Below are 496,267 nucleotides of genomic sequence, written 5' to 3' on the forward strand. Positions count from 1 at the left end.
TAGCATGAGGCAGGTGCCTAACTCTGTGAGAGGGGAGGGGGTTTAGAACATACCTCTCTAGACAGTAGCTCCAAGTGGCTAGCTTAGCTTCCTGCCTAGCATGCCAGCTTTTGTGGCCTTTGAATTCCCTTTTTATCTTCATAGATTCTAAGGTCAGAAGGGACCACTGTGATCATCTACCCTTACCTCCTGTATAACACAAGCCATAGAACTACCCCAAAATAATTCCTTGATCACAAGATGGTTCCCTCACTCAGCACTGCAACACCTAGTTTTAGGCAACTAGAAAATCACTGGAACAACACTGGGATTCACAAAGCCTGGATTAGGAGTCTAGACTCCTTATATAGTGCTTGGCTAAACTTAGCATTCTTTTATCATGTTTTTTTGAATGCAATAGAATAACAAGCCTATGCAGTATGACTTCAGAAATCTTTAGTCCAATCTACTCCCACTGAAATCAATAAGAATTTTGCCATTGAATTCAGTGAAAACAAGATCAGATCCAAAGACTCTTCTTTCCATGTAGAGGGTCATTTTGGAGATATAATATAATAATAATAGTAATAAATAATAATAATAAACCCTATAATTTTAGAGCAGGGATGGGCAAACGTTTTGGCCTGACGGCTGCATTGGGTTTCGTAAATTGTATGGAGGGCTGGTTAGGGGAGGGGGTCGTGGCCCGCCCCCCACCTCCTATCTGCCCGCCCGGGACTCCTGCCCCATCCAAACCCCCTGTTCCCTGATGGCCCCTCTGGGATTCCTGCCCCATTTAACCACGCCTTCTCCCTGTCCCCTGACTGCCCCCAGAACCTCTACCCCTGACTGCCCCTGCCATCCCATCCAAACTCTCATCCTTCCTGACTGCCCCCTCCGGGACCCCTACCCCCATTCAACCCCCTGTTCCTCCCCCGAGCACCCCACTCCCTAGCCACACCCCTGCCCCCTGACCACCTCCCCGAACTCCTCTGCTCTCTATCCAAACCCTCTGCCCCCTGCCCCCTTACCGCACTGCCTGGAGCACTGGTGGCTGGCGGTGGTGGCGGCATGCCCGGCTGTAGCGCCGCGAGGCCGGGCTCCGCAGCTGTGCTGCCCCAGGAGCTCACAGCCCTGCCGCCCAGAGCATTGTGCCAGGGTCCCTAACTTTGACTGGCCACTTAGGTCGAAAAGGGGCAACAATTTAAACAGCCATGAATTTGCCCACTGCTCTCTATTTTCCGACTGAAATTTGGACCAGAAACTAGTGAGATTCCTATTCACTGCTGGCAATGAAAGAACATTTCTTCCTGAATGCTTGTAAAAATGCTTACCTTGCAGTTTTACACTCTTTAAAAAGATTTTTCTTTTCTCATAGTTTCTGCATACCTCTTGATTGTTGTCAGATAGTGCCACTTGCTGGTTTTATCTCTTACTAGTTTACAGATTTTTATTTGCTGCATTAATAAAAATGTATTTGTTTAGGACTCATATAACATATTTTCATTCTGTATTTCCATAAGATTTCAAATATATAGGGTATAGCTCAATTTTGGCTCTTGTCACTAGGCTACCAGTCCATCTTTGGATGTCCATGCTTTGTATTCTTTTGTATCGGGGAAGATACAGATTCTTGGCTTTTAAGACCTGGTACCTAGGAAATTAAGATATTTCTCTCCAGGTGCCTGATCCTGCCCCCAATGAAGTCTATGGTAACTTTACCATGGACTTCAATAGACACAGAATCAAGCCCCAGATTACTATTTATAACCAGACTGGATCAACAAAAACAATACTTATTAGGTACATCTAAAAAATACTGGTGGAAAGATGCATTAGAAAATAGATATTTACTATAATAACTATAAATGGTTACATTGTGATCTTCCTAATACAAAATTCTAAATGCTGAAACCCATATAGAGTCTGAACTTTTATCTACTAAAGTCAAAAGCAAAGCTCCCCTTGATTTCAACAGCACAAAATTGGGCCTTAATCTCTACCACACATGCAAAGAGAGCAGTCCTGGTATATCTATATGGCATGTTAACAAGTCTGCTGAACTCACAGAACCACCCAGGCCCTGCTGGTTAGTTATTAAAATTCATGGCTGCCAGAATGGCTTTTGACTTTATGAAATAGTGCACACTTCTGCAAGTTCAAGTTAGTCAGTCCCTCTGACCATATACATTCAATATCCTTTGACATCTGCTAGCTCAGGAGGGTTGACTCAGGGCATTGTCTCTGTGGACCCTTGAATTTATATATCCTTCTGTGATGAATTGAGAATATGTCTGTACAATTCATTAATGCTGTGTGAGATTCTGAAACCTATATGTCCATATCAGCTGCAAACTCCATTTTGAACATGCAGCCTTTTGCCTTCTGTATGATAGATTTGCTTCCATGTTGGGTTGAAAATGCCAATGACTGGTGGCAAAAGAATAAAAGAGGGTAACTGACTGTTAAGTATCCAATCACTGGAAATCTATTTACTCTAGACAAAAGACTGATCTCTGTCCAGAAGAATTGGTTTGGCCTGGTCAGAGCTTGCGTTGGCAACAGACACCTGACAGGTGCCTGTGCTCCTGCAAGGAAGCTGGCAAGGGTTTGTCACCTGACACAGGGGGATGAAAGTTTTAAAAGGACACAAGCTGGTTGTGACGCAAGAACCTCTCAGTGCCAACTGCCAAGGGGGTTACAGAAATGGCCTGATTCTGGTATGTACATTCTGGTTCACTAAAGAATGTTATGTGAGGTCTTAAATGAAATCTGAGGTCATTAATTTGTTGTGAAATGTCTGTACAGATATTGTGTAAGGAGCAGGGCCGGCTCCAGGCACCAGCAGAGGAAGCATGTGCCTGGTACAGCACATGCTAAGGGGCAGCATTCTGTCCATTCTTAGGGCGGCAGAGTCTGGGCAGCTTTTTTTTTTTTTTCACTTCGGCAATTCGGGCAGCAGTCCAAGGGGCTTATTTTTTATTGTTATTTTTTATTGGGGCGGTAAAAATGGTAGAGCCGGCCCTGGTAAGGAGTTATGCATATATGTTGAAAATATTTTGTTAAAGTCTATATCAACGTGTTAGTTACCAGCAGAGATGAAAAAACAGGTTTTCTGTCAGATGAGCGATGTTTAGTCACCTACCTGTCAAGATGTAAATTAGGTTTGTATGCTAGCACAATGGCTACTCATTTACATGCAAAGTCAATGAAGAAGTCTGAAGTCAACAGGGAAGCAGCCACATTGGAAAAAAAAGTTACAGGTGGTTATTCCGTCTCTGAGTACAGACAATGAACTTTGGGGATATAAGTAAAAGGCAAAGAAGACACCGCCTCATCCTACATCTAGGTTATAAATGGGCAGTGCATTTACCTTAATGAAGATGAGATCACAGCTAACCTTGGTTGAATAGCTGCAAAAGACTTTGGGTGAGATTCTCTAGACAAGAAGTTAACCTGATAGTTAAGTTCAGTCTCTACATAGTGTTATGATTTGTTTTATATGTAACTATTTGTTTCCAATATTCTTACTCACTGTCACTTGAATCTTTGATAATAACCATATTATTGTTTTCACTATAAATATATCACACCACTATGGTATCTGTTAAGCAAAGTGATAACCCTGAGATGAATCATACAAGCTGGTGTGTGCTGTTCCTTAAGGAACAGCGGATTTCGTAAATCTGTGAATAGCCAGTGTCAAGGTCTGGATACACAGTGGAATGCTTCAGAGGGACTCGGGTGCACATATTCTAAACCTGCAAGGCAAAATAAGGATTGGCATAGCTCAAAAGAGAGTGCTTAAATAGCACTTTAAGCTGGTGGTGTTGAAAAGCTGACACCCAGCTAAGCACAAGCAAGACTCCCTCACTGTGGAGGCAGAGGTAATGAAGGTAACGGACAGTCCTGGGTACCCCAAGAACCAGCAGGGGGCCATATTGTCCAATCCATGAGGAAAAGGGCATTCACCATGTAACAGCCTGAATGAGGCAGAGGACACTGTGTGTATCTCCCTGCCAGCCTTCTTGGAGCCAGATGGTTCCCCCCAAGGATCCACAAGGGAAGGGTGGTTAGAAAGTAATAAGGTAATAGGTAATAATTGGAGATATACCAATCTCCTAGAACTGGAAGGAACCTCAAAAGGTCATCGAGTCCAGCCCCCTGCCTTCACTAGCAGGACCAATTTTTGCCCCAGATCCCTAAGTGGCCTCCTCAAGGATTGAACTCACAACCCTGAGTTTATGAGTGAGGGACATGTGCAGGTTTCAGATGCTTATTATTTTTTATGATCTCTACTCTCCTATGCTTAATACAAAATAATAGAATTGTAGATATCTAGGGCTGGAAAGGACTTCAGGAAAGCATGTAGTTCATGTCCCTATGCTGAGGTAAGACCGAGTAAACATAGACCATCCCTGAAAGGAGTTTGTCTAACCTGTTCTTGTTCTTTGTCTAACCTCCAGTGACAGGGATTCCATAACCTCCCTTGGAAGCCTATTCCAGTGTTTAACAATCCTTATAGTTAGAAAGTTAATATTTAACCTGAATCTCCCTTGTTTTAGATTATTTTCTTGACCTAGCTTCAGTGGACATGGAGAATAATTGATCACCATCCTCTTTACAACAGCTCATAACATATTTGAAGACTTATCAGGTCCCCATGCCTCAGTCTTCTTTTCTCAAGACTAACTGTGACCAGTTTTTTTTAGCCTTTACTCATAAGTAAGGTTTTCTAAACCTTTTATCATTTTTGTTGCTCTTCTCTGGATTCTCTCCAATTTATTCACATCTTTCCTAAAGTGTGGCACCCGGAATTGGACACAGTACTCCAGATGAGGCCTGACCAGTCACGAGTAGTGTGGGACAATTACATCCCATATCTTACATATAACACTCCTGTTAATACACTCCAGAATATTAGCCTTTTGTCACAACTGTATCATACTCTTGGCTCATATTCAATCTGTGATCCACTATAATCACCAAATCCTTTTCACCTAGCCAGTTATTCCCCATTTTGCAGTTGTGCATTTAATTTTTCCTTCTTAAGTGAAGTACTTTGCACTTGTCATTATTGATTTTCATCTTGTTGACTTCAGACCAAGTCTCCAATTTCTTGAATTGGAGCATGTTGAATTATAATCCAACATGCTAGCAACCCCTCACAGTTTTGTGTCGTCTTCAGATTTTATGAGCATTCTCTCCACTCTAGTATCCAAATCATTAATGAAAATATTGAATAGAACCAGACCCAGGACTGATCCCTGCAGGACCCCTCTAGATATGTCCTCCCACTTTGACAGTGGACCATTGATAACTATTCTTCTCATAGAGGTTTTCAACCAGCTATGCATCCGCCTTACAGTAATATCATCTAGACCACATTTCCCTAGTTTGCTTATGAGAATGTCATGTGCGACAGTGTCAAAAGCTTTACTAAAATCAAGATAAATCATGCCCATTTCTTCCAGCAAATAAACCAATAACCCTGTCAAAGAAGGAAATTAGGTTGGTCTGGCAGGATTTGTTCTTGACAAGCCCATGTTGGCTTTTACCTATCATCTTATTATCCCCTAGGCACTTACAAATTGATTGTTTAATAATTTGTTTCAGCATCTTTACAAGTATTGAAATTAGGCTGACTGGTCTATAATTCCTTTGGTCTTCTTTATTTTCCTTTTTAAAAATAGGTGCTATGTTTCCTCTTTTCCAGTACTCTGGGACTTTTGAGTTTTCAAAAATAATTGCTAGTGGTTCTGAGATTGCTTCACCTAGTTCCTCAAGAATCCAGGGTGAATTTCACCAGGCCCTGCCAACTTGAATACATTTAACTTATCTAAAAAATCTTTAACCTATTCTTCCCTTATTTTGGCTTGTGTTCCTTCCCCTATATTGTTAATATTATTAAGTCACCATTAACCTTTTTAGTGAAGACTGAAGAAAAATAGACATTAAATACCTCAGCCTTTTTTTATGTCAGCTATAGTTGCCATCACCTATAGCTCTCCTTCCCCATCTTTTCCTACACTTTTCTTTGTCTTTCTCTTGCTCTTAATGTATTTAAAGAACCTCTTTTTATTGCGTTTTATGTGCCTTGCTAGGTGTTACTCGTTTTGTGGCTTAGCCTACATTCTTGTGCTATTGTTTTGTACTCCTCCTTAGCAATTCATCCATGTTTCATATTTTTTGTGGGATACCTTTTTGATTTTCAGGTAATTAAAAAGTTTCTGATGGAGCCATATTGACCTCTTACTGTTCTTTCTATCTTTCCTTTGCATTGGGATAGTTTGCAGTTGTGCCTTTAATATTGTCTCCTTGAGAAACTGCCAGCTCTCCTGAACTCTTTTTTAACTTAGATTTTCTTCCCAGGGGATCTTACCTATAGGTTCTCTGAGTTTCTTAAAGTCCACTTTTTAGAAATCTATTGTCCTTATTCTGCTGCTCTCACTCTTTCCTTTCCTTAGAATCATGAAATCTATCATTTCATTATCACTTTTTATAGTAGACCTTACCATGACATCATCCCAATTTTTTTTATCCCTTTTATCTTTACGCAGAGACTTTCAACTGGTCTGCATCTCGCCTTCTTCTGTATCTCAGAACAAGTGTATATGTTCTTTTGGATAATGCAGTATCTCCCTTTTTGTCCTGTCTAGCCTACCTGAACAAGCTGTACCATTTTATAGCAATATTCCAGTCATGAGACTTATCCCACCAAGCTACCGTGATGCCAATTAAGTCATGATTAAGTAGAAAGAGCATAAATGTTTTAGCCTATAAACAGTGTGTGTGTGTGTGTGTGTGTGTGTGTGTGTGTGTGTGTGTGTGTGTGTGTGTGTGTGTGTGTGTGTGTGTGTGTGTGTTGTTGACTACTTCACAATTACTTCATGCCCCTGGGAGAGTTAAACTGTAAACCAGAATCTTCACACCTTTTGGGTGGAGTTCTGGGAGTATTTGGGTGTATTTAAGTATCAGGGAGTCTGAAGAATGAGTGCTGCACCCACAGCAGCTAGGAAGCTGCACAGCAGGTTCCAACACTCATAGGGGGATAGAGATAGAAGATCTGTGTCCTGAGAGTGTGCCTAGGGACCCTGATATTAGGGAAGTGGCTTGACTCTGTTCAGACTCCAGGAGCTCGAGACTCTCTGGGATCCAGGAGCACAGAGGCTTGGATTCCCCTCACAGAAGTCCTAGTGGGTGGCCAGAAAGGGTTGTCATTAGGATCTGAGATACCGTCTTCCTCTCTGTTAAGGAAGGTCACTTTGTCAATATGTCAAATAGCTATCATTATCCTTTTCCAAGTTTAATATGGGTCTCCAGAAATAATTGCTCCCCTCTGGCAGATTTCTGAAAGTGTTTCCGTCCAAGAATGAACAGGAGTATGTTGTTCCTCAAAAATGTGGTAGGACACCTTTTTAATTGCCACAAGTACCCTAAATCACCACAGCCATATGTTGTTAGATTTTTATTAAAAAACTCCTTTGCTAGATTCTGTACAAATATGCAAAAACACAGCCCCTGCTCCAAAGAACAAGTCAAGCTTATCACCTCAGCAAGATGCCAGGCTGTCTGGTTTGGGGGCTTGCTGCCATACCTAAAGGAAACTAATGCAACCTAGTACATTTGAAAGGTATTGTTGCTTTTAGGATAATGGGTTTTAATGTGGAAATTAATGTGTGTATCCCACACCAAGTACTATTTAAAGACCGAGCTGGTTGCAGCTGCAATAGCTAAGCTCATATCAGATATTTTACTGAAATAAAATATCTGTTTCAAACCATGTGTGCCATTTTATAAAGTCTATCCGGTTTTTTTTATTGATGCTATATTATTAGTATGGCTAAATCACTGCAGATAGAATCCACAGTAATTTGTATTGGCTTGTGTAGCTAAATTATAGAGGTAGATGTTGCTAGAGAAAAAATTGCTCTTGCTGGGCATTTAAAGTGTTATACTAGCAAAAGAACATTCAACAAATAGAATGAAAATGAAAATATTTGGCCCTGATCCAACAGAAAGTATCAGCAGCTTGGCAAGTTGTTCAAGCCTTGACAAACCACAAATCCTTGCTCTGCAGCCAGCCAACATACTTAGGGGAAAAGCTGGCCTGCCATGGGAAGTGAAAACAAAAAAATCTCTGTGAAAGGGAGTTTCCCAGAGGAAGGAGTGTTCAAATAAGGGAGATCCTGATTTCCTACATACCACTTTTCCTTAGCCTCAGCATAAATACAAAATTGTGAATTAGTGGCTGAGTCTCCTCCCTACGTAGAACAAGGATGTTTACCCTGAAACCAATCCAAGATATTATTATTTATATTACAGGAACAGCTAGAGGCTTCAACAAGATTGGAACCACATTGTGCCATCCGGTGTACAGACAGAGTAAGAAATAATCTCTGTCCTGGAGAGCTGATAATTAAAATAGACAAGTCAGCCAAAGGACACATTATTATTCCCATTTACCAGATGGGAAACTGAAGCAATAGAGTTTCAGTGACTTACTCAATGTCAAACAAAAAGTCTGTGACAGCACTGGGAATTAAATCTGGTCTCCTGAATCCCTGTCCAATGTCTTAACCACAAGACTTCCAATTTGTAAAACACCAGTTCACCCGGAATAACACTAATAATTAATTGTTATTTAGATTATAGTAAAACAGAGTAGTGCAAAAAAGATAGGAAGTGAAGGGTAGGAATTAATGGTCAGTTTTCAGAGAGGTAAATAGTGGTGCCCTCTAAGGTACTGGGAACATTACTGTTCAGCATATTCATAAATGACCTAAAAAAAAAGGGGGGGTAAACAGTGAGGTGGAAAAATTTGCAGATGATACAGAACTACTCAAGACAGTTAAGTCCAAAGCAGACTGTGAAGAGTTACAAAGGGATCTCACAGGACTGGATGACTGGGAAACAAAATGGCAGATGAAATTCAATGTTGATAAATGCAAAGTAATGCACATTGGAAAACATAATTCCAATTATACATATCAAATGATGGGGTCTAAATTCGCTGTTACCAGTCAAGAAAGAGATCTTGGAGTCACTGTGGATAGTTCTCTGGAAATATCCCAATGTGCAGCAGCAGTAAAAAAAGCTAACAGAATGTTAGGAATCATTAGGAAAGGTATAGCTAGTAAGACAGAAAATATCATATTGCCTCTGTATAAATCCATGGTATGCCCAAATATTGAATACTGTGTGCATATGTAGCAGCCCCATCTCAAAAAAGATATATTGGAATTGGAAAAGGTTCAGAAAAGGACAACAAAAATGAGTAGGGGTATGGAACAGCTTCCATATGAGGAGAGATTAATAAGACTGGGACTTTTCAGCTTGGAAAGAGACGACTAAGGGGGGATATGACAGAGGTCTATAAAATCATGACTGGTGTGGAGAAAGGAAATAACACAAGAACTAGGCGGTCACCAAATGACATTAATAGGCAGCAGGTTTAAAACAAACAGAAGGAAGTACTTCTTCACACAACACATAGTCAACCTGTGGAACTCTTTGCCAGATAATGTTGTGAAGGCCAAGACTATAACAGGGTTGAAAAAAGAACTAGATAAATTCATAGGGCATAGGCCCATCAATGGCTATTAGCCAGGATGGACAGGGATGCAAACAAAACCATTAAAACTACTCTTTGCAATATTCCCAGTATTTAGGTGAACCCCTTTTCAATACAGGTTTCTATCATGGGTGAAAATCACTACAAACCTGGGCCCCACAATTTTTCAAACCTTGAAATCGGATAGAGTACAGACTATATAACAGATTCTTGGGGGTGTCATGTGGGGTTATTCAGGGGCTGTCCTCCAGGCAGGCCTTTCTTGGCTTCCCTGCAGACTCAGTTACCTTACAGATCTAGTCGAATAGGGCCCTTCCTCTCTGAGGTGGGCTGGGTCAGTACAGTTCCTCCCCTCAGAGTAGTTTTGTTGTCTTCCAGTCTAGTTCCTCCTAAAATGCCCTGAACTTATGTTTAAACTTTTTTAGTCCATCTGGATGCAACTTCTGTTTTATGTTATAGCATCTCTGGTCAGGATCAGATTCTTTTCAGCAACATCTGCCTTTCTAGTATCTTATGCAAATATAGTTAGCATTAGTAAATCTTATAATAAACAAGGAAGGCTAGAGCCTTTCCATTTTCAGCCCTTCAAATGTTAGGGTGACCGGTCCAGGAGCAACACGTCCTCCCCAAATACAAGGCCTAATTCAGACTAAACAAAACAACCTTCCTGCAGATGCTTTTTAATGAAAAAAACAAAACAAAACAAAACAGTATTGCTACCTAAAAATTGTGGCCAATCAAGCAACTTGTGTATGCAAATTATCATAATGTTAAATTCTTTCTTTTCAGCTACAGCTGTTACAATGTTTAAATTCTCAGTAAGAAGTGCTTTAGAGTCCTTGGGACTATGCCATTTGTGGGAACTGTAGCTCCCTTTTGTGTTGTGAGAATGAATCCAGACCTGGTATATGGCTGGAATTTTAAAAATGAAAACATGGCATTCTGCCCTTTCTTCACATTTCCTCTCAAACCAGAGCTACTTGAAAATTTTTAAATGAAACTTGTTTTAAATAAAACATGACTTTTTGACCAAACCAAACATTTTTACAGAATATTTTTATTTATATTTGTTTGTTATGTGTATTTCAAAAGGAAGAGAAAGTAAATAAAATAGAGAGAAAGGTGAGGAATCCTCCAAATTTTAAATTTTTGAAAACTGGAAAAATCAGTGTTTGTTTTGTTAAAAAATCTGCAAAAACTTTCAAATGAAATGAAAAAGTTTAGTTTTGTTTGAAATTTATTGCAGAAAATATATAGCACTGTTTGACCAGCTGTGTCTGAAACCTTCCCATTTGCAGCAAGTGGATTGAAATATTCAGTAAAAATATGCATGTATCCGATGAAGTGGGTATTCACCCACGAAAGCTCATGCTCCAATACGTCTGTTAGTCTATAAGGTGCCACAGGACTCTTTGCTGCTTTTAGTAAAAATATTGTTCAACCTGCAATTATTTTGAATGTGTTTTCCCTGCCAAATAGGTTTTTAACTATTGGCTATATTTTATTTGCACTGTAATTAGCATCATATTTTGTTTCAGTTACATTTTTGTTTCTAAAGCATCTAGACCTTATTGTATGTGTTGGAAGGGGAAAAAAAATCATTGAAGAAAGGAACCTGTTTCTCTAAACCTCAGGGCAGAGGGCTACCACAGTGGGTGTTACTAGGGCTTTATGAGACACTGTTCTTCACAATTGGGACTGTGTATATGTACGCAATTCTTCACAATAAAGACACTAATTACTTGTACACGTTTCTGCACAATTAGGACTGCATATGTGTACACAATTCTTTGTGAATAAGAGAAAATAAAATATAAAGTTTGAGGCACCCTGCCAATAAATCTGACAATAGTCAAATTTTTCTAGGAATGATGGCTCAGGCAAGGGCGACACGGCTCAGAAAGTGAACGTTTAACATTTTATAAAATTAATTAAACCTGCTTATCTTCTGCTACCACCCCCTAAAGGGCTCCCAGCTTCTTCTGGAGAGTGTCAAATGCCTTCCCTCCATTTATAAGAGTTAGGGTACGTCTACACTACGGGACTATTCCGAATTTGCATAAACCGGTTTTGTAAAACAGATTGTATAAAATCGAGTGCGCGCGGCCACACTAAACACATTAAATCGGTGGTGTGCGTCCACGGTCCAAGGCTAGCATCGACTTCTGGAGCGTTGCACTGTGGGTAGCTATTCCATAGCTATCCCATAGTTCCCGCAGCCTCCCCCGCCCCTTGGAATTTCCGGGTTGAGATCCCAGTGCCTGATGGGGCAAAAATCATTGTCGCGGGTAGTTCTGGGTAAATGTTGTCAGTCACTCCTTCCTCTGGGAAAGCAACGGCAGACAAGCATTTCGCGCCTTTTTTCCCTGGATTGCCCTGGCAGATGCCATAGCATGGCAATCATGGAGCCTGTTTTGCCTTTTGTGACTGTCACCGTATGTGTACTAGATGCCGCTGACAGAGGCGATTCAGCAGTGCTACACAGCAGCATCCTTTTGCTTTTGCATGACAGCAGAGATGGTTATCAGCCATACTGTTCTATCTACCAATCCATAAATTGGTAAAAAGATGAGCATGGTTACCAGTCGTTTTGCACCATTTGCTGCTGTCATAAGTGCCCCTGGCTGCTCTTAGCCAGGGGCACAAAAGCCAAAATTGGGAATGACTCCCAGAGTCAATCCCTCCTTTTTGGTATCTAAAAATAGAATCAGTCCTGGCTAGAATATGTGCAAGTGTACTAGAGAACCACTGTATCAGAGAGTGCAGCTGCTGTGTGTCAGATCCTGCAGAAATTATGAGCTGTATGCTATTCACAGGGGGTGCTCCTGCAACAACCCCACCTATTGATTCCGTTCTTCCCCCAACCTTCCTGGGCTACTGTAGCATTGTCCCCCCACTTGTGTGATGAAGTAATAAAGAATGCAGGAATAAGACACACTGACTTGTTAGTGAGAAATGAGTGGAAGGCAGCCTCCAGCTGCTATGATAGTCCAGACAGGACAGTAAGGACTGTGGAGCAGAGGAGCCCAGCATCCCTCTGCTAGTCCAGGGGCAATTGAATCTTTTTTTTACACATGAAGGGTGGGGGCTGACAGAGCTCAGCCCCCTGTTGCTATGATGACAATGGTTATCAGCCATACTATACCATCTACCAGGAAAAATTAGGGCCAGGCACCCTTGATAGACCTCACTGATGCTAGTCAGCATGGTTACCAGTCCTTTTGCACTGCCCCATATGCCAATAGGCTGATGACGAGGACAGATACCAGTCATTTTGTACCATCAGCCACCCATGGCGGGGGGGAGCAAGGATGTTGGTGTTGAGTGCTGCAGCATCGGGTCTATCTGCAGCATTCAGTAAAGATAGGGTGACATGCTAAAGAGTCAAGAGAGGATTGTTTTCCCTTTCACTTCTGGGGGTGCGTGGGGGGTGCGTAAATTGCCGAGCTATGCCCTGACCCACCGCGGACACTGTGTTTGACCCTAGAAGCATTTGGAGCTCAGCCAAGAATGCAAATACTTTTCGGAGACTGCAGGAACTGTGGGATAGCTTGAGTCCTCCAGTCCATGAGCGTCCATTTGATTCTTTGGCTTTCCGTTACGTTTGTCACGCAGCAGTGCGCTGAGCCCCTGCTATGGCGTCTGCCTGGAGATTTTTTAAAAATGATTTTGAATTTCATCTTCTGTAACGGAGCGCTGATAGAACAGATTTGCCTGCCCTTACAGCGATCACATCCGCATGGTCCATGCAGGAGCTCTTTCTTTATTTTGATTTTTAACTGCATTGCCACACGTGCTGATCTGAGCTCCACGCTAGGCAAACAGGAAATATTCAAAAGTTCGCGGGGCTTTTCCTGTCTACCTGGCCACTGCATCCGAGTTCAGATTGCTGTCCAGAGCGGTCAGTGGTGCACTGTGGGATACCATCGATCTGCGGCCACACTAACCCCAATCCGATATGGTAATTCCGATACTAGCGCTACTCCTCTCGTTAGGGAGGAGTACAGAAACTGGTTTAAAGAGCCCTTTATACCGATATAAAGGGCCTCTCAGTGTGGACGGGTGTGGCGTTAAATCGGTTTTATGCTCCTAAAACCGGTTTAAACGCCTAGTGTAGACCAGGCTTTAGAGTCATTCTAGAAGGGAACAGAAACAATGTCATAGATTCATACATTCCAAGGCCAGAAGGAACCATTGTAATCATCTAGGCTGCCTGCCTGTATAATACTTCCCCCAAATAATTCATAGAGCACATCTTTTAGACAAACATCCAATCTTGATTCAATTTTCAAATGAAAAACCAGGACTGGTCTTTGGAAAGTTTAGTCCAAAGAATCTGTCATGTATATACATTCAAATCCTATTAATGCTCATGTCAGAAAAATTAATCTTGAGGGAATATGTTTTGAGATGAAATGCTGTCATTTTTGTGAACCCCTAAAGGCTTATGCTACAAAAGGTGTTTAGCAATGAGTTAGCTATTAACTAAAGGGAAGGGAAAGCAAATAGCTCTACAACAAACACTGCTGTTTACTTATATTTAACATTGGTAAATAATTTTTAATAAAATAAGGTGGAGATCCCTCCAGCAGCAATAGCTCACTACAAACCTGGCAAGCCCGTAGAGCTCAGCCCAGATTCCAGGGATTTGAGAGAGGCCAGGGTAATCTGTGAAGGCTCTGTGCCTCAGCTCTGTGCTTACTGATAGATCAATTGTATTGGAGTTGCGTTAGGTCTATGGGAAATCCTGAGGCAGTAATGGATTTTCGGTTGAGTTTTATATAATTTTTTCAGACCAAATATCCCATTGATATGTTTAGTGAGGCAAAAAAGAGTGGCTTCTACCTCTCACACTGCAGTAATATCCATTATGCACAAGCCAGGGAAAGATCTTGATCACTACACAAGTTACAGACACATTTCAGTGAGGAATACTTGTGGCCACAATTACTCCTTGTTGTTTTTGCTGATACAGACTAACACGGCTACAACTCTGAAACCCGACACATTTCAGTTACAACTTGTGATGAAAAGATTCTTGCCAAAGTCCTTTCCTGTACATTGGAAAGAGTTATTACTCAAATTATACATGTATGTTACGTCAGATTTATTCAGTGTAGACATGGGAACAGACAACTAATCAATACAATTGCAAAATCACCAGGCTGAAAAGAACTTTTTGTAGCAATATCACTAGCTGAGGGAAATAAATTGATGAGGTTGCCTTGGATTATCTCTTGATGGTCCTTGAGAGACTGGAATCTGGTGATCACTTTATCAAATGGACTAAACAGCTCTATTTTAACCTGCTTTCCAGGAGATCACCTATGACTATATTTCAGCATCATTCTCATTACTGAGAGAAACAAGGCAAGGCTGCCTGCTATCCCCACTGTTCTTTGACATAGCTCTGGAACCACTAAAATGTGCAATCTGGGGCTGTGCAGCTATATATATTCATAGATTACAAAACCAGAAGGGACCACTGTGATAATCTAGTCTGATCTCCTGTATAACATAGGCCAGACAACATCCTTGAATTAATTCCTGTTTATATAACAGTTCCTGTTTATATAATGAGTGTCACAATTGGTCAGATAGAACAAAAACTATGTTATATGTGATAAAGCACTGATTCTAATTGCTAACCCACAAGGTTTGATACCCAAATTATAAGAACTTGTCAAAATGTTTGGGTGCTTCTCTGGATATAAGATTAATTGGAACAAGTCCGAGGAGATAAGATTAACTAAATACACATACCAGGCCTTGTTTAGTCAGTGGGATTTCCAATGGCAGCCGATGCCATTAAAATATCTAGGAATATTAATCCCCAGAGATTTAAAGCAAATAGTTAAATTCAATTTACATTTGATTATCACACAAATTACCAATGATCTGTATAAACAGGAAGCTAGCCCATACTGCCTTTGGGGAAAAATTAACAAATGATACAAAACACACTACTCAGATTAATAGATATGCTCACAGGTCTCTCACTGCACAGATCCCAACTCCTATAAAAGGCTGCAGACACCAGGTGAACTAGAGTGGTGTGTGTGTGTGTGTGTGTGTGTGTGTGTGTGTGTGTGTGTGTGTGTGTGTGTGTGTGTGTGTGTGTGTGTGTGTGTGTGTGTGTGTGTGTGTGTGTGTGTGTGTTAGATTCCCAAATCTGGGCAATAGCATCACACCTTAATAATAAACCTGGCAATGCAATGGGCATATGTTATCACAAATAAAGTGCCTACATGGATGAGTATCAAGAAGTAGCCTGTGGCCATATTGAGCTCTGGATAGTATAGATACCAAGAAAAAAAGATCGAATTCCCACCATCCATACAGCCCATCAGATATGGACTAACTTAGTACATGAACACAAGTTCACCCTTCATCTCATGTAGTGACCCCAATTTGGGAGAATCCCATGCTAAAAAGTTGGAAGGAAGCCAATAATGAGGAAAAACTAAATGGGATGAAGCATAGTCTATAAATATCCCAATGAATAACTGACAACCAGATCACACGGTTTAGTTCTGTCCAACTACTGTACAACTTACTAGCTACTGTACTGTAGCAACATATTGAAAAACAGTCACCTCTTCACCTTGGAACTTGAGCTAGAAGCATATGCACTGTCTGAGGCATCGGAACATCTTAAATTTTAGAAGCTGAGTGGTGGCTATACTGTGTGAGTTCCTAATGAGTTAATAGAGATTGAAGCAAAACAATGGAACAGAGGAATAAAACAAAGGGAGAGATTAAAGAAGTGACCTTAGACCTCTGATTACACATCATTCAGCAAAAAAATAATCTTTAGGATACATTGGTTGCTTCAAAATCTTTACAAAATTAAAGAGCTGATTGGGGGTCAAATTTCATGTCAGTGTGAGCGATGGAAGCTATGTGGAGTGAAACAACTTAAAACTGCCCCCTATTGCCCACAGGTCAATGGTTTGGTGGAAATGTTCAGTGGAGCCCTGAAGACTATGCTGGGAATGTACACTAAGAAAAGGGGCCAGAATTGGGGCGAGTTATTACCTTTACTGTTGTATACTTACAGGGAGGTACTGCAGAAGTCCACAGGGTTTTCCCCATTCGATCTTTTATACTAGAGAAAAGTAAAGGGAGCCCTTGATCTCATTAAAGATTCATGGGAGGGGACTACTGAGGTAATGGAAGAATCAGTAACTGAATATGTTCAAGAAAGAGTTAAAAGACATGATGGAAATTGTCCAAACCAATCTCCAGGACAGTCAGGCCAAAGAAAAGGTGTGGTATGACAGAAATAGTTGTAAATGCACAATTGAAATAGGAGATTTGGTAAGCCCAGTAAAAGAATACAAGATGCAAAACTCTTGGGAGAGGCCCTTCGAGTTAGTAGAAATGGCAAATGAGAACATAGATCAAGTTAAAAAGCCCCGTGATGCTGCTGTCCCACAGCTTGTACATGTGAACTGGCTTAAAGCCTATCGCAGCAGGGGCGTTGTAGTGAACATGATCTGTTGTGGGGAAGGGGAAGCTGAGACACATCCACTCATTGATTTGATGGCTGAATGCCAAGGTGGTTGACCTCTGGAAAGCACTGGGATCTGCAAAGAGTTACCACCAGTCAAAAGAGAGAAGGTGTTATCAGCGTTGCAGGGATGCAGGGGGTGTTTTCCAGCAAGCCAGGAAGAACACACTCACTAACCCATAAAATCCTCACAAAAGGGACACAACCTCCTTACAGGCAAGGTGCAAGAGTAAATTCATATAGAGATACACAATAGGTTGGACCTGGGAGTGATTAAGGAATCTGACAGCTCTTTGCGCATCCCCTGTGGTATTGGTCCCCAAAAAGGACAATACCGTTAGATTTTGTGTGGACTATAGAAAACTTAATGCTGTTACAGTAACAGATGCGTACCCTATGCTGAAAATCGATTATATGCTGGATATATTGAGCCAATCCAAATATCTCAGTACTTTTGATTCAACTCAAGGTAACTGACAGATCCCTGGAGAAGGATGCACAGAAAAAATCCACTCTTATCGCTGACATAGGGCTCTATGAATTCAGGGTGTTACCTTTTGGTTTGGTCAATGCTGGTGCGACCTTCCAGAGACTGGTCAACAAAGTGTTAAATGGTTTACAGAGCTTTGCAAGGGCATACACAGATGAAATGTACACATGGGATGACCATACAAAGCATCTGAGGGTTGTGCTGTCAAAGCTCAAAGAAGCCGGTCTAACCATAAAACCCTCCAAGTGCAGAATAGAAGCAGCCAAAGTTCTTTATCTAGGGCATCGGGTTGGTGTGGGGCAAATATTCCCTGACCCTCTTAATGTGGAAGCCATTGTAAACTGGACTGTGCCTCAAATTAAAAGGCAGGTCCAATATTTCATTGGCCTAGAAAACCACTACGGAAGGTTTGTGTGTGCATTCATTGACATTCACAGACTTGTGTAAAAAGCGCCAACCCAATAAGGTGGTTTGGTAAGAAGCATGCCAGAAAGGTTTTGATAAGATAAAGGCACTCTTCTCTGGAAAGCCTGTGCTAGCAGATCCTGCCTTTGCAAAAACATTTGAACTGTGTACTGATGCATCTGACATTGGCTTGGGTGCTGTACTGATGCAAACGGGGAGGGAAAAAAAACATCCAATTGCCTTCCTGAATAAGAAGCTGTCATCCACTGAACCAAGTTACTCTGTCATAAAATAGTGCTATGGCATGGTGTGGACAGTTAAGCAACTGAAGCCTTGCCTCTTTAATAGGAAGTTCAAGATTCTAACAGCCCACACACCCTTAATACGGTTAAATGGAACTTAAGGGCACAAATTCCAAACTATTACGCTGGAGCCTGATCCTGCAAGAGTGTGAGAGGGAGATTGTACACATAAAAGGGAAAGAGAAGATGGTAGTGGATGCCCTGTCCAGGAAAGAGGACCTTGGGCCCACTGCCTCGGCATTAATCAGTGACTAAGGACATGTCTTCACTAGCAACGTTAAAGCGCTGGCCGCGAGTTCTCCCAGCGCTGTAAAAAAACTCCATGAGGGGAATAGCTCCCAGTGCTGGTGTACTGTCTACACTGGCACTTAAACTTGCAGTGCTCAGGGGGGTGTTTTTTCACACCCCGGAGCGAGAAAGTTGCAGCGCTGTAAAGTGCCAGTGTAGACAAGCCCTAACACTCCTACAGTAAACTAAAGGGTGGGGGAAGGTGTGACACTCTGTACCCTAAAGCAACACCCTGGCACCCCCATATTTACCATGGTGATAGGATTATGATATGTTTTGTGCAAAGTATGCCTGTTGGCTTGTATGGGAAGTTATGAAGTTTTGCTATGTGTGTGTTACTGAAATATGGTGTGAAGTTGGAAACACCCACAACCAGCCTTTCAGGTACAACAATGGAGAAGCCAGAAACTGATGATGGCCCATTAAGGGCAATCCACACTACAAAGGCCTACCCCAGGAACTGTATACAATGGAAACCTCTCAGAGATGGCATGTAGATGATGGAGACTGCTTGACTCACGGCACAGCAAAGGATCTTTCCAGCAAGGTGGAGAAGGTATAAAAAGGGGAAGCCCCACTTGTCCTCACTTCCCCCATAACTCCACACCTGGAAACACTTCTGGAGAACAAAGACTGAACTGGAGAGGTGGTCCCAGGCTGAAGGGGATTTCCAGCCTGTGTATGGAAGATCTGTGACCTACTTGTATTGTCTCTCAGGGTGAGAGACTGCTTGATTCAAATCCCATGTAGTGTATAGAACACAGATTGCAATTTTACTTTTTATTTCTTAGGTAACCAACTTTGATCTGTATGGTTACTACGTATAATCACTAAAAATCTAGCTTTCTGTAGTTTATAAATCTGTTTTATATGTTACCTAAAACTGTGGTGCTTGAGGAATATGCTCAGTGTACAAAAGCTGGTGCACGTCCACTTTCCTTTGTAGAAGTGGCGGACTGAATAACAAACTTACACTGGTCCGGCTTCTGACCAAGGCAAAACAGTAGAGCTCTAGGGTCTCAGGCTGGGGAGCTGGTGGAATTGGCTGGAGCCTCTCTATTGTTAGTTCATTAGTAGCTAGGAGAAGCATTCATGTAACTCAGCTGGGTGTGTCCCTGCCTGTGGATGGCTGTGTAAGTGCAGGATCTGGAGAGGATTGCAGCTTGGAGAGGATTGCAGCTTGTCACCGCATCACAGTGTGAAAGGGAGGCCAGGTTGGTATGCCAGAGGGCTCAGGGATACCCCACTTTCAGGTTGCATCCTGGGGAACCCATCACACGCACTCATTTAGAATTAATTTTATAGCAGTTTTTAACGTTTTAAAAGTTTCTCTTTTCGTCACCTGGACGCTCTATTGGTGTTTCTCATCCTTTTTCTTTAATCTTTGAGATTCTGGTTTGTTTCTTTCATTTTTCACATTTAGAAACAGGATCAAGTCCTGTTGTAGAAGTCCCTCTGAGATGCTATCTATAATATTATAGAATAGTCACAGGCCATTCATTATGCGCCCAGCAAAAAAACAAGAATGGGTTCTGGGGACATCAGAGATACTTGATAGGAATAAACTTTTGCATGTGACCCTAAAAATTAAGATCAACTTCATTTACATTTTCCCTGTCTCTCTCTAGCCCATATACAAAATGAATTTTCTTTTTCTTTTTGTTGCTATGTTACTCTTGACTGATTATAGGGTTTGCTTTACCCGAGTTCTCATTTTTACTTATACATTCTCACTTTTACTTTCCAATGTGTAGAGTGTCCTGAGCCGTCTATGGCTTCTTTTTTTCTCAGCAGTCAACCAGCAAAGGGAAAAGGGAGAATCTAGAGTATGTGCTATGGTCCTGTCTTGGTCAGTTAGGATGATCTCTAAAAAATGTAATTAAGAACAATGGCATAGAGGGATACTATAATACAGAGTTAATTGATGATGATACTAAGTATTGTAGGATATAAATCAAACCCAGTGCAGGAACCCACACGTATGTTGAAATAAGCAATTTGCCTATAAATCAATATTGCTAATTCCCTGTGAAATTAGTTATGTTTATTTCTAGTAAAATATGTTTTAATGAGGTGGTTCAACAGTGCTAATCAGATGTAAACTGATTGTTAACTCCTTTGAAGGAATGACCTTGCTTATGTTGGTGACTGGTGCAGGATGGTGTTTGATATTGCACACAACAGCAACTACCAGAACTCATTGTTTCTTTTGCAGACTATGACTAGAAGTTTAGGTTCCGTGTTAGGCTGACTGATTCTAAAAACAATTTGGGGCCCTCCTGCAGATCAAATGAGATTAAAAATTATTACATCTTAGGTTGATACATAGTTTTCAGTTAAATATCACTTCTGAGTTTGTCAACCCCAATTAGCAACGCATTTAATTTTAAATGTACTGAGGACAATATCACAGTTGAGTTACCCATACTGAGAAATAGCACTAATTTCCTCCCGTGCTATAACTAGCAGGAAATTTTGAAATGATTGTGAAGCTCACTAATGGAACAGTGACCTTTGGTTGTCTTTACATGTCTGTTAAGGATGAAACTGAATAGCTGCATGATTAATTAAAAGGAGCAGCTGAAAATCCTGCATGGAGAATTTAAGGAATAAAGGGCCAAAGTTCATCACTAAAAATAGTAGCTGATTATTTATTCACCATGGCTTCTAGTACATTTGGTAAAGTGAAAATGTTATCATTGATCATAGAACCACTGTGCTACAAGTGTGGCAACACATTTTTTTTATTTATTTAGAGTAAGATGTGTTAACATCCAGCATGACAAAATTTGTACAAAGTTCACAATTTAAAAATGAAGTATCACAGCAACTTGTGATTCCACACATTTATAGCAAAATTAAAATGTCAACAAATCCATGCCGTGTAGTACAAAAATAAATCAAACTTCAGTTCCACAGAGAGCACAATAAATAGTTTATACAAAATTCTGTCTTAATAAATGATTACTTAAATTAACTTAGAAATGAATATGAACAATAAGTTATAATAAATAAACTCTGACTCACAATAATTTCATATGAAAGGTCAGCATTCTAATATGTGACACTTTTGTGATCCCTATATAATAGTCACAGATAACTTCTGATTTGATATTATGTACCAACATTAGATGAGCAGCAGATTTGTGCTTAAAATCCCTTTCCATTGTACATAGGTGATAACAATAAGAATCCAAAACTGATACTATCTATTACTCTACTGAAAGCATTACTATATTGGCAAAGAAGCTGCAGACACAATGCAGTGGAAAAATGCATATGCCATTATGAACAATGAAAGCCCTAAAAGGAGGCTAGGGCAAAAGTACAATATATATGGCAGAAGGTGAACAACAAGCACCTTGCTTCAGCTCTCAAAAAGGCAATTCTGAGCATGGCAGCTACAACTAATAGCACAACAGAAAAAGGGCACTGTACAGATAAGACTGCAGAGCCCCCAAAGTAATTACATAATCTTTTCCCAGCTAGTTATTAAAGTCCTCATGGAAAACTGTAAGCTTTTGTACAGTGAATAGTATAAAGTGCCGCTGGGATATACATATATTTATACATATATATATATACCGAGGTTGAATATTGTATCAGAATATTTGTTGTGAGATCCCTGTAGTCTCCCTTAGCAATATTACTGGATTGGCCATAATGGCTTCCACTATAATTTGTTCAGGTTTAGTGTCACAAGGCTAATGACACAAGAAATTGCACACCTCCGTATGGATATATAGGGCAAGGTAAGTGCAAATAGTCAACTGGCACATTGTGGGGACAATGACCCTGTAAGTCCTGTTCTGCTAAAAATATTTTATTTTTTACAAAACCCATCTTTTTCATAACAAAATTTTAAAGTACTTTTGTACTTTCTGCATAACATCAAGACATGGAAGGAAAAGATATGCTATCAATTTTAAATAAATTCAACATCTGTAAAACACAACACATCAAAATTACTACTTAAAAAGGAAAAAAATGTCGTAATAAAAAGTGGTCTTATGCATACATATAGTGCAGTCATTTTGAAGAAAACAATCAAATCTTGAAGGTACAAATAAGTTTTATCTTAAAATGATCCAGTTTAAAGCAAAAAAAGTGCTGAAGTATATTTAGTTACATTAAAATTTGATTGCATTCATTTTTGCAATAGATAATAGTAGAACAAATATAAAGCATACATGAATGCTGCAGTAATGATTGTTCTCCAACAAAATGCAGAACATAACTATTAAAATATGAAAAATGGGATCAAATGCTTGGCAAAGCAAAAAGAAAAAAATCTTTACTGAGCTGCATTCCTCCTAAAGCTAGCAGTGAATCCAGTTCAGTAACTACAATAGACACAAATAATTTGTCTTTATCCCAAAATTAAAGAGGTAAAAAGGCAATATTAGTTTTAAAATATTGTCTTTCATCTTAAATTGAAAATACAGAGTTTCTGAAAGATGGACTACATTGTTATAAGACATAGTTCAGAGGGGCACTAAGCAGTCCAGGAGAGATACGAGAATGTTGGTGCCAAAGTTTATTTGAAAATAAAAGCTGAAATCTTCAGGTTGTCCACCTCTGATATAGTTCCTTTCATAATGGAAGTTCCCATATTCATACCATGTAATGCTTAGAAGTTAATTAAAAAGTGCTGTTTAAGCTGCTTTGAATCTTCTGTCAAGTTTCCATGGCTTGATGTTGTCTTACAATAAATTACCCATTTTGTATCTTACATCTAATCCATGCCATTTTCTTGGATTTCAAAAAACCTCATTTTATTGCCCCCACCACACACCATCCTCTGAAAACAAAAGTCACATAATATTTTCAAGCATTGTTCAAAAATAAAGCATTTTTGCAACCAATTCTTGCTATGAAACAATATGCACACAAAATGTATTTCTTAAATCCCATAAAATCCTCCAACATGAGGCAAAATGATAAAGTGTTTAAAAAGTGGCTGCAGACCGCAACATTGTCATTCAAAGCTGTTTTTTTTGTCCATTTCAGTTCAAAATACTAAAACATTTAATCACTAAAGCATTAAAAAGAATTTACACTCTATTTATTTCGATCAGCTTACCTCTTCAGAAATATATATACCCCAAAAATGTGCATACATTAGCAGCTATAAACATTACATGGCATATCACACTATGTCAGCTTATATGAAAACGTACAAAATGTGAATGTATTCAAAAAACTATTCTGCAGTTACTATCTTTAAAGCAAGACATAAAATCATTATGAAGTCTTGTAAGCATAACACTGTTTCAAACAGAAATAAATATATAACACTTTCTGGTAAATTACAGCAGCAAAAAACAAGAGGCATCCTTTTTTTAAGCAAGACTTTCACCACTATAGCAGCTGTTCAGACCTGAATTCCTCTCACAGCCTGCTTTATATTTTCCAGTAGGGCTTTATTTTCTGGACTCTGATAACGATCTTGATTTGTATACATGTCCGTCAAAGTGGTCACGTAAGCATCAAAATTTTGTTCATTGATTGGTTCCTACGAGATATTAAATAGTAGTTCATATACAACTTTTATTTTCTTGATTGTATATTCATTTAAGCATAACATAATATCATATCATATTGCCACCATTTTTTATAACATTTAAAATGCCTATTTAGATCTTAATTTTACAGGATACATTGGAACAGGCCCACTGTGCCTTTGTTAGCAGTTAAATTTATCTTTATGGTTTCAGTGTTGTTACCACAAATATCCAACTGGTTGAGGAACCATAAACATAAAAACGACATCTACTGTATGAGGTGAACTGAAGATCGCCAAATTCCTTAACTTGTGCTCTCAATCACTTACCATATGTGGCAGCTGGATATTAGCTAGACTATGAATTAAAGACTGGCTTAAATTGGCCAGTTCATGAAGAAGAGACTCATTTTGCTGTTCAATTACTTTGTTCTCCTCTTCTATCGTCTTCAAGTTGCTCTCCATTGTGGTAATCTAAAATGGACAAATTTGTGTACAATGTAATATAAGGCAAGCCGTTATAAAGCATGCGTTCTTGAAGTGAGTGATAACAGTAATATCAGAACAAAAAAGGGCCTTTTTGTTTAAATAAAAAGGTTTCACTTGTTTATAATTTTTTTATAATTTTAAGAGGTTTTTCTGCTACGTACAACTGCAAATTATATGACTTTATTTTAACGGCTTGTCTTTTTTTATGGTGGAAGTACTGATTTACCTTACATTTGATTGTACGGGCTTTGTATCAATTTAATATTTTTTTTAAAATAAATATCCTTTTGTATTTAAAGGCACTTATAAGGGCCTCAAACTTGCAAGTTGATTCATGTGGTCAGACTCTTATATGTGCCTGGACTCCAGCTAAAATCAATGGAGGCACCATATGGGTATAAGAATCCACCTGTATCCATGAGGTTGCAGGATCAGGGCTAGTGTGACTAGATGATACATTTATCATATTTTTGTAGTATATGCCATATTAATTAAGTGTGCACAATTCTTTGCTGTTACCATTTGGCTCTTTGGAATTATATTTGCATTCAACCTATACTGCCCAATGAATATTCTCACAGAACTGCCAGTGAAAGCTAAAGAGTTACACATTGTTGCACAATAGGTACAGCAAAATAATCAGATAAGTGTGTCTTAGTACTATTCTTTTCTATATTTTTATGTTTTGCCTTATGTTACTAACAGCTTTCAATGTTTGTGTTTAATGACAAACAAAATGAAGTTTGCTGTATTTTATTAGCAATATATTTGTTGTTGTGTGGCCTTTATAAATATTCTCTAAGATGTAAAGGACTTAACGACAGAACTTATGACATTTGATTACTGTCTCAAATGGGTTGAAATTTAGGAAAAGAAACTGTGTGTTGCATAAACATGAAGTGGTCTATATAAGTAACTTACTGGATGTGAGAGTGATATAAATACAGTGGTCACACTTAAAAGATGTATTCCATTTGGAGAGATATTAGCATTTCCAACAGTGTTCCCCATTTTAAGTATACTGTTTAAACCTGTAGAATCTTTCTAAAATGAAGAAACTTTTAAAGCGTGACCAGTGTACATGGCTATTTAAATTCCATGACATAGGACAACTCATCTCTTACCAAGTGTAAAGTGTGTGTGTGTGTAGGGTAAGATGTACATTGGTAAGAGGGTAGAAAGTGAAGCCCAAGAAGCAGAAAAGAGCACGTAGAGCCAAATTCTCAAAGAAACAGTCACTTTGTTCTAATTTGACATCCACAATTAACTGCAGGTATAATATATTATAGGAAAAAATGATAGTTCACATCAAAATACTATCTCATTTGTCAGCACAAACAGTATGGAGGTCTGAAGGAGAGAAGATTTTTACGTGACCATCAGATGAGCCTAGGTCAGTATGTTTTAACAGGCTTGCTGGCACAATCAGATAGCTAGATGCCTCAAGTCTATCATTGTGGATTTTTGATAATTTGATCTGTAATATTAATTGATAAAAGCAAATCTTTTCTTAAGAGCTTGGTGCACACATAAGACTAGCTGTCAAGTAGGTTTGACTTTGACTACTGATATTTATGCAGCAGATAATTCAAGCTGAGACACACATTGTCAATATTACAGGGGAACATTTCTTCGGGATGAACAGTTCTCGACCTATTTCTCCAGCATGCTGCAATAGGCACAAATAGGTTTTACTTTAACACAGAGAATGGAAAGACATTCCTGCTCTGTTGCTATGTTTTCAGTGTGCATGTCAGAGACCAGGCCAAGCACATGCCCTAAATTCATGCTCTTTTTGGAATCCAGTGCTAAAGAGCCAGCCCTACTACATATGTGTAACTTTGTTTTTTTTTAAATTCTTCTTAGCTAAGGTCAGTCATATTCCAAGTCATTATGTTTAATATTCATCCTTACTTTTTTTTTCTCATCTACCAGTGCCATGATTTAGCTGTCTGAGAATTTAACAGATACAAAGGTTGTATAAAATCTTATAAGAAGGAAATGCAAAGGTGGCTATTTAGCCATGACTTTCAGTTTTTAAAACTGGTGGCCGCTGTGGTGGGAAATAACTACTTAACAGTACCACAGATACTGTTTTCTAAGCTTACAAATGTAAATTAAGAACATATGAAATGTGAGCAAAAATGTGAAAGAAAACAATTTTTCCAAAGACAGTTTTTCTCCTATATTTCTTTTGATCATTCATGTGTAAAAAGTAGCTAAATTTAAGGCTTCATAAAACTGTTACCTGAGTTCTGAGTTTAATCATATCAGCTTCCATCTGGGAATTGGATTCATTTAGTTCCTTGATTTCTTCATCTAGCTGCTTAATTTCTTCATCATTTTCTATACCTACGCAATATAAAAATAAAGGAGATATTAAAATAATTAAGCTATAAATCTGTGTTCTGCAACTGAGTCATTTCATATTTAAAATTAAACTTATTAAAGTAAAAAGTTCAGAAACACTAAGTCTCATCAAACTTCCCATTTGAAGTTAAACCCATGTATTTCCCATCATGTCTCTTTTAAGAACTATGGTAATTTTCCAATGAGAATGGTAGAAACAGCTTAGGGAGAGATAAAAACATAACACCACCCTTTAAATATACTAATTAGGTCTTTGCATTATTAAAAATGTACCTTTACTAATGAATTATGCTGCATTGCCACACTTGACCTTTTAAAAAAATACTGGCAATGTCTCTTGTCCTTTTAAGGAAAGAAAAAATATCCTAACAAGGCAATAGTTTCAAGTCACAATTATCTCAAAATCACTTGCTCGTATAATCAGGGGAAATGTTTCACAACACAGAAAAATTGTAAAATACCACTGTCAAGCTGGACCACCTGCAGCCTCTGCTACCTCCATAGGTCTTTACCTAATGGTCATTACCGAATGACATAGGGTAACACGTTCAGAAGTGTTCAGGTGACTCAGGAGTCTAAGTCTCACTTTCAAAAGTTAAGCATTTAGGAGCCAGATTTTTAAAGATATTTAAAAGACACAGATAGGTGCCTGCTGGGATTTTCAAAAGCACCTAGATGCCTAATTCACAATAATTTCAGTTGGGAGTTAGGCACTTTAGAAAACCCAGTTGGTGCCTATACGTCTCCTTATGAACCAGAGTGCCTAACTGCCTAAGTCCAACATTTAGGCGCCATTGGCATTCCAAAACCTCTTCTCAGCTGCTGCCTAACATTGGAGGTACCTAAATTCCCTCGGTGGCTATGTTTCCACCATAAAAGTTGCCAAGGCACCTACATTTCAGCAACTTGACATGCACTCTGTTGCCTAAATCCTGACATACCTAACACACCTACCCAGTGGGATTAACACTGCCTATCTTCCCTTTAGGGCTCGATCCAGTAGGCATATTCAGTAAGGAAGTAAAGTCCATTTTTTCATGTCTAAATGCTGGTGACATCATAGCAGAATTTTTGGAAGTCTTCTTGATCCATTGCTAACTTAGGTAAGGTAAAAGGTAATAATTGGAGATATACCAATCTCCTAGAACTGGAAGGGACCTTGAAAGGTCATTGAGTCCAGCCCCCTGCCTTCACTAGCAGGACCAATTTTTGCCCCAGATCCCTAAGTGGCCTCCTTAAGGATTGAGCTCACAACCCTGGGTTTAGCAGGCCAATGCTCAAACCACTGAGCTATCCCTCCCCTGTCCTTCATACACTCATCAACTGATCTCTCAGTGATCTGTCACACGCCATCTATCCATTGATCATCCCCTTGTATGATGACCCACCACCATTCTTTCCATGATAACTTTCTCGAGAATATTCCCATCTCTGTGCCTGGTGTGACCAAAGTACATACGTTCGCTTTTATTGATTTCTGAGAGCAGAGTCTGCTTCTCTCCAACAATATTTCTAACATAAGTGTTCATCTTTTCTGTCCAGGGATGGGGCCCCACTGGCAAGATAGGTGTTTCCTCGCTTAGTTAGAGGACCCACTTTTGGGCCTCTGGGGATTTGGGTTGAACTAGGGCTCTGAGCAGCTTATTAGTTGTGAGGCAAGGTTAGGGTTTAGGCAGCTTTGCAAAGGCTGAATGGTGGAAACTTTGCGCCGGGGGACTTAGATGTGAACAGAGTTAGGCAGCAACTGAGTGGTGGCTTTGAAAATGTCGCTGGTGCCTACATGGAGTACTGAGGTGCCTAAAGAGGCAGATAGATGCTAAAGTACATTTAAGGAACTGGGCCTTTTGAAAATGGGACTTGGACTCTTAAGTAATTAGGTGCTTTTGAAAATGTTACCTCTACAGCCCATTCCTTACCTATTGAAATTAATAGCAAAACTCACTGATTTCACCAGAAGTAGGACTGGGCACCTCACTGATGGATATTGGTCTAGCTTCCTTCCTGTTCACAACACTGAAATGCTTTATTAAAGTTTGTAATGAACTACATCCATCGGTAGATGTAAGTTATAGGTCTTTATCATTCATGCTGTTTCTGTCTGTGACAGTAGATACTAGAAGGCCCAAGACTGAATTATTGCGCTGGTTTATATTTTTAAGTTTTTGGTATTAATTACTATTGGTCTTGTATCTTCTTTGGTGATTCAAATTGCCCTAAGGAGATCCCTTTTGAGTCCTATTTAATTCTGTATTTATGTGCTTGCTATGTGATCACCAGATCCTCAGCTGATGTAAAGTCATGTAGCTCCATTGGCTTCAGTGGCACTATGCTAATGTACACCGAGGATCTGGTCCTAAGTGTCACAACTAGATGGATGTCAATCCCTGTTGACCAGGGAATTTCTGTATTGCATGATCATCAGAGGAATTATAGTTTGCATAGTCAGTAGCTTTCTTGAAGAGAAGTGCAATTAGACTAAATGGCTACAGGTACATGTAACATTGATCATCACATTTCTGTTTGTTTTTCCAGTTGCTGGGATGGAGATCTTTTTAATTCAGGAATCTTCCTTTTACATGTAAGCAGAGTCAGGATGAGCTCTACCCTGACATCTGGCGGTGAATTGTGGCAAATTGTGCAAAAGAACTTCAGGGGCTGGTCTTGTTTGCATAGGCACACCCACCCCGCCTAGCATGAGCCCACAGCCACCCAAATGGTCACTTTGGCTGCTGTGGGATCCCCAGTTTCTCTGTTATTGGGGCAGGAAGAATAAAGTGTTGTTACCCTGATTATGTGAATCAAAGCCAGTGGAACTATTTTATGACAGAGGGTCTCACCATCAACCAAGTAGCACTCGCTAGACAAGGGACATGGGTTCCAAAACCCAGTGAATTGAGAGAGGTTGGGTATAGGCATTTGTAATTGTGGTGTGGGTTCCTTTTGAGAGCCTGAAACACCAATTGCACCTCTTCCTCTCTCCACTGTTGAATAGCGGAGCTAATTTTGATTCCACTAGGAATCTAGTTACAGGCTGCTATGCTGAATTCACTTTGGGCCAATGGTGCACCAGCACTGGGGCTCCCCTACTACAAGCTGAAATCACTAAAAAACTAAAATTACTAAGAGCTGAGATCACTGAGTGCTGTGTTAACTAGTGGGGGTTCCTGAAGATATTTTGCTAAGTGGCTGGCAGAGTGGAGCAGTTTGTGGGACAGTTGGAGTGGCCCATGGGATGGCGAGTGAAGGGAAGCAGAGTGGAGTGGAGCTGAGCTAAGCAGTTTGCGGGATGGCTGGAGCGGCTCATGGGACGGCTGGTGGAGCAGAGTGGCTGGCAGAGCAGAGCAGTTCGTGGGATGGCTGGAGTGGCTCACGGGATGGCTGGTGGAGTGGGGCGGCTCGTGGTGAAGGCTGCAGCAGAACCCCATGGAGAGGCAGGGCAGTTGGCCTCGGACCACTTAAGACGCCCCTTAACACTCCAAGCACCCCCTCCCCCGCCATTTCCACCCAGGCTGGGGGTGGTAAAACTCTGCAGATAAACTTTTGAACTCTGGGGCTGCACTGACCAGGGACAGAGACTTTTGGGTTGTTGGACTTTTGGGAGTTTGGGTGATTCTTGGGTGCTGGACTCAAGAGACCAAAGGGAAAGTACACAGCCCAATTTGCTGGGATGGGACATTTGCTCATGGTTTGTGTTATGAATCCTGTTTGTAGTGTTTCCCCAACATAATACCGCATTGTTTCCCTCCTTTATTAAAAGGATTCTGCTACACTCAGACTCTGTGCTTGCAAGAGGGGAAGTATTGCCTCTTAGAGGCACTTAGGGGGTGGTATGTAATTGTCCTAGGTCACTGGGTGGGGGCTCGAGCCGGATTTGCATTGTGTTATTGAAACGGAACCCCTGCATACTGAACCCGGCCCTTGTTGCTGCCAACTCACATGGGCAGAAGGGTTACATACGTATGTCTTTACTGGACACACTGTAAAGTTATATTTCTCTAACCTCTCTAAGCTGTATCTCCACACAGGGGCAAAAAGGGCCAGATCTTTAAATATTGTTGTTACTGTATATACATTGTTCGGTACAATGTTCTCTAACTGTCCTTTAACCAAACCACCCATGCCTGACATACTAGTTTACTCATCAACCTTCCTTTCTGCACATCCCCTTCACAAAACTCCCCCATCACAACACTACTGGTTGTGGATGCTAGGTGTAGTAGTTTGGTGTATGGGAAGGGGTCGTTTGGTAAAGATGGTGCAGGAGAACTGTGTCTGTGGTAGTTGTAATAGTGATAAGGTGCATGCCTGTGAATGGACAAGTAGAGAGTATGCATTAGTATATCGCTTAATTTTTTATTTCCTTGTTTTGTGAGTTTTTGTCAGGTATGTGATATATACAGGCAACACAGGCTTTTGTGTGCTGATTTCTTAGGGGTTTGTATGTTAAAGATGTCGCACTCACACATAAATTCCTACTATTCCCATTTCTCTTTTTACTCAAGAGGTCCCCTAGGCTAATGACCTTCCTGTGGCTTGTCACCTAGGAGATCCCACCTGTGGTGAAGCATGGGAAGTCTGTCAGGCCCAGGGACTAGCTCAGTAACAGTGCTCCAGTTATCTAGGGAGGCTGCCCACCAGCATCCCCATGCTCCTACCCCCTGTAGTTTTTACGGGTAGGGATATGTATGAGATAGGGAAAATTAAGAAACTGGCAGGCAAACTCCATTGACAAGCTCCATTACTGAGCCAGTCCTTGGATCTGACAAAGCTCACTCAGTTTGCTACAGGGTGAACTACTCTGTGACAAATCATGGGAAGTTTTATGGCTTGACCACTCTGAGGCAAGGAAGTTTAAGTCGCCCTCAGCAAAGATGGCCACTGCTGTCCATAGTCAATGAGAGTGACTCTTATGAAAGATGTCCTTGCCGTCAAGAGGCAGCGAGGGGCACTATGAAGAGAACCTGGACATAGGGGTATAGAGAAGGCAAGAGTGGGACACTGGCCTCTCTATGTGATGAGGAATGTAGAGTACAGCTGAAGAATATGGGGTATATGTGCAGGAGGGAGTCTTGTTGGGCAGTGGAGTAGGAGAGGTAGGTGTGAACCTGAATGGGCAGGGAAAAAAGAAGTAGGAGGGAAAATGTGATGGATAGGAGACCGCGAGGGGAAAAGCAGGACACACATGAAAGACAGAAGACAATGGAGGAGCTTGGAGGGAGAATGTAAGTGGGGGCAGGGAGGATAGATAGGAGGCAGGATAGTGATTGTGGTAAGGGACGAGGAGGACAGATTGGCAGCGCCTCCACCTAAAGAGTTTGGAGAGGGTACGTGGGGTCTTCCTCCAGGCAGCCAGCGGGGAGCCGCACATTTTTGCTTGTGTGTTAAAGGTTGATTTTTTAACCTGATCATACACGAATTGCAGGTAGACAGCTCTCCCTAGAGGCTCAAAAAACCAGAAGACACTAAAAAGAAAATAAGTGATTTTTTTAATCTCATGATTTTTAAACCAATCTCATGCCCTGGCACACACTTATTTACAATCTTTCTGATGGATGGGGTTTCTCTTGATATGTTTGATTAATGACATTTTGCCACTAATAGATTACACATATCTTTAATGTGTCTTGCAGACACCAATACAGTTGACTATTAATGTGATAACTCTATATTCATTACATTTGTAACAACAAATTAATTCTGGATTTTTTTTAAGACTACTCTCCACTTCTCCCAAGTTCTAGAAGAACTCTGATGAATCTCCCATTTTTTCCTGACTATAGCCCTCCCCTTCATACCTTTGAAGTGTCATAGCCTTTATTCTTCCAGCTAATGAGGAGTGCAGGGGATTCCTTTTGGAGCCAATCAAAACTGCTTCTTAATTTCATAGTTCCAATTTGGGATATTTTAACTGCTTTGTAAATGAAGAGGTCCCGTGTAGCGATTATTATTTATTATAGGCTCCTTTATACTGTGGCAGTGCTTTTCAGGCCAACCAAGTCAGGGCCCCATTGCGCTAGAGCCTAGATCCTTAAAGATATTTAAGTATCTAACTCTCACTGAAATCAACAGGACTTCGGTGCCTAAATACCATTGAGGATCTGGGACTGGGAGCTGTATAAACATATAGCAAATGACAGTCCCCGACCTAATGAGATCACAGTCTAAATGGCAAGACAGATGTATGAGACAAACAATTGGACTGGGATTAAGGGAGACAGGGTAACAAAATCATAGGCTGTGTGCAATTCTTACCCAGTCAGGAGCAAGAAACACAAATTGTCACCTGGCTAGCTGTTAAAAGATGGCAATATTCCATAAGCATTAAGGAAGTGGTAAATTTTGAGAAGGGATTTGAAGGTGGAAAAGGTGGCAGCTTTATGGATTTTGGATGGCAGTTTATCGCATGTGTAAGGGATGAGATTAACGGTCCAGGAAAAATAAGCACCTCTCATTAAATACAATTCTAAACTTAAAGAAGTGTTGCAACTGTGTTGGTCCCAGGATATTAGAGAGACGAGGTGGGATATAAGAGAGACTTCTGTTGGTGAGAGATACAAGCTTTCAAACTCTCTCACCAACAAAAGTTGGTCCAATAAAAGATATTATCCACCTTGTCTCTCTAAAGTTTAAAAAGTACTTTCCCTTGGATTGTATATGAACTGCTGAAAGTGCTTTTCATACAACTCCAACATGGCTGGGATGTTGGATGTAATGCAGCTTTATGATATTGCTTTGCCAGTATTTGTCCTGGAGCACAACTGCAAGAAGATAGAAAGTAGTTTTGTATAGTTTTCCATTGGTCAGCCAGGAATGTGGGCCTCCAGATTGGCCAGAGGATTTCCTGAAGATGATTAGCACAAGGCCCTCTGGATCTGACTTTCAGAAGTGCTGAGCACCTACAATTCCAGTTGAAACCAGTGAGGGCTGGGTGTGCTCAGCACCTCTGAAAATCAGGTCCCCTTCTCTTCTGAGCAGTTGAGCAATGGGAGACCCACTGGCCCACCTTGGAGCATCAGACTTAAGTCAGAAAAAACAGAGCATTTTATTATATTTGGAAATATTTACACAGCAACCCCTGTGTAAATCCAGAATCTCCTCAATAAAGTAAATAAAGTTTTTCAGATTTTCTCTGGTGTAAGTCAGGTCAGAATCTGATCTACTGTATTTCTGGCTCAGGCTTCAATAGCATGGACGTCATTTGCATTGCTTTCTAAAATGATCTCGTTCATGATATACACTAAGACTTATAAAAAGGCCCACATAGCAATGTGTCTTATCTTGCAAAGAGGTAATATTTAAAAGAGAATGATTAAAATTTTACCATTACTGGCCCGTTGCTTTATTGTTAGCATCTGTTCTCCAGACAGCTTTGCTTTCTTCATGGCGGAAGTCGCTCTGGGGCATCCTGATAGACTGTGAACGATAAGAAAATAAAGAGCCTATTCAATTGACATGCATCCGATGAAGTGAGTATTCACCCACGAAAGCTCATGCTCCAAAACGTCTGTTAGTCTATAAGGTGCCACAGGACTCTTTGCTGCTTTTATTCAATTGGAATAGATCAAGACAATAAATTTGTTAACTAAAACTGTCATGACAATAACATCTGAGAAAAAGTTTATCTCCACTCTGCACCAAAATGATAGGGTACCTGGTTCTGAAAGAGAGGGAGGAGCTTCATAAATGATTTTTTGGTTTTATTTTTCTGCCCCCCACCTATTTTTGAATGTGCAGATTATATATAAATCCAAGGAAATGCATTTTATGTACAAAATCTAACTAGGAAAAGAACAATACAGCCTTTTAGTGGTGTGGTACCCATAAATAACCTACCTTCTAAAAAGGGTTACTGCTTAAATGCTCCATTTAAACAAAACACTATCTGCCCTACTCCTTTCAACTCAAAAACCCAAACACAGGAACTCTGAATTTTAAGGACTGAGGGAACTGGCTAGCTCTAATTGTGTCTTTAATAACGAGCTCTTTTGAATGACTAGCCCTTTTAAAGTATGCTCGTCTTTATAGATATAACCTATTCCTATATTTGAATTGTTCTTTTTCTAAATTGCTTTTTAAAACATGTGAATTACTTTGGATCAGATTTTTGTTTGGACTTTGGAAAAGTGCATTCCCAGCCCACGATGAGACCTGCATGTAAAATGAGATGTAACACTGTATTTCAGGGTTCACTCCTCCACTATCTCATTCTATGTACAGAGTCCTAGATACTATTTTGGGAACAGGTGTCCTATATACTAATACATGAAATACATACAAATAATTATTTTCTTGAAATATGGAGAATTTTGATAAAGACAATTAAGTACAGCAATCCATTTAAAACTGAGAGAATTAGAAGTATGGGGGCAATTTTTCTATATACAACTACAATCCCAACAGAATTTCAATTCAGCATCTCTGAAATGTAGGACAAACCATTTATCCAGTTAAGCTTATACAGTCTTTGATTAATACCCATAGTGATGCAGAAATACTGTATTATATTGGGCACCTCAGAAATCCATTCAACCAAGATACAATATCCTTTACTGATCAATTTTCAGTCAATCAGCAGTTCCCACCATTTGCAGATGTGATCAAAGAAATATGGAAACTCAGATTTAATTGTTGGCCAAAAAAACCCAACAATTCACTAGTATTTAGACATCTGACTGTCTCAGACTTTAAAAAATTGTAGGTGAAATCCTGGCCCAACTCAAGTCAATAGCAGTTTTGCCACTGAATTTCACCATGTATTTTTTAAAAAGTGTCCCTAAGTGTGGTACATTTAAAAGTGTGGCTACATTCCCCAAATGTTGAACTGTCTCTCATATTATGCTCATCCTCTAATCACACCACGCAAAAGAATACATCATCACAATACATTCTAATTGTTCTATTCTGGCAAAGGATGTTGGGCCAGATTGTGCTCACACTTAGCAATTAACTGTGGCACAAAACTGTTCTCATTTTTAAAAATCCTGTCCTTAATATGGCACTGTGTAGTAGAATCGGCAGGAGGAAAAATATGTCTAATGTCATTATAAGTTGGAGTATTATGTTCCCATTTCTATCAGTCTTTAAAAGCAGAGGACATTCTGAAATGTTTCCAAAAATCAATTCTACATTATTTCAGCACAAACATATTCAGATTTAATAACACATTTGAACTCTAGATTCCACATGCTACATATATGCTTCTGCATACTGTGAAATTTGCACTTTGTTCCTGAGGCTAGAGTGGACTGTTTCTACTGTTTTTTAATTGTTCACGTCAAGCTTAAATGCAGAGTCAGAATCAGTACAGCAGTTAATTTTTCTCCTAAATAACCTAGGTATGTGCAATATGGAACCAATTTCCAAGGGATATCGTAGCTTCTCCATCACTTGGAGTTTTTAAATAAAGACTCGATTTCTTACTACAAGATATGCTCCAGTTCAACCACAAGTTATCAAGCTTGATCCAAGAATCATTAGGTGAAGTTGTATGGCATGTGTCCTGCAGGAGGTCAAACTAGAGGATTGTATTTGTTCCTATTGATCTTAAAACCTATGACTTTCCAACACTGATGTTCACTCATTAAAATATACTACTCTGAATGGTCTGAATTGTCACGTCTACAAGGTTTTGAATTATTATTATTAAGCAGAACTGATAAAAAGAGGGACGAATTTTTCACAAAAAATTACAATTTTAACCGCATTTTCCATCAATATATTCAAAATTGATTTTTGCCATTTCTATGAAGGAAATAATATAAAATAATAAACTATGGCTATTATTATCAGTGTGATCTAGTGGATAGGGCTGGGAGGCAGGAAACCTAGGTTCTGTTCCCAACTCTGCCACTCAACTGCTGCGTGACCTTAGACAAATCACTTTACTTCCCTTGCTCTCTCCTTGATTTGTTTTGTTTATTTAGAAGTAAACTTTTGAGGACAGGGACTCTCTTTTGTTATGTGTGTCACAGTTCCAGGTTAACAGTACCCCTGTCTCCTTTGTGGTCTCCTCCAGGGCACCCCTTTAGATCTCAGGACTCCAGCAATCACTGCTCTCCTTCACCCTCTAAATAGGGGATTTAGGCTTGCAGTCTCTACTACAATTCACGGTCATCACAACAGGTCTGACTTTAGTCCAGAACCTGCAGTCTGTTTGTTCCCAGGGACAACGACAGAGTGACCAGTCAGCCTTCATGGAGCCCAGTACATTTGTTTTAGGATAAAAGAATTATAAAGGACACAAATAATAAAACAAGATGCAATCTACAGCCATGCTAGGTGTCACCCATATTCCACATGGGAAACCTGGTAGGTTCCAGTCCTTCAAACCCTTCCAGCAGGATTTTGCCCTCTTGGTTACAATCAAAATGAAGGCCCATGAATCAGTTTATGCTGACTCTTTATGGCAAAGCCCTTTCTTTGTCTCCTGGGCCCCTTGAACCCAGTCTGAACGAGTTTATGCAGTTCCTCCCAGGGCTTGGTACTTCTCCGGAGTTGTTTACCTGTCTCAGGATTTCAGTAATCAGTTTCTGAAGTGAATTTGGTAACCTTCCCCCATGCACATGGGCACCAGGTTTGTATAGCTTTTGGTGGTGCCCAGAATGGATCCAAGCAGAGCCATCCCATCCAAAGGACAGACCGGGGCAACTGCTCTGGGCCCTGTGCTTTGGAGGGCCCCGCACTTCAGGGGGACACGGGTCCAGGGCGGCCTGGGGGAGTTAGCAGGGTCCTGGCACAGGCAGCAGTAAGTGACCTGGCCCCAGCCCGCTCTGCTCAGCCCCGCCCGCCCTACTGGCTCCCGGCGTTGCTCGGGGGAAGGGGGTAGAACCCGGAAAGAGGCGGGGCAGGGGCTTTGAGGGAAGGGGTGGAATGGGGCGGGAAGGGAGTGAAGCAGGGGTGGGAAGAGGCGGGGGCAGACCAGGGGTGGGAGGAGGCAGGGCAGGGTGGAGCGGAGCAAATCAGGGTGGGCTGGGGCCGGGTTGCTCACTGCTGCCAGTGCTAGGTCCCCAACTACCCCCACAGGCTGCCTTGGCCTCCGCATCCCCCTGAAGCACAGGGGCCCACAAATCATGGGGCCCAGGCGGTTGCCCCAGTCCATCCCATGGACAGGACAGCTCTGAAAATATAAGCCCAAACATTGGTGGAGCTTGGCCCATGTTCCTGAATGTTGGTGGAGCACCATATAACTCGCTGCCTATGCCCATGCTGCTAGAATACAATCCCTGGCCCATAAATAACATATATAAAATTGATAGAATAATCTGAAAGATATTGCTTGTGTCTGTTATATCTGGCACAATGTGTTTGTACAGCATCTAGCACAGTGGGGCCTGACCTTGTGGAAGAACTGAGTTTTGGGGAAGAACTGAAATAACAACAGTTTAATGCCTCTGTGGATCAAAACCATGACACGATTAAAGAGTGGCATAGAGAAATGTGCACAAAGAAGTTTGTGAGAGATACATCACTGGCACAACCGAGGGAATGGAGGATGACAGGATAAAACTTTAGAGTTCTGTACCATTTTAATTATCTTGAACCACTCTCTCTCTTTTAGCCCTCAGTTTAAGCTTTTACCCCACGTCTATGGCAGGCTGAAGAGTCCAATTTTCAGCGAGGGTGAGGAATCTGATCCCTAGCAATCATACCATGATGGTGTTTATTTTGTGAAGCCAGTAGAGAAGAGCCCACAGTAATCCAAATGTGGAAGTGGCCAGCCTGTTCCTTCTGCATTCAGGGATAGTCTCCTACCTAGAGCACAGGCTCTTCCGGGCTGTCACTGCAGTGATGTTTGTGTTACCATGCAAAAATCATCCTCTTGTGACAGAAATATTATCACACAGTGTTGTGGTGTGCCATCAAGATGTTACCAACAGCGAACTAATTAAAAATTCTGGGTAACAGAGCATATTGCTCCTTTAAGACAGAGACCTGGTCTAGCACTATCTTGACCCTGGTTTTAGCCAGGGTTGGGAAATTCTGGGAGTTGTAGTCTGAGAATTGCGGACTACCACAGCAAGGCATGCTGGGAAAGGGAGCTAATGTATATAAGCAGCTCTGATTCCTCATCACATGGAAAGACTAGGAAGAAGTAGGAGCTCCTATAAAGAACATGGCTGGACTTAAGATAGAGGGCAGGGAAGTTTGCAGGATATTGACACAGACCTGCTGTGGAGAAACTGCGACCTCAGAAATTAGCCCGGGGGAAGAATTTTGTTGGGCTTTTGTTGTGTATTTGACTGGTGAGCCTGTGCCCTGAGAAGTAGTTTAGCTTGCCAAGGGAGCAAGTCATGGACAGATCCCAAGAGAACAGAATGTAAGGGACTTTTTAGTTGGTCACACATTATCCCAGGAAGTGGTGAAGGAAGTGGCTTTGGAGAAACAAATGCAGATAGTCTGAGGCTCAGCGGTAACAACTGATTCCAGTCCTGGAGCCTGAGGCCACAGCTCCCTGGTGGGAGGGAACCTGTGTCATGATGACTTGTACACTGGCTCATAGAGTTGTAGTCTCTAAGGTCAAAAGGGATTATCATGATCATCTAGTCTGACCTACTGTACATTGCAGGCCATAATACCTCACCCATCCATTCCTGGAATAGACCTCTAACTTCTGGCTGAGTTACTGCAGTCCTCAAATCAGGGTTTAAAGATTTCATGATACAGAGAATCCACCATTTACACTAGTTTAAACATACAAGTGACCTGTGCCTCATGCTGCAGAGGAAGGTGAAACCCCCACAACCTAAATATGGTGATCAGTTACACCCTGAGTATTTGAGCAAGACCCACCGGCCAGACACCTGGGAAAGAATCCTCTGTAATAACTCAGAGCTCTCCCCATCTAGTGTCCCATAACCAGATGTTGGAGATATTTGCTGCTGGAAGTCACAGATTGGCTACATGGCATTATAGGCAGTCTCATCATACCACCCGCTCCATAAACTTATCAAGCTCAGTCTAGAAGCCAGTCAGGTTTTCTGCCCCCATTGCTCCACTAGGAAGGCTGTTCCAGAACTTCACTTCTCTGGTGGTTGAAAACCTTCGCCTAATTTCAAGCCTAAACTTGTTGATGGCCAATTTATATCCATTTGTTCTTGGGTCCACCATGGCGCTCAACTTAAATAACTCCTCTCCCTCCCTGGTATATCCCTCTGATGTATTTATATCGAGCAATTCTATCTCCCCTCAGACTTCTTTTATTCGGCTCAACAATCCAAGCTCTTTGCATCTCCTCTCATAAGGTAAATTTCCATTCCTCAGATCATCCTTGCAGCCCTTCTCTGCACCTGTTCCAGTCTGAATCCATATTTCTTAAACATGGGAGACAAGAATTGCACATAGTATTGCAGATGAGGTTTCACCAGTGCCTTTTATAATGATACCAACACTTCCCAGTCTCTACTGGAAATACCTAGCCTGATGCATCCTAGGATTGCATTAGCCTTTTTCATGGCTGTATCACATTGGCAGCTCATAGTCATCCTGTGATCAACCAATATACTCAGGTCTATCTCCTCCTCTGACACTTCCAACGGATATGTCCCCAGTTTATAGGAAAATTCTGTTGTTAGTCCCTGGGATTGCTAGGGTTCAGAGTTCATGTGGCATTATAATGAATGGGGTAGTTCAAACTTTTCTTTGCCCTACTATTTCCCTTTCTCTCTCTGAGGAGCCAGACAAATGAGACAACAGCGTATTCACTCAAAATCAGATTACCTCTGTCTCCATAAGGTCTAGACATTTTATTTAATTAAAAAAAAAACCCTAAATTCTGCAGGAAATAATGGGGCCAACAGAAAAGTCCCGATCCCTGGCCCAGCTCTAATTTTAACTGCCCTATGTGTGTATCTTGTTGAAAAGTTTACAATCATATAATGAACTGTGTTGGTAATCTTGGAAGCAGGCAGACCCCACTCTCTGCTGGTAAACACTCCACTTACTTCTGCCTGCACTACAGTTGTGATTCACCTCCCCAAATGGGGATTACTAGCTGCTGCTCTAAGTTGGAAACAATCAAGGGAAGGCAGGTCACTCTGGAAGGCTAGCCCAGGTACAGGGAAGAATTAGCATAATGCCAGTAGTGTGCTAAAGTGCAGAGGGTGAGCCAAGGGCAGAAATAAGATTATCAGGAAGAATGAAGCTGAGAAACTACTATGGAAATGGAAGGAGTTATTGGTCGCCAGAAGAAGAAAGAAAGGGAGAAAGTGAGGAGTCAGGTGTGAGGCAGGACTTCTGCCAGATTAAGGAGAGAGTATAGGAATTTACTTGCCTCCAGTCCTTCAGAAGAGAGAAAAAAACATGAATAAAATTTGCTTCAGTGCTCAAACAATTAAAGCAGAATTTACCCTCAATGCCTCAAAAATCACCGACTTTTCTAAAAACTACCCCAAATAATAGAAATATTTTACCAGATTATTTAGTGGTTTCAACAGAATAATACATATCAACTCACATCAGATATATGGCCTTTATAATTCACTTCTCAGTCATAGGTCTTCCGCTACAAGTGGGATTAGTGTGTAATCCTGTTTTAGCTCATTTTAATGCTCTAGTGGCTTATAAACCTTATGTTGGCTTTTATACAGACATACATAACTCAGGTTTGTTCATTGTAGTAAAGAACATCAGCGTTTCTGTACAGTGCAAAGTAATCAAGGTTACCTTGGTTGAGGTTGCCATTATTCTCACATAAATGAGAACCATCATGGGCAGGCGGTGCATTTGAGCATGTGGTGCAAGCAACTGACAGCCCTCAGGGACAGTGGATGCAAGAGTGGCTGCACTGGAGGAACAAAGGGAAACAGAGAGGTACATAAATGTTTAGGACACAGTAGAGATATCCTATCTCCTGTCCGACTGCCCCTGGGCTGTTAAGGAAGTTGAAAGTCTCAAGACAGGAAAGCATCAAGCTGGAGTGGAGGGAAATAATCCCATAGTTGGGATCCACCTTCCAGATGATGGCATGGTATGCACTTGCACTGAGGATACCCTTCCGGGGGCAATTATTAAGAAGAGACAGGTAATAACAGTAGAGGATTTGATTATTAGAAATATAGATAGTTGGGTTTGTGATGACTGGGAGAGCTTCATAGTGAATTGCCTGCCAGGTAGGAAAGCAACGGATCTCTTGAGACATGTAGATAGCTTTCTATGTAGTGCTGAGGAGGAGCCAGTAGTGATGGAACATGCAGGTACCAGTGACAAAGGGAAAGGGAGGAGAGAGGTCCTGGAGGCCAAATTTAGGTTGCTACATAAGAGATTGAAGTTCAGGACCTCTATGGTAGCATTCCTACACCTACTATAAAGTGGGTACATAATTGGCTGAAAAAACATTCCCAGAGAGTAATCAGTGGTTCACAATCAAGCTGGAAGGGCATATCAAATGGTCCTTCAGGGATCAGTTCTGTTCAATATCTTCATCAATGATTTAGATAATGGCATAAAGAGTACACTTATAAAGTTTGTGGATGAAACCAAGATGAGAGGAATTGCAAGTGCTTTGGAGGATAGGATTAAAATTCAAAATGATCTGGACAAACTGGAGAAATGATCTAAAATAAATAGGATGAAATTCAATAAGGACAAATGCAAAGTACTCCACTTAGGAACAAACAGTCAGTTGCACACATACAAAATGGGAAATGACTGCCTAGGAAGGAGCAACTGAATATTGACAAAATATACAAGTGCTTCTGTACAAATGCTAGAAGTCTAAATGCTAAAATAGGTGAACTAGAGGGCCTGGTATTAAATGAGGATACTGATATAATAGGCATCACAGAAACATGGTGGAATGAGAATAATCAATGGGATATGGTAATACCAGGGTATACAATATACAGGAATGATAGAGTAGGTTGCGATGGTGGGGAAGTGGCACTATATGTGAAAGACTCAAATAACGTAAAAATCTTACATGAAACAAATTGTACCATAGAATCTCTATGAATAGAAATTCCATGCTTGAATAAAAAGAGTATAGCAGTAAGAATATATTCCTGACCACCTGACCAGGGTGGGTGACAGTGTCTGTTAAATTCCAAAGATATTAAGAGAGGTTACAAAAGCAGAAAGCATAATAATACTGGGTGATTTCAGCAATCCCCTTATTAATTGGGTACATGTCACCTCAGGACATGATGCAGAGATAAAATATTCAGACACTGAAAATGACTGCTTCATGGAGCAGCTAGTCCTGGAACTCACAGACGCAATTCTTGATTTAGTCCTAAGTGAAGCACAGGATCTGGTCCACGATGTAACGATAGCTGAACTGCTTGGTAATAGTGACCATAATGTAATTCAATTTCACATCCTTGTAGGAGGTCAAACACCAGAAAAACCCTCCACAGTAACATTTAACTTTAAAAAAGGGCCCTATACAAGATTGAGGACGCTTGTTAGAGGGAAATTAAAAGGAGCTGTCACAAGGGTTAGATGCCTGTAAGCAGCATGGGAACTATTTAAAAATATCGTAATAGAGGCTCAGACTAAATGCATACCCCAAATCAGAAGACAATAAGATGACCAAAAGAATAACCATGGCTAAACAGCGTGCAATAGAGCCTGTTAGAAGCAAAAAGGCATACTTTAAAATTTGGAAGTCAAAACCTAGTGAGGATAATAGGAAGGTGCATAAACTCTGGCAGGATAAGGGTAAAAGTATAATAAGGCAGGCCAAGAAAGAATTTGAGAAGCAACTTGCTACAGATGCAAAAACTAACAGTAAGATATTTTGAAAGTAAATTAAAAGTTGGAATCCTGTCAAATAGGAAGTGGGGCCAGTAGGTGACCAAGGTGTTAAAGGAGCACCTATTGAAGATAAAACAACTGCAGAGAAGCTAAATGAATTCTTTGCATCAGACTTCACTGCAGAGGATGTGGGGGAGATATCCTAATCAGAGCTGTCCTTTTAAGTACGGTCCCACATTGATGTATCAATGGAAGATGTTTCAGAACAAACTGATAAATTAAACAGTAATAAGTCACCAGGACCAGATGATATTCACCCAGGAGTACTAAAGGAACTGCAATAAGAAATTGCAGAACTATTAATGGTAATATGCAGGGGCGGCTCCAGGCACCAGCATGCCAAACGCATGCTTGGGGCGGCAAGCCAGTGGGGGCGCTCTGCCGGTCGCCGCGAGGGCGGCAAGCAGGCTGCCTTCGGTGGCTTGCCTGCGGAGGGTACGCTGGTCCCGCGGCTTCAGCAGACCCTCCACATGCAAGCCGCCGAAGACAGACTGCCTGCCCTGCTTGGGGCGGCAAAATGCCTAGAGACGCCCCTGGTAATATGTATCCTATCGCTCAAACAAGCCTCTATATCAGATGATACAGTGGTCAGACAGCTTTCTCAAACCAAAGTAATGTTTAATCTGAATAGCAGGAACAAAGCATAACACAAGAGACAAAGGACCTTAGCAATTTATATGCATATCTGTTTCACCCAAAGCTTACCATCTCCTAGAAGCTTTGGAAGACTCAGTTGCTTCAGACCCATGCCACAGGACCTGTCTATTTGTTTGTGTCAGTCTGCTCATGAACTGCCCTGAACAACTGCCTTGCCCTCCTTTAGAGAGTCACCTTTTAACCATTTCAGTTCTTTTGATCTGTCTGTTCTCAGCCTTAGCAAAACAGCTGTGTAACTTTGCCAGCAAATAGCATCTTCACAGCTAATAACTCAGATATTTGTTCCTTAACCTCCTGACTTATTTACCAAGGTATCTTATTTGGATTCATTGTTGTTAACTTCTTGCTAGTTTTCTGACAGCTCTGCTATTAATTAACCCTACCTGTATTTATGGTCCATATTCTAAATTAGTCAGACAATAAATGTTTTCCAGGACCCTGTCACATTCAGGTTTCATAAATTAATACAGATCAGTCCATTGTCCTTCACAGAGAGAAAACAATGGATGATGACCACTGCTCCTTCCCAGTGAATAAGACGGAGAATATCTTATTGCCCTTATATAAATTGATGGTACGCCCACATCTCGAATACTGCATACAGATGTGGTCTCCTCATCTCAAAAAAGATATACTGGCATTAGAAAAGGTTCAGAGAAGGGCAACTAAAATGATTAGGGGGTTGGAACGGGTCCCATATGAGGAGAGATTAAAGAGGCTAGAACTTTTCAGCTTAGAAAAGAGGAGACTAAGAGGGGATATGATAGATGTATATAAAATCATGAGTGGTATGGAGAAAGTGAATAAGGAAAAGTTATTTACTTGTTCCCATAATATAAGAACTAGGGGCCACCAAATGAAATTAATGGGTAGCAGGTTTAAAACAAATAAAAGGAAGTTCTTCTTCACACATTGCATCCGAAGAAGTGGGTATTCACCCACGAAAGCTCATGCTGCAAAACGTCTGTTAGTCTATAAGGTGCCACAGGATTCTTTGCTGCTTCTACAGAACCAGACTAACACGGCTACCCCTCTGATACTTCTTCACTCAGTGCACAGTCAACCTGTGGAACTCCTTGCCTGAGGAGGTTGTGAAGGCTAGGACTATAACAGGGTTTAAAAGAGAACTAGATAAATTCATGGAGGTTAAGTCCATTAATTACTATTATCCAGGATGGGTAAGGAATGGTGTCCCTAGCCTCTGTTTGTCAGAGGGTGGAGATGGATGGCAGGAGAGAGATCACTTGATCATTACCTGTTAGGTTCACTCCCTCTGGGACACCTGGCATTGGCCACTGTCGGTAGAAAGGATACTGGGCTGGATGGACCTTTGGTCTCACCCAGTATGGCCATTCTTATGTTCGTATGTTGAAGCCACACAGTTCACAGATCAACTAGTCATTCCCCAGCTGTTCCGTCAGTTTGCCCAGTACTACTGTGATGAATCCCCCATTGCACTTCTACATCATGTGGAGCCTTCTGTGACAGGACAGGAAGATGCCGGATTTCATTCCATGAGCCAAGCTCTGCCTGATTTATGCCCCGTGGAACGCCACTGTTCTCAATGATCTTACAGGGTGTATTATTCAGGGCTAATTATTTTCCCTCTGTGTTTAGCAATATTTTATAATGGGCATGAGCATTATCTCACAAGACTAATGTCAGGTAAGCACATATTTTTCAAATATCTTGCTTTCCAAAGAGGAAAATACATATAATTTGCTCAACTTAGATAGATTGTAAACATCTTATATAACCTCCTCCTTCTTAAAAGGGTTTTTACACATACATGTTTCAAATGGGTGAATTCTGATTTAATGTATTTAGAACAAGACAGTCACAATGAAATTGAGGTGCTGAACACACAAAAGGGAAAGGACCCAAGGGCCCTTTGCATGCATCTCTCTTATAATGTACTAGAGTAGCTAAGCTGCTCCTGAGTCCAGGTCTCTCTCAAGCTAGTCCACACCAATCCACAGTGCTGACATTGTCGGAGTGGAATGCCATTTAAAATTAAGTTCTGTAGTAAAATCCTTTCACACTGGATTTGTGGGCTCTAGGGTCTCTGCCAACTTGTTCAAGAATCAAATTGTAAAAACACACCACAGTGACCTATTTACATTTTGCTAAACAAAAGTTTACTTTATATGCCCTCACTGGTCTGGGATTACACCCCAGAATGTGACAACAGCACCTCCATGAGGCAGGTAAACATACCATTTCACAGAAGGGTAAATGGAAACACAGAGAGGGTAAGGCAAACCTTTTGTTAGGCATCTCAGTCCATACACAGACACCTATATAAGTACCCTGATATTACAGAGGTGCTGAGCATTTGTCTCTTCCTGAAGTCAGTGGGAGCTGCAGGTGCTCAACCCCTCTGCAAATCAGGCTGCTTATACAGATGAATTTAGGTGCCTAACTTTGGGCACCCAAGTTTGCAAAGGTAGGCCTAAGTAACTAAATAACAAGTCACACAGCAAGGCAGTGGCAGATTTGGAGTTTTTATAATTTAACATTTATTTTTGGAAGTTCCTTCAATACACAAAAGGAATCATGCTCTCCTCCTGAAAGACCTTATAGCTAAAAACAGAACTCAGGAATCTCAAATCCCTGTTTAAATCACTAGAAAGGTGGCTTCCCACAGGCTAAAAAAAGACAAAATGAAATTAAAAGAGAAACACGCCATGGCAAGAGGTTGTACTGCAAATCAGGGCTATCTAACTTAAGGAGTACTTTTGAGGGGAAAATATAAACTGTAGTTACTCACCTACGATGAGTAAGAAAACTACCACTGACATGTCCCGAGCCATCACATCCTGGAGTTGGACATGACATACCTTCCGTCTTCACTGACTTCCAAGAGAACTGCGAGCCATTTAAGTACCCATCCTTTTGCCTTTTGGCAGCTAGAGGGCACCCTGATGCACTGCGATGGGATGCATACTTTCCAGTTATATGACCCTGACCATCACAACCAGGAACTGGACATCTGGATAGCAGATAGATGAGATAAACTTTATTGTCTTGCCATCATATACCTGGTAGCCTCTACAACAAAGTCAAAATAAACCTGACATGAAAAGAAAAGAACAATCATGCTCTATGGATTTTAAAAAAATCACCAAAGATACCCCAATGGAATAGTCAAACATGTGAAGCTAGAAGAACTTTGTTAATCAGAAAAAGATTTGCAGTTCTCAGGCTGATAAAAAATAACCATGCTAATCAATGGCAAAGTCCCAGGCTTTCCACTTACACTGCATATTGGAGAGAAAATAGCAGAGTACATGTTTGAAATGAAGGTGTCTATTATGGTAAATAGCACATTGGGATCAACGTGATAGTTACTGAGCTTCAGTGACTGAATAATGAAATTTCAAAACTCTAAATTTTTACAATCCCACTTAGCATAATTCTATGTGCATTTTAAGAATGTGCATGAAATTTAAAGGTGACTTACTTTAAAATTATGGTAATGTTATAAACACTTAGATATCAGTCAAACCTTTGCCATAGTTAATACTTCAAAGCGACATTGTCAGATTAAAAATCATGGGCCAAAGCTTCAGAGATTATAAGCACCCACAGATCCTATGGGGCCAGATCGTGAAATGTGGTAAAGGCTGTCACCACTCACTGGCTACTAGCGGCTATTAAATCTCACAGGATTGGGCCCAGAGATATCAATGGAAAGAAGTTTTGGGTGCTCATCAGGTGCTCACTGTTGCTCAAGATCTCCCCCCATATATATTTGGCCCCATTTATTTTTAAGAAACAAATGTTGTTACCTGTGCTAGTAGGTTTAGTTTAGAGTATTAAACACTGAATATACTTTTCAGCATGTTGCTGCTTGATTAAATTTTACAATTTGTGTAGCTTGGATAGTCAGAGTAGTCAGTTTCATTGTCTGGTTATCCTACACTAAAACAATGCTGCAATGTTTGGGGTCTGATCCTGAAAGGTGCTGAGCAGCCTCCACACTGAATGATGTCAACGGGAGTGGAGGTCATTCCACATCTCACAAGGAGAAACACAGGCCAAAATTTTCAAACTTGGGTGCCTAAAATTAGGCACTTGCTTCCATTTGTAGGCACCCAAATCACTGGCCTGATTTTCAGAGATGATCGTTCACAACTCCTGTTGACTTCTGAATCCCTTTAAATACTTTGTGTGTCAGATGTAGTTAGTCCATAGTGTTTATTCACTGTGTTAACAGAACAAGGCTGTGAAGGACTTGAAGTTTTTTTATTTTTTATTTTCACTTCAAAAAATACAGTTTTTCAAACTTTCCTAATACAAGGGATCAGGTCCTCAGCTGGGTAAATAAGCACGGCTCTTGACCTGAAGTCAAGTCACTAAAGTCAATGGATTTATATCTGTGGAGGATTCAGTCTTTACTAGTCAGATAACAATTAAATTTGTTTTAAGCAAACCACATACGACTGTTCCATTGATTTAAAAACAACTAACTGTGCTCTGTAGTTCAGCATATCTTTGTTCTTGAATTACTATGACAAATATGATAAAGTTCATATTTTAAAAAATCATGCTGTAGATATACCTGATCTTATAATACACACAAAGGTTATTTGACTAGATTTGTACTTACCTAATTGGCTCTTGGTCTTCTTTGTCTTCCTTGCTTTGTGCTATCCTGATTCCACTTTTCTTTGCTCTTGGACAACCTGAGAGACTGCGTGAAAGAACAAGTTTTTAAAAGCAATTCCTCATTCCTGACTATAAGGGCTCTACAAAGGGACATTCTTTGCACATGAAATACTACAGGCTAGATAATACTGTCTTGTTTTCAACAGTTATAGCTCTGATGATTTAAAGAATAAAGACAGTTGGCAATAAAAAACCACAAGGGGGAGCCAAGTATCTAAGATTCTGACTGAAGGCTGGGACTGGGAGTACTTTGCACATCACACACACAGCCCCTAAGGAGAGAGAAAGCAGCTTTTCAAATCTCTAATGATCCCTCCAGCTGACTCAGCAGAAGCAGTGATAGGCTTTAGAAGGAGTGGGATCCAGTGTTCTATGGACAGAAAGATAGCATGTCCTGTGCGTGCTTGAGATGGAAATAAGAATAAGGAGTAAAAGCAGAAAAGATCTCTATCTTTTAACGGTGGAGTGGGGGAGCTAGAAGATCTTTTAGGGGATACATTAAGACAGTTACATTTTCTAAAATTTTCCTGCAGAACATGCATTCAGGAATTTGTTAAAGAATCACGGATAATAATATTTCACAGACTACAAAGTTGTGCAATGACTTCCTGGAAAAAAATAAGTAATGTAAGCAAGGGAAAATCTAATAAAGCTAACTAGTACGCTAGGGAAAAGTACTTTGTATTAGGCACTGAAAATGTAATCAGCACTATACAAGATGCAAAGAAATATATCTTGTATATAAAGACCTTCCAGTTTGAGTTCTTCTTTACTATATAACGTAAAGTTTATATAAACTCTTTCACAAGCTTTTCAGCAATTAAGTTTGTAAAAATTGGGCCCATTGGGCTAACCAGTCAGAGTTGAAGGAAAGTTACTTTTACCAGTTGCTATGTGTGTCAGTGACACAAATGTGTACATCTGAAAAAAACAATGCTTAATTTTTAACTCAAACATTATTTTCACCTTCACATATGGATATGGAAGCTAGAAATCCATCAAAGGTATAGATAGATGTCTAATTGCCTTCAAAAGCAAGTGCCCCAGGAAAACACTAGGTATTAAATGATATGAACTTATAACAAATGCCAGGATTTGTCAGAAAGTTCAACAACTCTTTATCTCCAGAAAAGAATTTGGAAATATCTGGGACATATGTTAAGAATGAAGCCAGAGTGTCTGCCATGGCAGGCATGCCATTGTGCAGGTGGAGGAACATGTAAAAAGGGCTGAGCTAAAGAATCCCTCCATCAAACAGTATTTAGGGAGGCAAAATTTATGGGAATAAACAACATATAAGATATACAAAGACTGGCCCAGGATAGACAGGGACAACAGAACCTTGTTTGTACCCTAAGTGACATCTGATGGCAAGGAAGGATTCAGATGGGTTTTTTTACTGCTGGCCTCACATGTTCTGCATCCACTTTTACCAACTATCCAAAATTTCTTGGATACCCAGTTTTCCAGGGGATCTTCAAAGATTGGTAGTGGGCACTCGTCAGGCATCCATTTCTTGCAGACAACTGACATAATTACTACAAGCATCACAACACGCATACACCCAGACACCTGACTTTAGATATCTTGCCCCCATGGTGAAAACACAACATTATCTCATTATCTGTCTGTTGGTGGGTAGTGTGTCGCTTAAAATTAGAGCTGGTTGGGAATTTTCCATCAAGATCTTTTGAGAGAAAATGTGGTTTCCCATAGAAACTTGTTGATTTTGTTGAATTTTTTGAGGAAATTCCTCTTGGGAATATCAAATTAAAAAAATAATAATTGGGGATCGGGCCAACCCAAATTGAAAATTTTGGAGCTGTCGAACAAAATCAAAATGGTTCAGTTCTACATTAATATGGGTCTGTCTGAGCAACAGGAAGACAGACAAGGATTGGTCACAAGGAGTTAAAGGGGTAGTTAAGGAAGATATGGATATTACTATAAAGATAGTGCCATCCACAAGTCGAAGCACAAAGGGGGCATACGAATTTTTAGAATATCTGGCATGTAATTACCTTGCAATACCAGCTACAAGAGTGCCATGCAAACGCCTATTCTCATTGTAAATAAGACGTGGGCAGCATTATGTTCCACACATGTAAATAAACTTGTTTGTCTTAGCAATTATCTGAACAAGAAGTAGACTGTGTGGACTTGTAGGTTTTAAAGTTTTACATAGTTTTGTTTTTGAGTGCAGCTGTGTGAAAAAATAATAATCCTACATTTGTAAATTGCACTTTCACAATAAAGAGATTGCACTACAGTATTTGTATGAGGTGAACTGAAAAATAATATTCTGTTTTTTACGGTGCAAATATTTGTAATGAAAAATAATAATCTAAAGTGAGCTCTGTACACTTTGTATCCTGTGTTTTAAATGAAATCAATATATTTGAAAATATAGAAAAACATCCAAAAATATTTATAATACATTTAAATTGGTATTCTATTGTTGTTTAACAGTGCAATTAAAGCTGCGATTAATTGTGACTATTGTTTTTAATTAAGTTCATTTGTTTTGCATTAATCGCTTGAATTAACTGTGATTTACAACCCTAATTTTTTTGCATCAGTCTTCACTGCCGAGAATGTTGGAGAAATACAACCTGCGTGTAATGAATTGGGAGAATCTGAATTCTGTGTGAGATTATGAGCCCTCTGTATATATCTTTACCAAGTTGCAAACTCCATTTTGAACATGCATTACATTAGCTTGTCTATTGTCTGCTTGCTTCCACATTGGACTGGAATTCCAACAGTGGGTGGCAAAAGGTTAACAAAAGACTTAAGTGCCTGACAACTGAAATGTAATGACTCCACATAAAAAAAATAGACTCCAAAGGGGAATTTGTTTAGCAGGAGAGAGATCACCTAGCAACAAAGTCATCTGGTACAACTCTGTGGTCACCTGTTAAAGCTGAAGTGGGAATCACCTGGTAAAGGAGACCGGAAGGTTATAAAAATCAGAAGCTGCTATTTTTGCTCCATTTTCAGCCATTTTTCACCAGTTTGAGATGAGGGAGGCTGCTACAAGAGCCAGATGAGGCAGAAGAGGGAGGATCCTGCCTATCTGAACAAAAATGGTTCCTGAAGATTCCCAAGGGAAGGATGAGCTCCCTACCATCTCAAAAATGATACTGCGGAACTAAAGGACGTTTACAGAGGGTGACAAAAATGCTCACTGGCCTGGAAACACACTCCTCTGAAGAGGGATTTACTTTAGAAAGAAGACAAGTAAAAGGGGACATGAAAATAGTATACAAAATACTGAATGAGCTAAAGAAGGTAGATTGGGAATTTCTGTTCTCCCTGTCTCATAACACAAGAAGTAGAGGACATACAATTAAATTAAAAGGTGAGAAATTCAAAACCGATACAAGGAAATACTTTTTCACACGTGTGATTAAACTGTGGAACTCATTGCCACTGGTATTAGTTGAGGCCAAGAATTTAAGAAGATTAAAAAAAGAGACTGGATATTTATATTGAGATCATGAATATCCAGCACTTTCATCATTAATGATAACAAAAATACTGTATGTGATATTAAACTTCATGCTTCAGGGCTTAGCCAACCTCAACCATTAGAGGGCAGGATGAACTAACAGGAAGGCAGATTATCCAACATCTGCTACTGTGGGGTTCTTACACCTTTCTCTGCATCATCTGGTGCTGGCCACTGTCAGAAGCAGGACACAGGATTAAACAGACAATGGGTCTGATCCAGTCTGGAAATTCCTGAGTTTCCCGTGGAATGGAAATTCTATTTTCAATTAGATATCCTTAAAAGATTATGGGTAAAATCCTGGCTCCATTGAAGTCAATGGGAGTTTTGCTACTGTCTCCAATGGAGCCAGAATTTTCTAAAAAAATAAATAAACAAAAATTACTGACAAAAATCTGTTTTTTTGGTAAAAGTTTGTAGTTAGTTAAAAAGCTACTTTCCAGTCCCTTCTCTGCCCTCCCCTCCCCCCCCATATAGTTCAACAAGAATTTTTCTACTAGCTTTAACAGCAGGTATCAAGAATGTCATCATAATTCTCATCAATTCCAGATGCCAATGAAGGGCCAAATTCTGCTCTTTGGTGTAAAGCTAGAGTTACTCCACTGACCTGAGTGGAGTAATTCTGCCTTTAGTACAATTCTAGCTGAGAGCAGAATTTTGCCAGAAGTTCAGGTTTAGTTCAATTTGTTTTTTTTCAGAATTATCTAGGTTGCCGGTGAAATGGTGTTATTATTTACTATGTGTTCTGCGGTAGCACCCATGCCAAGGTGATCCCATTTTGCTGAGCACTATACAAACATATGTCAAGTTCTTCCTACTTCTTGGCTTCTGTTTGCTGAAGATAGATTACTATTTTCCTTTTCAAGAAAAGTTCTGAATGTTCCAACTTGTGTGGAAGAAGTAACCCATTAATGATACTGAGGCTGATCATGTGTGTGACAAATCCTGTCTCTTGTTGTATCTGAAAGCTAGACTGTTAGAAGAATTGCCTAGCAAAGCAAAATACTTTATACTAGATTTACAGCTGGGTGAGTTTGTGAAATTTTTGTGTAGTTTTCATCACAAAATCAGAATGAAGCATTTATGCCTTGATTCATGATTCAATGCCCTTTTTTGGCACTATGATATATGAGCAAATTTGAAGACCTTTCAGGTTCTTTAGTACCTTTTAAATACATAATTCTGGGTTTATGATTTATTTATTTTTCCTTTGAGAGGAGATTCATTAAGAAAACACGTGACAAATATAAGCCTTTGTTTTAATTTTTTATCCTATTACAACCAAAAGCTATTACAAAGTATACATATTTATTTCATTTTTTAATGTCAAACTAACTCCTCATAAAATAAAACAGGATGACAGGCCAAATTCAGCCCTGATGTATGCAGGTGTACTTCAACATCTTCAAGGGCACTGAATGGCTTCATTGACTAAAATGGAGTTGCACAGGGTTAAACCAGAGCTACATTTGTCTTCAGATTCAGGAATTTGTTATACAGCAGCTATCTGCAATACAAATGATACCCAGACCCGAAGAAGAGCTCTGTGTAACCTCAAAAGCTTGTCTCTCACCTATAGAAGTTGGTCCACCAAAAGATTCTACTTCACCTACCTTGTCACCCAGACATTCTGGCAGTCAGTTAAGACAGCAGTATGTCATTGAAATGTTCTTGTACAAAAAGGGTTTTAAATCATTGTATCAAGTATAGTCTAAAGAGAAGTGTTACTTAATGAGATTTAAACAGGAGGAAAGTAGTGCTAATTTTCAAGGAGAGAATTAGAAATACTGGTTATAGACATACTGAAAGTCCATGCTTTATAACAATTCTTACAGGTTATCAGTTCATTAATTCTTTCATCAATATATTTTCACTAGTCAGTAGTATGGGTCTTGGGCATTCATATGCTGTGATCTCAAAAATGAAGCAACGAAGGGCTAGCTTGGTATGTAGATGAGAAACCTCCAATGAAAAGCGAGGTTGTTGTGGGAAATGGAGACTCAAAGGGCACGTCTATACTACTCGCCGGATCAGCGAGTAGTGTTCGATGTATCGGGGATCGATTTATCGTGTCTCGTCTAGATGTGATAAATCAATTCCCAAATCGACGCCCGTACTCCACCTCAGCAGGAGGAGTAAGCGGAGTCGACTGGGGAGCTGCGGCTCGTCGTATGAGGTCGGCCAGGTAAGTAGAACTAAGATACTTCGACTTCAGCTACGCAAATAGTGTAGCTGAAGTTGCATATCTTAGTTCGAACCCCCGCACTAGTGTAGCCCAAAAGTGTCTCCCTCTGAGTTCAATGCCAGCCCTCCAGCACATTCCTCTGCATGCCAGGGAGGTCAGGGTGGGACTATGCCACCTAGACAGCTCTATTCCTAGATTTATTACTGATGGATGGTGTGTGGCCTTGTGCAACTCACCGTGTGTTTACCATGCTGCAAACAGAGTTGCCTAGACCGGCTAGGGCACAGGGACACTGCACTATTACAGGCCCACACCTGTACGCTTTTTTTTCACTTATGCAACCTCCTAAACAATGCCAATATTCTTCACTATTGGCGATGTTCAGTCAGGGCTTGAGGGCTGCTAACGGCCTACATTCAGTAGAATCACAGTGATTTAATGAGGAAGGGTGAGGGGTGGTAGAACAGGCACACAGGATGGCTGCTGTTGTAATAACTGGGCCTACACATTTACCATTATTGTGAATTCAGCTGTGAAAAGTGAGTGGAAGTTTATAAAGTGTCACTATAACCTATAGCAACAAATGTTGATGGGAAAAGGTACTAAAGGGAAACAGAAAGATTGAATTAGTTTAAAAAAAAAGTCTACTGATATAACTCAAGGACCAGGTTGAGATCATGCTTGATACACAAGAAAAGCGTGGAACTAGAAATCAGTGAACCAAAATCAGTGAACTGGAAAATAGGCCTAATTCAGGGGCAAAATAATGAGAGGATGGACTATTCCACCCATCACTTCCTTATGGGGTCCTAAAAAAAAAAAAAGACTTTGAGGAAAATGCCAACAGACTGCGATTCTGCCTGACTGAAACACGAGAGAAGGGTAATGAGTGAGCTTCACCATTATAGCTGCCACTTCCACCATCTTCTGAGACCCCAGACCTTCTTCATCCTAATCCTGAATTATATCTTGACCAGACTGGGCCAGAGAGAGTAAGCAGGGCCGGCTCCAGGGTTTTTGCCACCCCAAGCAGCAAAAAGAAAAAAAGAAAAAAGCTGCGATCGCGATCTGCAGCTCTACCGCCGCTTCAGTCTTCAGTGTCAGTTCGGTGGCTGGTCCTTCGCTCCAAGAGGGAGTGAGGGACCCACCGCCAAATTGCCGCTGAAGACCCAGATGTGCCGCCCCTCACTGTTGGCCGCCCCAAGCAGCTGCTTGCTGGGCTGGTGCCTGGAGCCGGCCCTGAGAGTAAGCCAGATGACATCACCATATTCACCGGCTTTGGCTACATCCCAAATACCACCTTGGATGTGAGACTTTGTACTCCCCCTCCCCCCATGTGTCCTTTTCCTTCCCTACCTTATTTCTTCTTTTTCCTATCTCTCTCCTTTTTCCTTCTGTCTAATAAATGTTTGACTTAGCTGGCCACAACTACATATATTGCTCTTGGCCTGTGACCAGATAGGACAACAAAATGCAGTGCCCCAAACAGCCCAATGCTGGTACAAGTTTACCAAGTCTTGGAGTGGCTGATAAGGCCATGTGCTGTGCCAGTGTTTTTCCAGCAGTGAGGTTGCAAGTGAGAATCAACACCAGAGACAGACACTGCATTTTCTATCTTTGCTGTTCTTTTCTTTCTCCTTTTGTGTGTTTGTCTTATTTTGTCTTAAAGGAAACAGGATCGGACTTTAACAACAATAACAACAGCTCTAGCCCATCAGAACTAACTTCTATTTTCTTCAAAAGGACAGTTCCTCCATCTCTGATACCTCCTAAAAGACTGTTAAACAAAGGAGGTTTTCCTTCTAAAAACTCTTTCCATCTAAAGAGAAAGGGAACAAGGAGGCTGTTAAAATGAAAGCCTTATTTGATACTTTACATTTCAGATGCTTTAGCTGTTTTTCATTCTCTTCTGTATCTTTAATTAAAGGTTAAAAAGATTTTTAATTATGTGTTTGTGTAACCCACACACCTTCTGGGTGTGGTGTTCTGTCCCATCTAGTGTCACTGAGACCACTTAGAGAGAGAGATAAAATGAGTCTGCTCTACAGCCTGAGCTAACAGGCAGTTGACTTTTAGCTCACGTGGTAGAGGCTCGTGCACTAAGCTCCAAAGGTCCCCAGTTTGATTCCGCCCGCCAACAAGCAGGGTCTTTCAGCATTACATTTGTACTAAGTAGGCTTAGGTCTCTATACCAGTGGCTCTCAGTCAGGGGTTCACGTACCCCTGGGGGTACTCAGAGGTCTTCTAGGGGGTATATCTACTTAGCTATATATTTGCCTATTTCTACAACAGAATACATAAAAAGCACTAGCAAAGTCAGTACAAACTAAAATTTCATACAGATAAAATGAGAAAGTAAGCAATTTTTGAGTAATAATATGCTGTGACATTTTTGTATTTTCATGTCTGATTTTGTAAGCAAGTGGTTTTTAAGTCTGGTGAAACTTGGGGTATGTAAGACAAATCAGACTCCTGAAAGGGGCACAGTAGTCTGGAAAGGTTGAGAACCACTGCTCTATACCAAACCGTGAATCTTGTTTGGCACTGTTTAATGCTGCACACTGAATGGGTTGTATTAACACCTTTAACTATTTATTCCCTCTAAATTAATACAACAATGCACACGCTCCGCACAGAATTGAGCTACACATCAGCTCACAATAGCCCATTGTGGAAAAGGGCATGGTGGTGGGGTCTGGCTACTGGATTCAAATTTATGCAAAGGCCACAAACACTCGAACAGATTTAACACAGGGATCTTAGTCCTTATTTCCAGGGCTGGATTAAGTCACAGAAGTGAGGCAGAGTTGCCTTGTGCCTTTTCTGTGGGTTGAGGTATATTCTCTTCCCCCACAACCTCTTCATAGTCCCGTGAATTTTATTTAATGTTATTAATTCCTTCCTTTCTTCTCCAACTGACTAGATGACTTCTGAGACTGGCCATAAGACAATTGCTCTCACTTGTACCATAATGCAAAAGAATCTTCAAATTGCATTAGCAGATTCAGGAAGTTTGCGGGCAACTGATTTGGCAGAGCACCTTAATGCCAGTCTTCACAGTAATCTGAATTTAAGAGCTCTTTGGTGTTTACTGTTGTGTGTACATTACTTTTCAAAAGTGACTCAGACACATAGGAGCCTAAGGGCTTGTGTACACTTAAAATGCTACAGTGGCACAGCGGCACTATTGCTGCTGTGCTGCTGTAGTGCTTCAGTGTAGTCACTACTACCCTGATGTTGGTAATCCACGGCCTTGAGAGGTGGTAGCTAGGTCGACAGAATAGTTCTGTCTACACCAGGGGTTAGGGAAGTTTAACTACGTCTCTCAGGGGGGTGGATTTTTCACACCCCTGAGAGATGTAGCTATACCAATGTAAATTCCTAGTGCAGATCAGACCTTTCTTATTGACTTTCAATGAGATTTAGACCCTAAATGCCTAAAAGCCAGATTTTTAAATGTACTTAGGCACCGAAAGATGCAGCTAGGTCCCTAGTGGAATTTTTAAAAAAAGCAACTAGACTTTTAAATCCTACAAGGCACTTATCTGCATTATTAGTGCCCACATACCTTTAAAATCTGGCCCTCAGTCACTTTTGAAAATGTAATATAGGTTCCTAACTCACTTAGGTGATTTTAAACTTTTTATACCTTGTGTTTTTTAAGCAACAAAGAGTCCTGTGGCACCTTATAGACTAACAGATGTATTGGAGCATGAGCTTTCGTGGGTGAATACCCACTTCATCAGATGCATCTTTTTTAAGGTAATCTTTATTTTTGAAATTAAATTATTTTTAAAGGGAATTTAATCATTGTTGTGATTTAGTTGTCATTTGTCCTGAACCCAATGGTGTGGCAGATTCCTTCATGTCTGTGTTTCGCTGATGTTTTGGTTTTAAACTACTTTTCTCAATTACACCAATTTTTACACTGCTGTATCTCTACTGACTTCAACAGAGTCCCTGCTGGTTTGCACCTATTTGAGCAGATAATCAGGCCCAATAGCATTAACTTTAATAGGAGCAGGAATTGGCTATACTGCTAACCCTGGGCCAGACATCATAGGGTATGTTCCTGTTACTAAATATAAAGCAGCTTTTCTCACTTTACTGTGTTTCATACACATAATGGAGGTGGCACTAACTACTCAGCATCTACCACTCCCTAGTTACTATACTACCATAGTATCTCCTCTTCCGGGAATGGGAAGATACTATTGTTACCTTGATCAATAAATGCAGCATTTCCCTCAGCACCTGATGCAAATGATAATAAGAGTTTAATAAGGCACAGGTGACAGATTCCCCTCCCCCACCCCCCGCACCACAGGTCCCCTTCCCATTTTGTAATCCAATTGAAACATACACGACTTAAAGACCAAAAACTCTCTTTACATACCTTCGATGTGAAGCATAATTCCCAGTAATGTGCCCCGAGCCATCACAACCAGGGGTCGGACACCTAAAATAAATGTAAACAAATATTAAATGGAGTAATTTACTTGGAAGAAATAAAACCCAGACATTAACTGCCCACCAAAAACTCCCTGCTTGGGATGTGGTTTCCACAGGTGCCAGCCAGGGAGACCCCTGCGGGCTTCTTTGGCTCTGCCTCCTCAGAGCTGAATCCCAAAGCAGGGGGTGGGAAAGCTCTCTTCACTCGCAAGCAGAAAGCTGTTTGCTTCCAAGCCACCTCCCCACTCAGACAGCATCTGGCCGACACTGGCATTAGAAGATGAGCAAGGGATTTCCGCAGCTAATTAGCAGCAGCCAGATGTCACCTCACCACAGCCACTGAATATGGAAACAGGTCAGGCCTATGCTGTATTGCCATTTACTAAAATAAGGATAACTTTACATGTTGGGCATCCTGCTACCAAGTATGGTTATTGCCGTAGCCCACCGTACGCAGACTCCTACAACCTGGTCTCTTTTTACCAGAGGAAAAGCCTCTGAGAAAGGCCAGGAATGCAGGCAGAGGGGAAAAGGAGTACTGCCCTCTTGTGGTCAAATTGCAACCTAACTAACAAACAAACTGGACAAAAGAGCCATTAATGTAATCATGTCCTGTAGAATTTCCAGTGATTATACAGTATTTTAATGAATATAGAAAAAGGTTCTACACAGAGGTGACAGGCATGCACATTACAGCATAAATTAAATTAGAAAGCTGAATTAAAATAAACAGCGTGTATTTGAACTTCTGAACTTAATCTCATAAAATGGATTAACTACAACAAGTGTAATGAATTAAAAGAGAAGCAAAACTACTTTATATAATACAATCAGACAAATATTATACATTTCCAAGACACACAAAGTTTGTGCATTTCTGGACTTCTAACTGTTCTTTAAGAATTCAATTCAGGAAAGCATCACTATTCAGGAAAGTGCTGAAGTATTGTATAAGTCCCAATGTGCACAAATCTGATCTCCCCAGTTAAGCACATGCTTAAGTACTTTCCTGAATGGAGGCCTACACTCATACAGATGAGCCCTTTCTCACAAAGGTTTCTGGGGAAATCTAAAACCTTCATAAACTCAAAAATTGAAATAATCAGGAACCTCAATGTTGTGGAACTCTTATGCCCCGTAAGACTGAAATTAAATTTCTGTGGAGCTCAAAATCACCTCCTACTGTTGTGGCGTTTCACAGGACTGAAGGTTCAAGGGCATTTGGCACAATCCACAGGGACACAAATTAAACTAGAGTTTCTGTTAACTGGATTTGGGATACACTCTGCACCTGGTAGTGAATTAACTTGCTGTGATAGTGATCAAGAAGAGGCAAGCAACAAGAGATGATACAACCAGAAATAAAACAAGTGGCCAGCAGAAGGATTTAATTTCTGATGCACTTTCAGGACATATTCACACAGGAACTGAAACAGAGCCTGGGGGCAGCTGGGCTCCAGGTGAGGAGCCATGAGGAGCTGAGAGCTCTGGCTCTCCGTCCCTCCCTTGCACTGCCCCTTTTCAGTTGGTGAAAGCGCTCCAGGGGAGGACGTGCACCAGCAACAGGAGGAGGGTAGTGTGAGGTAAGTCGACATAGGTCGACTTAAGTCTGTAGTGTAGACATGCCCTATGAAAATTCATTTGTGTAAAACTTCACCTCTTTCTATTAACTTCATAGGAAAGAGCTTATGAATAAAGATGTCATCAATCTATATGCACTGAGAACCTGTGGAATATCATAGGTTTATTACACTCAAGTAAGTTTCTTGGAACCAGAACAACTTTGGGTGAGCAGGAAGACAATATATCACTCAGACAGTGGTGGCTGGAGACACTGCCTGCAAAAGCCGTGAGAAAGTGTTATGGATTTTCAAAAGTGCTCAATGCTGGCCTAACTCTGCTTCTACTAAAGTCAACGGAAACTGCATTAGACCAGCACTGTACACATTTTCAAATCCCATCCTATATCTTTAGGGGGAGTAGGTTGACGTATAATGCTCACAAGCAATCTTCCTACACTTTCAGAAAAAGTGTTACCTGTGTATCTTATAATACAGGCTATCCAGCTCCGCCCAGGACTCATGCATATGTGGGAAGGGGAAGGAAGGCAGGCAGGCAGGAAATGCCATGTCCCATGCCCAGGCCATGCCTTACTTGGTGTGCTCAAGGCTGGAAATGCTAACTTGGACAAGTACTTGGACTTGGGCAAGTACTGGGTGTAGCATAATAACTGGCTCCTGCACAAGAATTCTGCATGGGAAGGGGGTATCTATTTTATAAACTATTATATCAAGCACTATTGGTTCCTATGCGCTTGTACAGCACCAGGCACACAGTGATCCTGATCTTGGTTGAGACCTATAAACAATGCTGTGGTACAAATAATAAACCAAATGATGATATCTAGGTATGATATGCAAACCTATCTCACTTTATTCTTGCTATTTTGTAAGCAATAGATGGCCAAATTCTGCTCGAGCTGTACTCCCACTAAAGTTACTGGGGATGCTCGGATGGACGTGAGAGTTTGGCTCTACGTTAGGCTGCAAGTTCCTTACTCAACAGTTACACAACTTGGGGGGTCTCCCCATGCCTCATACCAGACACAGATAACTAGCACACACATTCTGGATTGCATAATTGTTTTAGATAATAGACATTTTACATTTAAAACATTAAATGTTTAATGAACATGATTCAAAATAATCCCATTTAAATATTTTATTTCTAAATATTTAGTTTTTTAAATTCAGAAAACTGGGCTCAGAGATCTGGGTTCTATTCTTGGCTCAGTCACTGCCTGAGTTACCTTGGGAAAGTCAAGTCATCAATATGTGCCTCAGTTTCCCCAGGTATAAAATTCATGTATGGAGACATACTTCTTCTGTAAAGTGCTTTGAGACTGGCAAATGAAAAGCACTAAATAAGGGCTAAGCATTACTATTATTCTTTCAGGCGGGCCTCTTTTTTTTCATAAGTATCACAGCCACTATACTTTAGTCAGTTTCTCTTCCTGTCAGAGTCAATTACTTCAATGGAATCTAGATCAGGCTCCTAATGATACCATCCCATGGGAGTGGGCCCTTCATTATCCCATTAATTAAATGTTTGGGCTGAAAGTGTCTTTAAACTTAGGCTCTGAATGTACCCTCCACTTAGGTGAGATAGGAGAACATAGATCCATCCAGCTTCCCCGCTAGAGCTGTCTGTGGAACCTAGAGTTCCTTTCCTCATTTATCCAAGAGATCAGTAGGGTTGGGAGGCCAGAGCCTCCTCCATAGACCCTCTATCCTCTATCCCTGAGGGTGCAATATGATAGAAATTGCACACACTGAGTTTCCAGGGTATCGTCACAGGAAGATATGATTTGCCCCTAACTAACATGATTTGTAAGCAGCACTAATCTTTTTCTTGAAGTTAAACCCTTGCACATCCCCATTTGGACACTTATTTCGATGGAAGAGTGGCTTATTTGAGTTTAACTTAAACTGACTCCTAATCGACATGAGCTAAACCAAAATAAGCTTTAAAATGAACTGAACTAAGAGTGTTCACAGAGCAGTTTGTACCAACTTAACTAAATCAGTTTAAAATCACACCTTTAGTTAAACCAGTTCAGCTTTCTTACATAAACAAGGCTGTATGCTTTTAAAAAGGTCTTTCATATACTGATTTTAGCACTATAATGTTTGTGTAGATTATGCACAGAAATTTAATGAATCATAAAATCAGAAAAGCGGACTTTGACTCCCTCAGGGAACTGATGGTCAAGAGCCCCTGGGAGGCTAATATGAGGGGGAAAGGAGTCCAAGAGAGCTGGCTGTATTTTAAAGAAGCCTTTTTGAGGGCACAGGAACAAACCACCCCAATGTGCAGAATGAATAGTAAATAAGGCAGGCGACGAGCTTGGTTTAACAGAGAAATCTTTGGTGAGTTTATACACAAAAAGGAAGCTTACAAGAAGTGGAAACTTGGACAGATGACTAGGGAGGAGTATAAAGATATTGCTCGAGCATGCAGGGGTGTAATCGGGAAGGCCAAAGCACAATTGGAGCTGAAGCTAGCAAGGGATGTGAAGGGTAACAAGAAAGGTTTCTACAGGTTTCTATAGCAACAGGAAGGTGGTCAGGGAAAGTGTGAGACCCTTACTGAATGGAGGAGGCAACCTAGTGACAGATTTCCCCAGTCTTCACAGACAAGGTGAGCTCCCAGACTGCTGCACTGGGCAGCACAGTATGGGGAGGAGGTGAGCAGCCCTCAGTGGTGAAAGAACAGGGTAAGGACTATTTAGAAAAGCTGGACATGCACAAGTCCATGGGACCGGATGCGCTGCAGCCAAGGGTGCTGAGGGAGTTGGCTGATGTGATTGCAGAGCCATTGGCTATTATTTTTGAAAACTCATGACAATCGGGGTGGTCCCAGACAATTTGAAAAAGGCAAATATAGTGCCCATCTTTAAAAAAGGGAAGGAGGAGAATCTGGGGAACTACAGACCAGTCAGCCTCACCTCTGCCCCTGGAAAAATCATGGATCAGGTCCTCAAGGAATCCACTTTGAAGCACTTGAAGGAGAGGACGGTGATCAGGAACAGTGAACATAGATTCACCAAGGGCAAGTCATGCCTGCAAACCTGATTGCCTTCTACAATGAGATATCTGGCTCTGTGGATATGGGGAAAGTGGTGGATGTGATATACCTTGACTTTAGCAAAGCTTTTGATATGGTCTCCCACGGTATTCTTGCCAGCAAGTTAAAAAAGTATGGATTGGATGATTGGCCTATAAGGTGGATAGAAAGCTGGCTAGATTGTTGAACTCAATGGGTAGTGATCAATGGCTCGATGTCTAGTTGGCAGCCAGTATCAAGGACCTGGGGATTACAGTGAACGAAAAGCTGGATATGAGTCAACAGTGTGCCCTTGTTGCCAAGAAGGCTAATGGGATATTGGGCTGCATTAGTAGGAACATGGCCAGCAGATCAAGGGAAGTGATTATTCCCCTCTATTCAGCACTGGTGAGGCCACATCTGGAGTACTGCATCCAGTTTTGGGGCCCCCATTGTAGAAAGGATGTGGACAAATTGAAGAGAGTCCATCTGAGGGCAACGAAAATTATCAGGGGGCTAAGGCACATGACTTACGAGGAGAGGGTGAGGGAACTGGACTTGTTTAGTCTGCAGAAGAGAAGAGTTAGGGGGGATTGAAGCAGGAAGCTGGTGAAGCATTGGAATGGGTTACCTAGGGAGGTGATGGAATCTCCCTCCTTAGAGGTTTTCCAACCCTAATATTCTATGATTTGATAGCAGCCTTCAAATACCCGAAGGGGGGGGGGGTCCAAGGAGGATGGAGCTAGGCTGTTCTCAGTGATAGCAGATGACAGAACTAGGAGCAATGGTCTCAAGTTGCAGTGGGGGAGTTCTAGGTTGGATATTATAAAACACTATTCCACTAGGAGGGTGGTGAAGCACTGGAATGGGTTACTTAGGGAGGTGGTGGAATCTCCTTCCATAGTGGTTTTTAAGGTCAGGCTTGACAAAGCCCTGGCTGGGATGATTTAGTTGGGGTTGGTCCTGCTTTGAGCAGTGGGTTGGACTAGATGACCTCCTGAGGTCTCTTCCAACCCTAATCTTCTATGATTCTATGATAAACTTATGCTGGTCTAAATGTACTACATTTTAATTTGTATTTCAAGTAGATTATATAAGCAGATATCTACAAATCCGTCAGACCATTAAAATTATGGATCCTCATTTTCAGAAACCAGGACCATGCAAACACCTGCACATTAATTTTACAAGCACTAATACTAGAACATGTAGACATTTGACACTATCAACTGCATGTGCAAGTATTAATGCTTGAAAACTGTGAGCATAGGGCTTATATGTTCAAATACAAAAGGAGGATAGGGCAAGGCCCCTCTGAAAATCAAACTCACAACAAGTGGAAAAAGGATCAGGTAGCTTTCCTGCTGTACTTAAAAAAGAATGTAATCAGAAGGTGCAACAGAAGTTTATTTTAGTCTCCAAAATCACAGAATTACTTCATTACAGAAGATTTAAACTATTCTCAGCGGAAAAAAATTAAAGAAGTTTGAAACCTAATTACGACCACATAATGCCAGTACTGTTAGCCACTTCACTGCTGAAAAATAATATACCAGGTACATCCAGCAAATAAGTTTGTCCAGTGGACTGAGTGTACCTAGTACATCTTAATATCCCATTCATTAGATATGCTATAGGAAACTGCTGCCAGCAGCTGTGAAGGCAGCTAAATAAGCTGGGACAGCTGGAGCCAATACTGGTTTTGGGCTTAAAAGACCCATGCAAAAATAATAATTAAAAAAATACAAAAGATAACTACTGCCAGCTTAGCTGACTAAAAATAATAATGAAATAACTTGACCCTGAATGTACAAGCTTTTCATCTGAGCTTAATGGATGTTTTCCTTAAACTAATGTGCAGTTTAGCAAGTGTTTATCCAACTAGTATCTTACACAAGGGTGCAAAGAGTTTTTCCCTAAACAAAACAGAAAGAGACCTCAGTAGTTTTCTCCCTCATTCTTTTGTGCAGATTTGGATGAGTCCTTCTTTTAAAGCTGATTGTCCAAACTAGTAACACCACCTCTAGCCAACAGAACATATCCCTAAATCATGGATTATACTGCTAACCTGCAGTACAATATGCACATTTTACAATTTTTTTCTTTCAGAGATTTTATGACACATGGCAAGGGCTGGATTGACATAACTGAAAACTGAAATGTTTAATTTATCCAAAGAAGCAGCACAGCTCATGCAGGCTTCCTTGATGCCTCAAACTTGAAGGCTCGTTTGGAGTGAGATTCAGCTGAGTTTCAGTAATTCAGTGGGTTTCATCTCTGTGCCAGTCAAATCACTTGTTTTCCTGCTCTCAGTGCCAACAGTCTCTCCTAAAAGCAGAGATACCACTAGATGTCTGAAAAGCTGTGTCTCTTTAAAAATAAAAATCCAAATAAAAATCATGGAATTACTAAAGCAGGGTCAGATTCACTACATTACTTAAGCTCATGAGTACTCCCACAGAATTCACATGCCTACAGTTAACATGCTTAAGTTCTTTGCTGAGTAGGGGTGATAATGCTTAGCTTTATCATTAAGGCTTTGTGTTCACTAGGGAAAAATGAATTCTTAACTTATGTTACCTTGTACTTTTCATATAGGTTAGCAGGTCAAGGAAAACTCAAAGCTCCCCCATAGTCTTTAACCTGATCTGCTAACTCGTGTGAAAATTACAAACTGCTTTGTGATTTTACCTCACATTAATTGACTCAAGTTAGCTAACTTGAGTTATGAACACTCCTTTTTTTCTCATGAAGCTGCACCCAAAACACACTGCTTTTTTAACCTCATTGTGATGGGTTTGTACACTGTTTACTTTCTCTAATTAGACTGTAAGCCCTTTGGGGCATAGTAGCAATCCGAAACAAAGCCCTAATGACACTTCCTCTTTAGTTCATTGAATGAAATATACAAGAGAGAGAGAGAAAGGAAAAAGAGCTGTCAAGTGAAGAGGCGGAATTTACTTTAAGGTATGAATTTTTTGTGTGTGTCTGAACTGTAGTGCTTCTTGAAGGCAGTGGATTTACAGCCCTTTACACAGAAGTCTTCTAAGTTATGTTTCATGGCATACACACACAGCAGTAAATAGAAACAAAAATACTCCCACTGAAAGGCTGTATTCTAATACTTCTTTATTCAGAATGATAATACAAAGGGACCCCAAATCAGAGAGAGACAAAGCACACTGCTCCCTAAAACAGAGAGGCACAACTCACCCCACTTTACTGTAAGGCTATCTGTCTGCTGACTGACTGCTGCAAGATGAGGCCCAGATGGCATGCTTCCCTCTAGAGTCCCGGGCCTGCAAGCAGGACTGGGAAAATCCCATGAAATTTAAAGTGGCAGCTTAAAATTTTAACACAGTTTTCAATACATGACACTCTATTTATGTCCAGAACAAGTAAACCACAGATGACAGAAGAACAAGCTTCTCTCCACTCCTCCTCTAGAAGACTGTATCTGACCTGGAGGAGCTACTTCAGGGTTGAGAACACAATTTGCTTTTTGTACTATCTGTTCCTTATCCTTTTTGCTAAGAGTGTCACAAGTCTGTCAGTAACAACTGTGATGGTGGTTATCATTATGTGCATTCCTATCCAGCTGGAACTGGACTGAAACCACACATTCATTACAGTCCTGAACCATCACCTGAAGGTAACAATGTTCAGTCATTACTGAACTAGCTGTTTCTGAAACAACATAGAGGTGTAAAGCGCTAAATCCCATTATCAATCTTAAATGCATCTATAGGCTGTCAATCTCTAATTTAATCCTGTGATGTGGGGGGACAGTGCTAGGGTCTTCCCTAAAGAGATCTCTGAAGAAGAGCTGCTCTCTGTTGTAATGCCAATAGGTTCACAGAACTTTTCCTTTTCCTCTTCACTTTTGTCTTTTATTTTCATTTATTTTTAGTTGTCTCACCATTACTCTGTTAAACTTCCAGGCACTTCCTGATTCCTAAAGTGTCAATCTCATAGTCCTTAACCCAAGCAAAATTCACTCAATCAGTTTCCTAGAAACAGCACATCCAACTTATCCATGCACTCCCTATCCGTGGCCCCACAAAGTCGGACCTCCTCCAACCTCCTCTCTCCTCCCTCTGGCTAAAAAAATCATCCACCAGGGAGGAGGAGGTGGGGGCGGGAGACTCCTGCGACTGGGGGCTTGTTTCCCCCCTCTCGCGCCGCTCCCGTCTCCTGGCCTCTTCGGAGTTCGCGTGGCCGCGGCCCTTGGACGCTCCAGGCAGTGGGCGGGGTCGGGTTCTCTGCTCTTCTCCCCCAGTGTCCCCCCTCCCCTTTGACTCCTGACCTCCTCTGTTCTCTGCTGTTGTCCCCCTTGTCCCCGTGTTTAGTGGGTTTCCCTGGCCCTCCCTGGCCTCCCCCCCCTCCTGCTGGGGTGGGCTTTGGCCTGGGCCGGGCCTCTCTCCCCCCCCAATAGTAACCCCACTCATCTTATGGAAACTTCATCATAAAAAAGCTCAAAAGAAAAAAGCAAGCTCAGAAGATCTTTTTGGAGGATAGATCAGAAGATGATGATAGAGATGATCCTGGCATAGGCCTACCAGCCCTCCCATGGCCTTACTCCTCCCACTTGGACAGTACACAGGCAACTTGGGAAACCTGGACAGTAACAGGGAGCTTCAACAGCCGACTGAGCAATTGGCAGATTAAAAACATTGATGCACTGGGCACTGTCTTAATGTCACTCAATGAGGAAAAATATCAAATATCAGGTCAGTCATAGCAGCCAGCTGTGCACTCCAGAGAGGCTGTGAGGCAAAGGTGCAAAGGAGGTGGAGGGTGGAGGGTGGTGTGAAGAATTTTTGGGCAGGTGGCCTGCAGAGCAGTTTTGAGCAGCCAGCAATGGGCACAAATGAGGGGGGGGGGAGGGGGAGAGTTTTTTGAATCACATTTTGAATCATTTGGCTTTTTATATGGCACTCCAATGGCCATTGTTATGCTTTGTTAACTGCACTTGCCATATGATGATGATTGATTTGATGATTTTGATGATGATGAATGAATGATGAAATTGCCGAGCAAATGATTCCAGCAGCAACCAGCAGCAACCACAAAAAAGACCTGCATGAATTTGTTTCCTGTTCATCTCTACCTCTACCCTGTTCCTTTCCACTGCTCTTTTCTTTCTCCTTTCAGCTCAACTCTCCTTTCCCTCCAGTAATGTTTCTTACTTCTTGTCTCTCTTCTGGTCTCTTTTCTCTTCCTTCTCATATCTAGACTTTTGTTTTGTCCACATTGTCTGCCTTCTGTCCCTGCTCCTCTCTCATCTTTTCCTCTTCTACTTCCTGTCATCCTGGTGTCTCTCTTTAATCCTTCCCCATCCCTTATGCTGTGTTTTTGTCCTTTCTCTTGCTGTCTCTCTTCTTTTGATTCTTTCTTCTCTACCCTTCCTGCCTGATATATTTCTTCTATGTTCTTCCTTCCTCATTGTCTCTTAACTTCTTGCACTATACAACTCTTTCTCCTTCTCTCCTCCACTGCTGTGTCTCTCCATTATCCCTTCTTTCATTGCCTTTGTTGTCCTTCACTCCTTGCTCCCAGTCCATATTATCTCTTCTTCTGCATGCTCTGCCTGAAGAGTATTGCACTTCGTTGAAGTGACTTGGCCAACCATAGCACTACCTGCATTACAGGAGGAAACCCTATGTCACTCTGGAATCAGTGTGGTACTTACTATTCTTGACCATCAGGAGTCACAAAGTATGGTTTTCAAAAGTGCACAGTACTGGGCTATTCTCTTACTTATGTCAAAGGGAGTTTTCCCATCAACTTCAATGGGAGCAGAATTAGGCCACGGATAGGCATTTTTTGAAAATCCCATTCAGAGTCCACTTGAACTGGTTTCAAGATGTAACATCAGCTCTGTGGGCCTGGCATTCAGAAAAGGGATATTTCAGTGGATCCTGAGCTTTTAGTTATATGCTCTAGTGTTCAAAATATACCTGCAAAAGTACTTTTTAATCAGAGCCCTATTAAAATCATAGGATAATTAAAGTGCACTGCAAGATTAAAAGTGAGTTAATTTCACATTTACATGATGCATTTCTAGAAACTGGGAGGAGCATTCAGTACAGAAATTAGATTTAAAATGTTAAATATTGAGTTTTCTCCTAGGTGAAATCTACCTGGCACCTCTTCTTTGCTGAACACTATAGAGATCACAAGTTTCATTGCACCCAATGGTATAAGTGATATCATAAATGCATTAGGCATTTTGGGATAGCTGCATTTTTGTAACTTGAAGGTATCACTTTCAGGGGAAAACATGAGAGTGAGGACACATAAAAGAATGTGCTCTGGGGGACAATAAAGAGAGGCAGCCAAATTATCCTGTGGTGGAATGCGAATGAATGAATAATAGGGAAAATCTTGCCTTTATCTCTGCAATGCTGAGGACCCCCTGGCATTAGAACCAGTGCAGTTCCTCTGTGTTGGGGTGGGCCAGAGCAGAGCACTCTCCAATGTGGAATGGAGCCAAGCTCTGCAGGAGAAGATTGCAACAGAGAAAGGTGAAGGAGCAGAAGAAAGTGTGGAGTGGGAGGATTTGCCACCACCCAGTTACTCCAGTCTTCCACTCATAGTGGGGCCATGTCAGGGTTGTGGAGCTACTCCAGCAATTAAACTGAAGTAATCTTGGCAGAGAGGCTCCACTGAGTGGCTTTCTGGCTCTTCTATCTCTGCAGAGAGACTTTTCTCTCTCTCTCTCTCTCCCCCTGCCTTTGCTTCCAGAGATCTCCAGCAACTGAATGGTTCTAAGTTGAGGATGACTGACTGCATTTGCTCCTCTTTGAGTGAAATGTAACTTATTACATGATTTTTTTTGCACCTACGCTCTATGTCCTTTGTTCCTGGTGCTATCAGTATGACACTCTTGCTGCGCTCCCTATACTGCATGTGTGGGTGAACCAGAACATGATACATTTTTTAATTACATTGAAATCATTTTTCCTACAAGCAAAATAAAATGTGGCACACTGGCATTTATTATATCTCTGCACTTGAACACACAGATACACATGCTGCTTTTAAAATTAATTATATCTGTTTAGAAAATATTACTGTGCCTTCAGTCACCATTCCTGCATGCTGCTGATTGTCCAGCGGCCAAGACTTGATAGCATGCCAGCAGCTAGTGCCATGGTGCACTGCCCATTGTGCTAGCCTCTAGCACCAGGGTGTGCAGCCCAGCATGCCAGCAGCCAAAGGCATGGTATATGCCCAATGTGAAAAGCCTCTGTGCACTGCTCAGTGTGTCCCACTTATGGAGGCTGCCAAACAGAAGTTGTGAATCAGCCCATTTCCTGCCCATGCTTCCTGCCTAGCTAGCACTGCCCACCTTTGGGGCAGCAATGCCCAGCTGTAGAGCTCCCTGCAGAGTGGACTTCCTGCCATCAGGCAATGAATCAGTCCCAACACATGTAAAGCCAAAGGTTCATTGTTAAAAGTCTTCCTGTTTTGTGAAAGTTTAATATTTATAAAGTGAGGAAATTATATAAACTGGACAAAGCACTCAAGAATAGACCGTATTCCACAACCCTAGAGGACTACAAAGAACAGGAGCTAAGTTCTTTGATCGCTAATAGCGCTGCGTTGAGAACCTCAAAACTCAGGTTTTTGCCAATCACATGCAAAAAGTAGTCCCAAAGCAGGGATCAGCAACCTTTGGCACGCTGCCCGCCAGGCTGGGCTGGTTTGTTTACCTGCCGCTTCCGCAGGTTCGGCCGATCGCACCTCCCACTGGCCATAGTTCGCCGCTCCAGACCAATGGGGGCTGCTGGAAGCAGCAGCCAGCACATCCCTTGGTCTGCGCCGCTTCCCGCAGCCCCCATTGGCCTGGAGCAGTGAACCGCGGCCAGTGGGACCCGCAATCAGACGAACCTGCAGATGCAGCAGGTAAACAAACCAGCCCGACCCGCCAAGGCGCTTACTCTGGCGAGCCGCATGCCAAAGGTTGCTGATCCCTGCCCTAAAGTGTCGCTGAATGACAGTTTGCTTCTAAATTTTTGCCAGTTAATAAGAAATCACAGAGGTTGGCAGCACTATGCAGAAGCTGTTGCTTGCACGTGGGCCGCTTCTGGATTTATCCCCTGTCCCCACCTTCGCACTGGCTGCCTCCCTGCCTGACTGGATACATTCTGAAGCCACACTTTGCTGAGGCCAATGGGGCTCTGTTCCCACGCAGGGGAGCTGGAACAATTTTTATAGTGGGGCTGTTAAAGCCATTGAACCAAACCGTAAACCCTGTATATGATGGAAATCACTTCAAGACAGGGGGTGCAGCAGCATCCCCCAGCACCCTTAGTTCCAGCACCTATATTCCCATGTAGTTTCTGCAGGCTGAGGGAGGCAAATTTGGTCCAGCTGTGCATGTGCCTCGGTGGCTGCTCATTTTACAGACCACCAGGTGGTAGCGAGAGACAGGAACTGGGCAAGAGCAGGGCTTTAAGTAAAATCACCCAAATTTCATCCCAAGAAAGTAATTTTTAGATCCAAAAGTTGCCTATTGCCAATTCATAATTTTTTTGGTACTAAGGTCTCTTAAACGTAGCCAAACTAGCAAAAAATTGCTGAGGTTGGCAATAACTACTTGGACCCAAAGTAGCATGAACAAATTTTGCAAGTGTTGCAAGGGAAGGCATGATTGTCTTGGCACATGGAGGATTGGGCCCAGAACTTGAAAATCCCATATACCTCAAACATCCGTAGTATTCCAGTCTAAATCTCTGGTGGTTCTGTGATTCAAATTCTAACAAGGAAAGACTGCAGATTTTTTTACTGGCAACCTGAAAAGGATTTGAATCTAGTTCCCTAAAGGTGACTGGCACAGTACATATGTAGCGTGAAAACATAAACACAAAGAGCCATGCCTCAAGCAGTAACTAGAGAACTCTCTGACTGGGACGTTCCTCTATTTATTAAGGTCTCCCTGGTCCACTCTGGTAAATGTGAAAGACCAGAAACTCTATAACTCTATTCACTTTCTCTACAATAAAATATTAAAACTTAAATTATAAACCAATATCTGTACTCACAGCAATCCCCCTATTACATGTATTATTTGCTGTTGTCTTGGCATGTCTTTCCCTCCTATTTAGGGGGTTGCTCTCGCACTCCCCAGTTGTGCACTGTTCTTAATTTTGGTCTGACTCTGCCGTTCACAGTTACTGCGTCAATATTGTCTGACACAGCCCCCCTTATGCTGCCAGCATATAAGTCACGTTGCTGTTTGTTTCTTGCATTCTCACTTTTGCTATAGCTTTTGTTAGTATGGGATCTGGAGCTAATGGAAGCTGTGCTGATAAACTGGTGTTTCTTATACCACCAACTATCCTGTCTCTTATTAGTTCTTTAAATGTTTCATATTTGCAATATTCATCCAGACTATGAACTGCAATAACAAAATCCTCAGCTGTTTCTCCTTGTTCCTGGCACCTCTTATTAAATTTGGCCCAATATTATCTTTGCCTATGAAATGGGCATCAAAAGTCTCTTTCACATTGGTGTATTCTTTCTTTTCCTCTTCAGTGATGGATAGTGCACATAGGGTATTATCATCAGCATCACCCATAGCAAACATCAGGGCATTTAACCTAGTATTTCTGTGCTTTCGATATTAAACAGAAGCTATTCAGAAATGCTCAAATCTCCACTCCCAACTAGGCCAGGTGCCTGAGTTTCCAAAATCAAACTTCTCTAACAGGGCCATTTACACTAGGACTCCGTTGCTGTCCTGAGACAGGTCTCCGCCTCCTTCCTGCTGTAGTTTTCACAGGTCTCCCTGATTTCCCACTTTCCCCACTCACCACAGTGGCAGCCTGAGGTATATGTCTCTTTCCTTTCCTTTACTCTGTCCTTAGAGAAAGGGAGTCATTCACTTCTAACACCATTTAGGACAAAGCAGTAAATACAGAACTTCCTGTTTGGGAAGTTCCTATATATATTAAGCTCCCCATGCAATACATCCTTGTCCTCTCTGGTGATTGTGGAAGTGCATGACCCCTCTGAACACTCCAAACTTATTATCAAATGGTTGGTGTTGTTTCAGCAAGTATTTAAGACATTTCCAAAGCCAACACTAAGCATCTTAAAAAGGCATCACTAAGCCCTTCATTGACTTTTGCAGCCAATGAACCAATCCCATGTGAATGCTGGTCCAAACAGGTTTGCAGAAGAACTCCGGGGGAGTGACTTTGCTTCAGTATTCTCACCAAAAATAACATGACTGGATGACTAGCAAACTTACCACAGACAATAAAGGGGAAGAGATCGTCTGACAAATTTGAATGAATTCAAATCAGCGGGGCCGGTTGCTATTCACCCAAGGATACTGAAGAAGTGAGCTGAACAGGTCTTTGGAGCCACCTGCAATAATATTTATAAACTCGTGGATAACAGGAGTGGTCCTGGAAGACTGGAGAAGGACTAACATAGTGCCCATCTTGAAAAAGGGGGGAAAGGAGGAGCCAAGGAATTATAGATCAGTCAGCCTGACCTTGATACCTGGGAAGCTACTAGAGCTACTACAGTCAATTGGTGAATGTTTCATTTGGAGGATGAATGGGTAATTACTAGCAGCCAGCATGGATTTACCTAGAACAAATCATGCCACACCAGCTTGATTTCCTTCTTTGACAGGGTAATTGGTTTGATAGAAAGGGGGAATGCATGGACATAATATACCTGGACTTCAGCAAGGTTTTTAACACAGTCTCACATGGTATTCTGATAGGTAAGCTGTAGAAACGTGGGCTTGGCGGAACCACCATTAAATGGACACATTATTGATTGAACAACCGCAAACAAAGAGTAACTATTAATGAAATTATGTCAGATTGGAGGGAGGTCTCAAGTGGGGTTCCACAGGGATCTGTTCTGGGTCCGGTGTTGTTTAACTTCTTTATTAATGACTTGGATGTTGGAATAGAGAGCATACTGATCATATCTGCAGATGACACAAAGCTAGGGTGGACTGCCAACACTTTGGAGTATAGAGTTAAGATTCACAGGGATCTTGACAAATTAGAGAACTGGGCTATAGTCAACAAAATGAAATTCAACAAAGACAAATGTAAGGTGCTACACTTTGGGAAGAAAAACCAAATGCACAAATACAGAATGCAGGAAAACTGACTTGGCAGCAGCACTGCTGAGAAGGATCTGGGAGTTGTGGTGGATCACAACTTCAACATGAGTCAGCAAGATGATGCTGTTGCAAAAAAAGCAAATGCGATTTTAGGTTACATTAGTTGAGGCACGGCTTGCAAGTCATGGGAGGGGATAGTACTGCTTTACTCGATGCTGGTTAGGCCTTAGCTGGAGTACTGTGTCCAGTTTTGGTCACCAGTGTGTAGAAAGGATGTAGAGAAACTGGAAAGGATCCAGAGGTGTGTGACAAAAATGATCAAAGGGATGGGATGGAAGCCATACACACAAAGGCTGAAGGAACACGGGTATATTTAGTTTGGAAAAAGGGAGCTTAAGAGTGGACATGAAAACAGTCTTCACATACTTGAAAGTCTGCAATAAAAAAGATGGAGAAAAGTTGTTGTCTCTTGCCACTAAGGGCAGGCCAAGAGGCAATGGGTTCATATTATAGCATAGCAGATTTAGATTAAATCTCAGGAAAAACTTCCTAACTGTAAGAACAGTAGAACAATGGAACAGACTGCCTCGGGAGGTTGTGGAAGCGCCTTCTCAGGAAATTTTCAAAAGGAAGCTGTATAACCATCTGTCTTGGATGGTATAGGCACAACAAATCCTGCATTTTGGCAGAGGGTTAGACTAGATGACCCTTGCAGTCCCTTCTAACCCTATGGTTCTATGATTGTATATTAAAAGCGCCTCCATGACAGAAGTAGAGAGGCACAATAGGATGTGTTGGTGGTTTCATTATTGTATGCTACAGCGTTGGATTTTCAAAAGCATTTATTTTTACACTAACTGCTTCCACTGATGTCAGAGTTTCACCGTAGATTTAAAAGGGAGAAAAGTTCGGCAAATGCTGCATGCTTCTGAAAATCCTGCCCTAATGTAGGTTTGGGTATAGTTTCCTAATAATAGACTGACATAGTGGTTACAGACTGTAACTGTAGTCTGCTCTGGCCTTACACACCCTTGAAACTATCAACTAGCAGCAGCATACCTCTTGATGTGCTATTTCTAAGTGTGCTGTTGACACTGCTATTGTCAGTTTCCCAATTGTTTTGCTCCTTTGTTTTTTATGGCTGAAACAAATACAAAGGGCTCTGGAGCTCACAGAAGTAAGGGCCTTGCTAAGAGCTTTCTGGGTGGTGCTGTGTACCTTCCACTCTCACTGAATCCATGGGTCAGCACCTCCCAGGAAGTGCTCAGCAGCTTGTAGAATTGGGGCCCTGACATCTGCAACCCCAAGGCAGAAGTAACACATTTATTTAACAACTTATATTTCATCTTTGGTGTGATCAGTGCTGTCAATCCATTAACATTTTCTTCTTCTGGAGGAGAGAACTGGGAAACAGAAAGAGCGTATGGAGGCTTGGCATGCCTGAGCTATTCTGTGTTTCTCTTTTTCAAAAGAAAGAGTCATTCCACTAGCAGATCCAAGAACGCCTTTAAAATCATATGGAGCACTACGTGAATACAAGGACTGTGGCCACTGGGTCAGATGGGGGCAGGACATGAAGGGAAAAGACCTTAACAAAGTGGCCTAGCTGTCCCTTCAAGAGTACTTCATCTAATGTTAATTTGCAAGATTGGATCTGAGAGTCAGGCTGGGATATTTCTGACTCTTTTTAAATGAAGTGCAAACTATAAGTGCTCTGGCTCCAAGGAAAGACTTACCAATCTAGCAGCTAAGCCATAAAGGAATGGTATTGTGAATATCATTGAGTCACATTGGAAGTTTTCTCACTGACATCAGGAGAACCTAAAAGTCTGCCAAGAAAATGTGACCCACATGACAAAAATGTAGCTGGCCTGAATAGTCTTCCTTCCGTTAACAGGAACTTGTATCTTAGCCCCTATTTCAGCAGAGTTACTAAAAGTGTGGACTACTTTGACTTTCAGTCTACATTTAATAAGGTAAAGTTGGGTATTTAACACTGGTCTGGTATTAAAACTTAAAACTACTCCTTGGGGAAGTAAAATAAAATAATGACATGTTCTCTCTTACATACAGAATCACCATACTGCCTGATAGCAACCTTGAGGAGTGCCACTGTGCCCCAGAGTTATAATACTGAACAGATTCTAAATCTTCCACTGGATATATATATATATATCCCTTCATTGAAAGGATTTGTCATCTGGTGACAGGGGCAGGTTGGCATGTGGAGGATGTAGACTAAGAAGAGCCTTGAGAGTCTGGCTTCCCCAGACAGCAAAAGCAGAGGTGGTACTCTCTATTTCAGGGGTGAAGAGTCAGTAGTAGAAGGGTGAAAAATGGCGTGTTCTGACTTTATGAAAACAAATAGCTTTCCCCTAGACCTGCATGTATTGCTGGAGATCCAAATGAGGGAGGCTTTGTAAGCCTTGCCCTGTTGAAAAAAGGTGAATGAAAATGTCAAGTGTGAATTATACCACATTGCGAGGCAGTGTTCTAGTGAAAAGTAGGGCTGCGGGCAAAGGAGATCTCAGCTCTAAATCCCGCTGTTTCTGATTCATTGTGTGGCATTATACTAGTTCTTGGCCAAATTTTAAAAAACACTCAGTAAGTTTTGGTGTGGGTGATTTAAGACACCTAGGTTCTGATTTTCAGGGAGATTAAGCCCCATATCTCTTCTTTACTTCAAGAGGACCCACTTGGCTCAAGCTGGACATCCAAAAATGCACAGTAATGGATATTCTTGAAAATATTTAATCTAATTTGCAGAGGTACCGAGTGCCCACACAACTCCCAAGGAAGTAAAGAGTTGGATCCATTTACGCAAAGGCTGGATTAGGCCAAAGTGTCTCAGTAATAATAGCAGGCTCACAGGAGCATTGTGAGGTGTCATTGACTGTGAATAGCACTCTGACAATGTGTTGTATAATGCTCTCCAATGCCTCTTCTTCACTTTGGTCTCCTTGCTTTTTCAGTACCAACTGCTTTTTTCTTTGACGTAAATAGAGACAAACCCCCTCCTGGTAAAAGAGTCAGAACTTTTGCTTTTTTGCAAATATGATGAAAAGATAAAGACTTCCTTTGTGTGCAGAACATTTTGCATGGCTCAGGTAAGACTGCACCACTTTAATTCCATATTTTAATAGCAGCAGGAATTGGTTGCAGAAACAGCTATGTAGAGCAGTAGGAAGGCCAAAGGTTATAAACAGGGATAAATGGTTATGCAGAACAATGGGACTAGGAAACTGCATGTGCTATTGGACTAGCTCTTTGTGTTATAAACACTTTGCTCAGACTCTTCTGGGAAAGTAGACAGAACGAGAAAGATCCCACACTTTAATACACCTTAGGGGCCACAGCAAAATAGAAAACAACCATCAGAAAGAGAATCTGTAACAAGAACCACTGCAAGAAAAATATTTCAGATAAAAATTAAGAATCTGTTTTCAAAGATACCTGTCACCATGGTATCTAACCATTGAATTGGTTCCCTCCTGTCAATACCAATATGAGAAGAACTGGGCTAACAATACTTTATTTGATCAGTTCAGCCTTATTTATTGTTTGCAAAATACCAATGTGTTTTTTGATATCCCAAAGTTTCTTTTTCTAAATCGTTTCTTGATTTTCTGTCATTGTAACAAACTGCTTATGAACAAATATTCTATATTCTAAATTTAAGCTGAGTGGCTTAGTTTTGATCAGACACAAACATTGCACAGTATTTTTCTCATTCCAGATTGGATTGGAGTAACCTTAGTATCCTGTTTCTGGGGTGAATATTTGTAATTCAAAATTCATATTCTGAAAATATTCTTTCAAAAGTCACCATCTCAGCCAACATTCCTGCCAGTTAACTTAATCATTAGCATATGGGATAACGTAAAAGACATTAGCCCGGCTGAAAGAAATTGGTTTAAATACAAATGCATATGCACATATGCTGTTTCATCCTGCTGAAAGTATGAGAGCCTCACACAGGATGCACAGTGTGTAGTGAGGAAAGGAGTGTTTATTAGCTTTCTGATTCCCTAGTGCAGCCTGAAATGACGTCCAGGCAGAATTCCAGTCCTTGCCCTCATCCGTTAACCCCAAGGGGATCACAGCATCTCAAAGGGGTGTTTGAGAAGGTACAGTCTGGCTGTTCATGGAGTAGTAAACTGCATCGAGCAATAATGCCTCCTGTCGGTGTTATAGTTTCACACCTCCCATTACTGTGAGTTATGCTGCCATGGCACATTCGAACCCATAAGAAGTGGTAAATCTTAGAAAGTGGTGACACAGAAAGTGACTGTAAGGGTCAATTTATGAATACAAGTTGCTGCCAGAAAGACAGAACTTCAGGCTTAATAAGTAATTCACAATATCCACTTTACTCCACTATTAAAAATATAGTCATTGATGTACATAAATGAAAAAAAACGGTTCTTAAAAACGGTAATGGCATCAATGTCACTGTCATAAAACAAAAGCTTTCAAGCTTGAAGTTAGTATAAGATGGCATTAAAGATCATTCTAAATTATACATTTAGAGATGGAGACTTAAGACTAATTTGCTACATTTGTGGTACATTAACATTCATGGGAATTTTAAGACATTTGAGATAATGGGCCTGATGCTCTTCTTGTGTAAATCAGGTGTAAATCAAACGTAATTCCACTGAAGTCAGTGGAGTTACACTGTTGTAAAATTGGTGCAAATGGGATCAGACTCAGGCCCAGGAAAGTTAAATTAGCAATTAATCTTATATAGATATGATCTAGATTTACTATTGTTTTATATGTATTAACTGTTATTCAGATCTCAGACTCAAAGGTCCACAGCATTAAATGGAAGTCAGACAAAAGTTATTTCTCTAACTACATGTATTTCACCAGCTAGTAACTTATAAAAATTATACACTATTTCTAAAAAAGCTAATTGTTCAGCCGCCTCTGATCTATGACAGCATTCTTTCATGAACAAAAGACACCATCTGAAACTGCTTTTGGAAAGAATATGGTCTGCAAATTCTGCTTTTGGACTTGTACACTCAACTAGCATGAGCTGAGAGAACAGACCTTGGCCCTATGATATTGTTTTCTTTCCATTAAAATATTGTTGCTCAGGGAGAGCTAGGCTCTCACAGAAATAGAACCTGAACCTCCAAACCCTTACTCATATGGGGCCAGATCCAGTCTATTGATGTCAATGGGAGCTTTTTCATTGATTTGTAATGGGCTTTGCATCAGGTCTCTGATTAGGTCTTAGCATCATTGAAGGCCTTCTTTTGTGAATGAGAGTTAGCAGGACTGGACCTGTAGAGATTTAAAAAAATAAATAAATAAACCAAAATAAAACTGATCCGTATTGCTATCCCCTGAAACCTTCCACACAGAAACATATACGAAATTATTCAAGACCAAGGCTAGTGACAATATGCAGGTAAATGCTCATATGGGATATACCCACACTTTCCTGACATCTGATCCTTGATTAATACATCAGAAGAAAGTGAATCAGTACCAGCCAAGGTCCCTGCAGTTTACCTTTAGGAGAAACCCATGATTTATATTCGGATTAATTCTTTTTGCCAAAAACAACAACAAAAAATGGGTTCACTGTCTACCAAACTCAGAATTTGCAATTTAAGATTAAAAGCTGGTGAAACCAAATTTAACTGGAACTGGCATTTCATTCACAGAATGTTTAGTAATTAAGATGGCATGCTTTGGGAGGGATTTAATTCCTCTTAATGAATGTCCCAGGTATTTAAGACTGAATTTCAAAATGTTTGTAAAAAATTAATTAGGTCTAAGACCCTCAGAATAGGTGTGCAGATTTATATTAAAAATTTAGGTTTACAGCATAATGTCTTGAAAATCTGTTATTTCTTATTTACTTAACAAGTCCTGAATTCTGCATTCAGACTGCTCTTGACACTTCACTGTTTTATATTTTTTAGATGTCATCATCTTATACAGGAGAAAAACAGATCCCTAAACTCATGGCTTGGCAAGTAAATTGAATGAGTTGTGATTTTCAAACATTTATTCTCTTTTTTTTTAAAAAGATTGCTGTATGAAAAAGTGTTCAAGAAAAGTATCAGATTGACTGGCCTTGGGAATCAAGTTCACTATTTATCTATAAGGCAGGTATGACCAAGGAAGCCAGAGAATGTGATGCAGAATCCACCCCTTTCCCTAGAAAAGTGCTTCAGAATCTATTATTTTATTTAAAAAAATTATAGCCCCAGTAGTGGTAAAGATAACCTTGAAATCATGTACTAATTGTAAATGGATACAGTGCTGTGTTCCTGAGTCTTCAGACAGCTTGAAATAATAGCTCTATGGAGTATGAACTCCTCTCAGTCATCAAAATGTGGTATTAACTCTGAAACCCAAAGATGACATTTAAATGTCCATAATATTGACTATTTCACTGCTAATAATTTTAACAAAAACATGTAGCTAATGTACATATATATAATATACTTAAATATAAATTACTTAGATTATAAGCTCTTTGGGGGAGGGACTGTCTTTTTGCTCTGTGTTTGTACAGCACCTAGCACAATGGGGTCCTGGCCCATAATTGGGGCTTCAAGGTACTTCTGCAATACAAAGAACAAATAAATAATAATAATAGTAATAATAACACTAATAATATGCCCCAAATCCCACATTGCCTCTGTTTCCTCTCCAGGTTCACAAATCTCCAAATCTCTGCTACACAGCAGCCAAACCACAGCTTCCACTGATATTTTCTATGATGCAATTACATGTCGTCAGTTGAAAACTCTATAGCACTTGAGAAGTGATAATGAGAGACACCATAAAATAAACTGAATAGCAAAATAACAAAATGGCTACTGTCCTGACATTTATTTTCCTAGTGGCTTAACTAAAAATAAACCTTCGGTATTTAAATTTAAATGATTTCATTGCAGAACTTCAAGTGCACTGCACTGGAGTGCCACAGAATCCACACACCTTGTTGAATTTATATCTAGCTTACTGCAGAATTCATGGGACCTTGGTTATGGCATAGTCAGTTGTAACCATTTTGCAAAAGTCTGTTGCTCACAGCACAAGTTACAAAGAAATAATAAAACAAAATGCATTCATGAACAAACAGCTGGATGAAAAAGCTACAATGATGATGATGATGAACCAACACTCTTTATTGAATCTCAATAATTTACAAAGCATGTTTATGCAACACATTGGTTTGACACATTGAAAATAAATGAATAAAAATTAATCTGAAAATCTGTACTGGAACAAAGTGCAAAGAAACAGAGTCAGTGTAGACAAAAAGATTAATGATGGACAATGTTCAAATAAAACAACAAACCTTGTCTCAGAGAGTGGGCAAAAAATGAGCTCATGTGGCAAAGCCACACTGGCATGTGTGTAGAAGAAGTAAAATAATTCAGCAGATTTTGAAAAAGTGTAAAAACTTCCATGTGTTTTAGGACTAGAGAGTAGTGTGCAAATGTGTGTGTAAGTTCCACTGAACAGGATACTAAAAATACTTTTAAATAATATGATAAGATGTTTAAAGGACTGGAATATATATTAAGGATATAAAACAACACATTGATAAAGATATCATTGTACCACAAAAATATATGCACCATATCAAGTCTCATTAGAAATGAGATATGAAATAAAAAAGGTGAACTTGACCAGATGGAAAAATTAGATGTTATTGTGCAAAAACAGAAACCAACTGAATTAATAGTATGGTCTCCATAATAAAATCAAACAGGTTAAGGATTTGTGTAGTTCAAAATGGTTAAGGCAACCACACATTAATGCTAACCCACAAGAACAGCTGGGGGCAAATGGCTAAATCCTCAGCAGGTGTGTACCAGTGACAGTCCATTGAAGTCAATGGAGCTATGCTAACTTACACCACCTGTGGGTCTGAATGAGCGTGTCTAGACTTCAAAATACAAGAGTAGTTTTACGGGTGCAACCTAAGGGTTTTGGCAGGTCTGACACAACACAGAAAGTGCAAAACTCTGCAACTCCTTTTTTGGGGAATACATGCTTAAGCAACTTCCCTTTGGGATTCCCTCAGCACTTGGGATATACCACAGCATCACGTCCCAGATCTTTGAGGATCTGAATGGGATGGAAGTAATTGTTTATGATCTGCTGATCTGTTGATCAAAAATGATCAACCAAACAATGAGAGACTGCACTGTGCCAAAGAAAAGACCCTTGAATTGAAGATGAACAAATTATGTAGGGCACATACTCAGCGACAAACCCAAGGAAGGTGGAGGCAATTGTACAAATGGAAAGACTCCAAGACAAGGAGGCCTTAGAGAGATTCATGGGCATGCTAACATCTCTAAGCAAATTCATCACTAATTTGTCACAATTAATTGCTCCCCTCAGAATGTTGCTTGGGGACAGTTCAGAATAGCACTGGGATGACTGACAGGAGAAAAGCTTTTGGAAACTGAAATAAATTATTACAGAGGCATCAGTGCTGAAATACTTTGAGATTAATAAAGAGCCTAAGAACTAAAGGGAAAATTTTCAGAAGTACCTAAATGGTTTAAGAGCCTAACGGCTTGTCTACACGGTCCCTGAGTCCACACCAGAGGGGTGTAAATTCTAGTGTGTATTGTGCACTAACTAGCCAGTGTGGCACCTGGTGGCACACACTGAAAGTTCCCTAGTGCACGTTAATGTAATTCCCTTTCACACATTAACACGCACTAGGGAACTTTTAGTGCACGCCAGCAGGGTCCACACAGACCAGTTAATGCACAATACACTAGTGTGTACTAGAATTTACACACCTCCGGTGCAGACTAATGAACTGTATAGACGAGCCCTAAGTCCCATTTTGAAAAGTGACGTATGCACTTAGGAGCCTAACTACCACTGAAGGTTCCGAAATGCCTATATTACTTTTGAAAATGGGACTTAGGGCAGCCAGGGACTTTTCAAAATATTGCCCTAAATCAGTGCAAGCTCACAGGGAATAAGGTTGTGCTTATGCCAGATGATGTCTAAGTGACATATGCTTCTAAAGCACTGATTAAAATACAACAGAACTATGTCCAGCAAGAAAAAGAAATGCTGGCAATAAGTTTTGGTTGTGAATGATTTCATGAATATTGTTATAGGCAAAAATTAGTCAATGTAGAAACAGACCATAAACTACAGGGGACCATCGTACAAAGCATGATCCAGACTTCAGAAAATTATAGAGAAATTGCAAAGGTACTTCATACAGGCAGACCCTGTGCCTATGAGCAGTACCTTGCGGCATTAGAAATGCAGTGAAATGCAGATGCCTGGTAAAGAGCTTCTCATAGAAGGCATGCTCTTAAAGCGGCTTTTAAACCGTGAAAACAAGGAAGAGGGGTTTTATGCAAATATGACTCATGTATTACCCATTTCTGATACAAAATTAGACAAACTCAAGCAAGAAACATGAAATGATCCAATCTTTCAAGAGCTTGAGCAAGTTATTCTAGATGATGGCTAACAGGAAAAGCCCAGGCACCTCCAAGTAAAAAAAAAATGTATTGTGACTATAGAGATGAAATTGCTGCATATGATGGGATTCTGTACAAAGGACATTGTCATAGCACCACACAACATGAGGTTGGAAATGCTAGGTATAACCTACAGTGCCCATTTGAGTATTGAGAAGTGCAGGAACAGAGCCCAAGATGTTCTGTTCTGGCCAGGCATGCATGCTGCCATCAAAGATAAGGTATCCAAGTGGAAATCTGCAATAAATACAGGAAACAGAATGCAAAAAACCCACTGAAACCACATGCGATTCCTGATTGCAGTTGGCCCAAGGTTGGCACAGATGTGTTTGAATGAAATGGAAATGATTACCTCTTATTGGTAGAATATTACTCAGGTTTTTTTTTAAATTAACCATTTATACGACATATTGAGCAGCAATGTAATAATGTAATTTTTTCACCATAGGATTCCAGATGAGTTAATAACAGATAATGGCCAACAATTTATAAATGCCTCATTTTGGTAATTTTCTTTGAACATCAGTTCAAGTAGACCACACCAAGTCCTTTATGAACAGATTTATGAACAGCAAAGTCAAGTTCAAACATCAAAGAACTTGATTAAAAAAAAGCTCTGGCAGATTCACGGGGTCCGTAGTTAGCATTGTTAGAGTATTGCAATACACCCCACATTTATTTACTAGGTTCACCAGTTCAGATACGCAGTAGGCAGAAGGACAAAAACTTTAGTGCCAACTTCTGGCAAGCTTATTGAGTCAAAAACAATTAAACCTGAAGAGATACACACTAGGGAAGTAGAGAAGAAGAAATGCTATAACAAGAATGCCAAACAGTTACCCCTGCAGGTGAGAGAAAATGTTAGAATCCTTATAGAAAAGTGGCTGGCAACCTGCCAGTGTAAACTTTATCTCATCTGCAGCAAGGTCATAAGCTCCCCTGAGGGTCAGTCCTACAGGAGGAACAGAAGAATGCTAAAAAAACAAAATAATGAAATCTTTAACCATCTATTTCTTGTGGGTATCCAAAATGCTAGCAATGGTGTTTCTGTGCTGACAGAGGTAACACATGATTCAGTCAGTGACAATGAAAAATACCAGGAATGGCAAATACAAGTTCTAGGTGGTAGATCCACTTCAGTCTCCAGACCTGCCACTGCAGAAGGAACTGTTCTGAGAACAAGAAGTGGCCACGTAATCAGAAAGCTCTCAAGGTTTAGAGATATAGAGAATGAGAGAGAGAATAATCCACTTATCTGGTGGAGGTTCAAAGTCATCAACCCCACGCCCTCCTAGAGTTCTCCACCGGCACGTTTTACTAACTGACGATACTAGTTTATAGCTCTTTTGAACACTGGCTTTCTCTAGGGCCACACTGAAAGAGAAGTCCCTGCACTCCCATAAAGAACTGGGACAGGCCCTTGCATGGGTTAACCAAGCTGGGGAGGCTCTTTGCCTGCTCCCCTCCAGTCCCAGCAAAACCCCATCACAATCTGGAGCTAAAAATATTGCTTAAAGAAACATATTTGTAATGTTTACATCTTTGGTTTATTGCTGAGTTGGGACCATGAACTGTTTTTGATGTCTTCAAACTTCACCATTAAGGGCCTAGGATCCAGTGCCTAGGATTCAGGTTTTAACTATTGTGGAATTACGTGTTCCGTGCCAAATCCTGCTGCCTTCACTCAGTCCTTATTCATTCAGCTCTCACTAAAGCAAGCTGGTCTGGGTAACTGAAGTCACTGGGAGTTTTGAGTGAGGATTTGGCCTGAGATTTCTAAATGTCCTCTGATTAGTATGAATAATTAAAAACAATAACAAGCACCATATTTACTGCTGGCTTGCCAGCTGCCCCATTTTCGCTGGGAGTGTCCTGGGTATTTGCAGTACTGGCCATTGCCCCTGGATATCTTTTTGCCTAAGCTGTTAAAAACATATACATAATTTTTGCCTGCTGCCAATAGGGGCCACTGTGGGAATCAACCAGAGGCCTGTGTCAATCAGATCCTTTTACATTCCCTTGCTCCCTTTCTCAGTAACTATGCTCTCTGCTGGAGATTAGAAAGCAGCACATGGGCTAAGAAAACAGCTGGGGAAGCTGAATATTCACCGGCCTGGGGCAGTTTCTAACCCCCCACGCTAAGGCTGCAGTAATTGGTAGGGGTGGGTGAGATACAGAGAGGTGCAGAATGGCCCATTTCTCCCTCCCTCTCAGGAGTTAGGGGGAGACACTCACAAGGGAGACACAGATGGGAAGGGGGAGAAAGAGATAAGGGGAATGGGATCCCCAGGGAGATGGAAAGACATAGCTGGAGGGGTGTAGACATTGGATATCCAACAATATGGACGTTAGGGCAAAAAGGGACATAAGAATGAGGGAAAGGAAATCGCAGGATCCTCCACCTTCAGAGTGGAGAAAACAGTAGTAGCCCTGAGGCTCAACACAGATAGGATGATGAGAACGCCTTCCTCCCCTAAAGATGCCAGAGGGGCAGGACACTTGATATCGCCCCCAGAAGACAATTCCACATAGTGAAAATCTACTTAGGGACACGGGTGTTTGGGAATTGGAGGACTATTGGAAGTTCAGATAAGCATCCAATTTTCTGGGGACTTATTTAAACCCCAAACATCTTAGAGATCAGGTGAATTTAACATAATCATATGAAACTAACATTTCCTCTAACACATGAGTCTTTGACAGAGAAATGACCTTAGAGAAACAATGTTAAATTTGGTAATATGTCTTATCATAGGTGACTTATTTAGCATGGCCAACCTACACAAAGCCATATAAAAGGTGTGGTTATTTTTTAAATGACAGAATCCACCTGAAAGTACTGTCTGAAACGGGTATGTTATTTCCTTGAACTCCCTGCTGCACAAATGCCCTGGCTGATTGGGCACAGAAAGAAAAAGGACTGGTTTAGTTTGGACTGGTTTAGTCATCATTCAAATGATTGCTTTTTTAAATCAACTAGTTAATTTTAAAGTAAAGTTTTTCTTTTAAGTCACTTCTAAAACTTTGGGGAATGTTGTTTCACTTTTTAAAAATGTTTATAATTCTACGAGACTGAAGTTCTTAAGTCACTGTAACTGCTAGGAAACAAACTAGGTCAGGGGTCTCAAACACGTGGGCCATATGTGGCCTGTGGAGTTATTTCCTGCGGCCCGCCATAGCTCTCCTCAACCCCTGACCCCTGCCTCTGCCGACCCCCCCCCCCCGAGCGCACCACATCCCCACTCCTCCGCCTACCTCCCAGCGCTTCCCACTGCCAAACAGCAGTTTGGCAGCACTTAGGACTTTCCAGGAGGGAGTGGGGAGGAGCGGGGATGCAGCCTACTCAGGGGAGGAGGCGGAGAAGAGGCGCGGCTGGGGCAGGGATTTGGGGAAGGGGTGGGAATGGGGCAGGGAGGGGGCAGAGTTGGGGCAGGGACTTTGGAGAAGAGGCTGGAATGGGGGTGGGGAAGGGGTGGTAAGAGGTGAGGCAGGAGCGGGGCCTCATGGAAGGGGTGGAGTGGGGGCGGAGCTGGGGGCAGGGCGGGGGCTTTTGTATCTTTGTATGAAAAGGTGTCAGTGATGCGGCCCTCAGGCCAATGTACTAATCCTCATGTGGCCCTTGTGGTGATTTGAGTTTGAGATCTCTGAACTAGGTTAAGGTTAAAAATTGTATTTAACGACTGAACGTTTTACCCTTCACTTTAAACTTTGTATCTGTAACTGTTATTTGGCTGCTGATTGCTCTCCCACCATACGGAGGTTTACTATTCAATTCAGCATCTCTTTGTCTTTTAAGAAAGAAGTTGTGTTTCACCAACACTATAGCCTGTAACCTAATACTGGAAAGTCTTGGATTCAGGCCAGATGTTAATTTCTTCAGAGACACTTAAAAATACTGAAGTCTTCTCTGCTGGTGCCAGTAACTGGGAACTAAGAGCTAAAGCAATTCCTTCAGTAGTGAAAAATTATTGATCAAACCCTGTAATTGCCTTCACCTATATCTGATCTATGCACATGTGGCTCATGTTTATGTACACAGTGTTGTTGTAGCCCTGTTGGTCCAGGATATTAGAGAGACAAGGTGGGTGAGGTAATATCTTTTATTGGACCAACTTCTATTGCTGAGAGAGACATGTTTATGCTTAGACTTTGTGTGGCTGGAGAGTCATATAAACTGCATGGCATCCACCAGCATGAAATTCTCCAGTATGCAACTGGAATGGGTGGATGTCAAGAAAGAGTTTGGCCAACTCTTCTATTCACCATGGAGTGAAAATATGGCTTCATGCCTCAGAAAGCTGCCACAACACAGTTGTTCCGGACCCTGTCTATCAAGATCTATGGTATTTATAGGACCACAATTACTATAGACGATAGCACTGAGATACAAAATGCATTAAGATAAACATAATAATTAATCAATATAGACTGTGCTCTGGCCACCAAAGGATTTGGATGCTTATACTATTCTGTCCATTTTAAGACCTTTAAATTCCTGTAAGTCTCCAATATCCACCTCTTTTGATGTTACTTATGTCTTAAAACAATAATCATATATATATATATATATGACTCAGAACTACTTTGAATATTTCAGTTATTTAAAAATCAGTGACCTGTCTATAAGCCAGTCGGGTGTGTATATATATAAGTAAATAGGATACTAAGAGAGGTGCTGAAGGAACAGGTGGACCAGCTCAGGGAGTCCGCTCCTAGGCAGACGAGAGACAAAAAAGTTGTGTTCGTTCTTCCTGGGTTGGTTATTCCCCATGCAGGAGAGGAAAAGAGGAGGAGCAAGACTAAGGGAGAGGAGTGAGTTCAATATGTACAAATATGTCAACCAATTCTGCAAAAGCTGCAATACGAGTTAAGTAACCAATGATTTGTCTCCCTTTTGAACATACATACTGGATCTATTCTACCCAACTCTCTTGTACCCCTCCAAACTTTTATTGAGAGCGAGTGCAGATCCCAGCACAAAAGTGTGCTGGGTTATAGAAATTCTTGTAGAATTTCACCTTTATGAATAGTTTGGTCTATTTAGGGGATGTGGGTAAAGAAAAACTGAAACACAGGTGGAAAACAGCAAATAAACATGCTTAACTGTTCATGACACACAGTTTGTGTGACAAAAAGTGTGAGTAGTGTCTAGGGTGGTGAATTTGGAAGTTTGCCTTCCAGAGCAGATATACAACCAATAATGCTCATTAAATATCTCATAGCCCTTTTTGCACAAATATGCTAGGCATGGAGTCCTGACAGAATTCCAGTTTGGAAATTACTTTACACATATTTGTGTGAGTGTTTTATAATTGTATATATACACAGAGAGACAGAGAATACATAGTTGTAGAATGCCATATAAAGGTTTTATCCGCATGAGTTTAAGATTTGTCACATTACCCATGAATGGCAAAGCCATGAGTGAGTTATGCCAGTCATCCCAAATGATGTAATCCAGCAATACAATCTTTATATCACACTACAGTATCATGTATTCTGTATCATGTGTTAGAGAAAAATAATTTACAAATGCTTTAGAGATTTAAAACATTTTATTGGACTTCATTTCTTCATTTTTCTGTATTCAGTAGACTTAGTAACTTTGTTAAGATCTGTTCATTTTTTCAGGCTTAGAGGGAGAGGAATTCTGAAAATTTGATAGCTAGACTAAATATGATATAAAACATTAGTTTTAATATTTCTCTCTTTATATCTTTCAAAAATACCTAAAACAGATCTTTTTATACATAAAAATGTCCTATAGTTAAATTCTGCTATTCGGGGCTTTTCCAGGGCAGGAAGCAAGTGCTAAAAGCAAGCTGGGAATCTCTCCTTTCCAATGCGATAGTACGCAAGCTATTAGCCCTACAGGGATGAGAGATACCAACCCTTTGACCTATCATTGGCACACAAATGAATATTATCTATTCTGGGGCTCAAGAAGGTGTAATTTTTTTGAGGGAAATTCTACAGTTTGGGGAAAGAAGGAAACATTTCTCTGGCAGTTTGGCTTTTTACAAAATGGCAGCTGTTTGATACTGTTCAGGTGTTAGGAATGTTAGAACTAGCCCAAAGAAGATGCATTAGTGGTAATAGGGTAGATCAAAAATGAATGATAAATTCATTGGTCAAATGAATATCACTTTCACATATATGAATTACAGGCAGGGCATGTGCAACCTTAAGGTTGCCCAACACATCACATTATCAGACTCTCATACCTTTGCCAAAATTTAACCCATCGGGCTGAAATTTTCTATGCTAGGTGTCTGCCTCAGGCTGAACTTTTCTGGAATGTTTCAGCCAAGGTAGTTTAGTTGTTTCCAGGTATGATGCTAAGGAAAAATACATTGTTTTAGTAATGCTAAAAAAAGTTCTGGTGCCTTTTTCTTTGAAAAGTTCTAGTGCACCCATGTTTTGGAGCAGAGACTTGATGTTTGGCAAGGTAGTGCCCTTTGTGTCAGGAATGTGCCTTGTGCATCCCTATGAAAATCTGTCCAAATGTGACTAGTTATAAGCCTTTCAAAATTGCAGTTCGCGCATGCTCAGTAGGGACTTAATAGATCTTAGCAACTAAATTCCCTGGTGGTTCCATCTATACTGGACATGCTGTAGCCCAGGGCTGAGTAGGATTTTCCCTTCAATTGCACCTCTGTGCTGCTGCAGACCATCCCAGGTTCAGGCATCTAAACTGTCCCTCCTCTATGCTCAATACCCTCTCCCTGCTAGGCCCAAGTAGCTGCCTGATTCAAATCTGGAGGGGACGGAAGCCAGACCAGGGAGTAGATTGGAAAAAGAAGATTATGAAGAGGGTGTGATTGGGAGTGGAGACTGGCAGGGGATGGGGTGAGAAGGAAACTGTGGCTGGCTGGACAAAAAAGACCGGGACTGGGAACCAGGGGTGGAGACTTGGGCTGGGAGCCAAGGAGAGAAAGATGCAAAGGGGAAGGAGGTGAGTGGGGAGACAGATCTGATGAGGAGCCAAGGTTGGGGGAACACAAACACCAGCTGAGCAAAGAACCTGGGACAAGGAATTGTGATGGGGAAACACAGAGATTTGACAAGGAGCTCAGGGAGGGAGACTGGGACAAGAATCATGAGTGGGGGATGACTGGAGGCCAGGACAGGAAGAGAGACAGATCAGACAAAAAGCCAGGGGTGGAGGGAAGTGGAGGACTGAAGGGGTGAGACTAAAACTTGCTGGGCAAGTAGACTGGGATTCTTGGGAGGGAAGAAGAGGCAGTAGGGTACATGAAGGAGCTTCCTCGTAGTGTTGTAATTAACGCGACACAAGCACAAGTGGGGTCTCTGTGTGTTGCACCTTTTCTAAAGCAGCAGCAAGAATCTATAGTAAACACACTGTCCCTGTTCCCCCAACAGTCATCCTGTCTGTGCTTGCCTTGTGCAGGCATGATGCCTCCAACCACTGTGGCTTCAGATAGCCTCCTGTACTCCCACCATGTGGTTCTGAGCCCAAAAATCACTCTGCCCTCACTTTACTCTATTTCTCACTCTCTGCTTTCATTTGACTTTTTCCTCTGCATGGCCCCTCCCTGCTCTTTAAGTGGAATGGGATCCAAACATTTGAGTTGAGTATTCAAACCTGTGAATTTGGAGTGGATTTGAAATTAGGCAAAGTGAGTTTCTTACTCCTTATGAGAACTCACTGTCTATGTTAGACAAATCTAGAGAGCAATCTGCCTTAGCAGCTGACTTTCTGAAACACCTCCTAGGCTTTAGGGTCTGTTCTCCCAACAATGCATGTATGAATCTCAAGAAAATGCTAGTCATGGGAGCAAAGGTAGCCCCCTGCCCAATTATGTTTGGAATACTCCTCAGCATGGCCAGGAATCATCACCAAGTATTTGTTCATGCTGTCCTTTCCCATCCTTGCCTCTTACTTTTAAATATCTGTCCCTCTGTACTATGTATTTGGAATATGTTGAAGAATGCCACATAATTATCCAATCCTGCAGCATTTCCATGTGCATAGTTTTAGGCAAAGCTCTGGCTGCAGGAGAAGAGTAAGTTTGGACCTGTAGTATTGCTTGACCAAAACAGAACATGCACATTTTTGAAGGAGGTTACAGAATTCTTGGTAGGACTTCTCACTACAACCATAAAAAGCATTTGTATAACCTAGATTTTTCATTTAAAAAAAAATCAGAATAGAGTAACGCATCATATATAAATATATTTATTGTTGCCAATAATAAAAGATTCTATTTCAGCATAGACAAAACTACAGGATTTTCTTTATATTTGAATTGAATAATTCAACATAATACTTTAATAAACTAATGTCCATTGCTTACAATTTTCACTCTGAAGTATTGAAAGGAAATCATTACTTTGTAGAAAGAAAAAATGCAGAGGAATAGCAAAGAAAACTCTAGAAAAAGGTAGTTAAATGAGGCAATGCATTAGGCTGATAACAGTGATACAAACCTGGGGAGAACAATACATGAATTAGGGATAGGCTAACTCATTCAGATTCTATAAAGAAACATCGATCTCCTCCTTTCACCTAAGCATGGACCTTTAATTCTTTTTTGGGAAATAAACCTTCCTTGAGGTTCTGAAATAGTCAGATAATTGCTTTGCCAATTTTGGAATCAGACTAGTTTCATCAATCTATTCTCTTGATATTTCCAGCTCAGACTGATAACTTCAAGAGACTTAGGTAGTTTAGATAAACTTTGAGTAGGGATTCCAAAATTTGGATGCTTGTCCAGACTGGGACCGCAAAATTTCTGAACTTGCCCATCCTTAACGTGTACTCTATGCACAAAAGAAAATAACAAAGAAATAGACTTATTTATAGGCCCAATCACTGCATGGATCTCCTATTGGTTTCAGTGGAAATTCCAAGCATGGGTAAGTTCCTGTACATTAGCTAGTACTTTTCCAAATAGCATATCTAGCATCTGTCATAATTACATGCGGTTGCTGAGCAAATAAATACGTAAACAGAATTATTTTGTTTATATCTTACTTGAGTTCTTGTGAGCTTGTGGCCAGCATACTTCGAATGCTTTTGTCAGCCAAGGGGCAGCCAGAAAGACTGTAAGACATGGCAGGATATCCAAGTAAGTCAACCTCCTTAAAAGCTAAACTCTCTCAAACAATCACAACATAAAAAATAAAAATTAAAAATTGTAATGCAGAAAAGCGATGGGGCAAGTGCTGTAATATTGAATTTTGTAATATAGTTAACCCTCTGAATATATTTAGATATAAATTTTACTTCCAGTACTACATAATGTAAATGAACTTTTTTTGTTTTTACAAAGTAGTAAAATGTAACAAAAAATATTTGTGATCCCTGGGTTAACTACTCAAAAAGCTTAAGAAAACTTTGGAAATTTTAGTAATCTATTTAAAAATAAAAGACGTTTATACAACACACAAATTAGCATGCTTTTAATATCAACATATATTACTCAAAGGGTTAACACATAGTTCAACGTTTTTACTTTGACAGCATTGTTGAGGTAAGCTGAAAACAATAAATTGAAAAGACAGAATCCACCATGAAAAAAATGAAGTCACACCTTCTATGTGAGGCGTAATTACCAGTCACATGACCACTCCCATCACACCCTGGTGTTGGACATCTGCCACCAAACAAAAACAAAAACAGCCAAAATAGTAAGTATGTTTAAAAAAATAAAAAAAAAACTTTTAAAAGTTTCATTGTTTCCAGTTTAGCCGCAATGACTGCAAGGGGATTTAAGCATCCTATCAAAAAGCTGAAAAATGAACAGCATTAAATGAAAATGGCATCTCAGTACAATATAGCATCATTAAGAACAAGCAAATACATGTTAGCTTATCACTTTACTTAACTGGCAGTTGGAAACATTTATATGCTGCAAATGTCGCATGCTCATACTGCAAGGCGTAATGTACTCGTTTGTTTAAAAAAGACAAAGAGAAAAGGTTAAAAGAAGAAAAAATAATTTCACCTCACATTATGCTTACGTTATTAAATCCTTTTTGCTCTCTTTGCACTGAGGGTATTTGGGTTTAGGACTTGGGATTGTAACTTCACCAGGATACCTTCGTTCTTCAAGTGCCTCTTGGAAAGGATCCAAGTCTTCTGGCTGCAGGCAAACATATGGGTATTAGTCCCACTTAGGTGAGGCTGCAATATACACAAAAAATAATGCTATGTACAGTTATAAGACATATCGCCTCCATTACTCCCACTCAATCAGAAAAATGTTGACATCATTTTACCTTTTTTTTCTCACCTGCTAGACCTTTATATAGTACCTTTACATTTCAATGCACACTTTAGAACATGTGAAAAAGAATTAGATTATTTAACTTGATGAGAAAGAGGCAAAAGTCAGATATTCTCTCTTGTATAGTGTCTATTCCCAACTGTATCAGCAGCTGCCTCTGACAGTCAACTACTATTCTCTTTCACAAGAATCAATACTTTTTCCAAAGTCACGAGTTTTTACAAACCACAGCCACAGAAAAACAAAGCGTAAATATAGTATCTTATCCATCAAAATGCCAACTTCAATAACATTTTAAAATAGTTAAGCATTCTCCCAAAAAATGAATCAGGAATGATGTTAGCAGCCAATTGCTAAACACACATGTAGTGTCACAATCTGGGGCAAACCTCAATGGATCTGCCTGGCAAAATATAATTTTGTATTTAAATTTACTGATGGATTTAGCCTTTTTATATTTGAAACTTAAGCATTAATTTCAGAAGTGAAGAAGACGTGGCAGAAAGCACTGATGCAGAAACCCTGCAGATGGTGCTGTGAGCAACAGAATTAAAGAATGATTCTCCTTAAGTCAATGCTATACAGTATTTAATATCTCCCATTTCTTAGATAATGAGAGAAATCCTGGCCCCAACCAAGTCAATGGCAAAACCTGCATTGATTTCAGCAGAGCTAGGATTGCACCCAATGTATATAAAGCAAATATCACTTTATTGCATGTCTCTATGTTTATTTTTTAAATCACGCCATCCTATATTTTAATTAAAATAAATTGGAGAGAGATCCAGCTACACATGGTTGATAAGAATTCTAATCTTATAATGTAGATTTAGCAAGAGAAAAAATATTGCTATACGAAGTCTGGGATTGTAAAATCATGTCTAGATTACAATGCTATAAATATGGCAAACAGGCCAGTGAGCTAGAGTTGAAACCTGACAAATACAAACAGTAGCCTCCCAGCAACTCCTTCCCCCACCCGCCCAAAAGCAGCTGTCTGACAACTGTCAGGACCACCCTTTCAGAGTGGTGACTGAAAACACTTGCTACATGTTACAAGCTTTGAAACTTAAAATAAATTCACTATGGAGCAAGTTTTCTTTATTTACCTCTTTCTGTTTACAGGTTTTTAGAGTGTATCACACCTCATATTCCTTCATAATACTCTTGAAATAAAATATTTAATTACAATGGTATAAAGGCCCTACTGTGTATCCCAAAGCACACCCAACGCTTTGTGCTCCTACTTTCCTGAATGCATAAGGAATGTAGGAGCAGGCCTTTGACAACAAAATCCTGGTTAGCTAAATTAATGGAAAACTTATACTGTACTCTGTGCTTCTTAAGTAGATCTGCGTGTATAAATACACTTTTAAATATTCAGTCCTTCACTTTTTAATCTTAATCTGAGAAGAGTATCTTGTTCGGAAAGCTGGTAAAAACTTGATACCAACATTGAAAAAAGTTATGTCAACTTGCTCAGATGGAATAAGGTAGATTTGGAAATTTAGAACATCTTCACAGAAGAAAATATTTGTTAACAAGACAGTGCTGTTAGAAAACATGATTCACATTCACGGTTCAAGTGTTGTTGGATGGAAGTTAGTCACTGATCAGATGTGTGCCAACATGATATATTTTGAAAGATTAACTACCAGAAAGTCCTCTTGTCAGGAAATTATCCATTTTTTGTTTATTACCTACACAGGGTGTTTCCTCTTTCCTTTCAGATTTTAGAAATCTAATGAATTAAAACCATCAGATTGCAATCAGAACCCTTAGATGAAAAAGACATACATTAATCTCTTTGGAATCATCTTCATCTATCCTTCTGGGCTTCATTTTAGTGTAGTCCACTGGCAAGTCCCAGCAGTCACTCTCATTCAGCTGGTAACACCGGTTATTCATCACAGCTTGTCGTTGTGGTGACATTGGCTCCAGTGGTGTCAAAATGGTACAGCAACCATCTCGCTGTCTCTGTTTGTTCATGCTTAGATCCAAGGTTCCATTTTCATCTACTTCCATATCAGGATTCTGTCAAAATAAGAAAAATATTGTTAATTCAGATTTTGACTATCAAAATATCACCTCTCTGTGTTTTTTAATCTGATTGCTTAGTAGAATGATAAAAGGTTTTATCATGCCTATATAGATTGTAAGCATTAAGCCCCCTCCCACACGTAGCATAATTCTGTTACACAACATTAATGCTGTTAAAGTAGATTCACTCATATCTTCATAAAAGGCTAATCTGATATTTGGAAGAAAAGGGGAGACTTCCCACTAACCACAACCATCCTCCCAAAACACAGGTGTAAAATTTGACAGTGAAATGAGAAATCCCCAAAGGTATGTTGTTGCTGTGTTTATGTCCCTGATTTACTCTTTGACAGGTTAGTCTAACAGAGTTAACCTCTATATGATTCTGCCTATTTCCAGTCCTTCCAACACCTGCTTATATGATTAGAGCAATAAAAACCAGATAACAAGTTGCATCAAAAAAAAGCAGAATACTTTGCTCTTCTAACTCGAACAGGTAAGGAATTAGAAAAAAAGAGCTTTGGTTACTAAAGCAAGTCGGTTTACACTGTGTTTGCTACCTTCATATTATGAGAAAATGCATCCAAATCTCGCAGTTCCTCCACTACAGATGTTAAGGTTTAATATATCTTAACTTTCCAAAGACTATCTATATAATCAGCTGGCTTGGGTAACACAGCTGATACTGACATTCCCTGCAGCGACAGAGGAACTGTGAAGTATAGGGTGAGTAGGTTTGGGATTTTTGTTTTTGGCTTGAAAATAGATCAAGAATTATTCACTTCAAATCATCTTCCTCTTCTTCTTTCTTTTCCCCAGGGAGTGGGAGGGCATTTAGATGGGAGGGAGGGAAGCAAAATACCCAACCAATCCTTAATTTTTCAAGAGTAAAACACTTCACCAGAAATTAGATTTCAAAACTGCTGTTAATGCTACCATCTACTCTGATGTCTAGCAGCTCTCTTTCCTCTTGAGGTAATAACAGAACAGCAGCAAGACACTTAATGAAAATCCCTTCTTTGGTTATTGCTTTGATAGATTATACAGTATTATTCTACACAAACACTTTTTGCCACAGTTTATTCCTGATTATTGCCCTGATATTAATTTAGGTTTGATAATGTATTTATCTTCCCAGATTTGTTATTACATTTTTTTGCCACATAATATTTTTAAGGTTATTGCTCAAACTTTTTCAATTCCTGTCGGTACTGAGCACAATCACATTTATTTGCATGCCACAAAGAGAATTCCCTCATCTATAGGATTAAATCAATTAATATAAAAGGAAGCATTTGAAAACAAAATTACTAACCTTACTGAATTCATAAAAATTAAGATCATTACTAATAACTACTGGTAAGATTGTTAGCTCATTATGTATGATCAAGAAGCTTTACACAACAGGAAAAAAACCCTTTGTTTATCTGGAGAAGAGCAGAACATGTCTGCCAGCTCAAAAGCTCTTCTATAAGCACAATAAAACTGTTCCCCCTGCACTGCATCTGTCTATTTAGCCATCTAGTGGCCTCCTATAGGTAGCACTTTACTGGTTGCTGGTGTATTTTAAATACCGGTAGTCATTTCTCCTCAGATGTCAGAGTCAAGATTTAATCTGATTATAACAAAATCAAAAGGTTCTTATAAAAGTTTTACAATGTGGATGAATTTTAATAATGCTATTGTTTATAAAGGTTAACATCAACATCTTTTTCCTTTATTTGTTTTAGTGTTGCCATTTAATAATACATTGAGAATTTACTAACACTTTATAGAGCATTGGTGATACTGCATTATTACTGTTATGCAATTTAAAAGTTATCTGCACTGGAGGAATTTTTGTTTGTTTCAAACATATTATGCATCTATTTGAGAACAATTATATTCTGGATAGGTAAGACAATATTGTGTACAATACCACAAATTTTCTTTGTACTAGATCATAAAACCTTAGGGCCCATGTGTGATTTATACATGAAGTTACAGTATTAAACCATCCTCTTTCTTACAATAATAAATCAGATAGTGTTAGTAAAAATTCTATAGTGCAATTAATACCACTTAAGCAACCTAAATAGCTTCCATAGTTACTATAGACCCATTCAGTAAGTGAAGGATTAAAACAGAGAACAACATATTTTATCAGCACCATTTTAACTCTAAGCACTGATCTGGATTTTAAGAGTTACTGATGAGTAATTTGCATCTTTATCTTTTATTTTGCTGCCTTAGCAGAGCTGCCACATTTTTGTTCATTCTGAGAAAAAGATTAAGCAAGAGGCATTAAAGCTACTCTTGAACCTATCAGGGCACAAATCTAGCGCAGTAAAGAGGTTTGTATCATCATCAACAAACATAATTGCTAATTTTTACCCGGGCACAGAGATCCTGAGGTTTAGTGGAGAGGTTCTGAGGCATCTCCCTGCAGCGAGTGGAGAGATTCAGAATAGCAGTGGCAGCCATGTGTGCTGCCTCCATGTCATGAGTATAGTCAAAGCTGCTCTTGCTGCAGGTACTGCTGGCACTGCTGCCTCCACCACAACTCATATTGCTGCTGCTGCTAGGGGCATAACTGCTTGTTGTGCTGCTGGTTGGACTTGAATTCTTACAATAACGTTTAGCTGTGGGAAGAAATATGACAAGGATGACTCAAAAGTACTAGCACATTACATAAATGACAAGAAAAACAATCTACTGTGGGTGAATTTTATAATGAGCAACGGTGACTGATTAAAAAAAGGCAACAGAAATGATGCAGGTATTCTATGATTTTGTGTGCGAGTCCTTTAAACAAGTAATTGGGTATGTATTAAACATTCCATTAAAAATAAATCCAGAGGATGTGACTATATACCGTAGTGACAAACAGGCGAGATTTAGCAAACAAACACTGTGCATGAAATTCCAGCAAAGGCACAAGGAAACATTGCTTTCATTCCATAGTAAGAGCTGATTACCTATCTGTATGAGGACTGGGAACTGTTTGGGTCATTCACTTTTGTTCAGGACACTTTAGTGGTATTGCACCAGCAAATTGGGCTAACTCCAGATTCACAACAGACTTTAGGAATCCCACTCCCTGGAGCTAGTGGGGATCAAGCTCATTGGGAAGATAATGTGCTTGATCTCTGGGCCAGAGTGCTAACCATATGTCCTCGGTAATCTCAAATTGACCAAAGTGTTCCTCCATTCTGCAATAAGGGCAAGTACTGGGCTGGTCATTAGAAGGGAAAGGATGAGGAGTAAGTGGAAAAAAGAAGGTGGCCGTAGACTGAAGGGGCAGGCATTGTCCAAATCTGGATGGGGGGCCCTCACAGGCTAAAGCAAATGTAATATAACAGGAAAAAAAATACGAGTTCAACAATGTGATTTTTAGAGGTGCTGTGCACCAGAAGCTTCTTGTTGAAAACAACAGGAATTGCATACACTCAGCACCCCTGATAATTAGGCTACAAGGGTATATTTAACTATATAATGACAGACACACACTGTAAGGCTCAATGGATGCTCAGGGAAGAACTACAGCACTACATCAGGCTTAAGCCTGTACAATTCATTCCTCTCTTCTTTAAACAGAATGTGACAATATTGTTGGCTTTTTAAAAAAATGAATATTAACATTTTATAGCCAAAGGAATTAAAAAAAACCCCAACCCACTCCTGGCCCAAAATAAATGGCTCTTTTTTTTTTAAAATAAATGACTGAGAAAAAAATGTCAGTTGGTCTATATTGAACCCAGAGTGTTGCTACGTTTTCATATAGCCCACACACTAGAAGTCAATGTCAGCAGTTACACGTATATGCATTCGTGGTATAGTGATTTCTCCCCTTTAAAATCGAGTTCTGTATTTTGCAAAGATCATACTGAACAATATAACAGAAGTGTTGCAATGCCATGTCATTGTACGTAATTGCTGGACAGAGGGTCCTATATAAAGGCCCTATATAAAGGGTCAACACACTAGTTAGAGCTCTTTCTCCACAGTTTCAATTTACGCCAACCTCTTCAGGCGTGTTGCGGTGGACATACATGCAGTAATCTGCTCCCTTGAGCACAGCCTCTTTATGGACTACATTCTGCCTGGAAAAGGAGAGTTTGATGCGGAATTTATCTTATACTCCGTACTTCATCCCTTTCATTTGTACATTTTTGGAAAAGTTAATGAAGTCATTGTTTACTGTAAGTGAAATAAAATGCTTAATTCTTAGCAGATGCAGGAGTTTTCTCAGGAAACCCATATAATACACAGGTGTGCATCACTGTTGTTTTCTGAACATTCACAGATAATAATCCCGTGAATTATTTCCCATGACATATTTTACACCAAATTTCTTTCTTAAAAAATACTAATCAATATTGGTCACTAAAAACCGAGCATTTATCCATGGTTGCTACATTTTGATAGCCAAGATACTCAACTAATTCTCTAAACTTACAATAGGAAATAAGTACAGTATCTCAGTTACCACGGTTGACATAGTAAGTGTTGACTTTTTAACAGCAACCACTTTGCACACGTCATTTGCAATATTAGGACTATATTTCAAACGAATGAATAACATGCCTTTTCTATCACTTGCAAAACAAAAATGCAGCCATATTAGACATTTGAGAGTTGATTAAAATTAAATTAAATATGAGATAATATAAGACATTTTATATATCTATATCAATACAGAGACTGAGAGAGAAATGAGTGAGGAAAGCAGGGAGGAATAATAAAGAGTTTTCAACATAGGATCAGCCACAAGAAACTCTTCCAGGCTCTGACACAGACTCCCCCTGTGGCCTTGATAAAATCACAAGATCTTTCTGCTACATTTTCCCGATTTATAGAAAGGCAATCACAATATTTAATCTTAGGCGTGTTGTGAAGATTAATAAATGATTGTTTGTGGAACACTTTGAAGGTGAAAAGCATTATATATGTATTAAGTATATGTGAATGGCTGTGGTCATTTTAGCTTGACCTTCACTGTACAGTTTTTAAACATTTCATGCAGTCTGGATTATCTACCTCACATTAATTTTGAAAAAGAAATTCAGGACTCTTGTTTATAGTGAATTAAGATAGAGTGAAATCCATCTGCAGAGAAGGGGAACGGTAGTGACATTGTCTGAATACAAAATAAAACACATTTTGCAGTTCTGCTTTTGGGCCAAACTGTGATTTAGTGCATTGCTGTGGTGTAGGGTGGCTGGGACTTCTGTAATCCAACTATGCTTTGTGGCCGAGTGGCAGAAAGCAGAAAGCAATCTCTTCCATCAATGACAGCCACATAGCTCTCAGGCAGCCGCTCCAACCAGCTCCATTTCCAAGCGAGGCATTTCCAAGATTCTGACTTTCCCCTGATGAACTACATAAGGGATGATGACAGTGGGGGGTAAGTGCTTCTCTAATATCCCAAAGGCTCCTCCATAGCTAAGTAAGCTAGGGAGTGGCAGCCGCCCCATCAAAATTAAGGTATGCAGTCTTTTCCAAACAAAGGGGTTGATGAGAGAATGAGACCTAGTTCCAGCATCCTCTATCCCCAGCACCGGCAGCCTTGGTACCAGTTTTATTGTTTAAGTTAACCACAGCTCCAAAACTTTTTCTGAACCCGATAGGACCTCTTCAGGGACTGTGCAGCCCCAGTACCAGGGAGTGAGATGGTGAGAATTCAGGGAGGACTGCTAGACAACTTGCGGGGAGAGGAACAAATTTGCACAAGCTTTCCACTATCCCTGAGCACGAGCAGCTCCCAACTGCAGAGCCCTGTGAACTCCTCTGGATACTAGGTCCAGCTGTTCTCATCATTACTGCCATATAAAATAAGCCCATAATGTAGCCCATTATGACGTTGTCCCTAAGGGGAAAATAAAGCCAAACAAACAAACCCTCTTCCTTAGAAGATGATCCCTCTGTAGCATCATCAGGGCATCATATCCTACAACATACAGACTCCTCCCTCTGTGTAATTCTTATTAAAGCTTACACACACAAAAAAGAACACAGTCCATACAACTCACAACCATTTATTTGTTGAATGTATCTGCCCCATGACATTTTCCTGATGGTCTGTGACACAATGCATGATGCTGCCTCAAAAGATTCAAACATCAAGTGATTCATTTTTCAGACCCTTAATACTATATGTATTTCTGTTTTCCTCTTAGAGTGTTTGACAGATTAATTACCAGTCTCCACTAAGTTTATGTATAATACCTCTTCAAAACAAAAATTTCTTCCCTAATATACACAGTTGGTTCATACTATAGACCTCCCAAACTAGCCTCAATGCTATTTGAATGGGGGGGGGAAAGGGTGTATTCCCCCTTCAAACATACAGGTAACTTCTATTTAGATTAATGGGAGATGAGTGTGTATATAGACTGCAGAATAGTTCGCTCTCATCTTTCATTTTAATGTTTCATTTTGGGTTTGGGGGTTTTTCACCCCCTTCCCCCTTTTGTTTTTTTTTAAAGGCTAAATTTCTAACATTTATAGATTCAAAGGCCAGAAGGAACCATTGTGATAATCTAATCTGACCTCTGGTATAACACAGGCCATAGAACTTTTCCAAAACAATTCCTAGAGCAGATCTTTTAGAAAAACATCCAGTCGTGATTTAAAAATTGCCAGTGATGGAGAATTCTTGGCAAATTGTTCCAGTTGTTAATTACCCTCACTGTTGAAAACATACGCCTTATTTCCAGTCTGAATTTGTCATGCTTCAGCTTCCAGCCATTGGATCGTGTCATACCTTGCTCTGCTGGACTGAAAAGCCCACTGCTGAATATTTATTCCAAAATGCCATTTTGAAATGAAAAGTCAAAACACAATGTTTGAAAATGATCAAAACAAAATGTTTTCAAAACAAAGACAAAACATTTCACTTCAAAATGGCCAAAATGAACAGCTTTGACATTTTTGATGTTCTTTTTTCCTAATTTTTTTCAGTAGAAACTATTTACCATTTTCAACCCAAATTTGTGCATAGTTGTTGTTTTCTGAAAAATGCATTTTTAGGTGAATGTACTACTCAGTGAAAAATAAATTGCCCCGCTCTGCAGACTGCAAAGTTCCTTAAGGAAAAAAATTTCTTAAGGAAGAGATCTTTTCCTGAGACTGGCAAGTTATCGCTTCTTCCCTTTCATGCCCGTAATAACTAAGGCCATAGAACCGTGGGGGAAATCCTGACCCCATTGAAGTCAATGACAAACCACCCACTGATTTCAGTGGGGCCAAAAATTCACCCCATATTTCACCCCATGTTTTTATACTTACAGCCACATGCACACACAATACCAGCTTTTCACCCAGCAAGTATGTAAGCCCATTAGGAATGACAACATCCTATTCCACTTCGGGGTGGGGGAGAAGAAATTTACTGAGCCACACGTTCCTAAAATGTTGTTATTACTCCATACTCATTCTTTGGCGGAGATGTGGACATCCAAAACAAGCTCGCCTCAATAATATTTCAAGGACAAAGGGGTTTTATCCCCAGGTATAGGTATCTCTCATTTACATCAATGGGAGATGAGTGTATATGCAAATGGTTCTCAACCTGCGGCCCATGGGCTGCTTGAGGCCCAATCAGCACACAGCTGCAGCCCATGTGACATCCTCAGGACAATATAAGTAATATATATAGTGTGGATGCTGCCTACATAACACAGAGAGAGCTGCATATGTTGCCCACAATGGTCAATAGGTTGAGAACCACTGGTATATGTAGATAGTAGAGTAATTCCCTATCATCCTTCATCGTTTAGGGCCTAATTCAGCAAAAGCATTAAGTATGTGCTTAGCTTTAAGCATGGTCTTAGGTCCTATTCACTTCAATAAGAGTTAGGCATGTGCTTGAATGCTTTGCTAAATGGGGCCTCAAACAGGATGAATTCTTGCAGCTTACTCCAACATCCGAGAACATGATCACTAAACTTACACATATTCATAGACTTTCTAGTGAGTAAACAGAGCATGTACATAATAGGTAAAATTATTGGTGCAAACCTGTTGACTTATCAGAATTTAGCCATCTATCTCTATTAAGTTGTTACTTTGAGGATGGGTATTGGAGAGTTTAAGGCACATTTACTCAGAAATGTCTGCCTTTTCCCACCCTCTCTACTAGTGAGAGACAACCTGCTTACTGATCTCATAGGAAAACTTACCTATCAAAAAGCATAGGAAAGATGGGGATAGCAACTGTTACAATTTCCTCCTTTTCCACTCATCTACTTTTCTAAGTCAGAGTCTGTTTTGAGGCAAGAGCAGAGACTGTTCCACTAACCCACACTTATTCCTAATTTACTAACAAAATCTGGGATTTCATAGGCTAGTCAGTGAGGAATCCCAAGCACTTTAACTTGTAAGATGAATTTATCTAGAAAATAAATTGTTCCATGTTACATAAGAAAAAGAGGAAGGGAATGTTGTGATGTTATTCTGTTAGGTCTGGAATATCCCCAAATGGGACAACTCCAGCCTTCATTCTTTGGCCCTAGTGGGTTTTGTTCCTTGGTCCAACTCCTCTCCTCTGCCAGCCAGCCACCACCATCACATTTGTTCCTGCCCAGGAGAAATAGCCTCAGAGACAGGGGTTAATGCCACTTTCAGCAAAATCCCAATCATCTTACTCACACGAGTTCTCACACTGAATTCAACAGGAATCCTCATGTGTATAAGGCGAGCAGGGGCCCTTAATTAATTGACGATCAGTAGGGGCTGAAGTGCAATGAGGTCCATGTTTTCTCCCTTCTCATCCCCAGAGAGCAAGCACATTACATTTATGAGTTTCCTAAACTACTGTACAAGAGCAAGATTCCTAATGCAACCCATGCGGCCAAGTCTCCCAGATGGCAGCTTAATACACTGCTACTGTGCCACAAGGCTGGCTCTACTCTTTAGGTTTTTTTGCAGGCTCAATACATCCCAAGAACTGAATAACTAAGGATGTTCTCTTATCAGTGCAACAATCCTGCAGCAAGCACCATATAAAATAATGCTTTTTAGAAAAAGTCTTTAAAAATAACTTAAACATAACAATGTCATGCTGTGAATAGCATTCCTCTTAATACTGTATGAACATGAAGGTATGTCTTATTTTTATGAAGTTTACATATACAACAACATTATTAACTGTAAACTTGTCTCTCATGTATAAGAGTGTGCACCTCCTACCATCATATCCTTTGGGGGATATATCCCTGGATTGCACCTTGGGAGCTATGGCTCTCTTGCCATAGGCATGGTTGTCATAACTGTTATATTCAAACGAAGTCTTAGAGTATTTCTCTAGTTCCTTGGCCAAGTTGGAGCGGGGTGTGGTGGTGGGGACATTGTTTCTGTAGCCATACTGAGGGATCTCCAATTGCTTAACAAAGCACATGGGCCTAGAAATTAAAGATATGTACAGTTTGTTAGATGCAGTTCAGTTTATTGTGTCTGTGCATAATTTATAGTTCAGATTAGAAAATCTGAGTTATTTATTGCACTCAAGAGACAGCAATATATTATTGTATTTGATTGGTTTGGTTGTTTCCAGCAGACAAACAATATATATTTTCTTGAGCAAAGCCTAGGATAAATCAATTATAATAGTGCTAAATGTATTCTGTGACTAAAAACAATATAATTGGTGAAAAGTTCTATTTTAAAAAATACTTAAGGGTATTCTCCTATAATAATGTACTCTCTTTGGGAAGGTGGATTAGAACGGGACAAAGACCGGTAGAAAACAGCACTAGAATCTCCACTCAATTCATGGAGCTTCCTTTGAATTCTGTCAATAGTATTTAATCTGCAGAAAAGAAGAGTGAGGGGGGATTTGATAGCAGCCTTCAACTACCTGAAAGAGGGTTCCAAAGAGGAGGGAGTTCGGCTGTTCTCAGTGGTGGCAGATGACAGAACAAGGAGCAATCGTCTCAAGTTGCAGTGGGAGAGGTTTAGGTTGGATATTAGGAAAAACTTTTTCACTAGGAGGGTGGTGAAGCACTGGAATGGGTTACCTAGGGAGGTGGTGGAGTCTCCATCCTTAGAGGTTTTTAAGGCCTAGCTTGACAAAGCCCTGGCTGGGATGATTTAGTTGCGGGTGGTCTTGCTTTGAGCAGGGGGTTGGACTAGATGACCTCCTGAGGTCTCTTCCAACCCTAATCTTCTGAGAGTCTATGATTCTATTTGCATGTGGTTTGCCCTGTTAGAAAAGAAGCTGGGGTCCGCCTCTTCAATATACAGTTCAGTGGGAGATCCGCAAGAGACACCCACACAATCCCTCTTGCCTCTGAACTGTCATCCAGTCTCTCTGCCTCCTGCTGCCTCCTGCATGCAAGGCTTTGGCAGGAACTGTGACTCCTGGGGCTGCTCCACACACCACACTCAATAAGCAGCTCCCACAGCACCATAAGGGATGGAGTGCAAGCTAATACAGACTTTGGATGTACCATCTAAAATTCTCATGTGAGAAAGTGTTGAATGACTGGGCCCTAGAGAGCAAATCCTATGAGCTGCTCAGCATCCTAAAAGGCACTGATTTTAACAGAGGTTTAGGGTGATTAACTGCTGACTTCGGGTGCTTAGTACCTCAGAGGATCAAGCCCTTTTTCTTTCCCCCACAATTATAACATGAGAAAATGGAAGGGGCATTCAGGGGAACACTAATTTAGTCACAAGCAGAAGAGCCATCATGCCTTGCTGGCTGATGAAGTGGAACACAATAAACAGACAGAAATACTAATATATTTTTAGTAGTTTGCGTTTCTGGATGAATTCATTTTCATAGAATTTAGACAAGAGATTGAGGTGTAAATTACCCAAGAAATTATATAATTCATACCATACCATTTGATTTTCTTTTGTATGTTGGGTTCCTTTGGAAAATTTCTCTTTGCTTTTCACAAAATACAAGGGGCCAGATCCTCAGTCAGTGTAGCCCAATATAGTTTAGGCTCATTTAGGAAAATAATACAATTCACATAGCGCACATTCAAAACAAACCCCAAATTTTTGGCAGAGCAAAAATCCTATGAATTTGACTTTTTTTATTAGTGAAGACATTTTGAATGCAGGTGGGATGGAGACAAGTGTAAGATCAGTTCACAGGATTTATACTTGGAACACATAAAGTCCCCAATCAATCATTGTGCATGGAATTTATAAGACAACCCTTAGGATGTTCATCTTAAATAGATCCGAGAGTTAAAGGTAAAAGGGACGTAGTGTCTGAGATGACAGTCTTACTCAGCCTGCCTAACAAGATCTGAAACACATGACAGACCCAGAGGCAAAAGCAAAACTGCCAAAACAACTATCCAAGGAGCCTGCCAGAGAACCAGATGCTGCTTTTGAAAAGTAGCCTCCTCTGCATGGCATCTGACTCCTGTGACTTCTCTCTAGAGAACAGTGAAAGCCACTGCATTTTTGGTCCGTGTAATCCTGCTAATGAAGATTTGGTGATTTTGTTCAATGGATATTTATTAATTATTATTATTATTATTATTAAAAGCACCATCTTTGAGTAAAGTATCAGGGACAGTGTCTGAAAAAAGTGAAACCAGAACTGGGTCCGGTCCAGATAAAGCCACTGAAAACACTTGGGAAAAGGAAAACAAAAATCCAAATTCACTACATAACAGTTAGCTTTCCTGATGTAGGACATTGTTCTGTTTTCTCAACCACAAGAACACAAGGGTTTGGAAAATGCCATCAAGATTTGATGAAGTACTGAGAGAATATTCAAAGAAAGATGTTGATATCAGTAAGAAACATTCATTATAAGTCACCCTATCAAATTTAGGTCAAAATGATAACCTGACAGAGAGAAATTTATGGGAGGCGTAGGAAATTCTGTGTGCTGGAAGTTGTGGAAAGTCCTTTAAATTCTCCCACGGAAAGAAGGGAAGGATGTGGCCATCCTAATCCACAGATATCATATTATCCATGGTGAAATTCTGCAGCTCTTGGGGCATCAATATAGGGCTGGTACATTCATGCAGAAGTCCAATGCCTTTGCACTGCTCCCTAAACTCTCAGATCCCCCAGAAGTCACAGTTTTCTCCGCCCACATCTGGCCCAGCACTAGGTGCATTTAATAGTGCAGAGCTGGATTCTGCATAGGATAAATGCTGAGTCCCAAATGCATGGAGAGAGGGGGTGATGATGCCAGATTAGTTCAATCTCCTCCCTCCATCAAATTTTAAACCAATGGAATGGTATTTCCATTCCTTTAATCCTTTCTGTGGGGGAGGGAGCAAAACAGAGACAATGAGCTAACCCTTAAGTGTTTTTGGAACCTAAACTAGATCAGGTATTTTTTCCATAAAAAGGTATGCTGCCAATTTAGTACTGCAAGTAGGGCTTCTGGTTTTCATTTAAACTGATATTTACTAGTAAAAGCCTGCTGAAGAAAACAAGACTTACCGGTAAATATTAGTTTATTCCCAAAAGATACCAACTTTTTTTCACACTGTTCTTAGACTTTGCACTCCAGCAGTCAGCTTTACACCAAACAATGCCTAAGACAAAAATGAGCTTTTCAGGCTTTACATGTATTTGCCAAAATAATTACCAGCCCACCCCCATGCAAATTTGTTGAGAAATAATGCTGAGAAAATTGGATCCAGAAGCCCTAATTCTAAACTCTTCTTTAAGGGAGATATATATGTATATACAACGTATATAAATATAAATGCTCAGATTAACTTAATGTGTGATGAATTTTTCATAGTATTAAGTATTATAGTGATTTCTAATACCTTAAAACCCGATCTGATGCCTGGTTTGATTTTGACACATCACAGCTCTGATGCTTCTCTTGAGCTTTAGCCAGTTTCTCTGCTGCAGCAATAGGACATCCAGAGAGGCTGCAATTACAGAAAGGAAATTTAATTGTCTTGTCCTGAGCAATTTCACATTATAGCACTGATCCAATTACTCCTTCTCCTCCTTAGTCAGCACGAGGAAGAATCTGGAGGAAAAAAGTTTCCAGAACCTTTTCTGTCATACATTTCCTCTAGAATAGACTTCCTGTCCTTGAGCAACATTCTGCTTTCAAAGTTGCATGGACGATCTCATATCCAATATTCTTCTCCTCCTACTGTATATAGACAGAACTCTCATGGATGTCAGTTAATAGGCATTCAGGTAGGAAGAGGAGAATATAAGCCAAAATTTACTGTGCGGCTTTGTTAGCAGAACTTGGCCCTTTTGTTCATACACATTTTGTCACTGAAATGGTTGATGAAGATTATTCAATGTCAACACAATACAGATGAAATTTTGTGCTGCTTCACACCTCATTCAGCCTCATTAACTTCAATTAGGTTGTGAGGGATATAAATCAGTGGAGAATTTGACTGAGTGTCTCTAAAACCTATATTAAAAATATATTTTCTTGCTGTTTATTCATGAAGTTAAACCACTAAAGGTCGTTCTAGTCTCAGATAATGTAACATGAAAAGAACCAAGACGTCTGGACTTGAACTCTAATTTACAAATGCTGAACCATTTTTGAAGTGATAGTAATAAGTCTGCTTCTGCTGGAAAAGATTTAGAACAGAGGAAAATAAATATCCTGGTACCAGCAGATGGTGCTCTTAGTGAATCTGTAAAATCCTGTGACCTGACAATGGAGGGATCTTTTTCTCGTTATTGTCTGTTGCATGCTTATGTGACCGCAGCTCCTTGTGTTCTCCACAGGAAAAGAAATTAAAGTGAAAGGCAAATCAGTGCACTCTGTGGCACAGGGGGTTTAAACTAGAGACAGAGGTGCCTCTCAAAAGGGCTCAGCTTGAAATCTTACTCAGGCTCAGATGCGTCCCTCTCAACAGAAGAAAAAAAGGAAGGAAGGAAAAAAAATAAAGAAAGCAGAGCAAAATGCCCCAAAAGCTGCAGAAAGAGGTGAGCAGAATGCTCCCTCCACTCCTCCCTGGGTGCCAATGGAAACCCCTCTGTCTCAGTTCCACGGGGGAAAGGTTGGGGGGCTCTACACAGTTTCAGATTAGTGCCCGCGGCAGCTGCTCTCCAATGACATGCTCCTCTTCAGACACCAGGGATATCCTAGCAGATATCCAAACAGAAGTTAGTGCTGTTGCAGCATTAGCTGCCATGGAGTCCCTTCCGAAGCTTTTGCTGCTTGTGCTGCATGACATTAGTGGGAGGCATCCAATGGCTACATTGTTCCAGAGAAGAAGGAGGTGCCACAGAGCATTCCAAAGAGATTGGTCCTCTGCAAGGGAATCCATGGAGCTGAGATAGAACTCTTGGTGAAGCCAGAGCTCTGTAAGTGTGGAGGACTATACCACCAGTACCATTTGTGGTCTCCTAAGCCATCTTGCTGCAGTGAATGTTAAAAAGAGTTCAGTAATGGGAACCTTGGGTAGTTTTCTGTGCTCTCTGCCTACTTCCCTGGGTTTTGCCATTGGAAGCTACAACGTAAACCTCAATTTCCTCATGGAAAAGTCATATAATATAATAGAAATGATAACTTTTCTATAGGTTTTAAAAAATAATCCCTAGTATGTAACAGAAAATAAGGTCCATTCTATAGGATTCTATGGGATGATTAAAAAACTCTATAGAAAAGTATCATTTTCTATGGAATTCTACACGTTTCTAGAATAATTTCAATGAATTCTATTGCTTTCCTTATCTTGAAAATCAAAAGTACATTTCCATATTGTTTTTTATTCAGGCAAAATTCTAATTAATTTTTGCCTAAATATGGACTTCAGGTTGAGCCCATGGATGATAGAAAACTTTAAATTGTGTAATATATATGTACTTGAAAAGCTCTTTCTTATTTATTCATACAGAATTGTTCTTATGATTAGAGTGGAATTTTTCACGCAGTATGGAGTCATCACTCATAAAGATGAACATTATATGAACCATAACTCTGTCCTGGTCTTGATGGTGTTTACAGTCTTTTTCTTTCTTCTATTACTTTCTATGTAAGGGTCATATGCTTCTTTTAATACAACTCTAGTGAAGTTAAAAAAATAAATAAAAACAAACAAGCGATGCTTAAAAAGTATCTTACATGAATCAAATTAATTCTGCACAGAAGTATCTTCACATTGTAAAATAAGTTTAAGGATTTTATGATGCAAAATGAATAAATAAAGCACACTAAGCACCATCTGCCATCTTTAAAACAAAAGAACAAAATCACATACACATATACACACACTCTCAGAACAGACTGCCAGAAGTGCTGCAGCTCTGAAGCAGTGTTCTCTCTAGACTATAGTCCAGTGATGGCTTCCTTACCTTCTGTGAGAATTCCTGTTGCTATTTACGTGGCCCCGACCTGTGCAGCCTGGTGTAGGACACTTAAGAACATTTTCATGCATGGCAAGAACTTGACAAGGAGAGTAAGAGAAAACAGCAGCGTATGAAAGCAAGAAAAAAAAATCAAGTCCCAGTATATATGAAACCATTTTAAAACCAACCAGGATTCATTAACGACCAGCATTCCTCAAAATACATGTAACCAATAAAGTCTGATGAGGGAAGGAGGTGTCGTGACCTTATGCTCATTAACACAGGTAACACGGTACGGTGAGAGTTATGGAAATTACAGAATCTAATAATGAATGTGTCTCTTGTGTGATGGTGAAGCAGGAAACTCCCAACATCCTCTCCATACATAAATGCTGAACACTGATCAGCTCAATAGTAACAGGTGGATTGGGAACAGCCCAGTAATAAAGTGTGGATTGTGATTGTGTAATACAGTTTTATGCACAAATAATAAACCATGAGAGCCAAAATCTGCTCTCAGTGATACCAATAAAAAAATGAGGTACTCCAGATTTACACCAGTAAAACTGAGAGCAGAATTTGACCCTAATTATGCAAGTCAATTCAATTTTACTGGGATCCAGTTCTGCCCACAGTCAAATGGCTGTAGTCAATGGAAGTTACTACACTTGTAAGCATGAGGGCAGAATTGGTCCCTTTCTCTTTATTTTAATTCTCTATAGATCTTAAATTATAAGGATGCAAATTGAAAAAAATATGGAAAAGAAACTCCTAAGCAGTAAGCACTTTGTAAAGTTGAGGGCTGGTGGAGTGATAAACCATGAGAGTAAGGAATAGGTAGCATTGGCTTAAGCAAGTTGGCTGCAAAATTTACCCCCAAATTCTTTCAAGGCAATTATCTTCTGAATTTCAACACTCTTGGTATAATGGGCCAAATTATCAAGAGGTTTTGTAAAATGGAGGTACATTAAACAGGGACTAGACTGGGATCTTTCCTTTTGTATGACAAGAGACATATCTGAATCCATGTCTCTAAAGCTGGATGGCTAGTGCATTAATGTACAGAACTAGGTCATTCAGCCCCTCCAAATAGCTCCCATTTTATTCACATGGGATGTACTCATGTAGTCATTGTTTAGTTCTCACGCAGACAAACTCTGCTGAAAACAGCGAGTGCTTTGGCTGAGTAAGAATTGAATAATAACCAAGCAGACACTTAAGGATTTAACCCATAGAGACTGATTCAAAGATCATCATCACCACCATTACCACCACTACCGGCAGTGTATTAAAACGTGTGCAGATGCAAAAGCTTTACTCTGAAATTCCTGCTATTCAAAGCTGTTCTTGAAACATGCTTTACAAGGCCAGCATAACAGGAAAATTAGTTCAATAAATAAATAAAAAGATGAGCTCACCTTTTTCATTTTAGTAACTACGGAACATGCAAACAGTTTAAAGCTATATTCTTCTTTGATTTACAACATCTTCTAAAGAGCTTTATTTTCACCATTAACAAAAAATGAGAGAGAACTTTGAGCACCTGAGAAAATATTTGTGCTTCAGAAAATTACAGGTCAAATTACAAAAATGGAAAAATTAATTCGTTAAATCTGCTGTATTCACAGATCAACCAAGATGCCGTGAGCTTCCCTAAAGTATGTCCTCATTATCTTAATTCTAGAAAGAACAACCCTGCTATGAAAGAGAAGACTTTGTGTTAGACTCTCTCTCTCTCTCTCTCTCCTCACTCTCTGTGCTACTACACTTCTGGCTTCCCTTTCGGAGACTACATCTTTCTTGGAGATTTGGGGCCTAATTCAGACCTGCCTTATTCCAGTTTTATGTCAGTAAATGCACTGTCATCAACAGAGTTATGCCACTGTAAAACTGGAATTTTGCAGTGGTGAATCAGGCTCAGGGTCTGCTAAGGTGTAAGTCTTAGGGGCCTGATTCTCCTTTCACTTGCACTGGTTTTATACCAGTGAAATTCCATTTGGTCTGATCCTTCTCTGCATGGAGGCTTCTGGATACCTGTGCAAAATAGGTGTAGGGTGACTAGATGTCCTGATTTTATAGGGACAGTCCGGATTTTTGGGTCTTTTTCTTATACAGGCTCCTATTACCCCCCACCCACTGTCCTGATTTTTCACACTTGCTGTCTGGTCACCCTAAATGGGTGTCAAATGTTGCCCTTCTGATTTGGATGGGTTTTGCACCCATGTTAATGTACACAGGTATAAATGACTCCTCAATTTGCAAGACAATGGAGAGACAGGCCCACAGAATTCAATAATGTAACTCCCGTTTTACAGCAGTGAAAGTAAGAAAGAGAATCAGACCCTAGCCAGATCCTCAGCTGGTATAAATCAGCACAGCTTAGTTAACTTGAGTGGAACTATACCAATTTATACCATCTGAGGATCTAGCTTAAACTTTCAAGACCAAATCGTCTTCTCTTCTCTTCTACACAAGTGTAACTTCCTTTGACTTCAGTCCTCACAGAATTCATTGACTTTAAGGGAAGATGCACCCACGTAAACGACAAGAGAATATGGCTCAAAATCCTGGATACTACTACTAAAGGGCCAAATTCTCTCTCTCTCCTTTTTATAATATACATTTCCTCATTATGTCTCCAAATAAACAAACACAGAAATAAAATGGGTGGTGAGTTTTTCAAACCTGAAAGCACAATTGTTCTTGCACTAAACAACAGGGAAGGTCATGCTGTGACATCAGCACTCAGAAGTAAAAGCAGTGCAGTATTTCTGGAAAATCTTTCTCTGCAGACTAAATGCATCTGTTAAAAATAACCTAACATTCTCAGAATCAAAGAATACAGCTTTAAAAGTTGTTCTTTTTAGTTTAAAAGTTATTAGAGATATGAAAATGATGGAATAAAGAAAAAAAACTATAGCACAGAACAGGATGCTTAACTGAGACATACCATACCATAAAATGGAAATAAAAAAAGGTTTAAAAAGCATGCTAGAAAAATCTTTGGAGTTTTATCCCCAGTTTCCATGAAACAATGTGGACTTACTTTCTGGAGGGACCCTATCTTTGTGTGGGCATCCTGACAAACTGCGGTGATGGGGGTAAAGCCCCGTTACATGGCCAGTTCCATCACACCCAGGGGTAGGACATTTGCTCTCTTTCTTTTCTGTTCTTGAGGGATCTATAATTTACAACAAATGTGTCAAGTGAATTATGCTTTCCAAATTTCTGTAAGAAGGTTCATTTAATGTTGTAAGTTATTCTTTGGTAAATGTTCTTCAAAATACTAGAAGAAAAAACTGCTGCTTCTTAAAACAATTTTGTCACTTTTATCCCCATTATCTTCTTTTCACACTGCAGGCTCCTATGATCACAGCAATACTTATCATAGTGATTGGGTAGTGACCTTCTTGCAGCAAAGCCATACCACTGTCAATCAATGTTCTGCTGGCAAGCATCAGCTTAAGAGTGTAAGGACACTCTGAAACTGTTAGCTGGTTCCCCCTTTCTTTTTGCCTGATCTATTGAAGCCTGCAAATGTACTGTCATAGAAGTTCAGTCTCTTGAGGTTAGCAGACCCAGCTCCTTAGCATACTGATTCAACGATTCAGCACAAATATATCCTTATTCAAACTCACTCTAAGCAGATGACACTGATTTCCCTAAATTCCTTATGAAGTAGTAGAATACAAAAGCATATAAAGCATTTTTTCCTCCAATAAGCCATGATGGGGTAAAAGATCTAATCAGATGTAACAATCCCTTATTTTGAATTTGGGCCATTATAATCATGCATCTATAAAGTTTGTATATTCACAAGCTTAAAAGGTTAATAAACTTCTATAATGCTGTTTGTTTCTTTGTGTACAAGTCAACGAAAGGGCCTAAGGAGACTTCTGTTCAATAAACTATTGTTTTCTGCCAAGAAAGTAATGGAACTACTGGTGAAATTATTCCTGAACTAGAACTTGATTACATATTTCATCAGTTTGTTTCCTGTAATAGAACATTTGTAAAGTAACATCCCAAGACTTCCAACTCAGCATGTAATACAAGCTACACCACAGCATCTTTAACACTGTTGCCTGATTTTGGAGAATAGAACTGATTTATACACCAGTATTTAAGAAAAAAGGTTCATGCTAGTCTGGGTACAAAGATTCTGTCTTATTCTAAGTTAATAGCTAAGAGCAAACATCATCACCCATTCTAGTTCTTCAGTCAATCCTAAATTCAGAACCCAAACTGATCTATCATCTTATATATATTTTATGCTGCTCCTGTTATTTCTTCACTGCAGGATTTATGCTTTTTTTCTTTGGAAATAAGGTTTTGCTATTAGGTTTCCATTAAGTCTTATGGTAAAATTCAGCCCTCGTTGAGCAGGTACAACCCCAGTGACATCAAGGGACCCTTTAAGTACTTCTAGAGATTTGGGTACAATCTCTTTTTAGTAGATAAAGTGTACATACTACCCACAATTCACATTCAGTTGCAGATTTTTATTTTTATGTTTATATTCTCATGTGGTTGTTCCATATTCTAAATTCCAAACCCTTGTTCAACCATCTTGGCTTATGAGAAACTCTTTATCACGTGGTGATTGCTCTCCTGGCCTAATTTCCAATATTAACTTTTAAGATCACACTTTAAACTTAGCTGTCACAAATGCATTTTTAATTGCTAATGTTTTATTTTAGTTTGCATGTATGTCAGGTGTAACATACAGTACTATGTTTTCTGCTGTTCAATGGTAAACATTTATTTACAAAATTTCATCTTCAAAGCTCTGTCCAGTCATATAAGCATCACAAAACCCCTGTGAAGTAGGTAAATACCATTATCCCCAGTTTACTCTTTGGGAAATTATTTTTTAGCAGTTAAAGGCAAGGGCACAGAAGGAGTCAGTATCAGAGCTAGGATTAGAACTCAGGAGTTTCTGCCACATATACCTGTGCTGAGACCACTAGACCACCAGTCCCATTTTCATTCTTACACACAACTCTGTACAACTCTTTGTATAAAGCACATTGAAATGTGGGGAAAGTGTTAGATAAGTGAATAATAAAAATAAATAAAATAAGTATAATGTAAATATACCAGTATTCAAGGACTATTAAAATGCAGATGAATAACACAATAGACCATAATGGCTTCTCTAGAGTCCATGGACTAGAACCTCAGCTGATGTAAACTATGTAGCTCTATATTAGTCAATGGAGGAATGCCAATTTAGACCAGCTGAGGAGCTGGTCATGCAAATTCTCCTGAGTTTTCAGATCCTTAGAATAATAGGGTTTATGAGCTCCAAAAGAGCCTTTATGGTCTAGCAAGTCAGAAAAGATGCTGCATACTAATCTTACATTTCCAAAACTTGCATGGAATTTTATTTGCACAATTTCCCATTGACTTAATAGAAGACATCCAGCTAAAATTCTATGCAACTATGCAGAAAACTTAGGGCTCAGGATTATATTCACCTCTCAATATAAATGCGTACATATTTTGACTAGCTGATCTGCTCTTATTGAATCCCTTCCTCCAATAGAGAATACTACTTTATTGTTTTTAATTTTTTTAAGAGCCTAATTCTGAAATCCTCACTCAATCCTTGCCACAGTAGAAGTTTTGCCTGAGCAAAGCTTGCCCAAGCTGGGTCACAAGGTTTTAAAAGTCATCAGTCTTGGAGGAAAGAGTTTCTGGAAAATTTTAAATGGCAGAAAAAACTGTGGCTTGCCATGCCTTTGTTGTTTCAGTGATCTCTGAGAGCAGAGCTCCTGAAGAGAGAAGACAGGAGTTACGATTCTTCCTCGACACCTTCACCCTGAGAATATTTCCCTTTAATTGTATCATTCATCTCCTTGGAGAACTTTTGCAAGCATGTTGGGGAGATTATATGTGATATGAGAATAAATGACATAATTCTAATTTACTCTAATTCACTGCAATATTCTGTTTTTCTCAATCTTCTCTAGAGTGAGGAAGGAATCATTCTCCTCCCCCTCTCTTCCAGCCTTTCCTCTATGAAAAACAGAGAAGGGTCACAGCTGTAAAGTTTCCTGATCCAAACTACCATAAATTTCAGGGCTTTCCTTTGTATTCAAGGGTTGTGTTTGGGCCTATCTCCAATTCATCAGGCAGTTCCTTAGAAGTAGGTTGGCATCAGGGAAGCTCTAGAAATCACTGAAATAAGAAGCCCATATTTCCACTACTACTATATTAATCCTTTGGCGACTGCAGAGATATATGTTTATGTATTTTCCCAAGCATTCATGGGTTGGCAGATCTGGAAAACACCGTTTTAAGAATTTTAAGATATCAGCACTGGTTTGCCATGTTCTGTTTGGTTTTTATTACATACACACATTAAGAAGGGAACATACACCTATTATGTGTCACATGCAAACAATAGAAAAATCCACATGGCTATGGAATAACTGTTTAACTAAACTTAAAAAATGTCTTCCTCAAACACCCAACATTACTAGTTCATACAGTGGATTACAATCTTTGTGTCTGAAAGTAAACAAAATTTCTAAGCTACATTGCAGATGAGTTTCTGAAACAAATAACTTTCATGTTCCTGTTTGTATAACTTATAAGAGACTGGCCATTGTCCCGCCTTAAAACTTGTTTACAAAATCAAAAATCTCCTGATCTGAGATGTGGTGTGCCATCTTTAATCTCACAGCCAGAGTTTATGACTATGTTATCACCCTTAGAAATCAGAGGTTTATAATGGAAAAAACAAAATAACCCACAACCCCAAACCCACAGTCTAAATTGTAGAGATGAAACCAGGTGTTTCTATAAGAAATACAATATATAACCAATCCAGCAACATGCTTAACACCTCCTTAGAAATGCAGAGCCCTCAACTTCCATTAAAGTCAATAGGAATTCAGGGTGTTCAACAATTTCGGGAGGTACTGAATGCTGTATAGGACAGAGCCCTTATGCATATATATGTGGACACATACAAAGGGGTGTGTTAATATTAACACACCATTACTAGGATAATTCTTTAAATTAAAACATATTTTAAAATTAACTTTATATGTATAATTATGGTTAAGGCAGCACCTTAACTGTTTCCACAATGGAATGAAACCAGTGAAGTGGAATGCATATAAGAAAGAAATTGCTATTGATCTCAGCCCAGGCCACACTATGCCTTGCATAGCAAATGGTTTCCATTACCTTAGTATCTTAAGATAATTAATGTGCAGTCACTGCCCCTATCTTATGTTATCGGTCATTCTGATACTGTTCAATTTCTATCAGGCAATGTTACGTTTTAGATGGGAGAGGCTTCATCAATAACTGTCATTTGATGATAATTTTATAAATCATGATGCCACCTACCCAATCCAATCTGTAAAATATGCACTTCATAGCTGATTGACTAACTGCTACATAAATCCCCACCATTCAATAGAGTATGCAATGCAATTCTCCTCATATTTTTAGTCATAATACCCTTTAGAATCATCTTTGCCTCTTTCAACATGATCTCTTATTTGTTTTGTTTCCCTAAAAAGTTATGTTTTTCTATTTAGCCAAATGATATCGCACTGAAATACTGTACAGGTTTCTAACACTGTAGAATGAGTTGTTCTATTTGGTAATCACAGCATGATGCTATTTTAGAATCACGCCATAGTCATACAAATTAAATAAACAATGACTTCACATTAGAGTTCTAATCATCACTTATTATCACGTTAGCTCACACTTTTTCATGACACAACATACGGTATATAGAAATATTACCTTTACCATAATATGGCTTTTTGACATGGCCGTCACTGGATTTAGGCTTCCTGTCATCCCCAGAAAGTTGTCGCGGAGGCTGCTCCTCAAATGATCTCATATTGTCCCTCCTTCCAGCTTCCATTGCCATTTTTTCCCTCATGGCTTTTGCTCTCTCAGTTTCCAAAGCAATAGCTTTCTCAAGTAGGGTTAAGTTACCTTTTGTCATATCAAAAACTTCTTCAGACCTGTCCGAAGTAATAGAGGTGGTATCATCATCTCTTTCATGACACCCATCCTCCTTTGCACAGCTAGAAAAAGTTCTAGATCTGGGACTCAACTGTTCTTCAAGCCTCATTAAGTTCATCATGTCAGAGTAATTCCGATCTGGCGTTCTTCCTTGGAAGTCATCTTCTTGCCTGACATGTTGACGAGCATTCATATTTTGCTGCTGATTTCTTTCCTGTGGGTTTGTCTCACTAAGTTTCCTAGCCAGATCAAAACACTGGTTCCTTAAGCATTCCAAACTGCTGAGACACACCTCTTCATCACTCTCCTCCACCATTTTTTCCATAAGTCCATTGTTCATAGGCTTCCCTAGCATTACAAAGTTCATATTCCTGTTATCTTGCTGTGAAATATTGTCTGCATAATTTCTGTCATTAATGTTTTCTGAAAGCACTACACCATGTCCTTGTGCTAATAATTTAAGGGAGTCCACTGTTTCCCTAACAACATCACTGTCTAAATCTAAACTCAGCTCACTTTTCCGACCAATATTTTCATTTTTGTCACTATCATCTTCCAGACTATTAGATGTATTGCTGTTCATTTCTGATTCTGTCCTGGCTCTGTATGCTGCATCCTCTGCAATTTTGCCAAGATTTAACAATGACTTGGCCACCAGTTCATCATAATTATCATACTCATCATTATTGTTATCATCTTTTTCTGTGTCTTGCATTATTCGAGTATTGTGACAATTCATTTGATGGTCTTCTGCATAAAAAAAGAAAGAAACAAAGAAAGAAACAAAGAAAGAAAGAAAAAGGAAAAGAAAAGAAAAAAGTGGCTAGAATTGGAACTGTTGTTGCAATAGCATGGACAGAAAACAAACTGCATGTCAAATACTGTTTATCATACAGTAGCTCTAGAACACTAAGACCCATGTTCAGGTAAGTAGAAACCGCTGGTATTAAGAAAATGAATATCTGTAAAGCCCATAAGGGCATTTTTATATATTTGCTATGCACCATTAATTTCTTTCATTTATCATATAATAAACTATTAATTATGCAGGAAAAAAGACATTTTTATTGTTTATTAATTGGCATTATTTCTAAAATATTAAGTCATAAATTCTTCTATTCCTCCTTTCACTTCTTTATTTATAGTTTTATTGGGGTTATTTTATAATTATATTATTCAAACTATAATATTTTCTTAGGTTGGTTTAACTTTCCTCACTCCAATCTTTTCAAAGGAGTGAGTGTTATAGGATCTGTTTTCTTAATTAATTAATGTACACCAAAAGAGAATTGGTTCTTATATAAGCACCGTATACACAATTAGTGCTATATGAAAAACAACTGTCAAGACAAGTACACAAAGAGGTACAAATACATTTCAATAAGTGCACCGGTAGCTAGAATTCAAAATCTATTGCTTAGCTATTGCAAACTATGAACAAGCGAAAAACTGTTAGATAATCATTACATAAAAGGAAAGTAGAAATAACAGTATGTACAATGTAAGTGTAAGTAGTTACACTATCCCCAATTTAGATTCGCTTACATACATGACATTGGCTTCAATCCAAAGTGTCTTGTCTATACAAAGGCCACATTAGATAACTCCTGTGTTGGCTTGTTATCCTGTACATCACAATATCACAAGATGACACATAGTAACTCTGTTTTACTGAGTTCTGCTCCAATAACTAGTGAGTAACAGAGGGGCAACTTTGTGAATAGAATGAGTCACTCTGAGACACGAGGAATACCCTTGAATATATCTCATCGTAATTCAAAAGTTAGTGTGCATCACCATCATACAAGTTCTTAAATAAACATAGGTCAATTGTTATTGACTAAAAACACAATATAAAATATATTTTAACACTCAGCTACTCAAACATTTTGAATATTTGCTGCAAGCACTTATATGTAACAGTAAGTCACATTTTTTAAAAAACAGGACTTCCCCAGTTTAGTAATTAGAATGACACACTGGGCCAGTTCAATCAATGGAGTTATGCTGATTTGCACCAGCTCAAGAGCTGGCTCATCAGCATAAGCTAACATCATAGGGACTCGGATGTATTTTGGTACAATTGTAGCTATAACAATTTCTAAGCTGTGACCTTTGTGCTTTGGGTTAAACAAAATGTAGTGGGAAATTTCAGGTAGCAGGAGAATTTAATATACTAATATTTGCTGACGGGTATGCTTTTGGAATAAAAGAATATTTTCTGCAGGTTGGCGGACAAAAGAATAAATCAGAATTTTAAATACAAAGCTCAACAGTGAGAAATATAATACTTCAGCCACATGCTAGTGTTCATTCTACACAGTGCTTGGGTATCCTGGGATGAGAGGAGGCTGTAGTTAAGCAGCAGAATTGATATACATAGTGGATTAGGTTGTGTCTACGAAAGGAAGAGCAGAGATCTGAGGGTAGTATATTGTGCAAACTACATTAGCTAATTAAGTATAGTATGGAGGATTATTAACAAGCAAAGATGTGTGTTATATTCAGCCGATAAGAAAACCCAAGTCATTGTCATAAAACCCATTTTTATTGTCAATCTTGGTATTATTTTAGTTTACAAGTCTATTATTTTTGTGATATCCAAAATTCTGATGGCCTCAGGTCACTAAAATTGAGGTGCATCAGAACTTGGTTTTCTCAGTGCAAGACTTGGGGATAGAGTTCAGCTATTTAAAAATTTTCCATTTTATGTGTTTGCATAGAAGTAGGTAGTTAAGTTAGACGATTAGTCTGTGGAATAAGAAAATCAAATGCGTTTAATACTCTAATGATCATATTCTAAAATGAAATTTATAAACAAATCTCACATTACTGAAATTATGGCCCAGGACCATCTGTATAAAGAATATTCAGTGGAAACTGCTGCTTTCACATAGTACTTCTTGCAGTTGTGTCTGATAGGCAGCCAGAGGTGAAAGAAATAACAGTGAGAGCAATTAATGAGGCACTAAGCTACACTTCTGAAAAACGTTGATGTGTTCAAGCTTAAGACTTTAACTTCCAAAAGCTGTTGTGAAGCCAGCATATGTTTAACAGCATATTGAAACATAGGACATGAAGATGTATATTCTCTCAGTTCATTCATATTAAGACTGTCCATGTGTGCACTGACTGTTCCACACAACACCTTTTGAACCTTTGAATTCTGAGTTGATGTTTTGACTTGAATGACGGGCATATGGATGATTACCAATGGATGAATGTGCAGTCCTTTGCCTATATTATAGTGCAAAGCCAAAATATGAATCACTTATTTCCCGAGTAAAGACATAAATTTATTTTGAGTGCTTGTAAAGCTGGGTAAAAGCTGTAACTTTAATACTGTATATTCTGTTAGATTGGTTTTATCCATTTAAGCTCTCCTGCCCATTCAACCCAAAAAAGGAGGAGGAGGGACAAGTGGAGGAGAAGAAGAAAGTGTAATGTTTGAATCTTTGATGAGGGAAATGGGAATAAATTCTCTTAATCCTTCAGTTACTATTTGTCTTCTACTTTATATTTCTTTAAAAACAATTATGTTTCTAGGGAAACATTTATTAATTAACTCCATGCAGTAGCTTTTTTTTTAAAAATAGGAAAACTACAGACGCATGTACCACTGTCATCTGGTCCAAGGCAGTTCTCCAGGGCTATCAGCACTCTGGCCAGATCCAGCAGCGCTCTTAGGCATGTGCTTAGTTTTGAAGCTACGTACTTAAGTGCTTTGCTAGGTCAGGCAAGAATGGTCATCACCCCAAAGGTTCAAGTCCCAAATTAGCATATGCTTTAGTTAACACGATTTTGGAAATATTTTAGTTTAACAATGAGGCAAAATTACTTTATACAAAACAATGTTACTTCACTTTGATTCAACTGTATAAAATCTTACCATGCTATTATTATTTTATGCTACCAAAGTTTAACTTTTAACTGGTTCCACACATTTTGTCTGTTTAATGATAATATTAATTTTATTATGACTGCACACATTATAGGTGAGATCTTGACTGGCTGTTATATGGCTGTGTGGGGAGGGAGTATGGCACCTTTCCCCCACGGTTTACACAACCTTGCTAAAATTGTAACAGTTACACCTGGGAAAGCAGATAGGCTGCTACCAATATGTTTCTCCAAGGTATAGGTGGCCAAGAGTGAGGTTGGGGGTGTGTGTGGATACAGCTATCATTCTGATCCTTCCTGTGTGCTGCTGGCTGGCTGCACAGACAGGGAATATGCATAAGGGGAATTTCAGATTGTGCTCCCCCCATCGTGGCCCAACCAGGAGGTCTCCTGGTTATCTCCTGGGAGGGTACCTCCCCTCTGACAATGCCTTGCTGTGCCTTTAAGGCATGATCTAGCCTTATGTAAGTGGTGTCTGTCTACAGATGGTTCGGCAGTAGAGCAGACTTAATTGTTGGCTGGAATCTCTGTGTCTGTTTCTCTAAGTGTCCTGAACATTTCTGCACGTGTGAGGTAAACTGGGTACCTTGTAGCTTGTAGGGAGTAGCTCTGTGATGAGCCAAAGTATAATTCCTCCATGGTTTCAACCATAGAAGTTGCTCTCTACATATCCTATAGGAAATGACAAACATTAAGATGTGCTGTTATACTAGGTAGCTTGACACTTTTCAGCAGTGTTTTAAAGCATCAGGTTCCTTCAGCCACCCAAACATATGTGTGTACCTGTATTACTGCCCTTACAAAAATGAAGCATATTGGCTTTTCCATAGCACCTTTCATCCAAGGATCTCAAAGCACTTTACAAAAATTAATTAATAAAGCCTCACAACACCCCTGTGAGGTAGGTATTTTTAGCTCCATTTTACAGATGGGAGAAATGAGACACAGAGAGATTGAGTGAGCCATTCCAGATCACACAGTGAATCACTGGAGAGCAAGGAATAAGACTTAGACCTCCTGACAGTGCTTCCTCCCTTTGCTCCTACCAAATACATTTTTATACATCTGTTTGGTAGAATAAACCTTGCCATATTTTTACTGTAAGAACTCATGCAAAGTAGCACCTTCTTTTTAAAAGGAAAATATACAGCATTTAGTTTCAGAGATTCTGCAGAGAGAGGCAATGATACTTCAGTAGTAGCTACATTCCTATCAAAAGCCACAGATTTCACAAACCAAAGGTTTCTCAAATCTGTGGCGTGCCTGTCATTTTATCTGCTTTTTCATGGGCCTGAGGGAAAATAACATGGCTACAATTCCCAACCTATGTGATTATACTAGCTTCCTGAACAGATGGAATTTTTCATCATCCAATCAGCATCCTCTGTTTTTTATGACACCTGACTCATCTCGCTACTGACTTAGTCATACACCAGTTCCTAACTGTACAGTATGCAATGTAATTGGGTTGCCCCTTTCCTCCTTCTGGTCCAACAAAGTGATAAATATAGATGTTCATACATAGGTCACACAAGCATGTCTGGAATATTTTAAAGTCGGTCTAAAAACGTTTAAAGGGACACCATCAGATCATATCAGGTACAAATTTCTAGATGTTTGAAAAACAAACTTCTTTGGTTTTCATTTTTACAAAAATCTCAGACAAACAGAAATTGCCTTCTTTTCTGGAAAAAAATCCTATAACGGAGGAAACTGAGGTGAGAAAACCCAGTGAGCTTCCTCCAAATTCTTCCACTGTGGGTGGGGTTTTTTCTCACCCCTCCACTGAGGAAACAGAGGGATCATACTCCACACTGTGGAAGAGTCTAATCCAAAGTTCACTGAAGTCAACTGAAAAACTCCCATTGACTTCGGTGGAATTGGATCACACCCCAAATCTTTCAAAATCCATGTGGACGCCAAGGATTAAGTAGGCACTCAGGGCTGACAATATGTAACTCTTTGCCTCTGCCCCAGTTCCTGTTATTCTCCTTTGCTGTGAGGGTGTTAAGTTAAAAACCAAAACAATTTATTTGTGTAATATTTGACATCTTTTTTTAACCTCTATTTGCAAATACATAAAATAAAATATCCAGAATTTAAAAAAAATTAATTATTTCTTAGATGCATTTTAATTACTATATAACATCTATGTAATTTTTTCCCCCTACTTCTTCCTAAAAAAACTCTTACTATAGAGGTAATGTTGGGTTCCACTGCTTAGAATCTCCACAATAATTACAGCATTCAAATAATAACCAATGCTCAAAGAGAAATGAATGAAGTGTGGAAGTCATTAAACACTGTAAGGAAAGTCTGAGCTGAAGAACACAGCACATCACAGTGGGGTTCAGTATTATAAAATAGGAGTGAGTGCTGCAGAGCAGGTCTGTACAGACCTTCAGATATAATACATAATTAACTATTCTTTCTTACTGTGTCTTTTCTTCCTTAAAAAAAATATTTTCTTTCAGTCAGTCTTTTCATTTTCTCCCTGTTCCACTTTTTATCTGGTCTTACTAACTGATGTATGGTGTAGGGTTGTTGTTTTTTCCCCTTCAAATAGTAAAATTTAAAAGGAATAATAGGCATCCTTGCAGAAACTATAGAACTGTCACTGGCAAATAAAGATGTTCTTTAATTGTTCATATTAAGATAAAATTGAAAATAACCAACATACATTTTAATTAATAATTTTGGAACCTTGAAATTGATAAATGTGCTCTAGTAAAAAAATAATGGATGTCTTCTCATATCAGTGGGCAGGGATTCATACACAGTTTCCCCCTATTCTGATCATCCTAATCTCTCTCTTCTTTCTCCCTTTGTATCCCGCTTGTGACCACTGTTTTTTGTTCCATCTGAGCCATGGCTATTTTCTAGCCCTCTGTGACTCAAACAGCTATTACCATCACCTCCTGTGCTCCCAGTATTCTTTTTCAGCTTCCTATCCATCCAATTATTTATTATTATGTATGCAGTACCATGGAGGTGTGCATGATGCTTTACAGTAAACATGTTTCTTCCCAAAACAGGGTATGATCTAAGGGTCCATTCCTCCAAACCCAATTCTACCACCCTTACTCATGTTGAACAATAACTTGCCTCACAAATATTCCCATTAGGTGATGGCAGAATATGAGAAGTTCTTACTCAGGAATATTCCCATTGACATTATAGAATCAGCCATGTAATTAGACAAAGAGAGCGCTCCAGACAAGCAAGGAGGTGTTTAAGGCCAGTTCAACAGTTACAAAGGGCCAATTTTTGCCATTCTTATGCACAATGTAGGGTTGCCAACCCTCCAGGATTGCCCTGGCGTCACCAGGAATTAAAGATTAATCTTTAATTAAAGAGTATGTCATGTGATGAAACCTCCAGAAATACTTCCAACCAAAATTGGCAACCCTAACAGTGAGTAGTATGTTACTCTACAAGTAATTTCATGTATTGAAATGGAACTCCTTGCAGAGTACTTCAACCTCTTTGTTGATGTTGTGTTTTTTGTTTTGTGTGGTATTCTTCTGAATATCTCCAGGGAACACAGGGATATCTGAAGGGGCAGTTTTAACAGCAACCATTCTCCAAGAGGTATGTCAGTTTTTTCCTCACTCTTAGGCTATGTTTACATTGCAAACAGGAATGTGATTTGCAGCTCACGTAGAGGTACCCACCTTAGCTTTAATCTAGCTAGATTGGTATAAATAGCAGTGAGGACATGGTGGTGCAGGCTTCAGTGCAGGACACAAATTTGAGTGTGTACCCAGGGAATTCAGGCAGGTTGGTATAACTCATGCTGAAGCCTGCTTTGAAGCATCTTCACTGCTATTGTTAGCAGGCTAGCTAGATGAAAGCAAGTGTGGGTATTTCTACACAAGCTGCAATTCTCACCCATGGTGTGGTCTCTCTTTCCAAAACTGCATTCACCTCTGACTTTACCTGAAGGGAAGTACTTACTTTCCATTTCCTTCTTCTGAAAAAAAATAGATATTCCACTTGCCTTTCTTTGATTACAGTGTCCTATTCAGTATCAACCTATGCACCAGGATGGCATTTCCACAGGGCTGGGACTTTTGTCTCACAAGCATTATATCTCACTATGGCAGTGGTATCCAATCTTGTCAGTCAGAGGGGAAAACATTATTGCAGAAAAGGTGAAGAGGCCGCAATCAATACTTTGAGACAGACCCTCTGGCCTGCTCTATTCGCTTTGCACACAGACTGTGCAGGGGACTGGGTAGATAATCAGGGAGCTGTGACTGAGGCTGCTTCTCATCTTCTACTGCTTTCACTTCTCCTAGGCTTCCTGGAGGGAGCAAGGGGCTGGGTAGAGTAGGGGAGCCATTCTGTGCCAGGCATTGCCCTGGGCTCAGACATAGCCAGGTCAGTGTGTACTGGTTTCCTTCTTTAACTCAGGTTCCCACTGTCCACCAGGGAAGCTGGTGATGAAGCAGCGAAATCTGCTCTCCAAGCCCTGCAATACAGCAATGGAGTTGCAGCACAGAATGAAGAGCAGCTACTCACAGATCCAGGGCCGGCGCTTCAATTTAGGAAACCTAGGCAGTCGCCTAGGGCACCAGGATTTGGGGGGGCGGCATTTTGCTGCTCTCTGCGGCAATTCGGCGGCGGGGGGTCCTTCCACGCTCCAGGTCTTTGGCGACAATTCTTCAGCGGGTCCTTCACTCGCTCCGGGACCCGCCGCCGAAGTGCCTCGAAGACCGGGAGCACGGAAGGACCCCCCGCCACAGAATTGCCGCCAACGACCAGGAGCGCGGAAGGACCCCCACCTACGGCGCCAAAAACCCTGGTGCCGCTCCTGCACAGATCTAGTTCACAACAGAGCTGCTCTGGGGCTGTGGTGTAGAAGACTACCCAGGAATCAGAGACCTCCCTACGGCAGCAGGCCCAATCTGAATACCAGTTTAAAAATCACAGGAAGCAGCTCAGAGAACATGTTTCCAATCCATAATCACATGCACATTTTCTTCTTAGCACAGTTGTCCTCTAGGGTCACAGATTGGATGCTACTGGGGCACTCAATCTCCTTTTACTTACAACATTCTGAGCAATCCTGACTTTTTCTCATAGCGTTGGGTTTCTCTTTGCTGCATAGCTTTGTTGAGGATCAGCAATATTCTGTTACACAGAAGGAATTGTCGGGGGGAGGTTAGGAGTCAGTTTAAGATATTTTTGGGTTGTGAACAGGGACAAAGTTATGTGGGAACAAGCTGATGATGGTTAAGTGGAATGGCTTGTTTATGCTGCGTTGGGTGATGTAGAGATTATTAGATCCGGTTAGATGAATCTGCTCTCCATTCTGAGGTTGAGGATGTTCTTGTTAGGTAAGATTCTATTATGGGAAGGGGTCTTTTCAGTGTTTTCTTAATAATGCTGTCTGATTAGCCCTCAGGCTGGGGTGAGAGATCTGCTAGGTTTCTTTTCCTCCGTTTCCATCCTCTTGCTGGGTTCAATGGTAGGGAAACTGGGGAGATAAATATTCTATGTGCAAGAGTAACAGACTTTGTCTGTTTTTGAAGCTTTTTCTTAGGATATGGACCTTGTTTCCCTTTCCCCCACCACATCATTTTTTCAGGAGCCAGCTTCAGCATCTACATCCCCTTTAGTTCCTTCAGTTTGGTGGTTAGGAAGGCTCAGCAATGTTACTGTGAGCTGAAGATAGGGAGAGACAATCTCTGGGTGATTGGATTCATTGATACTTGTGATAGAGAGTATGGGGAAACAAAGCAGGAGATTCTGTAGATTGAGATCTGTGGGTAGATTATTGTTATCTGTGGCATCATCATGGAAGAGCAGAGACCCTACACTTCAATTCATGTTGTTTAGTCCATGGCCAGTGACTCACTCTATCAATGTGCCTGCTACCACAGAACACTGAATCCTCTTCTGTTTTCAGCCATCGACAAAGAAGCCCCTAAGCACTCTCTGCTTATTTTCCATCCTCACAGTGGTATAGTTTTACCTTTCACACCCTGAGAAGGGTAGTGACAGACTTGCCCAGAGACCAGTCAGCTGCAGGGTGTATAAACATTTATGGTATGGTATTGGTAGCGGTGAAGAAAACTTTGTTCTTTCTACTACTGTACACACAAAGTTATTTCCAGCAGGATTGTTACAAGTGGCTGTCCTCCTGATATATCCTCAGTGGCTCCGCTTGGAAACTGACAGCTATTTCATATTGTGAGGAATTTCCCCCCTGCTGTGCAGCTCTGCATTAGACTGGCTGTCCTGGTGGGAAAGGATTTGTGTCTAGGGAGGACAATTGCAACGGCTTCCCTAGGAAAATTTTGGTCAGGTTCTTCATGTTGTAATCTTGTCAACTATTGACCTGCCTCTAATCTGCCATCTTTGGGAAGATTATCTTGAAGGTTGGAGCAAGGCAATTTTGGTGTCTCATAGATTCCTTCATCCAGGGCCGGTGCAAGGATCTTTCGTGCCCTAGGCGAAACTTCCACCTTGCACCATCCCACCCCCGCGCCCCCGCCCTGAGGCACCTCCCCCACCCCAGCTCACCCCTGCTCCGCGCACGAGCACGAGCACCCCGAGCACGCCGTGGCTGCTTCACTTCTCCCGCCTCCCAGGCTTGCAGCGCCAATCAGCTTAGGCACTGCAAGTCTGGGAGGTGGAAGAAGTGAAGCGGCGATGGCGTGCTCGGGTAGGAGGCGGGTCAGGGGTGAGCTGGGGCAGGGAGTTCCCCTGTGTGCCTCCCTCCCCCCCCCTTACTTGCTGCAGGCTGCCCTCACTGTGCCCCCCTTCCTCAGCTCCCGCCGCCTAAATGCCGGCGGTGACCGGGGTGGCCGAAGATCCGGCCGCCGCGGTTGCTGCTGAAGAAAATGGCACCCCCCAAATCCTAGCACCCTAGGCAACCACCTAGGTCGCCTAAATGGTTGCACCGGCCCTGCCTTAATCCCTGTTAGTCTGGTTTTAGTATGTCATGGAGACTGTGCTGGTCTCATTGGCTGAGGTTTTCCTCCTGTCAGTGAGGAATAGTCAGGAGTCTATGCTGATTCTTTTAGATATGAGAGTATTTTACACTGTTGAGTGTGAAGTTTGGCTACTTTACTTGCAGTCACTAACCAGGGAAGACAATAGAGTCTTTGTGACTTCTGGGGGTTGTTGAAATTTACATTACTCGGTATTGAAAACTTGAATCTGAAGCTTAGTTACCTGAAACCATGCCTGTCCTGCAATACACTGTGGCAGTGGTTTAGCTCAAGCATCACAGCTAATTTCATGGATCCCACATTTAAATCTGGTTGCTAGTAGCAGAACAATCTCAACAGAGGGTGTTTCTTTCTGGAACTCATTTTCCTAGCATATCCAACAGAACTAGAATCTATTGAACTTTACAAATACTTCTCTTTTCTGATGTATGTCTTTGAGGAGATGATTGAATAGTGAAAGGGTTTGTTTGTTTTAAGGTAATTTCCTTTTCTTTTTGCTCATTGGAAAAGGGTATTGCAATGGTATTTATTAAATTTTGAGTATGTGCCCTGAGACATCAGAAGGTAGATCATCAATCAAGTAAATCAAGTAAAATAAATAATTAAATAAGTGCAATAGCTAGATTTCCATTATATATATGCAGTCTTAGCTTATAATGCGCAAATTATATTTTCTGATTTATTCTCTGAGCCTGTTTCTGCTCTCAGAATGGTGCAAACCGGGGTAGCTATAATGAAGTTCAGAGGAGTTACACCAACATAAAACTAGTTATGAGATCAAAATCGCTTGCTCTAAATCCACCTGAGATCATGTTTGCTCTTTTCCTGCAAATATTCTGCAGATGACTCATACTAAAATCACTCTACGATTTTTTTCACTCTCAGTTATTTGTCCATTTTTGTATGATTATTTTTGGGCTCTAGTCTCATTACCTTAAATTTCTCTACATTGAAGTGTGTGGACCTCTTATCAGTCAATAGAACTAATCTACCCATTATTAATTTGTTTACTCTAACACTTTGTATTTGCTGCTGTACTATGCTTTATAACTTTCTAAATAAATTGGAAGAGTATCAAATGCTTCCCTAAAACTCAGATAAATCATGTAAATTGTTTCACCACAATCTATATATTGATGTACAGTACTTCAAGCAAGTGACTTCAAGCAAGGCACACATTTTCCAGGACAATTATCTTTTTTATAAATACAAGATGATAATTCCTAATTATGTATCTCTAAATGACAAGTACATTTGGCTCACCACTGTTTTTAATATTTTTCCCACAAATGAAGCCATGTTTACTGAGTCCATGGTTTACCAATCAGAAGTAGATAAACCTAACAAAGAGTCATGAAATCTTGCGTGGGTTTTTCAAAAGTACTCAGTTAGTCTAACTTTGCTTCCAGTTAAGTCAATGGGGATAAAACTTCCCTTAGCTTCAATGAGAGCAGAGTTACAGCAACACTAAGCGCTCTTGAAAATCGCACCCTTCATGCTTCCAAACCCATCCAGCCCAAACAACATTTTCAAGACATTTCAAGAACAAGTATGACCGTTCAATTGATATGATGTCATTATTTCAGCTCAAAATTAAGAAAACTAATAAAATAGAACCCAAATTATCTGGAGATCTCAAGAGAAAATAAATCTTCAGATAGATGGTTGAAAAAAACAGGGACTATGAGTGCAGCCTTCACACCCTGCTGGCTAACTTACCTAGTTATAGACAACTAGCCAGCTAACTCAAGACCAGCTGGCTGGGCAGTAGGAGGTGGCAGCAGCAATAGCTCAGTACTTGCACAAAGTCTTTATGCACTAGTCAGACTTTAATACATATGCCCTTAGTGAATTCTTTAGGCCTGATTCTCTACTGCTCTACACTTTATGTAGTCCGGTACATTGGTGAAAAGTGAGTGTGAAATGCTCCCAAATTAGAATGGTGCTGCGAAGTAGTGGAGAAAAAGGCATAAATAGTTCAGCAGGTGTTTATGCACTAAAGTCTAATCTTGGGGGACATTATCAGGTGAAAACTGATACTAGATTTAACTAGAGTTCCAATAATTTAGGTCTGGTTGTACTAAATCATGGATGAGTTAATCCCCCAAAATAATACCTACATCAAACAATGCCACCAGCACAGGAAAAGAGTGGTGACATGATAAACAGATATTAGTCATTTAATGCACTACTTGAAGGTGCACACATACTGTGACAATGAGGGTCATATAAAAACCTATAGATAGAATAGAATAGAATATCCACACACATGCATGTGGATATGGACATGTTGCCTACCCCTGCTTCTGACCAACTGTTCTCCTGCCACTAAACCCATCTTCCTTTCCTTCCACTATGACCATGTCACTTTCCTTTTATTCCTTCGCTGTGCTCCTGTTGCCTTTCACACTAAGTTCAAGCTTTTCATTCTTACTTTCACAGCCCTGCACAATGCTGCTCCTATCTACATCTCTGCTTTCTTATCTGCCTAATACTCTGCTGTAACTGGCACATGATTCCCTTACCCACTGTCTGCAATCCTCCCAGCCTGACCTCCTAATAATTCCTTTGGAATCAATATTTTTCTTCATACTCATTCCCATTCTCCCCTTTACACTTGGAAGTTGCTCACTCTCCCTGGATAACAGAAGTTCTCCCTCCCCTTTCTTCAAACAAATCCCCCCTTAAAATATTCACTTCTATGCAGACTTTCAACAATAGTCGCCTAAAGAGAGAACAGATGCTTAAAAATACTATCAACAATATTATGTCACTTCCAGATTGGATCTCATCTGGCATTTTGTGTTGGAACTGTAACTTCTGTAAATTCATAGAATCATAGAATATCAGGGTTGCAAGGGACCTCAGGAGGTCACCTAGTCCAACCCCCTGCTCAAAGCAGGACCAATCCCCAACTAAATCATCCCAGCCAAGGCTTTGTCAAGCCTGACCTTAAAAACCTGTAAGGAAGGAGATTCCACCACCTTCCTAGGTAACCCATTCCAGTGTTTCACCACCCTCCTAGTGAAAAAGTTTTTCCTAAGATCCAACCTAAACCTCCCCCACTGCAACTTGAGACCATTACTCCTTTTTCTGTCACCTGGTACCACTGAGAATAGTCTATATCTATCCTCTTTGGAACCCCCTTTCAGGTAGTTGAAAGCAGCTATCAAATTCCCCCTCATTCTTCTCTTCTGTAGACTAAATAATCCCAGTTCCCTCAGCCTTGGGGCATGGATCATATCTTTTCCTATGTTTGCAGAGTGGTATACAAACAGACTGTACTCATCAGACATTAAAAATCAGTAATGTTTTAAATCTATTGATTGCTTTATCTACCAAGTCCTGTGGTTCCACCGCTCTTCTGAATGTTCTAGTAATAATTATTGGTCATTTGGTATTCCACTTGTTCTTTGTTACATTCTTCTGGTGCTTAATTATCTGAGGGTAGGGCTTTATTCATTATACTGTAGAGGGAGGAGAAATGACAATCAACATTCAATATGAAGCCTGACTTTAAAACTGAATGACTGTTTTAATTATTGCAGACAACGCCAAGATAGGTAGGGGGCTTCTCTATAAAGATTTTAGTCCAGTGCTTTGCTGGATGTCCAATAAGCTGTTTAGCAAATGTTTCTCAGTTATACAGAACTTTTTTGTAACATTAGGGATATGGTAGAACTGCAAATTTGATACTTGGGACATAATATAGATCAGAAGGAATGATCAGTGCAGTGTGTACAATGCCTAAAAGGGTATGTAATAAACAAAGAGCTCCCATCTCAGCCACTATATGGAAAAATAATGAAAATCTTGATTTCTTTAATGCTTTTTTGTATATGGGGCAGGCCAGGCCAAATACAGCTCTTTGAAGTCGCTGACATCAGTGGAGTTACTTTAGCTTTACAACAGCATAACTGAAAACAGACATGATGTCCCATGCTTCAGTGCTTACCTAGCCATCTTCCAGCAGTTTGTGAGATTAGGATTGTCAAAGCTATGGATTCTAGTTTAATTTGATCAGCTCACATGATCAGTTCACGTCAAATAAGGCTTAATCCTGTCATAAATTAGCTAGTACAAGGTTTCTCACACATAGATGTTCCAAAACATCTTCTTTAAAAAATTTAAACAAACAAACATTAACCACCTTTGGCACCGGGTATTATTTATATATGTAATACAGGTGAGAAGATAAAAAAATAACAAAAATTAATATCCATATTATCTGTAGCAGCCTACATATACCCATTGATTCAGGGAATTTTAATAACCAAGGTGACCAAAACGAGCTTGATTTCCCTGATCCTTTGAATAGTCCTCTCTAATTAACACTTTTATATCCTTAACCCAACTTCTTGTTCCTTTGCTAGCATTAGAGTTCTCTGTCTTTTGCTGACTGCACTGGCAAGCTGGCTGGCTGGCTAATTCTAGCTCCTCAGACTCACAGACTGTCTGTAACCTAAATTAATTAATTCAAGTGAATGTACCTCTTAAGATATAAAAGTATTGTCTCATGTGCGGTATAGGTGACAGAAGAATACAACTTAATTGTTCTGGAACCCATTACGCAAAGGAGACAACACTCCTATAATAACAGTTACTCACGATTATATAAATATATTTATTATAGATTGTTGCTTTTGTTTCACATGGTAATTTTCTCAGTATGCTTTTCAGTTTAGTATTAACCCCTGGTGGAACCGTTTAGTGGAAAATTTCAGGAGCTCCTCACTAGCCAAACAGAAACTTCCACTTTTCTAGATGAAATCCTTCTGGCCTTATTCATTCAAAATTCCAGTAGAATACATGCTGTAACTCCAATGGGAGCATTTCCTGAGTAAAATGAGCAGCATTTGGCCCTCTTAGAGCTGCGTGAACCAAGAATCTTAGCAAAAGAGATCAAATTAGAATCTTTAATATTGACTTGGTGATGAGCAGAATTTCCACGCATGCTTTTGGAATCACCAAATGCAAATGTCAACAGACACTCATGTAGGCTATGTACCCTCTACCTATACTGCTACATATCCTTGACAGCTTAATTTTGTTTTCTCCATCTTGGAACTTCTGGCTCTGGAAAGCAATGGAATTCATAGGGATAATGGATATTAAAAGTCAATTCTTATACACTATGTGAAAACCTTCCCTTATGTGCCATCTTTCAGATGTGAGACTTTCAAGGACATCATCAGGTCATATCTGTTTGGAATACCCATGGAGAGGGCAGGTATTTAATTTTATTCACTAAGGTCTAGACTGAGCCTTTAGGCACATCCCTGTGTAAGCAATGGTGCATAGCTGTCTGACAAAGGGAGGATCACTGGTAAGGAACTGAGTTTCAAAGAGTCACAATAGATATAAGTGTACACTCCTAATACTACAATATTTTCCCCTTGAATTCCTCCCCAAATTCCACTTTGCTCCAGGAGGGAGTAATTTAATACACAGCTCTGCCACCCACCATGGGGAGGAGGTGGAGTCAAGGATACACACTGCATTTGTGCACAGGTAAAGGAAAGTAAGAGAAGTATTGGATGCACAACCCCTCAGATTGCCCCTTCTCCTAGAACCACAATCTGTGAGTGTCCTATATGACTGTGCCCCAACTCCCCTGGCACAGCTGCAAATTAACAGATTGCAGTGAAGTCCAAACGTAATTAGTCATTACTCAGTAAGGCCAATGCCTTGTTTTCAATTAAGATTCCGGGCAACAGTCAGCAAGTTACAAAATAAGTGCTAATACAACCAAAACTATAGTCACAAATAAAACAGATTCAACACAAAACAAAATTAAATCAACTGTCAAGTAGTTCTGGTGTGAACACTTACAGTAATACTCTCCTCTCAGGTCTCTTATCCAGACTTCAAATTTAATTATTAATATTGCATAATTTGTCCTAACTCCATTTACAGAACTGCTGCTGATGTCAATGGAAGTTCTCTGTGTATATATTTACAGCAGGGATCCAGTATTTGGATCATCAAGGTGATATTGTATATTGTACAAAGCTGTAACTAGACTGTTTACTTTTGAAGGACCAGAAGATCTTGTGCCTGCATCTGATGTTTTGATACACTAAGTATGTAAAGTCCAAACTAAGCAAGATACTTAGCCACATTAACTCACTTGCTTAAAATTGGGAAAGCCAACAGATCTGCTCACATGCTTAAAGTTGGGCACATGTTTAAGCACCTTGCTTAATCAGGGTCTGAAATAATTGCTACCCAACTGTGTTATGCATTTACAGACAGAACAGTGTCTATTTAACATTTTGTAAAGGAGGATGTGACAAACATAAAATTACTTTACACACATGTAATTCCACTGATTTAAATGGAGTTATTCCTGATTTATACTGATGTAAGTGAGCTCAGAATCAGGTCCAGTCTCACAGGAGCATTGGAAGAAAAATTACAACATTTGAAGAATATGGTTAACAAACGATACTGTCTAAGAGTACCAAATGGTAACCACTTTAACTATATAGTATTGGAGCAAGTGAAAGCCTATCTAGCGACAAATTTGTTTTTAAACAAAAAATAGCAGAGTAAGCATGATAAATATATCTGGCCCAATTCCACAAGAACTAGAGGTATCCAGAGGGAATCTACTAGCTAGCTTTTCTCTAAACCCTATTTTTAAGGCTTGTGCATTCCTGCACTAAGCTACTTGTTTTTTTAAAAAATCACATTATTATTTCCAGTTGAATTCGGCTGGGGAAAGTGTAATTCTGACCAGAGTAATACTAACTCAAATGATACAAACTACTAAAAATGAAAACACTGAACAATCTCTACATTTACACAGGTCTAGTTTGGTAGGAATGATACATCTGGTACAAAAACAAAGACATCAAGAATTGTTATACAGTAGCATGACCTGATCACTTGCATACCTTTGCATCTCTGAAAACTACAGATGAAAGGCAATATTAACAGTTTGTATCAACAAACATCAATCAAGGGACTGGAGTAAGGTCTTCTGGTCATTGCTGTTAGGTTTTTTTCCCCATTATACTGTTGGTGGCAACATACCCCCATCACAGTATTCTCCATCTTCTTTTATAAAGGAGATGAAAATATAGAGCAATACACATGAATAGAAAAGTCCACCAGCACATTCTGAAGGATTGCTTCCCCTTCTGTTTATTAAATCCTCTCTGATCCTGGAAAATGCATTCCTTTCCATTTATTGTTCTAAGCAGTGAACAGCTGTTTCCTGGCCTCTTCATTTAAGGCTGTCATTTCTTTGGTTAGATGTTTTGCATATATGGTACACCAAGACAGGTGCCTAGCTTTTTTGCTCCGATTAATGTGGAATGCTTTACTGTGTTCACCAAATGTGTGACTGCTTTCTTGCTAATAGTTTGAATAAATGAATGTGATTGATGCTAGGCAGATTGGACAGGCCAGCTCTCTGGTACAAACCTGTTTATTTCATTGTTTCAGAGACTTAGAGATTCTTAAGTTGCAAGGACAGTGGGGATCTGTGTTCTACCACAATATCCTCAGTACCGATTCATTCATCTTTAGATTGGTGTTTGTGTCTCCCTTTGCTTAGAAGGACATGCATAATCAGCCACAGAAGCAATCTGATGAAGGGATCAGAAGATAAAGAGGGCACTATCAAAGTTAAACTATAAACTAATAGGTGGATTTCAAGACATCAGGTATCTGTATACCAATAGCCTAGTGTGTGCTAGTGGGGAAAAGGCCAAATTTCACCAGAGTATTAAAAAACAGTAGTCCAATTTGTAGAAGTGAGAAAAAGGTGAAGCATTTCCTCTCTGTATTTCCAAGTAATAGTCTGTAATGCAAAGATTTATATTCAGTCTCCTTGAATATGCTGCAACTGTGCCTTGCAGTTATGCAAACATTATGTGGTACCTTGTACTGGTATACTGTATATGCTACTATGAATTTGAGGGAATTAATATGATATAAAAGGGAGTATTTATCAAATCTATACATCCTGACCATTCACCTTTTAGTAAACTACAATAAATCTTTTGTAGCATGATCATGTGAAATGGATTAGACTTGATCAATGTATTCAATTTACTTAGATCTAGAATCAGCCTGACTCCTCCTGACCCTGAGGGATTATGAAATACCTGGAGTACAAGCCATCTTGAATGTCTTCATGTGATATAGGCTAAATGGTGCCTTGGAACATCCGTTCCTGGAGCTCCTCCAACGGAGATTTCTTTCTATAATAGAAAAGCTTTGTGAAACAGTCTTTGGGAACCAGCTATCTGAAGTGATCTCTTCTCAGAAGGAGAAATACCTTAGTTTGCCTTGCAAAGCAAATGTGCCCTAAGTATTTGACTACAGGGATTTTCAGCAATAACCACCAAAGTGAAGGGGCACTCCCTAAAAGTGGGTTTTCTCTTACTATTTTACTGGTAGCCTTCCCATGTGGATTGGAATTTACAGGTTAGATTATGTTAACAAGGGTCACGTGTCTGCTTTCTCTTTTGGGGATGTGAAAGAAATTGGAAAGATCTGTCTTTCCTTTCATAGTGGTAGTACTGTACGTAAGGGCTTTTCAGGCCTGTGCTACATTTTGATTGGATATATCCCTGTTCTTCAAAGAGATTCATTACATTTAATGAAAGGTTAAAATGAATGTTGTGGCCATTGAAAGGGCATTTTAAGCATTAATTTTAGTACAAGTGATTATATACTGAGATATCAGCAAAGGATTTGGGATCTAGCTCCAAAAAGTCTTTGGTTCTCTTAAATTGGTATTTTGAGATTTGTAAGAGTGTTGCTTTAGGATGCTTCTGTGTCTTCCAAGTCCTTTATTATGTCAAAGGTTCGGCTCTAGGGATAGGATTTTCTAAAGGGCCTCAGAGATTTCAGAGCTCAAGCCTGATTGTCATTCAATAAGAATTATGTTCCTAAATCACTTAGGCCCCTTTGAAAATTCCAACCTAAATTCAGTTTCCTGTTACAAAGGGGTAACTCCAGAATCATTACAATTAGTTATTTGCGGTGTCTCTGGATTTGCCCCCATATAATAGGAAACTTAATTTGGACCTAGGAAATTATATAGTACATTGCTTTATGTTTCTCATACTTGTTGACTTAGAGATCACGTTCCCATCTGATAGGATTTTTCTAGCAAAACTGTCTGAGATTTTAATTGTCTTGTCCATTAAGACTAGGCTTGGTTATGAGACTTTGCAAAATTTCTATAATCTCATAAAACTACAGCACCACTGAAAAAAACATCTATAAGCACTGCAGAGACACCTTTATCTAGAAGTTCTACTCTTAGTTTCTAATTGTAATTATGTTGGCTGTGTGCATACTGTGATTTTCCCAGAACAAACTCTTAAATGATTCACCTTAAGGGAGTTCTAAAAATATAAGCAGAGAATTCCAGTAAATGATGAAAGATTCCTGTATTATGAGCAATGGAAGGAGAAGACATTTTAGGTTCTCGGTCAAAAACCATATAAAATAAATTATCCCCCAAAATCTGTTTGTTTAAATATCTTCTGGACCTCTCAAAAAAACAAACTATGGCTATCATCTCAAATCTAGGTCTTCCCACTCCTTGACCTAAAGAAAAAGAACTTCTTATTATCTTCATCATTAGGCACTAGTAACTCTATCTCATGAATCAACTGTGCTGTAACTAGTATCACCTGTATTATAATATGCTGATTCCAAAAAGGTAATAAAATTAATTTGCCCTAAATAATTCCACTGTTAAGCCCCCTATTTTATTAGACTTTCTTTTTTGCATTCCCAGTATTTTACCGAGAAATACTTTTTCTTTTATCTAGGCAACTACATATTATCCCTGAAGTAACATGAGATCCTTTGGGTAGCTGACCTGTTTGACTTTTCATCTACTCTAATATGATGTCTAGCTAATATAGGTACTTCGGCAAAATTCCTAACTTGCAGTTCTTAATTCGAGCCTACTCAGAGAAAGAAACAATAGCAGCCACTAAAGTTGTTGATTAGGATCACTAACTGTACGTGCAGCAGTGCTGGACATAAGTAAAGCACCATGTTCTGTAATATCTGTACCAGTAAAACTAATACAAAGCTTGGCAGAAGGAAGTTTCTTTAGCTCCTAAGTGTTTTTTCCCCCTTAAATCATTTTTGATAGTGTAGATTCGTTATTGTCCACCTGGGCCCAAAACCATTGCAACAGCTCCACTATGATCCAGTTGCCATTACCTCTTAAGAAAGAACTGCTAGAGTTCTTATGCAATCCAACAGGATAGCAATTGCAGTCACACACCTGCCTGAGCTCAGATAGACTATCCTTACAGGTTCTGAAACAACAGAGTCTCTTTGCATAAGGAAACAGCCTCCCCTGGCATCAAACTCCTTCTGAACTTTCAAGCTTGGCTACCTTGTTTTTAATAGTTTTGGTAGGCAAATTAAAAGTGAATGAGGAAATGCTGTGGGTTGAGGCATCTGCAAAAAAATGCTCATAGCCATCTGTAAGCCACACAGTTGTCTGAATGAAAAGTACTTCCTAAATCTTTTTCTAAACCTGACCTAAGAGAATGCTGATACAAAAGTCAGACAACTTTCGTACCTGGTTTCTAAGAGGAATCTGACTGAGGAGTGCTGAAAGTTTTTCTTATATTTTTATTGGTTAGAAAGGTGAATCTACCAAACCAAAAATGTGTTCCCTGGAAATGGGAACAAAATACTTTTTAGATAGCTCATAAATCTTTGCACGATTCTTCATTTTCACCCCAGTACATTATAATGTAATTAATGGAGGGATTCTGAGGTAAGCAGACAGTGATTGTATATTTTGAAAAATATGCTTACACAGAGTCCACAATCCCAGTAAACAGAGATGTCAATGGATTAATCACAGTGCTACTACATTAGCTGGGCTACTAATTAATATCTATATAGGTAAAAGGCATCAAATGTACGGTACTGTATTCAGAAAATATAATTTTAGAAGGACTTTCTTTGTGTAAACCTGTCACTCTCCATAGTTTTAATAAAATCAACTAAAGTACACAACATCCAAGTCTCAAAGAACCAAAGTATCTGATAACATTTCATTCTGATATTGTTTGTCCGAAAGAAAATTCAGGACCAAATTTTCAAAGGGAAGAGATCCACTTGTGCTCACCAAAAAAACACCTGCAAATACTTGACCGCATTTATCTGAGCAATCTCCGCTATTAGGTGGGCAGATGCAGTAAATGCACATGCAAATGATGAGAACAGTAATTTGCAGTTAACCATTTGCTTGTACCTTTACACAAATTTTGCATGCATACCTGGCAATTGCATGCATTAATCCAGTTACACATTTCTGCAGGCATTTTTTCGCGCACACACTTCTATATTTGAAAATTTGACACCACTAGGCATCAAAAATATTTAGAAGACAGTCATTAAAACAGATGTTAAAAGAATACTGTGGGGTACATTTTCAGCAAGGCACAGGGAGATTTAGCTGCATGACTTCCATTAGCTTTAATGAGAGCTGCACAGCTAAATACCTGGACACCACACTGAAAGATTAACACATAATACACACAATGTTTACTTTTTACTAATACTCTTATTATTACCACGTTCTTCCTCCTCCTCCTCTTCCTCCTCTTCTTCCTCCTCCTCCTCCTCCTCCACATCTTCTGCTTCCTCTTCATCCTCCTCTTCTTCCTCTTCAATCTCCTCTTCCTCTTCTCGATCTATTTCTTCATCCTCCTCCTCCTCATCACCTTCATTGTCATCAGAATACTCCTCCTCCTCTTCCTCTTCCTCTTCTTCCTCCTCCTTTTCATCCATCTCCTCTGTTCCATCAGTTTCATAACACTCATCTACTGAAGAGTTGTCTGCTTTAACCACAAAGGGTTTTCTTTTGGGAGCAGGTTCTTGGGGTTGCTTATCTTGTGTTTTTCTTTTTTTTGCCAAAGGACAGCCATAAACACTATTTGGAAAAATAAAAGACTCATGTTATTACACTGACTGGCAGTTCTCCTCTGCAGGTCAGATTGTACAAAACATTATGTCATTTAATCAGGTTTTATAATTATTTACTACATTAATTGCTTTCCTTAAAATGTACATTTTTGAAAAAAAAACAACAACAAAAAAACACTTTGCTTAGGCAATAATGACCAAAGGGGAAAGCCCTTCCAAACCCTTACGGCGTGTAGTCAGTCATTAACTGTCTGGAAATGCTATACCCAGGGGTCATCACTGCAATTATAAAGCTAATAAGAATCCCCCACCACCACTGTGTTGTCTCTGCTGCATGTTGAATTTTGTTCCATGGTGGACACATTTTATTTTATTTTATAGCAAATATTTTTTTCCTAGCAATTAAGGAGTGGGAAAGCAGTCCTTCATATATTTGAACTATTCAGTGAGATTTTGATCAGTTACAATTGGGATCTGCTCCTGCAACATTTGAAGCTAAGAGTAGGACTGGAACCTTACATATAGATAATAATATTAATAAATTGCTCTTCAATTATTCACTTTACCTCTCCATTATGTGCCATGAAGGCGCATAAAAAGCAAAACAAACATAAAAATTGGCAGAACTAATTTTAGAAGGTCTCAAACATTCAAGTTAAAATGTATTCATAAAAATCAAGATATTTTCCAAAAACACCAGTGCTGAAAGTCAGACTTATCTGAAGTTGGGTATCATCTGTTCTCTGATCATCTTAGCTACAGGCATAACAACATTATAGAACAGAAGAGGACCATGCTACTTTTCTGTAGAGTTGTCCACCTATCTGTCCAGCTTAATGTTTTCCCCATAATTTCTGGTCTAATATGATCTCCATTGCACAGCCACTATTTCTTCCTCTGAGAGAGCTCTGTTGCACACATTGAATTATCCTCTGTGTAAAGAAGTTTCACTTGAACAGCTCAAGCCACATTGTTTTTGAGCCTGTTTCCTGTCATGAATAGTTTTGTGACATTCAAACTCTTCTCTATAGCACTTTATACATATCAGAATATCTGCGCTTAATCTCTTTCACAATCAATTTTTCTACCTTTCCTCACAGTTACAAACCACTGAGACACTCTATCATTTTTGTAGCCACCTGACACCTTTTGGAGTTCTATCAATAGCCTTTTAAAACATGGGGTCCCTCCCGGTGCTCAATACTTCGGATACGGTCTGTATGGTGCCATAATGGTCGCCTCTGATTTGAACTATATTCCATTATCACAGTTTGTCATTTGCTTCCCTGATGATTTTAAGTTTCTGCCATACTCATCCTCCATATCATTCATACTGTTAGTACTATATCTTTCTTGAGTGCAAGTATCATTAATACCATATTCTTCAAGATTCTGATTCTTATTTTTAAAGATGTCAGTGGGCTACACCCTGACTATCTCCAGGACTGCCTCTCTCTCTCTCTCGCTTTCCCTCTCTCTTTTCACAACCCTCTTAGAATATTTTAACTAACAGGCAGGGCTCAGGTAAAATACTCAGGGGTGAGGGGCCAAAGCATGTCAGGGGGGAGGGATAGCTCAGTGGTTTGAGCATTGGCCTGCTAAACCCAGGGTTGTGAGTTCAATCCTTCAGGGGGCCACTTAGGAATCTAGGGCAAAAACTGGTCCTGCTAGTAAAGGCAGGGGGCTGGACTCAATGACCTTTCAAGGTCCCTTCCAGTTCTAGGAGATTGGTATATCTCCAATTATTACCTTTTTATTACCTATGTCCTCATTTGTGAAAATCTCAGCCACTGGAAATAAAGTGAGCTTGAGTTTTGTCACATTTATGCAATGCAGAGCTCACCTCTTTTTTCCACACTGTCCACAATAAAAAAGGCTGCTAAATACTTGCAAAGCCATCTCACCCAAACCCAGTTCTCCTAGAAGTCATTCTGGGAAGGGGCAGAGAATATGGTCCTAGTCAGACTACATCAACACTCCTTTTAATTTTTGGATTTTGCAACTAAAGGCCATTGTGATTGACATATTAGAAATCAATTACAGGTAAAGATAGGGCAACCTAATTGCCAGTCATAATCCTATTTACTATTTTCAACCTTGTCTAGATTTCTCTACACTACATTTCATAAGGCACCTAAGAACCCATGACATTTCTTCTAGGCCCAGTCCCACTAACCTGCAATTGAAATCTGTGGGAGTTAGGTGCCTTACTTGGTTAGGTTCCTATCTGCATGTATAGACATGCACAAAGCTTTGTAAATCTAGCTGCATGTCTGTTCTCTCTTTGTGTGTGCTCAGTGTGCTCAACCCTGAAAGGTGCTGGCTACTCTAGCCCCAATCCAGGTGAGCTCATAAGCAATCAATTGAACTTAATGGGACTTCTCACAGGATTCAAGTGTGTATGGATTGGGACCAGAGTACCCAGTACCCTCTAGGATTGACAATACAGTCAGTCTCCCAAGAAAATGAACCATGTGTGTTAACCATGACCACCTTTTGGTCAACTTCAACCAGTTTACACCAATCCAAACTATTTGCTCTTTGATCAACATCTAGAATCTGTTCTTGGCTGTGTTTGGATATTAAGCCCTACAGGACTGAAATTACCTTGATTATTCTTATGAACCCTTTAAAAATATGGTCTTTCATGGACTCCCCTATAGTTTTCAGGTATATCTTAGGTTCAGTGGACATTAAAAAAAACCATTTTTCTCTTTCAGAATCCTGGGAGACAGGCCATCAGACCTGGAACTTACTTTCTATTTAGCTGCCCTAATTTCTTATCTTTCTTTGCTTTACCTATTCTTGTATTACCCTTAGTTTCATTAATTGTTCATATTTTGCCTCCAGGACATTCCTATCTCTTTCTGGCATTTTCCCCTCATTCCCTCTGGTAAATACACTGAGGAAAAGAAAGCATTTTGCTTCACAGCAATCTCTGCCTCATGTCACTAAACTCCTCTCACAGTCAGATAAGGAGACTTCAGTCTCTTTTATTGACCTCCTGGTCCTGATATATCTGTAAAATCTGTTATTGTTGTCCCCATACCTTCTGCAATGATCTTTCCATTTTCAATTTTGGCTTCCGTGATCATTGTCTTAGCCGCTTATTTTCTAGACTTGTGTCTACCCTCTCATAGCCATGATCCTATTGATTTATGTCTTGTTTGCTTTTCTCTTTTATTGTTCCCTATATTCGCTTCTCCCCAACCACCCACCTACCCCCCACCACCCCACCTCACACCCCATACATGCACACTTCACCTGTATTTGTTTTCAATAGTACACCTACATGTTGGGCTTCCTGCAATTTCCCTCTGAATACTCCCCATTTCCTTTCAGAGTCCCTCCCACTCGTTTTAGTTTCTCAGGATCTTTCAGTAACAATGCCTATGGAAAAGTCCCGTAGAACTTGCTAGGGATGAAACCAGTAGGGGTATAGAAAAATGTATTAGGGTTCAAAAGAAACAATCTTATGTAACTACCTGATGGTTCAAAAACATACAGTATTATTGTTCTCTATTAAATGCTATAGGACATCTAATAGTGGAATACACATTTTGATCCCCAAATTCACATACTATTTCTAAGTCATCCCTCTACTTTTACCTTTTCAACCATGTCTTATGTGTCATTAAAGATATTACTGACTGATGTTCCCTACCCCCCACTTGTTGCATCAGATAGCATATGTCCACCAGCATGCTATCTGAATAGATTCTTTCTTTAGTGTCCTATTCTATGAGTTCCATGCTGCAGTTCTAACTCAAGCAAAGAACTCATTGGCTTCAGAAGAAAAGTCAAGATGCAATTTCAGGCTCTGCAGTTGAGTAATAGTCTACATTGCTTTTTCTTCTTCTTTGTATTAGCACTTTAAAAATATTGGATCTGAGTTTAAAAATCTTAAAAATTATCCCCAACAACACTGCCCTCCTCTTTTCACATGACATTTTAATTTGAGTTAAAATATAGTCTTTGGTGGATATTTAGGCACCTTAGCAAGTTAGGCACCTAACTCCTATCATTACAATGGGAATTATGCACCTAACTTGCTTTTGAAAATCCTACTAGGTGCCCATCTATATTTTTATATATGTGACCCAAAGTCACCACTTTCTCAACTCTGTAAACTTCAGTACTTGAATACTAAAATATAGTAAACTCATCCATCAAATTATTAATCTCTACAGCTCTGGCTACATCCCATGTATTTCACAATTCTTTACAATCTATATTTCTGGTGCAATGAATCAAATTCTTTTAAACAGGAAGCACAGTTCATGTGCACATTATCAAATAATGTCATCTTTACTTCATTTTGCTTTCTTTCCGTTGAAAATAAAGTATTAAGTAGAGAGCTGCTGACTTTCTGAAATACGTATATGTACATTACTATTTTGATTTGATGAAAACAATTCATTTGCTAAAAAGATGCAAGCTTCTCAAATATAAATGACCTTGCTGAACTTCCTAGAGTCTAAATGTCTTCCATGGGAGTTTAGTACTATTCATTGTGGAGTAGTAATAATAAAAGTCACACTGCCTAAAAGTGTGCTAGCTGCCTCATAGTACATGTAGTAAGATGAGATAGCTACCCCAAACAGCTTGCATACTAACTATACCTCAATTCTACGCTTTTGCATTTAGAACCTTTATGTATATGAATAGTCCCAAGGTGGTATTATATATATATATGAGAAATGCAACAATATTGTCATCATTGTCAGTGATGGACTACTACTACTACTACTACTAATAACTCCAAGGAGTTCAAGGTGTCTAGGCATATATATAAGGATATAAGTGTTTGCAGGATTGGGGTGTCATTTCAAATAGGATGCAATAAAACAGGGCCAGGGATAACAAAACAGTCGGGAAAATGGGATAATGAATAGGGGTGACAATAAGATTATATGGTTACTCAGCAAACATCTGTGTACGGCATGGTACAGTATAAAAATTGTAGTTTTTTTGTTTTTTTTAAATAAAACTAAACAAATTTTAGTCAGTTTTCACAATCAGACTAAAAATGTTGCTATGTATATGTTTTCTATATTTAAAACATATATAATAGGCCATATCATCAGCTGCTGTAAAACAGCTACTGAAGCCAATAAAGGTATCCTGATATACACCAGCTGAGCATTTGTGCCACTATCTTTTGACTTCAATAGGACTATTCACATGCCTAATTTTGAGCATGTGCTTAAGGGCTTTGCTGGATTGGGGCCCAATAGTTTTAAACCCAAGGCTAGAATGTCTCCTAAAGGTGAAACTAAGGGCATAACATGACCCTGTGAATGTAAATGGTCAGACTGAGTAGCAGACTTGTTCTCTTGCGGAGAACAGTTCTTAATAACTCCACTCTTGGAACATGACCTTTGAAAGGAATCTTTCAAGTTTACAATAATTAATTAGTTTTGAAAACAAATTGCCTTGTGTTACTAATAACAACCTAGATTATTAATACAAAAGGATTTGCAAACATCTGAATTATTTTTGCCCGGTTTACACTTTGTTTCATTTTTCTCCACTTTCACTTCAGCTTCTCTTGCAGAGGCACAATGTGTCGATGTTTGGGTCACAAGCAGAGGAATAGTTTATTGTTTGGGGGCTGTTTTTTTGTGGGGAGGGGGATTAAGCACATTTTCCATTGGATTTTTTTCTTTTATTTGGAAATTGGAATGGGAAGTGCAACAGGCCACTATGCTGGTGGAAATAGTCCAATGCCTCATTTAGTCATTCCCAGGAAGGAACTTCAGAAGCTGAATCTAGCATAGACTTCTATGGATCTCTGTACATATCTCACCTCCGCATAGGAAACCCATTTTTTCCACCAAATTATTTACCAACCTGTACCAAAGAATACTATTCACTAGAACCTCTACTAGCCTTTTTAATCAAGGCCCCATTCCGCTAGATGCTCTAGAAATGCACAGGAAGACATTCTCTCAGCCCCAGTCTAATTGAAGCCAAGATACAGTAGGTGAGTGTAAGACGTTAGAGGACAGACAGGAGAATAAGGGCAATGCAATAATATGGACTAGCAATTTGCACCTCTAGATCATCAAAAAATGTTTAAATAAATAAATATAAGCCATCCGTGACTGCCCCATCATCCAGACACAATTCATCTCTCTCCCCCTTTCTTTATATTTATGAGCCTATCCCCATAACAGCTAGCCACACAGCATACATTAAAAGTAAGCAACTCACTAAACAAATTTAAAGAGACAAACAACTCTCTCCCCATCACCTCCGTCTATGGGAGTGCCTGCTCATTTGGCCTGGCTGCGGGTGACCACTCCCCCCCTCTTGGCCAGCTGCACATGGTTGGCCAAGTCTTCCCCCAGTAGCATGGGGATGGAATAATTGTCATAGACAGCAAAAGTCCACTGTCCTGACCAGCCCTTGTACTGGACAGGCAATTCAGCTGTAGGTAAGGTTACAGATTTTGACATGAATGGAGAAATTGTGATTTTGACCTCTGGGTTGATGAATTTCGGGTCCACTAAGGACTGGTGGATAACTGACACGCTCGCTGCGGTGTCTCTCCACGCAGTAATCTTCTTCCCGCCCACTCTCAAGGTTTCCCTGCGGTTCGGGGGTATTTGAGAGATATCTGGGCCTAGGGATCCTTGGTGGGATGCTGGGGTAATGGACTGTACTCGATTTGGGTTCTTGGGGCATTTGGCCTTTATATGTCCCAGTTCATTACATTTAAAACATCGCCCAGCTGACGGGTCACTGGTCCGAGGTGGATTACTGGAGACTGGTAAGGTAGAAGAATAGGTAGTTTGCGGCTGTCCTTGGGTTGTGGGTGTGGGCTTGATTGGCCCTCGATGGTAGGGTTTAGTGTCGGTGTGTACCCTGTGGGATTCACTCCCCTTGACAGTAGCTGTCGTGGTTTCTGCCACTGCCATCCATTTGGCTCCAATCTCCCCTGCCTCAGTGAGAGTTTTTGGTTTTCCATCTTGTATGTAGCGTCTAATGTTCTCAGGAACACCATCCAAGAATTGCTCCATCAGTATCAGGAGGTTTAGTTCATCCATGGTGTTAACATTGGCTCCTGACAACCAGGAAAAATACTGCTTTTCAAGATAGTAGGCGTGTTTTGGAAATGACACCTCTGGTTTCCATTTCTGGGCTCTGAAACGCTGATGGGCGTGATCGGGGTTATGCCCATTCTGTATCTAGTCTTGGTTAGGAACAGTTTATAGTCGTTCATTTTGTCCTTAGGCATTTCAGCTGCCACCTGTGATAAGTCTCCGCAGAGCTGTGACCTCAGCTCTACCATGTACTGGTTTTCAGGGATGCTGTACCCAATGCAGGCCCTTTCAAAGTTTTCTAAGAAGGCCTCAACGTCATCACCTGTCCTGTAGGTGGGAAATTTCTTGGGATGGGGAACAGTGCCTGGAGAAGGGTTGTTGGGTTGGGCTGGAACAGGTGGAGTAGCCCTTGCTATTTCCAGGTCTTTGTCTTTTAACTCCATTTGTCTCCTGTGCTCAGCCTCTTTGGCTAGTTGGTCCGCCTGTTTGGCTTCCATCTGTCTCTTGTGGTTAGATTCCTCCCTCCGGTGGGTAGCTTCCTCCCTCTCCTTTTCTGCCTTAACTAGGTCTATTTGCAACCTAGCAAGTTCCAGTTTGTCAACTGTATCATTGCCACTCATGTTTGTGCCTTCTGGTGCTGGCCACACCCCTCTGCAGTCAGTGAATTTTCTGTGTGGCTTGCTGGTGTTGCTTTCTGGTGCTGGCCACACCCCTCTGCAGTCAGGGAATGTACTGTGTTGCTTGTTTCAGTTCCTAACCCTGCCTATCATCGACTAAACAAAGAGAAATCAAATGTATTGTTTTGCAAATTGTGTTCTGCGGGAGTGACTGTTCACAGCCACTGACTGTGCTTTTGACCGAGAAAGAAAAAAAAAATTTTCCCCCTCCACCCAAGAGCAAGACAAACTGGTTTAACCAGTGTCTCTCGCCCTTGCTAAGTAGCTCTCAGTATGGGGTCTCCTGTAACAAAGCCTTGCCAGAAAACCCTCATTCCCTCCAGCCAACGTAGCTGAAAATTCCTTCTAACCCTGAAAAACTGCTTTAAACCCCCTTTGGTAGAAAAGCCTTGCCTCTGTATGGCTCTCAGGTTCGTCACCACTGCCAACCATGTCATAGGTCTCACCCCCACTTAGAGCTGTTGGGTTCCAATATGGGGACCTGCATGGACTCCCCTAAACTAAAATCCTAGTTTAGATCTGGTAAAAGCTGCCACCACCCAATAATGTACGTGTATTGGGACACAGTCCTTCCCCAAAATCCTTGGGGATCCCAAGAGCCCCAAATCCATGGAGTTCTTACACCTAGGAGAAATAAACCATTCCCCCCTGCTTCCTCCCCCCTCCCTTTTCCTAGGAGAGATACCGGGATCCAACTACAGAGGGACGCCTTCCTCCTCCCTCCTCCCCTTTCCCTGAGAATTCACCCAAGGAAAGATCAACCAAGTCCTTAACAGAAAAGATTTATTAAAGAATAAAAAGAAAGTAACTGTCTCTGTAATACCAAGATGGAACAATACACAGGGTCTAAACTTATTAATCTCTGGAGAGAATCCCCCCTCCTTTCTTTCTCAGCAAAAGCAATAACAGTACAGAATTAAAGAAATTCTATAGCAAAACACAGAATTGCAAATACAGAAATAAAAGTATAAGAATACTAGTTCCTTGCTAATACTCACTAGCTTGAATAGAAGAATTTATTGTAGAAACCTGGGAGGACTTGATTAAGATGTCTGGACTCTCTTAACTCCCAAGAGAGACTCTCTAACACAAAGAACAGAAAAAAAAACTTCCCTCCACAGAGATTTGAAAATCTCTTGTCCCTGATTGGTCCTCTGGTCAGGTGTTCACAGGTACTGCTTGTTAACCCTTTACAGGTAGAAAAAAACCTTAACCCTTAACTAACTGTTTATGACAATCTCTCTCCCCCTTTCTTTATATTTATGAGCCTATCCCCATAACAGCTAGCCACACAGCATACATTAAAAGTAAGCAACTCACTAAACAAATTTAAAGAGACAAACAACTCTCTCCCCATCACCTCCGTCTAACAAAGGAACTCCCTCCTTGCTCCTGGTGATGTTTTGGGACCTGCTAATTTATTAGAAGCTGCCTAGATGATGATCCATTGTCACATACATGCCATGGAGTGTTCTAATCTTAGAATGGTGGATGACTGAATCTAGTGAGATCAGCAGCTGGGACCTGCTTCCATGGACTATGCCCTGCTTCCCATCCTCAGGAACACACTGCTAATCCAGGGATCATTGGCAAAAGCATCTCAGCAGATTTAAATGATCACAATGGTGAACAGGGTGAGAGGCAGCCTCTAAAGGATAGCCAGGACCCCAATCTATGTACAGCAGTATAGCTTTAAACCAAACCACACCTTGAATTGCACCTGGAAGCAGAGATTTAATGTACTCCTGCTAATCCACTACAGGTAGCACATGCAATTAAATTTACTAAGTGGCTATCTGGACACCTAAAAATTGAGGCATCCAAAATCAGTTACCACTTCTGAAAATGCTGACTTCAGGCTACCATACTCTGCACTAGCTGACGGTCCCAAGCACTTTTCAGACAGAGCTTACTGCAGGACTCCAAACTGGAAGTGCAACAGGCCACTATGCATTGGGCGTCTTTGGCAAGTTATGTATCTAAAAGGAAAGGTCATTGTCGCGTCTTTCTAATCACAGTTGAAAAAACAAAATAGGCTATCACTGCAACTTGCCGAAGCAGTGCAGGGCTCAGAATAGTCAGGTGTCCAATGCCATTTAGGCCATGTGTTTTCAAACTGGGTGGGCTCCTCAATCCTCCCTCTCTTTATGATTGAAGTGTGTGTGCTGGGGGGCATGAAACTTTCCTTTATTGTAGTATCGGATCACAAGGGGGGGAGGGGGGAGAACTACTGATCTAGAGATTTGAAAAAGGGGTAGATACACTACACCAGTAGGTCAAGCAGTCAAGGTAGCTATTTGCCCTGAGAAAAGACTGTGTTTATGTCCACAATACTGTGACACTGCCATAATCTTCCAGTCTCCGATATATTATACAGCATTTCTAGTAAAAGCTCTTCAAAAGTAACTGCTTTTAAGAAAGCCAGCACACTAATTTCACACACACACGCACATGCACACACACAGAACAAAACTGGTACAAAGCAAAGATTAGGGATGCTGTTACACTGCCAATCATTTAATAACATGTCTATCTGTATATGAGTACAATCAGCACCCTTGGACACAAACTTAGTAGATCATATTTAACATCAACACAGCAGGTCAAACTATCATTTTAGCATGTACTTAAGTTTTAAGCACTAGCATACTCTGTCAGTTTATTGCATTTCTAATGTAGGGTTACTATAATGTGGTTATCAATTACTGATTGCCATCAGAAATACTCTGTCATCTCCCCATAAATATACAGGAGTATTGGATCCCAATTTATTTTTAATTAAGAGTGATATATGATACACTACCAGGACATATGATATGCTAAATTTCATACAACCGTAGCAATAAGGATTTTGCTTTGTCCAAATGGCAAATGAGTGAAGCTCATAATCAATAGAAATAAATACTATAATGGACCATCCTTACTAATAAAAGGGTGTGAATTGCACCAGTAAACAGTTGAAATTATGGAAGAAACTGTCAAAAATAGAATGATAAATGCTGCAGTCTTTTCAGTGCTTATGTACCACATTCTCACCTCCAGCATAAGCTACAGGACATTGTTCTTTGTCTTACACGCTTGGTTAGGAGTCATTCAAGTGTGAAATATTCTAAATTCTGGTAGTTTGAGGATTGAGATGTTAAAACCTTCCTGTTTTGAACAAAAATAAGATTGTACCATTTTGTAACACAGAGAAAATATGATTACTCTCCAAAAGAATGGAAGTGATAGCATTCTACTACTCTATGGTATTATGAACGCCATTTAAAATTGGGTTCTTTGTAAAGATGTTAAGCTTTATTAGTATGCATTTAGCAAACATACTATTATGGAGGGACTGTAGGTTTACCCACCATAATATTTTGTTCATAAGTGCTTTCCTTCTCAATAGGCTCTGGGCCACAAAAGTTAACATAAAAACATGTTTAACATAAAGAGGATTTCTGAAATGCCTTTATCATTACACCTCCTTGAGCTTAATTTCCACGACAAAATTTAGGTACAAGCTGTTGTGCCCTTCAGTTTACTGCTGAAGCGTAACCTTATAACCAAACCCCATCTGCCTTTATGGCCTTTCTTCCAGTATTTTGTAAATCTCTTGGCTGGACAGAGAATTTTAATATTATGTATTTATTTTTCAAATAATCATTAGAGTTTTGTGCCATGTTTCCTCTAGGTCTGGATGAAAGCAATCCAGGTCCCTAGGCACACGGCTTCCCCCATGGATCTACACCATGGTCCTGACCCTGCCTTGCTGTAGAGGAGCCCCCCACATTCTCCCAGAGAGGCAGATACACTGGCATGAAGCCCCTTCCCCTTGGGAGCAGCAGTGGTGGCAGCAGGGATCCTCTTTCCCCACTAGAGAGGGTGCAGGAGGGGACCCCAATACTTACCCCCAACAAAGGGAGTGTTTAGGTTGGATATTAGGAAAAACTTTTTCACTAGGAGGGTGGTGAAGCACTGGAATGAGTGGAGGTGGTGGAATCTCCTTCCTTAGAGGTTTTAAAGGTCAGGCTTGACAAAGCCCTGGCTGGGATGATTTAGTTGGGAATTGGTCCTGCTTTGAGCAGGAGGCTGGACTAGATGACCTCCTGAGGTCCTTTCCAAACCTGATATTCTATGATTCTATGATCTGCTTGCATGGGTGGGCCAAGCCTGCTGCACTTTTCTCCTGCCACACACTGGGGTTGTGTTGGTAGGGTGCCCCAAAAGAGTGCATCTTAAAGTTAACACCTCCACTGAGATGCAGAAGGCAGTTCACCCTCTCAGAGCTATTGTTTCAGACTGTTTGCAGACTCAGGCTGACATCACTGATTCACTGATGCTCAATTCATGTTTTCAAGGTTTTCTTTATAACCAGGAGGGATAGCAATTAGTTTTCTGTTTAAAATGAAAGCTTGACTTTTGATATAATAACATGACTCCAGGAGCTGGAGCCCTCAGCACAGGCCTATAATGCCCATGTCTTCGTCAGGCCCTGCTTTCCATGTATCTTGTGAAAAGGAAGAACACCAGTGCAGCAAAAGAGCTGAATTAGAGTCCATCACTTTCTAGTCCAGAATCGTGAGGATGCCACCTGACTCATATCACAATTAAAAAAATATATACTACTGTATATAATGTTACTTATTATAGCTGACAGCAAGCTCTATTAGCCTGTAGAACAGTCTTCGACGGGAAAGGAAAATAGTCTCCCAAGGGAGTGGAAGCCCCACACAGCACGATTTAAATGTGGCAGCTGGGCTGTGGGAGGGAAGTGGCAGTTTCCCTTTGAAACTATGCTGCCAGCACACCTCCTGTGGCTAGACTTCAGAGGGAAATGCTGCAACTACCAGTTCTACTGCTCAGTTTTAAAGGAGACAAGAGAGAAGGGCTGGAAGGGGACAGAGGCAGGCATGGTCGAGGGCAGGAAGGGGGTAAGGGACCACAGGGTGAAGAAGGGAAAATGTCTGGAAAGGAGAAGGGCACAATAGGAAGGCTAGAAGGGAGTGAGGAAGAGGGCTAGGAGAAAGGGGACTAGAGGTAATATTTTCATAAGGGGCCAAGTGACTTAGGAGCCTAATTACCATTTTCAAAAGTAATTTAGGCACTTAGGAGGCTAAGGCTCTTTGAAAGTCGACGGGACTTAGTCTTCTAAATCACTTTTAAAATTGGGACCTAGGTTCCTATGTCACATGGGAAATCTTGAAAATATTACCTAGGGAGAATTTATGAGGGAAAATTATTTGTTTCTTTTTATCTCAATAATCCCAATTATTAACATCAACAAACTGCAAGTGAAATAAATGGGAGTTGTGCCTATATATCTAAGGCCAGTTTGAGGTCCATAGCATGTTGAGAGTTTTGAAGGGGGGATGTGGTCCCAGCCATGCATCACTGGGAACTGGTGCATCTTACTGTGATATCACAAAAAGCTATATTGCAATACAAGTAGGTCTTTTTCAGTTCTGGATTCTGTAATGGTTTATTTCTGCTTTCATATGCTACAGAACACCAGAGAGTTTGGTCAGATTCTTTAGAGGGCATTCAGAATATTTCTGTCATGTATGCTGGATTCCTCTTTCTGCAGCAGTTTTCTGCAGGCATGCCATAAGACAATGACCCAATTTACTCAGTGTGAGCAGGCACAAATCTAACTCCAGCTTACAGCAGGTTTCAGTCTGGCCCACAGTATTTCACAAAGACTGAAAAGATTCATGACTAGTTATTGTAAACTAACCATGACAATTTTAAATGATCTCCCCTGGATAGTGGTTTCTAAATCCAACAAATTGCTGTATTTTCCACTGAACAGTCAGAATTACAGTGGATAGATAATACGCAACGTTATGTCTGTTTTATGGTTTTACTTAAATGCTGGCATTTTAAATCAGTGGTTCCACTTTTAGTCAATGCCATATTAACAGTTCAGTCCTACTTCCTACTACTTCCTTTTAATATCATAATTGGAAACAGAATGCATGAATTCTGAGATATTAAGTTAACTCTGTAGTTGGAATTTATTTTGCATTCTTTCTAAAAATGATGCTTGTTTTAAAACTCTAATTCAGATTCTGATCCACCTTTATTGTGATCCCATTAAATCTCACCAATTAAGCAAGGCCAGGCCGTGTTGGTACCTGATACCTCAGTACCTTCAAGGAACACCAAGGTGATACAGAAAGCAGCTCTGTGATTCACGAAGTGGCATTAAGTTACTATTAAGCCAATTCTCTAGACAGGTATCATGGGAAGAACATTATAGCTGGTGATGCTTTATTTCAGGGGTGAGGTAAAATAGAAGTCCTGACTATTTCTAGTCATTGAAGATCCCATTTAAGAGTAGAAATGTTATTTCTAGGGCCTTGACCAAATTTAAACTTATGTAATTAAATTCTGCCTACTTCAGAATTACTCCTGCAGTTTCAATTAGGTAAATTAGGTCCCAACCCAGAATGATTGCATTACAATGTGGTGAATGATATGACCTTAATATACCCTTTTATCTACTGTACCTAACATTGCAAAACTGTTGTGAGGCTTAAATTACTTGTGAAGTGTTTGAGATCCACTGATGAAAAAGCTACAGAACTGTGAAACACTATTATTGTAACATGTTTTCTCAAAAGCAACCACCAAAAGGATTAACATATGGCTACTTGTACTCTGTATTTTTTATATATTGCACTGATGCAGCTGTGCCGATGTAAGCTCTCTAGTGTAGCCGCTCTAAACTGATGGGAGAGAGTACTCCCACTGACTTAATTAATCCATCCCCAACAAGTGGTGGCAGCTATGTTGGCGGAAAAAGCTCTGAGTACTGTCCACACCAGTGCTTAGGTCAGTGTAACTTATGTCGCTCAGGGGGTGGCTTAATCACACCTCTGAGCAACATAAGTTATACCAACTTAAGAGGCAGTGTAGACATAGCCTTAGAAAAAAGGATGGGACAGCAGGCCAGTGCACTGGCTAATAGGTTTCAAGTATACTTTTCAGCAAGGTGATTATGGATATGTAAATATCTAGGACTAGAATTAGGGGTATTTGTGGGTATATAGCATACCCTTTTTCTGAGCAAGCCACAATGTTTCCATGGCCCTTCTTCTGAAAAAAGCATTAGGGGCCTATCAGAGCCAGTAGGCCCAAGTCTGAAGGTGTAGTTGTCTGAGCTGGGGCCATACATTTCAGTTTCAAGCAGTTGCAGCACTCTCATCAGCAGAGAGACTCTAGCATGGCTACTCACTAGGACATGTCACTGCTCAGCCACAGCCACCGGTCACATGCAGTGAGGGAGCCACTGCTTCAAAGCCCCATGACAACATAAGTGGTTACCATATTGTCTGATGGCAGATCGGGAATAATGGGAGAAAGTGGTTATTTTGAAAGAGGGGGCCTAAAGGCAGCATGTTGCCTCATTTCCATTGAGAATAAAAGGAGGTGGCAGCCATTTTAAAAGAGGGCAATTCTTTGTGGAATTTTCTGAAGAAGAACATTCTTCTTCAGCCCTTGGTGAAGAAAAAACCCTTTCAGTTGTGAAGTCTTCCAATGTAGCCTATGCATTTCAGTAAGTTTTATCTCTACAGGAAGTTTAAATATTCTGTGTTATTAAGATCATTAGGGACAAAAAATGATCTGACACCTGGTGCTAAATTTCTTCAAGGATCCATTTTTAAATTAATTTTAACTAAAATTAATTAACAGATTTACTCATAAATGCCCACAAAAATATTGTGTGCCCAAGGAGTAAGTGCTTGCATTTTGAGGAAAATACATTGTATTTGTTATGCAAAACACAGTCATTGAATCTCTGCTTTAAGTGCAAAACTCATCTCAGACTTAACTATTAATGACAGGTCCTCCTAGAAGGAATCATAGCCAGTACTTCCATAATGAATGTTGGCCAGTGAGGACCAATTGCTATGTTAAAATACCATATAATCACAGCACATATACCATAACAAGTAGTCATCTGCTAGTTTATCTTTGCTAGAACACATTTTTAATACAGGAGTAGGAAGGATGGCCTAGTGCATAAGGCACTGAACTGGGATTCAGGAGACACAGGTTCAATTCTTTGCTCAGGTACAGATTTCCTATGTGGTGGTGGGCACGTCATACCTGTACCTCAGTTTCCCATATGTAAAATGAGGATAATATCCCCTACCTGACAGAAGTGTTGTGAAGATAAAATTAGTTATTGATTTTATGGGCATACCAGACCTGCACTGGTCCAGCTGGGGTTAACCCCACACTATGGGCAGAGGAGGCCAGATCTTCATGCCGATGCTGGATGTTGCTCCGGCTGGGACCCAGGTATAAAAGAGAGCAACTCAGCTCAGTCAGGGCTGACTGTTGAAGAGAGAGGATGCCAAATCTCCAGCCTAGGAGCCGCCAAATCTTGGAAGCCAAATGTGCTGAGACCCAGGCAAACACCAGGACAATGGAAGGCACCCAAGAGTGGTCAAGGCTGCCAGGAGCCGCCCAAGCTGAGGAACCCTGAGATGCTGGGGATGCCCAGACCGCCACACGAGCAGATGGGTTAGAAAGTGGCCCAGGGGGATGGCCTATAGGGCCAGACACTGTCAGCATGTTGCGGTGGGATCCCCGCTAACACAGTGGTGGAACTTTCCACCACAGTTAGGGCCCTGGGCTGGGACCCAGTGGAATAGGGTGGGCCTGGGTCCCCCTACATCAGTGGTGGGCAACCTGAGGCCCGTCAGGGTAATCCATTGGTGGGCTGTGAGACAGTTTGTTTACGTTGACTGTCCACAGGCATGGCCGCCCGCATGGCTGTCCACAGGCATGGCCGCGGTTCGCTGTTCCTGGCCAATGGGAATTGCCCACCAGTGCCCTATGTCCTGCTGCCAACCCCACATCAAGGTGGCAGCTCCCTGACCTTAGGATGTGTGCCAGAGCGAGAATGTCAGACTCTAGACTACTTGGTGCTCCATTGTGCCTAAGGCCCTAGACTGATTCGTGCTCTGTCCTACCTGAAAACCCAGGGCCTCCAGACTGGCTCTGGCCATTAGGATACACTCCCCCGAGACTAAAATGGTACGAGCAAACCTAGTCGTGGGATTATAACAGCCCTTGCCCTGCCCCCAAAGTGGGATGGGGCATTAGAGGATTGGGCCAAAAGAAATCTAGATTCATAGACTTTAAGGTCAGAAGAGACCATTATGATCATCTAGTCTGACCTCCTGCACAATGCAGGCCATACAATCTCACCCATCCACTTCAATAACAACCCCCTAACCTATCTCTGAGTTATTGAAGTCCTCAAATTGTGGTTTGAAGACCTCAAGCTGCAGAGAATCCTCCAGCAAGTGACCCGTGCCCCATGCTGCAGAGGAAGGCGAAAAACCTCCAGGGCCTCTGCCAATCTGCCCTGGAGAAAAATTCCTTCCCGACCCCAAATAATGATGAGGTTCAACAAGGACAAATGCAGAGTCCTGCACTTAGGACGGAAGAATCCCATTCACTGTTACAGACTAGGGATCGAATGGCTAGGAAGCAGTTCTGCAGAAAAGGACCTAGGGGTTACAGTGGACGAGAAGCTGGATATGTGTCGACGGTGTGCCCTTGTTGCCAAGAAGGCTAACGGCATTTTGGGCTGCAGATCAAGGGACGTGATCATTCCCCTCTATTTGGCATTGGTGAGGCCTCATCTGGAGTACTATGTCCAGTTTTGGGCCCCACACTACAAGAAGGATGTGGAGAAATTGGAAAGAGTCCAGCGGAGGGCAACAAAAATGATTAGGGGGCTGGAGTACATGATTTATGAGGAGAGGCTGAGGGAACTGGGATTGTTTAGTCTGCAGAAGAGAAGAATGAGGGGGGATTTGATAGCTGCTTTCAACTACCTGAAAGAGGGCTCCAAAGAGAATAGATCTAGACTGTTCTCAGTGGTACCAGGTGACAGAACAAGGAGTAATGGTCTCAAGTTGCAGTGGGGGAGGTTTAGGTTGGATATTAGGAAAAACTTTTTCACTAGGAGGGTGGTGAAGCACTGGAATGGGTTACCTAGGGTGGTGGTGGAATCTCCTTCCTTAGAGGTTTTTAAAGTCAGGCTTGACAAAGCCCTGGCTGGGATGATTTAGTTGAGAATTGGTCCTGCTTTGAGCAGGGGGTTGGACTAGATGACCTCCTAAGGTCCCTTCCAACCCTGATATTCTATGATTCTATACCAGCCTTGTGACACCTAGATAAATAGATAATTTTGGATTTCCTTCACATGATACTGCAATTGGCCAGATGGAGAAACTACATTAGTTTCCTGCTTGCTGAACTAATCCTGCACCCCAGCCAATGAGTATTTTAAGTACATTTACTAATAGTATTAAAAACTGTGTCAATACCTGAAGACCTGCAACTAGGAACAAACTAATGAGAATTATTATTTATTTATTATTTGTGTTACTGTAGCACCTAGGATCCTAGTCATAGACAAGGACCCTATGGTGCTAGATATTGTACAAACAGAACAAAAAGTCCCTGTCCAAAAGAGCTTAAAATCTAAACAATGACTGGTGTTAACATTTGAGGATAATCATATCCTGTACCAGCAAAATATGCTTTACAATATTATAAAATATATTGCCCAATACTGATTTAGGACTTGGTCCTTCAAACACACATGACTAACTTCAGTCACAATAGTACTGCCACTAACTACTGTAATGTATCATTTGCAATACTGCACAACACAGTTGGCCAGTACAGTCTGAGAGGGAAAAGGTCAGGTAGGCAACTAGGTCAGGTAGGCAGAATCAGGTAGGCAACTAGGAAACTAACTAACCAATGTGACTACTCATCTGGCTAAAGTTACTCAGTTGCTTACAGGATCGTGCCCTTAAGTTGGGCCAAATCACCACAAGCTGCATATCCACTTGGCATTTGGTTTTGTACTGTGGATTTTTTTTTATTATTGTCATTGAAGATGACTCTAAAGCAACCAACCTCCCACTGTCCTGAGCTGACACCACTAGAAGCAGCACTTCGTATCAACTACTAATAAGAAGTGATGTCTGTGGAAGGGCTGTCTCAATTTATTGAAGAACTTCAATAAAAGGTTTTTAAAGAAACATCATACTGGGTTTTTTAAAAAACAACAACCTATTCTTTATCCTATTATTCCTCACAACCTTGTTTTTGCTCCTCTAATTCTTTCCTTTTTCCCTTCTCCTCTCTTCTTTTCTCCCTGTACCCACCCATGGGCTTTTGTCTAGTAGTGTGGTCTAGTAGCTAGATCGGAGGGGACTGGAAGTCAGGTATCCTGGGCTCTGTTTTCAGCTCAGATATGACAGAGGTGTCAGATACCATAGAGATCAGCATGGGATAAAGATATAACAACAAAGTTCTTAATTTCCTATTTCCCCTGCTACTTTCATCACTCACACTTCTGCCAGTACGCCCTTCACTAAAACAGGAACTAGGATTACAACTGGCTGTGGGAATGAATTAAGGGAATGTAGAGCACAGTATCATCCAGGGAAAAAAACTTCTTTCAAGATATTCACCTTCTTTGTTGCCCAGAATGCTCTTTGGAAAGAGTCTATATGCAGCAATTTGGTTAAACATGCAGTTATATATAGTGCATATGGTTGTTTATTACTAACTTTACACAACACCAATATCCATAACAAAGTTGTTATTAAAATGCACAGCACTGAACAGCGAGGTGTCAAATATTCCTAGCTTATTAAACCTCAGTAATTATAATAAGGCTTTTAGCATAAAGAAGAGACGTAGGGCTTGTCTACATTTACTGGGAGATCAAAGAGCGGTGATCGATGCATTGGTGGTCAATTTAGGGGGTCTAGTGAAGACCCGCTAAATTGACTGCAGATTGCTGTCCTGTCGACTCCTGTTCACCAGATCGCAGATCGCTCTCCTGTCCACCGGATCTAGAAGAGTAGGGGGAGTCGATGGGAGAGAGTCTCCCATCGACATCACGTAGTGAGGACCCCTCCGTAAGTAGATCTAAGCTATGTCGATTTGAGTTATGCTATTCACGTAACTCAAATTGCATAGCTTAGATCAATTTTCCCTATAGTGTAGGCAAGGCCTGAGTAGTAGTTCTATGTATCCAAAGTAGGAAAAATACAGTTGGTTCTAAATATAAATTCAACCCTCCTTATAAATAATTTGAATTCTGCCTAATCTGCCAGATTGAGGGATTTATACACAGCCCAGTGGAGTTAATGAACAGACTTCCATTGACTTCAGTAGGCATTGGTTCAGGCCCTTAGTTATTTATGTACAAGTAGGGAAATACTAGAGACAAAGTTGCAAGTAAAGTATATAATAATAATTTCTTGTACAGTGTTTGTTATCCATACATCTCAGGACACTTTCTAAAGGAGAATAAATATAATTATTTCCCTAATATAATAGGGAAACCGAGGCACGGCGAGATGAAATGGCTTGCCCAACCTGTAAGAATCACCTCTGCAGCACTTCTTCTCTGCCAATTGAGAAGTAGAAACCATAAATTTACCCTCAAACCACCTATTTCTATATAAGAGCACATTATGCGTTCACCCAAGCTACCAGACCAGCCATTCTAATTTCCTGTAGGTAGAAGACGTGCAGTGGACTTTTGGGGAAATTATCACCCCAGTATTACCATATGTTCTTTCTTTTATTCCCTGTCCTTCTTTTATTCCTCTCAGTCCTGATTTATTTAGTGGCTGACAGCAACACCTCCACACAGACCTTTCCACAGCAGACACTGTGGCTGCAAGTGAAGTGCTGAATGAGAAATATGCCCAGCACCTGCCATTTGAAAGAAAATGAGCATATCATCTCGGCAACACACACTGTACCAGCCCAGGGACTTGCTGCAGATCCCACTCCCAAATCTGCTGTTTGTTGTCACTGCACAGATGGGTCAGCACCCTCTGATAGCTGCCTTTGAATTTTCTCTCCTTTATTAGGCTACTACTTCTGGCACATCAAGATTCTGAAACTTGCTGCCACTGAAATTGCTATTCCCAACCCAGATGGTGGTGGGAGGAATTGAACTGTGGTTCCTTTGTGCAGAAAGCCCTCGACAATAGCCACCAGCATGCAGAACCACACACCAATTTCTGGTGTATATTTTGTTGCTGTTTCAGACCCAAGTCCAGACCTTTTTAATCATTAATCAACAATTCAGAGAAAGTGTATATTGCTGAATCCAGACAGCAGCCAATACAGACCTCTAATACATTATGGATTCCCTGTCAGTACATTTATTTATTGTTTGCAGTGTTCCTTCTGAAATCCCTATGCTCTTTCGCTTACAACTGAAAATTAGCTGAAGAAAATATTAAACTGGATTTAACAAAGCAATGTGTATGTTTAAAAATACCTGAATAATGTATTACATGCTATATAAAATATCTTTAAAGTATAATTCTTGTCATTTACCACAATTTTAACAAAATATTTAGCAACTATATCACTAAATAAAATAGAAAGGCACTGTTTATGTAGTGTTAATGTACAGTTTTTCCTTAGGAAAACATCCGGTTGTTCATTTTATTATTATTGTGATAGTATAATAAAAGTTGGCTATTAGTTAGAGTGAAATGAAGATGCATGTGTCTTTACTTCCAGTATTCACTAGAATTTTTCACTGTGGCATAAAAATAAGAAAGACCTCACTCTTCTGTGCTTAGGCTTTTATACTTTACACAAATGCATCAATGGACCTCGATTTCTGCACACTGTGCAACCATGCTCTGCTATCAAATTAATGTTAAAATATGTATGCCCTGACTTCTGATTTATGATATCATTGACAAATAGTAAAAAGGACAGGCATGCCATAAAGTTTATGGATGGAGTGATGGCACACACAATGATGTCTCATAAAGAATAAAGGGGGGGGGGCATTATTTATTCTTGTGGATTCAAGAACTAAAATACAGATAGATGGCTGCGTGCACAGAATTTTTCATAAATATCCCACAGTGCACCCTGTTGTACAGCAGCCATACATTAATTAGAGCATTCAGCAGACACTGCAATGTGTTACACTCACCCAAGTGAATCTTCATTTTTCACATGCAGGGCCTTACTAATTAAAATCAGCTTTGCAATTAAACGTGGAAAATTGTGTTAAACTTTCATGCGTGGTTAGAAAAAAATGTATTTATTTTTAGGGTATTTTATTTTGATGCAAATGAATTTTCCATCAAAGTGAAACCAGTAAAAGGGAGGTATGAGGATTTCTCTTTTTTTGTATTATAGATGCGCCTCTCAGTTGCAAGTTGCAATGCTCCACTATCTCTCTGCCAGTACCTGGCCCTGTTCCAATGCTTTTAGTGAGTGCTATCTGTCAAGGCATGAATAATACAGCCCCTAGGCTGTCGGCAGAATCCAAATGAGGCATACATCAGGAAGCAAGCACTCGACTTTAGCTCCAGAACATGCTCCTGTGAAGACAGGCAATTATTCACCCACGGCTGCAGCCATGGCAATCAAACTGGTGGGTGAAAAGGTATATGAAATGAAAAAATTTGAATAAGAAATATGGCACAACAAGCCAGAGAAAATTCAATAATTTTCTAATAGAGAGATATTTGAGTCTTTTAATTTTCAAGTTTGGAGTTTGAATTATTTTTCTCAGTCTGTTCTAAAATGGGCAGGACTAAAACAGAATATATAATGCCAAAACAATAATAGTGTGATTTTTTTTTAATAAAGAGAGCATAGCTTATTGTAAAGTATGTGCACTTTTTAACAACAAATCTTCTGTTTTAAGGAACAGATCTCATCCTTCAAAAATTAAAATGATCACAACATGTCTATCTGTACAATTTCATAGATGTAAAGGACGAGAGACAGTACAGAGAGACAGTAAACAGAGGTTAATATCAAGTAACACTTTGGTGGGTAGTCACAAAGCAAAATACTTTTATAGAGTTGGTGATGAGTCATATATTATAGATCCAAACATTATTTGTGTGTCCTCTCCCCACTTCTATGATATTTGTTTGCTTCTGAAAAAGGCTGCCTTAATGTTACATGGAAAAAAATGGGGGGGAAGCCCTATACTTTTAACATGAACTTAACAAAGAACACATGGGATTCTTGTCTGGATGTAACGTTTGGGTTTGTTCTGTTTATTTCAGCCACATTCTACTTTCTCAGCGATCAAACTGCAACACGCTGTTAGGGATTCATCAATATTTCCATTTTAAATCTGAAGGATTTATGATTCAGCCTTAAAAATTCATTCTGCACTGAAACTTAATTTGCATGGTCTTAGACTAGGAATTTTTTTCCCTCTTACCAATTTCCCATAGAACAGTTTCAGCTGTTTTCAGTTATACATATAAAAAAATTACTGCTCCATCAGCTTAAAATTGTTTTCTGCTCATATTTGTTAAAAATGATTTTCATTTTGAAGCATGTGGTATTTGGCAAGTGATTAGTCCATAATAGAACCTAATTGCTTGTGTTATTCAAGGGGGAGGGAGTGGGGGAATTAAACAACCATGTTATGGAGGTTTTAAAAATAGGCCATGGTCGGACTCAGTATTTTTTTAATGGAATCTAGTTAGAATTTGATGATGTGTCTAAATACATATTTACATGATATACCATATCCATCTTTGGCATAAATAATGTGCATTTTAATACAAAATTCTAAATGCATAGCAACACAGTAGGCTTTAATACTTCCAAAGCTGCCATTTACATCTACTGGGGAAGTAAGAGTGGCCACAGTTTGCTCTCAGTTACACGGGTGATGCGCCTGCATAACGAAGAGAAGAATTTGAACTCATGCCTTTTAATTTATTGTTGTATATACAAGGGCCAGATCCTTCTGCCATTAAAATCAGTGCTAAAACTCCCATTTATCTTAATTGAAGCAGGATCAAACTCAGGGATGTCTTCAAGTATTTAGCTAACAAAAACACATGAGATACTTTACCAGTGTGAGTAGTCCCATTATATTCAGTTTGACTACTCACAAGCAAAAGCATTTGCAGAATCAGGACCCATAACCACTCCTTGAAGTGACTATTATATCAACAAATAATTCATAATTTTTCAAAGTATCTAATTACCATGCATGGTTAAACAACAGTCTATAGTGGATCTGAAGGGTGTCTAGTAAATACTTGCCAAGAAAGCAATCCAGGCAGCATGAACTAGTGGATAGTTTCTGGACTGGGACTCAGAAGACTTGGGTTTTATTCCTAGCTCTGCCAGTGACTTGCTGTGTGACCTTGGTCAAGTCACTTCGACTCTCTATGCCAGGGTGGCCAAACCTACTGACCTTCTGAGTCGCATATGACAATCTTCAGAAGTTCGAAAGTCGGAGCACAGCTGCCAGGGCGCAGGGCTTCTGCCCTGCAGGAGGCACCTGCTGGGACTTGGAGCTTCATCCCCATTGCTGCTGAAGCCCCAAGCCCCAGCAAGTATGGCTCCTGGGGCTGAAGCCCTGAGACTCGGCCTCCCTGCTGGGCAGGAGCCTCTACCTGGGGGTCGGAGGCGGCTTCACGAGCTGCACTTTAACAGTAAAAGAGCCGCATGCAGCTTGCGAGCCACAGTCGGCCACCCCTGCTCTATGTTTTTGTTTCCCCTCCCACTTATTGTCTGTCTTGTCATTCTGTAGTGCTTGATACTGCAAAGGTTTATTCACTTTATGCACTGTGAGTAATCTCAGTGGCTTCAATGATATGTAGAGTTGAACATATGCATAAGTCTTTGCAGTACCAGGGTCTCAGACTGTAAACTCTACAAGGTAGGAACTTCCTCTTATTATGTTGTATTCCTGTCACAACAGGGCCCAAGTCTTGGTTGGGGTTTCTAGCTGCTACTGTTACATAAATAATAACAATATGGGTAAATTTTGCTCTAAGTTACACACATACAACTTCTTCGCAGTCAGTCATGCTGTATGTGTGTAATTTCAGAGCAGACTTTGGCCCAGTGAATCAAAAACCAGACATATTTGCATGAATCAGCACAATCAACTGCTACCATTTGTTCGGTCAATGTCAAAATTGGCCCCAATCCTGCAATTTGATTCAGTCAGGGGAATCCCTATGACTGAACCAATCCCCATTCACTCACATAGATATAAGGATCCACCAGTGATGACACAATTGCAGGATAGGAGCCTATATTTATAGATATTGGGGTTACTTTTTATTATTATTAAAAGAAAATCAGGGAGATAAAACATCTTGAGGGATTTAAACCCAGAAAAGCTAAAGCTACAAACCCCGCTTTCCCTTCCACCCTGCTATGTTCCCACCAAAATAATGTAGTGTCAGCCCAAAGATTTGTATATATTTACTTTGTGGGTTTAAATTAAATATATCAAAGTGATAGGCACCATGTGAAGCTGGATAAAATTATGTCACAGTTTTTTTGTTAGGAAAAAAGGTCAGAAATCCCAAAGAATTCAAGAGATCCCAGGAAGGAAAAGAAATTTAAAAAATGCTGGAAAACTGTTAATTTCCTAGCAGAAACAAACACTTTTCATTCATAATAATGAGCTGGTCTGCTATTGTGAATGGAAAGGTCATAACCTTATTAAACTCTATTCTGTAAGGCTAAATGAAATTGAGTTATGTTTCAGTGGAAATATACAAACTTCTTGAACACATGGAATTTTTAGACTTTTTGATTTTCTTTTACATAAAATGTTTATATTCTCCCCCCCCCCCACAACTGATAACAACCAAGATTGGGGGAGGCGGAAGGGTTGAAACAAGAAAAATATTTTTTAAATTATTTAAAATTGTTTATTGATAAGATTTGATACAATAATTGAAAACTGATCTTTTCTGAACCAGAAGCCATGTTGTGAACCCCAACAAAAATGGTTCCTAATAAAACTAATAGTTGAATATAATAGTTGAATATAATCTGAGTAGTGGATTGACAGTCAGGGTGTTAAAAAAGAAAAAAAAAGAGAGAGAGAATTCTTTTGCAAATAGAAAAAAAGAGCTTTTGATACATTTCCAATTTTTCTGCTTTGTGAGTCCTCCCTACAAATTTCCTTTAATTAGCAACTCTGAGATTCAGTCTGTTCATGTCTTGACACACCAGAATCACGTCAAGGAAGCAAAATCCAGAATTAATATTTCAAAACTGCACCTAATCTTATCCAACTTTATAGCTATTCCCTGTGCTTTCCATCTGAAAAAGGATTATCTCACACACACACACACACACACACACACACACACAAAGGTACAGCAATTCAAAAGAGAATGCTGTGACTGTTCAAATGAAATTTCATTTGGAAATGATTTCCTTAGTTTTATTTCAGGAATCATGTTTTTTGAAAACTGCATCCAAATCGCATGAAATGCAAAGAAGTGCACTCGGTTAATTTTTGTATCATTCATTTCCTGTGGAGGACATTATAACTTTATTTAATTGTTGACTATTCATGGAATTTCTGAAGACAAAAAAAGGAGTTTGGTGCTATTCATTAATTACTATGAGACTTGAATTTATATGAAGAAAATGAACAAAAGAAATGATACGTTTTGAAACTAGAAGTCCTAAATAGTCTTAAGGAAAATGATTTTTAATATTTCTGCTAAATTATCCAAATCTCTGATATAACTACAAAAATGAAGCTGCCTTTACTTTTATGGAAGACAACATGATTAGAGTAAGAAATTTGAATATGCTAATAAAGAAAACCAAAATGGTTAACTTTTCCTTTAAAACAGCGTTCAAAAGAATTTTTTACGTTTATCACTTTTTATGGTCTTAATTAAAAAAAAAAAATTTGTGTAGACTTACAGGTCTTTGAAAAGATACTAAGATAGTAGAGTAGATTTATACATCTACCTTACACCTCTGGTTCAAAAATGGAATTAGTTGTTATTTTAGTTTAATCCCTAGTGGATATATGTATTTATTACAAAATATCCACTGAATTTGGCATGAAATGATTATTCTTTAAATCACAATAGTTTCTTTATAATCTGACAACAATACTATTTACAAAAATCAATAATGAAAAAATACAAAAGTTTAGAACAATTTCATACTAGATTAAATAACTTGTTCCAGTTCAATAGAGAGAGGGCCAAAATGTCAGCCATTTTGTCTTCTACACAGGGGCGGCTCTACGTTTTTGGCCGCCCCAAGCAGTCATGCGCGGGAGGCGCCCCGGAGCCGCGGGAGCAGCGGACCTCCCGCGGGCATGACTGCAGAGGGACCGCTGGTCCCGCGTGGCTCGGCTGGACCTCTCACGGCTGCGGACGGCTCGCGGGTCCAGCGGCTCCGCTTGAGCTGCCGCAGTCATCCCTGCGGGAGGTCCAGCCGAGCCGCGGGACAAGCGCCCCCTCCGCATTCATGCCAGCGGCAGGTCCGGTTGTCCCAGGGCTCCGGTGGACCTCCCGCAGGCATGACTGCGGCAGGTCCGCCGGCCCAGCCTGCCGCCCCCCCCGGCCGCAGGGGACGCCCCCTAGATTTTGCCGCCCTAGGCACCAGCTTGTTTTGCTGGTGCCTAGAGCCGCCCCTGCTTCTACATTGGTTGTCATATGAAACAAGTTAAATAAAATGTACTCCATATATAGGAAAAACTGATTTATTCACAAGCTTATGTACTAACGGGTAAATTTTCACAATGTTGTACAAGAAATGCTTGAACAAACTGCATAAGAAACTAAAGTTGTTTCTCTGCATGTTCCACATGCTATTTTGAACATTTACACTGCAAATATAGAAATGTAAAGATCATATTCTAGATGACTTTCAGACACAGGTATATATAATGTAATCCTGCCTTGATGTGTTGTTAGCAATTAACAGCTAAACACATTCTCCTTCTGGAGATCTCTCCACTCACAGTTTAGGAGCTGAAGTAACAGTATTTACGACTATAGTATAATCATCTGAATTTCAAAGTCTCATTATTACGGATCTGTCCTAGACTTTGCCCTTTGAATCTAACCTCATCACTGAACTCTGTACTCAAAAGCTTATGTTTTCGTTCCAGTTATGAACTACATTAAATGATAGAAGTCACGCTGGCACCAAAATGTCAATAAGGTCAAATTTTAATTTGCCACACATGAACTACAGAACTGCATACAAAAACTGAGAGAAGATGGGAAGCAGAAACAAGTGTTCTCAGCAAAACAATGTTATAGATTTTGCAAGACATTCAAGGTTACCACCTACATGATTAGGATGCATATAGAATTGTGGTAAGTTTGCTAAGAGAGTTTGGGACTTGTCCTCATTTGGATTGTTTTAGTTTTTAATTTACATTGTGCTTAAGTGTGATAGAATTGTTACATATTTTGAGCATCCTAACAAATGATATATATAAATGATAGAAATTAGTTGGAAAAAAGAAAGAGAAAAGAAAAAATGTATGAAATTGAATGGCTTCTAGAATATCCAATCCCTATTTTTTATCATTGGTTGGGTCATTAGCAAGGTCAAGTCAGATAACTTGTTTATCAAATCTCTTCACTATGGTAAAAAAAAATTACAGATATTACCTTCTGTGTCTTGCATATTTGCCACTAACATGACCACTGCCATCACAACCAGGAGTAGGACAGCTGCAAAAAGGAACGAATTAATTATATAGGTGCCGGTATGCTACAGGAAGATTATACTAAAAGCCGGCAGTAGATATTACAGAGATGGAGGGCAACAAAGACAGAAAGAGAGAAATCAAATAACTGAAGGGAAAAAAAGAGGGGATGCTTTTTATTAGCAAGTCTCAGGGGAATTAATTTCATCAGTGCAGCAGGGCATGAGCAAACCACCAATGAACTTGAAAGTGCATTATACCCATTAAAAGGCATGAATTTTCTAAATTGCTAATGGGGATACATTTTACACTCAGAGCACTAACCTGAACAGCTCTTGTATGGCTGGTTCCACGGGAACTGCAGAGAGATGGAAAATATATAAAAATTTATCATCTATTACAAGTACCCTTCTTCTACAGAAAATTACCAAAAAGGTTGTGTAAAAGCAAGGGTCAGAATGAATCGTGCAAAGAGATTCTGGAGGATGAAGGTCACCCTGAGCGGGGGCCTTGAGTGATTTACTGAAGCAAGAGACGTACCTCGAACACCTTTGGAGCGTGTGCGATGGCGCTTCTCATCTGCATCCACCTCCATCTGGGAATAGATTAGCAGGCAGTCAATGTTCTTATCCTGCATGCACAGACTATCAATGCACAGACTGATACAGTCTCTCACACAATTTATTGGCAATATTTTAATTCCATTTTATCCTGTAAGGGAAATTGTACTTTAGAAAGGATTTTTTAGAATCCCTATATTTATTTTAAAACAGAAATTGCATGGTGATTTTTGCTTTAATCAGTCTGCTTGCATGCCCTCTTTCATAATAGATTTTGTAAAACTGTAAGAGCAATAAATGTCCTCTATTTTTGAAAGGATTTTCTTGAGAGGAAACCCAGGTTACTTGGATATATTTTTTGCAACAAGGGCATAATAGATTTCTAAATAGTTTGAAACTAAGGTCAAGTAGCCCCATTTCATAGGTTGCCTTGTTACAGGTGGCTTTAGAGTGGATAAATAGTCAGGGAATGAGAGAAAGGAAAAGAGAATGAGATGAGGACAAAGAGACATGATTGGGACAATGTAAGTAAGGTAATACCTTTCATTGGACCAACTTATGTTGGTGGAAGATACAAGCTTTTGAACTACACAGAGTTCTTCAGGTTTGTGAAGCTCAAAAGATTATATCTTCCACCAACAGAGGCTGGTTCAATAAAAGATACTATGTCTCACCACCATGTCTCTCTTATAACCTGGGACCAACATGGCTACAACATCGCAAACAACTATTTAATATGGATTTTGGTCTTTTCTTGATGTATCCCATTGATTAGGTAAATCTTATCAAGTCTAAATAAACTGCTTAATTACTGCATATGACTATATCTGCCTCTTCATTTTATAAACAGGACTCCCATTGGGGTGACTAATTATGCAATAGTAAATATTCTGGCACTCTTATGTCTTCACTGGTCAGATATAGGGTTTCCCATCAGATCTGAGCTGGAAGCATAAACAGTGACCTATATCAGTTTCAATATGCTTGTGTGGCTTCTCCTAATCCTCCTATGCTCCAAATAGCATCTGATCCAATATATCTGCATTGGTCCCAATGGGTCTTCAAAAGGGCACTCATTCCAGTCTAAGAGTCGTTTTAATCCTCTTGGTCACAAATACAGATCTTACTGGAATTTGTTGAAACAAAGGCCATAACAGGGAAAAATATATTCCATCCCTGAGGTGCAAAGTCTGGTGCAGCAGCCTCCTGAGATGTAGAGACACTGGGTACATAGATCCAGGTAGGTCCACACATATAGGAGTGCTACTGTAAAGGTCACAAAGCAAAGCTTAGAAATCAGGGGCACCAAAGTGGATGCAGACAACCCCTAGGGGGGTTGTTTTCCAAAGACTGCACACAAAAATGGTTGTCAGTTTATGGTAATACTTTTGGATTGACAGCTGGGATTGCTGGTCTCAACTGTCTTATGCAAAAGCACAAGGATTTGTACCCACAAGGCTCAGATATGACCAAAGAATACCTTTAAATGTGAAAACCTCAGAAACATGGAATCATACGACTTGCAATTAATCCTTTACACCCAACTCCACTAATTGCTGTAGCAGATTATTATTATAATTATTATTTATTTGTATTCCCATACCGCCAAGGAGTCCACTGTACAAACACAGAACAAAAAGTCAGTCTCCACCCTGAAGAGCTTACAGACTAAATACAAAAGCTGAGTGAACAACGTGATGGTAGTTCCACAATTTTTTTTGCGGGGAACGGCTTAGTTAGGAAAGGATAATCTTAGTTAGGAAAGCAAGAGGGAACACTGAATGTAAAGGATAGGGGTGGCAGGAAAGGGGAAAAGAAGAGACTATGAGGGATTGGGAAGGGAGAAGGTTAGATCAAAAAGCCAACCAGCACAGGGCAAAGGAAGTCCTGTCAAAACTGCAGAAAGTTCTCCAAAAGACCCCTGCTTTGGCTGCTTCTGCCCCTACTGGATGGAGTCTCTGGCTGGCTCCTCTTTGCAGCTTTCTCCCAAGCCCAGTTGGACTCCATTTCCCTCCTCCTGCCTGCCAGTGCAGCAGTCCTGCTTTGGCTGCTTCTGTCCCTACAGGCTTGAGCGTCTGGCTGAGATGAAGGCAATCAGCACATGACAGTGGGCTAGGTCTCCCCCTCCTGTGGTAAAACCCACAGGAAGTAACTCAGGGCAGGAAAACTCAGTGAGGATCCTTTCATGGAGCTCCCCACAATCATTTTAGCTGCAGGGAGGGGACAGCTCCTGCACTGAGTAAGATCTGGAGCCCAACAAGAAACTGGGATCTGTGGAAGGGAAGTGCCATCTTCACAGAGGCTCTGTACCTCACCTGGTAGGATCCGCAGACCCCAGGCAGTGTGGTTCAATACCTCCTCCTAGGAAAGACTCTTTAAATTTAGGGACTTATTCTGCAGCAAAGCGTCAAAATTAGGAATTCAGCCCTAAGCTTTGGATTCTCTGTAGGACTGGAGAGAAGACAATGTGCATTCACCCCAGCCCTCCAGTCCCTGCTCAGCCTCTCTGAGGTCCTGGGAAAGGCAAGATAGTGCTACAAAGGCAGCTGAACTCCATTTCATACGGGAGACATCAGAACTGTGTGTCATTCATGTATTGATTTGGTGACACAATCCCTCCCCAGCATCTGGCCCTGCCTGATGAGTTAAAGGGGGACAGTGATCATCAGCTATGTTGCTAATACCTTTGGAGAAAACTCACTTAATTCTAAGTCCATCCTTGACAGGATGATTTCTGGCCACATTTTTGATAAATGTGGCATGCATATCACTGGAGTGAAAACAGCCGTGTTTGTGACTGTTCCATGTAACCTAGATACCACCTTTTCCATGCTATAGCATGGAATAGCCTGTTTGGCATATCACAAAAATCCATCACATGTGCCACATTCTTTTCTCTTCACTGACAAGAGAGCAACATACTGCAAAGGCCCAGAAGTGGAGTTACCTGACTAGCAGCCTATGTGTGGTAATGTTTGGAAAACATTATCTGGCATAATCAACCGTGGAATAATCTGCTGAATTAGCTGTTATGATCTTAGCCTGATAATACAGACATAAATGTGCTTCATATAGTGGTAATCCCAGTTATGATGATATTCTGTGTAAATTCAGGTGCAGGACAAGGAAGAGGTTGGTTTGCTCATGTTTGCCAACCAAATTAGCTACCTTGATTCAAGAAACTCATGTGTATCTCTAACCCCAGATACAGCTGCATCTATATCTAACCACACTGAAGAGGAGGACCACAAATTTGGAAAATTGTCCATAGGTGAGATCCACAATACTCAGATCCAAAGAGGACTTGAAATGAGATCCAATGTACTTGCTCATGAATCCACAGTTCTCCTGAAAGGAAGATTTTACTTAAAGGCCCAAATTGTGATCCCAACCCACTGCAAGGAACCTAATGTCTGATGACGTGGGAACTGGTGGAGGGGGAGGAGGCAGACTGAGTTATAGAGTGCCCACACAACCATGTTCAACTGTCCTATGTAGGGGTATGTAACAGCTGTAGATGCTGTTACAGCAAGTGAGCAGTCACAGAAGTAATGTACCTGCCTTCCTAGCCATATATGGATTTGGGGGCAGAATTCAGTTCTTCTTGGAGAATCCCTAAGCAATGCCCATTTCCTCAGGTTTTGTTAGAGATAGAAGGAACGGATTTTGGCCTTAATGAGCAGGAAGGAGTTCATCTCAGGAGCCCTACTTTCTACACAACATTTACATTCCATGACATGTACTTACATTTTCATGGAACATTGGGCCACCTTCTCTGGAGAAAGGAGGATTATGGCTTGGCTGACAGATCAGCTAGAACAGTTAGGTGTAAAGCTGGGTGGGAAATGGTTTTCCAATCCCATGAAAAGTTTTGAGATTTCAAAATGTTTCCCATTTTGAACTGGGATGAACCCCATAGTCTTTCAATGTTTCTATCAGCATAGCCAAATAGCCTAGTGATTAGGCCACTCACCTGGGGTGTGGGAGACCTTGATGGGGCGGTGCCCCTCATTGGCAGAAAAGGGGTTAAAGAAAGCCCTAGGAGGCTGCACCAGAGGCAGCCAATCAGAGAAGGGCTGAAGGGAGTAGCCAATCAGGGCGAAGCAGGCCTATACAAAAACGTAGTTGCAGGGCAGAGGAAGGCAGTTCTCTGCTGGGAGCCCAGGGAGGAAGGACTGTGTCTCTGGAGGACTAAGAGAACTGCTAGCACCCTGGACAGAACAGTGCTGCTAGCCAGAACCGGGGAGCGGGAGACAGCTCCTGGCTGGCTGCTGGGGTTTGCAGGCTGAGGCCATGCGGCAAGGACAAAGAGGATGGTGGAGCCACAAGATAAGTGGCCAGACAATTGGCTGCAGTAGCCACTAAGGGAAGTGGCTGAAGAGCAGACTGAAGTTCGCCCAAAAGTGGTGGGAGCACTGTGTGTGGCATGGCCGGAGGGCTGTGTTGCTGAAGAGGATGCCACAGTCCTTGGAGAGATGTGCGTCCTAGAGCAGGAGTGATGGTGGCGAGGCACCACCCAAGGAGGGTGCACTATCATGCAGAGCTAATTCCCAAGGTGACCTGCAGGAGGTGCCAGAGTGGTGAGTCACACTCCTTCACAGCCCCTGGTTTAAATCAGGCAGAATAGGGACTTGGACCTGGGACTCCTTCATCCCATGGCAGAGCCATACTCACTAGGCAATTGGGTATTCTGGGGTCTCTTTGTCACTATCAACTTTGAATTTTCTGACAAAAAAAGTTTCATCAAAAATTCCTGACCTGCTTTAATCAGGAGAACTTTAAACTAGCATCTAGAGGGGAAGATAATAAGGGGCCAAGTACAATACATATGCTCACACAGAATCTCGGTAGCTTGAATGTAAATAATCCAGGATGTAAAAAGAAATTCTTCTATTCCCTATTTACCAATGTTAGAAGCATGGGAAATTAGAAATGCTCATTAACAAAAAGAAATTGACTATTACTGGTATTACTGAAACCTGGTTAGCTGCATGGAATGTTAAAATTGCTGGATACACCATATTTAGGGAAGATAGAGTAGGCAGAAGTGGACAAAGGTAGCACACCATGTCAAAGACACCATTACCTGCTTTAGAGTTATTGATAATTCAGAAGACATGACCTAAAATGCTTATGGATCAATGTTCTTTCTGAGAAATCACAAGACAAGGTACTGGTGGGTATCTGTTATAGACAACCAAATCAACAAGAATACAGGATGAACAGCTCCTAAAACATCTATCTCTAATGTGCAGAAAGGAAAATTGCATTACCACAAGGGATTTCTATCAGTAAAATAATCTTGGAGTTTCTAAAAATTATAGATGATGACTTTCCAAAACAAAAGGTACTGGAACCAACTTAGATAAATTCTATATTAGATCTCATTCTCATGGATACAGATGATTTGATCACTGAACTGAAAATTGAAGGTTGCCTAGATGCAAGTGATTGTGACCTAATTTCATTTATGTGCAAACAGAATGTAGTCCCAGCCAACTATACATATACTTGGTGCTTTAAAAGGGCTAATTTCCTAAAGCTGAAAAAAATCATGAGCAAAATTGAGTGGGAGGAAACATTTAAATATAAAACTGTGAATGAAGATTGGGAGTTGTTTAAGAATAATTTATTAGATGGCCCCCTCAAAACAAACAAACAAACACCTATCCCGCCCACACATTCCACAATCATGTGAGAAGACGTCTTTGGTTTAAAAAAAAATCTTGGTTAAGAGGGGAGTGATATATATTAAATATATAACTAATAAAAAACATGGAAGTTGATAATGAGTACAAATCAGTGATTGGAAATTAAGACTATTGATAAGGGAACTTAAACATACCAATGGAAAATGTGCAGCTAAAAGGATTAAGGCTAATAAGATGGAACTCATAAACTATATCAGGAACAAATTAAATCCATCTGATATTTAAAAAAAGATAGTAAAATTATCAATCATGATGCAGAAAAGACATAAATATTCAATAACTATTTCTGTTCTGTATTTGTCAAGAAGCAGGATGATATATTCATATTTTAAAGTGATAAGAAAATACTTTCTATTCTATCAGTAACTAGGGAGATTATAAAACAGCAACTTTTAAAGTTAAGCATTTTTAAATCTGTAGTACCGAATAACTTGCACCAATAATGTTAGGAGATTTGGCCAAGGAGCTCTTTGAATGATTAATGTTGATTTTATAACAAATCCAAGAACACTGGGAGTTTCGAGAGCATTGGGGAAAAGCTAATTTTGTAACAATTTTTAAAAGGTAAATGAGTGACTTGCATAACTATAGGCCAGTTAGCCTGACATTGATCCTGGGCAAAATCGTGAATGGGTTGATATGATGCAATTAGTAAAACTTTAAAGGATGGTAGCATAATTAATGCCAATCACCAACATAATTTTTATGGAAAATAGGTTTTGTCAAACAACTTTAATATAGGTTTTGATGAGATTTCAAGTTTGGTTGATAAACGTGACTATGTGGACATTCTGTAAAGAATTTGTCTTGTACGTCATTCTGATAATAAAATTAGCACTATACACAACCAGTACATCCCAGGCTGGTCAATGAATAGTTCTTTAAAAATAATTTAATGTAAGTAATTGTAAATGGAAAATCATGATCCTATGGGGTTGTTTCTCGTGGGATCACCCAGGAATCTGTTCTTAGTCCAATGCTATTCACAGAAAAAATAAAATCATTGCTGGTGAAATCTGCAGATGACAAAAATTGGTGGAAAGATAAATAATGCTATGGATAGCTCAGTTATACAGACTGATCTGGATCATTTGGTAAAGTTGGCTTATTTGAACATGTCAGTTTCAAGGACCAACATCTAGGAGCAAAGAATGTAGGTCATACTTACAAGATGGTAACCTGGACTGCAGTCACAAGGAAAAGTGAAAAGGACTTAGATCACCAACTGAACATGAGCACCTAATGGATGAGGGCTGTGTATTACCTCTGTATATGGCATTAGTGAGACCCTTATTTGAATTCCATGTCCAGTTCTCATGTCCACACTTCAAAAAGGATGTTGCAAAATTGGAAGGGGTTCAGAATAGAGCTATGATTGATGATTAAGGGTCTGGAAAACATACCCCACAGTAAGAAACTGAAGAAACTTGTAAAAGCAATAAAGAATCCTGTGGCACCTTATAGACTAACAGACGTTCTGCAGCATAAGCTTTCGTGGGTGAATACCCACTTCTTCAGATGCAAGTGGTGGAAATTTCCAGGGGCAGGTTTATATATGCAAGCAAGAAGCAAGTTAGAGATAACGAGGTTAGTTCAATCAGGGAGGATGAGGCCCTGTTCTAGCAGTTGAGGTGAAAAACCAGGGGGAGAAAAACTGGTTCTGTAATTGGCAAGCCATTCACAGTCTTTGTTTAATCCTGAGCTGATGGTGTCAAATTTGCAGATGAACTGGAGCTCAGCAGTTTCTCTTTGAAGTCTGGTCCTGAAGTTTTTTTGCTGCAGGATGGCCACCTTAAGATCTGCTATTGTGTGGCCAGGGAGGTTGAAGTGTTCTCCTACAGGTGTTAGTCTATAAGGTGCCACAGGATTCTTTATTGCTTTTACAGATCCAGACTAACACGGCTACCCCTCTGATACTTGACACCATGAAGAAACTTGGTCTATTTAGTTTATCCAAAAGAAAGTAAAAAAGTGACCTGATCATGGTCTACAAGGACCTGCATGGGGAAGCGATTTCTGATAGTAGATGACTCCTAAATATAGTAGAGAAAGGCATAATGACAGCATGCCTGGATGCTGAAAACTAGACAAATTCAGACTAGAACCTAGATGCATATTTTTAACAATGAGGGTAATTAACCCATGGAACAATTTATCAAGGGATGTGGTGGATTTTCCATCACTTGAAGTCCTTAAATCAACACTGGATTTTAAAAAAATGCTATAGCTTAAGCAGAAATCACAGGTTTGATGCAGAAATTAGTGGGTGAACATCTATGACCTGTTATGCAGCAGGTCAGACTTAATGATCATTAATGGTCACTTCTGGCCTTGACATTTCTGAATCTATGACCACTACTGGTAAATGCAAGATTGCCATAAGATTTACTATTGCCAAGAGGAAATGTTACTAAAATATTGTGATATTTTGATTTTCTTTGTTTGAAAAAGAAAAGTACTGGTAACATTCATGAAAAGAATGGAGACACAATGTTCAAGAGCAGACAGATCAGATAGGCTGGGAATTAGATGATTATATAACATGGTTTGCAATTTAAAGTTTGTTTTCTTGTCACTCTTCAGCTACGAAGTAAAGGCTGGTTTACAACCAGTCAAACTGCAGGATTCCTAAACAGAGTTTTATTACAAAGACATCTTTGTACTATTGTTATAGCCTAGATTTTGTCAGCATTTCTTTTTATAAACTAGCCTCAAAAATTTGCTCCTAGCTGGAACTTATATAAGATCAGCCATACTGGGTCAGACCAAAAGTCCATCTTGCCCAGTATCCTGTCTTCCAACAGGAGCCAATACCAGGTGCCCCAGAGGGAATCAACAGAAAAGGTAATTATCAAGTGATCCACCCCATGTCGCTCATTCCCAGCTTCTGGCAAACAGAGGCTAGAGACACCATCCCTGCCTACTCTGGCTAATAGCCATTGATGGACCTATCCTCCATTCATTTATCTAGTTCTTTTTTTGAACCCTGTTATAGTTTTGGCCTTCACAACATCCTCTGGCAAGGAGTTCCACAGGTTGACTGTGCATTGTGTGAAGAAATACTTCCTTTTATTTGTTTTAAACCGGCTGCCTATTAATTTCATTTGTGTTATGAGGAGTAAATAACACTTCCTTATTTCCTTTCTCCGAATCAGTCATGATGTTATAGACCTCAGTGATAACCCCACTTAGTCATCTCTTTTCCAAGCTGAAAAGACCCAGTCTTATTAATTATAAGAGGGGTAGCCGTGTTAGTCTGGATCTGTAAAAGCAGCAAAGAATCCTGTGGCACCTTATAGACTAACAGACGTTTTGCAGCATGAGCTTTCGTGGGTGAATACCCACTTCGTCGGATTATTAATCTTATTAATCTCTCATCATATGGAAGCTGTTCCATACCCCTAATAATTTTTGTTGCCCTTTTCTGAACCTTTCCCAATTCCAATATATCTTTTTTGAGATGGAGTGACCACAGCTGCACACAGTATTCAAGATGTGGGCATACCATGGATTTATAGAGAGGCAATATGATATTTTCTGTCTTATTATCTATCCCTTTCTTAATTATGCCCAACATTCTGTTCACTTTTTTGACTGCCGCTGTACACTGAGTGGATGTTTTCTGAGAACTATCCACAATGACTCCAAGATCTCTTTCTTGAGTGGTAACAGCCAGTTTAGACCCCATCATTTTATATGTATAGCTGGGATTATGTTTTCTAACATGAATTATTTTGCATTTATCAACACTAAATTTCATCTGCCATTTTGTTGTGCTATCACTTAGTTTTGAGAGATCCTTTTGTAGCTCTTCACAGTCTGCCTGGGACTTAACTATCTTGAGTAGTTTTGTATCTTCTGCAAATTTTGCCACCTCACTCTTCACCCCTTTTTGCAGATCATTTACGAATATGTTGAATAGGACTGGTCTCAGTGCACACCCCTGAGGGACACCACTATTTACCTCTCTCCATTCCAAAAATTGACCATTTATTTTCTCCTACCCTTTGTTTCCTATGTTTTAACCAGTTACTAATCCATGAGCAGACCTTCTCTCTTATCCCATGACATTTTACTTTTCTTAAGAGCCTTTGAGAGACCTTGTCAAAGGCTTTCTGAAAATCAAAGTACAGTATATCCACTGGTTCCCCATTATCCTCATGCTTGTTGACCCGCTCAACCAATTCTAATAGATTGGTGAGGCATGACTTCCCTTTACAAAAACCATGTTGACTATTCCCCAACAAATTATGTTCATCTATGTGTCTGACAATTTTGTTCTTTACTATAGTTTCAACCAGTTTGCCCGGTACTGAAGTCAGGCTTACCAGCCTGTAATTGCTGGGGTCACCTCTGGAGCCCTTTTTAAAAATTGGTGTCATATTAGCTATCCTCCAGTCATTTGGTACAGAAGCTGATTTAAATGATTGGTTACAGACTGCAGTTAGTAGTTCTGCAATTTCATATTTGAGTTCCTTCAGAACTCTTGGGTGAATACCATCTGGTCCTGGTGACTTATTACTGTGTAAAAACAAGGAGGAGTCCGGTGGCACTTTAAAGACTAACCAATTTATTTGGGCATAAGCTTTTGTGAGTAAAAAACCCCATTTCTTCAGATGCATGGAGTGAAAATTACAGATTCAGGAATTATTATACTGACACATGAAGATCAGTGAGTTACCTCACAAGTGGAGAACCAGTGTTGACAGGGCCAATTCAATCAGGGGAGGGATAGTTCAGTGGTTTGAGCATTGGCCTGCTAAACTCAGGGCTGCGAGCTCAATCCTTGAGGGAGCCACTTAGGGATCTAGGGCAAAATCAGTACTTGACCCTGCTAGTGAAGACAGGGGGCTGGACTCAATGACCTTTCAGGGTTCCTTCCAGTTCTATGAGATAGGTATATCTCCATATATTTTATTTTTTTTATTTCACACTTCATTTGACAGAGTTTATGCTCCTTTCTATTTTCCTCACTAGGATTTAAGTTCCACTTTTTAAAGGATGGCCTTTTGCCTCTCATTGCTTCTTTTACTTCGTTGTTTGGCCACGGTGGCACTTTTTTTGTTCTCTTACTATGTTTTTTAATTGGGGTATACGTTTAAGTTGAGCCTCTATTATGGTGTCTTTAAAAAGTTTCCATGCAGCTTGAAGGGATTTCTCTTTTTACACTGTACCTTTAATTTCTGTTCCACTAACTTTCTCATTTTCGTGTAGTTCCCGTTTCTGAAATTAAATGCTGCGGTGTTTTCCCCACAACAGGGATGTTAAATTTAATTATATTATGATCACTGTTACCAAGTGATCCAGCTATAGTCACCTCTTGGACTAGATCCTGTGAAAACCTTATTTGTCAATTAATGAAATGCATTTTTTCAGATTAAATAAACTCCTGCATTCACACAAACAGAGAAACTAGGGCTAGAAAACACTTATTAAGTCATGTAAATATATGCCCCCACTTTATTTCTACATATATTATCTAGTGCTTTGTCCAGTCTAATCTTCAAAGCCTCAATGAATGGAACTTCCATTGCTTCTCTTATTCCAGGGCAGAAAGTAAGATGTAAAACCACATGCTAATACATCTCACTCAAAAATGTCTACATATTCCCAAAAGGCTTTTTTAAAAACATATTTGGCAAATGATTAGTTCATGAGCAGTTAGTGTCATGATATTTTGAATAAGTTTTTAAAAATTGGATACTTGGGGGGAATTCTTGGCCCTAATGTGTCAACTGGAGTTTTACTATTAACTTCAATGGGGCCAGGGCTTAACCTTCTTTATCTTTAATATCTCTTTTTGGCAAAGTCCAGTTTAATAAGGATTAGCATTTAGCATACTGACCTCTACTGTCAAGTAATAAACAAACTATTATTTCCAGAGAGCACTATGCAATTGTCAAAAGAGACCCACATCCTGAATTTGTGCTTGAAACTATGTGAAATACGCATTCTACCTACTGATCTCATACACATCTCAGGAACCACTGTGTGTCCATTAGGTACATAGAACCCCCAAGTCAGTAGGAATTATATTCTGTTTTGAAATCGCATGACATGGCCCATAAAGGGGAATCCTAATAAGAAGATGAAAGGCACCTTAATAAAAGAAGCAGATGGGGAAAAAAAACAGTGAGACTTAACTAAAATTAATCTCAGAATTTAGCACAAACAGGGCAAGAGTCTGATCTCAACTATATATTTATAGCACTATAAATCTGGACAAACTCTATGGAGTTATTCAGATGTACAGAAATGTAATACAGTATAGTTTGGCTGTAAAATTCCACAGTGCTCTAAGTTCTACAGCAGCCCAGTATTTTAAAGAGGGGGACTCTTAAATAATAGTTATGGCCAAATTCTGCAGGCAGATTTATACCTACATCTGAGGCCCTTCACAGAAATGATACCAGTGGGCAGAAGGGAAAAAATGGAGTGAGGTTCCTGAGAAGTAGAAAAAAAGGATTAAGTCGCACCTAATTCTGCCCTCAGATACACACGCACAACTCCCACCTGCTTCAGTGGGATTTACACCCGTATACCTGACTGCACAATCCAGCTACATGTGCCTGATCTAAAGCCCATTGAAGTCAATGTAAAGAGTCCCATTGATTTCACTGGCCTTGGAAACAGTCCCTAATTGCATAAATTTTATGCTAAAATTGCCAGCATAGTTTAAATTGCCCACAATCCTCAGTAGTGGGGGTTGAAGGCTGGGCTGACAGCAACGTATGACCCTTAATTTATGCCTTAATAATCATGGTTTTGCATCTTTCACTTGCATCCTTCCTAAGAACTTTAAAATGGCAAGAGGGAATGGAGCATAACTATATATCTGTTGTCAGCACATAAAATTAGCTTCTAATATCTCAACTCCCTTAATAAAATAACATAAGAAAGGTCAAGCCACAGCAGAATACAGTTCCGTCTTGGTCACTATCTTGTTTCTGACAGTGGTCAAAGTTTCAAAAATATATAATGAACACTTGGTAATCATGCTACACTGTACATTGGAGCAGATGTTTCTTCATCTTCCAAACTGGTTATCAAACTATGCCCTGAACCATGAGAATTGATAGACAAACACTGCTTCTCTTATTCCAGGGCAGAAAGTAAGATGTAAAACAACGTGCTAATACATCTCACTCAAAAATGTCTACATATTCCCAAAAGGCTTTTTTAAAAACATATTTGGCAAATGATTAGTTCATGAGCAGTTAGTGTCATGATATTTTGAATAAGTTTTTAAAAATTGGATACTTTTGGGGAATTCTTGGCCCTAATGTGTCAACTGGAGTTTTACTATTAACTTCAATGGGGCCAGGACTTAACCCTCTTTATCTTTAATACCTCTTTTTGGCAAAGTCCAGTTTAATAAGGATTAGCATTTAGCATACTGACCTCTACTGTCAAGTAATAAACAAACTATTATTTCCAGAGAGCACTATGCAATTGTCAAAAGAGACCCACATCCTGAATTTGTGCTTGAAACTATGTGAAATACGCATTCTACCTACTGAACTCATACACATCTCAGGAACCAGACTTCAAAGAGAAACTGCTGAGCTCCAGTTCATCTGCAAATTTGACACCATCAGCTCAGGATTAAACAAAGACTGTGAATGGCTTGCCAATTACAGAACCAGTTTCTCCTCCCTTGGTTTTCACACCTCAACTGCTAGAACAGGGCCTCATCCTCCCTGATTGAACTAACCTCGTTATCTCTAACTTGCTTCTTGCTTGCATATATAAACCTGCCCCTGGAAATTTCCACCACTTGCATCTGAAGAAGTGGGTATTCACCCACGAAAGCTTATGCTGCAGAACGTCTGTTAGTCTATAAGGTGCCACAGGATTCTTTATTGCTTTTACAAGTTTCTTCAGTTTCTTACTGTGGGGTATGTTTTCCAGACCCTTAATCATCAATCATAGCTCTATTCTGAACCCCTTCCAATTTTGCAACATCCTTTTTGAAGTGTGGACATGAGAACTGGACATGGAATTCAAATAAGGGTCTCACTAATGCCATATACAGAGGTAATACACAGCCCTCATCCATTAGGTGCTCATGTTCAGTTGGTGATCTAAGTCCTTTTCACTTTTCCTTGTGACTGCAGTCCAGGTTACCATCTTGTGCAGTCAGGTATACGGGTGTAAATCCCACTGAAGCAGGTGGGAGTTATGCATGTGTATCTGAGGGCAGAATTAGGTGCGACTTAATCCTTTTTTTCTATTTCTCAGGAACCTCACTCCATTTTTTCCTTTCTGCCCACTGGTATCATTTCTGTGAAGGGCCTCAGATGTAGGTATACATCTGTCTACAGAATTTGGCCATAACTATTATTTAAGAGTCCCCCTCTTTAAAATACTGGGCTGCTGTAGAACTTAGAGCACTGTGGAATTTTACAGCCAAACTATACTGTATTACATTTCTGTACATCTGAATAACTCCATAGAGTTTGTCCAGATTTATAATGCTATAGTTGAGATCAGACTCTTGCCCTGTTTGTGCTAAATTCTGAGATTAATTTTAGTTAAGTCTCATTGTTTTTTTTCCCCATCTGCTTCTTTTATTAAGGTGCCTTTCATCTTCTTATTAGGATTCCCCTTTATGGGCCATGTCATGCGATTTCAAAACAGAATATAATTCCTACTGACTTGGGGGTTCTATGTACTTATAAAATAATGAACAGGATCTTTTTTCCCCAGGAAAATTCCAGCGTATAATCAAGGCATCTTTATGACAGAGATCCAGAGGGAGTTTTGCAAGGATAAACAATTTGAACTCCAGTGCATATTTTACAAAGGGGTAGAACAAGCACAGGAGTAGAATGTCTGTAGAATGTAAATTACTCCCCTGCCCTATTCTCCCTGTGATGTGCACATAGAACTTTTATTAACATCAGGGAGAGCCCTGGCTGCTGAGGAGACTATACCCTTAGGACCTGCTCTCTAACTTTGGGCAAAATCCACTCCCTCCTCCATTATAAGGGGCATTTGAAGGTGAAGAGGGCAGGTTAAGGGAATGTAGACTTCAGCCAAATCTGACCAGTCCTAGAAGGACATGATGAGCACAGTTTAGGAGATAGCCTCCGCCTTCTGCTGATCTTACAGGTATCCCCTCCCTGTGGAAAAAGTGAGGTTCAGTGGCTTTTCAGAGGAGTGGCTCCATGAGGTATTGTCCACCATGGACTTTAGAGCAGAAATTGTTGTGAAACTTCATGCTGCTCATTTTAGCATTCACTATGTGTATCTTCTACATCTGCCAATGTGATGGAGGGAAATGCAGTGTGCAGGATCGGTGAAGGAGCCAATAGTAATATGTTTTTTCGGGGATCCATACCATGAGAGGTGGTAAATATAAATAACAGCATAAGACGGAGCACACCTTGCTACTTCAAAGGAGGTGTACACTGTCCAACTTAAAACATGTGTGGACCTCAGCAGCAATTACACAAAAGTCAATGGCACTCAGTATCAAAATATCAACTCCAAAAGATCAACATAGACCTGCGCCTGACCTTTGGCATAAGGATGAGGAAAAGCATGCAACTAAAACAGGAAGTGTCAAGCCCTTGTGGTAATTTGCTAACATGTCCCAAAACGAAATACATACAATCATGGATTTGTCTCAGATGATAAAAGTTTAATTTTCTAATTCTGAATTTGAACCCTAACAACATTTTAATCCTACCAGTGAACAGGAAAACAAATAATTCAATTCATTGTAAGCCTTGATGCATCCATGGAGATTATAGCAGAGAGTTAGTCTAAAAAGTACTTTCAAAATCACAAATAGGCAGCAGAAAATTTGAACTTCTGAGAACAAAGTCAATGGAGCTGACTGGTGTCCAAAGAGAAAAGCCATGAGGAAATCAGAATGGATTTTGGGCCTTTCTTATTGTTATAGTTTATTTTAAGCTGAAGTGCTAACCTGGTTTGTTTAACATTAACCAAATCTGAGTAGAAGGGGTATCATACTATGGGTGAACAGCAGGGCTGGCCTTACCATGAGGCAAACTGAGGCAGCCGCCTCAGGTGCCAGACTGGGGAGGGGAGGCGCACCACTAGGACCCAGAGTGTAGAAAATTGTGGCTGCTGCTGGTGCATATGTATTCTCTCCGCTCTAGATGCACAGAGATGGTGGAGTGCTGTGCTGGAGCAAGGAGGGCACAAGACACATAACAGGCAGGCAGGAGAAAAGGGGAAGATGGAATAACAGAAAGCCGCAGGAGCTGCAGGGAGAGAGAGAAGGAGGAGGAGCCTCTTATGTACCTCTCTAGCACTCCCAGGAGCCTGGACTGATTAACATCAGCTTCTCAGGGAGCTTCCTGTTTCTTGCTGCTTCCCTGAACCCACTTGAGGAGAACAGGCAGTCAACTGAAATAGTAGGAGCCAGTTAGGCCCTTAACATGCTGATATCTTCCCAGCCTGCTTATTTGTCCCCTTCAAGTGAGTGAGAGCCACTATAGCTGGCACAGAACAGCAGTCATGAGTGAAAGAAGAAAACGCCCCTCTGGAGCAGCATTCAGAAAAAGAAAGAAAGAAAGCGTTTTCTTTCTATCTAATCAGGAAGGTGCTCTCCTGAGATTCATATACACAAATGTTCACAGTGAGCCTTCCAGCCCCAGTGAGGATGTGAGTGATGAGGAGATGCCTGAACTTCCAGTTAGTCAGAGTGCAGGTGACTTGTCAGCTACTGCAGCGTTCATATCTCCATCTCAAATGGATGTAACCATGCACATTCCTGAAGAAAAGTGTAGATCAGAGAAGAGTGTGGTGGAGGCACAAGAAACAGCTGCTGCTGAGTTTAGTTCCTTAAGTCTAGATGATCCAGGACTGTGGACCCACTTAAGCAGTAGCCTGAGTGACTTCCTTGTACTGAATGGGCCACCGCAAGTGAAAAACTTCATGTTCCCCGAAGGCAATGAAAATAGAAGTTTCCATCCAACACATTACTGGCGTGAAATCCCCAATGGTGACAAAGTAGAGAGGCCATGGCTTACGTACTCAAAAACCCAGAATGTTGCATACTGTTTTTGTTGCAAACTCTTCCAGTCAAATGTTCCAGCCACACTGGTTTCTACAGGAACAAAGGACTGGAAAAATCTGGCTAGAAATCTGTCATGCCATGAGAAGGCAGCAAATCACCAGAGCTTGAGATGAGACTAATGTTAAAGGCCACCATAGATGATCAGCATCAAGAGAAGATTGCATCAGAGTCTCTTTACTGGCAAAATGTTCTGAAAAGGCTCATTGCCATTGTGAGAATGCTTGCTACCAAAATCTAGCACTGAGTGGCACTTCAGACCAGCTCTATGTGCCAAACAATGGAAACTTCCTTAAAATTGCGGAGCTGATGGCTGAGTTTGATGCTGTACTCCAGGAGCATCTAAAAGAAGTCACCACCCAAGAAATGTACACACACCACTACCTTGGAAAAACAATTCAAAATGAGATCATACAGTTACTGGCAACAAAAGTCAAGCAGAAGATTGTGGCAGATCTGAAGTCAGCAAGATATTAATCTGTTATTCTGGACTGCACACCTGACATCAGCCATACGGAACAAATGACTTTAATGGTGTGTTTTTATGTCCCATGCAGTTCTCATTCATTGAACTTTGTGGTCAGTGATGGAGCATCAGCTTCTATTGAGGCTGCTGAATTTTTTAATGTAATTCAAAACATCTATGTAGTTTTCTCTGCATCAACTCATCAACCGCAAATTTTGAAGCAACATCTTGGAACATCCTCTCTGACACTGAAACCACTGAGTGCCACACGATGGGAAAGTCGAGTGGAGGCGATAAAGCCTATCAAACACCAAATTGGGAAGATAGATGATGCCATAGTTGCCATTATGGAGGATAATGCTATGACAGGAACTGTTCATGGGAGAACAGTGGCAGAGGGAAATGGAATCACCAGAAACATACATAATTTCAAATTTCTGTGTGGCTTAGTGTTGTGGCATGACATACTGTTTGAAATAAATGCTGTAAGCAAGGTGTTGACCTTGATGTATCTGGAGCAATGGAATAACTGGACAAAACAAAGTCATACCTACAGTCTTACCGGTCAGATGAGGGATTTCAAAATGTTCTGAAGAGTGCACAGAAGTTGGCAGAGGAACTTCACACTGAAGCTATTTTCCCACCCATTCAAGAATACAAGAGTCACTGAAGAAGAAGACATTTTGATTACAAGGCATGGGATAATCCCATAAGTGACCCCAACTTCTTTAACCAGGTGCTAGATTGTGCAATACAGTCAATTGAAGAACATTTCATGCAGTTCAGGGAACACAGCAGTATATTTGGGATGTTGTATGATATTCCAAAACTCCTCACTATATCTGAAGAAGACCTACACCAGCAATGCAGGGCACTAGAGACAGTGTTGACACATGATGACATGCGCAATATTGATGTGAGTGATTTAGATGATGAACTGAAAGCCCATTTCAGCAAGATCAACTCCAAAGACTGTTCTGGAATATATGTGCACAAATAAGATGACCACCCTCTTTCCAAATGCTTTTGTTGCTCTGCACATACTTCTAACACTTCCTGTAACAGTTGTCAGTGGAGAACGCAGCTTCTCCAAGCTGAAGTTAATAACAACACATCTACGTGCCACAATGACACAGGAGAGGCTGGTCAGCCTTGCAACCATCTCAATAGAGCATGAGCTGGCCAAGACTGTGGACCTTCAGGAAGCAGTCCAAATCTTTGCAACCAAGAAAGCACAGAAAGCACCACTTTGATTATTCAAATGGATAAAAATGCCAGTGTTTACTATGCATACAAGAAAAGTTACATTTGCTGTTCAGGAGTTTGAGTTAAGTGTTACTTAAAATTTTTGAAGAAGGCATTTTAAGTTGTTAGTTCTCCTTTATTGGGGTAGGTAGCAGAGCAGTACCATGAGAGGAGTAGAACAGGAAGAAGGCAGAATTGAGACCTTTCAAAGTTTTGGCCCAAGCGAGGGGGAATAGAGGCGTCATTTGAGCTCCCCACCTCAGGTGCCAAAATGTTGTGGGCCAGCCCTGGTGAACAGGCTTGGAAGAACTAGGCTATTCCTCAAGCTAAATTAGGGCAACATTCAAAACATGCCAGTAATCATCTTGATCACTGACTTTAATGTTGTATTCCTCTCCTGCTCTTTCATCTGTTCTTGTTTCTACTAGACTGTAAAACAGCAAGTTGTTGGGCACCTCCTAAGGCCTTGTCTATAGTATAAAAGTGCACAACTTTAACTAAACTGATTTAAAAATAGATCTAATTAAACCAGTGCAAGCCCCAAATGTTGGCACACTGAAACTGATTTAACCTTTGCTTTTATCAACTTAGCTTGTGTCAGTAACTTACCAATATCAGTAAGAACAAAAGTATTTCTACTGGTCCAGCATTTTTTCTAGTCCTAGATGGTGACATATGGGAATTAAAAGTGTTATACAGTTTGAGCTCAATCATGGGAGGTGTTCTGAGCCTTCTTAGGAGCTGAAGGCTTTCCATAACTCCTATCAACTTGCTCAGAACAAACACGATCAGACCCATGTTGCACAAAACATTTAATTCCATATTTCACAATCTGCGAAGAGTTCAAAAAAATGATGAATCTGTACAAATACTTTCCATGTTAGTAAATTTTTCTAAGCACTGGTCATTGCATTGCCATACAGGTTTTACAGAGTTCCAGTAACTCCAATATAAGAGAAGCAATATAACTTGTCAATATACTATTTGTCAGTTTGCAGTGCGATCCCTTGGCCTAAGTTTGACATAGGAGGCTCATGCTTCTCCAAAAGCAGGAATACAATGTACTAAAGCTTTGCAGATGGTGGTTCATAGTTAAATTAAATACTGCTGCTACAATGGGAAATGCTAAAGCCAGTGGGTGGATCAGTGGGTGAACATTTTACAAATGTACAAATGGATACTGTATATCCACCCCTCACTATGCACATGCAACTCTAACTGACATCAAACTGGGTTATGTGCACATAGTAAGGGGAAATATGCCCCAAAGTACAGATTTACATCCAAGATATTATAAACAATCTTAAATGTAAAATACACATGTTCAAAACTAGTACACATACCTAAATATAAATTTATTTAATATAAAAATAATGTGTTCTAAGTAGACATTATGGTCTTTTGGGTACTGTACACTTAACTGAAATGTCTCTTTTTCTATTTACGTGTGTGTGTGTGTGTTTGTTTTTACATGCTGAAAAGTAACTATTTCTGAAGGACTGTCATACACTCTCCATACAACTCTCACACAGTACATTAACACAACACATTTTTATGTTAAAAAGTCCCAAGAGAACAACCAACCAACCAACTATGGAATGTTTAAATAACCATAGGTGTTGTGGAACATGCAGTACAGCCCCTAACTCCATACACAGAATTCAGACCATGAAATAAAAAGCCAAGGTAAAGCAATGGTAAATTCAGGTCAGAGTGGTCACAACTTAAAAGATTCAAGTTAAAGCTAAAACTCTTAAACTACTGAATCACAATCATGCTGCGTTTCAGCCTCTTTTTTTATTTGGAATTACCCATACTCAGTAAAGGCGTAGAGACCTCACCTACTAGCTATGACTGGGAGTGGACAAACAAAAAATATTGCCCAAAAGCCCAATTAAAACTAGACCAGCTCTGAACAAACATTGAATATGTATTTAGGGTCCTGATTATCACTCCAAAAAAATGAGCATATACATGAACAGGTCAGATAAATGCATATGTCAGGTATCAGTGCCTACAGCAGAGCCAGTCTTGGCAACCTAACAAACACATCTGGTCTGTAGAAAGCTGCCTGGTTGGCTATGCTCCCTTTTTATCCCCCCCCCGCAGGTGCAAATGTTTCTATGCTCCCCCTATCATCTCAGTCCCTGAGGTTATCACAGATTAGAAGGGGAAAAAAAACGCACTCGTGATAACTTGTTTTCCGAGCTCATGCAGTCCTCCCACACTGATAGGGCACAGCTGAATGCATGGAGGCATTCAGTGACAGAGGCCAGGAAAGCATTAAATGAGCATGATCAGAAGACGCAGGAGGCGATGCTGAGGCTAATGGGGGAGCAAACAGACATGCTCAGGCATCTGGTGGAGCTGAAGGAAAGGCAACAAGAGCACAGACCACCGCTGCATCCACTGTATAACCGCCTGCCCTCTTCCCCAAGTTCCATAACCTCCTCAGCCAGATGCCCAAGAACACGGAGGCGGGGAGGTTCCAGGTACCCAGCCACTCCACTCCAGAGGATGGCCCAAGCAACAGAAGGCTGTCATTCAAACAGTTTTGATTTGCAGTGTGGCTACAATAAGCAATGTGGCCTTGTCCTTCACTCCTCCCCTTCTCCCCCATCCCACCCGGGCTACCTTGTCATTTATCTCACTTTTTAAAAAATTTAATAAATAAAGACTGCATGGTTTCAAAACAATTGTGACTTTATTTCCTTTGCTAGCTGTGGTCAAAGGGGGAAGAGGGTTGGCTTATAGGGAATTAAAATCAACAAAGGGGGTGGGTTTGCATCAAGGAGAAACACACACAACTGACACACCATCATGAAACTGGTTTTCAAAGCCTCTCTGATGCGCAGTGCGCCTAGCTGTGCTCTTCTAATCGCCCTGGTGTCTGGCTGCTCAAAATCGGCTGCCAGATGATTTGCCTCAACCTCCCACCCCGCCATAAACGTCTCCCCCTTACTCTCACTGATATTATGGAGCATGCAGCAAGCAGTAATAACAATGGGAATATTGGTTGCGCTGAGGTCTAACCTAGTCAGCAAACAGCACCAGCGCGCTTTTAAACTTCCAAAGGCACATTCCACCACCATTCTGCACTTGCTCAGCCTATAGTTGAACTGCTCCTTACTACTGTCTAGGCTGGCTGTGTACAGCTTCATGAGCCATGGGAGCAAGGGGTAGGCTGGGTCCCCAAGGATAACTATTGGCATTTCAACATCCCCAACGGTAATTTTCTAGTCTGGGAAGTAAGTCCCTTCTTGAAGCTGCTTGAACGGCCCGGAGTTCCTAAAGATGTGAGCGTCATGCACCTTTCCCGGCCATCCCACATTGACGTTGGTGAAATATCCCTTGTGATCCACCAGTGCTTGCAGCGCGATTGAGAAGTACCCCTTGCGGTTTACGTAATGGTTGGCAAGGTGGTCTGGTGCCAAGATAAGGATATGTGTTCCGTCTATCGCCCTACCATAGTTAGGGAACCACATTGCAGCAAAGCCATCCACTCTGACCTGCACATTTCCCAGAGTCACTACCCTTGTTAGCAGAAGGTCAGTGATTGCATTGGCTTCCTGGCTCACAGCAGCTCCCACAGTAGATTTGCCCACTCCAAATTGATTCCCGACTGACTGGTAGCAGTCTGGTGTTGCAAGCTTCCATAGGGCTATCGCCACTCACTTCTCAACTGTCAGGGCAGCTCTCATCTTGGTATTCCTGTGCTTCAGGGTTGGGGAAAGCAACTCACAAAGTTCCAGAAAAGTAGCCTTATGCATGTGAAAGTTTTGCAGCCACTGGGTATCATCCCATACCTGCAACACTACGCAGTCCCACCAGTCTGTGCTTATTTGCTGGGCCCAGAATCAGAATTCCACTGTATCAACCAGCCCCACTGCCGCCATGATGTCCCAATTGCCACAGCCCATGCTTTCAGGAACATCTGTGTCCATGTTCTCCTCACAATCATCCTCGTGCTGGTGGCTCCTAGCTAGGCTCTGCGCATACTGCAGGATAATGTGCGAGGTGTTTACAAAGCTCACAACAGCAGCGGTGAGCTGAGCAGGCTCCATGCATGCCATGCTATGGCGTTTCCATGGCTAACCCAGGAAAAAAGTCGTGAAACAATTGTCTGCCGTTGCTTTCATGGAGGAAGGGAGAGAGGGGAGACTGACGACATGTACCCAAAACCACCCACAACAATGTTTTTGTCCCATCAGGCATTGGGAGCTTAACCCAGAATTCCAATGGGCAGCGGAGACTGCGGCGACTGTGGGATAGCTACCCACAGTGCACTGCTCCGTGAGTCGATGCTAGCCACGGTACTAAGGATGCACTCCGCCGACTTAATGCACTTAGTGGGAATATACACAATTAACTGTATAAAATCGCTTTTAAAGCTCAACTTCTATAAAATCGACCTAATTTCATAGTATAGACATATCCTCAGAAAACAAACATTACAAATACGGGAACGCTTTATTATCAACCTATTTTGTTTAATTTTGAAAAACATTCATGCCTCAGACTTTAAAAAAGAGGATGGAAAAACAGCCTGTTGGTTTATTTAAAACACATGATTACTGCTGTCATTAAGTAAACTGAATACTATCTCCTCTGCCTGGTTCACTATTTCACAATATTTGAAAATTGGGTTTGTTTCCAGTTCTTATCTAGTGCAGGAGATTGCATAGGTGGTTTTTCAGAACTTCATGATATCAGAAGTGTTTGTTGCTATTATTCTACTAAATATTACACTTGTCTTATCAAGAGGCTTATGTTATAAATAACTTATAGTGTTTAGAAGTACAACAATTAAATGATAAATTAATAAGAGAGACAAGCAAAATATGAATCATGGTACCACTAACATAATTAACATAAATTAAATAGCATCACAGATTTTCTGTTTAGTGCAGCTGTTGTATAAAACAAGAGCACCTACTTTATTCATTTGCTGGCTTGTATTTTGTTAACAATAAAACTATATTAGACAATGCCCAAAAGAGAATAAATGAAAACTCAAAAGTAATCATAAAATATTCATTGCAAAGTCTCTGCACAAGACCGGCACATAAACATTCCCAGTAAAAATCAGAAAAATAGATGCATATGAATTGGTAGCTTCATACATACATACAGCAAAAAGCCAAACATCTTCCAAGGGCACAGACGAGAGCAAGCATAGCATTATTACGATTGCTACATCAGAGACCTGGAGATCTGTGCAAGGCATTTACAAATGTGCTATATTAAACCAGCCACCACAGTCTGGCCACCACAGATGTTTCCATTGCAGCCCCTTACTTTCACAGATGTGAAATAAAATTCATTTTAATAAAAAGTCTGGAATGCAAGGTCAGTCTGGGTGTGATTTTATTTCTATATCTGAAAACATATCTATTTGTTTTGTTATATTTTATTTATTCTATTTTGTTAATGTACCACATCCATTGGTGTGATAACTGAGCATTTTCCATTTTAACATTATATATAACAGGGATGGCCAAACTGGGCTTGTGAGCCTCATGCGGCTCTTTTATATTTAAAGAGTGGCTCGTGGAGCCCCCCTACCAACCCCATTCTCCACCTACCAGACTGGGTAGTGGAGCTTGGGACATCTGTCTTGCAGCAGGGTGGTGGGGTAGGGGCTTCTGCCCTGCAGAGAGTGGAGTCTCAGGGCTGGGGCTTGGGGCTTCAGCAGGAGCGGGGCTGATACCCCAAGCCCCAGCAGGTGCTTCCTGTGGGGCTGAAGCCCTGAGCACCAGGAGGTGTGACCCGACCCTCGAACTTCTGAAGATTGTCGTATATAACTTGGAGGATCAGTAAGTTCCCCCCCACACCTTATATATAAACTACTACAAATTAATGCAAATGTGAAGTTATCCTAAGCTAACCATAAAAGATCCAGTCCTGTTTCTGAGGTAAATATTGTGTGAAACAAATTATTTTTACATGCTAGGAAGACATATTTTTCTTTTGAACAAGTTAAGACAATGAAACAAATAAAACGTACCATGTTCTGCTCTTGATTAAACCAGTACCACCTCATGTTTGCATTAGGCTTGCCAACCCTCCAGGATTGTCTTGGAGTCTCCAGGAATTAAAGATTATGTCATTGGTGAAACCTCCAGGAATATGGCCAACTAAAATTGGCAACCCTAGTTTGCACAGGTATAAATGAGAGAAAAATCGGATCCATTATAGAATCATAGAAATGTAGGGCTGGAAGGGACCTCAAGGAGTCATATAAGTCCAGCCCCCTATGCTGAGGCAGGACCAAAAACAGCTAGTCATCCCTGACAGGTGTTTGTCTAACCTGATCTTAAAACCTCCAATAACAGGTATTCCTCAACATCCCTTTGGGAGGGGGCGATAGCTCAGTGGTTTGAGCTTTGGCCTGCTAAACCCAGCGTTATAAGTTCAATCCTGGAGGGGGCCATTTAGAGATCAGGGGTAAAAATCTGTCTGGGAATTGACTCTGCTTTGAGCAGGGGGTTGGACTAGATGACCTCCTGAGGTCCCTTCCAAACCTGATATTCTATGATTCTTGGTAAACTATTCCAGTATTCAACTATCCTTACTGTTGGACAGTTTTTCCTAATACCTAACCTAAACCTCCTTTGATGCAGATTGAGCTGAATATTTTTTGTCCTACCATCAATGGACATGGAGAACAACTGATCACTGTCCTGTTTATAAGACTCCATAACATGTTATCAGGTTGCCCCCTCCCCACTCAGCCTTCTTTTCTCAAGATTAAACATGCCAAGTTTTTTAACCTTTCCACATAGGTCAGGCTTTCTAAACCTTTTCTCATTTTTGTTGCTCTCCTCTGAGCACTCTCCAATTTGTCCACAACTTACTTAAAACTTACCCAAAGCTGGCCCACCAGTGCTACACAGAGTGAGACAATGTGACCCAAATGCAGCCTAAAGGCTCTAAACCAGAAGGCAAATTAAAAAAAAAACCTGAAATGTATTGGTTTTTGACTGTTAAGTCAGTCTCATGATTTTCTGCGAGCCTAATTCATGACTTTTAAATCTTCAGGTTGGCAATATTGCACACCTGTTTCTTGTATTTGGTAAACGTGTGCCTGCTGTCATTATTCTAGGGACTGGTTCTGCCTGGGCTGGCCAATGATAAGCAGATTGAAAGGTAACAAAATTCTAGTGGAAACAAGTTCTATTAGCACTTAATAAGCAACGGAAAGAAAATAGATGACAATAGTGAAGTGGTTAGCATGTAGCAAGTAACTTCAGAAATGGTTAACACAGATCAAGAAGTCCATTTTATATGGGCTGAGGACAACTGCCAAGTCTATATAGGACATTCAGAAAAAAAGGAAAATTTTAATTTAAAAAAAGTTTCAATGGCAAAATTTCAATCAGCACTATCTGTTGCAATATCAAAGGTATTTCATTGTGTTGCATATCTCTAACAGCTGGTGCAAAATTTTTATGAAACACTTCAGATAGACAGACATATTCACAGAAAGCCAGAGGGCTCTTCCATCTTACAAAGAAGGAGCCCTGAGCCTCAGCCCTGCTCCTCCCAGATTTCACAACCACTTGTTGGTCAGGAGGCCACATTTCAGCTCTAACTCAGACAAAACGAAACAGTAAGTGCTATTTATCTTCCCTGCACCTCTCCACTTCCTTCCCAAAGCAGGTAAGAGCAACAGGAGTGTTGTGACACCAAGGACAGCTTATTTCAAGGAAATGGATGTCTGATGCCACAGACTCTTCCTCTTGTTGGCTCAGCCCTATCTATTATTACTGTCATTGTGACAAAGTCAGGCTGGAAAGCTGTAAGAGAGTGGTGGAAGGCAAGTATATTAGCTCTAGAATGATAAAGGCCCTTTTCTCGATAGGCTGAAAAGGGGTTACCTCAGGTCAACTAGAGACTCCTGAATCCAGTTAAGGAAGAGCTCTCCCATTGGCACAATTACTCGATCTCCACAAGAGGCAGAAACTATATCGGCAGGAGAGTGTGGACAGCGCTTAGGTCAGTGTAACTTGCGTTGCTCAGGGAGTGGCTTTTTCACACACTTGAGTGACGTAAGTTATATCGACATAAGCAGTAGTTTAGACCTGCCAAAAGCCAACATGCATTTTATGCTCATTTACAGACCACCAGAGACTAAAGAATTATAAAGGAGCTCATGGATACCTTGTCAGCAATGGTGGGGAAATTCTCGGGCTTATCATCCTGAGAGATTTCAACATGCATATCAATAAGACTGCACATGCAAAACCTCAAAACTCATCTCATCACTTGCCTCCCTAGGACTTTCACAGGTCATCTCTGGTCCAACCCACACAGCTGGTCACATCTGGGACCTGATTTTCGGTCTAGATGTCAAAACAGAGGAAACCACAACCCAGCCACTGTCACCTCATTAGGGCAGTCATCAGAGACAATCCACCATGCTGGCAATGAGAAAGACCAACGATCCTGCTTCAACCATGAAGACTCAAGGACTCCAACAAATTCCAGAGCCTGATAAAGGACAACAGCATCCCACCAACAGGATGAGGACTCATAGATTTGGTAAATCATTACCATTTTACCCTGGTGGCCACTGACACACTGTCTCCCAAGTAACCCCTTTCTCCCCATTGCCCACACAGATCTCCTTGATTTTCTGATACCCAGTGATGGGTGAAAAGAGAAGGACAGAAACTTGAGTGCCAGTGTATCACTCAAAAGAATAAATCTCTTCCTCCTTCAAACACACAATAGTCTGATCAACACCAAAGAAACCCATTCTGTATACATCAGCCTTAGCCAACTATCGCATAGTGTCAAATCTGTCATTCCTGAGAAACCTCATAGAGAAGCTAGCAAAAGACCAGCTACAAGCTCAGCTAACTGAAGCTAACATTCTAGATCCATTGGTCCAGCACAATCTGGATTCAGGCAGAACACAGAAATGAAACTGCTTTGATGGCACTAATGGATGATCTCCGATCAATGGACAGACATCCATTTGACACTGTTGATCATGGGATTATTCTCTCTCATCTGAGAGAAGTGGCAAGGGTCCAGGGTAATGAGCTAAAATGGTTTGAGTTCTTCCTGAAGGGATGCACCCAATGAGTATTGATGGAAAAACTGCACCTCCACCACTAGAGCCCTCAGTTGTGGAGTACCACAAAGATCAATTCTCTCTCTGGTCCTTTTTAACATTTACATGCAACTATTAGGTGAACTGGTCAGATGAAATGGACCAACAATATGCAGATGACACACAGCTCTCCTCATCCTTCACCACATGTAACCACACCACTAATATTAAGATGGCCCAGTGCTCTTGGATGAAGAGAAGCTGGTAGAAACTGAACCCGAGCAGGGTGGATTGATTTAAATCAAGGCAATTTAAATCACCAAGCGGAAAGCCTCCATTTAAATTATTGATTTTAACTTGTCCACTTGTAATTCAATTATTTTCTGCATTCTCATTGGTTGATAAAATCATTAAAACATGCTGATTTACAACTAAATAGAGCCTATACACTAGATTTGGTACATCTTTTTCCTACCTAGGAGGGTACACTATACCGATGTACATTTATGAATTTATATAGCTTAATATTTTTCAGATTCTTATTAATTGCACATTGTTAGTATGTTAGAAAACGGTGCATGATATATTGCTTATTTACTAGATAATTAACTTTTTGCTCATGACTTGTGTCAAGCTGCATTAGTATGGTAATGGTAATTAAACACACAAAACAGCATATAACATTTATTTTTATTAAACAAAACCAGCCCTTAATACTGTATGTGATCTATTGTGCCATATTGATAAATCTTGACCTCAAAATATAGACCCTCCCCCCCCCACCCAATTCTTCCTTTATACAGAAAAGAGCCTTTAATTCAAAGCTTTTGATAGAGGCTCATGGATTCTGCATATTGATTTTTTATTTAAATGTTCTAAGAGATTATAATTGTAGACCTCACATATTTTGTATTACATTCAGATTTCATTTTAAACATGTTTATTTTTAAAAAGAAAAACAATTTAAAAAGACTAAATAAAATATTCATTTTTAATTTTAAAAAATATTTTTTTAATTCACCCTGAACTCAAACCCTGGTGCAGGCTCCATTGATTGAAAATACCCAACCACAATTGGTCAATTTGCCATTATGAAAATGTAGGAAAATTTATGCCCTCAAAATATTTTTGGCAAAAAAAATTATTACTGAATAGATCTGAACATGGATTCAAAATCCATCACTTACTTGCTTATAGTTGTTTATATTAATATAAAAGCTATTTACTTGAGCTACCATCTTCTGAGGCCCATTGTGTGACTTTTCTATCGAGGCATATAGTACATAGGACTGGAAGGTACCTCCTGGGTGACCGAATCCAGTCCCCTGCTATCAGAGGCAAAAAAAGATCTAAATATCTCATAGACCACAATGCCCTCTTCAGAATAATTTGAAGCTCTTAAGGCCTGTTGTGTCAAGCTGCCTCCCATATGCACATCAACCCTTACATTTTGAAAGTGGTATAAGGGCCGGCTCCAGGGACCAGCGGCGGAAACACGTGCCTGGGGCGGCACACGCTAAGGGGCAGCATTCCGTCCATTCTTGGGGTGGCACAGTCTGAGCGCTTTTTTTTTTTTTTGCTTCAGCAGTTAGGCGGCTTTTTTTTTTTGGTTGGGGTGGCAAAAATTGTAGAGCCGGCCCTGAGTGATATGAAGACATATGAAGTTAAGAGACTCCCCAAAACCATTTAAAAAATTTAGAAAAAATTTTCCCCTAGAAATATTATGGATAAAAAAATGTTACTGAGAAATGCACTGTATCTATTAAGTAGAGAAAAATTAATAGATCTTAACATGCAGGGATAGCTTGGATTAATGATGGTGACAAAAGAGGGACATGATTCCTCCCTGAAGGCGTTTGAGGACTGAAACATCATGGATGAAGAGTAATTACTTAAGGCCTAATTCTGCAAATCTGTTGCTCACATAAGAAATCCCACTGACTACTCCAAGGAGTAAAGACTAGGACTAATTAAACATAGGAAAATTCAGGCTAAATATATAAAAAATAATTTCCTGACTGTAAGATCTGCAGAACAATCTCTCAAGGTAAGTGGTGGAAGCTCCATTGATTGAGTCGTTCAAAACTAGACTGGACAAAGCATTCAAGAATATATTGTAGGGGACAATCCCACACTGGCTAGAGGACAGATAAGATGACCTAATAGGTCTTTCACATCTCTAAGTTCCTATGATTTTATGGCTCTATGAAATGCAAAGCTTTTCCAAATCAACTAAAAATACACACAAAAACAAAATGATTGAGACCTTCCTACCTTTCTTCCTATCCCACATTCAAGGCTGGATTAACTCCCCTGTGGAGCAGGGACTATTAGATTTTGTGGAGCCCCTATATACATGTATTTTCCTAATTTAAAACAAAATGATCACAATTATGGCAGCGAGGCTATTAACGCTATACTAAACTTGCCTTTTAATTAACATAAAGCTGTTCGGTGGTTACGCGTCAGTCTTAAAATATGTAGAATATAGTTAAGTTAATTCAAAATAGCCTACTTCTTACCTTAGAACAGCTGCTATATTAGTTTCTTTCTGGGAGGGAGTTTGGGTGCAGGAGGGGGCTCCAGGGTAGGGCAGAGTATTGGGGTGCAGGAGAGGGTTGTGGGTGTGGGCTCTGGGAAGGAGTTTGATGCAGGAGGGGCTTCTGACCTGAGACAGGGGGTTGGGGTGCAGGAGGGGGAGCGAGGTGCAGGCTCTGGCCAGGAGGCACTTACCATAGGCAGCTCCCGGACAGCAGTGCAGCAGAGCTCAGGCAATTGGTTCCTGGCCAATGGGAGCTGCTGGGGACAGGGCAGCACATAGAGCTGCCTCTTCCCTCCGCCCTGGGGCCACAGATACATGCCAGCAGCCGGCCACTTCCGGGAGTAGCGTGGGGCCACGGCATGCAGGCAACTTGCCTGAGCCCTGCTGCGCCACTGGACTTTTATCAGAGGGGCAGCCGTGTTAGTCTGTATCCACAAAAACAATGAGGAGTCTGGTGGCACCTTATAGACACTTATGCCCAAATAAATCTGTTCGTCTTTAAGGTGCCACCGGACTCCTCATTGTTTCACTGGACTTTTAGCAGCTCGGCGACCGCAATCGACTGGCAGAGGCTCCAGGATCGACCAGTCAATCGCGATCGACCGGTTGGTGACCACTGAATTGTATATAATTATATATTTATTTTTGAAGAGTCCCCCTTAGCCCGAGGCCCTGGGCTGCAGCCCCTAAAGCTGCTGCGTTAATCCGGTCCTGCCCACGCTGAAGCAATTGAGCTCTGCAGAGGTACTTGTACTGAAGATCCCTGTGTAGAGCAAACTCTGTAAGGGCACCTAACCTTTCAAATGTGCTCCTTCCCACCCTTGGTTTGAAACAACCTGAATTCTTTGCCTTGTCCTTTGTCCGTGTGTAGTGAGGCGGCCTGGCTCTCAGCCGCCCCAGAGAGGGATGAGCCCCTCCGGATGCCAAACTGGGCGGAGCCACTGGAGCCTCCACCCGCCCCCCAGAGGTCAAGGCGCAGGACCGGAAGTATAAAAGCCCAACCCCAGGGCTCAGAAGCTGCCTGGCCGCCGGAGAGGCCGGACGCTGGTGCCCTAGCTCCCACTGGGGAGACTCCTGCCGCCTGTGACTGCCCTGAGGACTGGCCATACCCGTGGAGGCCGGACGCCGACCAGACGCCAGAGAAGCCAGAGAGAAGGGACCTAGAGGAGCTGCCCAGCTTACCGCTCGCGGAGTACCCCAAGGAGCCCATGGTGCTCGATGCCGTAGAGGACGCCGATCAGATGCAGGTACTGCTAGAGCGGGAGGTCGGAAGTAGCCCGGGGGCAGCCGACTCTAGTCTGGCTGTGGCATACCCAGAGCTGATGTCAGTGTATTGCAGCCAGGATCCCCACTGACACAGCAGCAGGTCGCCTGCTGCTGTCAGGGCCCCGGGCTGGGACGCAGTGGACTGGGCAGGCCTGAGTCCCCCTTGCAACCCAACTCATGGGTGGCAGTCTCTCCTCGCCCCGACGCTCAGGACCAGGAGCTTGGGCTTTGCTCTTGAACTGCTTGTTTGCTGCCCCGCCCTGACTGAGGGTCTGGGCTTACTAGTGAACTCTGTGCTCAGCCCCTGCCTGAGGGTCTGAGCCCTGAATTGTCTGTTTGTTGCCCCGCCCTGACCAGGGCCTGGGCTTACTATTGAACTCTGTGCTCAGCACCGACCTGAGGGCCTGAGCCCTTGACTGTTTCCTGCCTCACCAGGATAACTCCCCGACTCACCGGACGTGTGTAGCCACCCCAGAGAGGGGTGACCCCGACAACACACACCTACACCTGGTCTCTTTGAGATGGTGTTTGGGAGGGCTGAGGCAGCACAGGTGGGTGGCATGTGTGCATCAAATGAGAACGTGTGGGGTGGAAGATCTGATTTGAAATGGGTATACCGGTTAATGATTGTTATATAGTTAGAAGAAGCGAGCAGGACCGTGCTGCTGTTTTAGTTAGGTAATTATTTTTGTAGCATTTTTTTAGTTAATGGCAAGGCCACTGTCAGCTGCAGGTAGACACACTTTGTTTTGTTGTTTTTTAAATCCTAATTAAACCAATAAACCAAAAAATCTGAACTTATAAAATAAAAATAAATATCTTTTAAAATGAAATATATTTGACCATTTCCTTCTTAGTTTACTCCAGAGAACTGGACACATCCAAATTACCATAAATCTTGGAGCCAAGTATGGAAAGATACAGAAAAGATGAACTATTGGAAAACAATGATCGTTTTTAAACTCTATGAGTGGAAGAGGTAGGAGGTGTATGTCCATAACAAATCACTGAGCTGCACAGTGCCCCCTAACCCTTGCAAATTCTTATTAAAAACATACTGGAGGAAAAAAAGGTTTGAAAAGTTTTTCATGGTCACCAGATTTACCTATATAAGCTTGGGGCCCTGTCAATGAGAGTGGAGCACAACAGTCCCAAACTTGTTAAAAATATACTATGTGTAATACCTAAACAATATGTTTTCAAATATTTACTCTGCAAGTTTGATGTCTACAGCAGAAAATTGGAGCAGCAGGATGAGGGAGGCAGAGGCGCTCACTGGTGGGGACAGCCAAACCAACATTAGGTACAGGACAGCCAAAGCAACACTGCTTTATTTTTGCTTTTGCTTCCTTGTTCTCGCCCATTCTCCTGGCTGGTTTAGCTGAATATACCGAGAGCAGCTGTCAGGAGGTTTTATTTGGACATTTTTTTGAGAGAGAGCCTTGTGGGGAGGGGCTGGAATATTGGATAACTGCAACTGTTAGTTATGGAGAAGCATTTCTGTCAGAACCAGCCATAGTTTTTGCAAGGATCTCTGCAATGTAACATGCAGAGAAATCTATCCAGCTCCCTCCCCAAAAGGTAACTATCACACCACCTCTCTCCAGGGGCACTTGCAACCTTCTGCCTTTGAGGCTTCATGGTTTCCCCACTCCCTACCCCCCGCGCTCTGTCATAAACTAATCTGTCTTCCTTTTTCTCAATCTTTTCTTTCTTCTGCTGTAATGGGTCTGATTCTGCCAAGTGCTGACTGACTCTCAACTCCCCTGAAAATCAGTAGGAGATAATGGGTGCTCAATACCTTTCAGACGCTGCTCAGCAACTCACAGGATTGGGCTTTAAAAGTGATATTCTAGCTCCACTGATGTTAATGGAGACAGGATTTCACCATAAGTGTCTAGTCCTTTGTCAGCCTGCCTAAATGTTCTTCATGAGTTAGGCCCCCAAAACTCATGAGAGTGGCTTAAAAACCATAAGATTTTAAAACTAATGAATTTTGCATTTTTGTATGTCCCTTCTGGGGTAGGAGCCCTCCAGAGTCACTCTTTCCAGCTTCTATCTCCAACCAGGAGAGCTAGAAAATTAGTTTTAAAAAAATGAAAGCTGAGATTCTCATGTGGTTCCATGACTCCAGGAGTGAGGCTTTCAGAAAAATACCAAATATTGTGAGACTCATAACATTGCAAGAGTTGGAGACACTGAACTAAGCAGTTAATCAGCTATCCCTTTTGTGCAACCCGTCTCCTCTTCATCCTGTTGACTTTAGTGACCCGTTTAGCTGCCAAAACCATAGAGAGTACGGCCCTGGCGCTTCAGGGCATAAACCACCTCCATAGCCATTACAGTCTTTTGCTTGGCATGTTCAGTGTAAGTGACAGCATCGCGGATCACGTTCTCCAAGAACACCTTCAGCACTCCCCGGGTCTCTTCGTAGATCAAGCCCGAAATACGCTTTACCCCCCCGCATCGAGCCAAGCGATGAATCGCTGGCTTGGTAATACCTTGGATGTTATCCCGAAGCACTTTACGATGGCGCTTGGCACCCCGCTTCCCCAAGCCTTTACCACCCTTACCGAGACCAGACATGGCAAAATCAAATCACACACAACCGACCAACATGCTCGGGCTGTAGAGGAAGATTCTGCCTATAAAGTCACAACCATTCCCTCTTTCAAATCCCTCCTGAAGATGATTCACTGCTATTGGAATGCTTACAGGATATCACCAGTTGACACTGGTAGGCAGAAGGATCATTGAGGTTTGCAGATATTTATATAAAAATAAACTTCTATGTGATTTGAAAGCACCAAGATATGCACATAGCTAGTCTATGCAACCACATAGTCATACATCTGTTATCTTTGTCCTTCTTCCCCTCTTCCCTCCTTGTCACGCTCATTTGTTGTGCCTTATCTTGAATCAGATTGTTTCATGAATGCAATCAGCTTAAAGGGGGCGGAGGGGATGTGTCTCCCTCTGTGTATGAACAGTGCCTTGCATTAGGGAGTCCTGATCCTGACTGGGGCCTTTGGGTGCTATAACAATACAAAATAAACATCACACCAGGCATCTCCAATTTAAATTTTCACATGGACTCTGTGTTCTATTGTGCCCTGGCAAAAAAACCAACAACCATGGGTAGTGTTACATTACAGGCTAGTTTAAAATTTACCCAGTTATTCACAATAATGAGTAAGAAGGAGGAATATTTGCTGCTAGTGTATGTTGCAGAGACTCACAAAATCAATAGATTGCCACTTGATGGTGTGTGCATAAAGTAACAGCAGGGCTTGAAAGTGTAGGGCTTTTCAAATTGAACAGCTAGGGGCACTCCACATGGTTCCACCTGGGTGTCTCTGTGCTCAGCTACAATATCTGTGGTGTCACCAGCTGTTCTAGAGGAAAACTCAATGTCTACAACTCTGGTGGTAGGGTAAGTGAAGGAGAAATATTGTAGGATATTCCATTTGAAATTAAATTTATTCATGTACATATATATTTTAGTATTGGTTTGAAATCCTAGTAAAGAGTCGTGGTTTTCTGTTTGTTTGGTTTTAATTAAGAAAAATCTTTGGAGTTTACCATCAACACATTTAATGTGTGAGCAGTGAGTCAGTTGTACTCTTTACCAGACTAATTGTTTCCAGTTTTTTGGGGTTTTTTTCAATTTTGCTTTCTGGAAAGATAATATATTTTTTTACCTGCCTGCATGTGCTCCACTCCTATCAATGTTAATGAAGTTTGGTATATAAGAAGGAACATATACATTCCTTCACAATAAATTTAAACTAGGCCTGGAACCATGATTTACATTCAGAATATAAATCCCTTAGAATATGGGTTTTAAGATGGAAACACAGACAAATCTTTCATTATAGTGATGTTCACAGGCATCACGGTAATGTCTGCTTGTTTCAAACAGTACAGTATTAAAATACAGCAATAGCTTTGGTGCTTTGTTCCTCTGGGGTTTCAGGTTTCCATGGAGATGAGTGGGAATCCCAACGCAAGGGAAAAACTAACAGGCTATCCATCTCACACCATGGTGCTGGCTCTCTTAACAGCTGATACATGGTGCAGTTTTCAAGAGAATAAAAAATGCACATGTACAATACTATAAATAAATAAAGATAACACTGGAACCAAAAAGAACAAATAGCAATCCTGCCTTAACATACATGAACACATTATTACATATACAAAATCTTGCAAGAATCAGCCATTACACAATTCTGAAGCAATCAGACTTACTGTTACAGTTGCTGTCTGGAGTGTTCTGACACTAAATCAACCAGGTCATGTCTAATTAAAGCAGAACCTAATTTTCCTAGTATTTCACTACACAGATGGAGAATTTAAAAGCATCTACCTGCTTAAATTGCAATTTAAACAATGTGCAATATTAAAATCTTACTAGTAATTATGTCCAAAGGCCCATCAACAGCTGTGCAATCTTCTCTTTTAAAACGGTGTGTTACATTTACAGAGATGCATGCTGTGATGCTACAGTGACAGGATTTATGTGGGTTTTTTATTCTTTTCTTCATAAAAAGTTACAAAGTTAAGACGTTGTCTGTGCTATTCAGATATTCATATTGGAGTGTAATAATAATATATGTGTGGGCCTATGCATAAATTGGCTGTTAAAAATCAGAACTGATCCAATCCTAGCTCTTGCCCAGATTTGAAACCAATCCAGACTTTTTTAAAGTTTGGATCTGTTTTGATAAGTTCTCCACCCTCCACCTAACAACCTCCAAGCACTCTGACTTTTGTTGGTTCCCCTAGCATTGCTCTAGGCTCTTTGCTGGACCTACCCTACTGTTCTGTTCAAATTTTATGTACATGATGTATCTGAGATGCACTCAATGTATTTGGCCCATTTTTTAGCAGGAAGCCTTGGCATGTACGAACTATATGCTAAGCCCAACAGACAGACTGCCAGACCTTGCGATGATATCTTCTGCTACTCATTAGTTTTGTCAGCCACATTGCAGAAAAGAGAAATCAGGAGGATTACAGGATCTTTTGGGCTCTTAAAGAGAGAAACTAAGTTGGGGATAATGAGATCTGCATAGGGTGACCAGATAGCAAGGGTGAAAAATTGGGACGGGGTGGGGGGTAATTGGCACCTATATAAGACAAAGTCCCAAATATCGGGACTGTCCCTATAAAATCGGGACATCTGGTCACCCTATCTGCAGAAGGTTTTGGAAAACAAAAAGTGAAATGAGGGTACTTGGAGAGTCTATTAAATGTTATACTGCGGAAAGAAGGTAATGAAACTTTGGGGAAAGGAACTTGAGGGCTAGAGAAAGGAGGGATGTATTTGTGAATAAGAACATCAGAGAAGAGTGTGAAAGATGGAGACATCAATGGACAAGTTATAAGCTTTAGTTAATTATCCAGACTTTAGGCCCAAAACTTGGCTACATTGAAATCAATGGCAAAGCTCCCATTGACTTCAGTGGAAACAGGTTCAACACTGTCTAAACCACTAAATAGTTCACATATCACATGTGTAAACAACTGTAATAAGTGTGCTCTTGGATTGTCAGTCTTCATCCAAGTGAATGAAACAGGCTCATGTGAGTGACGATAGTGCAATAATTTGTGGTACAAGAACTTTACTAGCTAACCACTGAATATCTTATTAGGTTTTTGTATGGAGCAAAACTGACTAATGCGAAAAATGATATTACACACTTAAAATTCACAATCTGTTTTAAACTGTGTAAAATAAATTCTTATCTGACTTTCATCTATCATTCTTCTTTCCTGGAGATCTTATTAAGAACCTTCCATACAATACAGGGTTGGGTCTTGTTACTAGGAAAATTTTTGTTTGTGTGCGTGTGTAATTATTATTAGTTAGATCTTTTCAAATAACAACAAAATTCTAATTTGTAAATACCATTGTTATTAAGAATACCAAGATTGGTCTGCTATGATTCCTGTGGTCTTACTTTTTATTAGTAAGCGTTCAAGCAGCCATTCACTACTTGTGCAAATTTTTGCAAATCTAAGAAGTTTCTTGAATTGTATAAAGGAAGTCCATTATTTGTTATTTACTATTCATTATTTATTCCCTGTTTTAAATGCTTCCTTTATCCAATCAGGGAACAGAATCAATGGCATGTGAACACATTTGAAAAAAAAATCAGATTCGGTTTCTGAATAAATTACTAATGTAAACAGGGACTAAATTAATTTCAGGAAAGCATCCCTATTCAGGAACACACTTAAAGAAGTGATTAACTTTAAACATGTCATTAAAGTTAAGCCCATGCTTAACTGCTGTCTTAAATAGGGTGAATTTAAGCAAATATCTTCCTGTATTGGGGCCATTATTCATAACAAATAATTTGATCAGTCCAACTGACTGGACACCATGGGCCCTCTAAACAAGGGCTATAGTGCAAAACTCATTGATTAGTACTATATAATGCAAAAACCCTACACGGGCTAACCATTACTGAGACAAGACCATGTAAACTATCAGACATAGAAGAGAAACTTCTGCACGGGGCAGCTTTGATGCATAATTTTGGAGAAAAGGCCCTTTGACGGCAACCTTTATTCCAAACTTGGACATATGCTATGATGTCCTCCTGCGAATGATGAGTAAAGGGATGAAAGCGAGAAGCCTTAGCAGAGATTAGGAAACCTGTAGCTCAACCAGGGCATTACAGGGTAGAATGAAATTAGTGTTATTCCTCACTGTCAGTTACTTTTTCAACATACGGGACCAGTTTTCTTAAAAAACAAACAAACCAAACAACCCCGAGCCTGATTTTCTTACTGTGGCATAAGGTGAATGCCTTTGCACCAACAGGGGTAGCTGCACAGGAGGAGGACTCACCACTGGGGAGAGCAAGAGGTGTTTACAACAGGGGTTCTCCTGAAAAGAGTATCTGTAACTTGCAGCTGGAGCCCCAGGGGAGCCCTATTGGTTGTGGCAAGGAATGAGCTGAATCAATATCTCCCCACCACAGCCCACTCTGTTTATTGCCACCCACTTTCTGCACTGGCTAGCTGCAGAAGGCCTTCCCACTTCTAGCAGACTTTCCAACACCCACCCCTGCATAATCTGGATTGAGTATAAAGCAGGTCTGAATCTAGTACACAGCACAAAATTTCAACCATGTTTACAATAACAATACTGGAGTATTTATAGAACTATGGATTAACATAAATATGTTATTTACTTATGTAGGTATGATTTTTCTACACTATTTCACTATAGGGGCATAAACTTTCCACTCTGAAGCTAGAGAAATCAGAAAAAGTGTTAATTCTTTTCTTTTTTCTTTAAATAAAATAAATTAAAATAAGGAAATTAAACAAAGAACCTCATATTAGCCTGTAGAACAAGTTACCTGTCTTTAGAATTCTAAAATGAAAGATGAGTGCTTTTACCTTCTCTTCCTCTCCTTCCCTACCTATAGCTCTGCCTCTCTCTCTATTTTGGATTTTATCTTTGCATTCCAGGTTATCTGTTGACCTATAGAGCTTTTATCATGGTCATAAGAACAAATTTCTTGGTTCTTTACACAACACGCAATCAACCTGCAGAACTCATTGCCATGGGATGTTGTGAAGGCCAAAAGTATAACTGGGTTCCAAAAAGATGTAGATAAACTCATGGAGGATAGGTCCATTAGTGGCTATTAGCCAAGATGGTCAGGGACACAACTCCATGCTCTGGGCATCCCTAAACTTCAAACTGCCATAAACTGGGACAAGATGCAGGGGATTGATCACTCAACAATTGCTCTGTCCTGTTCATTCCCCCTGAAGCATCGGGCACTGGCCATTGTCAGAAGACAAGATACTGGGCTAGATGGACCACTGATCTGACCCAGTATGGTCATTTTTATCTTCTTATGAAATCCCTTAAAAGATATACATTAATCCTCACTTTATTACTTTTCCAAAATAGATCATTTTGGGACTTTTATAAAGTATTTTAAAATGTATTTAAGCAGAAAAGCTTATTTTTCCTCCAACAATTGCCTTAGTCTTAGTCAGGGCCAGCTCAGGCTTTTTTGCCACCCCAAGTGGCAAAGAAAAAAAAAAAGCCGCGACGGCGGCACTTTGGGGGCAGCTCAACTGCACCGGTTCATTTCTCAGCTGCAATTTGGTGGCAGGTCCTTCGCTCCGGGAGGGACCGAGGGACCCGCCGCTGAATTGACGCCGAAGACCCGGACATGCCGCCCCTTCCCATTGGCCACCCCAAGCACCTGCTTCGTTCGCTGGTGCCTGGAGCCGGCCCTGGTCTTAGTAGCACATGCATAAACACCAAATGAGAGTTAAAACAGCCAGCACATCAATAAGAAATGTACAAAATATAAACAGAGCCCCTAGAAATGAAAACATTTCACTGTCTGCCTCAACAAACAAACAGAATGAAATCTGTCCACTTCAGATCAGAGCTGGGTGAATCTGGGGACAGAGGGGGTGGAGGTATGATGCCTTTTTTCCTTTCCTCTAGTGGCAGCATGTGACATCACTGCTGTCACTTCTGTGGTCCTATATGTCTCTGCCATTTGTTCTTAGTTCACTAACACACATAATTTATTCATTGCAAGATGCACCTGTGCAGTTACAGGCCAATGGCGATGCGGAATATCCCTGGGAGAAAAAGCAGCGAACCATGCAGAAGGCATAGACATTTTATGTAGCATCTCAAGCTCTCTCTAAAATACATTTTCAGAAATTCCTTTCACTAGTCAAACAATCTTGAACTTTTAGCACAGTTTTAGTGTAAAAGTCTAGCCTTTTTTATTTGTTTAGTTTTGTTTTTGAAGTATAAACTATTTCACCCTTTAAATGAACTTCCTCCCCATTTGGGTTAGAAAACAATTAGCACTTGATAACCATTTGCCCATCCCAGAGTTAAACATTATGTAAAGGGGCAGATGGCAACAGAATTTATGAAGTTCCTAGAACTCGGGTGGAGGGGCAAAGAATGGCGGGACCATTCAGAGTACACAGCACCGTGGTCTGAAGATGGAGCAGGCTAAGCAAAGAACAGGAACGGTGTCTATGACTGCAAATCTATGGAGTGGGTTGCCTATACGAGGTGCTTCAATGGCAGGTGCAGAACATTACAACTCATGTGGATGTAATTTCACATTACAACGTTGTAATTTCACATCCCCATTCCTTAAGCCAGTTAATTCAATCAATCCAAGTCATTTTATAAATATACACATACATAGATAACAGGTAACTGAGATACCCTTCTTCAAGGTCCTTTACAGCTCTGCCCTTTGCTACTTATCTGCACTTACCTCTATTGCATCACCCTTCTCATTCAGTTCAGCTCCACCAGTGATGGCAGCCTAACCTGCCCTTTTGTCCTCTTCTCCCCCAAACTTCTTTATAATTTCTCCATACCACCTTTATCCTCAGAACATTCTTCCTGAACTGTCACGTGAAGCTATTACCTCCTTCATGTCCCTTCTCAAGACCCACTTCTGCTGCAACACCTACAGGTACTAACAATATACATGATAGCTAGACTGAGGGGAAACTAGAGAAAGTTAATGTTTACTTATACAATTTTGTAGTACAACCCCAAACAGTGCTTGTATAAAAAGTTTATATACCTTGTACATATATGATTGTGTGTCTTTCTCTCCTCTCCCACCTTGTTTTCTAATACTGTAATTTCTTTGGGGGGCATGGGGGTAGAGAGGAGTGGCTATATCTATGGCTGTATAGATATAGCCACTCCCTGGTGAAGACTGGAGGACCCTGGTGAAGACTGGAGGCTCTAGATGCTACCATAAAATAAGCATTGAATATAGTAATAATAATTAATAGTTAATAATAGCGTCAGATTATAGAGACATCAGGGATTTATGATATACCTTATTCAACAAGTTTTGCCTATTATTTTCCTAGTGGAATATCCATGAACAAATCATGACTTTTTCAAATGTATTTTTTATTCAAAATTTATTCAATGATTTTTTTCACAGTGTTTTCACTCAAAGACTTGCAATTTGAAAGTCAACATGTGGTTGGTCAAATAAGTCACATGATATTGCTTCTGTTCACTAATTGCACAAGTACTGCTTGTACAATCATTTTGCTAGTGTGAATTCACTTTTATGAATATGTGAACATGTAAGCATAAAATTCACTTACCGCAAGCATTCATGCTAATAAAACATCTGACCCAAATGGGGAGGAAGTTCATTTAAAGGGTGAAATAGTTTATACTGAGGGACAGGGGCTGGAATGGATGGACCAGGTGAAAAGAGAAGGGAATGAAATGGATACAGGGGAGGATGGGAGTGGATAGACTAGGAGCTGAGGTAATATGAAGAGGCTAGGGTAGGGAGAATGGAAGGACTGATATTTTTGTGGTGAGGGAATATGTAGATTTGAGAGGAATTTACATAGCATGGCACCCATTTTCTATTACATGCAGTTTATAAATTTTATGGAACAGGACTGGAAGAATTTACAGAGATGACAAGAAACAGGGATCCCTTAGAGGAAGATTCAGCCCCTGGGGAAGAGAGGGAGGTGCCTGTGAAGACACCAAGACATTGTCTACCCTCTAAGATGATCAAATGAAAACAACTTTTTCCCCCGATAGGACTTGATATGCAAATGTATGTACATTAACTGCAGATTTTTCAAATGTTATGCAGATACAACTCAGGTATAGCAGAGAAATAAATACTTGGGGGAAGATGTTACATCCTATAGGTGGAGATATAAAAAAGAATTTGTGTCTCCCAGTCTTGAGTAGCTACAGCTGCCTTCTGGGGAGCAAAGTAGGGCCAGTTTGGCTAGACCTGGCTGGGGCAGCTCCCTGCATATCAGGCATTCCATGTGACAAATAGTGATGAAAAAGCAAAAACAAACAACAAAACTAAATATAGAGCCTCTGCAAATGATGTACTGTGGAGTGCTGCCACGTTCATCATCCCTTGCTTGGTGAGTGCTGCATAACTCACTCCTAACACAGTCATCCTGAACTCATGTTAAAGTCCCATAAGTGAGAACCTTTTTCCAGCCCCTTTATGTGATGTATAGGAGCCAAAAAGCCAAAAAGAGGATTTCCCCAATGCAGGCACTGTGGAAGACCACTGTAAGACTGCCTCACAAGTCCTGGCATAGGAGATGAGATGGGGTGGGAATGAGGGCATAGCCACCCAAACTGCTGACAGTGGATATTCTGGGCAGCACTGAGGCCCATAGAGCAACCCAACAGAGCTGTCTAAGTTACATCAAGTGCCTCTCCAACCTCCAGAGAAGCCCAGGATCAGAAGGACACTAAGGTAGCTTGAAGTCACCATAGCCACCCTTCCCCCTGGGCTGCAAGGTCTGAGTTTAGAGGCACAGCACAGAGTCTCATTCCACATCATTATATAGTCTACTTTTTAATACAGTCTTTTAACATTAAAATAATATATTTTTATCATTTTCCTTGGTAGATCAATCAATACAGCTTTTTCAGAGAGTGATTTTTTTATCAGAGACAAGATTAATAAAATAATAATACCCAGCTTTTCATCAGCAGATCTTCATGTGATTTTGCTAGTTGCAAAGCCATGAATAGAGCTCAGATCTTCTGAGTCCTAGTCCAATGCTCAAGCCACTAGGCTACACTCAACTGAATCTAATACTTTAGCTCCTTCATACCATATATATATATTGCAGACACACAAATGTACTGAAGAGGTCAATGTATTGAATGAAATCACATTGTGAAATCATAACAAATTAAATTTGTATTAAAGCGGAGGGTGTATGTGCTTCTGTAAGAATTCCATTGTAATTCACTGTAAGCGGCTTTATTAATTCCAAATTACAATGGAACTCCTAAATTACGATGGAATTACATACTATTTCCACATCAGGAAGAAAATAGTTCATATTAATATTACAGAGAATACCAAAAGAATTCATAATAATTTCCCTCTGGTTTTAAATCAAATATTTTTACTTAAAATAACATTTTATGGAAAGAAGGAATCTGATTGGGTTGAGACACAAGATTGCCTCTCTTTGATTGGTTGACTGTGCCTGAGTTGAAAACATGCAAAAAGGAATTTAACATTGGCTGACAAGTTATTTCACAAGTAAATAAAAAAGTGAGAGATGAAACAATGATACACCAAAAGTAGGAGACCCAGACCTGGGAGGGAGGGGTTTGATCCACCCCATTATGTTGCCATACTGGAACAGATCAATGGTCCATTTAATACAGAATCCTTCCTCTCATTGTGGCTAATGCCAAATGCTTTAGAGTAAGGGAGCACCTATATACTTTTCCATAATTATGCAATATTATACATTAGGGAGATGTTTCTACTGACCTCATCTAGTGGTGATTAGATTATGTTCTAAAGCATGGGGAATGACAGCTCTTGTAATTTTAGCTTAGATGGTGCACCCACTGATATGCTTGTTCAAATTTGACTTTTACCAAACTATTTGACTCACTATTATACCTAGGAAAACTAATAGACTAATTTGGCCTTTCGCCATATCTACTTCTTTTCTTATCACTACAACTATTTTATCATCTTAAGTAACGGTATATACAGTTAAATCACATTAATAAACTTCAAGGGAGGAATAAGTATGTCTGACACTAATATACTATCAAACCGTAAACCTCCATCAGTTCCTGTATAGTATATTGAAGTGTAGCATATAGTTCTGTTGGTACATTATGTTCAATAGATTTTGGCTCTTTTCAAAAAGGCAGCAGAGACAGGGATCTAAAAGAACTTTTCTTTTATTGGCTTAGAAAAAATGGAAAGGTGCCGATCCAGACACAGACTTTCTTTCAAAGGACTGGTCAGCAGATGGTTGAAAAAGCAATTCAGATCACAACAAGGACCTGATGTTCTTGCTTTCTTTCTATTTTAGCATGCAAGTCCTGTTATCACTGAACAGAATGACACTTGCAGCAGGTACAACTGACACATGGAAATTTGTTGGATCAGCCTCAGTAATAGGATCTATGCATTTGCTAGAATACTGGAACAAATATGGACCATGTGTACAGGCAGATTCAGAACCCTACTCTCAGTCAATTTCTGTGTGAACATGTTCAAGGAAAAATACCAGAGGGGTTATGTGTGTAACACATTGACTTGTACATTCATATGGATAGGTATAGGTTGTATAGAAGGAGTCATGAGCATATAGACTAGGGAGATATATTACAATTGTACAGAACAAGACGACACAAGAGAGGAATCCTGAAAGACTGAAAGAAGAAAGGATGCATACATTTTAAAAAATAGACTTTGTATTTTATCTTCCTCCCCTTCTTCCCCCAAACTGGGTGGAGGATTTATGTGAAAAGTTCACATTAACACCATGAAAATTATGTGTTAAAATCCCCCATGCACTGATGGGAAAATTGGCCCCATCGATCACAGGTGCAGATATTACAATTTCTGGTGGGAGTTTCATAACTGATATATTGCTTCACTGGGATTCACTTTGCCTGGCCAGACAAAGCAAAAGTGCTAGAGCAGCAGCCACCGGCAGGCGGGTGGTGGTAGTCTCAGAACTAAGAAATGAGCAGCACCTACGCATGGATGTATTGAGGAGAAGAGGCGGGTGGGGGAAAAGCACCCACTGAAAAAAAGAAATGTAAAAAGTCATCATAAAACATGTATTTAAACTAACAGACAAATGAAATACCCCCTCCCACTCCAGTCATATGGTCTTTGAATCTATTAATGTTTCAATGGGAGACCTAAAATGAAAAATGATCAGAAATTATTTTAAATGTATTAATGGTGACATTTAAAAAATAACATTTTAATGTGATAGTTTAATGTGTATTTAAAACCACAATATTATAGAGTAATACAGGCATGTTTGTGATTAAAAATGTTTTTATCAAATTCCAATTAATTTTATATTTTGACGGTTGTTTCTTTTATCATTTAACTTAATTTCACCACATGCTTCTCTGCTGCCTCTGTCTCAGAATCTCATCTGGTCATCTCTTGAACTCATTGATGTGCCTGGTTTCAATCTGACTGTTTTAGTCATTTATTCCCCAACCTTTGCATAGAAGGTCTACTAATTTTTGAATCATACCCTATTAGTTTGATTTTCTTATTAAGAGGACAGTCTGTTAATATCAGGTTTTATACACCCCTATTATGACGTCAAAGACATCAAAGAGGTGTCTGTGAAATCTATTCTTTCCTAATGATGTTGAGTCAAAGTCATCCCTTGTGTAACTCTGTTAGAGTGAATAGGGCTACATCAGGAATATATTTGACTCACTAAGCCCAACTTTCTAAATCTATTTTCCCAATTCAGGGCCAAATTCTTCTTCATTTCAATAGCTAGATGCCACCACTTGGGGGTGAAAGTAACTTCAAAGACTTACTGGTACGCAGGGTGGCCGGACTTCTCGGAAAGGTGAGGGGGTGGCTCTTGGCCCTCGGAAAGGGTGGGGCCTTGGCTGGAAGGGGTGGGCCTGGGACCAGACTCCCCAGCTAGCTCCTCATCACTGCCCAGCCTGCGCCGCCCGGGGCTCTGGTGGCAATTTAAAGGGCCCAAGGCTCCGGCCACTGCTGCTGTAGCAGCGGTGGTGGCTGGGAGCCCCGGGCCCTTTTAAATTGCCGGACCCTGGGGCAGCTGCCCTTTTTCCTCCCCCTGTCAGCGGCCCTGCCATACGGTGCTTAAGGCACTGCCATGGCAGCACTTTAACGTCAGCTGTGTACTGGCCTGTACTGGTGGCCACTTTCTTACTGGTACGCCGTACCGGCTTATTTCACCTCTGCCACCACTTAAACCCACATAGTTCCAGGAGAATTTTACTACAGAGATATGGATAGAAACAGTGTTTAATTTTTAATGAAAGAGGTGCTGGGGCTCAAACAAGTTTTTACTTTCATAACCGATGCAGCAAGCCCAGAGGTGCCGGGGCTATGAACTGCCAAGCCTAGAGGTGCCAGGGCTCAGCCCCAGCAAGACCTGACACAAATTAAGCTCTGGATAGAAACTATGAATAATCAGCAATACATGTGTCTGATTTAGATTTTTTCACAAACAGACTTTAATTTTTGCAAATGTTATTTGAAATTATTTGATGAATATTTAATGTAAACAAATTTCACCATGTGGACTACCCACAAGCTAAGCTCACTATATTTATTATTTCTGTTATATAGTTGGTCACCATAATTCCCTGACTGGATGCGTGTAACCATAACAAAAAAGGGGAATGTATGGTAAATTCATGAGGCCTTCGGCACTCTCAGGGAGAAGGTGAGAGTAGTTGATGGAATGAGGAAGAGCTAGTCTGCTAGGATTAAGGAATTTTTAAAATATTGTCAACCACATTAAAATGAGAAGCGTTGCACCTACAATTTGCTATGGGTGCAAAACTGCAGGCCCGATTAATTGTAGAAGCAGAATTGCACCCACAAAAATGAGGCCCTAAAAAGAGATCTTGAAAAAAACTTAACTACTCTGGAATGATTCGAGACAGTTAGGGCATTAGGTACAAAATCTGTGCTGTAGCCAAGGAGTTAAATGTATTTTCAAAAATGTAAAAGCTCTTCTGACTTCATGGTTACAGGGGATGAAGAGATAGGTGGAGATAAGGAAGAAAGCAGGCTGAAAATAAAACCCAATTAAAGCTGCATTGTCTGTCATTTTGGCTGTATAACTACTTATTTCCCTTTGATTTCTGACCTTTTCCCTCTATTTGCTCCTCTTACATTGGTTCCTTTTTCATGACCTTTGGATCAGGCCCCAAACCCTAATTATGTTGCAATATCCACCATATGGATTATGAGGTAGAATTGAGATTGTAATTTACTGAAACCCTGTGATATACTGGTTATTGCAAAGAATACCCCTGAGATCCAATATTTACATATATAATTTCTGACACATTCATGTAAAGGGAAATAACTCCATCACAATAAGTTATATAAAAATATGTCACTAACCATTATAGTATCAGAGGGGTAGCCGTGTTAGTCTGGTTCTATAGAAGCAGCAAAGAATCCTGTGGCACCTTATAGACTAACAGATGTTTTGCAGCATGAGCTTTCGTGGGTGAATAGCCACTTCTTCGGATCATCCAACCACCTGGATATCCATCTGGTTTTATCCAACCAAAGGCTCCCACTGATTTCAGTGGGCTTTGTATCAGCTCCCAAATGGGAAACAGGATGATGAAATGTTGGATCACTCACTCAACTAAGTGATTGGGCAACAAAAAAAAAAATGAAATAATGTGGAAATATGTAAAAAAAATGCAAATTGGAAAAAAAAAAACTATACATACATACATACAATGGGGCTAATTTAGCTACTCTAGAGAGTCAGGAAAAGATCTTGGATCGTGATTATCGTCTCTCTCTGAAGATGTGAGCAGGCAGAGGCGGAAAAAAAAAAAAAAAAAAAGTTAGGAATCATTAAAAGAAGGGGAAGAATAATATATAGATATATTTATTATATTATAAAATGGTATTATACGCACATCTCATCTCGTGTGTACAGTGTGAGTCTCAAAAAAAAAAAAAAAATATTCTAAAAAAAAAAAAAAAAAAAAAAAAAAGAAAAAAAAAAAAAGGTAGGAGGGGAGAGTAGAAGGGAAAGAGAGGGAGGCTAGGAGAAAGTTTGGAAAGAGAAAGAGGAGACTAAGGGGGACTAAGAGGATATAAATGAGAGTGATGATGAAAGTGGTGTGGATGAAAAAAGTTACTTATAAAAGTTAATAATACAAGAACATAATACAAGAAATGAAAATAAAGGGCAAAAAAAATAAAAAAAATAAAAAAAATTCAAAAAAGCGCACTTTTCAGTCACTTCTTGGAACTCCTTACCTGAGGAGAGGGGAGGGGCTAGGACTATAACAATGTTTAACAATGACAGGATAAAAATATGGTATAAATGGCTATTAGCCAGGATGGGTAAGAATGGTGTCCCTAGCCTCTGTTCGTCAGAGATGGGAGATGGATGGCAGAGGAGAGATGATCATTGCCTGCTTGCCTTTTTCTCTCCTCAGGGGGCCACTGTCGGTAGACAGATACTGGGCTAGATGGACCTTTGGTCTGACCCGGTACGGCCTTTCTTATGTTCTTATGTTCTTATGGATAACCAGGGAAATGATCAAGAACAGAGACTCTTGTTTTTCATGAAAGCAGTGTAGTGTAATGAATCAAGCACTGGACTGGCATTCAGGAGATCTGGTTTCTATTCCTGGCTCTATCATTGGCCTGCTGGGTGACCAAGTCACGTCACCTATCTGTGCCTCAGTTTTTCTATCTGTAAAATGGGATAAGGATACTGGCCTCCTTTGTAAAGGGCTTAATTCTAGTGAGGAAAGAGTTACATATGTGAGAGTTGGGAATTATTATATCAAAGAAAAACAGGCACCATTAAAAAGTTTTTGGTCCCCACAGCAGAATGGATGACATAAGCAGCATGTAACCATCATTCTTTGTAGAGTATGGTGTCTAGGGTCCCCTACTGTTTTCTGACAGATTCTGCTCCTGTTCCTGTTGAAGTCAATGTGAGTTTTGCCATTTACTTTAATGGGTTCAAGATCAGCTTCTTGAAGCAGATCAATATGGGCCAAGACAACATTAAGAATTACTTTTAAGCAAAGAACAAAATGCTCCAAAAAATAAATAGAAGTCCCAATACACAACGTAACTACTTAGTAAAAAATACTCTGATGTCTTCCTTAGTGAGGAATATTACAGGTCATACTTTCACACTCAACCAAGCTATTCTGCAGGAAGCCTGTGTCTGGAACCATCGGACAAGCTTGGCGGGGGAGGTCTTTTAGATGACATCAAAGCGTGGAAAGCTAATACTTCACAATAATAAGGTACTGCATCCGTCCCACTTTTCTTTTAAACTTGATTCAGGAAGGCCCCAAACTAGCCTGCCACCAATTCAAAAACTACTTTATTTTGTAAAAAGATAATCCTGCTGGAAGCTTACCTTACACAGTATTAGGATATCCTTTTCATTCCAGATGAGAAGTACCATTTTTTTATAAATCTGAAACCTGACTCTTCAGATTCTTTTTCAGCAGATTCTAAAATGCTTCCCAGAGTTCAAATGACACAAAGTTTTCAGGTGTCTTACACTGTATCATGTATTTCTCTGCAATAGTAAACCATATTAAGGCACACTTTGTTTTTCTTGTAGCCAGGAGACTTTAATATAGTGCATGATCTTCCTCATAGGGCTCTATTCAGCAGGAATTCAGGTTGCCTACTGTTCCACCAGCAGGATCTCCTCTGATGTTCACATTTCAGCACCCATGGAATTTAATTATAATCCCTGAGACAAATCTCCCCTAACCCTAGCTGCTGAGCTTGGTATTTAGGCTCCTGCTGCCTGCCCTCCATGGAACCTCTACATTTCCCTCCCTAATGATACCATAGATAGAAGATTGTGACCTTTAATGACAGCAGCTACACTTGGCTGAGCATGCGCAAGATGAAAACCTCCTTCTGACAAAACAGTGTTAGGCAGTTAAAAAGAAAGAATGTTAAGAACTTAAGAACATAAGAAAATAAGAACGGTCGTACCGGGTCAGACCAAAGGTCCATCTAGCCCAGTATCTGTCTACCGACAGTGGCCAATGCCAGGTGCCCCTGAGGGAGTGAACCTAACAGGCAATGATCAATCTCTCTCTCTCCCATCCATCCATCTCCTCTGATGAACAGAGGCTAGGGACACCCACATCTAATAGCCATTTATGGACTTAGCCACCATGAATTTATCCAGTCCCTTTAAACATTGTTTATAGTCTAGCCTTCACAACCTCTCCTCAGGGTAGGAGTTCCAAGTTGACTGTGCGCGCATGAAAGAAGAACTTCCTTTTTTTGTTTTAAACCTGCTGCCTATTAATTTCATTTATGACCCCCTTCTCTTTGTATTATGGAATATAAGTATAACTTTTTTCCTTATCCACTTTCAACATCACACTCATTTTTATATATACCTCATGTCCCCCTTAGTCTTCTCTTTTCCAAACTGAAGAGTCCTAGCTAGCCTTTTTAATCTTTCCTCATGACCCTCTCTAAAACCATCATTTTATTTTTCTTTTTCTTTTCTGAACCTTTTCTAGAATATCTTTATATTTTTTTGAGAGAGAGAGACCACATCTGTACACAGTATTCGAGATGTGGGCATGGATAATATAAATATATAATATATCTATCAGTCTTATTCTTATTTCTTCCCTTTTTCCTAATTTCCTTTATGATCTTTTTTGCTTTTTGCACACACATCGCACACTATCCATCCATCACTCACGATGACTCCATTTCTCTTTGATCCTCTTTTCCTGACATCCCCCATCAATTTGTATGTATATCATTGTTGTTTTTTTTAATTTTTTTTTTTTTTACATTTATACTACATTTTTTTCATTTTTTTTTTTGTTGCATTTTTGTTTTTGTTTCTTTTGATTTTTTGTTTGTCTTCACTCTTCTCTTTCTCTTGAGTCCTCTTGAGTTCTCTATCTTGAGTTTTATGTTAAAATTTAAAGATGCAAATGCTAGTTAAGGTGATGGTGCTCTCAACTGGGTCAGGGAAATTCTTCTGGCAATTGAGAGTAATGCAAATATTTTCAGACATGGATGTCTACACTGATGCACCTAGATCTAATATTTCAGCTTAATAAGCAGCCTGATTTCAGAGGTGCTGAGTATCCACCAGCTTCCACTGAAGTTAACAGGATTTGTATCTCAGCACATATCACTTATTTAAGTGTATAATGATAATAAGCAATATAAAAATCAATGCAATTTTGGACAGTCAAATACAGACAATCAGTTGATAACCACTAGTTGTGCTGTAAAAATGAATTCAGATTTTAACATGATCAGTAAATCCACTGGCATCATTTCCGGAGAGGACTGTCCAGTACTGATTGACCCCAGACATCAAGAAATTAGACTCAATGAGCCTTGAAGTCATGTATAAAAAAGCCACATTTAAATAGGTTAGACAAGGAGATGGTATTTTCCATCTACAAGGTAGGAAGTGTCCAAAGACAGAACTGTTCACTTAAAAAATAAGGAAGAATGAGGTCCAGGGGAAAAAAATGACCTAAGCGCTTCTGTGAGCTGAGAATGGGCACCTGACAGAATTCTGGAGAGAGTTAAGTTGATTCTTTGCTGCTATACACTAACCTAAAAAAAAAAATCAATGATCAAAACCTGCTAATCTGAAAATTTCACAGCATTTGTTGCAAATTAAGAAAAAATGACCATAACGTTATATTAAAACAATTTGATTTAATGACTTTATTTCAGTATGTTATCCAGTATTTTGGTAATATTTCTTGCATATGAATCACAGGAATTTTAATACCAGATCAGACAATGGTCTACTATCTGCCCTATGAGTGAGTGCTTCCAGGTGGTTCAGAGGAAGGTGCAATATCACCATAATGGAAGCAACATGCTCAATGGTGAGCTAAAATGATGGAGGTAATACGGAAACTTGATAGATGTGAGGAAGATTTCCTTTAAGCTTCAGGCAGTTCGTTACTGGCTTATGTGCTGAAGCATGGGAGTTGCTTTCCCTCATATGTTATCATTTTAGTTAGGGTAGTTCATAATATTTTTATTATTTTAATTCATGTCTGGAATATTAGAGTGCTATTTGCTGAATTAATATCTGGTGTAGGTTAATTATGTATTTATAGAGCACACATTTCCTCTTATTGGTTTTGAATTTGGTGCTTTTAATTTAATAGGATATTCCCTTATTCTTGTAGTATGAGAAAACTCATTCTGCAACAGCCCTGCCTCAGTTTCCCCAATGTCAAGGACTGTCTCAATCAAGCTACCAAACAACTGTTCTCTGGTTCAGCAACACCTTTCCTTGGGGATGGATTTATTAAAGTAACAAAATCATTCCCAAAATAAAGTTCAGGAATCTTCTTCAAGTCGTCAGCCATTCCCTGCTGTGACTGGTTTCTACTGAAGTCTGTTTCTCCAGCTTCAATCTGGTTGTCTTTCTTTTCCTGAACATCCCCCTCTCTGCAGCTTCCTGCTGCTCTTTACAAGAGAACCCTCTCATCCTTACCCACCTGGTTCTACTAATTAAACCTCACACTCTGTCCCAGGTGTGGTAGGCAAGGCTAATTTGACTGGATTGGTCGGCTCCAGGCCCTCAGCCCTTAAAGGGGCAGGTCACCCCATTACATATGACATATGTACATATATGTCTGCACTAGTACAATGAGGTCCCAATCATGATTTTGGCTTTTGGATGCTACTGCAGTATAAATAACATGCCAGAAAAATCATCCACGTCATAAAATGAATTTCTGTTGTGAAATTAATCACATTTTCACAAAATAAAAAGCAGTTTCTCCTGAAACTTAAGACAACTAGACTATCTACAAAAACATTTCTGTGGAAATAAGTTTTTTTTCTCTCTTCCCACTCCTTTTTGACTCCCATTTTCCTAAACCTAGAAGTCTGAATATATCAGTTGCTTACTTTTTCTTTCACAGCTACTACCCTTTTCTTGGGACAGTTCTTCTACATATCTCATGCTCACTTTCTTAGTAATATGAGTTGCTTAGCACTGTCCTTCAGAACATGCACAATACAGTCCTAAGTGATCTCCATTAAGAACACTCATAAACACAGAACAAAAATATCTTCATATTTTATTAACTTCATAACAATTGATCTAATAATCTGAGTTTGCATACCAAAGTGTAAACCACTAATGGCACACCTTCTGGCAGAAATCTTGGCCCTGAATTTTAACTGGGCCTCAACCTGGCCTCCCAAACTGTGGGTGCAATTTGACCCCTGCAGTTATCTCTGGCTTCAAAATTACACATACAATTATTTACACCTTAAACTACACACACATGCCTAACTACCCATTTATAGTTCTACTCCTCCTACTTTCAGAAAAGTGCTTAAGCATGTGCTTAAGTCCCATTTAAGTATGTGGTTAACTTTAATGATATTCTTAAGTCCCACTTAAGCACATGCTTTCCTGATTCACAGCCTTAGCTGGGCTTCGAAATGACTTCCACTTGCAGGCACAAATAATTCAACCTGAAATAACAGAGGCTGGTTTTGAAATTTGGGTTTATTTGTATATATTTTCAGTATAACATGCATAAAGTTCTTATTAATGCAATAGTTAAACAAAGAGCTCCCTGGGCACTGTGCTAAGAAATTAACTAAGTGATGAAAATGACCACTAGGTTCAATAACCTAGCAATGACCACTAGGTTCAATAATAAAATATATTTACAGCTGTATGGCCCAAACCCCCATCCATTCTTATGCGGGTATATTTACTCCTGCTTATGGAGACCCTATAATGATTTTACTGATCCTGTGGGAAGTCAGCCCAGCACAGAAATAGTTGTGGGGAGATAGCTGAATTCCACAAAGCTGCTTAAGAGTCCCCCTCCCCGCAAAATAAAAGCTTTCCATGGATACTGCCCCTCTCTACAATTCCAAATTATTTTTTTCTTCCATGAGCTTTTCCTAAATTACTTTATTTATTCACTTTTCTTAAGTTAGCTTTTGTGAAAGCTGCCACACTGACAGCCCTGCAGAATAAAGCCCTCAGCTAATCAGAGATTAAATACAAGCACAAACAGTGTCATTTAATGGGCCTTAAGCAGAGGGGCAATCTGTAAAGGTGAGAAAGTAGCTCAGTTGCCATTCAGTTCTAAACCCCTGTACTGAAGGTTCCAGTTGAGGCCAGTTGTCCTCTCAACACTTGGGCTGAAATCATCACCTCATTTAAGACAAGCCACTGGACGGCTAGTAGGTGGTAACAATTTCCACTCCCAGAAAGCTGATTTGATTCAAACAAGCTTCCAGGAGATGAAAAGCTCTATCTCATAACCAATCACCTGAACCATCTCCAGTTCCTCTATTAAATTAAGGTATAAATCCTTAATTTAAAGTTGTTTTACTCTTCCAGAATAGCCTAAATAAAGTGTCTTGGACTAAGACAGAAAATAAATGTGGATCTACTGTTTCTCTAGCTATGTATTCACTAGCGCTATCACACTGTTATCTAGAAATCTATTTGGAAACACTTCATAAGATTTATTCCTGTCTGAAAAGATTAAAATACTTTCTGAAGAAAACATTTGATGAAGCAATAGCCTTTTGCAATCTAGAGTAACTAGTGCGAAAAGAGACTGCTTGCCAGTGTGAATTTTAGCCATTGTACAAACAATGCAGCTCCTTTCCAGTTATAATGTTAAAATAATCATAATAGACACTATAATACACCCTTTGATGGTAATTTCTTTTCCCAACTTTTGAGGTTTCAGAATTTGTTTTTGTTGCATACTGGAGTGAAACCAAGACCTGTCAAACATTTTTGCATAATGGAATTGTGCAAGTTTTTTCCACTCAGTTCTCTCTCTTTTCAGAAATGACCAGGCAGCCTTAAATCTCAAAAACCTTCCTGCCAAAAATTTCATCCAAATCAATACTTCTCTTCAAAATGTTTCACCTTTGACAAAATAGCATATTTAATTGAAAATACGTGTAATCAAAAATGTTCCAACTTGCTCTAGTTCAAGTGAACACGCTGCATGTAACTGAATTTAAAAAGTCTCAGAAAGCCTGCAGCTTTGTCTTTTGTTTTAGTTAGAGATTCTGTATTTGTCTATACCTATCAACATACATATATGTATATGGACTACATGATGGTGTTATATGGCATAAAGAGTTTATCAGCACAAGTCGGAGATGGCCTGAGCAAATATTTCCTAAATAATGTTATCCTTGTAGTTTTGGCCATCATGGCTGTATTGTTGGCTCCCCTGAACTGCACCCTGGATGGACATCAGACCATTTTGGGATGGATCAGGGTAAAAGTTGCATCAATTTCCTCCACTCCACTTAATCATGATGAAAAGGCCAGCATTAGTTCTTGCTGCCAAGTGCATCTATTTTGCCAAGGTGTGTAATTGCATCCTGTAGTTTCCGATCATGCACAAATGACAGGACCTGTTTCCATCATGTGCTGTGCACCTTCCTAGCACAGCTAGAAAATATTCAATCCAAAGCCCAGGTGAGGTTATGCTTTCTCTACCTTGTCCCACCAAGGAAGGGTTCTCATTAGTCTCATTATTGCCAGGACTAAAATAAAGATAACCTCACATAATTAGTATAAGCGATGACTACTAGGTATTCTGGATAAAGACAGCACAGAACAGGAGGGTGTCTCTGCTATGTGCTAGAGCTATTACCTGTCCAGCTTCACTACATCCCAACTGTTACTGAATTCCCTCAAACCAGGTGGGCATCTCAGAGCTATCCAAGCTTTCCATCGTCTTGCAAGCAATCACATCTTTGTAATGGTCCAAGTGGTAAAATGGACACTTCATGAGCAGACCATATAAAAGTAAGCCAACAGATCTGCCAATGAGCCAAGATTTAGCAACAGGTCTGAAAGATCCTTTGTGTATGCAATGCAAAACACTTCGGACAATCCTAGACTGAGGGTAAACAGTGACACAAGGGTGTGCCCCTCCCCCACAAAGCCATCTAGTACTTGCCACTTGCTGCCTCTAATCCAAATACCATCTAACTTTCAATTGCCCACTTCATTTTAGGTGGTCTCCCATAACATGTGTTTATCCCTTATGCTTAACAATCTGTCCTAACTTCTATTTAGCTCAGACACTCTGGTTTCCTTCTCCATACATGAAGAACTTCTCAGTGAAGCTGGAAAGCTTGTACCTTCCACCAACAGAAATTGGACCAAAAAAAGATATTATCTCACCAATCTTGTCACTCTCATAGACCTGCTCTAGGTTGACTTGACAATTTATGATGCATAATGGATCATGAAAGATTACATTTCAACCACTGTACCTACCCCCAAATATAATCATTCTCTTTATTGTCTCAGTGACAACTACACATACTCCCTGATAAAGTAATCTCACAGTGATAAGATAAATTTACTTACAGTCTTCCCCAAATCGCAAACTAACAGCTGTGTCTTCAGCTAGACACTCAGTTAGACACTCAAAATAGACTCAAACCTACTGTATTCCATTAAGCTTTTTATTGTATATGTTTGTATTTAAAAATACCACTGCCTCCTTTTCATGAAGGATATTCCATATGTTTAAGGAAGATAGCTTGAGAGGATATCCAAGACAGAATAATACGCAATATCGTGGATCGCTCCCACATGTAAGAAGTGGTGATTCCACTTTCATTGTATTTATTTAGGAATATTTTATTTGTACATATACACACATCTGTAGTTATATATCTCATTCACATATATTTACACAGCTTTTATTAATTCTTCCTAGATTATATATATTTCACATAATTTATGATTTCTGCACAAGTTTTAAATATATTCTACATAATTAATAAATTATGTATATATAGCTATAGCACATACATCTGTATATTTACAAAACAGCCTATTCATCAATTTTAGGAACATTTTATACACAACAGTAGCCGTAAAATAGGAACAAAGCAATTGCCATTCTGATCAGACTAAGTCCATTTAGTCTAGCATCTGCTATCCGGTAGTAACCATTATTAGGGCTCCATGTCTGTGAAACAGAAATCCTCTGTGATTTCAGCAGCAGGCAATGTGGCTGGCCGGGATTCCCCCTCCCTGCCTCAGCTGGAGTGGCGGCAGGCCTCCTCGAGCTCCTCCCCCGGTGGTGGACGGAGCGGCAGTGGAGCGTCCCCTTCGGCAGCAGAATCCCCCAAGATTCAGTCATGAGTATCTTTAGTAAAAGTCATGGACAGGTCATTGGGACATAATTTTTTGTTTTTTGCCTGTGTCCTGTTCATGTCACTAAAAATACTCATGATTAAATCGTAGCCTAAACCATTATCGCTCTGGGTAGTCTTATTATCCATATAAATGTCTGATATCTCTGAATTTTGGTAACTGATTTGTTTAAATGAAATCCAGTGACAACAAGTTTCACAAATTAAGAGTTGTGTGGAGAAGTATTTAGTTTTGTCAGTTTTAAATTTTCCACCTTTCAATTTCATTCATAGATCCCAAGACCAGAAGGGACAATTTGTGATCATCTACTTTGACGTCTTGCGGAGCACAGGTCATAAAATTTCCTCAAAATAATTCCTAGAGCACATCTTTCAGAAAAACAATCTAATCTTGATTTAAAAATTGTCAGTGATGGAGAATCCACCATCACCCTTGGTAAAGTATTCCAAAGCTTTTTATTCTCATTGTTAAAAATGTACGCCTTATTTCCTGTCTGCATTTGTCTAGCTTGAAATTCAGCCCCATTGGATCATGTCATAAGTCTCTCTGCTAGATTGAAGAGCCCATTATTAAATATTTGCTCCCCTTATAGACTGTAATCAAGCTCCTTGACTTTATAGTTGTAAGCCATGTTTTCTATTATTGTTTCCTCTAACTAACATTCATGCTACATCTAAAACTTTTACTTCCTTTATTTTCAATTTTAGGTCCTTTTTTACTAACCTTCTTACTTTACTGATATCAAGTTTAGTGTCATTATGTCAGTTTTTGATACTGTATCTGCTCATTGGATGTTGAACCTAATTATTCTGTTGTCACTATTACTGAGAGGCTCAGCTACTTTCAATTTCTGAATTAACTGCTGTATGTTTCTTAAGGACGAAGAGGAGAATAGCCTTTCCTCTTGTGTGTTCTAAAACTAGTGGTTCCAAAAAGCAATCACTTAAAGTGTTGAGAAATTGCTTCTTTAAACTTTGCCCAATATGTCATTATACCGTGTGGTGTGCCTTTGCCGCGGTTCGTCTCTCAGCAGGGCCGTGCGGTATCCCACCGCCTCGCTCTAGTCCACCAGCCGTCAGCTCTGCGGTAGTGTGGGACGGCCAGCACACGGTCAGGGGCTCAGACCTTTAAGCAGGGGGCTGAGCCAATAGTTCAGATAGCCGCCAAGGCCCTAGATCAGGGCGGGACAGCAAACACACAGTCAGAGACCCAGGCCCGTAGGCAGGGGCTGAGTCAGTAGTTCAAAAGCAGCCCCAGCCCTAGGTCAGGGCAGGACAGCAAGCAAATAGTCCGGGACTCAGGCCTTTCATTAGGGGCTGAGTCAGTAGGCAAAGCACAGCCCAGGCCCTCGGTCAGGGCGGGGCAGCAAACAAGCTGTCAGAGACTCAGGCCTTTCACTACTTCAATATCAGCCCCAGGCCCTGGGGCAGGGTGGGGCAGCAAACAAATAGTCAAAGACTCAGGCCTTTAGGCAGGGGATGAGTCAGTAGGGCTATATCCGGAGGTCCTAGGCTCTCTAGGCCAGGGAAAAGGGGGGAGTCTGCCACCCAAGGAGTGGGTGGCAGTGGGGACGCAGGCCTCCCACTCCACTGCGTCCCAGCCCGGGACCCTAGCAGCGGCAAAGACTCGCTGCTGTCAGTGGGGATCCTAGCTGCAACACACTGACATAGGTTCAGGCAGTGCTGCAGCCAGACTGGGGTCGGCTGCCCCCGGGCCACTTCCACACTCCCACTCGTAGGGTACGTGAGTCATCGTAGCGTCACCGGCGGTCTCAAACACCATCGGTTCCTCCGGGTAAGTAGCGGATGGTAGGCTCAGCTGCTCCTCGGGGTAGCTGGCAAGAGGCAGGCTCGGCTCCTCCTTGGGGTAGCGGGCCAGAGGCAGGCTCAGCTCCTCCCCGGGGTAGCTGGCAAGAGGCAGGCTCAGCTCCCCCTCGGGGTAGCTGGCAGGCGGCAGGCTCGGCCAGTCCTCGGGGTAGCTGGAGCGGGTTAGGCTCGGCCAGTCCTCCTCTGGGTAACAAGCGAGGGGTAGGCTCGGCCGGCCCGGTGCGACCTCAGGCCGGCCGTCGCCTTCTGCTGTCTCCCCCGAGGGAGCTCGGCCGCAGACGTCTGGTCTCTGCAGCGGCTGGGTCTCAACTGAGCTCTGCAGGTGAGCTTTTATACTTCCAAGTCTGTGCCGTGACCTCTGAGGGGCGGGCGCAGGACCCAGTGGCTCCGCCCATGTTGGTGTTAGGGGAGGCTCGTCTCTCAGCGAGGTCATGAGGTATCCCACCGCCTCGCTACACACCAGTATATATGTGGGTAGTTGAAGTCCCCCGTTGTTGCAATTTTGTTAGACTTTGCTGTCTCTTTGATCTCTTTCAATATTGTGCATTCAATTTCCTTTTCTTAATCCAGAAGCCTATAGTATAGCCCACTAATATATTTACATTCTTACAGCTTGAGATATGTATTCATACAGATTTGATTGTGTAGTCTTCACCACTGAGAGTTTTTATCTTGCTAGATTCTCTAGAATCCTTTAGATACAGTGCTGCTCCCCCACCTCTTCAGCCTAGTCTATCCTATATAGTTTATAGAAAGGTATTATAGTATGCCTTTGCATTATCTTTGATAGATGTCTATCTGACTGATGTGCTTCTCAGCTCCAGTCAGCTTTCCCACAATGCCCAGTTAAACACTCAACCAAAATTTTGTTAATTTGACATGCCAGCAATCTGGTTCCACTTTGATTAAGGACTCCATCCTTTTTGTAGGGACAGTCTCTTCTCCAAAATTTTTCCCCAGTGTCTAATAATTTTAAATCCCTCCTCTTTACACCTTTTTAATCTAAACCACGCATTGAGACCCTGAAGTTCTCCCTGCCAAGCTGGACCTGGGTATAGAAAGAAAGCATTGCAGAGATAACTACCATAGAGGCCCTGGAGTCTAAATTTAATTTCCAAGATACGTCTCTCACATCTCCCCATATCATGCTACAAATATGCACCAGAACCATAGGCTCCTCCTCAACTCCCGCTAGAAGTTTGTCTAAGTATTTCATGATATTCACCACCTCTGCTCTGAGCATGCAAGTCTACAAATCGTTCTCAAAATCCCCTACCCAAATATGTATACTCCCAATATAACCCCTTCCCCTGAAGTGATATCCTTGGTGTGTGAGGACTTATCAGCCTCCTCTATCTCAGACAGAAGATGGAGTATGTTCCACCATTCCAACTAGGTGCTCTTCCATCATAAGATTGGCTTCTTCAACTAGAAGATAACAAAAGTCATCATTTTCCAATGGCTACCATAGTTATCTCATAATTTAAATATAGGAAAATGCTGCAGTACCTATGATACCAATCTCCTAGAACTGGAAGGGACCTTGAAAGGTCATTGAGTCCAGCCCCCTGCCTTCACTAGCAGGACCAATTTTTGCCCCAGATCCCTAAGTGGCCCCCTCAGGGATTGAACTCACAACCTGGGTTTAGCAGGCCAATGCTCAAACCACTGAGCTATCCCTCCCCCCAAAACCAGTTAATGATATGTGTGGGTATGTGTGTGTGTGTGTATGCACAGTGTGCAGTTTTATACATGTTTCAAGTACATAGGCAGGCAGCTGTAATATACTGTTAAATGTAATGTGTATCCTGAGCTCCTGAAAGAAAGACTGGCACTTAACTAGTAAATGTTGGGGGAAGAGAGGTGTCTGAGTGAGAAAAAGAAAGAGACAGAACCAAGGAACAACAGGTGCTGAGGCCAATATCACATATGGAATGGAGATGGAAGATCACTGAGCCCCCAGAGTTAACCAGGCTTTGTAATCTTCCCAGTGTTGAGCTGAGTGCTGGGGTCATTGATAGATTCCAGAGACATTATCCACAGACTAAATGGCAAAAAAACAAAACAAACAAACAAACAAAATCCCCATGAGATCAAAACCTAAGACCAGCTGCCAAATCCAAAGCCACAGAATACTCATCAAGAGTACTGGCCAGGAATTTTCTGTTCAATTTTTCAATAAAAATTATTTAATAAAATTGTGGTTTCTTCAAAATTATTTTTTTCCATGGGAAAATTGGGTTTCTGGTTGCTGAATTTTTCCAATTTTTTTTATTATTATTATTATTGGGAAATATTTTGGTGGACCCAAATTAAAACTTTTTACTTTGTCAAATGAAATAAAAATATTTTATTTCAGGCCAGCTTGACATTGAATTCTGTCCATGTGAGCTGCTATAGTGCCTCATGAGAGGTGTAGCTGTAGTCCTCTGGCTGATCTTTCATGGTGTATCTTGGGAGTACTATGACTCCAATGCATCATGGAAGATGAAGTCTGATCAGGGACCCTGACCCATGCAGGAAATTGGATGTATGAGGCACCTCAATGACAACTTGCATGAGGCACCACAGTAGCTCAGTGTTGAACTGAGCCAGACCAAAACAGTTCAATATTGGAAGGTCAAAACGTTCTGTTTACATTAAAAATAAAGAAACAAAAATTTCTGACATTTTCAAATCAGAAATTGTTGGAACTTTCCATTCCACAAAACATTTTGGTGTTTAGACTTTTTGTCCCGATTTGGGGCAAAAAATAGTTGTTTAATATTGGAATTTCTAACAGGACAGAAAATATTACTTTTAATCACCTCTACTTGTCAGCAAGTGCCCACCAGGGCCAGAATCTATCTGACCATTACCATCACCAATGAAAAATGCACAGGGTGTTACATTAAGTTAATGAAGTTGGACAGGCCTGGCTTCCTCTCTTGTACAGTCTTTGGTTTAATCAGATATGCCTATATATAAATTCATAACTTTCCTAGGCACTAAAAATCATGGACTCAATAAAGACACTGGATTTATGGTTCATTACACAACCCTCCTTTCTTCTATCACTGCACAGATGTTACCTGCCCATTTCACCTTGACTGGTCTCTATCAACTCCTTATGCTTAACAATCTGTTCCATCTTGTATTTAACTTTGACACTCTGAGTACATTTTCCTGACGAAGAAATACGTGGAGACCAAAAGTTTGTCTCAGAAGTTTGTCCAATAAAAGATATTATCTTACCCACCTTCTCTCTCTAAGATATATCAGGAATTTGTGCCTCTACACTATCCAACCCCACTTTACCCAGACAAGACATCAGAAATGAGGAAGATGTCTCAGAATAATCGTGAGTACAGATCGAGGTTTCCCAATGCAACCCTCTAGAAAGCAGAAGCAGTGGGGTGGGCAAACCCCCATAGTATACTTCTGTAGTAGGAGGAGGACGAAGGAGACACAACCAAAGATGGAAGAAACTTGTGTGTAATTACCCTTCCCTGGTCCCAGGTTGTAGGAATTAGTCCATATGGGCATGAACAGGGCCCTGTAAATAACCCAACTTTGAGGATACAAATAGCTGTGTAATTACCTATTTTCAAGATGCCATAGAATCTCCTAAAATGAGTGGGAAAGGAGTTCTGCTTTCCCTAGCACCTTAGCTCTCCATGTCAGCAACCTACCCTCCCCCCGCCCCAACGCAGCTTATGAGCTGTGCAGCAGGGGAAAGTGGGTGCCATGCAGAGCTACTGATTTGCATAGTTTTAGAGCTCCCATCTAGCAGCAGTTCCCATACCAGCTACTTCCTCCTCCAAGCTTCCACTCTGGTTCCTCCAATTTCCCTACTGATTGTCTCTCTCTGTTTTTGTCCCAAGGCTCAGCTGCTATCAGTTAACAATGCCACATAAGTCCCAGTTTGTTTAATAATTTCATGCAGCTCTGCTACATAAATTTGGGGGCTGTGCTGCATAATTTATGTCTAATCTATTGCATTATGCACAGGGCTTGACAGAGACTTCGGTTCTCACAGAAATGTGAGTTAGAAATTATGAGTAGGGCATACGACTTTTGGAGCCCACAGTATTCAGTGTGGTCCAGCAGCAAACTAGAGTCAGCAGTGTCAAAAGAAAAAGGATTTTGCACTAATTGTCTGGTTTAGAAATACTGCAGCAAATGTATCTCTGGTATAACTCACTGTAGTTACATGAGAGATATATCTCTGGTATATCTCATTTTAGTTACACGAGGGATAAATCTGGCCCTTTTGTGTCATCAGCAGTTAGCATTCTCTGTTCATAGGTACACAGCGATGTCATGTATTACACCTCAAAGAGTTAGCAGAGCTAAGGTGAAGGCTGAAGTTCAGGAAGGTAGCCTGCAGAGTGCTCCTGGTCATTGTTCTCTCTAATTTTTTAACAAGCTCCACAACTGGCGATTCCAGATGAGCACCCTAATTTTGGTACTTAGCGTTGAAAGAAGTGCTCTAAAAATTTCACACCTCTGCAGTCTGCCCCAGATTTCCTCTCCTACCTTCTTGGCATCCCCTGCCAGCTCCTATTATTTCAATCGGTTGTTCCAGAAACCATGATTCCTGTCACTGCCTGAGAAGAGCTGCTGCTTCTGGCAGGGAAGGGTTTCTCAATCTCTCTCTCTTTTTCATTTTTTCTCTCTCTCTCTCTCCCCCCCATGTCTTTTCCTCTCATCTCTGCTTTCTGTCTCTCCTCCTGCTGTCCTCTTCCATTTTATGCTGCCTTTTTACTCTCGTCTTCCTGATATTGGTCTTCTACTTCTTCCTTTGCTCTTAAATTTTCCCTCCCTTTTCACCCATTAAGCTTACCTCTCAATCCCTTCATTCTTTCTTCCTACCCCTTGCTCTCACCCCCTCTTTCTTTTCCTTATTCTTTTATTTTTGTTATTCTTACCCTTCCTTCTCCTCTATCCATGCTACAGCTGGTCAGCCAGGTATTTATTTCTATTTAATAAGGGTGTTGCTGTAACCCACTGTTCAACATGTGTTGTGTCCCCCTTCTAGACTGAGTCAGGTATAATCGATGGCTAGAGACTTAGGGCTTGATCCAATTCCCATTGTACTCAATGGGAATCTTCTATTTTACCTGGGAGCTGGACCATGTCCTCAGTCCTTTAGTTCAAGTTGTCAAGGGTCATGTTATTTTTGGAGGTCTTGATAACCACCAAGATGATACTTGCTACATTGGCATCAAGCCTCTCTTTATAATGGTTGCCATTAAAAAGTCAACATTTGCTAACAGTTATTTCCTACTCTATGCTTTGTTATTTCAAATATCATGTGTGATAACTGAAAGAAAACACTAATCTTTTAATGGTGAACATTTTATCTTCACACAATATGAAACAATATAGGAACGTGTCAAGCAAAATATCAGACAGATTGAATTGGTATTATTTCCAGTAATCATTAGAATTTTTGACAATATTAATATATTTATTGCATAACTGTGGGGAAATGTTATGCCATTTTCTGTTCTTGTAACAATTTTTGTCACAAAAATGAATTATCACCACAATTTAATGGCTGGCATCTCTCTCTGTCTCTGATAACGTATTCTGGCTCCTATGACAAAAATTAGAACAAGAATGAGAAAATGGCATAAAGTTAATCCATTATTTGTAAGATTGATTGTAGCAAGAACAGGAAATTGCAAGTATTACATCACCTTGCAGAACATTATGGTGATTCCAAGTCTGTGATTGTTTAACACTTTGACAAGAGGAAATACATTCTAAGGCCTGATCCTGAAAACACTTTTGCACATGCTCAATTTTACTACTCTGAGTAGTACCATTAAAATCAAATAAAATGTCAGTAAAGTTAAGTATGCACATAAGTGTTTGCAGGATCAGAGCTTAAGTCACTTGAAAAAATAACTCCCTAAACAGACGAGATATGCAAAAATATTTATTCCACTTTTACATCCTTTTTTTATTATTTTGTCTTTTTAGGCAGTGATCCCAATTTACCAGACAATGGTAATGCCAGATGCACCAGTTTACAATAAATTGAGCCTTATTTAGCATCTATAAATTCCATTGACTTCAGTGGGAGTTACGTGAGTCGAGCCACTCCAGAATTGGGCCAGACCTTGTTTGTCTGTTACCTGCTATTCAAGTGCATGGGCTTTACCCCCACAAAGAAGCTTAATCTGCTCCCAAACCCCTGTCATCTGAAACTCCACTACAGATCAGAACCTGCATCATTTAATAGGAGATGTGCAGCACCAAGATTAATCATCATGAGCCTGATCCTGCACGAAGTTAACCACCCTCAACTGCCCATAGGACTGAGTCCTAAGGGAGTAAGAAGTAATCTAAACTAAAAGTCACAAGAACCTGAAAGACTAATATTGATCCATACACCAACAGTAGAGAGACATTACTTTAAACTTGAGTGGGGTATTTCGTACTTGTTTTTGGAATTGCTGTTTTCTTTGAAAAATCTTTACCATTCTCCATTTAGAGAAAGGTTGTTTATACTAAGTCTTTGGGAGTGAGAAGGAAGAAACCTGTAAATTATCTACCATTGTATTACAGCTGCCTGTATTGTTTTGGCCTAAATTAAGTGAGTGTTAACACAGCTTGTTTACATTAGCAAATACACTTATTTGGTCACAGCTGTTCAATGTTTCTTATAAATAAATAATCGTTTACAGCAAGCATATATTCAAGTAGAAAAGATAGTAAAATAACTTTGTATTATTCTTACTATGCAATGGCTAGCGCCCTAACCAACCTGTTCCTTTATTAATAAGTGAACACCTCTCATGACCAGTGTGCAGAGGCAAATATTTTTAAAGCTAAGCACACAACAGCTTTGCAAATGCTTTTTGAACAGAGAAACTCTCAGTATATTTCTCAGCAGAGGTAAAATTGACTAGAATAATTGCTTTTATCGATCTGGGTAATTAATCTTATATGCTTATCACCATGGTATCTAAACACATATGAAAAAAACATCCTATCTAATGAAGAGAATGTATATCATATAGATAGATATTACACATTTTAAATCATGTATGTGGGTTAGAATCTCAGTGTTTCGACTGGGAATTAAGCAGTTAACATCAACAGAGAAAGATCTAAAGAGGAGACACGGAACAGCAAAGGTGAAGCCTGCTAGGCTGCCTCTTTGAACCCCCTTAAGGACTCTGCAGTATTGCCATCACTCCAAAGTTTAATTTGGGCACATTCTGAAAGTCTAATAGTCTTCTTCAGGGAATCAACCCCTGACCATCATAGATTCTAACACTCTTGCTTTGCCTTGGCTATGTTTGATGTTTTTATTTTCTTTATGGGAGATGTGGGTGGTTTAATTGACTCAAGATAATGTCTTAGCAATCACACAATGTATTGTTAGTACCTGGTGAAACCTTGTTATAGATTGAAACCCTATTGAGGTTGATAGGTATGACCTCACCCTTCAGTTAACATAATTGTAAATATAAGAGCCACCTAAGACAAAAAGTAGGTGTGATGAACCCACCCAGGAGCTTTGGGGCTGAGTATTGCTTTGGGTAGGTATGTGAAAAAGTGTGAGAAAACACACAGATACTAAAGTCAGAAACAAGAAAGAGGAAAAGAGGCAAGAAAAGCCAAGCAGGAACTGTAAGCACAGTGTGACCCTAGAAAAAGAGAGAGAGAGTGCTTTAGGATTGGGTTTTCACTAGAGCAGGGTTTCTCAAAAAGGGGTCACCGCATCTGCATGGAAAGCCCTTGGTGGGCCGGCCCAGTGTGTTTACCTGCCCTGTCCGCAGGTCCGGCCGATCGCAGCTCCCACTGGCCATGGATCGCTGCTCTGGGCCAATGGGAGCTGCTGGAAGCGATGCGGGCCGAGGGACTTACTGACCGCCGCGTCCAGCAAATCCCATTGGCCCGGAGCAGTGATCCACGGCCAGTGGGAGCCGTGATCAGCCAGACCTGCGGACGGGGCAGGTAAACACACCGGCCCAGCCCTCCAGGGGCTTTCACTACAGAAGCGGCGACCCCTGTTTGAGAAACCCTGGACTAGATTCTTGGTGATGTAAGCTAAAAAACTGCTCCTTTTGTCTTCAGGGCTTTGTACATCTTTCTAAATAAACAAAACTGCATCAATGAAAACCTATCACCAATTTCTACTTCAACTGGAACATCCCCAGAGTCCCAAACTTTGACTAGCTGCACTTTTACTGCTGATACTGGCTGAAGGAGGTAAAGAAAGAAGAAGAAGACAATAAATTCCCATAAAGTGTCAGGACCAGGTTCAACACTAATTGTAGGGAAAGACTGTGAACTAATGTTTAGAGAAGGAACTGGGAATCAGGATGCCTAAGTGGTTTTCTTAGCAGTCCACTAGTTCACGATGTAATAGTGGGAAAGCCATTTACCTTTGTGGCTCTGTTTTCCCCATCTGTAAAATGGTGATACAGCTGACCTGTACCATGGAGATGGGAGTCTTAATTCCATAAACTTTTAAGTACTTGAAACCAGAAAAGAGATGACATAAAATAGAAGGGAGTCAAGGACAAAGCCTTTCGGTACCACTGAACAGACATTCAGAGTTAAGGCTGTTTCCTTGTCCTTAAACTCTGTCTTTGTAGCACAAGCAGCATTTATGTCAATTGTGGTATACATATTTCTATAGGTCTTCATAATACCTATATAAAAATGGAGCAGTGTGTAGGTACTGTTGAGGTCCTATAAAAGGTATGCACTGTTACAGGTGCAGCTGACTGTAACCAAAGGGGGGGTGAATTAAGAATAAATTGGCAGATAGCAATGGGTTAGGGGTATCTGACCCACCAAGATGCCTGCTGGTAATCCCCAAAACCTACTACCCAGCATCTCAGACAATTCCAGGAGGCTTGTAATGAAAACACAAAATTCACAAAAAAGGCACTCAGATACTGCACTCATGGGAATATAGATAGATAGATGTAATTAATATGGTCATAGCAGTTACCGATGGAAAAAACCATTGAGTCCCAGCCAGTCCATCACCTTGGTAATGTGGGATTGTTCCTAACATTGTCTACTACTTTGCCCACGGTAGTTTTAAAATTCCACAGCTTCCCTTTTTTACCAAGTTTTTCCTGATATTCTGCCTTTCTTATACCAGTCCAAGGCTTCTAGTTATAAATCTATGTACCACTTTTTATAATTCTTCCCCAACTTTGGTATTTACACACCTCATATTTGAAAACTATTATGTATCCTCTCACCCATTTAGTCATCTCATAGCCTAAGTATACCTATTTAATTTTTTTAATCATTCCCATAAACCAGTTCCCCTAGCCACTGGATCATGTTAGTTATTCTAATTTGACATATTTTCCTAGTACTGTCATGTACTGACCAGAACTGATGCAACATTCCAGGTGAGACTATGCAGGGTAAAATTTTCAAAGGTGCGCAAGAGTCTTATCTCAATGGTACTCACAGTCAATAGGAGTTAGGCACTTTTGAAAACTTAAATCACAATGGCCGTTTAGAGACAGGATTATTATCTCCCAGCTCCATGATGTGATGCCTCAGTGTATGCAGCCCCAACATGTCTTTGTTTTCATTTTTTTTTAAATGAGAGAGAAGTTTGAGACATTTAAACAACAGAAAAAAAGGAAAATCTCAAATTCTTGTAGCAACAGGTATCAACAGAAGCATTAACTTTATCACTCCTTCCTTATTTAAATAAGGAAAAAATTAAAGGGGCTCTTTTAAGATCTGTTACTCCAGATACAAAAGGGAACTGGATCTGCCAAAGGCAAGACTTGTCCAGCAGTAGAGGGCTACATTCTTTCCCCTTTACATTGAGCCCCATTGATTTCACTGGGACTACGTGTGCAGCTGGAAATGACCCAATATGGCTAATAGTGGCAAAATCTGGGCCAGAAACTATGTTTAGCAAAGGTATCAAATCATAAAACGCTACACATGGGGTCTATTTCACTGCTGTATATGTAATTCACTGCAGCTGAGGCGCCCACACACCACAAATCAACTGTGTGAAAGGACCAACACCCCATCCTAAAAACCCTCGCTGGCTAGCGAACTGGCAGGAAATCCCACCCCTGCACTCTGTCGCCAGCTCTCCTCTGATTGGAGGAGGGCACAGCACTTGAGGAAGGAGTGCACGGGCTGTCAGACAGGAAGGACACATGAAGTGGCTGCAGAGACGCAGCAAATTGAGAGCCTGAGCATGGGGCTGGAGGAAATATGAATGCAGTCCCCGACTACCACAAACTATACAGTCAAGTTTCCCACATTTGGGGAAATCACAAGAGTCAGCAATGAATAAGCCTCACCCCAGGGAAACCACCTTGGTGATGATGGTATTTCCCCTGAGCTACACATTAATATCTAACTTGCTGTATTAATACTATTACCACTCAATCTCTTTCAAATTCTCAGCTTTCTCCTTTTCGTTCAGGACTGGTTTACACTACAAAGTTAGGTCAGCTCAATGACATCATTCAAAGCTGTGAAAAATTTCATGCTCTGTGCAATGTTGTTAAAATGACCTAAGCCCCAAGTGTAGATACCATTAGGTCGACAGAAGAATTCTTCCATCGATCTAATGGTTATAGTACAGCCTCTTGGAGAGGTGGATTCACTACAGCGATGGAAGAACCCCTTCTGTCGCTGTTATGTCAACACTACAGTGCTACAGTGATGCAGCTGCAGTGCTGTAGCTGTCCTGCTACAGCATTTCTAGTATAGATAGTTTCTGAGTTGCATGTAGAGTAAGTCAGGACAGAATTTGTCCCAGTATTAGCAGTAATGTAGTCAGCTACAACAGCTGGTATATTATAAGCTGCAGTGTTTTAATATCACTTCTAGAAATATCAGGCAGTGTTTCTAGAGGGCTGCAATGGCTCACAGGTAGGATGGGTATCCAAACTACTTCACCTTTTTTAATATCTTCAAAACTTGATTGATAGTCACAGTTTGGAACTCAAGTTCTGTCCAACTTTATTGACAGCTTTAACTAAACATTGCTTCAGTTCCATTGGTTTACATAAGATTTTTGGGAGCCAGATCCTCAAATGGCATAAGCTCCACTGGAGACATGCTCTTCAATTCAGCTATGACAGTTCATGGCAGCTGAAGATATGGTCTTCAATATTATATTAATTTTGGGTATTGCCTATTTATTTTGACACTGAAAAAAATAAGTCTTTTCATACTGCATGAAAGTCAATGAGAGTTCTCAATGAACATTTACAGTAAGGAATGGCTCATATTTTGTAGCTGCTACTATGTATTTTGTAAATAGGTCATTGCATAGAAAGGACATTTACACAGTACTTCTATTAATATTTTTACAATAAGAGATACATCTGACTTTTAAATAGTAAGGAAATGGTAACAAAAGAAAAAAAAACACCCCAAGAAACAAGGAGAATTGCAAAGGATGTGAGAAGGACAAACAACAACAGATTTTACAAACAGATAAGGATCAGGAGGACTGTGAGACTGTAGTCTCCTTGTGTGATTGTGAGGGGAACTTGGAGACAGATGAGGCAGAGATTGCTGTGAAGCTAAATGATTTCTTTGTCTCAGTATGTTCACCAGGGAGAGTGAGGAAAATATGCCAGAATCAGAGAGAAGTTTCCTGGAGGCAAAAAATAAAAAATTAATGAAAGAAAGGGTGACACCAGAGTAGGTAAAAAGAAATTAGAGCAACTAAAAAGGGAACTAAAACTCTAGACTGGATGGCCTGCATCTCAGCATTCAGAAAGAGATTAAACTGGAAAATAAAACAAATCTCATCTAGTTGGGTTTTCAACACCTCACTGGAAACAAGAGAGGCAGATTAAAAGAGCAGCAAGTGCAGTGTGCCATATTTTACGAGTTCACTGGGGGACCAGATGATTCCCGGTCTATTAATCTGACCAGTATATTGGGTACGATTTTAGAAGCACTGATCGGAGAGGCAATTTGGAAAGCTGCAGATTGGTGCACTGAGAGCAGTCAGGACCAAAACACAAGATTTGGCCATTGGATCAGGTGCTTAGACTGAATAGGTCAACATTTTTGAACTTGAGTGCCTAAATTTACATATCTAGACACCTGAATAAAGTAGCCTGATTTTCAGAGGTGCTGTGCACCTCCAGCTTCCAATGACTTCAGAGAGAATGTGGGTGCTCAGCACCTTTGAAAACCAGGCCACTTATTCAGGTACCAAACTATGTGCTGAGGTGTCGACATTTAGGCATGTAAGTTTGGTTTAGGGAATCAGGGTCTGCAGCAGAACTAGTCTCCAGGCAACCTAATGAACACAGCTGGCCTGTAGTAGGCTGCCTGATTTGCTACACTGCCTGGCTGGTTAGAAAGGTCAGCAGACTGGCTCTTCAACCCCGCAGCAGCAGCAATAGTGGCTGCTCACAGCATTTGCCCATAGCTGCAATAGTTCCTATGCTTGCTTGTTCCCAGCTGGCCCCATTCCAGGTAACAGTTCTGACCCTCATCTCTGCGTCCTGAGCTCCCTCTTTGGCTCTGACCGTGACCCTGACTCAGGCTCTGATTCCTGGCTGCCAGCTCCTGCTCTGATCATGTCCTGGGCATTGATAGTTGGCCTTGGATTTTAAGAAGCCTTATGTGGGAGAGTATTACATATTAACCAATCTGATGCCTTATTTTGTTAATAGGGTATTGATGGCAAAATACTCAAATTAGATAAATAACTTGGCTCAGTAATAGACGATGGTGTTGTACGAATCTGTTATTAACAAATTTACATTGCAGTGACTATAGAGGACATGGTATGCATGAGGTATGGATATTTGAAGATTGTACTAAACTGTGAGGCTATATCAATATCAAAATGCAGAGAGAGTGCATTCAAGGAAACTGGAAAAAAATATTGTGGGCTATGATGTGGGTTAAGGAAAATAGCATAGAAAAAAGTCATGAAATGAGGACTGGGTTGAACATGGCAAATGGTATTGTGGCTGCACTGGTGGGGGAATAAAAATATTGGGAGATAATAAGGGACAGAAACTTAAAACCATCAGCTCAATCTCTGCGGGAGTTAGGAAAACAAAAAAGATCTATAAATAGAGGAGATCATTATGGCACTGCTCAAAAGGCTACTGAGCACAATATTTGGCACTATATTAAAGCAAGGATTGAAAGAATTAGGAAACGCACAGAAAAGGGCAACCAGAAAAATAACAGGACTCTAGAGACTACAGTAATGAAGAGAGATTAAGAAAATTAGGATACTATATTCATTAATAAATATGAACACAAGAAGGATAATAGCCAAGGTGTACAAAAGTCAGAGAAGGTGAATGGAACAAAACTACCAGGCTTAAAATCGAGAGCACATGAAGTGAAGCTAAAAGGAAGGGTTGGGTGCTAGTGAAAATAGAGACGCATCTTTTATGCACAGAAATATTAATTTGTGGATCTGACCACCAAGGGAAGGAGTAAAATTGGTAATCCTGAAAATAATCTAGAAGAGATGAGTACCCAAAGGGAACAAGCATCATGTGGTCCACTGCCAGACAGATATGTAGAGAGGCCGTTATGGACCCTGTAGCCCTATCAATCCTGAAATATTACACTAATGTAACTATTGTAACAATAGACTGTTCCTACCAAAAGAGTTTTGTCCAACAGCCAACCTTTGTTACCCTTAGATATGTGGAGTAATAGCTTACTTCTCAAATGGTCCCATTGATTTAAATGGATCTACTCCAGGAAGAAGTACTATTCCACATGAGCAGTGGTGGCAGAATCTGTTCCTTTAAATGAAGATAAGATGCAACAAGTGGAGAAAATATGGGGAGGAGGATGGGAATACATTATTTGCACCATTTGCTGTGTCACTCAAAAGGTTGTTTGAATATTTTCAGTAGCTGTAAAATTTCTATCAAACAAAGGAAACAAGATTGATATCAGTAATCTCTACCAGCCACAATTTGTAATGTTAAAAATAAATCATGGAAAACAGGATCCAAGGAAATCAGTAATATTTTGCATATTGTTTGCACTATGCATATAAAGCATACTGTAATACAATTCACAAACATTAACTAATTCTCACAGTATTCTTAGAGTGACTTTCCCCACAGGAGAGGAGAAAGTGAGTCAAAGAGGTTAAGTGACTTGCTAAGTGTAACTGAGGGAGTTAGTGTCAGAGATAAGATTAAAATATGTAGCTCTCAGCCCTATGTTTAAATCCACTAGGCAATCCTTCCTACTTAACAGAAACAGCATAGGAGAAAACTAGTACTAGCTGCTAAAAAATGCCAGCTGTTTGATTTTTTTTCTTTTATAGATTACTAAACTGCACTCACTCAAACAAAGGATTAGGAATGCTCACAATTTCATTTTGCTAGAAGTGTTGGAAATGGGTTTTTACTACATTATAAAAGAAAATATTTGAAATCTGAAAACAATATATTTTGAGCCATTTTCAATTTAAAAAGAGTCAAATCCATTAAATGAAAATGAATTATCGAAAGAGTGTTCCTTTTGTACAACTCCAAACAGATCCTGAACCACCACCGTGGTACCACTATGTGTTACAATAACTCCCCTGGTAAGGGAATACTCAATGAAAAACAGGTTTTTACTCTTTACTCTCAGTGTGGGTTGTGTGTGTGGGTTTTTTTGTTGTTTTTGTTGTTGTTTTTGTGTGTGTGTTATTGTCAACAGGTTTAAAGAAAATATACTGGGTTATGCAATAGCTAGCACTGCAGAGTGTGGACTTCATCACATAGTGGAGATTTATAACTCTGTGAAGTGAACGGATCATGCAACTCTGCTGCTGCTTTAGGCAGACAGTTAAGGTAATTGCCCATTTTAGGAATTCTCAGGTTGATTGCACACTAGAAAGAGGATGCAAGTTATTTCCTTGTTCCTTCATTTGCTGACATTAGCTTTATGCCACTAGCAGTGGATCTATTTTGGACTGCACCACTCTCTACAACTTTGTTTTACATGGCACAAAATATAATTAGTTTACTACCCAGACATTTGAACCAAGTTCTAAACGTTCTGTAGAAAAAATAACTATACCACACTTGCTCACAAGTTATTCATACAGGGAGGCAAATTAAGCAACTGTATATGCCATTTACAGCCTGCTTAAAAGATGGGTGTTCTTCACCAAGTTTTTGGTGCCCTAAGTGAGACAAATTTATAGGGCTACAGATACATTCAGAAATGGGAGATTTTAGCAGGGATGCTTGTTAACAAAAAGCTTTTGATTTCTCATTGAAGTAAAGATGCCAGCAAAACTTAAAATAGCCTTTGTTGTACTGGTAAGCAGAGGTGTTAGTGTCTTATGTACATACAAGTAACAGAGGACCCAAACTCTACCTCCCTCTGATTAAAAGCACAGGCATGAAGGCAGCAACAGTGTACAGAGAGGCCCTTAATTAGCTTACCTGTTCATGAAAAGTGCCAAGTGCTCTAGCTCAAAATCCTCTTTCCACAGAATAGATACAACAAAGCCCATGATAAAGGAGGCTTCCCCATCCAACCTTAACTTGAGGGGGCCACCTCTAGCAATGAAAGGGTAGGTCATTTTCCAACATTGCCCATTCAGTCCTTAGCCTCTGCACGGAGATTGCCAACAGTAATGTCAATTATGGTGGTTGATCTTTTTTTGCAATATGGCTCTTTAAAATTTAAGCAGACAAAATTTAGCGGTGGCTTTTTTAAGGAAGGGAGACAATTCACAGCATGTGTATCTATGAGTGACCCTTCTTCATAGGTGATTCATGCAGCTAGTTGTTTAAAGTGCCCTAAGGCCAGTCTAACAATTTAGTACACACTTTGTGTATTTCCTCTCTGGATGGAAGGTTGTGATAGCTAGCTCCTCTTGCAATGCTCAGACTTCACTTGGCCTTACAACAGGGAGGTACAGCACAGACTATGATTTTGAGATTAAATTCCTTGTCTACTACAGTCTTAAAACACAAGGCACTTAAAATTATATCTTGGCCTAATACAATCATTTGATATAGTTCAGACGAATTACACCATATTAAACACTCTTGAGGTAGGAGTCTTGCTATGTTTAAACCAAGCAGCTACAATTTAAATATACAATATGACGTATCAACATATTTATACACTGATGCTTCTGAAATGCATTTTAAAAGTCTCAAATTTGAGTTGATTCTGTTAGCCAACTGAGTATATAAACTATTTGTAATGCAAGAGTTCAGACTGACCTGATGGCTTGTTGTTATATTGAACTACCATGTCATAAATGTAGGTTTTTATCTCATATCCAGTGGAAGCTGAGTACATCACATATGTGATACCAACAGTTTCCTTGGAGATAAGTGGCTAGATCCACCATTGGACAATTGTACCAACAGCACATAAGTGAAGATGCTGACAAGGACTTTCTCCTAGCAGGTAGAGTGGAGGCTAAAATAGATTTCTGCCTTTCTAGGGAACAAATGCAAGCCCATCAGGGAGCTCTGGCACCATAAGGCAGAAGGTTAAAGTGTTAGGGATATGGGGGATGAAGAAAATACTCCCAAGTAAGTATAGCAGCACCTTGATTTTATTCCAAAGCTCTGAAACCTTTTTCTTTGATTCTTTTTACCAGCAACGTGATTCCTTTGGCTCAAATTATCACTCACCATGCTTTAAATTACTGTTATAGAGATGACACACAAATCTACTATGTTCATTTTGTTTCTAGTGCTTTGCACTCACGACTTTACAAAATGCTGTTCAGAGCCAGGCTTAGATGTCTGTGAATCATCTCTGCTTGCACCAAAATAAAACCTGACTTTTTGCAATCTGTACTCCAGAGGTTTTTTTTCTGGTCAGTTTTGGGACCGGGTTTTATTGGTGAAGTACCAGATTAATAGATCTGGAGAATGAAAGTCCATCTTTATCCACAGAATAAGAACTGCCAGGGCAGCATCCTGCAGACTTCCTAAAATGAAGAGAGCAATGTGCCTCAACTGTGTTCTGGAGGAATGACATATAATTGTGAGAAGGTAGTTCAGTCTCCATATCATTCAATCCTTGTTAAGACTAATGGTCTGGAGACTTAATGCAAATGACCCAATACTCTTATTTGCATATTTGAGCATGCACTGCTTTATTTACATAAGTCATCACAAATGTCCCGATTAACAACTCTTAAACCTGACAAAGCTGTAGTATGAAACGAGCTTTTGGAACATGGGAATTGCTATGTCCAGGTAACTCTAGCAGCTCCTTCAGGCTGTGGCCCTGGTGCTTCTTGTTCTGAAATTGGTGGAAGGCTGTGATTGGGTTGCTAGTCCTTTGTGTTGGCTGCTGCTTGCCCTGGGCTAGGAAGAAGATTTGGCTGCTTCCACCAGCTAATGGATGTTCTGACTGGGCTGCCGGCTCATGACCTAACTCAGGCTGCTCCTTGCTCCTTACTTCTTGGGTGGGAAGATTCCGGCTGCTGCTCCCTGGCTTAAGAGGCTTGGCCCCGGCTCTGGCTCCCATTCCATGGTTCCTGCTCACATAACTAGAGCTACCCTGTAGTTCCACAGCTACAGCCACAGGTGGGCTGCGGGACTGTACTTTAGGCCCAAATGGTAGGTGCATAAGGTTTCAGCACCACTCAGGTTTGGCCCGGCCACTCCTCTGTCACAACGGAAGGAAGGCGGGCCAAACCTGAACGGTGCTGCGACCCCATGCACCAGATTCCAAGTCCCCAAGTGGGGAGCTGGGTCCAGCTGCATGGGACAGGAGCTGTGGCTGCTGGGTGAATGTGGGCAGGCTTACTCTCCAAACCCCTCTCCTCAAGGCTTCCTCAGCAAACAAGGAGTTTGAGCTGGAGAGGGCAGCTGGGATGGGCGTGGGAGCAGAGCCTGACTTGTGTTGTAGCCTGTTTTCCACCCCCATTTAAAGGAGCAAAGGCCTCACCCTATGGGGGTGTTTCAAGATCCTACCACAGTTCTTTAGCCACCAGAGAGGGCAGGCCTGGGAGTGCAAGAGCAGGGGACTGGGAAGAGTGAAGTTGGGGGTTTGGGGGTGGGCTGGAGAGAGGAGAGGGGACTGGGGAAGAGTGCTAGCAGTGTGGAAAACACACAGTTTTGTTTGTGTTTTTCTTTCTTGTTTGAATTTTTTAAAAAAGTAGTGTCTCTCTATATCTATAATGGTGGGTCCCCAAAAGAGATAAGAAGCAATTGGTGGGCAGCTTTTGTAAAAAGTTTGGGAAGCCCTGCTCTAAGCTACGTCTCTCTGGTTAGATTGCTCTAATCAGAGCGATCCTGTTTAAAGCACCCTGAACCATAGTGATACAGCCTAGAGCGTCTGCTCAGCCCTCCAAATCAGGCTCTTTAAGCCCCTAGTCTGAAGAAGTTCAGACAGCAGCTGGAGCAGGAGCCTCCCAGCCAAATCAAGAGACTTACCAGATCTAATACCAGGCTAGACTACCAATAAGAAAGCAAGCTACGGTGTGGGTTGAGATATGAGCAGGATCAACTCACTTCACACAGGATGCTAAGCAAACTTTTAGTAACAGCCAACCTAGGCTGGCCTTGAATCAGCAACCTAGAAATCATAGGCTCCAGATTCAGTTATTACTTTTAATCATGTATATAGCTACTTTGTGAGGCAGAAGCAGTGGTACTCTTTTTAGCTGCACTCACAAATCAAGCTCCTACTTCAGAATCCAAAATAAGATGCCTGTGATGGATTTGGAGCCAAAATCTGATTATTGTCATAAAAGTCGTCCCAAAAAAGTTGGTGCTGCAGAATTCCAAATCAATTAAATTTGCTATTACCCCCTGTGTTGGGGTCTCCAACCACACAGGAATGGAAAGCGTTAATAGAGGCCAGATGGGCCAATTAATCTAAGGCCTGGTCTACACTACACGTTTAAACCGGTTTTAGTAGCATAAAACCAATTTAACGCTGCACCCGTCCACACCAAGAGGCCCTTTATATCGATATAAAGGGCTCTTTAAACTGGTTTCTGTACTCCTCCCTAACGAGAGGAGTAGCGCTAGTATCGGAATTGCCATATCGGATTAGGGTTAGTGTGGCCGCAAATCGACGGTATTGGCCTCCGGGAGCTATCCCACTGTGCACGACTGACCGCTCTGGACAGCAATCTGAACTTGGATGCAGTGGTCAGGTAGACAGGAAAAGCCCCGTGAACTTTTGAATATTTCCTGTTTGCCCAGCGTGGAGCTCCGATCAGCACGGGTGGCGATGCAGTCCGAAATCAAAATAAAAAAAGAGCTCCAGCATGGACCATGCGGATGTGATTGCAGTAAGGGCAGGCAAATCCGTTCTATCAGCGCTCTGTTATAGAAGACGAAATTCAGAATCATTTTTAAAAATTCTCCAGACAGATGCCATAGCAGGGACTCAGCGCACTGCAGCGTGACAAGCATAACGGAAAGCCAAAGAATCAAATGGACGCTCTTGGACTGGAGGACTCAAGCTATCCCACAGTTCCTGCAGTCTCTGAAAAGCATTTGCATTCTTGGCTGAGCTCCAAGTGCCTCTAGGGTCAAACAAACAGTGTCCATGGTGGTTCAGGGCATAGCTCGGCAATGTACACCCCCCCACCCACCCCAGAAGTAAAAGGGAAAAAATCCTCTCGTGACTATTTAACATGTCACCCTATCTTTACTGAATGCTGCAGATAGACGCAATGCTGCAGCAGTCAACACCAACATCCTTGCTCCCACCTCCCCCGCTATGGGTGGCTGATGGTGCAATATGACTGGTATCCGTCCTCATCATCATGAGCTTTTTGGCACGTGGTGCAGTGCAAAAGGACTGGTAACCATGCCGACTAGCATCTGTCAGGTCCCCCAATGTCATGTGCACCTAATTTTTCATGGTAGATGGTGCAGTATGGTTGATAACCGTCTTCATCATAGCAACAGGGGCTGAGCTTCATCAGCCCCACCCTTCATGTGTAAAGAAAAGATTCAATTGCCCTGGACTAGCAGCAGGATGCTGGGCTCCTCTCCTCCACACTCCTTAATGTCCTGTCTGGACTATCATAGCAGCTGGAGGCTGCCTTCCACTCATTTATCACTAACAAGTCACTGTATCTTATTCCTGCATTCTTTATTACTTCATCACACAAGTGTGGGGACACTGCTATGGTAGCCCAGGAAGGCTGTGGGAAGAACGGAATGAACAGGTGGGGTTGTTGCAGGAGCACCCCCTGTGAATAGCATACAGCTCATCATTCCTGCAGGATCTGACACAGAGCAGCTGTGCTCTCTGGTTCTATGATACAGTGGTTCTCTAGTACACTTGCCCATATTCTAGGCAGGACTGATTCTGTTTTTGATACCATAAAGGAGGGATTGACTCAGGAGTCATTCCCAATTTTAGCTTTTGCCCCTGGCTAAGAGCAGCCAGGGGCACTTATGACAGCAACAGTTGGCGCAGTGCAAAAGGACTGGTAACCATGATCATCTTTTTACCAATTTATGGATTGGTAGATGGTACAGTATGGTTGGTAACCATCTCTGCTGTCATGCAAAAGCAAAAGCATGCTGCTGTGTAGCGCTGCTGAATCGCCTCTGTCAGCGGCATCTAGCACACATACGGTGACAGTCACAAAAGGCAAAACAGGCTCCATGATTGCCATGCTATGGCATCTGCCAGGGCAATCCAGGGAAAAAAGCCGCGAAATGCTTGTCTGCCGTTGCTTTCCCAGAGGAAGGAGTGATTGACGACATTTACCCAGAACCACCCGCGACAATGATTTTTGCCCCATCAGGCACTGGGATCTCAACCCAGAAATAAGGCTGCGGGAACTGTGGGATAGCTAGGGAATAGCTATCGACAGTGCAACGCTCCAGAAATCGACGCTAGCCTCGGACCGCGGACGCACACCACCGAATTAATGTGCTTAGTGTGGCCGCGCGCACTCGATTTTATAAAATCTGTTTTACAAAACCGGTTTATGCAAATTCGGAATAGTCCCGTAGTGTAGACGTACCTTAATAGACAGAATGCTGACAGAGAAGAGCCCTAATTACAGAACAGGCTCACTATGCAAGCCCTGCTTGTTCTGGCACAGAAGCCAGGTAGCTGGCTGCAAATAGCGGGTTGTGGTGGCTGGGAAAAAACAGACAATCCCAGGGGAAGATGACTTGGTGGAGGCTGCAGTCACTCCCTGAGAAGAGGAAAGAGGCTTTGGGAACTGGTAGCCCTAGGAAGAAAAGGGGAACCAGTAGTAGGAAGCAGCCTAGGGAGAGAACCCGGAGAAGAGAGAGGGCCTGGGTTTCCCTACCAACCACTGGGTGAGTGGCACTGGGGCAGTGAGCAGGAAGACTGCCTAAGACTATTGAGAAGATACACCCATCCATGGAAGGAGCAACTTCAAGTGACCTAGCCGGAAAGCTGAATCACAGGGAGGACGCTGTGGTCCCTGAGGCGGAGAGAGTGGCCTCAGGCCCATCAGGGAATTGGAATGACCACATGGGAACTGTAAAAGAGGGTGTCACCTGAAAGAGCTAATCCCAAGAGCAACCAGCAGGAGATACCTCAAGCGGTGAGGGATGTACCCTCTGACACCCCCTAAGTAATCTTGCTCAGGCCAAACATGCAATGTAGCCTAGAGCCTCAGTGGGTATGACTACACTACAGCTGGGAATGTGCTGCCAAGCATTGATAGACAGATACATGCTAGATCTGATCAAGCTACCATGCTGAAAACTAGCAGGGGAGCACAGGTAGCAGTCCAGGTTAGCTACCTGAGTACATACCCAGGCAGCTTGGGCAGGTTTGTATTCAGGCAGCTAACCCGGGCTACCCTGGATAAATTGCTCTTTTTAGCCTGCTAGCTTGAGCCCCACTAGCGTGTCTGTCTACCCACACTGGGGAAGCACACTCCCATTGTGTCAGTAGCGCGATGAGTGGGATGAGACAGAAGGGAGGATTTCTGTGATTGATGCATAGCATGCCTATCAGTCAGAGAGAGAGAGTGTTAAAGACATACAGTGATAATGAATTCCTTAGTGCAATATTCATTAATTTAGATACATGAAATTTGGTGGCTTAGATCTTTCACTATATACTGAAGTAATTAAAAAGATAAGTGAAGAGTCTGACTCGGGCAATCGATCTCTACAACGTAGGCCCACGGGTGCGAATGGGAGTTGTGTGGGATTCAAAAGCAGAATATGCCATGTAAATCCAAAATGTGAGCTGGAGAGGAGGATGCTGCCCTTATTCTGGAAAAAGGAAACAAAGTCTTGCTAAGCAACCCTGCTAGCTATATACCTCAATCTCAGCTAAGTCTATATAAAGCAGAATTAAATGTTAAATTTCATAAACCGACTTAATGGCTGAGGGCCTTAATAATGAGCGTAAAATACATTGTGACTGCACACCAACTCTCACCTAAGGAGAGTGAGGTACGAATTTAGCCTCCCAACACCCTTCTGAAGTAGACATGGGAGATACAGTGACCACTAACCAAGAGACTGAAAATTTGTATTTATTTGTAAATGCAAAGCCTGCATATATCCAATATTCTGCCAGGGAGAAACCCACTCCTTATCACACAAAGCCAGAGTTGCAGAGAAATAGGTGAGAGTGAAAAGGTGGAATTCACACGTGCCCATCTTTGGACAGGGCACAATGCAGTCTTTCTTCAGCCACTAAATCTGTCCTATGGGCTGGCAAAGCAGCTGCATGGGGGTATGCATTCACTAGATCTCCATGAGCATGGATCTAGTAGCCTCTGTCCATAGCCAGGTTCTATGGAGTTCATGGAGAAATCATAATTGTAGTCCATGTCCCATGACCTTATCCTCCTGCCAGCCACCTGAGTAGTCTGGGGCATCAATCCATATCAATATCATTGACTGCAGCAAAACTATTCCAATATTTTGAGTTAAGTATGTGCTTAAGTGCCCTGCTGCATCAGGTCCTGGATGCACAGAGGAGAGCATGCTGTAACTTGCTACGATATGTGCAGTATGCACACTGCCCATGTGTGCCGTGAAGTTCCTGGAGTCACTATCCCATCTGGAGAACAATATCTGCTGATTTCGCTCCACCCCCTGTGGTGTGGGATCCCTACCACCGCCAATATTGGCCAGTGCCTTAAAGACTAATCTGGCTTTGTCGTAACTTTACTGTAAATTACAGGTAGGCTTGGCAGAATTCAATTTTTAAAAAGAATTTCAACAGTTAACTGATTATTTTAAATCATTTTTCCCAATTTTTATCAATTTAAATTTTCACAGTTTCACAAAATTATGGGTTTTATTTTTTAAGTATTCACAGTTGCGGGAAATTGTGGGGGCAATGATTATTTAATGACAAATACTGAGATTAAAAAAGTTAAATTTGTAACTTAAAACAAACATAAACATAGCAAATATCCTTAAATCAAACTGTATTCAGTTCTCAAGCAGCACCTTTTTCTTCCACTTTGCCTATCTGTACATTTCAATCATCATCAATGGAAACACTTTTCATCAGTTTGTGTGTAATGGTGAAATTGACATTTACTGATAAAAATCTAATCCTTCCAAGCCTAATTATAGCACTGGGGCTATTAGGATAGAATAATGCAGTGTTTTAGGTAAGATATATTCTGTTTTCACTTTTTTTTGTGTTTTATCATCAGTTAGTTGTTAGTCTCCACATTTTCAAATATTTCAATGTGCTGCTCAGTCCTTTGTCTGACTCCTTAGTCAGATTTATTACTTATTCAAAGAGCATATCTTTTTATTTAAAAAAATCACAGTTTTGTCCAGCATATTAGCATAATTAAAGATACAGCCTAAAAAAATGGAACATGTAAGAATTTGATATCACCCACAGCATCTTTCATTGTAGGATCTCTGTACTTTGCCTAAACAGTACAGAATCAGCAAATGGCAATGGTGAGAAGTCAGAAAGCATCTGGAAGAAAATTTATTTTCCACATCATGAGCTGCTGTTACTCCCATCATGGCATCTGAGGAGTGCCATAAATAATATCTTCAGACTGTCACCAGAACGGATACATTTTGTTCCTTTCCCCTTTGTTATCCGCAACTTTGTCAGTAGAATGGATAAACTTTTCACTACTATCTGTTTCCACTACAGATTTTATCAACGGATGAGTTATCACTGTATCTCAATGCTTGATATGTTCTCATTCTTAGAGTCAGATCTTCCCCTTGTGACACATTTTTAATAAAAGCAGAAAATACTAAAGAACTATAGTTGGTGGGGGGTGGGCATGTAAATCTCTGAGCACAGAGAGGATTATAAAACCCTCTTTTTCTCTGTGTATTTTCCAAGCCTACTGTGAAAGCAGCTAGTACAGTATGCTCATGAGTATTTTGTATTTTATAAGTCACTTTTCATGCCAGACTTCATGTTTGCAAAACGCACTGATACTGTGGGGTGATCGTTAAAGTACTCTGCTGGATCTAAATATACAATCCCATTAACAAATGACATGGAATGGAAATGGGATTTATAAGTCTGTCTCCCATGTTCTATTTTGAAAATGGAGCCCTATGCATTTTAATATAGGGGTTAAACTGAATAATAGTAATTTACATTTATATTGCACCTTTCATCCTGTTGGACTGTTGAACACTTCCAATTATATGCACATAATGCCACTCAAATGCAGCCATATCTGTGGTTGGAGGGTGGCAAGCAAATGACATAGTGAATACTGCACAACAGTGGAAGACACAGGACCCTTATGATCCAGGATACTAGCATAAACCTCTGCATTCAAAAAAAAATACCATGGGATTTTCATGTCTACACAGAACAGACAAAACTTTGTTTTTTAAAGTAACTTCCAAAAGTCCTATACACACAATGAACTCAGTCTCCCTTAGACGGATGAATGGCAAAGTCAGCTCTGCAGAGAGATGAAGTATTTCAACCCAAGTTTTAGGTCACTAAATTACCTCTTCTGGATGCCTTTAAACATAGTAACATTTATGACTCAGTAATATAACTTTTGAGGGGAGGGGAAAGTGGAATTTAATCCAATATCAAATAGGAACCTTTGCAAATTAAAAGCAATCAGTCTGATTTCCACTCAGTCTTGCAAGGCTAACCAGATCCAATATTACTAGTATGCCTGATATCATATGATTAGTCTCACTGAGAGAACCACAGTTTACATACTGAAAGCTTATGGTATGTAACTGTAAATAAGAATAAGTACACCTGCTTTTTTGGGAAACAATGCAAAGATGCTGCTTTAGGCATGGGGGAGTGGTAAAGTGAAGCCCTGGTTGGAAAAGGAGATGTCTTTTTTGGAGCAGTGTTGTTCCTGTGAAAAGAAACGGTAGAGTAGCACTCTTACTCTGTACTCTTTCTATTGATAATATGGATTAATTCAGCAGAAATTCACCTTTGTCTATGGAACTTCCAAGGTTTTCCTGTGCTCTGCTGCTGTCAGTCCTGACTCTTTATGGGAAATCCCCTACATTCAGAGATCATAGGCAATCCAGGCCCACCACTTCATTAGACAGCAATTTTAATATTTTTGGGCCCAGAATTCAAAAAAGCTCAGTTACAGTCTAGGCAACTAAATGAGATGAGGCAGAGTATTTTGGAAAATCCAGCCAGGAATAATGGGAGCTGCTGGGTCGTGAGCATTTTTGGAAAATCTGGCCAATGGCTCATAATCATTAGAAGGGACCCACTGTAAATGCCCTAACATGGTGGGGAGGAGGGAGAGAAGAGAGTTCTTTTCCAGCTGACTTGATGTCATGGTGAGTTGTGGGGGAATTTAAACAGGATCATGGACTACAGTTTTCTGTTGAGTCCTCCCTTAGTTGACACAGGTGTGTTCCTGCAATCAGCCAGGGAAAGTTTATATTGGAGCTGCTTGCCATTTCTTACCCAACTACTTTAAAGAAAAGTAGTGGCTGATAATCTGTCATAAAAATAGGTTGCTAAATAAAATTAGGAGTTAGCATGTCAAAGGAAGAACTAGAATTGGACCAAAGAGGCTGAAGAAGAGATCTAATGAAAGTGACCATTACGCAACATTTTCATCCTTCTCTCCTAAGCTATTTTTTTTAATTTTGCATCATTTTAAAATATAAATGGATATATTGTGCTCTAGCCATCCAAAATCTACTTCCCTCCCCCACCCCCACCGTCATGTGTGACAGACACCCCATTCTAGAGCTGAAATATCTCTTGCTTGCAGTACCACAGGCAGATGTATTTTTAAGAACAGAGACTGGTGTGAGCTGCATGAGAAAGGAGAGCTTCTATGCATGAATTCTTCACCACCTGATCAGCTCTACAATTTACATTCCTGGAGGTGTTTGTTTCTGGCTTTGTTGAGTTACAGACTTTGGTGACAGATTGACCTTTTGTCTGAATAGGATGGCTTGCTAGGGACCCAGGATCAATGACTTTCTGGAACTGGTATAGTCCAGAAAGTGACAGACATTTCTTTCCAGCTTAGATCCTTCAATACCCTTTATTCAGGGATGTTACAAATTACAGTACATTAGCCCTTGTGAGGTTTTCGAACTTGTTTTAACCGTTTGGAAGTACATTGTAAAACATTTAAGAAAGCAAATGTATGTACTTTATAGAATACATTTTGGGAGATTCTGCAATGTAACATTTTAATACCCTTTTCACATTTAATTGAGTGGATCACTGTCTGATGCTTTCCTGCGTACATACATACCGAAGTGAAATTTAGATTTTTTTTTCATTAATCATGGAGATACTGAAAAAGGTTCAGAGGAGCCACCAAAATTTCAGGTGCTTTATCCAGATGTATTTTAACTATTTTGGCCAAAGTAGGTTTTTTGGGAGATGAAGAAATCAGCCTGAAGTCAATATTTATTCTGGGAAATAAATAGCATTTTTAGGAAAGGAGAAATCTAAACTAATTCTAGTCATGAAAAAGGCAAACCTATGTCCACATCAGTTATACAGACAATAAACCAGAAAAATCTGTTCAAAAGTGATTTCATCAGAGACAGGTCCCTAACTTTTTGAAGGAGTCTTAAAACTCAGCAGATATTCAGACCAAGCCTAAATGTGAAGCATTCAACTATTTTCACTTACTTTATCAAATTTAAAAGAAAAAACCCACCAGGAGACACTACTTTGTTGGACAGTTCAATTAACACTATCAGAAATAAACGTATACCTATCAAAAGGACGACTGAACACCAGCAATCACTTCCAATAGTCTTCCATTATCAATTGAGAAGTTCATATCCATATTTTCCATTATTTCTAATCAGGGCTCCAAAGATATAAATGTGATTAGACACTAGCTCCCACTATCATGAGAGATGAAAGATTGCTGCAGAAAGACCCAGTTTTTGCATCATCTTTTTAAATTCTATGAAGTTCTTTCTATTCTATAAAGGGCAGGTCTATGAACTGGGTGGATGTCAACTTAAAAATCTTTTTATTCTAATCATGAGACAAATCTAGCACTTTTAAGAGCTTTGGTCTAAATGTCCTGCCACTTACCTACCACCACCACATTTCTAGTAGATATTGCTTTGTTTCTGAAGACATTGGGTGAATGTGCATCATACATCTAAGGGAAACATTGGCTGATAAGAAGAGCAGAGGGTACAGTTCTGAGGAACAGAATGGTCCAGAGGAAGTAGTGAAGTCATTTGACAGAAGGGGTTGAAGAAAAACTGGAATGACAGAAATATTATACTAAGGATTGCGAGCCCAGTTGGCAATGTGCTTCTAAGATCCAGTGAGGGGGCAGGGAGCAGGAAGGAGGGAAATTTGTTCAATATTTTCATTAGATACACTGTTTCAGAAGGGATGTTGTAGCTGAACAGATTAGCCTGAATTTGTGTCACGCTAGTAATGCCAACGTGATGTGCCAGTAGGAGCTTTTCTTGATTTTTATTACTTTCTTCATTCACATACTCGGCCCAATTTCCCTCTCCTGCCATTGAGAATCAGGAATACTTCTTTGAAGTCAGTGGAGTTACTCCAGGCTCATGCTAATATAAAAGCAAGGAGAGAATTTGGTCAATTTCTCCCAGTTTTAATGTCATTATTTTTTAGCATGGCATGGATCTTATAGTCTACTACAAAGAGGGTTAGTCCTCCTCCATATTTGTCTACCTCAACCCATTCAACAAAAACTGCAGACTTTTTTGAAGCCAAAATGGGGTATAGTTTTCAATGAGTTCAGATTTAACAAAAGGACTTAAATAGTCATTCTATTCATCGCTCAATTTTAATTAGAAAACATCTACAAACATCATCAATTCTTTTCCCTTCAACCTGCTGCTTTTGGGAGTGAGTTTTGTTTTGGTTTGATTCATATTTACTGGTTTTGGTCACTAGCAACATGGGGTGGGGTGGTGGGGAGCAAACCTTACTCATGAATGTGTAGTGAACTAGAAGAGCTATTACCCCCTTGGCTCCCTACTCAAACAAATATAGAATAGTCACAAAAACTATACCCACCTGTCATAAAAATACAGTCAAGGGTAGCATAAAATCCCTCTTTACCCTGTAAAGGGTTAAGAAGCTCAGATAACCTGGTTGGCACCTGACCAAATGGACCAATAAGGGGAGAAGATACTTTCAAATCTGTGGGGGGAGGTTTTTGTTTGGGTCTTTGTTTTGTTCTTTTCCAGTCAGCAAGGAACCAGGGCAAGAAAAATACATCTTCTTAAGAATATCTGGACTAAGCATCTAGTATTGCAGAAATAGTAAGTAATAGCAAAGAAATGCGTTAGATTATATATTTTAGCTTCTGAATTTTCCCTGTGCTAAGAGGGAGGTTTATCCCTGCTTTTGTAATTTTAAAATTTTGCCTAGAGGGGAAATCCTCTGTGTTTTTTAATCTTTTGTTATTCTGTAAAGTACTTACCATCCTGATTTTACAGAGGTGATTCTTTTACTTTTTCTTTCTTTATAATAAAGTCTGGGGTTTTTTTTAAGAATCTGATTGGGTTTTAGTGTCCTAAACCCAAGGGTCTAGTCGGTGCTCACCTTGTTACCTATCTGGTTGGTAGAGTATTCTCAAGCCTCCCCAGGAAAGGGGGTGAAGGGCTTGGGGGGATATTTGGGGGAAACAGGAACTCCAAGTGTGCCTTTTCCTGAATCTTTGTTTAATTCACTTAGTGGTGGCAGAATACTTTTCAAGGACAAGGTGGAATTTGTGCCTTGGGAAAGTTTTTAACCTAAGCTGGTAAAAATAAGTTTAGGGGGTCTTTCATGCGGGTTTCCACATCTGTACCCTAGAGGTTAGAGTGGGGAAGGAACCCTGACACCACCCGAGTGTTGGCTGGCTTGATAGTCAGTGAACTAGGGGCAGCCCTCCTTTGCCTGGCACAAATGGCACTCAGCCTACATATGAGTGAGCAGTACACATTTGTTTGGAACTCACACACATTCGATCAGAAAACAAAAAATACATCATTTTGGCGCACACAGCCTGCGGACTTGTAGTGAACTGGAAGTGCCAAATATCTTTTACTGTACCTCTTTCTCTGGAGAGACCCCCAACAAGCACTAACCTAATTCTTCACTTCATTACACCAGTTTTAAGCAGGGGCAACTCCACTGCTGTTAGTGGAATTACACCTACAAAAAACACTAGTGTAATGGAGTGGAGAATTGACTCCAGATTTTTGCTGTTGAAAGATGAAAAAACAAGGGTACTTTGCCTGCATCCACAAAGAAGAAAAATATCCCTCTGTGTGGGGAAGAGGGGAAGGAGGTTTATGTGCATTAGTGGTTGCAGGTTTGGGCTTCCCAGGAGTTTCCTTTCAGCACTATTGATATATAGCTGCATGCTCTCACTCCCTAGTTTTTAAATTTTTATGATTTCATTAATGTATTCAGTTTCCTTTCCCTGGCTCCTTTTCAGGCTAAGAAACCCTGCTGCTAACATGTATGGTGAGTTCACAATTCCCACCAATGGCAACTGATGCCCAAAACAAATGGGGTGGGGCTGGCAATTAGACACTACCTCCCCTCACATGTCTACCCCCAAACAATTACTTCTGATCACTACACCCCAAATCAGGTCAGACCACCTAATTATGATCAACCAACTAAACAATTTGGGACTTTTCTTCCTCTCTCAGTACAGGGGGTCCCCTGTATACATTGGGGTTGCATTCTTGAAAAGGGCAATGGATAACAAAACCGATACCCAGAGGAAATAATGGAATAAGGGAGGGGATGCATTCACAACTTCACCACACTTGCCTATGACAATGCTCTTTTCACCTAAACAGTGTACCTCAACTGCGTTTACAACAACACATTGAATAAAATAATGTAGAACCCTAACACCGTTCAAACACATAGAACATTTTACTACAGTAATTACGGTACAGTAATACAGTATAAAACCATGTCAATCATGCTAAACTTGGGTAGGCATGGCGGCTGGGTTTTCCGTGGCTGGCTTTTTGGCTACAAAAGTCTTAAAAAAGGATTTTATCGACATCTGCTCTCCTGCATGAATCTTTGTATGATAGATCTCCCCATACAAGCCACTGCATCATTGACAGCCCTGGAGACTTTGGCAGACCGTTCACAAAAAGGATCACCGCCCTTATGGTTTCCATCACCTCATCCAACAATCCAAAGAAATGGGAGAGATTCTTTGTCGTCAGACTCCTGACTTCTTGCCCTATGTTATCATCATCCTTGTTTTCTTTGGCTATCTGTTGTTGGTCCAGCTCAATCCATTCCTCATTTGTCAGTTGCTCAGCGTGAGACTCCAACAACTCCTGTACATCATCCTCCTCCATCTCCTCAAAGCCAACATCCTTCGCCAACTTGACAGTTTCTTGCTCAAGAGCAGGAACGGCATCAAATCCCATGAAGCTGTGGACAGCATCTGGCCATGCACGGTGCCAAACACTGTTCATACATTGTGAAGTGACCTCTTCCCATGACACATCAATATTTTCCACGTCATTCAAGATGTACACAAATATATTCTATAAACCCTTTCATGGTCTTAACTGCTTCTGTTCCTACTGGGTTGAGTCTCTTTCTGGTTCCTCCCTGCAGTTTTTCTCCAAGGCCAAATGGGGTTAGGGAGGGAAGCACCCCTGATTCGAGTGTCCCCATAGTGTGTGTAGGAGAAGGTTTACTCTGAATAGTTCTGGGTACAGAGGTAGCACTGTGAGGAGGTAGCCCAACTGGGCCCCATTTTGACCCCCTCCTCACAGGGCAGCAGTCCCTGCTCTGGCTGCTTCGGCAATTGCTCCCACTGCATGGAGTCTCTAACTGGTTCTTCCCAGCAGTTTTTCTCCAGTTACCTCTAGAACTCTCTGCCACAGGATAGTATGACATTGTGATCTTTAGGGTTAAAGTATTAGTTGTATGTGATAATTAAGAATGCAATCAACACTTACAAAAACTAGGATTATTAATAATTGTATTTTTCAAGCACCCAAAATGTGGTCTGCTAGAATAAAAGTTTGAGGGGTACTAATACTCAGGCCATAGGCCAATTCTGAACTTCCTGGAGTTGGGTATAAACTTTACCCATGTGTGTATTATTTCAAAATTGTCCATTATGGAAGTTTTATGCCTCTTACTAAAGAATCTTGGGATGGCCTAGGTATCTCCATACTTAAAAACTTAGTTTAGATGCCATTGTTTGAGACTGGTTGGTGGGCCATTGATCTGATTTATTATAACAAATCCTATGTTTTTGGTTTGGTTTTACAAAGCAAAAACTAAGATGACAAAGCTTTGCAAAACTACACACAATATACAGCCACCTAGGCCTATCTCTAGATATAAGAAACAAATTGTATCATCTCTTTTGTTCTATATTATATCCCTCTTCCAATACAACCTATTCCATTTTCTTGGCTGCTGTTTTGCACAGAAGGAACTTGAATATAGGAAGTCCACATTAGCAATGTCTCTTCACCACAATAAATGATACTTTGGTTCCTATCATGGTAGCTTCAGAAAGACCAATGATGGGAAGAATTATATAATGTGTATGGAGCCTAAACTACCAAGCAGCAGACCCCGAGTTGATTGGTAATCCTCTAGCTCTGCCTGGTCTAGTTGTATTCGAGAAAGCTGGAAGAGGGATAGAGAAAGCTGGATCTGTTGTGTGGAGTAGATCCTACTGATAGAGCAGCAAGGGGACACAAGAGGATATTCATATTGGGATTGAGTTTTATTTAGGATCTGAAAAATCCCCAGATTTGGAATCCTGAATGATCATCAACCTATTCACCCATCACTAACTACATGCCATCTTGTGAAGACCTGCTAGCCTCGACACTAAGTGGTGCAGATCCAGTGTAAAACACAGTTCAGAGTGATGAAGCATCCCAAGGATGCCCATTTACACGTTCCAGGCAAGATAATGCTTCATTTAAGCTGCTTATCTCAAATCCATGCTGTGGATCTGATGGAAAGATTTATCACTAAGGGTTGTCTGAGAATACAGAGGCAGCATTTGAAAGAAGGAACAGATTAGTCTCTAACACTTGTAACCACAGCTAAAGAAGGGCTGAGGGTCTGCAGTTCAGAATGTTTGGGAGGGAAATGTGAAATCAAATGATAAAAATAAGTAAGTCGATATTAAAGTATCACTCAGCACAATGGGAAAATCCCTTTCAGTATACAGGAATACATAAAAAAAACCACTATTGGCTACTGTTATACAAATAGTAATATTTCATGACTGACATCACCACCAAAATTTAAGGGACACCAGTGATTATTTTTAAAAAATCACTGCTCTCATGATTACTTGTCCATTGCTATGACACATTACATCTGAATTTACCGTAATTGAAAGGGATTACAAAGGTTATTTCTCTTTTCTTCCCCTGGTTTGTGTACTTTATGCATTGGCAACCAAGTCTGATACAATTTCTCATGTGTAGTCAGTTTCCCCTGTTTATGTGTCTCTTTCTGACATCTAAAGGGAGAGAAAATCATTTAAAGAAATAGAAAAATGTAATTGCAAAAGCTTAAAAAGTGACAGAGGGATTCGGTTGCAGTAAAAACTACTTTAACTCCATTTTGAAATGTACTTGATTTCAAGTTGCTATCCCTTTAATATTTTAAAATAGTGATATCACTTCTGTGTGAAAGTCTTGTTTTAAAAAAATCATAAAAAACATAGGACTGAAAGAACCTCGAGAGGTCATCTAATCCAGTCCCCAGCACTCATGGCAGCACTAAATTGTATCTAGACCCGGGATCCCAAATGCGCCCAGGTCCTGGCCGGCGGTGGAGCATCGACCGAAATGCTGCCGAATTTCTGCAGCGTTTCGGCAACAACGCCTCTCGATGACGTCACTTGTCGGCGGCAAGTGACGTCATCGAGAGGCATTGCCGCTGAAACGCCGCAGAAATTCGGTGGTGACACCTCTCGATGACGTCACTTGCCACCGACAAGCGACATTATCGAGAGGCGTCGTCGCCTAAATGCTGCTGAAATTCAGCGGCATTTCGGCAGGTGCTCCACCACCACCACGGTCCTTCATCTTGCGCCCGCCAGATGAAAAAAAGCTGGAGACCACTGATCTAGACCATCCCTGATAGGTGTTTGTCTAATCTGCTCTTAAAATTCTCCAATGATGGAAATTCTCAACTTCAAGGCAATATATTCCAGTTCTTAACCACTCTGACAGTTAGGAAGTTTTTCCTAATGTCCAACCTAAACCGCCTTTGCTGCAATTTAAGCCCATTGTTTCTTCTCCTATCCTCAGAGTCTAATTTTTCTCCCTCCTCCTTGTTAGCAATCTTTTATGTAGTGGAAAACTGTTATCATGCCCCCCAAAGTCTTCTCTGCTCCAGATTAAACAAACACATTATTTTTCAATCTTCCCTCAGAGGTCATGTTTTCTAGACCTTTAATCATTTTTGTTCTTCTTTGAACTTTCTCCAGTTTGTTCACATCACTCTTGAAATGTGGTGCCCAGAACTGGACACAATACTCCAGTTGAGGCCTAATCAGCACGGAGTAGAGCAGAAGAATTACTTCTCGTGTCTTGGTTACAATACTCCTGCTAATACATCTCAGAATGATGTTTAGCTTTTTTGCAGCCATGTTACACTGTTGACTCATAGTTATCTTGTGATTCACTATGACCACCAAATCCCTTTCTGCAGTACTCCTTCCTAGGCAGTCATTTCCCATTTTGTATGTGTGCAACTGATTGTTCCTTCCTAAGTACTTTGTCTTTGTCCTTATTGAATTTCATCCTATTTACTTCAGACCATTTCTCCAGTTTGTCCAGATCATTCTGAATTTTAATCCTACACTCCAAAGCACTTGCAACCCCTCCCAGCTTGGTATCATCTGCAAACTATATAAGTGTACTCTCTATGCCATTATTATCATCATTATGAAAGGAAAGGTCTGAAAAGCAAAGTTACCAATGTATCAGAATCCCGTATAAACACACAGTCTACTCATGACCAGAACAAACATCACTTTATAATAGCAGTAACACACTTCACCAGTTTTGTAGTTTTATGAATACGTACACTCCTCAGGCAGTTACAACCACGCTCATTTATGCTTCACCTGAACATATCGAGCATATATGAAGAGCTTGTACTGTGTTATCATTTATACACAGTAAGATGTAAATGCATGTTAAGTGAAAACTAAGAGCTTTTCTACAGTGGGAGTTATTCTGGAATAGCATTCCTGATTAACTCCATGTGTAGGTATCCCTATTCTAGAATAATTAGCTAATCAAGAACAGTTAATCCACTTTAAATTCACACCCTTCCTTTTTCCAAATTAACCTTCATGTGTAGACAAGTCCTAAATCCAAAAATGTTCCTCTATTTAGTGACTGAGGGATGGCAAAATAGCTGTGTGCTATCTTGAAAAACATCCATAACTACACTCAGACTGATTGCCAGGCTGGAATTCCCCAAATAGACTTCTTTGGCTGCTATATGCATCAGCTCCTGACATCATCCAGGGAGAGAGATTAATACCAGAGATTTGCCTCTCTCCCCTACTACTCAGGGATGTATGGTATCAGTCAACCAGGGAAGCCCTTTAAAGGGACAATGTCCAAAAGGTAAGCAAAAAAGGCTTTAGAAATCAAAAAGTCCTGACAGCGGAACCTTCACCCTGCTATAATACTTAAAGAAAAGCTGCAGTGGAATATACAATATATTCCAATCACTCAGAGCTAAGCTACTGATTTTTTTTTAAATGACCTAAAACTAAAACATTTAAACTTGAAATAAAGAAGCACGAACCAGCCATTCTTTCAGCCTGATCAGATTTAGCAAGACAGGGAGATCAAAGCTACAGCCAGAGAGGCAGGGAGCAGCAGATTTATACAGCTCTACTTCAAGTCCTGTATTTTTTTCCCTCGTTTGTTTGTTGTATACTAAATAAAATATAAACTTTAGATAAAATACAGAGCTGACCTAAAAATGGCTCTGGAAACCAGCTGCAGTTCCTAGCATCTACAGGTGGTGGCAACTTTCTCTGTGTGTGGTTGCTGCACTGATCTTCCTGCTTTGATACAGGTCAGTAGGCTGGTTCTCCAATTGGAACTATCATTGAAATGGCAGCCCCCTGGGATTACACTGCTGCCAAATTCAGATCAGTGGAGTGAAACACATTTTCAGGTATCTTAAAATGCTGTTTTAAAATGTCATTGTTTCGCGTCCTGCAATTTGATCTGTGCAGGACCTTTGTGCTGATGTAGATCAATTGCAGGATCAAGACCTAAATTATTTCTTGTTATCATCCAGAGCAGTAGTAAAGAAATTACTGAATATTCAGAGTAACACTTTGCACTGTTATAGCACATTCCATCTGAGAGGCTCAAAGGATCTCACAAATGTTGAGAGACAGGTCCTGCCTCCGCCTCCACAGCCACAGAGGGCCCAGACAGAACTTCGACTGCAAAGAGTGGGAGGGGGGCAAGATCCAGGAACCAAGACAGCCCTGTAGAGTGCAGCTCTGCTGGATCTCTCTGGATCTTTGGGGCGGCAATAATGGCTGTGGAGTGACTCTGCTACCGATCTGTGGCTTTAGGGAAAATAGGTTTCTCCCCCCACCCCCACCCCCACCCCCACGTTACCAAGCGTGGCTACTTGGGCTTGGCACAGGAGACAAGGTTTACTCCCAAATCCCAGTGCCTTGGGGAAATATTAAGCCCATTCTCTAGATCACAAAACTAAAGCACAGAGAAGCTAAATGTCTCGCCTGAGGTCACACAATGAGTCAGTGACAGAGCCAGGTAGAGTTCAGCGTTCCTGCTCCTATGACTTTTGCTACAAGATTGCTATCTAATACTAATAACAGCCATCATCTTAATATATAATAATCAGTACATTTCCGTCTCCCTTTCATTATAGCTACCTAGTGTAACACTGACAGACCCCGATCGTCATCATCCGGGACCACTGGAGCTTAATGCCTGAGCTAAAAGACACACGTCTTTTAGCCACGGATGTAACAGGCTCATCAATCTCTAGCTGGTCTGGCTAGTAGGGCGGACAGAGTGCCACACCAAGCAGGCATGGGTTACACCGGCTCCCTATACAGACAGATTGGTACCCTTTGAAGGGTGACTACTTAGCCCATTCTCCATATCAACTCTCATGCTAGGGTGCCAATGTGTGAATTTTAAGTGGTAGGATAGGGACAGGAGGTGGGTTTACAAGGTTCTATAGAACTGGTTAGTGTAGGCTGAGCAATCTCATTTGCATATGCTCCACCTCCTGGTTGGCTACTCAAATGCCTACAGCTTAGCACTGCATAAGAATTTTATTGTTAATTGGCTTCCACATTTCAGCTGATTCCTTGCTGCATGAGCTAACTGGTGTGGAGCCAATTTTCACAGCTTCCAAGTCTTACGTGACTTTCTATGCCACAAAGCTACAAAATGTTTTAAATTGAATTATGCCCTTAATTGAGCTCATAAATGTGGAAGAAATATATACATAATATATTCCACTCTTCCACATTTATGGAACCCCCCTAAGAAATAAGGAGGGATAACTGATTTGTAACAAAGTCTCTGTATTCTGTGTTATTAATGAGAACCCTGTTGAAATGCAGGCTGATGATCAATGTTTTCCTATAAGATACTGTTCTTCATTATGAATGTTTTCAACAGAAAATGTTATCTAGGCCTCACAAAGATACAAATAATTAACTGATTTCCCATCATGTATATGTAATTAGGTTTTAAGCAATTATATGCAGTCTTTGAAAGAAGGATTTCACTTGGTTTTAATGGCAGTAACTGTAGCTCAGTTGGAGTGTGGTCAGACCAGATGGCACGGTTCTCCCCCCAACCCCGCTTATGTCCTTTGTCAATTGATCTTTGGGGGGATTGTATTATGGCAATAAAATAATTAAGCCTCCAGTATGCAAATGGACATGAAGTTAGTATTTAAAAGTTATATCTATGCAGAGTTAACATTCCATCTGTATCAGGGAGATAATGAACCCCCACCCCAAAAAAGGCCATATGGATGGAAGAGGCATAGTGAAAATAATCTCATCATCCTGTCTATTGCTTCTGAACTTGCCACTTTTTTGGTGTCCTAATGGTCCAGAGAAGGAGAGGTAAGATTTCAATTAAAAAAATATTGAGAGAAGACCTTACAGGCAACTTAATTTTGGTCCAGAAAAATGTTATCACAAAGAAAAAAAGAGGTAATAAAAGTAGTAATGGGAAAACTTAAGGGCCACATTTATAAAAATTAAGTTTAGGTTGCACTTTAAATGAGTTCTGAGAGATAAAGACAAACTCCTTCACTGTACAAATTTTTTTGTACCCAGTAGGTACTTTACAAGGTCTATACAGTTACAAGCAATAGACAAAAAGTTCTGGTTGCTTTCATGCTAGAAACATATTTAAGGAGACAAGCAAGAGAAGACTGCATGACTGTGGGGGATTGGTAATGGTCCATAGGGTCTTTCACCTTTGGGTTGCCAGTTCAAATCCAACTCAGATAAAGTAATGACTGGAAGTTGCTGCTGTCTAATAGCTGTTCAGTGGCCTATGTGAAATGGATGTGATCATAGTTCCCTCTGGATTGGCTCCACATCACATCTCCCCCTTCTCACTGCATTTAGGATGCTTGTTCAAACTTTAGCAAAAAGGGGAAGAAAATAACGGGCATGGAAACTTAACAATCCTTTCAGTCCTAGAAGTGGCTCCTCCACAGTACAGTAGGACTGAAGTATCTTGGTGGAACAGTGTGGCTAAACTTGGACTGTCACTGCTTTATTAATCGTTTATACCCACATTGCTACGAAGGCTCCATTATCAGCACATACAGAGATGGTTCCTACTTCAGAAAGTTACAGTTTAAGACAGAGGACATACAGATGGTGAGGGGCAGAAGGGTACAATCAAATCTATACAGTGCGGTTAGTTTTATGCTACAACCCTTCTCTTCTGCCTTCGGCCCTCCTACTTGCATGTTGTCCGGCTTTCAGTATACCACTTTCCCCAAACACTAAATACAAAGGCAACTCTTTTTTAAAAAGGGAAACAAAGCCAATGTGTGTTTGTACCTATAATTTCACCCAGATTTGTCAGGCTAATTTACATTTCCAGAACACCACAGTAAATTGCACTACAGAGCCTGGAGTTCTGGAATGTATTTTACTCATAGGAAGCTGTGACTTCTGTCTCAGAAAAGAGTGTATGCGGCTAGCAGCCTCATAGCTTTGCAGTATCGTGCCAGATAATTCATGGATCAACACTGCCACATTTGACGCTAGGAGGAGATAAACCACTTATTCCAAATGAGTCGAGTCCCACATCAGAGGATTGCCTTAAAAATCCCTACAGATTTTTTTTAAAGCCACCAGTTTAAAAAAAAATGACTAAAGCTATAGGAGAAATATGGCTTAAATACAAACATTTATGATGAGCTTTAATTATAGTCAGTGGATTAAAAATAAAACTAAAAATGCCATTTTAAAGGCTCACAAAACTTAAAGAAAAAAAGGAATTCTGCTGTTTGAGGTTCTTGCTTTGCTTTGTGGTAGTTTTATCACTCAGCTCACACTGCCCCATCTCTCTGCTCTCAGTTTCTCGGACAGTTTTTGAAAAAAAATAAGTAAAGCACTTTAAAAAAAATGATGTTGGGGGAATTTGATTCATATGCCAGACGCTCAGATGCTTTTTAAAAAAGAAAGAGCGTTTCAAAATAAAAAAGCGGTTTGGAAACTGAAATCATTGTCCTCTTTACTCTGATCCTCTCTGTTTTTCTCATACAGCCAACAGTCTGGCCCAGGGATTGACACACGCATATGTTTAGAAAAAGATCATGATACAATGAAATTTGTTCTGAGTATTTGCTTATGTTTCAGCAGCTTCATTGGCTTCTGCACTTGGAAACATTTGAAATTTCCCACGATATCGCTGGCATAATCTAACTTTGCTAGGCTTGTTCTTCAGCCTGATCCTCTGAAGCATATTCAAGCTTGTGATGAAGAGTGAACATACCAGGTAAACAGCCGCAAGTATACAAGCTTCCAGGGCGGATGAACATTTACTGCATCTTTTAATATGACAGCACAAACGCTACATTACAGGACTGATTCATCTACACCAAAGCAAAGACATTTAATGTGAAGGGTCCATCCTGAACTAATCTAATTGTGCAACCACATACGATAACACTTATAGAGCCAAATTCAGAGATATCATAAATGCTGGTTAAGCTACACCATAGTTGTAAGTTCATATGAATGTGAGAATATACGTTTAATAGGCTGAGGGGAGCAGAAGGGCAAAGATAGAGCTGGAAAAGGAACCTCAGGATGGTGTAAGAAAATTTAAGATAATGGAAGCCTCTTGAGGTTAGTTTATTTGCCAAACCTGTTCTTTCCTTTAGGGCCCATAAATTATACCATCTTATGCTAATGATGATTTGTAATTTACACTACCATTTATGTTCTCTCTTAGTGTGAAACCTGGGCTCTTTGGTCCAGAATTTCAAAGGTATTTTGGGACCTAAGAATGCAGGGTAGGCACCTAGTGGGATTTTTCAAAAGTGCCTAAGCAGGTTAGGAATTAGATGCCTACCTGAGTATGCTCTTTTTTGAAAAATCCTACTAGGCATCTATCTGCTTCTTTAGGTGCGTAAATACTTTTAAAATTTTGGCACCTAGATACCAAAGCAAGAGGCTCCTCATAAAAAAATAGGAAAAGGTACACTTAGAACTCTGCCATACCAGGGTAAATTAATGATGATTTTTTAATATTTGGTTCACTCTTAATGTCGAGGTATGGTTTATGATGATTAATAGTTAAGAGATGCGTAAGCATGTTACAGACGAGGAGTCCATGTAATCTTAAATATGCTTCTAAAGAACAGTCGTCAGTGTAAAGATGGCTTGTGGATAACAATTAATGCCTCTATTCTTAAATGTATGATACAGATTTATCTTATTTTTACACTGGGGAGTTATTCTTCCAAAGTGCAGCATATCAGCAAAGGGAATCACATGCACGAGGGGGAAAATAACTACTACTGACATAGACTATTGCGTTCAGTTGCTAGATCCTAACAGTCAAGACATCCCAAATACTGTTGCTTATACAAAGCTGACCATCTAGGTATAAATTCAGATTTCAAATACAAGGTAAGAGGTCCCTCTTTAAAAAAAAAATAAATAAAAGGAACCTGGGCAAATTTTCAGGTGAGACGACTATTTTTATTCAGTGTTTGCCAACAAAGAGACAGTTCTTATTAGCACACAATACATAGAGATGTGAGCATGGATCAAAATCCCAAATTCTGCCAGCATCTTAGAATGTCATTAGAAAGGAAATATGGTACTGGTGCCATGACATCAATAACAGAATGTGAAATTTCCCAGTTAGCAGCAGAATACGTTTGTTTTCAAGAAGAAAATAGAAGGAAAGACTGGCACTCCTACTATAGCAGAAAGTCTAATTGTCCCTGATATATTAATTAATGGGTATCTTTGTTCTCATAGATGGATTTCATTGGCTTCTCCATTCAATCTGTATGGGCTCTTATAATGTCAATGCCATATAAAAACTCCTTTTTGCCCATTTTCAAAAAGAACAAATAAATAAAAATAGGACCCAGATTCTTAGCTGTATGCATCAGAGAGGTTGCAAGGGATTGATGGTAGCTCCCTGATTCTGGGGCCAGTTCTGCACCAACGTTGACACAGCTAAGAACAGTGTAGGAGTTGCTCATATCTATGCCAGCTGCCTGCAGCCACCAAAGAACTATAGTTATCAGGGGATTACTGGAGTGCAGTTCACACAAGCCTCATCCCCTCCACACTATAACCACTGGGATATGCAGGGGAAATGGTGTTTGGAGCTGGCTTTACACCTTGGGAGGAACCTCGGGCTGGGGATATCCAGCTGGTTTCTGTTCACTTTGTGCCACGACACTAGAGTGGGGCTCAGGACAAATTAGGTTGGTATAACTACATCACTCAGAGGTGTAAAAATCCACACCTGAGTGACTCAGTTAAATCAACCTAATGCTCGATGTAGACTGTGCTATGTTGATGGAAGGACTTCTCCTGTCAACTCAGCTACTGCCTCTCTGTGCTACTGCAACTTTTAAGTATAGATCCACCCCATAACATATAAATTGAGAAGTAAAGAAGAATATTTTTCTTTCAAGCAGTTAAAAACAAAACACATGTTAAATCTCAGACTCTGATCAGATTTGGTAACTACATTGTTTGGTAATCGCAGATAGAATATCAGCAAGTATTTTACTGACTCAATATTTAAAAGTAAATTTTGTTGTAAAGTAAAGTTGTAAAACAGAGTCGGAACAATTGTAGTACAGTGAAGATTTCTTTTCAATGATATCCCACTGGCTCATGATTACCTTAAATGAATGGCACACAGATTAGTTATTAAAATGCTACCTTACATATTCTCTAGCATAAAAAGAATCCCAACTGTTTATTTAGGTAAAAAAAAAGGCCAGTTTTCTGAAGTTAGCGGCCTCTGCCCTTCACAACACAGTAATCAATTCCTGACTCCTGATCATGCAATGGAATCATTCTCACCGCATCAGACTAAAAAAGATTAATTGCCTTGCAAAAGTTTAAATCCATACATATACATGAACAGCGAAAGGCATGCATGGTATGGAAAATGTCTCCAATAAAACACAACTGCTATACTCCCTTTGAATGAAGGTAAAACCAAATGCGGGTGGGTGTTTTATTTTATTGTCTCCAACTTAAGTTTAGTTTGTGTGCAACACAAGTACAAATGTTTGCATCACTCAAACAAAACAGATAAACAACATTTTTGATGGACTAACCCCAAAGCATCCTACAGCTACACTATGAACTGAAAATATATTTCTGTCTTCCAAGTCTTCAGGAAATACAAGGACAGCGTTTGCTGAATTTCAGAGGTTCCTTGGCACTGATGAATGGAACAGCCAATGAAGAATTACTCACATGAGTAACAGTTGCAGCATCAGGTCCATCTTTCTTAATCAGAGCAATCATCTTTCTAGACTCAGGTCAAATGGCCAAAAAATTAGGTGTGAGGCTTTTTAAACAAAAAAACCAAACACCCTCCCCCCAAAAAAGAATATATAAGTACTTTATAAAACAGGGGAGGGATAGTTCAGTGGTTTGAGCATTGGCCTGCTAAACCCAGGGTTGTGAGCTCAATCCTTGAGGGAGCCACTTAGGGATCTGGGGCAAAAATTGGTCCTGCTAGTGAAGGCAGGGGGCTGGACTCAATGACCTTTCAAGGTCCCTTCCAGTTCTAGGAGATTGGTATGTCTCCTATTATTACCTTTATTTTTATTATTATTATGGACTAGAAAGAGCTTGTTGGGGCTAGCCCAGAGTAAGGGAAGGTGTGGCAAAGGAATGGCAACTCTGCCAGACCTTGGGCCATACAAGTGATAGCAAGGAGGCTCCTTGTACCTTAAATGTAAGGGCCAAATTCTGATCTCAACTATATAAGTGAAGCTCTCATTGATCTCGGTAGGTGGGCTTCGACAATATTCCCAAACCCAAGTGTTCAAAATCGTGAGTCAGATCCTAAAAATCACGAGATAAAAAAAGAAAGAAAGAAAAAAGAAAATGTAATTTACCCTCTGAGTTTTTGAGCCTTAAGGGTTCATGTTTTCAATTTTTTCCCCACAACTAGAACAGGAATTGTGTGGCAGAGGCAGGGATGGAACCCAGTTGTCCACTGCTTTTCCCATGAGACTATCCTTTCTCTTCCTGCAATCCCCTGCCTCCTTCACTACACTATTTTCAGCTTCTGCAACAAATGAAGCAGAGGTCCCACAGACAAGTCTCCTTCACAATACAACCTTGATTCATCCCCAGAGCAGAACCATCCTGTGAACTGAATAAGGCCAGGTGTCCGGTAACAAAAATAGTATGTAAATCATGTCATTAAAGACTGTATCATAATGCACATGCACAAGGGGACAAAATGGGCAACATGGGCACCCTTAATTCTGGCGTTTCCTGACTTTAGAGTGCTTGGACTTTACAACCTTTTTTTTTTCAAATGTAAAACTTTTGTGTTTAATAGTCAGTAGTTTAAGATCCCTGTAAGATTTGATAGAATATTTAATTTCAAACACCCTGTATTTTATCTATCCAGAGTCAATTCAAAAGACAACTTGTTTATGTGTTAAATATAGTTTGTATCCAGATTTTCCTGTACTGTCATAAGCTTAGGAACAGATATACTGGTAAAGTAAAAAGAATATCCATATATATCGTGACATTGTGCTTCCTATTGCAAGTCATTGTTGTTTCATAAATTCAAACTAAGTAAGATTAGCAAGGAATTTATGGTCTGACTTTTCAGAAGTATGGGACACAACTTATTTCCGTTAACTTCAATAAATTGCTCACCACCTCTGAAAGTCAGGCCACTAAAATTGAATCAAAAATCAAGTGAAAAATGGACAACTTCAGCAACTACCTCATCAATGTGGGGAGAGAGAGAGAGAGAGAGAGAGAGCATTTTCCTTTGATGAGGGTTGGGGGGAGCCTGGGAAGCAATTTTACACACTGTCACATTTGTCCCTTAGTCCATTTTCTCCAAACCTAAAAGCCACTCCATGTGGTCCTCCTCATGAATATGACCAGTGCTTCTACAGTTTTGTTACTGGCCTGCTGATTTATATTTAATAAGATTCCAGGGATTGCCTGTGGCTTTGCTGCCCAAAATGAGCTTGGCAGGGCCTGGATTAGTGAAGCCAGGAAAAATTTTATCCTGCAGCCTAGCCAATATGTTTCCCATTACTGTTGTTTAGCCAGATAGACTGGGGGATACAGAAAAAAATACTGAGATCTTTTCTAGGTACTCCCACTATGTAAGCCTTATGACTAGCCAATGGAAGAGAGCTGAATCCAAATTTAAAAAATTAAATTTTTGAAGGGGAGTGAATGATTAATTTATTTGCAAAAGTCTTCAAGAAGTCTGTGGAATATCTCTCTCACCCTAGGGGTTATCCAGCTAAAAATTTACCATTTTCACCAGTAACTGTTAAAGAATCCAAAATCTCCTCGGCTTAAAAAATTCAGTTTTAAATATAAGACTAAGGGTTAGATGTACAAAGGCATTTAGGTGCTTAAAGATATAAATATGTGCAGAGTGGGGTTTATAAAATGCCTAAGCAAGTTAGGCACTGAACTCCCACTGATATTTCAATGGAAGTTAGCCAACTTAACTGATTGGCTGCTTTTGTAAATCCCACCCAGCGTCTATTTGCATCTTTAGCTGCTTAAATACCTTTGAAATCTGGCCCTTAGTTCAAACGTTTATCTCACTGAATGGATTACAGGAGGTGTAGTGATTGACCTTCTCACCAAGTAGAGTATTGCCAAGGCTCACAAAACTTTCCAAACATGGGAGGGGAAGGACTGGAAAGAATTACTTTGGTCTAACATTTTCTTCTCCATTCAGAGAAATTGCAGTTTTGCTAATAGTGACATTACAAGAGGGAAGTCTGCCAGTTTTGAATCGAATCAACCAGTCTTAGGCCTTTTTACTATGAGACTATTGAAGAATGGTGCTGAGACAGACCAATAATCAAGGAGACCTTGAGGGATGTTCAGACAAAACCAACAGGAATCAAACTATACACTAGATTAATCAATATCAAACATTTTCTTTGGTTGCATGTGTGCTTGCTTGTGAACAATTCAGGTTTGGCCCAATATAGGTTGCACCGTGTTAGATTTAATCTCAGCAAAATTCCACAGTATATTTTGTCCTGAAAGATTAACTAAAAAACAAGAATCTGACAGACAAACTACGATTGCTCTTTGCATTTGTTACACATTTAAAATAATGAATAAAGTAAGCTTTCTTCACATGATACTTATATGCTGTCATCTTGAATTCTGGAAGTAACTACAAATATGTTTTATAAGCCTACTGACACAGATCTTACCTCATCCTATGGTTCTGTGGATCCTGCCTCCGTTTTCTTTTGTGTCACAGTGGTTTACCTTCTTTCCATTGTCAGGTGTGGCTTTAACCCTCAACCTATACCAGGTAAATTCCATCCCTTTCGGGGTAAACAACAGTTCAAAAGAAGCTGATAAGATCAGCAACAGCAGTAGCTAAAGCAGGTATTGCTGCATTGTGGAGGGATGGGGAAAGAGGATAAAATGGGGCCCAGACAGGGCCTCCAAACCTCTGGACCCAGAACTGTGCAAGGAGAACCCTTATATAGCATCACCTCTTTCCCCAGCCATATGGCCTTGGGGACAGAAAATGCAGGGAGGTGCCAGACAGACACTCACTCAAGCGAGCAGAGCAACTGCAGAATCAGGTCATGCAGGGACCCAGGGACACTGATGATGTCACTGGAGTATTTTCTACATATTTGACTGGATTTTCTCTGGCCCTGTGCTGATTGTCTGCATGAGCTCCAATGCCATTGTGCCCCCTCCCACACAGTCTCTTCATCTCAGCCTCAGCTGTCCTGATTCTCCTGCCCTCTCCATTCCCTTATCCCCACCTAACTAAGGTGTGGTCTACACTAGCAAATTAGGTTGGTTTAACTACGTCTGTCAGGGGTGTGAAAAATCCACTCTCCTGAGCAGTATTGTTAAGACAATCTAAATCCCCTTGTAAACAGCACTAGGCTGATAGGAGAATTCTTCTGTCAGACTAGCTACCGCCTCTTGGGGAAGTGGATTACCTATGCCAACTGGAGAACCCCTTCCATCAGTGCAGGTAGTATCTCCACTGAAGGGAGTAGACAAGCCCAAAACCCACCCCAAAACCAATCAGATAAGTAAATCATGGAACTAACATGATCTTTGCAGCCATCAGATTGTTCACTCTGCTTGTGTGTTCTACTCCTTTCACCTTGTCTGTGTCTGTGCTATTGGATTGTTAACCCTTTGGGACAGGGACTGTGTTATTCCATGTTTGTACAGTGCCTAGCACTGAGGCCCCATTCTCATTTGGTCCCTAGTGGAGCCTCGCAACCTGACCCAAACTCAGTGAGATCCGAATACAAGTATTAGGGTCTGAAAACAACCCAACGCTCTCGGGTTTGCTCTCTGCTCCTGCCCGTGGGTTCGCTGCAACTGCGTGGCCCACTCCTTTCAGCCAAGACCACCTCGCTTCACGGTGTGCTGCAGAGTGAGTGCTGATGAGGCGCAGTGCCTGTCACTCCACAGCACACAGTGCAAAGGCAGCAGTGGCCAGCAGGAGCACGACATGCAGCCACACCCATGCTGACCCCATGGGCAGGAGGCGGCCAGAGCTGTATTGCAGGGTAGCACAGTAAGCCCCCCATAAGGCTGAGACTCAAGGACAAGGCAGCAGCGGCAGTGCTGACACAGGTTAAGGGGGAAATGTAGGGTTCAGGTCAGGTTGGGTCTGAAAATGACTTGACACTCTCGGTCTTGGGTAAGCTGTGGAGTTATAAGGTTCTGGTTGGGCTTTAAAATTAGACCTGAATGGACATCTATTCCCTAGGCACTACCATAATAAACATTGGACAGGTTCTGCAAGAGCCTCATATTTTCCATCTACCTTGTGTATCCCAAGTCTCTGTTCACAGTTCCTCCAGCCTACTTCCAAGCTGGCATACTGTGACCTTTCTTCCCATGTTCCTTGAATGTTCTGAAGGTGGATACAAAGTTCTTCCTATTCATCATCATCTGTTATAGCCACCTGGAAATCTAAGTCGTGCTTTTCCTCAGCTAGATTTTTTTTTTCTTACAGGCCTTGGTGCTTGGCTCTCTCAGAAGCAGCAAATCCTTATTGGCCAAGTCAATCAGGCCTTCCTGTTTATTAGAGCATTGGTTTCGTGGCTACCTACATGAGCATTGCCGTAACTGCAGATTCTGTTTTGTGTGCAGCCTCTGTTTATGCTGAAGGATACAGATAGTCACATTCACTGAACGAACTCCACAACCTACTGGCTGAACTTTTTTGACCTGCTTTCACAAATGACCTGCCTCCTTCTGGGCCAACTTCTGCTGCTGCTTGATCCCCTCTGCCTGAGTTTACAGCTCTATTTCTACCTCTGTCTTCAGCTGAGAGACATCACCACAGGCAGCTAACTTCTCACTGAGGATCCTTTCAGCTTTGGTCATCTGCTGGGCAGGCCCCCTTTTTCTCTGACTCTCTTATTCCTGCAACAGGGGGCACAGCTACATTCCCTCCTCATCAACCTCTGTGAACTAGCTGGCCTCAGGATCCATTTTCTGCTTCATCTCCTCTACTTGCTGTTCCAGGGCAAACTTGGACTTCTCCATCTCATAAATGCTTCCCCCAGTGTTGTCCTTGGGACTCACTAGGTCCACAACCTCTGTTGTGGTTTATTGAACTGCTGCATCTCCACCTTCTGCTCAAGAGCTTCCTCCACCAGAGTTCTGTTTAGGAAGGCAATCTTTGCCTCCTCTTGCATCTTCACTTCAGCACAGTTCTGCTTCTTTGTTCATCTGATCAAGAGGTTCTTCTTTTCTGCCAGCCACCTATGCAAACTCTTTCTGCTCATTCTCCAAACTGGAAATTATCTGCATCTGGAGGATCCAAGCCTACAGTCAAGTCATCCATCTCTTTCTGCAGATGGGTCTGTTTCCACCTCCCACTGTTTGGCTTTGGGTTCTTGGGCCTGGCCTGGTTCTACAGGTATGTTACAATAGTTATCCAAAATACTATACTCCAGTGCTGAGAACTGAATTCAGACAAAAAATATCATCGAGACCACATGACCCTCAGTTTACAAACTGCATCACAGTCGCACCCTCTGATGAGGCACTCCTATCTTTGGTGCTTGTGTTTTCTCCACCTAAAGCAAACTGTCAGAACTTCCCGCTTTCCTCTAAGTGGGCTCTCAACTAGTTGTATGGAGGGGTGCATGTGATGTTAAGTCTACTAGAGGCCAAAAATTCAGGCTGTCCTCTGGAGATCCAAAAAGCATACCACATGGTGAGCTGTGGTAAACAGCAGATTTTGTTTCTGGCCCTATTGGAACATCTGCTGCGTTGCTGGACAGCTAATCAGACCTCCTGCTGGCTCTGTAGTAACCAAAGCAGAACAAACTGGATCCTGTATTACTGCTTTCCTAAGATTGTTGCCTACTATAAGTAGACCGCAGCAAGCAGCTGCTGTTCCTGGATGGCAACTATCAGCCACTGCATTGCATTATGAGGCATGTTACCTCCTCCATGATCCCTTCCCTGGAGGAGAGCAGATCTGAGGAATCTTATCACTAGTACCTGTGTCACAGAGCTTTTCCCTGATGTTGTGGTGATGTGGTCACTGTTTCAGATCCGTTTCATGTCACAGTTGTATTTCTTCTGACACCAGGTGCATTTATTGCCAGTCTCCTTATCATCCTCCAGCTAAATTAAGAAAATTCCCCACTTTCTATGGTAAACAAAACTCCAATGTAAGTCCAAACTAGAGCTGAGCAAAAATCAAAATGAATTTCCATCTTATGGGAAATATTGGAATTTCAATATTGTTTTCATCGCAAATGATGATGAAAAGTTGAAATATCAAAACTTTTCATAGATTGGAAAGTTCTGAAAAAAAATTATTTGGAAATAGAGAAGTGTTTTATTTTGACATTTTCAGTCCAAATGAAATATATTCTTGTACTGAAACATTTCATTTTGCCCCCCCTCCAGGCTTCCAAACTGGGGGTGAGGGGGGCAAAAAGAGCAGCTGCCCTGGGGCCGGCAATTTAAAAGGGCCACTACTGCAGCAGAGGCCGGAGCCCCAGGCCCTTTTAAATCGCCAACGGAGCCCCGGCCGGCGTAGGCCAGGCAGCGCAAATGGGCTGGCTGGGGGAGGTTGACCTCCCCAGCTCCACCCCTTCCACCTGAGGCCACGCCCTTTCTGGGGGCCTGCTCCAGGTCCCTGTACCGGTAATAATTTTATATTACTTTCACCCCAGGAGATCTCTTTGTAACTCTTCAGTCTGCTTTGAGTAATTTACTACTACCTTGAGTAATTTTCTATCATCTGCAAATTTTGCCACCTTCCTGTTCACCCCTCTTTCCAGTTCATTTATGAATATGTTGAACAGCACAGGTCCCCTTCGGGGAACCTGCTATTTACCTCTCTCTATTCTGAAAACTGACCTTTTATTCCTAGCTTTTGTTTCCTGTCTTTTAACCAGTTACTGATTCCTGTGAAGATCTTCCCTCGTATCCCATGACTGCTTAGTTTGCTAAAGAATCTTTGATGAGGGACCTTATCAAAAGATTTCTGAAAGTCCAAGTACACTATGTCCACTGGACCACCCTTGTCCATATATTTGTTGACCCCCTCAAAGAATTCTAATCTATTGGTAAGGCCTGATTTCCCTTTACAAAAAACATGTTGACTCTTCCCCCAACAAATCATGTGCATCTATGTGTCTGATAATTCTGTTCTTTACTATAGTTTCAACCACTTTGCTTGGTACTGAAGTCAGGCTTACCAGCCTGTAATTGCTAGGATCACCTCTGGAGCTTTTTAAAATAAATGGTGTCACATTAGCTATCCTCCAGTCATCTGATACAGAAGCTGGTTTAAATAATAGGTTACATACCACACTTATTAGTTCTACAATTTGATATTTGAGTTCCTTCAGAATTCTTGGAGGAACAACATCTGGTCCTGGTGACTTATACGGTTTAATTTATCCGTTTGTTCGAAAACCTACTCTACAGACACCTCAATCAGGGACATTTCCTCAGATTTGTCACCTTAAAAGAATGGCTCAGGTATGGGAATCTCCCTCACATTCTCTGCAGTGAACACTGATTCAAATAATTCATATAGCTTCTCCACAATGGCCTTATCTTCCTTGAGTGCTCCTTTAGTACCTCGATTGTCCAGTGGCCTCACTGATGATTTGATAGGCTTCCTGCTTCGGCTGTACTTGAAAATTTTTTTTGCTGTTAGTTTTTTTAAGTCTGGCTATTTGCTCTTCAAATTCTTTTTTGGCCTGTCTAATTATACTTTTACACTTGACTTGCCAGAGTTTATGTTCCTTTCTATTTTCCTCAGTGGAATTTAACTTCCAGTTTTTAAATTGCCTTTAACTACTTTTTTAACTTTGTTGTTTAGTCATGTTTGAGGTAAATATAAATTGTAAAAGATTGTTTTTCAATTTGAGTTTAAATGGACAAATGTGCATAAGAGAGACAAGTGGGTGAGGTAGTATCTTTTATTGGACCAACGTCTGCTGATGAGAAAGACAAGCTTTCAAGCTTACACAGAGCTTTTCTTCAGGTCTGGAAAAATAACTCAAAGTGTCACTGCTCTGTGTACGCTCAAAACCTTGTCTCTCTCATCAATAGACGTTGGTCCCATACAATATATTACCTCACACACTTTGCCTCTCTAACAAGGCCAGCGCTTCCATTAGGCGACCCTAGGCAGTTGCCTAGGGCGCCAGGATTCAGGTGGCGGCATTTTGTGCGCTTCCCATGGGGCGCACGGGAGCTTCGGCGACGCGACGGGAGTGGAACTAGAAGAAGGACCTTCTGCTGACGTGCCGCGGAAAACAGCGGCAGGCAATCGAGCGGCAGCGGCCTGGAGCATTTCGGCGGAGGGTCCTTCTTCGGCGGCGCAATGGGAGCGGAACCGGAAGCTCCCGCGTGCCCCGTGGGGAGCGCACAAAATGCTCCCCCCCAAAATTCTGCCTAGGGCGCCAGAAACCCTGGCGCCGCTCCTGCTCTCTAATATTCTGGGACCTACATGACTACAACAACACTGCATACAAAAGTGTGCATAAGGGCAGCAAAAGTATGTATGTTGCTCATGGAGGGATGGGTAGAATGACCTAATATTACAAGGCTTTTCCATCTCTTATTCATATAAAGAACACTGACATTTTCCACAGAGCCAGCTGAGTGGTTGCTTGGGAGCACGTACTGTATACAGATGTCCACAGACTCCAGAAGGTTAAATTGTTGTCTTGTCTGTTTGCATCATGTACTGTATGTTGCCTTTTAAACTGGGGATACCTCGGCTTTGTTTTCATATGCACTTTTAAGCAAAAAATACTGGTTGCCATAGCAATATCTTTTCACCCTGATTTTTTCTTCACACTGGCTTTTCTTTGGATTTCTGCAGTCTGCAACAATCATCACTCCTCTGTCAGATTTGCAGCCCCTTACTTCTTAGCAACTTTTAACTATCTCAAACAATAACATACTCAATAGAAGACATGCAAACGTGCCACAATGTCAAAGGGATTTCAAATTTAAATAATATACTTAACTCGGAATAAAATTTCACACCTATTTTCTTATTCCCATTCCTGTGCCTTTACATCTCAGTTTCAGCCATATATTTTATTTCACTAATCTTATTTTACAGACTAAACACACAGTAGCAATCGTGCTTCAGTGATCCTGATAATTTTGCAGTGCATTTTGGAAGTTCTAGTTCACTTAGCACACATCCAGTATCACTATCTTTAAAGCTAAATACAACTACTTAACACAGACATCCGAATCACACTTTATCTATAGCAAATTGCTTTCAGACCAAAGAAACAAACATGCTCCAGCACTGTGAATTTGCCTTTACCCTTAACAGTAGGATAAAATTAGCTACTTTGCACTAATATAGCACTTTTCATACAACGATTTCAAAGCACTTTAAATAAAAGTGGATAAGTATTATACTTATTATTTGACTGATCAGGAAATTGAGGCACAGAGAAATTAAGACCAACATTTGCAAGCAACTAGGGTGTCTAATGTTAGGTACCTAAATCCTCATTTAAATAAGAGGAATCAATGGCAGTTGGGAGTGGTAGGTACTTATGGAAATCAGGCCATTTATTCAGATGCCTAAATATGGATCTTGGCCAAAGCAACTTGTCCACATCAACAACAATAATTTTGTGGCAGAGCAGAGATTAGAACCCAGGTGGCCTGGCTTTAAGTTTCCTGCTCTACTTGAGACAATGCAGCCTCCCATATTTACAAATTCTGGTTTTCTGCATTTCTTTATTAAAGTATGTTTGAGATTATTTTTGGCATCTTTCTAGTGGGTCATGAAACAGCATGTTTTGGCACTTTCTAGCCTCACTACCATCCTGCTTACTCCAGGCTGTGATTCCTGTGCTACCCAGAGTCCCAAGTAGGAAACTGACAAAGGCTGGTTGGTGTGTGGAGCTCTGGGGTTTTACAAACGTTTTTTTCCCCCTGTGTGTGTAAAAGTCCAATTCTATCTTCAAGTATTTTATACTGGCCTTCACTTGTTAATTTTAGATTTAATTTAGTAAATAAACAAACAATATTCTTCTTCCCCTGATCACCCATTGAATCGGCTGGTGGATGATAAGTGAAGCAAAGGACCACAGCAAAGAAGCTGAACAGATATCTGTTTTATGAGACCCATTTGCTCACACTTCGCACAGCAGTGTCCTTCAGGGGTCTGAGTGAAACTCTGATGCTAATAATAATGATGAAGGCAAACCAATTTTGTATTATTCTACTAGTGTAAATTAATTCTCTTTTTCTTTATTTCTGTAGTTACTAGCAGGGATTGGGGACTGAGAAATGAAATCACAAGGCTATGTTACTGAAATTGTTTAGGAGGCACATGCAGACCGTCGTGAGATATTGTATTTAAAAGCTAGTAATGTGATTAGTTAAAAGTCAGTGGATTCTGGGACTATGGTGTGGAGGGCAGAGGGAGAGGGTGTTGGGCCTCCCAGTATGATAGATCCAGGAGCTCCTCAGGAAAAGGTGTCTCTGATAAGTGAGAGTTGTCCCACATTCTACTAACATGAATTTTCTAGTGTGTCAACAATATATTATGGACCTGATCCTGCATTCCTTGAACATCTTGATAAAGCCCATTAAATCAATGGGAGTCTTTCCATTGACTTTGATATGTCTTGGAACAGGTCTGTTATATTTGCTGTGACTGTAATAAACGTATTGGGTGCAGTAGTAATGCAGCATGAGATGGTTCACCTGAAGTGCAATTAAAATGTGCATTTTTTTGTTCACTGAAAAATCAATATAATACAAATAATATGTTTATAAAAGTAGAAGAGTCCTTTGAGGATAGTGTAATGCATGCTGTCTGATCACGTTGCAAGAGCTGATTGGACAGAGATTATGAAACTGTATGGATCTGGCTAACCTAAATAATTTTCATCTCTTCTTTTTAAAATAAAAAAAATCACTGAAAAATATGCTAAGTGTGTGTTGTGTAAAATATCAGCACTATCATCATCAGCGTTCTTAAAAATATATTCTTGGGCTATGCTCTCAGCTGGATATGTGGGAATTTACACATATCTCCAGATGCAGTGAGGCAACATACCCTTTGATATTGGGTTTAATTTGATTTTATATCCCACACAATTTTCAGGATGATTTAAAGATTACATTTTCTAGCAGGCTGAGCTGTCTATCCTTGAAAACACTAGAAACATTTTCTTTTCTAATTCTTATTGGTATATATGACCCTTCCCTGACGTTTTTAGCTTCAACATAACTGCTCTCTTTAGCCTGCTAACAGCAGCAGCAGCCTGTGATCAATCACAGTTGACTAGCTCATGTGATCTAAACAGCTATGCCTGTCCATGGGAGCAGAGATGGTGTCTATGAACTATAATTTAAAGAGCCTGGTGTCTCATTTTTGCAACCAATGAAATTTAGAGAGAGAAAGAAATACAGTTTTTATATCATGATTTCCTCTACTAAAATTTACAGTGGTTATATATAAACACTAAATTTAGAAATGTGTGATGCTTTGATTACTAAACGCTCACTTTTTTTAGAAGGTGATATTAAGAAGACTTATCTCATCCTGCCAACAGCTAATGTGAACCTGTCATCGTGATAGTATATTTGCAAGAATCTGGCTAACCTAACTCAATGCAATATTTTGATTTCTACCGCCGTACTTTTCTATCACTATCCATATACATACATGGTGTGATTGAGGTGTACACACCCTTCATCCCTGCGGAGGAGGGAAGTGAAGAATGATGATGATTGGATTATTAATGAAATATCTGAAGTTACTGAAAACTGACTAAACTCCCATTGACTTCAAAGGGAGGAGAACGGAATCCACAAAGTGAGAATGTACACCAATATGTATAGATACTGCGATTGGTAGTTGACTATTATAATTACTTGACTGAAAGAGTCTATATGATATTGATGGTCTCTTGCCATTTTGTGGCAGTACAAAGGGGATGTAGCTGGAGTGGGAAGGGAGAGGGACTGTAGCTGGCCCACAGTTCCTACCATCATGACTTTAGTTTCTAAAGAACATAATTCCATAAGGAGCTGAGCACCTCCTGAGCATTATCATCAAAGGATATATAGATGTCAGCACTTTTCAGGAGGTACTTAGCTTAGCATCTTGCAAGATGGGCCCTAATATAAGCTTCAAAATAAGGTCCCCATTATTTAGTGAGCATTCCTCAAATGGGCTGCTACATTTGTAAGAAGTACTTGTGTGAGAATGGTTTGCAGGAGCCGATTCTTAAATTTTAAATTGATTTATTTTCCCATTCTAGCCTATTGTTCATTTGTGTATTTATGTATCCATTGTTTGTATTCAAGTGTCATAAATATTTTTAACTTAAAAACAATTTTTATGACAAAATGGGTGTCTGACGTAGCACTGCAGAGATCAGGTTTTACTGCAGTGCTATTTACTCAGGCAAAAATATAACAACTGATATTTCTGTGGGGTTGTTGCAGGGTTGGGCCCTTGTAAAATTATTACAGAGTCAATAAGAGACAAGCTGAACCTGCTCCATTTGTAAAATACAGAAAGCAAGTTTGAGACACTGGGGGAAAAAAAACATAAATATTTCAATACAACCTCATTTGAGCCAAAAGCAACTGCTTGTGAGTCATCTAGTCTGTCCCTTGGAGTTATAGAGATAAAGTGGGTGAGATGTCTTTTATTGTACCAAGTCCTGATGGTGAGAGAGAGAAGCTTGTAAGCCACACAGAGCTCTTCTTCAGGTCTTCTCAGTGTTGTGGCATGATTAATTCCTTCACTCCTTAAACCAGTGGTTTTCTAGAGCTTTTATTCTGCGGATCTTTGAAACAGAGAGATCCCCTCATGAACCCACCAAACTTTCCAATGCACAGTCTCTCATTGCTTGGTTCTCAGAATGTTTAATTCAGGAGACCACCACGATGGACGACACAGACCACTTGCAATCTAAAGAGCACTTCTGTCCTCACCCATCCTGACAAAGTGAGTGGTTAGTCATGCCTTGACTAGTTTAGTCACGCTTTCGCAGCCTGTTCCACTGCCTGACTCTTCTTATGGTTACATTCTAAAGGGTAAATTTTCCTCTCTGATATGCTGTGTATCCCCAGTATACCAGTGTAGATGGGAGGAAAATTCACAAGGTACATTTTTCCCAATATTTAATCTAAATTTTTCTTGCTCTAACTTAATCCCATTACCACTTGTTCTCTTCTCACTGACTAATAGAAATAATTGATCCATTTTTATTTAATTTGTCTTTTCTCTAGGCTGTAATAATCCAGTTCTCCTAACCTTTCCCTAAAGTTTTTATATTCCAAACTTTAGTTATTTATTGGTAGTTGGTTGCCTTCCTCTAAATTCCCTCCATTGCATCCATATATTTTTTTAAAATGTGGAGTACAAAACTGATCATACTTCAACTGAAGCCTAGCTAGAGCACAGTACAGAGGGGCAGCTACTTTGCTTATTTATTCAAATTACTCTAATAAACATTACTCTAATTAATAGGACCCTCCTGTAAACATAAACCCTATTTAAGTTTGTTCTAGTGGGTAAGATACCACAATGTAGGTTGGGACACATAGATTCTATCCCTAGTTCTGCCATTCACCTACTATATGACCTTGGGTAAGTCACTAAGAGTGGGATTCACAAGTGGGATGTAGGCACTTAACTGCCATTTTAAAGTCCACTCAGCTGCCACCTAACCCTGGAGATGCCTAAAGTCCCTAGCTTTCTAAATTTCAGCACCTGGCCACATGGGCCCAGACACATCAGTCCTAATTCTGCTTAATAGCTTAATACCTAGCGCATGCCTCAGCCCCAGTGGGATTCACGAAATAGGTGTTCCCGCCGCCTGTCTTCCCTTTGGGGTCCAATCCAGTAGGTGTGCTCATAGCAAGTCTAAACCCTCACAAAAAGACTGGAGGAGGAGGTGGTTACCCCCTCAAACTTTCAGCCCAATTGTTAGAGCACTGCTTCCCAAAAGAGAGCCCTAAACACTGGGCTGTGGCATACGCTGGGAAGGTCTCTCTCAGTCTCTCCCATTGAAGCTGTTCTACTGTATATAAATAATTCAATTGTTATTGAAGTAGGAGAACTGGAGCCCGGTGTCCTCCCTTTCTGGTGAGGGCCTTAACCACTGGCCTATTGAGTCATTCTCATTCTTGCTCTGGCCCAATGTATATTTAAGTACTTTATGAAAAATGGAAGAGCTTAAACAGGAAAGTGAGAAACCTCCACCGCACCATATCCTATTGCCCAGTGCTTAGAGTATTCACCTGGGATGTGGGAGACAAGTTAAAATCCCTTCTCCACATTAGGTGGCAGTGAGAATTGAATTCAGATCTCCTGTATCCTACTTGAGTGCCCTAAGCACTGGGCTAAAAGTTAAACAGGGGAAAGAATTGTAGTGCCTAAGTCCCCCTTGAGAATCCCACCTCTCATCTTTCTGTGCCTCAGTTTCCCATCTGTAAAATAGGGATAACAACACTTACACTTCTTGGTAGAGGGCCACAGGAGCAATGGATAAAAAGCACTATAGCAGTGGCAAGTATCATTCTTATATACATTCTTTACAAAGTTAAAATATGTAACACCTCTTCTGCTTAATTTGAAATTCACAAACTTCAATGATGTTTACAGTTCTCTTGGTTTTTTTCAAGAGTCCTGGAAGTATTTCCCTAAGTTCACCAGGGTTGCCCACTGGCATCAGACAAAACCAACTGAATTTATAAGCATAAACATTACTCTGTTTCCAAGTAAACTGTGAGGCCTCTAACACACACCAGGGGAGGAGGTCTTTTTACAGCTCTGGGAAAAGCACTATTAACAGAGTATTTTCCCCATATAAAGCACATGAGTATTGTGGTGTTCTCTTGGGAAAACATAACCAATACACAAGAAAATAATTAGAACAATTGTGACCTTCTTCATAAAACTTTGTACATAGGCAGCCCTCAAAAAGCTGAAGTGCATGGAACTTGACACTAACTTCTCAAATTTCCATATACACCAGGGATTTCACTAATAACAAAGACAATTGGGGTAGGTTGTAGACAAAATAATTAGGACTTTCTTTTCCCCAATGAACTCCAAAGGGATTGTCATATATTTCTCCATATTCCATATCAGGGGGATGATGATTTATTTGGCATTTTGCACAAGTCCAGAGGTACAGATTTTAAAAACTGACGCCTAAAGTGCCAATATTGCAATATACTGTAACATTACCAGGGTCTAACTTCAGTTCAGTTGCATCCATGTATATTCATAAACTAAGTTAGAAGAGTGGATTGACTTTTTGCTTCCATGGGAAAACTGCATGGATTGTCTGAAGGCTCGAAATGAAATGACATTAAAGAAGGTCACTTTTGATAAATATAAAAAGAACACAATTAGCAAACACTACTAACCATTCATTGCTGCAAGTTGAATCCTCAGTTCTATTTTTTTTTTTAAATCTGAGTCTGTTTTAGGATAACTAGCACCACTTTTTTTATTTGACAGATCAAAGAATTATATTGCAGTCAGGTCCACAAGGATTCAGGCACTCCTTCCTGCTCTATATAACTTCAGCAGCAAGAACAATATATGCATCACCTAATTTACTGCAAATGGCTCTTTTTAGCATGAGTTGTCTGTTTAAAGAGAATGCACAACAGAACTCTTAACTGCATCCCAGAAGTCATGAAGCACCAGGCAGATAAGATCACAGTGGTTACCAGGAGTAGCAAATGGGAAAAGCACTACAGGAAATGAACTCTTGTCACTAATCTTAAGAGAGTGGTATATTTAGGTCAATTGTACCTGAAATCGTTTGGTGGGGTAATTGCTCTTTGGTCCAGACTCTGCTTTCTGAGCCTGTCAGGGTGCTTGTAGGTCCACTGGATTGGATTCACCAATTTTCCTCCAGATTCATTTTCTAAAAGAAAAAAAACAACAACACTCCACTAAAAGGCAGCAAGCTTAAAAAAAAACAACAGATAATCTCGTGTGTTTTTTATCTTTTAAACTAAAGTTTATAATAAATACACATTAGAATACATTTTTAATATAGATAACTGATTTCTGCAGATAATTTACTGGAATAAAAATGGTCTAAACATTTATTCAATTATTCAAGCCTTTTATTGTGCCCCGTAATGACCACCTGGTAAAATTAAGGATGTAAGGTGACTTTTGTAATATTTTACTGCTTTAACTGATCAGTTAGTAACCAGTACAAAAATTAAAATATTGGATTTAAATCCTATAATGCATTTGAGGCTTTAAATCTTGGAGAGTCCTTTATCTGAAAAAGTGTTAATTGCTTATTGTACTGTTAATTATACATGTGTTGCACTTAGAACAGTGTGATAAATTCAGTTTTATAAAATCAAATCTAATAATGTCATAAGCCAGATTCTACCTTTTACACAAGTTACTTGGATTCACACTGGTACCAGAAATCAGACTCAAACGCTGTTGTTTTTAGAGTTTTCTTAGTATCACTATAATATTCTGTTTTGACAATATAACTCTAGTAATCTTTTTCACATTAAAGATTTATTGTTAATAGGACTAATTTTAAGATAAGAAAATACCTTCTCTAGCATATGTTCAGTATGTGTTCAGCTATAATGCAGATATAGTGTCATGTTTGAAGCGATTATTCATTGTTTGGCATTACTGTCTCCTGTAATTAAAGAAAAACTCATGATATAATGAAATATTGCTGAAGATTAAAAACTTACTCATTTTGCTTAAAAAAACCCTAAAGCTAGGAGAAGGAATTAGAAACTGTATTGAAAGCTATAGTAGGTGCATCAGTTGTTTCAGCTATTGTTTCTTGTGTAGGGCTCCAAATTCAAAGATACTCATTAAATTGAGTATATGGCAATAACAGACGAAGTGTTAATGGGGCAGCAGTGGAGTGTGTCAGGAAAATGAAGAGACCCTAAGGGGCTCACCATGCTGTTTATGATCAGCTAAATTCAGCAGTATTACCATAAATCCTCTAAAAGATACTGTACTAGACTTCTTATATATTCCTTCTCAGTCAAGGTAATATTCGAAGAGCTTAAAAGCTGGGACTTAAACTAAGATAAAATACTCTTTCATAAACAAAACAGGTTGCATATAAAATATAGTAAAAACAAGCTTTGGTATTTCCCTATTGGTGGGGGGAGTTGCAAAAATAACAACAAACAGAAGACTCATAGTGCTTTAAAAATGAGGAATATATATAAATGGAAAGGTTCTGTCGTTTCACTCAGGGGGAAAGTCCTATTCACAAAAGAGTCAGCATTTACTTCATAAGTGCAATTACATTTTAAAGGCCTGATCCCACAAATAATCAGTCAGATAAGTAGCTCAATTGAATATTCGGCATTACTCATGAGAGCAAGGACTATTTATGAGATCCCTAAAGTCTTGACTCACAGGATATTTTTAAAACGTCATTTTGGGGTAGAAAATTAACCTGAGCATTTAGCTATATTTTGTTAAAAAATAAAAATACTGTTAATTTCAACATTTTTGTTTACTGCATTAAGAAAGAGAGGTTTAAAATCTCTTGCATATAACAATGCCTTGATGACGACCTGACTCAGCCTTCACACATTCACCTTAGTGAGAGTCTTCTCTAAGTAAAGGCAGAGTAATGTACACAGGATTCAGCCTAATATGGCTTTTTGTTTTTAACTGATGTGGTGCTATGCTGAGAATGACAATACCATGCCATATGAGTCCAATTATATTCTCAACTCATGGTAAAAAATATATTTATACAATAAATGCAGTATTGAAACTCGATGAAATGGCTTGTATTGTCTACTTTTTTATTTTTGTTTATATAGGAAATGCATATTTATCATTTACAACTTCTGATCAGGCGTTACAGAGTTTATGCTGTGAATTAATTTCCCTTTTTGTCGTGCCTCCACTTCAGCACCAAAGCTAGCGACTGTAACCATAGCAGTGTAAAGGCAACCCCCCTATGACATCCATTATTCATTTCTACTGACAACTCAAGCAGAAAGCAGACAGCTAAACTTTGACTTCTGCAGCAAAATTTAACATATGAGTATTCACTTTCTCTCTTTCACTCTCAGTATCCCTCATAAGCAAAAACTGATCCCAAAAGGGTTTTCTTTCCATTACAAATATAAATAATCATTCACATGATCAATAAAACAGAATTCACTGCTTGCTTTTAAAAACAAAACCCCTTTTTTTCCTTTTTCTTAAAATATTGCCTCATTTTCAAAGGCACTAAGCTCTCATGACTGCTGCTTAAGTCACTAACATCTTTGAAAATCAAACCATAGTTTAAATTTAGTTTTCATGAAGCTAAGGGGCTCATAACACTGACTTTTGTGTACTTGGCCACACATTTTCAAGCCTTATCTCAAAGGGACTATCTATATTTGCATGTGCAGTTGCTTTAACTGTGTGTGCAGAGCAAGTATTTCCCTGCGGAAATAATTATTCGAGTACATGCCTAGATGCCAGCTTGGTGAACACTCATACAAGTGTAGGTGGGCAACTGTGCATGGCAATTTTGAAAACTTGGCACATACATTTTTAATGCTTTCTGATCCTGAACTGAACACTCATTCCAGTGACCTAAACGCAATTTAAATTAGTTCTGCAGAGGTAGAAACAGAGGTTTCTCGTGTAAAAGTAAGGGTAGAATGTGTCCTATAGTGCAGTGACCATCTGTACTGTCTACCTCTTAAGAAAGGCATGTTTAAGGCGAGACTAAGTGACTTGGCTTCTGAGATGTGATAACCTAAGTATGGTGAAAACACTGGGACTTGATATCTATTGTTACAAGCAAGAGATTTTTTTTTTTAAATAGTGGCACAAGCCCCAGGGCTCAATGGGCCTTGAAAACCTCCCTTGAAAGGGCCACATCCTGATTAATGCTGACGAGCTGCAATTCCCACTGAAGTCAATAGGAGCTGCAGGTTTCATTACTCATCAAGAGAAGGAAGGAAGGAAGGAAACAAAGCAACAAACAGAATATGTTCAGTAGCACACAGATCTCATGTGGATCCCTGCTATACCTGAGTGGGTTGTGTGCCTCCTTTCAGTGTAGACAAGTCACTCGGCTATAGTGGTTACTTGGATTGTTTATTGTAGTAATTTTCATTTGCTTAATATTTATTGTGAGGAAAGGTGAAATAATTGAAACCATTTCCAATAAGATAAAGTAATTAAAAAGAACCAATAGGTTTAATACTAATATGCACACGGTATTTGTGATTAAAAGTAGACTTTAGAAGAGGACAGTTTATATACATTTACAGATACCAAAATCCAAACTCTTTGATTACTCAGCCACTGCCTGAATCAAAACACAGTGGCCAATCCTACTCCTGCTGACATCAGTGACTGCCAGTTACTTCAGCAGACACAGGATCAAGCCCAGAGATTTCACTTCTGGAAACAAACATAAGGATACTTTACATAAGAAGTGACAAGGAGTCAGATGCCTTATTGTTCAGTCAGAATGTGATGGACTGAATCCATTTGCAAAACAGAGTATTTATTTAGAGTAGAAACAGTAACTTCCACTGAATTGCTGGGGTCCTACCCACCCACAGAAGCAATACACTTCTAGCTGTGGATGACTATAAATGCTGGTGAGCCTTTACATTGCAGCTTATCTACCTTTTACCATCAATAAATAGTGCTACTGCCAATCCTACTTTTGAGGCAAATCTAGGCCTCAGCCTCACACAGCACAACACAGAAAAAGGACAATTAAAATGGGCAATCTGAAATGGGAGGAATTAACACAAGGAATGCCCTTTTTCTGAGAAAGGTGACATCCAATGCTGACATTCAGTGCCCTCTGAAATTCTGAGACTGTCAACATTAAAGGCAGACAGTGCATCAGCATTCTTGCACTGAAGGGCGTGTTTTCTTGATGTCAAGCTTAGTTTAGGTATGATTAATGGTTCAAAGAATCAGTCGCTGCCAAACAAGGATTTAAAATTAATGAGGAAACAATGTAACTGGCACTGAAGGGAGTTTTGGGGAAGGTTGCATGTATTTCTCAATGTAGGGGCACAATCTTGCCTTTCTGAACGCGAGGCACGCTGGCAACATGGCTCAGGGGATTGCTCTGAAGCACTACTTGCTGCTGCTCCAAATGAGCAGCAAACTCTACCACTAGCACAAGCACCTAATGCCAAAGGTAGCATGCCTGAAGGACAATCAGGGGTATGGCATTATCCTGCAGTGGGCTGACCATAGTATCTGTGGAGTGTTGCCAGGTAGGCTCCCACCTGGCGTTCAAAGGAGCACAATGTCCATATTCTGCTCTGCTCTTGCATGAGTGCACTGGGAGCAGTGGAGAGACAGGTTCACTGCATTCTAACCCACCCACACAATGCGGGCCAAAATTTTACCCTATATCTTGAAATCTAACATCCTGCGACACTGCTCTTTATGCCAGGGAAATGCTTTTAAAGGTAAAAGCTCTTGGTTTTAGAAGCGTTTTAAAAGTTAAAAAAAAATCATTCCAAGGTTCAGATTCACATCTTCAGTGCAGCATTGCACAAAGAGCCAAAGCAGAAGAAAACAAGCTAGAGTACTCAAAGGGAGATACCAATGATTCTCCCTTCTGGGCAGACAGCTGTCTTCTGTGTCAGCCTAGATGGCACAATGAAGGGATCTTCAGAAAATGCTGGTAGACTGATAGAAATTCACACAAAAACACACCAATAAACTGTTTACCAGAGTGTTAGGACATATCATTTTATAGTTCTACATTAACAATTTTAGCTCAAGTATTTTATTGAGAGTGCATGTGGCCAGTGGGCATGCATTGCTGATGCCACTAAAAGGTGCCAGATTTTGGTTATAGCAATTTATACTCTGTGTGTACTGTTCAAGCTAAATTCTGTCGTTGGATAAAAATGCAGGGCTCCTTCTTACTTCCATGTGCCCTTGTATGTTTATCCAAGGCAGAGTGTTATCTTTATAATTACAGTTAGATTTTATAGATGAACTGCTGGAACTCCCATAATGAGTTATTTAACAGCCATGTACTCTTTTAAGCTAAATTAACAACTCAACTACGGTACCATGAAACGAATGGCATACCACCAAAAACAATAGACTTTCCTAAGCATCAGCGTTATCCTCAGTACAATACTAACATAACGGAAAACATGGTTTCTGCTCCAGGAAACTTACACTCTGCCACAGACAATAGACCAAATAAATAGACAAATATTTATTACTAGGGCCCTACCCAACTCGCAGTCCATTCTGGTCAATTTCACAGTCATAGGATTTTAAAAATCATAAATTTCATGGAGTCAGATATTTAAATCTGAAATTTCACAGTATTGTAACTGAGGGGGTCCTGACCCAAAACAGGGTAATGGGAGGCAATACCATGCCAGGCCACCCTTATTTCTGCACTGCTGCTGGCAGCAGCACTGCCTTCAGAGCTGGGCTCCCAACCAGCAGCCGTGGAGCTTCCTGCAGCCGGGGAAGGTTCTCAGAGAGGGTGTAACCTGGCCTCGGGAGCAGCCCGGGCAGGAGAAGGGGAAGTCCTGTCCCTCTCCAGCCCATTCAGGACTAGCAGTGGAACCTGGTGCACAGTAGGAGTCCCCAGCTGGGGCACCCTCATTTCTGCCCCTCCCCGGTGCCAGACCCAGTGCTTGGTAGTTAAAGAGGCACTGAGGCTGGCTGTGTGTGGAGGAGGTGACCATAGTAACTCCTGATTAGTCACCCACCTGCAAGGCCAGCCCACCCTCCCGCAAATTGATGACCCCCCATACAATGCCGCCCTCACTCCTGTGCTGCTGCTGGCAGCGACGCTGCCTTCAGAGCTGGGTTCCCAAACCCCCAACTCTCTGAAATCTGGTCTCCCTTACACAACAGCCACATTTCACAGGGGAGATCAGATTTCACAGTCCATGATGCCGTGAATTTGGTTGGGCCCGATATAGGACTTATTATTGTGCATATTTTTAAAGCACACACCACCATGCTATCTGCGCACTATTATGCCTCTGATATATTTGATTCACACTGTTAAGGTCTAAACATCAATGGTGCTTTTTTTATATTTATATGTGCATAGAGAAAGTTAACATCAACCATTCTGTAATGTGCAATCCAGTTTCATAGGACAATAGTGTTTTTGTTTTGTTTTGTTTTTTTAAATAGGCTACCCTATTGAAATGCGGTGTGTGTTTTACTGCTGCCAGAACATCACAGGGAAGAAAAGGGATATGTTAGTGGTGGTGATCCCTAGATACCTAGCTGTCACTCACCTTTTTCTGGTTACAAGTTACTGCAGTCCTTGACCAAGAGAAACTGCCATACCACACTTAATTCTGATGGGAATGCACTTTGAAAATGTAATATAGTACAAGACTATTTTACATGAATATACAGTATGTTAAGGTTCCCAGTGCTAACAGGCAAACACCATGCTACTAAATTAAATGCAGAAATAGTCAATATTAGGGTTTTCTGAAAATGTTCTGGATCTCATCTCCTTTAGTAGGGTTGTTCTACACATGGAAACCCTTGACTTGGTGAGATCTTCACCCCAACTCTGGCCCCTTTGCACTGCTTAAAGAGCTTTAAAAGCCCGAGCTCTAGCTAGGGGAGGATTCCTCTTGCTTAGGACTATGGTAGAGATCAGTAAGGATGCCCTGCAAAAACCCCCACTCAAGCCCTCGCACACAGGGCATGCTGGGGGAAGGTCTGCATTACTGTAAACTTCAGTGTAGTGCTACAGCTCACACAGCAGCCCAGTGAGACTGCCATGAGTTCCACTGGCCCTCAGGGCTTAGTTACACTGAGGTCCTCTCCACCCTTGGATCAGGAGGGCACAAAGATGACAAAGACATTTTGGCCCCACTTCCCTGGGCTACAAGCTCTTAGAGGCATAGCAAAGAAGCTCACCCTTTATCTCCAACTCTGGAGAGTTTTACATTGCATTGTCCCAGAAGAGCATAGCTGAATCAGAATTCTTAAAGAATAGGTTGCCTGTGCTGTAACCAGGCCCCAAAGCATTAAGAGTCTTGATGATGGCCAGAATCTTGAATCGAAGTGAAATGAGTCTTTATGATGAACAACTAATAGCAAAAAAACCAGGAGTACTTGGAAGTATGCATACCAACAGGCAGAGTCTAATTGATTTCAGAGTCTAATCAATTAGACTCTGCCTGTTGGTATGCATACTTCCACCTTTTCATGTTCTCTGTATGTATAAATATCTCCTGTCTGTGTGTTCCATTCTATGCATCCGAAGAAGTGAGCTGTAGCTCACGAAAGCTCATGCTAAAATAAATTTGTTAGTCTTTAAGGTGCCACAAGTACTCCTGTTTTTTTTGCGGATACAGACTAACACGGCTGCTACTCTGAAACTAATAGCAAGAGATACTGCTAATAGGCTCCATGCTGCTCCCATTGAAGTCAATGGCAATTGGCAAAATTCCCATTCGATTAGATTGGGAGCAGGACAGCACCCATAAACTCAGGTAAAATGCTTTTAAAAGTCTCCTCTTTTGCTGCTAGATTAGCTGCAGATTGTAAATTAGCACCATTGTCAGTAGTTTAGATTGATCTTCTTCCTGTTGCTGATTATTGGAAGTGATATACAGATCTAAGCCTGAAATGAAGCAAAGCCAGCCTCCTCCCCACCCCCCCCAGACAATTTTAACAATGTTAAATGGACCTCTGGTTTTGGCTGTGAATTTAAAATATTCAGCATTATTACTGAAGCAAAGAATATTTATTCCAGAAGCCCAAAGGATGCTGTTGCTTAAAATTTTCCAGTTGCTAATCAATAACCCCAACAGAAAAATGTAATCATGCAACAGTATAGGATAGCTCAATAATACAAAACACAAAGAAGGAAATGCTCCTTATTTTCCATGATTAAGAAGCTTCAGGGAATATTAGCAGCTAAATGCACAGACTTTTCACTTGCCAGACAGCTGTATAAAAATATGTCTGAGTCACAGCGGCTATGGATCTTCAAGTGCAAAGTGGGTGACAGAGTCTAAATAGACAGCGATTGAAAAAGATCAGCAGGATTGTGTAAATGTTGTATTTGCATCATTCACAACAGTTGGACCAGCAGAAACAACAGTCTACAGGTAGTTCTCCAAGGGCTATCGTGTCAAGTGAATGATGAGGAGAACCAGGGACTCAGGTACCAAGGTGAAGAATGTGAGATAGATAGACAGACTAGCAGATGGGAAGGAAAAGGCAGAAGGGGTGGGATGAAAGGATGGGGAAGATGATACATATCATAAATCCCTAACATACAATTCATATTTACCACAACTTTTGACACAGCTTTCAATGGAGAGCTAAGAGCTTGGTACTTCTTGATAAGATATTTAAGTATTTTCTGTTCTGCTTCCTTAAGGAGCTCTGTATTATAATCCCTAAAATATATTTCAATTCTACACTATATAAGTCTTAATGTGGGGTTTTTTAAAAAGTGTTTCTATTTAAAACAAAAAAAGTAATAACATGTGCTATACATTCTACAAAATGAAACACCGCAGAAAGGTTGAGAAAATAAATTAGTTAAAAAAAGCAAAGCCATCACTGCATCACTAGGTCTCATGAAAACAGCAGTAGATCTTTAAACAGTAACATCTGAAAAGACATTTGAGGAAATGAGAAGCAAATTTCCTCCTTTATTTTGCTGATATCCAGTCGAAACAGAAAAAAACGAGAAAAAAGTATGACAAAAATTTAGCCTTAATTAACTTAAATAACTCCTCTTAATCACAAAATTTTGTTCAGAAAAGATTGCTACCATAAGGTAAAACAGGTTGCAGGCTGCAGTCCTTTATGTAAAAGCAAATGTCAAAAGAAAAGCTCTGATATTTGGTTGTAGGCTCCCACTTTTCACATAGGCATTTCCTAAATCCATGTTTGATGAGCTTCCCCAGCTATAAATTCTGTAAATTCCCTCTGGAGCAGTACAGAGTGTGCTTCATGAAAATGTCATCTGCCAGTGCTGCAATTACTCACACTCCAGCAATCATGTGCACAATGCAGAATGGGTCGAATTCAGGTGAGAACGAGAACCAGCAATCAAGCCTCTGGAATTGAGAACAAAGCCATTTTCTTTCATTTGCCATCAACACAACCATCAAGGCCTTAATTACAAGGCAAGTGTCAAGCCTGGCTGCTGAAAGGCTTATTATTATACAGCTCAGCTTCAAATCAGTTTTGTATTGATGAACTGCAAAAATGAGGAAGCCAGTTTAGCCCCACGAGAAAAAAAACAGGGACTAAATGATTAGATGATTGGTAGGGAAAAACAGAGACATTTAAAATATATATATTCGATGTTGGGGGTTGGGGGGGGGGACACGACAAAACACCTGAAATCTATAAATACATTTCCCAATATAACAGAAAATCTGTGTAGTCCAAGATTTAAAGTACATTTGCTTTTATTGATATCATTGTAGAACTCACAAAATGCACTGCAGAAAGGCTCCCATTCTGTCTTAGGGTGATGGAATATTTTCCTATGATTATTCTCAGACTCAGTCTTATATTTAACTGTATGTGTTTATTAGACAGATGGACAGACACTCTCTCTCACACACACACAGAGGTAAGATTAGGTATATCCACATGCCCTTGCACAATTCTCCTACTAGCACTAGATTAGTCCCCATCTTTATGAGATAATGGAACACTAAAACAGAAGTTCCAAAAATACCCCTTACATTTTCTAAGCAAAAGGAATGGTCTGTGGTGACTGAACTGAAATATCAGCGATCAGCTACAGAGTAGTTTAAAAAAAATCAAAAGTCCTACTTTTCACTGCTTTCTATAACAATAATTTTCGCCATGATACATAACATACTCTTACAGCAAGGTCTGATTTTTGGAACAGCTGCGTATGCAGCATTAGACTAACCACTGGATCCCATTCTGATCTTTTGGGTATTTCCGCCCAAGCCTTGACTTATTCTGTGCATGTCCTATGTGACTGGGGGAATATGTGCTCAGCCTAGTGGTCTGCCCTTTTGATATCTAAGATGAATGGCCACATTAGCAGCAAGTAAGAAAGCGTTTAGGTCAGCGAACATTTTACTATCAATGTTATGTATCAACCGGTGGAAACACGTTTTACCTAATATGGTGACAGTCTAAAATCCTTATTCTGATCCCTGCATTGCGTTGATATCCATCAGATGAATCTGTTATATATTTTTATTTCTTGCAGCCATCTCCACCACTTTGTGCAAGTTGAAGATTAAGTGGCCCATGTTCCAGCAGGATATTAAAGTGTTTGAAATCAACAACATGGGAAGACATAGATCAAAACAAAAAGTTATGAGGTGATGATGTTGATAGTCAAATGATAATTTTGTTGCTTTATATATTGTAATGTGGTGGTCTGATCTGAATCATGTACTGTACATACGTATTACCTACAGCAAAACTTCATACAAAATCAAACGTTCAAAAGTTGGGAAATCAACGAATTATGTTACCCATTGACAATGGCCCAAGATATTTCAAGAAAAGACAAAAGAATAAGAATTCAATAGCATTATTATAAAATTACATTTTAAAAGTGAAGGGGGGGATTTTTTTCAAAAAACAAAAGGGCAGTTGGGCTCCTAGGACCGATTTTTAAAGGTTTTTAGGTGCCTACTAATGTAGATAGCTGCCTAGTGCAATGGTCCCCAAACTGTGGGGAGCAACCCCTAGGAGAGCACAGAGGGATGCTGGGAGGACCAGGGGAGGGGCACGGGCCAGCCACGCTCCACCCACTGCTCTGCTGCAGCCCCAGCTCCTGGATGAGGCTCCACTCCCGATCCCGACCTTGGCCCCCAACTGTGGCCCCCAATCCCAGCCCCACCCCCAGCCACGGCTCTGCTCCTGGCCTTGGTCCTAGCCCTAGTCCAGCCCTCAGCCTCGGCTCCACTCCTGACTGCAGACTTTCCACCAGCTGCAGCCCCACCTCACCCCCCTTACCGGTCTCTGTGCCACACCCTGGAGCCACAGCCCCACTTCTGGCCCTGACTCCTGTGGTGGTGCATGGACAGAGGTAAGGCGGGGCACAACGGTGAAAAGTTTGGGGACCACTCGTTTAGTGGGATTTTCAGATGCCCCTAAATGCCAAATGTCCATTAATTTCAATAAGAGTTAGTCACCTATGTGTTTTCAGAAATCCCACTAGGCACGTATCTGCATCTGTGGATACTTAAAATACTTAAAATTCTGGCCCCTACTGAAATTCAATGAGAGTTGGGTATCTACCTCCACTGTCTAGCGCCCATCAACCCTTAACCAGGGGGCGGGGCTACTCAGGGAGACCAGGGGTTTAAAAAAGCCCACTCCTAAGTGATCAGAGGAGCTAGTGAGCAGGAGCAGCTAACAAGGGAGTTTGCGAGAGAATTTAGAGAGGAAATGGGGGTGGGGGTGGGCTAGATACATCTGAAGAACGATAATTAAGTGTAAGGAAATTAACACCCCCTGATTAAAAAAAACAATAAAAGAAAGAGCAGCAGGAGTAAAAAGAGAACGCAGGCAGAATTCCAGCAACAGAGTGGGGGCTACCCACTTTACTGCACTGAATGCAGCAAGTACAATTACATGCCTTATGGGTGGGTGGCATGTGTGTGCATTCAGTGCAAGGAGTTCCTGGCCCTCAGAGTCCGTGTACTTTGAAGACCAGAGTGGCTGAATTGGAGGATCTAAGGGGACGAGAATTTCTGGGACACAGTAGAGTAGTCCTATCCCAAGTCTGACAGCCTCCTATGCTGATGATAAAGATGAAAGTCTCAGGGAAGGAGAACATCCAGCTGCAGCTGAGGGAAACAATTCCATAGTTGGGACCGTCCTTCCAGGTAATGTCATGGTATCCTCTCACACTGAGGATAGCTCTATGGAGTAGGGAACTCCAGTTATTAGGAAGAGACAGGTAATAGTTATGAGGTATTTGATCATTAGAAACATAGACAGCTGGGTTTGTGATGACCAAGACAACTGCATGGTGACTTGCCTGATGTGTGTGAAGGTTGCAGATCTTTCGAGACATCAAGACAGATTTATATGTAGTATTAGGGAGGAGCCGGTAGTCATGGTACATGTAGGTACCAATGACATAGGGAAGGATAGGAGAGAGAAGTCCAGGATCTCTAAGGTAGCATTTTCTGAAATGCTTCCAGTTCCACACACTGGGCCAGTTAGACAGGCAGAACTGCAGGGTCTTAATGCATGGATGAGACGATGGTGAAGGGAGGAGGGGTTTAGATTTATTAGGAACTGGGGAACCTTTTGGGAAAGGGGAAGCCTATACAGGAAGGATGGACTCCACCTAAACCAAAATGGAACCAGATTGCTGACACTGAACATTAAAAAGGTCGTAGAGCAGTTTAAAAAAAAAAAGGCTAGGGGAAAGTCGACAGGTGCAGAGGAACACGTGGTTCAGACAGAGACATCCCTTGGGGGGGGCTCTATTAACGAAGATGCTCTATGCCTAGTAAGGAGGAGAGGATGGAAGATGATAAAATATGGGTAGGATGTGATGAGAAACAGTTAAATGAAGAAGAGTCCCATTCAATTAAATCCCATACTGGAAGACAGCTAAAAAAGTGACAATTTTAAGTGCCTATACACAAATACTAGAAATCTAAATACTAAGATGGTTGAGCTTGGGTGTATTAAATGGGGATATTGATATAATAGGCATCACAGAAACTTAGTGGAATGAGATAATCAGTGGGACCTGGTAATACCAGGGTACAAAATACATCAGAAGGGCAGAATAGGTCATTCTGATGAGGAAGTGGCACTGTATATGAGAGAAAGCAGAGTCAAATGAACTAAAAATCTTAAGTGAACCAAACTGTACCATAGAATCTCTATGGATAGTAATTCCATGTTTGAATAATAAGAATATACCAGTAGAGATGTACTACCGACCACCGACCAGGATGATAGTGCCTGTGAAATGCCCAGGGAGATTCAAGAGACTATAATAATAAAAAACTCAATAATAATAATGGGGGATTTCAACTAACCCCATACTGACTGTGTACATTTCACCTCAGCACGGGATGCAGAGATAACATTTCTTGATACCTTAAATGCTGGTCCTGGAACCCACAACAGGAGAGGCAATTCTTGTTTTAGTCCTAAGTGGAGCACAGGATCTGGTCCAAGAGGGGAATATAGCTGAATCACTTGATAATAGTGACCATAATATAATTAAATTTAACATCCCTCTGGCAGGGAAAACACAACAGCAATCCAACATAAGAGCATTTAATTTCAGAAAGGGGAATTACACAAAAATGAGAAAATTAGTTCAACAGAAATTAAAAAGGTATAGTGCCAAAAGTGAAATCCCTGCAAGCTGCATGGAAACTTTTTAAAGACACAATCATAGAGGCTCAATTTAAATATATACCACAAATTAAAAAAAATAGAGGACCAAAAAAGTGCCACTGTGGCTAAACAACAAAGTAAAGAAAGCAGTCAGAGGCAAAAAGGAATCCTTTAAAAAGTGGAAGTTAAATCCTATTGAGGAAAATACAAAGGAGCATAAACTATGGCAAAGGAAGTATAAAATATAATTAGGAAGACCAAAAAAGAAATTTGAAGAATAGCTAGCCAAAGACTCAAAAAGTAATAGCAAAAAAAAATTTAAGTACATCAGAAGCAGGAAGCCTGCTAAACAACCAGTGGGGCCACTGGATGATCAAGATGTTAAAGGAGCACTCAAGGTCGATAAGGTCATTGCAGAGAAACTACATGAATTCTTTGCATCAGTCTTCATGGCTGAGTATGTAAGGGAGCTTCCCAAACCTGAGCCGTTCTTTTTAGGTGACAAATCTGAGGAACTGTCCCAGACTGAGGTGTCAGTAGAAGAGGTTTTGGAACAAACTGATAGAGCCTTGCGTGGATACAAATTTATACCTGTGGATGCAGATATTCGCAGAACCACAGGGCTCTTCCGGAAACCGCAGTGGTGAAAGGAGCAGAAAATGGAGCCGCCACTTCTGGAGCCAGCACCCCGTACCAGCAGCTCCTCTAGCATGGCTGTACTGCCCCAAGCCCCGCCCACTAGGGTGGGCACCAGCCTCACCGGGAGCTCTCTCTGGTTGTGAGCTTGTGTTCAAGCAGCACACATGCCCTCAGACGGGGGATGCAGACAGCTGCATGGACGGGTCAGGGGCAGCATAGATGAACATGATTTGTTGGGGAAGAGTCAATATGTTTTTTGTAAATGGCAATCATGTCTCACCAATCTACTAGAATTCTTTGAGGGTGGTCATCAAGCATGTGCACAAGTGTGATTCAGTGGATATAGTGTACTTAGATTTTCAGAAAGCCTTTGACAAGGTGCCTCAACAAAGGCTCTTAAGCAAAGTAAGCAATCATGGGATAAGAAGAATAAGAAGGAAGGTCCTCTCATGGATCAGTAGCTGGTTAAAATATGGGAGACAAAGGGTAGGAATAAATGGTTAGTTTTCAGAATGGAGAGAGGTAAATAGTGATGTCCCCCAGGGGTCTGTACCGAGACCAGTCCCATTCAACATATTCATAAATGATCTGGAAAAAGGGGTGAAGACTGGGCAAGTAAATGGCAGATTAAATTTAGTTCTGATAACTGCAAAGTAATGCACACTGGAAAACATAATCCCAACTATGCATACAAAATGATGGGATCTAAATTAGCTGCTACCATTCAAGAAAGAGATCTTGGACTCATTGTGGATAGTTCTCTGAAAACATCCATCCTATGTGCAGCCGTCTAAAAAGCTAACAGAATGTTGGGAATCATTAGGAAAAGGATAGATAATATGACAGAAAATATATTGCTTCCATATAAATCCATGGTATGCCCATATCTTGAATACTGCATGCAAATCTGGTCATTGCATCTCAAAAAAGATACATTAGAATTGGAAAAGGTACAGAGAATGGCAACAAAAATGATTAGGGATATGGAAAAACTTCCATATGAGGAGAGATTAAAAAGACTGGGACCTTTCAGCTTGGAAAAGAGATGACTAGGGGGAGATATAATAGAGATCTATAAAATCTTGACTGGTGTGGAGAAAGTAAATAGGGAATTGTTATTTACTCCTTCTCATAACAACAAGGACTAGTGGTCACCAAATGAAATTCATAGGCTTCAGGTTTAAAAACAAACAAAAGGAAGTATTTTTTCACACAATGCACAATCTCTGGGACTCTTTGCCAAGACCATAACAAGGTTCAAAAAAGAACTAGATAAGTTCATGGAAGTTAGGTACAATGGGTATTAGCCAGGATAGACAGGGATGCAAAACCATGCTATGAAGTGTCCCTAGCCTCTGTTTGTCATACGGTGTGAATGAGCAACAGGGATGGATCACTTGATGATTACCAAGTATCAGAGGGGTAGCCGTGTTAGTCTGGATCTGTAAAAGCAACAAAGAATCCTGTGGCACCTTATAGACTAACAGACGTTTTGCAGCATGAGCTTTCGTGGGTGAATACCCACTTCTTCGGATGCAAGTGGTGGAAATTTCCAGGGGCAGGTTTATATATGCAAGCAAGAAGCAAGCTAGAGATAACGAGGTTAGTTCAATCAGGGAGGATGAGGCCCTGTTCTAGCAGTTGGGGTGAGAAAACCAAGGGAGGAGAAACTGGTTCTGTAATTGGCAAGCCATTCACAGTCTTTGTTTAATCCTGAGCTGATGGTGTCAAATTTGCAGATGAACTGGAGCTCAGCAGTTTCTCTTTGAAGTCTGGTCCTGAAGTTTTTTTGCTGCAGGATGGCCACCTTAAGATCTGCTATTGTGTGGCCAGGGAGGTTGAAGTGGGAGAACTTCAATATATTGCCTCTATATAAATCCATGGTACACCCACGTCTTGAATACTGCGTGCGGATGCGGTCGTCCCATCTCAAAAAAGATATATTGGAATTGGAAAAGATTCAGAAAAGGGCAACAAAATGATTAGGGATATAGAACAGCTTTCGTATGAGGAGAGATTAATAAGACTGGGACTTTTCAGCTTGGAAAAGATACGACTAAGGAGGGATATGATTGAGGTCTATAAAATCATGACTGTTGTGGAGAAAGTAAATAAGGAATTGTTATTTACTCCTCATAACACAAGAACTAGGGGTCATCACATGAAATTAATAGGCAGCAGGTTTAAAACAAAGAAAGGAAGTATTTCTTCACGCAATGCAGTCAGCCTGTGGAACTCTTTGCCAGAGGATGTTGTGAAGGTCAAAGACTATAACAGGATTCAAAAAAGAACTAGATAAATTCATGGAGGATAGATTCATCAATGGCTATTAGCCAGGATGGGCAGGGATGGTGTCCATAGCCTCCGTTTGCCAGAAGCTGGGAATGAGTGACAGAAAATGGATCAGTTGGTGATTACCTTTTCTGTTCATTCCCACTGGGGCACCTAGCATTGGCCATTGTCAGAAGACAGGATACTGGGCTAGATGGACCTTTGGTCTGAGCCAGTATGGTCAAACTTACATAAGGATTTCAGAAGTCCACTGAGGTGATTTTGATCAGTTCCGATTCCTTTCGCTCAAAATGGAGATTCCCTCTTCCAATCTCTCCCCCCTCTAGCCTCTTTAGGAGATTAAATTGTGAGGTTCAGTAACATATACATTCATATATAAAGCTATGCATTCTTTTCATATTTGAAAATAAAAGGGATTTCAAAGCTACAATTCCTCAACATGAAAATTACAACAAAAGAAAATGCTTTAAAATGTAAATTTAGTTATAGGAACCTTAACATGGAGAACAGTCAAATATCAATAATTAAACAAACAGGAGGAGTGCAGGGAACTATTTTTAAAAAGTATATGGTAACTTGAGAGATTACTCCTAAATCTGATACCAATATATTATGATGTTATACACCTGCAAAGGTGCTCAATATCCACCTTGGTATGTTACGGCCCTTTAGAAGAATAAATGCCACCTTACTTCTGAAATTTAAATATGACAAATAAAATAAAAATGTCAGCACTACAGTAAACAAAGGTAAATGGAACTGGCATCAGTGTCTACTGTGATTTTTACTGACATTGTCACTGTAGAGCAACAATATAGTTAAGAAAAGTCCTTAGTTCTGTAAAGGCAGAAAGAGGGCATGAATACTTAAGCAGAAGACATCATATGACATTGTGCAGGGATATCATCACGCTTCCCAGGCACTGTATGCTCAGGAACCTTATGCCACTCAAGAAGCAACATATGTCCTCACACAGAACCCAGTTCTGCCAATCTTATGAATGCAAAGATTTTACTCCAGAGTGAGTTCTCCTTGCAGATTAACTACAGGTTCAGGTTAATTATTTTCTTAAAAGAATCCCCTGAAGGACACTGGGCAAAACTGTCAGTAGTGCCTAAGTGATTTAGGAGCTGTGACATTATATTCCATGCTCCTTATGAAAATATGCTTATGAATATGACACAACTGAGATATGCTTTATGCAAGACGGGTCTTGTAAAGTATCATTGGAAAGGTTATGATTGACTGAATGTGATTATCCAATTTGTATGCATGTATCATTTCTGTATCTAAAAGTTAGAAATATGGACTATGTAACAACTACAACTGGGTGTGTATCGGGAAGACACCCGCCACACAACAGGCCATCAGATTTATGAGCCATCAGGAAGGAATAATAAAACCATGAAGATACTAATCTTTCTCCCTTCCTGAGAGGTGTCCAGGGAGGCAACTGTGACACTACTAGGTCAGGTGGTCTTGTCACCTGATACTAAACATTACCTGGGACTTCTTGTAACTTTCCACTGAAGGGAAGGGGGGGTCAAGTTTGGGAAACAAAGGATTCCCACCTTATGTAAATCCTATTTAAGGGAGGGGATGAACGCAAAGGGGACTCCTCCTCGCCATGGCCTGTCTGCCCAAAAAGAAAGACTGCAAAAGGGAAGGCAAGGGGGGAGTCCAGGCTGAGACAGGGGTCTAATCTGACAAGGAATATAACTGGAACTCTGAACCATAGAAACTTTTAAACCTGCCTGCAACAATATCTAGGGTGATAAATACTATTTGTAACCATTGTTTGTTCAGATGTGACTTGCATCTGAAGAAGTGGGTATTCACCCACGAAAGCTCATGCTGCAAAACGTCTGTTAGTCTATAAGGTGCCACAGGATTCTTTGTTGCTTTTACAGATCCAGACTAACACGGCTACCCCTCTGATATTTGTAACCAATTTCTTTAGGGAAACTAGCTTAGTTTGCACATTTTATTTCATTTGCTTAGTAATCTGCTTTGTTCTGTTACCCCTTTTACCACTTAAAATCTGCCTTTTATAGTTAATACAATTTGTTTTATTATTAAACCCAGTTTCTATAATTTCTAACTTGGGAGGGGCGGGGGCAAGAAGTGTGCACACCTCTCTCCACATTGAGAGAAGGGGCGAATTTCATAAAACCTTTGGGTTTGTACCCCTTAAAAGGAGTGAGCACTAGAGTGTTGGCGCAAGTCCCTTAAACTGAGTCTTCCCAGAGCTGATCTGCAGCTGGGTGGCCCAGCCTGTGTGTGTGTTAGAGGAGGCTTTAATAGCCTGGCTCAGTAGGACAGGTTAAAGGGGGCCCATGCTGACAGAATAGGTAGACTCAGTGATACCTCAGCACATCAGGTGGCTTCCTAAGAGGCTCCTGTGACAGGTTATGCCCAACTCCCATTTTCAAAAGTGACCTCAGCACTTAGAAGCCTAAATCTCACCGGCTATGTCTTCTCAGTGCCCCCCCCCCCAAAAAAAAAGAAAAAAACCTAGCAGAGACAAGCTTAGGTAGTTTTTACTTCAATGTAGTTCACCAGGTCAACACCATACACCCCACCTAGTATTTCACATCTACACTGAGGTAGAAACTACCCAGGCCATGTCTCCACTAGAATTTTACAGTAAGATCGCTAATGTGCATTAGTTATGGCACTGTAAAAACACACACCTTTTTTGGCAATAAAGATACACCCATTGAAAGTCAAGGGGAGTTAGGCTCCTAAGTGCTTAAGTCACTTCCGAAAATGGGTCTTAGGCACTTCTGAAAACATTACCCACTCTGCATTTCTTACTCACTCAAAACTCCCACTTAAGCAGAATCACACCAAATAGTTCGCATTTTTTAAAAATCCATGTATTTTTAGGAGTAGATTTTTCTCTTAATGTTTGCTGGACATCTCTTCTGTTGAGATTCCTCTGTCAGCACTTATAGGGCTTTGGCTCTCAGCAGTCTTAAAGCCATTTCTGAACCATTAATGTTCTGCTTGTGTAAAACACAACTACATTCAGAGGTGTTTAATTTCCCCAATACAGTTGTTCCTATTTCAAGATGGAAATTAAATCTAGCTTGCCTATGATCAAAATGCCAAAGAAAGACATAGCCAAGCCAATAATTTCCCTTTTAAAATGGCTTATACACACACACACACTTTTCTTCTTTTCTCTTGTCTTTTCTTTACCTCTGCCCACATCAGTGAGGTCCTGCCTTTCAGTCATGCTTCACCCACATTTGTGTTCTTTCTACTTTGTATCAAACAATCTAAGATGAGGGAATTAAAACTTCCAATTTTAGGTTTTTTAAGACACGACAAGAACATGACAGTTCAAAGTGGTGCAGTGAGGGGTGAAGCCCTATTGAAAGAGAGTTGCTTTGACAGGGCAGTTATACAACAGGATGGGAGCTAAGGAAACAAAGGACCAAAATAAAAACTGAACATAATATACAATCTTACTGAAATACTTGCGTACTATTGTGTTACAAAATTTTCCCCTAGGGATTTCTCTCACCATTTATGAAGCTCTATTTTCCTTCTTTTAACTCTATTGTCTACGTACATGGGTGAAGGAGATATGGAATTAGATATTGCTCATTCTGCAGCCCATCAGCATTGTTTCATGTGTCTGCCTGAGAGGGTCACCACAGAGCAACATAAGCCTTGTGGAGATAGGTATGTTAACTCCATAGTTGATTTGGAAGTAGGAAGCGAAGGTGCTGATTCAGAAAGGTACTTAACTATACGTCTAACTTTAAGCACATTAATTCAGTGAGACTGTTTTTGTGCTTGAAATTAGGCACACACTTACCTACCTTGATGAAGTGGGGGCCAGGAGCAAGACCTCAATTTGTAACTTTCTGCATTGCACTGCCACAGCAAAGGATAAAAAATGGTTACCCACCTTTTTCATAATTGTTGGTTTTTGAGATATCCATTCCATTCTAGGTGTGCGCGATCCTACATGCGTGGTCAGAGATTTTTGCCTTAGCAGTATCTATAGGGTCAGCTGCGGCGCCCCCTTGAGTACCACACTCATGCACCAGTATATCAGGCACTGGCCCTATGCCCTCTCAGTTCCTTCTTGCCGACAACTACGACTGAGGGGCAGGAGGGTGTTAACGAAATGGACATGAGCAACACATCTCAAAGAACAACAGTTACGAAAAAGGTGGGCAATTGTTTTCTCTTCGAGTGCTTGCTCATGTTGATTCCATTCTAGGTGACTCACAAGCTGCATCCATGGAGGTGGACTCAGAGATCATGGTTGTGTGGCTTGCAGCAATGCTCTGCCAAAGCCAGCGTTGTTTCGACCTTGCTGGGTAAGTGCATAATGAGATGTGAACGTGTGGACAGATGACCAGATAGCTGCCCTGCAGATCTCTTGGATTGGCACCTCTGCCAGGAAGGCAGCCGATAATGCCTGTGCCCTAGTTGAGTGTGCCATTATGATCGCCGATGGATGCACCTTCACCACCTCATAGAAGTAGCGGATTCAGGCCGTAATCCATAACAAAATCCTCTGAGCAGACACTGGGTGACCTTTCATTCTGTCTGCCACTGCAACGAACAACTGCGTTGACTTGCAGAATGGTTTTATTCTAAGTAGAAGCCCAGGGCCTGACATCCAGGGTGTGTAGCCTGCACACCTTATCTGATGCATGAGACTTTTGAAAGAAGACATGCAAGTATATGTCCTGGCAAGTGTGAAACTGAGAAACAACCACAGGCAGAAATGCTGGGTGTGGATGCAGCTGGACCTTATCCTTGTAGAAGACCGCATAGGGCGTCTCCGAAGTAAGCACCCTGATCTCGGACACCCTGCGGGCTGACGTTATTGTGACCAGGAATTAAACCTTCCAGGAAAGAATCAGAAAGCCAGAGGCTCAAAGGGAGACCCTCTGAGCCTCAACAGCATGAGATTCAGGAGCCGGGGGGACTGGATCCCAGGCGTGTGGCTAGAGACACTTCAGAACTTTTAGAAGCTGTGCCGTCATGTTGTGGGTGAAGATCGGCCTGCTTTGGAACAGAGGATGGAAAGCTGAAATACCACCAGGTGGACCTTGATTGATGAGAGGAACAAACCCTGAAGTTTGAGATGCATTTGGAGGGAGCACCTAGCAGCCTCAGTGCCCTCCTCTACCAGGATGTCAAATTCGTGGGCCAAACCTTACGAAGGGAGTCCCACGAATTACAATTGTATCAGCCCAGGAGGGTCTGATGGTTCGCCACCCAGAACTGCAAGCTGACCGTTGACTAAATTTTTCTCCCAAACTGGTCCAATCTTCTGGCCTCTTTATTTTTTGGAGTCAAGCTGGTATCAGGGGCGGCTCCAGGCCCCAGCATGCCAAGCGTGTGCTTGGGGCGGCATGCCGCGGGGGGCGCTCTGCCGATCTCCGGCAGGGCGGCAGCCGGCTCAGGCGGACCTCCCGCAGGCGTCCCTGAGGAGGGTCCGCTGGTCCCTCGGGTTCGGTGGAGCAGCCGTGGGACCGGCGACCGGCAGAGCGCCCCCCACGGCGTGCCGCCGTGCTTGGGGCGGCAAAATGGCTAGAGCCGCCCCTGGCTGGTATGCCCCTGTTTGTCTTTCTCATTGGCCAGAAACCTCCAGCGAGCCTGGGGGAGGGTGGGTCTAAAAGGTATTCAAACCTTTTGGCTGGGACAAAGTATTTCTTTTCAGCCCTTTTTGAGGTGGGAAGGGTGGAGGAAGGAGTTTGGCAGAGGACCTTGGCAATCTTGAGGACACCATCATGCACTGGTAGTGTGACATGGGGTGGGGTACACACTGACAGGACGTTAAACAAGGTTTCCGCCTGCTCAGCCATTTCCTCTACCTCCAGGCCAAAGTTTTCAGCCACCCAACGAAACAGGGCCTATTGAGCCTTAAAATCGTCTGGCCCTCGACGGTCCCGCAACCACCTTGGCAGGGGATGAAAATGAGGACTGTATCACCGGGGGAATCCCTGGGTCATCTTCCACCATGGAGGAGGGAGGCTTAGACGTGGGTACAGTCTCCTCTGCCTCGGCCTCTGAGCATGCCTCTTGATGAGCAGTGTAAAGGGGGCATCACAATGACCAGCACTCCCCACGTGCTCCAAAAAGGTCACTGCACGGGCCACTGGCTGGGCTGCCACTGCACCGATGTCGAAGCGACCTCGGGTGCCCATTTGCACCGATGGGGTCTAGGCAAGGGGCTGAACTGTCCTTCCATGCTGGAGGAATCCCATTTCCGGTGACCATGGTTGGCCCGTAGATGCCCAAGTCTGTTTGCTGACCATCACTGTTGGAGACCAGTGCCAGGAGCGAGGGGACTGGTATCGGTATTGAGGGGACTGGTGCCAGTGCCGAGAGACCAGAGATAGGACAGAGAGTGCTCCCATGGGGTAGGTGACCAGGACCGGCATTGAGAGGATGACTGGCGGGAGGGCAAGTGGTGCCAGTAGTATGGAGACCGGCACCTCCCTCTAGGCAATCCACATCGAGATGACGGGGACCACAATCGCAGTGCCAGGGACTGAGGGCGAGCCCCAGAGGATTTGGGTAGCAACTCCAGCGACCTGAGGTGCAGAGGTGGAGAGTGTGCTTCGTCTCAGGGGATCGGTGCTGCTCCACTGCTTCCTGAGGAGTCTTAATGGCTGGCTTGCCCTCGTGGGGAGGCTTTGACAATTTATGGGGCACGTGCTGTGTCAGCGGTGCAGGTGGAGGCCTTTGCTCTCTTGGCGCCGGGCAAGTTTGTGAAGGTCCTGGTGCCGACAGGGGTTTAGATCCTATGCTGCTCCCAGGAGTCGGTGGAGGACCTTTAAAGGGGCTAATAGCCCTAACCGGAGAAGCATGAATACATGGCTCCAGGGTGGCCATGCAGCCTGAAACCAGTCCTTTGCCCGATGACCCCTAGCTCTTCTTGCCTAGTGCTGGGGAGCCATGCTTTCTTGCCTTCTTCTTGGGTGCTGGTGATTGGGAACAGTGCCGGGTGAAGCCTGTGTAGGGGGCACACTGCATGCCAATGCCGAGGCGCTCGGCGAATCCTGCTGGACTGCTCAGAAGCCAGACAAAGGGCTGACTCCATGAGGAGAGCCCATAATGGAATATCCCCCTCTTTCTGCGTGTGCAGCTGAAAGTTCTTACAAATACAGTACTTGTCTCTCACGTGTGACTCCCCCAAGCACTTGAGGCAGATGTAGGCCTGTTACAGTGCGTGCAGGGCTTAAACCCCGGAGACCAGGGAATGCTCTGCCTGGGATGAAGTCCTTGCTGGGACTCTAACTACCAACTACTAGCTACACTTAACAGCTACATAATGCTAACTACTGAAGACAAACTATGTATAAGGCCCTAAGGCGTAAAGACAAAAACTGCTAGCCCTTGCTATACAAGGAAATGCACTCTGACTAATGACCATGGGCGGTAAGAAGGAACTGAGAGGGCATAGGGCCAGCGGCGCCTGATATACGGCGCACAAGCGCGGCACTCAAGGGAGCGCCACAGCCAAGCCTATGGATACCTCTAAGGCAAAAAACTCCGACAACCACGCACATGGACACCTAGAATGGAATCGACATGAGCAAGCACTCGAAGAAGAACTGTGATAGCCAACACACAACATATTTTAATAATAATATTACCAGAGAGCATTTAAGTTATAGAATTGTATTGCTATTTGAAATGCTGTAAACAAAAGTAGTTCTCCAATTATAACACTGGAAACACATCAACGCAGATCTGAAATTATTTTTAAATAGTTCTTAAATGCCTTTTAAAAACCCACTATGTGTTTAAACTTAAAAAACAAAAATAGAAAGCACAAATTTCACCATATAATTTCTATAGACAGCACACACAAAAAACAGTGGCAATATTGTTTAGCCAACATTAAAATTGCTGCTATACTTGAAAAAAAAATGTAGTTACAGGGTGGCTGCTGTTCTAAAAATAATTTTCATGGAAACGTGGTTTACATTATAGAAGCCGTATATTCCTATAGTCGAGACTGTAGCAAAATCCACTGGAACTTGGGAGGCAGTGTGGTCTCATATTTGAACAGCAAGCCAAGACTGACAAATGAATTACAAGAACTTGGGCAAGTCACTTAACTTCCCTGTGATTCAATTTCCTCATCCGCAAAACATGTATAAAAAAATCTTCCTTTATAGGGATACGGTGAGGCTTAATTAATGGTTCTAGAATACTTTAAAATCCTCATATGAAAAGCCCTGTGTAAGTACAAAGTATTGAGTGACTGGTCCTGCATCCATTGCTACTCAAAATTCCTACCCAAGTCAATGAGTTTTTTCAGTACACAAGGAATCAGGTCATAAAGAGTGATAATACAAAGGGGCAAAAGGGTTTCTGAATGTCAAAGGCAGATTTAATTTTAAAAATCAACATTTCCAAAAGTGATTGAGGCATCGAGAATCACTAATTTTGGGTACCCAGTTCAAGATACTTTAAAAGGGAGTTTTAGAACATGCCAAGCTTCACCTCTGAAAATAAAATTCCTTGAAGTGTCTTAGGTTGGGCACCCAAGAACTGAAGCACCCCAAAATCACTAGCCACTTTAGAAAACCCTGGGTATGAAGGTGAGTTAGATTTTGGTCCATTATGTCACCTAGAGTAAAAGTTTGCCTAAAATGTTTTGGGGATATCAGAAACATCCAGTTAAATAAGAATTACTATGAATTTCTAGCATTGGCTAGATAGGATTGTGTTATAATTACTTTAGCAATTTTTTTAAAAATACACATTTTGTATAATGACAGAGATATTCATGTTTCAAAATTATCTATCAGAACTGTTCAGTCAAGTTTCTTTCATAAATTTGTATATGCTTGTTATGGCTCAATTACATCTTAACATGATAGGACTCATGTTAAGACAGATAGAAATGTCTCATGTTCTAAAGGTCAGAATTTCAGTATGTAATACCCTCTGGGCCAGAAAGGTGTCTATAAGATATAGAACTGAGGTGAAAAAAAGTTTTGTCATTGACTTCAATGGGATCATGATTTGGACCTCTCTTTACATGTTTTAAAAAGGAAATTAAATTAAGGAAAAGAGAGAGAGAGAATACTTCTGTTCAAAAGGACAAAAACCTGAAAATGCAAGGGTAAAGCTAACTGTCTCTCTCCCTTCCCCCTCACCCCACATCATGATGCAAGCTAAGGACATACCATCCATCACATCTTAGAATCAGATAGCATTTGGGGGGTCATGCTTCATCTTGTCTGTTGCAACACAGGGTGTATTTAATGTAATTACAACATACTCCATTATTTATATAAGGTTCATAACAATGGCAACAATGCAGAATAGGGTAGGAGAGAGGCAAAGCTGTTTCTGCTGAACAGATGGCAGTGGGTGAAGTTTGATGGGTTCAGTGGGACTGAGTAAAACTAATGTCCCAGAGGACAAAGAACAATGTGACTATAACTAACAAGGCTCTTTTCCCCCCCATAAGCTTCAGTCTCATCTCATGCCATCCTTGTTTTCATACTTCCACTAGCTAGGAAAATGAGAAACAGTTTGAAATCCTGGTGAATGCTGCAGAAGTCTTAAATGATCATCCTTTGGTCACTGTAGCAGTGGAGGATAAAGCATACTGAATTGTTTGCCCATACCTTCATCCATATATAAGCAGCATTTCCCCTAATGTTGTTTGAGGGCCATGCTAACTAATTTCTCAGCCTTTGAAATCTATTTTATTATTCTTTATTTGTATTATCATAGTGCCTAGGAGTCCCAGTCATGGACCAGGAGCCCATTGTGCTAGGCACTGTACAAACACAGAGAAAAAAGACAGTTCACGCACTCTAGTAGTGCAGCATATACTCTTCTTCCTAATCACATCCTTTTGTGACTCAGATACCAACACAGACAAAAATATATAAGAAAGCATATGGGTTTAAACAAATGTAAATCCACAAAGCGGATTTGTGTTCACCTTACCAGTTAAAGAAACTGGAAAGAGGAGGTTTGGAGTTCTTGTTTCTGAATCTCTTCCTCAGACTACCATTTAAGGTTTGTTTTGGATAAAGAGTGGAAAATGCATGTATTGTGCTAACCAAATGAATGAATTTTCATATTCATTCTTGCTATAAACGTATGTTTGGTGGGGGGAGGGTTCAGCTAAAAATAATTTTCCCTTTGCCCACAGTTCTGGTCACTGTGTGTGTGTGTGTGTGGTGTGCATGTGCGCATGACAAATACATGGATCTCTCTGGCCAGAGCCTCATCTCAGAAGAAATGGCAGTTTCCTAGCTAGCAGAAAGTGGAGAAATACATTTTCACTACTTATGCTACCTAATTAGCTAGGCTTAGTGAAGAGTTCAATATAAGAACGGCCATACTGGGTCAGACCAATGGTCCCTCCAGCCCAGTATCCTGTGTTCTGACAGTGGATAATGCCAGGTGCTTCAGAGGGAGTGAACAAACAGGTAATTACCCTGTAACCCATTCCCAGCTTCTGGCAAACAGGACACAAGGTTTCATGCCATTTAGATGGAAAGCAGAAAGTTGTCTTCTGTGGAAAAGGATAAGAATAATTCTGCCTGTGGAAATAGCATTAATCTGGTCTTGCCCAGGTAAATTTGATCCAGTTGTTCTTCGCCAGTTCCTGAAGTCTTGTAGGTAGATCTGACTGAAAATTAAAAAGTCTCCCATGATGCATTACATTGTGGTCATGGAACTCACACAATGAACTATATTAGCTCAAGCCAGAGAAGACACTACTGTGCATCATGAGATGTGTTCCAGCCTGGGAGCCCATCTTAGCAGAGAATGGGGGCACCAGAACTACAGTTCCCCTGAGGTACTGCAACATACTCAGGCAGATGCCAATTAACGTCAAATTGATCTGAAACAAAACAGTTCAATTTGACAAAACAAAATGTTTCAAATAGGGTTAATCCACTGGAAAAGAAATATTTTATTTAGATTCTCCCAATGGATTTTTTTTTTCAAAATTGACATTATCTCATCAAAAACTTTGATTTTCCAGAAACCGTATTTTCCATCAAAAAAGGAATTTGTCAGAAAAGACCCAAACAATTCTACTTGTAGGCAATATGTCATCTTAGTGAGGTTGGTGGCTGCATCTGTAGAAAATGAGATATGTGCCTGGGTGTCGCAGATATCTCCTTGGCAGTGAACTGTCTCCAAGTGGTCTTATGTAGACGCTGAAGAAGAGGAAAGAAAGGATAAATATATGTGCACTTTAAGAGGTGAGGGCCTTTGGAGAAGAGGAGCAGTTGCGGCCATCACCACTCTTCGGGTGGAAAGCAGTGATTGGAGTTATTACAATTCTGTGCTGTCTATTCCAGCTGTGACACATAGGAGGGTCTTCAGGACTTGGCAGTCAACTATGGCAAAAACTGCAGAGAAGTCAAGCAGTATGGAGCATTGAAAGGTAGCCTCCATCTTTTTGCCCAGCTAAAATGAACACTGGCTATTTTCCTTCTTAAATTAGTTACTCAATCTACTGCCTTGTCTCTTAAGCAAAGGGTCTTGAGCCTCAGGCCTTGAACCCTGGTCCATAAGGTTCCTGGGGGGAGGGCAGGAGTTCATTACATGCCAACCCTCCACTCAAATTGGCCTAGAACCAGGACTCCTTGAAGCCCAGTTTAGACAGACAGCTCCACCCTTGGGCCTCAACTAGTGGAACACAGAGCTCCTGATTGACTTGCTCCTCCTACTCAAGCCAGGAGGACCACCAGGAAGTTATCTGTACAATGGACTGCTCACCCAGTGCTACCTGCCATTGTCTCCTGAATTTGACCTCCAGGTTTCCTGGCTCAGCCTGGTTCCTAGTCTCTGACTCATGGTTCCTAATCTCTAGCTCATCTCTGGACGCTGACCTCCTGGTTTCCTGAAAGGCCTGATCCCTGTTATCTGACTGTAGGCTGCTGACCTTGGTCCAGGCCCCTTGGGTCTTAACCCCGCCCCCCCCCTTTGGTGCAGGGAGCCTCCCCCACTCACACACACTAACCACTAGGCCTCGCTGCCTACATCCCAGCCCTGACATGTAGCAGACTAAACCAAAAACTGCCTCTAAATCGAGACTCAGGAGCTCAGTTGATAGAAATATATGTAAACTATACCTACTCAGTGTGGCACTCTGCCCCCCTCTAGTGGAGGCTAGGCCAAGTAGAGATTGATGAGCCTGCTACATAAGGTCTTGGCTGTGAAAGCAAGCTCTTTTAGCTCAAGCACTAGAAGCTGATGCATTAAGATCTAAAGATCTGAGGTTCAGTCCTTACTGCTGCACCCAAGGGTACCTACATAACATATAATTATGTATATATCATAGAATCAGAAGGGACTGCAAGGTTCATATAGTCTAATTCCCTACCAAGATACACAATTTGTTGTGTCTAAACCATCCAAGACAGATGGTTATCCAGCCTCCTTTTGAAAACCTCAAGTGAAGGAGCTTCCACAACCTCCCGAGGCAGTCTGTTCCATTCTCCTACTGTTCTTACAGATAGGAAGTTTTTCCCTGAGATTTCATCTGATGTCTCTTGAGCATTTTATATATATACAAATGGTTATTCAGAGCCAAGGCATCTGTACTAGTAAATTTCTTTTTAAAAAAGAGGGAATTTGAGCTGTTTTAACCTTTGAAATCATGGTGAAGTGTGTAGTATTTCTCTTTTAAGTTAAAAAAGACTCACCAGTGCATTAAACAAGGTCTTCAATCACTACCAAGTGTGACCACAGACACAGGACAAATTCCAGGTGAAATGTTGCCATTTCCCCTTTACCCTCCAAATGTTAATAATCTGTTCAAGTGGCTGTTTCTTCTAGCTGCTACTGAGGTAATAACTAATGACCTGCTAACTAGAGCTGAGTGAATAACTGATTTTTCAGTTCAGTGGTCGAAACAAAGTTCTGGGGTTTTTTTCCATTTTCTGTTATTTTCTGGGGATGAAGGTTAATTTTTTTAATGTAGCTAAATTTAAAAATGAAATGTCATTTCAAAACTGAAAGACAAAAATGTTTCCTTTGGAAAATGTCAAAATAAAATTTGTTGATTTTTTTCCTGAAATATTTCTCTTGATATTGTTTGGTTTTTGGCTGAATCTATTTGCTGAATTCAACTTGAATTCATGAATAGTTTTGGTCAACCCGAAACTGCATTTTGGAGCAAGCAAACTGTCTAAAATAATTCACTCAGCCCTACTTACTGCTAACCCACTGTGATATGACATCATTCTCCAAACTACTAACCCTGGATGGGGTTACCTGCTGTGAATGATGTGTCAGAGACAGCTAGCCAGCATCTTTGATGTGGTAACATCAGTCCCTATAGCAGGGACTTTCAGAGATGAAACCTCTGGGAAAAAATCTCAAAAACACAGTGGTTCCCACGAGGGCAGGTAAAAGCTCGAGTATCAAATATTCTCTTTTTACCTGAGGTGGGTCCCCTTTTTAACCTTCAGGGGAATCGCTAATCTCAATGTTTTCTTTAATATTTTTTATTTCATTTTACACACACACGCACGCACACAGTGAGACAGTGATATTAACCATCCCCATGACCATGATTTTTCTCTCTCTATCTTAAAATACGCGCCTGTATTTTTCAATATCAAGAGAAGTGCCTAGAAAGATTTGGGATATCCTTCCATGAACATCAGAATTCCACAATGATTTATACGGATACAATGAAAGTGTAACACACACGACTGTCACAGGTAGATGTGGAGAGGATAACCATCTATGATTTCCCTGCAATGCCATTTGCTACCAGAAAAATCTGTAAGCACTGAAACTGCTGTCTCCAATTCTCTGTCAAGTTCCCTTCCAGAGCGAGGGATTCAGGTGGCTTCATTTACCCCATTTTGGGGAAAGATTTAAATTACTTCTTATGCTATTTAGTATCAGTATGGTACACAAAAGAGACTGAACTTCATTTCCTGGCTCCAATCATTTCATATGGGGCAGGGTTATGAAAGGTCCCCTGACAGGGGTTAATATTCACTGATTCCACTGGTACTGTTACAGAGAACCCTGTCTTGACCCATAATTTTATTTATTTGGTGATGGAATAATCTGCCCAGGGAAGTAAAGAAGGAAAAGTCTCTACGGGTCTGATCCAATTCCCATTAAAGTCAGTGGAAAGGTTGCCATGGGTGTTGAATCAGGACCTATAGGAGATCAAATACCTGTAGCACTAATCTACATGAAAAACTAGCTCCAGACAGGGAGCTGGACTAGACTCATTTCATTGGAGCCAGGATTCCACCCAGAAGGTCTGTTTCCAGTCCTGTTTTCTACTCTTGTTTGTAAAATTCATGTAATTATTTCATTACATTCCCCCCCCCAGCCCCCAAACAAATGTTTTAGTTCTCCTCCCTCTTTACCTCCCAATCCAACAACCCCTAAATATAAAAATCCACAGAACAGTGTGGGTAATCCAGAAATTATAGCAAACCTACCAAAAGAAACCAGGATCTGAAAAACCTTTCGGTATGAAGACAGCTCTCAATTTCTGATGAGTGTTCATAAATAAGGAGAAACATGAAAGACATCCTGCCAGTGCCACTTTAGCCACTGTTTGTTTTCTCCTCCTCTGTAGCTATTTTAGAGTAATGAGCTGATACTTTACATATTGAAGGTTGTCCATGTTTAAAGACTTCAATAGTTTTTTTCTAATTCAGTTTCTTTAAGTAGTGTATTAATTCCTTTTGAAATGTGATAAGTGCTTCTCCAATCACTCAGGAGTCAGCAAAAATAAGTAATCATATCTTGTATTCATAGAAAATAAATCAAATTTATGAAGCCAGTTTCTGGAAACAAATGGGATTAGATGGGCAAATTTTTCAAAGTAGCCTCTCTGTCCGAGGAAGCTATTCTGCACACACATGGTAACTTTTGATTATAAGTGACAAATTTTCTTGCTCAAATTACAGGTTTTCTTGTCCAAACAGCATTCACATGTGCAATTTCAAGACTTATGTGGGATTTAAGTGAGGCATCGGTCTTGTGTAGCCCTCTGCTCAGGAGTGAGTTTCCCCTGTTGTTGGTAAGCACATTCTCAACCTGAGTAGTCCCATTGATTTGAAGCGGACTACTCATGTGAATAAGTGCTCACAAGCCTGAGTAATGGCTGTTCACCATAGTGTTCGTTTGCACCTGCAAATGACTGTATGCACAAAGGTTAAACCCAGTCACCTTTACTCGGGCCCTGGATTACACTGACTTCAAAGGAAATTGGGTCAGAATATGGATTTCAGGATTTCTCCTCAAATTGGAGGCCATTTTTTTGTTGTTTTTTTAAAATAGCCCCATAAATTAGTGTCTTTCTGAGTTAAAATCAAACAACCAAGCAAACAGACTGTCACCACAGCAAGTCTAGCCATTATTTTTATTTTGCCTGAGATGATACTCAAAAACCAGATACATTTTTTTTTGTTTTCCCATTACAATGTAATATTAATTTCAGGCTAATTAGTCAATAGGACTTAGTAACTCATTCAGCATCTCATGTAAGTAATGATCGATCAGTAGTTTTCTGATTGTTGGAAAACCACTACGATATTCCCAGTGTACGGAAGATTGAGAAAAATTGTGAAATTAAAAACAGGAATTTATTTATGTTAGTATATTTTGTGATTTGAAAGAAACGGGGGGTAAAAAGAATTACATCACCTCAATTTCTAGTTATAATAGCATCACAGTATTTTAGTTTATCAACTACCTAAGCATGCAGGGGTACATTTTAAGTGTGATGCTCAGGGATTTAATGGCCAGGTGAAAGAGCATTTAGGTGTATTTTTTATTAGTACCATTAGCATCAATCATCAATGTAGAAGGCGAGTGAATAAACTTTGTGCCTAGACTGACGGCTATGCATGGATGCATACAAGGATATAATGCATGTAATTTCCTACATGTGTACTAACAACTCACACACAGTCTCACTTTGCTAAGAAAATCACTGACTGTGAGAATCCAGAAACAAACAATATTTAAATGTGTGTTCTTACTGAAGCAAAGCGGCTGATTTGTTTTTCTTACAATATTTTAGCTGTTTAATATTGGCAGGTAGAACTTGACTTTAAAAATAAATTGGCAAATGAATTTTGATCATTATTAATACAGGAAAATCCTAATTTCCTTTGTGTCCATCTTCAGCAGCAGAGTAAGAGCTCCTGCTCTGACACGTGACATGCAAGGCCATCACAGAACCCAGATGCCAAGCTGTGGAAAATACTCTTCCAGCAGCTGCATCTGGCTCCTTGGTGGGCTCCACAGGCAGTGAAGCTGACAGCTCTGAAGTTGCCTGTGGGTCTGTCATGTAGTTAGGCTGCTAGCTGAGCTGACTTATTCTACTCAATGCCATTTTTCTTTGACTTACCTTTGATCCTGAGATATTTGCATATTGTTATGTGCTTGAGAAAAAGTTCCTGTGTAAATCCCTCTTGAGCTCTCTGTGTTTATGCATTCTTACAGGAAGAAGAGGTGATATCCTGTGAACATACAGTCGTGATCTGCATTACTTGTGGTGTTATCATGCAGTAACCTCATCCACATACATAATGGAGCCTGCGTTAATGCAAGCTGATATGAGATGTCCTGAGAAATCACACAATATAACAGCAGCCCTACAAACGACAAGACACGACCGTAGGTACCTTTCAACCTACGCATTAATGTTATTCAAGTACTAGTTCCCCGTCTCAAAGAGGCTGAGTTTAGGCTCCTTTTTTAACCTATTATTCTCATACGCACTAACAGAGGCCTAGAATACATTCTAGCACTGTACCTGAAAGCAAACAGAGAGAGGCAGGCATAGGGAGGGCACTGGAGGAAACAAGAAGAAAGGACCAAATGAGAGTGAATCATTCATGGCCAAAGAGTATCACTGACAGATCCAGCCCTAGAGAATACATCTCGTATGCACGTGCCAACCATGCCCTTTTAGGGGGGCCAGTCTCCTATATATTTCTTTTTTTTTTTTTTTTTTTTTTTTTTAAGCAAAAGGTGTATCATTTTCCTCCATTGTGTCTTCCCTGAAAGTTATCGCAGTATTTCACTGTAGTTAAGGGTGTCCCATTTCCCACCTTCCACTGACAAAATGTTCCCGTTTAGAGCTTCCAAAAATTTTTAGACTTTTATGGTGAGTTGCAAGTATGAAATCCTTTTTTATTTTTTAAGCTCACTTGTTAAGTTAGAAAATCATATTTAATTCTTATTGAATTTGGAGTAATTTCTCCTAAAAGACAAGGAGATATTTTGTCTTTGTTTTAGAACTCTGTTTTGTCTCATAAAATATTTGGGCCTACATTTAAAATCCCAGGGTACTTTAACATGTAGAACCTTCTAAGGTTCCTCTGTTCAAGTCATGTGGTTTACTGTAAATGGCTTCAATAGGGCTGGCATTCCACTATCCCTACATGGAGTGGATCCAGCCAAACTAGGGTTGTCAATTAATCACAGTTAACTCAAGCGATTAATCATGGCTATTTTTTAATCTAGTTAATTTGTTTTGCATTAATCACAGTTTTATTCACACTATTCAGCAATAACAGAATACTAATTTAAATTTATTATAAATATTTTGGATGTTTTTCCTACATTTTGATGTAGGAAATATATTGTTTCAATTACAGCACAAAATACAAAGTGTATTGTGCTCATTTTATATTACAACAGTGCCATATGAATGCCTGTTCTCACTTTCAGGTGACATTGTAAATAAGAAGTGGGCAGCATCATCTCCCATAAATTTAAACAAACTTGTGTGTCTTAGCAATTGGCTGGAAAAGAAGTAGGACTGAGTGGACTTGTAGGCTCTAAAGTTTTACACAGTATTATTTTGAGTGCAGTTATGTAAAAAAATATAAATTCTACATTTGTAAGTTGCATTTTCATGATAAAGAGATTGCACTACGGTGCTTGTGTGAGGTGAATTGAAAAATACTCATCTTTCTACAGTGCAAATATTTGTAATAAAATAATAAAATTTGTAAAAATAATATAAAGTGAGCACTGACACTTTGTATTCCATGTTGTCATTTAAATTGGCATTCTATTGCTGTTTAACAGTGCAATTAAAACTGCGATTAAGTACGACTTTTTTTTTTTAATCTCGTATATTTTTAATTGTGTTTTTTTTAAATCGTTTAACAGCCCTAAATCAAACCCTTAGATACTGTAAACTGCCTAACTCTGCTTAAGGCTTACCATCAGCTAGTCTGAAGCTGACTGAGTGCCTCCACTCTCATTGCCTTAATGCTTGTGCTGGTGCTCAGTGTCCACACCTATATCAAACTGGGATTTATTGTGTAAGTAACGTATGGATACTCTTGGGAGACAGGATAGAAACTCGAGGACTAGATCTGGGCTGAGTTAGAGCAGGTTTGCATGCCTCCCTTGGTGCAAAGCTGCCAGAACCATGCTTCCCTGATCAGTGGCTGACTCCCACTATGCAGGAAGACCCTCAGATGCCGAAGCAGTTGCTATGCCACATCACTTATTTCAAGCTGTATGTGGAGTAAAGGAACAATAAACAATGCAAAAAGGCCAGCAACCTGAAGACCTAACTCCTTGTAGCCAGTGGGAGCTCTGCCTCAGTTAAGATGACAGTGATAGATTTGATCTAAACAGAACAACAAAAAATTCAGCCTGGATGCTATTTAAATTACACACAGCTTAAAACACATCAAATTATATGGTAAAATCTGTATATTTTGGAAAATATAATAAAAGTCTCTCTCCATACTTTTTACATAATAACTGAAAATACAAATTTACAGAAGCTGAAATTCTGTAAAACTGCAAAGGCTGTTTTCAAAAGTGACATCGAATTTTGAACTCCTGTTGTGTACAGTGAGATAACTGGGTGCGCTACAAATATACACTACCAGACTCAACATCTTGAGCAAACAATTGCAGGTGAAAGGTTAGAGCAGTGGTTCCCAAACTTGTTCTGCCGCTTGTGCGGGGAAAGCCCCTGGCGGGCCGGGCCGATTTGTTTACCTGCTGCATCTGCAGATTCAGCCAATCGCGGTTCCCACTGGCCGTGGTTCGCCGCTCCAGGCCAATGGGAGCTGCTGGAAGCGGCACAGGCTGAGGGACTTACTGGCCGCCGCTTCCAGCAGCTCCCATTGGGATGGAGCAGTGAACTGTGGCCACCGGGAGCCGCGTTCGGCTGAACCTGCTGGATTAGAGGCATTGCTGAGGCATTTTTGAAAATGTGGCTTAAGTTATCAGTGTAGTCAAGCATGTTAAGTGACCTAGGTACAAGTCTTCTGTCAATGCGTATGCAAAATTTTCACTACGTTAATGAATGCGTATCAGGAGCAGAATGTAGCCCGTAACACATGGCTATTCATACAATCATAGAAGATTAGGGTTGGAAGAGACTTCAGGAGGTCATCTAGTCCAACCCCCTGCTCAAAGCAGGACCAATTCCCAACTAAATCATCCCAGACAGGGCTTTGTCAAGCCAGGCTTTAAAATTATCTATAGCATTTCAATTGCTTGAAAAATAAGGGAGTTTCAATACTTTTGTAGCAAGTTAGCAAAGTCTGCTTTGAATTTAGCAACAGAAAAACCTAGAAACAGCACTGGTGTCACAAGATCTGGGTGTTCTGTTTTCCAGGTTACACACAGGAAAAGTTTTACACGTTGCTACCTTTAAACAGCACTCAGAAGTTAGCTAGGGTCCTCACAAAACAATTAAGAAGACAAGTGTGACATTCTGTACCTCAGGGGAACACCCAGCACCCCCATGTTCATCCTTATAATATGATTGTGTGGTATCTAATGCAAAGTTTACCATGTCGGGTCATGATGCACTAAGCATTGTTGTTATAGTGACGTTACAGTAATCGTTGTTATACTAATGTATATAGTTATGAGGCTGAAAATGTGTCCTCATGGTTTAAAGCAAGAGCAGAGAGACAGTTAACATCTCATCAGGGCATGTATGGGACAAACCCAGCCCAGCCTCACAGGAACAAAGGACAGTGGCCTAGGCAACAACAAAGTCACCTCCCTTCCTTTGGTCAGTTTAGGACTGCAATGAGGTAATGCTCACCTTGGGGGGCGGGAGGGAGGCAAAGCCAGGAGGGAAAAAAGAACTTGATAAAAGGGAGAGACTTTGCCATGCTCTTCCTCTCTCTTCCACCTACATCTACAGACACCACACCAAGTGATTGAAGTGCTGATCAAAGAGGAGAGCCTGGCTGAAGAGCAACCAGCCAGCCTGTGGTGAGAAGCATCTACGTTTGTAAGGGCATTGAAAGTATTAAGATCAACTTGTGACAGGTTCGGTCATAGAGATCCCTTTGGGACTGTCACCTGATGTGTTGAAATTACCTCTGAGCCTGTTTTCCCTGCCAGCTTGGGAATTCCAGAACCCTGCCTTGTTGAGTCAGACACGCTAGCCTGCTGCAACACAGACCCAGGGTCTGGTCCATACCCCCAAAGCTGCAGACTTAACTGAAAACAGCTCAGCAGGTTACCTGTCTCCAGCATGCAGACACCCAGTTCCCAATGGGATCCAAACCCCAATAAATCCATTTTACTCTGTACAAAGCTTATATAGGGTACATTCATAAATTATCCACCCTCTATAACACTGATAGAGAGATATGCACAGCTGTTTGTTCCCCCAGGTATTAATCACTTACTCTGAGTTTATTAATAAATAAAAGTGATTTTAATTGAGTATAAAAAGTAGGATTTAAGTGGTTTCAAGTAATAACGGACAGAACAAAGTAAGTCACCAAGCAGTCACACAACTTAGAATTTGTTTTGCTTTTATTTCATTTGACCAAATCCGACTTGTTATGCTTTGGCTTATAATCACTTAAAATCTATGTTTTGTAGTTAATAAATTTGTTTGTTTATTCTACCTGAAGCAGTGTGTTTGGTTTAAAGCATGTCAGAGACTCCCCTTGGGATAACAAGCCTGGTACATATCAATTTCTATGTTAAATTGATGAACTCATATAAGCTTGCAGCATCCAGCAGGCATAACTGGACACTGCAAGACAGAGGTTCCTAGGGTTGTGTCTGGGATTGGAGAGATTGGCTAGTGTCATTCGGTTGCACAATCCAAGGAGCAGTTTATATGCCAGACGCTGTGCATGAACAGCCCAGGAGTGGGGGTTCTCAGAGTAGAGCAGGGTAAGACTGGCTCCCAGAGTCAAGGATTGGAATGACCTAGCACAGGGGCTCTCAAACTGGGGGTCAGGACCCCTCAGGGGGTCGTGAGGTTGTTACATGGGAGGTTGCAAGCTGTCAGCCTCCACCCCAAACCTCGCTTTGCCTCCAGTATTAATAATTGTGTTAAATATACGAAAAAGTGTTTTTAAAGTATAAGGGGGGGGGTCACACTCAGAGACTTGCTGTGTGAAAGGGATCACCAGTACAAAAATCTGAGAACCCCTGACCTAGCAGATCACTGGTCCAGACAACACCGGAGGGGATCGTCACAACAAGATCCTGGCCTCTAAACTCTTACAATCAAAAGAGCACAGGCCTCAATAACCATTTCATTTAGGGGCTGAAATGAAAGGGCCATGGGCGCTAAACTCTTTGGAGCATCTGGTCCTATGTGGTAAAGGGGATAATACCACAACAAAAAGGGGGTGAGGGAAGGAGGACAGAGGTTACAGTAATAAGGTTGAGCTAGCATACAGCATGTTGAAAATATAAGCATTCACACAAATAAAAAAACCCCACAAGTTACAAAACATTATAGTAGATACAACCAGACTCCAGAGCTACAAGATCTTATTAAAGGTAATAATTGGAGACATACCAATCTCCTAGAACTGGAAGGGACCTTGAAAGGTCATTGAGTCCAGCCCCCTGCCTTCACTAACAGGACCAATTTTTGCCCCAGATCCCTAAGTGGCCCCCTCAAGGATTGAACTTACCAACCCTGGGTTTAGCAGGCCAATGCTCAAACCACTGAGCTATCCCTCCTCCCATTATTGAACTTAACCACATCAGGTACTAGGATAACAGAGTGTGGGAATCCGTGCTGACAAACATTCTATGGCCATTTTCCAAAAAATGGTCCTGAGGTTTTGCAAACATGCGAGAGCTCCTAAAATGCTGCTTAAGGAGAATTGTAGAATGTGGGAACTCCCCTCCCTGCAACATTAATAAATGAATTTAAATTGGTGGCATCGTCAAATAAAATGTCTCTGGCTCTATTTCATTCCTTTTGGTTCCTTCTGTCTTCTTGCTCAGTTACAAGCACACCTCCCCCTTCCTCTCTACTGCTGTCCTCCCCACCTGCTTTCTTTCTCCTTCATGCCCTTGCTCTCTGTGTCTCCCTTTTCAATGAACTGTCTCTCCTTCAGAGCCTCTGTGTATGTCTCTCTCTCTCCTCACCTTTCAGGAACAGTTGTCTGCTTCAGGCCCCCTCTTTTTTCTCTAAGGTGACTGACTTTGCTGCTGCAGGCCTCCCTTTCTCCTGCAAGATCCCCCACCTCCTGAACTTGCCACTTATCTTGTGTCACCTCTGGACCAAAGCTGCCATTGTAGCTCTGCTTCCCAGAGCCAGTGACCCACACCAGTGACTTGCTCCTTTGCCCTTCTTCTCTTCCTCTTCGCCTGGCTGATATAGTTTGATTAACTGGGGTGAGTGAAAATCCTGTCAGTCAAAATCACCCCACACACCCTACTGCTACAGTCACCTCTTAAAGGACAATGTTTCTAATGAGCTCCAACCTCAAATAACTTGGCACAAAATTTCCTTTTGGAAACCACAACCATTCTAGTCACTTCCACATTTTCCATAATGAGTGCTTCCTTTATGGCCGATTAAAATACATGATCTTCCAGTGCAGCATCCCAAAAGCTAAGCTGTGAATGCTTTTTGCTGCATGCAGACAGGAAGACAAATCAAGTTCTTCAGAGACAGAGTAATCGCTTTATTTGTATGAATATTGCAATTGAATTTGTGATGCAAATAGATACAGTATGTCATCACAGCTTCTGAAAATTCCTGAATGAATCAAGGAAGCTCTGGTTACAACACAACTAATATTAGTAACAAGCCAGCTGTCTCACCTTTAGTGCCCTAATTTTCCTAAACCAGAGACCAGTTCCCATATTCTAAACAGGATTTCTTTCTGGGAGAAGACATTTCCTCCCCTGCTTTTTTCCCAGTTCCATTTACAGCTTTTGAAAATTCACATTTTATTCACAGCTGTTAGGCTCCGCATTAGCAAAACACATGGTAAAACATTTCATAGCCTAATCTATGCTAGATGTATCCAAAATGCTCTCAGAAGATAAATCTCTATGTAAAACAAATTAAAAGGAACATAATTTCTTTTGTGTCTGCTACATATACCTAAGACCCTCTTTCCAACCATAGCTCAACACTTGGGAGACAACAGTATAGCAAGGACTCGAGTGCTTTAACGCTAATATTTCAAACATCATTATCTTCTGCAACACACAGCAATTCTTGCATATGCTTTAAATTACTACAACTAGTTTTTCATTTTAATGAGCATTTCCCCACTGCTTCCTGACAGTAAATCCCAATAGAAGTAGAGCAAAAACCTGGCTTTTATGAACAATTCCCTTCAGAAAACTTGAAACTCCTGTCTGCTTATCTGATTAGTGCAAAAGATTGTCCCAGTGTTATCTGGGGAGGAGATGTGGGAAGGGGATGGGGGGGAGACGGGGTGAAAACAGAGGACGCGGAAATACATGTGAGGATCTTGATATGAATACAGTTCCTAATTTTAAAATCTTGCAGGATCTTTTTCCCCTTTCTGAACTCAGAGGCTTAGCTGCTTACTTGCTTAAATATCTCTAGAGCTAACTGCAGGAAAAGAAAAAGGATAAACATGGCCTTGATTGATCAAAAGTGTAGAAGGGGACTGTAAAAATCTATTCACCTACCGTATTTCCTAGGAAAGTGGCATTGTGACATTTGGATGTTCTTATGAGAATCTGCTGATCTTTGGTTCTGGGTGGAGGAGTTTCTCCTAAAATCTGGGGGAGTCGCCAGAAAATTTGGCAATGCTCTTTAAATGTGAGGTCTGACTTATTAGACATCTTCACCTAATCAACTCTAAGAACACTGAAAGGAAAACAATACCTCACTAATAGATGCACAAGTGCACAAAGGGATAAAAGTCATGTAATTGTTTGAGCACTGGCCTGCTAAACCCAGGGTTGTGAGTTCAATCCTTGAGGGGGCCATTTGGGGATTGGGCCTGCTTTGAGCAGGGGGGGTGGACTTAGATGATCTCCTGAGGTCCTTTCCAACCCTGGTATTCTATATCATACCACCCTTAATTTTGCCTATGCCACCAGGGATATATTTTAAGACAAGCTGCAGCACAGCCTCTCTGTTTCAATCAAAAAATACTGCTGCACAAAATGGGCCTCTACCTGCAAAGGTCAGTAGTTACATGCATATTAGCTACCTGATTTTTACCTACCATCAGTTAGTTATTAAATATTACTCCTGCAATTTATTATAGGTGAAAAAAACCTCTAGCACATTTTCATGGGCATGCCAAAGTGAGACTGGGATTCTGAAGGGTCAGTGCTTAGTGCACATGTGATTTCTTACCTTTGCCTGCATGTTGCTAGTCTGAGGTCCCCAGCTACCTTGTAAGACCTGTGATGCCTCTTATTAAGCAGAACATCTTTTTATCAGTGTGACAAAAAAACATAGCTTGAGTGAAGTAAAGAAATACAAGACCGTGCCTAGCAACCATGGGCACAATTTTATATTGACACTACAGTTGCCACTTAATCATAACTGTACTTGCTGCAGGGGAATACAATTAATGGCCCTAATTCAAAAACTCAGGCCTGTCCAGGAGAATCTCTGCTGGGCTCAATAATAGTAGACCTGATCCTTTCCAACGCTTAAATGTATAAACTTTTGAGCAGGGCAGATAATATGTTGTAGAAATTGGCACACTGGCCCAATGGACAGCATACTATATATTCCTCCCTACCCCATCAAGGGCAGTGAAGAGCGTTGGGGTTCACAGGAGCTCAGATCAGTGAGGCACCAATGTGACATACAGACACTACAGCTGCCAGCTACACACACAAGGAACGAAAATCCCAAATTTTCTACTCTAAAAACAGCTCTCTCTTTAAGTATGGTTCACATCCTGTTTTCAGACAAGCCACTAGAGGGTGAGACAGTTACAAAATTGGTAACTTTTGAGCAGGTCTCATTCTATCTAGCAGAGGATATTGGTGGGTGTATTGCTGTGTACATAGAAGCCGGTGAAGTAGAAGTGTTAAGAAAAGAACTCTTGGCAGCTAGTATAACTTTGTAGATGCTTCATATTACACCCAGGACACTATCATTATATGCCATTATGTAAGTGGAAGTATGAGTTTGATGGCCATGCAACGATGAATTTTCTCAATGTATCACAATTGAAAATTTACTATAATTGCAGAGAACGTTCATCCCAGGGGATTGATAATAGGCCTGTCTCCTCCAGGTCACTGATTCAAACATAGACCAGGTCGCTAACGATCAAATGTTGTTAGCATCTGATGACTGTTCAATGGCCTACTGAAAGGAAAATGATTCGGTAGTCTCAGTCTGGTTCCCAGCAAAGTGCTGTGCACACATCACTAAAAACATCCATCACAAATGGCACTAATTTGCACTGGCTTCCACAGACAAGCCAACAACAGTGCTCCCATTTTATACTGAAACTCTAGCTTTTTAGCTGACAAAAATTTCAGACGCATCCAACCAAATTCTGACCCAACAGAAGGGGCCACAATTCCCATTGACTTCATGGGATGACTTTCCTGTTTACAATAGGCCTAAATTGTGTCCTCTACATCCAATGTATGTGTTGAAAATACTTAGATATTCCAGACAGGAAATTAATATTTCTAACCAATTTTAGATCAGTGCAACTCCTACTTAAGGTAATAAGTGTTCATATCCCAGTGTTTGCTGCCATAAAATCCATGTTACACATTAGACCACATTTTGTGCTTTGTACTATAGCCTGCACTGAAACCAGTAAGCAGCGGAGGAATGCCATGAGAGATTTTGCATCAGCAGGCAAAAATCCCTCTCAGGGTCCTCTAGCATGCAGGAGGAGTGCATGATCAGCACCATCCTTTTGAGAGCTTCCCCCACTGAGGGTGAGTGAAGGAAATGGCATGGCACTGCTTCTTTCCCAGCCCACCTCCCTTCTTTGGGGTGCCTTGTACCCTTGGTAGTGATGATAGAGAAGTCCCTGTGCTCTCCTGAGTGAGAGAACTGAGGTTGTTACCTTGGCACTTGCAAGAGAAATCGTTGCTCCTTTCCCTCCCCTGGTGAACACTCACAAGGTCTAGGGTTGATCTAGATCGGGGTGGGCAAAGTTTTTGGCCTGAGGGCCGCATCGGGTTTCCTAAATTGTATGGAGGGCCGGTTAGGGGAGAGGGTCGGGGCCCGGCCCCCACCTCCTATCTCCCCCACCCCGGGACTCCTGCCCCATCCAACTCCCCTGTCCCCTGACAGCCTCCTCAGGACCCCTGCCACCCCATCCAACCCCTCCTCTCATTCCTGATAGCCCCCACCCCCCGGAACCCCTGCCCCATCCAACCACCCCTTCTCCCTGTCCCCTGACTGTCCCCGGAACACCTGCCCAACTTACCCCTGCCACCCCATCCAACCCCCCTCCTTCCTGACTGCTCCCCCGGGATCCCTGCCCCCATTCAACCCCCTGTTTCCCCCCCTCAACCACCCCAACCCCAATCCACATCCCCGCCCCCTAACCACCACCCTGAACTCCCCTGCCCTCTATCCAATCCCCCTGCTCCCTGCACCCTTACCGTGCTGCCTGGAGCACCAGTGGCTGGTGGCGCTACAGCCGCACCGTCTGGTTAGAGCTGGGCCATGCCGCCGCCACCACGCAGCACCAGGTCAGGCCGGGCTTTGCAGCTGAGCTGCCCCAGGAGCTCACAGAGTATTGTGCCGGCGGCGGAACAGGCAAGCGAGCTGAGGCAGCAGGGGAAGGGCCAGGAGCTTGGGGGCTAGGCAGGATGGTCACATTGGCCGGATGTGGCCCATGGGCCATAGTTTGCCTACCTCTGATCTAGACCACTGTAAGATATCATATGGTGAGGGAAATATTTTACTAAATTATTTTGCCATTGTTACTGTCATTGAATTTACTGACTCATACTGAGTCACTTTTTAAAATTTTTATTTGCAAACAGTCAGTGCATTCACTAGCAACCTAGCCCTGTGGACAGACCTCCCAAGTCAGGGTGGATTTGTATCCAAAGGGCAGTGTGGAAAATCTTACCTAGCCTTTCTTCTTGCTGTATCCATTCTGTAGCTACACCGAGAATTTACATGTGTGGTGCTGCCCATCTAGGACCTTTCATAGGCACTAACATTTGGAAATGTTTTCAAGAAAATTGACAGGATTTATTAATTCTCAAGACATTTCCACTCTTCTCCCCTGATAGGATTCTCTGGTAACTGTATAACTATTTCTTACTTGGTGGTTTAAAGTTGTTTTCTATATTATAGATTAAATGATTTAGAGACACCACTTCAAGACTTCTTAAATCGCATTTTACACTGCTTGTGAGGGACATCTGTACTTCCTTATTTGTTAAGACAATTATTTTTATTTCATTTTTTGCTTCATATTTATTCATTTTTGGATTTACAAAAACATAATATTTAAAAAAGGGAACAAAACATGTTTTATAGATGCCACTGACAAGTTTTTGGGAACAAAAAAGTTCTGTAATCTGTAAAGAGTAGTAGACAGGCTAATTTAAAGGGGGCAAGCTTTGAACCTGAAATAATGGAACCAAGTGAAGTAACAACAGGCCAGGGGCAGAGTAGACAATTGCACAGGAAGAAGGGGAAAATGTGATTGGTAGGTGTGATGTTCCAACCTATATCTTCAATGTAGCTATTCCAAGATATACGTGCTCTCACTATTAGGGTTAGAGCAGTGGTCCCCAAACTGTGGGGTGTGCCCCGCTAAAGGGCCACAGAAGATTTGGGGGGGCGCATGGGTGAGGCCCAGCCCAGGAGACGAGGAGCAAGCATCACCCAGATCTGCTCTGCCCCAACCCAGCTCTGGCCCCAGCCCCAGCTCCATTCCACCCCCTGCTCCACCCGCAGCCCATCTCCGGCCCCAGCTCCACTCCACCGCCTAGCTCCAGCCCCAGCCAGATCTCCACTCCACCCCTTGCTCCCCAGCCCAGCTCTGCCCTCATTCCATCTCCACCCCCAGGCCAGCTCCTCCCTCACCCAGTTCAGCTTCCAGCATTGCCTTCAGCCTCAGCTCCTCTGCTGAGCCAACAGTGCAGTAATGGGGGTGGGAGGGCACAGACAGATTCCATCATTGGCACGGGCCAGCATGACAGGAAAAGTTTGGGCCCCACTGCTTTAGAGAGAATGATGCAGTCGAAAGATGAGGAGATGTGGTATATTTACTATCATGGAGTATCTCAAGGGATGTACCAGGAGTGACAGATTAGAATCTTTACAGAAATCAAAAAGTTTATTTTCCCATCTCTCTCCCAGTCTCTCTGTTGAAAAAAAAAATTCAGTGGTGAAATGGGAAGCTCACTTTGATGCACACAGAACAAATACACCCCACCACGGACACAAAAACCTTCTGTTTTAGTTAGTCTCTTCTAGTACCTCCCTTTATTTAGCAAACTCTTGTGCTGAATGGTTAATAAATGCCAAAAACTCAAAATAAAGTTACTGAGATTTGATTCTTGTTAGATATACATGTATGAACTCCAGAGGGAGCACAACCAGAAGATGGAGACTTGCCTTCCAGGGGAAAAAAACCTCAATGATCCATTAGATCATTTTCATGCCTAACTACTATGAATCTACTCTCCCATTAAGCGATAAATACTTGGGGATACATTTGAAACCTGGTCTCTACGTTGTACATTTGCAGAAAGGCATGTGCTTATATTTGCGTCTGTACTTAGCGTATGCAAACATGTGCTGAAGCTTCTACCACATTTGTTTGTCCTTAGTAACATAACTCTTGCTTGCACAAAAGCATTAGACCAAGAGTAATTGCCAGAGCTGAACACATAGCCCATGATGTCCATAAACAACTTGATGTTCTTCACAAAGCACATTTTTTCTTGCTTATGCATATTATATCTAAAAGGTCTAAATCCTATTTCTCAGTTAGGAGTTGCCTTTTAACTTGTGCTGCTGCATGTTACTGTAACTTCTCCTGTCCCCGCCTCTCCTTGAGTCAACCCCTCCTTAAATCCATCTGCCATGGGGAGTACAGACCCTCATGCTGGCCTAGCAACCAAGGAGTGAATGCAGGAACCACCAGCCAGTGCTTGACTGGCCACCTCATAGCAGCTGGGAGAGGTAAAAGAGCTGAGAAGCAGAGGCCAAGCAAGCTGGAGAAGGAAAGTCCTGCCCACAAGCCAGTAAGAGGCTGCACAAGGATAAAAAAACCCAAAGAAGGGATGACTGGATCTACAGACTGGAGCACCAAGAGAGGTAGGAAGGATGACTGGATCTACAGACTTCACAGCACCAAGAGAGGTAGGAAGGAGGCGTGGAGGCTTGATTCTGCCTGCCTGGTTTAACAGTCCTGAGCTGGAACCCAGTGGAGTGGGTGGCCCTTGGTTTCCATACTGCTCCCTCAGAGACTTAAGAACCAAAGGGGTTTCTAGACCCTGTGAGGACCAGGACCAGCTGACTCTTCCAAGTACAAGAGGAAACACGTACCCCCACAGGACTGAGACTAATACTCTTTATAGCCCGGAATGGGACTACCACAGGGACTACCAGAGGAACTGACTGACCGCCAGGCCAGACCAAGTGGACTCCATCTGACAAAGAGGGCACAGTCACATTAGCACACCAGCTCACAGCCTCCTTCAAATGTTCCCTTATAAAATAAAAAATGACACAAAGATAAACCATGTTGTATTTTTATCCATTCTGAAAATCTGTGTGCAAGGCCACTTTAACAATAAAACAAAAGCCTAGCTTCTCAGATTCTAGACCTGCTTAGTGAGCTTTGCCCTGGCGATCATAACCCCCTTTGCCGGCTACAGTTGCCTCTGTAGAGCTAGGGAGGGTATTAAATATCTGTAAATATCTGTCTGTTTCAACAGAGTCAGCATACCAGGTTCCTAGATAATGGTCGAAACCCAGAGTTACACAGTAGGGAATCCTGCTATAATAGCACTGCCCAGCATCGCCAACTGATACTGCTGCCAGCAACAGTTCTCGGCAGGGGGAAGGGGAGTGCAATTAACAAGGAGGCATTGGGAGAACAAATATATATGTATAAATAAATAAACGGCCGCCAGAATCTGAACGCCAGAATCTATCAAAGATACTGCATGCAGGGTAACATTAGCAAAGGGAGAAAATGATGCACAAGGGTATTATCGTAAGTCTGGATTACTAAGAGAAATTCAGAATACATCGATACTACATCTTTTGTGCATGTACATATATTATATAATATTTATCTAGCTCCTAATAGGTGTTGTGAGAATTAATTAGTTAATGTTTGCAAAGTCTTTTAAGATTAAATGCGCCAGATAAATGCTAAATGTGTGTCTTTTCTTGGGCCTGATCCTGCAATTTTACTCAGACAAAATGCTCAGTGGTTTCAATGTGATTTTGAATGAGGAAGGATGGCAGGTCTTTGGCCTTTGTTGTTTTTTTTTTTTTTATGTTTGCAGCCAGGGTTTTCTCCCGGATTCATGAAAGCAAAATACAAAAATTAAAGTGCTGATTTAGTTTCAGGCACCTACAGCAAAAGAGGGTTTTTTGGGGGGGCACAGTGGTGACCCCCGGTACAGGCACACATATAAAGGGCTCCCTTACTGCACTGTGCGGACTCCCATATCCTGGGTCACAGGCAGGGGGATGGGTTAACAGTAGAGCTATGTGAATAACAAATCTTTCAGGTTGTCGGCCATTCTGAAAACAAAAATGGGAAAAAAAAATCATTTCAGGTCAGCCCAACATGAACATTTTTCAAATTTCTTAGTGAGCCAAAAAGTAAAAAAGAAAGTTTGTTTTGGGTCAACCAAAATGGTTTATTCAACCCCCAAAGGAAATGTTTCCTTTTGTTTGAGAGGGTTTATTTATTTATTTACTGTTCTAAAAATAAAATTGGAGAAAAAGTTGTTTGAAATTTGCAAAATCATAATTTATTTTTAAATTTTGGTCTTTTTGTTGTGGTGGTGGTGATGTTTTTAAATTGAAACAATTCAGTGAATCTGACATGAATTCATGAAACAAACATTCTGGTTGTCCCAAATCTGCGTTTTTCAGGCAAAAAAAGAAAAAGAAAAAAGAGACATGTTGCATAGTACCTCATCCCAGTGAAGTCAGTGGAACTATTCACTGAGTAAGGTATTATCAAGGGCCAGATTTTGATACCTTATATGCAGTTAATAACACCTAGTATTAAGGAGCAACTCAGCCAGGTTAAGAGTATTGGAATCCAGCTCAAAATGAGTAAAGGAGGTAGAACTTTGCCCTAACTAAATATATATTAGTCAGTATAGATCACCATCTATAAACACTTCTTAATTCATTATGCCAACATGCACTAAAGAATCATAGATTATTAGGGTTGGAAGGGACCTCAGGAGATCATCTAGTCCAACCCTCTGCTCAAAGCAGGACCAATCCCCAAATTAGTCCCTTTGAGAATTGAACTCACAAACCTGGGTTTAGCAGACTTCTGCTCAAACCACTGAGCTATCCCTCCACCGAACTGTCTCAATGCTAACAAACATTTTTCTTTGATGTACTGAAAACCACGGGTCAGAAATCTAAAATTTTAATTATTTGAAGGACGGTTTTAACAGACAAACTGAAGTACACAACATCAGCCTACAAGTCTGCAGAGTGATGAAAATTGAAGGGATGGCATGAGTATGAAAAAAATTTAAGGGCTACTTTAAGTACTTAAAATTTCTCTTCCCTGCTTTCAACTTCAAGTATCTATGAAGTGTCATAAATATTTATTGTGTTTACAGTACACAGACATTCCTCAAATATATTTCAGTTTGGATGTGTATATTTGGTTTATTCGACAGGCTTGGGTCTCAGTCCTGCTCTTGAAAATATGGGCACGCATTGCTGTGTACCTTGCCAAATTGGCTACTATCCTTATATGTACTTACACAGTAACTGAGTTTACAATACATATAGCTGTGAATGCCGTATATACGTATATGAAAGCAACACCAAAAACCCTTAGACATAAGCAGAAATTAACAGGCATATATTAATATGCTAATTTAGGGCTTGTCTACACTTACAGCACAGTAATGGCACAGCTTCACCTCTGTAGTGCATAGCAAAGACACTACCTATGTCAACAGAAAAGCTTCTCCCATTGAGAGGCAGTAGATATGTTGAAGGGAGAAGCCCTCCTGTCGACATAGCACTGTCTACATGGCAGGGTTAGTCGGTATAACTCCATCACTTATGGGTGTGGATTTTCCATACCCCTGCGTGACAGAATTATACCAACATAAGTTTGTAGCACAGACCAGGGCTTATTAGATGTATGTGTTCTCTACTGTATGGAATATGTTAAATCTTCTTACGTGCTCCCCTTCTGATTAGGAATAGGCCCATTTTACTACCTGCTGCATAAATGGATCCACTTCTTTAGCTGACTGAGCAAAGGCCTATGTTTTCTGGCACAAATCTATTACCGTGTCCCAGGTACCATGGTTTTCAGCAAACTGCATATCTGTTTGCTTCAGGAACTGGGAATCTCTCTTAGCTCCAGGGGCGGCTCTAGACATTTCGCCGCCCCAAGCAGGGTGGCATGCCGCAGGAGACACTCTGCCAGTCACCAGTCCCGTGGCTCCAGTGGACCTCCCGCAGGCGTGCCTGAGGAGGGTCCGCTGGTCCCGCGGCTCGAACGAAGCCACACAGGACCAGCGGACCCTCCGCAGGCACGCCTGCGGGAGGTCCACTGGAGCCGCCTGCTGCCCTCCCGGCGACCGGCAGAGCGCCCCCCGCGGCATGCCGCCCCAAGCACATGCTTGGCATGCTGGGGTCTGGAGCCACCCCTGCTTAGCTCCTGACTGGGTACATTAACCAAAGTTACTCATAAGAAGACAAACTGCAAATAAAAACCCACAGCTGGCCTATGCCAGCTGACTTGGGCTCCCGGGGTTTTGGATGCGCGGCTGTTTAATTGCAATGTAGACGTCCAGGCTCAGCCGGGGGCCCAGGCTCTAGGACCCTGCGAGGTGGGAGGGACCCAGAGCTCAGGCTGCAGCACAACCCAAAATGTCTACACCACAATTAAACATCCCTGTAATCCATGCCCCGCAAGCCCAAGTCAACTGGCACGGGATAGCTGTGGGTGTCTAATTGTAGTGTAGACATATCCAGAGAGGTTTGCTTCTCAGCATTTCTCTCTCTCTGTCTCTCTCTCTCACACACACACACACACACACACTCCCTTCTAACAGGAGAATTGTCCCAAAGAGTTACAAGATCCATCTACCTCATTGTTTTAATCCAGTCCCATATTTTAATCACCTTCCTACTTGCACTGGTGAGCTAAACAAGTAGAGCATCATTCACTTAACCAGAGGCAATACATACAAAAATACTCATATCAAAACTAGTTAAGCTGAAGTGAAGGCTGAGAAACCATTTCCAACTTAAAAGGAAGAATGGGGGTTAGAACAAACAAACACCATAAAGTCAGGAAATTATGAGGTAACGTTAAAAGGAAAATAAATGTTTAAACATCTCAAAAGTCAGAGTTAATGTACCATATAGCTATGCCGACACTAGCCTCACCTCGCTCAAGCACCATTCAGATGGCAGGGTTAGATCATGGAGAGTAGAGCTGGGCAAGCAATGGCTTTCCTGTCTTGTGAGAATTGCTGAGGTTTCAAACACTTTCCCCATCTTGAACTGGGACAAAAAGTTGAAATCTTGAAAATTTTCACAAATCAATAATAATTTTAAAAAATGGATCGCTTAATCAAAATACTTTATTTCAATAATTTCAACCTTATTTTTTGCCTTTATTCTTCGTATGAGTTAACTAAAATTTCAGAACTAAAAGTAATTTTGAACTAAAAGCCAAAAATTTTCATTTCAAAAATGCTGAAAAAAGGAGGCAGTTTCAAATATTTTTCAAGTCAGGAGATTCATCAAACCTGACACTTTCTCGCAAATAGTTTCAGTTTCAACTAGTTGGCATTATCTGATGGAGAGTAAATGGGAGACAGGAGCAAGACTGCACTGAGAGGGTGACTAGCTATAGGGGAAGACTGACAGCAGAGAAACACAGAGATTCATTTCAGCAGAGCCCTCTGTGTTCTGTGGAGCACAAAGGGCATATTTGTAGATGTGTGGGGGTTGGAGGCGGGAGAGGGTATCTTCCAATATGAGCTCAGCTCATTTGGAGGAAGCTGGCAAGTCACAGGGCTTGATTCCTGACTGAAGTCCCTAGGTGCTACCACAATAATAGTAGAGCTCTCCATGACATGGGATGGTAAAGGGAGCAACAGAAGTGATAAGCCAAGGAAGAAGAGACCAATGTTTCTCAAAGATAAGCAAGTCTGACCTATTCCATCCAATAAAGGGAAATGTTGCATATACAAACAAGGCAGAATATTATACACTTACTCCCCAAAATTATAGAAAAGTTATGAAATGTGGATGCAGTTTGCAAAGCCAATGATATGTTAAAAACAGAACAAAAAAGAGCCCAGCTTCCTATGCAAAGTTTCAGATTTGTTTATGTCTGCTAACTAATCCAACTGCCTATAGAGAAATATCTATTCAGACATAATTATTGCAGTATCACCAAAGAACTGGGGCCCAATACTGGTCTCATTGAATCAATACTCCCTTTGACCTCAGCGGTGTAGGATTAACCCTTTGGTCTCTTTTCACTTCAGTTATAAGCAGCATAAGATAAATTCATAATTTTTTTTCATAGGTTACAAAGCCAGAAGGGACAACAGTGATCATCTAGTCTAACTTCCTGTACAACTGAGGCCATAGGATTTCCCTGAATTAATTCCTGTTTGAACTAGAGCATATCTGTTAGCAAAGCTTGATTTAAAATTTGTCAGTGACAGCAAATTCACTACAACCCTGGATATGTTATTCCAACGATTAATTACCTTCACTGTTAAAAATGTGGACCTTATTTCCAGTCTGAATTTGTCTAGTGTCAGCTTCCAGCCATTGGATCTTGTTAGGTATTTTTCTGCTAATCCAAAGAGACTAACATCAAATTTTTGTACCCTATGTAGGTACTTATAGATGCACCTTAATCTTCTCTTTTTTAAGATAAAAATATGAAGCTTCTTGACTCTGTCACTATAGGCACAATTTCAAATCCTTTAATCATTTTTGCAGATCTTCTCTGAACCTTCTCGAATAAATCAACATTTTTCTTGAATTCTAGACACCAGAACTGTCCACGGAATAGCAGTAGCAGTCACATCAGTGCCAAATAATGAGGTAACAAAATTTCCCTACTCCTATTCGATATTCCCGTTTAGGTATCCAAAGATCATATTAGCCCTTTTCACCATGGTGTCACACTAAAAACTAAAGTTCACTATGACCCCAAGTCTTTTTCAGAGTCAGATTCCCAAGATACAGTCCCCCATCATGTATGTATGGGGTACTATGAAGGGAAGAGACAGTCAGTACAAGTGATTTGTGTGTACTGAAAAGTCCTGATCTATAGATTGAGTGCCGTGTCTGTCCTGGTGGTGAAAAAGAAGACTAGCCTCGCATCCTGTTTTCTGTACAAATTAACTGACAATAAGCCACCTGGTTTACTGAATTCTTCTTCTGCTTCAGCTATTTGCACTTCATTCTGTACTTCTGGTACAAGAGTGCACACGATTAATTACATATGACTTTTTTTTTTTTGTTAAGGCAAACATATTTGGAGACCCACTTTGTCCCTGAAGCATATTCCTAGTACAATCTTGGTAAAAATTGGGAAGATCTGCGCTAAGGACCAAATCCATACACATTTCTAGAAACTGAAAGGCAGCACTAAGGGAATATTGTCACCATCATTGGCAAGAGGAGGCAATGGGAGAAATGGTTGTGAGGCTTCCAAACACGTAGGCCTATTTCCTGTAAACAACTCACGCCCATTCAAAGAAACCCATAATATAAAATTTATTTCTACAGGAAGACTGTGCAGATCAGAGGACAATATGAATTTACAAAAAGTCACCTTGTGTTGTATTTTCCTTCATTCTATCCACCAAGTCTATGAATAAATTATCTCCATGACTGCTGGATCTCTGAGGCTCTGCAGGCATTCTGGGCTTCATAGCCAAGGAAGTATCCCATCTCCAGCTGAATTAGTGCCCTTTACCTCCCACAACACTGATATCTTCCTCTTCCACCTCTGGTCAGATAGGAAAATAATTCCAGCCCAGGAATTTGATCAACTCCTAACTGCTGTGGTCATGGATAGGTTATGTTTTTAAAGAGGAGCTTGAGTGCACAATATCAATGTTATTAACTAGGTCATACAGAAAATTACCATACAACACTCCCTTGACTTTGGGTTTCATTACAAAGTTGGAACTCAGTCCATGTTCATTTACATGTCTGCTAATGTTCATGATGCTTCAGGCAAACCTGGGTCCAGGTTTGAGCTAACCTGGGCCAGCGAAAGGTTTTCCATTTAAATTGTTAAATTTGCAATTGTATGTTGTTTCTAAATAAAAGCAGGTGAAACACAGAACTCTCACTTTAAGCTTTTGGGTTCATTCAAATCCAAAATTCAAAGTGAAACTCAAGGGATGAAAATTTGGTAATACCTGAAAATCCTTGACAATCACAATTAATGTTGATGGGAATGGGGGGGCTGTTGGACATATACTCTGCCAATCATGTGTTGTGACATATGTTAACCCCAAAATACTGTGGATATAGATTTTTATGAAAGTCTTTTAAAATGTTTCTATACTTTTCACATCTCAGACTTTTCCACCAATACCATCATATAAACTAGAGATGAAAAAGATTTATTAGATGAACAGCTCCAGCCCACTGCCAGGGCAAAGCTGTACCCTATATTTCCCCATCATTTCACCAGCCCAATTTTAAACAACCTATCTGTTAGTAATTCTACCTTTTCCTTCAGAAAACTATTCCTCAATTTAATTCTAATAGGTCTGTTGAGAAATATTTCCTGCTCCTATTTTTTCCTTAACTTTATGCTATTACAAAGGCTATGTTTCCACTGCTTTGCAGTTTGGATCATGGAGGTGGGAATAGCAGCATGCACCAAAGTGCTGTGCTATAACTCCTCCGTGTGGACGCGACAGGCACAAACTAAAGGTTTCTAGTTCACATTAGTGTAATCCTGTTTAAAGAGGACTATGTTAACACAGACTAGGAACCTTTTAGTTCATGCCAACAGCATCCACACAGAGCAGTTACAGTGCAGAACTCGCACACTGCTATTCCCACCCTGTGGTCTGAATTGTGGGGCAGGGCACACAAGCCCTTAGTTATACTCCTTTGGATCACCCTAAACAACTTCTCTCCCTCCTTTGCATTTACAACATTAGTGTTTTACTTTAATTTCATTGTTATGTACTCAGCTGCTAGAGAAAGACCCCTTGTTCCTACCAAGTAGGTTAATTCCTCTGATGCTGTTTCACCACTTCCTGTTGTTGGAGACTTATAGATATTAAGGCTAGAAGGAACCATTATGATCATCTAGATCAGGGGTCCCCAATGCGGTGCCCGCGGGTGCCATGGCGCCCGTGGGGGCATCTAAATGTGCCCGTGTCCTGGCCGGCGGTGGAGTATCCGCCAAAATGCCGCCGAATTTCTGCAGCGTTTTGGCGGCGACGCCTCTCAATGACGCCACTTGCCGTCGAGAAGAGATGTCATCGAGAGGCATCACCGCCGAAACGCCGCAGAATTTCGACGGCATTTCGGCGGATGCTCCACCAGATGAAAAGGTTGGGGACCACTGATCTAGACTGACCTACTGCCTAACACAGGCCATAGAACCTAACCCAGTGGTTCCTGTGCCAAGCCCATAACTTCTGTTTAGGAACAGCATATCTTTACTGGATTTATGTAACAATTAACATTTTCCAAAGGACCCTGAAAGATCCATTTCTATCTTTCCACTAGGCCCTTGAGCCCTGCAGCTTTGGTCAGAGCTAAGCCCTTTCCTTTCACTCAAATGGATTGTTTTGGGAGTGGAATTAGTAGGAAACCAATTTCTACAAGCAGAAGGAAGTAGAACTGTGACATAGACCCTGCAGGGAGGCAGGGAAGCTTCTGGAATCCAGCCTGGAAAAGAAAAGCCTTGAGTTGGGAGACTTCTTACATAGTCCTACTTGGATGAAGGTGGAAGAGTAAGAAAGGGTTGAGAGGGGAAGCCTTCACCAAGGGACTTCAGCAGGTGTTGTTTTGGGAGTTCCACTCTTCAGGAGCAGGTGGGGTCATGGGGAAACTCAGCCCAGGGAGACTCATTAAGCTAAAGACCAAGAAGTGAGACATCTGCAGCACAGATAGCCCCTTAAGACTTTAGGATCCTGATATAGGAAGAATTCGCATAACCCAAGGGCACAGTGCCTCTAGAGGAGCAGCTGGGCCTGCAAGCTTTAATATAACAGGTGAGTTTTAATTGTTATTAAGCTTGCACCAATATTACACTGTAAAAATATATCAATCTTTTTCTAAAAATCATGGGGAAATATGTGCATGTATACACACAGTGGTCACCATTAAAGAGTTCTAATTTTACCTGTGGTTATACAGCATTACTGTCATATTTGAAATATTATTTACACTTTATCTAGGGAACACAGTTACAAAGACAACTTTGTTAGTTACAAAGACAACTGAAAAGATTTTTGAGGGTGACTACTGTGAAACACACACATACCCCATGTATGTACATTTGTGATATCTATGTGATAAATTTAAAAGTCACTTGAGAAACAAATTTTATCACATAGTTCTGCACTGTTGGTGCAATTACCCACAAATACATTATTTTGAGGAACTAAAGGCTACAGACGTGCTTCTTTAACAAACTAGGTCTTGTCGCTACTTACATTTTTGAACCTGAATTTCTCATTCTAGTCATGAGCTTTTCAATATTTTAGTCCATCCTAATTATTTCATTAATCTATGAAGGATTTCACTTCATTTGAAATGTGGTGTCTGCTCAGCCACTACAGTTATTCTAGCCCAGGAGGAATATTAACATATTGACTCTCTGGTGTCTCCATGTTGAGGGTTTATTCCTTTCTTATAGATAAGAAATCTTGATATTGACTAAACTATAAGAGATTGTCGGATTCATGGCAGCCATTCTAGAAAGACAAGTATCAGAGGGTTAGCCGTGTTAGTCTGGATCTGTAAAAGCAGTAAAGAATCCTGTGGCACCTTATAGACTAACAGACATTTTGGAGCATGAAATTTCGTGGATGAATGCCCACTTCGTCGGATGCAAGTCTTGCATCCGACGAAGTGGGCATTCACCCACGAAAGCTCATGCTCCAAAACGTCTGTTAGTCTATAAGGTGCCACAGGATTCTTTACTGCTCTTCTAGAAAGACACTTTTCCTTCCCCCTCCTAACTGTGTGTGTGCGCATGTATGTATATATGGATGCGTGCATGTGCACTCACTCATTCTCTCTCTCTGGGCTTGTGTGTCATTTGGCAGCCTAACGCTGTCAGGACAATTAAAAAAATAAATAATTATCACATCTCTCCTTTTCATCCCTTAGAAGGGTTTTTCAAAAGCAGCCACTTTCATTTCAGTCCTCAAAGGACTTTACATTTTTTCTTTTAACTGTTGTATGTGAGTGGGTGTGTTTGGTTCAGCTAAGAACAAAAATTATCTCTAGAGTAACAATTTACACGTTTGCAACTGGCCATCCACATATTCATTCTCAGCTTAGAAAGCGCTTTCACACACTTGACAGCAGCCCAGCCTTGCCTGAAACAGAGAGAGACTTTTCTGTTGAATGCTGTGCTCAGGGAGCCTAAATGAAGCTCATCCCAGTTTGCATTTGGTAGTGACTTAGGATCTAGTTCACTACTAAATGCTGTTGTAACTGTGACAAGTGTTATATATTGTAGCTGTATGGCTTCACCCTCAATACACCGCACACTCAATTGAGAAAAAAAGCCCTTTCTCCCAAAGAAGGGGAATACTTGTCAGAGCAAATACTTCTGAACAGTAAATAAGTACAAGAATATTATTTAGCACTTATACAGCGCTTCTCATCCAAAGTGCTTAACAAAAGCAGATAACCATAATTAACCCTGTCATTTAGTACTCATGTGAAGTATTATTAGCCCCATCTTACAATGAGGGATAGTGAACTACAGAACAGTTATGTCCCTTGTCTGCGGTCAGGCAGCCAGTAAGAGCTTTAAGACAGCACAAGCTGCCCGAGTCCCAATATGGTGCCATGCTGCCATTTTCTTTTTGATTCTTCCAAATTTAAGCATGAGGAAATGCATTAGCCCCACTGTGACATGATAACTGTATTATGTGGAAGTTGTATAAGATTTTACTCATTAGTCCAGAAATATTCTACAAATGCAATAGCTTAGAAATAAACCATATAGCTGGAGTAATGAGCAAGTACTGCCATAATGAAGCAGCTAAATCTCCATATTTCAGTAAAAAAGTAAAATTTCAAAACAGAAGGATGTACCTGCTTGACTGCTTCTAATACACCTCATACACCACAGGTACTATGTCATAATGATGATGGGATTTACACATGTAAATAATGTGTAAAAGAGACACCTAGATGATTTTACACTTGTTAGTCTGTTACTGTGTTCAAATGTGTATGCCTTGGCATGTGGGAGCTATATCGTATATCTCATTCCTTCTGGAATACCAGGATTTAGTGAAATGGCTGAAATAACTCTTTTAATGGGGGGAAAGTGAAACATATTTTGAAATAGATACACAGAGGGCACATTCCCAACTTGGTACCTGGGGGAGTCAGACCCACATCTGCTAATAATCTGATCAATGCTGCTTGGCTGGAGCATGGAAGTAAGAATTGATCCCAGATTATTTAAATTTTCAAACCTGCAAGCCCTCTACATATGGAATTGAAATAGAGACTAGGAAAGAAATCAGTGATTTTTTTTTTCGGGGCAGATTCTATATTCTATTTTCAGCATGAATGGTGTGTCTTGGTGAATCAGCATGAGTGGCACCAGAGAATCAGCATCAGTGTTTTAGTGAATCTGGTCTTTAATGTTGGATCTTTAATGTCACTGAAAGGTCAATAGTTGGAATTGAATTCAGCTAGCTATGAATGGTATAACAAGTCTGGATAAACCTGGCTTTCCTTCATAAGGAATAAAGGAATTATTGGACAACAAAGCCATCTAGACCAAACAAGCCTGCCTCCTTTAGGTTTATCTCTGCTCTGCCTCCTGATTTGTTCTACCCTTTACAATTCCCTCTGTTTCCATATTTTATATATATAAAATTTCCAAATGATAATCAAAGTTCTGCTCTCCACTACCCTATTTCAGTTCTCCCATTATGCTTTGGATCAAGAAAAAGGTTTGTCCAGGTTTATAAACCCACAGAAGAGACCAATTCACAGAAAACAGAAACAAGAACACTGATTTGGCTTCACTGCTTTCAGTGGGGTTGAATTTGTTCACTGATATTGCAAAAGCAGGGAGAGGGTATTTAAATAGTAATGTCATAGAATTGGAAAGGACCTCAGAAGATCATCTAGTTCAACCTGCTGCTCAAAGCAGGCTCAATCCCCAAATGGCCCCCTCAAGGATTGAACTCACAAACCTGGGGTTAGTAGGTCAATGCTCAAACCACTGAACTAAGAGAGACATTCTGCTTGCACTAACTTGCACTTTGGGCAACCTCATGCAAGTCAGTGGGGTTAAACAGAGTTTTAGTCAGAGTAGAATTTGGCCCAAAGAGCACTAGGAATCAGAAACTGTAATCAACATTTGTTTACAAATAGCTTCAAAATTCACTTATTCCATGAAGCTGATCAGTGTCAATTCAGTACTCAAATATATTTGTTTAAATTTAGAAGCAACGTTGAAGGGAGGAAGAGGAAAGCTGTACCACTTGGTGATAAATCCATCTTTGGTAGCTAGTGCTTTATTCGTCTGGAATGCATAATTATTTTCTTTTTACACTGTAAGTACTTTGGTTCTGTCTAGCCCATGTGCTTTCTGTCACTGCCCAACAAGCAACACTACTTGAGATCGGGGTGTCAAACATATGGCCCATGAGCTGGATCTGGCCCTCCGAACCCTTTCCTGCAGCTCACACTGTCCTCTGAAATTTACAAAAGGTGGCAAGAGGTTACAGATGCATTCACTTAAAAAAAAAAAAGTCTTTGTCTTTAAATTCCACATTTCACTTCGCTAGCTGAGGAACTTTTCACTCCCAGCCCATGGACTCTGACTGAATGGGTAATTGGGCTCTCACCACAGAATGAATTTGACAACCATGCTTAAGATGATGTGTTAATGAGCAATTACGGAACCTGTACTCTTCCATTCTAGTTCACTACTTGGGTTACTGGCATGATCAACCTGTCAGAGTGAGAAGCAAATATGTTCTTTTTCAAAATTTAACAACAAATACAAAAAATAGACTGCAATACAAGGCCCCAGATCTTAGGCTAACAGGGAGATCCAGCCAATAGACTAAGAATTCTGCCCTTCCATTCTACAGACTTCAAGATCCACTCCCCTAAGTGGACACCATCCCAAGAGTTCCTCAGTAGCAAAGCTGTATGGGGAGAAACATCACAAAGAGATTAGAGAATAGGAATGAAGGTGCCCCTTCCTCTCCCAGTTTCTCCAGGATTTTCTCAGCCACAGAGAGCTTGGCAGATCGTTAAAAAAACTAATCATAAAGTCAACAAATTTCAGATTTTCCTGTTCACAAGATCTGTGCAAGAAGATAATGTTTTTCTAGGACTGATTAATTGTTATTATCTGAAAAAAAAGTTCTGCGAATAATTCTCTGTCTGTAGGTTGTTCATGAAGATACCCCTGAGCTCCTCTTCATTTTGGGCACAAGGACTTCAGCGTCTTTCACCTATTTGCTCTTTGATTAGTGGATGCTTGATTATCCAAACCCCCAAGGGACATGATGCTCTTTCAGACAGTAAATGTTCTTCTGTATTACTACAGATTCTACATCCTGGACATTTCTGCTTCTTATTTTCAAAAATAAATTTGGTTTTCCTCCTCAACTATTGTTTGTTTTTGAAGAAAAACTCCACTGATTTAATTTTTAAAAAATAACTGAAAATTTTACTCAGGACTAGATTTGATCTCACTTATGCTGATGTAAATCCAGAATAACTGCATTGACTTCACTTGAATTCTCCTGGATTTACATCAGTTTATATCCATCAGTAGATGTGAGATGGGTATCAAGCTGTTGGGTTCAATTATTAACAATATTTTTTAAGGAAAAAAAAGAAAGGAATAACTAGGGATGTAGTTGTTTCTGTCAGTGTCGAGGGCAACAGAATTAACATTATGCACTACTCTATCTTAGTTGTATGTGTGGTGACTCCAAATGTGGGCTTCTGCAAAACTTAGTATGTAGCTTAGATCTTGTCTGCTTATTCTCTTGGGACCAAACCCTCTCATATATATGTTTTAATACAAATATTTGTCAGATCATAGTGGAATCCTTTGAAAAAGCAGGCCTGCATTCTGGCTGGTAAGATGCTAACATCGTGCAATTTGAAATGCACTCGGGGTGGGAGGAAATTTGTCTGCCCACCTTGTCAACTGATCTGATACAGACAGAAAATGGGGCTTTTCAAGCACAGCAAGCCCTCTGGTCTCCTTTTCCATCTCCCACTCCCAAGAGGTGCAGGTTTTTCACTGAACCCCCGCTGACACTGGTGGAAGTGCTTTTCACATGCCTCTTATTTCCATCCACTAGCAAGGCTGGCCATTAGGGAGCCAATGATAGCCCACAATATTTCAGCTCAGAGCCAGAATAAGTTACTTGACTCTTCCACCCATCTGACAGATTTGTGGGTTTGGATCATGGCAGGAGGTCTAACATGCCCCTTACCTGGCTACACTTCTCTTTCCTCCTGTAAAATGAGAGCCAGGAGCAACATGTAGAGGTGTGGTCATGTAGAGCTTTGTGGTCTCCCAGGAATGCTGTGCTATCACATATGAATGCAATACATGATAACCACCAGATTTTTTTGATAACTTGTGAGCCATTTGGGTGTCTTGCAGTGGCACCAATAATTTCAGAATCTGGCTTTTTTTTTTTAAACCATATACCACATTCTGTCTGACCAATTCAGGACAGGCTTCCTACTCCTTTAGCAAGACATTACACACAAAGACTGTAATACTGGGGTTAGTGTTGTTACAAATTCAAAACCTGTGGCTGAAACTGCAGGCTCCAAATTGCTCGGCCAACATCTGTTTGAACAGAAAATACAACACAGAATATTTGCCACTGTTTCTTCTAACTTATTTGTGACTGTAGCAATCACATCAAAATCAAAATGTATTTCAGCACTTTGCATGAAAGGTGGCAGCATGTGTATCGACTCTCAGTGACACTGATGTTGGATCACAAACTGATTATTTTGGCTGTGGCATGCCTCAGTGGACCATCCTGAAAGTATGCAGTGTAGTTGTAGCCATGTCAGTCCCAGGATATGAGACAAACAAGGAAAGGGAGGTAATATTTTTTACTGGACCAACTTCTGTTAGTGAGAGAGACAAGCTTTCAAGCTCTATGTGGCTCAAAAGCTGCTCTCTCTCACCAATAGAAGTTGGTGTAATAAAAGATATTACCTCATTGTGAAAGTACCATGCTTTCTTTTCAACAAGACTGTTCCCACATAACATAACACATATCACTCCTCTCTTACATGCTGAAATCCATTCAGTTTTGATCTCACAAAAGAGGAATAAATGAAGAATAAAAGGAGGAATAATTTTAGTTTATATCAATAATCAGTACTGAATTACCGTTGGATGATTTACTGCATGAAGAATATTGTTCACATTACATCTGTCACGTGAAAAAGCTATATCTATATATACGGATGCTATACGATCGAGCCAATGGCCCCTCAATCATCCAGAAAGTGTCACAAATCCACACAATGTCCCTGAAAGCTAGATTTTACGTTTAGATCTCTGAATTAGCTGAAAGATGTACAAAGTCACAAGTCAGCAAAGAGCTCCCTATTGTCTATGCCTCTGAGGAGGCTCCTGTGCATTGTTTATTCCAGCAAATATATGACAACTTTCACTCATGAAATGTGGCACAGTTCTATTTGTTTGCAACAGGAGCATGTGAATAATTGATGTAAAGGGCTGAAATCTCCCAATTTGGGGACATTATACCCTTTTCCTGGCATCTTCTATTACCGGCATATTAGGCTGGTATCATTGTCCTAATGTGCCTTTGAGAGCACAAGAGTATTCCCAGGATGCTACCTTTTTGAGTGCAGACTGCAGCCAGCATCTCAAATGCAGAGGCTTTTCCATTTTCAGGGGCTAGGCACGCATGGATGTCAGTTCAGAATGGAGCCCCTTTCATGCAGAATAAATCTTCCTTTTGGTATACTGTGGTATGAGCCCCTGGTTCTACTTGTCTATTCAAAATATATGCTATAATTAGATATAAATTGTAAATCTCAAAGAGTCAGTGTAGTGGGGTGGATTGGCCACCCACAGACCCGGAGGGGGAGGAGCCCCTCATTGAACACCAGTGGGTGGAGCCATGCCGTGCTCAACCCTCCCGCAGGAAGTCAATGGGTGGAACCGGAAGTATAAAAAGTGGGCTAGAGAACTCAGTTGGGAGACAGCCACTGGAGGAGCCAGATGCCTCCTGTGAGCCTGAGCTGGGAGGCTGCTGCAAACCCCAAAGGAGCCAAGGACTGGCTAGGTCCGCCAGGGCCATTTACAGACCCGAGCACGGAGGAGCTGCAAGTGCTGACAGAGGCCTTCTTCCCCGACGACCAGGATGACCTCTACAGAGCCAGGTACACTTTGAGGGGAAGTTGGAAAGTGGCCTGGGGTAGCCAACCCCATCTGACTGCAATGCTGACAGTAGGCAAGTCAGTATTTTGCGGTTAGGATCCCCGCTGACCCAGTGGCAGACCACTCTGCTAGGGCCCTGGGCTGGGATGCAGTGGAGTGGGTGGGCCTGTGTCCCCTCCTGCCACCCCAATCCGTGGGTGGCAGTCTCCCCACCTCTTAGACAAGAAGCCTGTGCGTGTCAGCCCTCTGCCAGAGCTACGAGGCCCGACTGTTTGCTGCTCAACCTGAGTGTAGGCCTGAGACCAGGGACTGGGATTCCGTAACTGTGTTTGTTTTTCGGCCCGGATCACAGGCCCAAGCTCACGTCTCCCATTGCCCCACTGATTTCCCACGTCAGGCAACCCCCAGAGATGTAGTGGGGTCAATTGGCTGCCCACAGGGGGAGGAGCCACTCCCCTCAACGGGCTGCAGTCAGACAGAGGCTTTATCAATTTAGCCACTACCCACCCAACTGCACTTTCTTGGTTTAATTACTTTTTATTCTGCTGCAATGAGCATACAGCTGTTTTTTCACCACCCAGATTTTATTATGCAGTAAGTCTGTAAATAGTGAGTATACATATAACTGTAAAGGGTCAGCAAGGATTCTCCATCACGGCAATTTTTAAATCAAGATTGGATTGTTTTTCTAAAAGATATGTTCTAGGAATTATTTGGGCCCGTGTTACACAAGAATTCAGACTGGATTCTCACAATGGTCCCTTCTGGTCTTGGAGTCTATGAATGGTAGCTGTCTTTGGAAACCTTCACTTGCGGTGACACGAGAAAGAAAGAAAGAAGAAACAACAAACAGGCACAAGTCTTGCAGACACAGAAGAGGCCAGGTATATATGCATTGTTTCATATCAAGGATCTGGAGTGAGTCCTGTGGCCAGCAAAGATTCCCCCGTACCATGGTCCAGGACAGAGCCAAGCTGAGGCCCTGGCAGGCACAAAGGAGACAGAGAAGCAGCTACATCTTTCTGCAGAGTACAGCAAGCTCTTGTTGTTTGTGGAGGCTCTCTTTCAGCATGGCACAGTACTGTGGCATTGTGAGTGAGCTCTGGATTACCAGAGCTCTGGCTGCCCAGCTGCCCATGTGTTCCTCTCACCACACTGCTGCTAGGGGCACATAGGGCAGTTGGTGGGCAGAAGCAGATTATGTAGGCCAATTCTTGCTGGATCACCACTGATCTTCTCCCATTGGTCCTGCTGTTGCTATTCTCTCTCTCCTGCCTCAGACTCCCACAAGGGGAACTGGACAAGGATGTGTGCGACTTGAAACTGGAATTTAGGGTATCCAAAGCAAGGGATGCAAATTTGAGGCTAAAGGCATAAGAGTTATTATTGCTGCTATTGTTATGATGTGGCAGCAGATAAGCCAGCCTGTTTCCTACCAGGACCCTACAGTGCGCCCTCAGCATTATGGCTTGTACACTATGATTACAAAGGGAATAAAATGCAAAGTATGCAAACACAAGCAGTAAGACAGCCAGATTCCATGTGAATGCACTCAGGAAGCAAGCCTCTATAAGCCAGCCTAATCAAAGTACAGAGAAATCTAGTGATAGGCAAACCACAAAAGGCTCATATTCAAATGCTCATCTGAACCTATAAGGAACCCAGCTACACCATGCTTCCATTTGTCCCCCCCATACCTGTGTAGTCTTCACATACAAGCACACACCTATAAAAGCGTTTCTTTCCATAGAGACTGAAGGATGAAACAAGCAAACCTCTTAGTTTTTAGACCATACCCTATTATTCAGGTCAGGTAGATATTGTCTTTAGAATGTCCTGGTGCAGAGGTTGTGTTACATTTAATTCTGAGAGGAAGAATGCTGAATACTGCACAGAGCCTTAATCTTAATGTGCACCCACAGGCAAAATTCCACGTGGGTGGATGAAAAGCAAACAGTCTTACGCAACTCCCAGACTGCATGACGTTCACACAGCATCCTTTGTGAGCAAAAGCAGTGATTTCTTTTTTCTCTGTTTTTCTCCCTAGACCCTAAATTCACTCTTGACTCATCTTTCCAACTCACATCAAGACCTTGCTTATTGGATTTGTGCTATGAACTTCTATCCATTCAGGGTATTGCTCAGCCCAAGAAATATATTTCACCTGTGCTTTTGGCAAGATTCAATTCTAAGCTTCTCCCTGACAGAGCAGATCAGCATATTAACATACAAACCCTGTCTGCACTATGGCATGATTTGTAGCCTCTGTCAGGCAGCCAGTTTTGTGGTGGGTCTGTTGTTCTAGATAAAAGGTGCTGCTCTTCGGGGTGGGGAGAAGGGGAGGATTACTCTCTGAGAGGAAGTGCAAAGCTCTCCAGACTGAGATTTTAAGAGATACAGCAGGACAATTTTTAGAACCAGTTACAAACACAACCCCTGTTAAAAGACAGAGGGTTCACTCATACCCCAACTGTCAATTAGACCCTTCAGTGTTTTTGACAACATTTTTATTCTCTCTAGTCAATTGCATGCCTCTAAATTCCCCCTTATTTGTCTTTTACTAGCTCTTTTGCATTCCCTTCTTCTCTCTCCCTTTACTCTGTATACTGCATACAATATAGTCTCTCCTACATGTACTGCAGATATAATATATTGTAATGTGTCTGAAAGGGAATCTTTGTTAAAACAGGCCTGATCATTTTTCAAAGATCCGTTGCCCCATTAAATGCCATTTTATTCTAATAAAATGCTATGTGTTTATCCAATATTTATAAATTTCCTAGCAGCTAGATCTCCAATATGGACAAATTGAAATTCAGCTTTAAGAAAAATAGCCATTACTTTCAAGATAGGAATCATAATACAACAGAAATGACAGTGAAACATATTATATATGTGGAGTTAAATGTATTTCCAGCTAATATTGTTAAGATGGTATCCTCACCCATGAATTACTAAAAATCAGCTTAGTGCTGCTACAAGCTTCAAGTATTTCAAAACTAGGAGACCATGCTACTCGTGTCTAGGGAACATTACTCTTTCTGCTCCAAAACTATTTTGGGTCTGATCTTTTATCCTTTGGGCACTCAAAACTTACATTGATTTCATTGAGTTTGACATGTAGAGAATGCAAAATCCAGACCCATATATTATGTTATTTCAATCATAATAAGTAATAGTAATACCCATATCCTATTTGTTTATAGGGGGACATGGAGAGGCAGTTATATTGTACTTAGCCAATAGCAAATATCTAGAGACTTTCCTTAATATGAAACATTTATAATACATAAGTGTCTGGCTTATGACTTTATGTTGGATGACGGACTTCCTCTTATGTCACCTAAACTCCCCTGCATTCACTTGTCCAAGCACCTTCTAGTGATGTCTGTTCTGGCCAACAGAAGTTTCCCCTTCTGTTGAACACTGGCTGGGCTTCAGGGCCAGGCTGTCTGCTGGTGTCAATTGGCACAATTCAATTGAAGTGTACTGAAGTCGATGGAGCTAAGCTGATTTACACCAGCTAAAGATCTGGCAGGAGGCTAGAAAATGTTCTCTCTCTACTGAAATATTGCACCTACTGACATGACAGATTATTTTATTTTTTTAAGTTGCAAAAGGCAGGGAGATGGGTGCTATAAAGAAAATGCAGGCCTGGGTAAGAGAAGGTACTAGGCTGTTGTCAGACAAAGCAATGAGTATGAAAGTATTATAGCCACAACACATAGTGGACACTTCATTATTTGTTTTTCCCATTTTAATTACTTTATTCTAAATTATTCACTCCTTTGACCTGAATTTATCCCCTTTACCCCTCTCTGCTGTACAAGGCACCAGTCTTCTACACAGAAGAGCAGGAATGTAGCTCTCTTTCAGTCTCTACTTTTCTTTCTCTCATTCCCTTCTTTTTCTATGCAGAAGGGACAGCTGATCCAAGCAACAATAAGTGAAGGGTGACCCATGTCCATTTCATCTGGTAACTTTCAGAGAATGCTATTCTGATTCTGTAGATAGATTTTTAATAGTCTAATTCTGGCATTCATTCACATTAGGTCAGATAGTCAAGTAGTTTATGGCTTCTTTGTGCCAATACAGGTCAAAAACCACTAAAGCAGACTTAACCAGTCAACTAAAGACTTCTCATATGTAGGAGAATGCCTTGGTGGAATAGATTTGCCATACAGGTGTTTACTCCACTTCCATGTTAAACTTCTGGCCACCAGAAAAGGAATCATGGCTAAGCAACCCTATGTCCTGGTGAACCACAGGAGTATGGAATGGCTCTTTGGAGTTATGGACAATTAGCATAAACTAGAGCAGCCCTGGGGTTGCTCTCAATTACTTCAGGGACCAGATTATCTCTTGGATAGGGGAATACAACTTAGCTTAAAGCCACTTTTGCATACAGCCCTGTTGAGCTGCACTGAGCACAGCACAGACACAGTTCCATTTTTTCAAAGAGACTACTCACGTAGTGAGATACTCCGCATAAAGATGACAAATTCTGTCTCTAAATGAATATGTATTTATGTATTCACATGCAGTATACATATATATATATATATATATAAATAAATGCTTTCAAATGTATCATGTGTTTACACATGCACGTACATTGAGACATTGTGGGCTTGATTCTCCTGTCCTTAGCACTAATGTAAATCTAGAGTAACTAAACTGAAACCATTGCTGTTACACTGATATAAAGCTGATGTGAGATATGTACCTATAAGGCCGAATTCTTCTCTCTGTTTCAGGATTGCAAGCCAAATGTGGACTCAATGGCAGACTAATATTATAATAAATATAAATAAGCACAGCATCAGGGTTCTTCCATGACTGGCTAATGTTTGCAAGACCTGGGCCTGTGAAGCCTTTGAAGTTCAACAAGCCTAGGCCTGGGCCTTCTCCTCCACAAAATTTCTATATGGTCCTTGTGCCATTTCCAAGTCCTTTCTCTTGTCTACAGAATGCCACCAACTCCTGTTTTCCCCTGCAGCCAAGTTCCCAACCAAAGCAGTTTGCTGGTGCCTCACAGCCTTTACCACCTTCTCAGCTCATGCTAATAACATTACATTATCTAAAAATGGGGGGTGGCAGACATCTTCTGAGGTCGGGCGTATGTCAGACCAGTGAACTCGAACTCCCATGAGCCAAAAAGGCAAGTTTCAATCACAATTCACTTAATTCATATTTGTGCTGCCCTGAAAATGTGTCTCAATAAAGGCTGCTTTGGTTGGTGTATGTCCCTTTGATTGCCTAGCTATTAGAATAAGCTCTACCCTAGACAGCTGCAAGGTCTGCAGGATGCTTTGCAGAAACTTTGGACTGTGAGGTCCACAAAGAGGCTTTGTGTTCGTGACCTCTGGTATTTCTTTTTTTTTTTCTAGCTAGGAAGAAAGCTAGTCTTTTTACGGTGAAAACTGCATTCCCACTTTCTATTTCGTTTCTTATTCAGATATGATTCCCATTTAAATGAGTCAGTATTCATTTCCCCCAAAATGTGCTTTGAGTGATATTTGGGATGTATTTTTACTTAGAGCCCTGTTTAGTTAAAAAAAAATGCTTTTATACAGGGTCCTTCATTCAAAGTACCAAAGGTAAACCCTTTAAAAGAAAAGTAGAATGGAGAGAAATAACATTATTGGCCTCAGCAACCCTGTGAAGCTCCAAAAGGGTAGGAGACACATAGAAATAGAGTAGAGGAAAGGAAAGCTGAAATGTAAAGCATTCTGGCACACACAATACGTAGAGAGGGAGGATGGAGGGCTGTGGCAACGAGGAAAGGGTTAAATGAGCAACATTTACAATCAGCCATAGGCTGAAGTCATGAATAGAAAAGTTTGAAGTCGAGATCAGAAGAGGAAGCGACTCAGCGGCTGAATGGGAGGAAGCAAGGAGACAGTTCTGGATAGAGGGGGGTAGCACAAGTGAGTTGTGGAAAGCCACAGGAAGAGGAGAGAGAAGAGACTGAGGATGAAGATGCTGAGCAAATTGTCAGGAAAGTAGGTGGACAGAAGATCAGAGATGGACAGAAGAGCAGGCACAGAGAGCTTGGGAAAAGGAGACAATCTGAACTGGATTTGGAGATAGATTAGCTGGATAAACCAATGAAGGTGATAGAGGATGAGCGAGATGGTCTTGCTTCCTGGAACAAGAGAGTAGTCTGGCCATAGCAGTCTGGATATCTAGACAATGCTCATATATTCATCTGAATTAATAATGATGCTTTTAATCAGTTAGACATAGCCAAAATGTATATGCTGCTTCAGAGCAAGCCATAGAAGCCATGCACTGATCTGAGGTTCCTGGGGTCAGCTTGGAGACAGTGTATATTCCTCTTGGCCACTTTTAGGAATCAATGTAAGTGACCAGCCCTTCTCATTGTGGAGACAGCTTTTAAATGTAAACTGGTCGCTAAGGGAGGATATTATAGAGGTCTATAAAATCATGAGTGGTACAGAGAAAGTAAATATGGAAGTGTTATTTACTCCTTCTCATAATACAGGAACAAGGGGCTACCAAATGAAATTAATAGGTAGCAGGTTTAAAACAAACACAAGAAAATATTTTTTCATGCAATGCACTGTCAACCTCTGGAACTGTTTGTCAGAAGGTGTTGTGAAGGCCAATACTATAACGGGGTTCAAAAGGGAGCTAGATAGATTCATGGAAGATAGGTCCATCAGTGGCTATTAGCCGGGATTGGGAGGAATGGTGTCCCTAGCCTCTGTTTGTCAGAAGTTTGGGATTGGGTGACAGGGCATAGATCACTTGATGATAACCTGTCTGTTCATTCCCTTTGAGGCACCTGCCATTGGCTACTGTCAGAGGACAGGATACTGGGCTGACCTAGTATGGCCGCTCTTATGTTCTCATTTGTCACAGCCACAGGAACATTTTACCAGTTATTTGTGGTCCCCAATGCAGCCCATGCAGCACCCGTCTTTACAGCACTTGACTCCTACACTTCCTAAATAACGATTTGCGGCTGTGAGGGAATTGGGGGTTTTCCTGGGTCACCATTTGAGTGCTAGAATCACCTCAAGTGCCCTTCTCAGCCACCCGTGCGGGCAAGGTGATCTCTGCCATAACATTTCAAAAATATGGGTTTCTAGTGACCTCAGAGACACACGATTCCCTAAGAATTTAAGTGCTCAGACTAATAGCCTCATTGATTTAAGATATAAGGGAGCTGAAGGCAGGGCACTGTCAGTGAGAATGGGTTCTTAATTTAAAGTTGCCTTTCCCCTTGGTTAGGAAAGCCCAGATTTGTTGGCCACGTGAAGGATGAGTGAATAGGAGAGGCAGAGACACCTCTGAATTTCAGGAGGGGGAGAGAACTGGGCAGAATCTGGACATCATCTGATTTGTAGTGGAGTTTTACTGCTATTGGTCATGCACCCAGATTATTGGATGAATGCATTTTAACTAAACGAAAGAAATAAACCTCTCTGATGAAGTGTGAATTTGAATATGCAAGTAGTATTCTTACTGGGTAGGTATCCAGTATAAATATATCAGATGGGGCTTGTTAGCTACAGTATCCTTCCTCCTATTACCTAACTTTATACTCAGGAAAAATAATTATATTTATTTTTTAAGTTAGCACCCCACAGACATTAAGAGGAGTTGGCTGCAATGTAAAATCTACAGGTTGATAATGTAGCCACTTACACTGATGTGTTTCTCTCCTCCTACCCCCCAGAACCTGTACAATAATTTGATTTTTTTTTGAAATTAGGATATTTTGGAGCTGTTCTTATTAAAACAAAAAAACAAACAAACCAAAAAGAGCAACCAAAGTTAATGGGAACAATGGGTGCTCAGCACCTCTGAAAAATCAGGCCTCAGGTATCTCTGCTGTGCCACACAAAAAACTGACACACCATAAACTAGTGGATACTTTGTAACTGTGCTTTTAAAGGCCATTTTCAATGCAGAAGAACACACCAGCTTCTTTGCTGCATGATAGCATAGCATAGATGGATTTCAGCTGCATTTTTTTCAGTATCCTCTAGGTTTGTGACTACCCAGTAGGACATACTTTGTCATCTGCTACTGCTACACTGGACATAATAGCATCAAACTTTTAATAAAGAGCAGGACAAAGATCAAAATGTCGGGGACAGTTTGCATACATTAGGGCCCCCAGTTCAGCAAAGCACTAAAACACATGCTTAAATCCCACCAAAACCCTGGGCTGATTCAGGGCCTAGAAAATTAACTGAGTATGCAAACCAGTATTTACATATGTAGCTGCTGTATTTGTATACAAACTTACAACATAACCTCTTTTTAAAAAAAAAATTATTGGCCCGATAGTTGTGCATATGTGTATTCAGTAGTTTATTCGTCCAATTTAATGTTACATTTTTGTATTCCTTTTCTAAATGTTGAATTAAGCATTCATGAATTTGTGTTGTTTTCTGTCCCTTTGTGCCTTCAGGAAGAACTCAACATATTTTTCTTGTGTTAGGTTTAACATACCTCCCATTTGTCTAACCATTACTGTAGGGTTTTAACTATCCTATTATCACCTTCTCATTCATTTTGTTTTCATAAAGTGAATCTCATTCTCATGAAAAGGTATTGGAGTGAGAGCACTGTTAGCTCAATATTCAGTACACATTCTGTTAAACCTCTGTGCTTCATGTGTGTTCATGTCACCTCTATGACTGAGAGGGAAATTCATTCTTCGTGCCTTTTCAATCCTTGGCATCTCTACTGAAACTACCAGCAAGGGTGCCAATTAATGCTAATTGAGGTGGTGGATTTTGTGATATAGCTTCCTATCTAGCAGAAATTGTACAGACACCATCAATTCATTTCACATAAGACACCAAACAATTGGCAAATGGTAACTTCCAGTCACTCTGACACAGATACCTAGACGGGATTTGATCTAGGCACGGTAGAACTTTAAAAAAGTTTGCAGATTTGGTGCAGTTTGTGTAAGCACCTGAATATTTGAATTTGTAGCCAAACTATCTACCCTTATGAAAAAGCAATGTAGAATTTAATAGCTGTCTACAGCATTCCATAGAAGGGGAACACTTCTATTAAATTTCTGCCATTTAAAAAAAGGAGCAGAAACACACAATTCTCTATCAAATCAATAGATTGTTAGAATATTTTCTATAGGTTTTAGAGCAATTTCTATAAAATCACATTGGTCTCTTCCTTTATTCAATTTAGTAAGCATTTTCCATAAGGGTGAAATATCCAAACCTCTTGAATTATGCAAGAAATCTGATGAGACCTTTCCTCACAAGATAACCATTCCTTCCTTTTTCTAGTTGGTCCAGAAATATCAGACAATCTGTAGTCTCTCTCTCATATTGTATTTTGTCATATCATTTCTGATTTCAAATGCAACCAAGGCATGCAGAAGAAAATTAATTTTGTATTTTTAAATGAACCTAATCTCAAGAAAGGATGAGTTTTGGACAAACATTTGTATTGGTTCTTGTTTTATCAGAGCTGCTTCACCAATTCCTAATTTGAACCAGAATCTACAGGTGAAAATCTGCCATTCAGTCTCCAATTATCCAAATTCTCCAGCCCTTCAAATTTTTACCTTTAAAAAAAAAGTGCAATAATTTTAAATGTAATGGCTGCGAGGTAGAAATAGAAACATACCTCATTTGCAGTTGTCACTATTTCTCCCTTGTTATATATGTCTTCTCTATCTCGTTGCTGCCACAAAATTTCAATAGCCAGTTTTCTTTCTCTTGACCCAAAAGCAATGCCAAGGTGTAAAGTAATCTGTACACCATACAGAATGCATACTTGAACTTGTTCACTGAAAATCCATATTGTGTTTCCTGTTGGCTGTAATCCATGTTATAAACATCATATGATGCTAAAATTATTCAGTTTATAACAAAAAATATTTATTGTTACCTCTACTCAGCACATACAGATCACCCACTACTTCAAAAAAAAAAAAGTACAATTTTCAGTCATTTAAGATATTTAAAATAAGTGCACATTTTTAATAGTATTGATAATAACTTTAGCTGTATCTGTTGCAAGCTTAACTGTGAGACTCTTGACATTGACCCAATTATGCATCCTTGCCTTTGGCTTAGGAAGAATGACTCAGGTCACAACCATTTATCTCCCACTAGAATTCAGACCACTTGGGATAATTGCTCCAGACAGCCATGATTCTCTACTACATAACAGAGAGGAACAGTATTCCTTTAAGGACTTGTTCCCCATTTTTATACCAGAAGAAAACCTGGCTTATACTAATGCTGATAGTCTCTATACAGTTCTTATTTTTATGGCACTTTAATATTATCCTCAGAAATATTTTTCCTTGCTGTGTCTTTTATACAGTAGCAAAATTACACCAACCACATCAGCCTCTGCAATGCTCCTACAATAGCATCTGTTTGCCTGGGTCAGGAAGATTAAATTAATTATATTCTGGTCTCCTTCACAAAATAAACTCTTGGCAGGTAATCCTGGCATGCTAGAAATTGCAAAGGACAATGCTGGTTTAATGGAATTTTTAACATGTAATTTACATTTCTTTCATAGAGAAAAACATGTTTTGATAGGAAAGTACAGATTCATGTCCTAAGTTGAAAAATAATTTGAATCTTGCTTAATATAGTTTTACTAAAATTAGAAAGAAACTGAGAATACAGTGCTATGCTAATGTGGGCCCTTTATATATAGATCAGATGAACAACCACCTAAAATTGTTATTATTAAGGCTTATTATTACAAACTCACCATTAAGTTTGGAAGGGAAGAAATTAAAAAAGCTCAGGTCTGGGTTATGTTTCAGATCACAGCTACAAAATTTGGCATACCTGAACCCTATCCTCATCTACATTGCTTCTGATGTTGCAAGGCAAACACCTTTGCATTACAATGCCAGCCCAGAGGAGCCTACACTCTGGAAACCAATTCCTAGAGTGGAGGAGAGAGATGGAGCACCAATTCAACCATCTGCCAAAGTGAATTTACACTGATTAGTTAGTTAAATTATTCACTGCAAATAAATTTTCTAATGAAGGAAGCCCTTTTCTCTGCTTGCAAACTGACCCTGACTTCTGTGAACATATTTGTTATGCCCAAATATTCTCTGAATAATTTGGAACAACAATTTCTAGCCTGTGGATTGTTCACAAACAGTTCAATTATTTGTGGAGTCTGAGTGGTCACATAAGTCACATGATATTGGTTCTCCACCCTGAGTGGAGCAGGGAAGAGAAACAATACCAGATGACTAAGGTGACCAATCATGACAGTAATAATAAATATATGCCACAAACAGAGTTGTCAAGCAACCCATAAGCTAAAATCTTGTCATGATATATTTGTTACATAATTCTGAATAACTAAAATATGACCCAAAAAACCTAAGCTGTTTTCATAGAATTTTCAAAGAATGAGAGAGAGTGAGGACAAAAGTTGCCAGATAAATTGTTTGATATACACCCCTACCCTGATATAACGTGACCCTGGAACTCACTGCCAGGTGATGTTGAGAAGGACAAAACTATAATATGGTTCAAATAAGAATTAGGTAAGTTCATAGAAAATAGGTCCATCAATGGATATTAGCCAAGATGGTCAGAAATTTAACCCCATGCTCTGCGCGTCTCTAAATCTTCAACTGCCAGAAGCTGGGAGTGGGGAACAAGGGATGGATCACTCGATGATTGCCTGTTCTACTCATTTCCTCTGAAACACCTGGCATTGGCCACTGTCGGAAGACAAGATACCATTGGTCTGATGAAGCATTACTGGTTATGTTTTTAAAAGGGCTGCTCTCTGCAGACAGATCTAGTTATTAAAATTTTAGCGGTGCAGGAGATAATCACAGTGTCTAGATAATAGAGAGAGAAATAATGTCCAAGAGGATAGAATGCTCTACCACAGGCTTCCTGTGTGATCTTGGACAAGCCACTTAGGGTAGGTCTACACTTGTAATTAAAAATCCACAGCTGCCCCACACCAGATGACTTGGGCTCACGAGGCTTGGGCTCAAGGTCTGTTTCATTGCAGGGTATACTTCTGGGCTTTGGGTGGGCCTGGGCTCTAGGACCCAGAGAAGTGGGAGGGTCCCAGAGCTCAGGCTGCAGCCCGAGCCTGGAAGTCTACCCTGAAATGAAAAAGCCCTGCAGTCTGAGCCATGCATGCCCAATTCAACTGCCACAGGGCAGCCGTGGGTGTCTAACTGCAGTGTAGACATACCCACTGTCTCTCTGCCCCTCAGTTCCTGTCTGTAAAATGAGGATAACAACACTTCACTTCCTCAAAGGGGTTTTGTGAGAATAAATACACTAAAGATGGTGAGGTGCTCAGATAATGGTAAGGGGTGAGATATATAACATGCACACAAAGGGGGGAAGTCCTTATAAAAAGAAAATTGTGGCGCCTTATAGGTTTTAGTAAGAGAATTATAATCCTCCGGGCAGAAGGGGATATTATTCCTGGTATGAGCAGTCTGTTATTTGGCATAGGAATTTATTCCTGATTGGAGCTGAAATCATCTGCATTGTTTACTGTGATTGGCTGTAAGGTTCATGATGAATGCAGATTTATTGATACTTTTGTGGTATGGAATAAGGTAGTGATTATTTTTTCTTTCTGGTATTGATGTGGCCCTGATACAATTACATTTAGAAAAAGGGAAAGGAGGGAGTGGGATGTGGGTGTCAGACAATGTTAAAACAAGGAGAGCAGCAGGGGACAGAAGTCAGCAGAAACAGATCATCCAGATTGTTCATCCTGCTGGGATTGGAATTGCTGAAAACACTAGATCCAGAATGCACAGCTTCACTAATTCTCAATGTATGAATGGTAAATGCTTTCAATTTGAAGCAACATTTACATACAATTTAGCAGCAGCAGTTCCAATCTTACTTGTGCCTGTGTGTATAAAAGTAACAAGCTAGGTTTACGGCTAAAAAAAGGTTAGGTCATGAACACATACAGCAAGGTGAAGATGTAACTTGTAAACAAGCCCTCTAGAACACCTCCGATTGCGTCAAATAGCCCTTGGTGAAAGAGAGGCAAATAGCATTGCACTAGGTTAGCAGCATAAAGCTTGGAGGGGGGGGGGTGAGGTATAGAAGCATCACCTACTAAATCTTAACTGTTCAGTTTCTTAATAAGAGTATAAACATTTTGCACATTATATGGACACCAGCAGCTGGAAAAATTACATTTCTGTTGGAAAATGTTATGCTCGCTACATTACAGGTAGCACATAAAATTACTGTAACTTTCAGAAACTGACAAAAAAAATTCTCTATATTTTCAGTGTATTTTGTGCATTTGACAGAATTTTGTGGATGATCAGTTTCAGTGTATCACTGTGCAGTCAGTGAGGCCTCAATCTGCAAAGACTTACATACAGACTTAACTTGAATTCATTGAAGCTACTAACATGGTTCAAGTTAAGCATGTGCTTAGTTTTTGTAAGATCAGGGTTTGCTTCACTTTTATCAGTCCCAATTAGGAAATGGTATGTTTGAATTATATTATTTTAACGCATGAAATAAAGGTGAATTGAAAAGCTTTAATAACTACATTTTAAAAAATTAGATTCTAAATCAATAAGGAAATATATGTATACATTTTAAAATTACAACTGCATCTACCTTTAATTTTTAAACAATACTTAGAGATTTCCTCTCTCTCTTACTTGTCAAGACCTGAATTCAGTAGTCAGCAGGAAAATGTTCTGCGTATGGAACATGGGTGTTTGTTAGCACATCAGCCCTTGCAGGTGAAACTCTGAACATATGTCTTGAAAATTAAATGTAAAAGAACTAATTTTCAAACAGTTAGTTTAATTGTGTGTTTGTCATTCAAAATGACTTAGGTTAATTCAGTGTTGCCGCAGCATGCTGCAGCCTCTATCTTGGCATGTTTGGCCATTGCTCTCTTCACAGGGCTACCAGGGGAGAGATCTAGCAATATCTGCCCAGACTACCATTAATTGGCTGACCTTTAGTCAGGTCTTCTATTGGCTGCCATCTAAGCTCCAAAGGCCCCTTTTCCTTCCGCTCCCCCCTCTATGGCTGGCCAGGTTGACTCAGGGCCCCTTATAAGGAGATATGAAGTGGGGATGGAGATGTTCTTTCCCGATCTCTGCCTCTTGGAACAGATTTGAATGTCCTTCCCCATCCTAAGTATGTCTTGCAAGATCCATGGTGAGCTCTCTGAGTCACCTGTAGCTCTCCATCCTTCTGTGCACTCTGCAGTCTTTCAAGTAATCTGAGACTCCCTCCACTCTCCTGGAGCCTGCAGCTATACTGTGAGATGACCACCCCAGTGAACTGCTGCCACCAGTAATCACCACTACCAGAATTTACGCCAACATTTTCTCACTGCAAATACTCAATATGGACCAACATTGGATTGTCAGTCAATTTAGGATTAGCCATTATTTTGCTCATAAACTTGTCTACCTCACCATAAAAATATGCTACTATGAAAAACATCACAAACGACAGATTCTTCCATTGGTTACACCCATCCAACCTTGTCAAAATCAGCGGGCCAGAATTTGGCCTTTTGTGTGTGTGTCAATTTGTGATCTCATCATGGCAAGAAAACTAATTAAAGGCCCTTTCCTGCATTTCATGTGAACCAAAAGTAACAGGTGGGCAAGGAATGCAGTATCAGTCCCTAAGTAATGTCTTACCCATCCAGATCATTAAGAGGGATCTTCCCCTCACACTTAGAATCACTGAATCATAGGACTGGAAGGGACCTTGAGAGGTCATCTAGTCCAGTCCCATGCACTCATGGTGGGACTAAGTATTATCTATACTTGTATGTTTGTATCATTCCAGTTGGAAAAGCTCTTATGTTCTTATGATAATACACTAAGGATACTACATTGTAAAATTACAAAGACATAAATAAGTGCCAATTTTTTTTGGGGGGGGGGGGGGAGGAAAGGATGTTTACAAATATTTTCATTATGTGCAACATAATGTGTTTTTTTTTGTGGGGGGAGGGAGCTGAGGTGGAAGAAATCTCTGAACTATGAGAGAATATTCTAATTGACAGCAAAATCATCCTGTCAGATGGAATCACATTTTGTGGGACTATAAAACAGCTAAGAACATTGGCTTTGCGTTGAACTTTTGGGAGAAGAAAAAAAGGAGTGTCATACTTTCAGACAGAAAACTCATTTTATACACAGGTATTCAAAAAGAAAAAATTGGCATTTATACTGGTGATGTCATTGGAGAGGCAGTCTGACCTGGTAGCCCAGGAGAATAGGGGCATGAGGTACTCAAACTACAACTCCCATGAGGCACCATGGTGGCATTTACAAATGAAAATGTTAAGTTTCCAGCCAAAAAAATTTGGGGGTGGGGGGTTGATCTTTTGCTGAAAAATCTAAATTGTTTGTGGAAAAAAATATCCATTTTCCAATCAGCTCTAATGACAATTGTTTCTTCATTATAAATAATTATTTTATTATCAAGATTAATCTAACTAAACAATAATCTTTGTAATAGTCTATGTTTCATAAACATTTTACCTCCATTCTACATGGACCAAAATTTCTGGCTTATAGAATGTACATACAAAATTGGGAAACTGATCAGTGAATTTTTTCATAGCTGCAGAACAAAATGTGTTATTTCAAACTGAAAACATAACTCTGTTAACAAGACCCTTGCACATTAAAGACAAGATTTTAATGAACTAAGTAATGTACTTTCAACCAACCTGACACTATTGTGTTGACATTAACTAGGCTTGGCAGAACTCAATTTATTTTCTTTTTGTTATAATTTTGACAGAAAATAGTGTATTTAAGAATTTTTAGATATTTATTGATTTACATTTTCACAATTGCACAAAATTATGGATTTTAAACTGTTAGATTTTTATCAATTTAAATTTTCACAGTTACAGAAAATTACAGGGGGGAGGTCATATAATTATATAATGACAGTAGATGTTGAGATTCAAAAAGTTTGTGTTTTAATGGTTATAAAGCTTAAACTGTTATCATCACGTCATAATATACAAAGTAAATTTCCTCAGATCAAACTCTAATAAGTTCTCAAACAGCATTTTTCTTACTTTGCCTATCAGTAAATTTGTACTATTATCAATGGAACTATTTTTCCATTGATGTGTATGCGTGGTGAAATCAATATTTACCAACATTTACTAATAAAAATCTAATCCTTTCAAACCTAACATTAACAACGTTGAGTAGAAAGAGACAAAGGGAAAGAGTGGTCCTTGTAACCCAGTGTTTGAGCTCACAACTCCTTTAGCACACCAATTACCATTTTTCATTTGAAATGTTGGAAAGTGGGGAGAAGAGGGAGCTTCTATTTTTGAAGCAAAAATGTGTGGGATGTTAAATAATGAAGATCATATCTGTCATTGAATGTTGATATTTGAACATTCCAGTAGTTAGTGTCTGCTTATATTGACTATTACTCATCTCTAGGGAGGCGGACAGCTCCAGGGACTCAAATTAGTGGTCTTTAAGAAAAGTACACCGTGCCAGATCAGCTCCTGGCTGGAGCTCTGCACCTGACTTGGCTCTGTGCTCATGGAAATCAAATTCTGAAGAGGAAAGTTGTCTCTGTGGGCAGGAGCCACAATATCCGCTCCTTACACTGGTGGAGTCTGATTTCATACCTTCAGTGACCCACACCAGCACAGCTCAGAAATGGAGCTCTCTCAGTCAGTGGGGATGGGAGTCCAATGAGCTGAAAGACCCTTCAAGAGCAACTGGGGCTAGTGCTAGCCCTTATGTTACTCTTCCATCCCCCCACTCACCTGCACCTGTAGTACAGGGATTACTCTGAATGAATTTACCATCTCTCTCATCAGGTTACTCTGTTGGAACTACTGTTTCCAGGGCTATGACAGCCTTTGCTGTGCTTGTGTGGGACATACACAGAAACCAGGATTCTTGGAGGCCTGCTAGAAAGATGAGTAACTACATTCAGAGGCTCCAGAAGTCAGGACTGCCTAACCTACCATACCAGTCTGACAAACCTGAGGAAAGCTCCCCTCATTGGGAGTAGGCTCTGAACAAGATTTAGCTCTCTCAATTGAAACTTTACACACAAGCAGTCCTAGTGGGATTATTCTTCTGTATAAAGTGATTCACTTTGCAGAGTCCGGCCCTTTGTTTTCTACTGAAATTGCCCCTTTCTCTATCAAATTTTAGTAGCGAGCATGTGTGTGCAGAAAACCCTGTAGGAGCTGGTTATTTCCTCGAAGCTCTGTATAGGCATGATGACATGCACTGCAGTCTTGCTCAGAGTATGGGTGATTTAATACATTAGTGTTTCATCTCTAGAGACTTGGGCCAGATCCAGTTTATCAGAAAAGTGTAAATGAGTGTGGAGACCTTGCTCTAAGCCCTTGGCTTTCCCTACATCACACAATCACTGTCAGTCTCTGCTCAGGAGTGGCCTACAAGTAGCAGAGCAGGAGTCTGGCGTGGCAGGGAGGTGCACTAGTGGTGTTTGAGAGGAAATTTGCACAGCTTCCACTTGTAACATGCCTGAGTCTAGCCACTGCTAATCATTCCCAAAATTATGACCACTAAAATGTACCTGCCTTCAAAATAAAACTGAGCAGCAGTGAATATCCGAGTACAGCAAGCCATTATGATTTATACATACATTTCACACAGTGGAAGAATTTGATTTTTAATCTCTAAAGAAATTCTGACTTCTAAAATGTCCATTGGTAAATGAAAGATGAATTCATTATAAAAAGAGACACACATTTGTTCCTTCTACAACTGTCAACCCCAGTATTGTGCAAGAGCAAGGCAACAGTAGTTTCTTTAAAAAGGGGCCCTTACAAAATGCTGCCTGTTTAAAACTCATGTTAAGAACATGGTTTCTCTTTTGCGGCCCTTTCTCTTACATTTCCAGTGCCCCTTGTCCTCATGCACATGTCACTGCAACCCCTGTGCTCCTGACAGGGGAAACATTGAAGAGCTTTGTCTGAAGCAGAAGCCTAAACTCTCCTTGTGTGGGCTGGAGTGCAGGGATCATCCTTTCCCTGGTGTAGTGTGACCTAACCGCTGTCCTGAAATCCTCCCCAACCCCAGGAGGTTGAAGCATAAAGCGCTGTTCAGAGAGTGAACACCCTGATTCTGCTGATCAGTCTGGCTCCCACTCCACAGAAAGTGGTGATATGGTAGCAATCATATAAGCTCTAAGGACTGAATTCTGCCCTTAGTTACACCCATGCCATCTCAATAAACCTTATGACTTTCTGCAGGGCAGAAACAGGACAGAATAGATTTAACTTTACAGTATTACTTTTGCTTGTGTTACATACTGTAACTTACAGGCGGGGGTTAAATGTCGCTGCTATATAAAAGAAACGCCATAGCACATGGGCAAAAGAAGTTACTGAAAAAGCAAAAACAGCTTAAGTAAAATATGTGGATAATTGATAATGGCAAACATTTCCCCAGGATAGCTAAACAGAGGATCAGAGCTGAAATTCTTTGAAGTCAATGAGAGTCTCTCCAAGGACTTCAGTGGGCTTTCGGTCAGGCCAAAATGTTTTTCAAGAAGCATAGAGGAGGAAATTCATTTGGCAAATGAATGCCTCTCTTAGCCACCCCACCAGGGAGAAGGTAGATAGAGGGGAGGAAAGAGAGGAAAACAAGGGGGGGGGGAAATCCACTATTTTGTGTTATATCAGAACACAGGAGCTTACACTCAAGGTATTTCATAAATAAATTGTCTTATTTATTATTATTAATAGCTGTGACTCTTGTCTATCATCAAAGATCTCAAAGCACTTAGAAAAAACTTAATTAAGCCACACAACACTCTCTGTGCTAAGCATTATCCTTACAACTTTTATAGATTGAACCAGGTGCTCAACACCTCAGTTTCCTAAAGTCCATTGAAATCAATGGACTTTAATGGACTTTTGAATCAGGCCAAAGACAGGCTCTCTGGACAGGTTGATTCATCTGAGTCAGCCAGTGGCAGATCTAGAAATACAGCCCAGTGGTCTTGACCCCGTGTTTATTTGTTTTCACCATAAAACCACATCCTCACCTGAACATGAAAATTCACAGAAGTATTTACAACATAACAAGCACATAAGAGTGTTTCCTTTTCAGAAGGTAATAACTAAACTAGTCTGAAAAACCCTGAGAACTTTAGACTCAGAGGGTAAAATGCTGGCCCTATTGGAATCAATGACAAAATTCCCCTGGGACCAGAATTTCCTCCAGAGTTTATTTGCCCTGGTCATGGTTACTGCACACTTACACAGGAAGCAACACTTATGCTACTGTTGTGATACAGATTTGTATTAAATATTCAAATACTAAAAGGAAAGGGAAGAAAAAACCCAACAATGTGGCCCGCAAAACCACAGAAAGGCGATTTTAAAACATTTGAAAAGCTTTCAGCTCTTCCTCTTCACCCTCACCCTAAATAAATCCTGCCTCATCTTCCTGCAGTCTATCCCCTTCCCTCCCCAGAGATCAGCATGGCTCTTTTCGGATAAAAATGTACATGTGCTGTAGTGTTCAGTCTAAGGGGAAAGAAAAGAAAAGAAAAGAAAGCAACATAGATGATTTTATTTATGTTGTGTTCCAAAAGTGAATTGGGAGAGAGAGCTTGGGACCTTCCTAGTGTAAACAAACAGAAGTAAAGGTGTATAACCATTATTGTGTCAGCAATAGCCTTGCTAGTTGGTAAGGAGTGACGTTGATTCAAAGGGGGGTTGGAAGGGTTAATTTTCCACCTTTTCAACGGTTTGACAGACATTTTCTTTGGGTTTATTTTTCCTTCTGTGACACATGCATTTTGTGTTTTTCGGCTTCAGCTGGAGGGAATGAGATGCAGAGGTGGGGGTTTCTGACTGGTACACTGGTTAAGAATTCTGATTAAATTAGCCAATCACAACAGAGGATTTATAGTAGCCAATAAAATACAGAGATTTGCCAATTCACGGTACAGAAATTTTGAAGTATTTGTAATGTAAATACAGGTTCCTGTACTCTGGGCTGCCTGCACTATCAGAGTACAGATTCCCATCTGCTGCATGATTATGTGATAATTCAAATCAGATTCTCAGAACCAATCAATATGCAGAGAATTGCATAACTGGAAAAAGCACTACAGTTATGCACTGTTAACATATACAGCATTATTGCACTCTGATTGGCTCATACAGTTCGATTCCAGCACAATTTTTTACAGGATTCTGTAGTATGAACACAACAAGCTCCTCCAAGGAAGTCTTTGTCTCTAGTATACTGCTAGAGTACCAATGTAAACAGGCACCTTTGTTTGCTGCAAATGTGAAGCTACAGAATCTGCCACATGACTTACCATTTGTTTTAACTGCCACAGAAATTCTCCTTCTGTTGCAGAAATCCTTGGTGCTTTCAGATTTGCAACAATTTCAACTGCCATTGTGTTCCATGTCTCTCCACCAATTCTACTGCTTACATTTCTTCCCCACTAATCTAAAGAATAAGGGCCCAGTCCCGCAAACACTCTCTAATGGGTGTAGACTTACTACCATAAGTTGTTTCAATTGAAAGTTCACCATTGGGTAGGGTGACCAGATAGCAAGTGTAAAAAATTGGGACACTTATTTTAGGAGGTGAGGAGTATAGTTGAGTATATAAGACAAAGCACATAATATCAGGACATCTGATCACCTGACAATTGGGATCTGACAAAACTGTAAACACCAGACACAGAATTCCCCTTCTCACAGCCTATGTCCTACCTGCTGCTGCAGTCAGAGTGGAACCCTGTTGGAAGCACATCACTGCAGAGTTACTGACCCAGAAACTGAGCCTCTTTTTTATTTTAAATGCATACAAGACCAAGTCCAGTAGAGCACTTAAGTATGTGCGTAACTTTAAACACATTCATAGTTCACCCGGCAAGTAGTGAGCTATAGATTGGCTAAGAACGGGGCATATGCTAAAATGCTACTATTTTTGTTACCGTCTTCCCCCACACACACCTCCATCCACTTGTTTATCTCATCATATCGTGTCTTTTATACTATAAACTCTTTGAGATAGAGACTGTCATTTGCCTTATATATTTTCACAAGGCCGAGCTCAATGGGACTCTGACTTGGCTAATGTCTCTAAGCTCTGCCACAATATAAATCTTAAATAATAAGTAAGTCCCAATGACTTCAAATGAGCTTTGAGGAAGGAATTAATTTGAAAGTTGACTTCAATGGGACCACTAACAGGGTAAAAACTATGAATGTGCTTTAGGTTTTGCTGGTTGTGACCTTAGCTATTACCTTTAACTAGACTTGGAAGGTTTCAGTTTTTATTGGTAAATGTTGGTAAACAGCAATTTCACTGAACACACACAAACTAACCAAATATATATATTTCCATCAATAATAAAATTTACAGATAAGCAAAGAAAAATGCTGCTTGAGAATTTATTGATTTAAGGATATTTACTTTGCGTATTTTTACGTGCAATGTTGACAATTTGTGTTTTAACAGTTATAAAGCTTTAACTTTTTGAATCTCAACTACTGTCATTAAATAGTTATTGCCTTACCCCTCCCATAATTTCCCACAACTATGAAAATTTGAAATCAAGATAAAAACGCTTTAAAATAATCAATGTTATTATCTGTCCAAATTATAAAACAATAAAAATTTTGCCAAGCCTGCCTTTAAATTTTGAGTGAAGGTGTCTTTGTTGTATCAATTTTGTATCTAGTTTGGCTTGAATTTGATTTGTAGCCTTGTAACAATATTTTATTTCTCCAAAACTTTCCTTGGTTTTTAAGAATATTCACATTTCTAGGAGGTTGTCCCCTACCATGGCTTAGATTTTTCCCTTCCTGCATGCGTGTCCCCATTTTCCTTTTAAAAATCATCCCATCCCCTCCAGGAATTTTCCTGAGTATTAAGATTTTTTTTATTTCAAATTATTTTTACTAGTCAATATGAACAACCAAATAACCACATGTTCCTTCCAGTGGTGTTTTCTCCTGCCTGTGCTCAAATCTGATGTATGGGGTGCAAAAAGCCAACATTTGCACTTCATATCCCAAGAATGATCACATAATAGTAGCTTTTTGCAGCCTATAAAGGTCCAGTGGCATATTCCTACACTTTTATTTCAATGAATATATTTATTTATTTTTGTAAACATACACATATTTTTGTAAACGTATAATCAACCAATGCTGCTGAAGAATTCTCAGTTTGCCATGGAGTATAGCGCTCACGTACAGCAGAAATCAAAAGAGCATTACTACAGATACCAAGCCCAATGTGCTGCAGAGTACGCAGGGCCCAGAATATAAAACATGCTGTATAACAGGCTGAACTGGTTTTTGGAAGAGCTCATATTCAGTAATTCCAAACACAGATAAACCTGCCCACTTGTGTACAAAGCACATGACAAGTACTTGTACCTCACCTACCAGCACTTAAAGCTGCTTTAACTGACATTATGGATAATGGGCCTGCTTCTCCTCTCATGGGCTTCAGTGCGAATCATGATTAAGGCCATTGGTTTCAGCAGAGTTACACCAAGGTGTAAAACAAGGATGAGAGGTTATTGGACCCGGCTAGTCTAAACCAGCTCAGGCTGTGTCTTCACTGACCCAAAGGTGGGTGAGTTGTTGGGGTTCTCTCTCTCTCTCTCTTTTTTTTTTGTTAAAAAAAAAACAGCAAGATAACTAATGCATGACAGTTATCTTACTGTAAAATCCTACACGAAGACAAGGTGCTTGTAGTGTTTACCATGAGGTAACTAGGCAAACTCAGCACTATACCCCCTCCCTGTGGTTGACCTTGTGGTAACACTAGGGTTATGTCTACATTGCAATAAAAGACCCATGGCCTGGCCATGACTTGCTCAGGTCAGCTGGCTTGGATTCCGGGGCTAAAAATTGCAGTACAGATGTCCAGGCTCCGGCTGGAGCCCAGACTCTGAAACCCCATGATGTGGGAAGGATCTCAGAGCCCAGGATCCAGCCCAAGCCCTAATGTCTACCCTCCAATTTTTAGCCCCGCAGCCCGAGCCCCATCACCCCAAATCAGCTGACCTGGGTTCTGAGACTTGGTGCCACATGTTTTTAATTTACCCTAAAATGCGTTGTTTCCACTATGTTTTTACAGTAAGATAGCTAAAACCACACCCCTTTTTGTCAGTGAAGATGTAGCCTTAGAATGCTAGTAGGGGGAAGGGATTTATTTATTTCTTCCCAACATTGCCAAGAACAATTTCATTTTGACTCAGAATGCAAGACAGATGCCATAGGGTGTTAGGTGAAAAATAATTTTAAAAACTTTAAGTGTGCAAAGAAAGTCGATAAACTACTAAAGGAAGTTTAATCTAAGAGTATTTTAAAATTGGAAAGTTGTTTGAAGGGCTGCTTTTGGGATCGTGTGAAAGAGGCTGTGTCTTTTTAAGGAGGTTCCAGGTTTAGTTTCCAAAACATAAAATCTCTTAAATAAAACCCCAAACCTGTTTTCCCTCCCTTTTATTTGGTCTTGAGATATAATATCATATATCTCTATTTTACCTTCATACCCAGCCTTCTGCCAGAGTGCAATATTGTTCTGCAAGAGTTGATAAGCCACACTTAGAGTGAAATTCTTCTCTCAGTAATACCAGTGTACATCCAGAGAAACCCCACTGATATCAGTGGAGACATCTGGGTTTACATTGGTGTTACAGGGAGAAGAATTTGGCCCTTAATCTTCTCTAGCTGTGACTAAGTCAAGTATTGTGTCTTTCTACAGTGCAATGAACCTACCTGTACACATCACACAGCAAATCAAGCAGCACCATACTGTTTACATTTTCTTTTTGTATTAGGCAGCTTTGTATAGTCCCTACAACTTGATTCTGTGAATTCTCAGCATCAACCAATAACAATACAAAGGAAAGTGGTAAGAAGTAGGACACGGTGTTTTGATAGTGAGGCACTGGAATTAACCTGCTTCCCCTGCTCTACAACAGGGTTGACTTATAACAAACTTGCACTCCTCTTAATACGAACAAACAAGATAGAATTGGGTTTGGGGTTATTTTTGTTTGTTTGGGGTTTTTTGTTCATTTTGTTCCATCCTTCTCTTGAATTCAAACTGTTTTTCATACTGCCTCATTATACTTTAACTTCTGTGATTCCATGAAAGGAGGTTAAGATGGAGGAGACAAATGAAGCCAACCAGAATATCTCCATGCCAATGCAGGATTGATTCCTACAATATTATTTTCAGTGCAGTAGATGTGAGATACCATAGAAAAGATTAATCTTTCCTCCCCAGATGATTTTTTGAAAAAAGAGAAAGGAGGCATGGTAAAAAACAGAACACTTCATCTAGAGGGACCTGAGCTGTGTTTTACCTACGAATTTTTGCTCCTTTAGGGATAGTTTGAAGACCTACTAGAAAACTACCCATACTAGGACAAATTGAAGTCAGTGGAACTATGTCAGTTTATTCCAGCTGAGGATCTGGTCCTAGGCCTTATACAGAGTTAGGGAACCTGCTGTAAAAATCAGTTTTGGTTTTGACATGTTTTGTCCAACCATCTTAGACAAGTCCAACATGCCCATCAGTAGACTCAAGTCAGGTTTTAACTCAGCTCTAACACTGTTTGGCCCTGTTGCCAATGATGAGCCAACCATTTTGTTAAAGAGCCACTCTAGATGTTGCTTGAGGCTTTATTGGGAAAGTGCAGGGATTCTGACGTTTTAATTCTGGACCCTGGTACAGGAAATGTCTACTGAAACATTTGTGCTGGTTGTGTGAAGTGGCACAACCCTTCTGATCACAACTTTTATCTTTCTGTATTTCCCTTCTTACTCTTTGTGGAACAAAATACCACCTTCTTTTCAATTAATTCCTCTTCAAATTATTTTATTCCCTGGAGTTCTGCAAGCTCAAGTTGTGTTTCACCTTTTTAAAAGGTGATATCTGCACCACTATGAGTTTTGAATATCACCTAGCATTCCAGTGCCTGATGTGTCTGCACTGTGTTGTCTATCTAATATAGGTCAGATCCTACAAAGTAATTCTGCCCATGCTGAATGTACACTTGCGCAGAGCTTCCATCATTACAATGGGACTATGTGTAGGTATCAGTGTCAATATCGGTGAGTCCCTTCGCAAGATCCTTCTGTTTGTACAGAGCTGAGCCCATGAAGATGCTCAAATTGATAATAGTAACATCGCAAATATAATTTCAGTGCAATGTCACAAGATGCACTGACTGCAAAATCCTCTTTGCTGCACAAAAACAAAAGAAGAAATAGTGACTCATTTGTTTCTCGTAATTCCCCTACAATTAATTATACTGCTGGCTAAGAGAGCTCTCAAGGTATGTCTATGCTACAAGCGCCTCAGCAGCACAGCTGCAGCACTGCAGTTACACCGCTGTAGTGTACACACTTACTACAGTGACAGAAAGAGTTTTCCATCCTCGTAATAAATCCACCCCCTCAAGAGGTGGTAGCTAGATCAATGGAAGAAGCCATCCATTGAACTAGCAGTGTCTACACCATGGCTTAAATTGACTTAACTATGTCTCTGAATTTTTCACATCCCGAGCACTGTAGCTAGATCAACCTAAGCTTTAGGCGTAGACCAGGCCTCAGTGACACACGAGGATGAACTAATATTATCTTCTGATAATGTATTTTGCCACAAAAATATAGATGTGTTTGTTTGGGGTGCGGGACTGTTATTAGGAAACTTAATAACAGAATAGATGCGTGGAATTTTGAGTCTGGGTCCATTAGGTGAGTTTAATGTAAAAGTGCTACTGCCTCTGTACTAGAAAGCCGTAGTGTATTGGACATTGATTTCATTTCGCTGCAATATCCAAAGCTACTCTCTTATCAATACCAAATCCCATACTGCTATCACATGGTAAATAAGAAATATGCATTTTCCTGCTTATTCTCTTTTTCTGAAATTGATCTTTGGTAGCTGATCATAAAAAATAGTTGCGTTGTAGGCTTAGGTCTTTGTGTTGGTTTCATTGGAACAACCCCCTAACCAGGGCCCCTTATGCTAGGTACTGTATAAACACATATAAAGACACAGTTTCTGCCCCAAAACATGCATCATTGAATGACATACTAGCTAAATAAACTACCCCACCCAAAATATTGCATTACCTGTGTTGTCTAGGCAACTACACTATTGAGTCCATCAGCATTTGTAATAGTCTCAAATCCTTACCCCAGAGTAAATGTTTGGTTTTGTCATGTTATTAAGGCATATTAGAGGGAAATGGAACACTCCTACCTTCATAACATGCTTTAATAATCAAATTATCGCAAAGTACAAAAAGCTGCTAAGAAAACAGAGTAGGGCAAGGTGAGTTAAGTAAGCCAATTGCAGCTGGCATAGAACCTATCTTGGGCAAGTCCCTTAACCTCGCTGTGCTGTAGTTCTCACCCATGCGAAAAAGGGTAGAAACGATATAAACCACCCCAAAGGTATATTGTGAGTCTTAGTTAATGAATACATATTCATGCAGCACTTTGAAATCTTCAGATGAAAGACAAAAGAAATACAAAGCATTATATTATTTATGTTTTATCTAGTGCTTGTGACCTAGACTTCAGCAAAATCGCATGCCCCAGACAGCTACTGGTCTGTAAAGAAAAGAAAAAGATAAAGCAGCACTAACAGGCAGATATTCAGTTGCCCTCCACCCAGTCCAGTTACATGAGGGCAAAGTGGGTATAAAGTGCTGCCCTTCTGGTTTAATATCATTCCATACCCACTTTCCACTAGTGCAGATGACTATACAACGTACCTTGTAGGAAGACTCAGGACTTCGGACTCAAAGAAAGCTAAGCAAATGGGAGAAATCATAAAGCAGAAAGTGAATGGTCTCAAACACCACTGCTCAGCAGGTTTTCTTAGTTCGGCAGGCAAACCTTAGTAAGAAGACTTATGCTAACACCTCTGATGCTATTTTGTTTCTAAGGCCAGTGCCCATGTGGTACTGCCAATCAGAAAACACATCCAGAAGAAAAGCGTTAGTGCTTGTCACCAACCTGAGAAATCAAGTCATGCTATTTAACACCACCAAGGGCAGCCTGTCCATATCTCCCTACCTCCCCGCCTTTCCCTGCTGGCTGAACAAACTGTTAAAAGAACAAGACTAGCTAGCAGCATGTGTTAGAAATTCTCTTGGTAGCAGCACTTGCAGACCTCTTCCAGTGCCACCATCAATTTCCAGACTATATCCTGGGTTCTGCATCAAAAAGGACATGCTGAAATAAGATACAGTGGCCTAAAAAAGGGACAGAAAGGAAGAAAATCAGGATCAAACAAAAGAAGTGTGCTGATAGCCCATCTGCAAAGCCATTTGTAATGGAAAAGCAGTTCTAATCATGTCAATGGATCATCTGTACACAGTTTAAGAGCACTATGAGGCCCTGGGAGAGAGAGATTGGTAGTACTGGTTAATTAGCTAGCAAGATAAGATCCTAACCATGATCAGGAAATTATCATGAAGTCTTCAATAGCTATCACTTATTAAATGTTTAATAAGGGCAAAAAGTTACTTGCTGGTATTAAAAGCTGATTTATTGACACAAGTACACTAACCCTTTCAATAGACCACTGTTTTGATCATTAGTGGATCAGTCTATTTGTAAACAGGTGCAATACCGTGCCTCTGGAGAGGACAGGAGAACATTTCTTGGCTAGCATTATGGGTGTTGAGATCTCACGGGGAAAGATTGTTTTTTAACTTACTAAAACCATGATAATGATTTATCAGAAAAACAATATTCAGTAATGAAACTTCAAATTCAATGTTAGAATTCATATTTTTGGGCAAACTAACAAACCGGTGAAAGCACCTGATTCTTAACAATGCAATTGATAAACCACAGGTAAAGTAATCATGTTTCAGAATTCTATTGTACACATTTTAATATAACAAGTTTACACAGTGGAGGATTGTGCTTTTGCTACCACTAACATCAATGACAAAACTCGTATTGATTTTAATAGGAGCTGGATTGGGACCTTAATTGTGTTAAGATGGCTATGTAGATAGAAGTGTCTCCTTATTCTAAGGTTCATGTCTGGCAAACTCCTCTTGGATCAGTTACTACTGATCTTTCTGATATTCAAAAAGGCAAGTAACCATTAAATGGTCAGTTTTAGCCCCTGGCAGGGTTGGACAGAATATACAGCTACAAGTGTATCAAAAGTTTCTCTCTCAGTGGTTTTAATCTTTAGATTTGATAATTCCAGATTTCAAAAGTAAATTGAGTTGGATTTGGCTCTATGGTAACATAATAATCTAAATACTCTGATATACAGGGAAGCGTCTGCATTTGTCTTGTTTATATTGTTTTACTTTCACATGGACAGCACAAACAGATTCTACTGGCCTACCAGACTACATGGTGGCAATGCTGCTTATGTCACAAACAAAGGTCATAGATGAGTAGCGATGAGCCAGCCTTTCTGTCTGCACACACACAGTCAAGAGGTCTTCTGTCAATCAGTATATGCTGTATAACCAAAGCACACCAAAAATTTGACACTGAACATAATATCCAATAGCTTCCACAAACATGTCAAGAGTTCTAAAAATGCTCATACAACATACCTTGTCTGTGCTCATCAGTATGGTTTCTAAAATATGTTTAAGGTATTTTACTTAATTACATTCCTTGTGAAATCTACACAAGTTCTCCCAAAAGCAGTTTCAGTATCATGACCGCTTTCTATAGCTGTACTTATTCCCTGGCATCAGTGTTGTGCCCAGCCCTGCAGCACATACAGCTTCACATCCAAACTTGGGCCTCTTACTCCTTGAGACAATGGAGGAATAATTCAGCATCCCTGAAACTATCTTCCAACACCCCCTATTTAGCAGCCAAACTAGCATAAGCTACTCTTAAATTCAGAACATTAAGACATTTGATTAGCTAATCATTCTGGGGAAGGAGATAAGAATTAAAGGGATGAGCCAATGGCAGTCAGCAGCACAAGAGGGCAGGGGAAACCCTTTAAAAGGTATTCCCTGATCCTTAAGCGTGAGTCTCTGCTGCAGCACAAAGGAATCCCGGAGCATTTGCTGTGAGTGAAAGAGATCACTCTCCATAGTTTATCCAAACAACAAATCTGAGATGTCTTTTCTTATTTTATTGTGGGGGTTTTGTTTCTGGGTTTTTTTTTTGTTTTGGACTGAGCAAATGTTCATGAAGTGACAAAGATGGACAGGGTTAAATGCTGTAACATAGCACTTATTCACACCACATTAGGCAGAAGAACACTAAAATTAGGCATAAAATTTTATTCCCTTGGTAATATACTCCTGTCCTGATGAGAGAGAATGGGAGAAGAGGGAATTTCCCTTGGAAAAATAAAGCAAGCCATTCACAGATTATATAAAAACTGGCCCTCTTTCAAGTAAATATCCCCATTCTCCCAGTCTTTGTGAAATGTGTGATGATTTGTATAACTATTCCTGTAGCAGAGACCAATGAAAACATGGGCCATTCATTGATCAGTCTGAAGGATCATCTGAATTACTGTATCTATAGTATTTGCCTATACATTCTGCCCTTAAAAAGCCTAATTATCCACAACACACAGGAGGCTATAGTATATTGTTAGGTCTTAAATGTAAAGGGCTAAATTCATCACTGGTGTCATACCACACAGATGTATTTGGCCCAAAGTCTTACTGTATATATAAGGGCCTGATCCAAAATTCACTGAAGCCAATGTGTGTCTTTCTTTCGATTTAATTTGAGTGAGAACAAAAGAACAGCCTTCTCAGACCAAGCAAGTAATTTAAAAAAAAAAAAAATCCACAGCCCTACCCTGATTCTCCCCACCACTGCAACTGGTGATGAGCAACACTTTCCATAGACCCAGACTCCGAAACAGCTGGAGTGTTGCCAAATGAACATGCATCCATAGTATACCATGCCCTTTTTAATCAACTTCCTAATTAAAAAATGCCTTGCTGGCATGAAGTATGAGAAATGTAGGCTTCAAATAATTCACAAAATAATAGCGCCCCCCCGCCCCAACGCAGGGTAGGTTGAAAATCTGATCTTACAGATGTTTCTATCGCTGCACCAGGCAAACTCATAATCAATTTCCTTATGACTGACCCTCAAGATGTATTAAATTTATCCTGAAGGAAACTGGTTTCAGAAACCAATTGCCCAGATGCATTAGACAGGTGGGAGTTTCAGTGAACCAAAGGGTCTACTGGCAGATGCAACATTGATTTCTGAATGTTCACAATCTACCAGACAGCTCCATAGCAGACTTGATTTGATGGCTCTCTATGGGGTGCCCTGCAGCCTTGATTACTTCCACAACCAGGTTGGCTAGGACTGTTATGTGGTGACTGTGCTCTGTGTTTTCAGCTTCACTGTAAATGCATCTCTACAACAAATCTGATCTGAGGTCTGATCAGACTTAAAACCCAAACTTACAACTATGCTTACTGCTTTCATAACCCACTGTCTGAGCCCATTTAAGGTTTCCCTCCCCCATTAAGTTCTTTGTCATTAAAATGTGCTGCTCTCACTCCGAGTAAGATGGTCATGATGGTTCTCAAAGCAAGATGATGTAGAAATTCTATAGGGAAAAAATCTCTCTCAGCATACCAAATATATTTGCTTTGCACATGACTTATTGACCTAAGGCATGCTTTATTTAGAGAACAGGGCAACACATGGGCTGAATGCTGATTCACTTCATGAAAAACTAGGTGCACTTCTATAGGTATTTAAACCACCTTTATTAGTATCATTAGGCCTTCTCATCACTTCTGGGGGGAGGGGGAGTCAGCAAGTAATTTATAGCCTTGAAGTTTTCTTGCATTATACTATCAAGAGCTTCATAATTGCATTCAAAGTTGACCTATGTGATGCAAATATTAATCTAGTTCAGATCAATTAAAATTACATGCAACATTTCCACAATAATATTCAGTGGTACAAAAATTCTGAAAAATTATTCTGCCACCAGTGAGACAACTACAGTACTCAAGAGTTCATCAGGAAATAGGTTCTGACATAGGAAATCTTCATTTTTAAAATGTGCATATATTATGTATTTTAAAAAATAATGTACATGCAGATTACTCATGGAAATGCTGATGGAACTATAACAATTCTGTATTTTCACTGCCCTAGTGTATAGCAAGATTGCTACACAGAAACAAAAGAGTATTCAGAAGAATCCTTTTCCACCATTCATGTAGCAAAGTTTCAACACCTGAATCAATATTTTAGATATTTTTGCTAATAATATTTGTGTTTGATTAAAATAGTTCCTTTTTATATATTCAGCTCTCCACCATTAAAATGAAATGAAACCAAAAGTAAAGGGGAAACAAAATAAAACTAGTCACCTATAAATCCAGAGAAATAATAAACCAATAAATATATTTTAAGTCTCTCTTCCTCTTTTATTTATCTTTGTATCCGTACAATAGTTTGATTCTACAATTCATAAAAGATGCAGTAATGCAGAGAAGAAGAAAGTCATGCTATGAACTAAAAACTATTGTGATGCAATTTGGGCCCCTTTAAAAACGCAGGAATATGCCTGAGTAGTACAGTCTAAGACAAAGAAACCACTGCAGATGAAAATACTAAACCAAACTATTCTCCTTGTGTTGCCAGTTCATGCTGATAGATTGAAATGCAAATAATTTAATATTTCATCATCCAGAAAGTATACGTGTAAATTAATCATAAAATCAATTCACGCTTTTAAATTAGCTTAAAATGTACTGAATTTTAGATCTGCCAGTTGTAACTGTTATTTCTTTTCTTCGTTTCAGTTGATAAATGAATATAATGAAAAAAGCCAGCATTAAAGACAAACATGATTTTTTTCCAGTTAGATTCCATTTCACTGTATGTAGTTTTACTTTACTTTGTTTAGAATTTAGAATTTTATTCTGCAATTAAATGTAAGCTTATTTGTTTAAAATATATACAACTATATATACACACTACTTGTCTTCACCCTAACAACCAAGTTTAAGCTAAGCATTCAACACTTGAACAAACACTATGAAATGATCAAAAGCAACTACACACTGCTTGTTAAGAGAAAATAGTTTATTCCAACATTTTTTGTTTGGAGTTTTTGGCATAGTGAAGACTTCTTCTGCTTGTTTGGTATTTTATGAAAATAAACTACTACACAAGTATGAAATGCCAAAAAGATAAAAAGCTATATTCCCTTTGAAAATATTCACTGTTGTTCTCCAAAGCAAAATAGTTAAAGATGACTCCTAAAAACACAAGCCTCTAAAATGAAAGCCAATCATTCTTTAACTGATCTGCAGTAGTCAGAAATCTATGTAAAGATAAATCAAGGATAGTCATTTCTATCTAACATTAACAGCAGTTAAAAATATTAGGTCAGTTAAAATGAAAATCTCCATTTTTAAGGAGATTAAGAACCATTAAAATAGGATAAAACTATTCCTAAATGACTATACAGAGAGAGAAGCAAATTCAGCCAATTTTTAAAACATTCCATGTTGTAGTATATACAACATTAGAATTATGTAAGAAATCTATGTCGATGGATGGTCTATTAGAAAATGAGGATTCTATTCATGTTCAGTGTTCTCTGGCAGAATTTTGAGTAATTAAAAGCTGTTTTTATTTATTTTCTTGTTTTTGTTTTCAGCCTGCTCTTCAATAAAGAACCTCTCTCAGCAACACAGAAATCATGTTTTTTTTTCCCTCCCACTAGCAATATGCAGATCCATAACTTAAGTTTGGGTTTTAGAATCATTAGTGAGTTGGCTAGTAAATAAACTACAATCTTATTCCAACCAGGAAAATACATACCAGTTAGAATTAAATACTTCTAGCATTTACTAATGTTACTGGATGGACATTGTACTAGCAAATATTAAATATTTTTAATAATGGACATTTGCAAATGCAAATTTCAGAAAACAATAATCACTAAGGGCTCGATCCTGCTCCCATTGAAATAAATGGCACAAGTCCCCACTGACTTCAGAGAGAGCATGATCTTGCCCTGAACAGTTCAGATAATCTCCAGATCTTTGCATATGAAAATATGTTGAGCAGTTTAGCAAAAAAGTACAGCAAAACTGGCTATTCTTTTGTTACTGTCCAGAGAATTGAACTTTCCTTCACTTTCTGAACAAGAGCAAAGTGACCTGCGAACAACAACAGTGAGAAAAGGGCATATTTACCTTTAGGGAATATCAAAGGGAAAGCTGAAGAATTGCAAAACAAAGTAGTCCAAATGAATTATCTATGCATTGCAGTCCAATTCTGCACCTTAAACTAGGCCACAGTCTGTCAAGCAATCATTTCAGCACCAGCCACCCTGCCTTCCATCTTAAGAGATTCACCCAGAAAATTGACAAACCTGCTCCACGACAACAAAACTCTTCTAATGCTTTTGAACGCCCACCATTTGTTCTCCATTCATCCAATCAACTTTTCACTGCACATCTTCTCTTGCTACCGAGGCTCAGAGACAGGATCACTTCTCATCTGTATGCTAATTATTTTGCCACATGGACAAAAGTAATAATGCTTTTAGACAGGAAACCAACGGGCCTGAAGTAGAAGACAGAAATTAATAAATTGACACCACTAAACGATGCAAAAAAGATGAGCATGCGTGCAGCACTGTGTCTGATGGATCAGCTGTAACCTCCATTTAAAAGCAGGAGACAGACAGGCGATGGGCTACAGAAAACCTAAGCTGTATAGTATGCATCAAGCACAAGTTCCCTTAGAGACCACATTACTGCAGCAGAATAACATCAGTAGCATATTGCTGACTTACCCTCTCTCAGTCTGCATCCTTTAAGCAATACAAAAACATATCCATTTCCCCAAATCCTAACGTTTGCGTGAGGGGGACTTCACCGCTAAGCAAGATATTTTTTCAGCTATAGTTTTGGCTTAAAACCAATATTTTTTTAACTCTCCTGTTTATTAGGCTTGCAATAGTCAGGATTGGGGCTGTCTACTATAATGCTTCCTGCATTGTACCCACAGGCCCCTAAATCTCTGGAACAGAATGTGTATCATGTGCGGTGTTGTATTTAATGTAATAGATGGGAACAGAAAATACCAGTCAGACTGTTAACAGATACGGAGTAGGTGATACATCTAAAAATACCTCCTCTAGCACTGATCCTATGGCAAAATGGAGCTTGGGTAAAAGAAATCTTAGAAAATTCAGCAAAACTGTACACTTTTAAATGCTTATTGTTTTTAAAATGATTAAAAATAAATATGTTATTTGCTTGCCACTAAAACAACCTTCCAGTGTGTATAGAGTTAACTCAAATTTCTGAAGCCTCGTTTATTTTACCAGCTAGCACCATAGTCTCTCTTTTAAAACAAAAGAAATAAACTATTTCCAGCTGGAATGCTTACCAAGCTTCTACCACTGATATAAACTGGGGCAAGAAAACTTTCATTTGACAAACAGACCAAATGTAAACAAGATCTCATATACAAAAGACTAAATTTGCATGTGGCTTTCACAAAAATGTTGCCAGTAAAAGCAGGTTGATTTTGTAGCTCTGGCTGCCTCAGGCTAGTAAATGAGCTGTATTATCAAGGAGAGGGTCTTTTTCACTCAAAGGGACACTCAAATTAGTACACTCCCCCACCCCCTTTACAACACTCACTGTCCTGACAAAGCCTTTTTCAACCCTCTTCCCCTCCCCCAACATGGTAATAAGCTTCACTTCTGAATAACGCTCGAAATATGGGGCAGGGCTCCTGAATGAGGTTATCAGGAGGGTAAAGGCTCCCTTTAAATCTGTCCCCTAAAAATGCCATTTTCGTACTAGACTGATAATTTGTGACCTAGGTAGAACAGCAGCGCTCTTTACACAAAGTCAAACCAAAACGATGGTAAAGAAACTGCAGCTCACTTTAAATACTCAAAGGGGCTTGGTTGCAAGTCTAGCAGCTGGGAGCCTAGGCTTCCCCGCTGCACCCTGCCCTCCATACAATATAAAGAGAAGTAGAGCACCTCTCAGTAAAATTGTCAGCAGCTACCAGGCAAACGCCGTCCTTCAGAATCAATTTCTGCCAAGCAGCTATTTTTCGTATGAACAGGCGCACATGGACGCAGGTTGATTTGGTTGCCCTCTTTATTGCCATGGCAGTCATTGCAATCCCCCTGGTTCCTCCACCCTGTTAGTTTGCTGCCTACAGTGATGTTCTCTTCTCTGCAAGCAGCACCACTGCTGATAAACCTCTGCAGACTTGCAGAGGGGGACCATGCTGCCCACTGTTTCAGCAGCAGGGACTGAACACCAAAAGGGTAAATCGCAAGAAACACCTCCCTCCCCCCCAACCCTCGGAGGTAATCCCTCTAAAGCCCGAGTCTGTTGGCTGACGTGTTGAGACCAGACATTTTGGTTGCTACAGAGGTTACAATTCCCTTCCCATCTAGCCTTGCCAGAAATCACGCTGCAGTCTGAAGGGGGAGGAGGGGGAGCCTAGCTGTGTGTAAGTAGCCCTTAGCATCTTGAGCCATCCGAGCCGCTCCACAGCCACAGGGTTGACAAACTTTGACAAGGGAGAGGGGTTTTAGAAAGGGGGCTAAATCACGGCCAACAGGATGAGGAACGTGCTAGCAAAAGCAAACCCCTCGCTTGCATTAATTGGGAGGGTGGGATATGGAGTGTTTCCCCATGAAGCAGAAAGGATTTGTGTGTCTCTCCCCTCCCCAACACACACACACACACACACACCTGTATTTTCTGTAATTCTTCTCTGTCATCTCCGATTACATCTACCTACACTCCCAGGACGCCTCGTGACGCCGGCGTGTAGAACGGGCAGCACTCTGGGAGCACCCATGGGGGAAACATTCGCAAAGCTCGAGCCATGCAGCTGTGACACGCAGGGGCAGACGCCGAGACAGTGAAAGCTGTTCCATAAAGTAAAGAGGAAGCAGAGACAGCTTCTCAAGGAGAAACGCCTCTCCTGACCTCTATGGCGGAAAGCGAGTGCTAGCTACCGTGTCTGCTGCTTTATGCAGCAGGAGGGTGGCTTTGGGTTTTTTAACCGTACTAAGCCACCATTTAAAATAATCAAAATGTAAAAACACCTGCCAAAGGGTAGTCACCAAAAACAGCCTGTATATGCTTCTGTTGTTTGAGATCACTTTTGGGTTCAGTATTTTACGGTAGCTTCCTCTTCCTTGGGGGGAGGGGGAACAAACCCAACCCGACAAAAACCCTGTCCTCTTTCATATGCCACAAGTTGACATGCCACCTTACTTTGTCCATATGTTCACATGTACCGTGTCCACACGGTATTAGCATGAGGCTGAGGCACATACCTCCTGACAGGTGTTTACAAACGGCAATGGCTGGGAAACGTTTGCACCTGGCAAAAAGCTCACATTCTTGTTCAGGTTTCGAGCTGGCGCAAAGAAAGGACCGAGCCCTGCTGCCATGGAAGCTAGTACCAAAACCGCCCCCTGGGAGCAGGATGGAGCCCAGAGTTAGCTGCATAAATGAGAAGCATTTGCACACACACAAAAAAAGACTAGTGTGGAAAATAACCTGGGAGACTGGTGATTCATTGGCCTAATTATCCTCCTTAAGACGTGAGGGTATAGTGTTAATGGTCTGGGATGCCTCCCCCTCCCACAGCCTGGCCCTCTTCAGGGTGGGGGTCGGGGGAGGCGATGTTAAGTGGCGTTAATGAGCGAGCACTGTATTCTTTCTGAAGGCTACGTTAAGTGAACTAATTTCACCTGACCTATACTGGAAAACCGACCATTTCATTGACTTTCTCACTGGTGGTAGTTTCTTGCAAGCTACCGGAAGCATAACTCATGCACGAGACAAACTTACTACTGTTAGGCTGGAATTAAAGTCCTGTATTTATTAGAAAGGGCGGGGGGGGGGGTGAAGAGAGCAACCAGCAGCCTTAATTAGACTGTCACCGTAAGAACCTGTTCCTATACAACCCTCCCTATGTCCCTTATTAAAGGTACAGCCTTCTAAAACAATTGCGGTAAAAGTACTTCTGGAGGTGGGGGCAGGAGAGGAGGTAGGTGACAGGAAAAGATTTATTCTTAAGAGCAGGTTTTCACTGACGGACACTGTTAAGAGCTGTGTGAAACTCGGCTTTACAGTAACCCCACACAAGGTTAAAGTAGATTCTGTGGAGATGTATTTGGAGAATTTTGAAAATAGGCATTAGCCATCCAATGGCCTGTAGTGGCTGCAGAGGAATCGTTGGAATCTATTGTGTTACTGGGTACTTGGATATTTTACATGCATTATTTAATAGCTTAACTGCTCTTCAGCGAGGCACTTTTAACGTAAAAGAATTTTTATTTTAATGGTTCGCAATAGTTTCTTTGAATTAATGACTAATCCTTGACACAACATAGTTTAACATGTGGCTTCAATTCTGACTATAGAGCCATGTTCATAAAGAACAGGAACGAAAGAAAAATGTGACAAAAGAAGTTACTGCGCATGCGCAGTAGCCAATTAACTGATAGCAATATAACTTTTACATAATAAAAGTCACATACCAAACTGCATAGCAGCAGATCATGCACTAATACTATGTTTTAAATTAATACTAATACTTGTTTTAAACAAATCATGCCTAGTCTGATTTAGAAATCTCAAACCAGAAAACGATTGTATTATTTTTATTGCAACCGAAAACAGGCTAAGTCGTTTATATTCTGTATTCACCAACAAGAAATCTTTTAGACCGAGTTTCAGTCAAACAGTGTTTAGCAATGTCAAACTCCTGAAAACTGGGGTTTGCAATGCAGGGAAGCTTCCATCTATGCTGGTGCCAGTGAGGGCAGTCATAATGTTGAAGAATTAAGTTTGATACTATATATGTTTATTCATGTAAAAAGGAGGAAAACTAGTGGCATTAACTCATTGTGGAATACTTTGGAGAGGCATTACTGAATATAACAATACCTGTAATGCCATTATATCTTGATAGTAAAATTGCATGGATGCAAGGAAGTACTATTTAAACTACAGTATTATGTTGATTTCACAGACTAAACAAAATGCATGCAAGTACAGCTTTTAAAATGAAAAAGAAGCATTAAGGAGCACAGATTTTATATTTTTACCCCAGCCATCTTCATTTTGTCTAATTATAAAGCATAAAGGCGTCTCTTGCTTTTACCTCAATGAGCAGAATCATTAAGGTGATGAAAGTAAGTCATTTTCACATTGCCAGTAAACTAGTAGGAAGTCAGTCAGTGCTGAATGTAATTGCTATCAGCAGCGGACAGCTCCTGGTGCTGAAAGGGAAAGGCAGAGAAACCTCTTTCACAATAGCTCACTCAACCAGCCTTTGAAAAATCACAGCAAAACTGAATGAGGTGGCAAGTGCTCGGGCTGAATAGCTCTGTCTGCTGAACAATGGCAGCCAACTCCAAATCCTACTATAATCACATTAATGAGATTAATCAGTGAATTAGCAGTAGTCAAATGTCAGGGTGGCAAGGAGGAATCCAACCAAGCTTGATAATTAACTTTTTGGGGTCAGGGAGAGAGAACCAACTGTGCTGTCTCTTAGGCTTTTTCAGAAGTTTACCCATTTCTCTTTGGAAGATCCTAACAATTCAAGAGGAAAAAAATAAATAAAAAGACCTCAACCTGTTCATGCTACAAGACAGTCTGCTAATAAACAGTATCATGTTACTTTTCTGTTACTTTCAGTGGAAGTCCACTGAAGAAACTAGCATCATTCAAACAATCTACCCAAACGATCAGAGCTACATTGTGTTCAACTTTATGAGTGTGAAATTAGTTTTGTAATCCAACGTCCGCCACAAATAGAATATGCATGATAAATAAGGCAGATGCAAAATAAATGTCATTCCCTTTAAGAATCTATGGTACAAGATACATTTTTGGGGAGGGGAACAGCATCTTTTAAAATATTAGTCACATGTTATGATAATCTACTACTGGGTCTATTGGAAACTGGTTCTTATAACAAAAATAAGAATAATTTTAATTAAATAATTTAGTAGAACTTCCTTTCTGTGGCCAAGTCAGAGATCTGCCATATTGTAACTGACCTGAATACGAGTGAAACTTCTTTTCATCTGAAATTCAGCACCCACGATCATTTCAGTGTTACAAGGAGTTACTATGCAGCATTAAATTTAGAAATAAGCTTCTTTGCAAATGGCAAATAACTGAAATGCAATTATGTTTATTAGCAAAAAAGGGGATGCTGTATAATTCACTTTCTGCCTTTTAAAGCAACAGTATTGTCAGCTATGTGAAACATTTTTAATTAAAAAACAAAAACAAACTAAGCTTACAAACACTTCTATGGAAATGAACGTTAAAAACAAAAGCAACAAAACTTTGGGTGGTAGTTTGTCTACCTGAGGTTGTGTACAGTGTTCATTATAGAGGAAAAAATGACTTGCTTTTGTTCTCTGAGTTTAATCTTATCTAGTTACAAATACAAGTACAGGAAGAGAATCTGCTTAACGAGTAAGTTTTAATTACTTCTGATTCCTTTTTTTTTTACAATGTTCAGCTACTTTTCAGTGTTTATTATATTTATAATTTTCACCAAGTTTATATAGACATTATACAATATTTTCTTCAAGCTGTACTTATCTGAACTATCTTTAAACTGAAGTATGGGAGGATGAAGATTTCAACACGGTATATTAAATGAATCAACATTATTTGCAAAGCTGGTTCTATGTTAGGAATAATATACCACGTCAAACTATTGTAGATTTGAAATATTTAAGAAAGTTATCTTTAAAATGCAACTTTTATGTGAATATTACCTTAAAAAGTATAAATCCATTATTTTTCTGTCACTGTGTCTTCAAGTCATATTTTGTGTAAAAAGCATAGCAGTTTAGCATCTTTTATTTGAATGTGTTTGAATATCTGTAATTCTCAAGTATTTTATGGGTATCAGAAGTTGTCGTCTCAGGATCTTCGTATCAAAAGTACTGTACAACATGCAGCAAGTTTATATAAACAACATGCTTAATGCAGCAACACATTTTTGTGCACTGAAATCAGACTTCAGTATATTACTAACTAGCCTATAGTTCAATACAATCGCATCTGCACAGCAACACTGCAAGAACTTGAAAAGAGCAAACAATGGATAGTATAAACTATTGAACAACTGCAAAAACCAATAGCCACCCTCCTAGAATCAGCTCCCTGAATAAAACACAGCTTTCATCTACACCATTAAGTATTACAAACTAACCACAATAACGACATTTCAGCATGGTTAAGAAACAGCCCTGGCTCACGACAACTTTGAAAGGATGAGGAGTAAGAAGCATACCACAGAGACCCAGAAAAGGCTGCTTTTTTTCTTCACTGAACACTGAAAAGATACCCCAGGTTCCAGGGATTAAAAAAAAATTAAATACACCCACCAACACTGAGTAAAAACCAGGGGGGCTTCAAGAAGACTGCAGGGAAAAAGCTCTCTCACTCTCCTTAGTGTGCAGAAGCTTAGGGGGGAAAATGTCGCCCTGGCAGGAATGACAAATGCAGCACGATAGGCTAGCAGGCCTGAGGGATCTGTTTTACTTCCACATACATCCTCTAATGCACGCACTCCCACTCATCCTCTCGATATGCTTCCCCCCCCCTTTTTTTCACCAGCTCCAAATCCCCGGCATATGACCTTCTGTTAAATAGATAAAAAAAAATTTGCTTATCAGTCATGCAAATGAGGCTGAATTCATTTTCCACAACAGATGGCCTCATAGATAATGATGATGGAAGAGAGAAAATTGAATGTCTCTCACAAGGTGGTCATGGCAACCGAGAGCAGAATTATATCAATAATAAGCTCACTGCATAATAAGGTTGTCAATCCCACAAATCAAAGTCTCCAGCTAAATCAGGTAGCCCACCCCCAAGTCGTTACCAGGTAAATAGAGAAATGGACCGCGTTGGTGGCTGATTTAAAACAAAAACAAAATAAAGGATTGTGAAAAGAAATGGCAGCTCGAGCAAATTCTGAGACACAGTTGGAAGGAATAATCAGGAGAGATTTCCCCCCCCGTGCTAATTGTTTTATTGGATGGTTTTTTGGGGGGGGAGTGATGGGGTTTTACAGGGGATGTGTATATATTAATAGCGAGGCTGATATTGCGAACTCGCTCTGCTGCTGGAGCCTTTCTCCCCACCCTGTCTCTGATGTGGAGTGCTGCATTGATGCAATAGCAGTTCTCCTCAGGCTTCCACCTTGGCTCCCAGGGGGCCACCCCGCAAAATGAATCAGCAGCCATCCTGAGCAGCCTGATTAAAATGAAAATGGCAAGGCACATGTCTGGGCGGAACTAGAGCTGAGCTGCCTGTCTGGCAAGCATGCTCAATATAGCTTTTGCTAATAATGGCTTACTGCCTTTCATTTTTAAAGGTATTACCATCGTCCCTTCCCCCTCCCCCCGTGCTGGCTTTCCCCTCCCCCCTTAATTGTGTATTGCTCACAGTTATAGTCTGCCAGACTGACATGCAGTTATTGTGAAAAGACACACTGTCTTCGCAGGGAATTTCTCCTCAAATATGCTGAAAAACCCAAGACAACCTATTAACATGCAGCTATAAATTATTTCCAGCTATTAGCTAGAAAACAGATCGCGGGAAGGAGGGGGGAAAGCCCCATCTAGGTACAGTCTAATATCCTGAAAGGGAGCCTTTAGGGGAAAAAATCATTTCTGTATCCCTTCCCCTGCAATCCTATCTACATCGCAAAGCATGCCTAGCAGCACATGAAAAAGCCTCTGTCCGCAACCCTATATGAAAAATCCCGCTTAGCAACCATTCTAGGAAAACTCCCCAATGCAGCCAATTGGATGTACTGAGAAAAAGAACAATTGAACTGCAGATTTTAAATGTCACCGTTCAGCGAAGTATAAAAACCACTGTTCTGGGGCAATCAGATTTTTTCCGGCATTAAGAATATTAATACACGCCTAATATTTTAAAGTTGGCCAGCTCTGTTGCGTTATGAGGGCTTCAATTTGCTCTTCATATTCCTTCTCTATTGTGTGGGTGAGACTCCTCCTAGGCAAGTACTGCGATAGCAAAGCTATAGCTGCAGCTCTGTACATATTATATTTATACACAGACAGAGATGCCTTCAGTTAATTCCTGTTTCTGAGACGTGCTCTTTCCTGCACTCTACCCCCGATGCTGCAGTGTGAATCAGAAATCAATAGAGCTGCTCTAATGGAGGTTCCACTCAGCAAAGCAGCTGCAGCTGGCTGTGCACACACACACACACACACACACACACACACACACACACACACACACACACACACACACACACACACACACACACACACACACACAGCTAATGACGTCTGTGCAACTTTTTCAGCTGATTGGACACCGCATCGGATGTTCTGTGGAGCAAAGAATAGGAGGAATCTGCTATTACAGTCTGCTAAAAAAAAATATGGTAGCTTGTATTTTCCTGGCTCCACGAGAGCAAGGCTGAGCCTGGGTACAGCGTGTGTGAGCGAGAACTGTTCTCTAGGGGGATGTGGTCACCCTGGAATAAAAAATAACACCCTAAGATTATCATAGACACTGCTGTGGCACAGAACTCTGCAAACCACACGGGATTATTAGTTTTATAGGGCTACACCGTCAAATCACGAGAGAGAAGAATAAGGCACGAGAAGTAGACGTGAAAATCAAAGTTGTTTCATAGCTAGATTAATAGGATAATTTGTGCCCTTTGGTGCGTTTGCAAGGATTTCTGCTTTTCTCATCCATCGCAGGAGTGGTTTAACAAGAGCAGTATTTTAAATTCGTTGTCATAAATTATGCACTAAAGAAAAAACCAAAAACGAATCACGTCAACTGAAAATGTCCTTCTGCTTCCCTTACCTACAACAGAGCAATGCTACATTTGGTAAATTGTACCCTCCAATTTCATTTGCTAGATTTTTTTTGAAGTACATTTTTCCATATCCACGCTGCAAAGCTGCTGATGATCGTTTCCTGGAGCTGTATCTCACTGAACCAAGAAACTACCGTGCTGCTGAATCTCTCTCTCTCTGTGTGTATTTTATATATAAATCTAATCCTTTACTCTCCAAACAAGGCATTCCTGGGATCTGCGGCACCGCAGAACACCTCCCCCATCCTGCTGTCAATGTGTCTGAGCTTCAGGATATTGACAGCAACTGCCCCAGCTTGAGTCTGGCTCCAGTGGAGCATTTATATTCCTTCCACTCAGCCCTGTGTTTTTTTGCAAGGATGAGAACGCCAACCCAAGACCAACTCTGGAGAAATAAAGTTTGGAAAAAATGAATGAATTGTAAAGCCAAATTGCACGACAGAGCCACATTCCGGACTGTGCTGTACAGTTAATTCTTACGCAAGCTTTAAAAACTCCAGATCAAAACTAAAAATTAAGGGATGTGGCAGACTGCAAAGTAGTGGACTGTAGGATATTTTAGAACAAAAAGGGGCCAATAAGCTCAGGAGTCCACCTTCTTCTCCCAGTTAGCAATTATAACTCCACAATATACCCCCCTCCGAATATTTGCCTAGTCTGGGTTTAAATTATTTATACAAGTTGCTCTTTCTGCTGTCCTTAACAGTTTGTTGCACACATTAGCTGCTCTCTGTGTAAAGCTGTTCTGTCTAGATTCCGTTCCTGCCCAGCCCTTACTTAGCCTTAACTCCTTTTGTAGTGGACAGAAAGCTTTGCCCATGTCCAATGTCTGCTCACTTGGACATGGATTTCAGGATGTAGAAGGTACATTCAGCAGCCCAGAAACTGAATGTTTGCTAGACATAGTAGGTGGTATGTTAGGCAAAGGTTAAACAGTTTATGGTACCTTCCCTTGTATTTGAAATTAATCCCCCAAAGCTTAACCTACATGGCAAAGTATATTTCCTAAAAAAATAGTAGTCTTTTCTCTTTAAAAAAACAAAAACTTAAGATGACTGATACTCATGAAAGTAAATATTGTTACCACTGACACATTGGAAGGAACATTTTTCATGAATTTCCCTAGTTTGGCTGATGCTATATTTATCCAGTCTTCTGAAAATGAGAGACCCACAAGACATATAACAGCTTGGTGACAGCCACTCACATTTATTTTGGTGAGACCATGGCTAGAATAGTGCATGTATTAAGGATGAAAGATCCTCAAAAGTTTCATATTGCAACTTCATTTTGGATAAGTATGTTAAACTTCAGCAGTTCATCAAAGGTCTATCTGGCTAAACAAACTTCTTCAGAGTGCATTATTGGTCTGGGATGCTCATGAGGAAAGACTGTCATGAGATTTCCAGAACTACTGCTTCTGGCCAGAAATACCATGATAATAACCTCTTCTCCAACCATTTGACACTCTTAATTCTAGATTTAGACAGAAGCTTGAAGTGAAAACATATTTAACATATTTCAGCATCTCAATGAAATATTTTGCTTATAACAATGAGAAAATGTATAGGAGAGGGTTTGCATTTATTTGAACTGGTTCACCAATCTGTATCCAAAACTAGAAAGATTATAGCTTGTTATTTACTGAGGGATGTGTGCTTTCCATTTTGTTATTGACATCAATGAGAAGGAGCAGCCCCACCGCAGTATCAACAAATTGGAGACAATTCAGCGAAAAGCAATAAAAACAATTAAGGGACTGGAGGGAATAGCTTATAGGAAAAGATTAAAAGGGCTAAACACAGAGAGCTTGAGTAAATAACTAAAGGAGAACATGGTAACCTTCTTCATGTACTTGATGGTTCAAAACACCAAGGAGGGAGAGCAATTGTTTAGGGTATTCTAAAGGGTGTTGCTAGGAGTAATGAGAATAAATTAAGCAAAGGAATATTAAGGTTGAATATCAGGAAACAATTCCTAATGGTGTGATCTATTAGACTATGATATAATTTCTTATGAGATTAGCAAAACCACATTACTCAAGTCATTTATAACTGGACCAAACAAAGCACTGCAGGTTATACTATAGGGAACAATCCTACAATGGCAGGGGAGTGGTCTACATAACCCAATAGGTCTTTTCTCTCTCTAAATTCAATGCTTCTCAATTCTTATTAGTTTATATCCCTGGTTAAGCAATAGTCCCCATTGTAAGCTCTCTTGGCTAAATCAGAAAGCATCATGGGAATTCTGAATCTCACTACTAGAACATCAAGGGAGTTTTTCAGTTTAAAATAGTTTTATACAGTACTTAATTAAAAATAGTCAGTAGAAACAGATTCATTTATTTTAGTATTTTTATATCATATGACCAAATATAATGCCAGCAATGTGCTAGGCACTTTAGAAATAGGGTAAAGGGTCACAATCTAAGATCATGAAAGATTTACAATCTAAGGTCCTGATTCATCAAGATGCTTAAATTAGTGTCTAACTTCAAGCGAGTAGTTCAAACAGCATCAAAGCGACACAGGCACGTTTACTTTTGATCTGAACAATGTATTCTACAACAACTTTTTGCTCCTTGTACCTTGCAGCCTTTGTTACCCCCAAGCCACATAGACGTTAATAGGATTACTCATGTTCTTGAAGTTCAGCACAGGCCTAAATACCTGGCTGAACTGGGATCTAAGGTGCCAATCCTGCAAAAAATTACGTACATGAATAGCTACACACATGAAGAGTCCCCTTGTGTCCAAGTCAAATAGGACTACTCATAGATCATTGTTTATTACTTATATTATGCTAGAACCAAGGAGCATAGGCTCTGAAGCCAGGAGTAGGTGGGGGAACTCAGGCTATGCCCCAACCACTTTTTGGCCTGGCCAGACCTGGGTGGTGCTGTTACCTCTTGCACCAGGTTGCAATACCATTCACTGACATTTGGAAACAGTGAGTGTATGGCATCATGGGCCAGGAGGGTCAGGTTGCTGGTTGGGCAGAGGGTGCCTGGGAGAGGAAGAGGAAAGTCAGGTGTGGGAACAAATCTATGACTCCCCGACACATACTTTAAATGATGCTCTGCAGCCCCTGCCTAGGAGCCCCAGTCATAGACCAAGATCCTATTGTGCTAGGCATTGTACAAACACAGAACAAGATAACAATCCATAGAGTTATGCATATGTTATAGATAAGGTCCTACATAAACTAAGGCTAAGGAAAGGCATGCAACAGAAGTTGGAGACTGAGAAGTGATGACTAGTGTGTCTTGTTACTTCTACTTAATTTTTCATATTTATTATGTAGTAAGTACTTTGACATCCTCAAAGCAGTGTGCCTTCAAAAGGGACTTAGGAGAAGAGGATGGGGAAATGACAGATTGACTCAAGGTGTGGCATCATGGAAGAACGTGTGATGATGTGAATGGGAAGAAGTGGGCAATGACTGGGGGGCAGGGGCGGCTCTAGGCACCAGCAACTGACAGCTGTGAGGCTCAAGAAGGTTTATCCTGCTGCGAGCCGCCCCTGACTGGGGGGCAGGGGCGGGTGAAAGACAGACTGACAGATGTGAGGCTCAAGAAGTTTTATCCTTTTTCAAAAGAAAAGTGATACCTTCTTGCTGGAAATACAACCGAGTTTGTTCTTGCAATGCCTCTGTTTTACCTTTAAAATATTAAACTTCATTTAAATTTTCAAAACTGTACTATACAAATTCAGAATATGGTAGCACCCAGAGGCCTTATTCAGGATTGGAGTCTGCAGGAGTGGACACACATGGTCACATTAGACTTACGTCATCTCTTTTATAGATAATAGGGGTCCACATTTTTTAACATGGGCTCCTTAACAGGACATCCAAATATGACATTTGGATGCTTATACAGACCCTTAGATATTAGGTAAATATCTGTTTCACACAGTTACATGCCACCTGAAGCATCCAAACCCAAGATTGTAATGTTCTGTTAAGGAGCTTGTGCTTGAAAGTGATGCCTACAATGTCATCTTTATTCAACAAAAGTTATCTATGGAAGTTTGAACTGCATTAGCACTGCATAAAGCATGCTCTGTGTCTCCCCCCATCCCCATGTCATTCTCACCAGAATAGTTACTCTAGGGAAGACTCCACCATGAGGAAGTAGGCAGCACTGGGTTACCAGATAGAGCAGGATTCTCCAAGCACTCACTGTTAAGCCAACAATGCCTACCCAGCTTTTGCAGTTGCAACTAGGGAGAAAGTACTTTCTTCGAAACAAGAACCAGGCCCTAGTTGTGTAGTTCATAAGGCCTGTGAAGCTTCTGCTTATCAATGGCTGTAAGTGTCATTTTCCTCTGCACAGAGCCTAGCACATGTATAACATTGGAATAGCCGTATCAGATCAGACCTGTGGTCCAACTACAAGATGCTTCAAAGGAAGGTGTACAACACCCATAGCAAATAATAATGCACTACCATACTTCTGGGCAAGTTTCTTCTGAACCCCATGCTTGCAGTGGTTGGGTTATATATTGGAGCATGATGGGTGATGACAGATACAATCATTTGTAGTCCAATATAACTGGATTTTGATGTCAAACCATACTTAATAATGCATTTCCCCAAAATTAAGCACATTACTTAGTTCTGATTTTTTTCCTAAGTGTTTCCAGTCTCATTTGACCTCTAAATTTACCTCCATCACTTGCTGGGGCTTTAGCCTTATTTCTTCAGTTAGACTTTTCAGACAGTTAGCCCCACTCTATGTAAAAAGTGCTAGAAAATGGCTACTAGTCCATCATCTATTAGAGTTGCCCCTCTGCCATTTATAGTCCAAAGTAATTGGATTTTTATGTCAAACTGTAATTTATAATCACAGTTTTCTAGAAATGAAGTAACATGCTTAATTTTTACTTTTTTCCTAAGCATTTCCAGGGTTGTCTGACCCGGAGTTGTAGAAGATAGCAATCGTCCTCATCTGCCATCCCATGGGGCATACCAAAGGAAATTGGAAAACCTTTTCTGAAAGGGCACAGGGTGAGAAACACCATCCACTTCTAGGACTCCCTTTTATATCATTCTGGGATGTATTAACAAGGGTGTTGTAAGCAAGGCACTAGAAGTCATTCTTCTCCTCTACTCCATGCTGATTAGGTCGCAACTGGAGTATTGTGTCCAGTTCTGGGCATCACATTTCAGGAAAGATGTGGACAAATTGGAGCAAGGTCTAAAAAACATGACCTATGAGGGAAGATTGAAAAGACTGGGTTTGTTTAGTCTGGAGAAGAGAAGGCCGAGGGGGGTACATGATAAGAGTTTTCAAGTGCATAAAAGGTTGTGCAGCTACTGCCCCACTCCCTTTGAGAATGGGCTGCAGCAGGCCAGGGTGCCTGCGCAGACAGGGCTTATTATGAGCCAATCAGAGAGGGGCTTATTGTGAGCCAATTAGGGCCCAGTTTAGAGACAGCCAATCAGGGCCAGGCTCAGACATATATAAAGGCTGCCCAGAGCAGGAGCTCCTTCGGCACTATGGCATCCCAGCAAAGGTGGTCAACCTGATCAAGAATTCATACGACGGCATACACTGTAGAGTGATCCATGGAGGGCAGCTCACAAACAGCTTCCAGGTGCGAACCGGAGTCAGACAAGGATGCTTGTTGTCACCACTTCTCTTTCTTCTCGTCATCGATTGGATTATGAAGACATCCACTTACAAGCGTAGGAATGGAATCCAATGGTCATTGTGGACCCAGCTTGATGACCTGGACTTTGCCGACGACCTTGCACTCCTTTCGCACAGTAAACAGCAGATGCAAGAGAAGACCAACGTAGTGGCAGCCACGTCATCACAGGTTGGCCTCAACATCCACAAGGACAAGACCAAGATCCTTAGGATCAATCCCATCAGCAACGACCCAGTCACACTGAATGGAAGCCCCCTGGAAGAAGTGCAGTCCTTCACCTACCTAGGTAGCATCATCGACCAGCAGGGTGGCACAGACGCAGACATCAAAGTAAGGATTGGTAAGGCAAGAGCAGCCTTCTTACAGCTCAAGAACATCTGGAGCTCCAGAGAGCTGTCTTTGGCAATAAAGATTCGACTGTTCAACTCCAACGTGAAATCAGTCTTACTGTATGGAGCTGAAACCTGGAGGACAACCAAAACAACCACCAGGAAGATCCAGACCTTCATTAATAGCTGCCTCAGAAGGATTCTCCAGATCCGCTGGCCAGACACCATCAGTAACATCCACCTCTTGGAGAGTACCCATCAACTCCCAGCAGAGGAAGAAATTAGAAGGAGAAGGCGGGGCTGGATAGGACATACACTACGCAAGCAGCCAACCAACATCACCAGACAGGCACTGCAGTGGAACCCCCAAGGCAAGCGGAAAAGAGGCCACCCAAGAAGTACCTGGTGACCCGACCTTCAGGTTGATAGCAAAAAAATGGGCTATACCTGGAACCAGCTAGAGCGAATGGCCCAGGATAGAAGACTATGGAGATCTGTTGTTGGCGGCCCATACCCCGGTTGGGGTGACGGGCATGAATGAATGAATGAGAGCAGGAGCAGTCAGTCTGTCCCAGGTCTTTGACAGGGGAAGGTCAGTCTCCAAGGGAGGAGACTAGCACCACGGACAGCGCAGTGCTGGCCAGGCTCAGGGAGGCTAGGGAGCTTGAACCCATAGCCTGCCAGGCTGCAGGCCCTGAAGGGAAGGGCCTAGCAGGTGCAAGGGGCCGTAGGGGAAGCGGCCCAGGGAAACAAAGGGCTGGTCTACACTAAGGGGAAAAATCGATATAAGATACGCAACTTCAGCTACGTGAATAACGTAGCTGAAGTCGAAGTATCTTATATCGATAACTTACCCGTCCTCACGGCGCGGGATCGATGTCCGGGGCGCTCCATATCGACGCCGCCACCGCCGTTCGGGGCGGTGGAGTTCCGGAATCGATAGAAGCGCGTTCGGGGATCGATATATCGCGTCTAGATGAGACGCGATATATCGATCCCTGAAAAATCGATCGCTACCCGCCGATACGGCGGGTAGTGTAGACGTAGCCAAACAGTGGAAGGGGAGAGAAGGACAGCGAGGCTGATGCCAGAGGGTCCCTGGGCTGGGACCCAGAGTAGAGGGCGGGCCTGGGTCCCTCCCACTTCACTCCTTGCAGTACACCCAGCCATTGGCCATATTGCTACGCCAGATCCCTGACAAGAGGGATTGGACTCAGGGGGCGGTTGGACATAGTGACTGGGGTGTGGGACTGCTGATCACCGACCCCCAGAAGGGGGCGCAGATGGACTAAGGGGCACTGCCGGAGGGCAGTAGCCTTGAAGAGGATGCCGCCGAGCATGCAGCAACATGGGTCCAGAGACAATGACAGAGGACAGAACGACGGACGGGACACCACCAGGAGGAGGCGCTCCACTGGAAAGAGCAATTCCCAGAGTCACCAGCAGGAGGTGCCGAGGTGGTGAGTCCCAACCCATTTACAGGTTGTTACAAGGAGGAGGGAGAAAAATTGTTCTTCTTAACCTTTGAGGATAGAAGCAGCAGCAAGGGGCTTAAATTGCAGCAATGGACATTAGGAAAAACTTCTGATAGTTAGGAAGTTTTTTGTAATGTCCAACCTAAACTGCCATCGGGTGCAGAGGACTGGACCCTCGAGGTCCCTTCCAGTTCTATGATTCTATCTGCAGGCCTATGAACAACACCAACATCACGAAGACTAAACTGCTATGTGGGGAGGATGAATCTTAGTCTTTTTTTAAGATCAGACAAGCTAAATTCTGAATACTGAACAAACTTAGTTTGACACTTGGGGAAACCCCTAAAGTTAAATCAGATCTAAACCCTGCAAGTGACACCCTTTACATAGGAGGACTCCTTAGGCCACTCCCTTCTGAGGAAGAACCCTTGAGAACTCAACTGCAGATACTACCCCTTCACTACTTTTCCTCAGAGAATGAAGGGTTCTCTTTCATGGATAATCTGAGTTAAATTCCCAAGCAGTCTAGGACTCAAGTGGTCTAATTAAAAACAAAACATATTAAGGTGAGAGAGATCAGGTTAAAACTTAAGGGAGGTATGCATAACATAGCTAATCTTCTACTCTACAGAAGCTAGTTATTTTTATCTAAGCCTTCCCTTTCTTTGACCGCCTTGATCAACCAGATTGGGACAATCACACCTTGCTGGTCCCTGTTAGGAATCATCATGACTCAGGTACATTTTAATCTTCAGGATATTATCCTGGCCATTAGAATATCAGACAAACCATCTCAAAATGCATTTACACAAATGTCCTCACTGAACAGGTTATCCCTATTACCTCTGCAATGTTCATTTTTAATTTGAACCATGCAGCATCATACACGCTGCCTTATAAAGTTTACAGGGACAGGAAACCAGATTGGTGTATAGCATATAGCATTTATAGTATAAACCATCTGGTTTCTTGTCCCTGTTTCCTTCTCCCCCATCATAATAGGTCTTTCATCTCATATTTGCATCTCCCCTCTTCACAGGTGATGCTGGAAGAAGCCAGGTTTGGGATGTTAATGTTTTTTGGAATGTTCATGCTCCCCCCCACCCTCCACCCAGATGTTAGCTATGAAACAAACTCGCCATCTGCCTAGTAGAGATCTATTTTTCCTTTTATTATTCTACATTATTGACAGATTAAAACTCAGCTGTCACAGTTCTCACTGTCGCCTGGTAGCAAGATATCATATCCCACCACCTCCGACACTTTCTCGCTACCACATGCATGCAGCCACTAACACTAAGATGGACCAAAAATAAGTTTATTCTCTTTTGCTGAAAAAGGTACCGCCAATACTGTATTACATTCTGAGTCCTTCTCAGCCAGTCCATGTCCCTGTACAGAAGACACCTTCAGCCCTTTCCTTATTTTTCTTTCTGCAACACTTGTTTGTGCAAGTATTCCAAGTAATAAAACACCCCCCATCAAAGCCATTACTTAAGCTTTCATGTCCTGGACTTGTTTAAATGCCACTTTCTAGTCTGCTTGCTGTCAGTCCTGCCAATAGCATTCTTTAAGAGGTAATAAAGTAACCTGGAAGGAAAATATTCACAATGAAATTTTCACAACTATGTTCTGGTATAATTCTCAAACTTGAAGAGCTAAAGAACGAAGATTACCTGTCATCACTGACATTGTGGATTTCTACATGAAGGTACCACAACATAAACTGGAGGCTCCTTTGAGAGCAGCTACAGCCATTTACAAATTTGGAAGTTAGAGCCACCAATACCCTGCATATTTGACAAACTTATTCCTGATCCTTGGTTCTGTATTAAGTTTGACATTGCTAAAGTACAGCGATGATCAGAAATGTTACCATGTCAAAACAGAACTGGCTTACTGACAGTACCTGGCTGCTGTTCCTTTTTAGTTTGGGTGTATTCAGAGTACTAGCTGCACACTTTAATGAAATACCTCGTCTTAGCATTGTAGAGCCAACAAAGCTGTAGAAGAGTGAAGTATACTCTTTCTGGCTCATATAGCATTAAAAGAATTATTAATTTAGGCTCCAATCCTGCAAACATGTACATAATTAAGCATTTGATTAGTTCCATTGACTCCCCTTTGCCATTAACCTCAATGGGACTATGCACTTGCTCAACGTCAACAGAATACCTAATTGGTTGCAGGATCAGGGCACAAGTTCAACCAGTCTTACCTTCAAAGAGTTCTGTGGCACCTTATAGACTAAAACGTATTGGAGCATGAGCATCCGACGAAGTGGGTATTCATCCATGAAAGATCATGTCCAATACTTTTGTTAGTCTATAACGTGCCACAGAACTCTTTGCCGCTTTTACAGATCCAGACTAATACGACTACCCCTCTGATACCAGTCTTACCTTGCTGCTCAGTGGTGGTGTATTGTGCCTCATTCTGGTCACCCATGAGTCATGCACACAAATAGATACTGAACTCAATCAGTCCTGTAGGATCATTGCAGGGATTTTGAAACCACAGTTGCTGTACTGCTTTGCGGGGATTGCACCATCATCAGTGAGGGGGGATACTTTCAGCAAAAAGGAGACACAGAAACAGGTGCATGAGCTACTGTGTGCACACATTCCACCACCCAAGAGATGGAAGTCTAGAAAGAGCTTTGCCGCTGAATCTCTCAAATACTGCAGTGGAAAACTACAAAGTAACAAAATAGCGAGAAATGCCAATGATCTTGGAGAAACTGGTTCCTTCAGACACTCCCTCCAGACACTGACCTTGATCAAAAACATGGGTGTATTCTAAATTGAATGAGATCTGGGCTGGCAAAGACTGGTGACAAAATGACCTAGTAGAAGCTGAGGAACAGCCTCAAATATGACTGTGGAGAGCCTGGGCAAACACTTGAACACCTCTTGATGCAGTGCTGCCAACAATATGCTGTAGTCCCAAGGAACTATTTGAGATAAGTGACAACACCAGGTCTTGGCTGCTGTTTTGGGAGCAACAAGCTAGATGATGAAGAACCCAAGTTCAAATTCCAGAATCTCTACGTTAAGCTTTAAAAAGGTGTATACCCAATTGCACCTATAAATATAGTTTATTTGATTGATTATTATAAGCAGCATTTGTTCTGACTCATGCATTGACTTTCAGGACCCAGATTGAGTTTGCAGGGCTAGTAGCTGTGGGAAACTAAGCAAATATTATGGAAGTCCTTGAAAGTCAAGACCTGTTCCTGTACAGTTAGACTTGTGCATTCTAAAGGCAAACTATAATGGTACACCTCTACCTCGATATAACGCTGTCCTCGGGAGCCAAAAACCTTACTGTTATAGGTGAAACCACCTTATATCGAACTTGCTTTGATCCACTGGAGTGTGCAGCCCCGCCCTCTCCCAGAGCACTGCTTTACCGTTTTATATCCAAATTCGTATTGTATTGGGTCGCATTATATTGAGGTTGGAGGTGTACCCAATTATCAGAAAATAATTTACACAGGAAGAGATCCTCAGCTCCACCTTTTAAACTACTCTATTTGTAGTTCTCTTATGAAATACTGTAAAATGAGAAGCAATTTTCTTAGTCAAGATTCATGAAAAACAAAAATATCTGCTAGGCCAGTGGCTCTCAACCTTTCCAGACTACTGTACCTTTTCACGAGTCTGATTTGTCTTGTGTACTCCCAAATTTCACCTCATTTAAAAACTACTTGTTTATAAAATCAGACAAAAATACAAAAGCGTCACAGCCCACTATTACTGAAAAATTGCTTGCTTTCTAATTTTTACAATATTATAAAATAAATCAATATTAATATTCAGTGTACAGTATATAGAGCAGCATAAACAAGTCATTGTCTGTACGAAATTTTAATTTGTTCGGACTTTGTTAGTACTTTTTAATGTAGCCTGTTGTAAAACTAGGCAAATATCTACATGAGTTGATGTCCCCCCTGGAAGACTTCTGAGTACCCCCAGGGGTACATGTGCCCCTGGTTGAAAACCACTGTGCTAGGCAAGACATACCCTCTGGAACAGAGGAAACATGAACAAACTGAGAATTTTAAAGAAAAAGGAGCTCTTTAGGCTGCAGAAGGAAAAGGCCAAGAGAACAAAGAAGGACAGGTATTCAGTAAAAAGGTAGCCCTTGCTGTGTGTGAGAGAAACAGAGTGCAAGATTTAAGGCAGAGAAATAAACCTCTGACATGCACTCAAGACACAAGAAGTTTTATGCACATGAATAAAATTTGTACTGAAACTATTTCTGTGGGAGACGTTGCAGCATTTAACAGATATGAGAGCACCTATAGAAGGTGACATCTCTATAAAGTCATTGGTTTTGCTACTTATTTAATTTCCCGCTCTCCATGACAGAGCTGTTTATTCTCTGTTGAATCTTTTAGAAGTGAATAGGGTAAAATAAGGATCAGAAAGGGGGGGGAAGCGCCTAATACTGGGAAGAAAAAGAAAAACTGTCAAAAAAAAGGGGGCGGGGGGGCAAAAAAGTGGTAAAATTGCGTAGGTCTTGGGATGTAATTTAAAGCCAGACACAGGCTTGCAATAGTGTCTGCAGTATTCATAGTTTACGTCTAGGATTAGCAAGAACTGGAGTGCACTGAGGTGCAACTCTGTCTGCCCAGACAACTATCCACTAGCTCTCTGACTTCTCTGATCCATCGTATTGGCAGTACAGTGCTTTGGGAGAAGCACCACCAAATCAGTCCTTTCTCTTCAAATAGAGAGAACTCAGTACCTAGAGGAATAAAGCTCCTTTTTTCCTCATCTAAATCCCACTTTAACCTTTACTCTGTTTCAAACACTGGGATAGAACAGGGCTAAAAAAAAGTGCAACATGAAATCCAGGCGGTGAGGAAAGTGTTTTCAGTGTGATCTTATTGAAAGCCCAGATAAAGGGCCAGTACCCCAGTTTATTTAAATCAGTGTAATTCCAGGGAAGTCAGTGGAGTTGCACCAATTTATGCTAGCTGAAGAACTGGCCTGTAGTTTGTTTACTATTATGTCTAAACAAAATACATACTTAAAAATATGTTTATCTGCTTTATTTATTTTTTAAAAAATCACCTGGCTCTGAGGTAGTTTTTCTGTAAAGATGTTTATTAAAATATTTAAGTTTATAACAAAATATTTTTGTTGAGTGAAAATTAAAATGCAAGTGATCGTACAATATGATCATTCTACCTTTTTACCTGGAAGAGTGAATCTGACGTGTTTAACTTTTAGCGCATGAGTAGTTCCACTGACTTCATGAAGTTACACATAGAGTAAAAGGAAGCATATATGTAATTGTTTGCTGGAAGAAGTTTGAAAGGCAGGGGGAGTTATGCACCTAGTTGCTCATTGCATGTTTGAAAAAATCTTTCCCTAAATCATTGTAAAGGGGAGGTGCACTCACCACTGGAATCCCCTCATCATGCCAGGATGTGGTATTGCAGGCACTTCATCCATACCACCTGCTTTTGTTGGCCAATCTGCTGCTACAGAGGTATTCTTCTGGGTGACTCAGCCCGGTATGCTTAGTTCATTCTCCTTCTGGATAACAGAAGTCAAATTTAAACAGCCAAACAAGACATCCAATAAACTTGCTCCTGCCCTTCTTAAGCCTTACAGGTGATCCCATGCCTCCCCTGCCTAGGGACTCTGGCAGTTTCTCCCAGGGATTCCTCCTTTCTTAGAGGCCTTATATCAGGGCTTCCTAAAATACTCTATGCAGTTCTCATCCCAGCTGCCTCTTGACTGCATTCTCTTAGGCCCTTTAAATATGAGGCCCAGGTGTTTGCCATACTAACACCTGATTCCCTCACTCCTGCCCCTCAGGTTGGGATGCAGTTAAAGCACAGGTAGAACTGACTGAACAGGGCTGGGCTAGCTCCAAGTCTCCTGGCCTTTAAAAAGGCAGACTACACGGTTACAATTCATTCAAAATCAGCACTATATAACGCACTCAAATTAGTTTAGGAGAGCATTCACATACATACCAGTTTCCGCAGGGATTTAGTTAAATCAGTACAATTTGTGTTTAGACAAGGCCTGAGATTAAGGAACTGATAGACTAGTTCAAGGTACCTCAAGCAACCACTTCCATTCTTCTTCATCACACCTTGAAAAGGTGTTAAGAGGAAGATAATGGTAAAGTGATCTGTAAGAGAAGACAATGGTATTAGCCCATCTGGCACTATATATTTTTAACTCACTTCATCAGGACAGGCAGCCAACAATATTAGTTATAAATTATTCACTGCAAGCAGCAACAACCTACTATACGCAGCACAACATTGTAACCAGCTGAGAAGATATACCACACACTTCATCACCATGAGCATTTACATAACACTGCATAGGCATTTAGTACTATTGTCACTAATGTGACTCTTTTTGTAGTCCCTTGAGTGCCTCTGGCTTTGCAGGGTACATGTAGCTAAATAGCACTTGTATGGCCCAAGGACATATGCTGTCTGGCCTCCCGCAGCCACTGCTCAATTGAATATAATGGAGTCATGCTAAATGACACAGCCCTCAGCATGGTAGGTGGAGGGGGCAGGCACATGCACAAAGAATCAATCAAGCAAAGCAACTCTAAATTCTACAAGTCCTGTCAAGCAAATATCTATAATACGTTTTGTCACTGAGACTGTCAAAAATGGGCTAAATCCTCAGCTCATATTTCTCAGCACAGAGCCACCAACTTCAATAGAACTATGCCAATTTACACTAGCACAAGATCTGACCTATTTTACAGCTTTTTAATTTAGTGGTTTGTTTTCTATTAGTTTAATACCCTTTGAGAAGTCTGAAAACCACATTCCTCCCCCGCCCACAAAACAGGTTTTATCTTTTATATTTTGGAAAGTATCAATTTTGCTACTCTGGAGAAAAAGTCAACTTAGTTCTGAGTTATTTACTTCTTTTGTTGTCAGAATCGGCTCTGAATTTGTCAACAGCTATGAGTACAAAATTTGACTTGAACCCTGTAGACGTGCAAATAATTTGTAACAAGTAATTGTCAAATTTTATCTATGCTGCTTATAAAAATAAAATAAATAAATGGAGATCCTATCTCCTAGAACTGGAAGGGACTTTGGAAGGTCATCAAGTCCAGCCCCCTGTCTTCACTAGCAGGACCAAGTACTGATTTTGCCCCAGATCCCTAAGTGCTCCTTCAAAGATTGAACTCACAACCCTGGGTTTAGCAGGCCAATGCTCAAACCACTGAGCTATCCCTCCCCTGATGTTTATGAAAGTCTCAATTTTTGTCATTATTTGCAGTTGTTTGTCAGTTTCCTTATGGTATTTTATCTTATATAAGTAGTTCACGAATACCAGCTCTGGCCAAATAATTGACTTCACAGAACAGACAATATATTTGAAGATCACAAGCACTGAGATCAGATTTTACTGAGCTTTCTTATTCTTCAAAATTAGGAAATCTTTGCTAATCTTGCAATGTTGTTCCATTTGTAAAATGAGACTAATAATACTTCACACACACGTATGTGACTTGGGAAATCTTAAACCATGTATAGTTTTGGATGTTGCTTATGGTAAAATAAAAAAAAATAGACTCTCTGACCACATTTTTCAGATGTGAAAGTGGAAGCACAGAACAATTTAGTGGCTTTCCAAGGCAACACTATTATCAAGGTTCAGTAATTAGACATAGGACTAGAATAGAAGATTGAAAAATTTCAAATGTTGGAAATATTCAGTGAAAGAGAGAGACATTTTTCATTAAAAGGTTTTCCGTTTTTTGACCAGTTCTAACTAGAAGTCAACAAACCTGGGTTATAACCCAGGTTATGACACTGACTTTCTATGTGAACTTTGTTTCACCACCTGTAAAGTCCTGTGTAAATACACTCTCTACTAAATAGCATTTCTATAATGAAGTGTGCAAAGCATTAATATCAGTAGCAGAGTCAAGACCAGAATTTCCAGGCCTTTGACTCCTACTCCTGTAATTAGCCCACCTGCTTTTTATGGTACGAGCAGTGTGTGTCTGGTGGGGGGGAGGGCTGTTAAATAGGGGACACCCCTTTGTCCATTCTGGTGTTTCAGAAGCTACAAGAGTGAGTTGTTACATGAACTGGATTGAGTGTCATGTATCTGAATTCTCACAAAAGAAATATTTCACAAGTTATGCCCAGTTTTACTCAACACTTGTCTCTCCCATCTCGTACAGTAGAAGAGGCTTCCTGTTTTGTGGATTAAGACCCAGACTGCCACCGGTCATGGTCTGCATTAAACCAAGATATCATTTGGGTAGTAGAAGAATCAGCATAACATCACAAGTTCCATTTTGTTTTTCCTGTGGAAGTACAAAAAAAATGGCAGCTGCCTTTACAATGGTGAATGGAGGTCAAATTGACTTGCTTTCCATGAATATACTATGTACTGATCTATTATGGTTAAAAATGGGAATTTCTTTATCACAAACATATGGGCTGCTCATAAATGCACTTGTCTCTGTACATGACAAACCTAGGAGGCAAATTCCCTTCATGAGCCAGGTGCACAGCATGTGGCTGTCAGCTGGGTAAAGCTGAAAGCATGCATATGTATGTTGGTGGGTATAGGGGAAAAGGAGAATGGATGAAAGTTGGGCTGACACAAAGGAGAAGCATGAAACGAAGAGACAGATGATACAAGAGAAAAAGGGACAGATGCAACAGTACACTAAATAGGAAATAACTGCCTGATTTAGAGAGAGAGAGGGGAATGATCTAAAAACAAAGCAACAGAACAAAACAAGTGGGTAGAGGGGCAGATTAGAAAGATCCTTTCTTAGGACCGAAGGAAAATTGTAACTATTTTGCATAAGGTCGCTCTCTTAAATGAGTTCTCTTTTAGTATATCTTTTCTCTTTGGTTTGTGGATGAAATTTAGACTAGCTGAGAGCTGACTTTGGAAGAAGTCCAAGCAGAAGATATACTAACAAGTCAGAATATGAATCAAAATCCTTCTGATGTTACTCATCACTACCAGGCTATCCCTCATCTTTAGCAAGGTCACTGTGTGCAGTGTGTCTAATTTCAACAAAGTTAAATAAATATTGGTACACAGTAATTGGAAATGGACAAAGAAATATCCAACAGTGAACATATGGTGATCATTCAGCATTTCTCAGGCCTGGTCTACACGACGATTTTAGGTTGAATTTAGCAGCGTCACCTCGATTTAAGCCTGGACCCGTCCACACGAAGAAGCCCTTTTTTTCAACTTAAAGTGCTCTTTAAATTGATTTCTTTACTCCACCTCCGACAAGGGGATTAGTGCTGAAATCAATCTTGCCGGGTCGAATTTGGGGTAGTGTGGATGCAATTTGATGGTATTGGCCTCCGGGAGTTATCCCAGAGTGCTCCATTGTGACCGCTCTGGACAGCACTCTCAACTCACATGCACTGGCCAGGTAGACAGGAAAAGGCCCACGAACTTTTGAATTTCATTTCTTGTTTGGCCAACGTGGCAAGCTGATCAGCATAGGTGACCATGCAGATCTCATCAGGATGATGTGCACATTGCCAGGGCACATTGCCCAGCCCATACTTTGTGAGAAGTTTGTCCTCATCACTCTCGTCACTGTGCTGCTGTCACCTCCTTGCCTAGTTTTGCTTTTGCAGCTTCTGGTTCTGTGCTGAAAAAAGGCACAAAACAATGGTCTGCCATTGCTCTGACGGAGGGAGGGGCGACTGATGACATGGCTTACAGAGAATTAACATCAACAAAAGGGGTGGCTTTGCATCAAGGAGAAACACAAACAACTGTCACACAGAATGGCCCCCTCAAGGATTGAACTCAAAACCGTGGGTTTAGCAGGCCGCTAATTTCACAAAACAAATCGGGCCAATTTCTTGTTTTGATCCACTCCATCTATCTTTTACATCTTAGGCTGGCAGCAGATGGTGCAGTATGATTGCTAGCCATCATCATCTCCTGGCTGCTCACCAGAAGATGGTGCAGTATGACTGCTAGCCATCGTCATCTCCTGGGTGCTTGGCAGAAAATGGGAATGACCTGGCTGAGTCACTCCCACGTCTGCCCAGGCGCCCCTGACCAACCTCACTGAGGTCGGCTAAAAGAGCACCCAGGAGTATGAGGATGATGGCTACCAATCATAATGAACTGTCTGGTGCCAAAAGGCAATGAGCTGCTGCTGTGTAGCAATGCAGTCCCACGTCTGCCAGCACCCAGGAGATGTACGGTGATGGTGAGCTGAGCGGGCTCCATGCTTGCCGTGGTATGGCATCTGCTCAGGTAACCCAGGAAAAAAGGCGCAAAACCATTGTCTGCCACTTCTTTCACAGAGGGAGGGAGGGAGAAGAGGGCCTGACGACATGTACCCAGAACCACCCGCGACACTGGTTTTGCCCCATCAGGCATTGGGATCTCAACCCAGAATTCCAAGGGGCAGCGGAGACTGCGGGAACTGTGGGATAGCTACCCACATCTACCCACAGTGCAACGCTCTGGAAGTCGACACTAGCCTCGGTACTGTGGACACAGTCTGCCGACTTAATGCGCTTAGACAATCGACATGCACAATTGACTGTATAAAAATGATTAATAAACAACTTCTATAAATTTGACCTAATTTCGTAGTGTAGACATACCCTCAGTTTGCTTGAAGGAGTGGGGTTAAACTTCTAGAGCAGGGGTAGGTAACCTATGGCACGCGTGCCGAAGGTGGCACACGAGCTGATTTTCAGTGGCCCTCAACACTGCCCGGGTCCTGGCCACCAGTCTGGGGGGCTCTGCATTTTAATTTAATTTTAAATGAAGCTTCTTAAACATTTTAAAAACCTTATTTACTTTACATATAACAACTGTTTAGTTATATATTATAGACTTACAGAAAGAGACCTTCTAAAAATGTTAAAATGTATTACTGGCATGTGAAACCTTAGAATAGAATGAATAAATAAAGACTCGGCACACCACTTCGGAAAGGTTGCCGACCCCTGTTCTAGAGGAATAGGAGAAGTAGAGAATAAGTTTATTTGGATGAACCTGTTCATCCTTTTCTGAAAACATTACACATGGTTATCCACCTTTGGTAAGAACATATGCCCTTATTCACATTTGTAAATAGACAGCATCCTCTATTATGGCACTTAGAGCAATTTCAAGGGAAGCTAAAGCATGTTGTTTTTGACTTGATACTGAGTCATGAGAAGTCCCTGTCTGTACCCCCATCACTGTAGAACTTGAAAATCCACCCCCGTTTCTCCATAGATTCTAGTTACTTCATTGCTCTGCCTGTCATCTTTGACACCAAATTGCATATGTGTGAGCAACCAATGCAGACACAATTAGCAAAACTACTAGTGGAGTTTCAAAGTAGAAATCTCATTTCTCCTCCTTATCAGAACCGGGTACAGCTTCTGAAGAGAAAGATCAGATATTCTTATGTTATTAAATAAATTAGGTAGAAAACATGTAACAAATACTGCTTGACAAGCTCAGCTAGAGCTCGATCCAAGGCATATTTAAACCAATGGGAATCTTTTCATTAACTACAATGGACTTTGGAGCAAGCCCATAGTGCAGAATGTAGCAGCCCACTTGTTAAGCTATATTTCTGACAGGGAGTACATTACATCTGAGCTCCAGAGTCTGCACTGAGTTCTAGCTATTTTCCATGTGCAATTTAATGTTTGTTTTAATCCATAACGATCTAAACAGTTTAGGTCCTGGGTACCTCACTGACCATCTTGTGAAATATCGTGGAAGTTGAGATCAGCAGCAGTACTGAAATTATTTGCTTTACAAGTAAGATTTTTCTCTGAATGTGTTCACTGTTGGAACTGATGTGTTGTGAAGTTGTTTTTTCCACTACATTTTTACTTCAAAGTCACTTCTTTATTTTTGTTTTCTGAAAAAGTAAGTTTTCAGTAAGAAAATGCAATTTTCAGTAAATGAAAAAGTTTTGATACTGATAATTTTTAGTGAAAACTTTTGAAAAGAAGCAGTGAGATAAAAAGACTTCCTTTAAAAAGTCGAAGTCAAATCCTAGTGAGGCAAATAGAAAGGAGCACAAACACTGCCAACTTAAGTGCAAGAGTGTAATAAGAAAAGCCAAAGAGGAGTTTGAAGAACGGCTAGCCAAAAACTCCAGAGGTAATAACAATGTTTTTTAAGTACATCAGAAGCAGGAAGCCTGCTAAACAACCAGTGGGGACCCCTGACGATCGAAATACAAAAGGAGTGCTTAAAGATGATAAAGTCATTGCGGAGAAACTAAATGGATTCTTTGCTTCAGTCTTCACGGCTGAGGATGTTAGGGAGATTCCCAAACCTGAGCTGGCTTTTGTAGGTGACAAATCTGAGGAACTGTCACAGATTGAAGTGTCACTAGAGGAGGTTTTGGAATTAATTGATAAACTCAACATTAAAGTCACCGGGACCAGATGGCATTCACCCAAGAGTTCTGAAAGAACTCAAATGTGAAGTTGCGGAACTATTAACTAAGGTTTGTAACCTGTCCTTTAAATCAGCATTGGTACCCAATGACTGGAAGTTAGCTAATTAACGCCAATATTTAAAAAGGGCTCTAGAGGTGATCCTGGCAATTACAGACCGGTAAGTCTAACGTCAGTACCGGGCAAATTAGTTGAAACAATAGTTAAGAATAAAATTGTCAGACACATAGAAAAACAAACTGTTGAGCAATAGTCAACATGGTTTCTGTAAAGGGAAATCGTGTCTTACTAATCTATTAGAGTTCTTTGAAGGGGTCAACAAACATGTGGACAAGGGGGATCCGGTGGACATAGTGTACTTAGATTTCCAGAAAGCCTTTGACAAGGTCCCTCACCAAAGGCTCTTACGTAAATTAAGCTGTCATGGGATAAAAGGGAAGGTCCTTTCATGGATTGAGAACTGGTTAAAGGACAGGGAACAAAGGGTAGGAATTAATGGTAAATTCTCAGAATGGAGAGGGGTAACTAGTGGTGTTCCCCAGGGGTCAGTCCTAGGACCAATCCTATTCAATTTATTCATAAATGATCTGGAGAAAGGGCTAAACAGTGAGGTGGCAAAGTTTGCAGATGATACTAAACTGCTCAAGATAGTTAAGACCAAAGCAGACTGTGAAGAACTTCAAAAAAATCTCACAAAACTAAGTGATTGCACAACAAAATGGCAAATGAAATTTAATGTGGATAAATGTAAAGTAATGCACATTGGAAAAAATAACCCCAACTATACATACAACATGATGGGGGCTAATTTAGCAACAACAAGTCAGGAAAAAGATCTTGGAGTCATCGTGGATAGTTCTCTGAAGATGTCCACGCAGTGTGCAGAGGCAGTCAAAAAAAGCAAACAGGATGTTAGGAATCATTAAAAAGGGGATAGAGAATAAGACTGCAAATATATTATTGCCCTTATATAAATCCATAGTAAGCCCACATCTCAAATACTGTGTACAGATGTGGTCTCCTCACCTCAAAAAAGATATTCTAGCACTAGAAAAGGTTCAGAAAAGAGCAACTAAAATGATTAGGGGTTTAGAGAGGGTCCCATATGAGGAAAGATTAAAGAGGCTAGGACTCTTCAGTTTGGAAAAGAGAAGACTAAGGGGGGATATGATAGAGGTATATAAAATCATGAGTGATGTTGAGAAAGTGGATAAGGAAAAATTTACTTATTCCCATAATACAAGAACTAGGGGTCACCAAATCAAATTAATAAGCAGCAGGTTTAAAACAAATACAAGGAAGTCCTTCTTCACACAGCGCACAGTCAACTTGTGGAACTCCTTACCTGAGGAGGTTGTGAAGGCTAGGACTATAACAATGTTTAAAAGGGGACTGGATAAATTCATGGTGGCTAAGTCCATAAATGGCTATTAGCTAGGATGGGTAAGAATGGTGTCCCTAGCCTCTGTTCGTCAGAGGATGGAGATGGATGGCAGGAGAGAGATTACTTGATCATTGCCTGTTAGGTTCACTCCCTCTGGGGCACCTGGCATTGGCCACTGTCGGTAGACAGATACTGGGCTAGATGGACCTTTGGTCTGACCCGGTACGGCCGTTCTTATGTTATGTTAATAAAGGGCAAGTTGTGTTCTTTTTTGTTTTGACAAAAGCTTTGTGGGAAAATTTTGATCAGCTCTACTTCTAGGTCTAGCAGAGCCTGTATTTGCTAACCTTCAATTCATTTTACGTCTTCTTCCTGGCTTCTCTTGGGACAGGGGCGGCTCTACCTTTTTGGCCGCCCCAAGCAGTCATGCGCGGGAGGCGCCCTGGAGCCGCGGGAGCAGCGGACCTCCCGCGGGCATGACTGCAAAGGGACCACTGGTCCCGCATGGCTTGGCTGGACCTCCCGCGGCTGCGGACGGTTCGCGGTTCCGGCAGCTCCGCTTGAGCTGCCGCAGTCATGCCTACGGGAGGTCCAGCCGAGCCGCGGGACGAGCGCCCCCTCCGCAGTCATGCCTGCGGCAGGTCCAGTCGTCCCGGGGCTCCGGTGGACCTCCCGCAGGCATGACTGCGGCAGGTCCACCGGCCCAGCCTGCCACCCCCCCCCCCGGCTGGAGGGGACGGGCATCTGAAGAAGTGGGTATTCACCCACGAAAGCTCATGCTGCAGAACGTCTGTTAGTCTATAAGGTGCCACAGGATTCTTTGTTGCTTTTACAGATCCAGACCAACACGGCTACCCCTCTGATACTATGTACATTGGATTAGGTGAAGGAAGAATTCAATTTTATATCCACTAAGAAGAGAGGGGTCAGCAACTGTGACAGCTTCCATCTTGGGGTCTATCTACTTGGAAAGAGCTTCCCAGAATTTTTTACCATACTACTGATGACAAATTAGGATGTAGGATAATTTGAGTGGAAGAATACCCATTCAACTGCACAACAAGAATCTACAGCCATATTAAGAGTTTAATATTGTCTGACACATATCAAAGCCAAAGAATCAAATGGATGCTCAGGGAGGGAGGGAGGGGGGACTGAGGACTCCAGCTATCCCACAGTCCCCAGAAAGCATTTGCATTCTTGGCTGAGCTCCCAATGCCTGAAGGGTCAAAAACATTGTCCGGGGTGGTTCCGGATATATCTCGTAAATTTATCCCCTCTCCGCCCCCGTGAAAGAAAAGGGAAAAAAAATCATTTCTCACCTTTTTTTCAATGTCACCGTATGTCTACTGCATGCCGCTAGTAGACGCGGTGCTGCGGCGCTGAACAGCAGCATCCTCTCCCCTTCCTTTCCTGATGGCAGACGGTACAAAATGGTGGAAAACCATCCTCATCATCCCGTGAGTGCTCCTGGCTGGCTTCGGTGAGGTCGGCCAGGGGCGCCTGGGTAAAAATGGGAATGACTCCTGGTCATTCCCGGCAGATGGTACAATATGCTTGGTAACCATCCTCATCATAGCAGCTGGAGGCTGAGCTCCATCAGCCCCTGCCCCCTTTCATGTCTAAAGAAAAAATTCTGTACTCCCTGGACTATCATAGCAGTGGGAGGCTGCGCTCCTCTTCTCCCCCCCCCCCCACCCTTTAATATCCTGCGTGGACTATCATAGCAGCTGGAGGCTGCCTCCCCCTCATTTTATCTCGCTAAAAAGTCAGTGTTTCTTATTCCTGCATTCTTTATTACTTCATCACACAAATGGGGGGACACTGCAATGGTAGGGTTGGGGGAGGGTTGGGGGAGGAGGGAAGCAATGAGTGGGGTTGTTGCAGGGGCACCCTCTAGAATGGCATGCAGCTCATCATTTCTGCGGGATCTCTGGGGCTCTGACCCGGAGCGGCTGTGCTCTCTGGTTCTCTAGTGCACTTGCCCCATATTCTAGGCAGGACTGACTATTTTTAGACAAAACATAAAGAAGGGAATGACCCGGGGAGTCATTCCCATTTTTGTCCATGCGCCCCCGGCCGACCTCAGTGAGGCCAGCCAGGAGCATCCATGACAGCAGCAGACAGTACAAAATGATTGATAACCATCGTTGCCAATTTCCAATTGCAAACGGTGCAAAATGACTGATAACCATCATCTCATTGCCAATTTACAATGGCAGATGGTGCAATAGGGATGGTAATCATCTCTGCTACCTTGCAAAGGCAAATTAATGCTGCTGTGTAGCACTGCAGTACCGCCTCTGTCAGCAGCATCTAGTACACATACGGTGACAGTGACAAAAGGCAAAACAGGCTCCATGGTTGCCATGCTATGGCGTCTGCCAGGGCAATCCAGCGGAAAAAGGGCGCGAAATGATTGTCTGCCATTGCTTTCACTGAGGAAGGATTGAGTGACAACATTTACCCACAATCACCCGCGACACTGTTTTTGCCCCATCATGCATTGGGATCTCAACCCAGAATCCCACTGGGCAGGGGAGACTGCGGAAACTATGGGATAGCTACAGGATAACTACCCACAGTGCAACGCTCCGGAAATCGACGCTAGCCTCGGTACATGGACGCACACTGCCGAATTAATGTGCTTAGTGAGGCTGCGTGCACTCGACTTTATACAATCTGTTTTAAAAAAACGGTTTCTGTAAAATCGGAATAATCCCGTAGTGTAGACATACCCTGAGGTGAAAGTTATATTTTTCCATGGGTACTGCTTGTCATTTATTCAGGAATACAGTCACATTTCCTTGTTTGGTGTACGCTGCCATGCAAGTTATTTATTTTCATTCTGTTCTGAATCCCATCAACTTTACACTGGCTCAGACCTGTAGGCAAAAAAACAATAGGCAACCAGAACTGTATGTTTCTCCTTAGTTTCCTTTTTCCCACATTACCAATCAGTCCTTCCCCACCCCAATGCCCCAAAAGAACTGCTGGCTCCTCATACTCCTCCCCTTTTCCCCTCCCCAATGACTAACTCTTCCCCTCCTCACAACAGCCACCAAACTCTACCCCCCGACCTGGCAGCACCTCACATTCTCTCCTCTGTAGCATTCCCTCCCAGCTGATGGACCATAGCACTTTCTCCCTTCCCTCACACTTCAAGTGCCAGATCGCCTCAATACAAAATAATCCCCATTCCCAAAACAAATACCCCAAGTGCCAGAATCTTGCTTCTCTCCTGCTTTGAGACAAGTTCAAATTTTTTTTAGTTAATCCATTTGGCTCCTATGACAACTCTCAGAGTAATCTGAATAAAGCTTTTACGGTGGTTATTTAAGTCTTCATTTCCTTTGCTATGGAAATAAATTCGAAATAAAGGTGTAAACTTTTTACATTATTTCATTCAAACAATGTAATGCAGTTATAAAACAATTACTTACAAGGACAAAGACGAAACCACCAAATAGAAAATACAGCACCCTCTCTCCCCCGCACACACAAAGCCAAGAAAAATGTTATATGAACTCTGTTTCCTCAGTATATCTCTGAACCTTTTCCTCTATCTCCTTCTTTATCTGTTTGGGCATTTTTCAAGTCAGCAGCTCTTAGAGATATCTGCCAACCTGTAAATACCAGCTAGCTCTTCCTTCTTTCTTCAAGGGCCATTCTTTCTTCAGAAAGAATACTATGTACTTATTGAAAATAAACAAAAATCGTGAAAGCCTTCCTACATGATCCAGAATTACTAGGGGGAAAAGAAAGGAAAAAAAAAAGAGAGAGACATTGTCCACTGTTCAAGTTCTACCCCCAAAGACAGGTCAATCTGCATCTACAGGTCTCTACATTTTCTTTAACATTTCTCTTCTGCCTTTCCCTATCAAGGAAAGAAGCTTGCAGATCTCTAGGATTTCACTGAAGTCTCCTGTACTGTAGATGCAGAAAAGAAGAAGGGCCAGCCTAGAAAGAAAGAAGCACAGAGAAAACAACTGAAGTTCTTGTCTCGAATTCATACACTACAGCATGGCCCAAAACACGCAATTTACAAATCATCAAGTACAAGCACTTGATTTCTCATTTCACTGTCCCAAAGCAAGTAATGTCCGTGGCCAAACGGAGACAGTTTTACAGTTGTTTGGCTGTTAGCAAATCATCTTTACAACATCAGCAAAACCATTCTGGCAAGAGAAGGTTTGCCCAGCTCTCTCCTCTTGACTTGTTTGACATAGTGGTATGTAGCGGTCATGCCTCCTTTCAGCACAACTATGCTTTCTCTGTTCAGCCCTCACTCCAGACTGATGGTCCCTCACACACACACATACTATATGCTGGCTTCTCATACTTCTCCCCACACACACCTACCCACTGCCAGCCCCTCACACAGCACCTGTCTGACCTCCCACTCCTAGCTCCATTCCCACACAAAAATTTCCAGCCCATCCATGTCTCTCTCCACTGCCACATCAACTGCCTGCCTCCCATACACTTCCACTCGGGCTCCCTTATGCACCAGCTGCCCATCCCTCAAGCTCCTTCTCCCAGCATCTGTCACAGCCTGCTTCTTATGCCGAATTGTAAAAGTTAACAGAATTTGAACTGTTGTTGTTGAGGAAACTCTGACTGAGCAGCTGTCCATTTTGACAAAATGTAAATGTTTCAACCGGCCGATTTTAAAACTTTGTTTTTTAATAAATTAAAGAAAATTGTGAAACAAAAAGTCATTTTGAACCAACATCAAAACATTTGTTTCAAAAATATTGAAACAAAATGTTTGTCAAAAAAAACCCTTCAAAAATTGAAACAGTTCAGCAAAAAAAATCAACATGAATGCGCAAAACATTTCAGTGTCACCACGCCTGCATTTTTTGCCAAAAAATGTGTGCAATAAATTTTGCCCTGCTGTGTGTGTGAAATGGAATGGAAACATCTAGTTATTTCCAGAGCCAATACAGCCATCATATTATCCCACCCCACTGTGTTACATTTTAGCACAACACTATTTGCAATTTTTTAAAAACCTTTTTGACTGGTACTATTTTTGTATCCCTCTGCCTTTAAAGCAAAGTTGCCTGATTCACCATATATGGGTCTTCAAGTGATAGAAAATCAGCAATATGAACCCTGCTCTAAAATAACATTACCACAACCTGCTATACAGAAAAGCTAAGATCTGAAACCTTCTGAACCACTATGGCTAGATAATTAGAACATCTGGATTTTATATAGGTCCTGATCCAATGGAGCATTTAAGCATTCACCACCTTCAAAAGGGACTACTCACATGCTTAACTTTGAAGTAAATACTCAAGTGGCTGCCCGCGTCAGGGCCAAGGTAAAATGGGGGTTCAGTTATTATAGACTGCACCTCGCACCATAAAACTGTTACGAGTCCAGGACTGAATACTGCCAGTCCTGGGCCTACAAGGAATACAGTTCTGAGGGGTAAAAGGAAGTCTCCCAGGGTCTAGTCATCCCTTCCACCAGGAAGCTTGTCCAGCCAACAAGCTACCTCAGTCTCTGGGCTACAATCAGGTTTCTCTCACATCAGGAGAAGCCCAGCTCTGCTCTCCTTCCTAGTCAACCCTAAAGTGGGCTGGGTCTGCTCTTTTAAAGTCCTGTCACCATGCTTGACATCTGCTGCAGCTGTGGCAGTGCCACTTGGGATCCAGCAGTGCCCCAGTACTAAAAAAAAGTACTGGACCACCCCCTGAGGCAGCAGAAGCTTGCACTGAATGTGGGGCTGAGTTGCATACTGGGGCAGTGGGAGTTCCTGGGGGAGAAAAATGGGGAGCAGAGGGAAGATAGTGGCAGTGGAGGATGCCCAGAAGAGGACTCAGAACTGAGCCTGTCCTGCCCTGCCTCTCTACTTGTGCGCAGCAAGGGGACTCTGCAGTCCCAGCAGCCTTAGTACCCAGCCCCCATCACCACCCAGCTTGGCTCCACCTGAGGCTCTCGATGGTCTGGCCCCATGCTCCCCTGCCCAATTGCAGCTGCAGCATCCTCAGCTCCCTCCATGCTGACCCACTGCCAAGTGCTCCCTGCTTGGGCCCAGAACCTACCAGACTAAAAGGAGCTGCCTGGTCCAGGACCAGCTCCCCTCACCAGGCACTGGGGCCCCACTTGTCCCACACTCAGATTCTTGGACATGGCTAGAGTTAGCAGAAGCATCAGGATACTATTCCAGCTCACAGGAAGAACACTGGAACCATATTCCAGAGCACTCTGGCATGACTTGGGTGCTGACCCCCACACTCTCATTAACCCGCTCCTTGTCAGCATGGGGCATGTCTGCCCCAGCACATACAGATGTAATTACATCAGTATAGTTACTGTGTTTGGTATAGTGAATTTAAAACTCTACAGTTATACTGGTATAACTCCCCCTTGTTCTAGAATAAAAGTGACTTTTTTCAGGATTCCAAAGTTTCATAAACAAAGTGATTTTTCCCCCCAATCTGATATCAGAATAAGAGTGTCCACATGGCTATATTACTGGTATAACTCTAGCATTTTAAATTCATGTCCTATCTTATACCAGTATAACTTCCACACATAGACAAGCCCTGAGTGGATGTAATTTACACAAAGAGGATGTAGTGTGGCCAAATTTTATGAGTCTTGCAAATATTTGTTGTGTACTTTAAACCTTAGGTCCAGGAGACAAGTGAAGGAGAGAATCTCAGCTTTTAAAAAAAGAGACAGAGTTTTCTAGTAAGACTGGATGGAAATGTCTCATCAAAACTTTCTGGATGGAAACATGGTCTTTCAACAAAAATCAAATATTCTGGATAATGTAGTCTGACCTGGGAGCTTGGCCTGTAGCAAGTAGGAGCATGAGGCATCTGAACTACACTTCTTGTGAAGTACCACAGTTGCATATCCAAATTGAAATATTTCTGTTTGGGACCAGGTTTTCCATGCAACATCCCTCTTTCCTTTTTCTGACCAGTTGTACTTTCTAGTCCTTATGGTTGCGGGGACAAGAGCTTGAAATAAAACCAAATGTAGCCAGAAGACAAATAATAAATAACTCTGGTATTCTTTTTATTTTTTAAGTATCATGATTTTTGGTGGTCTGGCTTATAATTTTTCAATGCATGTGATAGGGAACATGAAGAGAGACTGCTACCTATTTTCTGGGTAGCCAGATGTGGACACTGAAGAAACATCCAGGGGTGCAGGGCATGTTTTGCTATTTTCTACTAAAACTAGAAAAAGATTCAGATATGAAAAGTTGTCTTCACTTCAGAAATGTTCATCTGGCAGAAAGCATGGTCTTTTTGTGTGTATGCGCTTTATTACAATGGAGAATTTCAATGTTTTTTTGCCAGGAAGAGCAGGGGGGACATTACACATGGAGATCCATTCTCACCATTTTGGAAGCTTACAAGAAGCAGCTTCCATAGACCAGACACACCTGACCGGGGGGTGGAGGGGGGGGAGGTAGTGTTGGCCTAGCAGTACCAAATAGGAATCCTATCAGGAGGCCGCAGAGAGGCCAAAGACACTATAGAACTTCAAAAGGTCTACCTAACCTGGGTGTCTGAGACACAGACAGCCTGGGGACAAGGAGCCAGGCTAGGGAATTACCAGGCCAGATACTCATCTCATATACTAGGGCAGCCAAGTGCAGATGGCACATGACTGAAGTTGTTCAGACACATATACTGAGCTTAGAGAGACACAGTTCAGTGGAGGAGTTAGCTTCCAGCAGCAGGAGATACAGCCTTTCAGTTACTCTCCGAGGGAAGTAAATAAGGAGCACAAACAACCCTGAGCTCATTGGTGCTAGAGTGGGCCCTAGGGCCAATTAGGTGGGAGAAATAGGTAGATTCTATCATTCAAGGAACAGCAGTGCTTTAGGAGGGAGTGAAACACCCTTCAACTTCTCAGTAAGATCTATTTTCCCACACAGTGAAGAGAATTGAAAGTTTCCATGCTGTATTCAGATCTAGTGATCTGATTAACCTCACTCTTCAGCCTGAGCCACAACACTCCTGGAAGGCTACATATGGCCAATGATGTAAAGACTTCAAAAATCATACAAAATAACTCCTTGAGATAAGTTAGTTTCTAGCAGCATGATTACACAAATAATCATGACAGTGGGAAAACTGAGAGTTGGTGAGCATTGTTTCACAGATGGCTTACCTTTCCAGCATTAGGATTCAGAATGCCTCAGTTTGCCCTCTAGGCTGCAGAGTCCTGTTGATAGGGTATGCCAGGCCTCAGTGGTTTAGCCATGCAGACAAACCATAGCATCCTCCCCTCTGGAGTAATAACATCCAACAAAGTTTTGTGTTTTTTTTTAAATCCTTCTACCTCCCTGGGCTAAGCAGTTCTTAGCAAGGGTACACCTTCATCTGCCCCTTTGGTGCAAGGAAATGCATAAGGTTTCCTAACCCTCTCCAGAAGCCCCGCTTGAGACCCCTAAATAAGGGCAGGTGTACACGCTAGCCTTCAGGCCCACACCACTTCCCATCCTAGGCCATTTTCTACAAAGAAAAGTCTTCAGCCCTCAGTGCAGGGCTTACAAATAGCCTTTCATTCCATTGAACAGCTTACCCTAAGGTTCTTTCCTCTGCAGGACTCATCCTCAGCCCTTCATAGGCCACCTCCTCCTTCTAACCTTTTTCAGCCAGGAGCACCCTACCAGTCTTCCTTTTACTGGGAGAGCTCCAGCAGCTGCTGCTGCTATTTCCCTTTGGTACCTTCCCCACAATGAGTTTCTCAACCAACAGCTGCTGCTTAGCTATCTCCCTGACTAAGCTGAAGGGAGTTCTTTTATAGTCCTGTCTCCTTTCTCACCAGATCTTGCTGTTGCCTGAAATCACATGCTCCTTCCAGGAACAATTCCCAGAATTCTCTTGATTCTGGACTAAGACAAGACAGGTTGTGTAGCCTGTAGGGGCCAGGCGACCCTGTTACACACTGGAACACTATCTTTTCAATGGGATTTACCATCATAATATCAAATATCCATATGTCTATCTTAATCTGAAAAGCACTTTATAAAGGTCAGTCAACCCTCACAACACTGTAGATAAGTATTGCAATCCCCATTTGACAGATGGGGAAACTTTAGGAGTCAGTTTAAGTAAGTTGCCCAAGGCCACAGACTGTGTTTTTGTTAGAGCCTCGGTTCTAACTCAAGAGTTCCCAGTGATGTGCAACAATCACCAGGTCATGACTATTTCAGAAAAAATTGACATGAGCTTTAGAGACCTACCTGACATAAGTGGAGTAAATGTGTTTAACTGTGGTACCTTCTGCTAAGCCACCAGTCTGGCTATACATAAGAAGCAATTTTATGTTGTTTTTGCATTCTAGAAAAAACCTTCTTTCTTCCCTTCACAGAATCATCAGACAGATCCATGAGCAGCTCAGGAAATAATTTTTGTTCCTATAGACAGCAGTTTGAATTTCAGTTTCCAGTGTAAAGGCCTGATCCAAAGCATAGTGAAGTCCATGAGATCCCTTCCTCCAATGAGCATTAGCTCAGGCTCTAATTTAGCAAACCTTCCATCTTGATGTAAATATTCATAGTGCCAGACAGATAGTGACAATAACTTTACAGCTTGATGGTTAGGGCACTCAGCTTGGGGGGCACTTGAGCTCTAATCACTGCTCCAGTGACTATTTATACAACGTGGAACAGCTGCAATAGGAGAGGCTGACAGCAAGCTGCCCCAGAATATTTAATAGTCTAGTGGTTAGGTCACTTACTGGTGAGGGGAAAAAGCTGTAGTCAAGTCCCTGAGCTTGGCTATTAGGGGGGCACCACCAGCTGGTTAGTACCTAAATGTTGGAGTTACTTTCCTAAGTGTGAGTCTAGCCTGAAAAACTGAGCTATTGTTTGGAGGGAAAAAAAGAATTGTTTCTATATTTCTGAAGATTTTTTTAAATGAAACAATTCACCAATATTGACACAAATTCACTAAATGTTTTGGACAACCAATATCTGTGGCAGGAATCCAGAAAAAAAATGTGTGTAATTCAGCTGGAAGCTCTGAGGTACTGTGTGCAAGAGTAGAAACTCCTACATCAGTTTACAACATGCCTGGGAGGAGAGTGAGGAGAAGAAACACAGAGCCATGGCTCAGCTCAGACCTCCTCCATTTTGAGGGGGGGGTGGGGACTTGGGCAATGCTAAATTAGCATGTTGTCTGAACTCCTCACTCTGATTGCAGCCTGACCTTTGTTCAGGAGATGGAAAGAGTTCTTTGCATTCTTCCCCCCACCCTCATTGCCCATGCACGTACAGCCAGCTACAACCTGACCCTCAGAACACGAAGACCTAAAGGCTAGAACCTGTTCACATTATTAGCTCATTAAGAACCACATACACTTATGATGCTACATAGATAACAACAGTAAAATTTTATACAAGTTGCAGTTTTGTTAATTTTGCTATATCAGGCTAATGGTTATTCTGATGATCAGTATGTTTATGCCTGACATGATGAACCCCCCCATGCCTGCAAGATGTCTAAATAAAAAATATAAACCAACTGCAGCTAGCCATGCCTCCTCTGGGTTTTCTTTGAGTATTTGTAGTGTTGGAAGTTTATCAGGGCTTACCTACTCAGAATGCAAATCAGGTACCAGGTTCAGATAACATATAGCCTAAATTAGTTAAGTATGCAGCTCCACTCACGTATAACTCTTTGGCTTAAATATTTAACGTGTCCTTAGCTCAGGCTATGTTTTTCAGTACCTAGGAAAAAACCACACCAAAATCTTCATTACAAAAGAAAGAGACAAATTAGAGCTTTTCACAATAAGCTATTATCACATATATTAGCAATTACAGAGGGGAGGGTGGGTGGTGAAAGAAACAGTCCTTCAATTTTGAAATTTTGGGTTGCTTGAAATAAAATACTTTCATACCTTAACATCTGGGTTTGGCTCTTATAATTGGATTTTGTTGTTTTATTCTGCATTTCCTTTAGTTTCCAACAGCTGAGATTAACAGGTATTAAATAAGGAAAACTTTGCCATTTTGTCTAGACTTTTAAATCCAGTAAATCTTTGTTAGCTATTGTAAGATGGAGCAGAATTATCCAATATTAGTTTATAGGAAAAAACAAAGGAGATAGGAGAAACTTAAATATTTAAAAGCTAGGATTTTTGTGCCTTGGTAGAATGTGAAAGACCAAAGCCCTCACAGGATTGTAAGGAAACAATCCTGTTTTTAGTGGTATAATCTTCTAGACCAGACACAGGCCATTCTTGGTGTGCTGGTAATTTTTACATAACACTGGATCAGCATTTTCTTCAGTCTGCTAACACACTGACATTTGACTTATTACTGTAGCTGTTCTGCTCCTCAGTGGTATCATTTTTGCAGGGAGAAACCTCTACAGAAATTAATAATGGCCATGCCAGCTAAAGACAGATGTATTTTTCTACATTTCTAGATGGAAAGCAGTAATTTATTATTAGAAAAGCAGTATGATCTACAGGAAAGCACATGGGATTTAAAAACATGAGGCCTAAGGTCCAGCCTTGGTTCTGCCACTGGTATTTGACTAACCTTGGGTAACTCACTTCACCTCCCTGTGCTCGGTTTCTCTAGCCACTAAAATAATTATAAAAGTTAGACTATTCCTATTTAGAGAACTCTTTCCTGCTCATCCCTCCTCCCGAGGAGAAATGTCTTCATTCCATTTCAGGCAATTTCTGTTCTCCATGAATATTGCTTTGCATCACCTCACGTGAAAGAACAAGAAGCAGCTTTGATGTGAAATTTCTTCCTTGTGAAATTCATTAGTGGGATGGGGGCATGTTCTGAAAATTCTCTTTTGTTGGCAGGAGAGAAGGTGAGAGGCATATCAATCCTGCGCCTCTTCTGACATGGGAAAAAGTGATTTCATGCTCACTCAAGATTTTATTTTTAGTTCATTTGCATGAACTTTGTCCATAGCCCATTCACTTATTGGATGTTGATAAGACAAACAGAGAATAGAAGGTATATTTGGCACCTGGTGTGCTGAGACCACTATCTATCCTATTGGACAAATATCGCTTTATTGTTTTCCAGTATTCCTCTTCCTTGTTGTCTCTAGTCCTACACAGAGTATAAGCCCTTGGGGCAAAGACCATGTGACCAAGTATTCCCACCCAGCACTGGTTCAGCAGGGGGAAGGTCCTTTAGAAGCCTGGCCACTTCCTGGATCCCAACAGGATTGGTTCAGCAGGGGTTAAGCACACTCTGTGGGCTGAGGAGGCTACATCCCTTCGTCCTTGTTGGGCATGATCCAGCTGGAATCAGGATATAAAAGGGAGCAGTTCATCTCAGTCTGGGCTGATTGCTGAAGGGAGTGGAGGTGTCTTGTAGGCTCCTATGAAGAGGCTGCTTGTAGGTAGAGACACGGTGGCCATCTGGGCAGAGGTGGCAACTGACCAGCATGTCAGAAGAAGGAAGAGAGACCATGGAACTTTGTGTTTACCAGTTGTGGAAGAATGGGTAGGAAGTAGCCCAGGGGAACTAAATATTGATCTGATTGTAGAACTGGGGTTTGACTCAATATGTTTTGGGACGATCCCCGCTAAGTTGGTGGTGGATACCTCTGCTTCAGACACAGCCCAATGCTGGGACCTGGTGAACCAGGGAGGGCCTGGGTCCCCCTATCCTGGCTGTCACCCACCCCTGGGTGGTGGCTGCCTACCCTCTTGGGCCCCTGGGACCCACTGCCCTGCCTCAAGAGGGCAGTTCTGTTGACTTTGGCTGCTGTGTCTCACTGCCCTAGGAGCCAGGGCTGCTGTGGTGACTTGGGAGACTAAGCAATTTAAGCTATCCAAGCTCTATTTAATTCCCCTATACCCTGACAGCCCCGATGGGGTGGACCTACCCTGCCACAGGCCACTGTTTTGTTTGGTTTGTACAGTACAATAGCACAATGGGGTTCTGGTTCATGATGGGGCTCTGTCACAACAGACACTATAAAAACTGCAAGATTATGATTCTATACTTGCAGGACAGAATAATATTAAAAACAGATGGGACAGAATTTAGAAAATAACAAAAAATATTCTGCAGATAATTTTACAAATTTGGGGAAAATATTTTGCCCAGCTCTATGGATGAACAGCATCTGTTTTACATTTATTGTTTAATAAGAGCCTCCAGTTTTTGGAGGGATGTTTAGGAAATTGTTTTGCTCAGCTCTAACTGTGACACTAACTAATATAATTACTCTTGGTTAAACATTTTATGGCAACATGCCTAGTTTTCAGGCTAAGTGCTGCTTATGCAAACCATCAACTCTCATAATTGCATACCATGTAGCTAATTTTGTAGGAACTCAACAGGTAAAATGGTATTTCCCTTGTTATAATGATACAAAAAACTAGTGCAAATCAATAGCTTGCCATGGGCAGTTTACCCCCTTCTGCTTTCAGGAATTGAGGGATTGGACATCAGTGGTAGGAGGTCAGTGACTCAGCTCTCCATCCCAAGAAAAAGAGAACAAAGCCTATTAATAGAACATTACTAGGACAGCAAAAAAAGTCTTTCTGCTGGTTCCTCCAACTCTAAAATAATATAAACTTTGTAATTTAAACCACCTCTAATCAAATGGAAATGCCCAGTGAAAGTAGCTGTGTGTCAACAGGATGTATATGGTAGGGGATAACATCAACATTCAGATAATAACTGGATTTGATTGGGTCTCTTTCCTCCCCTCAGTCCCACCAACTAAATTCAGTTCCTGGTTTCACTTCAGGCTCAGCTTAAAAAAATTAATAATCAATGAAAAAATCAGATGCAGTAAATAGACTGAAGTGGTCTGATCATTTGAGTGCATGGATGCCGCACAGCTATGGGCCCACAACTGTTTCTCAGATATGGAAGTCCCTCCACTATGCTTGATATGGGAACCTGATTTGCCTAACACTGTGATGCTGTTAACCAAGAGCCCACTCTTGTCAACGCTGTAGGCATTAGCTAAGCATTGACAAACTTATAGCTGGAAACCAAACCAGGTCACCTGTATGTTTTGTTCAAAATTCTTCTTAGTCTTATAAGAACATACTTAGCATTTCATAGAGTCTAAACACTTGTAAGTTGCTGCATGCATTAATCTCACTTGTAATGTCTGTATACCATGCTAGAAGGAAATTTGTAAGTTTTGCTTTATAACTTTGAAAATGTTTGCTCTGAACTTGTGAACCTAGGCATGGGGATTGTCCTCTGATGCCCAATCAGGAAGCCTGTGAAGATTAAATGGGCCACTAAGGAATGTCATGGTACAAAGTGAATGGCCCTATCATACCTTGGCACGGCTACGTGCAAGGGAGTTCATCTCAGGAAAGCTAATGGAAAAAGATAAAACAGCATCACAAGAGAATTTTTAATCTCTTTGGTATTTGAACTCTCACAGGGCCAGAGACACTAAACTAAGGCAGAGATCCCCAGGGGTTACCCCTTGCCCTGAAAGACGTTTTGCATTGACAGATTATTACATCTGTCATCTTTAGGAACCATAGATGGCAACTCATGTATATGTATTGCCTGTAAATAAATCTCTTGGCTGTTTCCTAATTAATAAACCTTTAATTTATTACAGGATTGGCTATAGACATTGTCTTTGGTGTGAGATCTGGGGTAAGTGACTGGTCTCTTGGGACTGGGAACAATCAGAACATTTTGATTTTTGGTGTAAGTGTCCATGTATCACTAAGTCCAGTTTGCCAGGGTGGCAAGATAGACTGGAGAGCCTAAGGGTATTGTCTGTCTCCATTTTAAGCCTGTTATAGTCATCCCAGAGTTAACATTTATTATTGGGTTGGTGAAATCTAATTGTAGAACATCCCACTAGTTTGGGGTATCGGCCCTATTTTTGACATTCTGCCTTGAGGTACACTAATGGTTGTGAGCCACTCCAGACATCTTGAGAAACACCTCTCCAGTCATTTCTCAATAACTGCATTAAGATTGCAGATACTTCAGGGGAAGGACTACGTCTTTATGCTTGTGATCAGTGAAGTGCCTGCATGTTGGTGCTATTCAAACTGTCTCTGGGATTTGCTCCCCAGCTCTTCTTAGCAATTATTTTCACATCTGTATGTCCTAAAACAGTGGTTCCCAAACTTGTTCCACCTCTTGTGCAGGGAAAGCCCCTGGTGGGCCAGGCAGGTTTGTTTACCTGCCACATCCTCAGGTTCGGCCGCTCGTGGCTCCCAGTGGCCACAGTTCATTGCTCCAGGCCAATGAGAGCTGTTGGAAGTGGCAGCCAGTACATCCCTTGGCCCATGCCGCTTCTAGCAGCTCCCATTGGCCTGGAGCAGCAAACTGCAGCCACTCAGAGCCGCAATCAGCTGAACCCGTAGACGTGGCAGGTAAACTGGCCCTGCCCACCAGGGCCTTTCCTGCACAAGCGGTGGAACAAGTTTGGGAACCACTGTCCTAAAGAAATATGGCTGCTTTATTTCCTTACCCCTCTGCTACCATATGCACCCATACACTCCTCTCAGCCTACCCCACCTAGCACATTCTTACTCCTGAGGAAGGCTCACCATCGCACAGAGAGTAATTTCATTCGAATTAAGTTGTGTAGGTTTTTTTTTTTTTAAACTTTAAAAGCTCCCCTTCCTTTTCTTCCTCCTACCCCTTCAGAAACAGCAATGCTGATTGGGAAGAAGAACCCAGATTCTGCCAAGTTAGCTTTTAAATAACGTTCAATGGAAATGTGGTGGGGGGGTAGCCTACCCAACTCTTATTTGTAAAAAGGATCTTGTAAAATAAATATAATCCACATAAACTCAACCTGATGCAGTGTTAAAGTTAATTAAACCCCATGGCCTAGGTGAAGTGGAGTTAAGCATAACCTTATTTCTTTTCACTGTGCTTTTTTGCTTTTTATTAAAATGGTTTCATCTTTATATGAATTTAAGCTGTTTGTCAAATACAATGCAAACTGGTGTTTTCTTCAAACCTGTTTTTTTTCTGTAGACTTTTTTGAGATTTAAAAATCAAGTCAAATTTGAAGACTATGAACTATACTATAACTTGGCCTATGTAAAATTTGCATAAGAAAAATCTGCTTGTGGTGGTTGACAAACTTATAGTGACACTGAAAATTTCATATTTTCAGTTATGAACACAAGGGGGAGTAGACAAATGTAGAACTGTCATCCTTAAGTAAATATTACCTGACTTTTTGAGAGCTTGGTTTTCTAACCTTAATGCTGTTCTAACGTTAGGTGTTGGTACTGTTTGTCTGGATTGTCCTTGTGAAGGAGTGTGAAGTTTCCTGAAGGTATCCAGGGCTATCAGGCCTCTCACAATCACCTGCCCTTAGTGTGAGGAAGCCTGATCTATGCCTGCCATAAGCCACATAGGTACTCCCCTCACAGGCCCTGATGTCTTTCTACAGGTTAGCGATAGGCAAACACCAACTCTCAAGCTTTCAAAGTCTCCCTGGAGTATCCAGTCACAATCCATAGGACATTCAGTGTTCACAGATCCACTGTTTTAAAGAAACATACTCCTCAGTTTACCAGTTCCACTTCATTTCATCACCCTTAGATGTATTTATAGTAAAATCAGACCTGTTTGTTTAACAAAACAGATTCAAGTGATGGCAAGTAGAATTATTGGAAACAAATAGTTACCTATAAAGTAAAATCATCATAATACACATTCTAGAGCCTCAGGGTATGTCTACACTACCAGAGTAGTTCAGTTTTACTTAACTCGAATTTGTGGAACCGACCTTACAAAGTCGAACGTGTGTATCCACACTAAGGACAGTAATTCAACTTTGTGAGTCAACACTAACGGGGCAAGCATCAACATTGGAAGCAGTGCACTGTGGGTAGCTATCCCACAGTTCCCGCAGTCCCCGCTGCCCATTGGAATTATGGGTCGAGCCCCCAATGCCTGCTGGGGGAAAATATGTGTCAACTGTCGTCATTCAACCGTCACTCCCGCCCTCCCTCCATGAAAGCGCCGGCGGGAAATCTGTTTGCGCACTTTTCTGGTCAGTGACAGCGCGGACGCCACAGCACTGCAAGCATGGAGCCCGCTGCGATCATCGCTGCAGTTATAGCCATTGTCAACTCCTCGCACCTTATCGTCCACCTTTTTCACAGTCAGATGCTGAGAAATCGGGCGAGGAGGCTCCAGCAGTGCGGTGAGGACATCAAGTGTGAGAGTGGCACAGACCTCTAACAAAGCATGGGACCCCGCGCCGTGGACATCATGGTGGCAATGGGTCATGTTCATGCTGTGGAACGGCGATTCTGGGCCCGGGAAACAAGCACGGACTGGTGGGACCACATAGTGCTGCAGGTCTGGGATGAATCACAGTGGCTACGAAACTTTCGCATGCATAAGGGCACTTTCCTTGAACTGTGTGACTTGCTGTCCCCTGCCCTGAAGCGCAAGGACACCCGGATGCGAGCAGCCCTGACTGTGCAGAAGCAAGTGGCCATAGCCCTCTGGAAACTTGCAACGCCAGACAGCTACCGGTCAGTAGCGAACCACTTTGGCATGGGCAAATCTACCGTAGGGGTTGCTGTGATGCAAGTTGCCAACGCAATCATTGAGCTACTGCTCTCAAAGGTAGTGACCCTAGGAAACGTTCAGGTCATCATAGATGGCTTTGCCGCGATGGGATTCCCAAACTGCGGTGGGGCTATAGATGGAACTCACATCCCTATCCTGGGACCGGCCCACCAGGCCAGCCAGTATATTAACCGAAAGGGCTACTTTTCAATGGTGCTGCAAGCACTGGTGGACCATAGGGGACGTTTTACCAACATCAACGTCAAATGGCCGGGCAAGGTTCATGACGCGCGTGTTTTCAGGAACTCTGGTCTGTTTAGCCGCCTGCAGGAAGGTACTTTCTTCCCGGACCACAAAATAAGTGTTGGGGATGTGGAGATGCCTATAGTGATCCTCGGGGACCCAGCCTACCCACTAATGCCCTGGCTCATGAAGCCCTATACAGGCGCCCTGGACAGTGACAAAGAACTCTTCAACTACCGGCTGAGCAAGTGCAGAATGGTGGTGGAGTGTGCTTTCGGACGTCTCAAGGGGAGATGGCGAAGCTTACTGACTCGCTCAGATCTCAGTGAAACCAATATCCCCATTGTTATTGCAGCTTGCTGTGTGCTCCACAATCTCTGTGAGAGCAAGGGGGAGACCTTTATGGTGGGATGGGAGGTTGAGGCACATAGCCTGGCTGCTGATTACGCCCAGCCAGACAGCCGTGCGATTAGAAGAGCCCAGCGGGAAGCGCTGTGCATCTGGGAGGCTTTGAAAGCTAGGTTCCTCAGAGAGCAGGGTAACCTGTGACTATTAAGTTTGTTTACAGAGAAGCTGAACCTGCCCCCGTTTCTTTACCCAGTTAATGTTGACTATCCTCTGCAGTTACATACCCCGTTCACCCCGTTCACCCCCCCTTCCAACACATGTTTAAAAATAAAATACATGGAACTTTGTTAATAAACACCGTTTTCTTTAGTACTGATTTCACGGTAAAGGGTTAAAACTGGGACGCAGACTGTGGTGGGTAGGGTGTGTAGTGCTGCAAAGACCGCTTCTAAACTTGAGGAATGACAGGCTCCTGCTCCTAGAGCGGTGCGCGGTGGCGGACTGATTGTTTCAACGGAGCCTGCCACCCCTCCTTCTCAGGACTCTGTGTGTGGGGGCTATGTGACTTTGTGGCGGGGGAGGGCGGTTACAGATACACTGCAGTGGGGCTCTGTCCTCCAGCCTGCGGTCCTGCAGAACATCCACAAGGTGCCGGAGCGTGTCCGTTTGCTCCCTCATTAGTCCAAGCAGCGTTTGAGTCGCCTGCTGGTCTTCCTGTCGCCACCTGTCCTCCTGTTCACTGTGTGAGCGCTGGTACTGAGACATGTTCTCCCTCCACTGGGTCTGCTGTACCGCCTCAGCTCGGGAGCAGCCCATAAGTTCAGAGAACATCTCGTCCCGTGTCCTTTTCTTTCGCCACCTAATCTGCGCCAGCGTCTGTGAGGGGGATGCCGGGGCAGGTCAGGAAACAGTCGCAGCTGTGTGATAGGAAAAAGGGAGTGAATTCCTTACAAAGATACATTTTTGCTAACAATGAACATAGTCTAGTCTGTCTCTGTGAACAAGACCATGCACAGCACCTATCTCATGCGCACTCAGGATAAGTTTGAATTTTTGGCCTTCGCATTCATTGCCTGGGGTCTTGCACTGGAGATCAGACAAGCGGGGCAGGACAGCAGAATTCGTGGAGCAGGCACACATGGTAAGCCATAGACTTTTGGCTGCTTAAACCTTAATGTATAGCAGTGCCCTCCTTTCACGCTCAAAGCAATGGTCATAGCGTTTGCAAGTTCCTGCTGCCGGCAATCCGGAAAGCATGAACTCTGCCCCTGTTCCACCCCCTCGCGGCTGTTCCCGGGAAAGATCCCTGTATGCTGTCCCTCTACTGCCTCCACCACGTGGCTGTAAACAGAGGTTTATTGTAATGTAAAGGAACAGTCAAGCAGTCCCAATACTAACATTCCCCTAATTCAAAGCAGGACGCCCTGAGCGAGATCACCCTGAGGAGGATCACTGACAGAGATAGAGACCGCATGCTGCATGAAAGCCAGCACAAACCAGGGGCCTTTGCCGCCATGCTCGTCAAGGCAATGCTCCCAGAGTACCTGCTGATAGCCTGGCGCGGAAAAGTGTCCTACCACGGAGGACCCAATAAGGCCGCTCTCCCCAGGAACCTCCTGCGGAGGCTTTTCGATTACCTCCAGGAGAGCTTCATGGAGATTTCCCAAGAGGATTTCTGTTCTATCCCCATATATATTGACCTTCTTTTCACATAGTTAATATTCCTACTCTGTTAAAAATAAATGTTTACATGTTTAAAGCACTTACTGACTGATCCTTCCCCTGATTCAGAGTCTGGGTTAACGGCTGGGGAGGGTTGGTAGGGGATCTCCATGAGGGTGATGAAGAGATCCTGGCTGTCGGGGAAATCAGCATTGTAAGCGCTGTCGACTGCCTCGTCCTCCTCATCTTCCCCGTCTGTGAACATCTCCGAGGAACCGGCCGTCGACACTATCCCATCGTCAGAGTCCACGGTCAGTGGTGGGGTAGTGGTGGCGGCCGCACCTAGAATGGAATGCAGCGCCTCGTAGAAGCGGCATGTCTGGGGCTGGGATCCGGAGCGTCCGTTTGCCGCTTTGATCTTTTGGTAGCCTTGTCTCAGGTCCTTGATTTTCACGCGGCACTGCGTTGTATCCCAGCTGTATCCTCTGTCTGTCATGGCTTTGGAGACCTTCTCGTAGATCTTCGCATTCCGTTTTTTGGAGCGCAGCTCCGAAAGCACAGACTCATCGCCCCACACAGCGATCAGATCCAAGACTTCCTGGTCAGTCCATTGCATGGACACCTCTGCTGGAGAACTCTGCATCGCTGCCAGTGCTGCTGAGCTCGCCATGATGTCCAAACAGGAAATGAGATTCAAACTGGCCAGACAGGAAAAGGAATTCAAATTTTCCCAGGGCATTTCCTGTGTGGCTGGTCAGAGCATCCGAGCTCGGACTGCTGTCGAGAGCGTCAACAGAGTGGTGCACTGTGGGATAGCTCCCAGAGCTATTAGCGTCGAATTCCATCCACACCTAATGGCCATGTCGAATTTAGCGCTACTCCCCTCGTCGGGGAGGAGTACAGAAATCGAACTAAAGAGACCTGTATGTCGAACTAAATAGCTTCGTTGTGTGGACAGGTGCAGGGTTAATTCGATTTAACGCTGCTAAATTCGACATAACCTCCTAGTGTAGACCAGGCCTTAGAGTCAGTTAATTAAATCATCATGTCTTTTTTAGAGTAACTCTCTCCCCTTCTCCCCCGGCCCCAAAGCCTTGCAGTGCTTTATAGACAGTTTTGGCTGTGACCCTCCTTTCATGACAGACTTCCTTCCTAGGTGAAGGATTCAGTATTTCCTTATACTCCAAGATATAAAAGTCCCATCCTTTGTCTTTAGTCAATAATGGGACACCTCCTCCTATCTGTTACATCTGGTAGATTTTTCTCTCCTGTAGAAATCCTTATTTCACAATCTCCTATTCAGCCTGTGGCTCAGCATGCAAATGGTCATCCATTGTGAGGCACACAATACACAAATGGCCAGACAGAGATAGGTGTCAGTTACCTTCTGGTGACCTGCCTTAAGTCCAAGACCTTAGGAACATATTTTTTTCTGTACAGATACATAACTCCTTAAATATTATTCTCACATACATTTCACAATGAGTGTCAACCAGAGGGCTACTGGCTTTAATAGAGACCTTACATGCCATCCTTAAGTGTACTAATATACATATGTTGGACCCAGGTCATCCCTGCAAACCCCTATGAACCCCCTGAGCCCTCTGCCTGTTGGCACTAAGGGTCTCTTGGTCACAGGAAAGACAGTTTAAAAAGAGAGAGAACAAAAAGTGCTAGTGAAGCACATGAACTTTTACTCATTGCCTCCATAACCCAGCCACCTTTGAGGGTTTTTTTGAATATTTGGCTCAGGCCTTGACTAAGCCTCCCAAATCCAGCTGCCCAGTCAAAGTTGAAATCACTTCAGCCTCAAAGGTTTTATATTTATCAAAAGCTGAAGTTGCTTCATAACACTGTCAACCAGTCTAGCTTTAGGTAAGTTGATAGTTAAAAACACCAAGACATTCATGACTTTAAAACTACCGAGTCCATTTTCTTCCTATTTGGCTGGCTGCTTAGATCTCAATGAGACATACCCACACACTTCAAGCTCTGCTCATTGAAAGATTCTGTTTTGGTCCCTTTGGCACACCTCAGCTAAGATCAACCATGGAAAATTTTGTTTTAAAAAAAGCCACAACTGAAACACAACCACAATGCAAGTAGCCCTAAAACAGCCACATTGCAGGGGCCTTACACCTACTAACTTCTGACACATTAATGCTACTGAAAAGCTAGCCCTTGGTGGTTGGCCTGGACTGGCAGACAACTTAACTTTCAGTCTTGGGGTTTTGTGCCCAGAAAAGGATTATCTCATAAACAAAGAATACCTTCAAGTTTTGTTCTTTAATCAACTGAAAATCATAAATACAAGAACAAAAATTCAGTCACATGATAGGCCTGATCTTGCCACAAAATGAGGATAGGTTCCCCAAAAGACAATAGTCTAAGCCCCTCACCAGACCTGAACCAATGATACAAAGAATTCTTAAACCTTTTACTTCATTCAAAATTTAATTATATTCAGACAAAAGGGGAGGCTGATATTCTTAATGTTCAATAGCTAGAGAACAAAGAGACTAGAAACTTCATTCAATTAGAAAAAGCAGGATTTGTTTTTTGAAGTGCCTACACTTCATCTTCCTCTGTCATGTTTTTACAGCTGTCTGATTTCCTAGGTCTATTTTTGTATTGCAATATTTCAATAGGGGGAAAAATTATCAGACATGTAAATATTGATCAGAAAGGAGTTAAATACTAAGGTGATGGGCACAGTATGAAATCCTAAATAAACAGAGGAAAAATGTGATTGTCTGGACTGACTGGACAGGACAGCATGGGAACTATAAGAGCTTTATCCTCTTCCAGCATCAGGTCATCTGGTCATGCCTCAGTTTCCGCACAGTGCATCAGTTTCCTTTTGGATATGTTTGTTTGGATAACACAGTCCTCCTGCCAAACTAGGAATCCTCCACTCCAAGGCCTGGTCTACTTTAGGTCAACATAGCTATGGTGCTCAGAGCTCTGAAAATTCCACAACCCTGAGTGCCATAGCTAGGCCAACCTAACCCCCAATGTAGACACAACTAGGTCAATGGAAGAATGCTTCCATCAGCCTAGCTACTGTTTCTCTCAGGGAGATCCTGTTACTATAGTGATAGCCTACAGTGAGGGAAGGGGGTTTTCTGTCTATGATGAAGTAACACTTTGCCAAAACTTTGCTGGCATTAATGTGGTTTTGCCAATTCTTCTTTTTTACATAGAATTACTGAGATACTTAAAATGATGTTTGTTCTGTCAGCAATAAGGGGTAACATGTTGTGCTTGAAGTTTTGAGGTGGTAATACACAAGCCTGTAATGACTAGAAGCTTTTTTTTTTATTATTATTATTATTACTGGAAGAACTCAGGGGCAGGATGACATGAAGGAAAATGACACACACATTGTCTAAAGAGCAACAAAAATTTTGTAAACTGAAGCTTACATATGCATAATGTATAGCTTACCTAAAACCCAAAGGTTTGATGTGCTAAAAGCTGACTGGAGAAAAGTTAAGTAACACAGAATATGGAAATGTATATAAACCCAAGCGCATGAGGTCCAAATAGGGAAAAACTGGACCAGAAACTGAAGGAATGGGACTGAAGGATCAATCAGAAGAAGTGACAACCATCATGAAGTATAGGAGAACTTCCCAGTGCTCCAGTATGTGGTAGCTTTGGCCCTCTACCTATTCCATCTTGTGTGTTAATGTCTGACATAAATATGGTCAAATACTGTGAGTGACAATAATTGTTTGAAATTGTATAAATAATGGCAAAAATTGTTTAAGCCTACCTTGGGTGACTCGGTTTCCTACTTTACAACCCAACCCTGCCCTCAACAGACTTTAAGCTTACTCCATTTCTCTTATCCCACACCAAATAGACTTTTTTCCCATAGCTCTAAACCTTACCCTTCATACCTAAGTTCATGACCTTGTTGATGCAGGATTGAAATCAATAGCTTTTCTGCACTAACAAGTAACTTATTAGCTTGGTGAAACCTTGTTATGGGTTGAGAACTCCTCATTGTGAGTGAGGGGTGTGAATACATCTGTCAGTTAATATAACTGTAAGATATATTAAGTCCCCACCTAAAATAAAAGGGTTGTGTGAAGTCACCTACTAGTGTTTGGGCAGCAGGGCTTTTGACTGGGTATTGATTGTTTTTTAGAAAAGGGTGTGTCTGTGAAGGGGAGAGAGTGCATAACAGAACTAGAGAGGGACAAACAGCTGGAAGAAATCCAAGTGGAAACCTGGAGTAGCTCTGGAAGAAGCTAGAGACCACTTTTGTGTCTGGTGTTGGCTAAAGAGGCTTGGTGAGTATAAGCCAAGACACTATCCCATTTTTGGTGGTTCTTGTATTCAGAGAAGCAGAAATTTGCTAATTCCTTGTAAATAAACAAGATTGCATAAAAAAAGAGTCATCAACGTCCTCTAGACCCCAAACTTTAATTATCTGCTTGGGTCAAAAAGGCTAACAATACCTTTATCTCCTCCCTCTTCAGATCTCAGACAATTTGCTGCTTCTTGTGGTTCCTCCTTCCTCAACTCTCTTAATAAAAAGCCTCCACTCAGATCATGCCTTGCCTTAATCTTGCCAGAGTAAGCAAAAAAACTTGATTTATGAAGTCCTGACTTCCCAGCATCCCTTGCTGTCAGTCTGTATTTTGAGCTGAAATCAGAAACTGGCTATGCTGGCCCTGTAAGCATCCATTAAGAGTATTCCCTGCTACAGATACTCAAATCTACTCTGAGAGCAGGAAACATATATGTGGGCCACTGCTAAATTTAAGAGGGCCTACAGTCTCAGGAGTGTTCCTATCTGTTAACCAGCTTGTTCATGCATTAATCAACCACTGAACAGGACTTCTCAGGTTAGAAGCACAATATCACATTTTCTACAGTTTAATGAATAACCAATGCAGAGGTGAAAAATGGAGATAATGCTGTTGAGATTCTAGCACATTATCCAAAAACCACACTCTGCAGAAATTTGTTTAAAACCCAGTGATCGTTAAGGGAACCCCCCAGGACAAAATAAGAAATACTGAAGCCAAAATAAGGAGCAACTGTGAATCTTTGCATCCTGCAAGAAGAAGTTTGCTGTTTTGCAGCTTTCCACTACCCAGTGAGAGCAGACAAAAGCAGTTTTTATCAGTTTGCTGCAATACGGCAAACAGACCTCCAGATGTCTGTAAAGAGAGCTCCAATGGGAATGAGTGTGACTTACTTTTAAAATTGCAAATATTTGTAAAACTAAGTAGTCTTAGAAGCAGAAGCAGTAAATGACAAGAACAAAAGAAGAGTTATTTGTTACCAGCATAGAATATAGTAAAACCAAATACAATTAAAAGTTATCTCTCTCTTTCTCTCTCTCTCTCTCTCTGGTGTGTTTTAGATGTGATATTGAGAAGGGCACTCTACTGCAATTGTAATATATTGTCTTGTTAATGTGTACAATGGCCTTCTACTGGATATAATCAGAATTGCTTGACTGTTGTAAGATCTATAATGTTATCAGGAAATAGTGTTATTCCTTTCGCTCAAGTAGTAGGATACAGATCTTTTGGGAGAGATGGGTATCAGGCCTAGACCCCTAGCTATGTTTGAGGTGACATCCTGTGTTCTGGGAAAAATACTGAAATCAAGTATAGTAAGTGTATTTTCTATATTAAAAATTAAGTGGAAAGGTTTATCAGTCAGATTAGGAGATGAACAGTCAAATACCTGGGTCCTAATCTCCACCATTTAGGGAAAATCCAATTCTGTGTGAATGAAATCCTGACCCTGACCAGGATTTCACCCTATATCTCATATGTTCCCCTTTTAATGTGGGGATATCAATTATTTACCTACTTCACCAGAGAATTACTTAAGTTTGTACAATAGTTTGAAGACACAAAGATCTACTAAAATACTTTTAATTATTACTATATTATCACACAGAATTTAAAAATATATATATATATATATATTTATGATTTTGAGGGTTACTGCAGTAGCAGATCTAGCCATCCAAAGTGCGGCTATCTTTATTGTAAATGTTACATTTTAGAAAACTTTTTAACAATTATTCTAAGTTAATAGAATTCTAGTACATCAATAAAAATTCAGAATTATAGTACATCTGTGTTGACAAGGTGAACTAGATGAGTGAAACAAGTCTCTTCCATCTTCATCTTCTTTGTCGTCATAACTTGTGTCAGTAACTCTTGTCTTTGCTCACTGAACCTTGCTCACTGAACTGTCTGCCATAAGACACCTCTTCCAATAAGGTTACCAAGAACTATTTAGCTATCAGAATGAAGCTGGTAAACTGAACAAAAAATGGTGGGATGGGATAATTCCATTTATAATATGTATAGACTTTTTGTTTTCAATCTACAGTCTCTGGATACCTTTGCTACTCCTTAAAGGACCTGATCTGAAGCCCACTGAATTCAATGGTAAGTTCACCATTGACTTGATGGGCTTTGGTTCAGGCCCTGGAACAGCTTCACACTCATTTGTAGGGCTGTTTTAAAACTTTGTTGAAAATGTGTTTTGATATTTATTCTGCTTTCTATGGAAAACTTTAACTGGCAGTCAAAGACTGAACACCTGAAAATCAAATGTTTTCAGCTACAAACTGAAATTTTGGCCAAAATCCATAAAATATCAATTTGGAAATGCCACTGTAATGCCTCATGGGAATTGTGGTTTGGGTTATGCCCTCATTCTGCTCTACAGGCTAGGTTCTCTAGACATACTACATCTTCTGTGATGCACCAGGAACGTCCATGCTACACCAGGGACTCAGCAAGAAGAAAGACTGTTCCATCATGGGAGATGTAGTCAAGCCGGGGAGACTCTCCCACAAAGGAGAATGGGGGGCATGAGGCACACAAAACTCAACTCTGAGTCTTTGCAATGGCATTTAAAAATAAAAACTTTTGGTTTGATAGATTTTGGCCATATCTCTTCAGTTTTCAATGTTTCACCAAAAGTTAGAAATTTCTGTGAAAAACTTTTGACAAAAATGACTTATTTTAATCAAAAGTTTCCTCCAAAATATAACCCTTATTATCTAGTCAGCTCACCTCAATAGCTGTTATGACAATCAAGAGAATCTCAGTACCATGTTAATTGCTAACAGCCTCCCTTCAGGAAGTATGCTGAAGGTTAAAAAGATATTTTCTGAAGCATTGGTTCAGTAGGCACAAAGTTTAGTCTTGTATCCCTTTGATCCTTGTCCTGTACCTATATGGAAAGTCTGAAAATTCATAATATAGCTTGCAGGGATCTTGGATCGGAAATGTTGTAGCTGAAATGCATTGCAGAAAAATTTGTGGAATGGCATGGATTGTAGTTTCCTGTTGCCTATAGCAAGGTAGAACATCTACCTATTTAAGTATAATCTTTAGAAGGACACTGAAACATTACAATAATGAGTGCAATATAAATATCTCAATGGAGATTAGAGAATTAAAATAGATTTAATAGATGAGTAGATGGTCACTTCTAACCCTGAGATGACCAGGAGACTACAACAGTGCTTGTTAGCACAAACGTAGGGTATGGTCTGTCTTCTGAATGTTGCTAACAAGTAAAATTAGTCACTTCTGCTATAATGTGATATATCCAGGTGAAGGCAACAACCTTTCCAAATTTTCAGACAACTACTGATCATTAGAAATTTGACAAAAAATGAAAGTACATTAATGCAAAACCAAGACAGAGAAGCTCTAAGAAAGCCACTTTTTGAAGGACAGTTAAAATAGATAGAGAAAAGACCTGAAGAACTAAGAACAGTCAAAAATTAAATATAGGAGTGAAACCCTGTTGTATCATGAAACATGTCTAGAAAAAGACAGAATTATAAAAATGTCAAAATAGGTTCAAGACACTCAAGATCACCTGGAAAATATAAATATGCACAAATAGATGTATAGGAAATTGTATCTCATTTAAGAGGAAGGAGAAATAAGATTATTTATATCCCTGTCCAGACACCCACAAAACCACTACTTAGTAACTAGTGAATTTGGTATTGTAATTTAGATTACTGGAATAGTTGTTATAACATGGATAAGAAACAAAGACATTGGTATTGGCAATAACCCAGGTATCTATGGCTATATTTGAATCCCTCTGCTAATAAAGTTGTGCTCCATGCCATATCATGTCCAATGCTTTGTCCAGTACATTCTTGACCACCTTTTGTGGAGTGTCTTTCAACTCTTTTCCTTTGGAAGACTGTTCTACAGTTCAAAAGAGGAATACTTTTTTGTGATCTTCACCCTAAATTTTTCAACTCTGAAATTCATTTTATTATTCTTAGTTGTACCCTTATGGACAATACTAACCGCTTTCTCCCTCTTCACTGATAATATGCTTCAAATATTTGTAAATAGTTATAATGTTATACTGGAGCATGGGTAAAACCTCATTGAAGCTGATTGTAATAGCTGCCCTCCATTCAAGATAAATATAAGAAGCAGTTAAGCTACTTTTTTGCTATAAGATCTCAAACAATAGGAGCCATTACCCAAACACAGGCCACATGCAAGGCCAGACATTAGTGGAGCTATGTTGGTGAAGGGCAGAATGCAAATGCAGGGGGCTGGGTATTGTTTGGTGGAGGGGTGTATATGTCTGTAAGCCGAAGCACCCAGAGAACAGGCAGACAGAATCATCCAGAAAGCCACAAAGACAGCAAGAGGAGCACTTGGGAGTGTGACGAGAGAGAGCCTTACACAGAGTGCTGTCTGGAAAGAGGTTTGGAACTGTGAGCAAAGAAACTCTCTTGTTTGATTCCTTCTGTGTTCAGGAAAACAGGACTTGATCAATGTTCTTTGTAAATAAATAGGATTGTATGAAAGAAATACCTGACTCCATCATCAATTTCTCTTACTAATAAACAACCCACAAGTTCTTGGATACTGGCTTACTACTCAGGTCCAAAGGTACAAATATCACTGAGCCATCACTTAGTCAAGTTATACAGATATAGTTATTTCAATATTATTGCATAATTTTAATCTCTCCAGCCTCTTAATCACCACTGTCTAATTCTGTCCAGTTTACTATTTGTTAACCTCTAGGCACATCTGCAGCACAGTATTCTATCTGTGGTCAAACTTCATGTACTGTGTGCATGTAATAACATAAGAGGATTCCAGACTTGTGCAACTAAACTTGCTCTTCAGTAAGAGCTATTTGCAGACATGATGCAACTGCAGCTAGCATTCTAGCCAAGTGCACTCAGACTGGCTTCCTGGTGTCTTGTCCAACTTTCTTCCTGAAATGTGTACTCCTCCCTCCAAATTCCATGCAGGATGCTACCATACCAATGCTGTACACAGAGGGACTATCAGCTCCCTCCTCTGTGATATAGCGACTCTGCATATTCAGTACAAAATCACCTTGGCCTTTCTCACCACAGCATGGCACTAATGAACTCATTTGCACAATCATCCTTACATTTTTTCAGCATTTCTTTCTAGCTACAGTTGATGCACATAAAAAGACACTTATTGTGATGTAGTATTTGCACTTTACCACAATTTCCTATTAAAAAGTTTACTGTATTGAGATGCAGTATCAGACCTTATAATGGTAAATCACAAGGAAGAATATTGACTTTTTAAGCATAAGTTCAACAAACATCTCCTTCCCTGTAAACATTTTTCCAGATTGAATCTCATGTGGGGTCTGATCCAACTCTCATCGAAGTTCAGCAGAGTCCTTCCATTGATTAGGCCCTTTGTTATTTCCTTTATTTCCTATCTTATATTTTTTTCTTTTGGTTGCTCCTTTTGTATAATTTCTTGGCTCTCACTCATGATTGAAACACCTCTCCATTTAGTAACATCTTCAAGTGTAGGTCTAGATACTACACATCTTACTCATCCTGAGTCCTTTTTACACAGACATTTCTTCTGGATATAACTGGTTACTCTCAGGAATTACTGCTACTCAGAATGAGCTAAGGTTGCAGATTTGGGTCCTTAATAAACATGCATTCACCTTCCAATCACTGACAATGCTGAATACAACTGTACTTCACACAAATCAATGTGGCTCTGTACTGGAGCCTCCCCCGCAACTCCATACATTTCCATTTATCATTTAGGATAGTTCTTTCAGGTACATTTCCCCTAGATATGAGTGTTCCTATCTAAGACAATTTGAATTCATTTTTCAAGAATTCATAAGACACTATCAAATCTTTTACTAAAATGCTTGTATGTTCTATCTACCATGTTCCTTCATCCACTGATTTGGCAACCCTGCAGGGTCCTAGAGCCTGGTCTTCAGCCTGAGTCCAGAAGTGTACACAGCAATGAAACAGCCCCACAGCCTAAGCCCTGTGAGCCCAAGTCTGCTGACATTGGTCAGCTGTGGGTTTTTCTCTGCTGTGTAGGCATGTGCAAAGGGGCCAAATTTGGACTTACTATAAGATGTCTCCTTTGTTCAGAGCTGGATAGGTAGCAGTAGAGTTTTTTGGGAATTATGTGTTCTTTAAAAACATTTCCTGGTTCCATTATCCATTATCAGACGTTTATAGATCTTTATAACTTCTATTCTACTGGAAATTAGATTTACCTGAGTGTTGCCAAGGTCAATCGTTCTCTCTTTTAAAGATTGATACCAAATTTACTTTTTCAATTCCTTTGGTACTTGCACTTTTCTCTGTGCCTTTTAAAAATAATTGTCATTGTTGGAATGAATTCATTAGCCAATTTCCTTTGCGTTTGGAGACGCAGATCACTCAGACTCCTGAGTTTTGTTTTGAATTAATCCAAATATTTTCTTTTACTTTTTTATCCAGTTATACTTGCAGAAGTCTTCATTGTCTTCTGATTGTTTTTACCTCTTTATTAGTCTTCCAAGGGACATAGTCAGTGGAAGTCTCAACATCTGGGATGTACAGAACGCTGTAGTTAATCCTGCATTGTCATTAGAAAACATAATCACAACTACATATACTACCACTCAAAAAAGAGATCTTGGAGTCAATGTGGTGTGACAGACCCAAATCAGTGGGGTACAGGAGTCTGGTACAGGGCAAATATACTGGTCACTGGATGAGTAGTTTTGTGTTCTCTGAGTAACCAGAGCAGGGGCTGCACTAGAGTAATCAGGAACCTGCTAGAACCAATTAAGGCAGACAGACTGATTAGAACACCTGCAGCCAATCAAGGCAGGCTAATCAGGGCACCTGGGTTTAAAAAGGAGCTCACTCCAGTCAGGGAGGGGGGAGCCAGAGGAGAGAAAGTGCGTGTGAGGAGCTGGGAGCAAGAGGCAAGGAGCTGAGAGTGAGAGGGTGTGCTGCTGGAGGACTAAGGAGTACAAGCGTTATCAGACACCAGGAGGAAGGTCCTGTGGTGAGGAGAAAGAAGGTGATTGGAGGAGGCCATTGGGAAGTAGCCCAGGGAGTTGTAGCTGTCATGCAGCTGTTACAGGAGGCACTACAGACAGCTGCAATCCACAGGGCCCTGGGCTGGAACCCGGAGTTCATGGAGGATAGGTCCATCAATGGCTATTAGCCAAGATGGTCAGGGATGCAAACCTTCAACTGCCAGAAGCTGGAACTGGGCAATAGTGGATGGATCTCTCGATTAATGCCTGTCCTGTTTATTTCCTCTGAAGCATCCGGCCACTGTTGGAAGACAGGATACTGGGCAAGATGGACCATTGGCCTTACTGGGTCAGACCATTCATGTGTTCTTATGTTCAACTTCTCTTTTGGTACTCAGTAGCTATTGGTAGTTCAATTTTAAATGCCACTTTTGACACAATCTGGGTGAGAGGTTACATTTAAGCACTTTCAAAGTAAAATTTCTTTTACTCTTGAAAACTATAGTTTTGGGTTCAATTTTCAGGTACAGAGCTCTATCTGCCTCACAAGGTAGTGCAGTCTTTGACAGCAGACAGTTCCTGATGCTTCAGAACAATTTTCAAAAAAAGGTATCATGCACAATTATGTAATAACCTTCCCCTAGGGAAGGTTTTTCTTAATCCCCATTTGTCAGTGGTTGAGTTATGAGTTATGTCCAGAACCATAAGGATTTATAGCCATTCTAATAGAAGCTTTTTTTTAATGTTATGGTGTCTAAAGTAACTGATTTTTCCCTTTAGCAATACAAATGTCTCTTCCCTTTTTGAACCCTACTAAGATCTTGGGCTTAGTGATATCAAGTGGCAATAAGTTCCACAGTTTAGTAGGGATATACAACCGACCACCTAACCAGGATGGTGACAGTGACAGTAAAATGCTCAGGGAGATTAGAGAGGCTATATAAATAAAAAACTCAATAATAATGGGGAATTTCAATGATCCCCATATTGACTGGGTACAGTCACCTCAGGACAGGATGCAGACATAAAGTTTCTTGACACCTTAAATGACTGCTTCTTGGAGCAGCTAGTCCTGGAACCTGCAAGAGGAGAGGCAATTCTTGATTTAGCCTTAAGTAGCGCACAGGATCTGGTCGAAGAGGTGAATATAGCTGGACAGCTTGGTAATAGTGACCATAATATAATTAAATTTAACATCCCTCTGGCAGGGATAACACCACAGCAACCCAGCATAAGAGCATTTAATTTCAGAAAGGGGGACTACACAAAAATGAGGAAGTTAAACAGAAATTAAAAGGTATGGTGCCAAAAGTGAAATCCTTGCAAGTTGCATGGAAACTTTTAAAAGATGCCATAATAGAGACTCATCTTAAATGTACACCCCAAATTAAAAAACCTAGTAAGAGAACCAAAAAATTGCCAGCGTGGCTAAACAACAAAGTAAGAGAAGCAGTGAGAGACAAAAAGTCATCCTTTAAAAAGTGGAAGTTAAATCCTATTGAGGAAAATAGAAAAGAGCATAAACTCTGGCAAATGAAGTGCAAACATATAATTAGGAAGGCCAAAAAAGAATTTGAAGAACAGCTAGCCAAAGACTCAAAAAGTAATAGCAAAAAAATATTAAGTACATCAGAAGCAAGAAGCCTGCTAAACAACCAGTGGGGCCACTGAATAATCGAGGTGCTAAAGGAGCAGTCAAGGACAAAAAGGCCATTGCAGAGAAACTAAATGAATTCTTTTCATTGGTCTTCACGGCTGGGGATGTGAGGGAAATTCCCAAACCTGAGCCATTCTTTTTAGGTGACAAATCTGAGGAACTGTCCCAGATTGAGGTGTCATTAGAGGAGGTTTTGGAACAAATTAATAAAATAAAAAGTAATAAGTCACCAGGACCAGATGGTATTCACCCAAGAGTCCTGAAAGAACTCATATGTGAAACTGCAGAACTACCAACTGTACCAAGTGACTGGAGGATAGCTAATGTGATGCCAATTTTTAAAAAGGGCTCCAGAGGTCATCCCGACAATTACAGGCCAGTTAGCCTGCCTTCAGTACCAGGAAAACTGGTTGAAACTATAGTAAAGAACAAAACTGTCAGATACATAGATTAACATAATTTGTTGGGGAAGAGACGACATGGTTTTTGTAAAAGGAATTCATGCCTTACCAATCTACTAAAACTCTTTGAGGGGGCTCAACAAGCATGTGAACAAGGGGGATCCAGTGGATATAGTGGGCTTAGATTTTCAAAAGCCTTTGACAAGGTCCCTCACCAAAGGCTCTTAAGCAAAGTAAGCGGTCATGGGATAAGAGGGAAGGTCCCCTCCTGGATTGGTAACTGGTTAAAAGATAGGAAACAAAAGGTAGGAATAAATGGTCAATTTTCAGAATGGAGAGAGGTAAATAGCGGTGTCCTCCAGGGTCTGTACTAGGACCAGTCCTATTCAACATATTCATAAATGATCTGGGAAAAGGGGTAAACAGTGAGGTGGCAAAATTTGCAATTGATACAAAACTACTCAAGATAGTAGCTATGGGGGAGAGTGGACCAATGGTCCCAAGCAATCTGCAAAGAGCTAAAAAGGATCTCACAAAACTGGTGACTGGGCAACAAAATGGCAGATAAAATTAAATGTTGATAAATGCAAAGTAATGCACATTGGAAAACATAATCCCAACTATACATATAAAATGATGGGGTCTAAATGAGCTGTTACCACTCAAAAAAGAAATCTTAGAGTCATTGTGGATAGTTCTCTGAAAACATCCACTCAATGTGCAGTGGCAGTCAAAAAAGCAAACAGAATGTTGGGAATCATTAAGAAAGGGATAGATAATAATACATAAAATATCATATTGTCTCTATATAAATCCATCATACACCCACATCTGGAATACTGTGTGGAGATGTGGTCACCCCATTTCAAAAAAGATATTTTGGAATTGGAAAAGGTTTGGAAAAGGGCAACAAAAATTATTAGGGGCATGGAATGGCTTCCATATGAGGAGAGATTAATAAGACTCATACCTTTCACCTTGGAAAAGAAGTGATTAAGAGGAGAGATGATAGAGGTCTATAAAAGCATGACTGGTGTGGAGAAAGTAAATAAAGTGTTATTTACTCCTTCTCACAACATAAGAACTAGGGGTCACCAAATGAAATTAATAGGCAGCAGGTTTAAAACAAACAAAAAGAAAGTATTTTTTCACACAACGCACTGTCAACCTGTGGAACTCCTTGCCAGAGGATGTTGTGAAGACCAAGACTACAACCAGGTTCTAAAAGGAACTAGGTAAGTTCATTGAGAATAGGTCCATCAATTGCTATAGCCAGAATGGGCAGGGATTGTGTCCCTAACCTCTGTTTGCCAGAAGCTTGGAATGGGCAACAGGGGATGGATCACTTGATGATTACCTGTTGTGTTCATTCCCTCTGTGGCACCTGGCATTGGCCACTGTCAGAAGACAGGATACTTGGCTAGATGGACCTTTGGTCTGACCCAGGGTGGCCATTCATATGTTCTTATGTCTTTTCCATCTGACTTTTATGATCAGGAAGAGAAGAAGATCTCTTAATGTGTGTGGAGGTTTTAATCAATGGTGATTTTCAAATGAGCATGTGAACTATATTTGTAAACATTAATTTCACCAAGAATGATTGGATTTATCATTAAGGAAAAGTTCTAGAGAAATTAACCAGGATAAAACCAATAGGATTCTATAAAAATCTGAAACCTTATAGTATTTATTAAAGAATAATATCATTTCTTTGTAACCATCTGAGATGGGGCGCACTTGCCCCACACCACACGGGAAGGGGTTAATGCCACATTGTGGACTGAGGAGGCCATGCCCCCACCTCCCTACTGGGCATGCTCCAGCTGTACCAGTATAAAGGAGAGCAGCCCAGCTAAGTCTGGAGGTGACACCAGTGGGGAAGGATGTGTTCCAGGAGCTCCTGTTGAGGATGGCCTCCAGACTGTGCCAGAGGAAAGCGGAGATGTAGACCACAGCCTTAGACCCCAGCAGCCCACAGAGACCCAGGGAGCGGCCAGTGCTGAGGAACTAAGAGATCCCAACTCCTCCTGGACTACAACATGCAAGACTACAGTAGGAAGTGACCCAAGGGAAGTGTTGGAGTGGTATCTTCCACCGAGGTAAGCTCAGCCTGTTTCAGTGGGACTCCCTGCTGAGCTGGTAGCTGGTTGCTACTAAGGCCCTGGGTCAGGGCCCAGTGGAGTCAGGTGGGCCCGGGCCCCCCTACTGGGGCTGCTCACCCCCATAGACTCTGGCCATGGGCCACACTGCCCTGACAATTGGGGCAAGTTTCATAGATTCTGGCCGCTAGGCTGTACTACCCTGAATGAGTGGGGCATTTTTTGTACATTCTGGCCATTGGGCCACTCTACCCCATAGCTAAGCCCAGATGTGTGGACTTGAGTGGAGGAAGATAGGCACATAAAGCTCGTGCGCTAGCTCCATTCTCCGAGAAAGGCAAGCACTCTTGCCCTGCACTGGACACCTCAACAATGTCACATCATCCTACAGAATTCTGTCATTCAGAATATAATTCTCCTATTGAATTTAATAGGATAGTTCAGTAAACCTATAGGATGTCTCCATTGATAAATAAATTCCTTTTCATTCTGACTGAGAACAAAAACAAAATTTGAGATATCAGTTTTATCTGAGGAATGGAAATCCTGAGTTTCAACCATTTCTGCTGGTGAAGAATTTTCTTCACTCTCTATTGGACCCCAGCCTACAGGAACAATATTCCATCTTCAGCCAACTGTGAGTTCAGGGCACAAACTAGCAGAATACAATTCTTCTTTCATTCTATGGCAACTCTGGGTAGCAGAAACTAGTTTGTTTTCTCCTCATTCTGTGATGCAGATTATAGTCTGATAATTGCTTTCAAAGAGTGCCGTTGACACAGATAAAGAAATCACTGATGCTAAAAGCTTAGCTGATTCAAAAACAATTGGATATTTATATAGATAATAAAATTATCCAGAGTTACACCATCATATTTAAAATATAACCTAGCCAACCTCAAACTATTAGGAGCCAACAAGAAACTTTCCCTGGAGCTTGGTCTTCCCATAACTGCTTATTGCCTATTACCACCTGTCTTTGAAACAGCTGATACTGGATTTCAGTAAATAGAATAATGGACTGGATGGACCACTGGCTTGAGCCAGTAGCTTAAAGCCAGAGGCCTAGGTAGGCAAAGTCATCACTGTATGATAAAGTACTTGGGTTGATCAGCAACTGTTCTAAAAAATACCCTATGTCTGGTATTGAGCATCACAAGAAATAGGAGTTAGACTTTATAAGAAGGCATTGAACAAAATCAGGATTTTGTTTTTTGTAATACCTCATTATAATCAGAGATTCTTCAAAGAGTTTGACAGTAACATCTTGCATTCAAAGAACTCTAAGTACTTTACAACTATTAAGTCCTACAACTTAATTATTGCTTGTAAACTGCCTGTATTCTTGGATTTAAAAAATGATACAGAAGAAAAAGAGAAACAAATGAAAGGAGAAACTTCAATAAGAACATATAAGCGGAAAGAAAGTAGCACTCACTGAATAATATCCATCAAACAATTTATTCAACCAAATGCACAATATTTATAAATGAATTATTCAATTATTTCTATTTTGCTCAGTTGTTTGAGCATTGGCCTGCTAAACCCAGGGTTTTGAGTTCAATCCTTGAGAATGTCATTTAGGGATCTGGGGCAAAAATCTGTCAGGGACGGTACTTGGTCCTGCTGTGAAGGCAGGGGACTGGACTCGATGACCTTTCAAGGTCCCTTCCAGTTCTATGAGATTGGTATATCTCCATATAACAGAGATACAAAGCTCCCGAAAGGATATAATTTTTTTCACAATGGTAAAATCCCAAAATTCTCTGATTTCAGCAGCAGTTCTAAGTGAGCACGGTCACTTTTGCCCATCAAACACAGTTAGGTCCTGCTGGACATAGTTAATAGGGAATGATTTTGCAAGGATCTTTACCATGGGTGGCTCTAAGGGTATGGCCTGGATTCAAAGGGAGGGTGAATAAAGACTACACAGGCAGCATTCATACATACATACTCTAAAACTCTCTCTGAATTACCTACTCTAGCTGTATCTGGGATGGACCGTTTTCATTAAATAATTGATATGGAAGGATCCCTAATGCTTAGTGGCACTGAAACCCTGCAGATGAGTGAATAATAAATAAAAGCATTTGTTCTTTTGTTAGTTGCTGGTAGCCTTATTTTATTTTTATGGTGGGTGGCTAAAAAATAGGAGAGTGGGACAGGAGGACATCATTATGATGGGTAAATCTCTGAAGGTTCACAGCTTTGGGTAAGCATCCATTAGTTTGTATCCTCTCCCAATTAAAATCTCAACCTCTGGTGTCTACTAAATTTGGCTGAAAATTTAATGAGACCAGGCTGTCTCTCAAGATTTCTGTATAGTATTTCCTGCTTCCACTTAGCCTGGAAATGTACAGAGGAGAGGATTGCAAAAACAAGGGAAAGAAGGGGAATGGAGGAAAAATGAATAAACCAGTTAGTGAAACTGAAGCCCCCCACATACAGTCATTCCTGAAATTCTAATTTCTCCTCTGGCTTTAGGTGTTGCTGCTGCACTTTACTTTCTTTCTTTCATTCACTTTCCCGTCTCTTTTCCTTTGCCCTCCAAGCAAACAGTAATGCATGTTTTATCTGAACCTTCTTTGTAAATAAAGGCCAATATTTTCATTCAGATGCCTACAGCCAGGAACATAAATCTATATTAGGTATCTAAAAAAGGCCTGCATTTTAAATGAGCCAAGCACTGAAGTCAATAGCAGTTGTGGGTGATCAGCCCCTGTGAAAATCAGGCCACTTATTTAGGTGCCTAATGTTAGGCTCCTATATTTGAAAATTTTGGCCATGGGGCCTGAGTCTAAGGCCTGGTCTATGCTTGGGGGTGGGGGAGGGAAAGATCAATCTAAGATATGCAACTTCAGCTACGAGAATAGCGTAGCTGAAGTCAACGTATCTTAGATCGACTTACTTCGCGTCCTCATGGTGCAGGATCAACAGCTGCCATTCCCCCATTGACTCCATCTCTGCCTCTCGCCCTGGTGGAGTTCCGGAGTCGATGGGGAACGCATTCAGGGATTGATATATCGCATCTAGACGAGATGTGATATATCAATCCCGGATAGATCGATCACTACCTGCCGATCCGGCAGGTAGTATAGATATACCCTAACCTTTATTATACAGTGCAATTTCTGAAGAACTGAAACTGATTTGCTAATGCACTGGAGCTTTAACATTCAGTTTTTGGAGCTTTCATGGTATGATACAGTTTGAGACAGAGATCAGCATAACATGCAGCTGGGGATAGCTCTGGGCCACTGGGTTACTTCTTTGTCTCAGCAAGAAAGCATTTGCTGGCAATTAGACTGTGTGTCAGCTCCCTGCCACCTCAGTCGGTCACCTTCACCAGCAACCTCCGAGTCAGAACATCACAGTATATTAATGTAAGTGGGGTAAATACACCCTTCCCTTCAAACACAGCAATGAACTGGTTTATAGTAAAAGTAAAACAAGTTTATTAACAAAGAGCATGGATTAAATGATACCAAGTAAAAGAGAAAAAAGTAGAGATGATTACAAGTAAATAAAAGTGAAAACACACATTTACGTCTATAACTTAATCAATCATGATACAGTCTTATGTTCAAGATGGCTTCTCTCACACCTAGTCTCCTTTTCAGCTTTTTTACTGGACTGCCTGGCCAGAACCCATCATAGAGATAAAAATGTTTGCTTTCATTGTTTTATGAATGAAGGATCAAGATGAAGGCTCTTTCTGATCCTTATATTCCCAAAGAGATGTATTTGTCTTACAAGTGACACCGGCCTCCTGGGGACTCAGTCTCTCTGGGTGCAAGAGCCATGTTAATTTTCTGTCTCTTAAGTTCAGGAACAGGATATTCCCTACTGGTTTAGCTTGATGGCTTTGTTTGCTGCTACTATGTCATTTGAGATAAGTCCACATTTCTTTGTCTAGGACAGAGCTGTTTACTAACTTTACCTAGGCGAGGCTGGCTTATGTTAAACATATTCTAGTAACATCATAAAGAGGTAATTCAAGAATTCACGTATAACATTAACATTTGCATTTTACAATTATATTAATAACCAAGTTTCATATGACATCTCACAAGGCATATTCCCGACCAATATCTTTGTAGTAGTGCATTTCACAGATATTCTATTGGTTTTTGACTATTCTCTGTTACAAAACTCCTTGGAATTTTGTGGTTATCTCATATGTTCACTGCTTGCTGTAAAAATTTGGAAAAATCAATAAATACTAGCTTCACAAAGAAACTGAGGTATGGTGATCCTCAGCAGCTAGGTACCTAGAAAATCACTGGGATTGACAAAGCCTCAGTTAGGCACCTAGGCTCTCTATATAATGAATAGGAGAGATAGGTGCCTCAGAGTGGGATTCACAAAAGCCAGCATAATAGGTGTCCCCTTGCTTAAGCACCAAAGGGGGATGCTAGGTGGGGGAGGGGGGTGTTTGTGACAAGATACAATCCAGACTAATGAGTAGCTGTGTCACCCCTATCCTGTTACCTGAGGTGCCCTTTAAAATGCCTTGCTGCTGTATCTTCCAACTGGACTGCTCACAGCCTCCAGCATGTAAATCACTCCCAGCTGTCTGTGTGCTGCAGCCAGCCAACCACTCCTAGGCTCTTACCAACCTTGGTTATGCTACAGGGTGATCCAACCATGTTGTATCATCTCCCAGAAATGTACATCCTGTATTGCCCAGCCCTCTCCTGGACAGTACTAATATGTTATGTCCATTATTCCTTTAAGGGAATAATATGCACACAACCTGTTACCCCAAATGGAGTTACCCAGATGCTTCAACTTGAACACACTAAATTAGATAAAACAATAAAAGTTTATTAACTACAGTAAAAGAGATTTAAGTGAGTACAAGTAATGAGGCATAAAAGTCGGAAATGGTTACAAGAAGAATAAAGATAAAACACTTACTGGTGCCTAATGTAACAAACTCCATTAGATTCAAAGTTTTCTCACCCCATGCTTTCAGCAGTCTCACTGGCCAAACTCTTTAGGGCATAAACCGTCCCCCAGAGTCCAATGGATGTCTCCTTTATCTTTTCAGGTGGAGTGAATGAGATGGGCAGGGGGAAAGAGAGAGTGGGGGGTGTTTGTCCCTCCTTTTTATAGTTTCAGTCCCCCTCTTGAAAAACATTTCCAGCTGAAACCCAGGAGTTAAAGAGTCTATGGTGAAGGATATTCCCTGCTGGTTCTTTTCACCTGTTTGAATTTTGTCTTGATGAATCTGTTTACTGCTTAAATACAAACTAAGGTAAGCACACCTTCCTTTGCTTAGGATAGACCTGTTTGCTAACTTCTGTTTGGGCAGGGCTGTGGGGTTTGGAACACATGTTAATAACACTATAAAGGGGAGCCTTATAGATTCACACACCGTGTTGACACACATTTTATCAGGACAATGCTGACTAGCAAATTATGAGTTTTCAAATGATACCTTACAAGGCATATTCTGTACACCGATTATTACATAGTGGGTAGGGTGTGCATACTGGGGTATATTCCATCACAATGTTAAACCCCACCCCTTTCTTAGAGACAGGAAACCAAGTCTGGGCTACAGGAAGGAGTCTCCCTCTACTTGGGATTCTCAGCTGCAACCTTCTCTTGGCTTTAGGTATCTAAGCTGTCTGTGTAAGAAGCCAGGGGATGACCTCACTTATCACTTTTAAGCCAGTGGCTAGGGCACTCGTTTGGGATGTGGAAGATCCCCTGTTCAAGTCCCCTCCTCCACCTGCAGGGAAGAAGGGATTTGAACATGAATTTGCTACTTCTCAAGTGTTCACCCTAGTGACTGGGCTATTGGGATATTCTGTCCTGGGGCTCTCTCAATCTCTTGTGCTGAAGCTGTTACACTCTTACGTCAACAATGAAAGAATCACTGGACCAGAGAGTGATCACTGAATCACTGGACCCTTTGGTTGGTGGAATTTTATCCCAGATGTTACAAGCCACCTGGAGAATGGCATTCACTGGAACATCTTGTGGCATCCTTGTGACATAAGGCGCCACCCACAAGTCTGACCTGAAGTAGGGGATTGCTCATTGGAGCTATGCCATCTGTGATGAAGGCTTGTGTGAAATATCACCTTGGGCATTATGCAAGGTGGACAGATCCAACGTGAACCCTGAAAATATGGCTACACAGGCGGCAAAGATGCAGGGCAGCAGCTTCACCTAGCTACCTGAGGTGAAGGAAGTTGCTGAGAGACTCAACGGCTCGGGTCACACAGCATGAAGCCAGTGCTGGTAGACCAGGAAAAGGGTCGTGTAACTGCACCTCTGTCTCATCCCAGTGAGACAAGGTATTTCCTGGGGTAATCGTTTGTATGTGAGTTAGTGGGAATATATGTCTAGAGAGGCTGAGGAGGGAACCAGGTAACAGCCAGAGTGAAGCTGAAGGCTAGTGGCAGTACTGTATGTAAGGAGGTGGCAAACTGAGGAGAGTTGACCCCACACAAGTGGTCTTGAGAAGTAGCAAGACTACCTGGATGTTGCTATAGGACAGAGGGAAAGCTGAGTTCCTGAGAACAATAATGCGTCTGTTCATTTCTTCTCTGTAATTCACTGAGAATGCGTACACAGGAGATTTTTCCAGTTATACCAGTATAATTATAACAGTATAGTTAAAGCAGTATGTAGGCCCTCTAATTCTGGAATAAGAATGGCTCTTTTTCACCTTAGTTTAAACTACTACTTTCAAAACAACATAAGCTAAACCAAAAAAGGCACTGATACCAAAATAAGTATCCACACAGGGAGTTATACCACTATAATTGTAGTGGTTTAAATTCACACCCTACCTTATATTAGTATAGCTTCCTCATGTAGACAAGCTGAACATACTCAGCTCACCGCTCCGAAGGCTATCAGCTAGAAATGAAGACCTGTGGGAGTTAAACAACAGGCAGATGAGCTCAGCGAAAAGCAAGTGCTCCAGTTACTCAGTTTATAACAAAAGAGAATGTGAAAGACTAGTACTGTATCATATAAATAGTGGACTAGAACCACCCTGACACAAGCTGTCTGTGGGCAATACAGGCGAAAGTATGAATCCTTCTGTATCCAACCTTGTATGTGTATCTCTCACTCTTCCTCTGGCTCTCTCACAGACATGCATACACACCATGATTTCCTCTAGCTTCTTCCTTTGTGTTGCTAGTCAGGTCCCCCCTCTGCAGTCTTACATAGGAAGAAGATTGATAATAGCTGCATCCAGTGCCACTGCTTCAAAGAGACAGTATCACACCATGTGTAGGATCTTTATACGGGTTTTTGTCATCGCTTCACTGATTTGGAAAGGTACTTTTTTTATTATTCTTAATTATGTTAAATACTTAATTCCTGCAACTTTTATCTCCTGGTAGATACTGACCTCTGAATGCCAACATCTGTAAAATCACAGTCTGTTGTCACAGTAGCATAATGGCTGTGATGTCTTAATTGAAAACATGGGAGGCAAGGAATTGTAAAGTATAATTAGAGTCTGAAGCTGTAAGGGTTGTTCTCTAGGTGGAGTGGAAGACGTCTGATATTTCTGACATACTGTAGCAAAAATGTAAAATGCAGACACAGTGCTCACATGGAAAACACAGCACAAACACAATGCAACTGTGCCCTATGTTAAGAAATGCACATCTCAGAAACAGAGGGCTAATTAGCTCGAGAAACCCGAGATGACCGAATGATGAAGCTAGGAAATAAAAAAGGAGAATGAAATCTAGAGGCAGGCTAAGAGACCCACCTGGCAGCAGCTTGGCAGACTCATGAGATTAAATCAAATCAAAGAAGAAATCACAGAGGGGAAATAATGGGCTTAACTGTGCAGTTTCCTTTTGTTTTAGACTCTTGGTCACCTGTTCCTTTCCTCCTTGACAAGTGTCACGTATTATGAATAGTGATGGGTGACCTTCAAAGACTTGGAGGTTCTGTTCACATTAGTGCCCCAAAGCTTAGAAACTTATCTGAACTTTATTTAAAATCTCTGCCAAAACAGGATGGAAATCTAAAGAGAATAGACTCCCTTGAGATATTTCTGGCACCACTCGATGTCAGGAAGTCAAAGTTACAGTAGGCTTTCTTTTGGCATTTTGACACCTCTCCTTCCCATCCCCAAGAAGTGCAAGGTCCATGAAACTGAAGGTTAATGGGGGAAAAAGTCTGATTTTTTTTTCAATATTTCACAATGAGGCCAAGGCGGAGGAGATGTGATAGGTTCAGGGCCAAATCTAGGATTCATAGGGCCTGGAATAAAAATAACAAGATGCCACAACACCACCATCCCCTGTGGCTATGACACTTTCTCCAGAGGACTCACCTCCTCATCTGGGCTCTGCTTCCTCCTTGATGTGTGGGTTTTTTGTGGTTTTTTTGTGTGTGTGTGTGGTTTTTTTTTTGTCCGTCCTCTCCTCATCCACTGCTGGTACATTTCTCACTGCTGATACATTTCTTCCTCCCTTCGCCTTCAGCTCCCTCATGCTACTTCCCCACCAGCATGTGCTGTTTGCCACCTACACATTTAAAATTCCTGTCATTCATACACTTGTCCCTCCCAGTTTTTCTTTCTCACATACATATACACTCCGGCCTCTGCTTCCTTTTCTTATTCTTATTTGAATGACAGAAGTTCCTAGAGATCTCAGCCAAGACCAAGGTCCCTTTGCGGTAGGCACTGTACTAACACTTAGTAAAGAGACAGTTTCTGCCTTGGAGAACCTACCATCTACTTAGACAAAAGAGGTAAAGTGTGGGAGGGGAAACAGAGCGGTGAAGAGACTTGACCAAGGTCACACAGCAGCCAAGCTGGAAACAGATCCAGGTATCCTGATGCTCAGTACAGCATGCTTATCCACTAGATCACATTGTCTCACAAGTTAAGCATCAGAATTAACTATTTCAATGCTGATCACTTAGCTGCAGGGTCTAGCTAATATGCTTATTTAGTGTGGATGGCTCTTAGAAAATGCAGTAAAGTTCTGTTAGACTAGAGAATCTACTCTATCCCCCTGTCACTACAGGATTGTTCCTTATTGTCTAATCTCCTACACTTTGACCATTTCAGTTCTGTATATTCCACCACTTCCCCTCGGAGACTATTCCACATTCAGATAGACTTCTACATTTGGAAGGTTTCCAGTTTTCCAATCTTAAGTTTCCTTTTCTTAATTTCATCCCATTATTTCTAATTCTGCCCCCACCCTGTCAACAAGGGGGATGGTGAATTTCTCATTACTTGGTCTTGCATGTCTACTGTCCAAATATAGTCAGGTTGTGAAGAAATCCCATCTGGTTGGTTTCAGCCAGAGTAGCAGCAGGGAACCTTTTTTGGGAGGGGCAGAAAGATGCTTTTTCGACCATCTCTAACAGCAGCATAAGATCATAGACTTGTTTTCGTTTGAGTGTCAGTGGAGCAAGGGATGAATGGGGACTTGGGACATTTTTTTGTGCAGACTCTCAAGTTCTCTAGAAGTCAGTTCACCTAGTAAGACTTGTCTGCTCAGACCTGCTGGCATGCTGTGATGTCCTTTTCAAACAGGCTAGTGTCCAAAGTATTAATAAAGTATTCTTCATCCAAAGGGTGCAGATACGCATAGTTTTCATGTGAACAAGACTCACACAAAGTTTTCTAAGTCAAAATGCTGTACCCGTGAAACGTTATATGTCAGCTCCAACAATGAAAAAAGTGTCCATGTGATTATTTTTCCCTGTCAGATTCAAAGGAGATTCATACTTAATTTTTGAGAAATGCTAATTATGATATATATTTGAGAGGAGCTGTTTGAAAATTAAACTTTACATAATGTTATGATGAAAACACTTTATTAAGGGATTCCTGAGGTATCATTATCGCACTTTATAAATCCACAGAGACTCTTATCACAATATATAAAGCCAGAGAGATATGAAACAAGTCACAAACAATTTAAAAAGAAATAATTTATAACATTTTAAATATATGTATTTTCTCAATTGTCGTCACATTTTCATGAAATGTTCCATTTATCCTTGAGAGATGTGATTTCCACCACTCCCATAATGTGCAGAATGCCGTCCTTAATCTAGCCTCTAAAGCCAATTCCTTGACCTTCAGATCTCTCCTCTAGACCCATTGCCACCATACTACCTATGGTAAATTGCCACCTGAGAATGCGTAAGTGGATGACTGGCTGAGACTTCTTTCAGTTATATGTTATTCATATCTTATCAACAATGGATCAAACCCATTTAACTGTGCACGTCTGGCCTCTGTTAACATACATTCTTTTTCTGTTTACTTCTTCCTCTTACACCAATTGTTTGTTAGGTCTTGTCTTAATTCCAGTGGAATAACTCATATGCTTAATCTAAGTACCTGGCAAGTCTTTGCAGGATTGGGGCCTTAGATCATTAACTCTTCAGCATACGTGTTTATTCTGTGTTTGTGTAGAACATTATTCTATGTTTGTATAGAACAAAGCAGAGAGGGGTCCTGACTATGGGGCATGTAGGTGTTACCATAATACAGATATATAAACAATAATAACATGTAGCTATAGTGGGGTTGAAAACTGACCTTAGAATAGGGGCCTGGTTACAAAATTTACTCTGGAGAAATTACTATCTTTCCCGAATACTGCTCCAGAATAATTTTCATTCTGGTCCTGGGCAAATTATTCTTTCTTCCCATCAATTCCTACTTCTCACCCAGCCTGTATATACAGCCTGCTTTGGTTTAAAGTAACATGCTTTATAGTTTTTTTTTTTTCCTTGAACAAAAGCAGTAACAGTCATGATTGACTTCTCAGCTGATGTCAGCAGCAGGGAGCCAGACTCCCACCTGACCATTAGATAACCCTGTAATCAATAGGAATTCACTACCCTCTTGACACTGAGGAGGTTTTTCTGAAGAAGAAAAAAAAAGGAGGGGGGGGAATAATTTAGCCATCCATATCAAATTAAAAGGAAATGCATAAGCTCTTTCCAGGTCAGTTAAGCACAGTGGGTCACTATCCCTCAGCTTCTATCAGAACATAAAGCAGCTTCTCTCTGTATATTTTGCCATACAGTAGCTAGCCTGCTGTTGCTGTAATGAACAGATTTACTTAATTTTACCTTTTCATGCATTTCACTGAAACAGATTGCAACAAAAGGAGGAGTATCAAAACAACTGGTTTAGAAGTCTAAATTAAATGGCATTTTCAACTTGTTAAGCATATCAAATCTACTAGATTTCTGGAATTATCAAACAAACCCTACCCAATTAAAATTAGTTCCTTGGTATGAGGCTTTTTCTCCTTTTACCCCCTCTTCAGGGGCTTCTGGAGCTTGACCCTAACACTACAATAAATCAGACAAAATTCCACTTAACTCAGTGGAGTAACCCCAATGGGAAACCAGAGCGTTCAGAAGCAGGGCCAAAGTTTTTGGTTACAAAAAGGATGGTGATAAAGGCCTCAATCCTGCAAACACCTAAGCACATATTTAACTTTAAGCAGTGTGTAGCCCCAGTGAAATCAGTGGGACTATTCACATGCTTAAAGTTAAGTACCGCTGAGTGAAGTTAAACCTTTTGCAGGACTGAGTGCACAGGAGTGTGCTAGATCAGGGGTCCCCATTATGGTGCCTGCGGGTGCCATGGCGCCTGCAGGGGCATCTAAATGCATCCGTGTCCTGGCTAGCGGTCGAGCATCCCCCAAAATGCTGCCAAAATTTGGCGACATTTTGGTGGCGACACCTCTGGATGACGTCGCTTGCCGCCGACAAGCAACGTCATCGAGAGGCGTCACCGCCGAAATGCCACCAAAATTCGGTGGCATTTTGGTGGATTCTCGACTGCCGCCACGGTCCTTCATCTGGTGTCTGCCAGACGAAAAGGTTGGGGACCATTGTGCTAGATATTCCCGTTTTGCTAAATAAGCATATCTTTAATCATCTCTGACTGTTTCCTGCACAAACATAGTGGACTCAAGTAGATGTCACTTATGTGACCAGCAATGCTAAAGAAGGTACACAAAAATAGGGGTCCACACAAGTTAGAGGGGCCGTGGGAGGCTTAAAAATGTGTATAATTATTAAGATTTGTCACGGTGTGAAAAAAAGTTACAAACAACATTTGTCCCTGACTTTTTTTTCTGTGTCTGGACTCACCTTGCAGCTGCGGCTCTGGTGGCTTCTGTGTCCTTCAGGGCTGGACCGAGCACCCTGCTCTGGGTATTGCAACCTGGCATGTGGTGTTACAGCACCACTCAGGTTTGGCCCACCCAATCCTCTGTCATGATGGTGGGGCAGGCAGGCCAATCTTCACTAAGTGGCATTGCAAGCCAAGCCTTAGCACGGCTATGATCCCGCACACCGCCAGGTTGCAATGCCTGGAGCAGGGTGCCAGGCCCAACCCCATGCAAAACAGGAACTGCTGGAACTGCCACTGCAGGATGAGTGGTGGGGCAGACTCGCTCCCCAGTGTCCCTTCCTTTCGCCTCTGCCCTGGGCTGGGATTAGGGTTGCAGTGCCTAGGGTGGGGAAGGGTGCTGCTGCAGGTGGTACTTCTCTGGGAGAGAGACCCCTAATAAAAACCTGCACTAGAGCTCATCTGTCTGTTCCTCCACCACTGGTAGGCAGGAGAAATATTATGTACCTGAACAAATACCACAGAGCTGGACAATTCCTAAATCTGGGGGTGTCATCCAAAACAACACCCCTTTCTGGATCAGAAAAATAGGCTGAAACAAGCTAAAGAAAAAAAAACACACATTCAGAGAAGAAAATATCCTGAAGGAATAGGATTGATGAAGCCAAGGTGAAAAAATCAGCATTAACATTTTACAAAGGTATTAAATGTTGTTAAAAAAAAACAAACAGAAAAACCTTGGATGCTGAAAAACTATGGGGGTCAGGGAGAGGGGAAAGACCAAAATATATGTAAGGAAAAATTGGAGTGATGGAAGGTTGGAAAGATAAAAACTGGAAGAGGGAGACACAGTAAGTTAGTATATAAAACATATACATATAGTATTATAAAACATAATACAATATGTACATTTTACCATATACACATACATTTTTTACTGGAAAGAAATATAGTCTATTGGTTTGTGGACCTTACTGGAAGTCAGAACTTCTGGGTATTATTCTTTGCCTTGCAACTGACTCCTTTTGTGATCTTGAACTGGTCACTTAGGGATCAACTGTGCTATGAAAGGGGATCTCTATCCTCAAAAGTAACTGTTGACACGACATTGTAAGATTCCACATTTATTCCATCTCATTGATTTCCATATTGAATTTGATGTGTTTACAAGTTAAAAGTAGGTTTTTTCCCTTCTAAGTGACAGCCCTCTAGAATCAGCCTTAATCTGTGTCTCTGCTCGAGTCTTGACGGAAAAGAGTCTGTGCATTCCCCTGCTGCACCTTCGCATCCTTAACCTCTCGGTGCCTCAGTAAAATGAATACAAGGTGGGTTGTGAAACTAGATTGTTTGTCATGTGCTTAGTAGCCCTTGGGTGAAAGATGCTATAGAAGTGAAAAATATTATTGTCTGTATTTGTGGTAGGTAATATCATGGGACAGATGCATCTGGCATTGTGCTATCTCTGAAAGAAAACTGAAGCATGTTTACGCATAGCAGGAGTTTGGGTTATTTGGGGGAACAACTAAAGAGATGAAGCAGTATAATTTCCTCTACAATAGGTCTACTGTTTTGTATGAGATAGGTAAGGAACATCAGACAACGAAAGATGTCCTCCTTTTGTACTGTCAAACTCACTATCAGAGCTCAGTGACAGAACTCAGCTATCTCTCCATTGGGCCATTTGTTCAGTAAAGTGAGAAATACTCTTGTTTTGAAGAATTTCCTAATATGTGACATGGAATAAAGAAGCCATATTTTCACTATTTGATTTCCTTTTATTAAATAGTCTGATTATAATTTACTTATAGTTATATTATTGTTTGCCGTCCTTTGCACCAGATGAGTGCCTGCAGATCATTTTTTTAAAAATCCTGTTTATTGCACTTACACTTACATTGCATTCTGTTTGTAGTAATCTCACTGTCAGTTATTGTACCTGATGCTTCTATTGTGATCTTTGATTTTACAGTGATTATATAACCTGTACCACCTTCCCTTTCCTTTTTCTCTTGTAATTCAAAATAAAATAAAATAAAGAGAAGGAAAATGCCTGTAGACTATCCCATATTTATTTATTTTATTTACTATTATAAACAATAGGCCAGCTTCAGGAACTCTGCCCCATATCTGTGAAGTTCTTTGTGCACTGTTGGTATTGCACAATGTCTGATAATACAAGAACAAGGGGCATTCAATGAAATTGGAAGGTGGCAAATTCAAACCAACAAAAGCAACACATAACACATAATTAGACTGTGGAATTCATTGTCGCATGATGTTGTTGAGGCCAAAAATTTAACAAGTTATGAAGAGGGATTGGATATTTATATGGTTAACAATAATATTTAGAGTTATAATAGTTAATGTTAATAACAAGACTACTGAGAAGGGAGATGAAACCTTATGTTTCAGGGCTTAAGACAAATGGTGTCAGGGGTTGTGATGAGACAACCATGGCAGTAAATAACACCACAACTGCCTACTGCAGGGTTCTTACACCTTCCTCTGAAGCACCTGGTACTGGCTACTGTTGGAGATAGAATACTGGGCTAAATGAACCTCAGGTTGGATCCAGTCTGGCAAGTCCTCTTTTCCTATAATAGAGAAAGAGATACAGATAGGGAAAAGCAGCAAAGAGTCCTGTGGCACCTTATAGACTAACAGACATTTTGGAGCATGAGCTTTCGTGGGTGAATACCCACTTCGTCGGATGCATGTAGTGGAAATTTCCAGGGGCAGGTATATATATGCAAGCAAGAAGCAGGCTAGAGATAACGAGGTTAGTTCAATCAGGGAGGATGAGGCCCTCTTCTAGCAGTTGAGGTGTGAAAACCAAGGGAGGAGAAACTGCTTTTGTAATTGGCAAGCCATTCACAGTCTTTGTTTAATCCTGAGCTGATGGTATCAAATTTGCAGATGAACTGAAGCTCAGCAGTTTCTCTTTGAAGTCTGGTCCTGAAGTTTTTTTGCTGCAGGATGGCTACCTTTAGATCTGCTATTGTGTGTCCAGGGAGATTGAAGTGTTCTCCTACAGGTTTTTGTATATTGCCATTCCTAATATCGGATTTGTGTCCATTTATCCTTTTCCGTAGGGACTGTCCCGTTTGGCCGATGTACATAGCAGAGGGGCATTGCTGGCATATGATGGCATATATTACATTGGTGGATGTGCAGGTGAATGAACCGGTGATGGTGTGGCTGATCTGGTTAGGTCCTGTGATGGTGTCACTGGTGTAGATATGTGGGCAGAGTTGGCATCGAGGTTTGTTGCATGGATTGGTTCCTGAGTTAGCGTTACTATCATGCGGTGTGCAGTTACTGGTGAGAATATGCTTCAGGTTGGCAGGTTGTCTGTGGGCGAGGACTGGCCTGCCCCCCAAGGCCCGTGAAAGTGAGGGATTATGGTCCAGGATGGGTTGTAGATCCCTGATGATGCATTGGAGGGGTTTTAGCTGGGGACTGTATGTGATGGCCAGTGGAGTCCTGTTGGTTTCTTTCTTGGGTTTGTCTTGCAGTAGGAGGCTTCTGGGTACATGTTTGGCTCTGTTGATCTGTTTCCTTATTTCCTTGTGCGGGTAGTGCAGTTTTGAGAATGCTTGGTGAAGATTTTGTAGGTGTTGGTCTCTGACTGAGGTGTTGGAGCAGATGCGGTTGTACCTCAGTACTTGGCTGTAGACAATGGATCATGTGGTGTGCCCAGGATGGAAGCTGGAGGCATGAAGGTAGGCATAGCGGTCGGTAGGTTTTCGGTATAGGGTGGTGTTAATGTGACCATCACTTATTTGCGCCGTGATGGCTAGGAAGTGGACCTCCCGTGTAGATTGGTCCAGGCTAAGGTTGATGGTGGGGTGGAAGCTGTTGAAATCGTGGTGAAATTTTTCCAGAGTCTCCATGGGTCCAGATGATGAAGATGTCATCAATGTAGCGTAGGTAGAGAACGGGCGTGAGTGAATGAGTGCTGAGGAAGCATTGTTCCAGGACAGCCATAAAAATGTTGGCATATTATGGGGCCATGTGGGTGCCCATAGCGGTGACACTGATCTGGAGGTATATATTGTCATTGAATTTGAAATAGATAGGCAAAGCGTATCATTAATACACTCAATCTGTCTCTCTCCACTCATCCCAGAGTCACACTCACTTTCTTTTCTTCCCCAACAGGTAAATCCTGACTAGTGGGTCCAGGCATACAGCAAGAGCATGGAGGTGAGGGGAGGGAGAAGAAGATTCCCTTTTCATCTCCCATGCTATAGCAGCTACTGAAAAACAGGAGCTGGCTCCTTATGCAGCTCCTAGGTGGAATGTGTGTGTGTGTGTGTGTGTGTATACATGGGGGTGGGGAGATGATGCAAAGATCATGTTTGTAGTAGATATACCACCCTGACCTCCTCTTTTCAGAATTCTACATTGGAAGCACCCACAGAGTGCCACCAGCACCCCAAATCCCTCCAGGTCTCGCCACTGCCCTCTTGGACATCAGAACCACAATGCTTCTGCTGCAATATGGCCCACTGAGTCAGTGATAAGATTTTTCCCTAATTGTTCAAACTTCTTTTTATAATTTTCTTGTTGAACACAGATTTTAAGAGACCTTATCAGCCATTTTGGGTCATTATTAATTTATCAGTAGACCTAGGTTCTCCCTAGCACTTAGCTTCCCATTGATATTTTGGAAAATGCCCTTCTTATTCCCTTAACTCATTTTGGCTAGTATTAATCCAACATAAAATAAGTATTTTTAATTACAATTTGCACATAATTTTCTTCCAGGGAAAGGAAGGGGGAACGAAAACCATGGGTGACAGATCCTAGTCACACCATTCAATGCACTTCTGGGAAATACCCAGATACCAGAGTGATGGGCATGGTATGAGAACCCAAAGAAAACAGAATACAACTTTACTTTCTTCCTGCCACCACAAGCCTTAAACTGATATTCTCGATTTATTGTCTGCCCTGTTTCTGTTTTCAGCACAGGTTTTCTTTCACTGTCAGAACTTTGTGCAGCCTTCTGGAAAGGCACACTGACCAATTCTTCTTTCTTGGATGCTTCCTTTTTTGCAAGCAGGAGTGTAACCTCTTGTGCAGGAATTCATTTTTTCTTTTAGGATTTCTAGTCCTATACACTTTACTCAGGGGTTGAAGACCATTCATGGTTATCCTCTCTTGGTTAGTTGCACAGTTCTTGAGATAAGTGCAGAGCTTGTGTATTGAGCTCTTTTATATACTCCTTTGTGACTTTGTTTATTCCTTGGTGGCTTTGACATGCAATTGCTTTTACACAGAGTGCCTTGGGCTGCGCTTGACAGTTACATAGCTTTGGATACACTGAGAGGTCTTAATAGGTTTCCCATGCAAACATCAAAGCACCACCTTCCTTGCTAACAGCCCATCATGACTCTGACCTCTGTCCTCCAGTCATCAACTCTTCTTTTCTCAGCACAACATCAAAATGTGTGATCAAGTTTAAGGTGGCATGTGGTTCCATTGCTTTGGTGCTGCCCCAGAGGCAGGACCTCCTTCTGGAGAAATGACACTTGCAGTGCAATGCACATGCCCATCTAAACTAATCAATGTCTGCATCTATTCCCAAAGGCACCGATGCAGCCAACCAGTAAACGGGCACAGTGCCATTCTAACAGATGGGCATTAACGTAGACAGCCAAGAGACCATATATGCGTATCAAGGGTGAGTGTTGAGATCAGGAGACTAAGCCAGGAATATCCAAACCATTGTCTAGCGTGTGTTTACATGGTTGTGTTTACTGTAGTGCAGTGTGGTACATCACATTATCATTAATCCAGCTCTGAGTAGCATTACTTTGACTTTCATAAATAAAAATCAGAGAGAGAAGGTGGGTGAGGTAATATCTTTTATTGGACCAACTTCTGTTGGTGAGACAGACAAGCTTTCTCTCTCTCACCAATAAAAGATATTACCTTACCCACCTTGTCTCTTTAATATCCTAGGACTGACACAGCTACAACTAACTGCATAAATACAAATCATTCCTGATCAGAAGAAGTGAGTTTTAGATCCATATAAATTGGGCAGAATGCTATGTAGCATTTGCATTTCAATATATCTCAGCATTTGTATTACATTTATCATTAAGGTATAGTAATTTTGATACAAATTAATTCTTTTTGCTCTATTCTCCTCTTCTATTGATGACTCTATAGAATACATGTAAATAAGCTTTTATATGAGCCAGTTTCATTTAAGATTTCTTGATTTTAGGGTGTAGAGTCTCCCATGAACAACTGGTGTGTAATAACTGTAATCAAGGAAGTGAGCTAGTAAATTTCAGTATGTTGCACAGAAATAGGTTTATAAAATATCTTCAGTCCAAAACTATGTCAGTTAAAGTCACTGCAGCAACAGATCATCTTTTTGGACCAAAACAAGAGGACCATGCAATAACAAAAAGATAGTCAAGCTAAATATATAAAGAAGACCTAACTGTGGCTGGACTGAGCTGACATCACATTTTCTGAAATCAACAAAAAACTGATTTTCAAATTATATGCGATCCAGTTCCCTCTCAAATTGACCTGATTTCTCCACCTTCACCAGCAAATCTCCAATTCTATTTTAGGTAAAAGGCATTTTTCCATGCTTCTAGGCACCCTAAGTGGTTGTTGCTGGTAAGACCTCTCTTCCTAGTTATTGAGCCAGTAACTCAAACAACATGACACTGAGCTTCTTGCACATAAGTGTAGACTCTTCTACCACCTGTGTCAACATTACCTGTTTAGATGCAACAGAAAGCCATTTGTACACTTTTGTTCATATTTTGCAACATATCCACAGTACAAGAGTCCTATGAGAGGAGAAGCAGGAAGTTCACAGGATATAAACAACCTGGTGACTGTTGACAATGAATTAGATTAACATCATCTTGCTTTTTATATTACGGTGGTTTAGTTTCCTTTTTAGACTACATTTCCCCTCCCCCAAGGAAATGACAGAAAATGTAAATGGCTTCAGAGACCCTTACACAGCACAGAAGTGGGAGACAGAAATATGGGCAAGTCTATTTGAAGGTGCTTCTAAGCAATCTGATTGTATTACCCATCATTGCAAAAGTACCATTCTGAAAAGGCCCTTCAGCAAAATTGTGCTCTTATTGTCAAACATTCTATATTGTGTATGTACCATAATAAATTTCAACATCGGGAAAACCAAGGTACTCTACCAGCCCTCACCTGCACAAACTACTTTTCATACCCCACAAATCACCATCAGCAGAGAACCCCTGGAAAATGTGGACTATTTTCCATACCTTGGCAGCCACCTCTCCCAAACTGCCAGCACTGACACAGAAATCGAATACATGATCCGCTGTGCCAGCGCATCCTTTGGAAGACTATTCAAACAAGTCTTCAATGATAGGGATCTACAAACAGGTACCAAGCTCTTGGTTTACGAGGCAGTTGCCATCCCCACTTTCTCTATGGGTGTGAGACCTGGGTAACCTACAGATGACATCTCAAGCGGCTGGAGTGGTTCCAGCAGTGTTGCCTCAGGAGGATCCTCAGGATCAGCTGGGAAGACTGACGCATTAACATCAGTGTTCTCTCTGCAGCCAACATCAGCAGTATAGAAGTGCAGGTCATGAAACACTAACTCTAGTGGGCTGGCCACTGTGTATATATGCCTGACACTCGCCTCCCGAAGCAAGTACTCTTCTCTCAGTTAAGTCAGAGAAGAAGGGCTCGCAGAGGGCAGCGGAAGCGTTTAAAAGCCATACTGAAATTACATCTTAAAAAGGGAGGCATCAAACCAACAAACTGGGAGGACTTGGTGTGGAACAGAACACAGTGGCGCCACACCATACACTAAGTCACAACTCACTTTGATGAGAACAGATGTGCTCATGAAACGTAGAAGCAACAAAGTAGGAAAGAAAGGGCACAATACTCCAGCCAACAACTATGTCTCCTCCAAGATTACACCTGTCACTTCTGTGAGAAAATCTGCAGGGCAAGAATTGGGCTCCTCAGCCACTTAAAAACTCACCAATGAACCCCCTTGGCAGACATCATCCTCACATCAAAGGATAGCTGAAGAAGATATGTCCCAATACATGTAATCCCCATGGGTTTGATTGAAAGCCCCACCAATCCTTTCCTGCAGAATCAGTGGAAATTTAAGTAAATATATTCCTTTTTGCTGCCAGTTAATCCAAGACAAAACTGACAACAAAATCTAAATTGGAGCTCTGTATTTTGGCTCCAGCTGCCAGGAATGACTGCCTGTGCACATGAGAATGAGAGACAATGGGAGCACATGGAAGGGGGAAACCTCTGTGACGCCAGCAGACCAGGTGCTAGCTCCTGCCAAGACCCCTAGACCTTACTGAACACTGACAAATGAATAGCTGGAAACCAGTCTGGCTCACCTGTGTCTTAGTATTGTTAAGTATTGTATTAGATTTATAGAGAGGTGTTTAGTGTTTGGACTTTATGAAATGCTTGCTGCATGTATTAATCTCACTTATAATAACTGTATCCCCTGTCATAAGGTAATATTTAAGTATGTGTTCTGTAAATATAAAAGTGTTTTGTATGAAATTGGAAACTCCTCCAGTTATGAGAGAAGCATTACCAAGTGTGAAATACTAATTTATCACAAGAGGGGTCATCTCCTGCCCAACAAAAGAAGGGCTATAGACACTGGACAAACCATTGTGGAACATCAGTGGATGAAGGTCTTAGTTGATTGTTTCCCCCACACCCATGAAGAGGGGATATCCACAAATGCCTGTCTCATCACAGCTTGAACTCTGGGGGAAGGGAATACAAATCTTGGAATTGGAATCGCTATGCTACTTGGAATTTGGAGAGGGAAATCTTTCTAAGCATAAGCAAGGGATCCCCAAGCTGCTTATCTTAGGTTAGCCGTAAAGGACATATAGAGCTTGCACATTATATTAGCTTCTATTACTTATTGGAACATAAGGCAGTAACTCATCTGTGTGTGTATGTTTACCTGCTTTAATCTCTTATTTCCTTTACTTAGTTAATAAACCTGTAGTTAGTTTATTACCGGATTGGCTACAAGCATTGTCTTTGGTGTGTGACCTGAGGTGCAATTACCCTGGGTTAAGTGACTGATCCTTTGAGACTGGGAGTAATTTGAAAATCATGGTGATTTTTGGTGTAGGGGACCATCTCTCACAAAGGCAGGCTTACCTGGATGGCAAGATAGACTGGAGTGCCCAAGGGAACTGTGTGACTGCATGTTAAGGCTGTTATAGTGCTTGATAAGTTCACACTTGATACTTGGTAGCTGAAATCTAATTATAGAACACATCACCAATACGGGGTTTGTGCCCTGGTTTGTAACAGTCTGCTCTGAGGTTGGCATCCATGTTCGTGAGTCACTCCAGACCGCTTGACAACCTCAGAGACTTTTCAAGCAATCAAAAGCCAGGGTCTTTGCCAGGGGCAGCTCTATGTTTTTTGCTGCCTCCAGCATGGCAGGCAGGAGGCTTTCGGTGGCGCGCCTGCGGGCCGTCTGCTGGTCACACGGATTCGGCAGCACGCCTGCGGGCTGTCTGCTGGTCACGCGGATTCGGCGGCGTGCCTGCGGGCAGTCCGCTGGTCACATGGTGTCCCCGCTGCCAAATTGCCACCAAAGCCATGGGACCGGCGGACCTTCCGCAGGTGTGCCGCTGAAAGTCGCCTGCCTGCTGCCCTCACAGAGACCAGCAGGCCGCCCACCGCAGCTTGCCGCCCCAGGCACGCGCTTGGTGTGCTGGTGCCTGGAGCTGCCCCTGGTCTTTGCTCTGAAGGAATGAGGAAGGAAAAGGCTGAGAAGAGGATAAGGAATTTGTAAGGGGAACAGAGATCTTAACAAGACCTCCTAAAATTATCCCTCGAAAGTTGCAATCTGAGCGATATTAATAGCAAGCCCACAGAAAGCTCTTGGATATAAAGACTGATCCACCCTTCTTCAGAAGCATCTGGGAATATAACCCAAACAGGGAATGGAAACTAAGTGATATGCTTAAAAGTGACAGTTTAATTAGAATAGGCTCCACAGTTCTCACCTGTACATAGAAATGCATTGGTTCCTTAAAGCTCTCCACCTTGGTACCCACCATAAGTTGAAGCCCCTGATCCACAGCAACCAGCCCAACCATGCCAGAAATTGCATACATAAGGGTATGTCTACACTACGGGACTATTCCGAATTTGCATAAACCGGTTTTGTAAAACAGATTTTATTAAAAAATCGTGCGCGGCGCCACACACACAAAATCGTGTGGTGTGGTGGTCATGGTCCGCTAGCGAGGCCGGATTTCTTGCTGGACTGTGGCTGTGGGTAGCTATCCCTAGCCTATCCCATTCCCGCCCCCCCCCCCCGCCCCTTTCCGGGTTGATGGGGCAAAAATCATTGTCGTGGTGGGTTCTGGGTACAGCCTCACCCCTCCTCCTGAGGCAGCAGACAACCTGCGCCTTTTTTTTTTGTGAACTGTGCAGACGCCATAGCACAGCAAGCATGGCATGCTCAGCTCTCCATACCCATACCGCATGTTTTAAACACCTAACACCCTCGCGCACAGAACCAGCAGAACCACCCCCCCAGAAGGAGGGAGAGAGGAGGCGAGAGGCGCGCGACGCGAGCGGAGAGATGAGGACAAGACACAATTCTCTCTCTCCCGCGCTGAGATCGCTGGGCCTGGGCTGATGGGGATTGGGGCCATCCATTCCATTGAGCGCCAATGAAGGGCCCACTTGGTGGACGGTGGTGTGACATGTGTGTGCACAGGTGTGGGGTGTGGGGCGATTCCCAGTGGCTCACTTGCATGCGACTTTGGCACTCATGGAACTTGGCCCTTGCTTGCTTGCCCCCTCCTGCCCCATAATAGAGAGATGAGAGAAGAGCCAGCTCAGAGCAGAGAAGGAGTAGCCCTGCTGAGCTGCCAGTGCAGAACCAGAGAGCCAGACAGCTCAGTCGGAGTGAAATTTGGGATGGGGAATTTGTCTGTGCAGCAACAAGCTGCAAAGCAAATCACTAAGCTGTGCTAAACGAAGGCTCTAGGAGGTTGTGACTTGCAGTGCAGGTGGATGGCTTTGCTGCACTGGGATCCAGATGGATTCTGATAGATGGGATGGATCGGGGCCTATATGCACCTAGCGCAGCCGCAGGGCACCGCCCAACGCGAAGGGAAGGGTGGTACTTTTCTTTGGTGCTGCAAAACCAAACACAAACAAGGACGTTCACACACACCCGTTCACGGCCAGGGAGGAGGGGTGGCTTCGCGTCTTCAGTCTTTAAACTACTGTTTACTGCAGCAACAAAGAACAGAAAAGAAAAGAAGTTTTGGGATGTGGAAATGTCTGTCGTATCCTGGGGGACCCTGCCCCCCCTTTGATGCCATGCCTGGATGGCTCATGAAGCCATACACCAGGCCTGAGGAGAGTGAGCCATCTGCAGGCAGCAAGGAAGGCATGGTGGTGCAGGTGCAGCATGGTGATGGCATTATGGCCGGGCAAAGCTGGCGCGCCCTGGCAAACCCATGTCCCCATGTTACCTCTGCCAAACCATATTCTATGTCCTCTCTGCAAGCTCTGGAGAGTCCTGTCTGGAGTAGAGGGGGACCTGGCCATGGATGGGGGGCTGAGGCGGACACACAGGGCCACTGATTGGCCACAGAGGAGACACCAGGAGAGCACACCAGAGAGAGCGAGAGAACAAAGAGCAATCAGAAACTGAAGCTTTGCTTGCGAGGTACAGTTTGAGTTTGACTGATTGTTTGACTGACCTCTTTGTTGATGACCACCCAACCCCCTGCAACTCTCCCTCCTCTCAGCACCAGCAACTCCAGCTCCTTCTAAATTTTAAAAAAAAAAAAAGCAGAAGTTTTTAAAAGAATAGAAAGAGGGGGGAGAGGGTGAAGGGAGGGAGAGGAGGGTGAGGAGGAGGGAGGGGATAGGGAAAATAAAAAAAAAAAAAAAAAACGCTGGGTGGAGGCTGGCGGGGGGTGGAGGCTCCCACGTGGTTGTGGAGGTGGCGGGAGGGAGAGGGTGGTGTGGAGAGGACGATGGGTGTGGGGGGAGGGTGGAGGGTGAGGTGTGGTGCTTGCAGGCTGCACTGTGCTGCAAGGCTGTGAGCGCAGCGCTCCACTGTGATCCTGCTGACGAGCACCACCCAGCGCCAGCAGCCTGCAGCGCACCCACTGATGCACCACCCGGCCCTCTGCCCACACCTCCTGATCTTTCTGCCGCCACCGCTCCTGTTTTCCTCTCTCTGGCCTCCCCCTCTCTCTGTCCTCTCTCCATCCCTCCTGTCCACGTTCATCCTCCTGTCCTTCCTGTAATTTTTATCCACACGTCCATCATCTCATTTCTTTCATTTCCTCCATTTTATCTCAGCTCTTCTCATCTTTCCCTCATCTTTTTCTCTCTCTTTATCTTGTGCTTAGGAGGGATCTGTTTGGATGGATAAATATTTAGAAAAGATATGCATAGAGAAATATGGTTTTAACTAGATACATATACAGAACAAGATACATTTTTTTCATATTGCATTTATTCACCAAGCACATTTCACAGCACACAACAAACACCTATTTTCATAGGTCGCATTTTTCAGACACATTGCAGAGTGCTCTACAGACATAGTGAGTCAGCAGAGCTCAGAGACACAGGTCAGGGATCAGGAATTCAGCATGCCCCACACTCTTTACATGCGCCACTACCCTACAACTGTCTGGCTTCTGCCCTCCCCCTCCCCGCTAGCTCCCACACCTACCGCAACAACCTGCCCCCCCACTGTGTCCCACCCCCACTACCTGGTGGAAAATTAGCTTAGGAGAATCGCCATGATCACTCACAGAAAAGCCTCCTCCCTGCTCTCTTTTTTTCTCTTTTTTTTTCGTTGCTGCAGCAGTTAACGAACCCAGTAGACCAGTGGCCTAACCATAAAAGAAAATAATGACCTGATTAATTCCAGACCTGATTTTTATAACATGCTTTGCTAATGATATCACTTAATGAAGGATAAGCTTGATGCTTAAAGAATGCCCAGCATCACCCGCATGTAATGCTTGCCACACTGCTTTGCTGCGATACCTTCTGCAATGGCTTCATGGCAAGGTACTACCATGGTCCATGGTTGGTGTCCTTGGGGCCCCTAAAGGAAACCTTCTGCAAGAAACTCTGGAGAAAAGGCTTCAGAGAGTCATCAATCTGCGAAATCATCTCAAAATCCGTGAATTGTAACAAACTTTTTCTAAAATGCACTGCTGTCTGCGAATGCATCTCCTCTCAAAAGGCATCCAAAAAATCAAAAAAGGCAAATCAAAAAAAAAAGGGCTTAAAACAATGTTTTTCCATTGCAACCAGAGCTCCCTCTTGGGGGGCTTCCATGGCATCATTGTTGGGGTGGGTGGGGCTCCTGGCTGCTGAGGCCCGCTGAGCTAATCTGGTGCTCTCTGGGGCTGTCTGCTCCTCTTCTTCATCTTCCCCCTCTGCCTCCTTTCCTTCATCTCCCCTTGCTGCCATGCATATCAGCATCCACAGATCCACGATACCATCCAGCCTGCCCTATGTGATCAGGGGGGGCCAGCAGTTCGCAGCGGCGCGCTGCAGCTCCAGCCCAGCATAGAAGCGGCCTTCTTTCTGCCTGCCCCTTCCTTTTTGTCTGCACTTTTCTTTTTTTTTTGCACTTCTCTGAAGTCCTTTTTGTTCCTGCAGCCTGCACTGTCTCTAGAAATTCTTTCAAATACGTTTCAGCCAAGAAATTTTTTCATAATTTTTTTTCATTTCTGTCTCCCCGCAGCAGTTCTAGCGATGAATCCTCTCCCCAGATAGATCCAGATCCAGTCCCTCCTGTCCTGATCAGTCTGTGCTTTTTGAGATTCTTAGCTGATGTGCTGTTGTTTGTGCTGATGAGCTGTGCGTGGTCACCTGTGCTGACGAGATCTCCACGCTGAGCAGGAAATACTTCGAAATGAATTTCCTGTCTTGGTGGCTGGTGCATTGTAGTACATGCTCGAGAAGCGGTCACTCCGTCACTGTCACTGGCACCTAATATCATGCCGCTACGCCAGACGGACCCCGATACTTAGGGACCCTAATACCTAATACTAAAATGCATTAACGGATTACGGCGTTCTCTCTCGTTAGGGTGAAGTGGCTAAAAAAGTAAAAAAAAAAAGGTGTGGTGCCTCGGTTGTGTGGCTTAAGACTCAAAACAACCTTTTAAAAAATGGGCACCTAAGGTTAGGCTCCTAAGTAAGTGGCCTGATTTTCAAAATTGCTGAGCACCCAGCAACTGCCATATGGACACAAGAGCCTGATTTCAGGCATCCCTTTTAGAAGGCCTTGGCATAAAGATTTTTTCAGTGATCACTTAGCGTTCTTAGGTAACCCCTAACTTATGCGAGGACTAAATCTTTTCATAAGGTGGATCCATACAGTAGGGTGTCTGGAGTAGGGGGAGAGCTGACTAAGGGGGCTTATGATAGACATCTATAAAATCATGAACAGTGTGGAGACAGTGAATAAGAAAGTTTTATTTACCCCTTCACATAACACAAGAACCAGAGGTCACCCAATGAAATTAATGGGCAGCAGGTTTAAAACAAGCATAAGGAAGTACTTCTTCACACAACGCACAGTCAACCTGTGGAACTGGTTGCCAGGGAATGCTGTGAAGGCCAAAACTATTACTGAGGTCAAAAAAGAATTAGGTAAGTTCATGGAGCATATGTCCAGAAATGGCTATTAGCCAAGATGGTCAGGGATGCACGCCCATGCTCCAGATGTCCCTAAACCTCTGCCTACCAGAAGATGGGAATGGATGACATGGGATGGACTGTTTGATAATTGCCCTGTTCTGTTCATTCCCTCTGAAGCATCTGACATGGACAATGCTGAAAGACGGGATACTGGGCTAGATGTACCATTGGTCTAACCCATATGGCCATTCTTATATATTTATGTTCTTATGATGGTGTAGTGTTTTATAATATTGTTCTACATATTTCATTAATTTATGCAGCCTTTTTGGTCATACTTTATTTTCAGGTTCCACTCATAACAAATTGTTAATGTATTAATAAATAGTTTCAGTAGCAGATTCACATGGCTATGATGTAGGCATGGTAGCACATACAATGGACTTCCAACTGAAATGATCCCTTGCAATTCCTCCTCCTCTTAAAGCTTGGTTTCATTGTGCATAGCAGATGCAACTGATGAAGCAGATGAAACTGCGGAAGTTTTGAATCCTTTTCTACCATGTGTCAAAAGCTAAATATGTTTTATGGGGATGGCTTGCTAGACCATGGTCCAGCCCTCCGACTTTATCTGGCCTTGGGACCAGCATTAGGAATAAGGAACCCAGTGGTGTGGCTAATAGATTAATAATTTAAATAAATACATTTTTATTAATTGATTAATGAAATTTAATAATTAATTGTTACTGAGCTACAGTAAGCCAGTGGGCCAGCTCACTGGCCTGTGAGTCGAAGCTCCCAACAGCAGCAGAATTTGACACGTGGTAGAAAAGGATTAAAAACTTCTGCAGTTTTTACCCAGAAGACAGCATGTTGCCCACAGGCAAGTGGTCAAGTCTCTGCAAGAAAAGCATCCTATAATTATATTGCATATCCATTGTTCAAGAACACATTCTCCACACTATTACTTACATATTTCTCTTCTACGTTATAAATATTATTTGAAAGTTAATGCTACATTGGCCTTAGTCAGCTTTTATTTACATGCAAGAGCTAAAGAATTGTTTTATTATATTTTCAAAGCCTCTAATATTCCAGTCTGAGATGTGTGTTAAGTTATCCAGGAATCTTGTAATTCATGACGAACAGAAGGCAGATGCCAATATAAACAGATGAAATGTGCATGCCAGCTTTATTTTACAGAAATCAAGGTTTTTAAATTTTGCTTTTATGATCTAGCTATAGTGGTAACACATCGGATGTAAGGACATTAATTACCAGTGTCTGGCTCAGCAAAACTGGAAGAAAATCAAGGTTAATGTGTCTTCTTTTAAACTTTTAATATTTTTCCCCAGAGGGTCAAGTTCAGATAGTTCCAGCTAGCAAACTCTGCACAAACAGGTTAATTTATTATTCGAACACCTATATCTGTGCACAGAGAGATATAAGCAGTTCCTTTAATACTTAATGACCAGCTATAAATTTGTACTCAAGAGGCAAGTATTCAATTCAGCTTCCCTTGAAAAATAATCAAGTAATTTTCTCCTACAACTGTTTGCCAGTACAAAACGCAATACAAAATCTGAGGGCTGTGCCAGCTGACGAGAATTCTAGATGCAAATCACCAGTGCGTCAACTTAAATGTGGCATTTTTTCCTACTTTCAACTTAATTGTAAAATTTAAAGAGGAAAGAAAACGTATACAAATAAATGAATTTGCCTAGAGCCACTCGGCTACTATGGAGATAGGCCCAATATATGAATGAACCTAGATTAGATGAGAAAAACCGCCAGAGGGCTGGTAAGTGATTTCCTCACACCATATACTGGTTCCCACAGTTTTCAACAAGCACCATCTTATTCCACATTCATGGACATTCAAGCTCTCCTTAGAAAAATCCACAGTAAAGTAGACTGAATCTAAATATCTGAGCTCTGAATTCAAATACGATTTAATTAAATTCTAAAGCTTTCACTGTTCTAATGACTTGGCAAGGCACAGCCAAGATGAAGTCAACATCTCTATAGAACAATAAATGATTAGCCTCTAAAAGAAGAGAGCCATAGGCTTCAACCAGAAGCAACAAAACATTAAATTCAGGATAACTTCATGGGTGGTGGATTTTATAGAAGGGACAATTTGTTATTGTTACTTCCTATTTTCATATAATATCACAGGTTTGCTTAGAACTTTACAGATAGAATAAGGGGACAAGAGGCACAGAAATGCAATTACTTTTATAGCAAAATGGATCTGTAAGGCTTTCTTAATTAAGAAGATGAAGATGATTTTCTATACATGGAATACTGCCTTTGCATTCCAAACAAAAAGAGAAAAGTAGAGTACAACCAAGGAAGAATCTTAACCTTTCAGGTATTGGACAACTGAGATTAAAAAATGTAAGCTATTCAGTATCAGTAGTATATCATCACTCCCATAATCGCATTAGTTGCTGGGGCAACATCACTGATGAGAAATCAACCAATTGTCTCCACCCCTGACGATTGCATGTCAGTGCTTGAGTCTCCGCAAAGTCCATTCCTGTCCACTCTTTTATGTTGTCAATCCATCTCTTCTTCTGTCTACCTCTTCTTCTTTTTCCCTGTACTGTCCCTTGGAGGATGATCTTGGATAGGCCAGATGATCTTGTTACATGGCTGTACCACTTCAGCTTGTGCTTCTTCACAGTTGTCAGGAGGTCTTTATATGACCCAGCACATTGGGTGATGATGTTGCAGACCTCTTCATTAGTGACGTGGTCAAAGTAGGAGATGCCCAGGATTTTACGGAAGCATCTCATCTCTACTACCTGTATTTTCCATTCAAGTTCTGCTGTAAGGGTCCATGTCTCACACACATAAAGAAAAATGGAGATGACCAATGTGTGCAGCAATTTCAGTTTGGATTGCAGGGAGATGTTCTTATTCCTCCCATAGAACACGAAGGTTGAAAATCTGTTCTGTGGTACTTCTTCCATCACGAAAGCCAGGCTATTCTTCAGTGATGCTCATGGCTTCAATCTGTTCAATATGACTTTCAACATCACTTTGCTAGAATGGCTAATTAAGCTTATGGTATGGTAATTCTGACACAATTACAGGTTGCCTTTCTTTGGCAGAGTGATGATTAGTTACTGTCCATGTCTAGGGCAACTCACCGGTCTGCCAGATCTTGTTGCAGATCTTGGTGAGTACATCTATTACTATTTCTCCTCTGAATTTCATCAGTTTGACTGGGATGTTGTCAATACCTGTAGCCTTTCTGTTCTTGAGTGATTTCACAGCTGTGTCCACTTCTTCACACAGTATTGGAAAGTCATCCTCCTCTGTTGAACCTAGGCTGTCTAAGACAATAGGATCTCCATTTGTTTGGTGGTTGTATAGATTAGAGCAGTAGTTTGTCCACCTATTGATGATGTCCCTTTCTTCTGTAAGACTGTTCCCTTCTTTGTCTTGAATTGTGTAAGTATATAGTTTATTAAAAAGTTGGAAGGGTTCATTTACTTCTGGTTATTAGAATTGCAGAATTAGACATTGAAAGACATTGAAAGAAGTAGGAAGTAGGATTTTCAAAAGAACTCACCATTGGCTTAACTCTATTCTTGTTGAAGTCAATTATTGTAACTGAGCTCAGTAGAAGCAAATATACCACCCGTAAAGTTTTTCTGCTACACAGTGAAGGTTAGAGAATGACACACAGAAGAGAGCTGAATATTTTGGGACTCAGATTGTGGTCAAAATATTCTGCAAAAGATAAATGGAGCAGAGTGTAAAATGATCAATAGTGTAATCATATGGAAAAAAGCTACTGATATTAGTATAATACTGTCCCAAGAAATTGGCCATTTTTTGTGTTTTTCTCTTGCACATTTTATTTAGGGGGAGATTTTCAAAGGCACAAAGATGTATTTAGATACCCAATGCTCACTAACTTTGGTAGGAATTTGGAACCTCATTGCCCTTTGTGCCTTTGAAAATCTCCTCCTTTGTCACTTAGGTATTATCTGATCAATTTTGTTTGTTATAGTTGTTGGTTATTTAAGTTGAGGTTACCATTAGCTGTCCAAGTTCCATATATTTTTATAGTGTTGTTTGTAACTGACATGTGATTTCTATGAGACAGAAATTCTAGAACTATATTCTTGTGAGATAATTGTATGGCCATTCAGTTTTCCATCATAATTTGTGTACCTTATGACCTTTTCATTTTTGAAGATGAATATTTATAATTTACCAGAAGAGTGAAAAAGAACAGAGTCCACAATGGTCAATAAACACTGTACTTAAAATCAGCGTGATCAGAAGAGTTGTTTGTTGTTGTTGAAACAAAAAGTGTTGTGAAATATGTTTGGTTAGGTCAAAATTTCAAAACTGAAATGTTTTTCAGTTTTAGGTTTCATTGAACAACTGAACAATAGCAAGGAAAAAAATGAATTTAATGGAAATTTTGTTGTTACATTCAAAGTTTTTCATAGAAAACATATGACATTCTTAGACCTTAATGGGACATAGACTCCTAAGTCACTTTGCATTTTTGAAAGTTTTACCCTTGTTCTAATCCTTAACGATTCTAATGGTACTTTTTTGTGGCTGAAACTAGAAGAATTTACTTAATCTCACCACACTTAATTTTGTGTGAGGATGTTACAGTAGCTCATTTTGAGGCTGACACCACACAATATTTTTAGCACAAACTTTGCTTACTCAGTTTAAATGGCATTGTGTCACATAAAATGTGATTTCGTTTATAAGTAAATTGATTATTTTAATTTTTGCGTGTGTTCATAGAAAGGAAACATAGTCAAGTGGTTAAAGCATAGGACTGGGAGACAGGAGATGTTACCTTCTCCAATCTGCAACACAGCCTCTGTAGGACTTTGGAAAAATAAAAAACACTCTGTGCCTAAATTTCCCCATAAATAAATAAATAATCCTAGTTCCTATACAGCACTTTTCATCATTAGATCTCAAAGCACTTTTGAAAGGATCATCATTCCCATTTTAAAGATGGAAAATTGAGGCACAAAGAGGCAAAATGACTTGCCCAAGTAACCCAGCACACAAGCCAAGCCAGGAGTAGAATTAGTTCTCCTGATCCCAAGCCGTGATCTATTCACTAGACCACACTGTCTGACTCCTCTAACTTGTAGAGATATTGTGAAGACATATTTGACTCTAATTGGAACCTCTAGGTAATATTGTAATATAAATAATACTTAGCACTGTTTGTAAAATCCTTCAAGATGGAAATATCAATGAATGTGCTTGTAAAGATGATAAATAAATTAAATGAGAGACTAAGCTTTTTGCTAAAATCTAATTCAGGTTTCTCAAACAAATCTATCATTGGCATTTTCAATTTTTGCTGATAACTATGAGACTTTGTGGCATTTTGTGGCTCTAATTTTTTCAATTTAATCTGAGATTGTTGAGACAATTACAACCACGGTCTACTTTTAGGATTACTTAAATATTTCTTATGTTCCTCTTAGGATTCAAAAAAGCCAAAGGATTGTCTCTCTACTAGTAGAAATTAAAATCCCAGTTTCCCTAGTCTGAAGACACTATTGCCTTTTGAGATCACTTTTAAAACAATAGTACCCTAAGGCAATGGGCCAGAAGCAATAGTATATGCAATTACTGTCACATTCAATCTAGACCAAGAGTGTTATATGTTTTGTTTATACAGAAACCTTATTGGCTGTGTAACTTGATTTAATGATGATCTTTTAAGAATTCCCAAGTCACATGCCCTGAAAAGAAGGCTAGTATACTCATTAAAGAATTGGTCATACAGTATCCTAAGGAACTTGAACAGAGCTTGAACCTACATTTCCAAAGACATCTGCCAGAGGAATAAATGTAGCCAGATGTTTTAGTTCACTGCAAAAAATAAAGTGGGGCAGTTGGGGGGCTAAGAGGAGGATTGGTTGAAATTTGCAATGAAAAGGGAGAAAAAGGCCATGTGCAGAAGCATACTAATCTAGTGCAATGATAGATAAAATGTTGATATTGATAACTGTCATTTATTAATTATTGATATTGCCATGGAGCCGAAAGACCCCAATCAGGACTGGGGGCCCACAGTGCAAAGTGCTGTGTGAACACATAGGAAGAAATGGTTACTCCCACACAGAACTTATAGTTCAGTTTAAGATAAGGCAACAAGTAACAGAGACAATCAGCAGGAGGGAAATGTGGAGCATTAATTTATAGATTCCTTGGATAAAATCCTGGCCTTAATGTAGTCAATGGGAGTTCTGCCATTGACTTCAGTGGGGCCGACATTTCACTCAGAAGGGTGATCATAAGATTTTAAGGCCAGAAGGGACCAATATAATCATCTAATCTGAATTTTTGCATAATACAGGCCATGAAACTTCACACAGTAATTCCTGTATCAAACCCATAACTTCTGGTTAAGCTAGAGCATATCTGTTAGAAAGACATCTAAGTTAAATATTCCAAGTGCAGGAAAATCCACCACATTCCTAGGTTCCCTTCGCTGTTAAAAATCTGCACTGTATCTCCAGTTCAAATTTGTCTTCCACCAGCTTCCAGCAATTGGATCATTTTATGCTCATGTGAGAAAAAGATATGTGTTTTCCAGTTCTCAAATCATTCTTGTGGCTCTGCTCTGAATACATGTTTATACATGTAAACTATGTGCACAAATTCATGTTTCCAGCTCTTTAAAAAATTGAAAACTATATTTAAACAAATAATGCCAATCTGACACAGGCTTTCTCAATATGCTTTGCAGATTTTAAAAAGCATTCACATCACTTCATCTGGTTACAGCAGTTAAAGAAGAATTTGTTTGATTTTAGTTATGGATTAATAAATAATCTGATTAGAGCAGTTAACGTTCACAGGAACATCAGCACTTCAGTGCTGAACTTCTACAAAAGTTAGAGTACATTTAGCACACCTGTCTGCTTAAACTTATCACAAACCATACTTAAATGCAAAAGTTAAGGAAATGTCCTCTTAGAAAGAGAAGGTTAACAGATGATAATTAAAAGAAAACAAAATATACAGGTTCCCAAATAAAGAAGCATCAATGGATTTCATATTTTACTACCTACATTTTATCAGGTCTTTTTTCTGGGTGGTTCTTAATTAAAATTGTGTTGGTGTGTTGAGAAAGGAGTGATGTCAGCTCTTGGAAATAACTTCTATAGCCAAAATTTTGATCATGTATTATCAGTATGGCAATGGTACCATAAGTAACAGATTATTGGACACTTCAGAAATGAGACATGATTTTTATTGGCATTAAGACTTAATACGCATGAATATTTCTCCTCAATTAGATCAGCAAGTATATGCAACGTATAGTAGTGAAAGAAATGGACAATGGAGGGGAAAGTGGGAGTGTATAAGGGTGACAAAGTTTAAAAAGCCAAGTTAGACTTTATGGAAAATAGAAGGGAAATAACAAATGCAAACAGCATAAGACTTTTCAAAATGGTAGAACTGGAGGATTTTATCATTTCTCATCCTGTATTATAATAATAGTCTTAAAGCTGGGGAAATTCTAATCAAAATCGTCTGTTTTTATTCAGTGTAGATACTGGTCAAAAAGGAGGCATTTGGATCTATTAAATAGCATTTGAAAGATTTCCTATGGTATTATATGCTATCTTTATTTTTCACCAAACAGAGAGTTTTCTTTGCTGGACATGAATGTTTTCTCTTTTCCAGCCTCTGAGACTATGTTTTCAGACCCTCAAAAAGAGGTCAAAATGGAATTGGAGGACTCACAGTCTGACATTTTAGATCTCTGCAAATTCCTTTGGCAGAAATATTTATAGATGGTGGTGAGTTAGATCTGAGCATCAGTGCAAGCATTAGCTATTGCACCTCTGTGCAGAACAGGGAGCTGCATATGCCTCATTACTTTTTTGTGCTTTTATTACTGTTCTCTGCCATAAAGAGCACCCATCTTTTGTTGCACTGTATGTAGTTCAGTGGGCCATGTAAATGTGCCTTACTGATTAATAAGTGAAGTGATTCAGCTCTATGTAAGGTAATCCTAATTACATTTTGGCATGAGAGGTAATACTGAAAATTTCTGGGTGTGAAGGTTGTGGATCTCTTGAGACATCTCAATAGGTTTATGTGCAGTGTTGGGGAGGAGCTGGTGGTCATGGTACATGAAGGTACCAATGATAAAGGGAAAGACAGAAAAGAGGTCCTGGAGGCCTTATTTAAGCTGCTAAGTAAGAGATTGAAGTCCAGGACCTCCATGGTAGAATTATCTGAAATGCTTCTAGTTCCACGTGTGGTGCCAAATAGGCAGAACTGCAGGATCTCAATGCATGGATGAGACAACTGTTTAGGGAAGAGGGGTTTTGGCTTAATAAGAACTGGGGATCCTTTGGAGGAAAGGAGGAGCCTACACAGGAAGGATGGACTCCATCTATACCAAAATTGAACTAGATTGCTAGTGTAGCCTGATTTAGGGTGTACTAACAATATTAATTTAATTTATCAGTTTAATTTAATAATAATAATAATGATGTATTAATATTAATAGTATGGATTTTAGGTTCGCCAATCTGTTTGATAAGAAGATAAAAGTTCTTGTCCCGAATCAGGCTCCAAAGAATTTATAAAGGACCCTGGGGGGTATGACAGGAAGCTCACACTGAGACAGATATAGCCTTAAAGACTTTTTATTAAAATCAATAATAGTAAGTAAATGGTAAAATACTCAGAATTACAAAGTTACAATTGCATTACTGCTATTCAAAAGATACATATGATAACATAGTATTATATGCAACAAAGATTTGGTTAATATACTCACACCCTTCCTTGATAACCTGGTGGTAAGAGACACAGGACCAGCCTTGCAGTTCAGGTTTCTCAATTCTTGAGTGAGGGATGCAGTGCTCAGAAAAAGCTAATGCTACTTAGGGTTTACTTGACTAACTTAAAATCAAAACCTAATAAACAAACTAAGAATAAAAGCTTAGAGAAACCAAGCTTAGCCTAGTTCCCTTGAAACTTAGAAAGTTTAAGAAGAACAAGTACAGCCTACTAATAGTAGCAGTCATCGTAGATAGATAGAATAGATAGAGAAAGTGGAGGAAGTAAGTGAGAATAGAGTAAAGTGAGAATACTCTAGCGTGGTGGGTTACCTCTTTTATAGGGCACAAGTGTCAGAAATCCTTCCTCCTATGTCCAAATTTCATTCCTCACCCACAAAATGTTAGGGTACGCTTACTCCATAGGCTAGTACGTATGTGCGTATTGATGACATACATACGCACATAAGTTTCCTTGTGGTGTACCTGTTAATTCCATGGGTACAACATTGAAAAAAACCCTATGCCATTCTCCATTGTCTATTGGTCTAGCTAAAATGTCATAGACATAGGCGTGGCTACTTATCGATTTAGGTAACAAGCTATAGGTCAGCTTTGCTTTCTTAGTAAAAGGTCATAATATAGATATGCTAACTTTGCCTTAGCTTAACATACAGGATATGGCCTGTAGGTCTCTTGCATTACAGCCAAACTTACTTTAATATAAATATATAAACCTATTACAATAAACCAAATACTTAAACTATAAGAAAAGAGATATATATGCAAGCAAGCAGATTAATCCTATAGGCTACACTAGCATGTAAAATTAAAAAGGTTGTAGAGAAGTTTTTAATTTAAGGGCTGGGGGAAAGCCGACAGGTGCAGAGGAGCACATGGTTTGGACAGAGACATTCCTTAAGGGAAGATCTATAAAATGAGGATTCTCTATGTCCTAGTAAAAAGGAAAAGATAGAAGTTGATAAAGTACAGGTAGGAAATAAAGAGAAACAATCAAATGAAAAAGAGTTCCATTCAATTACATCACACAATGGCAGAGAGCTAAAAAGTGACAAATTTTATAAATGCTTGTATACACATGCTAGAAGTCTAAATACTAAGATGGGTGAACTGGAGTGCCTCTTATTAAATGAAGATATTAATATAATAGGCATCACAGAAACTTGGTGGAACAATGATAATCAATGGGACGCAGTAATACCAGGGTACAAAATATATAGGAATGACGGAGAAGGCCATGCTGGTGGGGGAGTGGCACTATATGTGAAAGAAAACATGGAGTCAAATATAAGAAGAATCTTAAATGAATGAAACTGTACCATAGAATCACTATGTATAGAAATTTAATAAGAATTTAGCAGTAGAAATATACGACCAACCACCTGACCAGTATGGTGATGATGATTGTGAAATGCTCTGGAAGATTAGAGGGGCTATAAAAATAGAAAACTTAATAATAATGGAGGATTTCAACTATCCCTATATTGACTAGGCACATCATTTCAGGATGGGAAGCAGAGATAAAATTTCTGGACATCATAATTGAATGCTTCTTGGAGCCAGGATGGGTAAGAATGGTGTCCCTAGCCTCTGTTCGTCAGAGGATGGAGATGGATGGCAGGAAAGAGATCACTTGATCATTGCCTGTTAGGTTCACTCCCTCTGGGGCACCTGGCATTGGCCACTGTCAGTAGACAGATACTGGGCTAGATGGACCTTTGGTCTGACCCTGTACGGCCTTTCTTATGTTCTTATGTTGTTAACAGCTTCCATATGAGGAGAAATTAAAAAGACTGTGATTTTTCATCTTGGCAAAGAGATGACTAAAGCAGGATATGATAGAGATCTATAAAATCATGAATGATGTGGAGAAAGTGTTATTTACTCCTTCATGTAACACAAGAACAAGAGGTCACCCAATGAAATTAATAGGCAGCAGTTTTAAAACAAACAAAAGGAAGTACTTCTTCAAACAATGCACAGTCCGACTGTGGAACTCATTGCCAGGGGATGTGAAAGACAGAAATATAAAGGGGTTCAAAGACAAATTAGATAAGTTCATGGAGGATAGATCCATCAATGGCTATTAGACAAGATGGTCAGGGATGCAACCCCATTTTCTGGATGTCCCTTGTTACTGACTACCAGAAGATGGTAGTGGATGATATGCAATGGATCACTTGATAACTGCCCTGTTCTGCTCATTCCCTCTAAAGCACCTGGCATTGGCCATTGTTGGAAGACAGAATACCGGGCTAGATGAACCATTGGCCATTCTTAAATTCTTATGAAAAGCTCCAGGATTTATATGCTTCACTACGACCCTTTAATAACTGTGTGTCTGCTTCTATTTAACAGGAGTGTTTCTTAAAGAATGTAATTGGCAAGAGACATTCTGAAGGTAAATCACATTGTACCTGTAAGGGGTTATTTCTTAATAGAAGACTTTGATTATTTATCATCCTATTTGGGGGCGGGGATTATTTGTTTTGGTAGGGTTTTGTTGCTTGTGATTTCCTATTGGAGACAAGGAAGGAATGAGAAGAAAAGAGGTTATTTCAGCGGTAGTCTAAGTGGCTTTGAGTGATTGTTTTTCAGGGAAGCTCAAGAGAAGCAATGAAGTTGAGTGTCTTAATCTCAACTGGAGGCAAGCCAGAGGTCAGCTTGAAGGAAACTAATCCAATTCCCTTGAAAAGAATTTTTGTTAGACCTCAGTTTCAAGAGATATCCCAAACCAACCTCACACTTTTTCCTGTCTCCAGACACCAGATTCTACTACCTGTTTGATCTCTACTAGTGATAATGTGCAACTTTCCCTATACAATCCTACCTTTAATTGCTAGCAAACACCACCTATTCTGAGTTCTGCTACCACCAAGTAAACCTATTTCCAGGTCAAACCACCTTCCTTCCACCCATATTTCCAATATCATTGTGTAGCCACCCTATTCTTTCCCAACTAGCACTATAGTTGCTCCCAATCCAATTTCTTGGACCACCAGATAAATCTCTCCAAGTAATGAGCCTATTTCTAGCACTACAAAAAATTGCTCCCAGACAAACACATTATTGCTAAAAATATAATGTAGATCTACATTCTCTCTTGTTGCAGCCCCAGGCAGAGCCTTCTGTGCAGATTATTCCTGCAAAAATGAAAAGTTGGTGGCTGGGTTATAATCCATTTCCAGGTCAGAATGTATTCACTGAAAGATGTGCACCATGCTCCTGACTTCCCTGGAACACCAACCTGGGGTCAGGGATTGCAAGCATAGCTACCTCGCATGAGTTTTCAGAGGAGCCAGAAATGAGGAGGAAAATTTTTGCTGCAGGCTACCCCTTGCTACTTGTCTGATAGGTGTATCAGCAGACAAGCTAACCAGAATTTGGCTCCTTGTGTACAATATTAGAGTTACCAGTTTGACTTCACCTCCCAGATCTCACTGTTTCACACTGACCTCCCCCACTTGTTCATTTCCTTTTATAGAAGAAATGTGTGATAGATTTGTGCTTTCATACTCTGCTGTTCTTATAACAGGTACATGTTTCTGCTCCAGCCTTCTTTACACAATTTCCTTCCCTGGGATTTCTGTTCATCTCCTGTAATAAAGAATATATTGCCAAGTGTTTTCATAAAATGCCCTAAAAAATGCAGTTTTTAGGAAGCACGGTACATGACACAATGTTTTCAGTGTTTTTAACTATGCTGTCCTACCACTTTAGCTATCATTAATATTGAGCGGCTTCATCATATTTTAAATGCATTCTACACGCTGTAGAATATTGCAAGAGAACATTACCACAATTCTAAATCCAGTTTTCATTCAATTTTTGTGGCAGGCTGTACAAGCAGGCAAATCCTTTCGAGACCAGTAGATAGCCCACTCTACTTTCACAGTGACAACCCTAACCATCTTCCTTGGAAACGGTGCTGAGCTGCAACCAAACCACTAGCAGTTGCTCAGCCAGCTTTGCCTGCATGCTGCCTTCTCAATGCTAGACTTTTAAATTCTGTTAATTAAAGAACGATTAGCAAAAGCATTTTGAGATCTATGGATAATAAGTACTATAAAAGGGCTAGTCATTGTTAACCGTATGCACAGTACACTATTTGAGTAACCATACAATGAAGTGATTTTCAGGGGAAGGAATAATCTCCTCCAGCTAGTCCCTGCTTTACTTTTACACATACAAAGAACAGCTGATGGATTCTGTGCAGTTGAGGATCCACTAGCTCTATTTTCAGATATCTTTGTGTAACCCACAGGTCCCCCTCTGGTCCAATCCACAGAGGCTATGAGCTGTTACAGCTCCCAGCTCTATAAGTTATTTTGTAGCATCTCATGCTTTTTACTCTACAAGTCTCTGGTTCAGTCCCCAGCGTGTAGACCAAGATAGTGGTCCTCACACTTGCTCATTGTGAAAAGTAGAGCCTTGCCTGAAATAAGCTGGTGATCTGCCCCTTTCTGCTCAGGCTCCCAAAATCTTGCCCAACTGCATACTGTGGAACCACATCTGTTTCAGTGTTTAAGGAGGCATGGGGTTGGCCCCTGGGTTATCAGGTTGTCCCTCCTGCCGGCTGATTCCTGGATTATTAAAGTATCCTATGAGATTCTGCAGAATTGTGCACATCAGGTACTAATCCAATAAAATATCACAGTCATGGAAAAGTAAGAAAGGATAATAAATTGAACAACAGAATTCTGAATTTTAGCAATATATGCAATGATATTGCAATAGAAGAGACACTAACTGTTAAAAGATCGTTATTAAGGTTGAGAAGTGAAACGCTCCAAAGTCAGGAAATGTCAGAATTAAGATTAACCTTATTTTGGCTCCCTTTTGTATGTGCATTATAATATAGCATGGATCGGCAATGTTTGGCATGCAGCCCGCCAGGGTAGGCACCCTGGCGGGCCGGGCCGGTTTGTTTACCTGCCGCATCTGCAGGTTTGGCCGACCTTATCTCCCACTAGCCACGGTTCGCCGCTCCAGGCCAATGGGGGCTGCAGGAAGCAGATGGGGAACTGAGGCACAGAGAAATTTAGGCCAAAAGTGTCCACTAATTTTGGCCAGGGCTGCTCAGAGGGGGGGCAAGTGGGGCAATTTGCCCGAGGACCTGGGCTCCACAGGAGCCCCCATGAGAATGGCTGAGGCTCCCTCCCCAGCCCCGGCCCGACCCCGCCTCCACTCGACTTGGAACTCGCAGCCCCGCCCCCTTACCACGCGGCTCTGAGCGGGGAGGAGATCAGGCCCTGCCGGAGGGACGCTGCAGCTGTACAGGGATGCTCCTGGATATGCTGAAGCTCTGGGTGAGGGGGGAGAGCCAGGGGTAAGGGGCTGGGGCTGGGGTGGGGATTGGATAATGGTCAGGGAGTCCCAGAGACAGTCAGGGGAAAGGGAGGGGGCAGAGGTTGGGGGGGCGGTCAGGGGACAGGGAACGGGTGGGTTGGATCGTGGGCATTTCGGGGGGTCTGTCAGGACTCAGCGGGGGGGGGGGTGAATAGGGGTCGGAGTAGTCAGGGGACAGGGAGCAGGGGTGGGGTCCCAGGGTGGTGGTTGGGGAGGGTCTCTGGGGGATGGTGAGGGGACAAGGAGCAGGATGGGTCGGGGATTCTGAGGGGGGTGGGCAGTCGGGGGGCAGGAAGTGGGTGGGGGTCAGATAGGGGGCAGGGCGAGGCTGTTTGGGAGGCACAGCCTCCCTACCCTAAAGCTCATTCAGCAGTTTGAGGCTTGCAGAAGAGCCAAGCTGTTAGCTTTTCCATTAGGGCTACCATCCCTTTCACTTCTCAAATGCCAAATTATAGTCTGTATTTAATTTCAGGGGAGATTCATGTCAAGGGAGGGTAGCTTCATTTAAAATTAGCCACGAGGGGAGGGATCACATGAGAAGAGCAATATCCTACACCACCTACCTCCTTCCCAACCCTGCCAAGGGAGACCCTCCTCCCCTGCATTCCCTGAGGCTTCAGAGGGGTTAATTCAGTGGTTCTCAAACTTTTGTACTGGTGACCTCTTCCACATAGCAAACCTCTGAGTGCAACCCCCTCCCCTTATAAATTAAAAACACTTTTTAATATATTTAACACTATTATAAGTGCTGGAGGCAAAGCAGGGTTTGAGGTGGAGGCTGACAGCTCACGACCACCAGTAATAACCTTGTGACTCCCTGAGGGGTCCCGACCCCCAGTTTGAGAACCCCTGGGTTAATTTAATTTTAGCACCCGGTGTCCATTCACATGGATGTGCTATTTTGAGCATTTCAGTTTTCACAACATAGGCTCATCCAAGATTCTGGAACAAGCCCAAATGCTCAGTTCGTGGAGTATGTACATAAGCTCTACTAAAGACAAACCCACAGTAACCGCCTCCAGTTTGTGAGGGACCCCATGGAGCCAGTCTCTAGGAAACAGATAAATGCATGGAGGTTAAGTCCATTAATGGCTATTAGCCAGGATGGGTAAGGAATGATGTCCCTAGCCTCTCTTTGTCAGAGGGTGGAGATCGATGGCAGGAGAGAGATCACTTGATCATTACCTGTTAGGTTCACTCTCTCTGGGGCACTTGGCATTGGCTATTGTCGGTAGACAGGATACTGGGTTGGATGGACCTTTGGTTTGACCCAGTATGGCTGTTCTTATGTTCTAACCTAAATGAACCCAAAGTTATGGAGACAGATATGAGTCAAGGAAGCCAGCAGAGTATCAGAAACCTGGAAAAATCTATGACTGGATGGGCTCAGGCATTTGGTCACAAGCTGAGGTGGTTCAAAAGTTTTGGTTTTTTTTAAGCAGAATTTTTTTATTGTTTCTTTAAACAATCAAACACAGCAAGCAGCAAATATTTGGCCACACACTTCTGAAATCCCAAACCATATTCAGGTTTTGGTAGACTAATTTCAGCTTTTCAATTAAATAAACCACAACAAATTTTGAAGGAAAGCAGACATTGTCCGTGATTTTTTTCTGCTTTTTAAAAACCCTTAGTTTTCGATCCAAAAAAAGTTTTGATGGAAAATATTTGTCCAATTTTTTTAATGAGCTTTAGTGCCTTTTAGCACTAGCTGATGCTGAGAACCAGTGATACCTTGTAAAGAAGTTTTCTCAAAACTGGGTTTGTGCCGAGATGAGGAAGGTTTATTTTTCCCAGGGCCGCCCGTGGGTGGGGGGAGCAAGTGGGGCAATTTGCCCCAGGCCCCACAGGGGCCCCCACGAGAATATAATATTGCAATTTTTTTTATGGACGGGGCCCCCGAAATTACTTTGCCCCAAGCCCCCTGAATCCTCTGGACGGCCCTGATTTTGGCTGCCTTGGACTTGATTTTTCAGAGTACTTATCATTATACAGTACTTTATATATTCAGAGCACAGATTCCATTGAGTTCAGTTGCAGCTGTGAGTGCTCAGCACTTCTGCAAATCAGACCCCAGGGTGTCAAGTTGAGCACTCAGAAAACAAGGAACACACAATTAGAGACCATCTGTGAAAAGTTTGGTTTAAGTGACTTGCCCAGCATCATGTAGGAACTCTGTGGCAGAAGCAGGGATAGTATCCAATTCTCCACGGTAGTATTCAGCTGCCTTAATCATTAAACCATCCTTTCTTCCTGCAATCCCCAGCCTCATTAACTATACACTTTCCAATTTCTGCAACAAACAAAACCGGGTCCTCAAACAGCCCCCTTCATTACACAACCCTGATTCATCCCCAGAGCATGGTGACTCCTCTGCACTGAATGAGGCAGGAGTTTGTGGAAAAAATACTATGTGATTATGTAATTAAAGACTGTATCATAATATATACACACAAGGGAGACAAATTAAGATCACACAGGCCACCTTAATTCTGGCATTTCCTAACTTCTGAGTGCTGGACTTTGCAATCTCAATAATGTTGTTTTACCTAGAGCTGGTTGGAAAACAGATTTTCTGTCTCACAAAAAATGTGAGATTTCAAGCCAAACAAATCATTTCATTTTGAAAAAAAACATTTAATTAATATTTGGGATCATTTTTATATAAAAAAGAAAGTAAATTTCAACATGAAAAAGCTACACTTTTCATTCAGAAAATGTTGCAGTGGGATGGTTTGACATTTTCAAAAAAAATCAACATTTTTTAAAGAAAAGTAGGTTGCAATGAATAAAATGTGAAAAATTTCATTTTTGCTAAATAGGCATTTTCTGACATAAAATTGTTTAGACAAAAGCTTTCCAACCAGCTCTAGGGTTAATATGGTTTTGTGTGTGTAATAAACATGTGTTAAACACGTGATGGCAGAGTGTTGTTTTACACATTAGGCATACTCACTCCCTTGGCCCCCTCCCTCACAGATACTCATCTGATCTGTTTCTCTCCCCAGTGCTCCCAGCCCTTTTACCCCCCATTGAATCCCAGTCCCAATCTCCCTCCCAGAACTTTTCATCCAGTCTTAGTCTCTTCCCCTCCAGGTTTGTTTTCCCAGGATCTTTGCCCAGCTATTTCCCAGGTCTTCCCTGGCATCCCAGTGCCTAGTCAGATGCCTTCCCTCTCCCTGAGCCTCCACTCCTCCCCTCACCGTTTCCTGGTCTCCCTTCCTATCCAGTCCCAGTCCCACCAATGCTACGCTGCCCTGGCTCCCAGTCCCAATCTCTCTGCCCAGGCATTCCCATTCTCCATGCCCTACCAGTCCCACTCTCCATCACCATCTCCAAGTATCAGTCTCTCTTCCCAGCCAATTTCAGTCTTCTCCCCTACACCCAGGCCCAGTCCCCATGCCCAGTCAGTCCCAGTCTCCGCTTAGCTCCCATTCCAATTTTTTCCCCTCACTATTCCAGGCTCCAATCCTAGCGTCTGCCCCCACCATAATCTACTCCTCCCACCTTCTTCCAGGCATTGTTACTGTCCCTTCTGCATTCACATTGGGCAGCTTCCTCCTACATGGTCCCAGCATGGGGAACATTGAAAGCCCAGGAGAGAAAGCCTCCTTGCTGTCAGTTCTGATACCCAATGCCATGCCAGCCTGAAGCAGCTAGGACTACAACTGCAGGGAAAGTCCTGTATGGCCCCATCACTTTGGGCTGGAGCAGGCTCAGTGGAGATGGAATCTTTGGAGAATTTAGTGGGCAGTTTATCAGAGGGATGGCAAAGGCATCTCTCTGATACAATGGCCACCTCCCTGTCAAATTTTGAGTCCCTTAACCAAAGCCTGGGGGCATTAGAGCTTCTAAAAGAAAAGCGTTAGAAAGGTTACACAACTTTTTTAACGTGACAAAACAACATTTTCCCCTAGTCTTATATTGTTTCGGCAAAAATCTCAGCCTGAGGCAAATTCCTGGCATGGAAGATTTCAGATTATATAGTTAAAGTGCTAGCAAAGTCAAAAGCAACTGAAAATAGAGTTTTATAATGGGAAGTGTCAGGCAATCTCAATAACAGGAGGTGCTCCCAGCTATGTCTATAATAAATAAGATTCTCTCTAAGCCCCAAATGCTGCAGATATGCTGCTGGGGATCCTGACCCTCAAACTGTTTAACTATGCATCTTTCTTCTTCTCCAGGTAGGGTTGCCAGGTGTCTGGTTTCGACTGGAACACCCCAACAAAAAGTGACCTTGGCGGCTCTGGTCAGCACCGCCAACCGGGCTGTTAAAAGTCTGGTCGTCGGTGCTGCTGGGCTAAGGCAGGCTAGTCTCTGCCTGTCCTGGCACTGTGCGGTGCCCCGGAAGCGGCCAGAAGGTCCAGCTCCTAGGCTGGGAACCGCGGCCAATGGGAGCTGGAGGGGTGATGCCTGTGGGCGAGAGCAGCATGTGGAGCCTAGGAGCTGGACCTGCTGGCTGCTTC

The 496,267-nt window shown here is 41.0% G+C and overlaps 2 protein-coding genes, 1 long non-coding RNA gene and 1 pseudogene across 10 annotated transcripts; all 4 read right to left on the minus strand.

Annotated features, from left to right (window-relative positions):
- Positions 1-22,644: 22,644 nt before the first annotated feature.
- Positions 22,645-391,874, minus strand: MYT1L (myelin transcription factor 1 like). 8 transcript variants are annotated; one of them, XM_039531757.1, is made up of 25 exons: positions 387,103-387,226; positions 289,613-289,704; positions 288,837-288,951; positions 171,450-171,504; positions 171,234-171,267; positions 170,872-170,934; positions 142,332-142,690; positions 138,873-138,968; positions 119,666-120,643; positions 114,939-115,073; positions 111,899-111,989; positions 109,384-109,491; positions 105,815-106,026; positions 99,017-99,264; positions 96,401-96,637; positions 94,338-94,459; positions 93,908-93,970; positions 93,349-93,417; positions 59,086-59,148; positions 48,935-49,018; positions 47,093-47,314; positions 34,235-34,326; positions 26,792-26,895; positions 24,385-24,528; positions 22,645-24,066 (listed from the first exon to the last, which is right to left on the minus strand). In XM_039531757.1, exons 4-25 carry the CDS (start codon positions 171,502-171,504, stop codon positions 23,926-23,928), a joined length of 3,720 nt encoding a protein of 1,239 aa, XP_039387691.1. In that variant the 5' UTR covers positions 288,837-288,951; positions 289,613-289,704; positions 387,103-387,226; the 3' UTR covers positions 22,645-23,925. The 8 variants fall into 8 exon arrangements, with proteins under 8 accessions (XP_039387691.1, XP_039387692.1, XP_039387693.1 ...); XM_039531758.1 differs by lacking the exon at positions 387,103-387,226 and adding an exon at positions 384,565-384,657; XM_039531759.1 differs by lacking the exon at positions 387,103-387,226 and adding an exon at positions 378,136-378,155.
- LOC120401615 (histone H4-like) lies at positions 205,085-205,396 on the minus strand. Its single transcript, XM_039531766.1, has one exon. It carries the CDS (start codon positions 205,394-205,396, stop codon positions 205,085-205,087), a length of 312 nt encoding a protein of 103 aa, XP_039387700.1.
- On the minus strand, positions 240,608-240,762 carry LOC120402451 (annotated as a pseudogene).
- An 11,284-nt stretch (positions 391,875-403,158) lies between the features above and the next one.
- LOC120401616 lies at positions 403,159-423,835 on the minus strand. The gene is made up of 6 exons (XR_005596595.1): positions 423,709-423,835; positions 418,296-418,442; positions 407,736-407,896; positions 407,153-407,289; positions 404,143-404,309; positions 403,159-403,330 (listed from the first exon to the last, which is right to left on the minus strand). It is a non-coding gene; the product is annotated as an uncharacterized LOC120401616 (long non-coding RNA).
- Positions 423,836-496,267: the final 72,432 nt, after the last annotated feature.

The sequence above is a fragment of the Mauremys reevesii genome, linkage group 3 (genome assembly GCF_016161935.1).
Source record: "Mauremys reevesii isolate NIE-2019 linkage group 3, ASM1616193v1, whole genome shotgun sequence".
NCBI lineage: Eukaryota > Metazoa > Chordata > Testudines > Geoemydidae > Mauremys > Mauremys reevesii.

Coding starts and splice junctions, on each gene's coding strand:
- LOC120401615 (XM_039531766.1), bottom strand. CDS start 205,396: ATGTCTGGTCTCGGTAAGGGTGGTAAAGGCTTGGGGAAGCGGGGTGCC.
- MYT1L (XM_039531760.1), bottom strand. CDS start 171,504: ATGGAGGTGGATGCAGATGAGAAGCGCCATCGCACACGCTCCAAAGGT. Junction 109,492..111,898: donor AACAGGAATTCTCACAGAAG/GTAAGGAAGCCA, acceptor CTGTAATTGCAG/CCTCTCTGGATGTCCTATTG. Junction 49,019..59,085: donor AATTATGCTTCACATCGAAG/GTATGTAAAGAG, acceptor TCTTTCACGCAG/TCTCTCAGGTTGTCCAAGAG.